This window comes from Homo sapiens, chromosome 17 (genome assembly GCF_000001405.40).
Source record: "Homo sapiens chromosome 17, GRCh38.p14 Primary Assembly".
Taxonomy (NCBI): domain Eukaryota; kingdom Metazoa; phylum Chordata; class Mammalia; order Primates; family Hominidae; genus Homo; species Homo sapiens.
In genome coordinates, this window is record NC_000017.11 from 11,570,062 (window position 1) to 11,975,965 (window position 405,904).

Genomic DNA, 405,904 nt, shown 5'->3' on the forward strand with positions numbered 1-405,904 from the left:
TGCAAAGTTCTTTAATGTTGTGCTTAGTGGAAGATAACCAGATTCTGATGTCTGCTTCTGCAGTTACTCTCTTGCAGTATAACATCTCGTGCAGCCCCCAAAGGCAGCCTGGTGAACACAGGAGGAGGAAGGGAAGCTCCAACAGAGGAAAGAGAAAGAAGCCCATTTTCCCCCTGCCACTGGTCAGCCCAAAGTAAAACTGAGTTGAGGGCTGGAAGAAGCTTTAGTTTTACAGTAATTTGGAAGCTGTTAATATTACAATGGTCTGGGACTACTAATTATTAGGCTGGGAAATTACAAAATGACTTTCTATTTTCTAACAATAACCTGAAAAGTAGGGAATGGAAAAAAGGAATGAAATTTCTTACTGGTGACACACTTGGGTTTACTTGCTTGGCATAATGGTTATACAAGCAAACACACCTGGCAAAGGACCTGTGCAAAATACCCCAGATTGAGGAAGAAGGAACGTTGTACTAAAGACTTGAAGGAGGGGCATACAATTACAGGATTAAGGAACTGTATGAGATCCTTGATAGACTACAAGAAGAGAAGATAAGTCTTTTACGAACGAGGAACAATCTTCATGAGAGAACAAGACAGGATAGAAAGGAGACGAGATTCATGGACATCTGGGTCTTTGCCTTCCATCGATCATCCTGGCCACCATCCTATGTCCCCCACACCTCTTGATAACAGACTCCAACCCTACTTCAGTCACCAGTGTAGGCAATGGCTCAAGCCAGACCAACTGCAGTCTTTTTCTTTAATTTCCAGACAGAAATGTAAAGAGAGAAAATGTCTTCCTTGTCAGGGACTGGACCTTAATGATACAAATCTAGGGCTACCATAGCCTTGTCCTACACTATATGGGGAAAGAATGAAGGTGATGAAAGAGGAATAATGATAGCTAACATTCACTCAATGCTAACTGTGCACTTGGTACTATCAAAGCACTTTGCAGGCATTAACCCACTGAATCCTCATACCATCTCTTATGAGGTTAGAACTACTGTGTGTCCCATTGCTAAGGAATTTGCCCACATCCTAAGGAAAAGGAGAAGCCATTGATGGGCCATGGGATGTATGGGAGGAAGATTAAGGTCACCCTTCAGAAGATGACTAGAGCTGTCCTGTAGAACATGGATTTGATGAAGTTCATGTTGAAGGGCAGGTAGACCAGTGAGGAGCAGTGTGGTATTATGCTGAGACATGCACCAAATCAGAGCTGTAGGTGTGGACTTCAAATTTCAGTTGCAGAGAGCAACATAGTGGTCATTTAAGGATTCTGAGTCATTTTCTGGTTATTTTAAAATTATACTGACCAGGCGCGGTGGCTCACGCCTGTAATCCCAGCACTTTGGGAGGCCGAGGTGGGCAGATCACCTGAGGTCAGAAGTTCAAGACCAGCCTGGCCAACATGGTGAAACCCCGTCTCTACCAAAAATACAAAAATTAGCCAGAGGTGGTGGCGCACTCCTGTAATCCCAGCTGCTCGGGAGGCTGAGGCAGGAGAATTGCTTCAACCTGGGAATTGGAGGTTGCAGTGAGCCGAGATCATGCCACTGCACTCCAGCCTGGGCAAGGGAGCGAGACTCCATCTCAAAAAAAAAATTATACTGAATGATCTGAATTATTGATTTTTAAAAATATACACTAATATACTACTTAGCAGTAGCTTGCATTTATCACAAATCCTCTTTCTATTTATCTTCTATCTAGGACTGTGATTATTCTGATGTATAGTATGCTTAAAAGTCAGGATTGTGTGTGTGTAAAATGTGTAGATAAAAGAATAAGTAAATATATCAATAAGTAAATTATGTTGGCACTGGGTGGTGGGACTCTATCTGATTTATAGTGATTTATTTATATTTCTTTTTATTTTCTATCATTTCTAAGCATACATTATGCCTGTGTTCAGAAAATAATCAGTATTTGTCATGTTACTAATATCATAGGATCATTATATATAAATCTATAATAAATGCATATATGTATAAAATGTGTGTACATAGATCATCCCTGACTTATGGTGGCTTGATTTACAACTTTTTGACTTTACAATGGTATGAAAATAATACATGTTCAGTAGAAACTGTACTTTGAATTTTGACTTTTTCCCAGGCTAGCCTTATGTGGTACAATATTGTCTTATGACGCTGGGCAGTGGCCAGGAGCCACAACTCCCAGTGAGCCCCACCATCACAAGGGCAAACAACCAATTCAAGGGCAAGCAACCAGTTCTGTTCTCTACAGTGTACTGTTTTCAATAAATCACATAAGACATTCAACACTTCATTAGAAAATATGGCTTTGTGATAGGTAATTTTGCCCAACTGTAAGCTAATGTAAGTGTTCTGAGCATGTTTAAGGTAGGCTGGGCTAAGCTATGCTGCTCAGACGGTTAGGTGTATTCAATGCATTTTCGACTTACAATATTTTCAACGTATAATGACTTTATCAGGATGAATACCCATCAAAAGTTGAGGAGCATCTGTGCATATGTGCATGCATTCGTGTATGTGTGTGTGTGTGTAACAAAATAACTAGAAGAAAACTACTCCAAATTACTAACGGTGTTAGTGAATCTTGGTAATTTTTAAATTTCTTTTTACTTTAATGTATTTCCCAGTTTTCCATAATAAGCATGCATTACTTTTTTAATGGAAAAAACAAAATTCATTCTTTTAATATTGAAAAGTAGTGAGGTTGGAGGGCTCACTTTAAACAAAGATGCCACACCTCCCTGAAAATGGAGCAGCAAATGTTTTGGCCATTCTCCAGCAGGGCCTTCTACATAAAGAAGCCACAATACTCACATGATGGTTGGCTTAAATTAGGAAAACTCAGTGGAACTGGGAGCAACTCTACTGAGCATCCACCTTAAGGTGGATCTTTGCCCCCTTTTTCTTTGTTTCCAGGGCAGGGCTTTTATCACTGGATAATTAGCTCTGCCTTTTTTGTAAAGTACTTCTAGCTGTGACTGGGGAACTGGTGGATTATCAGTTGCAACAGGGCCAGGTGGGCTGGATGAATGTCATGCCCTCTCCAGTCTGTCCAGACCCCATCACTCCCTACTGGATTCCTTATAAGTCAATTACTACTGCCTTTAAAAAGAATTCCTGTCCAGGTGCGGTGGCTCACGCCTGTAATCCCAGCACTTTGAGAGGCCGAAGCAGGTGGATCACCTGAGGTTGGGAATTCGAGACCAGCCTGACCAACATGGTGAACCCCATTTCTATGAAAAATACAAAATTCCCCGGGCATGGTGGTGCATGCCTGTAATCCCAGCTACTCGGGAGGCTAAGGCAGGAGAATCACTTGAACCCGGGAGGCAGAGGTTGCGGTGAGCCGAGATCATGCCACTGCACTCCAGCCTGGGCAACAAGAGTGAAACTTCATCTCAAAAAAAAAAAAAAAAAAAGAATTTCTATGCTATCTCTGATCTTAGCCTAATATTATTTATATTTGTTAGAGCCTTTAGGAGGTGGCGAGTACCACGTCAAATTAGAGAACAAGTCCCATCTAAAAAGAGCTGTATTTATCAGCTGCAGCCAATCATTATAAAACAGAAATGCCAGCCCAAAATAGCCTCTATTTCATATTTTTAAAGGATTAAAAGACACTGATTTTTAAATGATGTTAATACATTTGAAAAAAAAAAAAAAAACACTTCCTGGGCCAATGAGTTCTAGCTAAATACAATAGCTTTGTGAGCCATGATTTGACTAGTCAACTAAAAAAATACATGACCTCCAAGTCAAATAGTCAGTACTAGGATTCCTTGTTTTCCCATATCTGTAGCAGCTCTTAACCACTGATATTGAATTCTATGCATGGCACCTATAATTCTGAAAAATAGGTCTGGTGCCCATAAATAAGTAATACCTTGACCCAAAAAGAATGGCCAGGGCATTTCAAGAACCCACAAGATCATGGACCAGAATTGTTAGATATAAACATCTCCTTTGGATATTGAAAATTGTGGATGCAATCACACTTCCTGGTAGGTCATGAGATTTAGGTTTTTAGAGTAGAAAGTATTGGCTACATAAAGGGTCATTATACAATACCGGGCAGAGCATAATCTATACGAGCCTTTGACAGAGCTTTGAGCAGGCCTTGAGACATTTTCCTTACTTCCAGGATGCCCTTTTAACAGACCAGTAAAGCTCTGGAAGATTCTGAGCCGGACCAGTCTTTGTTTTCACTGTGTAGCTGTGAGACTCCTGGGAAGCTATGTCACCTAGAAAAAGTCATTGTAGCAGTAAATTGAAATCATGTCAAAATATAGCAGAAAGAGAAAGATGAAATACCAAATCCCAAACATCTAAATCTCTCCGCAAACTGTCACCTCTAACTGCAAAATCTTAGAGGGAAATACATGCAACCAGAAAAGAACAAAGTAAAGAAGCATTTATGATTATCTAGGGCAATGTAGAATTTTAGTGAACTAAATTTAATCAGAACACTCAGGCCTTAATAGACCTAGGCAACTCCATTTCAAGGCATGTTCCAGGTGAGCTTATGCTAACCATGGGGGAGAAAGATCTCAAAGGAAGAAAGGCCAAATAGGAAAAAAAAAAAAAAAAAGGCAAAAAGGCCTGCCTTTCTTCTAGAAAAGAATACCTCCAGCCCAGTTTCATTTATCCAATTCTAGCCAGCAAGCATGTTCAACAAGTATTTGTGTTCGGGCAGTGGGATTGGAGGGAAGATGGGAGAGTGCAGTGTGGAGAACCAAAGTGAAATTGTCGGAGGTCTTTGAACCAGAGCAACTCCATCTTGAGTATGGCTGGGTAAAATGAGGCTGAAACCTTCTGGGCTGCATTCCCAGGAGGTTAAGGCATTCTAAGTCACAGGATGAGACAAGAGGTCAACACAAGATACAGGTCATAAACACCTTGCTGATAAAACAGGTTGCAATAAAGAAGCCAGCCAAAACCCATTCAAACCAAGATGGCAACCAGAGTGACCTCTGGTCGTCCTCACTGCTACACTCCCATCAGTGCCACAGCAGTTTACAAATACCATGACAATGTCAGGAAGTTACCCTATATGGTCTAAAAAGGGGAGGCATGAATAATCCACCCCTTGTTTAGCATATAATGAAAAAATAACAATAAAAATGGACAACCAGCAGCCCTTGGGGCCGCTCTGCCAATGGGGTAGCCATTCTTTTAGTCCTTTACTTTCTTAATAAACTTTTTTTCATTTTACTCTATGGACTTGCCTTGAATTTTTTCTTGTAGAAAATCCAAGAAACCCTCTCTTGGGATCTGGATTGGGACCCCTTTCCAGTAACAAAATGGAGGGGGTTGGCCCCTGTTTTCCCAGAGAGCAATCCTTACCCTCTCTTCTCCTCTTGACACGTGAAGGAAGAGTGTCTCTTGTGGTTCACTCAAAGTTTAACCTCTTTAAAAGTTCCAACCCCCTAGGACTGGGACTCTGTCCAGGAACTTGTCCAATCCAGATCAGAGGTCCTCCTGTTTTCCATGGGGCACAAGAGGAATAGAGACTATTTAGAGAGGAGCTGTGAGCTTCCCCTCTCTTGGAGGCCCCACATTCTCAAATTTTCCTGTTAACTTATCGGCTCAACTCGAGCTTAGGCTCAACTATTGGGTGCTGCTGTGCTTTTGTTGGAAAATCAGTGAAGTCTAGAGAAATCCCACAGTTTTGGCAATACCTTCATGGACCGCCTTCCCAGCTGTACAGATCTCCTCTGACCCCATGAGGATCAATAAAGAGAGCAACTCACCCCTCACTGCTACTGTGATTGTCTCTTTGATTTTGCTCTCAGAATCTGATGAAAGAGGTAAACCTAAGACAGTGAAAATTAGGTTTGCCTCCAGGCCACATTAAGCCAAGCATCATTGTCTCTTCTGTTTCTCCACAGAAATTACAATCAGCTCCAACTCCAAATAAGCTCACCAAACAAGTGTGTACAATATGCACCGGAAAACAATCTGACAATCTAGCCCAGATAGAGCAGCATCTTCCATTTTAAATGTACAAACTTGCTGCCATCCTATGAGGTTTCACATGATGGGCCTTGCTGCTCCCACTGAAAAAGACAAAATCTTCCTGTCTTCGTATTTGCCAGGGTGCTGGTCAACACATGCAGGTTATCTGTGTCATCTATGACTTGTGAACACAAAACTCACTTGGGAGAAATCTCCCCATAAAGGGCAGTAGGTAGCACCGGAGAGTGGTAAGGGCTTTGGCTCCAGAGCAAGGCCACTTACTATCTAGAGACCATATATTTAAACTTTTCATGCTTCAGTCAACCCATCTGTAAAAGGGGATTAGAACTGTCCTCGGTCATATGGTTTTTGTGAGGATGAAATAAGTTACTATGTGTAGAGCACTTAAAAGAGCACTTAGCATAGAATAACTCAATAAATCTTAGAAGAAATTGTGACTAATTCCCATATAATGGTTGTATAAGGTGTCGTGGGGGTGGTAAGCTATATAAATTTCCTCCTGTCTCAAAGAGTGACCATTCTAAACAATCCTACATCCTTGCAAAACCTAGACATTTGCAATGGTTATACCTCCTGTCAATCAGAACTTTCTAGAGACTCCCTCATATATTTAAAACATATATATATATATATATATATGTTACTTTAAGTGGGAGGGTACATCCAGTCTGAGTTAATCCATCTTGGATGGAAACAGAAGTCCCTGAAAGCAACATATTTCAAGTTTTAAATACATGAGGGAGCCTCTAGAAAGACCTAGAAAGTTTCATATATATATATACACATTACACAAATATGAAACAACAGGCTTGAAGAAATTGAGTATCAGGCAACAAAGGACAATGATCCCTGCAAGAAAAGAAACAGATGAGGTGAGCCATATGATTGTCCCAGCTCATTGCCTAGAAAGAGTTTAAAAATGAAAAGACAAGCCACAACCTGGGGAAGAAAATATTTGCAAATCATGTATCTGAGAATGGACTTGTATCCAGAATATGTAAACAATTCCCAAAAGTAAATAAATTGGCCAGGTACAGTGGTGCATGCCTGTAACAATCCCAGCACTTTGGGAGTCTGAGGTGGGAGGATTGCTTGAGCCCAGGAGTTCAAGATCAGCCTGGGCAATATAGAGAGACTCCATATCTACAAAAATAAAAATAAAAATTAGCCAGGCATGGTGATGCATGCCTGTAGCCCCAGCTACTCGGGAGGCTGAGGTGGGAGGTCCACTTGAGCCCTGGAGGTCAAGGCTGCAGTGAGCCATGTTCAGGGCACTGCACTCCAGCCTGCCCAACAAAGTGAGACCCTGTCTCAAAAAAGTAAAACAACGGGTTCAACTGACTATTACACAATCATGTGCATAACCTTCCTCTTAGAAAATAGGAGGAGTTGTAATTTCAAATTTTTGTGCAATTAGATTAAATCATAATGCAACAACAACAAAAAAGTAAAACAAAACAAAACAAAAAGGAAATAAACCAAAGAGCACAACAGAAACGACAAAAAAGGAGGCCAAATACTTGAACAGACTCTTTGCAAAAGAAGATGTACAGATGTCAAAAAAACATGAAAATATGCTCAACATCATTTAGTCGTTCAGGAAATGCAAATTAAAAGCACAATGTTAGATACTACTCCAAACCATTAAAATGAATAAAATTTAAAAAACTAACCATACAAGAGTTGGCAAGGATGTAGAGAAGGAGAACTCTCTCATTTACTGCTGGATGGAATGCAAATGGTATAACCACTTTGGAATATCGTTTGACGGATTTTTTTAAAAAGTGAAACATACATCGATCATATAATCTGGCCATTCTATTTCTTAGTATTAATGCAAGAAAAATGAAAGTATATGGCCCTACAAAAACATATAATAGGCAACAACTAGAAACAACCCAAATATTCAACAGATCAAGGTATAATGTGTGTGCGTGTGTGTGTGTATATATATATATATGAATATATATATATGAATATATATATATGAATATATATATATGAATATATATATATGAATATATATATATGAATATATATATGAATATATATATGAATATATATATGAATATATATATGAATATATATATGCATATATATATATGAATATATATATATAGAGAGAGAGAGGAATATATATTATGGTAAATCCATACAATGGCCATAGTACTTAGCGAAAAAAGAAAGAAAGAAAGAAATGGGCTTTTGATACATACAGTGACTTGTACACATCTCAAAATAATTAGGCTAAGTGAAAGAAGCCAGTACTCAGTACATAGTGCATGATCCCATTTATAGAAAATGTAAACAATCTAAAGAGACAGATAATAGGTTAGTGTTTCCCAGGGGGTTGGGAGATGGGGCAAGGAGAGGAGAAAGGGAGAGATTCGCAAATGGAAACTTCATTGGTGATGAACTTTTGACAGTGATGTTCATCATCTTGACAGTGTTGATAGTTTCGTGAGTGTACAAATATGTCAAAAATTATCAAACTGTACATATTAAACGTGGGCTGTTTGTTCTATATTAATGATACCTTAATAAAGCAGTTAAAAATACATTTGCCTTTTAATTCCTCTTTGGTGACGTCTAAGGACATAAATACACTATATTCTATGGAGCAAGAATTCCCATATATAACATATGAGTTACATATATTCCCATATACATATATATATATATATATATATATATATATATATATATATATGTCACCATAGGTCACAGAGGGGAATAGTGTAATAAATACATTATATCCTATGGAGCAAGAATTCCCATATATAATATGAGAGTTACATATATTCCTCTATATATATATATATATATATATATATATATATATATATTTGTCATCATAGGTCACAGAGGGGAATGGTGTAATAAATACACTATATCCTATGGAGCAAGAATTCCCATATATAATATGAGAGTTATATATATTCCTCTCTCTATATATATATATTTGTCATCATAGGTCACAGAGGGGAATGGTGTAATAAATACACTATATCCTATGGAGCAAGAATTCCCATATATATAACAGGCACCTCTCCAAGCACATCTGCAACCCCTGATCATCCATGTGGAATTCCCACCTCCTGCAATTCCAACTGCCTTCGTCAGGCTTTCTTAGTCTTGTGCTGTATTTACATTACAGTGGCCAGGCAGGCCCTTCCTCCTGAGGCCTATGAATCTGCCTTACACTCATATTTCTTCCCAAACGCAGACATTATAATGAAGTGTTTAAAAATTAGACTTGGGAATCAGCCTGCCTGCAGCATCATTCACCAGCCGAATTATATTGAGCAGTAACTTAACCTCTGGGCTTTTCTTCATCTGTAAATTGGGTATACTAATAATATCCCTCTTATAAAGTCATTGAAGAGGAAATAGTTTTAATAGTGCTGAGAACCGTGCCAAGCGCATAGTAAGAATTCAGTAAATTCTGCCCACAGAGAAACTACAGAAATGATATGGCTGCTCATTTTTTTGAAATACAGGGCATGGAAATATTCTTATTCTTTTTCTGCTTATTTTCCCAGAAAAAAAAAATCATCTCAATGTTGTCTTCAGAGTTGTCTACAAAAGTATTGATTGTTTCAACAAAGCCCATTGATCCCACCTACTTCCCTGAGGAGGGTAATTCCACCCGGGGGAAATCCAAGCCCTACCTGCCCATTCCACCCACACACAACCCAATGCTGCCCTTGGTATATCTCGTCTGCCACCAGCTTTTGCCCAAAAAGTCGACACCATCTATCTTTGAGACACGTTCTCTCAGAGCGTGGGGTTCAATCTTTCCACTCACAGCTCTGCCAATGCTGAAACTCAGTAAACATTGCCCTGCAGTTCCTTCTACTGATATTCCTGGACTTCTTTCTCAAATTTCTGCAGTTTTCCCTCTACTTGCATTGTCATCACAGGTCACAGAGGGGAATCGAGGAGACAGAATTCCACATATAATCTTATCTTCCTGTAGAAGTCCCATGATCCACCCTCTGCAAGCTGAAGATCTGGAAAAGCTGATGGTGTTATCCAAAGGCCATGATGTCAATTCCCGCCTGGAATCTGAAGACCTGAACACAAGGAGTGCTGAGGACAGGAAAAGATCAATGTTCCAGCTGAAGCCGTTAGGCAGAGTTAATTCAACTTTCCTCCTCCTCCTTCTGGTTCTGTTCAGGCCCTCAGTTTATTGGATGGTTCTCCCCCACACTGGGAAGGGTCATCTTTAAGGAATCAGTCCACCAATCTGAATGCTAATCTCTTCTACAAATGCCCTCAAGCCACACCCTGAAATAGTGTTTAAATGGCTATCTGGGTATTTCATGGCCCAGTTAAGCTGACGTATAGAACTAATCATCACACTTCCTATAAGTTTAGAACACCTTATTTGATTTCTTAGATTCAGGCTTTCTCTGGAGGAAGGGGGTGGATCTTCCCTCTGAGGGAAATGACTTTCCTCTTCTATTTAGTTTTTCTGGTACCACCATCCTCTATAACCAAAGAACAACTAAGATATCCCTAGTCTTTCCAGTCCAGTGATTTTAATTGCAGGCACTATTTAATGGAATTTTCTTAAACCACTAACTCTATAATATTTTCATTTGGTTTTCTCCATCCCAGATCAAGAAAGAATTGTATTCCCCATGTAGTAAGTGCCCCTGTTTTTCACTTATCTTTCCACTGATCAACTCCTCCCACTGGGGCTCTGAAAACCACAACCATGATTAGGAATTACCTAATATCCATGACACCTAATCAAGAAAGAAAGTGGTAGGGGACCCCCCACTGGCATCTTCCAGCCAAACCACATAGATCACACAGGGATGATCCCTTTGCTTGTCGGTGCCACTATTCTCCCAGGACCCCTATCTCCCTGAGATTGTGGCTTACGTGACACACAATGGAGCCAGCCCAAGAGCACATGGTGAGGAATGTGTGGGCAACTGCAGTCAAAGTTCTTCAATCCTACTGACATTTAAATAAGGCATTCAAAACAAAGTGGAAAATCTGGGGACGCTAATTCAAGATAGCTCATCCAGTCTGAGATCAAGGCCTGAAAGTTCCAAGTGAGAAGCTGAATATGCAAGCAGACAATGGCCAGACCATATTTAAAAACAGAACTTCAACCCATAGTCTCTGCAGCCACAAGCCCAGGAAACCAAATCACAACCCCTGCAGCAATAGGCCTCAAATAGTCAGGACTTGGTCAATGTTATGTCTAATTGTGTAAGTCAATTTGACTGGGTTAAGAGACACCCAGGTAGCTGGTAAAACATTTTTTTCTGGGTGTGTCTGTGAGGGTGTTTCCAGGAGAGATGAGCATTTGAATCAGTAGACTCAGAAAGGAGATCTGTATTCATCAATGTGGGCTGGCATTGTCTAATCCACTGAGGGCCTGACAAAAACAGAAAAGCAGAGGCAAGTTCACGTTCTTTTCTTGAGCTAGGACATCCATTTCCTCCTGCCTGCGGACTTCAAAGCTCCTGGTTTTCAGGTTTTCTGACTTTTAAACTTACACTAGAGGCTCCCCTGGTCCTTTGGCCTTAGACCGAGAGTTACATCATAAACAACAAAAAGTTATTTCTCACCGTTCTAGAGACTGGGAAGTCCAAGATTGAGGTGCCAGGAGATTCAGTGTCTGATGAGGAGGCATTTCCTGATTCATGAAATAGTGAAATGGATTTTTGAAGACTCAGTTACAGCATCAGCTAGGTGGCGATACCTTGCAGGGCTGGCTCAGGGTTCTCCAGAAGGCTGTATATACTCTGAATCAGCATCCAGTATACAGTACTATTTCTCCAATAGCCAGAATTCATGGGTCTAGGAATTAAGGGGTAGAAATTGGAGTGGCACCACTCACCATTACCACTAGTGACCCATTAATAAAAATTTTGCTTCCCATTCCTGTGACTTCACGCTGTGCTGGCCCAGAGGCCAGAGGAAGGAGTGGTGTAACTCTCAGTCCAATGTTGAAGACCTGAGAACTGGCAGGGCTACTGGTATAAGCTCTAGAGTCCAAAGGCCTGAGAACCAGGAGCTTTCATGTCCAAGGGCAAGAAAAGATGGCTGTCCCAGTGTTACAGGACCTTTGGGGTGTTGCTTTTCTGGCTGGAAACCTGAGTCCAATGGCACCTTTGCCGAACTTTTGCTTGGGTCCACTGGGTTCATTCTGTCCACTTGGCCTGGCAGGCTGCACTTGTTTCATGCTACAGGCCTGGATCCCATACCTCCAAGGAGACCACAAGTCAGGCATGGAGTAGTGAGGAGTATGTGAGTGAGCGTGGGGTCTGCACCCTCAGACATGCCAGCTGCTGCTACAAGGTGGGCAACTCCAGATGCCAGCATGGGCAGCGGCTCTCTGCGAGGCTGTGGCTGGACCAGGCACACTACAAGCAGCTTCCCCTGGCTGGCACCAAGGAATGTGGTGGTACCCGGAAGCTTGGAGATGCCAGGCACTGCAGGGCCCCAAAGAGGGAGTCACAGCAGTCCCCAAGGGTCCTCAGCTCTTCTCTCCTTCTCCTTGTTCACAACGTAGAGAGCAAGGGTCATGTTTCAGCCCTGTTTGTGTTACAGCTCTTTTAGTCTCACCATTTGGTGGGTCCTGAGTTCTTGTCCTATGACCAGGAAGAATGGGTTATGCAGACAAGTGAAGGGTAAGCAAGATGAAGCAGAGCTTCATTGAGCGATAAAACAGCTCAGTCTCTCAGCTCCTTTCTACAGCCAGGGTGTCCTGTTGGAGTGTTCAGCTCCTAGTAGAGAGGGTAGCTCCTATCTTCAGGCAGGTCACTCCAACAAGTGCTCAGCTCCCAGCAGAAATGGTAACTCCTCTCTGTAGCTGGTCATCCTGATGAGTGTTCTGCTCTTGGCAAAGAGGGTATCTCCTCTCTGCAGCTGGTTGTCCCCTTGTCTGTTCTGCTCTGGCTGAGCCCCAGGCTTTTATGGGCCTCAGAGGGAAGGAAGTATGTGCCAATTAGTCCATGTGCTGATGGGCAGGCCCAGAAAAGGCACTACAAGTTCCCACTCCAGTCCACAGGACTGGCAGCCCAGCCCTCAGCCTTCAGGCCCTCCTTGGCCTGAAGGTGGGGCCTCACCAGGAACCCGCTCCTTTCCACCCAAGAGCCTGTCTGCCTCCTGCTGCCATCCATGGCATCCAGGCTGCTCACACCAAGGGGCACCTGCAGGCCAGTGCCAGGCTGTCTTCAGCACCCCCTCAGTCTTCCTCCTGTGCTTGTGGGCACCCAAAGTCCTTCCCAGGCCCCCAAGAGTGCAAAGAGGCCCAGTCCACAGCCCCAACTTGGGTGGCTACAGCTGCATCCCGGTGGATCAGGGCTCTGCCTGCTCCCAGCTCCTGCTGGCTCCATGGAATGTGCAGCCCTGGAATCTGTCCCCTCGCAGCTTGGGATAGGGGCTCCAGGTCCTTGCTGGGCCCAGGCTGGTGTCCAGGGATGGAGCAATGTTGCCACGAGCTCCCCCAGTGGCCCAAGTGCTCAGGGGCAGCCCAGGGCTCCCCCTTGCCTGGTTTGTGGCCCTGCCCAATGTGGCACCTCTGGGAGCAGATCACGGGCCACAGGCCTCAGGCCCAGCTGTCTGGAGTGTCAGGTCTGGTGGTCACCCCAATGTGGGGCAAACCCTGGGGACACAACCTCCTCCCAAGATGCAGGAACCCGGTGCTCTAAAGTAGGGTGAGTATAGTGGCTGCACCACAGGCCAGGTCCCTGAAGTGGGCACTTCTCACCCTGGAACCCCAAAGCATGGCCCCAGCTCTGCACCCCGGGCCTGGCCCCTGCGCCCCATGTGCACGCATGGCACTGTCCTGGGCCCAGCTCCACCTCAGGGCCCTTTTCTGCCCAACCGCACTGTTCCCCTGCTAGCAGGTGACCCAGCCCAGCCCCATCATGGCAGCCCCCAGAGCAGCAGTCTGGGGAGTTGGGGGACTGCCCACCTCCTCCCCACACCCTCCCTGCAGCAGCAGCTGATGGCAGCAGCAGCTTCAGATGGCCCACCACTGCCATCACCTTCTTGGCCCACCAGCTCAAGAAAAGAGAGAAAAAATCAGCTCTCTCTCTTCATTCTGTTCTATCCAAGCCCTCAATGGATTGAATGATGCCCAGATGCATTGATGAGGGCAACATTCTTTACTCAGTATTCTGATTCAAATGCCAATCTGTCCCAAAAACACTCTCACAGACACACACAGAAATAATGTTTTACCAGCAAATTGGGTATCCTTAACCCAATGATATTGACATATAAAATTAACCATCACAGTCAGTAACTACAGCTTCCCTAATTTTTGCCCCCAATTCTAACTCAGGACCAGCCAGAGAAAGCCAAATATACTTTCAAACCAATCACATAGGATGCCGGACTTCTAATTAGCCCGTCTTCAGCTTCCCCATACCTGCTGATTCAGCAGCCTCCCATCAGGGGACACCTGAAGCTTTCCCTTTTTGCCCCACTGTAAATCTTTCCCACTCTGCCTGCCTTTGAGGCACTGCCAAACACAAATGATTGTAGGTGACTCTTTGTTATAGCAAGCTCTGAATATATAGTCTCTGTTTCCCATTTGGGCATTCTTCATTCATTTCCACCCAAGTCACTGAGATTTGACATCATTTCTTTCATCAGATAGCATTATTTCCTGGATAAATATATATCTCAGGCCCATTATGAGCTCAGAGGCTTGGAGGACATCCTTCATCCAAAGTAGAGGCCCATGAAGAATAAGTCAAAGAGCATTTCTCCCATGGAGCCTGGTCCTCAAACTTTGGCATGCATCAGAATTTCTTCAAGGTCTTCTGAAAACACATTGGATGACACCCACTCCCAATTTTCCCTTTAGCAGAGCTGAGTTGGGGACCAAGAATTTGGGTTTCTAATAAGTTCCCAGGTTGCTGATGCTGCCTGCCTGGGACCACACTTTTGAGAACGACTGACTCAACCCTTGAGCAAAACAAAAAGCAAACAAACAAAAATATCTTACCCCTGGGCTATTTAGTGCCGGGATCAGGTTCTCACTAAAGAACTGCTGTAAGTCATTGTACTGTAAATCACAGCCTCTGTATCTGAAGGGATCCCAAAGGAAAAGAGGGAGTGATGGCTCAGTCTTTTCTTAGAGGTGTCTAAGGTGACGTCCCTAGAGGTCTAGAGGTGTCTAGAGGTGACGTCTCTGTCACCTCTCCAGACTCATGTAAATAAAAATGTCTGAAGGAACAAAGGGAGAGAGAGAGATGTAGGGGCCGAGAACAGACAAAGATACATCATGTCAAAGAGAAAGGGAGCCAGTAGAAAGAGAAACAGATGTAGGCATAGAAAGAAGTAGAATTAAAAGAGGATAAGTCAGATCTCCCATTACCTCGGCCCTGTAGAAGGAAGGGCTTCCTGGTAGAAGGGCAGCTGTCTACGCTGGCAATACATTGGAATCCCCTGAAGGTCTCCTAACATGTACCAAGGCTTGGCCCCTATTGCCAGACACTGCTTCAGTTGCTCTAGAATGGGGCCTTGACTATTGGTACTTTAAAAATATCCCCAGATGATTTTAGTGTGTGGCTGCACTTGAGAACCACCAGAATATAGGGCAGCATACCCAAAGGGCATTCATCTGTTACCTCTGGAAAACTACTCTCAGTGGACAATAGTCTATTGCGTCCTGAAAATACTTGGGCTCACCTGGCCAGCTCAGAGGTGAACATACTTTTTCATGCTTTTGATAGTGCATCTATTAATTCATTTACTCATGTACTTGCAAATGAATATTTCATATATTTCACAAATTTATAATCCCAGTACCACCAGAAGAGTTGACTCTCTTGACCTATAAGATGTGTGATTTCCTCCCAAATCAAGGGGATTACATCTAAGAAGGAAAGTTGACATCAACCCCCAAGAATTCCTGCAATCACAAAAAGGAGAAGAAGGTGTGTTTTCTGCACTGTTTCTTGTTCTGCCCACCCGTATCCTAGGGTGGGAAATGTACAGTTACACTCTATAGATTATTATAATTAAGTAGTGTGTGGAATTTGTTTTAAAAATAGCTTCATCAACTCTTCATAGCATATTTCTGTAAGACAAGTACAGGTGAAAAGCAAGCGAGGGTTGTTATTGTTTAGCACATTTAATTAAGTAAGTATTTCTTTCATCCTTCTGGGAATTAAACATTGAACAGTGAATAAACACAGGGAAATCTGCCCATATTAATTTCTGGCTTACTGCCTTAATTCAAAAGCAGGGTGAAAATCAAGAGCTAAGTCTGTGATCTGGGGTCATTATGTGCTAAGCAAAGCAATTGAAGGTTTACCCTTTACATCTCCGATAGAAGTTATTTCAGGAAATATCTTCTTTTATGTTCTCGCTCTCAACTACCTCCTTGATGGCCTCCTTCTCCTTTATAAATAAACATCATCTCTCCTCGTTCTTGAAGAAATTTTTCTTTACGTGTCACCTGCATCAGTTGTAATTTTTGTTTAACAGGGACAGAAACACCTCAAACTGGCTAACTGGAGAGAGAATGTCTTGGTTTATGCAAATGAAAAGTCTAGTCTTGCAGGCTGCATGTAGAGCTCAAAAATGTCATCAGGGGCCGGGCGCGGTGGCCCACGCCTGTAATCCCAGCACTTTGGGAGGCCAAGGCGAACGTATCACGAGGTCAGGAGATTGAGATCACTCTGGCTAACACCGTCTCTACTAAAAATACAAAAAATTAGCCGGGAATGGTGGCATGCACCTGTAGTTCCAGCTACTCTGGAGGCTCAGGCAGGAGAATCATTTGAACCCAGGAAGCAGAGGTTGCAGTGAGCTGAGATTGCACCACTGCTCTCCAGCCTGGGTGACAGAGTGAGACTCTGTCTCAAAAAAAAAAAAAAAATGTCATCAGGAACTGCTTCCTCTTCTCTGTCCCTTGCCTCTACTTCCCTTGTCTTGGCTCCATTTTCAGATAACCCTTCCCCTCATGGAGTCAAGAGGGTCACATTGGCTCTGTCCTACATCCTCCTAGGTTCAAGTCCAGTGGAAAATAGAAAATACTAGTTTATTCCAACATTCAAACCAAAGCTTAGGTCTGACTCTAATGTCCTGATAGGATCATATGGCCATTACCACATTGATGACTGTGACCAGAAGAAAGAATGATCCAAGTTTAGGCCAAGTCACATGCTTCAGCCATAGTACTGGGGGTTGAACCCTACCAGAAGTACCTGGACTAGGGCGGGGAAGGAGGCTGTCAAGAAGGTGGATATAGTTTCCACAACAAAAAGTGGTGAGTAGTTACTAGAAGAAGAGTGTATGGATTTGTTACAGCAAAGCACTTCTGAGTTTTATTTAATGAAACTGAGGCTGCTTTATATCCTTCCCATCTTGAGTCCTTCTCAACTGTGAGATTTGGTAGTTTCTAATCCAAACTAGAAGTCAGCAAACTTTTTCTGTAGAGTCAGATAATTAATTTTTTAGGTCTTGTGGGCCATACATTCTCTGCATAATTACAACTATTCAACTCTGCACTTTCAGTGTGAAATAAGTCATAGATAATGTATAAATGAATAGCCATGGCTGTGTTCCAATAAAACTGTATTTTCAGTATTGGCTGGTGGGTTGAATTTAGCCCATGGGCTATAGTTTGCTAACCCCTGATTGTTAATCATGGGTCCTAAGTATGAGAAGGAGTCAAAATAATATTTTACCCTCCTCTCCTCCAGCTTAACCATACCCCACGTTCTCCATTCTCATCACCTTTCTACAATCAGAAACAGAAACTCCCATAAACCACTGAGACTGAACATTGATCAAATTATGGGAAGTACATATTAGAAGTCAGTAGATAGTCATATTAATGCCGTATGAAGGTACATTTTCCATGGTCTCAAAACTCAGATTAAAAAAAAAAAAAGACTGAGAGACAAAATAGACAAATGAACAATGGCTAAGCCATATATAAAAAATAGAACTCACCTCACAATCTGTAGCAGCCAGTCTAGGAGGTCAAACAAGAACCCCTGTATTTATTGACTCAAATGGTCAGGATTTGATTAATAATTGATAGCTTCTGGAAGAGGTGGAGTTGTGGGGGTTCAAGTAAAAAATATTATATTCAAAAAAAATTTGGTATCTTCTCTAATTTTTGTCCCCAAACTTAGGGCCAACTGACGAAAGCCAAACAAGTTCCCCTAACCAATCACATGGATGTTCTGCTTCCACTGAACCAACTCCAGCTTCCACAGGCCAAAGGCCTCCAATCAGGGCACACATGAAGCCTTCCCTTCTTTCTGCTACAAATCTTTCCCACTCCTCTGCTTGCCTTTGAATCTATACCAAAATGTAAGTGATGGCAGCTGACTCTTTTGACATAGCCTTTGCTTGTTCTCATTTGGGAGGCCTTTGTTTATTTGCATAGTATGTTGTTATTATCCTACATCTAAACTAAAGTTGTTTCAAGATGATCTCTCTTAAGGTATGAATTCTGTTCCTACAAAATTCATATGTTAAACCCCTAGCAAGACAGAGCAGGGACCTCTTCTTAGGGACTTCTCTTAGGGTCCCCCCAAAACATAGAAATAGAGGAAAATTGTGAGCTCCTTCAAGGGAAATTCCAGGCACCTAGCTAGCCTTAAAAAGCAAGAAAGTGGCTGGATGCCGTAGCTCACACCTGTAATCCCAGCACTTTGGGATGCCAAGGCGGGCGGATCACAAGGTCAGGAGATCAAGACCATCCTGGCTAACATGGTGAAACCCCATCTCTAGTAAAAATACAAAAAAATTAGCTGGGCGTGGTGGCACGTGCCTGTAGTCCCAGCTACTCAGGAGGCTGAGGCAGGAGAATGACGTGAACTCGGGAGGTGGAGCTTGCAGTGAGCCGAGATCGTGCCATTACACTCCAGCCTGGGCAACAGAGCGAGACTCTGTCTCAAAAAAAAAAAGAAAGCAAGAAGGTAACAGTAGTGTGAAACAACAGCCAAAGAAGTTAGAGCCACAAGATATTTGATTCTCTAGAGAAACTAAAGATAACATCTTCACGTTTGTTCCTGAGTTGTTTTTCAAAACCCAGATGCTCACCAGATGAAAAATACTGTCCATCCATGGCACATAGACCTCAGATAAGAAGGAACTAAAGACTGAATTCTGACCACTGTTCTTTGTTCTAAATTTCTTCCTGAGGGCCCTAAATAAAGTCATGCTCACAGGCAAAGCCTTAACATTCCTTACTGCTGACCCCAAGTTTTTAGACAAAGTCTTATTTCCTTAACCAACTGCAAATCAAAGAACCTCTGAATCCACCTGTGACCTGTAAGCCCCCACTTCAAAATATCTCACCTATTTGGACTAAGCCAATGTATAGTCCCCATGCATTGATTTACGACTTTGTCTGTAACCTCTGCCTCCCTGACTTTAAAAACTCTTACATGTAAGCCATCTATGAGTTTGGGTCTTAAGCATAAGCCGCCTGGTTCTGCTTGCTTGGCACCCCGCAATAAATGCCTCACTCTTCTCACATTGCAAATCTTGATGTCAGAGTTTGACTTTGCTACTTCAGGCAGGCGGATCCAAGTTCAGTTTGGTAACACTAACTCCTAGTACATGAATTATGATTATATTATAGAGACTGTTGTGGGAATCAGGAAACCAGAGAGTCCATATGGGTGGAACAGGAGGATTTTATTTAGGTGACCACCGGCTCAGCAGATTAATATCCAAAGGCTGAGCCATGAATGAAGACAGGGCTTGACTTTCATCCATGCAACCGAAGTGGGATGGCTTGCCAGTGGCACAAAACTTGTGGGGCAGGGAAAGTGAGCTTACAGAAGCAGAACAAGGCAGTTAATCAAACTGTGACAGGTTCCTAACTCAGGCTTACATGTGACTCTTGCTATGCAGGCCAGGTGGCTATTATCTAGGTTTGCTCAAGATGCCTGCACAGCCTTATCTTGTGTCCTTCGCTATGGTACCCAGATGGCTGCAATCTAAGCACGCTCAAACATGTCTCATGACCTCCATGGTGCTACAGAGACTTACAGACTGTAGTTACAGAAAACAGGAAACCATAAACTCATAAAAACTTGCACAGCAGGGTCCAATCACACAGAATGGGGAGGGATTCGAGGGGGAAGCTGCTCATACCAAAGGAAAGAGGGAAAATTTGTTTTTCCTCTCACATCTCCTGCTTCAAGACAGAGCCTTTAAAGAGGTGATTAAGTTAAAACAAAGGCTTTTGGGTGGGTCTTAATCCAACCTGACTGTTGTCCTTCAAGAGGAAGAAATTTGAACACATAGAGAGACACCAGTAATGCATGGCACATAAGAAAGGCCATGTGAGGACGCAGCAAGAAAGTAGTCATCTGCAAGCCAAGGAGACAGGCCTCAGAAGAAACTAAGCCCCATGATACCTCAATCATGAACTTCTAGGCTCCAGAACATGAGAATATAAATTTCTGTTGTCTAAGCCACCCATCTGTGATATTTTGTCATGGCAGCCCTAGCAAAATAATATAATCTCCTATGCTAAATTGTCTGTTACCAATCCAACACCACCATCCCTCCCTTCTAAGGCAGGGAGGTACATTCAGGGTCTCCCTTACTGCAAGGCTCCCTTCTTATGCTAGAGCTTGCCATAGAGTAGAATTCACATGAGATGTTAAAGGGGGAGATAAAAAGGACGCTGTTATTCACGGGTAGGAGTGCAAGACTTCACAAATAAAAATACAGGATACCTGGTTAAACTTGAATTTCAGATTGGTATAAGGATGTCCCATTTTGCCATGCATTTTTATGTGCAATATTTGGACATACTTACACTAAATATTTACTCATTACTTACCTAAAATTCAAATTTAAGGGATATACTGGTAATTTATCCTAGAGGATATGGTGGCCAGTCTTGGTGCCTTTGCAGACCACCTCCAAGAACTTCCCCTCTGTGGTTCTGGCAGGCTTATGCTTTTGAAGATCTGTCCAGGGTCTCATGCTTTGAGGTTCTGACATATGGATGCTTTGGTTTCTCACACTTTTCCGTGAACTTGGACTGTTCTACTCACTTCACTGTGGCAAAGCTGATGTTCAGCTATAGCCTTCCTGACCTTCACTTCCCAGTTCTTGACATAGTTGTGTAAGCTCTAATTTCTATATTAAGCCTCTTATTGGTATAACACTTGGAGTGGCTCTAACCCAACCCAGACTGATCCACCCTTTTATCCACAGTCTTGCCAATTCAGGTCAATTCAATCACTTCTGATGTCTCTGTATTAGTCCATTTTCACACTGCTGATAAAGACATACCTGTGACTGGGTAATTTATAAAGAAAAAACACTTTAATGGACTCACAGTTCCACGTGGTTGGGGAGGCCTCACAATCATGGTGGAAGGCAAAAGGCACATCTTACATGGTTGCAGGGAAGAGAGAATGAGAACCAAGTGAAAGGGGTTTCCCCTTATAAAACCATCAGATCTCGTGAGGCTTACTCAGTATGGGGGAAATTGCCCCCATGATTCAATTATCTCCCACTGGGTCCCTCCCACAACACATGGGAATTATGGAAGCTACAATTCAAGATGAGGTTAAGGTGGAGACACAGCCAAACCATATCAGTCTCCATACTCTATTTAGGATTCTTTCCTTTTACTCTCTCCTCTGGAAGGTTGTGAGTACCTGGAGGGCTTATATATCTTCCACCAATCAGTGTAACCGCCAGAGGGGTTCTTCCTGCCTACTGCACAAATAAAGACCTCAGCATTGCAGTAAAGAAAGAGTTTAATAGACACAAGTCCAGCCACACTACATGGAAGATGGAATTAGTACTCAAATCATTCTCATCCAAAGCTGGTAGGTCAGGGGTTTTCAAAGGCAGTTTGGGGGAAGGGGTGGAGATGACTAGGCTTACTGATGATTGGTTGGGGCAGAGATGAAATCTTACGGGGTTGGAACTGTCCTTTTGTGTGTTCAATCACTTCAGGGTGTGGGCCACTGGAGGAGTAGGGTTGGCACGTCCAGGTGGAGTCATATCTCAAAAGGCCAATCTACTATAGTAGTGTTATCTGCAGGAATGGCTGGCAATCTATGTCCCCAACTTAGCAGAATCAAGCTCCTGTCTTCCTCCAGCCTGATGTTCTTTCATTAGCTTTACAAAGGCTGTTGAGTTTTGGGGAAGTCCTATTATAATTTAAACCATAGCCTAAATGTCTTCCAAAGTTAGCTGGGCCCAAAAGCCCAAGTGAAAGGCAAGATGAGGGGTGGGTTAACTCACCTCACTGTTACAACTTTCTCACTGATATAATTTTTGCAAAGATGGTTTCATCAGGAGAAGGACACCCAGTCTACACCTGTCTTTGTCGTCGCTGCGATATAAACCATCTTGTATCGTCCTTGTAACCATGCACTGTCACCCATTAAGGCCTCTAGGTAATACCTGTACTATGTTCTTCACAGCCTGACCCCTAGCTAGCCCTCTAAGCATTTTGGTTTTCCTCCTCCTAATCATACCACACATGTAGAAACTGTCAGCTCCTGTACCTGGACAATGCTAGGGCAGGGGAGCATTGAAAGGCTGCCTCCTGGTCCCTGTTGTCAAATCCTGCCCTCTGTCACTGCTACACTAACACAAGGGCCAGGTTGGATAAAGGCTTCTCCACTTGTGCACTGTTTCCTACAGCTTACCAGAGAAGCAAGGCTCAAGTGTTCCCTTCTCTTGGACACTCAGAATTTCTGTAGTAGCTGTCATCTCATCTCATTCCCTGGACCTACCTGAAAGGGTCAAGAATTCTGCAGCCATATCCATAGTGTCTTCTGCTCCTCTACTCCACTTCCCTAGTCTCTCTCCCCAATCCCAGAAAGAGTCCTTATCTCTTTTTTGTAAGGAAATCTGCTTATCATATTGCTATGCGTTCTTATCTATCCATGGTTTAGCAAATACGCTCTAACCTCTCAGTCTTTCAGATTATGCCTTATATATTCAAAGCCAAGCTCTTAGAATTACAACAAATAATACAACATAAATCTGTTCTCCCTGTAAGCTCACCTATTACAATACAAGAAAAAAAACAGCATAGCTTTCATAGTTATTGTCTCTGCTATGTGTTTAAAAACTATTCAGAATCGATGAGCTGTTTTAGGCTGTATTCACACTCCCCTGAGGGATTAAATGTTAACTCACTGTGTGGAGAGCCGCAGGACAGCATCAGAACATATAGGAACGAAAAATCTCAATTAATATCTCAAATTGTATCCCCTACTTGGAATTGTTAGCACACTTTATCAGTTTACCTCTCCAGAAAATCAGACAAGAAAGTGCATATGGAAAATAAGTCATAATCCAAGATTCCATAGAACAATCTTTCCTGCTGTGAAGAAACAGTTCGTTATGAGAACTGAATGGGCTTTTATAATTTCAGGCAAAGATCAATTACATGGGGCTTTAGTTTTATCCTAAAACATTTTTCTGAATCATAAAAATTAAAAGGGAGATATTAAAAAATCCCCTAAATGATCATGTAGTTTCAACATGTTACCTACAAAAGAATAAAATGAAGCTGGCTTCTGACTTCTCTTCAACAGTAAATTCCTGGCTGGGCACAATGGCTCACGCCTGTAATCCCAGTACTTTGAGAGACTGAGGCAGGTGGATCACTTGAGCCAGGAGTTCGAGACCAGGCTGGCCAATATGGTGAAAAGCCATCCCTACAAAAAAATGCAAAAATAAGCCAAGCATGGTGGTGTGTGCCTGTAATTCCAGCTACTCGGGAGGCTGAGGCACAAGAAGAGAATCACTTGAGTCCAGGAGGTGGAGGTTGCTTCCACACGTTGAATCAGGAATCAGCTGAGTTTAATAGAACCAGTAAGTAACATAAAGACTGAATAGTGCCAATTGGATTTTATGAAAAAGAAGTCACCAGTAACAGACTTAATCAATTTTTAGGATATCTGATATGTAATTTTATAAATATAATGAGTTATTAGCATTTAAATGAACATCTATACATTGATTCTCAGTAACTGAAATGAATTTCCCCACAGCATTCAGAGTACATGAAATGGCACGTTTGTTTGTTTTATTTTATTCTGAGTTATATTATATATTCACATGACACAGGAGTTACGAAGAAATTACTTAGGCAGAATTGTATGGGAGTCCTCGGTAAGGCTTTTCTTTTTAATGAACAGCAGCCCCAAGTCATTTTCTAACAAAGAGCAGCCTGTAAAGTCCAGCTGCAGACATACACAAGCAAGCTGGAAGCTTGCACAGGTGAATGCCAACAGGAACTAGGGACTAGACATGTTCAAGATGGCGGCTCCATCTTCCCTTCTCTGCCAGCCACATGTACAGTAATGAACAGACAAGATGGCACCAATCAACTAAAAAGTCCATTTGCATAATAAGATTAGAGTAGGACAACCAGCCTTCCGCTTGCACTATATAAACATTATACCTGATAGAACCAATCTGTGTGCCCTATGTAAATCAGACACCGCCTTCTCAAACCTGACTATAAAATCTGGTGCATTGACCACCAGCTGGTCCTTTTTGCTTGGAGACCCCCCTCTCTCTACAGAGAAAGCTGTTTCTCTTTCCCTTCTCTTCTGCCTACTAAACCTCTGCTCCTGACTCCTCCTGTGTGTCCATCTCCTAAATTTTCATGGCGTGTAATGACAAACCCCAGGGTCTATACCCCAGACAACATAGATGCTTCATAAGTACAATATGTATGTACAGTTTAAGAGGAATGACAAAATGAAAACTCACAAGCCAAGTTAGGAAATAAAACCTTATCAGGAACTTAAAAGGGCCCTGTGTTCCCTTTACTCATCCCATGCTTCTTTAGTTCCCCCAAGGAGTGATCAAAATCTGAATTTTGTGATAATCATTCCTTTACTTTTCATTAGATTACTACATATGTGTGTGCCTCTTACAACATATTGTCTAGTTTAAAACTTCTAACAAATGTAACACTAAATTATTCTGTAACTTTCCTATTTTTATTCAACATTATGCTTTTAGGATTTACCCATGTTGATGCATGTGACTACTGTCTATTTATTTTTACTGCTGTAGAGTATTATACGTCATGAATAGTATATAACACAATTTACTCATCCATTCTACTATTGATGGACACTTGGTTTGCTTCCCATTATTTTGCAGTTGCTACAATGCAACCATTGATGTTCTTATGCATGTCTCCTGGATGGAGTCACAGGCAGCATACACTGTCCTTCTATTCTTGGATCCCATAGAGATCCCTATTTGTGTCTGATGTTCACATTAATAGTATCCAAGATAGCTGAAAGGAGGTTATTCTAATAATTCATGCACATTATTTGAATTAGAACTTCATCATTATTTTGAAATATTTGATATGAAAAGATTGGGTTAGATTCAGTATCTATTAGCAGCATAAAAGATTTTCAATGTAACATTTGTCAAGGAAGAAAAGAAAGAGCTGTTAGATTCTGTAAATATAATGTCAACTGCTAATTTATGAATGGTTTTGAAAGGCTTTAACTTTCATATTACTTGCTTGTGGGAACAAATTTCTCATCACGAGCGACTATCCAGAATTTAAAGAGATCATGACCAAAAGTCTCAAACAGGAATTGTGCATAGTCATTTAAAACAAAAAATATGATTACTACAAATATTACGCTCATGGGACTGAGTTCAAGTTTCCAATTTAAAAAATGGAAATTATTTTAGCTGAACATCTTATGCAAATTCATTCTTTCCCTTACTTTTTGTGGTAGCCTGCCTCCAAGATGGTACCCAGTGATTCTTGTCTCCTGGTATTCACATCCTCATGTAATTCCCTCTCATATTGAATAGGGAAGACTTCTGTAACTAATAAGATAATTGCAGAAATGACAGTGTGTGATTTCCAAGGCTAGTCATAAGAGACACTGTAGGCTTCTGCCTTGCTCTCTCTTAGATCACTTCTTCCGGGGGAAGACAGTCACAGCATTACAAAGACACTCAGATACCCAATGGGGGCTCCACATGCTAAGAAGTTGAAGTCTACTGCCAAGAGCCAGCACTAACCAACTAGCCATGTGAGTAAGCCATCTTGGAAGTGTCTCCTCCAGCCCCAGTCAAGCCTTCAGATGATGTAGCCCCTGATGACATCTTGCCTGCAACATCATGAGAAACCTTGTGCAATAACTACGAGCTAAGCAGCTCCTAAATTCCTGACCCCCCCATAAACTGTGTGAGATAAATGTCTATTGCTATTTTAAGCTGATAAGTTTGGGGGTAATTTGTTATACAGTGATAGATAACTAATATATTTTGGGGATATTTTTGTCATAATTATACAATATTTTAAAATGTCAGTTGTTTTCAATAATCCCATATCAATGCCTCCCACCAATCACCTTCTAAAATGCAGATAAGGTATCTTTTTGGAGAGAAAATTAAAAACTGGGATTGCTAATATTCAGGAGCCTTCACCTTACACAGAAATCTTTAAGTCATATTCACAGACTCCTTTGTTCCTATTTTTATGTATGTTGGGGCAAGGGGACATAGGAGATTAACGGCATAATAGAGCCACAGTGCGGTGGCAGAAATTTTATTTCAAGGGTTTACTGAAAGTTAATGGTCCTGAAGTCACTCTGTATACGAAACATGAGCATAGTTGACACATTTGAAGTCCCTAAGCACTAAAACAATAACGATGCCTTCCTATGTGCAAAGATAAACAAAAAACGATATGTGTAAGAAGCCCCTGACATTACTATTTTTCCCTGATGCTTCTTCTTGAAATGTCAGTTACCAAATTCATCCTAAAGATTGTTTTAGTTTCCCACTTTTTCCCTTTCCTCATAGTTGGTTGATTATTGTTTAATCCAGCAATGATGAAACACCCTTTACAAACATAAAGATTCATTTCTAACATGAACATTTTTTATTACAGCAACTCCTTTGCTCCAGTTATTATGAAATCAATCATTTTACTTCCCAACCACTGGTGTTTTCCCGAGGGGCTCTTGTTAGCCAAGCTACCATTGATAAGTGCTTATTCTGTTAATATTCCTTTGAAACCCATTATAAACATTCCTTTTACCCAGAAACTCAGCAGTCCCTGGGAGGTGACTAAAGGGAGGATGGCAGGGCAGAGGGGAGCTCATTCAGTCCTGCAGACCTCATGCTGCCCAAGTTGTTTGTCCATTTTTTCAGCACCCATGCACTGTCACCTTACATGCATGCAAAGGGCCAAGCTGTTTATCCTGACCATGGAGAAGGACTAAGCAGGTAACAAATGCTAATTTCTGAGGTCAGGCAAGGCACTTTATATTATCCCTTTTTGAAGCCAATATCCAGGTATAGGGCAGGATGGGAAGGTTCTGAGCATCCTGCATATTTACAAGTACTTTGCTACATTTAGTAAGAACTGATTAGTGGTCATACCCATGGAAGTCAAAAACTCTAGCATGGTGGCTCATCCTTATAATCCCAGCACTTTGGGAGGCTGAGGCAGAAGGATCAGTTGAGTCCAGGACTTCAAGACCAGTTTGGACAACACAGCGAGACCTCATCTCTACAAAAAATTTTTAAAATTAGCTGGATGTGGTGGCGCCTGTATTCCCAGCTCCTAGGGAATCTGAGACCAGAGGATCAGTTGAGCCCAGGGATTTGAGGCTGCGGTGAACTATGATCCGGCCACTGCACTCCAGTCTGGGCAACAGAGTAAGACTCTGTCTCAAAAACAAGCCTCTTACAGTTTGGTTACATTTTTAGAAGATTAAGCACATGCCTTAAAAAACATGGGCAAAGAAAGGCACGGAAGAAAACTTAAAAAAACTTGATATTAAAATTTTGAAGCTGAGCTGTTCGATATAACTACAGTCACATGTGACTATTTAATTTTAAGTGAAAATTAAGTAAAATTAAAAATTTCCTCAGTGGGACGAGCATATTTCACCTCCTTTATAGGCCATGCGTGGCTAGAACAGATGGAAAACATTTCCATCATCGCAGAAAGTTCTACTGGACAGCACTGTTCTGAAGTGTTTAATTTGCCATCATGGAAAAGAAATAAAATTCACTGAATGTCCTTAAATCTGTTTTATGATTTGGCATTGTGTTTAAGTCTGGATTGCACATTTAGGATAGAGGTAAGAGGACCACACTATTTTCAGTGTCTGGAGACCTCTAAAGACTCTAATTCGACCTTGGCCAAAACGATCCTTAACAGCATTTATATGCTTGATCTCCTCTCCACGCAGCCCATCAATAAGCCATTGCGCTCCACGGTCACACTTCAGCACTCCCAATACACCAGGCAGACACTGAGTACGAGTCTCGGCTGGTGTCCTAGCAACAGCGACGCGACCCCGCCCCTTCCCGCGTACACCTCCTACCTTATTAGCCTGGAAGGGGCGGGACCAGGGGTCCGTGCCCAATAGGAAGGGAGCAGAGGAGTGAGTCCTGGCCGCGTCCCCGTCGCTAGGGAAACCGATGCAGCTGGAGGCCGCGCGCGATGCGGCTCGCGGAGGAGCGGGCCGCGCTCGCGGCGGAGAACGCGGATGGGGAACCCGGCGCCGACCGACGACTGCGACTCCTGGGGACCTACGTGGCCATGAGCCTGCGGCCGGCTGCGGGCGCCTGGGAGCGTTGCGCGGGGAGTGCTGAGGCGGAGCAGCTGCTCCAGGCCTTCCTGGGCCGCGATGCTGCCGAGGGGCCGCGGCCGCTGCTGGTGGTGCGGCCCGGGCCCAGGGGCCTGGCAATACGCCCCGGGCTGGAGGTGGGACCTGAGTCGGGCCTGGCTGGCGCTAAGGCGCTTTTTTTCCTTCGCACCGGGCCCGAGCCTCCAGGGCCCGACAGCTTCCGCGGCGCAGTGGTCTGCGGGGACCTGCCCGCGGCACCTCTGGAGCACCTAGCCGCGCTGTTCTCGGAGGTGAGGGTGGGTTAGTGTCCCCGCGCGGCTAAAGCTGGGTGGGGGAGGGGAGGAGGAGCCTTAAGGGACGGAGGCGGGGCCAGAGGGGGCGGGGCGAAGCTGCAGGGGAGGTCCAAGAGGCGGAGTGATAGGCAGAGGGGCGAGGCTGTGGAGGGAGCACAACCAGGAGGGAAGTTCCTGAAGTCAGGAAGAAAATGGGATGGGGTTAGGGGCGGAGTCGGGTGGGTCCGGAGGGAGGGATCTGGGTGGAGGCCAGGCCAGAATGAGAATGGGAAGGAGCTGAGGCTTGGGTCAGTCCGGGTCTGGGTTCCAGCCAAAGTCAGGGGAAGACCATAATCTGAAGAGTGCCTAGGTTCTGACTACTTTCAAAATCAGCCTCTCGTAATCCCTCCTGTAAATTGGAAAGATCTGAAGAAGATGGGAAGTGGACAAGACGGCATTTCTGATGGATCAGTGGGGTGGAAGGAGGTGGATGGCTATAAACAGTGCCTACTTCTGGAGAGCAGTTAAATGGGAGGGGGAGGTGGGTAGTGATTTGCTTTTGATTTTCATCTCATTCATTCATTACCAACCATTTAGCAAAGGTCAGCCCTGTGCCAGCATAAGAAGTTGGGCTCCCATTTGGAAATGCCCAGCAGGCCTTTGGAGGAGTCTGCCTGAAGCTCAGGGAGGAAGGTGGAGATGTGGGTCATGAGTGCTTTAGTGGCACCACAGCAGAAGCTTCGAGAATGCAGGAGATTTCAGGGAAGTGCTCCAGAGAGATTCCTGGGCCCCTTAGACCTTTCTGGAATGGGAGTAAACTGCCCTGCAAGTCAGGCTGTGTGCTTATGGAGGCTTGATGCCCTGGACCCTGCAGGTTGTGAAATAAGGATGGGCAGAATACTGGCTGTATGATGGTTCAGGTGATAGGTGCTATAGGGAATACCAAAGAACTATTCCCACCCATGAAATGCTTACTCCAAGGAGCTGAAACGTATGTAATAATTCATATATTCAAAATGTTTCAAACTTTTAAGACTGGGGTGAGGGTAAAGCTTACCTAAAAGTTGGCCCCACTGCTGGATGCAAGTCCTGGAGTCTCCCTGCTATGTCAAGTGTAAGCCCTTTAGATGGTGTATCAGGAGGCTGTGGGGAGGTGAAAATTCCAGGGAAAGGGTTGGATAGATAGAGGAGGACACAGAGGGCCCAGGAAGCTAGATCTCTTAGATATGGAGGTATTTCAATATTTTAACAAACAGAATGGTCTTGCAACTGTGCATTGTCTGAAAGCCATCCCGCTGAAGCCTGAACTTAGATCAGCTTCTCTAATGAATGTTGACGATAGAAAGTACTTTTGGCTTCAGAGGAGAAAGACAGGCCTGTGATCTGAGAAGCATGCTTAACATAAGTGTTGAATTGTCTCCTGAACAATTAGAAGAATTTGTATAAGTAGAGAGCAAGGTAACTTTCAAGATACTGAGAGCAGACTGATCAAAGGTTCAGAGACAGGATTTAACCTAGTGTATGTGGGAGACAGAAGGCCCATCTCAGAGTTGTGTCATGGCCAAGCAAAGTAGTCCAGCAAGAAAAATAATTTTAAAATAATGAAAATTCTCGAATGTTTAAGAATTTTCATTGGTGCATTGAAAGAGATTGGAGACAAACAATGTTCATCAACAGGGGACTGGGTGACTGAATTATGGGCCATCTATACAGTGAAATACTTTGCAACTATTAAAAAGAATGACTGATATGGAATATTCCTTTTTTTGAGGCAGGGTCTTGCTATGTTGACCAGGCTGGTTTCAAACTCCTAGACTCAAGTGATCCTCCTGCCTTGGCCTCCCAAAGTGCTGGGATTACAGGTGTGAGCCACCATGTCCAACCGGAGTTATTCCTTAGGGTAATTTTTTCCTTGTGGCAAAAAAAACACATGACGTAAAATTCACCCAACAATTTCCAAGTGTAGAGTACAATATTGTCAACCACATATGCATTATTGTGCAACACATCCTCAGAACTGCCCCGTCCAGCATCACTGAAACTCCACACACACCCAGCAAGCCACACATCGCTCCCCTGAGCTCCTGGCTAGCACCATTCTACTTTCTGTTCCTATGAACCTGACTCATCATATAAGTGGAATCATGCAGTATTTGTTCCTTCTGACTGACTTATGTCACTTAGCATAATGTCCTCAAGGTTCATCCATATCGTCACCGCCTATCGTCATATGCGGGATTTCTTTCTTTTTTTAACAATATTCTATTGTATGTATATACCACATTTCTAAAAAATTTATCCATCATAGACACTTAGGATGTTTCTGTCTCTTGGTTTTTGTGAATAATGCTGCAATTTAAGATAATTTTTTAAAGAAGTGCAGAATTGCATGGATGGTATGCTACTATTTATGTTTAAAAAAGAAAGGAGGGGAAGAAGAGAGAAAGGAAGGAGGGAAGGGAGGGTGGGAGGGAGAGAGGGAGGGAGGAAGAGAGGACATTCTTTAACAGTAATCCACAAGAAGGAGAAACAGTAACTGAAGTACAGGGGTAGGTGGAAGATTTACTTCCCACTGTAAAAGCTTTTGTACGTTTAAATTTTTGCCCCATGTAAATGTATTACCTATTTTAAAACCTAAATAAATAACTTATTTTAAAAATAACTCAAGTCCTTTCCTTGCATTTCTCAAAGCTTGTACCAGTAACTTTATTCCACTTTCTGTCCATCCATCTACTTTTATTCCATACCCTGAAGCTGATCCAGTGTCTCTTTCAAGGCTTGTTGGCCTCCCATCTGCTAAGACCCTCCTTCTGGCCCAGCCCTCCTGTCCACCCCCTCTCCTCTCTCTCAGCACCTTGTAATCAGCTTAATAGTCTCTGATTACCTGCTCCCCTTTTCCTTCCACCTCCCCATGCAGCATCGCTAAAGCCAGAAGAACCTACCTGGCTGAGAGACGTCTTCCTGCCTTGTGTGTGTGTGGGCGGGGCGGTTTGGGGGTAGGATTGAGGGTGTTGGCTGAGAGAAAGCTGTAATTTTAATATTATTTTTGTTCCATTCTACGAGTACAAGGTAAAAAAGGAAAATGTGCCTAAGAAATGTTTGAAAGGAAGAATTAACAGAATTTAGTAACTTGTTCTCCTACTTCCTTACTTCCTCCTCCAACCACATCATTCACTACTGCCAACTTATTTTTCCTAGCTCTGAAACTTGGATTTTTTTTTTGACTTTTTGCATTTTGGAATGTGAGCATAAGATTTGGAATCTCACAGACCTAAGTCAAATTCTGGTTAAATTCAGCAGTGTGATGTGAGCAGATGTGCTCACTCTGCCAGGTCCAAAACTGTCTTGCAGGGTTGCTATGAAATTTAGACATCATATATTAGAACACCTGGAATAGAGTGTCACACTGCAGGTGTTCCATAAAGGATGAGAATTCTTGTCACTCTTCATCCTATTTAAAATCCTCCTCACCCATCTGATGGATCCTTGTCACCTTGCTGTAACCCATCCTGGCTCCTCCTGGAGGACTCAGCTGCGTTTCCCCTACAGCCTTCTCCTAAGCCTGGAGCTGGGGCAGGTGGCCTCCTTGTTCCTCCTTGCTGCTCTAGATCCACATCAAAAAGCCTCCAGTTTGAATCTCCTGTCATCAAAGGACATCATCCACTCTCACTGCTGCATCCTGTACAGATGGTGCTACCCTTGCGTGTGTATGATTTTGCCTCCCAACTCACTGTGGCTCTCCCCAACATTACTTCTAATATGTGGTTATTTCCAAAGACATGTGAATGACCCTTCCAATAACTTGGCCTCTGGGTTCTCTGTATCTTTGTCCTCCAGTGATCTTGTCCTCCTCCCGATCATAAGCAGCCCCTCCCATGGCCATTTCCAGACCTTGCATTCCCAACAACCACCAACCTCATTGTCCAATTTTATGCACCTCCTTCTCTGACCACTACTCCCATCTTTCCAGCTCACTCTCTCTCATACCCTGACTACAACAGTCCTTTGATCCTGCTGGGAGCTCCAATCTCTTGACCTTGGCTCCTTCCCATTGGCCCTGGACCATGCACACGGTCTCTTCTCTTACCCAATTTGAGTGCCATGCTCCTTCATGATCATCATACCCTTGCATCAGCTCCTGATGTACTGGCCTCTACCTCACTATGTCATACTCAGTTGGTGCAACCACAATCCTGGTAAAACCCAGCTCTACATACTTCATACCTGCACCCATTAAATTAAAAGAGACCAGGGAAAAACCAATGGGCTCCTCTTTAAATACACGACCTCTCGAACTGCTAAGTAAGCCTTTTATGTTTCCCAGCAGACATTCTATTTTTTTTCTATTCCAACTATATTTTCTTGCTCTTTTAGATCACTATTTCCCAACGTGAGAAACAATTTGAAAAGAAAAATCTTTCTTCTTTCAAATGTCCAAAACCTCCTGTTAACCTCACTCTGAGACGCTCTTGCTTCTTTCTTGGTTTTTTAAGAAACGGAAACGAGAATAACAAGTCCACGAACTCTTATGTCCACTTTGACTGCAGCATCTCTCCTTGTATCTTCTGCCATCCCATCCGTTGCTAGAGGTAAACTGTTTGTGCTGCCCTCTGATGCCAACCCTAAGGCTGAAACTGCTGCCTGTGCTCTGAATCCCACACATTCCTGAGGAGATCACTCTAGCAATTTCCTCTTCTCCCCTGCATTCATATTTTTCTCCTCTCTGCTAGATAATTCTCATCAAGCAAAATCCTCCTTTCATCCCACCAGCTGTCACCCTATGTTTATGACCCCCTTCATAGCAGAATTCCTGGAATGTGTGTCTCCTCTTGGTGTCTCATTATTTTCCTGTTTTATCTCATCATCACTCATCAGGCTTTGACTTTCTCACTTCACAGAAGAGGAATAAAATAACGTGTCAATGTTTCTGATGATCTCCACTTGACTAAATTGAACGGCCCTGAATCAGTCCTCGTTCGGCTTGACCTGAGAGCAGCGTTTGTCATAGCTCATGATCATCCTCTCTTCCTGGAAACGCTTTCTTCTTTGGGCTCCAGGAACCAGTCTTCTGGTTTCCTCCTATCACCATGGCTATCACCAGTGATGGTGCCTCCTCTTATTCCCCACTTCTTTTTTTTTTTTTGAGATGAAGTCTCGCACTGTCACCCAGGCTGGAGTGCAGTGGCATGATCTCCGCTTGCTGCAACCTCCGCCTCCTGGGTTCAAGCAATTCTCCTGCCTCAGCCTCCCGAGTAGCTAAGATTACAGGTGCCCGCCACCATGCCCAACTAATTTTTGTGTTTTTAGTAGAGATGGGGTTTCTACTCTGTTGGCCAGGCTGGTCTCAAACTCCTGACCTCGTGATCTGCCCACCTTGGCTTCACAAAGTGTTGGGATTACAGGTGTGAGCCGCCGCGCCCGTCCTCTTCCCAACTTCTTAACACCAGATGGTCCTACGGCTCATTCCCTGGACGTCTTCTCTTCTCTCTATATACACCCATTTTCTTGGGGGCTGTCATTCAATTTCAAAGTTCCACAAGCCATTTGTATCTGACACCTCCCAAATTTGTTATCTCCAGCCCTCTCTTCTCCTCTGAACTCTCAACTAGCATATCCAGCTGCCTACTCAACATCTCTATCTTAAAGTCCAATCGAGATACTACATTTTAACATGTGCAAACAAAAGCTCCTGTATCTTCTCTGAAGATCTTACTCCACCTTTACTCCTCCCCACATCAGTTGACAGCAACTCCATTCTTCCCGTTGTTCAAGCCACAGATCTTAGAGTCATCCTGACCCTTTTTTTTTCTCTTGCGACTCCTAAAGCAATTTGTTAACACATCCTATTGGCTATACCTTCAAAATTTGTATGGAATCAGGCCATTTCTTACCATCTCCCCCACTACCCACTGTGCCACACCACCGTCTTCTGTATTATAGCACCAACTTGGTAGGTGGCCTCCCTTTCCACCTTTGCCCCTTAGAGCCTATAATCACGGCAGCTTGGTTGATCCTACTCAAAACGATCTCAGCCTATGGCACTCCTTTGCTCAAAACTTTCAATGATGTCCATTTCTCTGAGAGTAAAAATCAAAATCTCACAGGCAAGGCTGCATGTGAATTGACTCCCTTTACTCTCACCTATTCTTTGGGATCACTCTGTCCCCGCTTTCCTTGCTTCCACACTGCTCCTTGATCAGACCAAGCATGCTTCCACCTCGGGGCCTTTGCACTGGCTGTTCCTTCTCCCTGCAATATACTTCTCCCAAGGATCTGCAAAGCACTCCCCCTATCCTTCCCAGCCTTTGTTCAAATCTTATCTTCTCAGTCAGGCCAACCTCAACATTTACAATTGCAGCCCCTCCACCCCACACTCCTGATTCCCTTCACATGCTTTATCTTTATTCACAGAACTTACTGTTTCTTGACTGTCTCTCCCTTAGAATATAAGCTTCATGAGGTCAGAAATTTTTGACTGTTTTGTTCACGGGTGTATCCTCCTAGCACCTAGAAAAGTACCAGCACATAATAGATGCTCAGTAAATACTCATTGAATAAATGAATGAGTAGCTTTTTGGTCTGTTGTTGTTGTTGTTGTTGTTGTTGTTGTTGTTGTTTCGAGACAGGGTCTCACTCTGTTGCCCAGGCTGGAGTACAGTGGCACGATTTCAGCTCACTGCAGACTCGACCTCCCTGGGCTCAAGCGATCCTCTCACCTCAGCCTCCTTAGTAACTGGGACTACAGACATGCGCCACTACAACCGGGCAATTTTTCTATTTTTTTTTTTGTACAGATGAGGTCTTGCTATGTTGCCCAGGCAGGTCTCCGACTCCTGGGCTCAAACAATCTGCCCTCCTCAGCCTCTCAGTGCTGGGATACAGGCGTGAGCCACCGCACCTGGCTATGAGTTGCTTTTCACTTCATAGAGAGTTCACATTCGTTATTTTTCTGTCACTCAAAGCCCTTAAAACCCCCACTCAAAACTATTCCTTTTTCTTCAGACAGTGTACATTCAGTTATTTGATAAACATCTTGAGTGCTTTCTATATGCCAGATCCTGGAGAGAACTCTGACTATATAAAAATTAAATAAGATAGAGTCCCTGCCTTTGAGATCCTAGGAAAATTCCAGTTCATCCTCTTTCCCGGTTAGGACTTCTGCCCTGGGTTCAAATGGTTCTTTCTTAACATGAATGTGATAAAGCTTAATTTGTAAACTTTCCTTCCTTTTTGAGCTCCCTTTACTGATTGTTGTAAGTTCCCAGCTCAGTGAATGTTTCCAGACAGACCAGGCAAAGACCATCCTCTAGAATCTAACATGCTGGGTCCAGGTATTCTATTTCACGGCCACTGGGGCTTATTGATCATAACCCAGCCAGTCATATGAGTTCATATTTCCTTTTGATTATTTATATATTGGTAGCTTCCTCATCACATTATATGAGCATCTGTTTGTCTTTCTGGTATTCTCCTTCCATCACTTGTGAGATTTTGACAGTCAAAGATTCCGGGTGAGTTTACTGACAACTTTCTTTCTTTTCTTTTCTTTTCTTTTCTTTTTTTTTTTTTTGAGACAGAGTCTTGCTCTGTCTCCAGGCTGGAATGCAGTGGTGCAATCTCGGCTCACTGCAACCTCCGCCTCCCGGGTTCAAGCGATTCCCCTGCCTCAGCCTCCTGAAGTAGCTGGGACTACAGGCACGTGCCACCACACTCGGCTAATTTTTTGTATTTTAGTAGAGACAGGGTTTCACCATGTTGGCCAGGATGGTCTTGATGTCCTGATCTCGTGATCTGCCCACCTCGGTATACTGACAAGTTTCTAAGTTGCGATTAATAGAAACCTAATTTAAACTAGCTTGGAAAGTTCAAGAGCAGCTTGATTTAGGAGCTCAAACAAAGTTACCAAGACTTGGTCTTTCTCCATCTGTAAGCACTCTCCTCTCATATTAACTTTATTCTAAGGCGCTATTGGTTGTGAAGGTGACCAAGAAAAGCTCCACACTAGCAGAAAAGAGAAGGTGTCTCTTCCTTGAAAAGTCACATAAGACACTTTGGCCTGACTCTCACTGGCTCAGATTTGGTTCCATGTTCACCTATGGATTTGGGGATGAATACTGAAAAAAGAGGAACTATGTTGGGTGGCCAGAATAACCTAACGTTCACCCTAAAGATGGATTCAAGATCCTCAACTTTGCTTGCCTTTTCAAGGTGCCCTTCCCACCACCTGTAGACAGAAGGTCATGTTTATCTGCTTGTGTCCTCCTTTTTTGCCTCTGGCCTTTGTGACTATTTAATCACCTCCTATTCACCCCGTTGATGAGGGAGGGATTCCTGCCTGAGAGTGATGGAGATGGGTAAACATACAACACCCAACATAGGACAGACACCATTGACAGCAGTTTTTCAGTCAACATACTCACAGCCCAGAAGAGGACACTGAGCCATGCAGGCCACATGGGGATTGCTCTTGGGAACAGACTAAATGACAAGGGGCTGTGGAAAGCACACTTTGTATTAATAGTATCAAGAAGGTGTAGTGGTCCCTGGATCTCACTGGGGGACGCAATTGGCTAGTTTAAATCATTCCACCAGCTGGCAGGGAACTGAAGTCTGCTTCTCAGGGATAAGCGGGAACTGTGCCTCGTCCTCTTGATAAAGAGTTTTTTGTTTTTTCTTTTTACATTTTTTCTGAGATGGAGTCTTACTCTGTCGCCCAGGCTGGAGTGCAGTGGTGTGATCTCGACTCACTGCAACCTCCGCCTCCTGGGTTGAAGCGATTCTCCTGCCTCAACCTCCCGAGTAGCTGTGATCACAGGAACCCGCCACCACACCCGGCTAATTTTTGTATTTTTAGTAGAGATGGGTTTTTGCCATGTTGGCCAGGCTGGTCTCGAACTCCCGACCTCAGGTGATCCACCTGCCTCAGCCTCCCAAAGTGCTAGGATTACAGGCATGAACCACCGCACTTAGCCGATAAAGAATTTTTTGGCTAGAGGGCTTTATCCCCAGGAGCAGAATGGGAAGGAAAACTTGTAAGCAGGCTATTCAAGGGCTTCCCCAATTTACCAGATGTCAAGGTCGTATGTAATGTTCGACCCTATTATTAGGCCTTCCAGCACAGTGACCTGCAAAAGGTTGTATATAGCTTTATAAGCCTTTTCCAGATGAGGATTTCTTTAAGTTCTCAGAATTGGAACACCTGCCTTTCTTTCCTGTGCACCTCTGTTCCAGGTTGTTCTACCCGTCCTGGCCAATGAGAAGAATCGCCTAAACTGGCCCCACATGATATGTGAGGATGTCAGGCGGCACGCCCACAGCCTCCAATGTGACCTCTCAGTTATACTTGAGCAAGTGAAGGGAAAAACTTTGCTGCCTCTTCCAGCAGGCTCAGAAAAAATGGAGTTTGCGGATTCCAAAAGTGAGACAGTGTAAGTACCGCCAGCCTGGCCATATGGGCCTCTGAGATATGGGAGATGCTGGTTATCAGAATGTTTTCCTTACAACTTTTCTGTTCCTGACTCTGCACATCTCCTCGTTCTGCACACAAGCCTACTGTCTGCTCTGTTTGCCGACACCCTCAGACTGTGGACTGTGTGTTTACCCTGGTTACTCCCTGGCCCAGCCACTGCATGAAGTCTTCCAAGGCTATTACAGCAATATGGCCTTTTTTTCCTTTCAGAATCATTTCAGGGCTGAGCGCAACCACACTAGCTTTCCGTATTTTGCTTATCAGGATAGTGTCTCATCATTGGCAAAGACCCAGGTCCAGTCTGGGAGGCAGGCATGCCTCTTCCCAGTGTTTACTCAGTACATAATGTCACAGAACTATCGCTGCCGGCTCTTGTTACAGTTCCAGACTCTCCTCCCCCAGCAGCTGAAGACTTTTTACAGGTCCTGGGGATTTTTTTCTCTTTTCAAATAGTAGCAAATCTGGCTTTGTTGGGACCTGGCTTTGTTGGGAGTTCATGCCTCCTGCCCCTGAGTAGGCCTTAAAACCCCAGGCTTGTCTCCTTTTAGAAGTTGAATCCACCGTCAGCTTCTGTTTACCATGCTGACTTTCGAGTTTTCTTTGTTTCTATCCCTTGGGAATTCTTTTCCCCTTTCAAGCCAGGCTATGCATATAAATATTAATAGTATATTTTGCTATATTTCATCCAGCATCTCTATGTGCTTGTGGCAACGGACAGCCTTCCTACATGAGCTCGGTCTGCCACACTGTCAGGAGTTTCCCAATGTATTACTGTCAACATTGTGTATTCAGGATCCATGATTTGATCCGAAGAATAAGTAACGCATGCAACAGATTATATGCGTGCAATGCATTATAAAATACAACAATGTACTTTATAATGAGTTTTTTCTATCAGAAGTAATTTCCTACATATACAATTTGAAGTAATTTCCCAGTTAATTGGAAAACTTATTGCGGTTTAATAAAGATATCCAATCTTCAAAATAAATAAATTCAAACTACCCCTTTTCTAGTCCCTTTATATTTTAACTTTGTAACATTCAGTGTGTGTTTCTAATCATTGCTGAATTTATCTCTGTTTGTTCAAGTTTGATAATTTCCCAAAAGACTGGATCATTTTGGGGGAATGGGTGTCTTCTTCCTTTAATATCTTCCACAATCACTTGTGCCGTATCATTTCTCAGCAAATATAAATTTAATTTAATGAAGTGGAAGTGGGTTTCTGACATAAAAATGTGAATTGTATGTCCTCTTTCTTTGTCGTTGTGTCCTTGATTCTTTGCACCTATCATTTTCAGTTAAGACTGTGAAAATAATGACCAAAATGTATTAAAAAAATTTTAACTGCTTCCAAATATAGCTAAGTTACTTTCTTTAAAAGTTGTATGAGGGGAAAAGTTTGGGAATTCTATTCTTCACTGGAACAATGAGGACCAAGTGAAATCGTGATGGTGATCTTCAGGTGGCTGATTATTAGCCTTGTGAAGGAGGAAATAAACTATTTCCTCTTGCTGCACAGGTCAGAGCTAAGACCAAGATGAGGAAATCACAGGGAGTTAGAAATGGTTCAGTATAGAGACAAACTTTTTCCTTGGGAGAGCCAACCTATTGAGAAAGGTGCTGCTTTGTGAAGTCGAGAGCTTGCTGTCACTGGTAGGATTCAAGCAAGCATTGGGTGGTCATCTGAATATTTTCTGTCCACGGTATTCCTGCATTGGCAGGACAACGTACTGGCATTCAAAGTTCTTAAACTAGTCTTCAGGATATTGATGAGCCCTGAATCTGTATGAAAAATGTACATACACACACATAAGCATTTTTTTTTTCTGGAGAGAGGATCTATAATTTTCGTTGACTAGTCAACAGAGACTGTTATCCAAAAAAGTTAAGAATGCATGGGCTAGATGAAATTTCTCACCTATTTTTTTAAATTTGGGATTCTGTCTTGGGGTACACCCAGGGTTATTTTCACGCCTCAGGGTTTTTGTTTTTGTTGTTATCATTGTTGTTGTTTTGTCTTTCACAGCTTGGATTCTATAGATAAGTCAGTCATCTATGCCATTGAGTCTGCAGTGATCAAATGGAGCTACCAAGTCCAGGTGGTACTCAAGAGAGAGTCTTCCCAGCCACTCTTACAAGGGGAGAATCCCACCCCTAAGGTGGAGTTGGAGTTCTGGAAGAGCAGGTAGGCAAGAAGGCACATGCTGGAAGTCTGGGGTGAAGATGTCTTACAGAGACTAAAGCTAGAGCTTTCCTGGGTTAAGCCACCATTGAGCCTATTCTTCCCTATAGGTATTTCACATCATCAGTGGGGTAGACAGCTCTGTGTCATTGGGTCAAGAGAGTTTTTTGATAGACTGGGAGATGCACACTTTCCCCAAGATTCAATAATCATTTTTCCTTTCCTGGGTTCACATCAGTATGTCCTCTTACATTTTTTCAAAGGCTCTTTGGACTATATGTAAAATTAATCAACTCTTTAACATTTTTATTCTAACTTATCTGCTCCCTTCTCCTTGAGCAGCTGAGGCCACATGCACACACCTTTTGTAAAGTTCTGAATACAGAGGAGTTTTGGGGAGTTGGCTGCAGAACAGCCTTTCCTGTGTTCCGGCTCATCACTCGCAGGGCTGGAAAGTTCATCTTCCAGGGTGTTTGTCCAGAAAGGCTTCATTATTGCTCCTGCTCCTGCTCCTGCTCCTGCTTATTTGCCCTCCTCCTCCCCATTTCCTCACTCCAATTTATTATCGTGCTGATAAATCCTTTACTCAAAAGGAGGCAGACAGATGTTAGCGGCAGACGTGCCTGTCCTGGCATGGAATGGAGATTATCGGTGTCACATGACCAGACATGCCTGTAGGGCTCCAGCCTTTTGTCTGTACCACCCTGCTGAGATGCCCCATGCTCTTGCCTGGCTTCTGACCATTCTGCTGACCTACTGCAAGGCCCTTCTCTTAGCACCCTTGCTCCAATAACGCCTCTCTCACCCTGACTCAACCTTACTGCCAGAGCTAATGACCTCCAGCTGCCAAGCTTTTTGAGCCACCAGATGGTCACAGCAGTGTTTCCTGGAGCTGCCCCTTTGAACCTGTGTTCCCAGCTCAGGCTTTTGCCCTCACTGGGCTGGGAACAGATGTCCAGGCTCTTTGGGCTGGAGCACAGCCTCTGTGGAAGCACCCCGAGGCAGGGCTCCTCTCTTTCTGTGTGACGATGGGTCATCACAGTGTGACTTGCATTTCCTGATGCTTCCCTGGATTCACCCTTCTTCATGATATTGCAGGTATGAAGATCTGAAATACATCTATAATCAACTGAGAACAATAACGGTGAGGGGCATGGCCAAGCTCCTGGACAAGCTTCAGAGTAGCTACTTTCCAGCTTTCAAAGCCATGTACAGAGATGTTGTTGCAGGTGAGGACCAGCAAGTGTTTTCACAAATGTGTTTGACTCAAGTTACCGTCGAATGATGCATTCACCTCTCTCTGTCTGAATTCCGCAACTTCAAGTCCTTGTAAATTTCCGACCCGACACAAACTAGCATGGTGGCAAGAATACCACATCTAGATACATGAGAGCAGCTAAACAGAGCTATGCTGTTTGCAGTTCCACTGCTGTATGGCCTGGGAAAATTCACCTAGCCCCTCTGAGCTTTAGTACGTGTGTTGGTTATGGGGCATACACTTCTGCCTACTTTTCTAGGTCCGTGTGAGATTATACAGGTGGAAGAACTTATTGACTTAACACAACAATGTTCCTGGAGCTGTCCCTTTGTGTCTTTCAAACACTGGGGCCAGGACATACAGTTCTGGGGTGGCCATTATGGAGCCTGTGTGACCAACTCCAGGGTGGTCATGTGAGTCCATCTGTCCTAATCAAGGACTACCCTTCTGGCAAGACAGCCTAACCATGCCTTCCAGGACCTGGGATTATTGGCTGGGACCCCTCATTAACTAAGTGCTTGTACCTCCCTGGCACGCTGGGAACTCCTGGGTCTGGTCAAAGGTCTTTCTGGGCCTGTCTTCAGGGTCTGGAAACTACTAGAAGAAAGTTCTTCCATCCGATCTGCCTACAGCTGCTGCTTTGCACTGTACAAATCCATGTTGTTACCTCTCACCTCTGGAATTCAGGTCCCTCCACCTTTGGCTCCTTGAGAAATCTCTATTCCATTTCTAGCTCCATTCTGCATTTTCTATTCCTACTGTCAGATGGGACTGCAATTTCCTGGCCATTTGAGCACCAGACAAGATCTACGCTTATCAAAATTGCCAAGCCAGCAAAGTCTATGATTAGAAGTAGGTAAATTTTTTTAGGACTCCCTCTCCATTTCTTGGAGCACTGTGCGTCTTCTCCCTTTTTCTTGTAAAATCTCCTCTTTGCTCTTCAGTACCATAGGTCAAAATGTGCTTTTAAAGGTCTTTGTCATTTCACATGGTCTAAGCTTAATTAAAGCAGTGATTTTCAAACATTTTACTTTGCCCAGAACTCTTTCTTTAAATACAATCTCCCATGTAAGCCCACTACATAAAACGAATCCAGGCATGTTTGGTTTAGTAAAAAGGGCAGTGTCCTGTGCCCAGAGCCCATTGGCTACTTCCCTGTCCCACCTTCCCCTCTCATGGCATGGAGTTTGCAAACATCTTAGCTAAAGGAAGAAAAGTCCAGGTGTTAGTTTCCAACATGAACTACATCAGAGAGCAGAACTGGCATAAGTTGTTAGTCTCTGAGGTCCTCCCTGACCCTGAATCCTCATTGCAGAGGCAGCTCTCCCAGCACGTTTGGCTGGCTTGGGACCAAGTGTCTCTTGAGGCTCCAGCTTACTGCTTTGCTGAGAGATTCTGTGTTCCCGAGGAATCAGCTTTTGTTCCCAGTTTACACTTCCAGGAGACAGGTGTCCCCAGAAGTGGTATGTGTATCCCTACTGATGTCAGAAATGACTAGGGGAAAGTTTTTTAAAAAAAATATGTTAAAGGGGCTTGGCACAGTGGCTCACACCTGTGATCCCAGCACTTTGGGAGGCCGAGGCGGACAGATCACGAGGTCAGGAGATTGAGACAATCCTGGCTAACACGTTGAAACCTCATCTCTACTAAAAATACAAAAAATTAGCCGGGCGTAGTCCCAGCTAATTGGGAGGCTGAGGCAGAAGAATCACTTGAACCTGGGAGGCAGAGGTTGCAGTGAGTCGAGATCGCGTCACCGCACTCCAGCCTAGTGACAGACCGAGACTCCGTCTAAAATTTAAAAAATAAAATAAAATTGTTTGAGGGTAATAGCCCTGGTTTTTGCAAGTGATACCAGCTTTCCATTTATGGTAGTGATTTACAGTTTTCATGTTGTCTAATTTAGTTGGGTTAAATTGGGAGTCAATGTAGAGAAAAATATGAAGTAAGCAATAGAGTGCTACAGATTATACATATGTAGAACACATACAAAGGACATATGTGAATGCCTGAAATTTGGGGCTCTGAAAAAGATGTAGTAAAAATATATTATGAGTTTGTTATTTAGTGCCCCAAATATACTTTTCACATTAGTAGATCAATAGACTATAATTATTCATATGAATTAATAGTTATAAGATTCACTTCCCCAGGTGAGCTTCAAAAAGTTATTTGCAGTAGAGTATATGCCGGCAATGAATTTTTTTTAAAAAAGATACCATTACAATAGTGCCAGATAAACACTACCATAAAAAGAGAAATTCTTTAAATATGAAACTCAGTGTCAATGATGGAAGAAAATTTGATTAGAAGAGTTAGGTAGAGACTTGGTCAGAAAATTTGGCAGGATCTTCTAAGCTGGTGACTGATTTTCTCATTTCTAGCTGAATTTCAGAGCATCTTTTTTTTTATCCTAAATAGATACACTATGTGCATTATTCTTATTAGGCATGGTCAGGGTCGTTTATTGACCTACTGATGAATTGGAAAGAAGGAGAGGAAAAGAAATATTTCTGGATTGGTGGATATGAATTAGAAAACAGTGAGAAGAAAAAAGGAGGTTAAAAGGATGGAGGAAAATATGCAGGAACCCGATTGTATGAAGTAGTATTGACTGAGCAGTAAATAATCTTGGAAAACAGGAAAGCAACAGTCCCCTTGAGAAGGAAGAACAAGGGCAATAAAGACTAATTAGAGAGTTTTCTTTATTTGCACAGGATAGGCATGGTACAACCTGGTTGCCAAGTTTCTGAGTCCATTTGTGCTGCTTTAACAGAATACCACAGCCTGGGTAATTTATAAAGAGCAGAAATTTATTTCTCATAGTTCTTGAGGCTGAGAAGTTCGAGATCAAGGCACTGGCAGGTTGGGTGTCCGGTGAGGGCCTGGCCTCTGCTTCCAAGATGGCGCCTTGTTGCTGCATCCTCCAGAGGAGAGGAACTCTGTGTCCTTACCTGATAGACGGTGGAAGGCAAGCCAGCCAAACTCTATGTGAAGCCTCTTTGATGAGGGCCTTAATCCCATTCATGAGGGAGAAGCTCTCATGGCCTAGTGGCCTCTTAAAGGCACCAACTCTTAACACCATCACATTGGCCATTAAATTTCAACACCTGAATTTTGGAGGGGACACATTCACATAGCAGCAATTAAGGATGTGTGTAGGTAGATACGTGTGTGAAAGAAGGCACACAAAGAAGGGCTGTCTGGAGCCAGTGCACACTGGTTTGCTGTGGCTCGTGAAGGGCTGCTATATGCATTGTTTTAAACCTTGCACCCCCATTCTCCCAAGCAGCACTCAGCGAAGTCAAATTGGTAGCCTAGAAATGGACATGGTAGGAATACTGGGAATATTTATACCATAGAAATTGGCAGATGCTACAAATAAACGTGTTTGTCCTCAAAGAGCCTGTTGTTAAAGACTTTCCTGCAAACCACTGGAGATCACTATGCACTTTGCTGTTTGTATTTACATTCTTTAAAAAGGTATGAGCTCGGCTGGGCACAGTGGCTCACACCTGCAATCCCAGCACTTTGGGAGGCTGAGGCGGGCAGATCACTTGAGGTCAGGAGTTTGAGACCAGCCTGGCCAACATGGTGAAACCCCAACTCTACTCAAAATACAAAAATTAGCCAGACATGGTGGTGCATGTCTGTAATCCCAGCTACTAGGGAGGCTGAGGCAGGAGAATAGACTAAACCAAGGAGGCAGAGGTTGCAGTGAGCCAAGACTGCACCACTGCACTCCAGCCTGGGTGACAGAGTGAGACTCCATCCCCACCCCAAAAGAAAAAAAAAAGGTATGAGCCCAGCTCTCTCTCTCTCTCTCTTCATATGCCTTGTCATCCAAGGGTATTGCATCCTGGGTTGGATGGCCAACCCTTTTCTCAAGTATTGTGCTCTTAAAAATCAAGGCAATGCTAATTAGTATAATTAAAAGAGATTGTGATTTTTAAAAAGATTTCAAAACAGGGTATCATAAAGAGAAAGCTCCTATAGCATGATAGTCTCAGCCTCTTTTCTCTCAGCACTTACGGAAGCAAGAGCATGCGCTCATTAGAATGACTGTTGGATTCTGAAATCCCCCACCCCAACACAGAGGTTCTAATACTCACCATCAGCCCCTCCACTTGAGAATCCCTGCCCTAATCAATTTACTGTGACATCTGACTTTGCAAAAAATTCGATTCACATACTGCTTTCCACAACCTTATTTGGGATATAAAGTACAAACATACATATCAACATATTTTTGTGTATGGTGAGCCTCCGTGAAGCCAAGGGTTCAATGTAATAAACTCTGGGTCGTCTTCCTTTTCCTTAGCTGGACAGGATTGGTTGTTTCATGGGAGGGCCCTAGGAAAGTTATTCAGACCTTAATTTCTTCACTTATAAAATACTAAAGTATGAAGTACTAAAGCTGGTTTGCAGGGCTTTCTGTGAGATGGTAAATATCTCATAGATAGTAAGTAGAACAATTCCCGGCATATTGAAACTGCTTCCTAAATAGTGTATATTTTGAGTTCCCTTTAGGATGAATGCAGAGCTTCATCCGCATACTGTAACCTAAGACCACCTGCTCTCATATGATACCACCTGATTATCTGCCCAGGACAGAACCAGCCTTTGTAAACTCGCCCTTCCAATTTAGTTTGTCCAATGCCCTTTTGCATTCCCTCTAAGTTGCTACGCAGATATTAGCATCCAGTGCTGCTGGATTTCCTAGTTTCCCGTGTCAGTCACCACAAGACGACTGGTTAAAGGCCCCTTTCTTTCCTTGGTTGTATTCAGAGGAGATGGTAAGAGATTTTCCTGGCTTTGAAAACCAGCAGAACCTTGCCATAACCCATCTATGTTATGTCTCTATGCTCTGTGACTTTTTTAAAAAAATTATACTTTAAGTTCTAGGGTACATGTGCACAACGTACAGCTTTGTTTCATATGTATACATGTGCTCACTCATAGGTGGGAATTGAACAATGGGTACACTTGGACACAGGGTGGGGAACATCACACATCTGTGACTTCTTTATAAGTGCTCAGCAAGATTCTTTATTAGTGAATATTCATCAGAGCCACCACCATTTATCAAACACCTGCATTGGTCCAAGCACTGTGCTAGTTGTTTATAAAGATTCCTATTGAACTACCTTCAGCCTTCACAAGGACCCTTTAAACTGATTACAGCTCTGCCTATTTTTGAGGCTCAGAGAGGTTACACGTGCCCAAAGTCATACAATTGCCAAGCGTCTCGGCCAGCATTTGAAGGAAAGTCTTTCTGATTCTAAAACTTGTATTGTCTCAGAGATAGCAGCAAAGTAATTGGCAAATATTTACTACCCACCAAGCACCAGATGGAGGCTGGGAGGGCCAGGGAAAAGTCCATTTAGAGGAATGTTACAAGACAGAACTCTTCAGATCATTATCCTAGTTGTTCAGGGCTCTCCAGTTTCCATATTTCCTCATAAGAGCTAGGAAGTTTTCTGGAACCAGCCTTCTCTCTGCTTGTTGTTTTGCAGGTCTTTTACTTCCCAGGGACTAGGGCTCCACCAGGTGGGTATTAGGCTCCAGATGGGAATGCTGACCATCTCCAATTCCTTCCAGCTCTAGCAGAGGCACAGGACATCCATGTGCACCTGATACCGCTCCAGCGCCACCTGGAAGCTCTGGAGAATGCAGAATTTCCGGAGGTGAAGCCCCAGCTGCGGCCCCTGCTCCACGTGGTCTGTCTGATTTGGGCCACATGCAAGTCCTACCGCTCCCCGGGAAGGCTGACTGTGCTGCTCCAGGAGATTTGCAACCTTCTCATCCAGCAGGTGGGCTGCCCTGGGATGCCCAGCAACTGCTCCCTGGGGGCTGGTTGGCATCTAGTCACAGGAGAGAAGAGACAAGTGTCCTTTTTTCTGGGCGAGGAAATAATTATGTTCCAAAGAGTTCTTACACTTGAATTACAGTATTTTACTCTCAGAAGCCAATAATTTACAAAGACATTTTCAGTAATATTAGAACACCTGAGCCATCCTGTCTTCCTTTCCCCTCTGCCTAAGAGGGGATAAGTAGGGGTGGTGAATTTCAACCTCCTTAATGACCTATGAAGAAGGACTGGTAATGAGTCAGCAGCAAAGCCTAAGCAGTAAAGAGTGCAGCCTCTGATGTCAGGTAGAGTCAGGCGATGCTGTACCAATCCCTGGCTTTGCCACTTGGCAGCCAGCATACCACTTCTGTGCCAGGACAAATCACTTCCTGTTCTGTGCCTCACTCTCCTCCTCTGTACAATGGTGAAAACAAGAAGCCATATCTCTTTTTGGGTTGCTGGGTGATTTGAGGCTTCCATGTGATAATGCATGTGCCCTGCACATGGTAAGAACCTGGTACCCATAAGCTATTGAGAAGCAGCTTCTTAGATTATGCACTTCATGCTCCTCCTTCTTAGGGACCCTTGTAGCACCAACCAGGGCAGCATAAACCTTGAGGAGTGTATCTTAAGAAAGAACTAGAGGGCCGGGCGCGGTGGCTCACGCCTGTAATCCCAGCATTTTGGGAGGCTGAGGCGGGCAGATCACGAGGTCAAGAGATCGAGACCATCCTGGCCAACATGGTGAAACCCCATCTCTACTAAAAATACAAAAATTAGCTGGGCGTGGTGGTGCACGCCTGTAGTCCCAGCTACTTGGGAGGCTGAGGCAGGAGAATCGCTTGAACCCGGGAGGCAGAAGTTGCAGTGAGCGAAGATTGTGCCACTGCACTCCAGCTTGGCGACAGAGCGAGACTCCATCTCAAAAAAAAAAAAAAGAACTAGAGGGCTTAAGGAGGTTTGGGTGATCTCTCCAAACCAGTTTCCTTTTCTTCTAAGGAGCTGTTCTCTGAGAAAATAACGAACAAGCTTAATAAGTAACTAAGAATAACTAACATTTTGCAGGCTGCAAAATACTGTTACATTCATGATTTCTATCAATCATCAAATAAACCCTGCAAGGTGGGCAGGGAAGGTCTTATTATTTATTATATTATTTAAAGATGTGGGCTACTGTTCAAGGAGGTTAACTGACTTGCCCAAAGACACCCAAACCAGGACCCCAACCCAGGCTGTTTGACTCCTCCTAGGCTAGTGCCTTTCCATTACTCCATGTTTATCAGCCAGAACTCTTTTGGTTGAAAGTGTAAGAAAACCGAAACCAAAAGTAGGAGCAAAAAAAGAAAACATATTGGCTCATGTACCTTGAAAGTCCAAGGTAAGGCTGGCTTCAGCCCCGACTTGCAATGTGGCCTTAGATGATGTCAGCCAGACCCAGGGACCCACCCTGTTGTGGTGAAGGTGGCTGTCGCTACAGCTCCAGCTTTTCAGTTTTCCAGGTGTAAGCCTCTTCGAGACAGAAAAATAATTATGGTCCAAATAATTCTTGCATTCAAATTACTTTACTACTGAAAGCCAATAAGTCACAAAAGAATACCTGGGAAAGGGCACCTGCTCCAGCCCCAGCTAGCCAACAAAGTCTCATTGTGTTTCCTTGTCCCTGGCTACTTGCCCATTCCTGAGCCAATCACTGTAGCTTCAGTGACTAAGACTATTTGGCCGAAACCCAGGTCGCAGTCCACATGTGGAATGGAAAGCGAGGTCAGATGTTTCCTCTATTATCCTCGTGAAAAATATTACTGGGGCAATGATTCAGTTCAGAGTTGGTGTTGCAAAGTTACAGGATGTCTGCACCTGCTCAGTGATACTAATCTGTTTGTATACCAGGCCTCTAATTATCTCAGCCCAGAAGACCTGCTGAGAAGTGAGGTAGAAGAAAGTCAGAGAAAACTGCAAGTGGTCTCAGACACTTTGAGCTTCTTCAAGCAAGAGTTTCAGGACAGAAGGGAGAATCTCCACACTTACTTCAAAGAGAACCAGGAAGTCAAGGAATGGGATTTCCAGTCTTCTTTGGTCTTTGTGCGATTGGATGGCTTCCTGGGACAACTGCACGTGGTGGAGGTGAGTGCGCACCTCACCTCAGGCTGCCAGCCCCAGACAGAAAGAAGCAGTCCAGGGGTCCAAAAAGTGGAATAGGAAAATGCACAACACAACCTCATAGCCAACCCTCCATCAGCTGGAATAATCCATAATAAAGGTTCAATTGGCCAGTCACAGTGGCTCATGCCTGTAATCCCACTAGCACTTTGGGAGGCAAAGGTGGGTGGATTGCTTGAGCCCAGGAGTTTAAAACCAGCCGGGCCAACATGGCAAAACGCCTTCTCTACAAAAAATACAACAACAACAAAATAGCCAGGTGTGGTGTGCACCTGTAGTCCCAGCTACTCGGGAGGCTGAGGTGGGAGGATGGCTTGAGCATAGGAGGCAGAGGTTGCAGTGAGTCGAAATTGTGCCACTGCACTCTAGCCTAGGCAACAGGAGCCAGACCTTGTCTCAAAAAAACAAACAAGGGCCAGGCATGCGGTGGCTCATGCCTGTAATCCCAGCATTTGGGGAGGCCAAGGCAGGTGGATCATGAGGTCAGGAGTTCGAGACCAGTCTGGTCAACATGGCGAAATCCTGTCTCTACTAAAAATACAAAAATTAGCCAGGTGTGGTGGCACACGCCTGTAATCCCAGCTACTCGGGAGGCCGAGGCAGAGAATTTCTTGAACTCGGAAGGCAGAGGTTTCAGTGAGCCACGATCACACCATTGCACTCCAGCATGGGTGACAGAACGAGACTCTGTCTCAAAAAAAAAAAAAAAAAAGAAGTTTTAATAAATAGTTGTCATTTGGATTGACCATCACATCACATAATAGTGGTTATAGTAGAAGTTTAGGAAATCCTGATCATAGACCCATTTAGGAAGAAGGCCCAAGGAATCAATGAACTAGTTCAATTGGTTTGCAGATTGCCCATAGCCTTTGAACTGGGTTTCAAATAAACTCTGCCTAGAAAGACTGACACTGAGCAAACCTTGGCTGGGCTATAACCATTCCCGCAAAGCTGGCTGCTTTGAACTTCTCCTCCTCCACTCCCCAATCTCCAAGGCAGCTCCCCAAAGTCCAAAACGAATGAGTCCCTGTGCAAAAGAAACATGACTTTTGCTCAAAGTTATGTCTTTCCCTCAATTATTTAAAAATAAATATGGATTTTAGGTGAAGTACTACGGTGAGAAGACATGATACTATTTCTTTGGATTGTTTCAATTCTCAAAACTTAATATGTTTAACAGGTCTCTCAACATTTTACAGCTATGTGTTTGCTGATTGGACTTGGAAGGGAGGGTAATGGGCCTAATAAAATGAAATACAGACTTAAACGGATTTGAGAAATTCAGGGTTGAGTTTAAGATTAAGACAAGAGGCCGGGCACGGTGGCTCTCCCCTGTAATCCCAGCCCTTTGGGAGGCTGAGGCAGGCGAATCACAAGTTCAGGAGTTCATGATCAGCCTGGCCAACATGGTGAAATCCCGCCTCTACTAAAAAGACAAAAATTAGCCGGGTGTGGTGGCGGGCGCCTGTAGTCCCAGCTACTCGGGAGGCTGAGGCAGGAGAATCGTTTGAACTCGGGAGGTAGAGGTTGCAGTGAGCCAAGATCGCGCCATTGCACTCCAGCCTGGGAGACAGGGCGAGACTCCATCTCAAAAAAAAAAAAAAAAAAAAAGACAAGAGCCAGAGGGACAGGGAAGGAACAAGAATCATATTCCCAGCTGTCATGAGCAGGTTTGGAGGAAAGAGAGCTATGCTGGGAGGAAGCCATGATGAACAGAGCAAACCATGGGAGGACAAGGACAGGAGAACGTAAGATTGGATCTGTTATCAGTTCAGAAAGTATTGGTTCAGCATCACCATGTGCCAGGCACGGAGCTAGGAACTGAGATACAAAGACGACTGAAATGCGATTTCCCTGTAAGAGGCTGGTGGACCTGCAGCCACTGCAGGAGAAGGAAGACAGACTAAAGGACGAGATCCGGGAGGAAAGACACAGAATCAGGAAAGTGGGATATACTGACTGCTATCAGAAAAGTGAGATTGGGCTGGGTGCGGTGGCTCACGCCTGTAATCCCAGCACTTTAGGAGGCCGAGGCAGGTGGATCACAAGGTCAGGAGTTTGAGACGAACCTGACCAACATGGTGAAACCCCGTCTCTACTAAAAATACAAAAAAAAAAATTAGCCTGGTGTGGTGACGTGCACCTGTAGTCTCAGCTACTCAGGAGGCTGAGGCAGGAGAATCACTTGAACCCGGGAGGCAGAGCTTGCAGTGAGCTGAGATCGCGCCACTGCACTCCAGCCTGGGGACAGAGCGAGACTCCGTCTCAAAAAAAAAAAAAAAAGTGAGATTGATGTGTTACTGGGAGCAAGAAAGAGGGGTCTCTAGCCCAGTAGGACTTTGACAAAAAGTGGGAACACAAGAGAAAATCAGTTGTGAAACTGGAGTGGGAATTTGCCAGGGAAGACAAAGATGGGAAGGGCATAAAGAGAGAAAATGCGTGAGAGAGAAAGCCAGAAGCTAGATCTTATGAAAGGCGCACCTTAAACCCTTCATCAGGATCACAGAGACTATAAATAATTGATTATCTAGCTTTATCCTAAATGCCTCTTTTTCCCTCAGCCGTTTCCATCATGGTTGATGTACAGCCCTTCACTCCTCCTGCACTCTGTATTCCTCTCATATCCACCACCAATTCCTTTGCTGCTGTTTAGTGAGAGGTGAGGGACACTCCAGCCCCAGCCCATGCCTGGCCTGGGCTGACCACGAAGAACGAATTTCCATCACTGCCTGGCAGCGGCCATGTTTGCAGATGCTCCAGCCCTGCAGATGGCCCTGGGAATGGTAGCAGAGCATGACCCCAGGCCCTGTGCACACATGCTAATGATTTGACTTTGCATATAGACAGCTATTCTAACATCAGGGCGCCTAATCTGCAGGATATGTTCAGTAAATATAAGCAGTGATGGCCACCAGCCTCCCTAGCGTCATTACTCTCACAATAAGTCCTTTCTCAGGCTGCTGCTGCTTTCTGAATCAAGGGCACAGGTGCATAAAAAGCAGTTGCCCCCATTTAATTAGAGGATGACATGAGTGTCACCAAGCTCCCTGCCTTGCTGCCTCTCATTCTCTTACGTGTCGTTCTGTCCTTGGCTCTGGTTAGCTGCTTTGCTCCTGTGCCCAGCTGCTCCTTTTCTTTTCTTTTCTTTTTCTTTTTTTTTTTTTTTTTTTCTCGAGATGGAGTTTTGCTCTTGTTGCCCAGGCTGGAGTGCAGTGGCACAATCTCGGCTCACGACAACCTCTGCCTCCTGGGTTCAAGCGATTCTCCTGCCTCAGCCTCCCAAGTAGCTGGGATTACAGGCATGTGCCACCATGCCTGGTTAATTTTTGTATTTTTAGTAGAGACAGGGTCTTTCTGTGTTGGTCAGGCTGGTCTTGAACTCCCAACCTCAGGAGATCCACCCAGCTTGGCCTCCCAAAGTGCTGGGATTACAGGTGTGAGCCACCGTGCCCGGCCAGCATTTCTTTTCTTGACTGTGTTTCCCTCTCTTTCCCTTTGTCTAATTCTTCCTCCCTTTTCACTTGGTCCCCCTTTCACTTTGTTCTCCTTCTCTATTTTCTAACTTCCCTGACCTCTTTGTTTGCCCTGAATTTCCATGTGTTTTCATCTTCCCACGGCTACTCCTTGCCCCTTTTCCTCATATTTCCTCCCCTCTTTTATTTTTAATCTCCCAAATGTCTGCTTAGATGCATCGCCCTTGCCCTTTGCCATCTTCCTCCTCCCCCAGCTCTTGCCTCCTGAGTCTGTGCAGTGGAACACAGGACTATCAGCTGTCCTCTGGCATATTTCATGTAGGCCTTTAGTTAATATTCTGTGTATCTCTGTGATCGATGCCTGATTGAAATGGGATTAATCTGCTCCTCTCCAGTAAGAATTATCATGAACTTAGCCTTATTCATCTTCTATTCTAATACAATCTATGGCCACTGAGATGATGGTAGCTGCAATTAATAAATACATGAAACACCAATGTGTTTATCTCTCTGCATGCTCTCGTCACGGGTTAGAGTGTGAAGGGCTGGTTTTTAATCCCCACAATTCTCCCAGATTTCATTTCTCTGATGTGAGTTGCTTTTTTATTCTTTCACTCTTTTTGCACAAGAGAATTTTGTTGTGCACATCCACTCTTCCTCTCTGGGTGCCTGCTAAATGCCAGAGGTGGGGCTGGCTTGGAAGAAGGGGTATACATTGCCCAGTATTTTTCGGTGTCTGCAGTAAGTGGAGTAATTGCATTTTCAGGATACCACCATTCTCCTCTGCCTTCTTATCATAACCATGATACAGGTAATCTCTTAGAGATTTAACCCTTGTGGAGGGAAGAACAAGGAATAGAAAACTAAAAAATTAACATGTTTCAAGAACCTATCCCATGCCAGAGCCTGTATCCTTGCAATCATCTTAAGAACTGGGGCCGGGTGCAGTGGCTTACGCCTGTAATCCCAACACTTTGGGAGGCCGAGGTGGTGGGATCACCTGAGGTCAGGAGTTTGAGACAAGCCTGGCCAACATGGTGAAACCCTGTCTCTACTAAAAATACAAAAATTAGCCGGGCATGGCGGCATACCCGTGTAATCCCAGCCACCCAGGAGGCTGAGGCAGGAGAATCGCTGGAACCTGGGAGGCAGAGGATGTAGTGAGCCGAGATCGTGCCACAGCACTCCAGCGTGGGTGACAGAGCAAGACTCCATCTCAAAAAAAAAAGAAAAGAAAAGAACTGGGTATCAGTATCTTTTCTTTAACAAATGAGCATAACTAAATCTGATACATAAATGAGCTCACCCATAGTTACACAGGTTGGAGAGGTGTAGCTGAGATTTGTACCCAGGGGGACAGCTGGTTCCAAGTACTGTCTTTGCACCAAACTTTGATATCCTATAGGGAGTTGTGAAGGTCTGTTTCCCTCCTTCCGTCCTTTTCTCCCTTCCTTCCTTCTTTCTTTCCTCCCACTTTCCTGGTTTGAGGATCCCAAACTGGTTTTGTGGTTTTATTCTGCCCTTATACACTCTGTTCTACTTTTGTACACTCAATTTTTGCCATACAATTTCTAGGTCTTTATATCAAAGTAAGTTACTCAGGTACAATTATAATTCCCATTTCATGAAAGGATCTTATTTGACTTTATGACTTACTAAGAAAATCCCAGAAGTATATAAAATCTTTGCAATTTGAATGAGCCATCAAAGTTCAAAGAGAAAAAGAGTTGTTGGGTTGCCTCTTGATTCCTTCTTTCATCCTGCCTTCCTGCTTGATGCATCAGTGCACACACACACACACACACACCGAGTTCATTTTTGCGTCATAGAGTTGTAGATTCTGCAGATCCCCTGTTTGAGTTTCTGCCTGCAGCCTCTTCCCTCCAAACAATGCAGTAAGCACCTTGGCGAGAACTCTCATTTCCTTTATTATAAAACTGCTATAAAGCTGTGATTCATTTGGAGACAAAATGATTTCCTGCTGAGACTTTATGCGAAGTGATTAGCAGGTACATAGGTAATAAGCTGACCTAATATCCACACCGCGTTTCCTTTTGCTCTTTCTACCATCTCCAGCCACTCTGCAGCCTCCTTTCATTCTGAGCCGAATTGGGTATCTTCCCTTTTAGCCCGGCTTGAATATGTGGTCACATAGGAGACCATTGGCCACATAAGGTCAGTGGCGATCAAAAGGTAAAGAAAACAGTCTTTTTCCAAATGACCTTTTGAGATTTTCATCTATGAACATCTGCTTTGTGCTCTCCCTTAATGAATTCCCAAGGTTCTTCTTTTAAGATGGGCAGCGTGGCCTCTCCTTTGAGAAGGGGGTTGCTGTTTGCAAGTCTTGCTATTACCCCTGGTTTTGATTCTTCATCTCAGGGGCCAGAGCACATATTGAATCCTCCCCACATCCCTGCCACCTGCCACCACCATTAAGTGCTGCACGGTTTTTTCATAAGAATAGAACCTGATCAGTCCAGTAAGCGGCCTGGTACCCCAGTGTTCCTTGTTCTGTCTTGAAAGAAGCACCCAAATGTCCCCTCTGTACCCCATTACACATATAATATCCATTAACCCGATCTAATGACATCAGAGTGATCATGGTTAATTATAGTGGCTGCCTTTTAGTGAAGTCCTACAGGGAACCTTCCATAAACTTGGTAACTTCACAGCAACTTAAGTGTTATTGTTCCCATCTACAGGTTAGGAAAGTGAGGCTTAGAAAAGTTAGGTGTCTTGCTTTAAGCCACATAGCTAGTAAATGATGGAACCAGAGTTGCGTAAACTCAGGGTTTTTTGTTTGTTTGTTCTGGCCCTAGATCCTAGGCTCTTTCCACAATGCCATATGTTGTGTCTCTGAAGTGGATATTTCAGCCGGTGTATAACATGATGAATTTCGTGTTTAGTACTGTGATGAATAAAAATAGATATTTAAAAAATATCATTTAAACTTCTTATTGATTTAAATTGCCTTTTATCTGTTTTGTGAGAACTTTTAAATAAACAATGAAAAGAACTTACATTTACATAATTTAAGAATCGAATTATTTTGATTCTTAAATCAAAGATTTAAGGCTAATCAAAGATATAGCCATGGTCAATGCCATAAGTCTGGTGTCTATAGTTGTAAGACAATTTCCTAGCTGCTTCAGAAATCTTTTCTGCTATGCCTCCAACATCAAACTTATTAAAACCCCTTCAGCGATGGAGAGCTCCCTCCCTCTCTTTGTAGCCCATTCTACAGCATTAGATGGTTTTTTATTAAGTGAAACCACAGGAAATGGCCATTTTTTAGGTCGAAATGATCCCGTATCAGCAATGTAATAAGTTCAACCTGTATGGTGAGGTCACATCTACTTCTTTGTCCCATTCACTCATTTGCCTTCATTCTGCCTTCACTGTAGCACCAGGGAAGGTTCCCCCTTGCACTTGACCAGGGTCCTATGGACATTGAAATGTCCTTCCTTATAATTCTCTTCTCTTGTCTATTTTTTTTCACCAACTGCTCTTCAGATGTCAGGGTTCCTAGCTCCTCTATCACCTTGCTGCTTTTTTTTCTGGAAGTATTATAGGCAAGTCAAAGAACAAACAGCATACATTCTTTCACTCAACAAATGTGTTCAGGGTCAGGGACTCTTCCAGGCACTGGAAATACCGAGATACCTTTGGGGCATTTACAACTTACTGGACAGAAAATAAGCAAATAGTATAATATAATGCCAAATAATATAATTCCAGAGTGTGATAAGCGCTCTGAATAAGCAGAAGAAGGGAATACAGAGTCTGGGGGAAAGCTGGATGGGTGGATCTCTTTCCACAGAAGGGTGAGGAAAGGCCTAAGACCTTGAGTTGAGCCCCAGATAAATCTGTTGTCCACCATGTGTGTGTTGTTACATAAAACAATGTAAGTATCTATCTTTTTAAGTGACCAGACTTTCTCCAAAAGTAGAATAGTTAAATAAATATTTCGCTAATATCTAGGATAAATTGAAGATCAAACACCTTCCTGTCACCTCCCTAGACCATGCTTTAAGTATTCTTGAGAAATAAAATAGTCTAACAAAATTATCATCTGGGTTTCTGATGTAATCAAACATATCACAACGCATCTACCTTTTAAAATGGTACGAAGTATTTCCTAGAAATTGAAATTGACATCCACAGAATTATGACGAATGAGTACCAAGGTTGCATTTCACAGCACAAGTATGACTGTCCCTATAAAACAGATTACAACTAAGCACTTTACGAGAGACTTGAATTACTACTGAAGTCAATTTCATTTCCATAAAATTCATTTCGGTTTTCTTCCCAGTATATCAAGTTGAATCTATTTTTGAAGAAAGACTGCCACTTTTCCCACCATTAGTGGCAAAAGTCCCTCCCTGGTTTTGGCATCTGTCTTCCCTGCCTTGGCTGGTGTCTTCCCTCTTCTCTCCCCTCCCACTTCAGCTGCTTCCCACTAGCCATGCCCAAACATACATAGCTGAGCAAAAACAGGCTTGTTAGATGGCTGCCCAAATCTGCGTGGGTACCCTCCTTGCCAAGCAGGGAAAGTCAGCCATTGTCCCCACTTCCCAGCGCCTCTGTCACTGCTGCTGGAGTTGGTGTGTCCCAGCAGGAAAAAGGAGCCAGGCAGCCTGTGCCAGCCTGATGGGTCACCCATAGCAGCAGCCATGGGCAGTGAGATTTCCTGCAGTGGTACCAGGACCTGCTGGATTTTACAGCATCGGTGTCATGGTGCACCCCTTAAACCTCCAGAGCAGAGGATCCCTCCCACAGTCCACACCAAATGTTGGCCAAAATGACACAAAGGGAACTTTTACTGTCATCTTTCCTGCCTAAGGAATGTGCACACAAATTGGAAGTCATGACAAGAAACATATCTTGGTTTGGAGGTTTTGTGATTTTTAGATACTCACAAGAGATAAATTCAATCTGTCCTGCTAGACGTGCTCAGGAGGAAGCTCCAATCCTATCGGAGGTGAGGCAGCTTCCGTGGACTCAGGAGGGGATCCTCCCCAAGGCTTCTGGGTTGCGCCGTCCACCTGTCATTGGATCTCAAGCACACCTGGGACACTGCCACATTAATAACAGCGATGATACTGTGTGTGCAGGCCTGGCCTAAATCCCAGGCTTGAGTTAACTGACTTAGCACTCAGCATCATGCTACAAGGTGTTATTATTATTCTGCAGCAGATGAAGAAGTGCAGCACAGAGCTGGTAAATAACTACTCACCGCCACCTGGCTGGCGGCAGGGTGTAACATCCTATGCACGCCCAGCGAGGGCGCCCTGCAGGAGATGTGTTTGCTTGGCAGACAAGTTGCAAAGAAGGCCGGTGTCACCCTCTGGGCATGTCTTCAGGACGATTTTGCAGCTCTGTTTTTCCGTCAACATCCCTTAGGATTGCTGTCATTCTAGAACTGGATAACATGATCCATTTGAAATGAGCTATTTTAGAGAAATCAGCGATAAAGCTACCAATTATATAAATAGTTTTATTATTGTTACATTTTATTATTTGTTAAAGACCACAAAGACATAGAGAGGTGGAAGCATACATTTCACTTATTTATGTATGTATATATTTATTTTGGTTTAAGTGAATTTTATTTGACCATACTTTCTCTTTGCTTTGTTATTGAGTTTAACCAAGAGTTATTTTTACCAGCCCGATCTAATAATAAGGTTATGAAACTAATCAGGCTTCACAATTTCCTAAGCAACCACCGCCCCCATGGTTTCCAACTTTTCTCATTCACTGTTGTTATGATCATGATGATGATTTTAACTCTTTTTTTTTTTTACTTCTTTTTTTTTTATACTTTAAGTTTTAGGGTACATGTGCACAACGTGCAGGTTTGTTACATATGTATACATGTGCCATGTTGGTGTCCTGCACCCATTAACTTGTCATTTAGCATTAGGTATATCTCCTAATGCTATCCCTCCCCCATCCCCCCACCCCACAACAGTCCCCAGAGTGTGATGTTCCCCTTCCTGTGTCCATGTGTTCTCACTGTTCAATTCCCACCTATGAGTGAGAACATGCGGTGTTTGGTTTTTTGTCCTTGCGATAGTTTGCTGAGAATGATTTTAACTTTTTTGTGAATTGTCCCCATAGGGTCTTCTGAAGACGGCCCTGGATTTCCACAAACTGGGAAAGGTGGAGTTCAGCGGCGTCAGAGGGAATGCTCTGAGTCAGCAGGTCCAGCAAATGCATGAAGAATTTCAAGAGATGTACAGGCTTCTCTCAGGATCCTCCTCCGACTGCCTGTACCTCCAAAGCACGGTAGGGTTGGGAAGGGCTGAATCGCCAGCTCTGCCTCTGTCCCGGATGCCTCTCATCTGTAGGGTCTAGGTATTTACTTGCATTTTCCCTGTGTATTTCCTTTGGCTCTGTGGTCCCAGTGGTTTTGCTAATTATCCTTTGTGTTAGGAGAAATTATTATTCCTTGTGCCAAGAGAAAGATTCTAATTATTCTTTGTGTTGGGAGAAAGATCAAGGAGGCCTCTTCCAACTGTTAACTGCTCCAGACTAATGACACCAGGGTTTCAGAGATGCTGAGGTGGGTATGACATGACAGTGGAGGCGGTGGCCACCCTGTGGCTTCAAACGTTTTAAGCTCAGTGAAAGAAGCTAGACCCAGAAAGACAAATGTTGCATGGTCTCAACTATATGAGGCATCTGAAATAGTCAAAGTCATAGAAGCAGAGTGGAATGGTGGCTGCCAGGGGTGGGGGAGAGGGAAATGGGGAGGTGGTGGTCAAAGAGTATAAAGTTTCAGTTATGCATGATAAATAATTTCTGGAGCTCTAACGTACAACATGGTGAAGACGGTTAACAATACTGTATTGCAGGCCAGGTGCGGTGGCTCACGCCTGTAATCCCAGCACTTTGGGAGGACAAGGCGGGCAGATCATGAGGTCAAGAGATTGAGACCATCCTGGCCAACATGGTGAAACCCCGTCTCTGCTAAAAATACACAAAGTAGCCAGGCGTGATGGCGGGCGCCTGTAGTCCCAGCTACTCAGGAGGCTGAGGCAGGAGAATCGCTTGAACCCGTGAGACGGAGGTTGCAGTGAGCCGAGATCGCGCCACTGTGCTCTAGCCTGGCGATAGAGGGAGACTCTGTCTCAAACAAACAAACAAACAAAAAACTGTATTGCTTTGCTGTCTCACTCATAAGTGGGAGTTGAACAACGAGAACACATGGACACAGGGAGGGAAATAACACACACTGGGACCTGTCAGGGGTTGGGGGACAAGGGGAGGGAGAGCATTAGGACAAATACCTGATGCATGCGGGGCTTAAAACCTAGATGACGGATTGGTAGTTGTAGCAAACCACCGTGGCACATGTATACCTATGTAACAAACCTGCACGTTCTGCACATGTATCCCAGAACTTACAGTAAAATAATTTTAAAAAAAGAAAAACTGTATTGCGTACTTGAAATTCGCCAAAAGGGTAGATCCTAAGTGTTCTCACCACGCACACAAAAAGCAAATGGTAACTGTGTGAGGTGATGAATATGTTAATTAGCTTGATTGTGGTGATCATTTCACAGTGTATACATGTATCAAAATATCAAGTTGTATATCTTATATGTATACAATTTTTATTTGTCAATTATAACTTAATAAAACTGAGGGGGAAAAATGTTTTAAGCTTCGGGCAAAAACTGCTAAGGGAAGAACAGGCACACCTGGACAGAATTTTATTAGTGACTTGGGGAGGTATAAGTGAAGCCACAGCCTGGGTTTTCTGATCTGAACCTGGTTCCTAACAGAACACATAGGATAAGGAAAGGACCAGAGAAGCATTTTCCAGGACAGGAACAAAGAGCCCGCATCTCACCTGTAGCCCCAGGAAAGCCTCAACCTGTAAGTCCACATGCATGGGAGAAAAAAAGAAGAAAAAGGGCCAGTATGAAAACAGAGAATGGAAATCCCAGAAAAAGGAATGGCAGAATTACTGGAGAAGGAATTTTAAGAGTGTGTGCGGGAAAAGGAGAAAGAAATTAGGGCAGGAATCTGCTCTGAGCACCTTCAGACATCCAGGGGAATCTTAGTTGGCCAGACCCAGGAAGATTCTACCTTCTAAGAATTCTATTAGTCAAAAGTAGACCCAAAAAAGGTGGACCGTAGACTATCCTGGCCAACACAGTGAAACCCCGTCTCAATTAAAAATACAAAAAAATAGCTGGGCGTGGTGGTGCACACCTGTAATCTCAATTACTTGGGAGGCTGAGGCAGGAGGCTTGAACCCGGGAGGCAGAGGTTGCAGTGAGCCAAGATTGTGCCACTGCACTCCAGCCTGGGTGACAGAGTGAGACTCTGTCTCAAAAAAAAAAAAAAGCAGACCACAAAGCAGGCTATATACAATGTATTTGCTACCCTACAATACAGTAAAACAAAGCATAATCCCAGGGATTTTGCCCAGAGAAAAAACTAAAAACTAAGAAGAAACATGCCAAAATGTCATCATGTTTGGGAAGTAGAACTAGACTATTTTTTCATACCCTTTTTTTTTCACACACACATGCGTTACTGTTACAAAGCAATAATAACAAATAATTCCACAAATTAGAGATTGGCGTGACCAATGTTTCTCTGAAAATTGCTACGTGCTAAGAGAAATACATTAGGGTTGCCAGATAAACTACACTAATTTGGACATACTAAAAAAAAAAATTCTTGTTTACCTGAAATTCCAATTTAACTGAGTGCCTCGTAGTTTTATTTGCTAAATTTGGCAATCTTAAGAACAAGGCTAGTTGCTGTCTTAACCAATTAAGAAGGATTTAGAAGAAATTGTTTGTATTAGTTTAATTAGCTTTCTTTCCTCCTAATGGCTAGATTAGTTTGCTGACAATGGAAAAACAGAATTCTGACTTGGGGAAGGAACGAAAGTGGGTGGTAAAGTTGAAATAGCCCCATTGCTGGGGCTGTTGATGCTGCGGTGGTTTTCAGGGTTATGTGAGCTGGTGTTATGAGTGAGAGAGAAGGGGCTTCAGGAAGCAGAACGGAGGAGCATGGAAAGGGTGGAAGAACACCAAACTCACATCTAATTCATTTCACCATCTTGCTGGAACCCTCTAGGTAAAAATGCTGCAACCACAGGGTAACTCTACATGGCTAAAAATTAAGTCATGCCATGGTGAATTTCAGAAAATTAAAATAATTCTTTGGTATAACCAGTTCAAACACAAAAGTTAGCTGTGAGGAGCATAGTGGGGTTGGCTTACAGAAAATTACGTTTTCCTTATATATATATGGTGTCTCTTCAGGACTTTGAAAATGACGTCTCTGAATTTAACCAGAAAGTAGAAGATCTTGACCGAAGATTGGGGACTATCTTTATTCAAGCTTTTGATGATGCACCTGGCTTGGAGCATGCCTTTAAGGTTTGTGTAAATGGGGCAGGAGCCACTCGGTCCTGGATACTCCCCCGGCCCTCATCAGAGGATGATATGGATACCTTTCCACCTGTTCTGTTCCTGCAACTATTAATTATTCTTATTAATCTAGTAGAGAAGGATATGGGAATCCTTCTTATATCAAGAAAGTGTGCAGAATTGGGATTCTCAGGCTAATTACTTATGCTTTCCTGAAAATGTGACAATGTAAAAATACTTTTAAGAAGAATTTCTGCGGTGATCTCTTTAGGTGCCATACCTTTAGCAGTAGGGAAAGTGTGACCATGCAATACCATGGCTATTTAACCATGGCTGCTAGGTTGATTCAATCTGGAGCAAACCACCTCCCAGGTAATGATTGATAGGTTTCAGGCATCGATAACTGGAATAAGAAGATTTGTGCTCTTATCATATCACGCTCAGATCAGGTAATACAAAGTGTATGGAGGAGAAGGTTTAGGACAAGGCGTAGATGATGCATAGGTAAATGGCTGCACAGCTGAGAACGCTGCATCGTGAGACATGAAGACTCAGTGGAGCATGATATGTGTTCCACCAAGCAATCAAGAGGCTTATTCTGTAAAGCTTTAAGGGTTCCAGTAGTTGGTAGAAGTTACAAGAAGTCACATTGTGGTTCAGTAGAGGAAAGAGATTTCTGTCAAAGCTGTTTAAGATGGAATGGACTTCTTTAGCAAGTAGTTCAGTTTCTGGGCACTGAAAATGTTCAGACACAGGATCTGTGATGGGTGGGACAATTGTAGAAGAGGCTTAAACCCTGGATGGATGGATCTGTGCTATTCTAGAGTATTTGGTAACCCAAATGCGGCAGGCTCCATTAGCCATTGACCATACATATACATGTAGCCTTTAATCAATACCGTAATTCACATTGGAAGCCTTTTGAGATTCCCCTCTCCAAGCATTTGAACCAATTCCAAAGAAAGGGCTTGCATGTGTCTACAAAATGATCATGTATGCTATTAACTGTCAGGGATGATTGAAACTCTGCTGCTCAGGCAACTTGTGGGGCTGAAACTCCATTCGTGCACTAAGGATGCCCAGACCTACACATCACATAGATCCCTCTCTACCAGAGATGTTCAGGAGTCTTCAAGGGATGCCTCACAAGTATTCTCAAGCCACTTTGAAGTCTTTGAAATCACGACATCTGCTACATGTCTACAGACCCCCTTTAAATTTTATCTGCCAAGAAAAGTGCTTGAAGGAGTCTTGCCATTGCTTTTCTTCTGATGGTCCCCACCATGAAAACATGTCTGTGTGTGCCAAGGGCATGCCTCTTTGGGTTCCAGAATTCCAATCCTTGAAATTTTATGGGTTCTGGACAGAAGTAGAGGGAGACCTTCCCTCTACTGAAGCAGCACTGCTTGTACCCAGAGTTTCAGAGGGCTCATAAAAGCAGATTATTTATCTTCTGACCTTGACTCTTCTTCTCAGCTGAGCTTCCAGCCCAGGCCTTGGGAACTAGTAGGAAAACCATAACCCTCCGATCCCTTCTGCCTACTTTGTTTCTCTCTTTTTGGTGATCTCACCAACAAGAAACTAAAACCCTTCCTTCATCCCCAAGCAAAAGCAAAATCTCCAATTGACATAAGCTCATGCAGAGAAGAACATTTTCAAGGCTGGGGAGTAGGGACCAGAGAGAGTACCTGACTCTAGATCCCCTGTTGCTGCTGTAAGATCATCCAACTACTAGGTGGCCCCTCAGTGGACATGAATCCATGAGTACATCCAGGCCAAGGACTGTGAACAGACGGTGCAGGTTGGCCATGGTGGTCCCTCTGTGCACACACCTGTACTTCCTCAACAGAAGATGGGAGCCACAGAACTCGGAAAAGTCTGCTCTCTTATGCTTCCATTGAGGCAGAGCTACTTTTTACTGTCTCCAGAGATCTGGGTGATTGTTTTGTGAAAGAAAGTGTGACCCTAGATCCTCCCCAATGGAAGGCTTTTTAGCACCTTTACAGAGTCCTTAGAGTGCCTTGGAATCATTAAGGAAATCCAGTCAAACTGTCAGACCTGGAAAACATCTGGCCAAGGACCCCATATTTGGCTTTTCTCCATACCTGGTCATTCTGCATAACATGGCCTGGATGCCTCAGACTTCTAGGAGCCATCTAAGATTGTGAGCTGATGCCAATCAGCTCCTAGAGCTTGCACTCCCTCCAGGATTGGGATGCCAGTGAAGCAAAAAAATGGCCCAACCTGAAATAAGGAGGTAGGATAAAGAGCATAAGGTCTTAGACAAATGCAGACTGTTCAGCTTCCAGTTTTAGGACATGTGGATGTAATTTTATATCGTGTTTCTCATGTTCGTTGACTTAAAGCAAGGGTTCCACATTTTTTTCTACAAAAGGTCAGAGAATAAATATTTTAGACTATGGGTACATGTGTTTTCTGTCACACACTCTTTTTCATTTTATTATTTATTATTTTTATTTATTTATTTTTGAGACAGAGTCTTGCTCTGTTGCCTAGGCTGGAGTGCAGTGGTGCGATCTCAACTCACTGCAACCTATGCCTTCTGGGTTCAAGTGATTCTCATGCCTCAGCTTCTCGAGTAGCTGGGATTACAGGCACACGCCACCATGACTCGCTAATTTTTTTTTTTTTTTTTTTTTTTTTTTTAGTAGAGACGGGTTTTGCCATGTTGGCCAGGCTGGTCTTGAACTCCTGGCCTCAAGTGATGTGCCTGCCTCGTCCTTCCAAAGTACTGGGATTATAGGCATGAGCCAGAGTGCCCGGCCCTCTTTTCAATTTTTTTAATTCTCTTTTGAAATGCAAAAACCATGCACTGAGCAGTTTTGGGCAGATTTGGCTGCCCACTGCTGTACTTCGTCACCCTCTGACTTCAAGTGCTAGGTGGAGATGAGAGGTTATCATGGAAGGCACGTTTAGAAGCAGTGTATTGGTATATCCTAAATATAACTGGAGTCCTACATGGCCTCATCTCAGAAAAGCATCACAATGGAAGAAACACAGTCTAGGAGCCAGAAAGTAATTAAAAGCATTTCACATCTTGATTTTGCTGCTCCATGAAACACTGAGGGGTTAGGGCAGTCTGAATGCACAGGAACACATCTTCAGAGAAAGGTCAGCATCACTGCCATTCTCACGGCACCTGCTCTCAGAAACTATTTCCTTGTTCCCATTCTCAAATTTTTGCCCTTCAAATTCTCCCCAACATCCAGCCAACTTAGCTTCTTTTTCTTTTCCATCATTACCTTCTTTCTGTTCTAGGTTTTGTTTTTTTTGTTTGTTTATTTGTTTGTTTGGTTTTTTTTTGACAGAGTCTCACTCTGTCGCCCAGGCTGGAGTGCAATGGCACGATCTTGGCATCTTGGCTCACTGCAAACTCCGCCTCCCAGATTCAGGCAATTCCCTGCCTCAGCCTCCTGAGTAGCTGGGATTACAGGCACCCGCCACCACACCCAGCTAATTTTTGTATTTTTAGTAGAGACGGGGTTTCACCAACTTGGCCAGGCTGGTCTTGAACTCCTGACCTCGTGATCCACCCACCTGGGCCTCCCAAAGTGCTGAAATTACAGGCATGAGCCACCGCGCCTGGCCTGTTCCAGGTCTTAATTATGTAGTTCAGCTTAACCTTGCTGGGATCTTTAGTTATCCCTTTGTTTATTGGTTTATCCAGATTCTTATGCCAAGTAGAGCTGGGGGTGAGTAACTCGGCAGACAGGAATTTTCTGTTAGAAGCAAAGGAGAAGAGAAAGACTATGAATATCATCCACATATGAATAATTACAGGTCCAGCTCCACAATAACACTGTTCACTCTTCTTACATTGGTAGGCATATAAAGGAAAACCAGAACACTGGATTTGTATAACCATGGAAAGGTTTAATCTGTGATTTTTTTCCTCTTTTTCCTCCACCTTCCCTACAGCTGCTAGACATAGCAGGAAACCTCCTTGAAAGACCGCTGGTAGCGAGGGATACATCTGATAAATACCTGGTCCTCATCCAAATGTTCAACAAAGATCTGGATGCAGTGAGGATGATCTACAGTCAGCACGTCCAGGAGGAAGCAGAACTTGGTAGGCTTGTTAAAGGGGATTTTGATGGGGACATTCTGTTACTGGAAAGAAGCAACTCATTCCTCTTGTATTTGTTAAATGTCCATGTATGGATCCATACATTCTCAAAAAAGAGCAAGCACAACCTTCTTGCTTGAAATTCCAGACCACCTTGGGTGACTGGGGAGCTCTCTGAACTACGGCTTTCCCTGTTTCTGGGGCTGAGATTGGCAGGCTGACCCAGCGTGGTACAGTCTTCACTGCTTCTGTTCAGCTGAGACCTTGGCATTATGGATGAGTTGACCCTTGATCAGTGTTGCTACACTGACTAATCTTCAACACGCCTCCATTCGAAAATAAATGTTTACACGCCTGAGAAAAGTTTCTTATGCCTTCCAATGCCATAGCAACCATGCTTCTGGTGGGAGGAACCAGCAGGAGCCCTCCAAAGGGCAGTACCATGCCAAGGCGTGATGTCTCCATTTTTATTATGATGCTGCGTGTCAAAACAAATGCATTTCAGTTTTACGTACATTTATTGAGTCCTTACTACATGCCAAGCATGCCTGTGGGTCCTGTATACTGTGGCAAGTCAAGGTAAGGGATAAAATAAATAATGAATACAAAAGGCTGGTTCTTTATAGAATGTTGAGTGCTGCTCGGCTTGAGTTGTAAAGAATGGTAACAAGCTGGAAGCGATGGTGCGAACCCCTAGTCCTAGTATCTCAGGAGGCTGAGGTGGGAGGATCGCTTGAGTTCAGGAGTTCGAGGCTGCAGGAGCTATGACCCTGCCACTGCACCCCAGCCTGGGTGACAGAGCCAGACCCTGTCTCTAAAAATAAAATAAATAAGAAAGAAATAAAATACATTCCTATAGTCAGTCGCACAGCGCTTTGCACATAGTGGGTGCTCAATAAGTCGTTATTGGACTGAATGGCCTCTGACATCTGAAAAATGATGCCATTTGGATGAAATAAATTATGAACTTCTTATTATGAAAAGAAAATAAAGAAGAAGAGACTGTAACTCTTCCTTCCTCCCCAAGCAAAGATGCATTGTGGATGGGAGATTCGAGGGCAGGCTTAACAAGACAAGATGCATCGTGAGTGGGAGATTCGAGGGCAGGCTTATGGAAAAGGTAGTCTTGAGCTGAGCCCTAAAAGTTGGGAGATCAACAGTAAAGCAGAGGAGACAAAGGCCTTCAAAGCAGATATGAGAGGATATGGAATGTGATCAGCTGGGTCTGCCTGTAGCCAAACAAGGTGTGCAGAAGACATTCATTCGGCCATGGCATTTGAGGTCAGCTTGGGAAGTGCTCAGTGTGCCGCCTTAGGGAATTTGGAATTCATGATCAAGGGTAGGGGAAATTATCAAAGGCTTTTAAGTAGCTGAGTAAGAGGATTGCTCTGCTTGCAAGTAGGTTTCACGGTGAGGTCATCAAGAGTTGCCTCCACTTGGAAGTCATTCTAAGAAAATCCGTTGGCCAAGCTTTATGTGGGATTATCCCCATGACTTCTTACGGTCAGATACAGAGTTTGAAAACTCAAATGCCTCCAGAAGCTATATCGGTAACAAATGACCACGACCTTAGTACCTTAAAACACCACCATCCATCTTTCAGCTCACACTTTTTTTTTTTAAGACGGCGTCTGGCTCTATTGCCCAGACTGGAGTGCAGTGGCACGATCTCGGCTCATTGCAATCTCTGCATTCCCAGTTCAAGTGATTCTCCTGCCTCAGCTTCCAGAGTAGCTGGGATTACAGGTGCCTGCCACGAGGCCCGGCTAATTTTTTTGTATTTTTAGTAGAGTCAGGGTTTCACCATGTTGGTCAGGCTGATCTCGAACTCTCGACCTTATGATCTGCCTGCCTCAGCCTCCCAAAGTGCTGGGATTACAGGCATGAGCCACCACGCCTGGCCCTCAGCTCACACTTCTGTAGGTCAGGAGTCCAGCATGGTGCATCTGGGTTCTCTACTCAGAGAGAATCCCAAAGCTGAAATCAAGGTGTTGGTCAGCCTGAGTTTGCATCTGGAGGCTCTAGAGGAAAAATCCACTGCCATCCTCCTTGCTGTTGGTAGAATCCAGTTCCTCATGACTATAGGAGTGAGGTCCCCATTTCCTGTTGGCTGTCAGCCAAGGGCCACTCTTTGCAACTAGAAGCCATCTGCATTCATTACCATGTAGCCACCTCCATCTTCAAGCCAGCAACAGGACGTTAAATCCTCTTATGCATCAAATCTCTGCCTTCCTGTCCTGCCACCAGCCAGAGAAAACATTCTGCTTTTAAGGCCTCACCTGATTAGGTCTGGCCCACCCAGGGTCCTCTTCCTCCTGCTGTATGACATATCATGACCACAGGAGTACGCTGTCATCATAGCCACAGTTTTGACCCATGCTTAAAGGGGAGAGGATTATGCAAGGGTGAGGGTCATTGGGGGTCATCTTAGAGTTTTGCCTATCATGGAGGACAAGCAGGAAATGAAAATCATGGATCTGGACTGAGCATGGTGACACTAGGGAAGGGTGGTACCCGCGGTGAAATAAAGGAAGTAGCCACTTCTCTAGTTGCTAGTTAGAAATGCCAGCTGATTCTTGCTAATCTTCTCATTTTACCAGAGAAGCTGGGAAGTGAGATTCTTTAAAAAGCGAAACCTCACATTTGTTAAATCTTGACAACCAAATATAAGCAGACAAACCCATTGCTTGGGCTAACATAAGCATATCTAGTCTGTGCTGACTCGAGTCCAGGGCTCCATAATCCACATGACCTGCCTCATTCATCATCTTATGGAATTCTCACAGAAACTCTGGAAGTTAATTAAGCAGGGAAGATATTATTCCCATTTTATAGATGTGAAAATTGAGACCCAGGGTGATTGAGTTGTCTGTTTAAGGGAGTGTTTCAACCCTGACTGTTCAATTAGAGTCATCTTGAGAGCGTTTTAAAAAAACACTCAATTGTGGCCAGGTGCAGCAGCTCACGCCTGTAATCCCAGCACTTTGGGGGATTGAGGCGGGTGGATCACCTGAGTTTGAGACCAGCCTGATCAATATGGTGAAACCCCATCTCTACTACAAATACGAAAATTAGCCACGTGTGGTGGTGGGTGCCTGCAAATCCCAGCTACTCAGGAGGCTGAGACAGGAGAATCACCTGAACCTGGGAGGCAGAGGTTGTAGTGAGCCACGATTGCGCCACTGCACTCCAGCCTGGGCGACAAGAGTTAGACTCCTTGAAACACTCATGGCTGGGCCCCTCCCAGAGCAATGAAATCAGAATAGCTTGGGCATGGGACCCAGGTCCCCTGAGGCTGGGAGTGTTCGTCTCAGGGTTACTCTTTCTTCCTCTTTAACAGAACCCCCCAGGAACTCCAGTGTGCTCCCAGGTGACTTTAGTCTGGAGATAATGAGGCAAAAGTGGAGTACTTGGTGGGAGGTGTTTGCCGAGCGGAGAGGACTGAGGTGCTCTAGACTCATTTCGGTCTGTCTGTGCCATGTCTCCAGGGTTCTCCCCGGTGCACAAGAACATGCCCACCGTGGCTGGCGGCCTCCGCTGGGCACAGGAGCTGAGGCAGCGCATCCAGGGTCCTTTCAGCAACTTTGGACGCATCACACACCCGTGAGTATTGTGTTCCTGAAAGACAGGCTTGTCTTGGGCTGCTGTTCCTGCTCTAGAATCTGAGTGTTGTAGAAATGCAACCTGCTTAACGAAGGCCAGAAAATCATCTTCCTTTCTTTCCATTTCCAGCAAGGGATTAGACACCTATTGGCAAAACAGTCATGATATTGATGCATTTGGACTGAAGGGCAGGGCCCTTGGTGTTAAGTGCTGTAACTGGCTGACTCATTTTGCTCTGGGGGATTCATTTCTGGAGGACAGTGAGCCAGGGATTTTAAGCTCTGTGGAGTTCTTCCACACGTCTCCCTTTGACATCATGTCTCCTTGCTGCTGAGGCCACTGGAAAGTAATGAAGCCCAGTGTTTCCTCAAGTGCAGTATGAGGTCTCTGTCCATCAGGATAACTCTGGAAAACCTGTTAAAGATGCACATTCCAGGGCCTCACCTGTCACTGGCTGAATCTGAATCTGGTGTGGGCTGTGAATCTGCCCCTTCAGCAAGCTCCTCCTGTGATTCTGACGGTGACCAGGTTTGGAAACCCTCAGCTTGCTTCATAGCTGAGGTTAGAAGCTGAGATAGAAGCAACTCAGCTGCTAATTGTGATGTTGTGTTTAAGACGCTGGCTGAGGAAAGGCAGTCTTTCTCTGATACCTCTTTCTAAAAGACTTAATCTTGCTGACAGCACACAGGTTTTGGAAAACACAACAGAAGGAAAAGAATCAAACTCTGGCCATTGGACTCACAGGCTTTTTGGAGTTAGGAAGAGCCTTAGAGACCCTCTGGTCTGGCCCAAGTGGGAAGACTCAACACCATCAGAGGCCAGACAAATGGATGGCCAGGATGGGGTCTGCAGGGGGCCACCAGCACCCCACTCCAGCATTGCCAAGCAGAAAAGCAGACCCAATGTGAGCAATCTCCTGACTGTTGGAGATAAGCTGGAAACTGGATTTTAGAGTTGGACATCCAATTTTCCAATGATCAAGGATTCCATTTTTTCTCAAACTCTGTGCAGAACTAACAAAGCATGCCTGTGAGGCAGGTCTGCCCAGCGGGTGACCCATTTGCAGCATCTGCTTGGGTGTGGGCGAGATCTTTATTTTCAGATGAAGAAATGGAGGAAATGAAGAGAGAAGGGAGGTGACTTGCCCAAGGTCCTAGAGACAGCCAAAGAAAGAACTGGAAGAAATGCCTGATTCTCCAGGCTCCTAATCCAGAATGCTTCCCGGGGACCCCCCAGCCCTGGAAGTTTGGCGGGGAGTAGATCTGAGCCCTCATGCATCTCAATCACGCAGCAGAAGGCAGAAGGGAGAAGATAGGTGAATGGGGTGGGGAGGGGTGCCAGGGCTGCCCCTAGAATGTGGACTGCCACAGCTGTCACAGGTCTGGTTCCCAGGAAGCAGACCTATGATGTGTGTGCAGGAATTTATAGAGATCCTTTCAGGAACAGCACTCATGAGGAAGGGAGGGGAAACAGATCGGGCAGAGAAAGAAGTTGAGCTGCTGAGCTGCAAGAAAGTTGCAATGGGGGTCTCAGCTGGTCCTCCAGGGAGTTTGGGCCCTTCAGAGCTGTTCTGCCTCCGTACCCCTACATCAGCTGGTAGGATGTGGGCTTTCCTGGGGAGGGGCGTGACCTTTGGGTGAGGCAGCTCTCTCTGGCCAAGGCTGCTCCCAAAGAGGGAGGCAGCGGTACTTCTGCAGCAGCCAACACTCCTGGCTGGAGGGGACAGGGCGAGGCAGGGGTTGAAGCAGGAAGGTTTGGAGGTGTACCAGGGCCTGGTCCCAAGAGGCGATCTGGAAGGCACACAACAGAGACCTCTATAATTCCCGTGAAAACTCCCCCTTGTTTTAAAAATGAATTCAAATGTGTATTATGGGCCGGGCATGGTGGCTCACACCTGTAATCCCAGCACTTTGGGAGGCTGAGGCGGGTGGATCCCCTGAGGTCAGGAGTTTGCAACCATCCTGGCCAACATGGTGAAACCCATCTCTACTAAAAATACAAACAATTAGCCAGGTGTGGTGGGGGCAGGGGGCGGGGGGCGCCTGTAATCCCAGCTACTCAGGACGCTGAGGCAGGAGAATCACTTGAACCTGGGAGGCAGAGGTTGCAGTGAGCCGAGATTGCGCCATTGCACTCCAGCCTGGGCAACAAGAGCGAAACTCCATCTCAAAAAAAAAGTGTATTCTATTCTATAATAGGTATTGATTGGTTATTGAAAATGTTTTAGATTCCTCACCATGAAGTGACATGGGAACTGCAGGAATTTCACTGTGCTTATTCCTGTGACTTCCCAGACCCACTCGGCCACACGCCCACGTGAGAAGCCTCACTCTGCTCTGGCCTCATTCTTTTCTAGATACAAAACTGAGACCCGGGGTTGGGGCCTGTGGGGCTTGTGGAAATCACACAGCTTGGCAAGGGAAAGCGCCCATTCGGGCTGGAGCATATTCTACCTCTCCTTGCTGCCTGGCAGATGCATCTGCTCTTTCATCACAAACGTGGACTGAGTAATCAGGGGGAAAAAAAAACGCCAGCAAATTCATTGCTTTCTCTGCAGGCGCTAGGGCTTCTGTGGAAAGCTCGAGGGATCTGATGAAGAAATCCTATGTTGGTTTAAAGAGCAGATGGATTTTAAGGAATCTCTGCAGTAAGCTGCCTCATTTTGCCAGCAGGTCAAATAGAAACAAACCACCACATAGTTAGTGTGAAGATTTTGAAGAATTAAAGATACTTCACCAATTTCTTCCAGGACTGGACTTTCATTAGTGTTGTGGGAAGTGTCAAAACCAGTTGAGGGTAACCGTACCTCGAGCCACACTCTCTTCCGTGGTCCTTAGCATTCCTGCAGAAGCCTCCATTTGTGTGTGCACACTTGTGTTTACACATGTTATATGTACGTCCATGTGCACTTTCATGTATGTGTATTACATGTGCACATGTTTCAGGGGTAAGAGCTGGGAGGGACCCTCATGTAAAAACGTGAAGAAGTGGTAGTGTTTCGGATCGCGTGTTCTAGATGGATTTCAGAAAAGGGGAAACATATATTTAAATATATAAAAAACATGTTAATATATCTGTACCTATATAGATATTTACCTGGCATATAGTGTTATAGACAATCATGTATTACTTCACAATGGGGTTATGTTCTGAGAAATATATCCTTAGGCAATTTCATCATTATGTGAACATCATAGAGTGTATTTACACAAACCTATGTCTGTGGTCTAGAGTATTGTTCCTAGGCTACAAATGCCCTATGGTCTAGCTTAGCCTAGGAGCAATACGCTCTATGATCAACACGCTCTATGATCAATATGCTCTATGATCAATACGTTCTATGATCAATACGCTTTATGGTCTAGCTTAGCCTATGATCAATACACTCTATGATCAATACACTCTATGGTCCAGTGTATTGCTCCCAGGCTACAAACCTGTGCAGCGAGTGACTGTCCTGAGTATTGCAGGCAATTGTAGCACTATACTAAGTGTTTGTGTATCTAAACATATCTGAACATAGAAAAAGTACAGCAAAAAATAAGGCATAAAAGATTTAAAAAATGGTACGCTTGTGTAGGACACTTACCATGAATGGAGCTCACAGGACTGGAAGTTGCTGTAGGTGAGTCAGTGAGTGGGTGGTGAGTGAATGCGAAGGCCTAGGACATTACTGTACACTTTTATACGATTGGCAGCACAGTAGGTTTGTTTACACCAGCATCACCACAGCCATGGGAGTAATGCGTTGCACCATGTCAACAGGCAATAGGAATTTTTCAGCGTCATTAAAATCTTATGGGACCGCAGTCACATACGTGTATATATGTTGACCAAAATGCCATTATGTGGTGCATGACTGTATATAACATTGATGGTCTTAAATACAGAAAATTACAGCACCTAGAATTTTTTCATATCTCAATTTCCCTTTTATTCAGATTTTTGAAGGACCTCACATACCTTGTGTGTGACTGGCTCAGCTAGGTGAGGGTGCTGGTGGAGCTGCGGGCAGGAAAGGTTATGAGAGCTCTGACACTTGCGGAGCTGCCTGCGTTTCAGGAAGTGCAGATGCCCTCTAGTGGCCAGAGTAAGATGTTCGCGAAGAAGAAAGGCTCTTTCAGGGCTGTTTGGAAACGAGCCAAGGAGCTATTCACGCTCTTCTTTGGAGACTGCAGTTTGTTCCTCGGATTATTACTTTAACTTCTTCTAATTCTGTGTCACTTTTTCTCTTTTGTACGAGTAGTTGCATGGAATCTGCAGAAGGAAAGCGAATGCAACAAAAATATGAAGATATGCTGTCATTGCTAGAAAAGTAAGCAACTTCTGGCATTGCGTGGGTCTGCAGATTGCACAGCCTCCATGCTGCCTTTTGCAGCTCCGAGTTTGTGCAGATTCCTCAGTGGCTCCGAAGTATCACTCTATGTTTTATGTTATAACCACGATATTTGTGAGTACAGTATTTCCGGGTTGCACACACACAGGGTATCTGGGGAATTCAGCTGTATTCTGGAAATAAATACTTTTCCAGTGTAGTTTTGCTGGGAGTGTGAACTAGAGCTAGGAGTGGGGTGCTACTCATGGAACTCCGAGACGGATGTCACGGAAAATTGCAACAGCTGCTTACTCAGCAGAAAGCAACAGTGCATGCTGCACAAAGAGGCAATAAGTTTTAAAAAGTACTTCCTGCATCATTTTATTGAGAAAGCATAAGAGTGAAAATTTTATATGACTTCAAAGTTGTAACTGCTTTAAAGCTGAATAAGTCTTTCCAGGGCTTAGGGTCTAGAAACAGCCATTGTCTTGATTTCTCCTTCTGCCATTTGTTCTTTCTCCTGGTTCAGGAGGGAAGAATGGTGGCCGTTGAGATTATAATTGTGATTATGCTTAGCATTGTTCCAGACAGATTAATTAACAGCACCTCTACCTGGCAAGTAACACACATTCCACCCCTTTTACCTCTAAAATAACTTCAAGTCCATCCACTCCTCTTTGTCTCCACCACCAGTGTCTTCACAAGAGACTGGAACTTCTCCAGGCTGAACTGCTGCAGTGGCTTCCTAACAGTCCTTGCTGCCTCCAGATCTGTTCCCCTCAGTACCCACATTGTTACCAAATCCAATAATGTCACCATAGCCACCACCAGCTGGGAGGCCTTGCGGTGGTTCTCACAGCCTCCTTAACATGACATGAAAAGTCTTCCTTGAGGTGGTTTTTGCCTCCTCGTCACCACCTCCAGCCTCTGCCATGCTCTGTAGTCCTTGTTTCAAGCACACAGTTTCAAGCATGCTGTTTCTCACCTCTACCCTTTGGCTACACCAGGAATGCTCACTCTCCCTTTGCCACCCAACCTCTGGCCATCCTCTGAGACCCAAGCAAGCATCCCTTCATCACCTCTCCTATGAAACCTTCCCTGACATTCTCCTTATCATCCCCAGCCTTCCACCTCTGCTATTAGGTGCCTGATGTCCTGTACATTTCTCTTTTTCTTTTTCTTTTTTTTTTTTTTTTTTGAGACGGAGTCTTGCTCTGTCGCCCAGATTGGAGTGCAGTGGCACAATCTCGACTCACTGCAAGCTCCGCCTCCCGGGTTCACGCCATTCTTCTGCCTCAGCCACCCGAGTAGCTGGGACTACAGGTGCCCACCACCACACCCGGCTAATTTTTTGTATTTTTTGTAGAGACAGGGTTTTACCGTGTTAGCCAGGATTGTCTCGATCTCCTGACCTTGTGATCTGCCTGCCGTGGCCTCCTAAAGTGCTGGGATTACAGGTGTGAGCCACCACGCCTGGCTAATTTTTTTTTTGTATTTTGAGTAGAGACGGGGTTTCTCCATGTTGGTCAGGCTGGTCTCAAACTCCCAACCTCAGATGATCCACTTGCCTCGGCCTCCTGAAGTGCTGGGATTACAGCTGTACATTTCTTTAGGATTGCAGTTGCTGCACTGTGTCAGGGTGATCTGTTGGCCTGCGATCCCCACCATTAACTGCCTTTACTGTCAGGTACTCATCCATCATTTGTATCCCCGAAGTCCAGCACATGGTAGGTGCTTGGTCAGTGTGTCATGACTGAATGATGAACGTCCATGAGCTACGTAAAGATTAGTGTGAGAGCGAATCTTCCCCAGTAACTTCTTGCAACATTTACTGAGACTAATCACAACTTCCTTATCCCCTCAAAAGATCTCATGGGGTCTTTCTCCTCTTCTCTGATTTAAGCAATGCTACCTTTAGAAATCTGTGGCTATGGCCGGGTGCAGTGGCTCAAGCGTGTAATCCCAGCACTTTAGGAGGCCAAGGCGGGCAGATCACCTGAGGTCGGGAGCTCGAGACCAGCCTGAACAACACAGAGAAACCCCATTTCTATTAAAAATACAAAATTAGCCAGGCGTGGTGGCACATGCCTGTAATCCCAGCTACTTGGGAGGCTGAGGCAGGAGAATCACTTGAACCCGGGAGGCAGAGGTTGCAGTGAGCCGAGATCACATCATTGCACTCCAGCATGGGCAACAAGAGCGAAACTCTGTCTCAAAAAGAAAGAAAGAAATTTGTGGTTACTCTCAGAAGCTGACCCAGCCTGGTTGGGTCAATGACTAGTAGTATCTTCAATTTATGTTACAGATCATGACCAGGCACCGGTGAGCTGGGAGGGGGCTTATGAGGTGGCTGTTGTCTCTGACCCTTGCAGGTATGAGACAAGACTTTATGAGGATTGGTGCCGGACAGTATCAGAGAAGTCACAGTACAATCTTTCCCAACCACTTCTAAAACGTGACCCAGAGACGAAGGAGATCACTATCAACTTTAACCCACAGGTCAGTTGGCTGACAGTAGCTCTCTTTTGGGTTCCTGAAGAGTTTCTTTGAACTCTGCTGATTTCAAAAGCGTAAAGACTTTTATTTTTTTGAGACGGAGTTTCACTCTTGTCGCCCAGGCTGGAGTGCAGTGGCGCGATCTCAGCTCACTACAACCCCTACCTCCTGGGTTCAAGTGATTCTCCTACCTCAGCCTCCCAGCACAAAGACTTTTTATAAGAACATGCAAAAGATTCTCAAAATAATTTGTACCCTGGATTTCTTTTTTGGGATGAATTCTGGGGTGTAGTGTTTTATTAAGTTGTCCATGTTCACATTTTTCACTAGGGTTGCTCAATATATTTGCTTCAATTTTGCACAACAGGAAGTACTACAAAAGATCACCAATCATTTGGTAACAAACATAGCCCACTGGGCCTACCTTGAACTTACCATGTCTGAAGGCCATTGACTAGATGCTGGAGGGCCAACCAAGTGCATATAAGACTTGGCTCCTGCCCTCAAGGAACCCACGGTCTAGTTGGGGGTCACAACCTTAACATGCAAAATTTTATCTTCACTAGATGGCATATGGTAAATCCCAGAGGAGTGGCTTTGGAAATAAGACTCTAGATTAGTGGTTCTCAACTGGTGGTGATTTTGTCCTCCTGGAAACATTTTTGTTTGTCAAACTAGGCGGGAGTGCCAATGGCATTTAGTGGATAGATAGCAGGGATACTGCTAAACTTCTTGCAATGCACAGGACTGTGTACCACCACAGAGTTACTTGTCAAAAATGTGAATAGTGCTGAGGTTGAGAAACTGTTTTAGATGATCAGAAGGATGGAAGACCAGTGGGGACCGTAGCAGCCACAGAAAGTTTAATGCTGGAGAAAAATGATAACTAAAGGTTAGTTGGTTTCAAAAATAATATTACTCAGGTTGAAAAAAACTGTATTGGTCACACTAAGCTAAAAGCAGTCACCTACATCTGCCTTGATGGCGTATGCTCCAGGAATGCACTATAGATTGAGCTGAAAACCAAGCTGATAGCATATTGGTGTCTTTCAAGAAAATTGCAATTTAAGTAGAACATTGCTTCCTCCTCTGCAATCAAAGTCAACAAGGAATATAGAGAATTCATGTCTTCACTTTGGCAAGACGTGAGTCTGTTTAACTTACTGAACTCCTTGGATCAATTTCATTGGCATTCACTGTGAGCAATATTGAATATTAAATGCCTAAAGAGATGAATATCTGGATTACCAAGTAGGCCACAGTTTCCATGTTGTAATATAGTAATTAAGCCCTTGAGATAAGTCCTCAGTATAAGATATATTACTATATAGTAATTAAGTCCTTGGTATATAACCATACTTGGTCATGTATTGAAGATGGACCAGCCTCTGTATACTCCAAGGACAAGGACCTTATCTGCCTTAATGTGTAACACATAGGGCACACTTTATAGATGTTTGCAGGCCATAGAAGGGAAAGGAGGGAGGAAAGAAGAAAAAGGGGGGTAGGGATAAATATTAATACCTAAACTATAATGTGAGTTGATGGGGGACAACTACAAGCTTAACAAGTCAAAGAAGAACACCATCACACCTTGACATACAACTTCAAGCAATGTGGCCAAAGCTGGGCTATTAAGAATGAACAGGGCCGGGCGTGGTGGCTCACACCTATAATCCCAGGACTTTGGGAGGCTGAGGTGAGTGGATCACCTGAGGTCAGGAGTTCAAGACGAGCCTGACTGACATGGAGAAACCCCATCTCTACTAAAAATACAAAAAATTAGCCAGGCGTAGTGGCACATGCCTGTAATCCCAGCTACTCAGGAGGCTGAGGCAGGAGAATTGCTTGAACCTAGGAGGCAGTGGTTGCAGTGAGCCGAGATTGCGCCATTGCACTCCAGCCTAGGCAACAAGAGCGAAACTCCATCTCAAAAAAAAAAAAAAAGAATGAACAGTAACACACTTATCTTATTAGTCTAGAGGGACATGATCAGAAATTTGCCCCTCTGGGGACAGGATAAGAATTGTATAGGTTAAGTTTTTCAAATTTATGTAAATCATTTAAATTATTTAAATGTCTTATTGTTGGGCATTTACATCATTTTACAGTTTCATCAGTCTATATTTCATTGATTCTAGGAGGCATCTTTTTACATATTTATATCTCTGAAATTGGCATGTTTTTAGTTTAATAGACTGCATGTTTTTGTTTTTTCTTTTGTTGCGTATAAAATAATAGTGAATCTTACAATTGATGACATCTTAAACTGGATAAAGCATGGTATAAATAATGCTACAACAAATATCCCTAGTTTTGATTGTATGCATTCCTGATTATTTCTTTAGGATAAAAGTCCAGAAATGGAATTTCTGGGCTAACGGGCATTCACATTTTGAGACTTTTCATGTATATTATCAACTTGTTCTTTAGAAAGATGAAACTCAGTCATTTTCCTGCCAACAAGATACTGTTCATTTCTTCAAATAGTTTCCAGACTGTTGAACTAAAAGAAAAAAACTCAATGTTGTTCAATTTGCATGTATTTGATTACTAGTAAATGTGAATTTTTATCATATATTCATTACTCATGTATATTTATTCTTCTTTGAATTGCTTGTTCATGTCCTTTGCCCACTTGCTAGTGGAAGTACCCTCTCTTCCTGTGAATTTGTTAGGATACTTAGGAAATATGTGACAGATACTAAGAAATCTGCTCCAAAAATTTTGCCAGTTTAAATGGCCAAATATGTTGGCCATTTTATGTTGATATTTTATGCGCAAAAGTTTTTATGTTTTGTGGTTTTATGTTTGGAATGACTTTCTCTACTTCCCTATTATATTAATAGCCCCACATCTTTCTTTTAATTATTTTCTTTTCACTTTTTACAGTTAAATTATTAATATCTATCTTGAGCTAGAACTAGAAGACTGAGTCCATTTCCCCACAAAATGGTTAGCATTTGTCTGAATGCTGAGTAGGGTTTGCCCACTAGCAATAAAGAATTGACCCAGAGTACTGGAAGGAGAGCTAGGAGCCAGGTGTCTTCATATGAGGGGGAGATAGGGAGAACCTGGGGCCATCTGTTCATCACTTGTACCTATGCCCATCAGTCCTCATGGGTTCAGACAGAAACATCAATAAATAAGGAAGGATGAAGAAGAGAGTGCCTGGAAACCCTGTTTCATTGGACAAATCTTTCTCCTTGGCTTCTCACTTCTTCAGTTGCTGCTGAATTTGGGACCCCACAGAAGTTCAACGCAGCCTGGATGAGTTCCATTTCCTGAACCCCTAGCATGTTAAGACACAAGGAAATGCCAGCAGAGAGTTACAGAAGTTGTGGGATATTCCAAATGATTACATTGAATAACTAAAGTTTTATTATGGGCACCTCCTCTCAATCCTGCCAGTGTCTCGCTATAACTGTTTCATTTGGAGAGAATGCCAGAAGTCTGAACTTGAGGCTTCTCATGAATGTTGGTAGCCCAGGCCAGATGATTCTCCTCCTTTAGGCCACCACCCTTGGATGGGAACTGGCTGGGCCCCTATGAGCCCATCATTTCCGCAGCCACATTGTCCAAAGCACAGAAGGCAGAGCCCTCCCCTGCTATCACACTTGTCTCTGTTCTCAGGTTTTCCTCTTCTTTATGATGTATAGATTTAGGAGCCTTGTTTCTTTCCGAGACATCTTCCTTCTGCCTGATACTTGATTTTCCTTTTCTGAGACTAGATTTAAGAAACTGATAGGAGCAGAACTTAAGAAAAGACCCAGAAGATCTTTGGGCCTCCTGGGATTGTCCAGTCTTTGACCAATGCTGCAGATTATTCATTATCACTGAACGACAGACACTTGTGTTGCTTCTTTTCTCCAGCTGATTTCAGTGCTGAAAGAAATGAGCTATCTTGAACCCAGAGAGATGAAACACATGCCTGAGACAGCAGCAGCCATGTTCTCCTCCAGGGATTTCTATCGGCAGCTTGTGGCTAATTTAGAGTTGATGGCAAATTGGTACAACAAGGTTATGAAAACTCTGCTGGAGGTGGAATTTCCATTAGTGGAGGAAGAGCTGCAAAATATTGATCTCCGCCTCAGAGCAGCAGAGGAGACTTTGAACTGGAAAACAGAAGGTAACAGGGCACCATCTGAAGTCTGACAAAAACATGGAGATTCGAGGATCTAATAAAGTTCATAGAACCTCCAATTATTCCCTGGTAATCTTATTTGGGGTTGAAACATAAGTCTGTCTTCTCCTTTGACACATATCCAAGCAGAGAAGGCAAGAAGGGTTGGTATTCCTTTTTTTCCTTTTCTATGGATATAGTTGATAAATTTAGAAAACCTTGTTGCCATGCATGTTGGGAGGCTCAGAAGTTGCATAAGATCTCCTACAGTCTCCAGCATATATTGGGTGCTCCATGAGTGACAGCTCTTACTATATTATCTTTGTTATTTAATTTTCTTAACTAGATTGTAAGCATCTTAAAGCAGTATGCATTGACTTCTCTGGTATCTCTCAATTCAATACACTTTCATTGGCTGATTAATACGCGCAGGGTACTGTGTGACAAATTAGATTTGAGGTGTATGGGACATGGTCTCTACCCTCAAAGAGCTCACATTTAGTGGGGACAACAGACAGATATACAACATAACTTATACAGAGCCATATGATGACTTTCATGAAAAGCCATCATAGAGGTAAAAATGAAGTGTGATGAATAGCAGGAGAGGGATTCACAGGAGGGAATCACAGGAGAGGGAGATTAATTCGAATTAGGGTCCTCAGAAGTGTTAAAGTTTGAAAAAAAAAGATTATAGTTGATTCATGAAAGTCTTAGAATGCCATATTAAACAAGTTAGAACTTTATTTCATATACAAGAGGAAAAGACATTTTCAAAATTTAACATGATGAAAGTGCTTAAAACATTAAAAGAAAGATTAACCCAAATAAGGTCATCAAGTCTCACTGGTGTTTGGATATAAGATTGCATTCCCTAGCAGCTGTACCAGCTTTTGTGTGCTTGGTAAGTAAGCATTACCTCTTTCTCTTCCTCCATAATCAGGATTATGGTAAGGGTAGGCTTTTTTTTTTTTTTTTTTTTTTTGAGACAGAGTCTCGCTCTGTCACCCAGGCTGGAGTGCAGTGGCACAATCTCGGCTCACTGCAAGCTCTGCCTCCCGGGTTCACGCCATTCTCCTGCCTCAGCCTCCCGAGTAGCTGGGACTACAGGCACCCACCACCCCACCCAGCTAATTTTTTGTATTTTTAGTAGAGACAGGGTTTCACCGTGTTAGCCAGGATGGTCTCGATCTCCTGACCTCGTGATCCGCCCACCTCGGCCTCCCAAAGTGCTGGGATTACAGGCGTGACCCACCGTGCCCGGCCAGGGTTGGCTTTTTAATACAACTAGGAGGGAGAATATTCTGACGATAATGAAGTTACCTGTGTAGAAAAGTCTTATAACACTCGCAAGTATTAAATCCCTGTCTTTCATAGCAACTAGCCCTTTAGCTATGCCACTGCAGGCTATTTCAATTAATTATGTTTCTTTTGGGGAACAGGCATTTGCGATTATGTCACTGAAATCACCAGTAGTATTCATGATCTTGAACAAAGAATTCAGAAAACTAAAGACAATGTGGAAGAGATCCAAAACATCATGAAAACATGGGTGACTCCAATATTTAAGACAAAAGATGGAAAAAGGGAATCCCTTCTTTCTCTGGATGATCGGCATGATCGAATGGAAAAATATTACAATCTCATCAAGGAATCTGGCCTTAAGATCCACGCCCTTGTTCAGGTAATAACCCAGCCACTCAGGCGCACATACTACGAGTTTAGGGAAAGCATCAAAAAGTGTGTTTGGATGAATAAGTGATTAGGACAGTCAGTAAGTGCAGTGTCTTCCGAAGACAAGGATAGAAGTTTAGGCTGATAGCAAAAGACTAAAGCTGATAGACTGGGCAAATGAAAAGTTGCATTTTGGTATCAATGTGTTGAAATTATTACTATCTTCATGGTGACAACATTTAATTGTCACATGACTTCGGTCTCACACCTACCCCCAAGGGAACAGAAGAAGATGACAAGGGCAAAATTCCAAATTATCCACTGCAGTAACCATCCCCATCCCGGCTTGCCCACACAACATATTGTGGTCCTCCAGCATCATCCTTATAACCCGGCTCCGTAGAGCCTAAAGAAATGAAAGACTACCGTGGTATCCCTAACTGTGTGTGATAAGAGGAAAAAATGCAGAGTGCTACACTTCATGCTGTAAAGCTCTGCCCTGCATTAGTGGTCAGGGAAACTTTACGTCCCATCATCAAAGACTGAAGCTTCCTTGTGAACAATGGGAAAGGATTATAAATGGCCACCAGCTCCAGCCCTACGCAAGTAGCTATAGGGCCATGTCTGACAAGTTGACTCCTGTGGAAAGTCACAAGTGAATCACAGTTGTTATCTGTGGATTTTCTGTGGTTTGAAGCACAATAAAAATGTTGAGCCTTAAGCACTAATGATTACCAGAATTAAGATAATTATCCCAATTTTATCTTTGAGAGTAAAGAGCTGCTCAAGTTGAAGAGTCCCTCAAGTTGATTTAATTTTTAACCCCTTCTGTCCCCACATCCAGTAAATCAGCAGCTGTTGTAGAACCCAGCCATCTGCTTTTCATTCGTCTTTCTTTCATCCAACTGTTCATTCATCCACTCATTCACCCATCCATCCATCAGCTGTATTTCCATAGCTATCCTGGGCACTGTATCGAATACCAAGAAAATGTAAGATATAGTCCCCGCTTTGAGGTAGAAGAAAACCATCAAGCAAAAAAAGGAATTACTTAAGATTTTAAAAGTTTAAAATCGATCTAGGCCGGGCGCGGTGGCTCACGCTTGTAATCCCAGCACTTTGGGAGGCCGAGGCGGGCGGATCACGAGGTCAGGAGATCGAGACCATCCTGGCTAACACGGTGAAACCCCGTCTCTACTAAAAATACAAAAAAATTAGCCGGGCGTGATGGCGGGCGCCTGTAGTCCCAGCTACTCGGGAGGCTGAGGCAGGAGAATGGCGTGAACCCGGGAGGCGGAGCTTGCAGTGAGCCGAGATTGCGCCACTGCACTCCAGCCTGGGCCACAGAGCGAGACTCCGTCTCAAAAAAAAAAAAAAAAAAAAAAAGTTTAAAATCGATCTATCATCCATCTATCGTCTATGTATCTATCTATTGATGTATCACCTATCTATGTGATGACAAATGCTCAAATCCATGCTCTTGAAAGTCAGAATGAGAAAAAATTCAGACAAATCACAAAATCAGTGAGACAAGCACAGTGACCTAGAAAAAAGTACATATTGTAACATTTTAATTATCCAGGGGTCAACCAGGAAATAACCAAAAATGGCCACAAGCCAAAATACTTATCACAAGAGTCTCTAAAAGTTCAGACACTTTAATAATAATTCTTACTATAACACAATAATAGTAGTTGATATTTATCTAGTATCTACTATACACTACCATACAGTGCCAGGCACTGTCCTAAGCATTGTCCATTTCATGTAATTCTCATGAAAATCAGATACTTTCATTATCATTTTATTGATAAGAAAACGAAGGCACAGACAGGCTAAATTAATTGTCTGTAGCTGCCCAGTTAATAGGAAGCAGAGCTGTCTGACTGTAGCTCTGCATTTATCCAATATATTACACAACCTCCAGGGTAGTCATAAAGGTCCCTCAGGTCAAATACAAAACTTAGTAATTAGGCCTTAAATAATGTTTGCCTTTTGATAATTTAAATATTTTTAGACAAAAACCACTGAACAGAAGCTCCACGAACAGAAGACATTTTTATCTTTTTCTGCTAATTGGTACATAGGCACCCATCACCCAAGCAGTGTACACTGTACCCAGTGTGTAGTCTTTTACCCTCCCCCACCTCCCACCCTTTCCTCCGAGTCCCCAAAGTCCATTGTATCCTCCTTATGCCTTTGCCTCCTCATAGTTTAGCTCCCACTTATGAGTGAGAACATACAACGTTTGGTTTTCCATTCCTGAGTTACTTCACTTAGAATAATGGTCTCCAAGTCCATCCAGGTTGCTGCAAATGCCATTATTTCATTCCTTTTCATGGCTGAGTAGCATTCCATGGTGTGTGTGTGTGTGTGTGTGTGTGTGTGTGTGTAGAACTAGATAAAAGATAAAAATTTAGAGAAAAAGATAAAAATTTCTTCTGTTCATGGAGCTTCTGTTCAGTGGTTTTTGTCTAAAAATATTTAAATTATCAAAAGGCAAACATTATTTAAGGCCTAATTACTAAGTTTTGTATTTGACCTAAGGGACCTTTATGACTACCCTGGAGGTTGTGTAATATATTGGATAAATGCAGAGCTACAGTCCCCATGTATATATATATACACACACACACACACCATGTATATACATAGACACACACACACACACCATGGAATGCTACTCAGCCATGAAAAGGAATGAAATAATGGTATTTGCAGCAACCTGGATGGAATTGGAGACCATTATTCTAAGTGAAGTAACTCAGGAATGGAAAACCAAACATTGTATGTTCTCACTCATAAGTGGGAGCTAAACTATGAGGAGGCAAAGGCATAAGAATGATACAATGGACTTTGGGGACTCAGAGGAAAGGGTGGGATATATATATATATATACATATATATACACACACACACATACACACACACATACATATACATATCACAATTTCTTTATCCACTCATTGACTGATAGGCATTTGGGCTGGTTCCATATTTTTGCAATTGCAAATTGTACTGCTATAAACGGGCCTGTGCCCAGTATCTTTTTCATATAATGACTTCTTTTTCTCCAGGTAGATACCCAGTAGTGGGATTGCTGGGTCAAATGGTAGTTGTACTTTTAGTTCTTTCAGGAATCTCCACAGTGTTTTTCATAGTGGTTGTGCTAGTTTACATTCCCATCAGCAGTGTAAAAGTGTTCCCTTTTCATCACATCCACGCCAACATCTATTTCTTTTATTTGTTTGGTTATGGCCATTCATGCAGGAGTGAGGTGGTATTGCATTGTGGTTTTGATTTGCATTTCCCTGATCATTAGTGATGTTGAGAATTTTTTCATATATTTGTTGGCCATTTGTTTATCTTCTTTTGAGAATTGTCTATTCGCATCTTTAGCCCACTTTTTGATGGGATTGTTTGTTCTTTTCTTGCTGATTTGCTATAACTAGATTTTTAAAACAGTGTACCCAATAACTGTCTATGTCACTAATTATCTTCTATGATATCATGCGTAACGTTTAATTGTGTGGATGCACCAGGATTTGACTAACTCATCCCACTGTTGGATATTTGGGTACAGTTGGTTATTCATTTATTAAAGTTGTAGTATAATATACATGCAGTACAACGTACAGACAAAAAGTATACATAGAGCTCAGTGAGTTTTTACAAATGTATACACTCAGGTAACTACCACAATACAGAACGTTTGCTATTACCCTAGAAAGTTCACCTGTCCCTCTTTCCAGTCAATACATCCCCATTCTCCTGCGAGCCTCAATCACTGATCAGCTTTTTGTCAATATAGAGTAGATTTGTCTTTTCCTATAAATGGAATTACGTAGCAAGTTCTCTTTTGTGTCTGCCTTTTTAAAACTTAGCCTAGTGTTATTGAGATTTATCCATATTGTTGCATTTATTTCGAGTCTAATTCTTTTTATTGCTAGAATTCCATTGTATGAATATAACAGAATTCATCCAGTCCCCTGATGATGGTCTTTGAGTTATTTCTAGTTTCAGACTATTATAAATAAAGCTTGTATGTACAGTCTGATATAAGTTATTCCATGGACATATGTTTTCATTTCTCTTGAGAACTGCAGGGTCATCAGTAGGCATATGTTTAATGTGTGTAAGTAATAGCCCAGCAGTTTTCAAAAGTGATTGTGTAGTTTATACTCCCAGTGGCAGTGTAATAAAGTTCAGTTGCTCTACTTCTTCACCAAATTGTGGGTTTATGTTGTGGTCTTTTAAATTTTTACCATTTTAGTCAGTGTGTTTTTGTATCTCACTGAAATTTTAATTTGTCTTTCCCTGAAGATTTATACTTTTGAATATTTTTTCATATGCTGATTGGCCAATTATATGAATTCCTCTATAAAGTGTCTAAGTGTTTTTCTCATTTTAAATTGGATGGTTTATAGTTCTAGCAATCGTTTACAGCTTCTGGTTACACATCTTTTGACAGATATGTGTGTTGTGAATATCTTCTCCAAATTGGTGGTTTACTTATATTCTTATTGATATATGTTGATGAGAAATAGTTTTAAATTTTCATGTTGTGTGATTTCCCTTTTCTCCTCTTGTGGTTAGTACTTTTGAGTCCTAAGGAAACTATTTACTCCAAAGATTGCAAAGATATCTTTTATTTTTTTTCTTTTAGAAGTTTTACAGTTTTAACTTTTTTATTCAGGAGTATTATCTGTCTTGAATTAATTTTTGTTTAGGAGGTTACAGGAATTGAGTTCATTGTTTTCCATAGTAACATCTGATTGTTCCCATACTATTAAAAATAACTTTCCCTTTTGAATTTTTTGGCACCTTTGTTGAAAATTGATTAATTGTATAAAATATTAATAAAAAATATATATGGTGGAAAATACCAATGCCACTTGTTCTTGATTATTGATCAAGAGAAAATTGATTATCAGTAAGTCTGAAAATCAGGTTCTATATGTCCTGCAATTCAGTTTTTCCTTTTCAAGGTCATTTTGACTAGTATAAGTTCTTTACATATCCACATAAGTTTTAGATTCAGCCTGCCAATTTCTAGGGGGAAAAAGGCTAGATGTGATTTTGATTGAGATTACATTAAATCTGTAGATTAATTTGAGGAAAATAAAGACCTTAACAATATTGAATATAGCAGTTTATGAACCCGGCATATCTCTTCACTTAGTTAAGTCTCTAATTTTTCTCTGCAATGCTTTGTAGTTTTAGTGTAGAAGTCTCACACATTTTCCATTAAATCTAGCACCAAGTTTTTTATGTTTGCAGTTCTACAACAAATGGAATTGTTTTATTAATTTCATTTTCCAATTACTATCAGGTAGTGTATACAAGCATCATTGATTTTTACATTTTGATATTATATTCCGTGATCTTTCTAAATTTATTAGATGTAGTAATTGCTTTGTAAATTTAGGATGATGATCTATGTAAATAAGTCATTTGCAAATAGAGACAATATTACCTCTTTATTTCCAATTTTTTATGTCTTTTTTTTTCTTTTTGGCCTTATTGCTCTGGCTAGAACCTTCAGTATAACGTTGAAGTGGTGAGAGTAGAAATGCTCGCCTCATTTCCAATTATATGGAGACACATTTGGTAATTCACCATTAAATTTTTAGCTGTAGGGTTTCATGGATGTTCTTTGTCAGACCCAGGAAGACCCCTTTTATTCCTAGTTGACTAAAAGAGTTTCATCATGATTAAACATCGAATTTTATCACATGATTTCTCTGCATCTCCTGAGGTGGTTATATAATTTTACTCCTTTTTTCTGTTAATGGGCACTTTGTTCTTTTTTTTTCAAATGTTAAACCCAAATTTGCATTTCTGAGATAAATGCATTCGATCATGTCATATTAATCTTTTCATGTATTATAGTATTTGCTCTGATAATTTTAAAAGATTTTTGTACGTGTGTTTAAGAATGACATTTATCTTCTACTTTTATTTTCTTTTGATGTTCTTGTTTCGGTGTTAAGATTATGCTAGCCTCATAAAATGAGTTGGGAAGTATTTCCTCTTTTATTTTCTGAAAAAGTTTGTGGAAGGTTGGTCTTAACTCAACCTTAAATATGTGATAGAATTCACCAGGGAATACTTCTGGATATGGATGTTTCTTCTGGGGAAAGTGTTTGATAATTATTTCTTAGATAGATGAAAGACTATTTAGATTTTTTGCCTAACACCTTTATTAGTTTTTGCAAGTTGCTTTTTCTACAAACGTTTTCATTTTATCTAAGTTATAAAACTTACTGGCAAAAAAAATTGTTCATAATTATTTCTTATTATCATTATGTGTTGGCAGAAGAGCTGAGGCAGGGCTTGCTTGTCTGACATAATGTAAAAGAGTCTTGGAACATGTCCTGCTTCCAGGGTCTAAAACCCCTTGTGGCCTATGGAACACCAAGCTCTGTGCCAAAGGGTGGAAGGCTGCCCTGCTGCACTGCAATCTAAGCCCAGGGCATAAAACCCCTTGTGGCTGGGAGAGAACCCAGGCATCAGGGCATAAAACCCCTTGTAGCCTCTGGAATGTGTCCAGACTCACTGGCCCCTTGCTCCTTGCTCTCCCAAGATCATAAATTCATTGTATCTTGAATTAGAAGAACCTGTTTTCCCTTATCTCAAGTAGCAGAGCATATGCTAAACCGTCACAGCTACGCTTGATGCACCACTACCTTTCTATCCTCACATCCTCATCTTTCTACCCCTACATCAGCACGTCCTCACCACCTGCTTCTTTGTTTGATTACCAGTAAATAGTGTGGGCTCCCAGAGCTCGGGGCCTTCACAGCCTCCAAACTGGCGTTGGCCCCCTGGGCCCACCCTATGTACTCTTAACTTGTCTTATCTCATTCCTTTGATTCTGCTGGACTTCGTAGCCCCCACGACCTGGTGTTTGGTCTGATTACCCCAACATTATGTGTCTATGGGATCTGTAGTGCTGCATCCTTTTTCATTCCTAATATTGGCAATTTGTGACTTGTTTTCCTTGGTCGGTTTTGCTAGAGATTTTTTCTTTTTCTTAATTTTATAAATCCTTTCAAAGAACCAAATTTTGATTTTGCTAATTTTCTCTATTCATCTATTTTCTAGTTTATTAATTTATGTTTTTTAGTATTTCATTCAAGTTACTTTAGGGTTAGTTGCTTATCTGTTTTTAGCCTGTTAGGGTATAAACTTAGGGTCTTGATTTTAAGCCTTTCTCTTGAATATGGGCTGATGGTGATACTAGTTACCCTTTTAGTAGTGCTTTAGTTTCATTCTACAAATTTGATCTACCTCATTTGCATTGTTATTCAGTTTTAAATGTTTCTTTTTTTTTTTTTTTTTTTTTGAGACAGAGTCTTGCTCTGTCCCCTAGGCTGGAGTGCAGAGGTACTGTCTCAACTTACTGCAACCTGCGCTTCCCAGGCTCAAGCGATTCTTGTGCTTCAGCCTCCCAAATGGCTGGGATTATAGGGATGTGCCACCATACCCAGCTAATTTTTGAATTTTTAGTAGAGATGAGGTTTTGCCCTGTTGGCCAGGCTGGTCTGGAACTCCTGGTCTCAAATGATCCACCTGCCTTGACCTCTCAAACTGCTGGGATTACAGGTGTGAACTACCATGCCCAGCTCTTGTTATAACTTATTTTACTCAATGGTCACTTTGAAGTTTGTTGTTTAATTTCCATATATTCAGAGCTTCTCTGGATATCTTTAAAAATTGATATCTAATTTAATTCTATTGTGCTCAGAGAAGATACTCTGTAAGCTTTCAGTCTTTGGGAATTTTCTGAGACTTGTTTCATGACCCAGAATATAGTCTATCTTACTGAGTGTTCCTTGGAGACTTGATAATAATGTTTATTCTTCTTTTGTTGGGGGTAGTGTTCTATAAATATAAATTAGTTCAAAGCAATTGATAGCATTGTTGTGATCTTTTACAGGCTACTTGTTCTATCAATTATTGAAGGTAGAGTGTTAAAATCTCCACTTACAATTTTGGATTTGTCTATTTCAATTTTAGTTCTGTTAAATTTTTTTGTCATGTGTTTGAAGTTCTGTTAAGTTCTGTTATAATAACTATAAATTTCACATTTATAATTATAAATGTGTAACATTTTAGCACATTTATAATTATTACAACTTCCTGATTAATTGACCATTTTATCATTATGAAATTCCCTTTTTATTTCTAAAAATACCCTCTTGTTTTGAAATCTATTTTTTTCTGATAATAATATAGCCTTTCCTATCTGATTCATTATTCTTACTTTTTGTATTTTGCATCTTTTCCCATCATTTTACCTTCAACCTATTTGTTTCTTGGATTGAAATTTCTTGTCTTAATAGTCGGCATATAATACAAATTTATTTTTTTAAGTCTAACAACTCTGCCTATTAATTGGAATGCATAGACTGTTTACATTTAATGTAAGCATTTGTATGGTTGAATTTAGCTCTACTAAATTTTGCTTTTTGTTTTCTATTTGCTTCATTGCTTTCTTGTTCCTCTGCTCTTCCATTGTCACCTGCTTTTTGGGTAACTGTATATTTTTTAGTATTCTATTTTAATTTCTCAATTGGCATTTCAGCTTTACCTTGTTGCATTACAATTCTAGTGGTTGTTCTAGGTTTCAGTATGCATCTTCAGCTTATCACAATCTACTTAGACTTTTCCTACAGAAACCTTGCAAAAGTGTGGTGTAATTTAACCTCTCACCTATTTTTTATACTGCTGTTGTGTGAGATATTTATATATATGCACACACACATAATATATATTAATAGTAAAATATATGGTATCTATTAATATGCATATTGAGCCCCACAATGCAGTGTTATAGTTTTTACTTTTAAAATTTAAGAAAAAATATTTACAGTGTTTTATATTTACTCACATACTCATCATCTTCAGGCTTGTTATTCCCTTTTATAGATATAAATTACCATCTGGGATTATTTCTCTTCAGCCTGAAGAAATTTATTTACTACTTCTTCAAGTTCAGGTCTGCTTATGACATATTCTCTCAGTCTTTGTTTATCTAAAAATGTCCTTATTTCATCTTTGTTTTTAAAGGACAGTTTCATTTGGTACACAATTGTGTTTATAGTTTTGCTTTCTTTTGGAAGTTATTTCATTATCACCTACCCTCCAATGTTTCTTATAAGAAGTCAGTCATAATTTGAATCTTTGTTTCTCTATATGTAATGTATTATTTATCTCAGGCTGCTTTTACTAGATTCTTTTTTAATCTTTGATATTTTTTCAGCACAGTGATAATATTCCCAAGTTGGTCGTCATTGTGTTCTTCATGCTTGGAGTTTGTAAGTTTCTTGAAATTCTTTTTCACTAAATTTTGTGAAATTATGATATTCTTATCTACTAATTTCAATATCTGTGTTATTTTCTGAGTCTATTTCTTTTCTCTTTTTTAATGAGACAGAAGTTTAATTTTCTCTCACATAAAATAGGTTTAATGAATAGGCTTTCTGGGATTAGAATGACAATTATGAAATCAGAGACCTACCCAGATTATTTTCTGAATCTGTTTTTAGTGACTGTTTTCTCTCCTGGTTAAATGGCACCTTTTTCTGCTTGTTTGTATGTCTAGTAATTTTTTTATTATGTGCTAGACATGTTGGAGGCCACTTGAATGCCACTTGAGAATCTGGATTTTTTTCCTTTAAAGAGTTTGATTTTTGTTTTGGCAGTCCACTAATTTGCTGATGGATCACCTTGATCCTGTTGAGGCTCGCTTTTTTTTTTTTTTTTTTTTTTTTTTGAGACGGAGTCTCGCTCTGTCGCCCAGGCTGGAGTGCAGTGGCGGGATCTCGGCTCACTGCAAGCTCCGCCTCCCGGGTTCACGCCATTCTCCTGCCTCAGCCTCCCAAGTAGCTGGGACTACAGGCGCCCGCCACTATGCCTGGCTAATTTTTTGTATTTTTAGTAGAGACGGGGTTTCACCGTTTTATCCAGGATGGTCTCGATCTCCTGACCTCGTGATCCGCCCGCCTCGGCCTCCCAAAGTGCTGGGATTACAGGCGTGAGCCACCGCGCCCGGCCCGAGGCTCGCTTTTTAAGGGTCTAAAGAGGACTTACTCTGGAATCGAGCAGCTCTAACTTATGGTGTTTCCAGGGTCTCAACTGAATTCCTGGGTTATCTGCAAGGTTGCTTCATTATTTCTAATAGAACCCTAACATCTTCCAACACTATATGGCCTACATAATTTCCATTCAGCTTAGAGCACTCTGCAACTATTCTTTACCAGAGGCTTGCTCTAAACATATATAGCTGATTCCTCAGTCAGACTCAAGAGGAGCCAGCCCCGACAGCAGCACCAAACTCCAAATTCTGTCTTCTCTGCCTATCAGCAGGGATGCTGTAACTAAGCTCCACTAACCTATGCCATAGTTTGAAAAGGGCCTTTGGGTAGAAAGCCAGGTGGTGGTGAGGCTCACCTTGAGTATGTCCCTTGTTTCAAGGATCACATTCTTGTTCTGTCTGTTATCCAGTTACCCAAACCAATTAATTCTTTTATTATAATCAGTTCTGTGTTTGTTTGCAGAAGACCAAGTACAATCTCACTCTCTGCTGTTGTGGTTAAAATCAGAAACCTGAACTATTTCTTCCTACTTCATAGAAAATTCCAACACGTTTGTTTCTTAGACCGCAATAGATTTGAGGCAGTAAACAAAGGTGAAAGATATAGATATTATATTGATAGCTTGACAGTAAGAGAAGATAGAACAATTATACAAAGCAGTCATAAACACTAGAAGTGATTTAATGTGGAAGCAAACAAGCATACACATCTTAATACCCGAGAGAAACTCTGTCTTGTCACTGTGTTGTGATTTGCATGGTGATGGACTTTAAGTCACAAAGAACATCTTAAGTCTACTTAAGAAAGAAAGGTGTAGGTATTGCATCTTAGAAATTGTAGAGTTGTGTTACCTAAAAGCAGAATCATGAGATTGTTTAAATCCAGGGAGATTTATAACATGGCAATACACCCTGAAGAGGTAAATATGAATCATCTAGAAAAGTTACGTCTGCAAGTTAGTTCCTGATTTTTCTGAAGATATTAGATAACTGGAAAGTTGCTGTAAAAAGTGTTAATACTGCAAATGACAAAGAGTAAATGGGATGTCTGTACTTGGCATTGCTGGAGCATTTAGGCTTCCTTTCCTTGAAGCCCAAACTTTGTTACCATGGTGATGCTTGGATGCCAATAGGTCAAGAGTGTATCATGTAAAAGAGAAGGCGGGGAGGAAGGAGGGGAGAGAGAGAGAGAGAGTGAGAGAGAGAGAGAGAGAAACATTTTTTATTTATTTGTGTGCATTTTCTAAATCACTCAGTAGGATTGAATGCCAACTGCAAAACATTTCAGCTCATTTCTAAGAATTAACCAGAAAATGCTTTGCTTCTTTGAACCTGAAATTTTTATTAAACCTTGAATCTTAATACTATCTACCCTTAGAATTCCTTCCTCTGCCTACCCTCACTTCTGCCCTGATGCAACTTCCTCCACAGTATATCAACCAGCACTTAGGAAGCACACACATTGCATCCATCAGCATTGCTTCTGAGAAGCTGGGCCAACCCCATCCTCCTTCCTCAGGGACAGGTTGTCCCCTATATTACCGTCATGGACTAACTTTGCCTTCCTTTCAGTCAATGGTAATACTCATTAGGCAGAGTGGATTCGATACATGTGTAATAGCAAATTCTCCACAAGAGAGTTTTTTTCTCCATATGTTGTTTTTATTTTGACTGTTGATTACACCAGTTCTTTCATGCTATTAAACGAGGTTTATATCCTTTCTTCTTCCTTTTATAGGAAAACCTGGGTCTATTTTCAGCAGACCCAACCTCCAATATCTGGAAGACTTATGTTAACTCTATTGACAATTTGTTGCTGAATGGATTCTTTCTTGCCATTGAGTGCTCCCTCAAGTATCTTCTGGAAAATACTGGTACTTACTGGCTTATGGATGTGGGTTATTATTGGAAAGATAACAACAGTAACATTTGTTGAATTATATTGAAGAGCAGCTGAGTGCTCTGTGACTTTTCCCAAAACGTTGTAGACCTTTTGTGAATGATGCACAGGAAAACAGAAAAGGTATCGAACTTCTAAATTGTTCAAAGACAAAAGATTTCTGACGCTTAAAATTAGATAATAAACCAGGCTGTAAGACAGTGGTGCACATAGCAAAAGTATAAAAGTGAATTCACTCTAAATCAAGCTTCAGTAAAGAGGAGTGACCACGTTAAGAAGCAGGAAGCACTGTTAGCAATAAAGGCAGAAGGCTTCATCCAAGCTTGACTTATGGCAATGGGTGGGGGACATTCTGTGCCTTCAAGCTTCATGTATTTTATCTCTGTAGACTTTTGAGAACACAAGGAGATTGTGTCCGCCAGGTTAAATGGAAGAAACAGAAGTTTTTCTGAGTGAAAGAGTCACACAAGAAGTAGGGGAGGAGGTAATTTTCAGAAGAAAAAGAAATGTGTAGAACACAATGGGCATTCTTTGAAGCTTTTAAAAAACAATTAAAGGCTTTGAATTTATAGTGGATAAACTGGGGTAAGGTACACAGAGTGAAAGATACAGAAAGGGCTAACCTTAGCTAGTGAATGATGAAATGGACAGGGCAGAAGAGTTCAGGACTAAAAGTCGAATTAAACCTTCACATTCTGGCAGATTCTGAGTTGCTTAGCAAATAACCTATAGAAGGATTTGTCAAAATGGTAAGGCAGAGGTAAATAGTTTGAAGCCAGAGGATGGAAGTAAGATGAGAGTTTTTAAGAACTCAAGGATTGAAATGAAATACTGATGTAAAATAAATAGTCCAAGGCCAGTGTCCAGATATCCAGCCCATAAAAGAGACTACATGCAGACACCTACGTTGAGAATCCAGAGAGAAGGAAGGCCCAGCACTGAGTGTAGCCCCAATGGCCATCCCCATGGTCTTGATAGGTAGAATGGCTGAGGTGTTAGGCATGGTCTTTGCTTGCAGGATACAGGGGTGCTCCAAACTAAGGAAATCAACAACAGGACTCAGGAAATCCAGCATAGTTAGCAAGGTAAGAGATCATCTTCTGGAGCCTGGGAGCAACAAGCCAATGGGGCATGGAACACGGGCACCAAGTCTGGATAACTGGCTCTTACGGACCAGCACTGGTGGTGTCCACCTTAGTGAACTGACCAAGCCTCCTCTAATGCTGGAGGTTCAGGGGGCTTCATCACTAAGCCCTCCCTAGAGAATCTAGGAAGATACCCCAGCCATACTTGGGTGCAGGCAGTGCACTAGAAGTGGTGCCTAAATGACTTCATCCTTGACCAATGGCTCTCTGGTTCTCCTGATCTGGGCTATCCGATGTGCCATGTGTCCACTTGTGGGAAGGACAGAGTGGGACCAGGGGATGGAGAGAAGAGATGGCAGTCTTTCTCCAAGATTACCAAAGTTTCCTTCGCTTTGTGGAAATAGGAGGACAGGGGAACACATTTTCTTCACAATATAGAGGCCCTTCGAATTCTCCTTCGAACGGGTGGGAGCTGAATTTATCAGCTGCCTGATCTGAAGCACTATAGATAAAATTTGAAAGGCACTGGTTATCTAAGGGGAAGTAAAGGAGCCTAAAGGGGCCTCTGAGAAGAAAATCATGGTGACCCCTTGCAGTGACTCAGTTGGGTGGCTTTGTCATCCTAGGTCCACCTTACCATTTTGTCTGGTCAAACCCACAATAAATGAGGGTAAGGCCCTGGAAAATGGTAAAGCCACAGGATGGAAGGAACCTGTCCACCAAACTGGAACACTCACCTTGCACTGTTAACCTGGAGGGGAGTAGACTTCTTTGACCTTTGGAGTCTAGAGCAGAGCAGGGGCTTCTATGACATTGTTGAGGGCATTCCCAAGGCTTGGGTTGGTTTCCCTGTCATCTCTCAACCCAAACCCTGCATAGGTTATATGCTTCCCACTCCATAGAGAAATGTCCCTCCTCCTCTTACCTAGTAAAATGATTTACGTGCACCAACACTGTGGAACCAGGACAATCTGCTTTGGATGATAATTACATTGGCGTTACATCCAATGTAGAGATTACAGTCCCATGTCAACATATGGGACAAAAATCTCATACAGTCAAAACATTCTGTCAAGTCTTTTGAATTCCGTAAACTATATGCAACTTTGTCTATTAATTTATAAGTACATAATATGTATATTAATGCAGAATATGTCATGAGTATATATATAAAGCAAATTATAGGTGATTTTATAAGCTATACTATTTTATAAACATAGTAGTTTTTATAAACTATACCATCTTATAAACTTATAGTAGTATAATTACTTTGTTATTGGTAAACTTGTGTTCCCTTAAGTCAAATATTGGGACTCTCCTGAGTCCAATCTTGTGTTCCCTTAAGTTAAATATTGGGACTGTCCTGAGTCCAATAATGAGAATTTGTCATCCCTCCAGTTCTGAAGGCAAGGCCCTATTCTTACGTATTTTGAGTATACTGCAGTATTTTACTTAGGGTGAGTGGCTAAGCTGTGGTAACAAAAACTCCATCAACAATATGGTTTGAAGGACAGAGAAGTCTACCCTTGAAAGCAAGAGTCAAAGGTGAGTGTTCCAGTCTTATGGGCAGGTTCCTTCTGTCCTATGGCTCCACCATTCTTCAGGGCCTTGTCCTCATTTCTGGGGTTGAACTGACTCACTGCCATGTCCAGGCTCTAGTCTGGTAGAGGAGAAGGAGACTGAGTACAGAGAAGGATCACCTGCAGTCTCAAGAGTCCCAGCCCACAAGTGGCACCATCATGTTGTCCTACATCCACTGGTGAGGAAATTTCGTTGCCACACCTGTCTGCAAGCAAGGCTGGGAAATCTGGTCAAATCCCAGTTATTACTCTATTTCAAGGGAAGAAGACAACGATGGATTTCAGTGAACAGGCTCTGCCACCCACAGTATCCAGCCCATAACGGGCTCCTAAATATAACTACAATTGAAAAGTCATATAAAAATAAGTGGTTATTGATAAAAACTTTAACCATATATCTTGTACCTGGAACATCTTGCTCTGTGTTGTATTTTGATTTAAATTTAGCAAGGCAAGTTGACCTAGTAAGTAATCAGGGATTTGTTAATTATTCATACTGTTTTTAAAATTTTTATCACTACAGGACCACAGCAATAAATTATTTCTTAGAAAAGGATAAGGAGCAGAATAGGCAGAATTGTAATTTCTCTTTGTGGTTCATGTCTGTACATCGTTGACAAGCCTGCCCCTGTTCACCTAGAGTGATAAGTGGAATTGTATGGCTTGTGCCTAGGAAGAAATCAGCTGCTTCCAAGAAATGGGCTTTGAAAAATCAACCTCTTGTTGGCTGGGCGCGGTGGCTCATGCCTGTAATCTCAGCACTTTGGGAGGCCAAGGCGGGCGAATCACGAGGTCAGGAGTTTGAGACCAGCCTGGCCAGTGTGGTGACACCCTATCTCTACTACAAATACAAAAATTAGCCGGGCATAGTGTCGCATGCCTGTAGTCCCAGCTACTTGGAAGGCTGTGGCAGAAGAATCTCTTGAACCCGGGAGGTGGAGGTTGCAGTGAGTCAAGATTGTGCCACTTCACTCCAGCCTGGGTGACAGAGTCAGACTGCATCTCAAAAAAAAAAAAAAAAAAAAAACAATCAATCTCTTCTCAACCAGAGGCTGGACTGTCCCCCAGGAGGCATTTGAGAATGTGGAAGGGGAGTGGCTTGGGCTGATCAGTCACTAGGATGTGCTCCATGAAGACAAGGAAAGTAAATATCCTGCAGTACCCAGGAGAGCCCTGCAGCAGAATGGGCCTATTCAAATGTCAGTGGTTCCCCCATTGAGAAGCACTGCAAGACTATCACCCTCACATTGTATGGGATGTAAACAAAATTTTACATTTCCGTTTCCCTACAGTCTAGCAGCCTATCTAAAGAAAAGCATTGCTCTGGGTGCTTTTAAAACAGTCCTCTACTTTGTCCATTTTATCCACTCTTTGTTTTGTTTGCTTGTTTTCTGTGTTTTTCAGAGTGTAAGGCAGGACTTACCCCAATATTTGAAGCACAACTGAGTCTAGCCATCCCAGAGCTAGTTTTCTATCCGTCTCTGGAGTCTGGAGTGAAGGGGGGTTTCTGTGACATTGTTGAGGGTCTCATCACCAGCATTTTTAGGATACCATCTCTGGTGCCACGGCTTTCCCCACAAAATGGCTCTCCTCACTATCAGGTACTGGAGCTGCAGCCATCCTGCCCTCCAACTGTGTCCCGTCCAGCCGAATCTCGAACTTCCTGCCACACACTGGTGTAACCTGCCTGCCGTTGTCTCGCTTCCCCAGGTCGACCTGGACGGTATACCAGATTTGGCAAACATGCGGCGCACACTCATGGAGAGAGTCCAGAGAATGATGGGCCTCTGCTGTGGCTATCAGAGCACCTTCAGCCAGTATTCGTACCTCTATGTGGAGGACCGGAAGGAGGTTCTGGGTCAGTTTCTGCTGTACGGGCACATCCTCACTCCGGAAGAAATTGAAGACCATGTGGAAGATGGCATCCCAGAGAACCCTCCCCTCCTTTCTCAGTTTAAAGTGCAAATCGACTCCTATGAAACGCTCTATGAAGAGGTGTGCAGGCTGGAACCCATCAAGGTGTTTGACGGCTGGATGAAAATTGATATTCGACCCTTTAAGGCATCTCTGCTGAATATTATTAAGAGGTGGAGCCTCCTGTTCAAACAGCATCTTGTGGACCACGTCACTCACAGGTACAACAGTTGTTTTCACTTTCTTCCAGCATGCTAGGCTGTGAGGAACACCATGTTTTTAAACCTTTTTTATATTTTTTCCCCATGGGTATGTTGGTTAAATTAAAGATTAAGACAGCTGGTTAGAGGTTCTAGGCTTTTGGACACCATGGTAACTTAAGTCCTGCCCTTTTCTTTGTTCACCAGATAAGGCCTCTTTGTTTTGTTTTCTGTTTCATGTCCAGTGTGTGAAAGGCACGTGGTTAAGTGGTAAGGAATATTAGAGACAATAATAGCAGATCCAAGCTTCCTTCACAGCTCCATGCAATCTCTTTAAGCTTGGGAAGGAGAGAGGGTCTAATGGGCCTCTTTGTTTTACTTCTACCTCTTATTCCTTGTCTTGGATTATCCAGCTGGGCAATATGGATGTCACTAAAACTCTGTGCTCCTGACTGCTTGTCTGTGCCATTCTCACTGTGCAACAGGCTGGATATGAAATTCTGTCTGTCCTACTGTGACCTAGACCACCCAGCCCAGCACTAGGCTCTCTAAGCCAGAGCATCATCCTCTGAATGAATAATCCATGTAGTCAACAGTCCCCCGGTCACTTTACCTTGGCCTGGTCCCCAGATACCCACCACAATTAGAATCTCGACCCCCTTCTCAGAATCCCATTGGGGACCACCAGTCCCTCTGCACAGTGATTGCCCTTTGGAGTGCTGGATGAGACTGCAGGGAGGCCAACCTGACCCCCTCCTCAGTTTAGTGCTGGTTTTGCTTAATGCTGCCACTGCCTTGCTCCCTGATCTGGAGCCATAGGCAGAAAGAAAATGGTAACATTGAGAATTTTATCTATCTACAAATAAACTTTGAGAGATTTTCCAAGGGTAATGTTCAACCACCCTAGGAAACCCCAAGAACGCTTTGTGGGGATTTTTTTTTTTTTTGAGATGCAGTTTTGCTCTTTTTGCCTAGGCTGGAGTGCAATGGCACGATCTCTGCTCACCACAACCTCTGCCTCCTGGGTTCAAGCGATTCTCCTACCTCAGCATCCTAAGTAGCTGAGATTACAGGCATGTGCCACCACGCCTGGGTAATTTTGTACTTTTAGTGGAGACAGGGTTTCTCCATGTTGGTCAGGCTGGTCTTGAACTCCTGACCTCAGGTGATCCGGCTGCCTTGACTTCCCAAAGTGCTGGGATTACAGGTGTGAGCCACCGTGCCTGACTGGGGATGTTTTAAATAGGGCTTCCTGTGTATTCTTCCACTTTCATGAAAGCTTTTCTTCCCTGAGGAACTCAGAGGCAAGAAGAGGAAATGCTGATGGGTGGTAGGACTGTGACAGATGCCCCAGGATGGAGCACTGTTGGAGGAGACAGCTGCTTTGTGGTCCCTCTTCATTGCTACGTCTGGTAATTCAAGGATAAGCAGCATGTTTCAAAATGCATGTTTTATTATTCAGGCACAGCAAGGCTACAGAGCAGCAGATGACTCCCATAAAAAGATAGGTTATTACTCACAGTTCCCAGGAGGACAGTTTACAGCAGATAGATTATTACTCATAGTTCTCAAGAGGACGGTGTATGGCATACAGGGCCACAGTGGGGAGCTCCAGCGTCCATCAGGAAGCAGAGGGGGGGCAGAGAATACAGGCAGGAGCCTTTGTTGTGATTTCTGTGGGAAGGAATAGACAAGACATGGCAAGCAGGCTCAGGATTGGCGAGTTTGAACATTTCAGTAGCTCTGGGGCATAGAGGCTATTCCAAATTGTCTGGGACCTGGCCTTGGGCTGATTAGGGCAGGGGGATAATGGCCCAGAGCATGAGAGCCCCATAGAGGAGGTGGTTGGACTCTGGAATAGTTGGTTTGCATATGGAAAGTGTGCTCACGAGCCAGCCACTGCTGTCTCAAGGAATTGCTCAGCCCTGTGCAGGGAAGTCCCTCTAGAGTTTCTAAGACCCCGATGTGAAAGGATCAAAAACACATGGTTGATACAGGACGTGGTAACAGCAGCTGCCATAGGCATCAACCAGGCAGGCTTTAAAGATCTAATGGGGTTGGTTTAACAGGATGAACACACAGTAGAGCAGCTAGGAGGCCTGACTTTTGTGTCCTTGGATCCCTGTTTCCTCACCTCTGAAAGAAGACAGCCCAACTGGATTCTTCTAAGGTGTCTTCCGTCTTCTAGCTTTAACAGTTGGTGATTCTAGAAACTGGCTATTGTGTTACACTTTAGAAGAAGATTTTATTGTATTCTGGAGGATTCGATAAAATAGAAATAATAAAAAAATTATTATTGTCTCCTCTGTGCCATGTAATTATGTGATTTCCACCTTTCCTTAATAGGTCGGGATGAATCCCACCTTATGTTGCATTTTAGATACTTCATTCACTGCCAGAAGTCCAACCCCCTTTTATTACGTAAATTCTCATCTCATTCAGCTCTTCCTGCCCTAATCTGACTCAACCCCTACCTCTGCACTTGCAAAGCTTTCCTGTGCCCTTGCACCAGACCTCAGGATCTTACAGCAGCAAATGCCCACTGTCCCTTTCATCTTGTCTCATCACCGTTTTGCTCCAACTGAAACCTGGCTCCCTTCTGAGGACACTGCTTTCCCTCCAGCCCTCCCAAGTGGAGGCTGACTTTTCTCCTATATCCCTCTTACCAATAGGCCTGCAGGTGGGTAAGGTATGGTTGCTCTTCAGTGCTGCTTCCAGACCATTTCACCACCATCTTCCCTCAAAATCACCAGCTCTGCTGACGTGAATTCTCAGACAATACCAACTGCACTCTGCCTTGCTGCCATTAGTCCCTCTTGCTCACCAGTGCAGATCTTAGCGTCTGGCTCAGAGGTTTCCCTTCCCACCCTTCCCACTTTCTGCTGATAGTCACCCGCCATGACCCAGCATCCACAGAATTTCCATCACACTGGCTCTTACATCGTTGACCTCCTCCCTCCAACGCCCTTCACTCTACCATACCTCTGCTACCTACATCTCTTCTGCATTCTCAGTGGGGCTCAGAGAATGATGGGGAAGTAATTGCTCTGCCTTCAGAAGCTCAGGTTGAAGCATTCCACTCCCTGGCCTCCACCTGTTATCTTTCCACCTCACTTACTTGGCAACACTGCTGCACAGAATTCTTCAAACCCATCAGGATTTCCAATTCACTGACTCCCCTGCTTTCTCAGAGTCTATCATCCTTGGTCCCTGTTCCCTCCCATTCCCTCCCATTCCCACCTTGTAAAACCCTGACTGTTTAAACTCAGTGCTCCACACCTGCTCCTGAGCAATTCATCCCTGATGAAGCAAAATCAAACCAGTCTTCTGACCAGTCCTACATTTCATTTGTGAACATAAAATTCAGGTAGGCCCTTCACATTTTCCTAGACACTTCCCAATTCTTTCAGACTCCTGTTTCCTTCAAATATTTTCTCTGCCTTTATGACTCTGCCTCTCATTTCACTGAGAAATTAGTATCAATCATGAGAGAACTAATTCACCTTTTCACCAACAAATCTACCAACATGCCTGCATTTGAAGCTGGATATTCAACCACCTCTCCCATGACTGTGGATAAGCTGTCCTTGCTTTTCTAAATCCAGTCTCTTTCCTCTCACCTTAGGACTTACCTTCTTAAATATTCCCTATCTCCAACATTATCAATTCTTTCCTTTACACATTCTTAGTAGCATGTGGGCATATTGTCATATTTGCCACATTGAAAAAGAGAAAGGAGTATGACCCCACAAGCCCTTCCAGCTACAACACAATTTTTTGTATGCACTCCTTTACAGCAAAATTTCTCAAAAGATGTGTTTATATTTGTTTTTTTTTTTTTTTTGGTTTTTCACCTCCCATTCTCTCTCTACAAAAAGTTTTATGATGAAATATAACATACATACAATTTAGAGAACAATATTAAAGAGAATATGTGAATTTGCATCATCCAGCTAAGAAACAGAACATTGGCTATATTTTAAAGTTTAAATCCTTCTCCCTCCTTGCAAGATGTTACTAGGGTCCTAAATGTGACATAATCCTTCCCAGGCTTTTCTTCATCACTTTGTGTATGTGTGTATGTATATGGATATATACACATGTGTATGCATATGGATGTATACATATGTATATGCATACATACATACCTATGTGGAGATGTGCATTAAAACTTCATAAAAATGATATTATTGTATGCCATATATTTTTCTGTGTTCTATTTCTTTCACTCAGCATTATGTTTGAGATTTATCCAGGTTGACAGTATAACAGTAGTTCATTTTCCCTGTCGTACAGTATTCCCTTAGATTAATGTACCACAATGTATCTGTCCATTCCATAGTTGTTGAACATTTGGGTTGTTTCCAGTGGTTTTGCTCTTCCCTAAGGACACTGCTTCCCTTTTAACAATGTTGCTGTAAGAACTCTTATATGTGATCATGGAATGGGCAAGCATTCCTCTAGGGTGTATACTTAAGAGCGGAATTGCTAAGTCAAAGAGTATGCATATAATGCCAAGCTCCTTCCAAGGTAGAGACAGCCATGGGTGAAAGCTCTTACAGCCTAGCATCCTCCCCACCTCTTAGTATTGATAAATTGTTCAATCCTGGCCACTCTGGTGGGAGTGTAATGGTATCTCACTGTGGTAAATATTTTGCACTACTCTGAGTATAAAAAGGTCCTCATCTTTTTATGTTTTTGGTGAGTCATTATGTTTCCTTTTCTCTGCCTATTCATATCTGTGGCTCATTTTTCTACTGGACTTTTTTTTCCTTTTTGAAATTATGATTAGGAATTACTTACATTTTCTATATCTAGTCCTTTGCTATTGTATGTCTTGCAAATGGAGTCTACCATTTTGTGACCTGTCTTTTCACTCCACTTATGGTGTATTCTGATAAACAAATTCTTAATTTGTGTGGCCAAATGTGTCCAACTTTTCCCTTATGTTGTTCTTCTTTTGTCTTGTTAAATAAATCCATTTTTTGCCCTGATATCCTAATGATACCCTCCTGTATTCTCTTCTAAAAGTTTTAAAATTTTATCTTTCACATTAAATAGTCCCTTATCTAGCACTCATGAATATGAAGAAATCCTAATTACTGTAGCTTAGTAACAAATCTCTATATCTGGCAGGGCAGGTCTCCACCTGGATCATTTTCATCAAGAATATCTTGACAGTTCTTGGTCCTTACCATTTCATATAAATTTTAGTCATCAGTTTGTAGAAGAAAAAAATCTTTTAGGATTTTAATTATATTTGTAGTGACTATAGATCAATTTGAGTAGAATTGATGATATTGAATATTCTTGTCCAAGAACATGTTGTCTCTTTGCTTATTTACATCCTTTTTATGTCTTTCGGTGAAATTTTGTAATCATTGTCTTTAAAAATTTTGCATATTTTTGTTCAAATATATTCCTCAGTATTTTGTTTTTCAGTTCGTAGTATAAATAATATTTTAAAATCATATTTTCTGTAGAAATTGAATTGATTTTGTACATTGATTTCATATCACGCAATCCTGCTAAATTAATTTAATAATTTTGATAATTCATCTGTACATTCTTTGGTGTTTGCAACGTACATGGTCATCATCTACTAATTTATGATAGTTTTATTTCTTCTTCCTTCTCGGTCTTTATGCTTTATATCTCTGTCTCTTATCTTACCACTCTGGCTAGGACTTCCAGTAGAATGTTGAATGAAAGTGGGGATAACATACGTCTTTGTCTTGTCTCTGATCTTAAAAGGAGTGCTTTTAACATTTCACTGCTGAGTATAATATTTGCTGTGAGTTTTCTGTGGATTTGCTTTATCTGATTTTAAAATTTCCCTTCTATTTCTAATTTGTTAGGAGTATTTAGCATAAATGGATGTAAAATTGTATCAAGTGTTTTATCTATGTCCATTAAGATAATTCTGGTTTTTCCCTCAAGATGTTAAAGTGGTGAACATATTATTTGGCTTCTAATGTTAAAACAACCTAGCATCTGAGATATGCCCAACAAAAAGTATTATCTTTTTCAATATACTCTCTGGCTTATTGTGTTTGCAAATATTTTGTTTAGCATTACTGCACCTGTTTGTGATTGAATTTGGCCTTCAATTTTCTTTTTTTTTTCCTGTCTGTATCTGGTTTTTGGTTTTGTAATTGTGCTAGCTTCATAGAACAAGAAGTAATTCTTCTTATTTTTTCTCCAGAAGAGTTGGTGTAATCTTGAAATTTTCTGATCTGTGAGAGTTTGATTTAAATTTCTTATTGAGCCATCTGGGATTGTGATTTTCTTTGTAAGAAGATTTTAGCCTATAATTTCTTTAATGATTATGAAGATATTGAAGTTTTCTATTCCTTCGTAAGTCACTTTTAGTAAGTCATATTTTCTAGGAATGTATCCATCTCATGTAAATCTTCAAATTATTATTATAAAATGGATAAGATCCTCTCAACTGTTTAATCTCTGCAAAGCCTATGGTGTCTCCCTCTTTTCATTTCTGTTCTTTTTTTTTTTTTTTTTTTTTTTTGAGACGGAGTTTCACTCTTGATGCCCAGGCCGCAGTGCAATGGCACGATCTCGGCTCACTGCAACCTCCACCTCCCGGGTTCAAGTGATTCTTCTGCCTCAGCCTCCCAAGTAGCTGGGATTACAGGCATGCACCACCATGCCTGGCTAATTTTGTATTTTTTAGTAGAGACAGGGTTTCTCCATGTTGGTCATGCTGGTCTCGAACTCCTGACCCCAGGTGATCCACCTGCCTTGGCCTCCCAAAGTGCTGGGATTACAGGCATGAGCCACTGCACCTGGCCTTCTATTCATTCTTATTTGTGCTTTCTGGTTTCCTTTCTTCTTGCCGGACACAAAAAAACTATCTAATAAACTCATTGATCTTATTTATTATGGTTTTATTTTTATTTCAATAATTTATTCTTTTATTATTTCCTTTACTACTTTGGATTTATTTTCTGTTCTTTGGCTAACGTTTGCTTGTTAATTTTGAGTCTTTTGTCTGTTTGCATGCTAACATTGAAAGTTATAAATTCTCTTCTAAATACAGTTTTACCTCCATCTTGCATTTTAGTATGTAATATTCTCATTACAATTTAGTTCTAAATACTTTTAATATTAATTATAATGGGTTTAGATTTTTTAATTTTTCAAATGTGAGACTTTTCTAGTTATAGTTTTTTATTAATTTCCAACTTAATTGTGCTGTGGTTTAGAAATGATATGTCTAATAACAAGCTTCTGAAATTTGTTAAAGTTTGCCTTATTCAATATAGTATATTCAGTTCTTATAAATTTCTGGGCATATTTGAAAATAATGTATATTCTGTAAGTACTGAGTAGAATGTTCTATGTATGCCTATTGTTCAAGTTTGTTAATTATTCTATTCAAATCTACTGTATCTTCACTGCCTTTTTTTAATCTACTTAATCTATCATCACTTACTAAGATAATTGTATTAAAAATCTTCCATTTTTAGTGGTATATTGTCAATTTCTCCTTGTAATTCTGTAAATTTTTGCTTCATATATTTTAAGGTTATGTTATAGGCATACAGATTTTGACTTTTTATATCTTCTTGGAACATTGAGCCTTTTAACCAAACATTAAACATCTTCTTTATCACTAGCAATATGTCTTGTACTAAAGTATGTTTTGTCTTCTATTAATGTAGCTAAAACAATTTTTCTTTGGTGACATTTGCTTAGTGCATCTCTTCTTATCCTTTGGCTTTCAACCTTGCTGTGCCCTTCCATTAGAAGACATTTTTATAATGAGCATAGAACTGATTTTTTAAATCCACTTTAGCAATATGTATTTTTTAACTGGAGGGTTTTGTTCATTAACATTGATCGTGGTACATTTTAATTTAAATCTACCATTTTATTATGTTCTTTTAGTTTGCTATTCTTTTTCTTTTTCATTGACTTCCTTTTTTGTCTGCTTTGGGGTATAATTTTTCATGTTTTCTTTTATTTTCCTTATTCCATTTTTTCCTCTGCTACTTTGAATGTCATGCCATGTAGCTCTGCTGTTCTAATGCTTACCACTGCTATTTTAATAAGCATCCTTAAAATAAGTAAATTTATTACTATTTTTAGTCTCTTCACAATGATTAAAAGACTTTAGAATAGTTTCATGTCTCCTGTTCATCCATCAAATTATATTCTATCATTCCTAGTAATTTAGATTGCTCTCTATTATTTATTTAAGCCCCAGGAACTATATATATATATCTATATATACACCAAATGTTTATTTATTATTTATTTATTTTATTTTTTTATTTTTTGAGATGCAGTCTCGCTCTGTCGCCCAGGCTGGAGTGCAGTGGCATGATCTCAACTCACTGCAACCTCTCTGCCTCCCGGATTCAAGTGATTCTTCTGCCTCAGCATCCCGAGTAGCTGGGACTACAGGCACAGGCCACCATGCCTGGCTAGTTTTTGTATTTTTAGTAGAGACAGGGTTTCATCATGTTGACCAGGCTGGTCTTGAACTCCTGACCTTGTGATCTATCCGCCTCGGCCTCCTATTTAGATTTACCAACATACTTACCATTATTGCTCTATAGTCCAGACATCTGACTGAGGTATATCCCATTAGAAGTTCCTTTAGTAAAGGTCTATTGATGAAGTGTTCTCATTCTTTCTTTGTCTGAAATGTATTCATTTTGCCCTTGTTCTTTAAAAATAGTTTTGTGGAGGGGAGAATTCAAGAATAACATAAATTCTCTTTGATTATTGAAAATATTATTCTACTGTGTCCTGGCTTCCATTTGTGTTGCCGAGTAGTCGGTTATCAGTCTAGTTTTGTTTTTGTTGTATGTGTGCTGTCGTTGTTTTAAGAAACTTGTCTTTGCTCTGAAGCTAATTTTAAGATTTTTTTTTTCTTTTGGTAATCTGTAGTTTCATAGTGAAGTGTTTATATGAGGGTTCCTTTATATTTATTCTGCTTGGGATTTGTTGGGCTTTCTTGATCTTACATTGCGTGTCTTTCAGCAATTCTAGAAAATGTTTAGCTAGACTCTTCTCAAATGTTGCTCTTGTTTGTTCTATTTCGTTCTTCTGGCACTTTTGTTATACTTATGTGTGATGTTTTCATTGTCTCCTGTCTTTTAATAACTTGCATATTTTTCCTTTTTTCTCTTTCTACCCTGCAGTTTAGAAACTGCTCCACGTATATCATACAGCAGTCTAATCCCTTTTCAGCTTTGTTGAAATTTAAATTATAATTATATTTTCCATTTTTAGATCTTCTACTCAGTTATTGTATAATTTTGCTTGCTTGTTTTTGTTCTTTGTTATTTTTCACATTTTAAGCCTTCTCTTTTATTGTTTTAAAATATGTTTATTAGAGTATAATCTTAAGACAGTTTTTGATTTGTCAACTTAAAAATGTTTGTTTCTTCCTGCCATATAGTAAAGTGATATAAAGGCCTACTGAAAATTATGAGCTTCTTTCTCCTGGAATTCTCCATCAACATATGATCATTTATGCATTGCCAGCAAACACCTCTTGGAAGCTTTTTCTATGCTTCTTTTCACAAAGCAATGCTATCGCAAGCCATAATTCTCATGTTATCCAGTTCATAAATTTTGCCACTTCTCTGAATCCAGCATTCAATACAAAGGTCTGCACCTATCACAGATTTTGAGTGCGCTCAGAGAACCTCTGAAATGACCTCCATTCTTGATTCTATCCAAATCACACATTACATTTAGATGTCGTGTCTCCTCCTGAGTCTCCTTCATCACAAGATAGGCCTCAGTCTTTGCCATTCGTAACCTTAACACCTTGTGCAAGAGGCCATATTCTTAACATCAGAGCATAGTCTATGCAGAGTGCTTAGTCAAGTGTTGGGCATGTGGTAGGATTTTCATAATGATAGATATTTTTGTTGGGGAAATCAATACATCTGCCTTTCGAGAAGTAGAACGAGAATGGTTCCTCATGTTCTGTTTGTGTTGATTAGCTTGGCCAACCTGGATGCGTTTATAAAGAAGAGTGAGAGCGGCTTACTCAAGAAAGTTGAAAAAGGAGATTTCCAAGGCTTGGTTGAGATCATGGGACACCTTATGGCTGTTAAAGAACGGCAGAGTAACACTGATGAGATGTTTGAGCCCTTAAAGCAGACTATTGAATTGCTGAAGACCTATGAACAAGAATTGCCAGAAACAGTGTTTAAGCAGCTGGAGGTCAGTGCATTTATGTCTTCCTTATAAAAGAAATAGAGGAAACATTTTAGGATTTCAGAATGGGGTAAAGTGGGGTACAGCAAATGAAAAACAGGGCTTGGAGCTGCAAGATCCGTGTTTTGGAACTATAATGTGTAGCGTATTTGTAACATCTAGCAAATTCTGGAAACTCAGTACATATGGGAGAAGGCAATGCTGGAGATAGATGGGAGAATTAAGATGGATAATTTTTCTCCATAGAAATGAACCAATGTTTTGGTTGAGAAAAAAAAAAAGCAGATCTGAAATATGTTAAGATGGTCCAAGAGGTAATGTGGGACATAAAAGAAAATAACCAAGCAACCCTGAAGAATATAGAAAAGGGAAGGGGTTAATGTAGCTTCAGTAGAAATATGGTAGAAGCAATAGAAACCGAAGATTGTAGAAACATCTTCCTTTAAGAAAAATCTAAAAGTCTCTTTAGCATTCCAAGTTTTCACAAATTTAGAGGGCTTAGAGGACCAGAGGTTGAGAGCAAGAAGGTTAGTGTAGAGTGAGTGGTAGGTAATAGTTGAGAGCAGCTGCGGAAGGAAGTCGAGGAAGAGTGGGTGGAGGGCAGATTGTAGGGAATGGGAAGATGACACCACCACACCATTGTACCATCTTGTAGCACAGATGGAAGCATCTGGGCTCTGTCCAGCTCAGGACTATGGGAGAGGAAAGAGCACCTTGGGAATCTGACCACACTGAGGTTTCCTTTGCAGGAGCTGCCTGAGAAATGGAACAACATAAAAAAGGTGGCCATTACTGTGAAGCAGCAGGTGGCCCCACTGCAGGCAAATGAAGTGACACTCCTCCGCCAGAGGTGCACAGCCTTCGATGCAGAACAGCAGCAATTCTGGGAGCAATTCCACAAAGAAGCCCCGTTCAGGTATGGGCCGAACACTGCTGCCTCTCTTTCTGTGAACACTGCAGTCTTTGAGTCATGGATAATCTTTTTGTGGGGCGTGTGTATTCTTCCAGCAGCTGCAGACCAGTTAATAATCTTCCTTCCCATTTAGGACCTTTGGTTGAAACGTGGTGCTAATGTGGACTGAATCCTATCATGACCTGTATGAAAAGGCCAAGGATTGTACAAACATCTTGCCTTAAAAAGATGCATATATATCTAGAAGCATCTTTGTGCCTCCAAGTTTATAAAGGGATGATAGGTGGTATAATTACTAGGATTTTACTAAACCTTTAGCATTCTAAGTTCTCACAGACTGTTCTTTTGGTTTTAAAAAGTGGCTGATTGAATTTTTAAAATTTTACAGAGCATTTCATTTTGGCAGCATAAAGGAAGGATTTAGGTGAAGGTTTTCTTCAGGGGGTTTCTCTCTGCTTGGTTCCAACACCTCCCTGCTTGTTATGACAGGTCTTTACATAAACAAAGCAACTCTAGGATCAGCAACACCATTCATCCATGCCCACGCTGCACATACTTGGGCTCCTTTCTCAGGGATTTCCTCCCGTGGTGAAGCGGTCTGCTTCTGGTCCACTGCTCAGCATCAACGGCTCCAACCAGGAGGCCAAGCTGGAGCTCAATGGTCCTACATCTGCTGATGTGCCAGCTAGATTGGGTGCCCTTTGCCCTAACGCTCCAGCTCTGTGATTTGTTTCCTGTTTCCTTGAGCTTCCTTTCTTGCTGGGTCTCCTCTATATTGTTGGGTAGACAGACTTCAAAATCTCCAAACTGGAAAATTCTCGATGCTTACAGTGAGGAATGTTTTTATTTTCAAAGGTTATTTGCCCACAGAAATATTAAAGCAACAAACCAAACAAAAAAAAATACAACTTCACTGGAACGAAGTTCAATAAAAATTAAGTGCACAGATGCTAGATTCAGGTGGCCTGGGGTCTAATTTCAGGTCTTCTACTTACTTCTTATGTTATGACAAAGTTACTTAATACCTTTGTGCTCCAGATTCCTCATCTATAAAATGTAGATGATAGTAGTGTCCACCACATATAGTTGTGGGTTGAATTAAAGAGATCATTCTTGAAAGTGTGTAGCACTGTGTCTGGTACTATGGTGAAAAACTGTACTGGTTTGTCCAGGATCGTTCTGGTTGTTGTCTGGGAGTTTTAAAATCTCTCCAGGTGATTCTAAATGTGCAGCCCAAATGGCAGCACATTGCTTTAGAGTCATAGGTTTTATATATTTATATCTTATGTCTGTTTTACACACTTGTCCTTCCCTGTCTCTTAACATACTCATCTTACTCTCTGTAACTCCAAGCATAATGCTTGGGAGATAGCAGCATTTTCGAGGTAGCGTCTTGCTCTGTCACCCAGGCTGGAGTGCAGCATCATAATCATAGCCTACTGCACCCTTGAACTCCTTGGGTTCAAGCAATCCTCTCACCTCAGCCTCCTGAGTAGCTGGGACTACAAGCATGCTCATGTCTTAGGAAGCACCTGTGTTCTGGGCAAACTGGATGGTTGCTCACTCAGCCTGGCATACCTATTTTTATCATTCATTCTTCAAACATTTATTAAGCAGCTGCTATCTCCCAAGCATTATACTTGGGGTAACAGAGAATAAGATGAGTAGGTTAAGAGGCGGGGAAGGACAAGTGTGTAAAACAGACATAAGATATAAATATATAAAACATATGACTCTAAAGCAATGTGCTGCCAGTTGGGCTGCACATTTAGAATCACCTGGAGAGATTTTAAAACTCCCAATATGCCCAGTGTGTCCTATATACTAATGAAGTTAGACTTTCTGGAGGCGAGACCTGTGAATCAGTATTTTGTAAGCTCCAGGAATTCCAATGTGCAGCCAAGTTTGGAAACCACCACCCTAAAGGGAAGTAATTGGTTTCCTTTCAAGCAATCATGAGGAGGAATGTAACTCCTAAGTCTGTATCCCTTTAGAATAATTGCCTTAGGAGCCACGCCCTTGTTCCAAAGAATCATCTGTTGCTCAAAACCCTTGTAGACTCCTTTGGGGACTATCTTTCAGAGTCTGAGGCTTATTCTTCTGACTCTTTTTTGGGCATGCAATTGAATTTTTGAAATTGAACACCAATTCAGAGCCAAAACTGCTGAAGGAGGTAAGTTCTCCAGCTAGGTAATACTACTTAGTGTTAACAACAACCACTCCAAAGGCAACAGCCATAAAAATAAAGACACTAATATTTTTGCACCAACAGTCTCTCTCTTTTTGTTTTGTTTTGTTTTGTTTTGAGACAGAGTCTAACTCTGTCACCCAGCCTGGAGTGCAATGGCACGATCTCGGCTCACTGCAACCTCCGCCTCCTGGATTCAAGTGATTTTCCTTCCTCAGCCTCCTGAGTAGCTGGGGTTACAGGTGCCCACCACCATGCCTGGCTAATTTTTGTATTTTTAGTAGAGGCAGGGTTTCACCATGTTGGTCAGACTGGTCCCGAACTCCTGACCTCGTGATCCTCCCACCTTGGCCTCCCAAAGTGCTGGGATTACAGGCATGAACCACCACGCCCGGCCCAACAGTCTCTTAAGATAATTTCAAAAAAGAAAAAAATTCAAAGATGTTGGGGAAAATATCCTCCCAAAGAGACTTCTAAGACTGCTTGAAAGGGAAACAACATTGGTGTGCTTTTGTGTCTGTTCGAAATTCGGTATTCCTCCTTCATGGGTATATTTTGTGTATTGATCAACTCCTGTTTGTTTTTTCATTTTATTTTTATTTGATAGTTGTGTTCGTTTTTCTTTCTTTGCACTTGTATCTGCTGGCTGTGAGGATACTGCTACTCTTAGCTGGGTGTTCCAAATTCACATCTGCTAATTTGACATGCAGATGAATCCCTGGAAGAGGATGCTTTGAAAAGAACTGCTGGGAAACCAAACATTTCTGCAATTTTGGTGTATTTCTCTTCTTGTCAAGAAAAACATCAGAGCTAAAATGGAATTGTAGATTTATCACTAAAGCGAATCTTAGTGGATGTCAACTTATGTGTTTTGTTTTCTTTCTTAGTTTGGTGTGTGTGAGTGTTCAAAATTTGTAGGTATTATGTGTGGCATGTGAGTTTAAATCTGGTTTCTCCACTGTTAAGTTATTTATGAATTTCTAAGTTGCAGGCCCTGGTATATTTTTCTGTGAATTCAAGTTTGAGTTTAATTCTGGTTTCTTCACTTTTAGATCATTTATAAATTTCTAAAGTGCAGACCCTGGTACATTTCTCTGTGGATGCAAGTTTCTGCTCCTGATTAGGTTACACAGATTAAGCTCAGTTTTGAATGTTCTCGTGTTTGAGGAGAGAAAAAAAACCTGAGTGTCTTATTAAGCCCTTGCAGTCTGACAGGTGCTGTGTGAAGTCAGGTTGCATAGGTTGAGGTTCTTCATGTCCAAGTCAAATTTCAGCTCCTCCTTTAGTTCTTAACTCTAAATTATAACACCATATTTCGGTGAGAGCCGAGCTCTCACCACAGTAATTGGCTAAATCATCTTACTCAGATTCAAGGGCTTTGTGCAACTCTTAAAGCTGGTGACCAGTTCTCCCTCTTGAATGAAAGGAATGCCCCCATGCTCTAGTGGTGTTTCACTGTTTGGTCTTCCTGACCTTGAGCACAGTCCTCTTGACCTTAAGAAACGTCACCATGACATATAGTCTTCTTGCCCACACCAAGACCAAGGTAATCGAGGGATTACTGAGCCAAAATAATCTACCTCTGTGAGCTCCAGCTCAATGAAGACCATTCGTGTTTTCAGCAGGCGACCAGATTCTATGAATGGCTGGGAGGGCTTTCTTGAAGATATCTTCCATGGGGTGCTGTCCTACATGACAACTAGAGAAAACAGCTTTCCAAATAGCCCAAGGCAGCAGTCATGAGGAAAGAAGGGCTTTTGACCTTCTTGCACAGTGTCTGCTGTCTCTTCCATAACTGCAGAAAAGGGCAATATTTGTCATTAAACCTCCCAGAGACATATCGGTTTCCTAAGATATGTCATTCATTCAGCTTGATCCTGTTCTTCCAGTTAACCTGACTCATTCACAGGATTTAGGCTTTCATGGAGTAGATGAGGTTATGGTCTCAGCAGTGGAGCCAGCAAAAAAGGATGTAGCTGTTAGGATTTTGAGATAATACACCTTTCCTGACCTCAAGGACTTATAGCCTCAGGGACAATTTCAAAAATGAGCAATAAGGCATGCACATTGGGCACCAGCTTTAACCCCGCCCAGGGAGGCAGTTCACACCTCCCCTAGAACATGGTGCTTATCATGGTGAGCCAGAGCCAGTGGCAAGTAAGAGCTGTTTCAGGGGGAAAAAAAACAGTTACAAAATGAGGATATTCTGGGCAAAGGAAATAGCACATACGAAGATGCAGAAGGATGAAAATGTAAGAAACAGCTGGAAAACTGCATGTGTGTATGGCTGGGATGCAGGAAGCAGGAGAGGAGAATGGAGGGGGCCATGTTTTGACCATAATCTCAGCCACTGAGGAGTCTAAGTATGACAAAAACATAATGTAAAGACCACCTTCTCATGGCTGCAGAGAACAGAATGGGGCAAGGTAGGCTCAAAACCAGGTGCTCAATGGGAGAGTGGTTCCAACAGCCCAGATGAGAAGTGGTGAGGCCTGATCAGAAGCAGTGGCAGAGATGAGGGAGAGGGGAAAATAGATTACAGAGAGATTTAGGAGAATATCTGCAGGATTGATTGAATGTGGGAGATGGAGGAGAAGGAGAGTGTAAGGGGATTTTTCATCTTCTAGCTTGGACAAGTGGTCGGAAGAGCTTTTATCCCACTGTTCACTGAGGCGGGCACAGAATTGGAAGGACTGCGCCTCACAAAGTCAGGGTTGGATACATTAATTTTTTTTTTTTTTTTTTTTTGAGACGGAGTCTCGCTCTGTCACCCAGGCTGGAGTGCAGTGACAGGATCTCAGCTCACTGCAATCTCCGTCTCCCGGGTTCAAGTGATTCTCCTGCTTCAGCCTCCCGAGTAGCTGGGACTATAGGTGCATGCCACCATGCCTGGCTAATTTTTTGTATTTTTAGTAGAGACAGGGTTTCACCTTGTTAGCCAGGATGGTCTCGATTTCCTGACCTCATGATCCACCCGCCTCGGCCTCCAAAAGTGCTGGGATTACAGGCATGAGACACGTTGAGTTTTATGCTACCTGGTGGGTATCAAGGACAGGTATGACACCGTTCATGGTATACACAGATACAGACGGTACTGAGATTCCCATTTACCAACAGGCAATTTCCCAGGAATCAATTTAGCTCACTTATTCCTCTCTCTCTAGGCTCACATCTGGGTCAGGCCTGAATCAGTCATTTTTCCACGATCAAATGCATGAGCGCCGTATTTTCATTTCTTTTAATTATAGTTTTATTCATCCAAGCTTTCCAGGCATTTCTCTTTTAGAGTAAAATACATTTTGCCTTATTATTTCAACTTCAAAGACTCAACCCACCCTTTTCCCTCCTATTGCTTTCTTGTTCTTATACTGTATCATTTCCCCAGAGTTTAGAGGATGGCTTCCAGCTTTTTAGGCACGTGGACGAGGTCTATGAATATCCTGACAATTTGCTGTAAAGGTTTGAAATCATAAGAAGGCTACACATCTATGGGTTCCCTTCACAACTTAGGCCAAGTTGGTTTTTATGTGTGCTTAGCTACAGAAAATGATCACCCACAAATCTAAACTATAAACAAAAATTATGCCGCAGGGTGGATGAAGTTTGGAATAAGTTTGATAAACATTCACCTCTTATAAATACTTGAGGAACCAACATCGATTTAAGAATGCTTATGGGTGCCAAAGGAAGAATGGTTAGCAAGATAATTTCTAATCTTCCATGTGCACCCCAAATAGCTCCTATCTTACCTAAAAAGTTATTCCTAAATGGTGTTCCACTAACAAATTAAACAGCATGTGGGCTTTTAGAATTTGCTTGAATTTTAACTAACATCAAGAGGTTCAGTTCACATTCTAAGTTCACTCTAGTCAAGATAAAAAGTGGAACCTACACACACCAACGATTAGTCTTTGGAAATGAAGAATAAACACAAGAACTCCTCACCCTTGGTGATCTTTTTTGCTGGGCCCCTTGCCATGAGCACCTTCCATTTCTTTCCTCCTAGTTCTTTCTTCCTCATAAGGGAGAAAGCTCCTCTCTCTATATATATGTAGAGAGACAGGGCCCTTTTCAACTCTGAGCACTCTGACCTTCTGTTCTGAAATATGTGGGAGCTAAATAATAGAGAAGGCATGCAAATGATAGTCCCATTCTCTTAAGATGTAAATCTACAACCATAGCACCTGAGCCAAAAACAATTTAGATTGAACAAGCAGGATTCAAACATAACGAGCGTCGAAGTTAATCTGACACTAATTTAATAGTATGCATAACTGTTATTCTGTTGCATGGCAATTAGGCTTAAGTGGTAAGCATTCGGGTAAATGACTTCAATTAGGATTACTTTCCATCTGTCAAGTCAAATATTTCTAAAGTCAACAGAGAAAGGGCAGTTGAAAAACAAGAGTTTGTATGTCATTTTCTTCCTTTTTCACTCCTTTTGTATTCTACCTACCAACACGCAAACACATGCATGTACACACAGAAACACACACACACTGTTGATGGGAGGAAACGGCCGATTCTCTAGTTAGTCATTTCCTCACAACCTTCCCTTTGATGGTGAACCCCATGATGACGTGTTTTGATTTTAGCAAAACATACCATTCTCCCTTAAGCTGTGGTGTGTCTAGTATGTAGCCCTCCAAGCACACAGAAGCAAGAAAACCTGAGCTTGAGGATGAGAGTGAGTATAATAAAGTGGGGTTGGAGGAGAAAATGAGAGGGTCCTTGAACACTAGGGCTATGAGTGCCCTTGACCATAAAAAAGCCATCTGCAGCCGAGCGGGATGGCTCATGCCTATGGTCCCAGCACTTTGGGAGGCTGAGGCAGGTGGATCATGAGGTCAGGAGATGGAGACCATCCTGGCCAACATAGTGAAACCCTGTATCTACTAAAATACAAAAAATTAGCCAGTCTTGGTGGTGTGTGCCTGTAGTCCTAGCTACTCAGGAGGCTGAGGCAGGGGAATCACTTGAACCCGGGAGGCGGAGATTGCAGTAAGCCAAAAAAAAAAAAAAAAAAGAAAAAGCCATCTGCCTACATGGGTTCCTTTGCATGTAGGGTCTTATGTTGGGGAAAACACTATGCAGGAACGCATGCTTTGCTGTATGGCAGCCTAAAGTCTGTCCAGACTTACGAGGATTAGAAGCAGTTTCAGGTGCTTGCATGCCATAAACACTGGAGAGAAGAGGATGAGGAAATGTGAACTAAAAAGCTAGAAATGGTGCTCATAGGTGTCGAGTGCAAGCCCAGAGACTGCCCCAGGATGCAGAAGGGAGTGGCCCAGGGAAGGGCAAAGGCAGAACTGGAAGATCAGGGACAGCTTGGAGAGGAACTCATGAAGATGAGGAGCCAGATTCAAGGCACACAGTGAAGGAAAGTGACCACGATTATCTATCAAGGGCTTTGCAGCCAGTCTTCATGGCCACTCACAGTGGTTCACCAGCATGAAGTGCTGTTGCCTGAAGCTGATGCAGGCACCAGTGTGAGCTTCACCATGAATGATGACACCATCCTGGCAAATGGAAATCACCTGTGGAGTGCATCTGGGTCCCGCCCCCAGTGGTTCTGATTTAGTTGGTCTATAGAGCAGTCTGGGCATGGGGATCTTACAAAGCTTTCAGAAGATCATGACATGCAGCCCAGGCTGATAGCCACTGCCCCAGAGTGATCAATGGAGGGAGGGTCAAGGTTGGGCTCCTGAGTCCCAGCTCTCCCACTTAAAGATCACCTACCAAGCCAGGCTTGGTGGCTTGTGCCTGTAATCCCAGCACTTTTGGAGGCCAAGGCGGGTGGATCACGAGGTCAGGAGTTCAAGACCAGCCTGGCCGACATGGTGAAACCCCGTCTCTACTAAAAACACAAAAATTAGCCAGGCATGGTGGCAGGTGTCTGTATTCCCAGCTACTTGGGAGGCTGAGGCAGAGAATTGCTTGAACCCGGGAGGCAGAGTTTGCAGTGAGCCGAGATCACGCCACTGCACTCCAGCCTGGGCAACAGAGCGAGACTCTGTCTCAAAAAAAAAATAAAAATAAAAAATAAATTTAAGAAATCACCTATCACTAGGTTCCTGGCAAGGCCCTTGGCTTTCCGGCTTCTGCTGTAATATGACAGTGCTCTTTTGTGTCAAATGGTCTTCAGAACCAACAGCTAGATGAAGGGCAGAGTCTAAAGGGGCTTGGATAAGGGGGTATTCCCTTCTAGACCTGAGTGGAGAACATCCAAGCATAATGTTCTTGAATTGCCCTTCTTCCAATGCCCACTCCACCCCAGTCTGTCCTGAGTGTGTTTTTTTTTTTTTCCCAAAAGAAAATCCTGGGAAGAAAAGACATTATTTGCTTTCGTGAAAAGAATGTTTTTGGTGAAAGCCACTGCTCTTTCCTAAAACACCAAGCATTTAAATATTTCAGCTGGTTGCTACCTTAGAGATGCTAGGAGATGGGCCCCTGCGTGCCATACTTACAAAGGAACACACTGTGTTTTGTAGGTTTGATAGCATCCACCCTCATCAAATGCTGGATGCCAGGCACATCGAGATCCAGCAGATGGAATCCACTATGGCCTCCATTTCTGAGTCTGCCAGCTTATTTGAAGTCAATGTCCCTGACTATAAGCAGCTGAGGCAGTGCAGGAAGGAGGTCTGCCAGCTGAAGGAGCTCTGGGACACCATTGGAATGGTGACCTCCAGCATCCATGCCTGGGAGACCACACCCTGGAGGAATATCAACGTGGAAGCCATGGAGTTGGAGTGCAAACAGTTTGCCCGGCATATCCGAAACCTGGACAAGGAGGTCAGGGCCTGGGATGCATTCACAGGCCTGGAAAGCACTGTGTGGAACACGCTGAGCTCCCTGAGGGCAGTAGCTGAGCTGCAGAATCCAGCCATCCGGGAGCGGCACTGGAGGCAGCTGATGCAGGCCACCGGTGTGAGCTTCACTATGGACCAGGACACCACCCTAGCGCACCTGCTGCAGCTCCAGCTGCACCACTATGAGGATGAGGTCCGGGGCATTGTGGACAAAGCTGCAAAAGAGATGGGTATGGAGAAAACCTTAAAGGAGCTGCAGACTACCTGGGCTGGCATGGAATTCCAGTATGAGCCCCACCCACGGACCAATGTCCCCCTCCTGTGCTCTGATGAGGACCTCATAGAGGTTCTGGAGGATAATCAAGTTCAACTTCAGAACCTGGTGATGTCCAAGTATGTTGCTTTCTTCTTGGAGGAGGTGTCGGGCTGGCAGAAGAAGCTGTCCACAGTGGACGCTGTCATCTCTATCTGGTTTGAAGTGCAGCGAACATGGACTCACCTGGAAAGCATATTCACTGGATCTGAAGATATTCGGGCACAGCTACCCCAGGTACCTGCTAAGGAAATCTAGAATCTCTCTATTCTCTGATCCAGGGTGAAGGGAAGGTCACCCAGTTCCTGCATTGTCTAGGCTCTTTCCTTTTCTGCCTCCTTGCTTTGACTTTACTTAAAGGCACTTCCCACAGATGCTCACCTTACCTGCCACCAAAAGTTAGGCAGAGGAAAAGAGGGACAGTGAAATGCACACCAATCAGTTTGTCCTTCAATGGGTAGGAAAAAGAAAGGAAAACCTCATTCAGAAAAAAAAAAATGTATATATAAGAAAGATTAAAAAAAAATACTGGCTACTGCAGTTTGGAATGAGGTCCTCACAGGTTGCTTCTTGGATCGTTAAAATTCAAGTGTCCACTGAAAGCGAGTCTCGTTTCCAGGCAAATTCAAGTTCCTTCTCAGCAGCATGCCATTCTATAAACCGCTGACCTGTGCCAGCGCTCCAACTACCAGCTGTCAGCTAAACACCAAACAATGGATTCCCCTAAAATATGTGTTCTTCTCATTATTACCTTCCCTGTGTTTGATTGCCCCTTCTAATTAGTTCTAATTAATGTGCCATTAACTTACCCCTCTCTCAGTGGACTCTGATTCATTTTTAAATTTTTTCTTTAGGCTTCCTCTATATTCTTTCAGTACAGCAAGTTCTTTGCTTACAAATTAGCTTGATTCCAAAATGTCACGGGCTGTCCAGGCTTTGGTTAGAAATTAAAGCACGTTCTGCCCAAACATAGTTTTCCTGCTAATCCCAAAAAGCATATTTAGTGTAATACTATAGATTAAAGGTTGTATATTTGCAGTGAAAAGTAATAGAAAACAATTCTGTATGGCAGTTGTCATTAAGTCAAATTGAATAAGCCAGATTTTATTCATCTCAAATGCCAGTGATTGAAGCAGACAAGGCTTAATTAAAAGGGGGCCGGGACAGAGGTGGAGATTCTTGCAGAAACTTTAAGGGAGATGTTTGAGAACTTTTAATTAAAAATATTGAAGAGTTAGTATCATTAACCTCTACACAGTGCCACAGGTTTGTGTATAAAATATGTAAACACATTTACTTTCCCTGTAATAACAATGAAACAGAAACAATTTGAAAACGTAATAAAATCAGCCAGGCTCTAACACCCTAACTGGTAACTATATTCATTCATTATGAATTTCTCCCAACTTTGGTTCATGTATATACATATTTTTACATAATTGCTCTCAGTGTAATTATAATTTTCTATTCAACTTTTTTCATTTGAACATTTATGCCAGATATTTCAGATACTTCTGCAACCTTGATACTTTTTTATTTTTAATTGGAGCAAAATATCCCATTGAGGAATCATAATTTACTTTGCCCTCTTGTGTTTTTTTGTTTGTTTTTGTTTTTGTTTTGAGACGGAGTCTTGCTCTGTCACCCAGGCTGGAGTGTAGTGGTGCGATCTCGGCTCACTGCAACCTCTGCCTCCTGGGTTCAAGTGATCCTCCTGCCTCAGCCTCCTGAGTAGCTGGGATTACAGATGAGTGCCACCACGCCCAGCTAATTTTTGTATTTTTAGTAGAGACGAGGTTTCACCATGTTGGCCAGGCTGGTCTCGAACTCCTGACCTCGTGATCTGCCCGCCTCAGCCTCCCAAAGTGCTGGATTACAGGCTTGAGCCACTGTGCCCAGCCTACCCTCTTGTTTTTAGGTCTTCTTGGGCAAGGGGCAGGATCACAGAGGGAAGGAATGGCAGGCCTGGGCTTGAGTCCTCATTCTCTCACTTGCAGCTGTGGGACCTTGGGCAGGACACTTAACCTCTCAATGCCTTGGTTTCCCTGTGTGTAAACTGGGACTAATACTAGTATCTATTCCAGAGTCTTCATTAAAACAATTCACATGGCACATACCATTATGATTGTTGTTATGTAATAATAATACCACAAGCTCTACCACCTCACCAGGTGCCATGTATTTGGCTGAAGCTAATTGCATATATTAGTCTGTCAATCATTTCAATGATACTGTGAGTGTGTATGTCTGGGAAAAATGTTGACAACGGATTACTTTTGACATCAAAGGAGTATATTTGCTGAGGGAAAATTCATTTTGGTTATATAAACTTTTGCAGGGGTCCAGAAAGAACGTTAGATCCACTATCTACTTACGAATCAAGTGTTGTATACCTGGGGCTTGGGATGGTCTCTGAGACCTCTTCAGGGAGTCCTCAAGGTCAAAATTATCTTAATAATCACATTAAGATGTTATCCGCCTTTTTTTTTTCTCTCATTCTTCCATGAGTGTACAGTGGGGTTCTCCAGAGGTCAGATGACATGTGATATCATAATAAATTGATACAGAAGCAGTTTTCTGTTAAGTCAGATATTGTAGAGATTTGACAAAAAGTGAAATGATGCCCCATTTTCAACTGTTATTTTTGGTTTTGGAAAATATACTTAAGTATTTTATTTATGCTGACATAATGGGTTTATTATTGTTACTTTTGTTATTGTCGTTGAGATGGAGTCTCGCTTTGTCACCCAGGCTGGAGTGCAGTGGCACGGTCTCGGCTCAATACAACCTCCGCCTCCCGGTTTCGAGCGATTCTCCTGCCTCAGCCTCCTGAGTAGCTGAGATGACAGGCACACACCACCATGACCGGCTTTTTTTTTTTTTTTTTGTATCTTTAGTAGAGACGGGGTTTCACCATGTTGGTCAGGCTGGTCTCAAACTCCTGACCTTGTGATCCACCCGCCTCTGCCTCCCAAAGTGCTGGGATTACAGGTGTGAGCCACCGCGCCCAGCTTATTATTGCTACTTTTAAAATGCCCTTTTTTTTTTTTTTTTTTTTTTTTTGAGACAAAGTCTCCCTCTGTCGTCCAGGCTGGAGTACAGTGGCACGATCTTGGCTCTCTGCAACCGCACCCTCCACCCTCCAGGTTCAAGCGATTGTCATGCCTCAGCCTCCCGAGTAGTAGCTGAGATTACAGGCCTGCACCACCAAGCCCAGCCCAGCTAATTTTTCTATTTTTAGTTGAGACAGGGTTTCACCATGTTGGCCAGGCTGGTCTCAAACTCCTGGCCTCAAACCATCCGCCCGCGTCAGCCTCCGAAAGTGCTGGGATTACAGGTGTGAGCCACGGCGCCCGGTCTAAATGCATTAATGAATATTTTAGAAATTTCTTTTTAAAAAAGCTTTAGCCTCTGGTACAGAAAATATTGAAAGATATGATAGATAGTACCTACATAAACAAAAGCTCTTTGGACTCCTAAACAATTTTTGAAAATGTAAATGGGTTCTAAGCTGAATGCAGCTTAAACTAAGGGTGTTTCCTTCGTTGAGTCTATTCTCTGTATTTGACAACCCAGGAACAAGTTTCTGCTTCTAACTGGCTCCATGGAGGGAGCTTCTAGGAACTGAGTGGAGTGGTGGTTAATTGCTTCCACATTTTTATTTGCAGGATTCTAAAAGGTTTGAAGGCATCGACATTGACTTTAAAGAGCTAGCTTATGATGCCCAGAAAATTCCAAATGTAGTGCAAACCACCAACAAGCCAGGCCTGTATGAAAAGCTGGAGGATATTCAGGGCAGGTGAGGGTCCGCCCATTACCCCTTCTCTAATAAGAAGGCATCATTTCCTTTTCCCCATCGTCTCTGAGACCAGTGGGCAGAAGTGAGTATGGGTGCCTTGCATGTCCCTTTCTTTGCCTGTGTGTTTGGGTAGCATGGGGCATTATTAGAGGTGTTGACGCCAAGGTAGACACATCCATGTATATCTTTGCAAATATCTCTAAGTGTTTCTTGTGCTAATGCATATGTTCCGTCTATTGCATATACATACATTTAAGTAATGTATGTGTATCCATGGGTCTAGACATTCTTAACTGGGAAATTCTATGTTCTGTGCCCTCAGATTGTGCCTGTGTGAGAAGGCCCTGGCAGAGTACCTCGACACCAAGAGGCTTGCCTTCCCGCGGTTTTACTTTCTCTCCTCCTCCGATCTGTTAGACATCCTTTCCAACGGCACAGCTCCACAACAGGTAAGCTGGAGGAGCATCTGCAGAAAGGTCTAGGAGGGCTGAGGGGTGCCCAGCAGGAGGCAGTTTCTGGCTCCCCATCATGCCTCTTCTCTCTGGCAGGTTCTGTACTTCAGACCTGTCTGTGTTGCCCCCAGCATCATCACATACCTCGGAGCTTTCTTGCTTTCTTGCTTTCTTGCTTTCTTGCTTTCTTGCTTTCTCGCTTTCTCGCTTTCTCGCTTTCTCGCTTTCTCGCTTTCTCGCTTTCTCGCTTTCTCTCTCTCTCTCTCTCTCTCTCTCTTTCTCTTTCTTTCTTTCTTTCTTTCCTTCCTTCCTTCCTTCCTTCCTTCCTTCTTTCTTTCTTTCTTTCTTTCTTTCTTTCTTTCTTTCTTTCTTTCTTTCTTTCTTTCTTTCCTTCCTTCCTTCCTTCCTTCCTTCCTTCCTTCTTTCTTTCTTTCTTTCTTTCTTTCTTTCTTTCTTTCAGATGGATTCTTGCTCTGTCGCCCAGACTGGAGTCAGTGGCACGATCTTGGCTCACTGCAACCTCCGCCTCCTGGGTTCAAGCCATCCCCCTGCCTCAGCCTCCCGCGTAGCTGGGACCACAGGTGCATGCCACCATGCCGACTGATTTTTTTTGTATTTTAGTAGAGACGGGGTTTCACCATGTTGGCCAGGGTGGTCTTGATCTCCTGACCTCGTGATCTGCCCATCTCAGCCTCCCAAAGTGCTGGGATTACAACTGTGAGCCACTGCACCCGGCCACCTCGGAGCTTTCTTAATCCCCATCAGTATTGCTGCTCAGCATGCCCTCTGGCCCATCAGAGGCTAATCTCTAACAAAGAACTGAGAAACTTTGAGGATGGCAAAGGTGGAAGGAGTTGAGGCTTGGCAGAGAATGCCTTCAATCTGATTCTGAAGAAAGATCCAGGAAATACTGGCCAAACTCGATAGCTAAAATTTCTATAGGGAGATAAGATTGGAAGTTATGTTAACTGAATATGGAGGTAAGGCTTATTGGCAAAAGCATATATGAGAAGCCCAAAATGTGGGGTTCTGGCTTCTGGTTCTAGACAGTTACTAGCCATAGAGTCTTGGACATGTGACTTCTTAGCAACAAACTTTCCTTATCTGTAAAACAGAAGAAACCTGCTGTGTTCGAAGGTTTTTTGAGTATTAAAGTAACTAATTGAAGCAGTGTTGGTATTTGGAGCTACAGACACTGGTTCTGAAATTTGGGAGTGCATCAGAATCACTTGGAAGGCTTGTCGAAGTACAGATTCCTCGGTCCCACTCCCACTGTTTCTGATTCACTACGTCTGGGTAGAGCTGGAGAATTTGCATTTCTAAGAATTTTCCCAATATGCTGCTGGTCTAGGGACTACACTATGAGAACTTCTGCTCTCAACATTGTCTGGGTCTCAAAATGCTTGGATGAGTTCTTTTTCCTCATGTGATTTTGTTATTCATTTAAAGAATAGTTGGGCTCATTTGCTTCTTTTTGCTTTCAGTTTTAGGGTTTTTCCCATACATGTTTATTTGATTGTTTGAATATGTATGACACTGATAGGATTCCAAAAGTCAAACTATGCAAAAAGATATGTATATACTCAGAGATGTATCCTTGCCTCCTCTGTTCCTTTCATGCCATAACCACGTCTGTTCCACCCACTATAGGTAACCAATTTCATTAATTTCTGGGTTAGCTTTCCTATGTCTATCTTTACAAAAATAAGCAAATGCACATTTACATTCATGCATGTACAGTTTCTAATTTCCCCTTCTTTCATACACAAAAGGTAGCATGCTACGCCTACCTGTTTGCACTTTGCTTTTTTCTACTTAGCTACATAGCTTGGAAATCACTCCATATCAAGTCAAAGATATCTCCCTCATTTTTTAATATTTGCATCATACTCCATGGATTGATATACCACAGTTTGGCCATAGGTTATTTATTATATTTTGTAATTACAAAGAATGTGGCATTGAATAACCTTGGACTTTGTATTGTTGGCCATCTGTCTTCCAGGTAAACTCCTAAAAGTGAGATTCCCGGCTCAAAGGGTGGATACATATGTAGTCTTGTTAGATATTGCCAAGTTTCCACCCTTTTGCTTCACCACAAGCAGCAGACAAGAGCTTCTCAAACAGAGCCAAAGGATGAAAACATGCATAAGTTGTTTTGTCTTTGACCTACCCTTTCTAACTTAGTGAAATTAGGTTTTGATTTGTTGATAAGAAGCAAGTACTAAAGAGAGATTATCCCTGATAGTTATAGCAGTTCTTTTTTTCCTATAGATGAAAATATTTCCAAAGTAGTCCAGGTGTGGTGGTGTTGAAATATTTATTATTAATGCATTAGCATTCTGTATTATAACTGTATTTTTATTCATTCTGTGTTCAGATCACTGCCAGATTTTTTTATATCTCATTCTTTTTAAAAATTAATTAATTTTTTTTTAAGGTTGGATCTTGCTCTGTCACCCAGGCTGGAGTGCAGTGGCATGATCATAGCTCACTGCAGCCTCAAACTCTTGTGCTCAAGGGTCCTCCCACCTCAGGCTCCAGAGTAGCTGGAACTACAGGCATGAGCCACCACACCCAGCTAATTTTTTAAAATTCTTTGTAGAGACGGGGTCTTGCTGATTTTGAACTCCTGGCTTCAAGTGATCCTCCCGTCTTGGCCTCCCACAGTGTTGGGATTATAGGCATGAGCCACCAGAATAGGCCTCATTCTTAAATATTTATTTTGATTCATTTCTTATTTGAGTACATTTTTGAGTATTCCCCACACCCTAAGAGGTGAAGCATGGTGGAATACATCCTAATTCCTTCTATATCTGTGACTCTGTCATTTCACATGTGAGCAAGTGAATGGTTAGGGTTAGAATTCATGAGTCACAGTGATCACCTCTCAATCCATGCAGATATCACTCTGCTGTTTGTTGTTACAAAGAAGTCATCTGAGGCCTGCCTGCTTTAAAAAAAATTTCTAGATAGCCTAATTTCTTTCTATCTAGGTCCCTATAGAGAATAAAATTTAAATTAATTTCTAAAAATTTGTATGCTTATATACTTGTTTTGTTAATTTATCCCTAAAACATGATGAGATTTTGTCCTATCTGAAAACGAGTGCTTTTATGATCTTGAAAAAGTCTTCTTCTAGCATGTTTTTAAATAATACATCTATCCCATTTATCTGTATATTTTTTCATTCAGGTTTATCATACTTCCGTAAGCTGAGATTCCACTTTATACATGCTATATACATTACCTTCTCTTTCATCGTATTTTTATCTCTTAGTCCTCTTCCTTGGCATTTATCAGTAAGTTTCTCAAGCTCTTCCACCATATTTAATTTTTTGTGTCAATTCTGCACTTTAGTGTTGCTAATACTGCTATAAACTGTACTCTGTCATTGTTAGTCTCCTTACTTTATTTCTCTACCTCTGCCAACTCATCTTTCACCACGTTTTATAGACTTCATGTTTCTTTAATGTAATTGAAAGAAAAACAAGGTGATGGTTCACAAATTGATTTGTTTCCATTATTAAAGGTTTAAAAAATGTTATATACAATTTTATGTAAAGTTATATATAATTATGTATAAAGGTTAAAAAAATTATATATAAAATTATATATAATGTTACTTTATAGCATATATAGTATATATACCTATATAAAATTTAGCTATATATAATATATAATTATATATTAGTATTATATTATTAATATATTATTATATTAATATATTATTATATTAATATAATAATATATTAATAATATAATTATATTAATATAATAGCAATATATTATATAATATATTAATATATAATAATTATATAATATATTATATATTAATAATTATATATTAGATTAGATAGAAAATAATAATATATTAATATTCTATATTATACATACTAATTATATATTATATATAAAATAACATAGATACATTATATATTTTATATATATATATGCTCTTCTTTGCCCTCTTGAGTCCTGTTTTCTCCTTTTAAATTTTGGGATATTTTCATAGGTTCTATATTGTTGTTATTTTTAATTTGCATTTGTTTTTCAATAAAGAAAGGTCTATCTTGGTATTTGTACCCAAATCAGTGTGGGTGGTGTTTCCATGGGTACCTTCACAGTTTACCTAAACACTCTTAGATTTGTCCTCTCATCTCATAAGCTGGAGAGCTGGTTGTTCTAAATTTAGCATTAAAAGTCAGGATACCAGCAGCTGGAGGGCCCTTTGTAATTATTCAAGAAGCTCTACCAGGGGGCAGGTTCTGTTTATTCTTTTTCCTTCAGTCTGCCATTTTCTTCACCTCAGGACCACAACATAGCTCTGTCCAGCATCCCTCCTAGCACTACAGCCCCAGGCAATCACTGTAGAGGACCTCTACTCCTCAGATGCCATGGCTGGGAGCAGCCCGGCACAGCCAGACTTTATGCTTGCCATGAGCATGCCTGCACTGCTTGGAACCCTTCTGATGTGTGTTTGTTGAACTGAAGAGGTTTCAAGAATGGGGTGGCTATGGCCGGGTGTGGTGGCTCACACCTGTAATCCCAGCACTTTGGGAGGCCAAGGGGGGCGGATCACGAGATCAGGAGTTCAAGACCATCCTGACTAACATGGTGAAACCGCATCTCTACTAAAAATACAAAAATTAGCTGGGCATGGTGGCACACACCTGTAATCTCAGCTACTCAGGAGGCTGAGGCAGGAGAATCGCTTGAACCTGGGAGGTGGAGGTTGCAGTGAGCCAAGATTGCGCCACTGCACTCCAGCCTGGGCGACAGAGCCAGACTCCGTCTCAAAAAATAAAAATAAAAAAAGACTGGGGTGGCTTCTTCCACAGGCCACTGCCGCCACCACTGTTGACTCACCAGATTCAATGTATGTTAGCATTCTTCTACTAGATGGTCCTTTGCTCATGTCCTGTACCATGGTAGTGTTTTCTTAGGAAGAAGGTTTACAACTGGACCATCATATTTTTCTCCAATCTAGTCCTATCTATAGTAGACCAATCCAAATTTAGTCAAACCATTGTGACTTAGTTGGTTTATAGCTAGTGCACAACTCTCACTAGTTTTATTCAGTCTTCCTTTGGCCACTTCTACGGATTCATTTTATTCCTGTCCTCACATCAGCATTGTTCCCACAAACTTCCTTCTAAATGCTTGGTATCCACCACTCTGTCTTTCACAATGATTGCCACATGGTAGGCCTCTAAACAATTCTAATAAGCAGCTTCCCGAACATGTTTTATGATCCATTGGCCTGGTTTCCCTTCATAGGTTCAACGTCACCTTTCCAAACTCTTTGACAACATGGCCAAGATGCGATTCCAGCTAGATGCCAGTGGGGAACCAACCAAGACAAGCCTCGGCATGTACAGCAAAGAAGAGGAGTATGTGGCTTTCAGTGAGCCCTGTGACTGCAGCGGGCAGGTAACACAGTAGCCCTTTCCCCTCCTTCTGCTTTTCTCTCTCAAATGCCTTCATTCAAATATGATCAGCATCAACTCTAGGAGGGCCTTTCTGACCTTGGTCCAGAGCTGCTGTCCATGCCCTCCAAGAGCCAGCTTCTTTGACTTGAACTGATGTTGGAGCAGCAGCTGGCGCCCTGCTTTCCTCTTTCAGGGAAGGACACATGTCAACATTCATATCTTTTCCTTAACCAAAGACCTGTGCAGAGGGAAATAAAATGCACATAAACAGCTACCCAAGTCAATGAGAAAAGGATTTTAAAATGATTAGCGGCACCAGGAGACGTCAACATGGCAACCCCTGGAGCATCCTCTGGGAGAATCTGGAACACTGACACCCTCCCTGGGAGAAAAATGTCCTTTTGTGGAACCAGCTGCTTTCCTGAGATGTCCCCTCTCTGCACAAATGTGTCTTAGTGTCACTTCCTCCCACAGCCTTCCCCTTGGAGAACAAACTACCACCGTGCTCCAGGAACTGCCTCCTCCAAATCTCCATGTCCAATGCAAGGGACACAAACCACGGGACCATTTACCCCTTAAGCCTCCTTCCCATCCATTAGCACCACCGATAAATATAAGCCTTTCTTTATTTATTTATCGTCTGAAATGATCCAGCAAAGCATTGCCCCTGGGGATTCTCATCTAGTGCCAAATAACAGCTGGGGTAAGGATATTTTACAGGGTTCCACCCTTATCACCTATATCTAAGAAAGCAATTCTAGTGCCAGAAAATAATCGCTTCTCAGTTATATGAGGGTGGCCCTGGGGTTTCATTCACAATATGTTCTTTCTGTAGACCCAGAAAGCATTGAGCTGGGGAATACAATCCTGGTTTGCGCTTCATACTCAGAGTGGACAAGGTCATGAGAAGCCACTGATTTATTTACACCCAGCTCAACCCAGATTTCTATTTCCTTGTATGAGCTCTGGGTGACAGCCCCCACCCCCTTAACCTGCTACTCTGTCCTGCATATTCCAAATGCACACATCAGCCTGCTGTTAATTAAGTCTGGGTCTCACTTATCACCATCCCGGATTACGTAAACAGCACATCTCTCTGCACCTTCTGGCAGCCACTTGGGGCTGTATACAATGTGTGGGCTCCCTTTCCTTCACTCCCTCAGACTGAGTGGAAGAAAATATGTAGGACTAACCAAAACTTCTCAGGCACCCAGTGTCTAACCTGAGTTGTTCTTTCAGGTAGAAATATGGCTGAACCATGTCCTTGGTCACATGAAGGCCACTGTGAGGCATGAGATGACAGAAGGTGTAACTGCCTATGAAGAAAAGCCGAGGGAGCAGTGGCTTTTTGACCACCCAGCTCAGGTATTCTCCTAATGGGATCCCCATCCTCCATGGTTGGGGCTGTCTTCCTCCGCAGCCTCCCCCAGCCTTCAGCAGCTGGTAGATATCAGGCTGGCTGCATGCTTCACAGCCAGGGAGGCTTGAATCCCAGACCACTGTGAGGGGTCAGCAGGTGGGAGCAGGGGGATTAACAATAATGACCTAAGTCAACCCTGACCTTGGGAAATCAAGGGTGATCTCTTTTTGCCCTCATTGGCTACAGAAGGGAGAAAATGTCAACAGTTCAACTCTTTGAGCCAGCCTACTTTCTATGTGCCAAGCTCTGTGCTGAGCACAGGACACACCAGTAGGGAACAAGACAATGACACCTGTCTTGCTGGAGTTTACAGACTCATGTGGAACTGAACTGCTGACACATATGACTGGTGTTTTGTTGTTGTTGTTTTGTTTTGTTTTTTGTTTGTTTGTTTAAGACGGGGTGTTGCTCTGTCGCCCAGGCTGAAGTGCAGTGCCACGATGTCGGCTCACTGCAACCTCCACCTCCCAAGTTCAAGCCACTCTCCTGCCTCAGCCTCCCAGGTAGCTGTGACTACAGGCATGCGCCACCAGGGCTGGCTAATTTTTTTTGTATTTTTGGTAGAGATGGGGTTTCACCATGCTGGCCAGGCTGGTCTCAAACTCCTGAACTCAAGTGATCCGCCCACCTCGGCCTCCCAAAGTGCTGGGATTACAGACGTGAGCCTCCGCGCCCGGCCATGACAGGTGTTTTAATAGGGGAGGCTCAGGGTACTCTGGGAGCATACAGATAGTTCATGAGGTCTGGGGACACGCCCCTGAGCATATGATATGAAAGCTGAGATGTGAAGCAGGAGTTAGCAAGTTAAAAATGGGAGCAAAGAGCAACCAAGTAGGAGGAAGAGCCCAGGCTCAGAAGACAGGGTGAGCAGGTGTGTCTGAGCCAGAGTAAGCGGAGGAGGAGCAAAGGCTGCAGGTGGATTCTGGAAGCCAGTTTCTGTAGACCTTGTGAGAGAGTCTGACTTGATTCTGAGATAGAGTGGAATTCCTTATAGGTTTCTCAGAAGCATAATAAGAGAGAAGCCAGACCTAACAAGAAATGTTTAAAGTAACTCTGGCTACAGTAGGCCACTCCTCCTTCCCTCAGTTAACAGTATAGTAGTAGTGTTGCTCTGTTTGGGGGTTGCAGACATTTAGTAGTCATCAAAGCCATAGAGTAGATAAGATTGCCCTTGCAAAGTATGTAGAATGAGAAGAGAGTGCAGAACAAATTCTTGAGCATCATTCAGAGCCAGAGGAGGAGGAAGGAGGAACCAGTAAAGCAGAATAAGAAATGGTCTTTTGGGAGCAGAAGGAAAACCGGGAAACAGTAATCATGGAAACCAAGCAAGAAACTGTTGGTAGCAGGTAAGAGGTAGGAAATGTCAAACACTTCTAAGAGATGAAGCAAAATAAAGAGGATGAAGAAGGTTCATGGATAAACTTGGTGAGGCCATTTCAGGGGAGTGGTAGGGAAGGGGCCACATTGCAGGGGCTGAGGAGTGGGAAAAGGTAGAAAGTATTCACAGTGGCTGGGCGTGATGGCTCACGCCTGTAATCCCAGCACTTTGGGAGGCTGAGGTGGGTGGATCACGAGGTCAGGAGATCGAGACCATCCTGCCTAACACGGTGAAACCCCGTCTCTACTAAAAAATACAAAAAATTAGCCAGGCGTGGTGGTGGGCACCTGTAGTCCCAGCTACTCAGGACGCTGAGGCAGGAGAATGGCGTGAACCCGGGAGGCGGAGCTTGCAGTAAGCTGAGATCGTGCCACTGCACTCCAGCCTGGGTGACAGAGCGAGACTGTCTCAAAAAAAAAAAAAAAAGAAAAGAAAAGAAAGTATTCACAGTGAATGTGTGTGAATAGCAGGGAGAAACTTGGCTACGAAGAAGAGAGGAGAAAGGAGTCCACACTGCAGAGAAGAAGAGGTGTTTATTAATAGTAGGATTGGAACATCCTCTCAAGTTATCCCAGTAAGGCTGCCAATGAGGGGGAGCTTCTTTAATAAAATCTAATGGGACATAAACTCAAAGGGAAAAATGGACAAACAGAAATGGTGCTGTTTACTACGATGAGATTCTCCATTTCACAAAGGGAGTAAATCCCATCAGGCTTCCTTGTTTACCTGTATCAGAATTTTGAGACAAGAGAATGTGTTGCCTCCTCCTATTGCAGTAAATGTCATCTAGAGTGGTGTCCCCCAAACCAAATGATACTACAGATGAGCAATGGATCTAAATTCCCCACCATGAGTAATCAAAGTTATGCATGTTCCATACAAAGCTTTCCAGCAAATAGAAGAAATATGTATTTCAATTGCTTTTTCTATTTATTTATTTTTAATCTCTGAAAATGCAAATCATATTAACCACAATTGAATTTCAATATCTCTCATCTTGGCACTTAAAAATAGGCACTTTAAGGTTTTAAAATATCTTTAAAATGTAGTGAAAGTATGGTAGAAGAGCAAATGTGTGCCACAGATGATCAGCAGTGGCTCACTAAATTAGGTTGTCAGACCACAGAGGAGCAGAAGACTGGGTGTCATTGGGATGGTTGGGCAACATATTGTCATCCTCCCAAGCTTGGGAAAGTTGCTACCTTTGGGAAGTAAAAGACTGATTCATCCCCGTCACAATTTCTAGAAGGCACCGGCCTTGATCAGAGTCAATCTTGGGTTCTTCTCAACCGAATGATACATTTTTTCAGGAGCAGAAAGTGCTTTTCCCACCTGTACCGCAACAACTTCACACCTTCAAGGGTTTAGAGCATATGGTTCACTTAGTCAGTGCTGGTGGAAGAGGGAGGGATGGGGCTCATGTCACCCACACAATTACATCCTGAGCCCTTGCTGTGTGATGAGTGGGTTGGTTGGAAACAGCCATGATAACAGCTTTACTAGGCAACTCTTGCTGCCACAGGTGGCCCTGACCTGTACTCAGATCTGGTGGACAACAGAAGTGGGCATGGCATTTGCCAGGCTGGAGGAAGGCTATGAGAGTGCCATGAAGGACTATTATAAGAAGCAAGTGGCCCAGCTCAAAACCCTTATCACCATGCTGATTGGCCAGCTCTCCAAGGGAGACCGGCAGAAGATTATGACTATATGCACCATCGATGTGCATGCCCGGGATGTGGTAGCCAAGATGATTGCTCAGAAGGTGGGTCCCAAACATCCAGGGATGCCCACTTTTGTGTACAGCTACACTGAGAACAGCACATACAGCCAAAATATGGGGGCCCCAGGGTCTGTACAGCACTGACCAGACAGCTGGGGGAGGATCACAGTGGCTGCTCCTACTTTTTTTTTTTTTTTTTTGAGATTGAGTTTCGCTCTTATTGCCCAGGCTGGAGTGCAATGGCACGATCTCGGCTCACCGCAACCTCCACCTCTCGGGTTCAAGTGATTCTCCTGCCTCAGCCTCCCAAGTAGCTGGGATTACAGGCATGTACCACCACCCCCAGCTAACTTTGTATTTTTAGTAGAGACGGGGTTTCTCCATGTTGGTCAGGCTGGTCTCAAACTCCTGACCTCGGGTGATCCGCCTGCCTTGGCCTCCCAAAGTGCTGGGATAGAACCCTGTAATCAGAGCAGCTTGTGCTTTCTATGCTGTGGTGGCCACAGCATGCTGCACACTTTAGCAGCAGTCAACAGCCAAGGCATCAGACCCCTATGTGTCTTGTGGCCAAGGGACTACCTGCTGCCTATGATTCACCCACCTACTCTACCACTCTCTCTTTAGGTAGACAATGCCCAGGCTTTCCTCTGGCTGTCTCAGCTGCGCCATCGTTGGGATGACGAGGTCAAACACTGCTTTGCCAACATCTGTGATGCCCAGTTTTTGTATTCCTATGAGTACCTGGGAAACACACCTCGCTTGGTGATCACACCTTTGACTGACAGGTGAGCACTGGTGTCAACCACTGACAGCCTTACTGCTGTCTGGTTCAGGCCAGCTAGTGGGCATCTAGGGTCAAAGTCCCTGTCACTTGCTATTTGTCCATAGAGCTACAGGGAAAGGGCCTGACTCAACACAGCCTGTTTAAAGTGAAACTGAAAGGATGTAGGGCAGAGCCTTTCTTGGAACAAATCCCAGAGCAAATCAATGAGCCGTGACTTTTTGAGGAATTACTAAATGGTCATACACACCCGAGTTCTAACACCAGCCCTAACACATACCAGCTGTTTGATTATTAAAAACATTGACCTAAGTTTTGGTTTCCTCATCTGTGAAATGGAAGTGGTAACTCACAACTTCCATGATTATTGTAAGGATTAAAGACAGTAACGTTGGGAGGGAGAGTAGGAGGGTGATGAAGAGAGGTAGGTTAACAGATACAAACATACAATTAGATAAAAGTATAAGTTCTGTCATTCAACAGCAGAATAGCATGACTATAGCTAGCAACAGTGTATTGTATATTTCATAGTAGCTAGAAGAGAGAACTTCAGTTATTCCCAATACATAAAAATGATAAATACTCAAGATGATGAATAACTCAAATACCCTGACTTGATCATTACATTCTATGCATGTAATAAAATATCACATATACCCCATAAATATGTCAAATATGTATCAATTTAAAAAGCATACTGGTAACCCCCTCACCTCCATTTACAAAACACAAAGAAGTATTTCTCTCTATATTCATTAAAGTTAAGAAATATACCATGGAATGTTATACTGCACAAAGATTATAATAACTTTCTAAAACGATTCTCTTGAAAATGTCATGGTGCAATTTAATGAAGAACTCTTAAGTAAGTGAATAATGTATTTTGCTTTCCAGGCATATTTATAAAAATAAATATGGTTCATTAAAACAAGCACATAAAAAAGACAGTAATACTCCTAAGGAGGTTAGTATATAAGTGCTCAGTAATCGATCCCTATTATTATTTTCTTGTCAATCAATTGATCAATTAACTGGCACATTTATTCAGTACCTCTTACCTGGGAATGCAAAGAAATAAGCAAGGTAGTTCCAACCATTTAGGAGCTTGCATGTTTTTTTTAGAAAGACAGTATTTCCATCACTTATATTAATTCACACATGAATGAATTCACGCCAGACACTGAACAAGTCACTGGGAATACTAAGATGACTAAAACATTTTCTGCCCTTAAAGTCCAATTCTAATGAGGGAAATAAGACATATGTAGATAAAAATTTAAATATCACCAAGGGGAAAAGTACAAGGCCATAGTATAAAATAAGGTACGAGGCCATATGCAACAAATTTCCAAGCAGGTGACTCAGCAGAAAGCCCTTTGAGCACAGAGGGCCCCACTCACAGTAGAAGGAAAAGAACTGGAAAGGCTTCAGGGAAGAGATGGTATTTGACCTGGAGCGTGAAGGATGTATTGGATTCCAGTAGGATTTAAATAGGTTATGAGATTACTGTCCAGGTGTCCATGAAATTGTATAGAAATCTGTTCACACGTAACTTTTTTCTATTAAGAGGATATACAGCATTCATTAATTGTTAAAATGCTATGCATCCCCAAAAGTTAAGGAGTTACTGATAAACATTGCTGGAAAATGGCATATTGGTGGCAAAGTCACAGACATGGGAAAACTCAAGATATGTTCCTGGAAGAGGGAGTTCCGACTTTGGGGGAGGTAGTCAGCCATAAAGGAGTCAGAATATAAAGTATGAAGAATATATTCTTTATCCAGTAAGTAGTGATAAACTATTGAGAAATTTCATCAGAATGTGAAATCTGTACTTTATGAAGATTCATCTGACAGCACAACACAGGTAAAGGACAGTGAGGGCAGAACAATAGGTCATGATGCATGGGAGAAATGATATTTTAATTCCACTGAGATTTCTGTAAATTCTGCTGGGAGTTCATACCCTTTCCTTGTAATTCCATTGAACATTAAACCTCCTCTTCCCCAAAAGGAATTGTATGTCTGAATAACTGGTTCACTGAGATGAATGACTTGTAGGTAATGAAGAGATTGTCAGAAATTGTGAGTTACAGTTAAAATGACCAGATAGAATCTGTGCTATTTTTTGACTTTTCTCTTTTCCTGTTCTCAGTGATATCACTTGTATTTTAGTCAAATCCTCAAATATATTTCCAAGTATTTGATAAATATTTCCAATTCAGTTAAATTGCAGTCACTGTGTTCATGGAATGAATAGGACATGGAAAATCCAAAGTAAGTACTTGAAAATCCCAGCACGATTCATAGCTCAACACCTCATAGCTGAAGCATGATGGTCAAGATAATTCCTCTGCTTTTTCATTTCTTTAATTCATTTTCCTCCCCAGTCTGGAAGGGGAGAGGAGAGTCCGACTCGAACTGCTTCCCTCTTACTCTGTATCTCTCTTTTTTGTGATATCCCTTAGAGGGCACATCACTGTCTCCAGTGGCTCTCCACTCTGCATGGACCAAAATGTGAACTCTGCATGAGACTTGGTAGTCCCCATCAGCCACCCTGATGACTCACTCCCTACACTCCAACTACATGGCCTCCTTTCTGTTCCTTGATCACCTGGAGTTCATTCCACCTCAGCACCTGCACACACATGCTTTCCTCTGCCTGCAATGCCATTCTCAAGGCCGTCTGTTCCACTGGTACCGTCTCATGCTTTTGTTCTACTCTCTGTCCTCAGAGGCCTTCCCTGACCACTGTTTCTAAAAGGCAGCCTCTCCCACCACACACACACACACACACACACACACACACACACACACACACACACACACACACAGAGAGAGAGAGAGAGAGAGAGAGAGAGAGAGAGAGAGAGAGCAGGTAACCCTGACAGAGCCTCTGTTGATCTTAATGTTTCCCCCATTCTGAAATGGCCTGGCTTGCCTCCTCCTTGTTGGCATTCCCCTTTGGAATGTAAACCTCTAGCAATCAAGAACCTTTGTCTATCGTGTTTGCTGTTATGTCCCCAGCCCCTAGTAAGTGTTGAATTAATAATCATCAAATGAATGAATGACATTTAAATATTGAGGACCCAGATCATAAGATTAGACAGAATCAAGCAAGGGAAGTTGACTTAGGGGCAAGGTCTGTCCAGGACTCTGTCTGTGTGTCTGTCTGTGTCTTGGCTCCCAGTGAAGAAGAAACAGCTACTCTGTGTTTTGCTCTTAGCTGGGAATCCATCTTCCTCCCTACCTCAGCTTAAGACAAATGCAAATAGCACCTCTGCAGAGGGAGATGTCGATCTCTCTGTAGCTAGATGGTAAAGGAAGTAGCAACTGGAGTTGGGGGTGGGGGGCGTGGAGTCTTAACAGGTGTTACTTGGGCCAATTAGTTGGAGGAGCTCATCCTGTCTGGGTTAAAGGAAAAGTGGTTCCCACCTTTTCATTCAGACTGGACTCCTCTAGTATCTGTCTTTAGGGCCATTCTCAGTCATTAGCAGGAAGGAGGTCCTGTACAGTCAGTCTTCCCTACTGCAGTGAGGTCTGCCTATCTTGGAATATAAGCTAATAGTTTGGGAGTTTATACCACTTGGGACAGAATAATGAAGCCATTATGTATTTGGGCAATTTGATAAATCTATCCCCCGCTCTAGACTGTATGTTCCGAGATAACATTGACCTTCATTTCTTCTCTACTCCCAGGACCTAGCACTGTGTCTAGCACACAATGGGCACTCAAGAAATACTCCTTGAGTGAATGCAATGAAATGATTCCTGAGCCTCTAGATAGGGATGTGCCCGGCCTTCAGAATATTTCCATCCTTTCCACCAACATATCAGACATTATCATTCCAAGTGATAAAAAGTACAAGATTTGTCTTTTCCCTGGGCCTTCGCAGTCGCCCAGGAATTGAAGATAATTACCTCTTTTGGATTTAGAGGTCTCTAGTATACTAGTGCTGAATACCTTATAGAGGGAAAGGGTAAAGTTTCGACAATGCATTATTTCTGAAATAGGGATTTATGGCCTCTACTGTGAAATGATGCAAATAAGAACTTGAAAGGAAGGTTAGCTAAAATAATGGTGAATACTATACAGACCTTCACCTTGTTTGCGCATTAGTTGCTTTTCTGACAAAGTAGTATGTAGCTGAATACTTATATGGCAAATTGCATTTTCTCATTGACTTCCATTATTATCTCAAGAAATGTTTTTTGCACAGAAAAAAATTGGCCTCAACATAGAAAATCACATTTTAAAAAGCATTCAGCTTTTACTGGTGTGTAGCCTAAGTACATTTAATTCTCTCCTGCCCGAAGAATTAATCAAATGGACAATTGATCCATACAACCTTTGCACATTCATTAAAAGCTCACCCGTTTTACAGTACATCCAAATGATTATGCCTGTTTCTTTGGAATTTCCCACTGCCTGGATGGGACTTGAATATATAAATAGGTGCGATGGTTCAGTCCTTGTCACAGGATTTCGGCACCACACTAAGTTGAAGAACTAAATGGAAATGTTTTTTCAGGCTGAACAAAAGCAATTCTCATAAGTCGTTTCTCGACCTTTGGATGATCTCCTCCTGCTTTGCTCCCCTTCCTTCACCTTCACACACAAATGCACCTTTCTGCCCTGTGCTGTGTTAAGTACTGTTTTAATCAACTGCTTATCAATGTTGAGTACCCCTTAATTTCTCAGGAACTCCTGCAAGTAGGTGAAATATAATTGATGCAAGAGTCTTTCAAGGTGATTTTCTGGGCAAGGACACAGCTAGCAAAAGTCGTATGCTCTCTCTTTAAGTTTTTCTCTCATGTTTTTGCTGGAGAAAATTTGGAAAGGTTAGTATTCTGTACAAAAGAAAATAAAAGTCACCCATAGATAGCCATTGTTAATATGTAGTTTGTTTCATTCTACATGTAGAATGTTGAAAACTGAAACTGAGATCATATCTTATATATAAAACTTCATAGATTGCTTGTTTTATTTAACATTATATTATGTATATTCTCTAAATATTTTTCTAAAACACTCTAATGGCTGAATTATAGTCTATTTATAAGTATCCCATAATTTATGTAACATAACCATATTATGGGTTATTTAAGTTACATCTAAGCTTTCACTATTAAAAATAAAGCTGTATGAACTCACTTATATGTACAATTTTAAGCAAAAATTTTGTATTTTTCCTTAGGATAGATTCCAAGAAGCAGAATAATTAGATGACACATACTTTCAAATCGTTCGTGAAAAACTGTTATTCCTACTCTCACTAGTAGTTTATTAAAGTATTAATTGCACAACACCCTGACTAGCATTAAGTATTACTGTTACTTTATTACTTTTATTATTCAAAATTGTATCAAGTTTGGATTTGGATGTCATTAATTGCTCATAGGTTGAACATTTTTATGTGTTTATTAGCTATTAGATTTTCTTCTCCTGTTAATTATTTACTACTGTTATTGCCCGTTTTTCTCTGGGATATTCTTTTATCACTTCTGTGGTTAGAAAATCCATGTTTATTTTAAGATCAATTTAATATTGCACTATATTTCATTCTAGCCTAGTTTATTTTAATTTTTCCTTTAACCTGTTTTAATCATTTAGGAAATCTTTTGATTACTGAGTAAAGTGAGTCAAAACATTTTTGTGAAAACATTTTCAGTTACCAGTGATAGAAGTGGCCGAAAAAAGACTTATCTCACACATCTGGAAAATGAGTCCAGCTTGCTGCAGTAATAACCAGCTCTGGGACCTAAACTAGGAGATATCAGGGTTTAAACTCTCTCATATATCATGACTTTGCTTCTTCTGAATGTTGACTTATTTCTTGCACAGGCTGGAAAGATGGTCTCTATGCCTATGCCTTTATAACTTCTCACTCAGAAGGAAGATAGACCCTCTCTTGCCTGGCAGGTATAGCAGATTCCTTGAGGGAGGTCTCTGATTGGTCCTATTTGGATCATGTGCCCATCTCTGAGCCAGTCGCTGCAGCCAATGAGATTGAGTATTTTGCCCATCCTGAGCCTCGTCCCCCAGCCCCAAGGATAGGAAAGGTATGATTGACAGCCCATCAGAATACAAGCTGTGGAGGAGAGATGGCTCTCCAAAGGGTGATATTCTGGGCAAAGAAATCCCACAGGAATGACAGTGGGGAGTATATAATGTTATTTCTTTTGTTTTCAAAGTGACTAGTGGGCTTAATGTTTTTTGGTGAGTAATCAGTTCTTCTTAATGATTTATGATGTTTGCTCTACCATATTTGAAGTTCTAAGTTCATCAGTCTACCTCAAAACTATGTATTCTGTTCCATCAGTCTATCAGTCCCTCTCTGTGCCACAGTATTTAAAGATGTTTGCTTTATCCTGAGTTGTAATATTTGTAGGGTAAAGCTCTGCATCATCTACCTTCATTTCCACTTTCTTTTTTTTAGCACTTCTGTTTCTTCTTTCAAATGACAAATTCAAAAATATAAACCACTGGGGTTTTTGATTGGCATGCCTTAATACTTTCAACTTCATTTGGAAGAAACAGCCATCTTTATAATATGTGGTATATTTCTGTTTATTCATATGTGCAATCATGTTTTTTGGAAAAGTTTATATTTTGGTTATTTCTGAATGTGATCTCTGGGTCTTTTTAAAGTTGTAGTTGCTATAGAAGATTTTGTTTTTATTATATATATTTGTATATATATTTATATATAAATATATATATTTGTATATATATTTATATATAAATATATATATTTGTATATATATTTATATATAAATATATATATTTGTATATATATTTATATATAAATATATATATTTGTATATATATTTATATATAAATATATATATTTATATATATTTATATATAAATATATATATTTGTATATATATAAATATATTTGTATATATATTTATATATAAATATATATATTTATATATAAATTTTAATTTATATAAATTTATTAATATTATTATTCAATAATAAATATATTAAATTTATAATATAAATTTAAATTTATATAATTTTAAAAACTCCCATATTTTTTAGGTTCACTCATGGCAGAGCATGTGTCTGTAGTTGGTTATTTTTTAATTTCTGAATAATATTCAATTTTATAGATATACCACATGCTCTTTATCCATTCAACCGATGGACACTTAGATGATTTTCAGCTGAGGCTGTTATAAACAATACCGCTCTGAATGTTTGTGTACAAGTCTTTGTGTGGACATGTTTTCATTGCTCTTAAGTGAATACTAGGAGGAAAATTGTTATGGTACTTTTATGTTTAACTTCTCGAGAAACTGATAAGCTGTTTTCTAAAGTGGCTGCACCATTTTACATTTACACCAACAACATGTGAGGATTCCCATTTCTCCACATCCTTGACAATATTTACTATTGTCCGTTTTATTTCTTTATAGCCATTCTGGTGGCTGTTAAGTAATATGACATTTGGACTTTAATTCGCATTTTTCTAATGATTAATGATGTTGAGCAACTTTTCACATGCTTGTTAGCCATTCATGCATCTTCTTTAGTGTAATAATTGCCCATATCTTTTGCCTATTGTTTGGTCTGTCTTCTTATTATTGAGTTTGAGAATTCTTTGTATATTCTGGATATGTTGCAAATGTGTTTGCAGATATTTTGTCCCAGTCTTTGCTCATTTTTTTTTTCTTAAAAAGCTTTAAGAAAAAAAATGAGTTATTTAAAAAAAAAAACTTTTATTTTAGGTTTTGGGGTACCTGTAAAGGTTTGTTACAGAGGTAAACTCATGACATGGGGGTTCGTGGTACAGATTATTTCAACACCCAGGTATTAAGTCCAGTGCCCATTAGTTATCTTTTCTGCTCCTCTCCTTCCCTCACCCACCCCACCAAGTAGACTCTAGTATCTGTTGTTTCCTTCTTTGTGTTAATAAATTCTTATCATTTAGCTCCCACTTATAAGTGTGAACATGCGGTATTTGGTTTTCTGTTCCTGCATTAGTTTGCTAAGGATAATAGACTCCAACTCCATCCATGTTCCTGCAAAAGACATGATCTCTTTCTTTTTTATGGCTGCATAGTATTCGGCGGTGTATACGTACCGTATTTTCTTTATCAAATCTGTCATTAATGGACATTTAGGTTGATTCTCTGTCTTTGCTTTGTGAATAGTGCTGCAATGAACATATGCATGCATGTGTCTTTATGGCAGAATGATTTATATTCCTCTGGGTATATACCCAGTAATGGGATGGCTGGGTCAAATGGTAGTCCTGCTTTTAGCTCTTTGGGGAATCATCATACTGCTTTCCACAATGTTTGAGCTAATTTACACTCCCACCAAGAGTGTATAAGTGTTCCCTTTTCTCCTCAACCTCACCAGGTTAATGGTGTCTTTTGAAGTGCAAACGTTTTGAATTTTGATGAGGTTCAACTTATGAATTTTTATTTTATGGACCATGCATTTGGTGTTTTATTTAAGAAATCTTTGCCTAACTTCATTTTATCTTTAACTTTCTTTTCGCTTGTGTACAGGAGAAAAAATGATTTTTGTACAATATATTTATCTTCCATTCTACTCATTTACTACCCTGTATTACAAATTCTAAAAGTTTTACTCTTGATTTTCTTGGGTTTTCTAAATCACTCCTAGAATTTCTAATCATATTTGAGACAGACAAATAATGAGAAGTGTAATTATAACTACTCAAGTTTAGTTACTAGGCATGCTATAATTTTTGCTAGAGAGATGATATGGGTGGCGTTGCTCTCAGTTCTGTCACATTTTGAGAAAGACATTTACCAATTAGCATAGGCAAAGGAAAAGATGAGCACTGGATGATGAAGAATCTCATAACCAGTTGGTATAAGGAACAGATCCTAGAATTGGGGGCATTTATGCTAAGAACAAAAAATTTTCAAAGTTTAAATATTAAAGCGTTATCAAAGGAACGGATTTGTTTTAGGTTAGTGCAAAGGAAATTTCTATTAATGCGATTTCTCACGTTGAGCTTGAAACCTATTGAAAGCTCTGGGTCTTTTTCACATGGATTTTCATCTACCCACATCTCCTCCAGTCTGCATGTATCCAAATGGTTGGAAGATTACTTTACATTCATCCCTCTTAAATTGGATTTTGTTGGGTCTGTCCCATCATTTTTTCACTGTTAATATTATTTAGAAATTTGTTCTATCGTCTATCTAGTAATTATTTCTTAATTCAAGTTATGAGTGAAGACATTAAACATCAGTGAGCTGAGTATGCCTCGGGGCCTCCCTGAAGGTAGATACTGTTGCATTCATGGTCACTCCTCAGTTATGGTTATTGAACCATGTGGTAGACAGAATTCTACAAATGATCTCTAAGGACCCTCACCCTTCTATAGTCTCTTCCCTTTTGAGTGTGAGTAAAAACTGTGACTGTGATGATATTATTCCCATGGTTGTGTATTGTTATATGGCAAAGGAAAATTATTTAGGTAGACTTAATATAATTATATAAGCCCTTAAAAACAGAGCTTTCTCCTGGCTCCCCAGCCAGCAGAAGGGGAAGTCAGATTTGAGGCATGAGAAGAATTTGACATGCCATAGCTGGTTTTGAAGGTGGTAGGGGCTGTGTACAAGGTGGCAGAACAGCCTCTAGGAGCTGAGAGATCCCCTGGCCAACAGGGACCTCAGAAGTGAATTCTGCCAAGAACCTGAATGAGCTTGGAAGTAGACTCTACCCCAAAGCCTCCAGATAATAGTCCAGCCCAGCCAACACCTTGACTCTGGCCTTGTGAGACCCTCAGCAGAGAACGCACCTGGACTTCTGGCCCACAGAAGTGTGAGATAACGAGGGATGTTCTTTTAAGGCACTGAGTGCGTGGTAATTTGTTACACAGCAATAGAAAATTAATACAAGCCAACTATGACTCCACCTACTCTAGGATCATCTGGACCACTTTTCCGTGATAAGCACAGGCTATTCATAGCTGAAATCAAGATATAGCAGCTTTGATATTTGCTTTATCTTCCAGTTGAATATCTGTACCAAAAAAAGAATTTATTGCCTCAAAAATAATACCTTCAAAGTCTGTCGGTTTCCTACTTTTCAAGGCACTTTCAAATATCTTGTCTCATAGTATCCTCATAAGACCCTGGTGGGGCAGATAAGAACAAAACCTGTAGAAGTTATTTGCCCAAGGAAAGCAAGACTAATTTTAGTTCGATGTTAAGAAGACCTTTCAAACAATTAGAACCAGCCCACTGTGGAATGGGCTGCCTCCTAGAATAGTAAACTGTGCCTCACTGAAAGAAAAGACTATATGATCATATTTGAAGGATTTAAAGGGGGAGCACCTGACATGGTGAAAGAGTCAAACGGCCTCACCTTTAAAATCCCTTCCAACGCTAACGTTCCTGTGTTCCCACTGGAACCAAACTAAATCAATCCATATCCATGTTGGGACTCATCGGCCAGGATCTCTCTTCCTTAAGGATCTTTTGCCATTGTCATAATTGCCACTGCTTTTGAAGCAGCAAATTTATCTAAGTTTCTTTGTACAAAGAAAATGCAATGTCATGGATCTTAAGGATGCTTTTGTTTTTAAGGTACAAAGAAGTTTAAATAACTTGGCTGAGTCTCACGGACACTTCATAGTGAGGCAAGTTTCGAACTCATTTTGTCACTCCAGAGTCAGTGCCTGAAACAGCTCTACATGGTCTGCTGGCCCACACTCGCAAGCAGGAGCACATCAGAGGAGCTGATTTGGGTGTTTGAAGAGATGAGCGCTCTAACAGGACCTCAGAGAGAATCCTAGAGCAGGGATATGTCCCAAAGGACTTGCTGCTGGCTCAGTGGCCCAGGCGTCATGGCAGCCTCCCTTGTGACAAACAGAAATACTGCCTCTTTCTTTTTCTTTCTCTTTTTTTTTTTTTTTTTTTGAGATGAAGTCTCACCTTGTCACCCAGGCTGGAATGCAGTGGTGCCATCTCAGCTCACTGCAACCTCTGCCTCCCGGGTTTAAGCAATTCTCTGGCCTCAGCCACCCGAGTACCTGGGATTACAGGTGCGTGCCACCATGCCCAGCTAATTTTGTATTTTCAGTAAAGACGGTTTCACCATGTTGACCAGGCTGGTCTCGAACTCCTGACCTCAGGTAATCTCCCTGCCTCGGCCTCCCAAAGTGCTAGGATTACAGGCGTGAGCCACCGTGCCCGGCCCTGTCTTTCTTTTTTGCGTTTTTTTTCATGGCCTGAGGGAAAGCCCCACTGACCCTGCCTTCAAACTCACCAGACTGTCCACTTTCCCTCCCTGAACCCCAGTCTCCCCATATGTAAAATAGGGAGATTAGAAATCCCTTCCATCTCTGGAGTTCTGTTCTTGTGAGGGGAAGACAATGATATTTTGACATTTCCCCCAAAAGATAATCAGAAGCTCAGCAGATGCTCAAAAAGAGATGGACCCAGTCCCATGTATTTATTTTCAGGAACTCTTAACTTTTTCTATGCAACTTCTCTTTTTGTGAAACCTGGCATTTCTGGACTCCCAAATTCCTGAGAGCCCTGCAGCTCCAGAGAAAAGAGGCCTGTGATGCACCCTCAGCCGGCAGAGGGGACAGCTATGGGACAGAAAGGCAATGAGAGGGAAGGAAGGTGATGAGGTGAGTTGTCAGGGATTGAAGACTCTGCTAGTTCAGACAGCTTGTCCTCCTGGGAGGCAGGGGGCCATGGCAGGCCCTGAGCAGTTGTAGAGGAAGCCCAAGGCTGGGAGAGATAGCAGGCATGGGATCCACCTGGAGCCAGAAACTCAAGAGCCCAGGAGGGCAGGTTCAGGTGAGGCCACGCATAGGGCTCCATGAATATCTAGCTGGAAATGCTTGAGAGAGAAGAGAAGTGTTACCAAATGGTAACAGTGGCCAAGAAGGACAAGACGAGACCCAACTTTTCACCCTAACCCTGACTCACCTCATCATGCCTTGTGGCAGGTCTGAAGGGCAACATTCAGCCTTTCAAAGGCTGAAACAGATAAGGGAATTTTGCACTTAATTGAAGGAGAAAAAGGGAACTTAAAGACTTTCAAAACCATCTGGGAGCTGAGCACAATGGCTCACACCTATAATCTCAGCACTTTGGGAGGCTGAGGTGGGTGGATCACTTGAGCCCTGGAGTTCGAAACTAGCCTGAGCAACATAGTGAGACCCCGTCTCTATTTTTTAAAGGGAAAAGGAAAAAAAAAAAAACATTTCGGTCCAAGGTTTAGTCAAGTCAGTAGAAACCCAGCCACCATCTGACATAAAGATGGTGTCTTCAGAGTCTCAGAGTCTCTGGTCATCTCATAATATCAGATTCAGAAACAAAGAGAATTAATTTTGGACACCCCCTCACATGGCCCCGCCTGGAAGTTGAGAGTCTATGTATTGATTTGCTAGATATTAAAAAGTTAGAACAGTGGCACAATTGTATCAGCTTTATTGAGGTATTGAGGCATAAATTACATGCCTTAAAGTTCACCCATTGCAGGTGTACAATGTACAACTGGATGATTTTTAGTAAATAGACAGAGTTGTGTAACCATCACTATCATCCAACTGTAGAGCATTTCCTTCACCCTTTTTGCAATAATTTCCTTCTCTCACTCCAAACCTCAGGCAGCCGCTGATCTGCTGGCTATCTCAGTTTGTCTTTTCTGGACATTTCATATCAATGGAATGACAACATATAATCTCTTTTTTGAGACAGGGTTTCACTGTGTCACCCAGGCTGGAGTACAATGACATGATCTCAGCTGACTGCAACCTCCTCCTCCCAGGCTCAAACAATCATTCCACCTCAGCCCACCAAGTAGCTGGAATTACAGGCGCACTACACCACACCCATCTCATTTGTGTGTGTGTGTGTGTAGATATGGGGTTTTGCTATGTTGCCCAGGCTAGTCTCAAACTCCTGGGCTCAAGCTATCCATCTGCCTTGGCCTCCCAAAGTGCTGGGATTACAGATGTGAGCCACTACACCCGGCCTGACAACATACAAACTCCCGTATCTGGCTTCTTTCACTTAGCATAATGTTTTTGAGGTTCGTCCATCCTGTAGCATGTTTGGTACTTCATTCCTTTATATTGCTGAAGAGTATTACACTCTACGAATTACCACATTTTGCTTATCCATTCACTGTTGATAGATATTTGGGTTGTTTCTAGCTTTTTGCTGTTATGAATACTGTTGCTATGAACAAGGGCTACGAACAGGTAGATATTGTGCTACGCACAAGTCTTTGTGTAAACATGTATTCTTATTTATCCTGTGTAAATTCCTAGGAGGGGAGTTGCTGAATCATATGGTATGCTTTATTACTTTTTAAGAAATATAAGTCCTTTTTAATAGTACCAGAAGTAAGCTTAAAGCTGAGTTTATTTTATTGTTACTGGTAAAAAGAGTCCCAAAAGGATTAAATGGATTGAATGTGATCCATTCATTCACAGATTCATTTGTGTTTTATAAATAGTTTTTGAGGGCCTGTATGTGCCTAGAGTGTGCTAAGTTCTGGAGATTAAACAATGAATAAGATATAGCCCTACCTTCATGAACCCTATGAAGATATATACTGAAGATATATACAACATATGTCACAGGAAGTTCAAGTGGAGTACTAGCTCAGCTGAGGGAGCCTCTGCTCACTCACCCCAGTGTTGGGGGATCCAGGAACACTTAGTAGGTGAAGTCAAATGTGAGTCCTGAGGAATTAGTGGCCATTAGCCAGGCAAAGATTAAAGAGGAACATCATCCAGGTCGACTTAAAGAGTTGGGGGATGATTGGGGGAGGATCAGGGACAAGCTCAGTCCTAGTGTGTCTGGCAGATGAACGGAGCTCTATATGGCTGGACTGCAGAGGTTTGCAGCTTCAGAGGAGGGGAACAGTGAGAAACAGAGCTGGAGGAGCAAGCAGACCCAGAAGAAGAACCTGTCAGGGAGCCTCTGATGCCCTGCATGGAGGGAGCACTGTGATGAGCTTGCCCGCTAAAGAGTCCTCCCCACAGTGCTGTGGGGAGCGGGAAAAAGGGGCAGGGCTCTTGGCTTTCTTTTCAGAAGCTATGCCAGATCTCACATGGCCTTGAGCCTTAGTCCTATCTCACTGGGCCCCCAAGAATGATGACCTATGCCCTCCCGTGTTTGGCAGGTGCTACATCACCCTCACCCAGTCCCTGCACCTGACCATGAGTGGGGCTCCCGCAGGACCTGCAGGCACAGGCAAGACCGAGACCACCAAGGACCTGGGCCGCGCACTGGGCATCCTGGTCTATGTGTTCAACTGCTCGGAGCAGATGGATTACAAGGTACAGTTCCACCCGGCTTCCTGGGGGTGGGGGTGGGGGATAGGAACTCAGGGCACCAAATCAAGGCTAAGACGCATCCGTGCCACCCTGACCCAGCTTCCCCAGGTCTCGGAGCCCAGATCAGGAGGTCTCAGTTTGCTCCTTCGTGGTAAAGTTGGACGTTTGAACCCTGGAGTTTTTTGGCCTCCCTATAAGGCTTTCATGTGATGAGGAAGCACAGCCCTTTGTATTCTCATTCCACCAATGAGCTCTGACCACAGATGGCTGACTTCATCTTTTTGGATCTTTCTTTTATTACCTGCAAAATGAAGAAACTGAACATATATCCAAAGTCCTAATTTCCCTATTTGACCTAGAAACACAGAAAGGCTCACAAGTAGCCAAGATGAAGGCACTTGTCTTCACATAAAAGCTTGACGTATTTGTGCTCTTCTGTAGAAGTGGACATTCCCCAGAATATCAACAGGGGCAGAATATTCTGCAAGGGCAGGCGTGATTTCTGAAAGCAGGCTAATCAACCCCGACTCAGAGCACAGACGCCCACAGAAGACAAGTGCAAAGCTAATATTCATTCAGGCACGTACAATTTTTTAAGAACCAATGTGTTCCAGGTTCTGAGTCACCGAGAAAAGCCAGAGAAACAAAAGGCCCATGAGGTCACTTCTTTAGCTAGAAATATTCTGCTCACAACTGAACCTTATATAGCTTCTTTTTTTCTTTTTTTTCTTTGTGAGAACTATTTTCCAATTTTTCTTTTTTTTTCTTTTTTTAATTATACTTTAAGTTCTAGGGTACATGTGCACAACGTGCAGGTTTGTTACATATGTATACATGTGCCATGTTGGTGTGCTGCACCCATTAACTCATCATTTATATTAGTTGTATCTCCTAATGCTATCCCTCCCCGCTTCCCCCACCCCACGACAGGCCCTGGTAAAACAAAAATGTAATAACAGATTATCTCCCTCTCTCGTTATTTTTGTTATATTGTATGTGTTTTTGTAAACTGCCTTAAGTCCCTTTTGTCAGCAGGATGACATGCAAATAAATTTGCAGTGAAAAAAAGTTGCATTAAATAGATTAAACATTTATATATAAAAGTCATGTGCTATATTGACTGTAAAATAAATTTAATGTAGTTATAATTTTAGAAATAATGCTTGCCGTTACCACGTATAGCACTCTGTAAATGAGATTCATCCTCTATAATTTAATCATTTCTGTAGCATGATTTTGTTGTGTAGAGTTGCAGCGTCCTGTAGCACCATGTTTTCTCGTGTTAAGTAAACAAAGCAAGGATCTAGACCCAAAAAACTTGTCTTCCACGTGGTCTTCATCCCCTAAATTTTAGCACAGTTGCTTTTATTGATGAACACATTAAGATAATGTTTCTCTTTAAGTCAGGCTGGAACAGAAAGGTGGAGTTTTCTCCCCCCTTTATAGAAATGACCTCAGCCTTAGGGATAATTTTATGTTCTAGATTTTTCTATAGTTGAGCAATGGCAGCAGCACTGCCAAAGTAAGTAGAGTCTCCCAAAGGGAACATTGTGAAAGAAACACTCATTTGGATGTAGAAGACGTGGTGTATTGATTGAAGAAAATCAGCCAGATTTCTTCAAAGTCATACCTAGAATAGCAAGCAGGAAATGGTGAGTTGGCTAGGGGTCACTATGGCCATTTTACTCAATTCTATCAAAACCAATCACTGAACCCTAACCCCACCAATTTTGTTAAAAGTACAGGGTGAACGGGGGAGTCTATCTTTGTTTTTTTTGTTTGTTTTTTTGTTTTGTTTTTTGTTTTTGTTTTTGTTTGTTTGTTTTTCAACTATAGGCTAAGCTTCCATGGAATACAGGCTAGACACAGGTTAGAACATCATAAATAAGCATAGCCACAGTGAAACATGCCAGAAGGGAGGTGCTCCCTTCCTGGACACCAAATATCCCAGGTAACCAAACAGCCCCACTAAGCTGTTTGCAAACTTCCTCTACCTTTGTTTTCTGGCTGTTCAGAATTATTTTTTATGGTAAAACACTCGCAATCCAATTAATTTATTGAGTATTGCCTTTCCTCAGCATGTGCTGAGCATTGTGCAGGATGCCAAAAACAGATCATATGGGGAGAGAGAGGGAGAGAGAGAGAGAGAGATGGATGGAGGATAGATGGTAGATGGATTTTAGGTAGATAAATGATAGATGAATGATTGATGAGAGAGAGAAAGAGAGAGATAGTATAACCCGATTTTATTTGGAGGGACAAAGGATATATGATATCATCAGGGGAGCTAGTTAACACTCAGATAGCATAACCCTGGGTGCTCATGTGCCCTACAAACTTTAGGCCCTGGAATATTCCAGAGTAGGGGGAGAGCCACAGAGTGGGCTGGTCAGGAAAGACATGTGGAGGACGTGATACCCAACCAAGGCTCAGTTTTGGGGTTGGTGACAGAGAGAGCATGTGGCATTTTCACACATTCTAACCCATTAGAATGTCAGCTTTAAAGCCATGACCAAGTTCTATGTGTGGCCAATATCTGTCCCCAGCCCTCATTCTGACTTCACCCCATGAGCCCTCCTCACAGGACCCGGCTGGGAGAGGAGAAAAAGGGTGCGAGGTCAGGAAGAGCTGCTGTGCACTTCTCCAGGGGAGATTTCGATGTGTCATTCATGACACTCACAGCAATATACTCTGTTCAGGTCTGTCCATAGTGAAAGCTAGAAATAAATGCGGAACAAGGGCTAAGCTACCTTACAGAGGATCAAAAACAGGAGATAAGGAGGGGAAGGACTGAAAGCCACTGAAAGCATCTCACCTTGAAGTGGGGGATGCAGAAAGGAACTGCAGGCTTCGGAACTGGAGCAAAAGCATAAAGATTGGAAGTCAGACGAAATGAGAAAGGAAGAGACTGGAAGCAGGAATAGGTTTTGGTGAGAGCATCTCAGTCATTCAAACCAGAGGGAATGAGGAACCAGCTGATGTGGTAGTAGACATGGAAAAGCATAAGAGGCTTAAAATATAACAAGGTAAGTGATATCTCGGGAATATGGGCAGGCAGTCAGTGGTGAAGCAAAGGGAGAGGTTGAAGAGGAGAGTCTAGGCTGTGGTCAAGCGCCCTTGCTATCCCCTCTGCCTTAGAAATCCTATAAGCCGCATCACCTCAGTTAGCTCATGAGGACTGGGTGTGCATTGAGCTGGGGAGGACAGGAGAACAGCGCAAAGACTTGAAGCAAAGGTAAAGTTATTGCTTTACTCTCTTATCCTGGATGGAAAACCTATAAAACCAGCCACTTTCTCTGAAAATGACTGCAGTTTCAGTGCTGAAACATCCTTTATATTATAGCTGTAATACTTTCCCCTCTTGACCTCAATTTGGAGATGCTATTGCAGGGACATCAAATGGTTCCAAACCTGAAAGTGTTTGGAATTATTTCCAACCCTCTCTGTAGCAGCCATATTGTGGATACTACACTTTTCCTTGAGACCCTACTCCCTTCACTTCGGAAATGCTATACTTGCACAGTCCTCCTCCTGAGTCTCTGGTCTCCTGGCTCCTCGGTCTCATTTGCTGATCCTCTTTTATAATTTCCAGTGTGATGTGTATACCTATGTCTCCTTTATGAAGCCATGTCTATTCTCCAGCTTCACCGGAGTCCTAGTCCCGTCTCTCTCTAATGGGGCAGTGGGCATCTCTTGAATGCCCTTCTCTTGCATTGTGGTTAGCACTCTTCCTTTCTCCCTGCCAGATTCCCCACCATCAGGAAGGATCATCTCATTTTCCCTGAGATCCTGGTGGAAAACTTCAGGAACCTGGGTTACTTCATGTCCTTCCTTCCCTACCTCTAATCGGTCACCAGTGTCGATTGTTCAGCACCCTTCTCACTTCCAGGCCTTTGCCCTATTCTTGCCATTCGCCTAGTCCCAAAGCTCACCATCCCACAGCAAGATAATGCCCCAGCCTCGCTGACAGGACCAGGAGATATGTGGTGAGCTAAACACATGGGTTACTTTAGGGTCCTGGGGTTCAGCCACAGGCCCTGGGGTGGGGGGGAGAAACATAGGGGTGACAAGCATCCACCTATGGAAACTCCACTTCCTTTATTTTATGTTTTGAGTTTTCATTTTATAAAAAGGGTCTGCAGTTTGAAAAGCTTTCAAAATCACTGTAAAAAATTGAATTTTTTTTTTCTTTTTTTTTGAGATGGAGTCTCGCTCTGTCCCCTAGGCTGGAGTGCAGTGGCACGATCTCAGCTCACTGCAAGCTCCACCTCCTGGGTTCACGTCATTCTCCTGCCTCAGCCTCCCGAGTAGCTTGGACTACAGGCGCCCGCCACCACGCCTGGCTAATTGGTTTTTTTTGTACTTTTAGTAGAGACGGTGTCTCACTGTGTTAGCCAGGATGGTCTGGATCTCCTGACCTTGTGATCCGCCCGCCTCAGCCTCCCAAAGTGCTGGGATTACAGGCGTGAGCCACTGTGCCCGGCTTGTTAAAAATTGAATTTTTAAAACATCTTTTTTATTGATACATCATAACTGTACATATTAATGGGGTACATGTTATATTTTGATGCACATATTATCAATAATATTTATCAATAATATCAATAATAATTATGAATATCATTATACATTGTAGTATAATGATCGAATCAGGGTAATTAGGATAACCATCATCCCAAAGATTTATTGTTTCTTTGTGTTGGGAACATTCCAAATCTCCTCTTCAGCTATTTTGAAATATAAAATAAATGATTAGTAATCATAGTCCCCTATTGTGCTGTTGAACACTATAACTTATTTCTTATGTCTAGCTGTATGTTTGTACCCATTAACCAACTTCTCTTCATTTTCTCCTTCCCAGCCTCTGGTAACCATCATTCTACTGTCTACCTCCATGAGATCAACTTTTTTAGCTCTCACATATGAATGACAGCATGTGATATTTGTCTTTCTGTGCCTGGCTTCTTTCACTTAAGATAATATCCTCCAGGTCCATCCCTGTTGCTGCAAATGACAGGATTTCATTCTTTTCAATGGCTGAACAATATTGCTTTGTGTGTATATACTACATTTTCTTTATGCATTCATCCATTGATGGACACTTAGGTTGATTCCATATCTTAACTATTGTGAATAAACATGGATGTTGATTTCTGAATTTCCACTTAGTATTTGTGACACTTGGATTGTTTTGCAAATGAAATGGAATAATGTAAGGCAGTGGTCCCCAACCTTTTTGGCATGAGGGACCAGTTTCATGGAAGACTATTTTTCCATGGACTGTGGTAGTGGGGGATGGTCTCGGGATGATTCAAGCACATTACATTTATTGTACACTTTATTTCGATTATTATTACATTGTAATATACAATGAAATAATTATACAACTCACCATCATGTAGAATCAGTGGGGGCCCTGGTCTTCTCTTCCTTCAACTAGTTGGTTCCAACTGGGGGTGATGGGAGACAGTGACAGATCATCAGGCATTAGATTCTCATAAGGATCACCCAGCCTAGATCCCTCACATGTGCAATTCACAATGGGGTTCATGCTCTCATGAGAATCCAGTGCTGCCACTGATCTGACAGGAGACAGAGCTCAGGCAATAATGCAGGTGATGGGAAGCAGCTGTCAATACAGATGAAGCTTTGCTTACTCACCTGCTGCTCACCTCCTGCTGTGCGGCCTGGTTCCTTAACAGACCATGGACAGTTGCCCAGAGGCTGGGGACCCCTGATTTAAGGTACACAAACACAACGCCTGGAACTTCCATCACCTCCTCAGACAGGATGTCCCTGACAGCTCAATCTGAAGTCTCCATGTCACCCTCATTTTAAGACTCCAGTGGGACTTTATCACTGTCTGATTTGTTATTGCTCATTGTCTGTTTTCCTTATGGGAATATGAGACCCATGAGAATAGAGGCATCGTCTATCTTGTTCACAGCTGATTCTTCATGACCTAGAACAATCTCTGGCACATAGTATATGCTCAATAAATATTTGTTGATATGAAAGTAAAAAGAAATCTCTTAATTCCAGAAGCTCAGTGAAAGGTGGGTTTTATTTTTCCCTTCTCCTTCAAAGTCTGCCCTACATCAGGACACAGTGGCTCACACCTGCAACTCAAACACTTTGGGAGGCCAAGGCAGGTGGATCACTTGAGGCCAGGAGTTCGAGACCAGCCTGGCCAACATGGTGAAACCCCGTCTCCACTAAACATACAAAAATTAGCTGGGCTTGGTGGTGCACGCCTGTAATCTTAGCTACTTGGGAGGCTGAGGCAGCAGAATTGCTTGAACCTGGGAGGCAGAGGTTGCAGTGAACTGAGATTGCGCCACTGCACTCCAGCCTGGGTGACAGAGCAAGACTCCATCTCAAAAAAACAAACAAAAAAAATTAAAGTCTGCCCTAATGTCCAACCTAGCCTATGTGGCAGTTAGACCAATCCTCTCATAACAATGCTCTGCTCATGTTCTCTGCTGCAAACCTCCAAAGATCCCTCATAGTAATTCAAGGCTTTTTACAACCATGACTTTATTTAGTAATTCAACTTTCCAATCAAAATGGCTCTGTCATTTTTCTCTGCACATATCATTATTCTGCTTGTATTTCTTCCATAATCTTCCTCCTCCTGGAAAGCCTTACCCCTTCCATTCTATCTATACAGATACTCCTATCCTATAAAGCCATCATTTCTTGTGTGTGTCCTAAAGCATGTAGTTTTCTGTGAGATCCCCATATCTTCTGACTCTAATCTTGTGACCTTTACACTATACCAATAATTGCCAGAGTGCATTCTGAGAAAATCAGGGGTTATGTGAAGGAAAAATAATCCTAGCCATGTAATGCAGTGAAACTAATGTTTTTGTTATAGGATTTCTCAGGGCCCTTAAACGCTAATACAAATTGTAAGTAGGCCAAAACGGGTTGAAGAATGTGTTTCCCAAATTTGCTTGACCAAAAAGCCCTTTCTTCGAAGAGCATCTTTCAGGCCTGTGGTTCCGCGGAATAAACTTTGTGAAGTACTGTTGTGCTGCCATCTGACTTTCACCTCTTTGGCAAAACTGATCACTCAGGAGCACTCTGACCCTCTCTTCTGTGAATATGACATTTGTGGTCTATATTATTCAATGGAACCACTACTGATGCAGTAATTTTCCTGTTTTTATGTATATACCTTATCTCCTCAACCTGACCAAAAGTTCTTAGACTGAGCTCCCCTATGTCCAGCACATGATCGGTGCACAGAGCTGATAGTCAAAAAATGCCCACTGAAGGCTGGGCATGGTGGCTTATGCCTGTCATCCCAGCACTTTGGGAGGCCAAGGCGGGTTGATTGCAAAGTCAGGAGTTTGAGACCAGCCCTGACCAACATGGTGAAACCCTGTCTCTACTAAAAATATAAAAATTAGCCAGGCATGGTGGTGCACGCCTGTAATCGCAGCTACTCGGGAGGCTGAGGCAGGAGAATCGCTTGAACCTGGGAGGTGGAGGTTGCAATGAGCCAAGATCGCACCACTGCACTCCAGCCTGGGCAACAGAGTGAGACTCCGTCTCAAAAAAAAAAAAAAAAAAAAAAAAAAAAAACCCGCTGAATAAATGAATGGGACTTTTCCATTATTTGCATTTCCCTGGCATTTTAATGACGTCTCCTTGCCAATGACCTTGTGAGTGTCTCCCAGGAACCTATCTTTTTGGTTGCCCCGTGACTTACCAGTTCATATTGAATGCCCAGGATGGTTTTTACTTTTAGGACAGAAATGCATTATTCCCTTGTAAATTCCTTCCCTGCTCTCATTTGAAAAGATTTACCTTTAGTTTGTGTGTATGTGTTTTTGTTTTTTGGTTTTGGTTTTTGTTTTTTTAACAGATGTTATCACCCCCTGTCTTTGTCTCCAGCTCCCTCACCACTCTGGAAAACCTGGGTGGTTGGGCATAAATTTAAAGATACAGACGTAAATTTTTCCATCAGTGCATGACAAAGGCTGGGTGGAAGGCTTTTTGTCTGTATAGCATAAGAAAAATCATCTTTTATTCATTTCCTGGGATTTTGAAAGCTACCGAATCAACAATAATGCAACCCTGATGACATTTTAAAGGGATTTTCATCCAAGTGTCTTGAAAAGGTTCTGTTTAATCCTGTGACTTCTGTTGACACCCCATAACCATCAAACATTTAATTGTTCTTGAAATTTTAATACAAGTTTCTGACCAGTGGTCTTTAGGGGGACTAGAAGTATCTATAATAAAGGGGATGGAGAATGGCTTCAACATGTATTGATAAGCCTGGCCCGTTGGTAATTTAATCTTTGTGCATTTTCTTGCAGTCTTGTGGCAACATCTACAAAGGCCTTGCTCAGACTGGTGCCTGGGGCTGCTTTGATGAGTTTAATCGAATCTCCGTGGAGGTCTTGTCAGTGGTGGCAGTGCAGGTAAGGGCCAGAAGTTGGTGGGAGCCTTGTGGTCTTCATATTGATTACTGCGGAAGTCTATGTCCTCTTGTTTTCTACCTCTCCTGAGCATCTACGTCCCTTTTTCCCTTGTCATTTCATGCCCCTTTCTCCATCCTCTAAAATCAGGCTCCAGGGAAGCTGTCCTCCAAAATGGGTATCCTTCTGTTACCCACCAAAGTAGAACCATTTACTGGCTTTGGGACTCTGTTTCGTTCTCTGTAAAATGGAGAGAAAGAATATCTGTCCTGCCTGCTTCATCTGGGCACAGAAACATGAAGATGGCAGAGCTCAGCTCCTCGGAAAGGCCATGTTCTTTGGTTATAAACCAAGGCTTAAATTTCAGTTATTTTATTTCCTATTGGAATCTTTGGGAAAGTTATTCCACCACGCTCAGCTTAATAAAGTGAGGAATATGGCATGAATCGTTTTTGAATGAAGTCGCTTCTGGGGTGAGATTTTATGTAAGCATGCCCCTTGTCTTTCAAGTCATCCAGAAAGCATTTATTAAACACCTACAACCTAGTAAGTGTTATGCAAAAGACAGGTGAAGTTTCCCAGTTGAATGGAATGTGATCTCTGACCTAAAAAAAAAAAAACAAAAAAAACTTGAGCTCTTGAGATAGACGTGAGTACTTTCAATGTTCTAGAGGTGACTTAAATTCTGACTGAGATGAGACTTCCAAATGCATTACATTGAAAAGATGGAGAGGATTTTGGATTTGGGTCAGGATCCCATGAACAATCGGAGCAGTAGGAGGGTGAAGGGGGGGAACGTTTGAATAAGCTTTTGTTGAAATTCTGTACCAGGCACTTTTCATACATCATCTTTCACATCATGAAAGATCTTTCACGTCTTTCCACCATGGCCCTACAAGCCACTATTCTCCCCATTATGTATGTGGAAAAGCTGAACATCAGAGGAGAACTGTATCTTGTCCATGGGTAGACTTTTGGAAAGTGGTAAGGTTGGTATGTGCACCCTGTGCCCCCACCAACACTGTCCAGGTGCAGATGTGGGCACTGATGTGGTGTCTAGTGGGTAAAATGCCAGAGGAGAAAATAAGGCCAGAGAGACAAGTTCGAACCCAATAGTAGCAGGCGGAAATGCCTTCCTCAGCAGGCATCAGAGAACCCCCAGAGACATCTGGGAGGGAGATTGCCCCTCTATTTGCCAGCAATATGAAGGAGGGGCTGAGCAGTAGGAAAACTGGTGGCTGAGGGCAAGTCAAGAGTCTCTCCCAAGGATTCTTACTGCAGCTGCACAGGCTCCATTCCCCCCAGGAACCCCATCTCCAAGATAAAGCACATCGTTTGCCAGCTTCTATTCCACATGCCTCCCTGCAGGCTGAGCACCCCCCTTCTCCTGCTAGGGGCGGCTGGTTTCAGAACCCCCATCCTGCCCTTAACAGAGCAAAGCAATCACAAGGGCACCATGTGATGATCAAAGCTGTGGCGAGGTGCTTGGGACAATTATGTGCCTGGTACTCCTAGTGTGTGCCGCACACCATATAATCAAAAATGGTTTAATTTTGCTTGTGTTTGCTTTTATTTCCAAAGCAGTATGCGCACAGTACAGAAAAAGGAAAAATGTAGCTATGAGAGACTCTTTGGTCCCTACAGGTTTCTGTAATCCTTTCAGGTCCAGACAAAGGAATAAGGAAAGCGTTTAGCTTGACTGACATTTTTCTAAGGCAAGAGTGCGGGATTGAGGGGAGGGTGGCAGAAGGGGGGTGGGAGGAAACATCATGCAAAAGGTCATCCCTGGCGGGGAAAGATGACTGAGCCAGCATCATCCTTGTCCCCCTCTGCCCTGGCAGGAGCCAGCTTCCATCCACATAGGTCTCACATGTGGTCACCTCTCATCCCATACCTTTTCACAGGTAGGTGTGGACGTGGGGCTGTGGGTGGGGCACTGAAGCAAACGCAAAGCTGAACAGCAGTAGGGCTCAGACCATCCGCAAATCCATGCCACCTTCATCTCCAGCTGCCCTGAAAGCCACAGGCAGTCAAGACACTCTGCTGGGTCCCTTCACTCACCACTGCTCCAAGGTGGCCTGTCTTTCCATCTCTTGTGTTTGACAGCCACTGACTCTTGTCCAAACTGTTCCTTGATGAAGCTCTGAAAGTTGCCAGAACGTGAGGCTCTTCCCTGGTTTCCAGTGGTGAAATATGGTTTTTCCCTTTTTTTGGGTTTGTTCTGTTCAGCAGCAGTTAGTAGAGGAAGGAAGACAAATGGCTAGCCTGGACACTCTTGGACTGAAACCCTTGACCAGCTTGGCTTGAAAGAGCTGGTTGTGTGCATGTCAGTGGCATTGCATGAGTGTAGCTTGAAATGGGCTATGGTGAGAGTCCTTCCATCATGAAAGCTGCCAAATTCTACAAATCAAGGGCGTTTTTGCTCTCCTGGAGAGCTGGTTGTTAAAAATTTACCAGCACACCTCTGCCTTGTAAGGATGTAAGCTGAGTGTTGCCAGATCTTTTACGTTTTAAAGAGAGACCGGACATCCAGATTTTTATAAGAAATCAAATATGTTTCCTGGCTGCTTTCACCTTTGGCTGGTCACTTCACAACCTGGAATAAGGAATAATGCCAGTGTTCAATGCTGTCTCAGCCACTTACTAGCTGTGTGACCTTGAGCATATCCATGTCTCAAGGTCCACATCTGTAAAGGGAGTTAATAATAGCACCTCCTTGAGGCAGTTGTAATAATTTTTAAATGAGTTATATCTCTAAAGCACTGTTTTTTAAAGCCCTGCAGAGAATAGTCACTCAATAAATGCTTTGTTGATGATGATAATGGTGGTGGTGATGTTAGTGATGATGATGATGATGATGTTAATGGTGATGATGGTAGTGGTGATGGTGATAATTATGCTAATGATGGTGATGCTGATGATGATGATGGCGGTGGTAGTGGTGGTGATGATTCTAATGATGATGATGATGGAGATGATAATGGTGATGGTGGTAATGATGATGGTGGTGGTGGTGATGACGGTGATGATGATGATGGTGGTGGTGATGATGGTGATGATGATGGAGATGATAATGGTGATGGTGGTAATGATGATGGTGGTGATGATGATGGTGGTGTCAGTGATGATGGTGATGGTGATGATGATGGTGATGATAGTGATGATGATGGTGGGGGTGATGGTGGTCATGATGGTGGTGGCAGTGATGACGTTGATAATGACAGTGATGATGATGGCAGTGATTATAATGTTAACAATGATGGTGATGATGGTGGTTATTATGGTGAGAATGATGGGGATGGTGGTGGCAATGATGGTGATGGTGGTGATGATAGTGATAATGATGGTTGTGATAGTGATGAGGATGATTACCATCATTATTATCTGAACACTGCAGGAAATGGGTTGAAGAGAAGTAGAAGCCGGGATACACAGGGTAGGGAAAAAGGGTTCACATCCTGGTCTCACAGGTCTTCTCTTTTTTTTTTTAAATTATACTTTAAGTTTTAGGGTACATGTGCACAACGTGTGCAGGTTTGTTACATATGTATACATGTGCCATGTTGGTGTGCTGCACCCATTAACTCGTCATTTACATTAGGTATATCTCCTAATGCTATCCCTCCCCCCTCCCCCCACCCAACAACAGGCCCCAGTGTGTGATGTTCCCCTTCCTATGTCCATGTGTTCTCTTTGTTCAATTCCCACCTATGAGTGAGAACATGCGGTGTTTGGTTTTTTGTCCTTGTGATAGTTTGCTGAGAATGATTGTTTCCAGCTTCATCCATGTCCCTGCAAAGGACATGAACTCATCATTTTTTATGGCTACGTAGTATTCCATGGTGTATATGTGCCACATTTTCTTAATCCAGTCTATCATTGTTGGACATTTGGGTTGGTTCCAAGTCTTCGCTATTGTGAATAGTGCCGCAATAAACATACATGTGCATGTGTCTTTATAGCAGCATGATTTATAATCCTTTGGGTATATACCCAGTAATGGGATGGCGGGTCAAATGGTATTTCTAGTTCTAGATCCCTAAGGAATCTCCACATTGACTTCCACAATGGTTGAACTAGTTTACAGTTCTCACAGGTCTTCTCTATGCCCTTCACTCCTTCTGAGCTGGACCAACCTCGAGCTATCTTATCAAGCTTAACAATGTACTAATCAATGAGGCAGTGCCCAACAGCCATTGTTGCCCCTGGATAGTAGATAGACACTGAATTTGCTTTATTTTGAAGCTGCGCAACACAAGGTCAGCAATGCATTCTCTAAGATCACTTAGTTCCTGTTTGTTTCTGGAATCAAATGAAATAAGTTTAACTGGGGGGTCCCTGATACTGTCACACTCTGATCTAGGAATATACCCATCAGAGACATTTCTCAAGAAAGTGGTCTGACAACAGCCCAGGCAAAATCTGAGCGGGTAACATTTGAAATCGAATACCCATCCAAGGAGAAAATTGCACCTAATTATTCACACGGCAATCCAGGCTGGCATATTGGTTCAGAAGCCACACCAGCTGCTGACAGTTCTCCACCACCCTCCCCTCTCCTCCTCTCCACTGCTTGTCCGTCTGTGCTCCTCTTCCCAGTAACTCCTACAGAAGCGATTATGCTGCTGGTCCACAGCATCTTTGTCAGTGGACATTCTCATGTCTCCATGAGACTGGTCAAGCAAAGTCACATAGCCACTTGGGAAAAACACCAGTGTGTCAATTCCAAAAAAAAATTACTCTGCTGTTTAAAAAATGTCTAAGATATTACTTACTTTTTTCTGGAATATCTTCTTTACTATTGCAATCAGCTGTCTATGCTTTGGGTTATCTGCGCCCGGGGACATGTGCCACGAGGACACAACCCAATGCCCTGTTCCCCTCCATGCCCTGTGGCCAGGCCTTCCTGGCACTTTCTTCTCTTCCCTGCATTACAAGCCCCAATAATGGGTTGGGCAGAGGCAGGAAGCAAGTAGAAGCAGAAGATCAGTCAGCAAAGACTTGGGGGCCCACCATAGCAGGGCTCCAAGTACTCCAGGCACCAAACAAATGCTCCAGTCTCAGAGCCGAGGGAGCTTCCCATGTAACACCCTTTAAAGAGAAGCTTAAAGTCTAATGGGAAAAAAACCCAGAAATGTTAAAATGTTTAAAAAGTGGTGAGTGGGTTGCATTTCCCGAAGGCAACAGACTTCAATCTGCCATTGCAGTGGGAAGCGTGGAGCGGGCCAGGGAGGATGTTAAATAGCACATGGCATTTGGGGCAAAGACTTGAAAAGAGAATGACCACAGGGGACCACAAAATGAGCCACTCTCCTAGAATAGAAGGGCCAAGGTAGAGGGGTGACGAGAAAAAGCCAAGATCCCAGTAGCATAGGGCTAGCCCATGACCTCCTTAAAGTATGTCACCTGCACAGAGACAGCATGGCCTTAATACTTCACTGAGTGAGTCAGACACAAGGCCCTAGCCTGAGTGGGAGGATACAGGGACAGAACCCTCTGTGATCAGCAGCTTCCAGTCATGAGGGGAAAGATGTCATCCTCATGCAAGAAATGCAGCTCTTATGGTCAGACGGGCACACAAGGCTTGTGCAGATAACAAGGTTGACCACTGGACGTCAGGGCTGGCTTGCAATATATAGAAGTAAACCCTAGCCAGGTGCGGTGGCTCACGCCTGTAATCCCAGCACTTTGGGAGGCCGAGGTGGGCAGATCATGAGGTCAGGAGATTGACCTGGCTAACAACCTGGCTAACACAGTGAAACCCCGTCTCTACTAAAAAATACAAAAAATTAGCCAGGCATGGTGGTGGGAGCCTGTAGTCCCAGCTACTTGGGAGGCTGAGGCAGGGGAATGGCGGTGTGAACCCGGGAGGTGGAGCTTGCAGTGAGCCGAGATCGTGCCACTACACTCCAGCCTGGGCAACAGAGCAAGACTCCATCTCAAAAAAAAAAAAAAAAAAAGTAAAACCTGGGCAAATTATCCAAATGATAAGGCAGAAAATAAGTTCCATCAAAGATGTGCAATTGCAAGGACCATAGAGGCTGGAAAAAGACAGTAAAACCATCTGGCTGAGGGGCAATTGTGGGCCATGAAACTGGGATGGGGCAGCGTGGCCCAGTGGCAAGAACAGTTCACTGACTTTCAGGTAGGTGCCCTGAGAGTGACAGCAGAGGGTGCCAGGCATGGCTGGTGTCATGTAGCCCCACGCTATTCAAACTGTGAGCCAACAGCACCAGCATCCCCTGGGAGCTTGTTAGAAATGCAGAGTCTCAGGCCCCACCCCAGACCTGCTGAAACAGAATCTTCATGTTAACACACCCTCCAGTGATTACTACGCACAATAAAATCGGGGACTGTGCCGCTCTGGCACAGTCATCTCAACCCTGGCTGCACATTAGAATGGCCTGGGTAATTCTACAAAATAGTAATGCACAGTGTCCACCCCGAAAAGATGTTGATTTAATTCCTGCGGAATAGGACCAGTGTATCGGTACTTTCTAAAAACTTTCCACATGGTTCACACGTTCAGCAAATTTTGAGAACCAGAGCTGAGAGAGAGACTGAAAAATGAGGAAAACACCGCTGAGGACTGTAGAGTTTGGGTTCACATCAAGACCCCCAAGACTGAGGCCAGTTTGTCCCAGCCAGTGCTCTGCAGGGGCAAAGCCTCTCCAGGCCCGGTGGGGCAGAAGGAAGTGGGGGACCCAGGCTCATCTGAGAGAGGGAGAGAGGGGAACCTCTGGCCTTTTCCAGGACCCAGACTTTGTGAAGGCTTCCTGGACCCTGATCATTGTTAAGTCCCAGTGATTTGCTCTGCAGACTCAGTTGCTGCTAAATCCCATCCTGTACAAACCAGGCTAACCAAAATTTCTATGAGCACCGATGCTCCGAAGTTATCTACATCTTTGAGTCTGTTCAACACCCTCCCGTCTGAGAGAGGGAGGTCAGTATGCAGCTATGAATGGGGCCATGTGGGCAGAGGTAGGGATGAGTAGAAATGTAAGAATTGACTGGACTGCAGTGGTTCTCAAATTTCAGCGTGCATCAGAATCACCCGGAGGGCCTGTTCCGACGCACCTCATTGGACCCCATTCCCAGAATTTCTGATTTGATTTATCTTGGAGGTAGAGCTAAGAATTTGCATGGGAATTGGTTTGGACCCAAGGACACGTGGTGTGGGATGGAGGTTAAGTGCCTTATGTCTTCTCAGCCTCAGAGTCCTCACTGGTAAAATGTTAGGTCTAGATCAGGGCTTGTCAACCTAAGCACTATTGATGCTTTGGGCTGATCATTCTGTTTTGTGAAGATCTATCCTCTGCATTGTGGATGTTGAGCAGCAACCCTGGCCTCTACCCACTGAATGCCGACAGCAACCCCCATTCCTTGCTGTGACAACAAAAGTGTCTCCAGACATTGCCACACGACCCCTGGGAGAGAGGGATTGCAAACTCATTCCCAGTTGAGAACACCGGTTCCTACATAGCTTTCCATTTTTTTTTGTTTTGTTTTTTTGTTTTGTTTTGTTTTCCTTTTTCAGATGGAGTCTCACTCTGTCACGCAGGCTGGAGTGCAGTGGCGCGATCTCGGCTCACTGCCACCTCTGCCTCCCAGGTTCAAGCGATTCTCCTGCCTCCGCCTCCCAAGTAGCTGAGATTACAGGCATGTGCCACCAGGCCTGGCTAATTTTTTGTATTTTTAGTGGAGACGGGATTTCACTGTGTTAGCCAGGATGGTCTCGATCTCCTGACCTCGTGATCCGCCCGCCTCGGCCTCCCAAAGTGCTGGGATTACAGACGTGATTATTTGTCTTTTTAATGGGTGGCAAAACTGTCTTTTCTTATTTTGTGGAAAGTATGCCTCTAAATTATAACAAACATGATAGTTTTCAAAGTAAAACAAATTGCTCTGAAAACGTATATGCTTGATGAGAAACTGGTCTGTGGCTGGCACAGCACTCCTTCTGGTACAAGAGCCTTTGGGGGAAGTAGCTAAAAGCATGTGCTTCGGCACCAGATTGCCTGGCTTTTAAGCTTGAGCTGCTCCACTTACCAACTGTGGGGTTTCAGGCAAGTTTCTTTTTTTTTCTTTTAACTTTTTATTTTGAACCAATTTTAGATTTATAGAAAAGTTGTAAAAATAGCATCGAATTTCTACATATCTCACTTTTAGCCTCCCCTTAATGCTAACATCTTACATAAACATAGGACAGTTTCTTAACTGCCTTCTGCCTCAGTTTCTTCATCGGTAAAATGAAGATCTGAGACTACCTATCTTAGACAACTGTTAAAAGCTTGGGATGGAATAATTCACAGAAAATACTCAGGATCGTCCCTCGTACATATTAAGTGCTCAAAAATGTCAGTTATTATTTTTTGTTATTCACTGTGGCTTTAAGATCTTCAGAAAACGATGCATTTTCGATAGAGAAACAGATCCCAATGGGTGAGATGTGCCTGGCAGCCTTAGCTATCAGTTGCCAAACGACCTGTGTGTGTACTTCCGTCTGGCTGGGCTTGCATTTAATCCATACATCCCTAGTTCACCTGCTTCTCCACTTCCCCCTCCCTGCCTCCAAGCATCCTGAAAGACCCTCTGGCCTTTCCCAGGACCTGGACGTTATCAAGGCCTCTTGGACCCTGATCATTGTTATGTTCCAGTGATTTGCTCTGCGGACCGCAGTTGCTGCTAAAGCCTGTCCTGTACAAGCCAGCCTAACCAAAATTTCTATGAGCACCGATGCTCCAACATTAACTGCATCTTTGAGTCTGTTCAACACTCTCCCTCAAGAGCCCCTCTACAGAATTTTACACAAAAGCACAGATGCCTCCAATCCAAAAGTGCATCATAAATTCTTGCTGAGCGTGAGGTTTCTGGGCTTCGGTGTTTCGAGAGAGAATGCTGAGTCAGAATGAACAGCAGAAAAGGTCCCAGGCTCGTGCCTTAGTCTTCGCCCAAAGGTAGCAGAGCAACTTATAAACGCTAATTAAACTTGCTTTCCCACTCCCTAATAAGGCGAGTGCTCTGTATATTTTATGGATGGGAAGACTGGGGACAAAGGAGAGAACCAGCCTTTGCCAGTCACGTAACTTGCAGGGTGATGAAGGCTGCAAGAGGCTCCATGGCAGAGCTGGGCTGGGCTGTGAGCCCCACGCAAACCAGCAGAGCTTGATCTGTTTGGCCAGCGTCCTGGCTGCTGAAGCCTGCTTCTGCCAGGATGGCATTGATATTCTGCACGTAGAAAAGAAGTCTCAGTTTCAAACTAATTGCTGTGAGCTCAAACGCATACAGTCATTAGCGCTTCACTCTGGGAAGGGAGCTGAATCCTAATTGTAGAACTGTCATGCATCCAGGCAAACTGTGTACTCTGGAGACAGCCGTGCCCAGTGGTAGATGGTCCAGCTGCCCCCCACCCACCCCTCCCACCGTTTCACACACACAACCCTACAGCCCCATTTCCACAGAACTAGGCTACCCTTTGCTCTTCTAGCACCCTGGACTTAGCCGACCTGCTGAGGCTCATTCAAAACCTTGCACCGGCCCCAGCTTTTGGGTTTTGCTTCCGAGAACCTGAGAGGCTGGAAATTCCCAAAGACCTTCTGGGGCCGGGCTGGACAAGGCTGTGGGCTAGCCTGAAAGTGTGTCCCTTTCATCTTTTCTCTGTTGCTGATCATTTTTGCTTATGCATTTCCAAGCACCAGGTGTGACAATAAATGGTTGAATTTCACTTCTGCCTCTCCTCCCACTGCTAGAGAGTAATCTAGAACATATATCTGACTGGGCCAAGCTTCAGGATAAATCCTCCTCTGACTCCAGTCTACATTTAAGAGAAAGTCTGATTTTCTAAAGAAAAAAGCACTAACAGCCCTCTGTGTCTGACCCAGCCTACCTTTGCTCCATCTGTAAAGGGTCACCTGTTCTGGAGGTATAGTCTGGGGGATGGCTATGAGGAGTTAAACCAAGACAGGGACCACAGTTGCGATGAGGATGGTCACATGGGTATCCCTCATGTTAGCTGGTATTTCTAAGCAATTTTCTTTAGGCTATGTACTTCACAGACTTTATTTCATTTACTTAGAACAAGCTCAGCAGGTAACTATGGCATCCTCACCATCACACAATACCTGAAAGCACAGGCTGCAGGATCCATTTGCCTGGATTCAAATCCTGATGCCCCAATTAGTAGCTGTGTGGCTTTGGGCAAGTGTTTCCATCTCACCATGCTTCTGTTTTATCAGAGATGGGGATGATGTAATTGAAGTGCCCCCCTCCAAGCATGGTGAAGCTCAAATGAGTTAATACATGAGAAGTGGTCAGAACTGTGTCCGGCCAGTGGTCAGCCCTAATACACTTCAGCCATTACTACAGAGAGAACCCACATTCAGGGAGTTAAACACCTGTTTGCTGTTCCCTCCCATGCTCTTAGCCACAGTGTCATAAATGTGGCTGTGGGCAGCCAGATTCATTTTTCTGTTTTGTTTTGAGACGTAGCCTTGCTTTGTCAACCAGGCTGGAGTGCAGTAGCATGATCTCGGCTCACGGCAACCTCCACCTCCCTGATTCAAACAATTCTCCTGCCTCAGCCTCCCGAGTAACTGGGATTACAGATGCACACCACCATACCCGGCTGATTTTTGTATTTTTAGTAGAGACGGGGTTTCACCATGTTGGCCAGGCTAGTCTTGAACTCTTGACCTCGAGTGATCTGCCCGCCTTGGCCTCCCAAAGCACTGGGATTATAGGCATGAGCCACTGTGCCTAGCAGTGGCCAGATTTCTTTTAGACATGCAACCAGGGCCTGTCAGTAAAGGGTCTGGGGTGTGGTCATCATGCCTGTCTTTCAGTGAAAGGGTCCACAGGACAGTTCTTCGTGCTGTGTGTGACTACAGGGTTCCAGCTTTAGTTATGATCCCTCCACTAAAAGGCAATTGAGGAATTTCTCGCTGATTGATTGGTTCACCAGGTAAAAAGCATTCAAGATGCGATTAGAGATAAGAAGCAGTGGTTCAGCTTCCTTGGGGAGGAGATCAGCCTGAATCCTTCTGTCGGTATCTTCATCACCATGAACCCAGGCTATGCTGGCCGCACAGAGCTGCCAGAGAATCTCAAGTCTCTCTTCAGGTGAGTGTCAGTTCTGCCCCATGCAAAAGCCCCAAAAGAGAAGTTTCTTTCATTTTTCCACTTAAAATGTGTGACATATATTTTAAAGAAAATTTGGAACATTTGGAAAAGTAGATTTGTAACAACCTTCTTTAATGTCTTTAATGCAGTAAAATTGCTTTTTGCTTAATTGTGTTCTGTTCTCCTCTGTATATACATTTTAAATCCATACGTTGGTAGCCTGCATTTGCGGTCTACATAGTTTCGTGTTGTTTTTATTTCGTAGTCTCTCATAATCATATCCTAAATATTTTCTTCTATTAGATATTCTTGATAAATCTCATTTCATGGCTGCATACTTTTTTATCAAGTGCATGGTTTACAATGTAATTAACTACTCCCCCATGGTTAAATATTAAGACTTTCTAACATTTAAAATAAATTTATGCATAATGCTGTAATGTACATCTTTGCATATAAATCTTTTTTTTCCGTATGTATGATTATTTTCCTTGGCTAGCTTCCCAGAAGTGGAATTACTGTGTTAATAGGTAGAAACATTTTTAAGGCTCTTGATACACATTGCCAAATTGCTTTCTAAAAAGAGTAGTACCAAATTACACTCCTCGTAGCGACGCATGAGAGCACCTCTTTTATTTCACCCTTGCTACCGGTGGACATTGCCATATTTTAAACTCTTCTTTATTTTGATAAGAAAACACAAATACATTTCATCGAAGTAGCTGGAGGCTGCATTCTTTTTCCAGAAAAGAAAAGTTGGCCCAACAAAGAGAAAACTGAAGAATGCTTCATGGCTTCTGATCTTCTGGTTACTGAACTTTTACCTAAGTGAGATAGACTGTGGGGTGCTATGACAAAACTGTTTTGTCTCATTTTTGGACTCATAAACACAGTGCTGTCTGTCCGGAGAGGTTGTCAACACTTTACTGGATTTCCAGAGGCATAGGAGATCGCTGGGCAGCTCCCTGAGTGCTTCACTCTCTCAGTCATGGCAAATTCCCGTGTCGCTGGGGTGACGGGGCCTTCTCCTTCTTCAGCCAGGTCCCTGTGTTAAGCAAGAGCTGCTGGAATGCCAACAAGCTGTCTAAACGGGTGCTACAGAAAACTGCATTGTTGACCATTTGTTTCTACAAAGTAATTATTAAATAAGCCTTGTGTTACAAATGATTATAGAAGTAGGTGATCACCCAGATAAGAATTCTTTCTTACCTTTTTTTCTTGCTGAATTTTTTTGCTGACTGGAATTGTCTTTGCCAGTTCAGGGTGCCATAATAAAAATACTGCAGACTGGGCGGCCTAAACAGCAGACATTTATTTCTCACAGTTCTAGAGACTGAAAGTTCAAAAGCAGGGTGCCAGCACGGTCAGGCTCTGGTGAGGGCTCTCCTCCAGGTTGCAGGCGGCCACCTTCTTGCTGTATCCTCACATGGAGGAAAGAGGATGAGCTAGCTCTCTGGGTAGCGCTCCACCCTCATGACCTAATGACCTTCCAAAGGCCCATCTCCAAATACCATCACATTGCATTTTGGGGGCACACAACATTTAGTCCATAACACATACCCATAGAAGGAAATTTGGAAATAAACATATTTTTCAAAATAGTAAGTACAAACATCTACTTTTACATTTAATTCTCTCAAAGGCCCTATGAGGTAGTACTAGTTTCTCCAGTGTTTAGTGAAGAAACAGATGCATTCAGCAAATTGCTCAGGGTAGTAACCCTAGTTACTAGGGTTAGCTAGTGAACCAACTAGTAAGCGGCAGAATGCTAGAGTTTGAACCCAGAGCCCCTATTCCTCCCCGCCCCCAGTCCTGTCATCCAGGAACAATCAGTGTAACCATTTGGCATTTTTTTTCCCAATACTGCAACAGTAGCGCATTTCTTTTTCAAAATTGGGATCAGACTATATATAGTTTAGTATCCTACTTTCATTAACTAATGTTTCTTTGTCATTATATAATTTACCTTTCACACCACTATTTTTCATGGCTGCATAGTGTTCTGTTGTACAAATGTATATTTACCCATATGTTCAGGTTGCAAAATAATTTTGAGAATTTAAGCAGCATTTGGTTGCTCCTTTGAATTTGAATACAATGTAAAATATTTCAAGAAAAAATGTGCTCGAATGAAATGTTTTTGAAAATTTCATATCAGTATAGGGAAAATGCAATTAAATAAATGTAACAACCTATTACATACCCAACAAATTAAAAAAATGTAAGTAATTTTAAAATCAGATGTTTTTAGTGCCAGAGGAAAAAAATACAACAAAGCCTTCTATAAATCCCTTTCTATATTATTGTATATGCCATTCTGTGTCAAGATAGGGTTAATAAGTATTAGGTTGGTGCAAACATAATTGCAGTTTTGCTATCGAAAGTAATGGCACAAACCGCAATTATTTTTGCACCATCTTAATACATATTTTAGACCTCATCATTAGAAATTTACATTTGTATTCAAACAAGTACAGGATACACCCTAGGTGTCTAGGCTTAGAGGAGACACACATTTGGAGAATGAAGAATAGGGGAACTCTCAGTTTCTTGAAAGTAATGGCAAAAACCACAGTTACTTTTGGACCCACTTAATACATACTTTAGGCCTCATCAAGAGAAATTTACATTTGTGTTCAAATAAGTACAGGATAAGCCCTGGGTGTTTAGGATTAGAGGAGACACACATTTTGAGGATGAAGAATAGGGGAACTCTCAGTTTGTTGTAGATACCCAGAGAAACTCAATTCCTTATTCTAAGCCTTGAATCTATTCTAGGCAATTTGCTTTACTAATTCATGCCTTGTGTAAGACACACTGAACTCAAGTCACAAGACTTGAGTGGTAGCTCCAAGTCTGCCCCTGCCTGCTAACATTATCCAGCCCCTTAAGAAGGCGACTTCATTTCCTTTATCCTTAGCTAACTCATCTCTAAGTTGAAAGTCTTCATGCTAACTGCAGCAGCACATAGAATAAATTGAAAGTCTTAGATGAAATAATGGCTCAGGTCTTTCCATGAGTTTTTGCACTCACAGATGCCTCCATGTGTGATCTCGGCCAGTGCTTATTTTCTTGCAGTCTCCTCTTCAACACTGTACTTGGGAAACTGACTGGGCCTTCTGTCTTTCTATACTCAGGCCTTGTGCAATGGTGGTTCCAGACTTTGAATTGATCTGTGAAATCATGCTGGTGGCAGAAGGATTCATTGAAGCCCAGTCATTAGCCAGAAAGTTCATCACTCTTTACCAGTTGTGCAAAGAGCTTCTCTCCAAACAGGTAGGATCTCTAGGGAGGCTGTACAACCAAGCACCGTGCAACAGCCCCAGCTCTGGAAAAGTTCTGGAACAAATGTATTAGGAAAACATACTCAAGCTTTCTCATAGAAAGTCACTGTACCCATAAGCATGTCGAAACCTCTGAACACTTCCATATTAATGATTTATGTTCACTTTTTTAGCTCTGCATTTTTCAAAATTAACCTCAAAACTCCATTTTGTAATAGAATACTTAGCAACACATCACAGACACCAGCGTCCCATGAGAGACATTACAGTGGCCAATAAAAACCCCTGGAGGAAATGGTCTGTACCTGAAGGGGCATAGATGAGGAGGGTTAGGGAAGCAGGTTAAGTGTTAACCAGCTTTGAGCTTCTCATAGTTGCTTGGCGTTACCTGTAGCTTCCACCTAAGGCAGGAGGAAATTCACAGAAAAATTGCACCTTAGCAAAACATTACCTGCAAGGTTTCTGCCTTGAACGGAGAATTTCTTTTTGTCAAGGATAGATGACCAAGCTTCCCTGGGCTGTCCCCAATGAGCTTTGGGATTATCTTGTTTTGATCACCTTTACTGCCATAAAACAGGCTCTCTCAGCCATGTGGAGTCTGTCCAAGATGCAGAAAATCCTGTTTTCCTCATACTACTTTTCTCATTGTATCCCCTCTCTAGGTTCTTTCCCAACGTTGACTTCCACTTTTACGGCTTTATCCCAAACCTCTCTTCTGAGCTCTAAACCTGTACATTCAGTGATCTGTACCACAGCTCCCCCGAGTGTTTAAAAAGCTCCTCCAGCTCAGCATGTCTAAAGCTGATCTCCGTCAGCTCTAAGCCCAAGCTTCCTTCTCCTGTGTTCCCAGCCTCAGTATGCTGACCCCTCATTCACTCATTTGCTAACTCTAGGACCCTGGGAGTTACCCTGGACCATTTCCTCTTCCTTAGCCCTATATATAATTTTAAATGAACCCTTAATGATTCTATGTTCTGGATATTTCTCAGACAAGTCTCATTTCCTTTCCCTATTCATTGCTACCACTTGAGTTCCAAGCACCCATATCTTTTGCTTAAACTATTGCAACTGCCTTTCTACTAGTTTTTCCACCTCTCTTCTAATTCCTCAGATCTGTTCTTTAGCCACTTGCTAGAGTGATTATTTAAAAACGCTCCTCACTGGTCCCAAGATAGAGACCAATGTCCTTATCACTCTCTGCTAAATACTGCAGGGTGTTCTGTCTCCTCCTACCTCAACAGCAGCGGCTCACAGCTCTCTCCCTGTCGTGTGATGCTCCATCTCCATTGATCTTTTCTGAGTTCCTTGAAATTGATTGTCTTCTCACCTGAGCCTGTGGACATCCTGTTCTCACTTGCCTTGACTGCACTTCTTTTTCGTCTGTGCCTGACTGAATTCTACTCCTTCAAGGTCTTCTTTAATACCATTTCCTTAGGGAAGTCTGATCCATATCCTGGGTACAGCCACTGTGTTCTTTGTCATCATTGCATAGCACATTTTTCCTTGGCTGCATTTTTTTTTTTTTTGAGATGGAGTCTCCCTCTGTCGCCCAGGGTGGAGTGCAGTGGCGTGATCTCGGCTCGCTGCAACCTCCGCCTCCCAGGTTGAAGTGATTCTCCTGCCTCAGCCTCCTGAGTAGCTGGGATAACAGGCACCCACCACCAACCCCAGCTAATTTTTGTATTTTCAGTAGAGACGAGGTTTCACCATATTGGCCAGGCTGGTCTCGAACTCCTGACCTTGTGATCCACCTGCCTCGGCCTCCCAAATTGCTGGGATTACAGGTGTGAGTCACCGCACCTGGCCTCCTTGGTAGCATTTGTCATGGCTCTAATTAAGTAGCAATCTGCTACAAATCAAGTAGAGGAGCTTGGGCTTCAACAGAAGTCTGTCTGAGTTCAGACTCCGTGCTCTGTTCTGCCCACTACAGCTCCTTCCCACACCATGCTGCCACCTGAAGCCTAGTATCAGCAGTGTGGTCCACTCTCCCACAGACCCTACTAGCAGCACTGTGACCAGGGGGTTCATATTTGACAGAACCCACTTTAAGGAGCTCTTCTTTAAACCTCTTTTCCCATAGAATGTGAAGGCCTCCAAGGTGGCACATGTAAGCTCAGCGTCTACCATCTCTAAGAGTTAACATGGCTCCCTCCTTGACAGCCCTTCCAATTCTACCTGCTGAGTGTGCAAGGAGTAGCCAGATAGGTTTGAAAATGGTTCTGTTTGATCTCTTTGACCCCCCACATCATTTGTATGTTCTGTGTCTGCCCTGCTGTCATCACAACTGGAAAAGTAGCAAGTGTTAGACCAGGAACTAAATTCTGGGATCATCATTTTCTAAGTCATCCCTTCCCACGTCTCTGTCCAGGCTTCAGAGGTGACCTAATGCTCATAGCATATCTATGATTCTGCAGACACTCACCCCAGCACATGGTGTTCTGTCTCTCTGTCACTTTGATCTAACACTGCCCACAGGATCACTACGACTGGGGCCTACGGGCCATCAAGTCCGTGCTGGTGGTGGCAGGATCCCTGAAGAGAGGAGACCCTGACCGGCCTGAGGACCAGGTCCTGATGCGCTCCTTGCGGGATTTCAACATCCCCAAGATTGTGACTGATGACATGCCCATCTTCATGGGCCTGATCGGGGACCTCTTTCCCGCCCTGGATGTCCCCCGGAGGAGAGACCCCAACTTCGAAGCTTTGGTTAGGAAGGCGATAGTGGATCTGAAGCTCCAGGCTGAGGACAACTTTGTGCTCAAGGTACATGTGGTTTTTCCTCCCAGGATTTCTCTATCTCTTACTTATTGTCCAGGATAATGGGTTATCCTTCATCCATAATCCAAAGGGTTGTTTTAGATGTACAAATATGTATCTAGTTAGTAATAACTCAATTCATTTCAACCACTCTTAACTGGGGACCCACAATGTGGAATGCATGGTAGGGAATACAAGGGAAAGTTGGAGGATCCTTACTTTACAGCCCTTCCATTCTGTTTGGTGTACCTCAGCCTGAATGCCAACTATCTGCTCACTCACCCATAAATGAAAGGACAAAGACAGAGGCCAAGATCTGGCCACATCTACAGAACCTCCACTCAATCCTACTATCCTGGATAGAGACCAGCAAAAGAGAACACCCAAAACCAGCAGAGGAGAATACCCCTCCCAGCCTCCTGGAAAACACAGCACAGCTCCTTATTTAACCTTGAGGCTTACCAGATATTGAAGAAACCCGACAACACGCAAGATAAAGACAGATGGACAGACACAGACACACACACACAACAAAAACAGCCAGTGAAAATAACAAAGAGAATATTCTTCAAGTTATAATTAGCGTCTTTGAAGGAAATTTTAAAAAATGATATCCATCAAACAAGAATTAGATGCCATTGTACAAAGAAAGCACTATTGGAGAATTATAAAGACCTCTTTTAAATGTAAAATTGTATCATCTATGGCATTCAAAATTCAGTGAGAGGATGGGAAGATAAAGGCAACATCCCAGGATAAAGTTATAAGCAGTATTATGTATTGTGTGTGTGTGTGTATGGTAAAATATTCACACATGCACACACACACAGATACAGAAAGTGCGAGAGGTGAGATGATGTATAGAGGATCAATTTAGGTTATCCAACATGTTACCAGTAAGAATTCTAGAAAAAGAACAGAAAGATAACTAGAGCTGGAAAGACATGTATCCACATTGGAAAGACAGTACTGAACAGAATGACTTCAAATGAATCTGTGCAGTGACACATCATAATGCAATTTCAGAGGTCAAGAGTCAAGAGAAAAGAATAAGTCTCCTAGTTGAGTGAGGAGGTAGTACTAGTGTATTAATACCTGAGACTGGGTAGTCAGGAAAGAGGTTTAATTAACTCACAGTTCTGCATGGCTGGGGAGGCCTCAGGAAACTTACAATCATGGCAGAAGGTGAAGGAGAAGCAAGTCCTTCCTCACAAGGCAGAAGGAAAGAGAGAGAAAGAGTGGAGGGGAAATAAAGAGCTGCAGACACCCTTTGTCTTCCTTGCACAGTGCATTTTTCCTTTGTAACATTTATCACAGATCTAATTAAATAACAATCTGCTACAAATCAGGTGGAGGAGCAAGGGCTTGAAATGAAGTGTAAGATCAGACTCCATGCTCTGTTCTGCATGCTACACCTCCTCCCTGCACCATGCTGGTTATAAAACCATCAGATCTCGTGAGAACTCACTCAGTATCACAAGAACAGCATGGGGGAAACTGCCCCCATGATCCAACCACCTCCCACCAGATCCCTCCCTCGACACATGGGGATTCGAGATGAGATTTGGGTAGGGACACAAAGCCAAACCATATCAACAAGTGATCCAGGAAAGGAATGAAATTTAAAAGGAGCTCAGAATCTCTTGTCAGCTAAATTGGATATTTGAGAATAAGAAAAGCAGTCCTTCAAAGTTTTTAAGGGAAATGATTTCAAGACTAGAATTCTATACAACCAAATTATCATCCATGATATTCTCAGACTCATAAATGTTACTTCTTATGCACCCTTTTTGAGTAAGTTACTTGAGGACATACTACAGCAAAACAAGAATGAAAAACAAGAAAAATATTGTGAGATTCAAAAAAATCAAGAATCAAGAAAAAAAATCCTGAAATGACAGCCGTTAGCAGGCCTAGAAAGCAATCAATTCAAATTAGAGCTGGAAGTCAGTAGTCTCCCAGAAAAGAGAACCTTAAGAAAAGTGAATTTATTCAAAGCAAGAATAGAGTAATAAGCTGAAAGTTCTTATGTGTTTTATTGAACTTCTAAGTTGTGGGGACTTGTAAGTTATGTGTACAAAATCAATTGTTCCCTCCTCTCTGTTTCCACAGCACCTTATAAATACCTCTAAGATAGTACTTATCCTCTTACCTTAGAATAATTTGTCCACATGACTTTCTTCTCCATCACACTATAAGATCACAGAGGGCAGGAGGATCACATCTGAATCCCCCTCGCCTGGCACACTCTGTAGCACTTGGTTGGTGACTAATAATTATATAACTGAATGATGAATACAGGAACAAATGAATCATGTTGCCCCTATATTTCAGACCTCCTGACATCTTGGGGTAGATAACTCTTCCTCTGTTGACTTCAGGTCTCACTTCAGACACCAGCTGGGGTCACAGAAGAGCAGTTGGGATGCAGGTGAGTCACAGGCTGGTCCCTCTGGCTGAATTTCCTGCCTCCTCAGGTGGTCCAGCTGGAGGAGCTCCTGGCTGTGCGGCACTCTGTATTTGTGGTGGGTGGCGCTGGTACCGGCAAGTCACAGGTGCTGAGGTCCTTGCACAAGACCTATCAGATCATGAAACGGCGCCCCGTCTGGACTGACCTCAATCCCAAAGCAGTCACAAATGATGAGCTCTTTGGCATCATCAATCCAGCCACAGGAGAATGGAAGGATGGTAAGAGTGGGATTCTCCCAGGAGAAAGTCTCTGCTAGCCTCAGAGTCCCTGTGGCGGGCTTGGATGCAGTTGGGTGAATTGCAGAAGCAAACATTGGACTGATCTGTTTGGAACCGCGGAGGGAGACAAAAAAGCCAGTAGAAAGGGAGAAACCAATTTTGGCTTGCAGGGGAACTTCAGTTTTTCAGATATTCTCCCTCCTTGGGGACCTCTTCCAGCTGCCTTTTAGAGAGTGCATTTAAAGAGGATAAAGCTGGCTGGGCACAGTGGCTCACGCCTGTAATCCCAACACTTTGGGAAGCGGAGGTGGGTGGATCACGAGGTCAGGAGTTCGAGACCAGCCTGGCCAATATGGTGAAACCCTGTCTCTACTAAAAATACAAAAAAAAAAAAAAAAAAAAAAAAAAAAATCAGCTGGGCGTGGTGGTGCACATCTGTAGTCCCAGCTGCTCAGGAGACTGAGGCAGAAGAATTGCTTGAACCCGGGTGGTGGAGGTTGCAGTGAGCCAAGATCGTGCCACTGCACTCCAGTCTGGGTGACAAAGCAAGACTCCATCTCAAATAAATAAATAAGATAAAGCAACATAGGCATTCAGCTGTAGTTCACTGACTCTGGAGTATGAGCCGTGGTGTAGAGTGTTAATGCTGCCTGGCAGTAGACTTCAAGTATGTGTTGGGTAGGGAAGCCCACGGCTCATTCCCAAAGAAGTGGTGCAGTCTGGCATCCTATAAAGGGCACGACTCCCCTATTTGATGTTGCCCCAGCAGTGATGGGGAAGCTGCATGCTACAGAACCTTGTGCGCATGCCAGGCCCCTGATGATTATCCATTCAATCTCAAGAGGGCCCCTAGAGCCATATTCCTTTCTACAGTGATTCAGAGGCCCCCAACCCTGGGTGCTGATCTCAGCCTTACCTTCAAAGAACTAAACTTCACCAATAGACATTGTAAAGGGTCGTTTGGCACTGGAGGACAGCAGAAAAGAAAGTTGAGGGGGAAAAAAAGAGGTCCTTGAGCTGATAAGGAGGACCTCTTTCTAAAACCTATGTAGCTTCTGGAATGAGGAAATCTCAGCTCCTTCCTGATGTTTCAATGTCTGACCACATCCGGGTCAAACTCTCTGGATTTCTCTAATTTAGGAGCTTTCATCTGAGGTCTAGAACACAAGGATTTAACAACCAGAGTCTAATTTTTATTTTGCTGTTAATGAGACTTAGCATCTTTCCTTCTTATTGATCTTAGTAATTTGCTCTTTTGTGATTTTATTTCCTGTTTTTCTTACCAATTTTTAAGAGGGTTTTTTTTTGTTTTTTTTTTTGTTTTTTTTTTTTTTTTGAGACAGAGACTCACTCTGTCGCCCAGGCTGGAATGCAGTGGCACAATCTCAGCCGACTGCAAGCTCTGCCTCCCAGGTTCACGCCATTCTTCTGCCTCAGCCTCCCGAGTAGCTGGGACTACAGGTGCCTGCCACCACGCCCAGCTAATTTTTTGTATTTTTAGTAGAGACAGGGTTTCACCGTGTCAGCCAGGATGGTCTCAATCTCCTGACCTCATGATCCTCCCGCCTCAGCCTCCCAAAGTTCTGGGATTACAGGTGTAAGCCACCATGATGCCAGGCCAAGAGTTTTTTAATATATCAAAGATATTAACCCCTTATCTGTCACATGCATTGCTAATGCTTCCCCAACCTATTCTTTGTCTATAGACACTTTATTCTCCCATGCTCTTTTTAACAAAGGAAATTATGCCTGTCTAGTCTTTTTAGCATCTGGGATTTCTATTAGTTTATAATTCTTCAGCTGCTGATCTAGTATCATAAATTTGGTCAAAAAAGATTCTTTTTACATTAACATTTTTTATCCATCTGGAATTTATGTTGGGGCTTAGTATGAGGCAGGGTACAGAATCAACTTTATTTCCTTCTAGATGGATAATTGATTGTAACCGTACCATTTATTAAGTAAACTATCCTTTCCCTCTGAATTTAAACACCAGCTTGTCATTTACTAAATTGCATATGTATATTGAGATCTGATTCTGGGCTTTCTATTCTGTTTGACTCACCTGTTTATCTAATCCTATACTAATGTCATTTTATTTCAGTTACAATCATTTTATAACATATTTTAATATCCAATGAGGTAAGTCCCTCCTCAGTAATCTTTTGTAATTTTATTGTCTTGTCTCAAGCACTTCTTTTTTCATATTAAATATAAGCTCAATAATATAATTCAAACTTTTAAGTCTGAATTCTAGTTAAAATTTTATTAGATTTATACATTAAATTTGGGAAAATTGACAAGATATAATAATCACAAGTCTGTGTTCACTGAACAAGGTAACTTCGAAGTAAATGGAACATAGCCTTTAAAATATGTTTAGGGGCCAGGCACAGTGGCTCATTCCTATAATCCCAGTGCTTTGGGAGGCCAAGATGGGAAGATCATTTGAGGCCAGGAATTTGAGACCAGCCTAGGCAACATAGTTGAGACCCCATGTCTACCAAAAAAAAAAATTTTTTGGATAACTTTAAAAGAATACAAATCAACAGGTTATTTTAGTTTTATTTATTTATTTGTTATCTGTTTTTTATTTTCAAAATTAATTCCAGTAAACAGAAAAATAAGTACATAAAGGAATTGGCAATTATATCACCAAACTCAATATAATAACAAAGTTATAGAACTTTTTATCCCATAAATAGAAAGTATTCCTTTCCTGATTGGTTCATGTAACATTTCCAAAAATTAAAAATGTAATTGGCTACAGAGAAAGCTATAATGAATTCAACAATATCAATTTACAGGTCACATTCTCTGATAATAATGGAATAGAATTAGAAACAAATAGCAAGAAAGTCACCAAAAATGATTTTACTACTTGCAAATCAAGAAATGCTCTCTTAATTCCTGTATCAAAAAGGAAATTTAATTGCAAACCTCTCTAGGATGCAATAAAAAAAATACTTCATACAAGAACACCTATGGGCTCCATCTAAAACCTCTAAGGGAAAACTTTTTAAACTCACTTTATTATAAAAGGTAGGCTGGAAGTAAAGGAAGTTAATATTCATCATAAGAAATTGTTCAAACTAAACACAAAGAAAATGACGGAAAAGGAACTGATAAAGATAAAAGCTGAAATTAGTCACTAGGAGGAACACAAACAGATTATATAAAAGATAAATAAATGTAAATATTGGTTCGCTGTAAAGACCAATAAGATAAGTCTATTGTGAGAGTGATTAATGGGAAAAAAGAGTAAATATACATATAATTTGGAATTAACAGACAAGAGTAAAGTAGAAGAAAATATTTAATTGATGACACATACTTGAAAAACTAAAAGAAATAAATCAACCCCTAGCAAAATATAAATTAATAAAATTTCTTCATTAAGAAGTAGAAAAATTGAGTAAACTAGTGAAAAGAAAAAGTTAAAAAAGAGTAGAGCAAAAAACAGATAATTTCAAAATCATGAAAAGATAACTCTGAAATTATCTTACAGAGCAAGAATAATATTAATATCAACTTTTATGTGGAGCCAAAAAAACCCAATGTTACTCATTAATATAGACACAAATATTCTAAATAAAATATCAGTAAGGAGAATCAAACAGTATCTCAAAAATAATACCCTTTGACCAAGTAAAAGCTATTCCAGGAATGTAGGGATAGAGCAATTGTTTTTAACAGTATTAACATAAAACATTAACAAACTAAAGGGGAAAATCATTTGATCACTAAATAGATACTTAAAATGCAATTCATTCCTAATAGAAAATTCTAAGTAAAGTAGGAATAGAAGGAAACCCCTAAAATATAATAAATGCTCTGTACCTAAAGCTGAAATGAAAACAAAGTCATTCTGAATAATGATACAGTAAATTTCCATGAAAAATAAGGAACAAGTTAGGGATGCCTATTGTCAACATTATTGCTTACTGGGGTTCTAGAAAATGTAATAGGACAAGAAAATGAAATAGATGGTATAAATTGGAGGAAAGAAAAAAAAATTAGAGGAAAGGAGAGAAATTATTGTGTTGTTTATTATGCAACTTTATACCTAGAAAATGTATTAGACATTACTGAAAAATTACTAGAATTAATAAGAAAGTTCATTAAAGGCAACTGAACATAAAATAAATACACAAAATTTGGTAACTTTTCTCAATACTGGCAAGAGTCAATTAAAAATAGAAGTGCAGGAGGAGAAAATTCTTTTCACAGTAGCAATAAAAATCATGAGATATTTAGGAACACATTTAACCAAACACATATATTTTAAAATCTGTAAAAATGTATTAGGGACATAAAGCCATATGTGAATAAATGAACAGACGTACCATACTATTAACTAGGGAAGTTTAATATCATAAAAATCAATTCTGCCCAAATTAATATATAAATTTCAGGTAATGACAATTAGAATCAGATGGGCCGCTTTCCAAAGCTTGTGTTTGGCAAGATTCGCCAAGACTGCAATTACAAAGCATGAAAACTCTACCTTAAAAAGTTTAATGTAGTTTCATCATGTCATAGTTACTTGCTGTAATGATCCACTTTGTCACTTAAAAAGCTTGTACTATCAGGAGTTGTTCTTGTTCTTGTTAATGTTATGAAAAGTTAGACTAAAGCACAGGGAGAATGCACCTTGGGCACTGCCAGGTTTTTGCAAAGCAAGATATAAAACCAGATCTGCATCCTGGCCAGCATGGTGAAACCGCGTCTCTACTAAAAATACAAAAAAATTAGCTGGGCATGGTGGCACGCATCTCTAGTCCCAGCTACTCAGGAGGCTGAGGCAGGACAATCGCTTGAACCCAGGAGGCAGAGGTTGCAGTGAGCTGAGATCACACCACTGCACTCCAGCCTGGCAACAGAGCAAGCCTCCATCTAAAAAAAAATAAAGTAAAATAAAATAAAAATAAAACCAGGTCTGATCTGCCTTTGCATGTTCCATGTACGCCCCCTTCTGTGTGTTGTAGCTAAAGGGGGAAAGCTGTGTTTAAGTGAAAGAGGATTAATGAAGAAATGGAAAATAAGGTGTCAGTGGTTCCTTTTAGGATTGTTCTCTTCCATCATGCGGGAGCTTGCCAACATCACCCATGATGGGCCCAAGTGGATTTTACTGGATGGCGACATAGATCCAATGTGGATTGAATCCCTGAATACTGTCATGGATGATAACAAGGTATGAAATTGGGGGATATCCCTAGATCATTTCTAATCACCTGTGAAACCAGTCACCCAGTGTGGCAGGCATACTTGCAAATCTAGATTCCACATGATGGCTGGCTCAGAGTAAGGAACTATCATCAGCATCTTCACCACACATCTCTGCACTGATAAATTCCCAGCAGCAACTTTTGCTTACATCAATGGTACTGCCATGGCTCACACCAGTTTTGGCATTATTATAATTTGCATCAGAATGTTCTGCACATAGACTCTTTAGTATTTAGAGTTCAAAGCAGTCTTAAGTCATTCATTCACATCTTTTTACTTTTTCTTTTTATGCTCTTCTAGAATAAGGATATTGAAGATCAGAAACATTCCAAGCCTGTCAAACATCTTTCATGGTGTCAAATATTGTTCCATTGAGAGGCTATTTTATTTTTTATAAACAATGAAACCTCTGTAGTCCCAGCACCCTGGGAGGCCAAGGCGGGCAGATCACCTGAGGTCAGGAGTTCAAGACCAGCCTGGCCAACATGGTGAAACCCCCATCTCTATGAAAAATACAAAAAATTAGCTAGGCGTTGTGGCAAGCGCCTGTAATCCCAGCTATTCAGGAGGCTGAGGCAGGAGAATTGCTTGAACCCGGAGGCAGAGGTTGCAGTGAGCCGAGATCGCGCCATTGCACTCCAGCCTGGGCAACAAGAGCGAAACTCCATCTCCAAAAACTAGCTGGTGGCTGTTAAGCTGGTAGCTGTTTGTAAGCTTGTTTAGAGAGCATGTCCAGATTACAAGTTTTAAAATGCCTTTAACGTTTACAGGATTGTTAGAATAAAAGTATGCTCTCCTGGAGAGAGTACTTGATTGTTTTTTCCACTTTTATTTTAGGTTTGAGGGTACCTGTGCAGGTTTGTTACGTAGGCAAACTCATGTCACAGGGGTTTGTTGTACACATTATTTCATCACCCAGGTACTAAGTTCAGTACCAATAGTTACATTTTCTGCACCTCTCCCTCCTCCTACCTTGTACCCTCAAGGGGGCTCCAGTGTCCTGTCTGTTGTTCCCTTCTTTGTGTTCACGAGTTCTCATCATTTAGCTCCCACTTACAAATGAGAACATGTAGCATTTGGTCTTCTGTTCCTACATTAGTTTGCTAAGGTAATGGCCTCCAGCTCCATTCATGTTCCCAAAAAAAAAAAACAAAACATGATCTCATTATTTTTATGGCTGCATAGTATTCCATGGTGTGTATGTACCACATTTTCTTTATCCAGTCTGTCATTGATGGGCATTTAGGTTGGTTCCATGTCTTTGCCATTGTGAAGAGTGTGGCAATAAACATTTGCGTTCATATGTCTTTATAGTAGAATGATTTATATTCCTCTGGATATATGTCCAGTAATGAAATTCCTGGGTCAAACAGTATTTCTGTTTTTAGCTTTTGTGGAGGCACCATACCGCTTTCCACAATGGATAAACTAATTTACACTCCCACCAACAGTGTATAAATGTGTTCCCTTTTCTCCACAACCTCACCAGCCTCTGTTCTTTTATTGACATTTTAATAATAGCAATTCTGACTGGTGTGAGATGGAATCTCATTGTGGTTTTGATTTGCATTTCTCTAATAATCAGTGATGTTGAGTTTTTTTCATATGCTTTTTGGCCACAAAAATTGTCATCTTTAGAAAAGTGTCTGTTCATGTTCTTTGTCCACTTTTTAATGGTATTGTTTGTTTTTTTCTCATAAATTTGCTTAAGTTCCTTATAGATGCTGGATATTAGACCTTTGTCAGATGCATAGTTTGCAAATATTTTTCCCATTCTTTAGGTTGTCTGTTCACTCTATTGATCATTTCTTTTGCTGTCAGAAGCTCTTTAGTTTAATTAGATCCCATTTGTCAATTTTGCATTTGTTGCAATGGCTTTTGGCATCTTTGTCATTAAATCTTTGCGCATTCTTATGGCCAAGATGGTATTGCCTAGGTTGTCTTCCAGGGCTTTTATAGTTTTGGATTTTACATTTAAGTTTTTAATCCTCTTGAGTTAATCTTTGTATATCATGTAAAGAAGGGCGCCAGTTTCAGTCTTCCACATATGGCTAGCCAGTTATCCCAGCACCATGTGTTAAATAGGCTTCCCCAAATGCTTGTTTTTGTCAGCTTTGTTGAAGATCAGATGGTCATAGGTGTGTGGCCTTATTTCTGGGCTCTCTATTCTGTTCCATTGATCTATGTGTCTGTTTTTGTACCAGTACCATGCTGTTTTGGTTACTGTAGCCCTGCAGTATAGTTTGAAGTCAGGTAACATGATGCCTCCAGCTTTGTTTTTTTTGCTTATGATTGCCTTAGCTATTCTGGCTCTTTTTTGGTTCCATATGAATTTTAAAATAGTTTTTTCTAGTTCTGTGAAGAATGTCATTGGTAATTTAGTAGGAATGGCATTGAATCCATACAGTGTTTTGGGCAGTATGGTCATTTAATGAGTTTGATTCTTCCTATCCATGAACACGGGATATTTTTCCATTTGTTCGTGTAATCTCTGATTTATTTAAGCAGGGTTTTGTAATTCTTTTTGTAGGGATCTTTCATGAGGTACTACTATAAAAGGAACAGTATTAATATGAAATGTAAGTTCTTTTCCTTTAAGAGTTCCATTGTTCCAATATAGTCTAGTTCATTCAAATCACCAACATCAACTTAAACTGTTTAAATAACTTTTTTTTTCTGACTCAACACACATACACACACACACACACACACACAGGGGTGGTGGTGGAGAGTGCATAGGAAGAAAGAGGATTATTGTAGAAAATTTAGAAAATACTATTCATCACAAAGAAGGAATATATTAGTTCGTTTTCACACTGCTGATAAAGACATACCAGAGACTGGGTAATTTATAAAGAAAAAGAGGTTTAATGAACTGACAGTTCCACGTAAATGAGGAAGCCTCACAATCATGGCAGAAGGTGAAAGGCGCGTCTTACATGGCAGCAGACAGAGAGAATGAGAGCCAAGTGAAAGGGATTTCCCCTTATAAAACCATCAGATCGACCTGGCGTGGTGGTTCAAGCCTGTGAGCACTTTGGGAAGCTGAGGTGGGCGGATCACGAGGTCAGGAGATCAAGACCATCCCTGGCTAACACAGCGAAACCCCGTCTCTACAAAAAATACAAAAAATTAGCTGGACATGGTGGCAGGCACCTGTAGTTTCAACTACTTGGGAGGCTGGGGCAGGAGAATGGCATGAACCCTGGAGGCAGAGCTTGCAGTGAGCCAAGATTGTGCCACTGCACTCCAGCCTGGGTGACAGAGCGAGACTCTGTCAAAAAAAAAAAAAAAAAAATCAGATCTTGTGAGACTCACTCACAACCATGAGAACTGTATGGGGGAAACCACTCCCATGATTCAATTGTCTCCCACTGGGTCCCTCCCACAACACATGGGAATTATGGGAGCTACAATTCAAGATGAGATTTGGGTGGGGACACAGCCAAACCATATAAAGGAAATAATTCTCCATAATCCCAACCAAACCAATAATAATCAGCCAAATCCCCACAGGCTGGCAAGGCACCTCCCTCCTTCCTCACTGGCATGCCCTTCCCTGTTGTCTCCAGGTGCTGACATTGGCCAGCAATGAGAGGATTCCTCTGAACCCCACCATGAAGCTCCTCTTTGAGATCAGCCACCTGCGCACAGCCACTCCAGCAACTGTCTCTAGAGCAGGTACGGCCCAAGAAGGGAAGAACCACAAAGCTACTCCACTTAGGGAGGTACCTCTGGCTTCACACGTAGTTTTGCTGGCTCAGAAGGAATCTCCACATGGGAGCCAGAAGCCTCACGTGCAGTTTTGTGAATTTGGAAATGTTGTGGTAATAAGAAGGGAAATGGCTTTTGAGCTGCACAACTATCCTCTGCACAGAAGTGTCTAACTTAGGCTACTTTTAGGCCAGTTCTAGCCTCCACGTCAATGGAGATGACCAAATATCACTGTTTATCACTAACTCCTGGTGCAAAATTGCAACTCTATCCCTTAAGTTTCATCTGTCTCCACTGAACAAATTTATTAACAGAGACTGGAAGATTTTTTTTTTAATTGTGTGGCAAAATCAAACTTAAAGAAGCAGGGAGTAGAATGTCAGTTGCCAAAGGTGAGGGTTGGGGGGCAGGGGCAGATGTTGGTCAATGGGTACAAAATTTCACTTCTGCAGGATGAGTAAGTTCTAGAGACCTGCTGTACAACACAGTGCCTATAGTTAGCCATACTGTAGTGTGCACTTAAAAAAATTGTTGGGCCGGGCTCTGTGGCTCACACCTATCATCCCAGCACTTTAGGAGGCTGGGTTGGGCATTCTCCTAGCTTTTGAGAATCTCTCTAGGATTCTCAAAGCTGCTCCCCATCCATCTATCATCAGTCCGCTGGAGTTGGTCCTCAATAGCAAACCCATTTACCCGCTCACATCTTGGCCAAATCTCCTTTTCTTTTCAGTCCAGTCTTCTGTACATTTTCCAAACAGAGAAAATAACTCCCTGGGGTGAAAAATATAATGATGTATATGGAATATTCACTAAACTGTATTCTCTGTGCTCACAGGGATCTTGTACATCAACCCGGCAGACTTGGGATGGAACCCTCCAGTGAGCAGCTGGATTGAGAAGAGGGAAATCCAGACAGAGAGAGCCAACTTAACCATTTTGTTCGACAAGTATCTTCCAACCTGCCTAGACACACTCAGAACCAGGTAGGCCAAGAAACAAGGAAGATAGAGAGTTAAAGCAGCAATAAAAAGCCCATGGGTTCACACCTAGTGTCCTGCTGATGTTCTGTCCTGTCCCAAAGTCAGATGTTCCCAGAGCGATCTCCTCCAGGCATGGCAGATGGCAAAGGGGACACACATTAGGATGGCCATGGGATGCCTGTTGTCAGCTCAGGCATGAAGTGAGGTGAGTGAAGGGGAGGAAGATTGAAAGTCCCTTTCGTGAGTGCCACGTGGATGTATGTGAAGGAGGCTGCGGGTTGTAGTATCAGATTACAATCCAGACACTCAGATCCTTCTGTGTACAGGGCAAGCAGCTCTGCATTTGTAATAAGTAATCCATAGGCCAGATCAACAGACCTAGGGGTGAAAATGGCACTTATTGGTGACCTGTGGGGCCCACTCCCCGTCCCTGGCTGTGTGTGTTCACGGCCCAGATAATGTGGGTATAATGTACCATCTGACAGTCCTGCCCTGCTGGATATGGTGAGTTTACTTTTCCTCTTATAGGTTTGTAAAAGTAAGAGCAACAAGCCCTGACCACTTATCACTAAGCAAGAGGTTAATCACTCTTGACCAAGAGGATACTTACTACAGCAAGAATACTATCTGTGTCAGCACAGGGAGCTGCCCATGTTTGGAACCTGCTTTTGTTTTACACTCTTTTTATGGTTGTTGTTGCCATTTGATGCATCATTCTGTGAATCTGACACCCATCCCTGTAGTGGAGGCAAGAATGGGCCCCTGAGGCTGGTGCTGTGAAGGCAATGTGACTCAGAGCCCCATGAAGATGCCACAATTTAGGGTCAGGATTATGTTTCCCGGAAACTAAAGTCCATCATTGAAGTTGATCCCTGCCTCTTTCTTCCTTGGCTTGTCAAGCATGGGATATGATTGTGCCTCCAATGGTTTGCAAGCATGGAGGCCAAGGGGAAGGGAGCACTTCAGACTGCAGGAAACGATACTGCAACAGGGCTCCAGGTGCTCTCATTCCATATGCCCCGCCCCACACCCTGAAAAATCCACTCACGTTCAAAGTGAATTTTGTATACCTAAAAATTGAGTTGCAGTCAAGTAGGTGACATTGTGGTCTATTTTCGTTGTTTAATGAAACATTACTTTTGATTTCATAGTTTTTCTATTTCAGGGTCAATAATTATTATTCCAACTCAACATTTGTATAAGCCTTTGAAAGGCTTTCAGTCCGTGGGTGACCCATGGGCTCTGTGGCCTTGGGATGTAATGGGCTAAAGCAGCCCGTGTAGCTAAAAAAGTCTGGAAGTGGAAAACAGTAGTTAATATCACAGATGGACTAGGGCAGCCAAGAGTTAGAAAACCAGAGAAGGGTAAGGTTTTAGGAAAATAGTCTATCCCTGTTCTTTTTTTTTTTTCTTTTTTTGAGTTTTAAAATGTTTTTTAAAGTTTTATTTGTATAGATTTAGGGATGGAAGTGCAGTTGTGTTACAGGGATATATGGCATAGTGGTGAAGTCTGGCCCTTTAGTGTAGCCACCACCTGAATAGCATACATTGTATCCAATGGGGGTATTTCAACCCTCAACCCCCTGCCACCCTCCCACCTTTTGGAGTCTCTGGTGTTTATTATTTCACTCTATATTTCCATATATACCTACTGTTTAGCTCCCACTTATAAGTGAGAACATGCAGTTTTTGACTATCCATTTTGCGGTCATTTTGCTAAGGATAATGGACTCCAGTTCCATGCATGTTGCTGCAAAAGACATGATTTCATTCTTTTTTATGACTAAGTAGTATTCCATGTGATATACATAGGTATATATACACACCACTTTTTTTTTTTTTTTTTTTTTTTGAGTCGTTGTCTCGCTCTGTCACCCAGGCTGGAGTGCAGTGGTGCGATCTTGGCTCACTGCAACCTCCACCTCCTGGGTTCAAGTGATTCTCCTGCCTCAGCCTTCTGAGTAGCTGGGATTACAAGTGTGCATTACCATGCCCACCTAATTTTTTTTTTTTTTTTGGTCAGAGTCTCGCTCTGTAGACCAGGCTGGAGTGCAATGGCGTGATCTCAGCTCACTGCAACCTCTGCCTCCTGGGTTCAAGCTATTCTCCTGCCTCAGCCTGCCAAGTAGCTGGGACTACAGGCACGTGCCACCATGCCCAGCTAATATTTTGTATTTTTAGTAGAGATGGGGTTTCACCATGTTGGCCAGGATGATCTTGATCTCTTGACCTTGTGATGTGGCCGCCTCGGCCTCCCAAAGTGCTGGGATTACAGGCGTGAGCCACCGCACCCAGCCTAATTTTTGTATTTTTAGTAGAGACAGGGTTTTGCCATGTTGACCAGGCTGGTCTCAAACTCCTGACCTCAGGTGATCCGCCTGCCTCAGTATCCCAAAGTGCTGAAATTATAGGTATAAGCCACTGTGCCCGCCTACACCACCTTTTAAATTCAATCATCCATTGATGGAAACTCAGGTTGATTCCATGACTTCGCTATTGTGAATAGTGCTGCAATAAACATAAGAGTGCAGGTATCTTTTTGATAAAATAATTTCTTTTCCTTTGCATCCCCGTTCTTTAGGATTTTCCTGAGACACTTGTCCCATATATCCTTTAACTAAAAGTCTGCTATTTCTCACTCTGGGCATTTAGAACAAGAGATGGCAAGCTCATGTGTCTTTGTTTGTGCATGTGTGCCGGTGCATGCACAAGCCTTTGAAACAGCTTTGAATATTCTGACTGTATTAAGTCTATCCAGAGGCAACTCTCCCCCGAACTCTCAATTATGGGTGCTCACTCTGGGTGTAATGTCTTTTGTTGTTAGTTTTTTTTATTTTTATTTTTTTTTTGAGACGGAGTCTTGCTCTGTCGCCCAGGCTGGAGTGCAGTGGCGCGATCTTGGCTCACTGCAACCTCTGCCTCCCAGGTTCAAGAGATTCTCCTGCCTCAGCCTCCCGAGTATCTGGGACTACAGGTGCATGCCACCACACCCAGCTAATTTTTATATTTTTGGTAGAAACGGAGTTTCACCATGTTTGCCAGGATGGTCTCAATCTCTTGACCTCGTGATCTGCCCTCCTCGGCCTCCCAAAGTGCTGGGATTACAGGCGTGAGCCGCCGCGCCCGGCGGATGTCTTTTCACTCTCACAGCCACCCTGCGGATGGGGGAGCTGCAGCTCCGCGATGCTCCCCTGGCATCATAGCCAGTTAGTAACAGGCACTTGCTTTAAAGCCTTCCTTCTATTTTATACAGTCACAGTGTTGTAATGCCAGCTTCATGTGGCCCTGTCACTACGAAGCCGTGTCATGTCAACAGATAATAATTTTTTATTGAATAAGCAGGCCCATAAGGGGCAATTATAAAGCAGCTTTATTTTATTTCCTACTGTTCCTTTAAAACCATTGTATGTGACTAGTTCTTCTCCTGACCCTGCATGAGATCTAGGTCAAGGTCTATGACTTTTCTGTAATAAAAAGGCATCTGATCACTTCTAGTCACACAGTCATACATACACATGTGTGTTAGTCCAGTGAAAATATAAAGAAACAAACTCCATTCATAATGGAGGCTTCTGCCCCACCTGCCTCAGCTCAGGACTGCAATGGGAAAGAGGCGTGTTTTTGACTTCTCTCCTTTATCTGCCAGTGACCAGCTCCCTGGCTATGACTTCTGACCCATCGCTGTAAAAGCGGGGTGGAGAGAAGAGGGGAAATCCGACTTCTCTTTGATAGTTTTTGGGAGCTCCTTGGCTCCTCCCCATCACTGGAAATCTTTCATCTGTTATTCTGGAAGAAAGAAACTGCTTCTCTAGCTGGTCAGGTCCCGCTCCCACACAAACCCCATCTGCCTCACCTTATCCCTTAGCCAAGCACTCAGACAACCCCTGCTGCACACAGCCCACACCTGGATTCCAGGAGATGCTTGCCCCTTCTCTGCTTTGACAAACTGGAGCACAGGCTGCCCCTGCAAGTTACCTCCCCACTCTCCACTGGGAGATCAGCAAGTCTCGGGGGTTTTCCAGGCAAGAGTCCTTCACCAACTCGGAGTAACCCTATTGAAGCCCCTTTCCCTGGCTATTAGGGGAAAGCAGCTACCTTCCCTGTGCAGGAGGGGACACTCATTGCCTACCCAGAGCTCTCTCTAGTACTCTGATTGCTAATTTCCAGGCCTTCCAGCCTTTCCACTTTGTCCTCTGTACTCTTGAGAGGGTGAGAAGCCAGGGTTGCAAAACCCTCTGCGAGTCCCACCTAAGTTGTCTAGAATCTCTGTTTGGAATGGAAGGGCAGTTGGCACCTATCCTCTTGGTGGCATATCCAGCACTGAGCCCAAGAGAGTTGTGTTATATCCGTCTGTTACAAATACACATCAAACAAATGAGGGAACACCCATCAAGGAGTCAGTCTTCTCGTCACTCATGGAAGTAATACCTAGATTACTAGACTCTAAAACTGTCATAGCATTTGTTGTAAGAATTGCAATTAGATTCAAAACCAGCACAAATGCTAAAAAGTGAATGGCGTGCTGTGCAGCTCTCAGGTTCAGTGCTGGGAAATGACTGTTAAGGTGTCCATTGACAGTGCTGTATTTGTTATGAAAACGGACTCTGCCTCCATGCTGCCTATGAACACTTCATCCTGTGGGAGGTGGCAATGTGGGCTGAGTGTGTGGGTACGTGGTGTGCTCTGCATATACATGTGGTGTGATGAGGATACCTATGGGAAGAAAAGTATGTGTGTGTGAGCTTGTGCATGCTCCTGCTGCATGAGGCATAGGATGTCTTTTGTGCATCTCTTGATATCTGCCTTTCAATTAAGGCCTCTAAAGCCAAGATTAAAAGTGCAAACACCAGGCCAGGGCAGAGTTACAGAGGTGTATTTTCAGTTGAAGAACTCCATTCAGTTCATCATGATTGTATAAAATAACCATCTGTCCTGGTCCACTCTACTTCCCAGATAAGATCCTGGCCCCAGAAAAAGTGTTTTTGGTGTTTTCAATGGAAGGAAACCTCTGAGGTGAAGAGGTAGAAGGGCAAGCCTCAGAAATGCACCAAAATTGCCTCTTTAGGTGCGTTTTTTTTTTTGTTTTTTTTTTTTTTTTTTTTTTTTTTTGAGATGGAGTCTCACTCTGTAACCCAGGCTGGAATGCAGTGGCCCGATCTCAGCTCACTGCAAGCTCCGCCTCCCGGGTTCACGCCATTCTTCTGCCTCAGCCTCCCAAGTAGCTGGGAGTACAGGTGCCCGCCACCGTGCCCGGCTAATTTTTTGTATTTTTAGTAGAGACGGGGTTTCACCATGTTAGCCAGAATGGTCTCGATCTCCTGACCTCGTGATCCTCCCTCCTCAGCCTCCCAAAGTGCTGGGATTACCGTTGAGGTGCTTTTTGACAATTGCAGAAAGTGTGAAATGAGCGAAAAAGTTACTTGTTGCAGCCACCTGTGTTCCCCAGGTACTGAGAGGGGATCATCAACAGAAAGAGAAGAGGGAAGAAGAAGTGGGAGGGGGAGGGTGTCAGAGGAAAGGAGATGAGAAAGTCCTCAGGAGAGCTCTGGGCCCTTACTTCCTTACAAAGGAAGCTGGCGCGAGAACAGCTGATGAGAATAAAGGCTTAAGTGGCGCTCTGGTTGTCTGTAATCCCAAAGAACTTGACGGACCATGAGTCCACTGAAACTGAGTGGTTCCATAGCTGTCCAACAGCACCACCAGAATGGAATATCCTCTGTGTTTCAGATCCCCTCGGGTCTCTCTTTGCAGGTTTAAGAAGATCATTCCCATCCCAGAGCAGAGCATGGTTCAGATGGTGTGTCACCTTCTGGAATGTCTCCTGACCACGGAGGACATCCCTGCAGACTGCCCTAAGGAAATTTATGAGCATTATTTTGTGTTTGCTGCCATCTGGGCTTTCGGCGGAGCAATGGTCCAAGATCAGGTAAGGAGATATGTTGAGCTCAACAACCACACTGAAGTCTGTAGCAGCAAAAACTGATCCTTTAGCAAAGATTTGGAAGACAGGACAGCTAAATGTCAGAATGGACTTGAAAGCAGCAAACTATTTAGTCATCTACCTATTACTCTGCTAAAGACATCAGTTGTCCTAGCCAGACCTCATAGGGTGAGATACATGAGGTCGTGGTGTGTTCGGAGCTTTTCCTTTTTGAGCTACTGAACATATCTTTGATTTCTTGGGAACTTATACAGTGTTTGAGTTTGAACAACTGCTGGTATATATGCACTACTTTGCCAGGTGGTGTGTTTGTGGAGAGAGGGGTGGAAGGAGGCTGTGCCGTGGAAGCTTGAGTGGAAGGAAACCCTTCAGTTTTCTTAAAAACCTCTAGAACAAGGATGTACCACTCCCTACCAGGCCAGAGTTAACTATCATATCTCCATACGCGCGAAACTCAAAGCTGTCCAGAGAAGGCTGGACCAAAGTCTAATTAGCATCTAGGATTGGAAAACCAAAGTGGAATTTATCTTATAGTGTTGACTGCTATAGTCTCATGTTGATTGGAAGAAGGGATATGTGGCTTGGAATATCCTTGCATCCTGTCCCCCAACCCTTCTTGTATTCCCAGCATTTTTCTTTACTTATTTTTCTCCAAATAAAAGATATTTTATCTAGAAAGAAAAATATTCAATATTATGCAAACCAGTCTCCTATAACTGACTCTAGCTATTAGGCATTATTGTATGACAGTTAAGAACATGGACTCTGTTAGCAAATTTTAAGTATACAATACAGTATTGTTACTATAGGAACTTTCCTGTACAGAAGATTTATTCATCTTGAACTTAATCATTTTTATAACCAAAATTTTGTACCCTTTGACCTATACCTTCCATTGCTCCCTCCCCCAGCCACTGGCAACCTCAATTCCTCTCTCTGCTTCTGTGAATTGACTATTTTAGCTGTATCATGTAAGTGATATCATGTCAGATTTGTTCTTCTGTGCCTGGCTTATTTCACCTAGCATAACAGTCTCCAGGTTCATCACGTTGTTGCAAATGGAAAGATTTCCTTTTTCTTAAAAAAAAAAATTGCGAAGAGGGAAGATAAATCTTACATCAAATGTTCTTAGCACAAAACAACAATAACAATAACAACGATAAATAAGAGCATGGAAGGGAACTTTGAAGGTGATATGTAGGTTTATGCATAGATTGTGGCGATGGTTTCACAAGTGTATACTTTTTTCCAAACTCATCACATCATATGCATTAAATATGTGCAGCTTTTTGTATATCAGTCATACCACAATAAAGTGATTTTAAAAAATAGCTGAGAAAAGCAAAAATAAAAGCAAAAAAGAACATGAACTGTGGATTTGAATTGTAGCTCTGCCACTATTATCTGGGGAACGTTAGGAAAGTAACTTAACCTCTCTCTACCTTACTCTCCCCATGTGCACAAAGAATGATCATAGGGGTACCCAGCTCCTAGGAGGGTGGCGAGGACTAAGTGAATGCATAATGTTCTAATCACTCAGCATGAATACATGCAAGGTACTTAGCACAACCCATGGGTGCTTATTATTACTATTCTTCTAGTAAAAATATTCAGTTCTGTAGCACGTATCTGGTGTCTCTCTTGCAACAGGGGATCAGACCAAGCTGTAATTGTTGGAAAGTTATCATTTACTCTTCTCAGTCTGGATTGATTGTGAGCCTCTTTCAAAGGAAGGTAGAAAGTTTCAGCCTCCCAAGGCAAAACCATGTTCTAGAAATCCAAAATGAAAGTGAACTTGGACAAAAAAGAATTTGCAATTAACTTCTTTTTCATTTTCAAGGGCCCTGGCTGTTAACATCCGTCCTACCAACCATCACTCCCTGATGTGTTCTTTGGTGCTCAAAATTCAGAAAGCAGCTCTCGCAGGCTCTCAGGAAGTGCACCTTTCTCTACTGCCCTCCCCAGAGACAGATGCCCTGGAGGCAGAAAGGGAAGTCTCCAAGGACAGGAGGATACATGAGCCAGGAGTTTGACATCTGAGAATTTTCTGCTGTCTGTTCTGTAGTCTTTGGAGCTTCTCTGTGGACTACTCCTTTGACAGCTTTACATTTCCCCTTTGAGGCAAGGAGGCAAAGATTTCAGCAGGATGGATGAGACCTGGCTGAACTGCACAGAGATCCCGAATGCATAGGTTTAATTGCTCCCCGTCAAATGCAGTCTCTGACCTGTGGGCTGGGAAAACGTCAGACAGCGACTGCTGAGCTACTCTCTCATATTGGTGGTGCGCAGGCAGTGGAGTATCAGGATGAAAATATGTGATCAATTTTTCTAACTCTGGGTATAAAAATTTAAATCCCCTCAAGCCTTTTAAAAGCCCCGGAGAAAGCATCCCTCCAGGCGTCCTGCGCACTGGAGCACTTGAAGCAATTGACAGCCCTGCCAGCAACCTGGGAAGAGGACAAGGGAGAAAGCTTTTAGCAGCAGGGCACATCCCAGACCCCTACACTGCCTGCATTAAAAGCTAAACACCAAAAATAGTGCTGTCAATAGGAAGGTAGGAGTTTGGTCAAAATATTCACATCAGGAACAGCAATGGTGCTTACATTGAAAAAAACTGTCATAAAAGCAAAGCAGAAATACAAAATGGAGGCTATACCTGAGTAGAAGTTCCCATTTAAAAAAAAAAAAAAGTCCTGGCTGAATACCTTGCAGCCCTTAGAGAGAACAATCTCTCGGAAACGTAAGGTAGAGAAAACACCAGATTGTGAGACTGACAACCTGGGTTCAACTCCCAATTCTGTCGTTTCATAAAACCCCCACTTTATAAAATGGGAGTGATTTTAAGTAACCAGGATAACCTATAGCATTGTGAAAATGAAGCGAAGTAACACTGGGTTCCCAGCTCTACCACAGTATGCCAGTAAAGTCCTCATGTCCTCCAGGTTAAAGGGCAGAGAGAAAACAGTGAACTGTGAGAGCCCAGGGGACATGGGGACTTCAGAAGGGACCATGCTGAAGAGATACCATGGAGTGGAATTAAGAAAGGATCATTGGGCTGGGTGCGGTGGCTCACGCCTGTAATCCCAGCACTTTGGGAGGCCAAGGCGGGTGGATCATGAGGTCCGTAGTTCAAGACCAGCCTGGACAATATGGTGAAACCCCATCTCTACTAAAAATACAAAAAATTAGCCGGGCTTGGGCATGGTGGCGGGTGCCTGTAATCCCAGCTACTCGGGAGGCTGAGGCAGAGAACAGCTTGGACCCGGGAGGCAGAGGTTGCCGTGAGCTGAGATCGCGCCACTGCCCTCCAGCCTGGGCAACAGAGCAAGACTCTGTCTCAAAAAAAAAAAAAAAAAGAAAGAAAAGGAAAAAGAAAGGACCACTGGACTGGCCCAGCAGAGGTCACCTTGACTTTACAGTGTCCAATTATAGTACAAGGTGCGGTCAAGCACCAGCTTACAGGAAGGTGAGACAATGTCGGTGTGGCCCAGCCAAGGGCTTAGCTGGGAAATTGCCAGGCATCTCAAGGCAGCATCGGGGCTGAGGAAACAAGACCCACCCTTCCTTCCTTCTAGAGGTGGCCTTCATCTCAGAGTTTCCATAGAAACCTAAAATCTGGTTTTCGTAGAAAGTTGAAGGTCTTGAAGCGTATTATCTAGGAGTTAAGAATGGGGGTTTCCTCTAGGCTTCTGGTTCCAGAGAACAATATTGGGAAGTTATAACGTCCCCTTGATCTAAATTCAAATCAGAATGAGAACATCAAACAAATCTTTTCTTATCTTACCACCCATTTCCACTCTCATTTTAAAGCAAAAGAATTCAATCCTATTTATTTAACAGCAAAATGAGGAGTGCCCTTTTTTCGGGTTTCATAGTTGTTACCATGTGCCCAGCTCCCTGGTCTCTTCAGCCTTTAAACTGTCATTGTCCTGCCCTCCATGAATATTTCCTAAAATGACCAATATGGGACTTTTTTTTTCCTTTAGGATTTTTCTTAGTTCAGTGTGTTTAAAGAATGGGTTTGCCCTCCCAAAGAGTTGCCAGTAGTAATGGGTATGTTTTGGGTCTGAGTGTGTGTGTGTGTGTTTGGACACAATAAGATGGTTTGAGTACACTGGGTATACAGCCCCATGCGTAAGGGGCCCATTATCTAATAGGTATGCATGCAAATTATATGCTTCTACCTATTCCTTCTGTCAGAAAAACCAGTACAGCTCTGTCTCCCCCACTGCTCCTAGATTCTAGGATTTTAGCTCTTGCAAGAACCTTGGAAATCTTTCCAGAAACCTCATTTTGCAGACGAGGAGATTGAGGCATAGAAAGAAGGATTTGCCTGTGGTTACCTAGCTGATACCCAAACCCCTTCTGAGGCTCTTCTCACTGCAGCGCTCTGTGCCCCAGGTGTCAAGAGTCACCATTCCATTCCAACCTTAGGCTGCCATCCTGGGAACTGCAGAGAATCTCAGGCACCGAAGAATGGGGCCAATCTACCTCTTCAGGAGTTCTTGATTCTCCCCCGTGTTCTTCCACCTCCCTCCCTCAACCATCTCCACCCTTCAGTGGCTGTAAGACATGGCAGGACCAGGCTGGCTCAGCCGCATGGTCAAGCAAGGATGCCTGTGCGTGGCCCCTGCGTAGTCCGGCTTGGTCAGGGTTGACCCTTGGGGCAGCGCTGCCTTCCTGGAGGAGCTGGTCTAGCCGGCAGGCCCACACAGGGAGGAGCACGTTGTCCTGCCCTGACCTTCTATCTGACGCCGTGGCCTCCTGTGTGGGCTTCTTGAGTTCTGGAGGACCTTGTCCCCTGACTGTCTTTGTTTTTGCAGCTTGTGGACTACCGGGCAGAGTTCAGCAAATGGTGGCTGACTGAGTTCAAAACAGTCAAGTTTCCTTCCCAAGGAACCATCTTTGACTATTACATCGACCCAGAGACCAAGAAATTCGAGCCTTGGTCCAAGCTCGTCCCCCAGTTCGAATTTGACCCCGAGATGCCCTTGCAGGTGAGTGCAGCTGAGCAGCCGAGGACGTGCGTGCAGTTGCCCTCAAGGATCTGCAGTGGCTCCAGTAGCAGCCCCGCATGGCTATCTGAGCATTTGTCCTTGCTAGGAACTAGTCATCCCCAGCTCCATGACTTTGCAGAGGAGATGATGGGTGTAATGAAGTCACAGATTCTACTAAAGGCCAGGACATTTCCTCAAGAGAGGAGGAAATGGCAGGGGCAGAAGATTTTAAAATGCATTAGAGAGGCCACAGAGAAAGAGGCCCGGGTGGTAGAGGAGAGCGGGGAAGCTCTCTGCCTAACTGCGGGGAGCCCAGAGAGTGAGTCTGTAGAATGGTCCCACTGTGAACATCAGGGAAGATACTCCTGACCGGTGCTTATTTGGGGAGCTCCATCGTGACGGAATCCCCTGTTCTGAAATGCTTCGGAACGCCGCTGGTGCATCTGTTTCTCCCTAGAGCCCACCCTTGGCAGGCTTATTGTGCTCCCATTCCAGGCGTGTTTGGTGCACACGAGTGAGACCATCCGTGTGTGCTACTTCATGGAGCGGTTGATGGCGCGGCAGCGGCCTGTCATGCTGGTGGGCACGGCTGGCACTGGCAAGTCGGTGCTGGTGGGAGCTAAGCTGGCCAGCCTTGACCCCGAGGCATACCTGGTGAAAAACGTGCCATTCAACTACTACACCACGTCAGCAATGCTGCAGGGTAAGCAGCCCAGGGCACCTGGGGTGGGGGGCATCTGGGTGGCCGTGTCACCTGACACAGAGCTGAAGCCAAGCGTCAGGTGCCTGCCTGACTTGAGTTCTGCATACCCCAGCACTGCGCACTTCCTCCCACACGCCCCTTCTCACCTCTCCCTACACACCTCTTTCTGGCTCCTCCAGCACCCCTTAGCACTGCTTCTGGTCTTTCTTTCTACATTCCTCCCTGGTCTGTTAAATTCCTCAAGAGCAAGGTGTTCAACACAGAGCAGTTCAGCACCTTGATGACAAAGAGAGCTACAAGCCATGGAGAGATTTGCAAGAACTTGCAGACTTCCGGCACTGAAAGTATCTCTAGAGATCATTTAATTCATCTCTCATATGTTATGGGTGGGGAAACTGAGGCTCAGGTAAAAGGATGTGATTGCCCAAAGTCACCACCAAGTGGTGAGGCAGGCATGACACATCTGGTCTGACTCCACCTGGGGCTTGCTTTTCCCCGGTGTTTACACACAGAGCTCCCAAATAGACATGGGCCACCGGTGATGTTTTACCCTTGCCAGAGTCTCTCTCCCCTTAACTCATTTACGACACAGTCTCCTTTTTTATGGAAACAACACATTAACTAAAACAGCTTTGTTTTGGAGAAGCTTCCAAGCCATTCTTCCAACAAAATGAGGGGAGAGGCAGGGCTGGGGAGAAACCCTGTTCTTACTTCCCAAACACCGACAGCCTTGTCCCACTCTGTTACTTGGTCTGAGCTTTCCCAGGTGACACTGCAGTGCCTCCCCACACCTAGATATGAGCTGTTTGCAGCTGGATAAGTTAGGAGCCATAGCTTATAATGTGAAAAGTGAACCTGGCACTCTCGTTATCCGCTACATCACCCAGGCCTTAGGCCAGCAGACTTGCAAAGCAGGCTTCGTGTGCACCACCACTTGCTCTGCCATGACCATTTTACCCAGTCTTTCTGCCATCCCTGCCTGGTGTAAACCAGAGTCAGCCCGCGATGTTGCCTCTGCTGACACTCTGCTTTCCCCAGTGCCCCTGGGGGAATTCTTTCTGCAAAGTTTTGCCAGCTCTTGTAGGATTAGGGTCTAGCCAACTCAAAATGCTGATGGGGGGGAGCACCACCTCTGCTCTCTGCCCCTCAGAGCAGCTAGGTGCCTGGAGCATGTGGACAGAGATTCCGGCTTCCCCCCACCCGCCCTTCGATGGCAGAGACTTCTTCACCTATTTCAAACTCACCTCTAGACTTCATCCACTGCTGAGCCAATCCCAATCCAGCAACTGACTGTAGTTCAGACATGAAAATTAACAAGTAAGACAAAATGAAGCAACAAAGATTTACATCAGAACTTTACTAGTTTGTCAAAGATGTAAACATCTTCTATTCAAGTACTGAAGGAATCGTTCTTCCATTTTTTGTGCTCTTCACAATGTCACAGCAACAAGCATGACATACTTTTAAGTATAATCTGTATTATTAACATTTTCCTTATATTTTCACAAGTCTACAAAACAAATCAAACCCTGGTTTGTGGTGTTTGCCAATTTCCATGGTGTAAATACTCCCACCGTGGCCAATTGTAAGCTACCAATGCAATGTCAGTGAACAAGGAGTCAGGAAGAGATACACAGTAGCACACCATTATAAACATTTCCACTTCACAGATACAATGGATGAAAATAACCTCCAGTATACACATGATAGTAAATGTCATAAAATGTGATGAGTTTTGAATATTTATTACCATGATTTTCAATATAATTTACTTAATTTTAAGTTTATCTATACCTATTTATTTATTTATTTTTGAGATGGAGTTTCACTCTTTGTCACCCAGGCTGGAGTGCAGTGGCATGAGGCTTGGCTCACTGCAACCTCTGCCTCCCGGGTTCAAGCAATTCTCTTGTCTCAGCCTCCCAAGTAGCTGGGATTACAGGCACCTGCCAAGACACCCAGCTAATTTTTGGATTTTTAGTGGAGACAGGGTTTCACCATGTTGGCCAGGCTGGTCTCGAACTCCTGACCTCAGGTGATCCACCTGCCTCGGCCTCCCAAAGTGCTGGGATTACAGGTGTGAGCCACTGCAGCCAGCCTAATTTATTTTTTAATAATGGTCATGTTTAACAACCAGCTTGCACAATTCCCTTGGTTTCAATAATCAGCTCCAATAAACCACTGGCTTAGTCCTTACTCCATGAAGCCTCAATACTATCATATCTTAACCTTCCATCAAGGCCGAAGTCATCACATCAGCACCTGGCAGTGGCCTTAAGCCGACTTCACCTGTCTGGCTAATTTAAATCTTAGCAGTTCGCTGTCTGCCTCATAGAATTCCTCTTTCTTGTTCAAATATGTACCCTTATTTTCAAGCCTTGAGTCCAACAACTGATCAGATTACCAGCTCTGCCCATTTACCTCAATTCTTACTACTGTTACAACTACACTACTACTACTAATAATAATAATAATAGCAACAACAACAACTGACATTTATCAAAGACTTATCAGGAGTGTGAATCTGACTTAGACTTTTACACTTTTCTCTTTTTTTACTTCTTAAATCTTGTACAGCCCTGTGAATAAGAATTTGTATTACCTTCATTTTATACATGAGAAAACTAAGGCACAGAGAAGTTAAACAAGCTACCTTATGACACACAGTAAGTTGGGGAGCCAAGGTTTGACCCCAGAGAGTCTGACTTCAGAGCCTGTGCTCTTAACCACTAGGCTATACTGCTTCCCTGCTAAGAAAATACTTTGAAAGCTGCAATAAATATTCAACATTATTACTATTATCATTAGGAGTACTATTCAAGTATTCCAGAGGAATGTTTTTGTATTTAATTGATTTTCTATTTAAATGATTTTCTATTTAATTTTACTAAATAGAATAATAATTTATTCTAAAATTATTAAAATTAATAATCTAATAAAATTAAACAGAAAAAGTGATTTAATTCTATTAAAGTGGTTTTATAATATTTTTAAAATATCCTTTAAATAGAGGGTAAACATTTGGAAGCAAGGAAGAGAAGATGAGTTTCTCACACTGCCCTGACCTGTCATTCTCACTCTGGATCTCTCACCTAGAGGGCTTTCTCCTTCCCTCCTGTTAGAACACAGAGAATTTCTTTTTTTCTTTCTTGAGACAGAGTCTCGCTCTCTCACCCAGGCTGGAGTGCAGTGGTGTAATCTTGGTTCATTGTATCCTCTGCCTCCTAGGTTCAAGCGATTCTCCTGCCTCAGCCTCCCCAGTAGTGACTACAAAAAAATCTCAAAATGCTATTAAATAGGGCCGAGATGAAAACTGGCTCTCACTGTAGCTGAGCATTCACCAAAACCCAACACTTTCTGTTTCTTGTTAATTCCCTAATGGCCTCTTGGTAACGTTAGATCTTGAAGCCAACCCTCCTAGCACACTAAGGGATGGAGAAAGCTACTGTTCCATAACCTCTCCTGTCCAGAGGCAACCAGGAATTGGGGAGTCAGCCGAAGCCCAGAGTAGCAGCATATATGTTACAACATTCATGCAATAAAGCTCAGATCCTTAACTCTGAAAAATGCTGTATTCCCTTATGGGAACTTCCTTCCTCTTGCCTTGTTCACAGTGCAAACAATCTTGATTATTTGGGCTTCTTAGCCCAAGACATTTTAAGAGCAACAAAATGGCAGAAGAAAGGGTGTTACCAACGATTTAAAAAGTGACAGCTAGAAACCAGGTATCAAACAGGAATTTGGAGAATCAGCTGAATGTAAGAGAGATGTGTAAACTCAAAAGACAGCTGCTCTAGTATCATTCAATGAAGAGGCAAACTGTTGCACCTCCTTCATGAACCCGTTAACTCATTTTGCAGCCCAGTGTCTTAATCGTTATTTGCACTTGAGACCCTGTGTATTTAAGAAAAAGTTGGATGTGAGGTGGCATAGTCTGCTTGAAAGGACAGTTAGAACACCCAGACAGATGTGCAAATTTATGTTTATAATGTGTCTGTAATGGTAAAAGGGGAGAAACAGCCTAATTGTCTGTATGATAGAATACTAAGCAATGTTGGAAAGAATGAGAAAATTCTGTAGGCACTGAGTTGGAACTATTTCCAAAATTTTGTTGAGTGAGAAAAGGAAGATATAGAACAGTATATATAGCATGCTCCAAACTGTATCTTGTTTAAAAAGAAATATATAAAAATTTACTCACTTATATGATTTTTTAAAATATATATAATATATACACATACACATAATTTATGCTTATATAAAAACTTAGACAATCTCCAGAAGGACACAAAAGAAACACAGACAGCAGTTGTCCCTGGCAAGGGAAACTGACTGGGTGCTGAGGGTGGAATAGAGAATTATTTAAACCTTTTATGTTTAATTATAAAATATTTCAAACATGTACAAAAGTACAGAAAACAATATAACAGATGCCAGTGTAGCACTATCCAGATTTAACAGATGCTAAAGTGTTAGCATTATGCTAAATGGAACTTAGCCTTATGAGTGCAGCTAATAAGTGGGGCGTGGAGGCTCATGCCTGTAATCCCAGCACTTTGGGAGGCTGAGGCGGGCAGATCACCTGAGGTCAGGAGTTCGAGACCAGCCTGGCCAACATGGTGAAACCCTGTCTCTATCAAAAATACAAAAAAAAAAATTAGCCAGGCGTGGTGGTGCGTGCCTGTAGTCCCAGCTACTCAGGAGGCTGAGGCAGGAGAATCGCTTAAACCTGGGAGGTTGAGGTTGCAGTGAGCCAAGATCACATCACTGCTCTCCAGCCTGGGCAACAGAGTGAGATCCCTGCCACAAAATAAAATAAAATAGAATTAAAAACAAGTACAGCTAATACACCACCCCTGTCGCTCCTTTCTCCTTCCTGCCCCTTATTAACTAGAGTACTAAACTCAATGTGTATCATTACAAGTTTACACTCTTGAAACAAATATGTAGCCATAAAATACATAGTGTTGCATACTTAAACTTTAAATTTGCCATACTATACCTTTCTTTGGCAACTTACTTGCATTAGTCTGTTCTCACACTGCTATAAAGACATTCCCGAGACTGGGTAATTTATAAAGGACAGAGGTTTAATGGACTCACAGTTCCATATGACTGGGGAAGCCTCACAGTCATGGTGGAAGGCAAAGGAGGAGCAAAAGCACATCCCACATGGTGGCAGGCAAGAGCGTGTGTGTGGGGGAACTGCCATTTATAAAGCCATCAAATCTCATGAGACTTATTCACTATCATGAGACCAGCACAGGAAACCCGTCCTCATGATTCAATTACCTCCCACCAGGTAGGACACGTAGGGATTATGGGAGCTACAATTCAAGATGAGATTAGGGTGGGGACACAGCCAACCCATATCATTACTATTTTAATCATTGTCTTAATACATGCAGATCTATTTCATATATTTTCGCTGCTGCATAGAATTCCATTGTGTGAATAAATCACAGCTCATCCTTTCTCCTACTGAAAGGCAGCATAATCTTTTTACATTTTTTCTTTTCTAAAAAAAACTATATTGAGTTATAATCGACATACAATAAACTGTACATATTTAAGGTGTACAATTTGATACATTTCAAAATATTTATACATCATGAAATCATCATAATTGAAATAATGAACATAACCGTCACCTCCAAACGTTTCCTCACGTTCCTTTGTAATCCCTTCCTCCCAACGCCCCCCACCTGCCCTGTTTCAGACAACAACTGATCTGCTTTCTATCACTATAAATTAGTTTGCATTTTCTAGAAATTTATGTAATGGAGTCACAAAATGTGCACTCTCTTTTTGCCTGGCTTCTTTCACTCAGCATGATTTTGAGATTTATCCATGTTGTTGAGTGAATCAACAGTTCATTCTTTTCATTCTTGAATAGTAAGATAAAGTATGTAAAACACTCAAAATGATTCCCAGCATACAATAAGTGCTTTGTAAATGGAAGCTGTTATTATAATCATATTAACAACATACTTCTCAAATTTAAGAATCTACATTGAACAATAATTTCTAAGCCCCAACTGCCAAAAACAAAAAAACAACAAAAGCAAACCTTTTTTGCTTGAAAAATAAGTTTAACACAAGCTATGCTAAAACAGAAATAATGTTTTGGGAAAAAATATTCCAGCTTTCAAATAGACAGTAACTCCACCCAGTAGGTCAATCCCTAGAGGTCTCCAGGGGGACTTTTTGCAGCTCATTCATCCTGCCAATCCATCAGATGCTATTTTTCTCAAAATCAGATGTTCTTTTTTTTTTTTTTTTTTTTTTTTTTTGAGACAGAGTCTTGCTCTGTCCCCCAGGCTGGAGTGCAGTGGCGCGATCTCGGCTCACTGCAAGCTCCGCCTCCTGGGTTCACGCCATTCTCCTGCCTCAGCCTCCCAAGTAGCTGGGACTACAGGCACCCGCCACCATGCCCGGCTAATTTTTTGTATTTTTAGTAGAGACGGGATTTCACCGTGGTCTCAATCTCCTGACCTCGTGATCCGCCCGCCTCGGGCTCCCAAAGTGCTGGGATTATAGGCGTGAGCCACCGCGCCGGGCCAATCAGATGTTCTTTTATAGAGGAGGCAGCTGGCTGATAATACCTGCATTTCTCCTCTCTTTCACTACATCCAGTTGTGGAGTCTCCATTGTATTTCTCTAAACATGGATTCAGAACTCCTTGATACCAGTGGGGGCTGTGCTTCCGACTTACAGTATGGATAGCACACACTTTAATGTTTACAGTTGGTCAACCCTTGTACAAAGGGCTTTCCTCACCTTAGTTCTTTAATCCTCCCCAGCCTATGAAACTATTTCAGTATGGCTTTTGACCGCAAGTAGTGGAAAATCTGACGTTAGTGGCGTAAATATTCTGTTTTTTATAAGACAGGAATTCTGAAGGTGGGCAGTTGCTAATATCAGGTTAATGACAGTGATATCAATGTTAAGATATTTGCTGTTCTCTTGGCTGCTCCTTCAAGGTGGCAGAATGGCTGCTGTATCAGCCATCACATCTGCATTCAAAAAAAAAAAAAAAAAGTGGTAGGGGGAGATAGAGCCCATGTCCTGACATGATAACTCTCCAGGAACTTTATAAACTTATGCCTATGTCTTCATGTTCAAAACTGTGCCTCATGACCACCCCAGCTGAAGACTGCCTAAAGAGAAGGAGGTTGGAAATGGTGTCCAGCACAGATCTGATGATAGTCCCCATTTTAACAAGTTAATTAAATGAAGCTTAGAGGTGTTAAGGACTTATCTCAAAGTCATCCTATGAGTTAACACCAAAGCTGTCTAATTTCATGAAACTATGAAGACCTTCTACTTTGATAAGACTTTAAGTCATACATCTTAATTTTCATAATAGAACGCCAACTCTGCTTCCACTCATCTGATATCTAGAGCATATGGATATCTTCTTCTGTGATAGTCAATATAATAGGCCCTTCCATCAGTCATTGAAAAAGTCAGCCTTCAATTGACTACTGGGTAGTCATGCACAAACCACAGGTTCATAACACTGACACCTCAAGCTGAGAGAGACAGAGATCTGTGTTCATTCTCCATTCCAGCAGTTTCTCTGAACTCCACAAACCTAGCTGTACTGCTTTCATTCCCTTCATTAAATTACAACATAATGGTCCGCCCTTGGGTTTTGTTGAGGGTTACTATAATAAAAGATAATTTTAAGTTATTTTTTATGCCTTCTGTAAAATCTCAGTTGAAGACCATTCTGTAGCCTGATATCTGTTTTATAAATATCTGTGATATATGCCTCCTAGAATTTGGTGCCTGCAAAATTTTTAGAGGAAAGAAGAGATGGCTCTGTACCAGTAACTTGAGTGAGATGACATGGTTATTGTAATTAAACACAGATTTAGTTCTGAGCTTTCAGGCAAGCAGTTCATAAAGGAAAATTTGAGATCAATTTTTACGTGTTTACAGTAACTATGTCATCCTACATTACTAGTGTAATTAAGTTTCTTCTCATTCTGTATTGTTTAGCAATCCCTATTTAGTCTTTATTGTAATTGGTCTGTTTTATGTCTCTTTAAAGACTTTAAGTCTCTTCTTGTTCTTTTTGAAAATATAAATAATTTTTAAAACAAAAGAATTCATAAAGACCCACAAGACAGAATGGTTTAGAAGCAGGATAGTTTAGAAAAGTAGGAACAAAGAGCTTGGTTAAGGCATCAATGGGCTTATAGTTTTAGTGTACAGAGAGAAGGCCAAAGATCAAGCTCATCACAGTTCTGAATTCTCTTGCCATTTGCATTATTAGCTCAACAAATATTTGAGTGCTTAATTACACTAATTATATAGGAACTCAGATGTCTGAAACTTTATGTAAAATGAATCTCTGTAACCTGTTTATTATAAACCGCAAGGTTGGACAGAACCTTAAAAGATCTAATCAAATGTCCAATCTCAAAGGGCATTGTGCTTACAATTATTACAGAAAGACAGCTCTCTCCCACCTAATACCTTTCACTTAATGACACAAATCATAGTGAAATCATCAAAGATTTATCATCTAGTGAGGAAGACATTCTACTTGGAATTGTGGAAAGTTCAAATATAGTATAATGAAATTGAAGGGGATGGATGGGGTAATACACAAGATAATAAGTAAAGATATATTAGGAGGTAACAAGTGATGTAAAGAGACATGAAGCTGGGGCAGAGGATAGCAGGTGGGGCTTTGAACTTTAGGGCGCGTACCAGGGAAGACCTTACTGGAAAAATAGCACCTGGGTAAATAAACACCTGCTGGGGTATGAGGGAGCAAACTGTGCTGGCATTTGGAAGAAGAGGATTCGAGGCAGAGGGTACAGCCAGAGCAAAGCCATGGGTCAGCGAGTGACTCATGATCAGAAACAACTACTCGGGAGGCTAAGGCAGGAGAATTGCTTGAACCCAGGAGACGGAGGTTGCAGTGAGCCAGCCAAAACAGTGCCACTGCATTCCAGCCTGGGCGACAGAGTGAGACTCCATCTCAAAAAAAAAAAAAAAAAAAAAAAAAAAAAAAAAGAAAAGGGAAGAAAAAAAAGAGAAACGGGGTGCCTGGAGCAGAGCTTGAGGAGGAGAACAGGAGAGAAAAACAAAGATGCAAGTTTAGTGGAAGTCAACAAACTGGCTTTTGCTCCAAGTGAGACAGGATGCCACTGGAGGGCATAAAACAGGGGATGGGCGTGATCCAATTTACATTTTACAAGGGTATTCTTGTCTGCCGTTTTGAGAATATGGTGTAGGGAGTCTAGGGCAAAAGCTACACATCTTACCATTTGGGAAGATGTGTAGTTACCAGGTGAGAGCAGATGGACAAGGAAGGCAGCAGTGGAGACGGCGAAAAGAGATAACAAATGGGAAGCCACTTTGAAAATTAAATTGCAGGCCGGGCACAGTGGCTCGTGCCTGTAATCCCAGCACTTTGGGAGGCTGAGGTGGGCAGATCACCTGAGGTCAGGAATTCGAGACCAGCCTAAGCAACATGGAGAAACCCCATCTCTACTAAAAACACAAAATTAGCCAGGTGTGGTGGTGTATGCCTGTAATCCCAGCTACTTGGGAGGCTGAGGCAGGAGAATTGCTTGAACCCAGGAGGCAGAGGTTGCAGTAAGCCGAGGTTGCACCACGGCACTCCAGCCTGGGCAACAAGAGTGAAACTCCATCTCAAAAAAAAAGAAGAAAATTAAATTGCCCTTCAAGTATAAGATGGCAGTGCAATAGTATCCAGAGAATGGCCATTCACCCTGGTGCAGCAGCTGACACGGGTCTGTGTGGCCAAAGACTGAACCCCAACCTGTTCCATACGGGTCTTGAGGAGAAATTCAGCCAGAATGTACAGACGACCTTGGGCCTGGGCTCCAGGTGTGGGCTTGAGTTTCCAGGCTTGTTGAGAACAGTCAGAACCCAGAAGTGTGGCGAGAGGGTCACATTTCTTTACATGTCTCATTCGTTCAGCTCCTTCAACATCAACACTTTTCCTGAAACTCAAACCCTCTTCTTCTCCTCCAATTCTACTTGGAAACAGAGTAGCTCACTGTAATTCCATCCTAGGTGTGACATGGAGCACAGCATGGCCAAGAAGGGATCAACAATGTGCCTGTCTTTCCTGGTGGACCCTTTCTTTCTCTGGAGAATTTAGGATCATCTGCCTGAGATAATCCCGTGCGCTCCATGGCCACTTCTTGCTAACTGACATGGTTTTCTCCTCAACGATCCTTTTAAAGCATAAAGAGCTTAATCAACCCAAATTACAGGGTCTGCTTAATTCCAGGGGTTGATTTGAATATCATTGCCTTGGGAGGAGGAGAAACAAGTCTTTCTAAGGAGAGAATTTCCTATTAGAAGAACTGTTCTCAAAAGCATGTCCTTGTCAACCCATGAATTATATTTCATTTTGACAGATCTCACATATAGTTGTTATATCTTTAGGGGGGAAGAAGGTGTTGTGTGATTAATTGGTTGATAGTGTATGTTAATTGGATGCTAATTAAATTTAAATTTAATTCATATTTGAAACACTTAATTTAACTCAGGACCAGAAAATTAGAATATTCGAGCTTCTTGAAGGAACTTGTCTATCTGTCACCTTCATATGTCTATTGACACTTTCTCCTTGTTTACAAACTTGTTTTTCAAGAGAAGAAATCAGATGGTTCTCAGAGCTTCCAGCTGTAACAGGAAGTGTTGGTTCTTGCAATTCATAAATATTTCATTGCTTTACTGGAAAAAGTACAGATATCTCCACCCTATTACTTAAGTTTGTTCTAAACAAGTCCTGTCATGCTGGAAAACTGCTGTTAGATCCTTCCTTTGGCTTGATAATTGAAGAAACCACTCCAGAAAAGAGTTTCTGCACTCTGTCTCCAGAAAGGCACCAAGGTGCTCAGATAGAGAGCCAGGAAACCTGAGAGCTGGGGAGGGCACCGTTCATGACACTGGAAGCATCTGGGAAATTCTCTGAGGCTGTTTTTTCTACATCCCACCAAGGAAAATCCCACGAGATGAACTCTCTGGGAACACTGTTGGCAAAACATCCATTGAGGCCTCTCTTACAGCCTCGGAGAGGAAAGGGCATCTACCCAGCCCTGGAAGGGGAGCGGCAGCCTTTATGCATTTTTGCTGCCTTTGGTAGAGAGGGCAACTCTACCCAGGATTCAACTATTCATAAGCTTCCTTGGAGTAGAGTACCTGGCCTTGGGACTGTAAAGATATTTTCCATTTTTAGTATGTAAACAAAGAAAACTGGGGACCACAAGTATGACAGAAGAAGCATGGTCTTTGAGTTTTAACCACTGTGGTTTGTATCCAGCCAGTAAAGTTGCTGAGTTCTTTTGAGCCTTGGTTTCCTCATCTGTAAAATGGGATAATACTAATCTCACAGTTATGTTATAAGGATTAAATGAGGTAATTAAGATGTCTAAAAACTTAGCACAGTGCACGTGGTGAGGTGTTCAGTCCCCATTACTGCCTAGTAATTTCAGTTTCACTTTCTGGTCCTGTAGAATGCCTGTTGGGAGCAGCAGTAGCTGTTATTATTGTTGTCTTTCGCGTTGCTGTTTTTTGCACACATGAAGGCAGCACCATTGCTTCTCCTTGAAATCTTTGCTGTCTCAGTACTGGCATCTGAGATTTGAGCCGCCTTCCCTCACCGACTGGCTCTCTCCCCAGCTGTCCTGGAGAAGCCTCTGGAAAAGAAGGCTGGCAGAAACTATGGCCCTCCAGGGAACAAGAAACTCATCTATTTCATTGATGACATGAACATGCCTGAGGTGGATGCCTACGGGACGGTGCAGCCCCACACCATCATCCGGCAGCATCTGGACTATGGCCACTGGTAAGAGCGCCCATGTAGAGGGACTGGCCCAAGGGAGCAGAGCCTAAGGCAGGGCTGAAGGCCAGTCTCTATTCTGCCTGAACGGCAAACCTCAGCATAGCTCTGGTGCCAGATGGGAATCTTTGTGGTAAACCACATTTCTCATTCAATTCTCTATTTCCCAGAGTGGTTCCTTCAAACAGGAGCACTAATATTCACATGAAACATTTAGCCAGAGAAGACACTGAGCTCTCATCTAAGGAAAAAAAACCTACTTTTTGCTTCAAGACTCATCTCCGAAGTTGCCTTTTTCACATGCCCGAAGCAGAATTAACCACTTCCCCTGCACCATGGCCCCACAGCACTGGGCATGTGCTTCAATGATAACACCTAACACACGCCAGGTGCAGTGGCTCATGCCTGTAATCCCAGCACTTTGGGAGGCTAAGGCGGGTGGATCACAAGGTCAGGAGTTCGAGACCAGCCTGGCCAACATGGTGAAACCCCGTCTGTACTGAAAATACAAAAATTAGCCAGGCGTGATGGCAGGCGCCTGTAGTCCCAGCTACTCGGGAGGCTGAGGCAGGAGAATAGCTTGAACCTGGTAGGCGGAGATTGCAGTGAGCTGAGATCATACCACTGCACTCCAGCCTGGGCAACAGAGCGAGACTCCATCTTAAAAAAAAAAAACAAACAAAAAAAAAACTACCAAACACCCGGTACCATGCACCGTGTCTGCAGACCTTCCAGCCTCAGTGCCTTCAGAGCAGCTCAGAGGGCTGGATAGTATCTCTTGCGACAGCATAATTTTTAATGGCAAAAGTCTGAACTTACTAGGAAAAAAAAAAAAAGCAAGTCACTGATTTGAGACAACTTTGACTCACCTTTCTACCGCATACTGAATCTGCTGCTGAGAAAGAGTGAGAAGAGAGAATTCAGAGAGAAGAATGTTAGTTAAGATGGCAACTTGAGTTGCCTTCTCTTCCTTCCCAAAATCTTTATTGGATGCTTGAACTATGGAACTGTTTGCAATCTCCACACTGACATCTGAGCAGCTTAATTTCATGGACAATCATTAGAGTCAAGCTAACTAGTTTTACTTTAGATTCATGGTCACAAACCTTAAATGGGAAGTAGAAGCTTCCTGGAAATTCTACCATATGGCCTTAGTATGTCCACTCTCAGAAATGTCTATTTCATTCCATCTTCCCTCTCTTTGATCTTCCCACCACACCTCAGCTGATGACCTTGCCTTCTCAGAGAACACAGATGCCGCCTCCATTTCTTGCTTCCACATCTATACAACTCACCCGTGTCCCCATGCATCTCTCCTCCACCCTCCTGTTACATCTTACCTAAGGCCAAACCTTCCACCAGCCTCTTCATTCTACCGTCTCCCACTCATCGATCGGTCCCCATCTCCTCATTAGCTGCTTCACATCATTTAAACTTGCATAAACAGGCTGGGTGCAGTGGCTTATGCCTGTAATCCCAGCACTTTGGGAGGCCAAGGTGGGCGAATCACTTGAGCCCAGGAGTTTGAGATCAGCCTGGCCAACATGGTGAAACCCTGTCTCTACTAAAAATATAAAAATTAGCTGGATGTGGGGGCCCATGCCTGTAGTCCCAGCTACTTAGGAGGCTGAGGCAGGAGAATGGCTTGAACCCAGAAGGTAGAGGTTGCAGTGAGCCGAGATCTGCCATTGCACTCCAGCCTGGGTGACCGAGCAAGACTCCGTCTCAAAAAAAGAATAAATTAAAAATAAACTTGCATAAATTTATTCTATTGGGTTAAAAAATTACTTTATAATTACTGTTCTGTCCCCACTCTCTTATCTCCCACTCACTCCTCAATCCACTATTATTTGATTTCTGTTCCCTCCACTGTTCTTACTAAACTACTATCTGCATCATTATTACAAAATCCAAGAAATCCTTTGCAAGCTTGTCCAGCTGCCTTATTTTGTTGTTGTTGTTGTTCTGGTTTGTTTTGTTTTAGGCTTTTAGCAGCCTGAAACCATGGTTTTTAGTTTCTGTCTCTAGTGATAAGTGGAAAAGAGGGATGAGGAAGGGGCATTACTGGCCCAACCAGAGATGGAAGCTAAGAACCCATGACTGCATTCTCTCCCTTAGACACCCCTGCTGAAGTCACTACCTTTGTTATTCTCTCTGCAGCCCTTGATGTGGTTGACCACTCTCTTCTTTTGAGAACACTGGCTTCCTTTGCCTTTTGGTATGGCACGAACCCCTGATTTTTCTCCTATCTTTTTGTCCATCCTGCTGGCTCGTCTTCCTATGCTATTTCCTTAGATATGGAGGTACCTTGGGAATCTGTCTTATGCTCTTATCTCTTCTCAATCCCTGCCGGTGGATCTAGACTTTTTTATCACCCAAACACATGAACAGTAGGGCACATCCTACCGCACCTTGACAAAGCACTCACCTGCCTCAGTCCTCAGACACCTTTCACCTAGAGCTTCTGACTGTTCCAGGTATGATCGGAGCAAGCTGTCCCTAAAGGAGATCACAAATGTACAGTATGTTTCCTGTATGAACCCCACGGCAGGCAGCTTCACCATCAACCCCCGGCTTCAGGTACAGGAGGAGCCATGGGACCTGGGTCCTAATCCTATCTTACTAGAGCTGATGCCCCTTGATTATAAGTATAATAATTGGCCTTTTTCCCCATGCAGCCTCTCAGAATGGTAAATCAGATAGAATGCCAAATTGCATCTCTAGGGGAAAAGAGAAACTCCTAGACTTAGAGTCTCAAGATTGGAAGGGGTCATAGATTTCATCTGATTTGATCCCTCTTTCTTCAGATGAGGGCGCTTCAGAGAGATGAATGACTTTCCCAGGGCCATATGGATTCTCAGTATCAAATTCAGATTTGGACTCAGATTCTCTGAGTCCAAGTTTAGTTCTCTTCCTACTGCCCCAGGCTGCCATCTTTAACTGAAGGTGCTTTGCCTGTTATTCCCCTAGTCATTTTAGGTTCAACCTAAATTTGGGCATAGTGTGAGAGATGGGACCAAAATATAGATTCGAAGGCTGTATAAGAATTTTCTGTTATCTCCAAATTCAGAAGCGGTGATTTCTACTCCGTGGTAACGGATGTTGAGCTCATGCCTTTGTTTCCTGTACAGCGTCACTTCAGCGTGTTTGTCCTCTCCTTCCCGGGGGCAGATGCCCTGTCCTCTATCTACAGCATCATCCTCACTCAGCATCTGAAGCTCGGAAACTTCCCGGCGTCCCTGCAGAAATCCATCCCCCCACTGATCGATCTGGCCCTCGCCTTCCACCAGAAAATTGCTACCACCTTCCTACCCACAGGAATCAAATTCCACTACATCTTCAACCTCAGAGATTTTGCCAACATTTTCCAGGTGAGTTCATCGGCTCCGAGACACCCTAGGGGCTTAGTGATTATCCAGATGCTCCGATTCTTCATAAAAATAAGTAGCTAATGCCCAGCTCATAGGCACAGGCAAAGCCACTGTTCATATGTAATCATGAACATAAGCAGGTACACACAGTGCCATGGGCTCCATGAGGAAGGCCCTCAATAAAATAGAGTTTCCTTTGCCAATTAAATTATTTCTCGGTAAGCAGCATGCATCTCTGAGTTGGTTCCCTGGGGGCTGCAGAAGGCTCAACACCTTGGAGATAGTCTTATATAATGAGTCCAGTATGCCTGGGAAGAAAAATGGCCCAAAAGAAAGAAAGAAAACTATTTTGGATCTCCCATTGGTACACCTATTGATCTCGGGATGAAAAAGAGTGTTCCCCAAACTGTGCAAGATAGCTCTGCTTCCTCAAAAAACCACATTGTCATACTCCTAAGATGCCATCTGCCAGCCTCTAAGAGGGTCTCAGTCCTAAAATTCCCAGGTTCATTTCTAGACTAAAGCTGTTTCAGATCTTTCCAACTGCTTATCTGAATAGTGATGGCGTATCTCTGCCTATTGCTTCCAATTGCTTGGCTCATCACCATCAAAGTCTCCAGAGGGCCATCTAGCAAACCCAGACCCTTTCTTCCGTCTGGTCAGATGTAGTATCCTCATGTAGCCAAGTCTACAACTCTCCCATTCTGGACAAGAATCTGCAGAAACTCATTTGTAGAGAGACCTTCCCCCAAGATAATACTGGGTTATTATTGAGGGAATGATGCCTTTCACACCAAGCAGAGGCCACACCCATAAAAAAGTGTCGAAGTGATCAGGCAGTGACACCACCTTCCAATGACAGCACATGTAATTGTAATTAATTTCTCAGAGCAATTATGCAGGCAGGACTTTGAGCCAAACCATCAAAGCTCCAGACCCTGACGACATAAGGCCAGGTTGTTCCAGCCTGAACTCCTGATTGTAAGAAGCAGAAACCTACTAAACCCTGGTTCAGAGACTCAAGAGCTATGGACCAGGAAAGCTCCACCTGAAGGTGGAATCAATGAGCCCCTCAGAATGATAAGTCTCTGAGAACACATCCAGGCTAGTTCAGGATACCACTCCTGAATCAGATGTAGCTCCCAAACATTAGCTCATTTTAAAAATTAAAAACAAACAGAGACCCACATAGATCATATATATTTGCCCAGGAGCACAAGGAAGCCAGTAAAGGAACTGGAATCTAGGTCTTTGGGTTCCTGGCCTGGACGACTTTCCACCACACCTTTCTGTCCTCATCTGAATTTCCAATGAGGAAAATAAGCATGTGATGGTTAAGGCAGCAAGAGAGACTCAGCTCTGAGCCTATAAAGCCTGCATCTCTGCAGGCCTCAGGACTGGACAGCAGCAAAGTTTGTGCTTACTCACAACTAGCTCCCATTTTATGAGCATTCATTGAGAAAGACTTTTTCACCACACAATCTTTCTCTTAAATATTACTGCAGCTCTATGAAGTGGGGGTGTTACTAGGTGGATTTTTCAAATGAAAAAAAAAAGAAGTTAACATTGTTTGATCAAATCTACACTGCTCCTAAGTGACAGAACTGAAGGGAGAAGCATCAATTATGCTCCATTTATCAGAAGCAACCCAACCTTAGCTTCTGCCTGGAACAGTGGTCTTGTCCCCTGTACAACCTGAAATGTAATACTCACGACAACCCTTTGGGATAGACATTGTTATCCCAATTTAACAGAGGCTCAGAGAAGTTACTAGCTAGTCAATGACAGCGCCAATGGTCAGGGAGGTTAAAAAAAAAATTCTCGTGGAATAGCAAGGAGTTTAGCCCAGTGGGAACGACGAGTGATATGGAAAGGAGAGATGAGGTTGGAAAGGTAACTTGAGACCAGAGTGGGCCCTACTTAACAGTTAGACTTTAGTCTGTAATAATAGCCAACATTGACTGAGCACAGTGCTAAGCCCTTTACATCTATGAATGCACTTAATCCTCACAACAACCCTAGAAGGTAAAATACTGATTATTTTCAATTTAGAGATGACAAAACCGAGCCACAGACAAATCAGTCTCTTGAGCGTGACTGCATGATCGCATAATGGTAAGCAGCAGCATTGATAGAACAGCTAGAATGTTCAGCACTGCTGTGGAGGTAATTCACGGTGACAAAAGGCTTCCGGAGGAAAGAGTACACCTTGTGGTAGTGGTCACTGATGCAATATCAAGGAGGAACCAGACAGCAGAGACATGGGAGTGGAGATTGTTCCCCTGGCCTGTTTCTCTGCCTGATTCAGTTAGCCTGAGTGGAAACCCCCTGAGGTCTGCATCCCAGCCAGGCGTCTTTGCAGCCTGCCAGCTGTCAGCTGCTCCAAGTGTGGAGAACGCAACATCCCTGGAGTGCTGCCTCCCTTCTGCTACGTGGTCCCCTCACTCTCCTACTCTAAGGAGAGTTTCAGGCTCATAGCTTGACCACAGTCTCCTCCTACCTGCTGTGAAAAGAAAAACCTTAGCTAAATTAAGTTTAACAGTGTTTAACTGATCAAAGAACAATTCACGAATCCGAATTGGGTAGCCCACCGGGCCAGAGTAGGCTCAGACAGACTCCAGCAAAGCCACGTGGTGGAAGAAGATTTCTGGACAGAAAAGTGAAAGTGATGTACAGAAAACAGAAGTGAGACACAGAAACAGCTGGATTGGTTACAGCTTGGTGTTTGCCTTATTTAAACACAGTTTTAACAGCTGGCCACCTGCAATTGGGCAAAACTCAGTGATTGGCACAAGAGTAGTTACAGTCAATTTACACCTCCTTTTAAGTCATAGTTCACAATGTACAGAGCAACTTTTAGGCCATACTTAAAGCACATCAGGAGGCAGCTTTAGGCTAAACTTGATTTAACACTCCCTTCCTCCTTGAGTCTGACCAAAGGCCTGATTGAAGGGTATAGAGGGTGGTTTAATGTCTACTAGGAGACAGGCACTGCCCAGAGAACACTGTTGTTTTCCTTTATCTGGCTTGATCCCAGGCTCAGTAATTCAGAACTTCTCTGTACTCCCCTCGCTCTGTTCAGATCAGAACAGAATTTGATAGTGCTCTCATATGGTTTGGCTCTGGGTCCCCACCCAAATCTCATCTTGAATTGTACTCCCATAATTCCCACATGTTGTGGGAGGGACCAGTGAGAGATAATTGGAACCATGGGGGCAGTTTTTCCCATACTGTTCTTGTGGTAGTGAGTAAGTCTCACGAGATCTGATGATTTTATCAGGGGTTTCCGCTTTTGCATCTTTCTCATTTTCTCTTGCCACCACCATGTAAGAAGTGCCTTTTGCCTCCCACCGTGGTTCTGAGGCCTCCCCAGTCATGTGGAACTGTAAGTCCAATGAAACCCCTTTTCCTCCCAGTCTCAGGTATGTCTTTATCAGCAGCATGAAAACGGACCAGTACATGCTCTGAGTAGCAGAAATCACTAACCATTCCCATCTCAGTGCAACACATAACTATCTAAGATGGTGCAGAGTTGGCATATGACATGCTCACATTTACTCAGCCTTAATTGTCAACCACCCTGACTATTTGGCTATAACAAGATTTATAAACTTCAACTGATAGCTTGCCTCACTGTAAAACACAAAATTCTAAAGGTCTGGACTCCTGGTTGTTGCTTTTTCTTGTCCTCTGAATTTCATATATGGCAGGTACCTAGGAGAGCTAAGAAGGAGACAGAGGCTGCAATAAACATCTGGGTAGAGCCAAGGAGACCTAAGGGAATTTCTTTTTGCTTTTAATAAACTTTTATCAAAGTGTAACATACAAGTAGAAATACACAAAAGCCACAAGCATACAACTTGGTTAATTATCACAAAGGGATCTCACCTATGTAATCACCACTCAGATCAAGAAAGAAAACATTCTCAATATATCCCTGATGTTCTCCTTTGCACCTTCCATTCATGCTTTCCTGCTTTCCTCCTCTTGTCAGCCCTACATATTGTCTAAACTTCTAACATCATAAATTATTTTGACCTATTTTTGAACTTTATATAAATAGTATAGCCAATATCACTTTGTATCTTTGTTCAGTATTATATGTGTATCTCTATTTTTAATAATTGTTACTTTTTGACTTAAAGAGTAACAGTTATGTTTCTTTCTTTTCAATCCTTAAATTTTTTTAGTTCTTTTTCTTGTCTTATTGTGCTGGCTACAACTCAAGTACAATGTTGGAGAGAAGCAATGAGAGTAGCATTTTGACACAGTCGTGATTTTACAGGGAAACACTTTTAATAGTTTGCCATTAAATATGATATTCTCTACTGGTTTTTCTGGGTACCTTTTACCTGATTAAGGAAATATTTTTCTGTGTATAGTTTGCTAAGAGTTTTAATTATGAATATGTGTTGAAACTTAACAAATGATTTTTCTGCCATCTGTTTAATTATATAAAGTTTTTCTCTTCTATTCTGGTAATATGATAAATTAATTGATTATTTTCAAACATTAAATCAACCATTCCTGGAATCAACTCATTTTGGTTGTTACATGCTCTTTTTTAAATATTTTCCTAGGTTTCATTTGATAATTTTTAATATAATTTTTGAATCTGTATTCATAAGATTGTCTTGTAATCTTTCTCTAATATTCTAAGGTTATAAAGTCCTCATAAAATACTTTGAGAAGTGTTTCCTCTTTTTCTGTTCTCTAAAAGATTTAGTAAAACATTGTATTGTGCTTTCCTTAAATGTTGGAAGAATTTACTGGTGAAACCACCTGGAGGTTTGTTTGGTAGAGGTTTTAAATTATAAATTCAAATTCTTTAATATGTATAAGACTATTCAGATTGTCTATTTCTTCATGTGTCAGTCATGTTAAGACATCCTTGTTATCAATAGTTGCTAATTTATTGGCATAAAATTGTAATATTCTCAGATTATCTTTTAAATATCTGCTGTATCTGACATTATGTCCTCTTCCTTATGTTGGGTATTAAGTGTGTCTTTTCTCTTTTTTTCTCTTCTATCATCCTTGCTAGGGAGTTAGCAATTGTGCTAGTCAAAAAACCTGAAGGGTATACCTGCATTATGCATTTGACTTTCTTACTGTCTTAATTTGATATCTGTTTTATATATTATTAATATTTTCTCTTTGCTTTATAATTTTTATTCCTACTTACCTTGGGTTTGGGGTTAGTTTGTTCTATTTCTAACTTCTTGGCATGGCTACTTATATCATTAATTGTCATCCTTTGTCTCATCTAAAACATTCATTATAAGACTATATAAATTTATCTCTAATCACACCATTAGCTACATCATGCAAGCTTTTATATGCTGTATTTTTATTATCATTCAGTTGATAATATTTAATTTCCACTATGATTTCTTCTTTGACTCACGGAATATTTAGAAGTGTATTGCTTTATTTTCAAACATTTAGAGATTATCTAGTTATCTTTCTCTTATTGATGCCTACTTTAATTCCACTGTTGTCAGAAGACACTCTATATGGATTTATTCCTTTGAAATTTGTTGAGACTGCTCTATGTCCCAAGATATAATCGATGTGCAGGGTTTTTTTTTAATGCATTCTGCAGATATTGGGTATAGTTTTATCAACATTCCAGTTAAAGCAACCTTGTAAATCATGTTGTTTAAAAAATTCCTAAAATTTCTAGATTTATTTGTCTGCTTGTTCCTTCAGTCCCTGAGAGAGATGTTACGATATTTCACTGTGATGGTGGGTACGTTTATTTTTGCTTTTATTTGTCATATTCACTTTATATATTTTGAAACTGTGTTATTTATTAGGTACATACAGATTTAGAATTAGTATATCTTCCTAGCAGACTGATCTTTTTCTTATTAAGTGCCCTTCTTTATCTCTAAAAACGATGTTTGCTTTAAAGTCAATTTTGTATGACATTAGTATGTATGACTATTCCATATCTTTAGTCAATATTTTTATGACATGTTTTCATTTTCTTGCACTCAGCTTTTCCATATTCTTATATTTAAGGTATATCTCCCATAAGCAGCATACGGTTGGGTTCTTTAAAGTCCCACCTGACAACATTGCCTTTTAATTACAATGTTTAGCTCATCTATGTTATTTTATATAATAATATATTTATGATTAAATCTACTTATGCTCTTTTTAATATATTCTATCTATTCTACCTCCTTTCTTCTCACTTCTTGTATTCTATCAAACTAATCGTATGTTTTTATAATTGTTCTCCCTCTTTTAGCATAGTATACATCCTTTTGCTATTCATCTAATGGTTACCAAAAGCATCATTTTATCTTTTTGTCTTTTATAAATTAGCATATTTATTAATTGCCATACAATGCAAGGATCTTGGGACAATTTACCTCTCACTGATTTTTGTGCTATCATTTATTTTAATTCTCTGTATTTTGAAAACTCACTGATATCTGTGTTTTAGTAAGTCAGCATTCCTTTAGAGTTACCCATATGTTACCTTTTCCATTGCTCTTTATTCCTGTACATTCCTGTTCTTTCACCTGGGATCATTTTTATTCTGCTTGAAGAACTCCTTTTAGTATTTACTTTAGTTCATATCTGTTGGAGAAGTATCTCACAATTTTAACTTGACCAAAAATATATTTCTTATTTTTAAAAAATTTTAGGAGTGTCTTGGATTTCTAGGTTGGTTGCTATTTTCTTTCAGCACTTTGAAGGCTTCTTTTATTGTTTCTGTTGAGAAATTACCTTTAGACTTATCACTTACTAAGTACTAATAATACAATTATAAAAATAAACCACAACCTAAATAAAGTCTGTCAACTTCCTACCTTTGAGACACTTGCCATCACCCGGAAGAAGCAAACCTGTATAAAGAAAAAATAATAATTTGACAACGGGTGAGGTGGCTCTTGCCTGTAATCCAGCACTTTAGGAGACCAAGGTGGGCAGATCACTTGAAGCCAGGAGTTCAAGACCAGCCTGGCCAATATGGCGAAACCTGGTCTCTACTGAAAATACAAAAATTAGTTGGGTGTGGTGGTGCGTGCCTATAATTCCAACTGTTCAGGAGGCTGAGGCACGAGAATTGCTTGAACCCGGGAGGTGGAGGCTGCCGCGAGCCGAGATTGCACCACTGCACTCCAGTCTGGGTGACAAAAAGTGAGACTCTGTCACAAAAATAATATTAAAAATAATTTGGGAAACTAATAATTCTTCTATAATCGAGACGTATACATAAAGGCTCTGTGAGGCACATGGGAGGGAATGCCGCTGGACAGGAGAGGTGTCTTGGGCGACTTCAACAAGAGGTTTCAATTGAGCTAGATCTTGAAATATGAGTATGGCAAGCAAAGCAAAAGGCATGAAGACACAGAAAAGTTTGCAGGATCAGAACATAATAGGAATTTTGTGAAACTGGAATCTAGGTTTTATGGGAAGTAGTGGTAAAAGTGATCATGAGGGGCTGGGCACAGTGGCTCATGCCTGTAATCCCAGCACTCTGGGGGGCCGAGGTGGGTGGATCACCTGAGGTTGGGAGTTCAAGACCAGCCTGACCAACAATGAGAAACCCCATCTCTACTAAAAATTAGCCAGGCATGGTGGCGCATGCCTGCAATCCCAGCTACTCAGGAGGCTGAGGCAGGAGAATTGCTTGAACCTGGGAGGCGGAGGTTGCAGTGAGCCAAGATCACACCGTTGCACTCCAGCCTGGGCAACAAGAGCGAAACTCCGTCTCAAAAAGAAAAGAGTGATCATGAGGAAGCAGATTGTAGTAATGTTGTCACCAGACTTGTATTCTATGTTAATGGATCTGCACATTATTCTATGAATTTAAGTAAAGACCCATTAAATGATCCCTTTCCCTCTAAGACAAGAAAGCAAGCAATGAGAACAAGCACAGACATAGATGAGCTTGAACTTAGAGAATTTGTTGAGGTTATTGAGGGGCTCTAACATTGGTGGTCTCCACCTTTCAGTAAAATAAAAGAAGGTTAGGACTTTGGCTAATAGTAACAGAAAAAGATGACAGAGAAATTTGAAAAGAATGATAAATATTTGAAACCAACCCTGTGGCACATAGGAAGGGGAACTGACTAGAGATAAATAAATAGATTGCTGACCTGCCAAGGTTAGCTATATCCCTTCTAGCCCTTTGTTATAGTTCTGATTTTACATAGTCAATTGTTATCTGAATCAGTTTTCAAAATGGCACTGTGGAATTGAAATATAGCAGAGAAACCACTTTTTCCCTCATTGTGGGTGATTCAAAATGGAGTGGTTACAATTCCAGGCATTATAGTTAGGAAGGCAACTTACTCTATGAAATGGGGCGTGTTTTCTCTCTGAATTCCAATCTTCACATTATACAAAATGGATTTAGTAATAATTATTTCATGGGATCATCATGAGTATTAAATGAGCTTCATCTGGCGAAGCATCTAGTCCAATGCTGGCTTCAATAGCATCTAGTCCACATAACTGGCTTCAATAAATTATAGCTGTTGCAGTTGTTATTTTTATGATGAGCACAAAAGAATAATTCCAATGTATTGAGTATGTAAAATGAACAATGCTTGTTTCCTTAGGCATATTAATTTGAATTATTTAGACAACTTTAGAAAGTCAGTATTTTTATTCCACTTTGAAAAGTGAGCAAACTAAGGCTCAGAGATGTCACATGCCTCGCCCAAAGTCACACAGTTGCTTAGTGGTTGCCCAAAGTCACAAGTCACATAGTGGTTGTGCAAGTATTTGAGGTCAGGTCTGTCTAACTGCAACCCTTGGGTCTTTCTTTACAAGCTCCCTTTCAGCTTCTCAGTGTTCCCTCCACTAGAATGATCTGTTTAGCAAGACAAGCCCTAGACATCATCCCAGGTTAGATAAAATGCTCCAGGAAGTTTTCCTAGCTATTGTACCTCTGGATGGTTATTAACGTTATTTTTTTGTGTCTGTTCCCCTTGAAGGGCATTCTCTTCTCCTCAGTGGAATGTGTGAAATCCACATGGGATCTTATAAGGCTCTATCTGCATGAATCAAATCGAGTTTATCGGGATAAGATGGTAGAAGAAAAGGACTTTGATCTTTTTGATAAAATCCAGACAGAAGTGCTCAAGAAAACTTTTGATGTGAGTATTGCCCTATGGATTTTCTTTGTATTTGAAAAAAAAAAAGATAATTATACAGATGATCACCCAATGATAAAATCTAGCTGTTTAATGGAGAAAGGCCAGAGTTTAGGTGAGGAAGGAAATTCTGTCATAATTTTGCCCAGGTAAAAAAATGCTGGGGCAAGAATAGATGCAAATTAATCCCAGAATCCCAGTGTTGAAGAAGTCCATAGAGATCATCTGATCCAAGTCCCCACATGGTACTTAGTCCCCTAGCAGCATTTCTCAGATTGGTTACCCCAGTGATGCTCTAGCATCCTTGAAATGCATCATCCCATTGTTTCCAAGGCCGCCATTTTGGGGCTGCTAATAACTGGAAATTTTGAGCAATTTTTTTTTTTTTTTTTTTTTTTTTTGAGACAGAGTCTTGCTCTTTCGCCCAGGCTGGAGTGCAGTGGCGCGATCTCGGCTCACTGCAAGCTCCGCCTCCCAGGTTCATGCCATTCTCCTGCCTCAGCCTCCCGAGTAGCTGGGACTACAGGCACCCGCCACCACACCTGGCTAATTTTTTGTATTTTTAGTAGAGACGGAGTTTCACTGTTTCACCGAGGGTTTCACCAAGGGTTTCACCGAGGTCGATCTCCTGACTTCGTGATCCACCCGCCTCGGCCTCCCAAAGTGCTGGGATTACAGGCGTGAGCCACTGAGCCCGGCCTGAGCAATTTTGAAACTTGGAACATTTGAAATAATTTTAAAGACTGAAAATTTGGTCTAATAATAATCTAGAAGTTATTTCTCTGTCCACTACCCAGGTCTACATGACAAACTCTCAAATATTTTAATGCCACTTATCTCACTCTTCCTGAGTCTTCTCTTCTCCAGGCGAAATAGCCTGAATCCTTTTAACCATTTCTGACATGGATTGGTTTCAAACTTAAAGAACTCTGACATCCTCCTGATTGCTCTCTCACCAGTTCTCCCCTCTGAAATTGTGATGCCTGACTTTTCGTTGCACAACCCAGCTGGGGTCTGACCAAAACCAAGATCATCATTCCCCCTTTTCTTAAAGACTATAGTTTTGTTTCTGTGTTTCCCAAAATGTGTCCTGCTAAGTAGTTTTGCTACAAGATACTTCTTGAAAAAGAGTCTCTGTCATGAAATGAGTTGAGAAAATGTTTCACTGTATATGACTCTCTTGGAAATTCACAGTGGATTTAAGGCATTAACGTTCTGCACTTGGACACAGGAAGGGGAACATCACACACAGGGGCCTGTTGTGGGGTGGGGGGAGGGAGAAGGGATAGCATTAGGAGATATAACTAATGTAAATGATGAGTTAATAGGTGCAGCACACCAACATGGCACATGTATACATATGTAACAAACCTGCATGTTGTGCACATGTACCCTAGAACTTAAAGTATAATAAAAAAATACATATATATATATAAGACATTAAAGTTCTGAAATCTTGAATAACTCTAATTCACATATCATTCCCCAAATGTATTGGACCCTAAAATTCTTTCCTCTCATTAAACCTATTAATAATTTACATAATGAATGGCCCATGGATTATGCCTTGGGAGGCATTGATATAGTAGCACAACCTGAGATCGTATTCTATTTCTTAGCGTCGAAATTACCCCACAGTTAACAATGAGCCTTCTATTAACCAAAGCCCCATCTTTTCCACACATACTGCTTGTCTGTTCCCTCTGGAAATTAGAAATATTCAAATTTTGTATTTAGGTATGCTATGTTGTCCTCATACTCACCTTGTTTGGTTTAGCTCCGTATTTTTTTCCTGGTAAGATCTTGACTCTACCTCTGAAGATATCTGCAGTCCATCCCAACCTATGTGACAGCCTTTTGAATGTTTAGACAGCATTTTAAGTCACTTATTTTATTCTGCTTTTTACTAAGCCAGCTGTCCTAAATTCTCCCACTTCTCTCAGCATTGTTATTGGGGCCTGATGTTTGAGACCCTCATGTTAGATGCCCTTCTCTGAGCATCATAGAGTTACCCAATTCAGGTATTCATTGTTGGCCTGGCAAATTAGTCTTCATGGTCTTTACAAGTCGGTCTGAGCTAGCACTTCAGAGTAATAACACTTGAACTTTCAAATAGAGTTCCATGTGTGGGTCTGTGTATGAAGAGCACTGCCTTTTGATCACAGACCCAGATATATGAATATTGCCATTATCCTTCCCCAACAACATTTGAAATGCCAGCCTGAAGCACCCTTGGTCACACCACATCTTGGTATTGGTATCAAGGAAAAGTTGCCAGATTTTCACCAACAAAGCAATAAAATCCTGTTTCCACTATTCAAAGCTTAAGCTTCTCTGATTCATGGCCCTGTGTGATTTGGCATCACTATTAAGGAATCTTTGATTCACTGAGTTGGTTGATTTTCTCTCTGCCTTCTACACAGCATGGCTCTGATCATAAAATCACAGACTTGTTTTGTTCCTCAAAGAGTCTTTGTAAACCAGCCTTTTCAAAACTGCACTTTAGTTCCTCCTCCGCTAGATGGTTTTTGTCAATTGACTAATATGAGAACTGATTCCCAGGACATTAGCCCATTCTCAAACAGGGTAAATGTCTTCCCACATTACATCCTCCATCCTCATGTGTTTTCCTAATAGCAAGAATAGTCCTCCTGCACTGCGCTTACATCTTATCCAAATGTCTGAGCATTTTTGTTATTGTCTGGCAAAGCCAGAATAGTTTAAAAGTTTTCTATAGTTTTTGAAATCACCTTCAAAATCTAATAACTTTTTTATTTTTAACTCTTTCCAGTCCTTTCTTCTTACACCCAGGCAGCAGCCCTGGTTTCTCTATAGATGTTACTGTCTTCCTCACTTTCCCTATATTAGGTTTGGTGAATCTCATCCCATAGGTTACAAGGCTTACCCTGCAGTGACTTATGCCCTGGGACGTGTCCCTGCTGATAAATAACACACTGGTTACCTCTTTCCCAGGTAGGTCTTCCAGTCTGAACTTTAGGAGGAAAAAACGACAGGTGCGGACAACTGCTCATGCTGGCATAACTTCCTATTTGTGTCTTAGAAAGCCTATTCTTTCTCGGACTTTTCTCCTCGACAACCTTTCCTCTATCTCAAGTCTCAGGTATTTGGGTTTTGACAGGCAAGTAGTTCCTTTTTGTCTCCACTAACATGAAAGTTAAAAAATTGGTCTTCTCTTCAGTACTTAGAGATATATTGGTGAAGAGACGCAGACTCCTTATCCTTCAAATGAATTGAGTTATACTATACTATAACCAGCCCGTATTTATTCAACATGGTAACATTTCTCCTATGGGTGAGATTTGACACACAGCCCGAAAGTGTTGTAAGTAGGGAGTTCTACCATAAATGCGTTAAGATTACCATAAATAAACCAGTCACCTGAGGGTGGCTAGTAGCGCATTCTTCAGAAACCAAGCCCTCTGGACTGAACCTATGAATTCAGGGCTGGCAACATACTTGTGTAATCTCACAGGAAAAGATGTTGGATGGCTTTGCTGCAGATTGAGGACCTAGATCTGTTGGAATGTACATGCAGAAAGTGAGGCGATTGGGCCACGATCCCCTTCATTCAATACTGGTGAAAGAGCCCCCACTTAGAGAAATCCACCCATCCATCCCCATCCATTCTTCTCACAGAAGCACTCTCTTACCGTGCTTGTGAGGAGGCCCCATCCCACCTCCCACTTCCCATCCTCAGTCCTTAAGGAATAACAAACATCACCTGAGACTTCATGGAGCTGGTAGATGGATGTTAAGCATCCACTTAAAAGGGCTTCTCAAGAGAAGGGCATGTTGGAAGTAGCACTGATGCCTAATTTCCAGGGAATGTGCAGAGCAAATCAGGTGTCTCTGCTCTGTGGAACCAGCCCCAGAAGTCAATAATGAGGGCCCTTATTCCTGTGTCTCATCACCAGGATATTGAAGACCCTGTGGAGCAGACCCAAAGCCCGAACCTGTATTGTCACTTTGCAAATGGTATTGGGGAGCCCAAATACATGCCTGTACAGTCTTGGGAACTTTTGACCCAGACTCTGGTGGAGGCCTTGGAGAACCACAATGAAGTCAACACAGTGATGGACCTAGTTCTCTTTGAGGATGCCATGCGCCATGTGTAAGTGTGCTTCTCCTCTTCCTTTTCCTCAGTTGCTTCCTCTTCCCAATGACAGGGGTCTCATTCGGCTATTTGAGGTCACTTCCGTAAAGCCAGGTAAGGAGCTCCGGCTTCTGCCTTAAAAGTCAAGATGGCTGCTGGCAGAGCAGCTGCAGCTCCTGCCGCAGACCCTAGGGGGCAGCACAGTGCGGAGCTCAGGCAGGAATGGGTTCATTTCCAGGTCCGCCATTTGCTATCCCGGGCATAATCACAGTGACAGCAAGAACAGACTTGAGATCATAAAATGGGACCCAGAACAGCTCAGGACCTCCATCACCACCTTGTTATTAGTCCAAGGGCCATTTAAAAAAATGAGATAGGCTGGACAGGATGACTCATGCCTGTAATCCCAGCACTTTGGAGGCCGAGGCGGGCAGATCACGAGGTCAGGAGATCAAGACCATCCTGGCTAACACGGTGAAACCCCATCTCTACTAAAAATATAAAAAAATTAGCCAGGCGTGGTGGCACGTGCCTATCATCCCAGCTACTCCAGAGGCTGAGGCAAGAGAATCGCTTGAACCTGGGAGGCCCAGGTTGCAGTGGGCCAAGATGGCGCCACTGCACTCCAGCCTGGGCGACAGAGCAAGACTCTGCCTCAAAAAAAAAAAAAAAAAAAAAAAAAAGAGAGAGAGAGAGAGAGAGATAGAGGGTTTGTATTCAAGTGCATACATATTTCAAAAATTAAATATCCTTTTAGTGTTTTTGCTATCTAGTGAATCACTGAAAGTAATAACCAAGCCTCCAAGACAGTCTAGCCTCACACCAACACCATCCCTACCCTGCTTCTTACATTTCCCAATCTGAGACCCATTGCCAGCGCTCACTGCCCTCCAAAATCCTTCCGCCTTCCCCCAGGGTACTCACGGTCTTAGCAACAATATCTGCTTCATTTCAACTTCTTTGAACTTTCCCTTTACTGCCAAATTCTAACTGATACCTGACTGACCCCTGAGTGGAGGAAAGCTGTTTTTTCTTCCCCATTCTATGTGCCCCAGGGCCTAGAGAGGAGTAAGTAACCTCCTTACCCCCAGTCCCCCACCCCAATGGCACATTTAAGTCCTTTCTTCTCTTACCCTTCAAAACCCCAGTTCTTTTGAACACAAGTCACCTGCCTTTCCTACTCATTCTTCCTCCTTGTCACTGTTATCTGCTGACAGTCAATCACTCCCCATCATCCGCTAATGGCCTTAGTCCCTGGGCACCCTTCCTCCTCACCCATGTCTCGACTCACTCTTGGCATCTAGCTAATAATCCTTTCTGTTCCTTGGCTTGCTTGGCTCCCATGGTCTTTTCTTCTAGCCCACCTCAGTTCTCACTTTCATGTTCCTATAATAGGAACCCACCTTCAAAATCCCAACTTCAAACATCCCACTTTCTGACCTGTACCTGCCACCCTCCCACTTATCTGCTCTGGTCTTTCATTCAACTTCAAGACTTCATTCATTGGACCAACTACTTCCCCAGAAGTAGTTATCCGTTATCTCTCCCCCTACCATGTCTTTACTTTCCCTTTTTAAAAATTTTATTTTATTTTATTTTATTGCTTTTTGAGACGGAGTCTCACTCTGTCGCCCAAGCTGGAGTGCAGTGGCGTGATCTCAGCTCCTTGCAAACTCTGCCTCCTGGGTTCAAGCGATTCTCCTTACTTTCCTTTTTAACCACCATAGACCCCATCACCCCAGTGCCAGCTCCCCTAACTTTCTTGTCATTGTATCCACAAAATCTCACTCGGGCTAGACCGCACTGTCTTTTTTTGTTGTTGTTGTTTTGAGAGGGAGTCTCACTCTGTCACCCAGGCTGAAGTGCAGTGGTGCGATCTCAGCTCACTGCAGCCTCCACCTCCCAGGTTCAAGCCATTCTGCCTCAGCCTCTGAAGTAGCTGGGATTACAGGTGCCCACCACCAGGCCTGGCTAATTTTTTGTGTTTTTAATAGAGACAGGGTTAAACGATGTTGGCCAGGCTGGTCTCAAACTCCTGACCTAAGGTGATCCACCCGCCTTGGACTCCCAAAGTGCTGGGATTACAGGCCTGAGCCACTGCGCCCAGCCCCCACTATCTTCTTACTCTACCCGTGCCCCTAAGCAGCTAGATACTGTTGAGGAAAAATATCCCACCATGTTGATTGTTTTTGCTCCAGATCTGCATCCATAAATATCAAACAGGTCTCAACATTGCTAGAAATTGTCCTCCTCTACCCTAAGCATGTTGCTTCTTTCACCATCCCGTGATAACTGCATTACACATTTTCCTTCTCTTTTCAAACTCCCAGCGCCTTATTCCCAGTTAATAAGAACATCTCTTATTTCACTGGGATAATGAAAGTGACAAGAAGAGAATCTCGCGTCTTCCCGTCATCAAATCTAACAGCCTATGTGTATCCCTGCATCCCTCCCACAAGTCCTGCCTTCCCTACAACTTCAGTTCATGAACACCCCTATCCCTATCTAAGTCTAGTCCCTACACCTGCGCCCTGGATCCCACCTCCTCTCACCTTCTCGGTGACTTCACCTCTCGCTGTAATTATCTCCTCTCTCTCTCTCTCCTTCTCCCTCTCCTATTTTCTCTCTCCCCTCTTTTATCTTACCCCATCATTAATTTCTGGATTATATGCATCAGCATACAAACATGCTATGTTATCATTTATCAAAAAATAATAAACTATTCCTTGCCTCTTACATTCCTTTCCATCTACTACCCCCATTTCTCCGCTCCTATCCGCAACGACACTCATCCAAAACGTTGCCCATCTTTGTCTTACTTTCTCACTTCTGATTTCCTTCTCTGCCCACTTCTTAGCCCTTGAACAAAGCAGTGCTTATCATTGTCACCTCTGTAGTGAGGTGACCACACGTCTTGCTGAAGTCAGTTTTCACTGCTAAGTCCTCGCCTATATTACATGACGCCCCTGTGGTCAATGATTAACCTCTGTCTGTTTGCATCATCCACTCATCCAACATATATTTATTGATTAGATAATCTTAGGATAAGTGCCGGGATCCTAACCTCTAGGACACTGTGTGGAACCTAGCAGGTGCTCAGTAAAACTGCTTAGCATGTTATATGAGACTAAATCATGCAGAGGAAAACAGAGAGGGAAGGGGAGTAGAGAGGACTGAGGGTGATCCTAATTATAACTAGGGTCATCAGGAAGGCCTCCCTGAGAGGGTAGCATTTAAAACGACATGTAGCTCAACATAGAACTCTCTGTGTGCCTTGTGCATAGTGCTTTGCATATATCATTGCATTTAGTTTTCACAAAAACCCTGAAGAAGTAAAGTTTTGTTATTGTCTCTATATTATAAATGAGGAAACTGAGACTGAGAGGAGAGAAGTTGCCTAAGGTCACACTCCTCATAAATAGGTAGAACTTGCAATAGTGCAATCTGGCTCCAGAGTCTGTGCTCTATACCATCATCCTATGAAGCTTCTTCAAATATTTTTTTGTATCCCCCTAATCTGATGTGAGCTCCTTGAGCACACAGACTGTCTTGCTCACTGCTGAAACCTTAGTATCTTAGACAATGCCTAGTGCATAGTAGGGTTCAGGAAATGAGGCATTAAAAGTTCAACCTGCCGGGCACCGTGGCTCATGCCTGTAATCCCAGCACTTTGGGAGGCCGATGCGGGTGGATCACCTGAGGTCAGGAGTTTGAGGCCAGCCTGACCAACATGGTGAAACCCCGTCTCTACTAAAAATACAAATTAGCTGGGCATGGTGGCAGCGTGCACCTGAAATCCCAGATACTCGGGAGGCTGAGGCAGGAGAATCGCTTGAACCCGGGAGGCAGCGGTTGCAGTGAGCCAAGGTTGTGCCATTGCACTCCAGCCTGGGCAACAAGAGTGAAACTCCATCTCAAAAAAGAAAAAAAAAATTCAACCTTATGAAGCTCCAGTGAGTATTCTCTCTTCTCCTGAAGAGCCACCAGTATGTCTGTCATAGTCTTGGAATTGAGGCAAGTCTTTGTCCTTTAAGGGCGAATTTAATTTGAAAAAATTGTAAGTGATTCCATCAATGTGGCTTCCAACATGGGTGATCAAACTAATATTGTTTTTAGAAAAAAAAAATAATAAGTACTGGCTACAAACACTGGCTTTCTTCCATAGGCTTATAAACAAACTCTGAAGTTAGTATCCAAAGAGAAGCCTGAGCCTCATTTAGCAATGGCAAAATAACTGGGAAAATGAACTGCCTGGAAGGGGACAATTCTGAAGAATAAAATGTATTTAGTTGTATAATTTCCCATACATTTGTTTAAAGACATCAACCACCCGTTACTTTATCCTCGCTCTGCCATTCCCTCCCTTCCCTGGGGCTCATGGACCTCTCGTTGCTGCCTCTACCAACCAATAAAGCAGAAGGATTCCCCTTCTTAGATCAGAAAAAGGATACCAGGCAGTAAAGGGAGAAACACAGATAACCTAAGAGTGTGGGAAGACTCTATGGCCTCACATCGCTACACACACAGCACTCCAGAAAGGTACCACCTTCTGAGACGCAAAGTGGGAGTAGGGTGGGCATGGTGGCTCACACCTGTAATCCCAGCACTTTGGGAGACCAAGGCGGGATGGATCACCTGAGTTCAGGAGTTCGAGACTAGCCTGGCCAACACGGTGAAACCCCATCTCTACTAAAAATACCAAAAAACTTAGCCAGGCATGGTGGCAGACACCTGTAATCCCAGCTACTCAGGAGGCTGAAGCAGGAGAATCACTTGAACCCAGGAGGTGGAAGTTGCAGGGAGCCAAGATCGTGCCGCTGCATTCCAGCCTGAGCAACAAGAGTGAAACTCCATCTCAAGAAAACACACAGACAAAAAAAAAAAAAAAGTGGGAGTAGGACAGAGCAGACGAGGAAGGAGACTGTGTGTGTGCCCTCCCAGGAACTCACAGGTCCAGGGATCCAAGGCGAGAACCTATTTTTATAATAACTCCATCCAGCTGTTTGTTCTCACCACTCGAGCTCGCATCATCTTTCTTTTTAGTTAGAGTCCCCTACACCCTTCCCCAGCTTTGCTGCTCTCCCTTTCTGCAGTTTTGATGCTGAACTCAGTAACAGAGCACTGTGTAGTGGTTATGGACAAAAACCAAACCAAAGTTCAAATCCTTGTTCTGCCACAAATTGGTTGGGATGCTTTGGGAAGGATGCTTAACCCCCAAGCCTAAATATCCTCACCTGGGAAATTAGGATATTAAGAATGCCTGCATCGTAGGGTTGTTGCTATCTATGCAAAGTGCTTTGCAGTCAGTAAATATGAAAGTCTTTTTTCTTTGTGCTATTGCCTTATTTCCTTAGTAGTACCACTTTTCTACTGACTTTCGTCACCACTTCAGCAGATTCTTGTTCTGCTTTTTCTTCAAGCTTTAAACCAGATCTTTTCCCCCGCTTTTGGCATCATCTCCATTCATCTTTTTCTGTCTCTTTGTTTTTCACTCCCACATATATTTTCTTCTCTTAGAATCACTTAGCAATCATTAACAACAACAACGACAAACCCTCAGATGTACTTCTTTTGTGCCCTGAGAATCTTACCCATTCTCTAGGGGTGTGTGTGTGTGTGTGTGTGCGCTCGCACACACGCACATGCGTGTCTAGTCCAATAAATCAACTTCCTCCAGCTGTGCGATGGTGCATCTTCAGCTTTTGTTTTTAATCTCTCAGAAATTCAGTAATGGACTTAACTTAGACTGCCTTGGTTTTCTGGCCCAGGAGCACTTTAGAATATTGATCTTCTTTTTAAATTTTGTAATTTAAATGCAGAGTTCTTTGCCCTCATCAGAGGTTGGTAATGAATCCCCAGCTGGAGTCCGGTGCTGACGGTTGCAGACTTAACCACACTTCTCTGGAAACTTCATCACAAACGATGCATTTCCCATTGAGATATTGAATGGCATGGGCCATGCTAAGCTGAGTTCAGGCCTTCAGAATAGGGCTGGGGGGTTGGGTGACCCAGAGAACCCAGCTGGACTCCAACTCCTCTGACTCCTCCTCCATGCCTGCCTCTCTCTTTCCTCCACTAATCCTTTCCTGCCCCAACTTTTCTGAATCAGGAGAGAGAGGCTGGGTATCTTAGCACCATGGCTTCTCCCTTCATCAGGCACCATCTCATGCAGACACAAAGCAGATAACCCCTTGCACCCAGCGTAATGAATCATTGCGTACATCACCCCAAATGTGGAGCTCATATAAGGCATGGGTTGTTCTGTTTAAATTTAACAAAAATGTATTAGATACCTTCAATGTGCTGTCACTGCAGAGAATACAAAATGAGTATATGTACTCTTCAGACATCTAGAAATTACAGTTTCATAGGAAAGCAAGAGAAGTGTAAATCTATCTGATATAAGACAGTATAAGTTTCACAATTAAATAATTAAAGTGGAAAAGTAAAATCATAAAATTACTGAATGTAGGTCAATAAATAACTCCTGAATATTTAAGTCAAAACATTTTAACTACATAAAATTTAGTAGTTAACCACATCCAACTTTAAGACCTAAAAATATTTGTATATCTGAAACATCTTTAAAAAACTGGAAGATAAAGGTGAGAAATTGGAGGATAATTGAAAACATACATAAAAGGGTTTCACAAATTGAGAGAAACACTTCAGTTGAAAAGCAGGCAATGGGCATGAACAGAAAGTTTACAAAACAAAAATAATAAAATGCTTCATAAACATTTAAAAATGTTCAATTCCCTAGAAACCAAATAAATAAAAATAAAAACAGTAATTTTTCCACCATTAAATTGGCAAAGATTGGCCAGGTGCGGTGGCTCACGCCTGTAATCCCAGGGAGGGAGGCCTGGCGGGTGGATCACAAGGTCAGGAGATCGAGTCCATCCTGGCTAACCTGGTGAAACCCCATCTCTACTAAAAAAACAAAAAATTAGCCGAGCGTGGTGGCAGGCACCTGTAGTCCCAGCTACTCGGGAGGCTGAGGAAGGGGAATGGCGTGAACCCAGAAGGCGGAGCTTGCAGTGAGCCGAGATCGCGCCACTGTACTCCAGCCTGGACGACAGAGCGAGACTCTGTCTCAAAAAAAAAAAAAAAAGTTCTTTGGGGGCCAGGAGTGGTGGCATGCAAATGTAATCTCCGCTACTCGCTACTCGGGAGGCTGAAGCAGGAGAATTCCTTGAACCTGGGAGGCAGAGGTTACAGTGAGCTGAGATCCCACCATTACACTCCAGCCTGGGCGAGAAAGCAAGGCTCTGTCTCAAAAAAAAAAAAATTAGATGTAAGATTCAGTGTCAACAAGGGTTGGGGGCCAGACTCCTACACACTGCTAGCAAGATTTCAGAGCAGCAAGCGCACCCCACAGGAGACATGGGGCAATGAGGAACAACAAACGTTTAGTTTATTTATGTTAATTGTGAACAGGTCATCAGTACATGCAAGAAATTTGCAGAAATAAGAAACTTCAAACCACAGAGGCTCAACACAAGCTCTGTAACTTTATATACACTCACATGTTGTTCATGCGTTGAACCCCACCCACCAAAACCCGTGTCCAGAGTTTCTTCCAAACTGGAGCTAGCTAGACCTTATGTTGCTCCACCCTACTTAATTTGAATATGGCATTTCTAATTATAACATCATTAACACAGACAGGAGCACAGGATTGTAGCCCATGCAATTCAATCTCAAACGTATCCTCTACTCTATTTGGCCAAACTTTACCCGAGTTCTTTTTTTTTTTTTTTTTTTTTTTTTTTTTTTTTTTTTTTTTTGAGATGGAGTCTCTCTCTATCATCCAGACTGGAGTGCAGTGGAGCGATCTTGGCTCACTGTAACCTGTAACCTCCGCCTCCTATGATCAAGAGATACTCCTGCCTCAGCTGCCCTAGCAGGTGGGATTACAAGCACTCACCACCATGCCTGCTAATTTTTGTGTTTTTGTGGACACAGGGTTTCACCATGTTGGCCAGGCTGGTCTCGAACTCCTAACCTCAGGTGATCCCCCCACCTTGGCTTCCCAAAGTGCTGGGATTACAGGCATGAGCCACCACACCTGGGCTCCAAAGAACTTTTTATTGCTACAAATGTTTCACGCATCCAGACTGAAATCTTGAACCCTCTCCAGATGGGGTTTCACCATGTTTCCCAGGCTCGTCTCAAACTCCTGCCCTCAGGTGATCCTCCTGCCTCAGCCTCCCAAAGTGCTGGGATTACAGATGTGAGCCACCGCTCCCAGCCCGAGTTCCTATTCTCACACTCTTTTGGTCCCCAAATCACCAATACCTGTTGTCTCTTCTTCCAAAAACATTTCTCTAAAGCAGCTTGATCACTGTGTTACGTAGCCCTGAATTTGCTGACTTAACACATCCTAATTCAACTAACACATCCAGTATATTCAAATCCTCCAATATAGCAGATCCACCTTTTGATCAATTCTACCCAGGAAAAGTACATGTCGGTGCCGTCATTCTGCGCGGCAGTCTCTAAAGACTGTCTTACTGTTTGGCTCAACAGTTTTACTTCTAGAACTTATCCTGAGGATATAATCAGAGATATAAACTTAAAAAATATATACAGTGTTATTTATAAATGGAAAATGTTGGAAGCAACATACATATCCAAGAGCAGGCTATTACAGACAGGCAATTTATTCTATCCTTATTACCAACACAATGTTGGTATTCTACACAATACCATTCTACCATCAAAAGTCTGGTTTAGCTGAATTTTTAATGGCTTAGGGAAACAATCACAGTATATTGCTAAATGAAAAAAAAAAGTTTTCAAAAGACTGTGTTCAGTATACAACATGAACTCAATTTTTAAAATACACATAACAGAAATATATTGACTTTTCAGGTACAAACAATGTATGTACATATATATTTATAAAAATGCAGACAAACACTAGAAAAAAGTCTAGAAGGGCCTATAATTCACATCAGTAGTGTTTATTGCTAAATAGTAGAACTGTGGATTTTTTTCTGTATTGTACGCATTTTGTACAATGCAGAGCCATTGTTTTAAAGATGAGAAAAGGAGAAAATCAGGGTTCTTTTTATAAAGGGTGTAGCACCTTGCATAAGGTATATGCATACTGCTGAGAGGGGTTAGACATACGATTGGAAGCGGATCCTGGAGGAGAGGCTGATGGAGGGTGGCCTTTGAGGAAGGGCTGGAGGGCAGGAAGAGTGGTTTCCTCTGAAGAAGATGAGGTCTGGAATAGTCTTCCATTGCAAGGAAGGGGGCAAGGAGAGAGGAATATGGGCACTGAGAGCGGTGAGCAGTAAGGCTGTGAAGGGAGGAATCCAGAAGCCAGGGATGCAGCTGTCTTACCTATTGATAATAAGAACCCACAAACCTTCATTACAGGGTCATCCACGCCCAGGAAGGATTGAAGAAGGGAGACAGAAGAGTTCTGTCCGGGCTCCCTGTTTCTCTCCTGCTGACTTTGGTTTGGCTTCTCTTCTTTCCTAAGAGGAACCAACTTCTGCTCCTGCCTTGTCCTCCAGCCTTTCCTGAATTTTTTAAATTGTGTGTTTTCAACTGTTTCGCTTTTTCCGTCCCCTCTTCTTGCCCAAAAGAATTGAAGTGGGAGGTGTGGCAGGGTCAGTTATGGTGCGGAGAAGAGCAAAAGCAATCCTGAGTCCCTTCCCTATCGCATCACTCATCCCCTGCAATCCTGCTCCCTTCCATGGGCTCCCCCAGGCTGTCCCTAGTTCACTAGAGGCTGTGGCTTAAGGCAAAGCAATGGCAGCTTCAGTCAGCTCGGGCAAGAAGGTGAGGCCAGGTTTAGGGACAATCTAATAAACGTTTCCCACAGCTCAGCCTGTGACGTGCCTCCAAGGAAGGCCCCTGCTCCCACTCAAGCCTTTATACATGCTTCTGACTGCAGAAAGTCTGATCAAAGCAACATGTGCCTGCTTCCTTCTCTTTAGCTGCCATATCAATCGCATCTTGGAGTCCCCGCGGGGAAATGCTCTGCTGGTTGGTGTAGGTGGGAGCGGCAAGCAGAGCCTGACAAGGCTGGCAGCTTTCATCAGCTCCATGGATGTCTTCCAGATCACACTGCGCAAAGGCTACCAGATCCAGGACTTCAAGGTAAAAGGTCAGGCAGCTGCAGGGAGGAGGCTCAGCTTCCCTCCAACCAGCCACAGTTCCATCATCCTTCACTCGTTCTCCAGTTCCCCTGTCTGGAGCCTCCCCTTCAATGTCTGTCCATTTCTGTCTTAGGTTCTGGGCTGGTGATGTGAATGACTTCTCATTAGACTCAGCCTGAGAACAGTGGCATTTCCAAAGTCTGCCTTTGGGAGACCTCAGGCGTCCTAGTTACGTCTGTGGGGCCTCCACTCTTGCTCAAATCAGAAGCACATCTGTATCAAATTCAGCACACAGCTCACTGGCAGTGGGAGCAGACAGATGGAATTCTGAAGGTCTGCTTGAGTTTCCTAAGAAATTCAGATTTTAAAAGACGGGTCAGTAACCACTGGCCTCTGGGACCTTCAGTGACATATCCTGGTTTCAGACAGCCAGCACTTGGAGGCTGGATGAGTACTCTGGAAAGTAAAGAAAGACACTATATACAACCTTCAAAGGTCATTGTGTCCAGTCCGCTTTGTTTTATCCATGGCCACAACAGTCTTGGTAGGAAGTCACGGTGTAACTTCTATCAGGAGGCTGCTCTTGCTCTTCCTGGAAGAACTCCAGCCAGCACTGAGCCAGTCCTACCCACTTGCCCTCATAATCTCTCAGCCAGTGACAGAAGAGGGAGGTGCTCACTTCTGCTCTAAAACCACAGCCCAGCCTCTCGACGACTGGCTGAATCTAAGGTCATACATCAAGTTCGTATTAGGTCTTTCTTTAGTGCTTCCAAAAAAGACATGATAGTGTGATAGGAATTACACATTTACAGAATGAGCTGAGACTGTGGGTCTCAACTTTTACTCTATATGGGAATCGCTGGGGATCTAGAAAGAATACTGATGCCTGTGTCCCACTCCCCAGTATTCTGGTTTAACTAGTCTGGGGAATGGCCTGGGCATCACGATTTTTCAAAGCATCCCCAAGATGATTCCAATGAGAACTGAGAAACACTGTCTTAGATCACTTAGAGGATGCGATGAGAACCATTGATCTAAAACAAAAATCAGTATATTTAAAGGGGAGCTATTTGGACACTAAGGTAGCTCTGTGGTAAAGAAATGAGTGGAGTTGTTAGAAATAGCTGTGAGTAATGTGAGAGAGAGAGAAAGGCAACATCAAGAACTGATGGCTGAGCTTGGGGAGGTTGATACACCAAAGGAACTGAGATTGATCAAGCTGGATAAGTTCAGAACTTGGCATCCTAGCCCAAAATGTCATCCATCTGCAGTTTTCAATGTATATAATTTCCTACAGGTGATTGCATTTGTGTATGTGTGTGTGTGTGTTGCCCCAGTATATTTTTTTCAACATAAGTGTTTTGCTGGAGCTAGTCATAAGAACACAAGAGGCTGGGCACAGTGGCTCATGCCTGTAATCCCAGCACTTTGGGAGGCTGAGGGGAGTGGATCACGAGGTCAGGAGATCGAAACCATCCTGGCTAACATGGTGAAACCCCATCTCTACAACAAAAATACAAAAAATTAGCCGGGCGTTGTGGCACGCACCTGTAGATGCAGCTACTTGGGAGGCTGAGGCAGGAGAATCCCTTGAACCCGAGAGGCGGAGCTTGCAGTGAGCCGAGATGGTGCCACTGCACTCCAGCCTGGGTGACAGAGCGAGAATCCATCTCAAAAAATAAAAAATAAAAAATAAAAACTACAAGACCCTGCTAGCATAAGATATATTCATCCGCCATGCTGGTAGCCCCAAGTACCTCACTCTCAGTCAAGACCAAGAGCAATGGCTTGCCTTCAGGAGCAGGTCATTCAGTTGTTTGAGTCTTACATATAAGTAAGACGTAAGACATACTTACTTATATGTAAGTAAGTCTTCCATATACGTAAGTAAGTCTTCCATATAAGTATGTAAGTCTTACATATAAGACTTGCATATAAGTAAGACACTTGTATGAGTCTTATATATGTGTAAGACAGATAAATGGGGGACCACCTTTGGGCTTTGGAAAGCTGTAACCTCTTTGCACAAAGCAGGAGCTCCAGAAGCTTTACCCTAAAGCCTAATTTCTAAATCAGTGTAAGAGAGGTACAGGAGCTAGCATGGTTGTATGAATTAGAGGCCATTGCTATGTAATTTCTCTTGCCCACCTTTATTGGCACCAAAGCCTGGGAATGAGGCATAGTTTCCTGCCTGTCAGTGCAAGATAGCCCTCCCCCAGCTTCCCATTGTCACCTTACTTTAATTCCCATTCAAGCAGAGAAGAAAACGGTTCCATTTCTAAAGAATGGGTTGGAGTTCTCTTTCAAGGAGGCCTTCTTTTCAGAGATTTCTGATATTGACCATTCCTACAGATGGACCTGGCCAGCCTGTGTCTGAAAGCTGGAGTGAAGAATCTCAACACAGTGTTTCTCATGACTGATGCCCAAGTGGCTGATGAGAGGTTCCTTGTGCTCATCAATGATCTTTTGGCATCTGGTAAGAGATTCCTTGCACTTGGTGTCACTGATAAATTCCCCCTGGAATCAGAGTTATACAAAGGTGAAGATTTCGTCCAGGGTGGGAAGAGTAAGGTCATAGTAATGAGGAAGAAAACTGACACAGCCAAGGACTGGTTCATTGAGGTCCTTCTCAGCATTGATGCTGGGCCTGCTATCCTGGCTCTTTCATTCTTATTTCATTGCAAAACAGACAGTAATCGTGGAGCTCTCTTAGTGGGACTAGACCTGATGATGGGAAGAAGAGAGGGTTAAGAGCTTGGTGATGTGCTGTGGAGAGAAGGTGCTGTTCCCTCTCTGTATCCAAATCAAAGAGAAACTAGAATGTGTGTAGTACTTGAGGAAGCTCAGGCATTGGCAGGAAGATACACAAAAAGAGAGCATGAGCATGCACGCGTAAAACTTACACAGTAGGGCAAGATGAGGTTACCAATGTAATTAACTAGTGATTTACAACCTCATGAGAGCAAAGTGGAAGTTCCACATAGTTTTCCTTGGTCCCCAAAAAACTTGACAGAGAGTGTGAAGTGGCCTGTGACGCTGTCTGTGCAAGATAGGACTTCAATGGAAAGCTCAATGCTTGCTATTGCTATTTTATTGTCCTTCTTTATTTAGGAATTCAGTACGTATACCAACAATCCCCCACAAAGTGAAAACTCACGTCTGTAATCCCAGCACTTTGGGAGGCCAAGGTGGGTGGCTCACCTGAGGTCAGTAGTTCAAGACTAGCCTGGCCAGAATGGTGAAATGCCATCTCTACTAAAAATACAAAAATTAGCTGTGTGTGGTGGTGTGCACCTGTAGTCCCAGCTACTTGGGAGGCTGAGGCAGGAGAATCGCTTGAACCTGGAAGGCGGAGGTTGCAGTGAGCTGAGATCATGCCACCGCACTCCAGCCTGGGCGACAGAGCGAGACTCCGTCTCAATTTAAAAAAAAAAAAAGAAAAAGGTTATAAAACGAGATAAAGAGGCAGGGAGAAGAGATCAGTATGCTGGATCCCATCCTCTGACCTATTCTCTTGATGTAAGTTGGGTCTGTCTCCCCAGCTCTCTTATCCAGGGCAGTGGCAGCTCTACCGTAATTACTTTACAAACTCTCATGCCCCCAACCAGAGATATGGAGGCCATAGGTAACTGATAGTGGAACCTGGTGGTCACATCCCTGCTGTTGACCCAGCATTCAGCTGACTCTTCCTCCTTTCAGTCTCATCACTCCAACCTCAGCTGTCCATCACCCCAGAGTGGGTATGACCTGGTTTATCTGTCTTACCCATCATTGCTTTTTATATTTCCTACCTCGTCTCTACCTAGGACGAAGTCTTTCATATTTGGAGAAATCCCAATAATCTGGCAATAAGCATCTTCCGTCAAAGGTATATTGTTCCTGGACACTGTTACAGATATGCTCTGTCCTGCTCAGAACCAATATCTCCAATGCTCTTCTGATGCAAGCGCGAGACTGAGACTGCAAAAGGCCTGTAATCCCAGCTACTTGGGAGGGTGAGGCAGGAGAATCACTTGAACCAGGGAGATACAGGTTGCAGTGAGCTGAGATCATGCCACTGCACTCCAGTCTGGGTGACTGAGTGAGACTCTGTCTCAAAAAAAAAAAAAAAAAAAAAAAAAAAAAAAAAAAAAATATATATATATATATATATATATATATACACATACATACACACATACATCCAAGAATATAAGACAATATAATGCATAAATTATGCATTTATATAAATATGTGCATGTTTATATTAAAGAAAGAATACGCTTTCTTGGCTCTTAAACCAAATGCAGCATCTACAAAACCACCTCTTCATCTCAATTGAGAAAACAGTCAGTGTACAAATGTTCCTGAACAAAATTTCTGCCTCCAGACTTCCAGCATCTCAAAAGCCTTCTCTCTCTCCACACTCCATTCCCTGGCTCTGATTAAATAATGTTTAGTTTATAAGGTCCAAGGACCATGGTCACAAGTACCTTTCTCCATAGTCTATCTAGTATATATAGATATAGTAGTATATAGTCTATCTACTATATATTGTAAGTAATATATTTTAGGATAGTTCCTGACAACCTCCAGGAAGTTCCTGGCTTTGGAATCATTGTCTGCTTCATATTTTGTGGCATTGCACCCCATGCCATCATGCTGTCATTTTCATGAAGAGCCACTGGTCCCTGGTCCAGAGCATGTACTAGCAGGCATTGTGAGCAACCTTTGGCTTCTTTCAGGTGAGATCGATGTCCCAGGTTTCCTCACTGTGCTGGCTGCTAGCCTTGCACTCATACCACCCTCATTCCCTTCCCTCCCTGCCCTGTTCAAGTTAGCTTTATATCAGAGAGTTTGCCTACCAACTCTTACACCTTTTCTCCTCCAATGCCACAATTTTTTCCTTTCTTAAATGCAATCTCTTTAACATCTCATCACCTTCTGCAATAGTGTTTAATCTACAACATAGCCTCATCTTTTATTATTTTACTAAATAATGAGAGAAGGATCCAACTTCCCTCCTACCCCAAAGCTACCCTAAAGCCTAATTTCAAAATCAGTCTGAGAGAATACAGCTTTAGAGATGTCGGGCGTGTTGCCAGCCTCACACCATTGTATTTCAATTGGCTCTAATCCAGCCAGGTCACCTTTTCCTAAAATAACATCTGAGACACAGAGTTGTCACATTTTTACCAATTGAAATTTTATTCCTCAATTAAGTATTGATAATTTTTCATTTAGAACACAACTTTTTTTCAAGTGCAAACGAATTTCTAAAGCCCTCCCAGTGAAAATGCAATCAGCCGGTTCCAAAGTCATGGAGTTTTAGGCCCCATTTTAAGGCTTCTATATATTCTTTAAGGAAAAAAAAAAAGGTAAAATTTGTGTATACATATTCAAGTGGAGATACAGTTAAGATGAACACTTTTGTCTTCTAACCCACCCCCTTTTTTTCTTAACCATTTCAACAGGGAGAATTAGAGTATATCTTGGTTCTAATTTTCCCTATCAAATAAGTAATTTCTGGCCAGAAAGTAACCGACTGCCAGTTCAGCCAAAGCTGCGGGGATGACGCAGAACCTCATTATCTCCCAACTTTTTCAACTTTGTGGGGTTATGCAATGACTCCACCCTTGGATAACATAGTAGGGACTAGGAAACCATAACTTAGACAACCTTGCAATTCACTCATCCCTCTGTAGTTATGTACAAGTCCTACGAGGTTGGATATAAAGGTATAGTGAATGCAGTTCTCTCCCAAAAACATCTCCCTTGGAAAACCAATGATCTCATGCCCTGGGCGGAGTTTCCTCTCACACTTCTTTATCTCACCATTTCATTTCTTGTTTTCCTGACACCATTTCTAAAATCAAACCATGATAGTAATTTGGCTTATGAATCTACTTCTGACACGAACTACAGCATTTCAGAACCCATCTTTATGCCAGTTGTATCTCAGATGGATTATAGATGGACATGAAGAAATCTTACACACAAAGCAAAAATATTAAATTAGGTTCCTGGTTTAATTAGCAAAAGATACATAACTGTATAAGAACTAGAGTGGCTGCCCAGGGTAAGAGCAGATGAACCACATATTTGAGTCACTTCCCTTGGCTGCTGGGGTCCTTGATAGGGGTCATGCAACTGCTGGTGAAACTGTGCATGAAATGTGAGTCCTTGCTGGATCTGAAAGGTTCATTACTGGCTATGTTCTTATTGACCTGCTATAATAATTCCTGAGGAATGTGCACTGATCATCAAACCCAGGCATTTAAGGAATTCTTACAAAACTTGTTCTCTTTTTGACCTTCACTTAAACTCAACTTCAGCAAGTCCCCACTCTAATTTAGAGGGAAAAAAAATCAGAATTATTCCCTGGCTTTCCAGGAAAACACCTCTTCCTCCAGCTTTCCAGCCTTCCAGAAGGCCCATTTTACTCTGGTGCCCCTGCCAGTTAGCACTAACCAGCTAAGAAAACCTAGTCAGCTCCAAGTGTGATGTTTCTTCCACCCCTAGCTATGACAGATTTTGTATTTTATTTTATTTTGGAATCCTATGTTAGGATTTTCCTTTTGCTTTCCAAAAGGCTGAATTGTTTTATTCAAAATTATAATTCATTTTCCTGTCCCAGGCTAGATGACTTTCTATGTATTCATATATTCAATAATCATTTACTAAGTGTGCATGCTCAGTCACTAGGTACTGTGCTCAAAGATGAATAACATGTAACCTCTGTGCAGTCTCATGGAAGAGTTTATAACCAATGGGGTCCCTCTCTTCTAAAGTCATATTCTTCTTTATCTCTAAACCAAACTGTTCTTTTTATATATCTGTGGGCCAAATCTCCTCTTAGGATCTAGAACATAAAAAGATCCACCTCATATCCTAGGTGCTTTAGGATTAGAGCTAGGGTTGACATGTTAGTGTTCAACACACATCCTATGAGAATGCAGAGCCCGGAAGTGTTTATAACAGACTTGGCATTGGATTGTTCTCCTCTGGTGGCCGTCTGGAACTGGACTTCCTGAGGAGCCATCTATGCTGTTAAATAAATTGAATTCTGGCCCAGTTTCCCTAGAAAGAAAAAAAAAACAATAAAGTTGGGGCAAAAAAGCAACCATCAAGCATGCACTGATCCTCTAAGACATACTTAGTGGACTCATTAGATCTGCTCACTGGCTGTGCCCTCAAACCACAGACAGTGGAACTTTAAACCAGGACCGGTTTGGTTCTCCAGCTGCAAAACAGAAACTCCCAAAGAGCAATGCAAAAAGAAGCATGAGCAATCAGACTTTTCTTTTCCTTTTGTGGTAATAAACTGTTTTTTTTTTTCTTGTGGAACTGAAGTCCTATACAAGTTACTCAAGAGACTTTGTGTTCTGTGGATTCCCTATATTGCTAACCTCTCCCTTACCACCTATGTCCAAGAGATAATCTATTGCCACCAATTTTCCCCTTATCTATTTCTGAATCCGTATCTTCTCTATCCTCACTACCACTGGTTTTGCCTTCTTTTGCCTTGACAAACGCCAACACTCCTTAACTTATCTCTCTACTTCCCATGCTATCCCCACTCCAATCCATTCTCCTCACTCCTTGCAAAAGGGTCTATCTCAACTATAATTCCTGGCCAGGAGCAGTGGCTTACACCTGTAATCCCAGCACTTTGGGAGGCCAAGATGGGCGGGTCACTTGAGCCCCAGAGTTCAAGGCCAACCTGGGCAACATGGCAAAACCTTATCTCTATGAAAAGTACAAAGAGTATCGGGGCTTGATGGAGCGCACCTCAGGTCCCAGCAACTCGGGAGGCTAAGGTGGGAAGATCGCTTGTGCCCAGGAGCTTGAGGCTGCAATGAGTTGTGATTGTGCCATTGCAATCCAGCCTGGCTGACAGAGCAAGACCATGTCTCCAAAAAAAGAAAAAAGAAAACAAACAAACAAAAACACTGTAATTTTTTTATTAGTTCCCAACTGGTTGCAGAATGAACTCCAAGCTTCTTTGTCCTGTTTCCTTCCTTCCTTGCTAGTCTCACTTCCCATCTTGTGATCTAGTGATTCCTAATTCCTTAAGGTAACACACTGTGCTACTTGCTGACATCCTTAATTGCTTATGCTGTTCCTTTTGAACCTCATGCCCTTCTTTGTCTGGATTAACTTCTACCCACAGTAGAAGACTTACCTTAGGCGTTCCCTCTCTAGAAAATCTAGAGACAGATCCACTGTCACTCTTAGGAATGAGTTCCCCATATTCCTACAGCACTCGATAGCTGCACGTACCACCACTGTATTGAAACGAGATTGTAAATTTATGAAAGGGAGAGACCATTGTGTTTGCTGTTGATTAATTTACGTTATTGAACAATCCAGAAATACAAAAAAAAGAAGGATTAAATGGCTACTTCTCAGTTTAGGAAATACAGCAACACTGATATATACCTATTACTCTGTGCAGAGTCTTGTTTTTCATCGTTTATACGGTCAGCTCTTAATACATCTCCCAGCCCATAATTGACATTTAGGAGGTACTTCTTTAAGTAAAGTAAGTAACAGCATGAGAATGATGTGCCATTAAATACTACTATTGGACATGTGCTTTGGAAAGTTTTCCAGCAGTGAAGACAAAGGGACAGAGTACTGAAATAGCCACCACACTCACTTGCGTTTTCTCCTTTAAGAATAGGGAAATTTTTTTTTAAACTATCAGGTCTAGATAGGGTCAAAGTCCTCACACCAGTGTGAAGTTTAGAATCTAGCCCTTAGCTTCACCCTTTTTATCACCAAAGTCCAACTAACTAAACCACGTTAAATTATCAGGATCTCTTTCCTGAAAAGCAGCTGTGGCCTTTAAGGAGTCCCATACTAACATACAGAAGATGGCAGAAGATGGTGAATAGTCTGGCTTCCAAACTATTAGAATATTTCAATACTATTTCTAACTCCAAGTACTGCATGAAGCCTGAAAGTACTTGGAGTTACAAATAGTGTTTCCCAACTTTCGGTGAAACCTCGTATCTACTACAAATACAAAAAATTAGCCGGGTGTGGTGGCAGGCACCTGTAATCCCAGCTACTCTGGAGGCTGAGGCAGGAGAATGGCGTGAACCCAGGAGGCAGAGCTTGCAGTGAGCCGAGATCGCGCCACTGCATTCCAGCCTGGGTGGCAGAGCGAGCCGTCTCAAAAAAAAAAATAATAATAATAATGTTTCCGAACTTTAGGTCTCAGGAGGAAACTTCTCAAATATTTAAATAGCCTCTGCCCCTGTTCACATCACAAAATCCCCTCTGGCAGTTCAGTTTCCTGCTTCCAGCATGACTACCTACATCACAAAACAAGTGACGAGAATATTGTCAAGAAGGAATTATAGGAACAAATATGAAAATGCAAATTTTGTTCCCTATTCAGAGGTGTTTATCTCCAGATATTCCATCCGATGGTCTTCTTCTTAAAGGTTCTAGGGATCTTGGATATTGTGACAAATACCACCATCATTTGAGCACGGAAAATGTCTCTAAGTGGCCCAGGTGCTTTCAACGTCTTGGAATTAAGAGTATTAATAAACCAGGGTCATCAAGTTTTTTCTATAAAGTGTCAGGAAGTAAACATTTTAGGCTTTGCATATCATACAGTCTCTGTCACAAATACTCAGCTCTGTCCTTGTAGGGCAAAAATAGCCATAGATAATACCTAATGATCATGGCTATGGTCAATTAAATCTTATTTATGAACAATAAAATTTGAACTTCACATAATTTCCACATTCCATTAAATATTATTATTTAAACTTTCAACACATGCTAAATATTTTATTTTCTTAGCGGTTTTCCTTCACTCCTATTTTTATCAGAAGAGGCTGAAATGAGTCATTCTATTAGTAAGATCTTGATTTTGACAAATTATAGTACAGGAATTTTATATGCATGTCATTAACTATCTCAAAGAATAGAAATTAAATAAGTTGGTACAATTAAGAGAAAACAGTAAATGATCACTTTCATGATAATTCATTTTTTTATTTCAACCTTTTAAATGATAAAAGCTAATTAGTATGAAACTCTTAGTAGACTCCTAATTGGTTTAGTGCTATCAAACCATGAAGTCCGTAATTTGCTGGAAAGTTGGCATGAGTTTCCTCCAGATACAGTAGTTCAAGAAAGTGCAGCAGCTTCAATGACTGATACAATCACAATTACTCACACTCTGATTATTACTGATCATTTGCCAGACCACTCACTTTGAGGACCTCACCAAAGTCCATAAGAAAGTGGGATGGGCCGGGCGTGGTGGCTCACGCCTATAATCCCAGCACTTTGGGAGGCCGAGGCAGGCGGATCACAAGGTCAGGAGATCGAGACCATCCTGGCCAATATGGTGAAACCCCGTCTGTACTAAAAATACGAAAATTAGCTGGGCATGGTGGTGTGCACCTGTAGTCCCAGCTACCTGGGAGGCTGATGCAGGAGAATCGCTTGAACCTGGGAGGCAGAGGTTGCAGTGAGCCAAGATCATGCCACTGCACTCCAGCCTGGTGACAGAGCAAGACTCCGTATTTAAAAAAAAAAAAAAGAAGAGAAAAGAAAGTGGGATATAAGATGGCCCAAATGACTTCTTTCATCACTAACATTCCTATGATGCTAACATTTCTGTCAGTTACAGAAGAAGGTAAAAGCATGTGTGAACAGCTTTTAAAAAAAATTTTACAAAAGCATCATGTTGGTGGAAAACAACTTTAAAGAAGAGCTTGTATATGATTCCAGTCCCAGATAACTTCAACAGCTACCTAAAGACTTGTTCTAGAAATGGGAAAATTTTGTTTTTCTGATACCCATTGCTTTTCTGGAGTGAACCACATTCACCTTTACATCATATCCATTGTTTTCAACTTTTTAGCTATAGTGTTTCGTTCATTCTTACCTCCCTCAGTCTCATCTTTTTCATTGAGAAAACTGATGTCATTTAGTTTGGGCCTCACAGCTACTTTATACATCACAGTCTGTCTCCATTATTACTATTATTATTATTATTATTATTATTATTTGCAGTTTTCTCTTTTCCTCCATTATTACCATTCCTCCTTTCCAAGGTCAACTTTTCGTCTGAGCTAGGAGCCCGCCCCTACTTCCTAATTCAGAATTTTATTCTATTCCATCTTTTCTTTCAATTTCTGACTCTCCCTCTTCTCTGATTTCAAACATAGCCCATTATCTCCATCCTGAACGTTTTTTAATTAACTTTCTTTGACTTGAAGTGACAGCCAAGCAATAATCCTAGAACCTTCCCCAGACAAAATTCTCAAAAGAATACAATTTATTTCCTTGCGAAACAATTTGGACAATTGTTTTTATATAGTGATCTAATTATATATTTAGAAATATTGAGTTCATGGAGGGATGATGAGGTATCACCGCTTTCCCAAAAATGCAGTTTCAATAAGAAATCAAATGGGTTTCTTTCTTAATTCTGACAAATATTTTAGGATATATTTTTTATCAATATTGAATTATCTTAACATAACTTATTAATTAGTCCAGCCCTTGTCTGCCTCCTGATTTTTTTTTTGAGACGAAGTCTTGCTCTGAAGCGCAGGCTGGAGTGCAGTGGCGCAATCTCGGCTCACTGCAACCTCCACCTCCTGGGTTCAAGCGATTCTTCTGTCTCAGCCTTCTGAATAGCTGAGACTACAGGTGCACACCACCATGCCCAGCTAATTGGCCAAGCAGGTCTCGAACTCCTGACCTTGTGATCCGCCTGCCTTGGCCTCCCAAAGTCCCTGCCTCCTGATTTTTAATATCAATTTCCTAAAATTTTTATGGAAAAGCAAAGAATGAAAAATGGCAATGTTGAGAAAGAACCAGAAAGAGTGATTTGTTCCACTGGAAATCAAGTCTCCTTATGAAGCTATCTTAGTTAAAACAATGTGAAATTGACACAATTTGGACATGACTAAAAGCAATAAAACAAACAACTTGTGAATATTCTCTTAGATTTTCTATGTAGAAAATTAGGTTTTGAACAATAATAGTTTTATTACATCCTTAACCTTAAACATTTTATTTTATTTTTTCTTAATTTTTTGCACGGTTTGGGGCCTCCTATATAATGATAACAAGAAAACACAATAGCAATCATTTTTTGTCATATTCTTGATTTGAAAGAGAATATTTTAGTATTTTACTACTAGGTATGTTTGCTGTGGGTTTGGGGGTGATATCTATTATTAAAGAGAAATCTCATTTATTCCTAGTTTGCTAACAGTCTTTAGAAACCTTATGCATCCATTTCAATGTCATATTGTTTTACTTCGTTAATCAATTAATGTACTAAATTATTTTCATAGTTTTTTTTCTAGTGTTTATCCTTGCATTTCCGGGACAGGGTTTACACTTGGTCATCATATACTAATTTATACATATTTAGTTGGGATTTTTTAAATTGTTATTCATCAGGGAGATTGAGCATTTAATTTTACTTTCACATATTGTCTCATTAATACAGTGTTTTCATTTAACTTTCAGATTTTTGCCAATCTGATAAAAAAAAAATAAGGTGTAGTTTTAATATACATTTTCATTAAGAGTAAGATTGACTGTCCTTGTTCGTTAACCTCATTTCTACAAACAAAAAGTAACTAAGCATAGTTTTGATATACATTTCTGTTCTTATGAGTGAGGTGAAGCATCTATTAATATATTCAACAGAAATTTTTATTTCCTTCACCATGAACTTTCTTTTCCTCTCCTTCACCCCATCTATCTATTGAATTATTGATTTTTTTCTTTATTTGTAGAGAATTTCTTTACATACTAAGATTAACCACTTTACTATAATCTGAGTTAACATATTTTCTTAGTTTGTTCTTTGTATTTTGCTATCATTGCTATACTTTGCCTGTGATATTTTCATCATGAAATATTTTTATTTTTATGCAGTCAAATTTGTCAATTTTATGCATTCATGAAATTTATTTTTCTTTTAACACAGGTTGATTCAGATAGAGTTAGAAAATCCTTCCCCACTCAGAGATTATTTCCCCCATTTTTTCTCTTATTTCCCTGCATTTTTTATAGTTAAATCATTGATTCAGTTGGCATTTACTTTAGTGTGCTGTATAAGATCAAGATCTGGCCAGGCGCAGTGGCTCATGCCTATAATCCCAGCACTTTGGGAGGCCGAGGCGGGTGGATCACCTGAGGTCGGGAGTTCGAGACCAAGCCTGACTAACATGGTGAAATTCTATCTCTACTAAAAATACAAAAAAAATTAGCCGGGCATGGTGGCGCATGCCTGTAATCCCAGCTACTCAGGAGGCTGAGGCAGGAGAATCACTTGAACCTGCGAGGTGGAGGTTGCAGTGAGCCAAGATCACACCACTGCACTCCAGTCTGGGCAACAGGAGCAAAACTCTATCTCAAAAAAAAAAAAAAAAAAAAATCAACATCTAACCATAATTTTTTCAGATCCCAGTTTTCCTAATGCAGTACCATATATTGAAGTTAATCTTTTCCCGGTTGATTTAAGGCGTCCTGCTTATCATGTACTAAATTCCATGAAGCCATTCTGCTTTCTCCCCTTTTTCTCTCATAAACAGTGATAGCTTGCTCTTTTTAAATATATGGACCTATCTGTATGTTTGTTATGGCCCTTTTTGCCGGGGGTCTTTTAGGTATTTTGGATCCTATTAGCCATGTTTCCTGCTAAATATTAAACTCCTGGAGGGCACAATACAAAAAGGGCAAAAAATACAGTAGATGGGAAACAAATGCTTTGAGCAAAAGAAAAAAAGACTGTTGAAGGCTCTTGTGTTACCAACTGTCTACCCCAGGACAAGAGGGTACCCTACACTCTGTTCCAATCATTAACATACTCGTTCTTCTGCCCTGGGTTTGGAGTAGACATGGTGTCTGTCCAGCTTCACCAGCAAGAGAGTTGGTACATGGCCTAAAAACCACTGACCTGTGTCCTAAGGTAGGATAACTTCCCATGTCTGATTGCATCATTTAACGAGATGCCAAGGCTGCCTATCTGTGCTCCATTTTTTCCCAGGGGAGATCCCAGATCTCTACTCTGATGATGAAGTTGAAAACATCATAAGCAATGTGAGGAATGAAGTCAAGAGCCAGGGTCTGGTTGACAACAGAGAGAACTGTTGGAAGTTCTTTATAGATCGGATCCGGCGACAGCTGAAGGTAAAGAGCATTTACTGACAGGGGCAGGCAGAGACCCGAGATGATTCATGGGAGCTTCCACTGATATTTCGGGCACAACTGTCCTTATTGATTGTCTAGAGTAGGTGGTGAGTGTGCGGCACCCTTCTCAGCCTGAGCACAGTTGCCAGGACACCCTTCTCATCTGCTTTAAGGGCAGCAGCATCCCTTGTGGATCACGCAGTCCCAGCGTTTTTGATCTCTTGGCTGGTGAGGCTGGCTAGCATTTACAGATATTATCTCTGTTGGATGTGCTTCCCAATCTTCTGGGAGCTAGAGAACCCAAGGCCATATCTGCCTCTCCGTGAGTATTTCTCTGATGCCTTCCTGGTTCTCCCCACCCTTCTGACTTCTCAGGTGACTCTCTGTTTCTCCCCTGTGGGAAACAAGCTAAGAGTCCGCAGCAGGAAGTTCCCAGCCATTGTGAACTGCACAGCCATCCACTGGTTCCACGAGTGGCCTCAGCAAGCATTGGAGTCTGTCAGCCTCCGCTTCTTGCAGAACACAGAGGGCATTGAGGTGAGAGAGAAAAGGAGACACTCCTAAAAGTCCTTCCCAGATGAGGGTACAATGAATTCCCTGTCCAGGATGTTAGGGTTAAAGATCAAGCTTGAAGCATAAGTTTCCACATGGTGGAGGAATGGCTGGGGTGAGGGGTGAGCAGTTGCCTCCAATCTTCAACACAAGATAATCTTTTCATTTCTTGCTCTTTGGTTTTAGCCCACAGTAAAGCAGTCGATTAGCAAATTCATGGCCTTTGTCCACACAAGTGTCAACCAAACATCCCAGTCTTATCTGAGCAATGAACAGCGCTACAACTATACAACTCCCAAGTCCTTTCTGGAGTTCATCAGACTCTACCAGAGCTTGTTGCACAGGCACAGAAAAGAGCTCAAGTGCAAGACAGAGCGGTTGGAGAACGGGCTGCTGAAGCTGCATAGCACCTCTGCCCAGGTGAGCAATGTCCCGCTCCTTCCACCTGCAGGGGACTTGGAGGGAGCTGAAGCAGCCCTTTCCAGTGAACTGGAGGGATCACAATCAAGATCTGAAAAATATGTACGGTTTTCCAGAGACTCCCATGTCATCAGTATCTATTATGTTCTCGTGTGTTGCTTTCATCCCTTTGGCTTTTTTTCTCTACATTGTAGGAGAGCTTTTCAAGTTTATCCTTGTCCATAGTAACAGTATCCTCACCATCAGAAACAGTACCAAAAGTTCAGGCTGAGTTCCCCAGCAGAAGTGCATATGCCCCGCTCAGGTCTGATCCATCCGCTCTCATTGATGCTGGAATCCCCTGAAGCACCTCTTCCCTCTTCCTCTTTGCAATTTCTTCGTTTTCCTCTCCAATTCACTTCCCTTCCATCCTCAAAACCAAAAGAAATGAATGGTGAAAGGAAATGGGGAATGGCTGCAGGGTTATACTATTTTTGTTTGTTTTGTCTTACTCTGTTATTTGTCAAAGAGCCATTGGAACCTCAATTTTTCAAAAAGCCCTGTCTCATTTCATGCATCTCTAAGTAGTCATCTATCTCTATCTGAGTAGTTGGCCATGGAAAGAAGGCCCCTGTCGGCCGGGCACGGTGGCTCACGCCTGTAATCCCAGCACTGTGGGAGGTCGAGGCTGGTGGATCACGAGGTCAGGAGATCGAGACCATCCTGGCCAACATGGTGAAACTCCATCTCTACTAAAAATACAAAAATTAGCTGGGCATGGTGGCGGGTGCCTGTAGTCCCAGCCACTCAGGAGGCTGAGGCAGGAAAATCACTTGAACCCAGGTGGCGGAGATTGCAGTGAGCCGAGATTGCACCACTGCCGTCCAGCCTGGGTGATAGAGTGAGACTCCATCTCAAAAAAAAAAAAAGAAAGAAAAAAAGAAAGAAAGAAATCCCCTGTCATCCTGTCCTTGTTATGTTTTTCTGTTTACTTCTCCAAATGGAACAGGTTTATTTCAGTCAATTTGCTCATCTTCCCTTGGGAGTTGGGGCCAACTCTTGCAGCTGCTTCGCCTCTGCTCACGCCCATCAAATACTGCCTCTTTGATGACCCCTTTCTATTTTCTCTTCTCCAGCAGCAGAGCCAGCCTCTCATTAAGGTGGCGAAATTTCATGAATTTGCACAATTAAACTAAAATTGTGATCCACCTAATTCTTGGACATCATGTGTTCCTGTAGTTATCTGAGCCTTTCATTTTGCCTTTGGAATTGTTCTATTGAACTTTCTCCTTTTGACTTGTCCTTTTGCCCCTCTTCAATTTCTTGATTCAGAAGTATTAAATGTACCTAAAGGATTTAAGTTCATTTAGTGGGATGCAGTGAGCCCTCGCAATCTGTACACATAGATTTTCTTCTGCTCAGGAAGTGGTCCTTCTGTGATATGATTTCACTCGTCAGATCTGGTCTCTCCTCTGGGAGCAATAGTCAGTTGGATGGGGTCCCTGTGCCCCATATCTGTTATGTTCTCATGTGTTGCTTTCATCCTGTTGGCTTTTTTCTCTAAATTGTAGGAGAGCTTTTCAAGTTTACCCTCACCAATACTAATTTAATAGTGTGTAATATTGCTTCTTCTTCTTAGGCTTGCAATAAAGACTTTAATTATGCCATTGAATTTTTAATTTCCTAACAACCCTTTCGCATTTTATCCTTTTCTTTTTTCGGTGCATCCTATTACTATTTTATTTTGGCCTGTTTTTCTGCTACAGTTTCACAGAAACTGTCCTACTGATAATGCCAAACAGGTTCCTCCATGTTTTTTCTAGGTCTGGTAATGGATCGTTTTCAGTACTGTCTTCTCCTTCTCCTTCTCCTTCTCCTCCTCCTTCTCCTCTTCCTCCTCCTCCTCCTCCCCCTCCTTCTTCTTTTTCCATGCTATTCCATTCTTTGCTCTGTGGTTTTATATAGACCTTTTTTTTTCTTTATTTACCTTCAGGAAACATGAGATCACTTCAAACTCAACGTTTGCCAACAAATGGCATGTGCAAATTATCTGTGATACCCCTGTCTTTCCCTTTGTATGATGACGAAAACCTCTTCTTAGGATTCCAGTTCAGGGCATCGTAAGCTACACAGATCCCAGTCTAGGTCCTAGGAGTTTACCTTTGCTATAGAAAGGTAACATCTTTTCTCCTGATCACTTTCTGTTTGTTTCAATCTCTGAATCTGTAGCAAACAGCATAGAATACAATCTCAGAATGCAGTACTACCAGATTTTTAAAAACATCTTCCACCTCCCCATTGTGCTTCCTCTCCTCACCGCCTACCATGCCCTCACAACATTTTCCACCAGCCCTGTTCTCCCTCCTATCTATTTATCCTCTGGGAATTGCTGGCCCATCTGTTTGAAGAATGGTTGCCAGGAAGTAAGGGATAGGAAAAATACTTTGATCCTCTCATGGAGCAGAACCCAGTATTCTATTTTGTACAGAGCCTGGGTCTTTGAGCAGAGACTGAAGAAAGCACAGTTTCTGTGTTACTGTTGTAGGTGATCTCTATTTAACAAGGAGATGCCTGGCTATACCATTAGGTGACTGCAGCTCTAGCTGCACATAGTGGAGAATCCTCCCAAGTCCTGATCTTGCCAGGAGCCAGCACAGGTTCTTGTCTTTGCCACACAAAAGAATTTGAAAGCAAGACCAAAGTGATAGTATGGAAGCTTTATGCACACACTCAAGAGAGGAATGCAGGCATGCTAAAAAGAACAAGCCACACCCAGTGTGGTCAGAGCTCACATACTATATGGAAAAGCATAATGAAAGCACAAAATATTCTATAATGAGGGAAGAGGTTTTCTAGGAAATAGGCAGGCAATTCCCAGAATCAGGACTTTTCTTGACTAAATATGGTTAATCTGGAACTATCATGGTGTCAGGTGCATGATGGGAGTGGGAGGGTTCCCCATGGAAATTTTATGGTAATAGGACATAATGAAGCCAAGGACTGACAGCTGGTCAGGTTTTTGGCCATCTTGGATTTAACCAGTTTCAGCTGGTTTCTTCTTTGTTCCATTCTTATCTGTGCCTAAAGAAGGATGTGTGCAATCTGTCTTTATTGTTAAGCCTGTTGTAACAGTTGCTTCCTACTAGGGGGTGGGTCCTTGTGCTAACCTGTTTGGCCTCGTTTGCATTGCTTTTAGTCACCTGCAAGTAATCAAGCCGATTCCCTGCTGCCTGCCTCATTGGCATCAGATTCAGTATTGGAGACCACCACCAATGACCTTCTTAGGTTATATTCTCTACTTCAATGAATGATGCTTCTGCTATCCAATTCCCCAGGCCGGAAGCTGGGGGGGTAATTTTAGACTCTTCCCTTTCCTCAGTTCCCACATTTAAAAATTACTAAGATTACTAAGTTCTGTATGTTTTCTTTTTCTTTTTCTTGGTTTTTTTTTTTTTTTTTTTTTTTGAGGCGGAGTCTTGCTCTGTCGCACAGGCTGGAGTGCAGTGGCGCGATCTCGGCTCACTGCAAGCTCTGCCTCCCGGGTTCACACCATTCTCCTGCCTCACTCCCAAGTAGCTGGGACTACAGGTGCCTGCCACCATGCCCGGCTAATTTTTTTTTTGTATGTTTAATGGAGACGGGGTTTCACCGTGTTAGCCAGGATGGTCTTGATCTCCTGACCTCGTGATCCGCCCGCCTCGGCGTCCCAAAGTGCTGGGATTACAAGTGTGAGCCACCGCGCCCAGCCAGTTCTGTATGTTTTCTAAATATCTCTCAATTCTGTCCTCTTGTTGAGTCCCTACTTTCTTTTTTTTTTTTTTTTTTTTTTGAGACAGAGTCTGGCTGTATCGCCCAGGCTGGAGTACAGTGGTGCAATCTTGGCTCACTGCAACCTCCACCTCCCAGGTTCAAGTGATTCTCCTGCCTCAGCCTCCTGAGTAGCTGGGACTACAGGCACCCGCCACCATGCCCAGCTAATTTTTGTATTTTTAGTAGAGATGGGGTTTCACCATGTTGGCCAGGATTGTCTCAATCTCTTAACCTCAAGTGATCCACCCGTCTTGGCCTCCCAAGGTGTTGGGATTACAGGCGTGAGCCACCATGCCTGGCCGAGTCCCTACTTTCAACATCTTGATTTAGACACTTCTTACCTGGATGATTTCAACAAACTGAACTCTCAATCCAGCATCACCCACTACCTCTTGCATCACCCACTATGTGAGGCCATTCTTGCATTGCTATAAAATACCCGAGGCTGGGTAATTTATAAAGAAAAGAGGTTTAATTGGCTCACAGTTCTGCTGGCGGTACAGGAAGCATTGCACTGGCATCTGCATGGCTTCTGGGAAAGCCTCAGGGAGCTTTTACTGATAGGGGAAGGCGAAGGAGGACCAAGTATCTCACATGGTGAGAATGTGAGTAAGACCAAGAGTTGGGGAGGAGGTGCCACACACCTTTAAATGACCACGTCTCACAAGAACTCACTAACTCCCACAAGTGCAGTGCCGAGGGGATGGTACTAAGCCATTCATGAGACATATACCTCTATGTTTCAGTCACCTCCCGCCAGGCCCCACCTCCAGCATTTGACAGTTCGACCTGAAATTTCTCAGGGATGTATATTCAAACTATATTACCCACACAGGCCAAAGTCCTTGGGATCATCCTTGGTTCTTTTTTTTTTTTTCTTGAGATGGAGCTTCACTCTCTCACCCAGGCTGGTGTGCAATGGCACAATCTCGGCTCACCGCAACCTCCGCCTCCCAGGCTCAAGCGATTCTCCTGCCTCAGCCTCCCAAGTAGCTGGGATTACAGGCATGCGCCACCACACCCGGCTAATTTTTGTATTTTTAGTAGAGATGGGGTTTCATCATATTGGTCAGGCTGGTCTCGAACTCCTGACCTCAGGTGATCCACGTCCTTGGTTCTTTTTACTCTCCTCTTACTCTCACACCTACACCCAAACCATGAGAAGATCACTATTGGCTCTGACTTCAAAATACACCCAGAATCCCACCACATCTCACTCCTTTCAAAGCGCTACTGCTGAGTCATGGATATCTTTTACCTTCATAGCCACAAGACCCTTCTAACTAGTTTATTTGCTTCTACTCTTGCCCCTCTGTAGTCTATTCTCAGCTGAGCAGCCAGAGTGGTCAATTTAGAACATAAATCAGAGGCTGGGTGCGGTGGCTCACACCTGTAATCCCAGCACTTTGGGAGTCCGAGGCGGGTGGATCACCTGAGGTCAGGAGTTCAAGACTAACCTGGCCAACATGGTGAAACCTTGTCTCCACAAAAATATAAAAAATAGCCAGGCATGGTGGCATGCGCCTGTAATCCCAGCTACTCGGGAGGCTTAAGCAGGAGAATTGCTCGAACCTGGGCGGTGGAGGTTGCAGTGAGCTGAGATCGCACCATTGCACTCCAGCCTGGGCAACAAGAGTGAAACTCCGTCTCAAAAAAAAAAAAAATAGTGCCCGAACAGAGTGGGCACTCATTAAATATTTGTTGAATGAATAAATTACTGAATGAATAACATTCTGTTTCCCAGACTGTATGCTGGTAGCACACTAGACCAGCACTACCCTTGCATATTTCTGCATCCTTTTCTTCCTCGGTTCTACCACACTGTACCCTAGAGTCCAACAGTACTCTTGCAGCGCCCCCAAAACTCTACGACTGGTTCACATCTCTGTATCTTTACATGTACCCCCACCTTGTCATCACTTCCGAGACCTGAACAATTTGTTCCCCACTGCTCCAGAAGCCCTTTCTAAACTCTGAGCAGTTATGCATTCCCTTCTCTCTGGGTTCCATCCTTGAATTATGTCTCCACTCCTGAATATATCAAGCTATACTGCTATTAATCCTTCAAGGGCAGGGACCAGGATTCATTTTTCTTTTAGCATCAGGAACTGACACATGGCAAGCACTCTACAAATGGGTGAATAAATGGATAGGTGAATAGATGAAGGGTGGAGAGGCAAATTAACACTGAACAATCCCAACATCACCTGCGAGCTCAGAGTGGGGGTGGAGGGTAATTCTCGGCAATACTGTGCACATGGTATTCATTCCATAAACACTTGGCAATGGTTATAATAATGATTCTTCTAGTAAAAATGGTATCTATGGTTCCTAACTCTGTAACAAACTCTTAATCTGCAGTTGTTCCTTTGGTATAAAAAGACTGAAGTATACCATCAAAATAGTGGTATAAGGCTAAGGACTTGAGTTATTTTGTATTGGTATCCTACCGCTTGATTATGAGAGGTTTTGATGCTAGTAATCTGGCGGGAGGAGGCTAAATGAACATTATAGCCTTAGCTCAGATAAAAGACAAATCTATTTAGCAATGATAATTGTGTTAGAAGTAGGAATGATAATTGTAATAATGATGAAAATTAACAATTATATTGTAAAGTTCACAAACTTATTTATTTACTTATTTGCTTATTTATTTATTTATTTTTGAGACTGAGTCTCACTCTGTCACCCAGGCTGGAGTGCAGTGGCCTGATCTTGGCTCACTGCAACCTCTGCCTCCCAGGTTCAAACGATTCTCATGCCTCAGCCTCTGAAGTAGCTGGAACTACAGGTGCGTGCCACCGTGCCCAGCTAATTTTTGTATTTTTAGTAGAGATGGGGGTCTCGCCATGCCGGCCAGGCTGGTCTCAAACTCTTGGCCTCAGGTGATCCTCCCGCCTGGGCCTTCCAAAGTGCTGGGATTACAGGCATGAGCCACCACACCTGGTCAAAGTTCATAAACTTTAGACTTATAATTTCATTATTAGAGCTGATCATAAATGTAACTTTATTTTTCTATAGCTGAATTCAACATGGCTCTGGATCCATCTTATTCATTTAAGAGTAGAAAGCTCTTAATATTAATCTTGCATTGCATTGTGACATAGTCACATCAAGTTAAAAACTTAGTCTTTGGACAGTAGTCAGTTCAGAGTTAAAACTCTCCCACAGGCCTGTTTCCCTCTGGAGGGACTTTTCCTCCTTCTCCTCTCTGTGGTGGACTTGGGTTTCCAAAGGCAGCTGACAAAACATCCTGGTGAACTCCTCCAGTTCTCACTGGCTCTGGTGGCCAGTGCTGGTCCTACCAGATCTTTAGGTGGCATCTTCTGTTTCTGCGTCAATGTCAGCTGAAGTCTCACAGCTGGTGTCATTGCTTCCTTTCTCTTGGCATTGCCTGGTCCCCCTTTCCTGAGTTAGGTTTCACTTGTCCCTCGTTGGCACTGCTCACATGCCACTGTCCTCCCAGCACCTACATTTAACTCAGGTGTAGTCATGAGGAAAAGAGGGTTGTTGGATAGAAGAAATGTTTATAAAAGACCTCAAGGCCATTGCCAATTGCCTGCATATAGGACTCAATCCACACATCTGTCAATCTGGAAACTTAAATTCAGTTTATCTTGGGGTTTTCAAATAGTCTCAGGTCATCAAACTTACTGAAGTTGACAGTTTCATAATTCATGATGATGTACTAGGATTCTTTTGGTTGTAACTGAAAAATTCTAACTCAAATTCATTTAGTGAGAAAAAACGAAAAATGAAAGGAAGGGAAGATGGGAAGGGACGGGTGGGAAAATAGAGAGAGGAAAGAGAAAATCTTGAGATTACATGATGTCGTTATCAAGACGTTTTTGATGGCAACCAATGAAAATCCAACTGAAGTTGGTTTAGGCAAAACAACAAAATAAAATAAATGAATTCGTTTGTATAACTGAAAAGTCAAAGATAGGGCTTAATTTGAACAGGGCTGGAGCTAGAGACTTGCATGATATTCTGTACATCTTGGTTTTCCCATAGCTGAAGAATCTCTGTGACTTGGATACTCTCGTTGGCCAAGGCAGGATCAAATGACAGCTGGAATAAGCCCCACTGAAACTATAAGGATTTGGAAGGGAGAGTTCTCCAAAGGAAACTTAAACTAAGTTACCAGAATAAAGGTGAACATTTATTAGGCAGGCAGACATTACAGGCATAGGTAGGACACATCTATATCTAAAAGGAAAGCTTCCTTGAAATTCAAATTCATATCAGAAAGAGCTGGATGACTATATGGACACAGCGTAAGCAGGAAAATATCTCTAAGCTTCTGTTTTAGTCCCGTTTATATTGCTATAAAGGAATACCTAAGGCTGGGCAATTTATAAAGAAAAGAGGTTTATTTGGCTCACAGTTCTGCAGGCATACACAAAGCATGGCACCAATGTCTGCATCTGATGAAGGCCTCAAGCTGCTTCTTTTCATGGTGGAAGGGAAAGTGGAGCTGATGTGTGCAGATATCACATGGCAAGAGAGGAGGCAAGAGAGAGAGGGGAGGGAGATGCCAGGCTTCTAAAAAATAACCAGCTCTCAAGGGAACTAATAAAGTGAGAACTCACTCACCCACCCCCACAGGAAGGGCATTTATCTCTTCATGATGGACCCGCCCCCATGACACAAATATCTTCCACTTGTCCCCACCTCCAACATAGGGGATCAATTTTCAACATGAGGTTTGGAGGGTCAAATATCCAGACTATAACAGTCTCCAGCCCTCAGTGTAGTATTTATTGCTGCTGGTTGCCCTGGGCTTCTTCTCCTTCTATGGCAACCAGTGATGCTATCCCATCTTTCCCCAAATCCTAGAGCTGCCTGAAGAAAGAAAGTTCTCCCCCACAGGCAATGCGGGGAAAACACTCCTTTTCAGTTCTTCTAGTTCCTTCTCAGTTTTATGCCCAAGCTGACTGGAGCACTGCAGAAACATCATGACTGCTCTCTTTAGCATCATGTGCCTGGTTCTTGAAGAAGGGATGGTCACCCACCACCACTGCATTGTCATCCCACTCAGTCAGCACCATTTACCACCATGGTCCCCATCACCCACCACCACTGTATTGTCACCCCACTCAGTCAGCACCATTTACTACCATGGTCCCGATTCAGGGGACCAGCAGGGCTGAGGGAAAGGGTCTCTTCTGTGTTTATGGCATGCTCCCTCTCAACCTTCCCATCCAAGTGTGGTTGTGTCTAAATAAGGAGACCTCCAAAGTGTAGCTGGGATGTTTTAAATAAGGGAGAAGAGAAAGATGTAAAGTAACCATTTCAACTTCCCATTCTATTGCAGAAAAGCCATAAAATGGACCTGAGTTATGCCCCTTGTGAAGCTTGGTTGGGGGAGCCCTAATTCTGACTGATGGGACCCTCCTGTCACTCCATGTCATGGTTTAAGAGCTGTGAAGCTCCTATTCACAGTGCTGGTGGTTATTTACCTTGGACCTGAGGTCATAAGCCATATCTGCAATCAACAAAACAAAACAACAACCAAAAAAAAAGCCACTTCAATTTTCTCAAATCTCCCAAGATTTAAAAAGGAACAAAAAGTTACTGGTGTGTTTGCTGACTGGAGTGATTATGCCGCTCAATCATTTTGATTTACAATTGCATCTTTGTCCCTGTAGAAATAACTCTCCGCAGCTGAACAACAGGAGATGGAAATGGATTAACCTTCCAACTTGTGAATGTAAGACAAGTTCTAGGGAGCAGGCCTCCGTTTGAGGTTAACACAAAGTCTCCCGTTTCAATGAATACACAAAATTAAAGAGCATTCTCTTTTTTCCCTTTCCTTTTCTTTTCTTTTGATCTGCCCTGAAAAGGGAATTATCAACAGCGTGTAAGCCTCAGTTTTATTTTTCCCCTTGTGCATTTTGCATCATAAAGCACTGGAATCTGTTTGACGTGTTCCAGGAGCTCTGAAGTAACCTTTGGTTGTTGCGTGAAATAGACTGCAGAAAAATGAGAGGCAAGAGGCCATTCTGGAATGTAAAGTTTATGGGCCGTATTGCAAATACAAATAGCTTCTTTACTTTCTAGAAATAAATAGGTCTGTGTCTTTCCTTTGCATCTGAAAAGGCCATTACACTAGGCCAGTGACTCTCAAACTTAGACGGGCATCAGAGTCACCGTTAAAACAGATTGCCACCCCCAGAATTTCTGATTCAGTACATCTGGATTAGGACTTGAGAGTTTGCATTTCTAACAAGTTTCTAGGTGATGCTGATGCTGCTGGTCCAGGGATCACATCACTCTGCTGATCTGAAAGTAGATAGAAAATCATCCTTCTCTCCCAGCTCATGAGCAGAATGGAAGTTTTCTCAGGTGCTGATATTCCCATCACTTTATTACTGCCTCCAGGTGTCATATGACTTCAGAGGCTGGGCTGGATGGGAAATTCAGCTGGCCTGGGCCACTGGGATTCTTACTGTTCAACTTTAATCTGGCCATCTATTTCTAGTAAGGACTGTGTAAATAAATGGAGACCAATCACATGAGAACAATCAAAGGCTATTTATTCAGAGCTTGCTCTAGCAAGAAAGTCAGCCACCATTACTTGTGCTTAGCCACTCAAAGGCAGGCAGAAAAGTGAAAAAACTTTATAGTCAAAAGAGGGAAGGCTTCCAGTGTGCCCTGCGGTAGGCGGGCTCACTGGAAGTCTGATGTTCTATGTGATTGGTTAGGGGAGCATGTTTGGCTTTCTCTGGGTGGTCCACAGTTGGAAGCAGGGATAAAAATTAAGGAAATTGTTTATTGTTAATCAAGTCCTGGCCATTTGGAGCCACTTGCTATAGGGGTTTTTGTTTGTCTTCCTGCAATATTACTAGAGATAGAAGTCCGACTTCCTACAAGTCTGACTTAGCAAGCTGGCTTCCTGGGCTGGTTATTGTAGAAAAAGGGTTGGTTCCTAAGCAGGTTGCTTCAGATTATGGATCAGAGGTCAGTTTTTATATATGTTCTATCATTGTCCACTTGGACATTCAGTCTTTCAGGATTCACAGTAGACATTCCCTTTTTGTATCTTGTTAAATCTTTGGCACACTCCACACTGGCTACTTTTAATTAAATTATGACTGATCTTTATTAAGGGCCTACTATATGAAAAGTATTATGTTAAGTACATGAAGCTTTATAAGCAATAGCTACCAATGTCAGTGAGAAGCAGCCTAAGCTGTTTTGGCATCAGGGAGAAAGGTCAGGGCCGGGTGTGGTGGCTCATGCCTGTAATTTCAACCCTTTGGGAGGCTGAGGCTGACAGACCACCTGAGATCAGGAGTTCAAGACCAGCCTGACCAACATGGTGAAACCACATCTCTACTAAAAATACAAACATTAGCTGGGCTTGGTGGCACATGCCTGTAGTTCCAGCTACCTGAGAGGCTGAGACAGGAGAATCTCTTGAACCCAGGAGGCGGAGGTTGCAGTGAGCCGAGATCACGCCACTGAATTCCAGTCCGGGTGACAGAGTGAGACTCCGTCTCAAAAAAAAAAAAAAAAAAAAAGAAGAAGAAGAAATAAAAAAGAAAGGTCAGGGCACATGTAATTTAGAATATTCCAGCACATTTACTATGGTGGAGAGAGGACATCAAGAGTTCCTGGGAAAGAAACCCAGGTCAGGGAGCCTGGTCCCATCTGACAGCGCAGCTTTGTACCTTTGTATCAGGAGCTGTCATCTATTCTGCTCCACAGAGTTGGGTCCTCAGGTCATGCCCAACAGGCCAGTGACTAGTCCAGTGCCCACAGTCCCTCCAGTCACAACTCCTGATAAGTCCCGTGCTTCTCCAATGCAGGTGGATGATCTGAAAGCAAAGCTGGCTGCCCAGGAAGTAGAGCTGAAGCAGAAAAATGAAGATGCAGACAAACTGATTCAGGTCGTGGGTGTGGAGACTGACAAAGTGAGCAGAGAGAAAGCCATGGCAGATGAAGAGGAGCAGAAGGTGGCCGTCATCATGCTAGAGGTGAAACAGAAGCAGAAGGACTGTGAGGAGGACCTGGCAAAGGCTGAGCCAGCACTCACAGCAGCGCAGGCAGCTCTCAACACCCTGAACAAGGTAGGAGGACTGTCTGCCATACCTGCTCATCCCTCAGGGGCTGGTAGACGCAGAGACCACCTTGGCATTCCCAAGAGATGCAAGGACAATGTTGGGAGAGTTTAGGGTGGGCTCCAACTGTCACTGATTTGCTCATTAAGCAAGCAAACATTTCTTAGGACTATCTTTTCGGTTCCATGAGCTACCAATGAAATCCCGGAGATGGGAATCTTAGAACCAGACAGAACATGAAAAGTCAGCTGATCCAAACTCCTTACTTCATGTATGAGAAAACCAAGGCCCAGGGAGGAGGACAGACTAGGCCAGACCCATAAACTTAAATATTAGAGCAGAGACTTGAATTTACATCTTCAAAATCTAATCCCAGGGATCTTCCTGCTCCAGTAACCCAGGACCATTTTGCCCTTTAGGTTCTGTGGGACACACGAGCCCTTTAAGGTTTTTATGTTAAATGTTTAAGATAAGAGAATAAAATAATATGTTAGCCTCAAAATATACTTTTTAATCTATAAAATCAAAATTGGTAAGTAATTAAGTGGCAACCACATAACTGTATGTCAACTAAATTAAACTCATAAATTTACTCTGGAAGGAAGGTGGGGAGGGCACGAGGCTTAGCCACTCTTTTCTTTTCTCATTTTTCACAATTAACTTTTTTTCCCACTTGGATAACCATGGTTGAGAGGCAAAGGTGGAAGGAAAAGAGGGGCAGTCAGACTCAAGTCATTATGAGTTGGCACCAGAGATGGACAGAAAGCTGCCCCCTTTTCTGTTGAGATGCTCACATATGTTTTTTGGAGATCCTCTGCCAGTCACTGGGGACCTCATCCCTACAGATTGCTTTCTCTGCCTTCTCCCGAGAGTCTGGCAGTTCCCTTTCTTCCTTCAAATGAAACACTTGGGCAAGTTCTAAAACAACCTATGGCGGCTGAGCCATGCAAGTGGCTCACATCTGGTCCACTGGAGATTTCCACACCACCTTTCCCTGAACAAGCTCTAAGAGGCCCCCCATGCCGAATACTCTGCCCACATGCCTCGGAGCTAGCCCGCTATTTGTATGCACTCTAGATTTCTGGGATGTAAGTTAGACCCCAGTCCACCGTGCCAGTCAAACTTCAGGAGAAACATATTAAGCTCACTGAGTAGTCTTTTTGAAGTCCCTCCTTCCATATTTCATGTGAAAAGGGGTAGCTGCCACATCCTCCCTTGAAGGCACAGTGGGTGGGATGCACCAGTAATCCTCATGGAAGTTTCCTCTTAATCTCTAACCTCCTGACTTTCTTATATCCTCAATTAGAGTAAAGGGTTGAAAAGTCAAAAAAGCTAATCTTCTGAAACCTTCTTGAATTCTGCATTGTCACCTCATACCTCACATTGGAATGTAGCATCTATTGCCTCAGGGCCTCAACTAGGCACATTGTAAAATCCTATTATAGATGGTTATAATAAAATTATATTTAATGTGAGATGTGAGTGCATTTTTGTATTTTTTATGATGTGGCATAAGGAAACCCTAAAAGTAAGGGTGTCCAAGACCAGTAAAGTTCTTAAATGAGCCTCTACTGCAAAGAAAAACACAAGATTTTTCCATTAGGAATTTGTTATATCATTGGGTAGGCCAGGATCAGAGGTGTGACCCGGCTGTACCACTGTTTCTGAGCCTGAAGCTTTCCTACAGCCAGACAGGCTTCTCTCTGGCCCCTCACAGCAACACTCTGCTCACCTGTAGGCCTTTAATTAGACTGTACCCACCCCCTTCCTCATTTAGGGTCCCTCTCCATTCATTCCGTCTAAATCTTACCCAAATTGCGAAATCAACCTTACATTCCAGATCCATGCCTTCTGTTTCTGATTTCCAGAACACAAAAGATAGAACCACTTTATTTACACACCTTCATGTCTTGTTCACTGATCATTCCTTGCCAAGAAGACAAACGTCTTTCATAAGTTCTTTTCATACAGGTTTTATATTTCCTAAGATGACTATCGTTCAAATACTAGTTGCACTACTTAGTAACTTTGTGGCTCTGGGAATAATTTTATCTTCTCTGAGCTTGCGTTTTCTCATCTGTGAAATGGAAGCAATGATAATACCATTCCCATTACGTTGTTACAAGGATTAGTGTATGAAAAGTAGCTAACAGATGATAGCTACACAGTAAATATTTGTTGTTGTTGGTAGTGGTGGTGGTGATGTTGTCATAACCAGAATTATCACTTCTGTTTCCACAAAACTGCAAACAAAATGAACATTTATAAATACTGTTGGTTAATTTGATTAATTGATAGATTGAAATAAATAATAGGTATGTAACTTGTGAAGTGATGGAATAGGATACTGAAAATCACACTGGATTTGAAGTCTAGACAACAGAAGTAAAATTCATTTTGAATGAGTACCTACTATGTGCCAGGTAATATGATAGATGCTGTCCTCGAACTAGTGTATAGCTTGGTGCAAGTCACTGAAGTCCTTGATTCCTCAGTTTCTTTTCCCTAGTATTAGAGAGGGGAAAACAGGAATTAACAGGTTCTTTATGTCACTTTACACTCCCATCCAATCTATTAACAAACTACTTTCAAAATATATCCAAAATTCAAATACTTTGGATCCTCCCTACTGCTACCACTCAGGTCCAAGCCACCATCATCTCTGCCTTGGACTATGGCAATAGCCCCTAAGTTGCTCTCTCTGCTCCTACCCATAATCCAACACTGTCTTTGTCCGTTACAGCAATCTGAGTAATCTTTTTGTAAAACAGGTGTTTGACCATGTCATCTCTGTGTTCAGAATCTTCCATGGTTTCCCATCACATTCAGAATAAAACCCGAAGATGTCACCATGGCCTAAAAGGCACTCCATTATTTGCCTGTGCCACCTCTTCTGCATCAGTTACTACTCTTCCTTTTGCCGTTCTACTCCACCCACGCCAACCTTCCTGCTGGGTCTCAAATGTTCCAAGCACAGTCTCACCCCAGGACCTTTGAACTAGTGCTTGCCTCTGCATAGAAGGTTCATCTTCCAACTATCTCCATGGTTCCCCACTCTTCTTTCAAGTGTTTGCCCAAAAGTCACCTCATCAGGAAGCAAATAATAAAGGCATTCATTAATTTCAGAAAAAAATTAAGATATACAAGAAAGAAATTAATCCAAAGTGAACAATAGTTATAGTCATATTCATGTGCATACTGAATGTTAATTTAACTAAAAGTTTGATATAACCATAATGGGGAGAGGGAAAGGAAGTCAGTAACGGTAACTAAATATTCACATTCTACGGTAGGAAGTCACTTGATAATGTCTTAAATGAAAAAGTAGCAGCATAAGCATGTTCTTTATCAGTAAGGAGTATAATCTAGAAGTAATGGTGCAGAAACTGAAAGTGGTGACTTCCAGAGAGACAGAACTGGCATGAAATGGGCATGTGTTTTGTTCCCAGCCTTGTAGTGGTATTACAGCTTGTAAACTATGTGCATGTGTTACATTAGCAGAAATAAAAATTAAAAAATTTCAGTGACTTGAGATCACAGAAGAAGGCATAGTGAACTGCCTGGCCAGGTAGGAAATAGGGAAGAGAAACCCCATGAAGCAGATAGTATAAAGATAAGTATTTTACTAGATGGAGAAGGTGGTAGAAAAGAACATCCCAGGAAGGAACGACCTCTGTGAAGACCCAGATGAATGAAGGGTGTGGTATATCTGAGCTGTGGGTACAGAAGTGGGTGGCTTAGAAGGTGATGTGGCAGGGGAGGCTCTAAAGGTGAGTTGAACAAGACAATTAACAGTCCATCCGTCACCAAGAAGTTTAGCTGTAGACCGGTTCACAATCTACAGGTGGCAATGCATTACTGGGTTGCAACAGCCCGTTTTTATGAAATAGAGTGGTCCATAGTACACCACCTGTAGTAAGGACGAATATTGCTCCATGAGCCCAAGGACTCCTCGACTGTCTTTAAACCCTTCTGCACTCACAGGACTTTGGTATTTAAGGACCATTTCTCTGTTTTCTCATTATTTTCAAAGTTAGCAATAAATCTTTAGCTAATACATAAAGAATACCTATAAATCAGAGGTGGGTAGTAAGTCTCTGCACACTTTAAGTCTCCATTTTGGCAGTTTTATTTTGTTTTTATAGCTGAACTAAAATAAATCCAGTATAACTTTTTCTGCCTTCATTTAGGAATGGTTTATCTTGCAATTTCATGGTCTCCCTCCCACCCCCTCAAAGTTACTTGGAATGGTCTATTTATTTCCCATGCATCTTTTTACAGTGAACTTATTTCTTCTTATACAAATAATAGGTAACAGCATTTTTGTTGCTGAAAATAACTCAAGGGCTGGGCACGGTGGCTCACGCCTGTAATCCCAGCACTTTGGGAGGCCGAGGCGGGCGGATCACGAGGTCAGGAGATCGAGACCATCCTGGCTGACACGGTGAAACCCCGTCTCTACTAAAAATACAAAAAATTAGCCGGGCACGGTGGCAGGCGCCTGTAGTCCCAGCTACTCGGGAGGCTGAGGCAGAGGAATGGCATGAACCCCGGAGGCGGAGCTTGCAGTGAGCCGAGATCGCGCCACTGCACTCCAGCCTGGGCAACAGAGCGAGACTCTGTCTCAAAAAAAAAAAAAAGAAAATAACTCAAATAGTATAGAATATATAGGGTCAACAAAAAGTCACCCTTACTTTCCGCTTCAGCCCCTGACCTCTCCTAGTGATGGCTCCTATAATAATTTGGAGTGTGTCTATTTCAGCAGTTTTTCTACACATTTATGTTTGTATTAATGCACATATAAAACAAATCTTAAATACAAATGGAAATTACCAAATTACTTTCCCTCCTGTTTTACTGTATGTATTTAAGGTATGATGCTTTTGATATGCATATACATAGTAAAATGATTGCCACAGTCAAGCAAATTAACATATTCACCACCTCACATAGTTATATTTATGTATGTACAGTGAGAGCACCTAAAATCTGCTTTCTTAGCAAATTTCCCATACGCAATAATATGTGTTGGTCAAAGTGTGAAGAAATGGGAATGCTTGTGCACTGTTGGTGAGGATGCAGATTGGTACAGCTGCTATGGAAAACAGTATACAAAGGCTTCTCAAAACATTAAAAATAGAAACAGCATATGACCCAGCAATCCCTCTTTTGGGTATATACCCAAGGGAAATGAAATCAACACCTCATAGAGATATCTGCACTCCTTTATTCATTGCAGCCTCATTCCCAAAAGCCAAAATATGGAGAAAACATAAATGTCCATCGACATTATACAAGAAAGACATCCTGCATTTGCAACAACACTAATGAGCCTAGAAGACATTATGCTAAGTGAAATGAGTCAGACATAAACAGAAATACACTGTATGGTCTCACATGTGGAATCTCGCTTTCCCTCTTGATACAAGATTACTTTATTTCATGCCAGTACATGTATTGAAACCTCATTTATTTAATGCTTCATAGTACTCTGTCTAATAGTACTGCATTCTATTTAATTATTTATCTATTTTTGAGCATTTAGTTTACTTTTTTCAATACAATTTTCCTTATACATATATCTTTATTGTTTGTGTGTAAGAATTTCTCTGGGCAAACAAGAAGTATAATTGCTTGACAGAACAACATGGTAGGCTAAATAATGCCTCTCCCCCAAAGAGTTCCACATCCTAATCTCTGAAGCATGTGAATGTTGCCTCATATAACAAAAGTGACTTTGCAGATATCATTAAGTTAAGGATCTTGAGACAGGGGGATTATCTGGGATTATCCAGGTGGGCCCTAAGTAATCACAAGGGTCCATAGAAGAGAGAGAAAAAAGGTCGGGAGAAGGAAGTGACGTGATGACAGAGGGAGAGGGAAGAAAATATTGTGTGATATGGGGCCACGAGCCAAGGAATCGGACAACCTCTGGAAGCTGAAAAGGGTGTGCAACGGATTCTCCACAAAAGCTTCCAGAAGGAATCAGCCCTCCCAACCCCTTGATTTTAGGACTTGTGACCTCCAGAATGGCAAGATAGTACATCCATGTTGTTTTGAGTCAGGAAGTTTGTTTTAACTTCTTACGGAAACAATAGAAACCTCTTAAAATAATATGCTCTTTTTTAAAAATACATTCTGCCAAGTTTCTATCCAAAATAGCTGTTCTTACAGTTCTGAACACTGCTCCTCCCACATCCTGGCCAACCTTAGATATTTTTAGTCACTTCAGTTTTACTCAATGAAATGACTTTTCAAATTCTCACTTTTATTTTAACTTTAAGTGGTTTCATTCTAATGAGACTGGGTGTTGATCAAAGAAAATGATCAAGGCAAGTCTCAATCATTTTAGGAGGTTTATTTGCCAAGATTAAGGATATGCCCAGGAAAGAACACAGAGCCACGAGAAAAATGTGGTCCATGCTTTTTCCAAAGAGGCTCTGGGAACCTCAGTGTTTAAAAGGAAAGGAGCAGGTATTGAGGAAAGAGAAAAAACATTTTTTAAAGCGTGTGGGTAAGTTAAGAGGCAAATGGTTGCATCCTTTTGAGTCTTTGTTCAGCCATTCACACGTGAGAGGAGGGTAGGGGAACAGTCACTTATGCGTCCATCTTGCTCAGTGAATCTGCATTTTTACATAAGATAATATAAACATAGGGCAGAGGAAGCAATCAGACATGTATTTGTCTCAGGTGAACAGAAGGATGATTTTGAGTTCTGTCCTTTGTCCCGTACCTGTGAAGATAAGCTGTCAATTTACATTGTCAGGGTGAAATTCAACAGAACTGTTTTAGGATAAAGATCTTGGGGCCCACAAGGAATTTCCTTGTGGGCAAATTGTGAGGGAAGTATGTAGCTTTTTTATCTTTGTAGCTATTTTATTTAGGAACCAAATGAGAGGTGGGTTTGCGTGACCCAGTTCACAGCTTGACTTTTCCCTTTGGCTTAGTGAGTTTGGGGTCCTGAGATTTATTTTCCTTTCACATGGGCATCTTTTCAAATTTTTAGATTTCTTTTTCTGTTCATTACCTACTCAGATCCTATGCCCATTTTCTCACAAGGTAGTTTTCCTTCTTTTTATTTCCTTCCTTCCTTTCTTTTTATACAGTTTCTCATTATAAACTTTTGCTATGAGTCCCTTGGTATATGTATGTTATAATATTGTTCCCAGTCTGTTATTTGTCCTCTAACTTAATATTAACAAGTAATAAAAAAAGATTTTAAAATCAAATAATTTGGGGAATTCTAGGAGAAGTCAGGGTCTTCATTATAAGCTTAATACTAAAAGTGATAGATATAGCACAAGAAAATAAAACCTCAGATTGATCTAACTTATTAATAGTGGTGTAAGATATCAACGTGAAATACAAGTAAGTTGACTTTAGCAGTTTATTCAAACAATATGCCACCAACTGGTAAAGTTAATTTAGTATATAATGCTATTTATGTATGCATACCCAAGCATACATTAAAAAGAAAAGCTTTGTAGTCACTGTATTAGTCAGGTTCTCTAGAGGGACAGAACTAATAGGATAGATGTATATATGAAGTGGAGTTTATTAAGGAGTATTGACTCCTACCATTGCAAAGTGAAGCTCCACAATAGGCTATCTGCAAGCTGGGGATCAAGGAAGCCAGTCCGGGTCCCAAAACCTCAAAAGTAGGGAAGCTGACAGTGCAGCCTTCAGTCTGTGGCCAAGGGCCTGAGAGCCCCTGGAAAACAACTGGTGTAAGTCCAAGAGTCCAAAGCCTGAAGAACTTGGCGTCTGATGTTAGAGGGCAGAAAGCATCCAGCACAGGAGATAGATAAAGGCCAGAAGACGCAGCAAGTCAGCTTCTCCCACCTTCTCCTGCCTGCTTTATTCTAGCTATTCTAGCAGTGCTGGCAGCTGATTAAACGGTGCCCACCCAAACTGAGAGTGGGTCTGCCTCTCCCAGTCCACTGACTCAAGTGTTAATCTCCTTTGGCAACACCCTCACAGACACACCCAGGAACAATACTTTGCACCCTTCAATCCAATCAAGTTGACACTTCATGTTAACCATCACAGTCACCTTGAGAAATGTCAAAATGATATTTAACACAATTCAACATCTGTTCCTCATTAAAACTCTCAGTAAAGTAGGAATAAAATAATATTTGGCTATTTCGCTAGCAGATGAAAACCAATCCCAATCCAGGAGCAAAACATTCCATCTAATGACAGAATCCAAGAGGCACTGTCATTAACGTAGAGAAAGTGCAATGACAGCTCCCTTCACTACTGTAATTCAAAAATGTGTCCTGGATTTCTAGCCAATGCAATAATAAATTTAAAATACTTAATCACCTAAATGTTGTGAAATATCAAACATAATATTATTTATGGATGATATAAAAAATAAAAGGGAAAGTTAAGGACTCATTGCAAAATAAATTTTAAAATGCAATACCTTTCCTAATATCCACAATAGCCAGTTAGAAAATATATTTTCAAAATAACAACCAAAACATATGGTACAAATAAGTGTAAAGAAATTTGTTGAAACTGTGAAGAAAACTACATATCCTTATTGAAGGATATTTTAAAAGATATGAATAAACATATATACTTTGTGTACTAGGAGATTCAATTTTGTAAGGACACTATTTCTCCAATTTACTTAAAAATAAAATACTACTCTAATTGAACTCCAATTTGATTTTTGGCATATTCATCTCTACTGTTATTAAAAGTTCTTATCATTTAACCAATTATTAAAGATCCAATAACCTACATGTTCAATAATATAAAGTTAGCCAAATAAATTATGTATATTCAGATGGAAGAAAAGTGTGCATTGTTTATTTTAAATCATATTTGCAAAAATAATTGACAAGAAAAACTTTCAGATTTTATTTTCAGTAAAACAGTAGGTTTGAAATTAGTATAGTGATTGATATGTATATTTGTATATATACATGTATATGTGTTTGTGTGTGTGTGTGTGTGTGTGTATATATATATATATATATATATATATACACATAGAGAGAGAGAGAATAATAGAGAGACATAAAAAAGAAAGCTACTGAATGAATCACACCAGGACATAATGTTTTATCTCTGGTTAGTAAAATTATGAATCTTGTTTTTTATCTTTGCTTAATATTCCACAATAAGTATATACTCTTAATAAATGGACAAAACAGTATTATCTTGTAGAACAGTTAAGAATAATAAAGAAATAAAACTGTAAAAGAACTAGAAAACTTCTCAAAAGTTTTCAGATCAGTTTTTATGTATGTGAAAGGTCTTTCTAAATGCAGAAACAAAGAACTATATTTAGAAAAGGACTGTTAAATGTGACTTCTTAAAAGCTTTAAATTTCTGTAGATCACAAAATACCATAAACAAACTTTTTTGCATTAAATAGAAGTTTAATAATTTATTATAATCTTGAAGGGAAAAGTCCAGATTGTATTTTGATATTTTGTACATTAATATATTATTACAACGTGAAGAAAGATTTTTTTGAAATTTTGTTTTAGTCATTTCCTTTGAAGCCACATCATGGTAACAGAGTCTCACTCTGTCACCCAGGCTGGAGTGCAATGGAGCGATCTCGGCTCACTGCAACTTCCACCTCCTGGATTCAAGTGATTTTCCTGCCTCAGCCTCCAGGGTAGCTGGGATTGCAGGCGCACACCACCATGCCCGACTAATTTTTTGTATTTTTAGTAGAGACGGAGTTTCACCATGCTGGCCAGGCTGGTCTCAAACTCCTGACCTTGTGATCCACCTGCCTCAGCCTCCCAAAGTGCTTGGATTACAGGCATGAGCCACCACACCCAGCCAGTAACATCTTTTTTTATCATTTAACTTTTAAGTTCAGGGTACATGTGCAAGCTTGTGATATAGATAAACTTGTGTCATGAAGGTATGAAGGTTTGTTGTACAGATTATTTCATCACCCAGATACTAAGCCTAGGACCCAATACTGGCGTGAGATTGTATTTCATTGCGGTTTTGATTTGCATTTCTCTAATGATTAGCTACGTTGAGCTTTTTTTCATAGGTTTGTTGGCCACATGAATGTCTTCTTTTGAGAAGTGTCTGTTCATGTCCTTTGTCCACTTTTTTTTTACCATCTTTTTTTTTTTATTTATTATTATACTTTAAGTTTTAGGGTACATGTGCACAATGTGCAGGTTAGTTACATATGTATACATGTGCCATGCTGGTGTGCTGTACCCACTAACTCGTCATCTAGCATTAGGTATACCTCCCAATGCTATTCCTCCCCCCTCCCCCGACCCCACAACAGTCCCCAGAGTGTGATGTTCCCCTTCCTGTGTCCATGTGTTTTCATTGTTCAATTCCCACCTATAAGTGAGAATATGCGGTGTTTGGTTTTTTGTTCTTGCGATAGTTTACTGAGAATGATGATTTCCAATTTCATCCATGTCCCTACAAAGGACATGAACTCATCATTTTTTATGGCTGCATAGTATTCCATGGTGTATATGTGCCACATTTTCTTAATCCAGTCTATCATTTTTGGACATTTGGGTTGGTTCCAAGTCTTTGCTATTGTGAATAATGCCGCAATAAACATACGTGTGCATGTGTCTTTAAAGCAGCATGATTTATAGTCCTTTGGCTATATACCCAGTAATGGGATGGCTGGGTCAAATGGTATTTCTAGTTCTAGATCCCTGAGGAATCGCCACACTGACTTCCACAATGGTTGAACTAGTTTACAGTCCCACCAACAGTGTAAAAGTGTTCCTATTTCTCCACATCCTCTCCAGCACTTGTTGTTTCCTGACTTTTTAATGATCGCCATTCTAACTGGTGTGAGATGGTATCTCATTGTGGTTTTGATTTTCATTGCTCTGATGGCCAGTGATGGTGAGCATTTTTTCATGTGTTTTTTGGCTGCATAAATGTCTTCTTTTGAGAAGTGTCTGTTCATGTCCTTTGCCCACTTTTTGATGGGGTTGTTTTTTTCTTGTAAATTTGTTTGAGTTCATTGTAGATTCTGGATATTAGCCCTTTGTCAGATGAGTAGGTTGTGAAAATTTTCTCCCATGTTGTAGGTTGCCTGTTCACTCTGATGGTAGTTTCTTTTGCTGTGCAGAAGCTCTTTAGTTTAATTACATCCCATTTGTCAGTTTTGGCTTTTGTTGCCATTGCTTTTGGTGTTCTAGACATGAAGTCCTTGCCCATGCCTATGTCCTGAATGGTAATGCCTAGGTTTTCTTCTAGGGTTTTTATGGTTTTAGGTCTAACGTTTAAGTCTTTAATCCATCTTGAATTGATTTTTGTATAAGGTGTAAGGAAGGGATCCAGTTTCAGCTTTCTACATATGGCTAGCCAGTTTTCCCAGCACCATTTATTAAATAGGGAATCCTTTCCCCATTGCTTGTTTTTCTCAGGTTTGTCAAAGATCAGATAGTTGTAGATATGCGGCGTTATTTCTGAGGGCTCTGTTCTGTTCCATTGATCTATATCTCTGTTTTGGTACCAGTACCATGCTGTTTTGGTTACTGTAGCCTTGTAATATAGTTTGAAGTCAGGTAGCGTGATGCCTCCGGCTTTGTTCTTTTGGCTTAGGATTGACTTGGCGATGCGGGCTCTTTTTTGGTTCCATATGAACTTTAAAGTAGTTTTTTTCCAATTCTGTGAAGAAAGTCATTGGTAGCTTGATGGGGATGGCATTGAATCTGTAAATTACCTTGGGCAGTATGGCCATTTTCACGATATTGATTCTTCCTACCCATGAGCATGGAATATTCTTCCATTTGTTTGTATCCTCTTTTATTTCCTTGAGCAGTGGTTTGTAGTTCTCCTTGAAGAGGTCCTTCACATCCCTTGTAAGTTGGATTCCTAGGTATTTTATTCTCTTTGAAGCAATTGTGAATGGGAGTTCACTCATGATTTGGCTCTCTGTTTGTCTGTTATTGGTGTATAAGAATGCTTGTGATTTTTGTACATTGATTTTGTATCCTGAGACTTTGCTGAAGTTGCTTATCAGCTTAAGGAGATTTTGGGCTGAGACAGTGGGGTTTTCTAGATATACAATCATGTCGTCTGCAAACAGGGACAATTTGACTTCCTCTTTTCCTAATTGAATACCCTTTATTTCCTTCTCCTGCCTAATTGCCCTGGCCAGAACTTCCAACACTATGTTGAATAGGATTTAATGAGGTGGTTTTTTTCTTGTAAATTTAAGTTCCTTATAGCTGCTGGATATTAGACTTTTGTCAGATCCAAGCTTGCAAAAATTTTCTCCTATTCTGTAGATTCTCTGTTCACCCTGTTGATAGTTTTCTTTGCTGTGCAGAAGCTCTTTAGTTTAATTAGATCTCATTTGTCAATTTTTGCTTTTGTCACAGTTGCTTTTGGTATCTTTGTCATGAAATCCTTGCTCATTCCTATGTCCAGAATGGTATTGCCTAGGTTGTCTTCTTGGGTTTTTATAATTTTGGGTTTTACATTTAAGTCTTTAATCCATCTTGAGTTAATTTTTGTATATGTTGTAAGGAAGGGGTCCAGTTTTAATCTTCTACATAATGGTTAGCCAGTTATCTCGGCACCATTTATTGAATAGGGAGTCCTTTCTCCATGACCTGTTTTTGTCAGGTTTGTTGAAGATCAAATGGGTGTGGGTGTGTGGCCTTATATTTCTGGGTTCTCTATTCTGTTCCATTGGTCTGGTCTATGTGTCTGTTTTGGTACCAGTGCCATAAACAAAATTTTAAAAGAAATTTTCAACACATATGTGAAAAGAATAAATCTTCTCTATATATGAAAAGCTCTCGTGAATTGTACTGGGAATCTCCCATTCGTTCTGCTCCCCTCCTCTTATTGCCCCCAACCCAGTTACACTTTGCCCTTCCCAACTCTGTTCTTTCCCTAACCTGAGAGACTTGATTTGCATGAATTATATCAATGGACTGCCTTTGCCCTCTAGGTTTTTGTGACCTTTGGCCATGCTGAGTATCAGAAGGTCATAGGAAGGAGAAAGAGAGTGAGATCCCGGTAGTCATTTCTTCGGCCTCCACCTGCCCTCCACTAACGGTTACAGCTCGTGTAGGGCTCCTTCTCCAGAGGGCTCTCTGTCTCTGTCTCTCCAGGTTCTGCTAACCCCTCCTCTCCCTTTTCTCCTCAAGCCCAGAGTGGAACTGGAACCTCCCCAGCTCCACTCACCCTAACATTACTAGCCCAGAGTAATGTACTCTCTCGTAGGTCTCTTCAATCTACACTTTCATAAATAGTTCCTTTAGTTAACTGTCCTCAAAAGAGCTGGTGTGTTGTATCATCATTTTGCCTGCAGAAACCCTAACAATTACAGTAATCAAAAAGAAAAAGATAAATAGCCCAGTAGAAATGTAGGCAAAGGACAAGAACAAACAACTCACAAAATAAAAACTCCAAATAGTTTGTCAACATGAAAAAAAAGTTTAGCATCACTAGTAAATACACATATATTTGCATAATATGCATACATTAATTAAACCAATATTGTGATCTTATTTTTAATCTATCCTTTTTTTTATTTAAATAATATTTCCCAGTGTTGAAAGGATGGGAGTGCATATAGGTTATCTCAAATACTGATGATTGGGATTGAAATTTCTGAGAAATAATAATTATTACTAATAATAATTTAATAAATTGAATAATTATTGAATAAATCAAATAATTGTTAAATAATTTAATAATTATTAATGACAATTTGTACAAAGAATACTAAAAATGTTTTTACCCTTTGACCCGGCAAATCCCACTTCCAAGAAGATTGCCGTAAGTAACTAAAATTTTCACTTACATAGAACAATGTTCAGCAAAGCATTATCTGTGAGGTAAATTCTGGGAAATGACTTACATTTTCAGAAATTAGATAAATTTTAGATAAAGTGTAGATTGTCCATATACAGACTTTTTAAAAATCCTCTCTAGAAGAACTAGTGACCTTCTCTCACACCTCTTTTTTTTTTTGAGATGGAGTCTCGCTCTGTCGCCCAGGCTGGAGTGCAGTGGCATGATCTCGGCTCACTGCAAGCTCTGCCTCCCGGGTTCACGCCATTCTCCTGCCTCAGCCTCCCAAGTAGCTGGGACTACAGGCGGCTGCCACCATGCCCGGCTAACTTTTTGTATTTTTAGTAGAGACAGGGTTTCACCGTGTTAGCCAGGATGGTCTCGATCTCCTGACCTCGTGATCCACCTGCCTTGGCCTCCCAAAGTGCTGGCATTACAAGCGTGAGCCACCGCACCTGGCCACCTCTTTGTAAAAGTATTCATAAGTTCTGCCTACACTAGCTCGAAAATATGTCCCAAATCCAATCACTTCTCACCATCTCCCCTGCAAAAAGCCTGGACCAAGCCACCTTCAGTTCCCTGCCTAGATGGCTAAGCTACCTCCTGACTCTCTTGTTCCTCATCCACTCTCCCCTGCCACAGTGTGTCTGCACTGCAACAAGCATATCTGAGAGCATAAGCCTCATCATTCCATTCCCTGCCGAAAACACACCAGTGGCTTCCCAGTGAAATTAGAGTAAAATCCATACTCCTCATACTTCTTCCCATGGCCTCCGGAGCCTCTGGTGGTCTGGCCCCAGCTGCCTCTCAGCCATCCTCTCCACCACTCTCTGGACTGTCCTCCCCACTGTACATCATAGCCAAGCTTGCTTCTGCCACAGGCCTTTACACTTGCTTGCTCAGCAGCCTGGAACAGTCTTCCTGCAGTCTGTAGAGCTGGCCATTTCCCATCATTGAGATCCCAGTGAAATGTAGCTTCTTGAAGATGCCTTCCCAGAGGAAGAGACCTTCCTAACTAATGTGGCATCATCACATTCCAAGAATTCTCTCTCCTGAGCCCTTGTGTTTGTTTTTCTCAGTATTTAAAATATCAAAGATCTATCTCTTTGTTGCCTGTCTCCCCCACCTGAATGAGCAAAAGGACTTTGCCTTTCTTGTATCCCCGTCACTCAAACTGAATGCCTAGTACATACTAAATAATATTTGTCCAATGATGACTGCACACATATTGATTCATTCATTTATTCACTCAACAAAGACTTTTTGAGTGCTCTTCCTATGCCAGGCACTGCTCTGGGTACATGTGATACATCCATGAGGGAAGATCCCTGCCTCTCTGAAGCTTATACTCTAGCAGAAGTAAGGGGCAAGAGACAATAAATACAACTTCAAAGTGACTTATATAATGTAGTAGAGCATGACAGATGCTGTGGGGAAAAAAGAAAAATGTGGAGTAGAGTAGGAGAAGCAATGAGGCTGGGCATCTGGAGAGGATGGGTGGGAGGAGGCAGAGGTGGTAGGCCTTCTTAGGAAGGAGACGTCTGAGAAAAACTTGGAGAAGAACAAATGCATCGGGCAGATATTTGGGGAAGAGCAGCCATACAGCTAGAACAATAGTCCTAAGACAGAGTGGAGTGGAGCCCAGAGCGCCTGTGCCTAACAATTCCTGCCTTCTGAGAAGTGTTTCTCCCAGGCTAGGCATGGCGGCTCACGCCTGTAATCCCAGCACTTTGGAAGGCCGAGGCAGGTGGATCATTTGAGGTCAGGAGTTCAAGATCAGCCTGACCAACATAATGAAACCCTGTCTCTACTACTATACAAAAACTAGCCAGGGGTGGTGGCGGGTGCCTGTAATCCCAGCTGTAATTTGGGAGGCTGAGGCAGGAGAATCGCCTGAACCCGGGAGGTGGAGGTTGCAGTGAGCCAAGAACATGCCACTGCACTCCAGCCTGGGCGACAGTGTGAGACTCCATGTCAAAAAAAAAAAAAAAAAGTTTCTTCCAGCCTTGTGTTTCTATTAGCACCACGCTGCTCTATCTGCCTGCCCCATGAGAGTTGACTTGAGGGCCCATGCTTAACCAAACAAGATCTTTACCCAGGGATTTTTTAAATTTTGACTTGCATTGGATAAAAAGTCTCTTTCCCTTCTCTTTCCATCCAATCACTCAACACATATTTTGACAAGCATTTACTACATAATTTCTTCTGTTCTGGACACTGGGGCTTCCATGGTTAACAAGATAAATGGAGGTCCCTGCTCTCATGAAGAGGAGGGATACAGTAAGTCAACAAGGAAAAACTGAGAATCATTTCAGGTTCTCTGAAGGAAACCATCATGGCTCTAGGATGGGAAATGACTAAGAAGGGGAGGTTGGTGGGTAGAGTCTTACAGGGTGGGGGTCGTTTAAATTGAGGTTGTTTTGTTGTTGTTGTTGTTGTTGTTGTTGTTGTTTGAGATGGAGTTTCATTCTTGTCACCCAGGCTGGAGTGCAATGGCATGATCTTGGCTCCTTGCAACCTCCACCTCCCAAGTTCAAGTGATTCTCCTGCCTCAGCCTCCTGCCTCAGAGTAGCTGGGGTTACAGGCGCCTGCCATCACACCTAGCTAATCTTTGTATTTTTAGTACAGATGGGGTTTTCACCATGTTGGCCAGGCTGGTCTCGAACTCCTGACCTTAGGTGATCTCCCTTCTCAGTCTCCCAAAGTACCGGGATTACAGGCGTGAGCCACCATGCCCAGCCAGAATTGAGATCTTGGTGGATGCAGAGGTATCAGCCATGCAAATGTCTTAGGAGGAAGTGTTCCAGGCAGAGACCTGAGGTGGCAATGAGCTTGGCAAGTCAATACACTGAAAGAAGGTGATCACAGCTACAGCCTAGTGAGAAAAGGAGAAAGTGGGCCACAGTCAGAGAGTTAGACCGTGTGCCTTCCAACATGAAGAAACTGGGGTGTAAAAAAGCAACCCACACACAGGGAGACAGGGAAGGAAGAGAAAGTCCACAGAGCCCTGCCGACAACATTGAGAATGGGATTCCACTCATCATACTGCCAGCTCCATGCCTGCCCTTGCCAGATATTCGAGTGAGAAAATCTCCCTGTGTACTTCATCTAGGGTTTCTGTCACTAAAACCAAAAGAGTCATGATTAATTTATAGATATATATGAATATGAAAAAGACTGGAAGGAGGAGTTACTGTACGTGGAAACATCGACCGTGATATATCTGGGTTATAAAATTCATTTTCATCTCTGTACATTGCTTAACTTATGCTGTTTTAAAATCATGGCATTCTTTGGTTACATTTGTATTTTCTCACTTTGCCCTCTGTCACCTCAGGGGGCCGTGACAACAGGTGTGCTGGTATCCCTCTCACACCTGTGCTGCCTACCTCCCTGCCCTCACAGGTGTATTGGGACCAAATGTGAAATCCATTGCAAGAATGAAAGGAGCATCTGCCACAGTACTTCCATTCGGAGCTAGAAATAATTCTCTTTGTTTGTGGATCAAGAGCACCTCAAATTAATTTGGCATAAGAATCTAATTTTTGAAATCAAGTTGTCCCCCCACTGACAAAGTTAGCGCCATAAGCAAATGGTTTCACAGCATTTTAAGAGCCTCCAGCTACATTGGGGCTCCACTGCCCTAATAGGAAGTGGTAGGGAGCTGGGCGTGGGAGTCTGCAATGTACCTTTCACGGATATTTCTTTCACCTGGCAGACAGCCTAATGCTTAGCTGTCTGACCCATGACCAGGGGGTCCTTCACATGGGAAATTTGTTTATATTGGCGGATCCCCTTGTGGCTCTTGTCCAATCCATGTCCAGTTTATGCCTGCCTGACCATCACTCTGAGCTGGGAGCTCAGCCCAGTACCTGGAGAAAACCCAGCCTGGAGCAGCCCCTGGTTCTTCAGATGGAAGGTGCAAATTCAGTATACCACCACAACAGGAAACACATTCAAATATTTTTACTTACAGATCCTGAGCAGGGAGAATGCAATGAGTTGGGAGGGTAGTGCTCTGTCCCTGGGTCACGACAGGTAGGAATGAAGAGTGAGGCAGAGAGAAAGAGAAGTGCATAGAAGTGCATGGCAACCGGCAGTATATATAAGAGATATATATAAGAAAGTGTGTGTGTGTGTATATATATATATATATATATATATATATATATATATATATATATATGAAAGTGTGTATATATAAAAGAAAGTAGGATGTGTATATATATATATAAAAGAAAGTATATACAAGAAATATATTTCTCATATTTAATATAAGATATATCTTATGTTAATATATAAGTATATATAAGAAAGTAGGATGTGGGTCACTTTAGGTTTTCAGCAAATGCCTGAATGGTCCCTTTAAAGGAAGTGGCAGGCAAGCAGGGAGCTCCTGCCTAGGAGAGATCCAAATTCTCTGGCTACTGGCTTGAGTCATTTGGGTGTGGTATAGAACTGGAAACTGTATCCAGGGTAACTGAGCCCTGCTTCTGGTATGAATAAAGTTAAACCTATATTCAAAATGGATGCCCAAGCAACAGAAAATTAGAATTCCCTACACCTGATTGTAGGCTTCTCACCGAATGTCATAGCAGGCCTTAAATCAACTTCATACGCATTTATGACACCATTTTATGTACAGAGTAGCGAGTTCTCCTGCCCCCAATTTACAGATGAAGGTGGCAAGTTCTGGAAGGTTTAAGTGATTTGCCAAGATCAACTCTTTCAGCCGTGTCTTTCTGGAACAAGCAAAACTCTGAGCAAAGGACAAACCCAGGACCAGGCAGAGCAGCTGACTCACAGGCTGTGCCTTGTTTCTGTCTGAATTATTTCTTGGCAGAAAATGCTGTTTTGCTATCAGGACAGTCAAGTGTAGTTAGAACAAGCTCATGGAACAAAGCAGTTTAATTAAGGAAAAAAAAATTACTTGGGTTACAGTGCTATTCTCTTCAATCCAAGATGGAAATTAATTTATAATAACCTTATCTTTTATTCATAGCATGCTGCATATTTCAGAGTATGTCGGCATCCTTGTATTTCTCAGTTGAATGTGAAATAATTGTGTGTTTCTAATGGGCTGCGAGTCAGTTAAAGTGCTGAAAGAACATAGCTGAGTCTTGGCTAACCATTCAGAGAAGTCTGAAGCCACTGAGGAGTAGCTTTGGTTTCCTTTTGATGAGTCATGATATTTAAAATTCAGAGGGCTGCTGCAGGCTTCAAAGCAGCCCTTTCAAACCGATCGCTCCACAACCTAACTCCATCAGTGGCAGAGGACAAAGAAAGCCCATTCATGTTCCCCTAACCACCTCCTTCTCTTTTCCCAGACCAACCTGACAGAGCTGAAGTCATTTGGCTCTCCGCCTCTGGCCGTCAGCAATGTCAGCGCTGCGGTGATGGTACTGATGGCTCCCAGGGGTAGGGTGCCCAAGGACCGGAGCTGGAAGGCTGCTAAGGTCACCATGGCCAAAGTGGATGGCTTCCTGGACTCGCTAATAAACTTCAACAAAGAGAACATTCACGAGAACTGCCTCAAAGCCATCAGGCCGTATCTGCAAGACCCCGAGTTCAATCCTGAGTTTGTGGCCACCAAATCCTATGCGGCTGCAGGCCTCTGCTCCTGGGTCATCAATATTGTGAGATTTTATGAGGTGTTCTGTGATGTGGAACCCAAGCGCCAGGCACTGAACAAAGCCACCGCGGACCTCACAGCTGCCCAGGAGAAGCTGGCTGCCATCAAAGCCAAGATCGCTGTGAGTGACCCCAGAGCCCCTCACCCTGCTAGTCCGCCTCCAATACAAACAACGCTCTTCAGACACCATCTAACACCTAACGTTACGGTTTTTAAAGAGAAGCAGGAAAACCACATTTTCATGCAAAATCTCATTTTTCAGTAGAGGCAACTTTTTACATTTCTTTCTCAAACACTGTATAGGCCAAACAAGACAATTCCACTGGACCACTGGTTTACAAGCTGTGGTGCGAAAAGGTTTTCTCCTTTTCTGAACAAAAGGTTAAAATTTTGAGACTTTTTCTCTTTCTCCTTGGAAATGTGGATTTTAGCCACCTTACCCTTTTTACCTGTTCCCTTCAGTTCTAGCCAACTATCTGCCTGTCTCACTTTCAGTAGCATGGATGTGTGGAAATGTGTCAGCTATCTGCATTGTTTTGTGGAAGTTCGTTAAAGCAAGTTATACACTGTGACTTAGTGGGTGGCCCCTAGTCCATAAATATAAAACTGTGAGGGTCATTAGCTTTTATAAACTCATGTAGATATTGTTATTATGTCTGCTTCACCCAGGATTTGGAGATGGGGATGGTGATCTTGGATTCACACCTATTTGGGAGATTTTCCTTGTCAACCTGAAATAATTGAAAGGATCAGAATTCATTTTTTTTTTTAATCTGTAGAGGCAGGGTCTCCCTATGTTGCCCAGGTTGGTCTTGAACTCCCGGGCTCAAGTGATCCTCCCACCTCAGCCTCCCAAAGTGCTGGGATTACAGGTATGAGCCACTGAGCCCAGCCCAGAATCCAGCTTCAAGAGTTGATTTAAGTGAAAAACTGGCAATGAACTCCAAAGAGATAGAGTGAGTGCTCCAAAGTAAAACGTTAAGGTGTTACTTATATAGGCAGAAAACAAAGAAATTTTCTATAATAGGCTGGTTTATGAGTTACAACAATTTAATTAATTACAGTTTTCTGTACAGCTTGTTTCACTTCCTTTCCAAAGAGTGTATTTAACCTTCCATCTTAGATAATGTGGAGTCTTTGTGTGAGAAAGGTGAAAGAGAGGTTAATCTATAACAAAGATCAGCAATGAAGCTGGAAGGAGTCTTCCCTGGTGCCCTTTAGTCATTTGCAAAGTTTTACAAGACAATGTAGGTAAGGAAAAAGGCCAATCTATAATCAGAGAAATAAAGGTTACAACTGCCTAGGTTATAGCTGCCTGTCCTGTGACTCGAGACCTATAATCACATTACCTTAAGGCTCAAAATATTTTAAAGTTCCAACAGCTTAGATCTTGAATTACTTACTTTCATATGCTTGAACTTCACCTTGCCCATAAAAATGCATATTAACAAAGTAACAGGTAGAAATCAGAATCCTGGAAGATAGCATAGCAACTAAGACTCCATCCTTCCACATAGCTTAGTTCCAATCCAAGCTGTAATATTTACTGATCGTGTGACCTTTAGAAAGGTTTCCAAAATGCCCAAACCTTAGCTTCCTGAAGTAGAATAGACACAGTAATAGTACCTGCTTCATGGGACTATTATGAGAATTAAAGGATGTGATGTGTATAAAGCATGAGACTAGAGCCCAGCCCATGATGAAGGGAGCAGCAGGAGCTGCCCCCCTGCTGTGTGACTATAACTGCTCAACCACTACTGTGTGAGCGTGACTATAACTGCTCAACTGCTACTGCCCCATTTGACAGCATGTGCCATCTACCACATGCACATCCAACCTCTTGCATGGACTCAATCACGGCTGTGATCAAGTTCAATCCAAAAAATTTTCTGGATCTTTAATTTCTGTATGTGCATTCTAGGCAAATAAGATTCTTGCTACAAATTTGTCATGATGATAAGGAGGATTTTACAAGTTATGAAAGGTAGGATTGTAGACATGCTGTATGCCACGTGACATGGGTTTATTGATTGTTAGATTAAAATCTATGGAAAAAGGCTCTAGATCAAAGATCCTTGAGACCAATCTCTCTATTTAAAAAGATACTTTGGGCCGGGTGCAGTGGCTCATGCCTGTAATCCCAGCACTTTGGGAGGTCAAGGCAGGAGGATCATGAGGCCGGGAGATCGAGACCATCCAGGCCACCATGGTGAAACCCCGTCTTTACTAAAAATACAAAAAAAAAAAAATTAGCCGGGCGTGGTGGTGGCCACCTGTAGTCCCAGCTACTTAGGAGGCTGAGGCAGGAGAATGAAGTGAACCTGGGAGGCAGAGCTTGCAGTAAGCCAAGATCAGGCCACTGCACTCCAGCCTGGGCAACACAGCGAGACCCTGTCTCAGAAAAAAAAAAAGAACTTTGGCAAAGCAACTCACCTCCTCTCAATATGCTTGTTTTATAATGCACATGTTCATGGACTAGTTTACTTAAAATAGATGATAATCACCATAACAATTGCTCCCTTCAAAGAACATCACATGCAAGACACCGTCACATCCCCATTCCTGAATTTATTTTTATTTTTTATTTTTAGAGAAGGGGTCTTGCTATGTTGCCCAGGCTGGTCTTGAACTCTTGGCCTCAAGTGAACGTTTTGCTTTGGCCTCCCAAAGAGCTAGGATTACAAGCAGACTACAGGCATGAGCCACCATGTCCAGCCCATATTCCTGCTTTTTGGGAGGAAAAGATCTCCCGATAATTTTTATATTTTTCAGTCTCTTCCAGAAAATATAACAAGAACTGCATTTTCAAAGACTCTTGACTCAAGTTATTTTAACTAAAGGAACAGTTGGTGCAAAGAGAATGTTTTCAAAATGTTTATACCTTTTCAGTAGCCAACATTCACATGACGGGCCCACTCAACCTGCGAAAGCAATAAGAATATTTTAAAATTCCTTGGCTACCTTTGGAAGGCACTTCTTTTCTGCCAAAATATTTTCTGGAAAAAAAAATGTATTCTTGCTTTTAACAACCTCCTCTCCATCCTCCACTTATACACATCCCCGTCAACATCCCAGGAATGTGGGCACTCCCTGCTAATAACACAGGAGATGGGCTAACACCCATCCCTAACCTGGAGACCCACCCAGGGCAAGAGGATTCCTATATGCTGCAGGGCCATTTCCAGCCTAGTCCAATCTCACATACACACACCCAAGTCTTACTTTGAGGATTTTAGGATAATTCCAAGTAAATAATCTTATATTCAGAATACAGAAAGTGGGTGGAAAGCATATTTCAAGACAGATTTCAGTTTGATTACTGTATGCAGGACATTATATAGTTTGGATATTTGTTCCTGCCCAAATCGCATGTTGAATTGTAATCCCCAGTGCCTGAGATGAGGCCTGGTGAGAGGCATTTGTGTTGTCAGGAGAATCCTTTATAGTTTGGTGCTGTCTTTATGACAGTGAGTGAGTTCTTGTGATATCTGGTCATTTAAAAGTATGTGGCACCTGCCCCCCGCAACTCCCTCTTGCTCCTGCTCTGGCCATATGATGTGCTCCTGCTTTGCCTTCCACCATGAGTAGAAGCTCCCTGAGGCCTCCCCAGAGAAAGATGCCAGCAGTATGCTTCCTATACAGCCTGCAGAACCATGAGCCATGAAACCTCTTTTCTTATAAATTACCCAGTCTCAGGTATTTCTTTATAGCAATGCAAGAATGGCCTAATACAGAATGGAAACACACAAAAATGTTAACAGTGGTGGTGATCTCTGGGTGATGAATTTTGGATGGCTGTTTTGTCTAATCTACATTTTCTTTTGTTCTGTAGTGAAGATATATTAATGTTATGATTTATAAAAATAATAGTAAGAACAAAGGAGGCATTTTCCGTGAGCATATTATCACACACAGAGTGAAATATCAAATAGTAGAGAAAGGCTTCTGATGAGAAACAAGAATCCCTTTTAATTCGTATATCTGTTTCTGGTGCTTGAGATCACATCAGAGCCTGCTACCTAGCAGCTCAACTGTGTTCCAGTTGGCCCACGCAGTCTATTTGCAGATGATTTAATTAATTGCCAATATTTAAAATAGCAGGTACTTTTACGTAAAAATCTTATTTTAGGTCAGTCTAAAAATAATCAAAAGATTCTCATATGTCATTAATTGACCCTAGAGTCAAGTAATGGCTTCCCATTCACACAGTTTTGCTCATTTTGTCATAATCCCCACCAACTTCTATTTTTTTCAACACTAGACTCATCTGACAAGTTTCCATTATCTTCCCACTTTCTGATCACTTGAATTTCTGACTTCTGTCCATGTGTTATGCTGATATCTATTTTTTGATGTATCTTATTGAGGCAGTTGACCTTCTGCTAGCTAGCTAAGGCTATAAGTTGTCCATTTCCATGTCTTCCCAATATAGTTACAGTAACCAGTTTTATTAGGTTAGCACAGAAGTTATTGTGGTTTTTGCCATTACTTTAATGGCCGGCACAGTGCCTCATGCCTGTAATCTCAGCACTTTGGGAGGCTGAGGTGGTTGCATCACCTGAGGTTAGAAGTTCGAGACCAGCCTGACCAACAATGGTGAAACCCAATTTCTACTAAAAATACAAAATTAACCCGGCGTGGTGGTACATGCCTGTAATCTCAGCTACTTGGGAGGCTGAGGCAAGAGAATCACTTGAACCCAGGATGCAGAGGTTGCAGTGAGCCAAGATTGCGCCATTGCACTCCAGCATGGGCAGCAAGAGGGAAACCCCGTCTCAAAAAAAAAAAAAAAAAAAAAGAGTAATGACACAAACTGCAGTTACAGCCAGGCATGGTGGCTCACACCTGTAATCCCAACATTTTGGGAGGCTGAGACAGGTGTATCACCTGAGCTCAGGAGTTTGAGACCACCTCGGCCCACATGGTGAAACCCTATCTCTACTAAAAATACAAAATTAGCTGGGCATGCTGGTGGGCACCTGTAATCCCAGCTACTCCGGAGGCTGAGGCAGAAGAATTGCTTGAACCTGGAAGGCAGAGGTTGCAGTGAGCTGAGATCGTGCCATTGCACTCCAGCCTGGGCAACAGAGCGAGACTCCGTCTCAAAAAAAAAAAAAAAAAAAAATGCAGTTACTTTTGTGCCAATCTAACAGTTAATGTAACCTTTATTTCCTGTTCTATTACATAGAGGCAGCTCCCTTGGAGCTCTCAGCTTTCAAGATGTGTTAGTCTATTCTTGCATTACTGTAAAGAAATACCTGAGGCTGGGTAATTTGTAAAGAAAAGGAGTTTAATCGGCTCACAGTTCTGCAGGTTTTACAAGCAGCATGGTTCTGGCTTCTGGCGAGGCCTCAGGAAGCTTACAATCATGGCCAAAGGCAATGGGGAGCCAGAATGTCATTTGGCAAGAGCGGGAGCAAGAGAGAGAAGAGGGAGGTCCCACACTCTTTTAAACAACCAGATCTCCCCTGAACTAACTGATCAAGAACTCATTTACCAGCAAGGGAATGATGCGAAACCATTCATGAAAGACCCGCCCCCATGATCCAATCACCTCCCACCAGGCCCCACTTCCAACACTGGGAATCGCATTTCAACCTGAGATTTGGAGGAGACAGACATCCAAACCATAGCACAAGATGACACTCTTACCCCTGCCTTCAGCTCCCTTCCTTCTACTTCCCAACTTTTGTTATTACTGCTTATCATTACTTTTGCTTTGTAATCACCAAAACTGAGAATACATTCTCTTCTGTAACCAAAACTAAGTGACCCATGCTCTGTCCATAGACTGATCTGCAAAGTTAAAAAAGCAATAATTCCATTTCTATTCTGTGAACGTGTCTATATTGTTCATAACAGATCTAGAATTACATTCTCTTGTTTTACACAGTCTCTTCACCCCCACTCCCCAGAGTTTCTACTTTCCTTTATTGTCTCTTTCTCTTGCATTAGTTCCTTTTGCATGGCATCCATTATTTCTAAACTTTCCATTTACAATTAAGTATTCTTTGTTTGTCCTTCTTTGCTGCCACAACCTTTCTCTCTCTTATTCTGCTTTGGCTCATTCTCAGAGAACGTTCTCAGAAATGTTAAGGAAGAGGTAAATTTTCTGCATTGTTATTGTCTAGAAATGTCTTCGTTTTATTCGTAAACTGAACTAACAGTTTTGCAAAGTATTGAATTCTGAGTTGCTAATTTTTTGTGCACAGAACACTGAATTTGTTGTTGTTGCTTTGTGTTTTGTTTTTTGTTGTTTGTTGTTTTTTTTTTGAGACAGTTTCACTCTTCTTGCCCAGGCTGGAGTGCAATGGCACAATCTCTGCTCACTGCAACCTCTGCCTCCCGGGTTCAAGCGATTCTCCTGCCTCAGTCTTCCGAGTAGCTGGGATTACAGGCATGTGCCACCATGCCCGGCTAATTTTGTATTTTCAGTAGAGATGAGGTTTTTCCATGTTAGTCAGGCTGGTCTCGAACTCCCGACCTCAGGTGATCTGCCCGCCTCGGCCTCTCAAAGTGCTGGGATTACAGGGGTGAGCCACTGCGCCCTGCCAGAACACTGAATGTTTTATGCTTTTGTCTGGTGAGAAGTCTCGTGGACAGTCAATGTCTTGTTCCTTTGTGTATGCACAGTTTCCCCTCTTTCCTTGAAGTCTTCTAATCTTTTCCTTTTGGTTCTTGATGTCTGAAACTTTACATTGATGTGCTTAGCTGTCATTCTTTTTTTTTTTTTTATACTTTAAGTTTTAGGGTACATGTGCACAATGTGCAGGTTAGTTACATATGTATACATGTGCCATGCTGGTGCGCTGCACCCACTAACTCGTCATCTAGCATTAGGTATATCTTCCAATGCTATCCCTCCTCCCTCCCCCAACCCCACAACAGTCCCCAGAGTGTGATGTTCCCCTTCCTGTGTCCATGTGTTCTCATTGTTCAATTCCCACCTATGAGTGAGAATATGCGGTGTTTGGTTTTTTTCTTGCGATAGTTTACTGAGAATGATGATTTCCAATTTCATCCATGTCCCTACAAAGGACATGAACTCATCATTTTTTATGGCTGCATAGTATTCCATGGTGTATATGTGCCACATTTTCTTAATCCAGTCTATCATTGTTGGACATTTGGGTTGGTTCCAAGTCTTTGCTATTGTGAATAGTGCCGCAATAAAAATACGTGTGCATATGTCTTTATAGCAGCATGATTTATAGTCCTTTGGGTATATACCCAGTAATGGGATGGCTGGGTCAAATGGTATTTCTAGTTCTAGATCCCTGAGGAATCGCCACACTGACTTCCACAATGGTTGAACTAGTTTACAGTCCCACCAACAGTGTAAAAGTGTTCCTATTTCTCCACATCTTCTCCAGCACCTGTTGTTTCCTGACTTTTTAATGATTGCCATTCTAACTGGTGTGAGATGATATCTCATTGTGGTTTTGATTTTCATTTCTCTGATGGCCAGTGATGGTGAGCATTTTTTCATGTGTTTTTTGGCTGCATAAATGTCTTCTTTTGAGAAGTGTCTGTTCATGTCCTTTGCCCACTTTTTGATGGGGTTGTTTTTTTCTTGTAAATTTGTTTGAGTTCATTGTAGATTCTGGATATTAGCCCTTTGTCAGATGAGTAGGTTGCAAAAATTTTCTCCCATTTTGTGGTTTGCCTGTTCACTCTGATGGTAGTTTCTTTTGCTGTGCAGAAGCTCTTTAGTTTAATTACATCCCATTTGTCAATTTTGGCTTTTGTTGCCATTGCTTTTGGTGTTTTAGACGTGAAGTCCTTGCCCATGCCTGTCCTGAATGGTAATGCCTAGGTTTTCTTCTAGGGTTTATATGGTTTTAGGTCTAACGTTTAAGTCTTTAATCCATCTTGAATTGATTTTTGTATAAGGTGTAAGGAAGGGATCCAGTTTCAGCTTTCTACATATGGCTAGCCAGTTTTCCCAGCACCATTTATTAAATAGGGAATCCTTTCCCCATTGCTTGTTTTTCTCAGGTTTGTCAAAGATCAGATAGTTGTAGATATGCGGCGTTATTTCTGAGGGCTCTGTTCTGTTCCATTGATCTATATCTCTGTTTTGGTACCAGTACCATGCTGTTTTGGTTACTGTAGCCTTGTAGTATAGTTTGAAGTCAGGTAGCATGATGCCTCCGGCTTTGTTCTTTTGGCTTAGGATTGACTTGGCGATGCGGGCTCTTTTTTGGTTCCATATGAACTTTAAAGTAGTTTTTTCCAATTCTGTGAAGAAAGTCATTGGTAGCTTGATGGGGATGGCATTGAATCTATAAATTACCTTGGGCAGTGTGGCCATTTTCACGATATTAATTCTTCCTACCCATGAGCATGGAATATTCTTCCATTTGTTTGTATCCTCTTTAATTTCATTGAGCAGTGGTTTGTAGTTCTCCCTGAAGAGGTCCTTCACATCCCTTGTAAGTTGGATTCCTAGGTATTTTATTCTCTTTGAAGCAATTGTGAATGGGGGTTCACTCATGATTTGGCTCTCTGTTTGTCTGTTATTGGTGTATAAGAATGCTTGTGATTTTTGTACATTGATTTTGTATCCTGAGACTTTGCTGAAGTTGCTTATCAGCTTAAGGAGATTTTGGGCTGAGACAATGGGGTTTTCTAGATATACAATCATGTCGTCTGCAAACAGGGACAATTTGACTTCCTCTTTTCCTAATTGAATACCCTTTATTTCCTTCTCCTGCCTAACTGCCCTGGACAGAACTTCCAACACTATGTTGAATAGGAGTGGTGAGAGAGGGCGTTCCTGTCTTGTGCCAGTTTTCAAAGGGAATGCTTCCAGTTTTTGCCCATTCAGTATGATATTGGCTGTGGATTTGTCATAGATAGCTGTTATTATTTTGAGATACGTCCCATCAATACCTAATTTATTGAGAGTTTTTAGCATGAAGCGTTGTTGAATTTTGTCAAAGGCCTTTTCTGCATCTATTAAGATAATCATGTGGTTTTTGTCTTTGGTTCTGTTTATATGCTGGATTACATTTATTGATTTGTGTATATTGAACCAGCCTTGCATCCCAGGGATGAAGCCCACTTGATCACAGTGGATAAGCTTTTTGATGTGCTGCTGGATTCGGTTTGCCAGTATTTTATTGAGGATTTTTGCATCCATGTTCATCAAGGATATTGGTCTAAAATTCTCTTTTTTGGTTGTGTCTCTGCCCGACTTTGGTATCAGGATGATGCTGGCCTCATAAAATGAGTTAGGGAGGATTCCCTCTTTTTCTATTGATTGGAATAGTTTCTGAAGGAATGGTGCCAGCTCCTCCTTGTACCTCTGGTAGAATTCGGCTGTGAATCCATCTGGTCCTGGACTCTTTTTGGTTGGTAAGCTATTGATTATTGCCACAATTTCAGCTCCTGTTATTGGTCTATTCAGAGATTCAACTTCTTCCTGGTTTAGTCTTGGGAGAGTGTATGTGTCGAGGAATTTATCCATTTCTTCTAGATTTTCTAGTTTATTTGCATAGAGGTGTTTGTAGTATTCTCTGATGGTAGTTTGTATTTCTGTGGGATCGGTGGTGATATCCCCTTTATCATTTTTTATTGCGTCTATTTGATTCTTCTCTCCTTTTTTCTTTATTAGTCTTGCTAGCGGTCTATCAATTTTGTGGATCCTTTCAAAAAACCAGCTCCTGGATTCATTAATTTTTTGAAGGGTTTTTTGTGTCTCTATTTCCTTCAGTTCTGCTCTGATTTTAGTTATTTCTTGCCTTCTGCTAGCTTTTAAATGTGTTTGCTCTTGCTTTTCTAGTTCTTTTAATTGTGATGTTAGGGTGTCAATTTTGGATCTTTCCTGCTTTCTCTTGTGGGCATTTAGTGCTATAAATTTCCCTCTACACACTGCTTTGAATGTGTCCCAGAGATTCTGGTATGTTGTGTCTTTATTCTCATTGGTTTCAAAGAACATCTTTATTTCTGCCTTCATTTCGTTATGTACCCAGTAGTCATTCAGGAGCAGGTTGTTCAGTTTCCATATAGTTGAGCGGTTTTGAGTGAGTTTCTTAATCCTGAGTTCTAGTTTGACTGCACTATGGTCTGAGAGATAGTTTGTTATAATTTCTGTTCTTTTACATTTGCTGAGGAGAGCTTTACTTCCAACTATGTGGTCAATTTTGGAATAGGTGTGGTGTGGTGCTGAAAAAAATGTATATTCTGTTGATTTGGGGTGGAGAGTTCTGTAGATGTCTATTAGGTCCACTTGGTGCAGAGCTGAGTTCAATTCCTGGGTATCCTTGTTGACTTTCTGTCTCGCTGATCTGTCTAATGTTGACAGTGGGGTGTTAAAGTCTCTCATTATTAATGTGTGGGAGTCTAAGTCTCTTTGTAGGTCACTCAGGACTTGCTTTATGAATCTGGGTGCTCCTGTTTTGGGTGCATATATATTTAGGATAGTTAGCTCTTCTTGTTGAATTTATCCCTTTACCATTATGTAATGGCCTTCTTTGTCTCTTTTGATCTTTGTTGGTTTAAAGTCTGTTTTATCAGAGACTAGGATTACAACCCCTGCCTTTTTTTGTTTTCCATTTGCTTGGTGGATCTTCCTCCATCCTTTTATTTTGAGCCTATGTGTGTCTCTGCATGTGAGATGGGTTTCCTGAATACAACACACTGATAGGTCTTGACTCTTTATCCAATTTGCCAGTCTGTGTCTTTTAATTGGAGCATTTAGTCCATTTACATTTAAAGTTAATATTGTTATGTGTGAATTTGAACCTGTCATTATGATGTTAGCTGGTTATTTTGCTCGTTAGTTGATGCAGTTTCTTCCTAGTCTCAATGGTCTTTATATTTTGGCATGATTTTGCAGCAGCTGGTACCGGTTGTTCCTTTCCATGTTTAGTGCTTCCTTCAGGAGCTCTTTTAGGGCAGGCCTGGTGGTGACAAAATCTCAGCTTTGCTTATCTGTAAAGTATTTTATTTCTCCTTCACTTATGAAGCTTAGTTTGGCTGGATATGAAATTCTGGGTTGAAAATTCTTTTCTTTAAGAATGTTGAATATTGGCCCCCACTCTCTTCTGGCTTGTAGAGTTTCTGCCGAGAGATCCGCTGTTAGTCTGATGGGCTTCCCTTTGTGGGTAACCCGACCTTTCTCTCTGGCTGCCCTTAACATTTTTTCCTTCATTTCAACTTTCGTGAATCTGACAATTATGTGTCTTGGAGCTGCTCTTCTCGAGGCGTATCTTTGTGGCGTTCTCTGTATTTCCTGAATCTGAATGTTGGCCTGCCTTGCTAGATTGGGGAAGTTCTCCTGGATAATATCCTGCAGAGTGTTTTCCAACTTGGTTCCATTCTCCCCGTCACTTTCAGGTACACCAATCAGACGTAGATTTGGTCTTTTCACATAGTCCCATATTTCTTGGAGGCTGTGTTCGTTTCTTTTTATTCTTTTTTCTCTAAACTTCCGTTCTCACTTCATTTCATTCATTTCATCTTCCATCACTGATACCCTTTCTTCCAGTTGATCACATTGGCTCCTGAGGCTTCTGCATTCTTCATGTAGTTCTCGTGCCTTGGCTTTCAGCTCCATCAGCTCCTTTAAGCACTTCTCTGTATTGGTTATTCTAGTTATACATTCGTCTAAATTTGTTTCAAAGTTTTTAACTTCTTTGCCTTTGGTTTGAATTTCCTCCTGTAGCTCGTAGTTTGATCGTCTGAAGCCTTCTTCTCTCAACTCGTCAAAGTCATTCTCCGTCCAGCTTTGTTCTATTGCTGGTGAGGAACTGTGATCCTTTGGAGGAGGAGAGGTGCTCTGCTTTTTAGAGTTTCCAGTTTTTCTGCTCTGTTTTTTCCCCATCTTTGTGGTTTTGTCTACTTTTGGTCTTTGATGATGGTGATGTACAGATGGGTTTTTGGTGTGGATGTCCTTTCTGTTTGTTAGTTTTCCTTCTAACAGACAGGACCCTCAGCTGCAGGTCTGTTGGAGTTTGCTGGAGGTCCACTCCAGACCCTGTTTGCCTGGGTATCAGCAGCGGTGTCTGCAGAACAGTGGTTTTTCTTGAACCGCGAATGCTGCTGTCTGATTGTTCCTCTGGAAGTTTTTTCTCAGAGGAGTACCCGGCCGTGTGAGGTGTCAGTCTGCCCCTACTGGGGGGTGCCTCCCAGTTAGGCTGCTCAGGGGTCAGGGGTCAGGGACCCACTTGAGGAGGCAGTCTGCCCGTTCTCAGATCTCCAGCTGCATGCTGGGAGAACCACTGCTCTCTTCAAAGCTGTCAGACAGAGACATTTAAGTCTGCAGAGGTTACTGCTGTCTTTTTGTTTGTCTGTGCCCTGCCCCCAGAGGTGGAGCCTACAGAGGCAGGCAGGCCTCCTTGAGCTGTGGTGGGCTCCACCCAGTTGGAGCTTTCCAGCTGCTTTGTTTACCTAAGCAAGCCTGGGCAATGGCGGGCGCCCCTCCCCCAGCCTCGCTGCCGCCTTGCAGTTTGATCTCAGACTGCTGTGCTAGCAATCAGCGAGATTCTGTGGGCATAGGACCCTCCGAGCCAGGTGCAGGATATAATCTCCTGGTGCACTGTTTTTTAAGGCCATCGGAAAAGGGCAGTATTCGGGTGGGAGTGACCCGATTTTCCAGGTGCCATCTGTCACCCGTTTCTTTGACTAGGAAAGGGAACTCCCTGACCCCTTGTGCTTCCCGAGCGAGGCAATGCCTCGCCCTGCTTCAGCTCGCGCATGGTGCGCTGCACCCACTGACCTGTGCCCACTCTCTGGCACTTCCTAGTGAGATGAACCTGGTACCTCAGATGGAAATGCAGAAATCACCCGTCTTCTGCGTCGCTAACGCTGGGAGCTGGAGACCAGAGCTGTTCCTATTCAGCCATCTTGGCTCCTCTCCATTCTTTTTTTATATGGTGTTTGGCATGTAAAGATTCATTTTCTTCAGCTCTAGAAAATTATTTTGTATTATTTCTTTGGTAAATTCCCTTCTGTTTACTGTTTACTCTTATTTTCTGGAAAGCATATCTGTCAGATGTTGAACCTCCTAGATCAGTCCTCTGTTTTCTTCCATCTTTTTGTTACTGTTTGTTTTCTTATGCTTTTCAGGAAATTTCCTCAAATTCTCCTTTTAACCTTTCCCTTGATTTTGTTATATTTTATATTAACAACAATAGTGATTTCCACAAGAGTTTTTTTTTGTTATTCTCTCTTCCTTTTAATAACATCCTGTTCTTGTTTTGTGGATGAATCATCTTGAATCTGTCTGAGAAACTGTGAAAGTTTTAACTTTGTTGTTGCAGTTGCTGTTTTTGTTGTTACCAAAATTCTGCCTCTTCTTCCTAGGTCATTTTTTTCATCTTGTTTAACTTAATCTAAGCCTGCATTAAATCTCTTCTTGTCCTTTCATGTTTACAAGAGTAGCGATCAAAAGCTAATTCTAGGTCTGCAGGCAAGGGCAGAGCTGGTTGACTGGTAGAATTTGTTTTCAAAATCTGATGAGTTATGCCAAGATGTGGCACCTTTATTCTCTGCCTCTATTGACTTTCTTACATGGTGACATAGGTGACTGGTGGCATTGCATACTGTGCATGTGGATGGAGATATGAGGTCAAGAATCAATAGGCTTCCAATTAATCTTCATATTTTCATCTTCCCCTTCAATCACACCTGACATTTCTGAGATCTCCAGTTTGTATAGGGCTCTGTGTGCTGATCAGTTTCCCCTTTGGTGAACAACAGCTAACTCTAAGTTGTCACGTCCTCTGCCCTGCTCCAGCGGTCTCCACTTCTTCAACAGTGTGGTCCTCCATAAATCTGTTGGACTCCCTCACCCTCCAAATGGCCCTCACCAATTTGCTTGGTGTAATGGGCTTATGACTATTTTAATTGCTTCATAATCATTTTAGAGAAGTCTTGGGAAGTGTAGGAGGTAAATGAGCATGGCCAGTCTGCCATCCTTAATTGGATGGCCCACCACCTGCTTTTTAAACTGCTTGGATGTTTAAGCTTGGCCCTACATTGATTTCTCTTGTGCCTTAGTAATGACCAACAAAGCAGCCTGAACCCCAGTTATTGCACAGACCTGAGATGTATTTGGAGGTATCTGCTGTGTGTCCATGTATCTTTGTGTGTAAAAATATGTACTCAGAGGACAACAAAAGCTACGTACTTCAATTTTAAATTCTTAATACATTTTTAAATATTGAAATTATGTCTTTTTTATGTTCCTATACATTGTGTTAATGGGAGAGACTAGATGAGGTTAAGTAAAAGTTACCTTGTACTCTAGGACCTTAGAGCCAGTGGAGGACTTAGATTCCGGACAGCCCAGCCCCAGACTAGCTGCAGCAGATACTGGCAGTTGTCCTCCCTGGCCCACGTGGGTTGCTGTTGACCTTTTTCATGCTAACCCCAGTTTTGATGTGTTCTTGCTTCTAATAGCAGCACCTGCACCATTTTGTCAGGCTACTGGAACCCATTTTTCTCCAACTCAAGCAGAGGCAGAATGTATGCACCCTTCCCCCCATCCACATCCCTGACACCTCGTAGCGTTCAACACCTCGATGACTGCGGTGGTGGGGTATGAAGCTCAGCTCTCTCATCTTGGAGTAGGACATTTCTGGATGTCCACTCCACCCTCCCACTGCAGGACCAAGATGAAGTCCTTGCTAGGACCCGCCTGAGATCTTCCCCGAATGTGCTTTCATTTCGTTCTCTGCCCTGCTTTCCCTGGTCCCATAGGAATGCCCCCGCAGAGTGCTTCCTTCAGAACCACCTCCATGTGAACCCTCATCTAATGAGCACTGGTAGTTACATGGGCCGAAATGACTGATGGTCCTTGTATTCCTTCCTAAACAGCACCTTAATGAAAACCTGGCAAAGCTCACAGCCAGGTTTGAGAAAGCAACAGCAGACAAACTCAAATGTCAGCAAGAAGCCGAAGTGACCGCAGTCACCATCTCCCTTGCCAACCGCCTGGTGAGTGTAAGCCACAGCAGCCCGAGCTGTAATTATATTAGCAGGCTTGTCAAATGCCGTGGAGGTGCAAGATAGATGAGCACAGCACAGCAGCGCTTTGACTTGGAGGGAAGTATTAAAATGTGCTGAAATGCAGGAATTGAGTCCTGAGGAAAATGTGGATGCATAAACCCTAATCTGGTCAAAGGAGTTTTCTTATAGACATGGTTGGGAGGATGGGAGCACTGGATCTATCAGGCAGCTCATGCAAAATGGTAACACACTTATATTCATGTGTATTGACCAGAGGAAACATTACAAGACAAAGCCAGCATTTTATAGGCAAACCATGACATTCCTATCTATGTAACATTTCATTATAAGGGTGTGGCCAAGATTAGGAACTGAGATAGAAACAGAAAAGAATGAGACCTACTGACCCTGAGTATTTCAGAAAACACACACAGACACACATATACACACATGCTCCGGCCTTCCTGGGAAATCAAGTCTGCAGGTCAGGGCAGCGGTGCTTGTGTTATGGGTGTTTGTTTCTGCATAAAAAAATTACTCCAAAGCTTAGTGATTTTGTACAATAACCATTTCATAATATCTCACAAGTTTGTTGAGGGCAGGGCTCAGCTGGCCAGGTTTTCTGCTCCATGTGGCCATGACTGGGGTCACTTGGTACATTCAGCTGGTGGCCGGGCTGGAGGCCCCCGAGATGACTTCCTTCACATGCTGGGCATCTTGGCAGTGATGATTGGAAGGGAGGGTGCAGCTGGTCCTCTCTCCCTTCCTCAGGGCATTTCCACGCATTCCCTCTAGCAGGGTAGTCGGACGTCTTACACAGTAACTCAGGACATCAAGGACAAGTGTCCCAAGAGGCAGGAAGTGGAAAGTCCCAGTATCTGAAGGCCTGGGACTGAAAACTGGCACAACAGCACTTCCGCTGTACTCTATAGGTCAAAGCAGTCACAGATTAAAGGGCAGAGAGCACAGACAGCAACTCTTAATGACAGGAATGTCAAAGAATTTACAGCCTTTTAAATCTCCTATGGCTTGTATTTCTCATCCCATATATCAGCTAAGACTCTGCAAAGCAAGTCAAATGGATATGATTTCTCTTCAAGCTAGAGACTTTACAGCACCCTCCTCACCAGTGAAGGGAAGTACATTCCACACCTGTTGACATTTATTCCAGCCACCACTGAATTACACAGCAGAGCCAGATGTTTTAATCTGGGGAACAGTGAGTCATAGCGATCACTGAATGGAGCTGTGATGTAATGAAGACCTGCCATACCCAAATGTGTGTCTGTGCAGTTGTCACTGGACCAGCTTCTGTGTGGCTTTGAGATGATCCGTTTAGCTGAACAGTTCAGTTTAGAGATAGCAACTCTTGCCAATGTGCAAGAAGTCCTCCAGATCTCCTAGCTGGCCTGCCTTCCATTCACCTCCCTGCTTGGTTTCTGAACTTAGCGCAGCCTTCTCTGCCTGGCTGGAGCACTTTCTGAGTCAGTGCTCATGGGAGGCAGTGTAGCACTCTGCTCTAGGAGTCAGGATGTTCAGGCTCTGAAGCCACCCCTGTCTCTACCGACCTAGAGATTCTGGTGAGATATTTGGACTTTCTGACCTTTGTGTAATCTGAAAACAGGCATGTGAATGACTGGGTTGGCAAATCTCTAAGGTCTGTCCAGACTGTGACGTTCCATGATGTTATCATTAGAAGAAAAAATAAAGGGTGAGTCCTAACGCAGAAGCAAAGCTCCGCCATACCACTAACAGTCCTCTGTAGAAAGAATGGCTCTCCTCCCAGGGAGACTGTACCAACCCAAAGAGGGCTGGGGGGTCAGGACTTTGTACACACCCATGACCTTACCATGCTTCTCTGTGTCTCAATTAGCACATCTGTCTCCTCGCCCGCTGTGAATTATTTATGGTGCATGGACTTGATTTTGTTTATTTTCATTTCCCCAGCATTTGGAAAGGAGAAAGAAGTGGCTAATTTTCTAACATGTTCCACAGACCAGGTATTGTGCTAAATAATAAACATACATGATTATATTTCATCCTCTCAACAACCCTTTGATTAAGTGGTATCAGTCTCCACACACAGAAAGAGCAGAGTCAAACCCTGTCATCTTTCCATGGTTCATGTGATGCATGACACAGAATGGGGGCTTGTGTACTGAAAGCTTTGCTACAGGCAGCACAAATCCCCATTAACGGAAAGGGCCATATAAGTGATATTCTGCCTCTTCCCGCTATGAAGCGTGCAGCGGGCGCTCTCCATGATGGAATCACGGCTCTATCACCTACTGTGTAACACGCCTCCTCTCCTCTCTGGCTTTTGAAATGGTAGGTTGGAGGACTCGCTTCTGAAAACGTGAGGTGGGCAGATGCCGTGCAGAACTTCAAACAGCAGGAAAGGACGTTATGTGGAGACATTTTACTTATAACGGCTTTCATTTCCTACCTTGGCTTCTTCACAAAGAAATACCGGCAGAGCCTCCTGGACAGAACTTGGAGGCCCTACCTGAGCCAGCTGAAAGTACGTATGGCCTGAATTTCTCCCGACCACATCAGCCTCTGGGCACCAATGGGAAGACATCACGGTCATAATTCGCATCCTCTGGTGTCCTCCTGCACACTCATCCCCACCACCCCCTGAGCACCAGGTGTGAAACCTGCGTACCCGTGTCCTTCCACACTGCCTTGCATTGCTGCCCACTGCCCTCCAGGCCACCTGGGGGCAGCACCTCTCCTCTGAATGTAGTCCTCCATGGGAACACTAGTCCTCTTCCCCGCGGGCTGTCTCCTAGCAATCCTTAAAGCTGTGAAACCTGAGAGATAGAAAAAGAACCATTTTCGTCTCTGATCTCCCCACTCCAGAGCCAGACTTCATAGGAGCAGTCAGGGGACGTTCCATTTCCCAGATCCTACATTGCACCTTGTTACTGGGCCCTAAAGCTACACAGCTTGTGCCAGTGACTCACAGATATCCTTCGTCGGCTTCCGTCCTGCATAATCCCATGAACAGCTGCTCACATGCTTCTTATTTGGGCAGTTCAGCTTGTCCTCCTCGTGTGGCTAGGTGGATGTTACTCCCAACCCATCCCTTTACATCACCCGCCCCCCACCCCCTGCAATGTAACTAAATGGAGAAATACTGGTTTCCCATTAAAGGGGATTCAAAGCTATACTTGGACGCGAGCATCAGAAGTTCTAATATTTTCTTGGCACTTTCGCATCACTTCTAGCAACCCACAAATACTTCCTGTGTATTTAGTGTGTCCTACCACTCCACTATACAGGAGGCACACAAAACGTTCAAGACCGGGATACCTTTGGCAAGTTCCCAGTCCACTTGAGGAGATTAGGCTCATAGAAGTCAGCGAAGGTGGGCCGGGCGCGGTGGCTCACGCCTGTAATCCCAGCACTTTGGGAGGTTGAGGCGGGCGGATCACGAGGTCAGGAGATCGAGACCATCTTGGCTAACACAGTGAAACCACGTCTCTACTAAAAATACAAAAAATTAGCCGGGCATGGTGGCGGGCGCCTGTAATCCCAGCTACTCGGGAGGCTGAGGCAGGAGAATGGCGTGAACCCGGGAGGCGAAGCTTGCAGTGAGCCAAGATAGCACCACTGCACTCCAGCCTGGGCGACAGAGCGAGACTCCGTCTCAAAAAACAAACAAACAAAAACAGTCAGTGAGGGTGAAAGTCAGCCCCAAATTTCACAACATAAGGTAAAAGCTGTATTCCAGATCTATTTGTAAGTAGAACCTTAGAACAAAAACTCTTTCTGTAGTGATGATTGTTTTCTCAGATCAGCTCATAAAACCCTGCTCACCTGACAATTAGCTGAACCGTAGTTTTTAAAATGCTAGCAAATAAACAAAAAATAAAGCAGCTGTTTGACTCATCCTAAACACTTTTGGAAAAAGGAAATTGTTGAAGGAACCATCATTAACTGAGTGAATGAAGAAGAAGAGCTCAGTAGCAGCTTAGTGAGGATTTTTCTGGCTTTGTTTGGATTCTTAAGCTTTTTTGTGTCATGGACGTCTTTGGCAGTCTGGTGAGACCTACGGATTCTTTCTCAGAATAATGATTTTGACACGTCAAATAGAATGCATGAGATTACAAAGGGAAAAAATATATTGGAACACAATTCTGGTCCCAGATAAGAATCCCCAAGGGGCTGATTTCCCTTCAGAGGTTTGCTGGATACTGTAGTACTGGCCATTTGTGCCCTTGTTAGATACAATTAAGAGGATGGGAGATGGTTTGGAGAGGTTTCCCTGGGATAATTGGGCAGAACAAACTTCAGAGAGGAGTGAGATGAAGGAGTTAAAAGGGTATTTGTCTAAACCTCGAAAGCATTATGCTAAGTGAAAGTAACCAGACACAAAAGGTCACATATTGTAGGATTCATTTATAGTAAAATATCCAGAATAAGAAAATCCAAGGGGACAGAAAACATATTCATAGTTTCCACGAGCTGGGGGTAGACAGAAATTGCGGGGGCTGTTGAATGAGTATGGGATTTGGGGGTGATGAAATGTTTTGGGGGTAGAGCCGATGGCTGCATAATGTTATGCATAGACTAAATGCCACTGAATTGTGCACTTTAAAATGATTAATTTATTTCATATCAATGTTACCTTAATTTAAAAAAATATATATGGGTCATCAATGAAAAAGATTGCCTGTAAAAAAAATTAAGTGAGCCCGGCGTGGTGGGTCACGCCTGTAATCCCAGTATTTTGGGAGGCCGAAGCAGGTGGATCGCCTGAGGTCAGGAGTTCGAGACCAGCCTGTCCAACATGGTGAAACCTCGTCTCTACTAAAAACACAAAAATTAGCTGGGTGTGGTGGCAGGCACCTGTAATCCCAGCCACCTGGGAGGCTGAGGCAGGAGAATCACTTGAACCCGGGAGGTGGAGTTTGCATGGAGCTGAGATGACGCCATTGCACTCCAGCCTGTGTGACAGAGCAAGATTCCATCTCAAAAAAAAAAAAAAAGAACTGAGTGAGCAGAGAAAGGCTAACAAAGAAGAAAAGGCAGTGTCTAGGGCACACACAGGAGCCCTGAAGGGGCCTAAGAGAGGCCACAGGCAAGTTCTCAGACTGATAAATACTCGGCAGCTTCCCCACAGGCACCAGCAGGCAGGTTTGCAAGAGTCCTGCAAGTGAATGGGGTGTTTGGGGAAGAGAAAAAGAAAACCCGTCCAGCCTCTTGCAAGCTGGTGAAACAGAGGAGAGGAAAGAGTGGTTTGTGCCGGTTGGTACAGACAGGAGCAAACCCACTAGGCATGGGACCTGGTGCTGGTTCATGGAGCGTGCACAAGAAACACAGACATATAGCAGAGAAATAACACTGTTAACATGGGTGAGAGTGTGTAGGAGGTCGTAGATTAAAATACAGATAATATAGTAGAAACTTGACTTAGGTAAAGATACCGAAAAACAAAGAATCAGTCACACGAGTTGAATTTCTGCAGTTATTCATCCATGGAGGGGAAAAAAAAAAGCTATCAGGACTTTAATAGAACCTGCTTCCAGAAATAATCACACAGCCAGAAAGGCATTCTTCAGTGGGATGTTGATCTTGCTTTTAAAGGAGTTGTGTCATTTGGTGAGTAACTGCATTCATCCCAGCTGAGAATGTCTGCTTCTGTTCTGAGCGTGGGGTGGTGTTTCTTCTTCACCAGACTCCCATTCCAGTCACCCCAGCCCTGGATCCCCTGAGGATGCTGATGGATGATGCTGACGTGGCTGCCTGGCAGAACGAGGGCCTCCCAGCCGACCGCATGTCCGTGGAGAATGCCACCATTCTCATCAACTGTGAGCGCTGGCCACTCATGGTTGACCCTCAGCTACAAGGCATCAAATGGATCAAGAATAAATATGGTGAAGATCTCCGGGTCACGCAGATTGGTCAGAAAGGGTAAGTGGTTGAGCACAGAAGTTCCCACTTTAGCCATTTGTGCAGGAAAATGTATAGATCATGAGCAGATTTTAAGCCCAGTGAATGGTTTGTACACTCCTGGTCTCTCCATCAGGCTTCTCACGTTTCTCCGTCCATTTTAGCAAACATCTCAATGAAAGATGCCTGGGTACTAAGTCTTTGCTTTTTATCCACATGAGAAATTATGTACCACAACCTCTCGACCCATTCTGGGGTCCTTTCTTCACCATCCCTTGAGCTCATCCTCTCATTGTCCCTTAAACATTTCCTCCCCAAACTTCATATCCCATTGTCACATAGCTCTGTGCTTTATAAAGTTTTCCTCACCCTTAGCTAAAGCTGCCTCCCTTATCTCTCCTCTACCCATTATTTCTACCTCTGCCCTAGAGCCACATACAAAGAACAAAACTCTCCTCCTGAGGCACAGTTGAACATTTCAGTAGGTCCCATGAAGCAGCTGAGTTAGTTATGAAACCTTCAGAGCCCTTGGTACCTGCCATATGGCTTCGTACTTACCTGTGGGAAAGTTACCACGTGAAGGGACTTGAATGGCACTGAGAATGTCTGGCCAGCACCCACCAGGCTTCAGTGGCTTGGGCCTTGACATCCCTCATGCCTCCCTTCATTTTAGCCTTGTGGTTTCAGTACTCATCCTGTTCTATGTCATCAGGACACCTGGGGAAACAGGATGGGGCAATGGGGAAGAGGAAGTGAGGCAGACATCATTCATTAGGAGGTTGATATGCATCAGTCTTGGTGTTAGAGGTTTTATCTCAAATGCCGTCCTTAATCCACACAGTTAATAAGGTTAGTAATCAACTGGTTAATAACCAGTAAGGTTATTGGTTCCATTTCACGTCCGAGGAAGCAGAGGTTCACAGAAGTTAAGTAATTTCCCTGGGGAGTTCGCCATTTTAAAAGTGATGGAAATTTGGCACTCGTGTTTATAGCAGCATTATTCATAATAGACAAAAGGTGAAGAGAACCCAGATAAATGGATAAACAAAATGTGATGTACACATGCAATGGAATATTATTGCCTTAAAAGGAAAACAGTTCTTAAAAGAGCATAATTAGATTGTGATACAAAGGAGAAATGCTTAAGGACATGGATACCCCATTTTCCATAACGTGATTATTATGCATAGCATCCCTGTATCAAAATAGCTTATGTACCCCATAAATATATACACCCATGTACCCATAAAAATTAAAAGTAAAAAATGTTTTCAAAGAAAACAATTTAAATAAAATAAAATTGAAGTTAAAAAAAAGGGAAAAAATTCTGACACATGCCACAACATGGATGAATCTTTAAAGTGTTATGCAGAGTAAAATAAGCTGGTGACAAAAAGACAAATGTGGTATGATTCCTCTCATCCAAGGTTCCCAGGGTAGCCAAATTCATTGAGACAGAAAGTCGAATGGTGTTTGCCAGGGAGTGCGAGGGAGAGGGGAATGAAGAGTTAAGTGTTTCACAGGTACAGAGTTTCAGGTTTTGTTTTTTTTGTTTGTTTGTTTGTTTGTTTTTTGAGACGGAGTCTCACTCTGTCACCCAGGCTGGAGTGCAGTGGTGCGATCTCAGCTCACTGCAACTTCCACCTCCCGGGTTCAAGCAAGCGATTCTCCTGGTTCAGCCTCCTGAGTAGCTGGGACTACAGGCGCCCACCACCACACCCGGCTAACTTTTTTTTGTATTTTTAGTAGAGACCGGGTTTCACTATGTTGGCCAGGCTGGTCTCGCACTCCTGACCTTGTGATCTGCCTGCCTCAGCCTCCCAAAGTGCTGGGAGTGAGCCACTGCACCCGGCCAGTTTTGGTTTTTCAAGAACAGTTCTGTGAATGGATGATGGTGATGGATGCACAACAGTGTACTTAAAGCCATGGAACTGTACACATTAAGACGGCACACAATATATGTTACATATATTTTACCACAATTTAAATATATTAATTAATAAATATGTTTAAAAAGTAATGGAGGCAGCTGGGCGCAGTGGCTCGAGCCTGTAATCATAGCACTTTGGGAGGCCGAGGCGAGCAGATCATTTGAGGTCAGGAGTTCAAGATCAGCCTGGCCAACATGGTGAAATCCCATCTCTACTAAAAATACAAAAATTAGCTGGGCGTGGTAGCAGACGCCTGTAATCCCAGCTACTCAGGAAGCTGAGGCAGGAGAATCTCTTGAACCCAGGAGGTGGAGGTTGCAGTGAGCCGAGATCGTGCCATTGTACTCCAGCCTGGGGGACAAGAACGAAAACTCTGTCTAAAAAAAAAAAAAAAAAAAAAAAAAAAAAAGTAATGGTGGCAGTATTTGAAGCTGGGTCATCCTCACTTAGAAACCTAAGATTTATCCACTCCAGCAAACAGCCACTCAAAGTGAGCTTTGTTGCTCTGGCCACGTGTCCCAAGCATGCACGCACTAAGGTCCAGATCACTCGGGGTTGTTCAAATTGAACACATGATGTTAAAAATAATAGTTAACCAAGTCAAACATTAAATATTATAAATGCATCCATCTTATAGAGCAAACTTTGTTGAGAAGTGAATGCCAAGGCATGCTATGATATATATAGATAGATATAGTGGCGCTATCTCGGCTCACTGCAACCTCCACCTCCTGGGTTGAAGCTATTCTCCTGCCTCAGCCTTCCGAGTAGCTGGGATCACAGGCGTGTGCCACTATGCCTGGCTAATATTTTGTATTTTTTGTAGAGACAGGGTTTCACCATATTGCCCAGTGGTCTTGAACTCCTGACCTCAGGTAATCCACCTGCCTCAGCCTTCCAAAGTGCTGGGATTACAGACATGAACCACCGCGCCCGGCCAATATGATATATTTTTATTTGCATCTTTAGTCACATAGTAATCCAACCCTGGCCTTCTCCCGAAACTTTAATTAAAATATTCTTTTCCAGCTGACTAACAATGCATTTTAGACAGGTGTATGTTCTTTTTGCTCATTGCAGTGTCCCTAGTGTCTAAAACACTGCCGAATGCATTGTAGGCCCTTAATAAATATGTTCAATTAATTCTTAGTTCATGTCCATTAACTACTTTCCTGTTGAATGGTTTTCTAGATTTGTTGTATATTATTTGAATACAAATGTTGCATTATATGTAATATGTATAGTCTTCTTTCTTCATATGAATGAAAATTTGTTCGTCTCATTTGTCTTTTAATTTACTTTTGTGAGGTTTTACCTACTACAGTTCATTTTATTTTAGTTTTTTATTTGATCAGATTTGTCAGCCATTTATTCTATAAGTGATGCCTAGAGGAGTCTTTTCTCTCCAAGAATTTTTAAAATATTCACCTACATTTTTAGTTTTTAGTTTTTTTGTTTGTTTGTTTGTTTGTTTGTTTTAAGACAGGGTCTTACTCTGTCACCCAGGCTGGAGTACAGTGGTGAAATCATGGCTCCCTGCAGCCTCGACCTCCGGGGTTCAAGCAGTCCTTCCACCTTAGCCTCCCAGGTAGCTGGAACTACAGATGTGCAACACCATGCCCTGCTAATTTTTGGATTTTTGTAGAGAGGGTGTCTCACCATATTGCCCAGGCTGGTCTCAAACTCCTGGTCTCAATCTCCTGGCCTCAAGCAATCATCCCACCTTGGCCTCCCAAAGTTCTGGGTTACAGGCATGAGCCACCAGGCCTGGCCCATTTTTAAGTTTTTTGAGTTTTCTTTTTACATGGAAATCCAATCAATTTAAATATAGTTTAAGCTATTATATGTGGTACAGACTAATTTTCCAAGTGGTTAGCTATTGTTTCAATACCAAATATTAAATTTTCCATTCTTTCCTCAATTAATTAGACATGTCATTTTACTATATATTAAATTATTTTATTAAATAGGGTCATTATTCTTTTCTATGTATCTAATACTACACCAGCTCTTATTTACTTTTATATTTAGTAACATTTATTGTGGTGTTTCCCATTACAAAAGTAATGTATCATCACTGTAAAGAAAAATGAGAGGGCGGGGTAGGAGTTATCATAAAAAACAAAGAAATAAAAACTTCTATAATTCATCTTTCAAAAACACTGCTAACTTATTGGTATATGCTGTCCTTTAAGCCTTCTTTCTACACATCTATATTGTTGATATATATAAAATATGTAGTATTAGATAATGACTCCCTCCTCTTCTTCTTTATTGGTTTTCTCCTTGCCAGCCTCACTGTATTCTTTTAGGTTAACTTTAAGATCTTTGGTTGAGTTCCATAAAGTTTTACTGTTATTCTTTGTTTGAGTTGTATTATATCAGTCTTATAAATTATTGTTATTCTTTGTTTGAGTTGTATTATATCAGTTTTATAAATTGACTTTAAGAAAATCAAGCTATTTACATATTTATTAAACTCTACATAACACTGAAAAGTTAAAAGTAACCTAAATCTTTGTTAATTGATTGATAAATTAAGGTGTATCAATATGGCCTAATACCCAGTCATTTAAAATTACATGGAAGGATGTTTAATGACATGGTGAAGTGATTACAATATATTTTCTGTAAAAAAAAACAGGTTATAAAACAAAACACCATATGAATCTAATACTCTCAAAGCTAAACTTGACAATATAATATATTCAAATATACGTAGTATACACCAAAACGTTGAAGACACATTATGGTTTTCATTATCTTTTTTGTATTTTATAATTTCTCCCTATTTCTAAAAGTGTATAGAATCACATAAATATCACTTTACATAGGGAAGAAATGTGGCCACTGAAAACATTCCAAATAGCTGTGCCTCCAACTATACCACCATGTCTTAGAGGTCACGCTTGTCTCATTAAATGGTCTCAACTCCATAGCTTGCCACAGTCTCATACTCCCGGACTCATACTTGTTTCCCTAGCTACCTTCAAATCATAGAGCAGGCCCTGGAAGCTGGAGCTGTGGTGCTGATTGAAAATCTAGAGGAGTCCATTGATCCTGTTCTGGGACCCCTGCTTGGGAGAGAAGTCATTAAAAAAGGACGGTAAGACTCAGCTGTGTTGCTGACCCTTCGGGGGGAGCTGGTTCATGGCCCTGGTTAGAATCATGAAGAGGTCTGCTCTTCCTAGAATTTCCTCTCTTCAGTTCATGTCAAGTAGCTCCCTGCAGCACATCCACCTTTCTTTCTTCCAGCAGAGGTCTATTTAGTGGCCTTTGTTTCCTAGAGAAAGTTTCCTGGAGAAACTTTGCTTCCATCAGCCAGTGTCCCAACTGACTTCCTTCTAAATGGCCACAGTGCACAATTTTGGAAAAACTTGAGAAGGAAATCGGTCAAAAAGCAGACTGACTTTTAAGTACGAGCATCTTATACAAGCCAGTCATCTGAATTCTGACAACTCGGTTCCTTGTCAATTTAATGAGTCTCTGCTGCTTTGAGTGCTGGCTCATGATGAGGGCTTAGCAAGCACAAGGCAAAGCAGGGGGTGGTGTGGAGAGGAAAAGAGAGGAAGGAGACGGGCAATGGGTTCGTATGAAGGGCAGAGTAATTATCATGAAGGGGTGCTTGACTCAGGAGCCTCACCCACTGCTGGGGCCATCGTTGCCTTTACTGTCCTCAAGTCGTGCTCGTTTACTTGGTTAATCATTTTCACCCATAGATGTCATTCCCATGTCAGCCATGAGGAAAAGTAAGCCCTATTGCTGGCGTATAAAGCACGTTTGTGGAAACTGCAAGGTGGTTCACCTTCCTCCAGACACTTCACTGCCATCTGCTGGAAATTGTTCATAATGTACTAATCTACATTGACACAACAGGCATGGCTCTTCCTAGAGTTGCACAGTACAGAACCAAACATGGTGGCCATGGGAAAACATCTATCCCCCTCCACACCTGTTCCCAACATTAGTGCAAAAAAGAATCCCAGGGCTCATCCTAGACATAGGAGGAATCCATCTGAATATAGCAATATTGTTTGAAAAAAATCTCAAATTCTGACCCCAACCAAATTTTGCAGGAAGGCACCTTACCTTCACATGAGCCTTTATGTTCCAGATTCATTAAAATTGGAGACAAAGAATGTGAATACAATCCCAAGTTCCGGCTCATCCTCCACACCAAGCTGGCTAATCCTCACTACCAGCCTGAGCTGCAGGCTCAGGCCACCCTGATCAACTTCACCGTGACCAGGGATGGCCTGGAGGACCAGTTGCTGGCCGCTGTGGTCAGCATGGAGAGGCCAGACTTGGAGCAGCTGAAGGTGAGGACAGAAGGGAGAAAATGTTCTGCCACTAGAGCCTGCAGTGTACTCCACTCTGGGAGAGGTTGCAGAGGGGGGCTGTTTTTCCTGGATTGAGTTAGGTGGGTTCTGCTAGACTCTGGAAGACTGCTGACCCCATGTAGCAACCTGGGAATACCATACTGGGGAAAGAAGGATGGGTGAGCTGAAGAACAGAAGCAAAAACAGTTTGAAGGCCGGGCATGGTGGCTCATGCCTATAATCTGAGCACTTTGGGAGGCCAAGGTGGGCGGATCATGAGGTCGGTAGTTCGAGACCAGCCTGGCCAACATGGTGAAACCCCATCTCTACTAAAAAATAAATATTAAAATTAACTGGGCATGGTGGCGCTAGCCTGTAGTCCTAGCTACTCGGGAAGCTGAGGCAGGAGAATCTCTTGAACCCGGGAGACGGAGGTTGCAGTGAGCCAAGATCGTGCCACTGCACTCCAGCCTGGAAATAGGGCGAGGTTCTGTCTCAAAAAAAAGAAAAAAAAAACAGCTTGGAGACTGGACACTCCTATGACCAAGAGCAGAGCCTGGCATGAACATGAGTGCTGCTGATCACACAGGTCCACGTGCCAGAACTAAGCGGAATGAAATTCTACAAGGGTAACAGAACTAGGTCCAACAGTGTTAGGGTCATGTCTTAGCTTGGGCTGCCATAACAAAATACCATAGACGGGGTGGCTTAAATAACACATATTTGTTCTCCTATAATTCTGGAAGTTGGAAGTCTGCGATCATGTTGGTTTTTGGTGAGGCCTCTTTTCCTGCCTTGGAGGCAGCGGCCTTCTCACTGTGACCTCACATGACCTCTTCTTTGCACATAAAGAAAGCCATGGCTCCACCCTGATGACCTCATTTAACCTTAATTACCTCCTTAAAGGCCACATCTCCAATATAGTCACATGGGGGAGTTAAGGCTTCAACATAGGACTTTTAGGACAACACAATTCAATCCACAGCAGATAACGTGCTTTTTGTCCTCTCTTTAAATGTGATTAGATTATACAATATGGCGGGGTCGGTAGGTGGAATTCCAGTGCATGAGAGATTGAGTTCAGGGCTCCCTGGGACTCCGCTTCCTGCAATCATTCATTCATTGAACAGATACCTAGGGAGCACCACCTCTGTAACAGGCAGGATTTGAGGTATGGAGGATTCAGCAGTGAACAAAGAAAACCATGTCCCAGCCTTCATGGAATCTACACTCTAGTGGAGGAACACAGAAAACAGCAACGTAAACAAATGAACAATGCCATTCAGATAGTGATAAGAATTTTTAAGAAAATAAAACAGGGTAATACTGGAAAGCCAGAGGGCAAATTTAAACAGTGGTGGTCAGAAAAAGATTCGGTGAGGAGTTGGCATCTGAGCTAATTCCTAAATAATTGTAAAGCCTCTGGGCATAGAGCATTCCCAGCACAGAGAACAGCAAATCCTGGTCTTAAGGCAGGATCAAGATATGTGGTTTTAAGAAACAAGAAAGGTCAGGGTGGCTGTGGTTGGAACCTCCAACAGGAAGGTTGTTCTTCCCACGAATCCAAAGGCTGTACAAGGGCAAAGACACTACAGCTGCCTGAAGTTAGTGCTTTAGGATATGGAGCATAAAGAGAGGAAGAGATGAGATCCACTTGGATACCAGCACCCCACTCCAGCCTCGAGGAAGCTTTTACACAGTCTGCCATGGTTTTACACAGTTTAAAACTGGAAGACAGATTCTGCTGATTTTTTTTTAAGTAAGCCATAGGAGAGTTGTTCATTAAAGTAAATTGGTAATAGAGAGAACTCTCCAGAGAACTAAAACTGGACCCTAACCCTCTAGTTACACAAATAAGCTCCGTTTAGTGAACACTGATAATGCAGTGTGTTGCCCATTGTGCATTAAGCATAGCACAGAAATCCTAAAAGTTGGGACTGGGATTACAGAAGAGTAAAGAGGGTAAACTGGCTCAAGGTCATGTGCCCAGAATATTGTACAGTTGGGCACCAATTTGACTCCTTGTCTCCTGCTCATGGTCTGAAGCTCTTTGCCATTCTGCCTCCACTTTACTATCTTTAAGGCAAGGGACTCTCGCCCTATTCAGACACATCCTTAGAGCAGGATGCCCTGGGCATCTGCACCTGACTGTCTCTTGCTTGATATTTGCAGTCCGATCTCACAAAGCAGCAGAATGGATTCAAAATTACCCTGAAAACGTTGGAAGACAGTCTTCTCTCTCGCCTCTCCTCCGCCTCTGGGAACTTCCTGGGAGAAACAGTGCTGGTGGAAAACCTAGAGATCACCAAGCAGACTGCTGCCGAAGTTGAGAAAAAGGTAAAACTCCTCTGGCTAGTCTGGGAAGGCAGCCTAGGCTGGGGTCCTCCTACAATTTTCTCTCCTCTTAGACAATGAGTCTGACTTTTAGAAAAATGTCAAAGTAACACATGGCTTTTCTGTCTTAGCAAGGTTCTTCTAGAAAGTCTACCTAGGCAGGACTCCTGAAGTGACTACCCCATATATCTTGTATTATGTAGTTCCCACCTTCTGGAAAATACTTTTGATGTCTTAACTCCATCCACAGTTGAGGAACACTTAAGCCTTTGTGGGGCCTGGTATTCTGTGCAGGGAATGGTAGCTCAAAATGGATACCTCAGATAGTGTGTGGAATTGCCCTGAAGCTAAGGAATCGCACTGCTGGAAAAGCCAACTGGTTTGGGCATGATTGCATCCTGACAAAACCCACCGGACCGCAGAATCTCACAAGTCTGATCTTAATGAGAAAACCTCAATAACTTCCTAGGAAACTCAGCTCTCAAAAACTGTATCATCCTGGGAAGTGATGACACAGTGCCCTACTGTGTGTAGCTTCCTTTATTTTATAATGTTTGGAAGGCCCTCGGTCCCCCCTGTGAGGACTAGAAGACGGGGTGTGATGGGAAAGGGGCCCAACCCCTGCTCTGTTCCAGCATACCACCAAACCTCCAACAAGGCCTTTTGCAGTCTCAGTCTCGCGCTTGCATCAGAAGGGCATTGGAGATATTGGCCCTGAGCAGGACAGAGCATATCTGTAACAGTGTCCAGGAACAATATACCTTTGACGGAAGATGCTTATTGCCAGATTATTGGGATTTCTCCAAATATGAAAGACTTCGTTCTAGGTAGAGACAAGGTAGGAAATATGAAAAGCAATGATGGGTAAGACAGATAAACCAGGTCATACCCACTCTGGGGTGAGGGACAGTTGAGGTTGGAGTGATGAGATTGAAAGGAGGAAGAGTCAGCCGAACATTGGGTCAACAGCAGGGATGTGACCACCAGGTTCCACTATCAGTTACCTATGGCCTCCGTATCTCTGGTTGGGGGCATGAGAGTTTGTAAAGTAATTACGGTAGAGCTGCCACTGCCCTGGATAAGAGAGCTGGGGAGACAGACCCAACTTACATCAAGAGAGTAGGTCAGAGGATGGGATGCAGCATACTGATCTCTTCTCCCCACCTCTTCATCTGTTTTTTTTTTATCTTTTTCTTTAAAATCAATGAACACTTATTGAGTACCTGCTGTGTGCCGAGGGTTGTATGAAGCTTTCTTTTTCCTTTTGTTGTTCAGTTTCTTTTTGTCTTCTCTCTCTTTCTCATTTATTCATCTCATGAACACTTACTTGAAGGCCACTGTATTCTAAGATCCATGATGAAAGTTGGAGATACAGCAAGAAATTTGCTATAATCCTAGGCTTTTAGGGCCTGGCCCTCTAAGGAAGAAAGACAAGTAAACAGGCAGTTACAAAACAGGGCTGAGGGCTGAGGCCAAGAAAGCACAGGGATCAGTGAACACACAAAGGAGGAACACTCAACCCACATTGGGTGAGAGGGAGGAGGTGCTTCCCTTGAGTGTAACTGGAACATAGAGGGGGTGGGAGCTGGAAGTGGTCACTGGCAATAAGGCATGAAAGGTGGCCTGAGTTTCCGTTGTATAGGGCTGTGTAAACCATGCTGGGAAAATTGGGCTACGTCCTGATGGGCATCAAAGATCATAAACCTCTTTCACATATTTTCCATCTCTGTTTCTTTCTGAGTTGCTTTTGTAACAATTTCCTGAGATTTCTCTTTTAGTTTGCTGATTTTCTTTTCAACTCCAGTCTATTATTTAAACTGAACACTTTTTAAATTTAAATAACTATACTCTTATTTTTAGAAGTTGTAGCTAGTTCTTTTCCAGATATGCCTGTTCTTTTTCATAATGTCCATATTTTATGCTTCCTTTTGTGTCCACTGCTCTAAAACATACTTTGTTAATGGTGAGTTTGTTCAGTCATTCTCAGTTCATGAGATGCTAATCCTTCTGGGTGTTTTTAGTTTAGTTTTGTTTTGTTTTGGAAAGGGGCCTTCTGATTGTTCCCTTTTGTAATACTCCTGCAGTTTGTAATTGTTTATTATGAGAACATCTTCAATAAGGATCATTGCCTTTTCCTGTGGTGCTCCCACAAATTATCAGTAACTTTCCTCTATTTTGGAGCATAAGGGCAGAGCATATTGAGGTTTGCTTTTAGAAGCATAGTCTAACAGAAATCTGTCTTCCTGATCCTGAGGTCTCCTTTCTTATTTTTACCTGTCATAAACAATTTTCTGGCTGGGCGCGGTGGCTCACGCCTATAATCCCAGCACTTTGGGAGGCTGAGGCAGGTGGATCACCTGAGGTCAGGAGTTCGAGACTAGCCTGGCCAACATGGTGAAACCCCTTCTCTACTAAAAATAACAAAAATTAGTCGGGCGTGGTGGCAGGCGCCTGTAATCCCAGCTACTGGGGAGGCTGAGGCAGGAGAATCGCTTGAACCCAGGAGGCGGAGGTTGCAGTGAGCCAAGATCGTGCCATTGGACTCCAGCCTGGGGACAAGAGCGAGACTTTGTCTCAAACAAACAAACAAACAAACAAACAAAAAAGAAATTTTCTGAAAATAGAATATTCCATTGAAAGATATCTTTGTGAAATTACATATGAACTATTTCACAAAAATTAAGAAAAAAGAAGACTATACTATGTTTCTTTCCCTGGATTTCCACTGCTTGGCATTCTAGTTCATTTTTGAGTCATACTTTTTTTTTTTTTTTTTTGCATTTCCATGAAATCTTTCTCATTAGAGATGGAGTGTGGAGGCTTTCATGGCTCACGCTTCCCAACTGGAAGAGCTGACACCTCACCCTCCGAAAGCACTAGAAGTTTACCATCTCCTTTCTCATCCAAGTTCTAGGAAGGAATACCATAGTAGCTTTTCAACTTTCTACCCATCATCCCCATCCCTCTTCACTCCATCCCCTAAGCAGACGCATGTCTACTCACACAGAGGGGCCAAGTTGATTCTCAGGAAGCCCAGGTTGGTTGGAACAGTGGGCTGCTGTTTATTTTTCCAACAGGTCCAGGAGGCCAAGGTGACTGAAGTGAAAATCAACGAGGCCCGAGAGCACTACCGGCCAGCAGCTGCCAGGGCCTCACTGCTCTACTTCATCATGAACGACCTCAGCAAGATCCATCCAATGTACCAGTTTTCTCTCAAGGTGACTTACACCTGGAGTTTCTTGCCTGATTATAATAAAGCAGTGTAATATTGCCAATGCAGCTCTCTGTGAGAGCTTATCCATGTAAGATCATTAGCTATGGCAAGTCTGTAAGATCAAAGCCAGGAGAGGAGCTATGTTACCTTCAGACATCTCTTACCATCCTCATCTCTTTAATTGGGTCTTACATGACTCACGGGTAATTTTGACTGGAACAGAACAGGACACCACAGCAAGTCTTGGCTCATTCAGTAGGCACACATGATACAGTAGGTACTATGCTTACTGAATGTGTGGAAGGTGATACCGAAGAAGTCTGAGAAGTGATCCCTGTCCCCAAAGAGCTTAAAATATAATAGACAATCAAATGTGTCACTTGTATTGATTAAAGTCCAAAGCAGGCAATAATAATACACCAACTTTAAATTAGTTTTCTTATGACCCTAATATCCCCAAAGCTGCTGCTTATGATTGTTGAAATATTCCTAAAACCACCAAAGATGTTAGCAAATTGTAAGTGCTGACTAAACTTATCTTACTCATGAAAAAATAAAGACCTATAAATTTTTAGTGCATCTCTGAAAGTACATCTTTCCCCCCTAGGGCATTCACCAAAAGACCACAATTGAAGAGGCATTAGGAGGTAGTGAAGCATTTCTAAATTTCTTTGGTTTGACCCAACAAAGAGGACATGCATACATATACACACAGAGAAACAGGAGAGAGAGACCATATGTATATAGACACATGGAGATTTCACATACACACAGTCACACACACACACACACACACACACACACAGAGTGCACACACTTCAGAATCTGTGGAGTGCTTTCAGCTAAACCACCATGTGAAGACCAAGATGGCAGGGATGGTGATGAGCAGATGAGAAATCAGAAGGCCTCCAGTTCCTGGGGCTCATTTGATTGAAGATGGCATTTAATCATTTCCCAATCTTATTATTTTAACTCAGAGTCTCTGCAGATTGGATGAACTGTGTTTATAATATTTTATGGTTTTTTGTTTTTTTTTTTTGAGAGGGAGTCTCGCTTTGTTGCCCAGGCTGGAGTGCAGAGGCGCGATCTCGGCTTACTGCAAGCTCTGCCTCCCGGGTTGAGGCCATTCTCCTGCCTCAGCCTCCCGAGTAGCTGGGACTACAGGTGCCCACCACCGCACCTGGCTAATTTTTTTTGTATTTTTAGTAGAGACGGGGTTTCACTGTGTTAGCCAGGATGGTCTCGATCTCCGGACTTCGTGATCCGCCCGCCTCGGCCTCCAAAGTGCTGGGATTACAGGCGTGAGCCACTGCACCCGGTCCCATATTTTACGTTTTTAAAAGAAACCCAATACTTGGCCTCATATTTAGTTTAAGGCAACATAGGAAAGAATTATAAAAATCTTTTAAAACAGCATAAAAATTGGCATGATAAGCCTAATAACCACAGGATCACCCCCCTGGTTCCAAGAGTAGTTGAAATTGACTATAGGTACCCATCAGAAGCCTACCACAGTGACTCTGAAAACAAGAAATTAAATGAGGCCCATGACAATCTGTGTTCAAAACCATGTTGTAAGATGTTTGGCAGCAACAGTGTCCTGATATAGGAGGTTCTGAAGCTCCATTTTTAAAGTAGGGGAGATGGAGTTTGGGTCACCATACTGATATTAAGAATTGCAAAAACAGCTGTTCATTGACCAACCTGATCTTTAAAAGCAGGTTAACTGCTTTATGATAAGTAGCTGAAGTAAGGGTGTTCAAAAATATCGAAACCACAATGCATTTAGAAGCCTTCTCTGTTTTGAAGAAAAATGGGCCACTGTAATTTCCATGGTCTTGGCTTTTGTCTGGGGTTGGATTTAACAGTTCCCCATCCTGGCAGAGAAAGAAGAGGCATTCTCAGAATATGGAAACCCCAGATAGGCCAACGTGGCAGGAACCATTCATCCTAGCTTTCAAAAGTGTTTTGAGCAGGAATATATTAAAATGTGTTTGTGTGTGTGTTTACACATGCAAAAACTCTTCAACAGCCAGGTTTTGAACTTTGAAGTTTATAATATGATTAAGATGGAACTTAAGTGGCAGTAAAGTAATTTTTCTTCAAGATTTAGCCAAAGGCAAGGCAAAGGTTAATAAGACACATTCACAGGGTGCCTCAGAGTGAAAGACACCTCACTGGGTTCTCCTGCAGATTGATGGGAGGCCTAGCTTTCTGTATTGTGTGCATTCTGCAGAGAGACATGGCTGGGGGAATAACACTTCTCAAAATAGAAGAAGCTTGCATCAGATAGGCAGAGGCAAAAATAACACAGCATTGGTCTCAAATCGGAAGCCCAAGGGCCTATTGTCCTGTTTTCTTTGGTCCTTGGAGGGCTTTTCAAGTACTTTAATTGGTTGCCAACATTTAAAAATGAGGAGAAGTTATGTAAGTTCCAAATTATGGCTTCTCATGAAGGTTTGGAAGATTGACAACACTGAGCTCACATCCCACGTGGCACGATTTTGCTGGAGCCAAGGGATGCTGCCCCCCTAGATTGGCATGTGCCTCCAGTGTTGCCACAGTCCTTATGCCTCCCTATTCGGTATTAAACACCTGGCCCCTGAAGGCATTGAGTTTGATACCCTTGGTCTAGAGCGTTGCTCATACTTTGCCTAGGTTCTTTTAGGCATTGGCAGGACATAGTCATCCATCCAACAAATATTTTTTAGTGCTCACTATATGTGAAGAGATGGGCTAGGTTTGGGGAAATGTAAGAAAGTGAGTAAGGCCTGGGCCCCACTATATGTGCTCATAACCTGGTAAAAAGATGAAAAATACCAAAGATACAAGGCAGTGGATAAGGGCCCTACAAAAAAATTACAAAAGCCGATGAGTATATATGAGGGTAGTTTGAGTCAATGATAAGACCCCATGGGCAGGAGAAGGGACCTTCTGGAGGATGCTGTGGAAGTGGGATCAGGCCCAGCACCAGAGCTGTTCCGACACCAGAAGTAAGAGGAAGAAGCTTTTTGGGTTTTGTTTCTTGTTTTAGGACAGAAAAGAAAAAGAGAGCAAAATTAGTTTAATATAAAGAAAACGCTAAATGTACCTAGGTTTTTAATTTTTTTTACATGTTTTCCTGAATTGTGAATCACTTTGTTTAAACTTAAATAACAAAGAGATTCTTCACTGATTACTGTTATTTTGATAAAGAGAGAGCTTTAGGGAAAAGCCATAGTAACTGCCAGGAGAAAGCTCTCCACTCTGTCTCTATGAAACTGTTCTGGAATCTTCCCAAATTGCTCTCTGTGGTGCTGGGGGGACATTATCAGCCTCTAATGAACTATTCTTCCTATCTAAAATCTATCAAGTGAAGGTAACCATTACAATGGATTGGGTTGAACATGGGCAGAAGATTTTGCAAAGATCATTAAAACTAAATAAGGAAGAAAGACTGCAAAGCCTTTGTTAACAAGAAACACCCTGGAACCATGGAAGGGAGAAAGAAATTCACATTTTCCTACTTTGCAAATGAAGAGATATTGAGACTCAAATCTTATCTGGTTTCCATTAAAGTTCAAATACTTGGTGGTGTTAGAAAGACTTAAGATTTTTTTTCTTATTGAAGCCACAAAAGGAAAATAGAGAAAAGGCTGGAAATCTGCATAACCCAAAATTGAAAAGTTCCAATTATATCTTGGCTTGTATTTTCTTTTGTTCTGTTTTTTGTTGTTTTTGTTGTTGTTGTTTTGTGTTGTTTTGTTTTGTTTCTTAGGTTATTTTGAGACAGGGTCTCACTCTGTTGCCCAGGCTGGAGTGCAGTGGCACCAGCATAGTTCATTGCAGCCTCAAACTCCCGCTTCAGCTTCCCAAGTAGCTAGAACTACAGGTGTGTGTCACCATGCCCGGACAATTTAATTTTTTGTAGAGACACGGTCTCGCTATCTTGCCCAGGCTCGTTTTGAACTCCTGGCCTCAAGTGATCCTCTCAGCTCTACCTCCCAAAGTGCTGAGATTACAGGAATGAACCACTGCACCTGGCCTTGGTTTTTATTTTCTTTAATTGTTTGTTCTATTCATATCACATTTAAAATGTAACATTCCAAATATTTACTTTTTTAAATAGTCAATATCTAAGTTTAAAACAATGGAAAACTGATTCACATGATTTTTATATGAGTTTATACACATAATGTGTAGTTCAGAAGATGTAACCAAAGCAGGCTACGCTCCCTGCATTGCAGGAAGGGTCCATGAGAAAGGAGGCTGCTTGCAAGGACTCGTCTTATCACTGCAGAGGTATATATGCTTATAGCTATGTAATAATTCACATGAGCAAACTAACAAAAGATAATAGCATGTTTTCTCGTTACTATTGTCCTTGGCAGGATATTTTGGGAAAACATTTCTTTGGTTTTTTTTGTTTGTTTGTTTTTCTTTTTGAGACAGAACCACTCTGTCGCCCAGCCTGGAATGCAGTGGCACCATCTCGGCTCACTGCAAACTCTGCCTCCCAGGTTCAAACGATTCTCCCACCTCAGCCTCCCAAGTAGCTGGAATTATAGGCATGCACCACTACACCTGCTAATTTTTGTGCTTTTAGTAGAAACAGCGTTTCACCATGTTGGCCAGGCTGGTCTCAAACTCCCGACCTTAGGTGATCTGCCCACCTTGGCCTCCCAAAGCACTGTGATCACAGGCATGAGCCACCGTGCCTGGCCTTGGGAAAAAATTTCTATGGGCTGGAAAACTATCACATTCTTCGCAGGTAAGACCACTAGTGTATAGTAAGAGGGCTGTGTACCTTACCAGTTTCCTGTCTTCTGTCCCCAGGCCTTCAGTATCGTCTTCCAGAAGGCTGTGGAGAGGGCTGCTCCTGACGAAAGCCTCAGGGAGCGGGTGGCCAACCTAATAGACAGCATAACCTTCTCTGTGTACCAGTACACCATCCGCGGGCTCTTTGAGTGTGATAAGCTGACCTACCTTGCCCAGCTCACCTTTCAGGTAAAAGTGGATTGAAGAAGTTTCCAGAAAACAGGTTATTTTTAGTGCCCAGACAGCAGGTGTTAAGAAACTTTCTTCTTTGAACATCACTTTCCACAGCATGTCCAGACTATCTGTCTTTGGATAGAGGCATCAGACAAGAAGGTCCAATGTGGTGTGTGCATCTGCCCCCACCATTTCCCACTTATGGCAGACATACTTAATCCATCATTGTACTTTTTCTTGCTGATCCTGGAAGATCTAAGATCTTCCTCAGCACAGCACTCCAGCAGCCACTACCAATCAATCAAAACTGGCACTGAAGATGAAACTAGATGAAACCATACCAATAACCAGACGCTTTTTGAAATGCTGTAAGAAATTTGGTAGAGTATCCATCATTGTTTATTTACCTTTAGACTGCAAGTTTACTGATGCAGCCATCCCCCGGGATAAGAAATTGCACAGGTCTTTCCACAACTGTAGCAGCCTTGACCTTAGAAAGTTTTCAATAACGTTGGTTCTCAAGGGTTTGGGAAGCAGGGATTTCCGATGTTGCTGCATCTTTAAGAAGAAACCTTTGTCTTCTAGTTATTCTCAACATCAAAAAACCATGAAAATTTACTTCCTTTTTTTTATTTTGAGATGGAGTCTCACTCTGTTGTCCAGGCTGGAATGCAGTGGTGTGATCCTGGCTCACTGCAATCTCCACCTCCCCAGTTCAAGTGATTCTCCTGCCTCAGGCTCCCGTGTAGCTGGGATTACAGGTGTGCGCCACCAGGCCCAGCGAATTTTTTTTGTATTTTAAGTAGAGATGGGGTTTCACCATATTGGCCAGGCTCGTCTCAAACTCCTGACCTCAGGTGATCCACCCGCCTCGGCCTACCAAAGTGCTGGGATTACAGGCATGAGCCATTGCATCTGGCCTAATTTACTTCCTTTTACATGTCCCTGTAATCATTTAGAATTGGGATTTTTTCCAATATGTAAATTGGGAGCACAGACTAATTATCTCGAAGGCCCTTTCCTTGAATCTTCTGATCCGTAGTCAGACACGTTATCCATTGCACCACTGGCCCACGGTTGAAGGCCCTTTCCAATTCCAAAAGTCAGATATCCCATCATCACTTGTGTGCTGACTCTGTTTTCACCTTTCAGGGCCTGCCTGAGTTCATGGGTGAGTGTTGCTTTGCCTCACCCCTCTCACCCCCTATATTCCCCACTCCAGCCCAGATGACAGCTTGGCCTTTGCAAAAAAAAAAAAAAAAATGTGGGCCCCACCTCTCAGTGTGAATCATGAGCTCAAACTAAGCCAAAGGCTTTTCTCTCCCCTGTACACAGCTCACTAATTCCCCTATCAAGCCTCTGCTTTTTCCATTTCCTACTCCATGGAACGTCGTCCCTTCTGTGAAAATATCCCCATCTCTTAGCTTCTCCAAGACGCAATCCAAAACTACTTATAGGAAAGACACATACACACGTATGTTTATTGCAGCACTATTTACAATAGCAAAGACTTGAAAGACTTGGAACCAACCCACATGCCCATCAATGGTAGACTGGATAAAGAAAAAGTGGCACATATTCACCATGGAATACTATGCAGCCATAAAAAAGAACAAGTTCATGTCCTTTGCAGGGACATAGATGAAGCTGGAAACCATCATTCTCAGCAAACTAACACAGGAACAGAAAACCAAACACCACATATTCTCACTCATAAGTGGGAGTTGAACAATGAGAACACATGGACACAGGGAATGTCACACACTGGGGCCTGTCAGGGGGTGGAGGGGAAAGGGGAGGGAGAGCATTAGGACAAATACCTAAGGCATGCAGGGCTTCAAACCTAGATGACAGGTTGACAGGTGCAGCAAACCACCATGGCCCATGTACATCTATGTAACAAACCTGCACGTTCTGCACATGTATCCCAGAACTTAAAGTAAAAGAAAAGAAAATAAACTACTTATAGAAAGTTTAGTCAAATTAGTTTCTTCTTGCCCCTCACTTGCTGGTAACTTCTCTACTCTGTAACTCCTTTAGCATTATGGCTTCCTATCTGCATTTCTAGCTGCCGTATATCCATACGTCATTTTGACATTCTCCTCAGATCATGTCATTTGTATGTGTCATCTGCTCAATTAGATTGCAGAAACATACTCCATGGCATTTATGATTGATATGTAATAAATGCTTATTAACCAAGATATAGTCACTCGCTGTGTGCAGTTCAGTCACTCTCATATTTGGGGTGAAAATAGAGGGACACAGTAGTAACGTGTGTGAATATACACTTCCTTCCACTCTACCCTCATTAAACAACCAAAATTGATGGGCAAACTAGTATTAGAGGCAGTAATAATTATACTGAGTGACAACCCCTAAGATTTCTAGGACTCTGGCTACAAGCTAAAGAAATGCAGTATCATTTCTCCACATTGCAGATTCTCCTCATGAACCGAGAAGTCAATGCAGTGGAGTTGGATTTCCTGCTTCGATCTCCAGTGCAGACGGGCACCGCCAGCCCCGTGGAGTTCCTCTCCCATCAGGCGTGGGGAGCTGTCAAGGTCAGTATTGACCCCTAGAAAAAAGCCAAGCTCTCATCTCTCAGAATTTACCTCTGACACTGGTCCCCATGAAGTCAGCAGGGCTCTCTGTTGGAGTTCAAGCATGGAGCTGTGTTAAACATAGGCGCATCCCTTTCCTTGCGTCCCCACAGTGAGCTCATCTTTCCTGGGCCTGCAGAGAAGAAGCAGGTGCATGCTGGTGTATGAGGGCTCTGCCTCCAGGGTGTGAGGAAACAGAAAGTTCCTGTGAGCTCCCCTAAGTCACCTGAGCTGCTTTTCACCTACCAGGGCTTAAGGCTGGGACATGGCCTCCTCAGTGAGTCCCTGGGGTTGATGTGGAGAGGCTGCCACAGCATTTCCATAAAACAGCAGGTGCCAGTGCTGTATTCAGGCATCTGAATCCTAACTCAGACTCAAAGCAGGAGTGCATTTCAGCCTGGGATGCTCAGCAGTTAATAACAGCTCTTATCTATTGAGTGCCTTGGAAATGCATTACCTTATTTAATTCTCTGTCCACCTGGGCAATAGGTATTATTTGTTCCCATTTAACATAGGAGGAAACAGGTCCCACGCTTACCAGAAGCCCAGAACACAATTTTTGGTCTGTCTGATGGCAGAGCCTATTTTCATTCCACATCATGCAGCTTAGTTTAGCTGGGATTCTATGAGTGTTGAAAAGATCACAAACTATAAGGTTCTTTCAGTAGGTACTATGCCTGCAATTCACAGATCCTGACACAATGCCTGGCAGGGAATGCTGGGTGAGGCAACACCAGCTTGCTCCAGAGTCCAGGCCTGCACTCCATGCAGGCAGTTGAGTGAACACCCATGACGGGTTTCAGCGCCATGTGAGGAATAGCATCTACATAAGATGAATCTTGTTTATGATCTCCCATGTTTATTGCATTTTACAGATGTTTAGTAGCACAAAGAAGTATAAGAGTAAAGTAATATGATTGGCTTTCTTTCTCCTTATTTTTTTATTAAAATGGTTTATTTTGAGACAACAATTCATATGCAGTTTTAAGAAATAATACAGAGATATCCCTTGTACCCAGTTTTCCACAATGGTAACATCTTGCAATACTATAGTACAATAACACATCTGGGAAATTGTCATTGATACAATCCAGAAAGTTCCACCATTACAAGGACTTCTCATGTTGGCCTTCTATAACCACAACAACATCTTCCCTTACCCAGTTCCCAATACCTACCAACTACGAATCCATTCTCCATTTGTATAATTTGCTGTCATCTCAAGGATGTTACATAAATGGAATTATACAGTATATAACCATGTGGGATTGGTGTGCTCATTTAGCATGATTCCCTCGATATCCGTCCAAGTAGTTTTACTTTATAACTAAAACCTAGAACTTAATTATTTATATACTTGCCGTCCCCTTCAAAGGAGTCATCTCAGGAAATTCTAGGCTCATTCCATTAATGCTACCATTTCTCAAAGATAGTTTTCTAACTTCTTTTTCAGAGCCTGTATTGCTTTAACCAACTTTAGGACTGTATCTAAATCAAGAGTTGTCCCACTTTTTCTGCAAAGGGCCACTTAGTAAATATCACCATCTTCCCATCTTCACATGGCTGTCTTCCCTTTGTGAGTCCTGTCTCTCTGCTTCTTATAAGAGCACCAGTTATATTGGTTAGGGCCCATACTAGTAACTCCATCTTAACTTGATTACATCTACAAAGACCCTATTTCCAAATAAGATCACATTCACAAGTCCAGGAGATTAGTTCTTCAGTATATATTTTACTTTGGAGGGACACAGTTCACTCCATAACAATTATGAGGGCCACTTAGACTTTGTAGGCCAGACTCTGTAGCAACTACTCAACTCTGCCAAAGCCAGTCACAGTATAAGTGAATGGACACGGCTGAGTTCCAATAAAACTTTATTGACAAAAACAGATGGTGGGCCAGATTGGGCCTGCAAGCTGTAGTTTGCCAATCTCTGATCCAAATAATAAAGTTGTAATTTGATTTTTATTTAATTTTATTTGTCATTCTGGGCCCAATCTGGTGAATGAGAAGGGAAATAATATACTGGGGAAGAAATAAGGGGGTACTCCATTCACAACAGAAACCCAAATTACAAAGTTACAAAATGCCTAAGAATGATTAAATAAATGCAGAGAAGTGGAAACCATCCATTTTCCTGGGCTACATAAGATACAAATGAATAGACACACTTTAAAGTAGCACCGTCCAAAAGAAATATAATGCAAACCACTTAAGTAATTTTAAATTTTCTATAGCTGCATTAAAAAATGTTTTAAAAATGGATAAAATTGACTGGGCACGGTGGCTCACGTCTGTAATTCCAGCACTTTGGGAGGCCAAGGTGGGCGGATCACCTGAGGTCAGGAGTTCAAGACCAGCCTGGCCAACATGGTGAAACCCCGTCTCAACTAAAAGTACAAAATTAGCCGGGTGTGGTGGCACACACCTGTAATCCCAGCTCCTTGGGAGGCTGAGGCTGGAGAATGGGTTGAACCTGGGAGGTGGAGGTTGAAGACAGCTGAGATCACTTTGCGCTCCAGCCTGGATGGCAAGAGTAAAACTCCGTTTCAAAAAAATGGATAAAATTAATTTTAGCAAGATATTTTCTTTAAGCCAATACAGCCAAAATATTATCTCAATATGCAGTTGTTATAAAATTATTACTAAGATATTGTGTACTTTTATACTAAGCCTTTGAAATCTGGTGAATATTTTTTAAACTTATAGCTCATCTCAATTCAGATGCCAAATTTTCATCAAAAATATTTGTATTGAGATTCCATAAAATTGATTGATTCATATACCCAAGTTGTTCCAACAATCTTTAGAAGTTTTCCAATTAATAAAACAAGTCCTATTTTCTACACTTGAATTTGAAGACCATTAAAATTAAATGCAATTAAAAATTCAGTCTCTCAGTCCCACCAACCACATTTCAAGTACTTGGGAGTCACTCATGGCCAGTGGCCACCTCATAGGACAGTATGGTCCAGAGCTAGACAATAATTTCTTGTAGTCTGATGCTTTTACGGAAAATAAGTTTGTTCTGTAAAGCGGTTCTGAATGAACCCCTTTGCAGAACTGGAGCAATGATGGAGATGGACTAATTAACACAGGCTCTGGAGTCAGACATCCCTGGATTCAACTTCAAGTTTGTGTGTGTGGCCTCTGACATGTTGTCTTATTCCTCTGAGCCTTGGTTTCCTCATCTGCAAAATGGTCGTCGTAATACCTTTCTTAGAAGGCTGTGTAAGACACGGAGTAAATGCTAAACCAATGGAAGCTGATTGGTTATGGTTGCTGTATTTGTTTCCTAGAGCTGTTCTAAGAAAGTACTACAATGGAGTGGCTTAAAACAACAGAAATCTGTTTTCTCACAGTCGTGGAGGCTGAAAGCTGAAATTAAGGTGTCAGCAGGGCCGTGCTCCCTCCAGAGGCTCTAGGGAAGGATGCTTCCTTGCCGCCTCCAGCTTTTGATAGCCCCTGGTGTCTTTTGCTTTGTGGCAGCATAACTCCAGGGTCTGTCTCCATCTTCACATCTTCACATGGCTGTCTGGCTGTCTTCTGTGTCCCTCTGCGAGTCTCTGCCTTTCCACTTCTTTCTTTTCCTTTTCTTTTTTTTTTTGAGGCGGAGTCTCGCTGTGTCGCCAGGCTGGAGTGCAGTGGCGAAATCTCGGCTCACTGCAACCTCTGCCTCCCGGGTTCAAGCGATTCTCCTGACTCAGCCTCCCAAGTAGCTGGGATTACCGGCGTGCGCCACCACACCCAGAAAATTTTTGTATTTTTAGTAGAGATAGTTTCACCATGTTGGCCAGGATGGTCTCAATCTCTTGACCTCATGATCTGCCTGCCTCGGCCTCCCAAAGTGCTGGGATTACAGGCGTGAGCCGCCGCGCCTGGCCCTTTCCGTTTCTTATAAGGCCACCAGTCATAATAGATTAGGGTCCACACTAGTGACTTCTTTGTGACTTGATTACATCTACAAAGACCCTATTTCCAAATAAGGTCACATTCACAAGTCCAGGAGGTTATTTCTTCAATATATATTTTGGGGAGACACAATTCACCCCATAACAATTATGATGACTAATCACCCAGCTATCTGGTGTCCACATGCTATAGTCGATATGGATTGTACTGCATAGAATTTGTCCAAAGAAGGAAAAACTTTCAGGAACTGTGAGTTGTGCAGTTTGGACCAAGTCCAGTTGCCTCTGTTCGTATTACCCCACAAAGCCCTCTGCTGCAAAAGTCATAAGGAATAAATGATTCACAAGCACTCTTCAGTACTTTCATTTTACAAAGCTCAACCCAAAAGCTACGTACAATTTAGTTTCATTCCTCTTTTCACGAAATGGATTGTTTGGTTCGCTTTGCCTTGCTTCACTTTGCTTTTTTGTTTTGTTTTGTGGGCTAAGCTCATCTGGCTGTTCAAAGGCTTTTGCCAACTAGGGAAGCTTTATCTCTCTATGTGAATTTGTTAGGAAGAGCAGCAAAGTCCAGAACCATCAAACTCAAGCACAGCACAGGATATGAGCAGGTGAAACACAATGCATTATGTAGTACTCGTTGCCAAAGCCTTTGATGAATGCTCTTTTTAAGTGTTTGGTTGGATTTTAGCCTAAAGAAACAAAATAAGTATAATTGAATAGGACATGATTTTTTAAAAAAAAAAATTTAAGCATTGTATCTCGTGATGAAGACTGATTGCTTTGTTTCCCCAGAAGAACTAATAAGCAGGTAATGAATGAAATCTTTGTGATAAAATACTGCTTTTATTAATATCCTTTGTAAGGGTTTTTTAGGTCCCATCAAATGTAGAACTTTCAGGTAATGGGCATGTTCTGTTGCTCATTAGAAAATCTCATCTGCGATGAAGGCCTTTGTTAGCCTTTGAAAAGGCCCCTTACTACCAGTCTGGTTGCCAATTTAGCTCGGTTGTATTTTGCTACACAGTCCAAAGTAATTAGGTTAATTAGTCATTTCCATTTAGCTTATTAGAAGGCTAGAAATCCCTTTGCCTCATTTGGAAGATTAAATGTTGCAATTGTATTCAATCTAGAGCTTCAAGAAAGTGTGTTTCAGATCCAGCCCTGGCAGCTGGGAGCACTGATCACAGTGTAATTTGCTCAGTTTTGTGGAGACGCCAGAGGGGGTTGCAGGACTGCAGAAGGGTTAATAATGATGCAAACTGGGAAGAGGGGGTGAGTGGCTGCCTGAAAGAAGATGAAAGTCAGCTCCTCGGCACAGAGAGAAATAATTACAGCAGCTGCAGCTTTCTCAGCCTGTCAAGAGCCCTCCTGCTGGCCAGGCAGATGTCAAATCTTATTAACTGAGCATTTCCTAAGTGCCAGGCACCCTGCTAGGTCTAAGGCGTACAAAGAGGCCTACAAAAGTTCTTGCCCGCAGGGAGCTCACAGTCTTGTGGGAGTAACAGGCAAGTAAACCAGAAGTTGCAATTCAATAGCCATAGGAGCCCCCCAGGAAGGAAAAGGGAGAGCTTTGTAGCCTTCAAAGCATTTGTATCTACATAACAGTATGAGATATGGCAGACCACATGACTTGGCCTCATTTTCCAAATGAAAAAAAAAACTCACAAGGGTTTTAAAACAGGCTCCAAGTCCACTGGCTCAAAAGTGGTGGTGCTGGGGCCAGAACTCCAGTCCCCCGGTGCCTCCTGCTCCACTCCACACACCACTCCACACGACTTATCTGCACCATTGAAGGATGATTCCCTGCTGTAAGTGATCAGGGTGAAACTGGGAAGCCACAGAGCCCATGTGAAGGAATATGTAAAGCCAGGACATGTGTTCATTTCCACGGGACAAAAGCCTCTGCAAGCCCCGGTCACATGCCTCTGTCCTTCTCCAGCTGTTCCTGTCGGTGGTAAGGCAAAAGACTCCTCTGCAGCAATCACGCTGCTTCCTGTCAGGCCCCACACTCTCCCTCCTCCAGGCTTTAGCTCTTCTTGATCCTTCCCCTGCCAAAAAAAAAAAAAAAATTCCCTTTCCTTCACTCTACCTCCATCTCTGCCCAGCAGAATTCTACATACCTACCAAGGCCTCCCTCATCTTCTTTTTCCCTAAGCTAGGACTGCAGGCTCCTGAAAGGCTTGTGTTTTTTGTTGTTGTTGTTTTTTATTATTTTCTTCCCCAGTATCTGGCAGGTAGTAGGAATTGAATAAATGTCAAAAGAATGAACGAATGAATGAATGAGTTCAAATAAAAAGATTATATTGGGTGCCTAAAAACTCATGGCACTGTGGTAGGTGCTTTAGACACGCAGTCTCGTCTAGCTTTTCATGTCATTGGGGAAACCAGGCATTCAGGCAGAGTTGAGTAATGAAGGCAGGACTGCAGGTAATTAAGTATCTAAGTGAGTGATGTTGATGTGGGCACTCTAAAGAAATAGAACAGACCTCCTACACACACACCCAAAATACAGTTCCAACATCAAGACTGATGATGCTACATACATACTAAGAGGGTATGAGAAAGTTTATTACTCAGATAACATGGTTTTCTAGGAAGAGCAAAGGAGCTCCCAAGCAGGCTGCAAATGGCTTGAGAGTGCCAGAAAAGGAGACTGCTTTGGGTATTATGATGCTTAGGGGGTGGGGCCAGGGTGAGGGTGTCTGTGCATGGGCAGGGGCTTGCCTGGTACAACTTCCCTCCAGCACCAAAAGAGAGAGTGCCCAGGGCAGAAGGGGAAGAGGAAAGGATGAGGTTTAAAAGCTATCAGCAGTCAAACATCTAAAAACGAAGTCAAGCTCTTTATTAAAGATGTCAACTCTGCAAGTATCTCTAAGTCAGGGGTGTTCAATCTTTGGCTTCCCCGGGCCACACTGGAAGAAGAAGAATTGTCTTGGACCACACATAAAACACACTAACACTGGGGCCGGGTGTGGTGGCTCACACCCGTAATCCCAACTCTTTGGGAGGTCGAGGCGGGTGGATCGCCTGAGGTCAGGAGTTCAAGACCAGCCCGACCAATATGGTGAAACCCCGTCTCTACTAAAAATACAAAAATTAGCCAGGCGTGGTGGTCTGCACCTGTAGTCCCAGCTACTCGGGAGGCTGAGACAGGAGAATTGCTTGAATCCAGGAGGTGGAGGTTGCAGTGAGCCAAGATCATGCCACTGCGCTCCAGCCTGGGCAACAGAGCGACACTCCGTCTCAAAACAAAACAAAACAAAAAACACGCTAACACTAATGATAGTTGATGAGCTAAAATATATATCTGTCACAAAAAAACTCATAATGTTTCATGAAAGTTTATGAATTTGTATTGGGCCACCTTCAAAGCCGTCCTAGGCCGCATGCAGCCCAAGGGCCATGGGTTGGACAAGCTTGCTCTAAGTGGTTTACAAAAGGATGGGAGGTCTACATGTTCTACATTAGGAAGGATGGCCCAAGGGAGGTTGCAGGTTTTGAACTGGTCTTTCACAACCTGTAGAGCCTTAACATATAACAATCGTGACCAGCACAAGAAAAGGAAGAAGTGGAATGTGGCAGAAAAGAAAACAGGACTTTACAGATGGTGGAAGTAGTATGAACAAGGAAATGAGTTGGGAATGAGTCAGGCACATTTCCAAGGTTGGGAGCAGATATGCTCAGAGTGGGACAGAGTAGGAGGACACATGACTTACTGGACAGATTGAAGAGAGGCACCAGATGAAGAGATCTGGCTACCAAGTTATACATTTGGACTGAATCCTCATAGAAATAGACAACCCATGGGCATTTTAAGAGTTGGCGTTAACACAGAGTACATGAATAATTCTAGAAACATTTTGAGAGGTGAACTGACAGGGTTTGGTGGCAGAGTGAGTTTGAGGAGGAAAGGGAGAAGTCACTAACTTTAGGTGTCCAAGCTTCAAGACCAGAATAACCATAATGCCCCTTCTTGCCCCTCTTTTCCATGTACACACCTACAGGCAGGTGTGGCTCAGTCTCTGCTGCTAATAATATCCCAAACATTTTATGCGCTAAATCTTGCATGTTATTGGGGCACTTTGCTAAGCTGCTCAAAATTCTTCCTCTTTCTTGATTTTTCCTGGGGGATGATCCAAAGCTCTAGACAAGAGTATAAATGAGACAGAATTGTGTAGATAAGACCATCTGGCCCCTCAATCCCCCAACACAATGCAAATGACAGCTTTCTGGAGAAACTGCATTTCAGATTCTCTGAAATTTCCCAGGTACTTTCATCAATGGAAGAATTCTCTAATCTGGATCGGGACATAGAGGGATCTGCTAAGAGCTGGAAAAAGTTTGTGGAGTCCGAATGTCCTGAGAAAGAGAAGCTCCCACAGGAGTGGAAGAACAAGACAGCCCTGCAGCGCCTCTGCATGCTGAGAGCCATGCGGCCCGACCGGATGACCTATGCTTTGCGGTAGGAAACAGGGTGGTGGAAGGCCCAGCATAGGCATGGGGCAAGGGCAACCTCAGGACAACTGGACCAGCAGGGCTGAGCTCCAAAGCCATGTGTATATAGTAGTTTCCTGGAGCTAGAGGGTGGGAATAGAAATTAACTAAACAGGCCAGGCGCGGTGGCTCACGCCTGTAATCCCAGCACTTCGGGAGGCCGAGGCAGGTGGATCACAAGGTCAGGAGTTCAAGACCAGCCTGGCCAAGATGGTGAAACCCCGTCTCTACTGAAAATACAAAACTTAGCCTGGCATGGTGACAGGCACCTGTAATCCCAGCTACTCTGGAGGCTGAGGCAGGGAATTGCTTGAACCCGGGAGGCAGAGGTTGCAGTGACCCGAGATTGCGTCACTACACTCCAGCCTGGGCGACAGAGTGAGACTTCATCTCAAAAGAAGTAAAAAATAAAAAAAAAAAAGGAAATTAAATAGCCATAGCCATAAAGAATCTCACTGGTGTGATATAAATGTTCTAAAACGGGGTTATGGTAAAGACTGTACAACTTGGTAAATGTATTAAGTTATTGAATAGTACACTTAAAATGGGAAAATCCTATGGTATGTCAATTACACCTCAATAAAGTTATTTTTAAAAGAAAAAAGAAGTTGTAGGCCGTGGAGTCTATACTGGATAGGAAAGGAGTGATTAGAGTAAGGGCATGATAGAAAAATACCAGGGAGGGCCCGGGCGCGGTGGCTCACGCCTGTAATCCCAGCACTTTGGGAGGCTGAGGCGGCGGATCGCTTAAGGTCAGGAGTTTGAGACCAGCCTGGCCAACATGGTGAAACCCTGTCCTACTAAAAATACAGAAAAATTAGCTGGGCGTGGTGGCGCATTCCTGTAGTCCCAGCTACTTAGGAGGCTGAGACAGGAGAATGGCTTGAACCTGGGAAGCAGAGGTTGCAGTGAGCCAAGATTGCACCACCGCACTCTAGCCTGGGCAACAGAGGGAGACTCCATTTTAAAAAAGAAAGAAGGAAGGAAGGAAAAATACCAGGGAGACCAAGATACTGAAATTCCTCCATTCGTAGTGGCCCCAGTACAGGCAAAGAATAGGTGAAGTCAGGTTAGATTGCTAAGGATAAAAGGCTTGGGTCAAAGAGTGAGATGTTCCCATTTGTGTGTCCTAACATTTAAGAAGTTTCCAAGTAATGACAACGATGAGCATGTGGCTATAGAATTAGGTTGCTAAAGGGGGAGAAAAACAGAGATCTCTTGAGCTGAGGTCACTAAGAATCTACAGGATTGTCCACATGGATGTTGATGTCACCCAGGCTGAAAGAGAAAAAGACAGTGAAAGAGGAGAGTGACTGAAGGGGAACAGATGACATTGATGTGCAGGGGCAGTGGTGACACAGCCAGGGGAAATGAGCCTCTGAGGAGCCACAAGAGTGGGGAGGGGGCCAGGCACAGTGGCTCATGCCTATAATCCCAGCACTTTGTCAGGCCGAGGCAGGAGGATCACGAGGTCAGGAGTTCGAGACCAGCCTGGCCAACATGGTGAAACCCCGTCTCTACTAATAATACAAAAATTAGCTAGGCATAGTGGCACTCGCCTGTAGTCCCAGCTACTCAGGAGGCTGAGGCAGGAGAACCACTTGAACCTGGTGGAGGCGGATGTTGCAGTGAGCCGAGATCGCACCACTGCACTCCAGCCTGGGCGACAGAGTGAGACTCCATCTCAAAAAAAAAAAAAAAAAAAAAAAAAAAGAATGGGGAAGGAATGGCTTGAAAACAGTAGTGGGCAGTGAGCTGGACCCTGATTCCGCTTGCCAATCCTAAGGCAGGCGTAGGAGAATGAGCCCAGTCGAGAAGGCTACAGGGAAAATAGTGTTCCTGGGGGAGAGTGCAAGTCTCTGTTAAGACCAGGAGCTGGGTCAGATGTTCAATAAGTGGTTATAGCTATGAAGATTTGTTCAGCATAAAATGTGACACTTTGGACAGGAACACTGGTAAGTGGAGTGAGATGAAAGAAGAGAGAGAAAAATAAAACATGAGAGAATAGGCTGGGCGCGGTGGCTCACACCTGTAATCCCAACACTTTGGGAGGCTGAGGCGGGTGGATCACAAGGTCAGGAGATCGAGACCATCCTGGCCAACATGGTGAAACCCCATCTCTGCTAAAATATAAAAAAAATTAGCTGGGCGTGGTGGCAGGCGCCTGTAGTCCCAGCTACTCGGGAGGCTGAGGCAGGGGAATCACTTGAACCCGGGAGGCAGAGGTTGTAGTGAGCTGAGATTGTGCCACTGCAGTCCAGCCTGGGGACAGAGCGAGAATCCATCTCAAAAAAAAAAAAAAGAGAGAGAATAGCGTACCGTAGGGCCTTAAATCTTGGGCAAGGCTGGTAGATAGCAGGGAGAGAGCATATGGAGGATTTAACTTACCAGCTTTCTGAAGGTACTGGCGCTAACAGTGTCCTGATTGGTGGGGTGATGTGAGAAGCCACCAGGCTCCCCTGAGGGAGTCAGCGATGGCCTGCCTGGATGGGGCTTCAGAGGAAGCCCAGATCCAGGTGAGCAGCTCGGCAACTAGCAGCACAAGGTTGTGTGTTGACTTAATAAGCAGTGGACTTGGAGCCAGTCCTAGCTCTATAACTACCTAGCCCATGACCTTGAGCATGTTCTTTCATTTCTATAGGCCTCTATTTCTCAAATGTTACCATTTTGTGGCTGCTATATATGTATAAATCTATATGTGCTTTTTTTCTGGCAGAGATTTTGTTGAAGAGAAGTTAGGAAGCAAATACGTGGTGGGAAGAGCCCTAGATTTTGCAACCTCATTTGAAGAATCGGGACCAGCCACTCCTATGTTTTTCATCCTGTCTCCAGGGGTGGACCCACTGAAGGATGTAGAAAGTCAAGGTGAGAAAGGCGTCCTCTTGGAGCCAGGGCTGCATTTGCCCCATGCACTTTCATTCTTGGGGTCTATTGATTTCTCTTTTCTGGATTCAAGCTTCAAATATGCAACACTGCAAATCATACAGAAGTCAGGGTCATTGCTGAAATAAAATCAGAAGATCACCCACCAGGGAGAGAAAGAGCCACTCTGGGCTGTAAAAGGCAGAACTCACAGTCCCAGTTTCATGAGGAGGCCTCGTCCCCTCCACTCTGCCTCACCCATCCCCTTATCTTGCCAGAGCAATCTTTCTGAAATACTAGTATGATCCTTCCACAGGGCCCCACAGTGTGGCGATTCCTCAAAGACCTAGAGGGAGAAATACCATTTGATGCAGCTATCCCATTACTGATTATATACCCAAAGGAATAGAAATTATTCTATTAACATTATAAAGATACCCGCATGTATATGTTCACTGCAGCACTATTCACAATAGTAAAGACATGGAATCAACCTCAATTCCCATTAATGATAGACTGGATAAAGAAAATGTGGTACGGCTGGGCACGGTGGCTGACACCTGTAATCCCAGCACTTTGGGAGGCCAAGGTGGGTGAATCACCTGAGGTCAGGAGTTCAAGACCAGCCTGGCCAACATGGTGAAACCCCATCTCTACCAAAATCACAAAAATTAGCTAAGCATGGTGGCAGGCACCTGTAATCCCAGCTACTCGGGAAGCTGAGGCAGGAGAATCGCTGGAACCTGGGAGGCAGAGGTTGCAGTGAGCTGAGACCGCACTACTGCACTCCAGCCTGGGTGACAAGAGCAAGACTCTGTCTCAAAAAAAAAAAAAAAAAAAGAAAATGTGATACATATATACCATGGAATACTATGCAGCCATAAAAAGGAATGAGATCATGTCCTTTTCAGGGATGTGAATGGAGTTGGAAGCCATTATCCTCCACTAACTAATGCAGGAACAGAAAACCAAACACCGAACGTTCTCACTTAAAGTGGGAGCTGAGTGATGAAAACACATGAGCACAAAGAGGGGAAGAACACACACTGGGGCCTATTGAGGGGGTGGCAGAGGAAGAGCATCAGGAGGAATAGCTTAATGGATGCTGGGCTTAATACCGAGGTGATGGGATGATCTATGCAGCAAACCACCATGGCACATGTTTACCTATGGAACAAACCTGCACATGTACCACTGAACTTAAAATAAAGTTAAAGAAACAAAAATAGAATATTCAGCATGTCCAACTTCAAAACCAAAAAAACAAAAATGATAAGGGGTGGTGGAGACCAAGGTTTTTTCATGCAGTGAAGCCTCCAGGTAGCAGGCTTCAGAGAGAATAGATTGTAAGCGTTTCTTATCAGACTTAAAGAGTCTGTCCTGGCCGGGCACGGTGGCTCACGCCTGTAATCCCAACACTTTGGGAGGCCAAGGCAGGTGGATTACCTGAGGTCAGGAGTTCGAGACTAGCCTGACCAACACAGAGAAACCCCATCTCTACTAAAAATACAAAATTAGCTGGGCATGGTGGTGCATGCCTGTAATCCCAGCCACTCAGGAGGCTGAGGCAGGAGAATCGCTTGAACCCAGGAGTCAGAGGTTGCAGTGAGCCAAGACCACACTATAGCACTCCAGCCTGGGCAACAAGAGTGAAAAAAAAAAAAGAGTCTGTCCTATCAGTAATTCCAAAAGAAAGGAGGGTGTAATGAGGCATGTCTGACCCCCCCTTCCCATCATGGCCTGAACTAGTTTTTCAAGTTAACTTTGGAATGTCCTTTGCTGAGAGAAGGGGTCCATTCAGAATGGCTGGGAGGCTTAGGATTTTATTTCTGGTTTTCAAGTCTAGTATTGATTATGGAATGAAAGAACTAACAGCATATGCTTTGTGCCTCAGGGGAGGAGAGATAAAGCTAACTAGGCCCTAAAGAACGAATAAGATGTGCATAATAAAATCAGTAATAGAGAAGAATTAAAAATGAAAAGCAACAGCCCCCAGCACCAGCCCTCCAGATACGCAGTCCCCCTTCCCAGGCCCTATGCTTTTGTCCATTTCTGAATTTAGTTCCTTTGAGAATTACTTCTCATTTCCTAGTAATAACCTTATATCACCATTTTTGTATTAGCAGTTTTAGATAAAGTGTCTATTCCTGATATGAAAAACAAGGATTTAGCGTGCACTGTGTTCTGTCTGTGTCGTCTTAGATTCTGTATGTGTCTGTTTGGCACTGAAGCATCACAGGGCCAAATGCATTAACTATACAGTCTTCCCTCCACATACACGGGGTGGGGACTGGGAGGTATTGGTTCCAGTCCTTGCATATCCCAGTCCCATCACCGGCCCTGCCATTTGTATATACAGGCTTCACATCTCTCAAATACTGCTGTATTTTCATCTGAGTTTGGTTGAAAAAAATCCATGTGTAAGTGGACCCACACAATTCAAACCTGTGTTGTTCAAGGGTCGACTGTACTCTCTTTTTCTATATTCTTCTAAAACAAATTTTTTAATTGACAAATAATAATTGCACATATCAATGAGACACATAGTGAAGTTTCCATTCACATAATACATAGTAGTCAGATCAGGGTGATTAGTATCATGAGCAGCACAAAGTCAGACATAACCAGATCCACAGACATTTGTGTCTTTCTACAGTATCAGTCTTTTACTGATGCTATTCCAATCATAAAAGCCACAAGCTTTACGGAGGTAATTCTTCTTAGTATATCCCATTTACTCGGTAGTCAGAGCTGTAGGCACACAGGCTCAAGCCATTCCAAAAGTCAGTCGATATTGCAAACCATACATAATGGTATACTAAATCAATACAAATGTTACAGATTAAACATTCCACATCAAACGAAGTAACATCTAACATCAAGAGAAAGGGGATAGGAAAATGGGTTAATGAAACAGTCCAAGGGGAGCAATGTGGACAAAAAGAATCTCCTGTCCTGGTCTGGGCAGTCTTTTAACGAACCACAAGGAAGAGTCTTTGATGTGGGCAGAGCCTTCCGCGGATGCCGGGTGTTTATCACAATTAACAGCAAGACCAGTGTCTGTCAAGATGGCTGTTCTGAGCCAGTGAAGTCCTCTGGTGAGGACTGATAGTGGGAAAGTGTGCCTGGTTATGTCCTTATCTGGTTGCATGCAGTCTCTACTGATTAGGCAAACATCTGGTCCCTGTTGGTACGATGCCTTTTAAAATGTAAGATGGAGTCTTTTGCTAAGATGGAATTACTTATGCTCCATACATTAGCATATCCACGAACTCAAACATTTAATCATTTCCTTGTGTTGGGAACGTTCCATATCCACCTTCTAGCTACTTGAAACTATATAATATGTTATTGTCAACTATAGTCTTGATGCTCTGGCATTTGTGGCCTCACTGATTGGAGAGAGACTGCTGCTCCCAAAGCTAGCCAGTTCTTAGAGATCACAAAAGGCTCACCTGGGAATATGCCTTTTGTAAGCAAAATAACCATCCAGAGTCCACACTCCCAATCATCCCCTTTATCTAAATCACACACCAAGCCAACATCCCCACTGGCCTAAATCAACCCAGGGCCAGGTACCAGACTAGTAAGGACAGTCCCTATGCCCCCAAACCACGAGAGTTACTCAAATTAGCCGGTCTTGAACTGTCTCCCCTGCCTTGCCTTGTGTTTCTCAGGGAAAACCCCAATAAAGACCCTGGCCTACGATTTCCCCTTGCTCCTTCCTGCCTCTTGACCAACCTGGTGCTCCCCCATGTGGCTTTGCACATATGGTGCATCCCCTGATCTCAGGAAATGTAAGGAATAAAAATCTTTCAGTGGCATTTGCCCCTCCATGACATCATCCAGACTCCTCAATCAATGAACATCCCACAGGTACAGATGAGACACGCTGCTGCCCACCAAGACTCTCCTCGTGCTCCCAAATTTTTCAACAGCTGCACTGAGATATAATTCACAAACCATACAATTCACCCATTTAAAGTGTGCAATTCAAAGCATTTTAGGATATTCATAAGGCTATGTGACCATCACCATATGCTAATTTTCAAAACTCTTGTTTTGAAACCCTACATCCACTAGCCATTACTTTCCATGGCATCTCACCACCTTCCCAGGCCTAGTCAGCCATCATTTACTTTCTGTCTCTAAATATTTGCCTATTCTCGGCTGGGCGTGGTGGCTCACGCCTGTAATCCCAGCACTTTGGGAGGAGAGGCAGGTGGATCATGAGGTCAGGAGATCGAGACCATCCTGGCTAACACGGTGAAACCCTGTCTCTACTAAAAATACAAAAAATTAGCTGGGCATGGTGGCGGGTGCCTGTAGTCCCAGCTACTGGGGAGGCTGAGGCAGGAGAATGGCATGAACCCGGGAGGCGGAGGTTGCAGTGAGCCAAGATCACACCACTGCACTCCAGCCTGGGTGACAGAGTGAGACTCCATCTCAAAAAAAAAAAAATTGCCTATTCTGGACATTTCATAGAAATGAAATCATATACAATATGCTTTCTTGTGATGAGCTTCTTTCATTTGGCATAATATTTTCAAGGTTCAAACATGTAGTAGCATGTATCAGAACTACATTCTTTCTTATGGATGGGTAATATTCCATTGTATAGCTGAACCACATTTTATCTCTCTATTCATCTGTTGATGGACACTTGGGCTATTTCATCTTTTAGCTGCATAAATGATGCTTCTATGAACATTCATGTAACAAGTTTTTGTGTGAACATAAGTTTCAATTCTCTTGAGTATATACCTGGGAGTAGAATTGCTGGGTCAGATGGTGACTTTATGTTTAACTCTAAGGAACTGCCAGACTGTTTTCCAAAACAGATGCACCATTTCACTATCCCAACAGCAATATGCAAATTCCAGTTTCCCCGAGTCTTCACCAACACTTATTATCCATCTTCTGATTAGAGCCACCATAGTGGGTATGCAGTGGTAGCTCACTGTGGTTTGGATTTGCATTTCCCAAATGATGGTAAGTGTCCTTTTTATGTACCTATTGGGCATTTCTCCATCTTATTTGGAGAAATGTCTATTCTATTCCAGTTTTTAAAATTAGGTTACTTGTCCTTTTATCGTTGAGTTATAAGAAGAGTTCCTTATAAATTCTGTATACAAGTTTCTTATCAGATATATGATTTCCAAATATTTTTTCTCATTCTTTGGGTTTTCTAGTTGCTTTTTTAATGGTATTCTTTGAAGCAGAAAATTTTTATGTTAAAATACAATTTATCTATGTTTTCCTTTGGCCACTTGTATTTTAATACTATATTTATAAAACGATTGCCAACCTAAGGTCACAAAGATTTACTCTCCCTTGTTTTCTTCCAAGATTTTTACTTTTTGTTATTACATTTAGGTCTATAATCCACTTTGAGTTAATGTTTCTGTATGTAAGGAAAGGGTCCAACTTTGTCCCTTGACACGTAGATATCCAATTGTCCCTGCTCCATTTGTTGAAAAGACTATTCTTTCCCGGTTAAATGATGTTAGAACCCTTGTCAAAAATAGACCATCATTGTAAGAGCTTATTTCTGGACTATTATTTATATCACATTGATCTATGTATCTATCTGTATGCCAAATAACAGTCTCAATGACTGTAGCTTTGCAGTATGTTTTGAAATCAGGAAGTATGAGTTCTTCAGCTTTGTTCTTTTCATGATTGTGTTTGCTACTCTGGGTCTCTTATATTTTCTTTTTTGTTGTTGTTTTCTGTTTGTTTCCCTCATTCTTGCTGTCATCTTATGTTTCATATAATTTTAGAATTGGCTTATAAATTTCTGCAAAAAATAATAAATGTAGCTTGAATTTCAGTAAGGACTGCACTGAATATGTAGATAAGATCTAGAGAGTATTACCATCTTAACAATATAAATCTGATCAGTGAACATGGATTGTCTTGCCATTTATTTAGCTTTCTTTAAGTTCTTTTAACTATGTTTTGTTGTTTTTAGTGTGATTGCTTTTCTTTTATTAAATGTATTCCCAAGACTTTTTTCTTTTAGATTCTGTTGTAAATGGAATTGTTTCCTTAATTTCAGTTGCTCTTTACATACTGATCTTCTTCAAACTTGCTGAAACTTTCTTGTTAGTTCTAATAATTCCTTCTAGTGAATTTCTTAGGATTTTCCAGTTACAAGACCATGTTATCTGCAAATTCAGATATTTATGTTTCTTCCTCTTTTATCATTATATGTTCTTTTTTTTGTTGAGATGGAGTCTCGCTCTGTCACCAGGCTGGAGTGCAGTGGCACGATCTCAGCTCACTGCAACCTCTGCCTCCCAGGTTCAAGCAATTCTCCTGCCTCAGCCTCCCGAGTAGCTGGAACTACAGGTACACGCCACCATGTCCAGCTAATTTTTGTATTTTTTTAGTACGGACAGGGTTTCACCATGTTGGCAGGATGGTCTCAATCTCTTGACTTCGTGATCTGCCTGCCTCGACCTCCCAAAGTGCTATCCTCATATGTTCTTATTTCTTTTTGCCTAATTACCCTGGCTAGAATTTCCAGTACACTGTTAGGTAGAAATAGCAAGTTCAGACTTCCTTGTCTTGTTTGTGATCTAAGGGGAAAAAAATCAGTCTTCATCATTAAGTATGATGTCAGCAGTGGATTTTTTGTAGATATCCTTTATTGGATTGAGAAAGTTGCCTTTTATTCCTAGTTTGTTGAGTTCTGTTTTATTGTGAAAAGTTGTTGGGTTTTGTCAAATGCTTTTTCTGCATATATTGTAGTAATAAGATAGTTGTTTCTTTATTCTATTAATATTGTATATTATATTATTGATTTTTAGAAGTTAAACCAACCTTGCATTCCTAGGATCTCAGTCAGTCCTGGTGTACTAGTGTATAATTCTTTTTATGTATTACTGGACTCAATTTGCTAACATTTTGTTGAGAATATTTACATGTATATTCACAAGGTATATTGACCTGTTGTTTTCTTTCTTTGCAATGTCCTTGTCTGTTTTCAGTATCAGAATAATGCTAATAATCTATACATCAGAATTAGTTGGAAAGTATTCCCTGTGCTTTTATTTTTTTTTAAAGATTTTGTAGGCCAGGCACTGTGGCTCATGCCTGTAATCCTAGCACTTTGGGAGGCTGAAGTGGGTGGATCACCTGAGGTCAGGAGTTCAAGACCAGCCTTGTCAACATGGTGAAACCCCATCTCTACTAAAAACACAAAAACTAGCCGGGCATGGTGGCACATGTCTGTAATCCCAGCTACTTGGGAGGCTGAGGCAAGAGAATTGCTTGAACCTGGGAGGTGGAGGTTGCAGTGAGCCAAGGTTACACCACTGCACTCCAGCCTGGGTGACAAAGCGAGACTCTGTCTCAAAAACTAAAAAAGATTTTGTAAAGTATTAGTATTAATTCTCATGAATGTTTGGTAGAATTCAGTGATGAAGCCATCTGGGCCTGAGTTTTTTTGAGTAAGAAGTTTTTAAATTATTAGTTCAATTTATCTTTACTAGTTATATATTTACTCAAAGTTTTTATTTCTCTTTGAGTCACTTACCATAATTTATTTCTTTCTAAGACTTTGTCCATTTCATCTAAGTTATATAACTTGTTGATAAACACCTCCTTAATTTTGATATCTATATTAAAGTGTTTAGATCATCTGTTGGGTATGTTATAACTAAATGCTATTAGAAAAACAATTTATTGTCCGGGCACGGTGGCTCATGCCTATAATCCCAGCACTTTGGGAGGCCGAGGCGAGCGGATCACGAGGTCAGGAGATCGAGACCATCCTGGCTAACACAGTGAAACCCCATCTCTACTAAAAATACAAAAAATTAGCTGGGCGTGGTGGCAGGCACCTGTAGTCCCAGCTACTCAGGAGGCTGAGGCAGGAGAATGGCATGAACCCAGGAGGTGGAGCTTGCAGTGAGACGAGATTGCACCACTGCACTCCAGCCTGGGCGACAGAGTGAGACCCCGTCTCAAAAAAAAAAAAAGAAAAGAAAAAGAAAAAGAGAAACAGTTTCATATTCCACAAGTTTTAGATAATTCTTTTGACTTCTTTCTAGGTAAGCTAAAGCTTCCATTTCTCATCTTGTGTCAGCTATGTCTTTGTTTTTGCATAGTCAAGAATGAATGCATATTCATTCTACTCTGTTACTATCATTAATTTCATGCATGCCTAGTTTATGGGTTAATTTTTAAGTTGAAAGCCAATAAACAGCACATATATTCTAATATATGTAAATATATCATTCACTGCAAAGGCAAGTAATGTCTAGGATTACACTTCCTTCTTTTTGATCAAATGTCATAATCTTTAGGGGGTCTCTAAAAGAAGAATGTTCTTAGCACAGAGGTTCAAAACATGTCAAATTTCAGTTTGCTTTATAGGTGATGATAATTTTTGTAGCTTTTAGTTTTCTTTGGAGTTGCAAGTTGCCTTTTATTTATCTCAGGAGAAGAAGTAAATGCTTCACTTATCATTGTCACTACCTTTTTATTCGTTCTCTATATTGGAAAGACTGCACTTTATTCTTCTTGAAGATACTCTCCCTGGAGCTCACTGACATCTTCTTCTAATATAAATAAATTGTATTTCAGCCTTCTAGGAAGCTATCATCCTGGGACCTATTTTCTTTATATTCTAAATTAGTTCTACTGTCTTTATATCCCATGTCTTTTATTTTCAATTCTCCATCCTTACTTTGCTGGCATAAATTATCAGAAAAGACTCATGAGAAGTAAAAATTTGGAATCCTTGGGTGTCTAAAAATGCTTCAGTTTTGCTTATATAGCAGTTTGATAGTTTTTCAAGGTCCAAAATGGTTTTTATCAGAACTTTGGATACATGATTCTATTATCTTCTAGAAGCCAGTTTTGTTCATGAGATATCATATGCCAGTGAAATTATATTCTTTCTTTGTTTCTTTGTCGGTGACCTGTTTTTATTCCCCGAAAACTTTAGAATAATCTCTCTACCTTGTGTTCTGAAATTTCATAAGCTGTGCCTAGTTGTGGGTCCTTTTCATTCATCTGCTGAGCAGTCAGCCTGTCATTTCAAGTGGAAGAGTCACTAAAACTTTTGAGCTCTAAAAATTTTTCTGTTATATTTAGTAAATGCCACCACCATTTACCAAGTTTCTCATGCCAGAAACCTGGGTGTCAATCATCCTAGACACCTCTTCCACCACCCACACCACATTTAGTTCTATTGATTCCACCTCCTAAATATGCTTCAAATCCATCTAATTGTCTCTATTTTCATGATTGCCATCCTAGTCTGAATCACCATAGTCTTTCACCTGGCTTATTACACTAGCCTCCTAGCTCATCTCCACTCTTCTTCCTCTGCAAACCCTTGCCATTCTGCAGCCAGAGTCATGTTGCTAAATCTCAAATGTGATTGTATCACTCTTCTACTTAAAACTTTCTAGTGACTTCCCAGCTGGGTGCAGTGGCTCACGCCTGTAATCCCAGCATTTTGGGAGGCCGAGGCAGGCAGATCATAAGGTCAAGAGATCGATACCAACCTGTCCAACATGCTGAAACCCCATCTCTACTAAAACTACAAAAATTAGCCAGGCATGGTGGCACGCACCTGTAGTCCCAGCTACTCGGGAGGCTGAGGCAGGAGACTCGCTTGAACCTGGGAGACGGAGGTTGCAATGAGCCAAGATCGCACCACTGCACTTCAACTTGGCGACACAGAGACTCCATCTCAAAAACAAACAAACACAAACACACACAAACAAACAAAACAAAAAACTTTCTAGTGACTTCCCACTGGTATAGTCCAATATTAACATGACCTGTGTGGCCTGCATGGCATGGCTTTTCTGTCCAGCTTTTAGATCCTGTCACACCATGAGCCTTCCTAACCTAGGACATTGGCACAAATTGTTCTTTTTATCTGAAATATTTTCAACCATCCAATGCCTACTCATCCTGCAAATTACCAGCCATTTCTGGCCTCCCTGGAAGACCATTTGATTCTCAACTAGAGATTCTTACAGCACTCTATGTATTTGCTTCAGAGCATTTAATACAATTTTAATTTAATCATTCTGTTATAATTTTAACTTATGTTTTGCCTACCTGCTTGTCATTAACATCCTTGATGACCATGTCATCTTGTTCATTTTTTTACCACTGCCTAATAGCATAACTAGCACAGAGAAGTATTGTTGAATGAACTAACAAACGAACAAATTAATGTTAGCAGAACTGTTATCAGAGCTAAGTTATTCCTGACTTTCACACTTTATAGTCTGTGTTCCTTCTGTCCCCTGGAGGCTTTGTTCCTTTTATACAGATAAATTTAGTTTCCTCATTTTTATTCAGTATTTTCCCCTTTGGAAGCTTTCATATACCCTGTTTATGAGCAATTTCCTATTGTTCTTAGCCAATTGACCTCCAACTACTCCATCACGTAGTTTGCAGCTTCCTGTCATCTCAGGCAAACTGACCCCTCCCTGATCTATATGGGTTGTTTGTCTCAGAATACGTTATCTCAGCCCTGCCCTTGGCTTAATCTTAATGGATATTTTCTTACCAGAAGCAATATTGCTGTTCATCAACTAGAGATTACTTAGGCACCTGTGCCTCTCTCTCTCTTCCTTCCTCCCTGCCTTCTTGGTGCTTTGATTTATTTTCTAATTCACCCATTTAGGACATATATTCTGGTGACATCCACATTTCCCACATCTTGAATCTAATCAGCTTGCCTGATGGGCTCCTAGTCTCAAGTCTGGAATCCACATGGCTGATCTAAACATTTTCCCCATGTCCCCAAGCCCCAGTTTATTAAGTAAACTTACTGTTTTATTGCTTGTGCAGAGTCTGTGTATCACACAGTTCACTGTCTTCCTCCGTTTAGACTCTTAAAAAGCTTGGAATCATTTCTCCTCTTTGGGTATTTGATTTAAATTCTTTACTCCTTCATTTACGTATTCTTTTGCTTCAACAAGGCAGTTCTTAATATCAGGTAGAGTTTTAAAACCCCTAGATTCAGATTCAAGATTTGTTCCTTGGTCCTTCCTCCACCCCCGAAAAATGCACATACCCACAGACACACAACATTCTGTATACGATTTTGAGCATTTCTTCAGTCCCTGAAGTTTATCCATTGGCCAATTAATAATTAATAATTCCCTTGATTAGGAATCTATAATTTGTAGGCACTTTTGTGGCACTCAGTCTCCTCCAGGATTTTTCTTCCTCAACAATTGTGAAGGAGGAGGAGGGGAAGGAAAGGAAAGTGGAGAAAGAAGTGAGGAGGAGAAGCGGGGATGGAGTGGGGAAGGGGAAAATTCCATCCACTCTTCTTGGCCTCTGTTTTCTATTTTTTTGTTTTGTTTGTTTTGTTTTTTTGAGACGGAGCTTTGCTCTTGTCACCCAGGCTGGAGTGCAATGGCACGATCTCAGCTCACTGCAACAACCTCCACCTCCCGGGTTCAAGCGATTCTCCTGCCTCAGCCTCCCGAGTAGCTGGGATTACAGGCGCCCACCACCATTCCTGGCTAATTTGTGTATTTTTAGTAGAGATGGGGTTTCACCATGTTGGCCAGGCTGGTCTGGGACTCCTGACCTCAGGTGATCCACCCGCCGCAGCCTCCCAAAGTGCTGGGATTACAGACGTGAGCCACCACATCTGGCTGGCCTCTATTTTAACACGAAAGCTACCACCATCCACCCTCACTGTTTTCCTTCTTGCCTTCTCTGATCAAGCCTTTAACAGAGCTTTCACTGTACTCATCTCTCTTTTCTCATCATCTTTTTCCCTAAAGGAGCCACACTTCCTTATTTGCTTGTTTATTTCTGCTTTTGCTTCATCTACTTCCCCCTTGTTCTCAATCACCCATGATACCTGCCTCCTTGGGTTACTGTGAAGATAAAAACAAAATGTCAGATGTGAAAAGGCTTTGAAAAGCCGAGAGTACAGTAGCATTGCATGGCGTTACGATGAGGATGGTGCATCTGTTCTTTGGGGCAGCTCAGTTTGCCCTTCCTTCACATCTTTTTGTCACATCCTCTCAAAGAACAGTCTCCTCCTTGGCCCTCCCCTTCTTGCCCTGATGCCGGCATCTTCTCTGGTCTTTCTTTCACTTGTCTGCAGCATCATCTTGCTTGGTCTCCATCCTTCTTTGCCCAATTACCTGGCTTTAACAAAATGAGTTCTGTCTTTCCATTTTCTGATCAGAAAGAAGCTGTGTATCCCGCCTTTGTCTTCTACTGTCTCCTTTTCTCTCCAACGTTCTGAGATTTTTGTAGGCCTGCTACCAGATATGTTCAAAGAAACAGTTTTCCATTCAGTGTCTTTGCAGCCAGATTCTCGAAACTTTGCTTTGGGTCTTGTTTTCATTGTTCCTGACCCCATTCTTTTTTCTTGTATTTGGTTGGGTGTTTTTTTGTTTTGTTTTGTTTTGTTTTGTTTTGTTTTGTTTTGTTTTGAGACAGGCTCTCACTGTGTTGCCCACGCTGGAGTGCAGTGGCGCCATCTTGGCTCATTGCCACCTCTACCTCCCAGGCTCAAGTGATCCTCTTGCCTCAGCCTCCCAGGTAGCTGGACTATAGGCATATGCCACTATGCCCGGCTAATTTTTTGTATTTTTTGTAGAGATGGGTCTCACTGTGTTGCCCAGGCTGGCCTTGAACTCCTGAGCTCAAGCAACCTGCCCACCTCAACCTCCCAAAGTGCTGGGATTATAGGCATGAGTCACCACACCCAGCCCTCTTTTCTTTAAAAGGCAAGTAAAAGATAGATAAGCTGAGGCAAGTACAGTCTTTAGAGAGAGGATTCAGGATTCATGGAGTATTGTTTTTTTGTGGTGAGCGAAACTGATTTGTGCATGTGCTGGGGAGCAGAAGAGTGAATAGAGACAAAGGTTAAAGATACAAAAAGAGGGCCGGGCGCAGTGGCTCATGCCTATAATCCCAGCACTTTGGGAGGCCAAGGCACGCGGATCACCTGAGGTCAGGAGTCTGAGACCAGTTTAGCCAACATGGTGAAATCCCATCTCTACTAAAAATACAAAAATTAGCCGGGAGTGGTGGCACGTGCCTGTAATCCCAGCTACTTGGGAGGCTGACACAGGAGAATCACTTGAACCCAGGAGAAGGAGGTTGCAGTGAGCTGAGATCGTGCCACTGCACTCCAGCCTGGGTGACAAGCGAGAAACTCCATCTCAAAAAATAAAATAATAATAATTTTTAAAAAGATACAAAAAGAGATGGGATTTAAATGACAGTTAAAGTGACAGGCAGGAAGGGAGGAGGACATCTTTTTCATTGACAGGGCAGTGTACAGAAATGCAGACAAAATGGCAGTAATGGAGGCGTGTCCACCAGAGGGCATGTTTTTTCAGGGAATTAAGACAGTAGAGCAAACTGCTGAGCATAAGAAAAGGGGTTCATGGCGGGGCGCAGTGGCTCACGCCTGTAATCCCAGCACTTTAGGAGGCCGAGGCGAGCAGATCACAAGGTCAGGAGATCGAGACCATCCTGGCTAACACGGTGAAACCCTATCTCTACTAAAAATACAAAAAATTAGCCAGGCGTGGTGGCGGGCGCCTGTAGTCCCAGCTACTCGGGAGGCTGAGGCAGGAGAATGGCATGAACCCGGGAGGTAGAGCTTGCAGTGAGCCGAGATTGTGCCACTGCACTCCAGCCTGGGCGACAGAGCGAGACTCCGTCTCAAAAAAAAAAGAAAAAAAAAAAAAAAAGAGGGATCCATTAGGAGACATAATGACAGAGGGAAATGGGTAACATAGCCGGCTTCTGGACACATTGAAAGAGTACCAAAGCGCTTCGAAATTGAGAATCACAAGCTGGTGATGGTGCCAATTCACCAAACATGTGAATTATTCCTTTTATTAATACTTAAACTCAGAGTTGGGGTCTTAGAAAGTTGAGTAGTAAGTGCGGAAGTAGAAGGAGGCAATGGAGTTGAGGACTTGGGCTCAAATTAAGGATTATTGGGTCCATATTAAAATAAGAGGAGGTAAAGCTGAAATTAGAAAAAAACGAAGGGACCAAAGGACTCAACATTTCACTGAAGTAGAAAAATAGGTGGGGAAGAAATAAGAAGGTAAAAAAATTTAGGAAGTAGGAAGTGAAATTCATGAGTGGACATGGAAGAATCATGTTTCAGACACAGGACAGATCTCCATGATGGGAGAGCCCTGGGTGTGGCCACTGGGAATCGGCAGCAGAAATGAAATGGAGCTAAGTTCTTTCTTTTTTTTTTTTTTTTGAGACAGAGTTTCGCTCTTGTCGCCCAGGCTGGAGTGTGCAATGGCACAATCTCAGCTCACCACAACCTCTGCCTCCCAGGTTCAAGCGATTCTCCTGCCTCAGCCCCCTGAGTAGCTGGGATTACAGGCATGTGTCACCATGCCTGGCTAATTTTGTATTTTTAGTAGAAAAGGGGTTTCTCCATGTTGGTGAGGCTGGCCTTGAACTCCCGACCTCAGGTGATCCACCTGCCTCAGCCTCCAAAAGTGCTGGGATTATGGTTGGAGTTAAGCTCTTTCAAGATGAGGTTGGGCACAGTGGCTCATGCCTGTAATCCCAGCACTTTGGGAGGCCGAGGTGGGCAGATCACCTGAGGTCGGGAGTTTGAGACCAGCCTGTCTAACATGGTGAAACCCTATCTCTACTAAAAATACACAAATTAGCTGGGCATGGTGGCGTGTGCCTGTAGTCTCAGCTACTCGGGAGGCTGAGGCAGGAGAATTGCTTGAACCTAGGAGGCAGAGGTTGCAGTGAGCTGAGATTGCGCCATTGCACTCCAGTCTGGGCGACAGAGCAAGACTCCATCTCAAAAAAAAAAAAAAAGAAAAGAAAAAAGAAAGAAAGATGAGGAAACATGAGGCTGGGTGTTGTCTGAGTCATCCATAGTGACATTAGAGTTTACCAAGATGATGATGAAACAGGAACCAAGTTCCAAAGCCCCTAATACAAATGAGACTCACTGAAAAGTTGGTAGAAGGCAGAGAACTTAAAAGTTAGTAAATAATAAAACCAGATGACATGTGCTTTCAGTGAGAAAGGGGTTTTTAGTCGGGTGCAATGGCTCATGCCTGTAATCCCAGCACTTTGGGAGGCCGAGGTGGGTGGATCACTTGGGGTCAGGAGTTTGAGACCAGCCTGGCCAACATAGTGAAAGCTTATCTCTACTAAAAATACAAAAATTAGCCAGTCATGGTGGCGGGCACCTGTAATCCCAGCTACTTGGGAGGCTGAGGCAGGAGGATCGCTTGAATCTGAGAGGTGGAGGCTGCAGTGAGGTGAGATCGTACCACTGCACTCCAGCCTGGGTGTAATCCCAGCTACTCGGGAGGCTGAGGCAGGAGAATCACTTGAATCTGGGAGGTGGAGGTTGCAGTAAGGTGAGATCATGCCACTGCATTCCAGCCTGGGTGAAAAAAAAGAAAAAAAGGTGATTTTTTTTTTTTCTTTTTTATGAAGGTGGAGAAGAAATAGCCTCCAAGTAGCAAGAAAACACTAGAAAAAATGTTCCCCTTCCAACGCCAATGCCATAGGGGTATGGAACTAGGGAGAGGACTGTAGGAGTTGTGATGTCCTCAGAGAGACTAGAGGTCAGTGACGCACACCGTAAAGATGTTAAAAGAGGTTGACAGTGGGGCATAGTTCCAGGTGACACCACCATATGTAGAGCTGGAAGGAAAGTCAGAAAAGGAGAGATGAGTCACAAGCAGTAGGGGTGGAGGCATGGAAGCACCAGCATACAACAATCTGAAGGTGAAATCCTGAGACACTGGAGGGACTTGCTCAAGGCCCAATAAGCCATCTGAGAGCCTCACAGTTGCAAAGGGAAAGACCTCGCAAGGTTACCTCCGCACCCATGAGGCTCACATGGGATGCGGCCACCTTTGGCTGAGTGTTCAGTTAGTGAGAATCCCATCCATTTTTCCCCTTCTCAATGTTTCCAAGATCCATTTCTTTCTTCTCCGCCTCATTGTCATGCCTCAAGCCCAGATTAATGCAGACTGATCCCAGCCGGGCTCTGCAGTGCTAAACTTTGCCCGTGATGATCCCTCCAGTCTGGAATTTTCAAACTAATCTTTATTAAATAACCTCTTTGCCCATATCCTTCTGTTGCTAATAAACAAAATAAACAGGCCCTTTTGTGAGCAGAAATGTCACAGAAGACATCTAAAAGTCCCAACACTTTTTATCCTGGTATTTTCTCTGGAATGAATTGTTTATCTCCCCACTTCCAAAGCTGACATCAAATGTTTTGCCAACTAAGATTTATAATTTAATAACGGTGTTTCTTGGGTTCATCTCAGTTAAGTCTCCAATATCTATTTCTTACTACAAAAAGTCATCATCTTGCGTTGTCCTGTACATTTCAATGACAGTCTATACATTGTTTATATTTAAAAGAAATATTCAATATGAACACTTGTTTCCAAAAATTTTCTTGCAGAAGTATCAAACTACATCTTCACTTTTAGTTCCTCTGAAACTAAATTTTTTTTAAGTATGGATTTTTATTATTTCTTTTTCGATTTCTCCCCTTTTGTCTACTTCACCTTGCTAGAAAAATCACTTAATGATTCCTTCATGGTATTATACATTTTTATGATCCTTTTATCTAAAGAATATTATGTAATTTCTCTACACTTTATTGGATTGTGCTAAGAGCTAATGTTCTCTATATTAGGGTCATTTCTTTGTGTTGTTTCCCTTGGGCGTGGAGAGCAGCTGAAGCCCACTGGTCTTGCTTCAGTGGTATGGCTGCCACATTTGTGTGTGTGGTCATTCTCTTAATCCATCTGCAACACCAGCAACCCTTATATACATCCAACAGAAAATTCACACCTACACAACTAAACAGCTTCATGTCTTGCCCCTCTTCACTCTAATTCGTGCAAAATGATGAGATAACTCTTTTCTATGTGTTGGGAATGATAGGAGAGGAGGTTAATAGGGCATAAAGTACAGGAAGCCAGAACTACCTGAATCCTGCCCCTACTGGCCACACCTCCCAGTAAAGTTCCAGAGAAGACACAATATTTATTCAGAGGACAAGGCAAGCCACAAAGGACCACACCCATATGCTTGCTACTCTCTCACCCTTCTCTCATCAGCACTCCCTAGAATGGTGGACCCATATCTGGTCTGCAGATAAGACACATAAAGAATAGCATCAGCAATCCTACCCCTCTTTGGGAATTAAGTGAAGAGGGAAGAGTGAAGTGATTTTGGTCTGAACAAGTGCTTCTTTTTTTTTTGTTTGTTTTGGTTTTTGTTTTGTTTTGTTTTGAGACTGAGTTTCGCTCTTGTTGCCCAGGCTGGAGTGCAATGGCGTGATCTCGTCTCACTGCAACCTCCGCCTCCTGGGTTCAAGTGATTCTCCTGCCTCAGCCTCCCTAGTAGCTGGGATTACAGGCACCTCCCACCACACCCAGCTAATTTTTTGTATTTTTAGTAAAGATGAGGTTTCACTATGTTGGCCAGGCTGGTCTTGAACTCCTGACCTCAGGTGATCCACCTGCTGCCTCAGCCTCCCAAAGTGCTGGGATTACAGGAGTGAGCCAGTGGCGCAATCTCGGCTCATTGCAAGGTCCGCCTCCTGGGTTCACGCCATTCTCCTGCCTCAGCCTCCCGAGTAGCTGGGACTACAGGCGCCCACCACCACGCCCAGCTAATTTTTTGTATTTTTAGCAGAGATGGGGTTTCACTGTGTTAGCCAGGATGGTCTCGATCTCCTGACCTGGTGATCCGCTCGCCTCGGCCTCCCAAAGTGCTGGGATTACAGGCATGAGCCACTGCGCCCGGCTCAAGTGCTTCCTTTTATATGACAATAAAAAGCTGGAAGAAGTAGCCCCCTGTGAAGGAAAAGGGTCAGTATATGAGGTTTCGGTTATAGATTTGGGCATGCCCGTGTTTGAGGGGTGATCTGAGCGTGTGCATTTCCTTATGAACATCAAACATCCATCATTAGACACAAGAAATAATAATGACGCCTCCATCCTCCTTTTAGGAAGAAAACTTGGATACACCTTCAACAATCAGAACTTTCACAACGTGTCTTTGGGGCAAGGACAGGAAGTGGTGGCTGAGGCTGCGCTGGACCTCGCTGCCAAGAAAGGTCACTGGGTTATTTTGCAGGTATGTTCCTCTACCCTTGTCTGGGTTATCTTGACCCATACTTGCCTCATCCCACACTCACTGGGCATCTCCATCCACTCTTAGCTTCTCCCCATCTGTCCTTTCACACTCTTGTCCCCTTCATTTCTTCATCTTCTCTCTTTCCAGTTCTCCTCACTCATATGTTCTCTTCCCCAGACCACGTCCAGGAACAATCCTTCTCCCCTCACCTGCTCTGTCACTCTCTCTAGTTTAAATAGCTCTACTTATAAAAGAAACAGATTCCCACTCTAATAGGCGTTCAGGAAGTTAGCATTTACGTTGAAGGCCCTGGCAGCTGGATGCTTTCAACAGCTGGTTTCTTCCTGTGAATTTCATGGCACGTTCCTCTGCTGTGCCTTTCTTTTGGGCTGTGTGTCATATGCTCTTCGTCACGGGCATGACTAGGATATGGGAGCAACCTTAGCCTCTTCACTGAGAGCTCATGTTGGTGTTTGGAATCTGGAACCCCTACTACTGATAATTTGACTGAACAGTTACAAGGAAAAAAAGGCTACCTCTCTTCTATCAGAAAAGAGAGTTAAATTAAAGAATTTAGCCCTCTCTATTAACCCCTATTAAATTTTATTTAACCCCTATTAAATTATTTCATTTAACCAATTTTCCAATTTTCGTTTCAACAATTACTACTAACTCTTTTTTTTTTTTTTTTTTTTTTTTTGAGATGGAGTCTTGCTCTGTCGCCTAGGCTGGAGTGCAATGGCGCAATCTCAACTCACTGCAACCTCCGCCTCCCGGGTTCAAGCGATTCTCCTGCCTCAGCCTCCTGAGGAGCTGGGATTACAGGAGCGTACCACCACGCCCGGCTAATTTTTGTATTTTTAGTAGAGACAGGGTTTCACCATGTTGGCCAGGCTTGTCTTGAACTTCAGAACTCAAGTGATCTACCTGCGTCAGCCTCCCAAAGTGCTGGGATTACAGGCATGAGCCACTGCGCCCAGCCTAACTACTACTAACTCTTACATAGCATTTCACAGTAGACAAAACCTTTTCAAATCCATCTCTCAGGGCCGGCCTGCCTAATCCTCTTTTATGCCACTTGTATACATGCTGGAGTTGTGGCAGAATGCATAGCTTGCTCCTCTTTTCTCCTAGAACATTTTGAAATCTTCTATTAGAGCTCCATTGCTACGTTGACATGGTTTATTTTATGACTGTATTCTCCACCAAATTTTTTAGGTAAAGAGATGTTCCTTCTTTACCTTTTATCACCCAGCCCACTGCCTTGAACATAGCAGACACTGAAACAAAAGGCCGGTGGGTCAAGGAATCCATGAAGAAATTAAAGAAAGAATAAATGCAAAAGCCAGTCACTCCCATTCTTCCCGGCTTTCACTACCATGAACCTCCCCCATCTCCTGATTACTGGTGACATCACATCTTGCTGCTGGGTCTTTGTCCTTAATTATTCAGTTATTTATTTGGAGCCTAGCAACTGAGAGATCTGCCCCTCCCAGGGCCTCCTTTTCCAGAAACATCAGGAAGTTCAGGAGAAAAGATAATAACAGCTGAGTTTCCTCCTTCCTCCCTCATGGGTCAGCACAGTGCTTGAAGGTATGACCTCCCCACCCCCTCAGGCACATTTGCCAAGAGACTTCTCCGGACGCCAGTGCTGGGAACCCAGGCACTTGTCATGGACATCAGAGTCTGTTTCTGAAACTGTGGTGCCGCCTCTGCTGCCCCCGTTGTCCCCCAGCATCTATTGGCCATGCAGGGCATCAAAATCTTGTGCTGATGTGGTTGCTCAGAGCTCTCCAACACTGAACTCAATATTCCATCTTTATTTCCTGGTGACTGGACATTTCCAAAGGAAAATTGTGCCAAATAATCTGGATGCCTGCCTTTCCCCCTGAATAAAGCATTGGAGTATTGAATAGACGTAATCTGTCCACACTGTAAAGTGCTCACAGAAACAAAAGATCCTTACTGGTTTGTGAAATCTCTTGTAGGAATCACAGCTATCTGGTTCTAAGAATTTCCTGATGTACTGAACTAGACTGGACCAGAATCCTACCCAGCAATGTTTCCCAGCCTGTAAACCTGAGAGATTCTCTGAAAAAAAAAAAAAAAAAAAAAAAAAAAGCTGGGGGGGGAGGAATACACTTAACAAATTCCTATTTCAAATGTTGGAAAATACTACATACAAATTCCTTTTAAGGATATTTTCAATGATATCAATAGGCTAATGGTTCTGAGAATCCTTTGGTATAGAAATCTTATTCCATCCAGTATTTCCCAAATTCCGTTGAACACAGGCCTTCTTTTTTTTTCTTCAACTTTTATTTTAAGTTCTGGGGTACATGTGCAGGATGTGCAGGTTTGTTCCATAGGTAAACATATGCCATGGTGGTTTGCTGTACAGATCAACCCATCACCTAGGTATTAAGCCCAGCATCCATTAGCTGTTCTTCCTGATGCTCTCCCTCTCCCCCTATTCCACAACAGGCCTCAGTGTGTTTGTTCCCCGCCCCGTGTGTCCATGTGTTCTCATTGTTCAGCTCCCACTTATAAGTGAGAACATGCAGTGTTTGGTTTTCTGTTCCCGCTTTAGTTTGCTGAGGGTAACGGCTTCCAGCTCCATTCATTTCCCTGCAAAGGACATGATCTCGTTCCTTTTTATGGCTGCATAGTATTCCATGGTGTATATGTACCACATTTTCTTTATCTAGTCTATCATTGATGAGCAGTTGGGTTGATTCCAAGTCTTTGCTATTGTGAATAGTGCTGCTGTGAACATATGCATGCATGTATCTTTATAATAAAATGATTTATATTCCTTTGGGCTTATACCCAGTAATAGGATTGGTGGATCAAATGGTATTTCTGCTTCTGTATCTTTGAGGAATTGCTACACTGTCTTCCACAACGGTTGAACTAATTTACACTCCCACCAACAGCATAAAAGGGTTCCTTTTTCTCCAAAACCTCACCAGCATCTGTTGTTTCTTGACTTTTTAATAATCGGCATTCTGACTGGCGTGAGATGGTATCTCATTGTGGTTCTGATTTGCATTTCTCTAATGATCAACGATGTTGAGCTTCTTTTCATATGTTTGTTGGCCACAATGAATATCTTCTTTTGAGAAGTGTCAGTTCATGTTCTTTGCCCATTTTTTAATGAGGTTGTTTGTTTTTTTGCTTGTAAATTTGTTTAAGTTCCTTGTAGACTCAGGATATTAGACTTGTGTCAGGTCTAATTGCAAAAATTTTCTCCCATTCCATAAGTTGTCTTTTCACTCTGATGATAGTTTATTTTCCTGGGAAGAAGCTCTTTAGTTTAATCAGATCCCACTTGTTAATTTTTGCTTTTGTTGCAATTGCTTTTAGCATTTTTGTCATAAAATCTTTGCCCATGCCTATGTCCTGACTGATATTGCTAGATTTTCTTCTAGGGTTCTTATAGTTTTGGATTTTATGTTTAAGTCTTTAATCTGTGTTGAGTTAATTTTTTATAAGGTATAAGGAAGGAGTCTAGTTTCATTTGTTTGCATATGGCTAGCCAGTTCTCCCAGCACCATTTATTAAATAGGGAATCCTTTCGCCATTGCTTGTTTTTGTCAGGTTTGTCGAAGATCTGATGGTTGTAGGTGTGCAGGAACACAGACCTTCTTTATGGATCTAACATCTTTTAACATCCCATGGCACACTTTTGGGAAATGCTGCCTGAGGACCCTGACCCAGATGAACTAGGGCTTCTCTTCTGGGAGAGCTGGCTTCTCTGGTCCTGGGTGAGAAAGCAAGGCTCACAGTCTTCCCGCTCTTCCTTCCTGGCTGTAGGAGCTATTGTGTGGATTTCCCAACCCAAGCCCATCAACCCTGTGGGGCAGCCTCGAGGATCTCTGAATCCACCCCAGGGTTCTATACACAAGCAACAGACATTCCTTCTCCTAGACCTGCCCAGTAGCAGAACTTGGAGTTTCTAAAGGAGCAGCCAAATTACCCACATGTAGGTTGCTGGTGATGCTGGCTAAAAGAAACCCTGGCTCTCAAGTAGCCCACTAAACACTCTGCTCCAATTGATTTGATTATAAGTAAATTATTTAATTTCACCAATTTTCATCTCAACAACTACTACTATCCCTTACATAGCATTTTACAGTATACAAAATCCTTTATTTATTTATTTATTTATTTATTTATTTATTCATTCATTCATTTATTTATTTATTTTGTAGAGATGGGGTTTCACCATGTTGGCCAGGCTGGTATTGAACTCCTGGCCTCAAGCAATCCACCCGCCTTGGCCTCCCAAAGTGCTGGGATTACATATGTGAGCCACTGCACCCAGTCCTACAAAACCCTTTCAAATCCATTTCTTTGGTTATCTGCAGCCACTCTGAAATAAGTATAGCAAACGTTATTGTTATTTCTCTTCTTATAGAAGAGAAGGCAGCACTCAAAGACCAAATTACTGTGGTCCAAGTGCTGGGCTCAGCTCTGATCTGTGTATTTAAGGCTTTGCATGCTTACTTCCTCAAATATTTATCAAGGAGCTTTTATCTATCCATTATAATGAAACACATTGCAATGAAGCCGGGTGACTCCCCTTACTACAGTGAAAGGTGCATTCTGCAAAGCACTGGTAAGAAACAAATGTAGGTTTTGATAGATAGACAGACAGCAATCAAACGTTGGGAGGAGGAGACAGGCTCAAAGACCAGACAGAGGAGCTTGGGATTAGAGTAGAGAGCCTTGTTTGGTCTTTGAGCAGCAATGACTCAGTGTGTTTCAGGAAGATAAGTTTGGCAACAATTAACAGAGTGGTTTGGAGAGTGGAGAGAGAAGACTCAGGAAAGCTAGCTAGAAAGAGTTTAAATCAGTGCCTTTCAAATGTTAACGTATGTACCAATTACCGGAGGATCTCATTAAAAGGCGCTGATTCAGTAAGTTTGGGCAGGACCTTAGATTCTGCATTTCTAACTAGCTCCCAGGTACTGCCAACAATGTTGATCCATGAGCTCCAATTTGTACCATCAAGGTTTCAAATAATCTAGCTGTCAGGTAATGGGGAGTTAGACTTGGAAGATGACCAAGTGTTACAGCCTTTTTTTTTTTTTTTTTTTTTTTTATTTGAGACGGAGTCTCACTCTGTCGCCCAAGCTGGAGTGCAGTGGCGTGATCTTGGCTCACTGCAAGCTCCGACTCCCGGGTTCATGTCATTCTCCTCCCTCAGCCTCCTGAGTAGCTGGGACTACAGGCGCCCACCACCATGCCCAGCTAATTTTTTGTATTTTTAGTAGAGACGGGGTTTCACCGTGTTAGCCAGGATGGTCTCGATCTCCTGACCTCGTGATCCGCCTGCCTCAGCCTCCCAAAGTGCTGGGATTACAGGTGTTAGCCACCGTGCCTGGCCGTGTTACACTCTTAAATTGTGGTCTCCAGACCAGTAGCATCTGCATCACCAGGGAGCTTGTTAGAAATGCACATTCTCAGGCCCCATCCTGGACCTGCTGAATCTGAAACTCTGGGCTGGGGCACAAGAATCTGTATTTTAAGAAGCCCTTCAGGTTATTCCCATGCACAGGCAAGTTTAAAAACATTATGCTGGAAAGCCTTAGGATAGCAAGAGATAAGAGTTTAACTGCAGAATACTGGGAGGTCCTCACTACTGGGCATCCCAGAACTCTTTTCTATGATGTGATTTAAGACACTTCTGCCATTAAAAGTCATTGAGTTGCACAACATGTGAGTGCACGTAACGCCATTAACTGTCCACTTAAAAAGGGTTTCAGATGGTAAATTTTCTGTTACGTCTTACCACAATTTTTAAAAATTATGTGATGCTAAGACCAGTCCCCCCTCTGGCTGCCTTCCTGACAACTATTTACTGCTAACAGAGCTAAGCAGATGCCTGTATTGAGGGGGGGCTCCTTCCTTCCCACTAGAACATTCACCTGGTGGCCAAGTGGCTCAGCACCCTGGAGAAGAAGCTGGAGGAGCACAGTGAGAACAGCCACCCAGAGTTCAGGGTCTTCATGAGTGCAGAGCCAGCACCCTCCCCTGAGGGCCACATCATCCCCCAGGGCATCCTGGAGAACTCCATTAAGATCACCAATGAGCCCCCCACGGGCATGCATGCCAACCTGCACAAGGCCCTGGACAACTTCACTCAGGTACGGCCCCGGGAGGGAGGCAAAAACAGCAGCACACCTCACAGTCAGCTGATGCAAACTGGTGGGGGGAGAGCATGCAACTCAGAAGGGAGTCGGGTGCTGGTTGGGCTACGGAGCAATGCTGATGTGGGTAAAATGTTCCCACCTGATGCCCACTCAGGGCAACCCCACTCTCCATTGCCAGATAACCCCAGGGGAGTAGAGCTCAGGACATTTCTTTGGCAAGAGATGTGGGGAAGCCTTCTGCAAGTTTACTGTTACCTAATATTCCAAGATGAAGAAGGGCACGTTGTTATACATCTCATTGATAAGATACACTGGGTCACACACTGATGGGCTATCTTCAGGCAGAGAGATGATACTGTCAATCAGATGATATCACTTGACGTCTACATGAATCTTGAGTATCAAGGGTTCAAAGAATCCAGGTGTTAGGTAGTGGGGATATGGATTTGAAATGTAACTGCATGTTAGACCCCCTAAAGTATGGCCCCTGGACCAGCAGCATCAGCATCACCTGGAAACTTGTTAGAAATGCAGATTTTTCTGTCGTCCCAGCTACCTGGGAGGCTGAGGCAAGAGAATGGCGTGAACCTGGGAGGCGGAGCTTGCAGTGAGCCGAGATTGTGCCACTGCACTCCAGCCTGGGCGACAGAGTGAGACTCCATCTCCAAAAAAAAAAAAAAAAATTGCAGATTTTTAGGCCCCAATCTGAAACTCTGGGCTGGGGCCCAGGAATCTGTTTTAATGAACCCTCCAGGAGATTCTTATACACAGTCAAGTTTGAGAATACTGTGCTCCAGAGAGACTCAGAATATCAAGTGTTCAAATGCAGACCACTACGTTTCCATTATGGGGAATTTCAAGGCTTATGTTGTAGCGTATTTATTTGAAGCCAGGTCCAAGCCCGTGGTGGCCAACTTTGTATATGAAGTTGTACTGTCAAAGTCTGCGGCCCAGGCCTCTTTGATCTTCTCAAGAAGGCACTATTTCTTTTTGGTTCTCTCTTGGGAGTTCCACCTCCCTGGGCAGGAGAGTACCCAAAGGCCTGAATTGTAGCAGAGTGGAGGCCATCGGATCACCTTAAAATCCATCTGCCACACCACGCCTGGGTGGAATTCAAGGAGAGGGTTCCAGCAGCTGCTAGGGAGGTTTTCTTCTTGGTTGTCATCTTGTCATAGTACCAGTGCATCTCAGGTTTCCCAGAAGCCCTGCCAGCTCACATGTGTCAGATGGGTCATGCAGGTTATTTGAGATGGGCCATCCAACAGGATGACTGTGCCACCTAAACCAACATAAACCTTTGGGGTCTGGTTTAAGCCTAAAGTAAGATGAAGACCATGTAACAGTCAGAGTCTCAGAAGATTTTACTGACTGTGTGACACCCTTGTAGTGTAGGAGTCCAGCAGCCCAACTCTGGGCGGGAAGCTTCCACAAAGATTCAAGGAGCAAAACACATTCAGTACCCCCTGTACTCTTTTTCCCAGCTTAACTCCCAGGCAGTGATTACACCTGCTAAGGTTCCACAACAGGCAAGAAAAGCATGGTAGGAAGGGAAGATATTAGAGATGGTGCCATGGCATGTGCACCCACACCCCACACCCCGGTACATAACATTCTTATTGCATGTCACCCTGATCCCCATCAGCTACATTAGTGAACTTTATTAGCACATCCGTATGCATAAACTTGAACCCTAAACCAAACCCTATTATCACCTGAATCTAAACCTTAATTCAATGCTCAGCTAACCTGACCCTTCCACACGTTCCCCCCAGGCTGTAGTCTCGCTGTAACTCAAACCCAAACCAGAATATATGGTAATGTTTTCCAACACGAACCCTGATTGTAACCTCACCCTAGCCAGCCCCGTATAAGAGAAGTTGTGTGCGAACCTTAAAAGCGACACTCTCATTTCAGGACACTCTGGAGATGTGTTCTCGGGAGACGGAGTTTAAGAGCATCCTCTTTGCTCTTTGTTACTTCCATGCGGTGGTGGCAGAAAGACGAAAATTTGGGCCCCAGGGATGGAATCGCTCATACCCCTTTAACACTGGAGACCTCACTATCTCTGTGAATGTCCTCTACAACTTCCTGGAGGCCAACGCAAAGGTAAAGGCCATGGACATTCAGGGACCAGCCAGGTTGGGAGAGGGTTAAAATTATTTAATTTTGAGGGGTGAATCAGAGGGGTCTAGGATGGGGCCTGAGAATGTGCATTTCTAACAAGCTCCCTCGTGATGCAGATGCTGCTGATTCGGGGACCATAATTTAAGAGTGTAACACATGGTCATGTTCCAAGCCCCACTCCCCATTACCTGACAGCCAGATTATTTGAAACCTTGATAGTACAAATCGGAGCCCATGCATCAACATCATTGGCAGGACCTGGGAGCTAGTTAGAAATGCAGAATCTCAGGTCCCACCCAAACTTACTGAATCAGCGCATTTTAACGAGATTCTCTGGTAATTCGTATGCACGTTAAGGAGGGATGATGCAGTGCTATCCTACAGAAGGGGCATGAGCACACAGAAGGGCTGCACCCCACACAGGTGGGATGAGGCAGTGCCAACCCCAGGACTAACCCAAAGGCTGAGAATAGTACAACTGTGAGGTGAGAGCCATGGACGCTCAGGAAGTCTAACTAGAGACTCACACAGTGAGTCAGTCCCATGAGAGTTTGTCCCGGGCCCCACCAGACCATACCTATGTCTTCACAGCATGGCAGGTAGACTGTGATCAGCAGGAAGAGACTTCACACTCGCCTGATATAAGTTCCCAAACTTCGCTAACAATCAGTGCTCTTCCAGTTAAGGGAATATTCACCTCGTCAAGGTTATTCTAGTTCAGGAGCCAAACACAGAGTCAACAGGGCCACCACCTCTTCCTCGTGGGGAAAACGAACCAGGCCCAGATGCCCTGAGAAATCCTTCTGTCTCCAGCCCTTGGGCCTGGGAAGCCCACTCAACAGTAATCTTTCATTGCTGGCTTTCCTCCAGTGACCTCCCTCCCTAAGTCTCACACCAATGAACTTGTGGGCTTTGTTTATTCCCTTTGAACTTTCAAAGGGGACAGTTAATCTTGTCATTAAAGGCAGAAAATTAGAAAAGTACTCTGGTCCTCACTTTTCTCCATTTGACATTCACCTATTTAAAGAATTTCTAGGTAGAGCCTGCCTTCACTGTCACAGTTAAAAAGCTTGAAAGAGGGAAGGCATATATATATGGGGCGTGGGGTTGGCAACTTTCCTGTCTTCACTCTTTGATGTAATTCTTCAAGCTTTTTTTTTTCTTCTTTTTTTTTGAGATGGAGTTTCGCTCTTGTTGCCCAGGCTGGAGTGCAATGGCATGACCTCAGCTCACCACAACCTCCGCCTCCCGGGTTCAAGAGATTCTCCTGTCTCAGCCTCCCGAGTAGCTGGGATTACAGGCATGCACCACCACACCCAGCTAATTTTGTATTTTTAGTAGCGATGGGGTTTCTCCATGTTGGTCAGGCTGGTCTTGAACTCCCAATCTCAGGTGATCCACCCGCCTCGGCCTCCCAAAGTGCTGGAATTACAGGCGTGAGCCACCGCGCCCGGCCTTCTTCAGGCTTTTAATGAACTCCCCAAACACCCCTAACCCTGCTGGGCACTGAGGGTATGGAGAAAAATAAGACATTGCTCTCAATCTCAAGAAGCGTCCCTCTCTTGTGGCTTTCTGTGCTGCCCAGATGGGAGGCCAGCCCCGACGCCTGTGTGGAGGTCTTTCTTCCTTCCTCTCTTTCTTTCCCCCATCACTCAGGTCCCCTATGATGATTTGCGCTACCTGTTTGGAGAGATCATGTATGGAGGCCATATCACAGATGACTGGGACAGAAGACTCTGCAGAACCTACCTGGGGGAATTCATTCGACCAGAAATGTTAGAAGGAGAACTGTCTTTGGCCCCAGGGTTCCCACTCCCAGGCAACATGGACTACAATGGTTATCATCAGGTGAGACTCTGCTCTGTGCTTCTGATGTCGTGAGGGTGCTCACAGGGCCCTGGGTATTCCTCCCACGCCGACCTGCACCACCAGGGAAGCCTCTGCTGGGACATCACCATGGGCTGCAGGCAGGGGCTGAGGCAAAAGGGCTTAGACAGCTGAGCTCATGTCAAATCTGGTCCTATGCCCCAAGCCTGCCCTGTTTAAGTTGAGAGATACGGGATTTCTAGCCTCAAATTAATAATCAAATGGAGCCTTTGGAGATCTTTCGATTCTTGATGATTGGTTCAGTCATTCTGTGTGTTGCTGTTTTCTACAAATAACATCTGGGACAGTTATTTGGTTGTTTTCACTTGGGATGTTGACAAACCCATTTTTTTTTTTTTTTTTTTTTTTTTTTTGAGATGGAGTCTTGCTCTGGCGCCCAGGCTGGAGTGCAGTGGCGCTATCTCTGCTCACTGCAAGCTCCGCCTCCCGGGTTCACGCCATTCTCCTGCCTCAGCCTCCCGAGTAGCTGGGACTACAGGCGCCCGCCACCAAGCCCGGCTAATTTTATTTTTGTATTTTTTTTAGTAGAGACGGGGTTTCACCCTGTTAGCCAGGATGGTCTTGATCTCCTGACCTCGTGATCCGCCCACCTGGGCCTCCCAAAGTGCTGGGATTACAGGCGTGAGCCGCCGCGCCTGGCCTGACAAAGCCGTTTTTCATGGAGCAAAATTTCAGGCAAGACCTTAGCCAACTTTTGGTAAAGTTTCTGTGGGTGATTCTAAATATCCCTGGAGGAGCATGGTCTTGTGCCAAGATCACTCAGGTCACTCACCCCTCCCACTCCGTGTTGGTGGCTATGAACACAGGCACATACCGCATACGTATGCCACAGTCAGCATTCTCATGAAGGCTTTCTTTTCTTTTCTTTTATGAGACGGAGTCTTGATCTGTCACCCAGGCTGGAATACAGTGGTGCGATCTTGGCTCACTGCAACCTCCGCCTCCCAGGTTCAAGCTATTCTCCCTGCCTCAGCCTCCTGAGTAGCTGGGATTACAGGCCCCCACCACCACACCCGGTTTTTGTATTTTTTAGTGGAGACGGGGTTTCATCGTGTTGGCGAAGCTGGTCTCGAACTCCTAACCTCAGGTGATCCACCTGCCTCGGCCTCCCAAAGTGCTGGGATTACAGGTGTGAGCCAGCACGCCCGGCCTCATGGAGGTTTTCTTACTATTACTTCGGTCTTTTATGTTACTATTACCACAGCTATGTTTAAAGTATTCATCTTTGCCTATTTCACCTTCCATGGAAAACATTCCAAAAGATTTTTTTTTTTTTTTTTTATAAGACGGAGTCTCACTCTGTCACCCAGGCTGGAGTGGAATAGCGCGATCTCGGCTCACTGCAACCTCCGCCTCCCTGGTTCAAGTGATTCTCCTGCCTCAGCCTCCTGAGTAGCTGGGATTACAGGCGTGCGTCACCACGCCCAGCTAATTTTTGTATTTTTAGTAGAGACGGGGTTTCATCATGTTGGTCAGGCTGGTCTCGAACTCCTGACCTCATGATCCTCCCACCTCAGCCTCCCAAAGTGCTGGGATTACAGGCGTGAGCCACCGCGCCCGGCCCGAAAGATATTTTTTAGCAGTTTTTATTGGTAGGCTTTTGAACATGCCTAGAAAAACTCTTGAATATAAAACATAAGGGAAATATTGATCACAGGAATATTAACTGCAAGCTTTAAAAAAATTTCTTTAATTCATTAAACTTAAGGGTAAATCGTAAAAGTCATTTGATCCAGAAAAATTGGACCTATAAGAGGAGATTTAAAACAATAAAGCTCTTTAAGGAAAATAAGAGGAAATGTTTTTAACTACTTCACCAAAGGCAAAAAGGCTTTTCCCGGGAAAATTGTGCAACAGCGTCCCCTAGTGTCCATGGGATAATTCGACAGGAGGCTGGAGCAAGTAACAGGCAAAGGAAGTCTGTTTTTCTTATTCAGCAAGGGTGAAATCGATTTGCACATTTCCAAATGACTGAGGTACACTCTCTTTCTTATACTTCTCTTTAATGTGTTAGTTAATAGATGGTTCTAGGGCATCTACATAGAGTCCAGGCCTGCACAGAACGCTGGAGGAAATACAAAAATGAACATACAGATCGGCCCTTGAGGAATGGGCAATCTATTAGGCTAGGTGTTAATAACACCAAGGAATCGTCAAAATCATATCAGGAACGGAACTTGAGGGATATTTTCCCACCATCGTATAAAGAGCCATGAAGAGGCGCTCAAAACATTCAGAGCCAGGCGCGGTGGCTCCCGCCTGTAATCCCAGAACTTTGGAAAGTCAAGGCTGGAGGATCACTTGAGCTGATGAGTTAGAGACCAGCCCAGGCAACATAGTGAGACCTCATCTCTACAAAAAATAGAAATAAAAAATCGGCTTGAGCATGGTGGCATGTACCTGTATTTCCAGCTACTTGGGAGACTGAGGTGGAAAGCACTTGAGCCTGGGAGGTGGAGGCTTTAGTGAGCTGTGTACTCTACTGTACACTACTGTACTCTAGTTTTTTCAGCAGAGTGAGAGCCTGTCTCACACACACACAATAAAATAAAATAAAATAAAACTGAGCCTTAGCCGCTGGTTAGGATTTTTAGGCATTAGGCATGGCAGACTCTAGCCACTAGCACTGGCCACAGAAAGGAGCTGCTAGGGTGACACATAGTTTCAAAATTTTTTTTATTTGAATACCTTTCACCAGGGGCGCAAACTCTCCAGTTCGCAGCCAATCTCACCTCCTTCGTCCTAAGCCCAATTCACTTGTTTATTTTGCATGTGCCATCCCATGTACATGTTCAGGTTTGTCATATCTGATTTAGATGGAGGGGAGAGAAAAGAAGGAAAGGTCTGGAATCCTAGAAGAGCTTACGTAAAATCACTAGGGAGGGATTCGTATTTTTGAAAGACTATGAGAAGTCCTCCTCTGGTCTGCAGGAAAAAGAGTCATCAGGGAGGAGTGGGAGGCATTGGGTGTGGAGATAGATAAAGTCATCTAAGCCTCCCAGAAAAAAGAGAATGATAGAATGAATGTGGAAGTTTTGGGAAACGGGTCCAGCCGACAAAAATGGATGATGTCAAGGTGCACTAATAGGTGGAGAGGGTGATGAAGTCAACCAGGGATGGTGAGCAGTGTCCCCTGGAGGAGGGATACTAGCCCATGGACTCCCTGCAGAGGACAAGCCGGTGTGGGAGATGGGAGGTACGTCCTGGTTTCTTTTTAAGTGAGCTTGCCCTTGATTTTCAGTACATCGATGCTGAGCTGCCCCCAGAATCCCCCTACCTCTATGGCCTCCACCCGAACGCAGAGATTGGCTTCCTGACCCAAACCTCAGAAAAGCTCTTCCGCACTGTGCTGGAGCTGCAGCCTCGGGACAGCCAGGCCAGAGACGGAGCGGGCGCCACAAGAGAAGAAAAGGTGTGTGTGGTGGGGACTGCCTGAGGTCGTTCTGGGGGACCCCGAGGATCATAGATGCACACCTTTCTCCTGCTGGCCATTTTGGCAGTACACAGCATAGACAACACACAAAGCACCAACCACCTGCAGCCTGGAGATGCTTGCCTGTCACCGCCAAGAGCCTCTCCCCTCCCGTCATCACCATGCTGGCCATCAGTTAAATCATAGGAAGTCCCTGCCATTGGGTTCAGCAGTTTTCTTTGCCAGTCCACCCAAAGTCCATTTTTATTCAGCTTCTCTGCCAAAGTGAAGAAAGGGCAGGGCTGAACAGTGGTGGCTTGGGAACCTTGAATGTGACTTCTTGATCCCCTGGCAAACCAAGCAAGGATGGGTAAGGGGTTGCCCCTGAGCACCCCCACCTCAGTTCACCAACCAGATGCCAGTGGGGAAGAACACAGTCCTTCATAATGCAAACGCCTTCCCTTCGTGTGAATGGCTTCTAGTCCGAGAGTCTCTAAATACACAGTTACCTGCCACTAAGCACAGGACTTCCTGAAATTTTAGGAAGGTGGAAGGGAATTATGGAGTAGAAAGGCAGACCAGGGTGAGGTGTGGGTTTCAGGACAACCCAAGGCAACATGGGGGCTCTGATCCTGGTGTGGGGGTAGCTGAAGATAAAGAAAGAATGGGCCTCACACCTGTAATCCCAGCACTTTGGGAGGCCAAGGCGGGCAGATCATGAGGTCATGAGTTCGAGACCAGCCTGGCCAACATGGTGAAACCCCATCTCTACTAAAAAATACAAAAATTAGCCGGGTGTGGTGGTGGGCGCCTGTAATCCCAGCTACTCGGGAGACTGAGGCAGGAGAATTGCTTGAACCTGGGAGGTGGAGGTTGCAGTGAGCCAAGACCGTGCCACTGCACTCCAGCCTGGTGACAGAGCAAGACTGTCTCCAAAAAAAAAAAAACAAAAAAAGAATGGGCCACCAAAGGGAAATTTCTCCATGAATTTTTTTCTGAGACAAGCTAACCAACTTCCTAAAGATGTATTTGTACCAACTGACATCCACCCCATGGTACTGCCTGGATTTTTTTTTTAATTTAATTTTTCTAAGAGTAAGATTTCACTCCATCACCCAGGCTGGAGAGTTCAGTGGCATAATCACAGCTCACTACAGCCTGCAACTCCTAACCTCAAGCAATCCTTCCACCTCAGCCTCCTGAGTAGCTAGGACTGCAGGTGTGTACCACCACGCCCTGCTAATTTTTTAACTTTTTGTAGAGACAGGGTCGCACTATGTTGCCTAGGCTAGTCTTGAACTCCTGGGCTGAAGCAATCCTCTCATTTTGACCTCCCAAAGTGCTAGGATTATAGGTGTGAGCCACTGCACCCGGTCCTAGCTGGGTTCTTTAATTTAGAGATGCCATTAGGTTTACAAGTAAACATCCTTGGGAAGATTATCAAACTTTTAGCCTCTAGAGACTGATTTTAGGAAAGCAAACTGATACTAAAAGAGTTGGACTTTTATATAAAGGTATGGAGTCATGTCATCAAAATAGTATTTCTCAAATTTTAATATGCCTAAGAATGTGCCAGAGAGATTGAAATTCTGACTCCGAGGTCTGGGGTTAGGTTGCATTGGCAACCTAGTGATTTTGATGAGGTGAGCATACTTCGAGAAAGCTGCTCCATATCACTCTACTCAGTCTATTCCACTATTTGATGTATAATTTGAAAATAAAGAGAAGAACCCACCCAGAATGAATAATGTTCCTAGATCTAAAACTGGAAAAGGCTGAGACTGTATAAGTAATAGACTTAGAATTCTTCAGTCAAGGTTCAAAGAAGGTTCTAATGCTTATCATTTCCTTATCCCCTCCCCCAGCTAACCCAAGAAATGGGGTGTGTATGTGCTTGTGTATTTCAGAAATGATATGAACTGTGATCACTTGCCATGCACAATGCTGTGTGGGACACGTGTGCAGGTTACTGGGTGCACATCTGATTGTGCAGTATCCCAGTATTTGGCCATGGTGGTGTTTCTCACATAGCTCACATGTTCCTATGAGCTATCTTCCTTCCTGTCCACACCGCAGGTCAGCTCAAGATGAGGGGCAAAGAGTCAAAGCCCAGAGAGTATTTTGTTGTTAAGAAGTAAATGACCGAGAGGTTGTACACTCCACATACACTCATGAACTCTTGACTCAATTCTGTTCCCATGTTTACATCTATATGAAGGGAAGCTGGGGATTTTAGTATATAGCTAAAGAGAAGGAGTGAGAAGGGAGGTTGGCATGTTAGATACATGGATGGATGGATGGATGGATGGATGGATGGATGGATGATGGGTAGATGGGTGATGATGGATAGATAATTGATGGATGAATGGATGGATGGATGGGTGATGGGTAGATGGGTGATGGATGGATAGTGGGTGGATGGACGGATGATAGAGGAATAGAGTTATGTACACTGAAGGGCATCTGCAGGAATATATACCAAAAAACCAATAGTTGAACAGTGTTTTTCTCCCACAGGGGGAAGAGTTAAGACTATAGGAGGACTTTGCTTCTAATATCATGTGTATCAGAAATGTTTAGATTTTTCTGATAAGCATTTATTACTTTTCCAGAAAGGAAGAAAGCAGAAGTGTTTGTCTGTGGAAATAAGGTGGACTCCGTCCCTTGGAACCCACTCCTCCTATCTGAAAGAGTCTCTGGGTTCCCTGAGCAAAAGAGGGGCCCCGCATACGTCTGTGGACCTGGGTCCTTCCCTATCAGCCCTCTCCCTCCTCAGGCCCCCACACCCTTTACAGCCTAATCAGAGATGAACCAGAACTCTGTGTCCCCACGTCCTGTGTATTTTGGAACAATACCTCCAGACGATCTTTTCGTCTCTTTGTAAATAATGTCCAAATGGAAGCTCGCTGATATAGAGCTGTTTTTTCAAACTCTGCTCCAGAGAAAAATATATATATAATTTTAGCCATTTGTCTTCTACCCCAGCAGCTGCTCTCAGGTACCATTAAAATCCGATTCCAGTTTTTGCTATGACAGCACCAAAGACCCATTCGTGACAGAGTGATTGGTTTTTACTTTCTTTTTTCTAACATCAGCTCTTTTCCTGGAGATGGCATTGTGTGTTAACAATACAAGGCAAGGTGAATATTTATCATCCTTTACACTTATATAGTTCTTCATAGCTTTCAGAGACTGCCACACTCATCAGCTCATTTGATTTGATCTTCACATCAACTCTGGGAGTTGGGAAAGGGGACAAGTGGAGAAAAAGACACTCTTGGAAGTGTTTACAGCTGGAGAAAATTGAGGCCTAAGTAACTTGCTTATGTTCACATGGGTAATGCAGGGCAGAACTGTATTAACTCGGTCAGGCCTCCTTGGCTGCAAGCTATAGACACCAACAGAGCTTAACTAGGCAAGAAATGGCTCACTCTATCAAGGGAGTCAGCCTAAGAAGAGATAAAAAATCACGATGGCTCTAGAGTCCCAGGTAAAAGAAGGGTAGACTGCCCTTTCCAGGCGCCCCCATCCTGCCAGTGGTTCCTTGGATTCCAGGCTTGAGATTCAAATCATTGTGCTCCTGGGAAACATAATCTGATTGGCCTAACTTGGCTCAGGGGAAACTGGGCCCAGTGACTAAACATAAACATAAAACAATGGGGAAGACATAGTTTCACAAAGGAGATAGGGAATTGTTCCTAGAAGGGAAAAGAGATAATGAACAGACAAAAACAGATATCCACCACAGGCACCTAGAGCTCAGCTCTCAGGACTCCAGAAATGGCTGGCGCTCGCTCACTCCCTCCCTCCTTCCCCTCTCTCCCTCTGTCCCAACCTGCTGGCTGTGTGGTCTATTATGTCTGCACTTTTCATTTTTCTTTCTCTGCTGACAGACCTCCTGGGCTTACTCATTTATTCCAAAATGGCAGACTCAACCTCCAAGTGCTTGCCCCAAATTAACTCAGAATCTCTGAGCCTCAATTCCAGTTTTCCAGGAGAGAGACCCTACTTGTCCTAGCTCCCCTGATCTAATTAGCTGACAGTTTGTGTGGGGAAAAGAATCGTGGGGTACAACAGGAGGTTTACATGATAGATGAGGGTGTTTCTTCCAGAACTCAAGGATAGAAACTGCAGTGTTGCATCATAGAAACTCAGAACTGAGTGGATGACCGGATAGATAGATAGATAGATAGATAGATAGATAGATAGATAGATAGTGATAGATTAGATAGATGGATAGATGAATGACAGATTAGATAGATGATAGATAGATAGATATTGTATATAACTGTATATTGATATACTGTATCTGGATATAGATAGATATTGTATATAACTGTATATTGATATACTGTATCTGGATATAGATAGATAGATTTGTCATTGCTGCTCATCACTTCAGCTTCACATGGCCCACAGGGGCCACCTTTTGGCCCAAGTCTGTCTTATGGCTTTCTAGTTTGATTCCCACAGCCAACTGGATCAGCCTCTGAGTTTTTCAACTCCAAATTCTTAGAGAGCTATCTGTGTTCATCTTATTATGCTAGGCATGCAAGTCCCAGGAACTTGGCCAGCCTATGAAGAGGTCCTACTGTGGTCAGTCAGTCCTCAGCCCTGACCTAGTTGACCTCGACAAGCAGGCAAGAGTTTGGCCATGTCAGTGGGTGGAGGGGCAGCAGACGATGGGTGATTGGCATCTCTAGTCCCACACTGCAGGAAAATGGATTCCTTCTGGAGAATAGAGCCCTTTCTTAACGCTGTGTTTCCTTCTGTGGGGCAGGTCAAGGCACTTCTGGAAGAAATATTGGAGCGGGTGACAGACGAGTTTAACATCCCAGAACTGATGGCCAAAGTGGAGGAGCGCACCCCTTACATTGTAGTTGCCTTCCAGGAGTGTGGCCGGATGAATATCCTCACCAGAGAGATTCAGCGCTCACTGAGGGAGCTGGAGCTCGGCTTAAAGGTGAGCGCGGTCTTGTAAGGCATGGAGGGGACATTGCTAGAGGACACAGATGGACCCCTATGGGGAAGAAGGAGCACTGGGGGACCTGAAAGCTGGGGAGCAGTTGTCCTGCAGCATCCTAGGTGCCCAAAAGTCATCACTCCCCAGAAACCACAGCCTGGCCATGAGGTTGTCTACAAGAACCAAGATGTTATACAGTCTTTGACATTTCTCGTCAACAAGGAAAGAGTCTACAATTTCTACTACCAGTTACTTAAACAAGTTTATTTTCCTCACCTTGAGATGATGTAAAGTGCCTAGCACAGAGCCTGTTAATTACTGTTCACTCCGATGACAGGAAATGGAAGCTCTTGCTGCCTTTGAGGAGCTGAGGAAGGTGACTGCTGTCGATTTACATTGGCTTGTTTTTTCTTTTTTTTTTTTTTTTTGAGACAGAGTCTTGCTCTGTCGCCCAGGCTGGAGTGCAGTGGTGTGATCTCGGCTCACTGCAAGCTCCACCTCCTGGGTTCACGCCATTCTCCTGCCTCAGCCTCCCGAGTAGCTGGGACTACAGGTGCCCGCCACCACGCCGGCTAATTTTTTGTATTTTTAGGAGAGATGGGGTTTCACCGTGTTAGCCAGGATGGTCTCCATCTCCTGACCTCATAATCCACCCGCCTCAGCCTCCCAAAGTGCTGGGATTATAGGTGTGAGCCACTGCACCTGGCCTACACTGGCTTGTTTATTAAAAGAATTGTAAATGAACACTCAGACAAGCCCTGGAAGTCCAGGTATGGAACATGCTGGTGCCTTCATCATGTCTGTCTCTTGGGGTTAAACACCTAGGGTCACACGTGGATAGGAAAAACACATATGAGTTTTTTCACATGGAGTCACATAGATGATGAAACGGACTGCAAAATCTAGGTTAGGGCCGGGCGCGGTGGCTCGTGCCTGTAATCCCAGCACTTTGGGAGCCCAAGGCGGGCGGATCACAAGGTCAGGAGATCGAGACCACCCTGGCTAGCACGGTGAAACCCCGTCTCTACTAAAAATGCAGAAATTAGCCAGGCGTGGCGGTGTGCACCTGTAGTCCCAGTTGCTGGGGAGGCTGAGGCAGGAGAATAGCGTGAACCTGGGAGGCGGAGCTTGCAGTGAGCCGAGATCGCACCGCTGCACTCCAGCCTGGGTGACAGAGCAAGACTCCGTCTCAAAAAAAACAAAAACAAAAAAATCAAGGTTAGGGTTTTTTTTGTTTAATCTCTTAATGTTCTTTCTCCTTCCTCCACCGCACCTCAACATGGGTAGAAGGAAATAAGGAAGGAGAGACAGGAGGGGAATGTTGAAGATGGACAATGTTTGGTAACGTTTCCAAATTCTGTGCCAGCTTGTAATCAAATGAAGTACAAAATTTCACAGAGTAAATAAGAACTTTGCCTGTTATGTAATGCAGTTCCATTACTGAGTACGCAGGTATATATCAGTAACTATCTTGAGTAGGTTTGCTGCCATTTGAAAGGCTTATGGAACTTGGGTAATGTGGCACAGCCTGTTTACCCATTCGACTTCCAATTCATTCACTCATTTTTCTTTCGAGAGCCTTTGCTGCAGTTGGTGTCATGAATCTCGGAGCTTGCCTGGGCAAAGATGCAGGGTGTGAGAGGTAGTTGTCTTTTCTTTCAGTCTGATTCAAGCAATGTTGATTGATGAGCCTCTTGGGCAAGTCTCAGCACTGCCTGCTGGAGGGTGCAGAGGAGATTGGAAAGGGAGCCTTCCCTTGCAGAAGGACAGTCTTGTGGGGAAACAGACACACACACTGATATAAAGCAGGGTGAAATTAATTAAGAGCCACATAGAGAGACGCGGGAGAAGAAAGAAGAAACAAGTATTGTGTGTGGGATAAGGAAAGCCCCAGGGAAGCAGTGGCATTGAGGGGGTTCTGGAGGAAGGGTAGGGTTGTGACAGGTGATCACAAAAGGCAGGGGCTCCTAGAGGCACAGGGCAGAGCAGCCCACGGTCTGTTCTCAGAGTTAACATGGTTTGGCTGCAGCTACAGGCCCACTCAGGTGAGCAACAGTGATAGGGTGAACTTCCAAAAGGTGACAAAACAATGATAGAAAAGTAGCTGGGACCTTTGTCTACTGGTCCCACTGCGAAATGGAAGATAAACAGAGAAATCTCCATTCAAACTTGCTGTCATGAATCCCAGACTCTCCTTAGGACCATCCCCCAAGCTGGCCTGGTCCTCAGACTCTCCAGAAGTTTTATCACATGTTCCCATCTCCACGCTCCAGTCCTACCAACCTCTAAGGGTGGGGCCTGGAAGTCCGTAATGTTTCATCACCAGCCAGGAAATTCTTATGATGACTCAAGTTTGGGAAGCACAGCATGAAGGTAAGAGGCAAAAGAAAAAAGTTAGACAGTGGTATTTGTGGCAAAATGAAGGTGCAAAGGGGATGGCAGCAGAGTTCAGAGAAGAGAGTTTTAAGTCTAGGGAATGGATAAAGCTGAGCTGGCCAGAAATGAGAACAGCAGGGAAAAGAGGCAAAACAGGTGACTTGGCAGGAGGGGTTCGCAGAGTGGTCTGGCCTGTGAGTGAGAGGCGGAGGGCCTAAGTGGGGCAAGTCCCTGAGATGGAGCAGCGAGGAATGTCAGCTCCGAGCTCTTCCCAGAACACTGGTGGAAGGCACGCTTGGCTTTGCTGACCAGCTTACCTGGCAGGGGGAAGGGGAAGAGGAAATTCTGCTTGAGGTTTTCCTTCCTCACTTTCTTAGTTTAACAATCACTTTATGCTGGGCTCAGTGGCTCATGCCTGTAATCCCAGCTCTTTGGGAGGCCGAGGCAGGTGGATTGCTTAAGGTCAGGAGTTCAAGACCAGCCTGGCCAACATGGCAAAACCCCGTCTCTACTAAAAATACAAAAATAAGCCAGGCGTGGTGGCGGGCGCCTGTAATCCCAGCTACTACGGAGGCTGAAGCAGGAGAATCGCTTTAACCTGGGATGCTATAACCTGCAGTGAGCCGACACTGTGACACTGCACTCCAGCCTGGGTGACAGAGAGAGATTCCATCTCAAAAAAAAAAAAAAAATCACTTTAAAGTTCTGGGACTGTTGGAGCTAAACGATGGGAATACACAGACATACAAAGTGGAATAACCAATATTGGAGGTGGCAAAAGGTGGGAAGGAAGGAGGGGGGTGAGGAATGAAAAATTACTTATTGGGTACAGTGTTCACTATTCAGGTGACAAGTGCACTAAAAGTGAGAATTGCACTACTATGCAATATACACATGTGAGAAAGCTGCACTTGTGGCCGGGCGCAGTGGCTCACGCCTGTAATCCCAGCACTTTGGGAGGCCGAGGCAGCTGGATCACGAGGTCAGGAGATCAAGACCATCCTGGCTAGCATGGTGAAACCCCGTCTCTACTAAAAATACAAAAAAAAAAATTAGCCGGGCGTAGTGGTGGGCACCTGGTAGTCTCAGCACTTTGGGAGGCCGAGGTGGGCGGATCAGTTGAGGTCAGGAGTTGGAGACAAGCCTGGCCAACATGGTGAAACCTCATCTCTACTAAAAAATACAAAAATTAGCCAGGCGTGGTGGCACGCACCTGTAATCCCAGCTACTTGGGAGGCTGAGGCAGGAGAATAGTTTGAACCCGGGAGGTGGAGGTTGCAGCGAGCTGAGATCATGCCACTGCACTCCAGTCTGGGTGACAGAGCAAGAGTCCATCTCAAAAAAAAAAAAAAAAAAAAAAAGAGCCAGATTAGATCCCCAGTCAGCAAGCCAGACTTTAAACTTGAACAGCTTCACATCTTTAGAAACAGATTTTGTCTATCAGGAGGGGCAATCAACCACTGAAGCATAGACAAAAAGCCTGACACCATCACACGTTTGAATGATAAAAATTACTTCCCGGCCAGGTGTGGTGGCTCACACCTGTAATCCCAGCACTTTGGGAGGGCAAGGTGGGTGGATCACAAGGTCAGGAGTTTGAGACCAGCCTGGCCAATATGGTGAAACCCTGTCTCTACTAAAAATACAAAAAAAATAGCCAGGCGTGGTGGCAGGCACCTGTAGTCCCAGCCACTCGGGAGGCTGAGGCAGGAGAATGGCGTGAACCCGGGAGGCGGAGCTTGCAGTGAGCCAAGATGCCACCACTGCACTCCAGCCTGGGCCACAGAGCAAGACTCCATCTCAAAAAAAAAAAAAAAAAGAAAAAGAAAAAAAAAATCTGCACTTGTACCCTCTAAATATATAACGGTATTTTAAAATTGAAAAAGAAAAAAAAATGCTTGCAAGCCGAAAAATAAAATAAAATATTCCAGGGCTGTTTCAGGTTGAGCATAGGGAGACAGGTCTACCCATGTTAGCCAACACATTAATTGGACAAACCCAAATGCTGTGCCCAGACTGGGCACCAAGGTTAGAAAATGTCTAATTTTTGAAGTCATTAAGTCAACACTGTTAGCATTCATGAAAAAGATATTGTTATTCACCATACTTCATATTTGGCTGGATGGGAGGCCATAATGTCTACCTAAAAAGTATTAGCTACTGAAAAGCACAGCAATGAAAGCCTTGAGGACTACAGGAGCTCAAAGCACACAAAAGTGGTAAAGGAAGGCATCATCTGGGGGCCACAAATATGTTCCCATAGAAAGGAATTCTTTTGGGAATTCACCACAGTTAGACATCTGTCTCTCAGCCTCACAAGATGAGGAACCAGGTCCTGTGATTATCCCAGAGCTGACTGGAAGGGGTATTGACTTTCACTAACCAAACTCACAAAAGCCTGATGTACCAAATGCCCAATGGCCAATTTATTCTGTTTCAATAACAACTAGGCATCATTTTCAAAGGGGCATATACTGACAACAGACTGCCCAGAAATTATCTCCCTATGTAGGAAAACTACAGAAGACAAGTTCTTAGACTTTTAATGCCCAATACAGTAGCCATTAATGACAGGTGCCTACTGAGCCTTGAAATGGAATAGTCCAAATTGAGATGTGCTATAAGCTTAAATTACACACCACATTTCAAAGCCATAAGACCAAAAACTATAAAATAGTCTAGTAATTTTATATTTATTATATATTGAAATGATGTTTGGTATTTTAGATATATTGAGTTAAATAAAAGTTAAATTCACCTGTTTGGTTTTTTACTTTTAAAATGTGAATTCCAGAAAATTTTTAATTACCTATGTGGCTCTCATATGTGGTTTGCATTCTATTTCATTTAGGCAGTGCATATCTTAGATGGAGCCATGGCCAGCCCAGAATCTGGGAGGGGCTGGGAACTATTTTTTTTTTTTTTTTTTTTTTTTTTTGAGACAGAGTCTTGCTCTGTTGCCCAGGCTGGAGTGCAGTAGTGCGATCTCAGCTCACTGCAACCTCTGTCTCCCGGGTTCAAGCGATTCTCCTGCCTCAGCCTCCCGGCTCCCGCCAGCACGCCCAGCTAATTCTTGTGTTTCTTTAGTAGAGACGGGGTTTCACCTTATTGACCAGGCTGGTCTCAAACTCCTGACCTTGTGATCCACCCACCTCGGCCTCCCAAAGTGCTGGGATTACAGGTGTGAGCCACCACGCCTGGCCAGGAACTGATTTTTATCATTCAAACGTGTGATGGCATCAGGCTTTTTTTCTATGCTTCAGTGGTTGATTGCCCCTCCTGATTGACAAAATCTGTTTCTAAAGATGTGAAGCTGTTCAAGTTTTAAAGTCTGGCTTGCTGACTGGGGATCTAATCTGGCTCTTTTTTTTTTTTTTTTTTTTTTTGAGACGGAGTCTCACTCTGTTGCCAGGCTGGAGTGCAGTGACACGATCTCGGCTCACTGCAAGCTCCACCTCTTGGGTTCAAGCTATTCTCCTGCCTCAGCCTCCCAAGTAGCTGGAATTACAGGTGCCTGCCACCGTGCCCGGCTAATTTTTGTGTTTTTTACTAGAGATGAGGTTTCACCGTGTTGGCCAGGCTGGTCTCGAACCCCTGACCTCAAGTGATCCACCCGCCTCGGCCTCCCAACGTGCTGGGATTACAGGCGTGAGCCACCGCACCCGGCCTCCTCTGGCTCTTTATTCTGATGCACTGTGTGTTGACTTGAATAGTTCAGGTCTGGAAGGGTGGGCCGTGCTATGGCCCTTTCATCCCCACCCACTGAGCAGCTATCCTGGCCTCTATGCCTTTGGCCTTCCAGTACTCTACCAGAATACCTGAATAGAAAGGCTGCTGCCAACCCAGCCTGGAGGCCAGCCTGGAAGGAGTGGGACCCTTATCACTTTCACTTCTTCCCATGTCCTCAGCTCCCAGTGTCTTAAACAAATGAAAGCTCCTCGCCAAGAACATCTTCATAGGGTAGAAAAAACAGAGAGGAGCTAAGCCTCAGGACAGGCTACAGCATGGAGCCCCTCCAGGAGGGAGGACCTGGGTGCTGCTGCCCTGTCCCCTGGCCCTCTGTGGACTGAACGCCCGCTGCATGACCGTGAGCCCAGGGCAACAGCTGCTTCAGACACATCAGAGATCAGAGGCGCCCTTTTCAAATGGAAGTTCCTGGCCTCATTCCCAGAGGTATGAGTCCTTAGTTTGGACTACAGCCTACAAATCCAAGCTTTTAACAGGCTCCCTGACTTAAAAGAACGAAGACCTACAGGAAAAATGAGGTTTTCACTCTGTATTATGCCAAAGAAAGATTATGAAAGCATTTATTGATAGGGATGAATGAAAGGGTTAAGGTCACAGCCAGATAGCCCTCCTATCCTGAAAAGGGGCCACCCAGCCTGTAGTTCTCCCAGAGTTTCATTGCAATGCCAAAACCGAGGAAGCACCTTGTAGACCCTGAAATGCAGCATTTTCTTGAGCGAAGGGTCCAGTGTTTTAAGTTTTCTCTTTGTTGACTCTTGACCTGTGAGCAAGTGTGAATATTAATCGCTGTTAAACAGGATTCAGGCCAGAGGAGTTTAGGAAACTGGTTGAATTAACATAAGTAGGTGTCTTTGCTGTAGTATAGCTTGAGACTTTTTTTTTTTTTCTTTGAGACGGAGTTTTGCTCTTGTTGTCCAGGCTGGAGTGCAATGGCGCAATCTCAGCTCACCGCAACCTCTACTTCCCAGGTTCAAGCAATTCTCCTGCCTCAACCTCCTGAGTAGCTGGGATTACAGGCATGCGCCAGCATGCCTGGCTAATTTTGTATTTTCAGTAGAGAGGGGGTTTCTCCATGTTGGTCAGGCTGGTCTCAAACTCCCAACCTCAGCTGAATCACCTACCTCCACCACAAAGTGCTGGGATTACAGGTGTGAGCCACCATGCCCAGCCAATGATTTTTTATTTTCTTCTTTTCCTAAATGACTCCTGGTTCTCTTCTCCAGGGCTGTCCCTGCTTCACTGACAAGCTGAGACAGAACATTCTTTGGAGTTCCATCACTTGCACATTCAATTAGTATGTGTAAAATTATTGTCAGAATACATTATAATCTTATTATAAGCAGATGTGGGAAATTTTTAAGAAAGCCAAGTTACACATATTATGTTCCTCTGCTTTCAAAATGATGTTAGATTTCTGAAGGGTGTTAAAAATTAAGTATTGCATATATTTTTAAATTTATTAGACCTTATTTTTAGAGTAACTTTAAGTTCACAGCAAAATTGCACAGAAGGTATGGAGATTTCCCATACACCTGCTGTCCTCAAAGACAAATTATCCTTCCTCGACTCTCAAATTCCCCACCAGAGTGGTACTTTTCTTATAACTGATGAATCTATACTCATACATCATTATCACCCAGAGTTCATAGTTTACATTGGGGTTCATTCTCAGTGTTAGACTTTCTATGGGTTTGGACAAATAAATAATGACTTGTATCCACCATTATAGTATCATAAAAAGTAGTTTCACTGCCCTAAAATTCCTTTGTATTGGATATATTTTAAACTTTTTTGTTTTCAGAGATGGAATCTTTCTCTATTGCCCAGATTGGAGTGTGGTGGTGTGATCATGGCTCAAGAGATCTTCCCACCTCAGCCACGTGCGTAGCTGGAACTACAGGTGCACACAACCACACCCGACTAACTTTTTATTTTTATTTTTGTAGAGATGGGGTCTCACTATGTTGCCAGGCTGGTCTCCAACTACTGGTGTGAAACGATCCTCCCGCCTTGACCCAAAGTGTTGGAATTACAGGCATGAGCCACTGTGCCTGGCTATTTTAAACTTTTTTCAAGCACATTATCTCTTCTTATAACAAAACTTACAGAAACAGTTTTTATGCCTTCACGGTTTTCAGAAATGGCACATCTCTGTATGAGGGATGGTAACACAGAGTGAGCTGTTGACTTAGCCCAGGGAAATGACCAGAAACAAAGGACTTCTGAGTCCAGGGTTCCATCTGAGTTCATCTTATCTGCCTCGCTCTGGCCCAGTCCTCAAAGCACATCCCAAACGACCAGGACATTTCCATCACACTTAGTCCAGTGTACCGCCAGCAGTCCACAACCTGACACCTTAGGAGTTCTGCTGAGTCACGTTATCGGGTGACTCCAGAATGGGGCCTTTATTCCCCTATCAACTCACAGGACAGACGACATTCACATGTGCAGTATCTTTCCATAGATGCACCCAAATTTCATACAACCCCAAACAATTTTGTATAGAAGCAAATTCAGTAGAACTATATTTTGCTGTATTGTTTGTAAAGGCATTTTATAACCATGGAAGTTAATTGGCCATTGAAAACGTCTTAAAATTTTTATTCTGAAGGGAAAAAATGAATGCAGTATGGCCTGTTTTTTTAAAAAATATCTGTTGGACTCATTTCACTTTTGAAGTGAGTCATGACTTTTTGACACATCTTCTTAACCACAGGTTGGCAAGCAAGTAGTGCTATTGTATGCACATAAAAATTTGTACTAAAACTGGCATTTGTAGTTTTTAATGTAAGCCAGGCATGGTGGCTCACACCTGTAATCCTAGCACTTTGGGAGGCCCAAGTGGGTGGATCACTTGAGGCCAGGAGTTTGAGACCAGCCTAGCCAACATGGCAAAATCCCATCTCTACTGGAAATACAAAAATTAGCTGGGCATAGTGGCTATGACAGGAGGACTGCTTGAGGCCAGGAGTTTGTAGACCAGTCTGGGCAACATAGTGAGACCCTATCTTGAGGGAAAAAAAATTAAAAATTCGGCCGGGTGTGGTGGCTCACACCTGTAATCCCAGCATTTTGGGAGGCCAAGGTAGGTGGATTATGAGGTCAGGAGCTTAAGACCAGCCTGGACAAGATGGTGAAACCCCGTCTCTACTAAATATACAAAACTCAGCCGGGCTTGGTGGCAGCTGCCTGTAATCCCAGCTACTCGGGAGGCTGAGGCAGGAGAATTGCTTGAACCTGGAAGGCAGAGGTTGCAGTGAGCTGAGATCACACCACTGCACTCTAGCCTGGGTGACACAGCAAAACTCCATCTCAAAAAAAAAAAAAAAAATTAATTAAAAATTCAGTTCCTTTTTTGCATTAGTTACATTTCATGTGTTCAGTAGCCACATGTGATCTTATTAGCACAGATACAGAATGTCTTTGCCATCACAGGAAGCTCTGGTGGATGATGGTATTTTAGGCAAAAAGGCTAGGTTTTCTGTCTGGTAATGTAAACTATTATGTATGTTTTTGCCAAAGCTATATTACTTTTTTTTTTTTTTTTTTTTGACAGAGTCTTGCTCTGTTGCCCAGGCTGGAGTTCAGTGGCATGATCTTTGCTTACTGCAACCTCTACCTTCTAGGTTCAAGCAATTCTTGTGCCTCAGCCATCCAAGTAGCTGGGATTACAGGCATGCACCATTACACCCAGCTAATTCTTTTTTTTTTTTTTTTTTTTTTTTTTTTGGTAGATACCAGGCCTCACTGTGTTTCCCAGGCTGGTTTCACACTCCCGGGCTCAAAGTGCTCCTCCTGCCTTGGCTTCCCAAAGTGCTGAGATAATAGGCATGAGCCACTGTGCCCAGCTCTCAATTTTTAATTTTATAATTTTAGTTCACTTGCATTTAAATAGCCACATGTGGCTAGTGGCTATCATATGAGACACTGTAAACCTAAAATATATGTATTTGGGTCCTGTAATGTAAGGCCAAGGACAATGGATAAGGATTTGCCTTGTAGCTGTGTTTGCTAAAGAGACTATCAGGTAGTTTCCCCATAAAGCACAATACTTCATCCTGCCCCTAAAGGTGAATTTCAGCCCTTCTCTCCTAAAATGGCCTGTAGCCCTTAAAGGCCATTTTTTTTTCCATTCACAGCAATCACTTTTCCCACTGACCTCTCTCCTGGTTCTCTTCTCCAGGGCTGTATGAGTCAGGTACAGCTGCTGTAACAAAATACCGTAGACGGTGTGGCTTAAACAACAGATATTTATTTCTCACAGTTGTGGAGGCTCAAAGTCTAAGCTCAAGCACCGGCAAATTTGGTTTCTGGTGAGGGCTCTCTGCTGGGCTTGTAGAGAGGTGTCTCCTCTCTGTGTCCTCAAATGGCAGGGAGGCAGAGCCAGAAAAGGGGAAAGTGGGAGAGAGACTGAGAGATTTCTTCCTCTTCTTATAAGGCGAAAGTCCTATCAGATTAGGGCTTCATCCTTATGACGTCACTTAACCTTAATTACCTCCTTAAAGACTCTATTTCCAATACAGTCACATGGAGGGTTGGGGCTTCAACATATGAATTTGCCAGGTACATGGCCCAGTCCGTAGAGGGGGTTTTCTCACCTGTCCACCCTGCAGCTGCTGCCCACAGAGAAGTTGCTGCATTAGCCTGACTTACCGTTGGAGCATGCTGTACCCAGACTCAGTGGTTCTACCAGCCACCAACCCACAGCCCTTTTGTGCTGGTCAGGCCTCAAGCGGCATCAACCTATGACATCAGTGGCTTTACCTTGCTTTTTCCCCTCCTTATCACTCTCATTCACCTGATTCTGATTCTCATTCACAAATGGGATGAAGTGAAGTGGTATCAAAGCTACTGGACATTGGGAGTATGTCCTGTTAATGGGCATAATCCATCATGTTTGTTAGAAAAGAAGTGCTGACAAGGCCAGGTGCGGTGGCTCATGCCTGTAATCCCAGCACTTTGGGAGGCTGAGGCGGGCGGATCACGAGGTCAGGAGATCAAGACCATCCTGGCTAACGTGGTGAAACCCCGTCTCTACTAAAAATACAAAAAAATTAGCCAGGCGTGGTGGCAGGCGCCTGTAGAGCTTGCAGTGAGTGGAGATCGCCACTGCACTCCAGCCTGGGCCACAGAGAGAGACTCCAGCTCAAAAAAAAAAAAAAAAAAAATGTGATCAATTGAAATGAAGCCAGAAATGACAGAGACAATGGAAGACAAAGATGTTAAAACAACTATTATAAGTTTGCACCATATATTCAAGAAGCTAGAAGAAAACAAGAGTATAATGTAGAACATGTAAGATATTTATTAAAAGACGCAAATGGAATTTATAGAGATGAAAAATACAATATTGATATGAAAAAATGAACTTCAGAGGATTCACAGCTGAGTAGGCACTGCAGGAGAAAAGATCAGTAACCATGAATACACAGCAATAAAAACATCTAGAATAATGAAAAAACCAAAAAAAGTAAACAAATTACTAGGTCCTGTAGGATAATATCAAGTGGTCTAACATACATGTAATTGGTGTCCCAAAAAGTAAACAAATTACTAGGTCCTGTAGGATAATATCAAGTGGTCTAACATACATGTAATTGGTGTCCCAAAAGGATGGGGTTGTTGATGGGGAAGGGGGGGGCCAAAAAAACTATTTGAAGAAATAAGGGCCACAGTTTTGCAAATTTGCTGAAAACCACAAAACCTATAGGTACAAGAAGCTCAACAAGCCCCATGCAGAATAAGCCTAATGAAAACATTGTAAATACACCTCATAATAAAACTGCTGAAACCAGGGATAAAGAAAAATTTTAAAAGCAGCAAGAGGAGAAAAATAAAAATTATATTTAAAGGATCAAAGAAAAGAATGATGGCAGACTTCTTGTCAGAAGCTGTGCAAGCCAGAAGAAAGTGGAGAACTATCATTAAAGTACTAAAAGAAAAAAACTGTAAACTTAGAATTCTTTGCCCAGGAAAAAATAGCTTTCAAAAAAGAAAACTAAGTAAAGATGTTTTCAGACAACTGAAATAATTCATAGCCAACAAGCCTGTGGGACAAGAAATGTTAAAGAAATTTCTTAGAACCCAGGAGGCGGAGGTTGTGGTGAGCCGAGATCACACCACTGCACTCCAGCCTGGGCAACACGGCAAGACTTCGTCTTAAAAAAAAAAAAAAAAAAAGAGAGAGAAAGAAATTTCTTAGAAAGAAAGAAAATGATATATGGAAATTTGGATCTAAACAAAGAAATAATGGTCTCCACAGATGGTAAATATGTGAGTAATATGAAAGACATTTTTACTCATCCAAAATCTTTTTTTAAAAATAATAGACTGTTTAAAACAAAAATAATAAAAATTTACTGTGGGCTTTAAGCATATGTAAAACCAAAATACATGCCAACAACAGCATGAAAAATGAGAGAAATAGAAGCATATTGTATATGATTCTTACAGCATATGTGGAGTGGTATAATTTTGAAGTTAGGGTGTGATGAGTTAGAGACATGTATTGTAAATCCTACAGCAGCATTCAGCAAACTGTCAGCCAACAGGCCAAATCCAGCCCACAACCTGTTTTGGCAAGTAAACATTGGAACACAGCCACAGTCATTCATATATACATTGTCTATGGCTATTTTTGTGCTACAATAGCAGAATTGAGTAGTGTCAGCAGAGATCATATGGCCCACAAAGCCTGTAATATTTATTTACTATTTGACACTTTACAGGAAAAAAAAAAAAGTTTGTCAATTCTTGCCCTAGAGCAGCCAAAAAATAAATAAATAATCTACAATTATAGTAGTTACTGTATTGGTAACTACATTAAATATAAACGGCTTAAGTGCCCAGAGTACTGTTTAGAACTGCCAGATCCAATTTTTAAAAAGCAAGACCTACCTATATGCTGTTATGTCAGGAATCCTGTCTCCAGACCACTCCTACATTTGGAGATTTGCTAGAAGGACTCATGAGTTTCAGCATATGATTGTATTAATACATATGGCTAAAATTTGTTATGGTGCTGTAGTAAGAATACACACATAGCCAGATCATAAGGGAAAAGACATAGGTGGAGTCAGGAGAAACCCATGTACAGGTTTCCATATGCTGCCTCCCTCTCATGAAGGATCACATAGAGTGCATCCTCTCTCCAGCACTGGAAATGGAGTAACATTTGTGTAACATTTCTGCCCAGGGAATTCCATTAGAGACCCCAGCACCCAAGGATTTTATTAGGAGCTGGTCACATAGGCACCCTCTTTCTAGCACATCCAAAATTCCATGCTTCCAAATGGGAAGTAGGTATTCATTGTAAACCAAATTGTTTGCACAGTCTGGATATGGTCAACCACCCTTTTCTATTAACCGTTAACGAGGAGCTAAGTTTCTAGATGCCAGCCACAGGCCAACCTTGCTAGCAGGCATTTCTAAGGATAGCAGTCTCAAGCTTGCCCATTAACTCTTTCAGCACAGCTGATTACCAAAACAAAGGACAAAAAAACTACGTATCCAGCTAAACACAGGTTAGAAGAAAAAGATGAGAAAAAATATAATATAAAAACACTAATCAAAAGAAAGTTGTAGAGGCTATATAAAAATCAAACTAACTATATTTTTAAATAAGCAATATTACCATGGATGAAGAGGAGTATTATATAATAAGTCAATTTTTCAAGAGGATATAACAATCCTAAGTGTATAGGCACCTCATAACAAAGCGTCAAAATACATAAAGCAAAAAAATGATAGAATCAAAAGAAGAAATAAACAAATCCATAATTATAGTTGGTTTCAAAACTCCTCTCTCAATATTTAGTAGAACAAGTAGACAGAAAACTAATTAGGATAAAAAAGACTTGGCAAAATTATCAACCAACTTAACCAATTTTACAGACACTCCAACAATGTCAGAATACACATACTTTTCAAGAGTACACAGAACACTCACCAAAATCAACTATATTTTATGTCATAAAGCAATATGAGAGGATTAAAATCATACACAGTATATTAACTGACTATAGCATAATTGAACTAAAAATCAATAACAGAAAGATATCAGAAAACCCACAAGTATTTGGAAATTAAATAGCATATTTCTAAATAATTCTAACTATATTGAATAAAATAAAAATAAAAATATATAAAATTGGTAACAATTAGCTAAAGCAGAACTTAGAGGGAAATGTATAGCATGAGATGCGAATATCAGCAATGAAAAAAGTTCCCAAATCAATTATCTAAGCTGCACCTTAAGAAACTAGGAAAAAAATGGCAAAACAAACCCAAAGTAAACAAAATGAAGGAAATAATAAAGAGTAGAATTAATGAAAGTGAAAACAAAAAAATTATAAAACTTTATGAAACCAAAAGCTGGTTCTTTTTAAAAATGAATAAAATTAATAAACATTTACCAGAATTTATAAGAAAAAAGAAAAAACAAAAACTTGAAAAAATCAGGATGGAAGGGGAGATATCATCATAAATCCTATAGACATTAAAAGGATTATAAGAATATGAATAATTTTCTGCAATTAAATTCAACTACTTAAATGAAGTGAACCAGTTCCCTATGAGACTCCATCAAAGCTCACCCAAGTAAAATGTATAACCTAAATAGCCCATATGTGTTTAAAAAATTGAATTCATGACTTAAAATTTCCCACAAAGAAAACCCCTGATCCACAAAGTATCCTTGGTAAATTCTACAACATTTAAGGATTAAATAATACCAATTTTACATAAACTCTTCTACTTCCAGGAAGATGGATAGACTTATGTTTCCCTATTCCTCCTGCTAAGTATAAATAAAAACCATGGCCATTTTATACAGAAGAAACATAAGACTCTGGAATATGTAGAGAGGAATGAAGACTATCTATGAACCTCAGGACCCAAGAAGGGACATGATAGTGAGTTTCTTGGATTTTCTTTATGCCTCATAGACCTCAGAATGGGAGAAAAAAAAAAAAAAAGCCAGCAAGCCAGAAATACCAGTGGATGCAGACAAAACAACAACAACAACAAAACTGTTCTCTTCAGCAGAGAGAGATGAACCAGCAAAGAGACAGCCTAGCGAGACAGAAAACTTACAGACAATAAGCATGCTACTTCAGCCATACACCACAGAAAAAACAGGAATCCTTATCATGATTGAAATGTTTTGTGTCTTGACTGTATCAATGTCAGTATCTTGGTTGTGATATTGTACTATAGTTTTTCAAGCTATTACCATTAGGGGAGACCAGGTAAATGGTACACAAGATCTGTCTGTATTATTCCTTACAACTATAAATATACCTATAATTATCTCAAAATCGTAAGTTTAATTTTTTAAATCACCATACAAAACCTGCAGATGTTTATAACAGCATTATTCGTAACTGCCAAAACTTGGAAGAAACCAAGATGTACTTCAGTAGGTAAATGGATAAACTGCAGTACATCCAGACAGTGGATTATTATTCAATGCTTTTTAAAAAATCAGCTATCAAGCCATGAAAAGAAACAGAGGGAACTTAAACACATACTACTAAGTGAAAGATGTCAATATGAAAAGGCTACATACTGTATTATTCTAACTATGTGACATTCTGAAAAATGGAAAACAATGGAGGCAGTAAAAACACTGGTTGCCCAGAGTTAAGAGTGAGGATGGCATGAGTAGGTCAAGCACAGAAAAATTTTAGGACACTGAAACAATAATGATGAATATGATACTATAATGGTGGATACTTGTCATATACTATAATGATACAACATGATACTGTATTTGTACAATACTGTAACGGTGGATACATACAATTATACTGCAATGACATATACTAAAATGGTGGATACGTGGCATTAAACTGTAATGATACAATATGATACTGTAATGGTAGATACATGTCATTATAAATTTGTCCAAACACATAGAATGTACAACGCAAAGGGCAAACCCTACGGTAAACTACGGACTCTGAGTGATAATGAGGTGAATGCAGGTGCATCACTTGTAACAAAGGTACCGCTCTGGTGGGGAATGTTGATAGTGGTGGAGGTTGTGCATGTGTCGAGGCAGAAGATATAAGGGTAATCTCTGTACTTGCTGCTCAATTTGCTGTGAAACTAAAACTGCCCTAAAAAAAAAAAAATAAAGTATATTAAGAAAAGGCATAGAGAAAACTTCTCAACAAATTTTATGAAAACAGAATTAACGTGACACCAAATACGTTATGAGCAAATGACAGATCAGCTTTCCTCATAAACACAAATGCAAAATTCCTTAGCAAAATGTTAACAAATCAAATCACACAATATAAGAATAAGATAATATATCATGGCTAAATGCGGTAATCCTAGGAATACAAGATTAGTTTTAAGATTCAAAAATCAGTCAGTGAAGTTTACCATATTAATGTGCTACATTTAAAAATCATATGATCATCTTCATAAATGCAGAGAAGGCGTTTGACAAAATTGAACACCAAATCTTCATTTTAAAATATCAAAAAAAAAACAGAAATCAAAGGAAATGTCAACTTAAAGGATATCCAAAGAAAACATATTTAATTGTGAGGGACTGCCTGCTTTCTCTCTAAGTTTGGGAACAAGGCAAGGTTTTCCATCCTCATCACTTTTGTTCATCATTGCCATGAATGTCCTTCATAACGTGGTAAGGGAAGACATGGCTACACAGATGGGGTCTCATAAAACAAAGTGAATGATCTTCTTTGATCATTTATTTTGTCCTTTGCACTAAATTTCATCTTTATACTTAATGTTATTTTATTAAATAATCAGCTATTTAAAGGGAAACAATTATTACATAAGCTATACATTGCATGTAGCAATGAATTATCACATAACTACAGATATGAGGAAGACCGTATTGTCTCAGAAGCTTGATTTGGGCTCAGAGATATAAGCAGCATATTAAACCCATTTCTCAGAAGCCTGTGTACACTAAAGCAGAGATTCCAAACAAAGGAAACAGTTTTTTTCTATTTTAACCTAATAATGATATTCATTTCAGCAGATCCTTAGGGAAATCTACCAGAAAAAACTTGCTCATCAAATTCGGGTTTGGTTGAAAGTGATAAATGTTGGTGGCACATACAGGGCTCTTTTACATCCCATGGAGCCTTGATGTGGCCTCAGATTCATCACAACACCCTGCTCTGGTCATTCACCTCAAAACATCTGGATAAATACGTGGAATGAAATCTATTTTCTATCCCTGTAATAAAGTCCTGTTACTTGGGGGAAAATGTTTGTAATTCACACTGTACTCATTCAGGCTGGTCCATCTGTTGCTGGTCTGATTAGGGATATTGGTCTTTTCTTTAAAACATTGAGGTTTTTATGTCTTAAAATAGTCCGGCCACCAGACACTACAGTCTAGAAAGTGAATTCGTAATAATTATACTTCATGTAGGAAGTTCATAAAGAAGTTACCAGTTTATTTCTTATAAATCAGGAGCCTCTGGCTGTCACTCAGGAGACTGAAATATGTTCATCTTAAGGTAGGTATGCTTAACTGTTTTTAAGAATTCCAAAAGTGGGCCAGGTGCAGTGGCTCACGCCTGTAATCCCAGCATTTTGGGAGGCCAAGGCGGGTGGATCACCTGAGGTCAGGAATTTGAGACCAGCATGGCCAACATGGTGAAACCCCGTCTCTACTAAAAATACAAAAATTAGTCGGGTGTGGTGGTGGGCGCCTGTAATCCCAGCTACTTGGGAGGCTGAGGCAGGAGAATTCCTTGAGCTCGGGAGGCAGAGGTTGCCGTGAGCTGAGATCGTGCTACTGCACTCCAGCCTGGGTGACAGAGCAAGACTCTGTCTTAAAAAAAAAAAAAAAAAAAAAAAAAAATCCAAAAGTGGCTGGGTGCGGAGGCTCATGCCTGTAATCCCATCAATTCTGGAGATTGAGGTGGGCAGATCACCTGAGGTCAGGGTCAGGAGTTCGAGACCAGCCTGGCCAACATGGTGAAACCCCATCTCTACTAAAAATACAAAATTAGCTGGGCATAGTGACAGATGCCTGTAATCCCAGCTACTCAGGAAGCTGAGGCAGAAGAATCGCTTGAACCCGGGAGGCGGAGGTTGCAGTGAGCAGAGATTGCGCCCCTGCACTCCCGCCTGGGTGACAGAGCAAGACACCGTCTCCAGAAAAAAAAAGAATTCCAAAAGTTAAGAGAAAAAGTTAGATCTAGAATTCCATGTGCCAGTCTCCTGTCCCACAGGCCAGGAGACTCCAGGCCCTACGGAGGTGAGAACATCTTACATTTTAGCAGTCTGCCCTTGATGAGACAGCCAAACGCTGTCAGGTGCCCTAACACCTATTACAGAAACCACAACAATAGAAATGGGGTCTTCAAGAAATTGCCACAGATCATTGGCAGAGCCAAAGTTACAAAGTTTGCTTTAAACATAGTGTTCAGGCCGGGCGCGGTGGCTCATGCCTGTAATCCCAGCACTTTGGGAGGCTGAGGTGGGCTGATCACTTGAGGTCAGGAGTTCAAGACCAGCCAGACCAACATGGTGAAACCCTGTCTCTACTGAAAATACAAAAATTAGCCGGGTGTGGTGGCAGGTGCCTGTAATCCCAGCTACTCAAGAGACTGAGGCAGAAGAATCACTTGAACCTGGGAGGCGGAGGTTGCAGTGAGCAGAGATTGCACCACTGCACTCCAGCCTGGGCAATAGAGTGAGACTCCGTCTCCAAAAATAAAAAAAAATAAAGATGGTGTTCAGTGTAAACCTTTCTTTACAAATCCTATCTAGCTGTTGAAAGAGTGTCCCTTAAAGTTGATTACATATCCAATAGCTCGATTTCTGAAAGAAATCCCTGATTTGGGGGAATATAGATCTTTGTAGGCGCTGGCTTCTTGGGTTTCTAAGCTGCATGCAGGAGAGTCATGGAATTTAAGCTTTAGGCTAAGGTCATGTGGCACTGAACCCACAAGTGGTTTAAGGTCTGCAATGGGAAGCAATTGTGTCTTTTGAAACACTGTGAGTAGAACAGTTGAGACTCTGACATCAGAGCAGGGAGGGTTTTCAAGGACCAGCTTCTGTGAGACAAACCTTCCAAAGCAAGTACTAGACAGGACAGTCATTGTGTCACCTACCCCTGGAGTTTTATGTTCAAATGACATGAACAAGGATGGATAACTCTTGTCTGCCTGGGTGCCATGAGCCAGGGGTCTCTGAGGCCAGGTGTTTTCAGGGACTTCCCACCTTCTCACGCTTTCCCCCTCCCATTCTTTATCTTCAGGGGGAGCTGACTATGACCAGCCACATGGAGAACTTACAGAATGCCCTGTACTTCGATATGGTGCCAGAGTCCTGGGCTAGACGAGCCTACCCTTCCACAGCAGGCCTGGCAGCCTGGTTTCCAGACCTCCTCAACAGAATCAAGGAGCTAGAGGCTTGGACGGGTGACTTTACAATGCCCTCCACTGTGTGGCTGACAGGCTTCTTCAACCCCCAGTCGTTCCTGACTGCCATCATGCAGTCCACGGCTCGCAAGAATGAGTGGCCACTGGACCAGATGGCCCTGCAATGTGACATGACGAAGAAGAACAGAGAAGAGTTTAGGAGTCCTCCTCGGGAAGGGGCCTACATCCATGGCCTCTTCATGGAAGGTGCCTGCTGGGACACACAGGTAAAGCTTGGAATGAACCAAAGGGCAGCTTTCTGGGGGCTGATTAAATACACATTGCTTCCTATGAAGTGTGACTACTAAAAGAGATATTCCTGAATCTTTTTCTCTAGCTAACCTTCTTTCCTTGAGGCCATCAGGCCATTTTTATTTAGCCAGGGGTGGTGCAAAGAGCGTAAGTTTTGCAGAGGCAGTAGAGTGGAGAGGTTAATAGCAAGGGCTTTGGAACCAGACTGGCTGGGTCTGAATCCCAGCACCACCATTTATTAACTCTGTAACTTTAGATATAGTTTCACCTTTCCAGACCTCACCTGTTAGATGGGAGAAGAGCGTCATTGTAAAAGTTAAACGAGCTAATATGTAAGACACTTGAACAGTGCCTGGCACATAGGCAGTTATCAAAAAATGTTGGAGTCAGCTATCTCTGCTGCTGCTGCTGTGTGTCTGTCGCCCAGGCTGGAGTACAGTGGCACGATCTTAGCTCACTGCAACCTCCGCCTCCCGAGTTCAAGCAATTCTCCTGCCTCACCTCCTTGGTCCACTTTCCACATTCATGAGCTCTCAAAGGGCAGGAATCTTCTGCCTTTTATGTTGTCCTATGTTGGCAAAGAGGAGCCAGTAGATATCACTTAAAGTGGCATTTTGAAAGGATTCCTTATCAAAGGCTAATAAAAACGTGAGTCACATGAGATTGGAGAAGATGTTTTGTCACCAATAAGAATATGCAAATAGAGATTTACTTGGTTAAGTAGTGCCCCCAAAAATTCATGTCTAGGCATAACCCCAGAATGATTATTTAGAAATAAGGTCTTTGCAGATGTAATTAGTTATGATGAGGTCATACTGGATTATCATGAACCCTAAATCCAATGACCAGTGCCCTTATAAGAAGACACACAGGTCGGGCACAGTGGCTCACACCTGTAATCCCAGCACTTTGGGAGGCCGAGGCGGGCAGATCACCTGAGGTCAGGAGTTTGAGACCAGCCTGACCAACATGGAGAAACCCCATCTCTACTAAAAATACAAAATTAGCCGGGCATGGTGGTGCATGCCTGTTATCCCAGCTACTCGGAATGCTGAAGCAGGAGAATCGCTTGAACCCGGGAGGTGGAGGTTGCAGTGAGCCGAGATCGCACCATTGCATTCCAGCCTGGGCAACAAGAGCAAAACTCCGTCTCAAAAAAAAAAAAAGAAGACAACGACCACATAGATGGGCACAGATATGGGAACAATAGACACTGGATTATTAGAGGGTGTAGGGAGAGGTGGGGGTTAATAAAAACTAACTATCCGGTACTATGCTCACTAACTAGATGAAGGGATCCATACTCCAAACCTCAGCATCATACAATATTCCCATGTAACAAATCTGCATATGTATCCCCTGTATCTAAGAGTTGAAATTTTTTTTAAAAAAAAGAAACTAAAAGGAAAAGAGATGGAAAATTTTGTTGAGACATGTTTTATAATGCTTACCATTCTAGTGGATATAGCAAGTAAAGTCTCATGGAGTATATTAGCAGTAGGAAATGTATTCATTCATTCCATATAGGCTTGCAGTTAAACAAATTACCTCAAAAAAACAAAACAAAGAAGACCATGTAGAGACACAGAAGAGAATTCCCTATGAAGACAGAGGCAGAATTGGAGTGATGTATCTACAAGCCGAGGAATTCCAGGGATTACCAGCAACCATCAGAAGCTAGGAAAGGTATGGGATGGTTTCTGCTTCAGAACCTCCAGGAGGACCAACTCTGCCCATACTTTGACTTAGGACTTCTGGCCTCCAGAACTGTGAGATAATATGTTGTTTCAAGCCATCAAGTTTGTGGCATTTTATTATGCCAGCCCTAGGAAAGCAATTCAAGAGCCAACAGAAAGGACAGTAAAGTAGGGTAATGTTTAGAAAGCCTGAATCTTGAGAAGGAAGTTGACTTCCCTCTCTCCACCTGAACATTTGCACAAGATTCTGTCAGTGGAGATCATATATGGATTGCATTAGGTATAAGGTGGCCTAGAGCAAGCCACAGCTATTAATAGAATCCTCCAAACCACCAAAATGAGAGAAGTACCAAAAGGAAAGTAGGCAAGAAGCTCAGAAGGAAAGTCAGTGACACTGGAAGTGGGGGAATGATATCAGTTTCAATTGTCAACCTCCCATTTTTCATACCTCATTGTAAATAATAATAAAAACTTCCCCAAAATCAATACTTCTTCACCAAAAGCTGTTGTTCTCAAAGGTTTTATCCCAGAAAGATGTCGGCAAAAATGGAAGAGTCAGGACCTCCTAAAATCCTCTCCTCCATAAAACAATGAGAACATTCACAAAAACTGAGTCAGAATCAACTTTCTTAGAATTCTGGAAATTAACCAAAGGCTTTCAGCAATCCAAGAAGTGTTTACTCAAGCAAAACAGCTGAATCTCAGTAGGAAGAACAGTCTATGGCCTTTTAACTTGTCTATTCCCATCTCAACCCAACCCCTAGCTTGGAGGTTACCTATAAAACCAACAGACCACAATCACAGTGAAACCAGTAGCCTGGAAACCACTGGAAGGGGCAAAATGGGGTTGGAGCACCTTCAAAGCCCTGTTCCCCACCCCCCCACAAAAAAACTGTCATTATTTTGCCTGTCCAGGGATTCCCTGGACTCACAAGTCTTTATCTCACCTGAGTTGGAACTCACCCAGGGCAACAGTCTTTTTCCCCAGGGCATTTGTTGAAGACAATCAAAGACAACTGCTTAACACTGCAGTTTGTCTGAAGCAGTAGATAATAGTGGTGCAAACAGTAGGCTAATCAAAAAGCTTAAAAGGGCAAGTCGGAGAATGAGATGGCCATAGGGGGCTTTGAAAACCCCTGACATGTTCCTGGAAATCTAGGCCATGCCTATGTGCAGATCTGTGCACCCATCCACAGCTGTGGACATGCTCAAGAGAGTTGAGAAGGCAGTACACTCTAGCTAACCTTGAGGTTCTAGGAAAACAGGGGAGTGAAATCTAAGCAGAGTTTTAAACTGCCTGGCTAAGCACTGAAGGTGTGCTCCAACACTTGCACACAGCCACTCAGCCAAGACTTTGTGACTTATTGGTTCTAGGCATTTGAGAAAATCTGTCCAATTATTTGGTGACCTCTAAGCTAACAGAGCAGGCCACTTCAGTGGCCATACTTGACAAAGAATATAGACTTTACAGAATCAGTTCAGAAAAGTCACTAAACAAACCCTGGCAAGAGAGAGAATATGATTTGCAGAGTGGCCACATTATTTAAAATGTCCAAGTTTTCAACAAAAAAATTATGATATACAAAGAAACAAAAAGCAATGGCCCATACACAAGGAAGAAAGCAATCAACGCAAACTATTCCTGAGGGGGATCAAATATTGGACTTGCTAGACAAAGACTTTAAATCAGCTATTTTAAAGATGTTCCAATAACCAAAAGAAACCATGTCTAAATAACTAAAGAAAATTGTGTGAACTATGTATCACTGAATAGAGAATACAGAGAGAAAAATTATATATGTTTTTAAAAAAATAAAGTAGAAACTCTGGATTTGAAAAATATAATACCTAAAATGAAAACTCAGTAGAGGAATTCAATAGCAGAATTGAATAAGCAGAAAAATCAGCAAATTTAGAATCAGATCAATTGAAATTATCCCGTTAGAAGAAAAAAATGAGAAAATGAAGAGTCTCAGAGACCTGTGGGACACCATCAAGCATAACAACATATGCACAATGGTAGTTTAGAAAGGAAAGGAGAGATAAAGGGACAGAAAGACTATTTGAAGAGATAATGACCCAAAACTGCCCAAATTTGAAGAAAAACATTAATTTACATTAATTTACATGTCCAAGAAGCTCAGTGAAATCCAAGTAGAACAAACTCAGAGATCCATACCAAGACATATTATAGTCAAACTGGTGAAAGATAAAGAAGAAAATCTTGAAAGCAACAAAAGTGGCTCATCACTTAACAAGGGGTTCTCAATGAGAGTAATAGCTGATTGCTCATCAGAAACCATGAAAGAGGAAGGCAGTACGATGGCATAGTCAAAATGCTGAAAGAAAAAGACTATCTGCCAAGAATCCTACCTGCAGCAAAACTCTCTTTCAAAAGTGAAGAAAGTGAGACATTCTCAGATTTTTTAAGAGAGAGAGACAGAGAGAGAGAGAATTCATCACTAGTAAACCAGCCTTATAGGAAATACTAAAGGGAGTCCTTCAGGCAAAAGGAAAGGATACTAGACAGAAACTCAAGTCCACACAAAGATATAGAATATTGACAAAGGCAATTACATATGTAAGCATAAAAGATAGTATAAATGCATCATTTGTAATTTTTATTTCTCTTCTATCTAATTTAAAGGACAACTGCATAAGGAAATAATTATAAATCTGTGTTGATGGATAGAAATGTATAAAGATGTAATGTAAATGATGAAAACAGCACAAAGGAGGGAGAGGGAATGGAGCTATACAAGATTAGCTTTTGTATACCATTGAAAGTAAGCTGGAATTAGGCTGGGCACAGTGGCTCAAGCCTGTAATCCCAGCACTTTGGGAGGATGAGGTGGTTGGATCACTTGAGGTCAGGAGTTCAAGACCAGCCTGGCCCATATGGCAAAATTAGCCAGGCATGGTGGCACACACCTGGAGTCCCAGCTACTGGGGAGGCTAAGGCAGGAGAATTGCTTGAACCCAGGAGGCAGAGGTTGCAGTGAGCCGAGATCATGCCATTGCACTCCAGCCTGGGCAACAGAGTGAGACTCCATCTCAAAAAAAAAAAAAAAAAAAAGTAAGCTGGAATTAATCTGAAATAGATTGTTATGTACATTAGAATATTTTTTGTTTTTTGTTTTTTTTAAGACTAGGTGACTAACTTTGCCACCCAGGCGGGAGTGCAGTGGCATGAACAGGGCTCACTGCAGCCTCAACTTCCTGGGCTCAAGCAATCCTCTTGCCTCAGTTCCCAAGTAGCTGGGACTACAGGCATGTGCCACCATGCCCGGCTAACTTTTTTGAATTTTAATAGAGATGAGTTCTCCCTATGTTGCCCAGGCTGGCCTCCAACTCCTGAGCTCAAGAGATCTTCCTGCCTTGGCCTCCCAGGGTGCTGAGATTACAGGTGTAAGGCACCATGCCCAGTCTTAGAATGGTAATTGTAATCCCCAAGGCAACCACTAATAATTTAAAAAATAGTAAACAAGGGAAATTAAAATGATACACTAGCGTATATCTGGTAATACAAGAGAAGACAGTAATGGAGAACTAGAGAAATAAAAAAGACATATAGAAAACGAATAGCAGATTCTACTTAATCAGTGATTACATTAAATGTAAATGGATTAAGCAATACAATTTTAAAAAGGCAGAGATTAGCTAAATGAATTTTAAAAAACAAACCATGAAACCCATCATGATCCAATTATATCATTTCCACAAAAGACACGTTTTAGATTGGAAGATACCAATAGGTTAAAAGAAAACAGATGGAAACAGATATGCCATGCAAACAGTAACCAAAAGGCAGCTGAGAGGCTATACTGTATCAGACAAAATAGACTTTATAAGGTAAAAATTGTTACTGAAAAATAAATAGGATAGAAATTATAGAGACAAAAAAAGGACATTTTATGAGAATAAAAAGATCAACCCATCAAGAAGATACAATTGTAAATATGTATGCACCTAACAAAAGAGCCCCCAAAATATACAAAACAGAAACTGACAGAATTAAAGGAAGAAGTAAACAATTCAACCATAATAATTGGAGCTGTCAATACATCCTGTTAATGGTGACTGCTAATGATCATAGAGTTTCTTTTTGGGGAGATGCAAATGTTTTAGAATTAGACAGTGATAATGATCGTACAACTTTGTCAACACACCAAAAACCACTAAATTATACACTTTAAAAGGATTGGTTTTACAGTATGTTGGGGAAAAAAAAAGAGGTTCTACCTCTGTTCCTATTCCTTGCCATACACATTCATCTCTATGGGGCAAGGAGGTCCCCACTGTTTACCTTAATTCTGTTACTCACCATCCTTTACCTCATCAGCCTCTAAAAGAAGTGAAGAGCTACATCCTTCCCTTTAAATAAATTTCACACAAATAAACCAAACTTTGTCCATGGCATAAAGGCCTCAGAGTCACATGGACACAAAGAATCTGTGAAACACTCTGAATCAGCATTTCCCAAAGTATGGTCCATAAGGCACTAGTGCTATGGGAAATGAATAGGTTGCAAAGAGAAAGGTCCTGTGGTCAAATAAGTTTGGGAAACACCAGGTTAAATAAACTGTTTTCTTTATTGCTAGGACTTCTTGTGTTCAGTGTGGTAGTGTATGTTGTAAAACGTCAAGTCCAGAATATGGTAAGCACCACTTCCCAAATTTATTGGACCAAGGGAGACTTTGGCTCCGCAGAACATTTCTCGGGACTAGTAGGAAAAATTGCTCTGTACAGCTGTATTGAAATAGCTCAGAAAATCATAGGGAGGCCTCATCTGGAAAGCTACAGAATACTCAGGTCCACATTACATGAGTAAAGATAGAATGTAGCCCTCTCCACTCTAGAGGATGGAGGAAGTTGCATATGAAATAGAAAAGAAACAGAAACAGGACATAACAAAAGCTTTAAAAGCTAAAGCATTTACTGGCAGAAACTGTGTCTTAGTCATTTTTAAATCCCCAGCACCTAGCCCGACATCTGGCAAATATACACATTCGATATGCTCATGAAATGAATTAATGAAAAAACAAACTAGGAGAGAATCAAGCTCCAAAGGGATTCATTTGTATATGATAATAGCTTTTGGAACTCTGCTTCACCTGATTTAGGCAGAGAAAAATAGAAACGTGTTTCTACATATCAGATGCATTCCATCAAAGGCTGCTGAGAAAACCTGGAAGGGGGCAGGCATAAAGGCAGCCATGTCAGTCCAGTCTTTCCTCCCTTGGATCTGCTGACAAGAGCAAGGCTGGTTGGCTGGGCTCTGGGTCTGATCTAAGGTGCCTCTTCTCATGTTTTATCCTCAGGCTGGGATCATTACAGAGGCAAAGCTGAAGGATCTGACACCCCCTATGCCTGTGATGTTCATCAAGGCCATTCCTGCAGATAAGCAGGACTGCCGCAGTGTCTATTCCTGTCCTGTGTACAAGACTAGTCAGCGGGGACCCACCTACGTGTGGACTTTCAACCTGAAGACTAAGGAAAACCCATCCAAGTGGGTTCTGGCTGGAGTAGCCTTGCTTCTCCAGATTTAGCATCCTGCAGAGCCACCGAGAAAATAAAAAAGCTGGGCTTGGAGGCTGCCTAGAGGGACAGGTGGGTGAAGGGTCACCACAGACACTTAGAACGGTAAGAAACCATGAGCACTCACAATTCTGTAGAATTCCTCTAGGGAACTTGGAGAGGTGTGCCTAAGGTGAGGCTGAGCTGAAGGAATGTGGGCCCAGGTTTCTTAATAAAATGATTTACTCTTCAACTGTGTCTGGCCCAGGATTTGAGAGCTGCTGAATCATAAATGATCATGTAGAGACCAAGAGAAACAAACCACAAGGGCCCTGACCTTGTTACACAACACTATCCTAGGTGCTCTTCTTCCAGGCTACCCCACGCAGTCCTTGGACCAGTGGTATTGGCATCACCCATGAACCAGAATCTCCATTTTAACAATCTCTCTGGAAAATCTGTATGCACATTATAGTTTGAGAAACACTATCCTGGAGCAGGGGTCACCAACATTTTTCCATAAAGAGCCAGTTAGTGAATACTTTTAGTGATTTACAGGCCACAATGCCTCTGTTTGAACTTTGCAACTTTGCCGTGGTAGACCAACAGTAACCATAAATGATGAGTAAATGAAGGGGTGTGATTGCATTCTAACAAATTTTATTTACAAAAACAAGCAATGGGCCATATTTTGCTGATCCCTGCTGTAGAGGATAAGGGATGTGTATACTGATATTTATCCTTCATTAATTCATGCATCCACTCAATACATTTTAATCTGACACCTACTATTTGTTGTGGATACAATGTGAACAAGCAAACAGGAAGTATCTCCATCATCCTTTCGATCATTTAAGAGGAAGCCAAGAAGAAATCTTTACTGTAAAGCCTTTTTTTTTTTTTTGAGATGGAGTCTCGCTCTGTCACCCAGGGTGGAGTGCACTGGGGCAATCTCTGCTCACTGCAACCTCTACCTCCTGGGTTCAAGCGATTCTCCTGCCTCAGCCTCCCAACTAGCTGGGATTACAGGCGCCTGCCAACATGCCTGGCTAATTTTTATATTTTTGGTAGAGACAGGGTTCCACCATGTTGGTCAGGCTGATCTTGAACTCCTGACCTCAGGTGATGTGCCTGCCTCAGCCTCCCAAAGTGCTGGGATTACAGGCGTGAGCCACCGCGCCTGGCCATTCTAAAGCTTTTTAATCTAAAAGTTTTCTAGATTTACCTCCGTGGAACAAATTTTCACTGGAAGTCCAATGGGTTTAACAGTTTTGATGAGTTTTAAAAAGCTCTATGAGGCAGCTTGTTTGGTAAGAAAAGTATGGGAGGACCCAGTATTCCTTCTGTGATTATTCCCTCCTAACCTTGCAGAAACTTAATTTTGTGATTACTGTTTTGAACAGTGGTTCTTAAACTTGAACAGGCATCAGAATCCCCTGGAGGGCTTGTTAAAACAAAGATTACTGGGACCCGCCCTTCAATATTTCTGATTCAGTAAGTTTAAACAAATTGCCAATGCTGCTGGTCTGGAGGCCAGTTTGAGAACTCGTGATTTAAAACCTCAAATCCCATCATCCTATAAATCTCTGCTATATAGAATATGGAATCTGATGCTAATTCCTCTATGATTTTCCTGCTTTCTTCCTTGCAGTTCCTGCACCCCCTAAGTGGGGCCTTCTCATCTTCATGATACAAGGGAGTTAATAAATTTTACTGCTGGAAGCCAGGACCTCCAGCTTGGGTGTTGTCCCTCCTCTCCCATCAACTAGTAATGCACTTGCAGTTTCCTGACTATAGGTTAATCTGTTTTCAGGGAGATAACTCTGTCCACATTAGCATCATCCTTCCTGAGCCTCACCCATAGTAGTATAATAACATCAGGCAGGCCGGGCACAGCGGCTCATGCCTGTAATCCCAGCAATTTGGGAGGCTGAGGCAGGCGGATGACAAGGTCAGGAGATCAAGACCATCCTGGCCAACATGGTGAAACCCCGTCTCTACTAATACAAAAATTAGCTGAGTTTGGTGGTGCGTGCCTGTAATCCCAGCTACTCGGGAGGCTGAGGCAGGAGAATTGCTTGAACCAGGGAGTCGGAGGTTGCAGTGAGCCGAAATCACGCCACTGCACCACTGCATTCCAGCCTGGCGACAAAGCAAGACTCTGTCTCACCAAAAAAAAAAAAAAAAAAAAAAAATCAGGCCTAAAGAAGGAGGTGGAAGATGGTGGGAGGTGGAAGATGGTGGGAGGGGGAAGTCTCACTGTCAGGCCTCTGAGCCCAAGCCAAGCCATCGCATCTCCTGTGACTTGCACCTATACGCCCAGATGGCCTGAAGTAACTGAAGAATCACAAAAGAAGTGAAAAGGCCCTGCCCCGCCTTAACTGATGACATTCCACCATTGTGATTTGTTCCTGCCCCAACTTAACTGAATGATTAACCCTGGGAATTTCCTTCTCCTGGCTCAGAAGCTCCCCCACTGAGCACCTTGTGACCCCCGCCCCTGCCCACCAGAGAACAACCCCCTTTGACTGTAATTTTCCATTACCTTCCCAAATCCTATAAAACGGCCCCACCCCTATCTCCCTTTGCTGACTCTCTTTTCGGACTCAGCCCACCTGCACCCAGGTGAAATAAACAACCATGTTGCTCACACAAAGCCTGTTTGGTGGTCTCTTCACACGGACGCACATGAAATTTGGTGCCGTGACTCGGATCGGGGGACCTCCCTTGGGAGATCAATCCTCCGTCCTCCTGCTCTTTGCTCCATGAGAAAGATCCACCTACGACCTCAGGTCCTCAGACTGATCAGCCCAAGAAACATCTCACCAATCTCAAATCCGGTAAGTGGCCTCTTTTTACTCTCTTCTCCAACCTCCCTCACTATCCCTCAACCTCTTTCTCCTTTCAATCTTGGCGCCACACTTCAATCTCTCCCTTCTCTTAATTTCAATTCCTTTCATTTTCTGGTAGAGACAAAGGAGACACGTTTTATCCGTGGACCCAAAACTCCGGCGCCGGTCACGGACTGGGAAGGCAGCCTTCCCTTGGTGTTTAATCATTGCAGGGACACCTCTCTGATTATACACTCACATTTCAAGGGTGTCAGACCACACAGGGACGCCTGCCTTGGTCCTTCACCCTTAGTGGCAAGTCCCGCTTTTCTGGGGAAGGGTCAAGTACCCCAACCCCTTCTCTTGTCTCTACCCCTTCTCTGCTTTTCTGGGGCAGGGGCAAGTACCCCTCAACCCCTTCTCCTTCACCCTTAGCGGCAAGTCCCGCTTTCCTAGGGGGCAAGAACCCCCCAATCCCTTATTTCCACACCCCAACCTCTTATCTCTGCGCCCCAGTCCCTTATTTCCACGCCCCAACCTCTTGTCTCTGCGCCCCAATCCCTTATCTCTGCGCCCCAATCCCTTATTTCCACACCCCAACCTCTTATCTCTGCGCCCCAGTCCCTTATTTCCACGCCCCAACCTCTTATCTCTGCGTCCCAATCCCTTATTTCCACGCCCCAACCTCTTATCTCTGCGCCCCAATCCCTTATCTCTGCGCCCCAATGCCTTATTTCCGCGCCCCGACCCCCCCCTCCCGCTTTTCTGGAAGGTAAGAACCCCCGAACCCCTTCCCTCCGTGTCTCTACGCTCTCTTTTCTCTGGGCTTGCCTCCTTCACTATGGGCTTGCCTCCTTCACTATGGGCAAGCTTCCACCTTCCATTCCTCCTTCTTCTCCCTTAGCCTGTATTCTTAAGAACTTAAAACCTCTTCAACTCTCACCTGACCTAAAATCTAGGCGTCTTATTTTCTTCTGCAATGCCGCTTGACCCCAATACAAACTCCACAGTAGTTCCAAATAGCCGGAAAACGGCACTTTCAATTTTTCCATCCTACAAGATCTAACTAATTCTTGTCGTAAAATGGGCAAATGGTCTGAGATGCCTGACGTCCAGGCATTCTTTTACACATCAGTCCATTCCTAGTCTCTGTGCCCAATGCAACTCGTCCCAAATCTCCCGCCTGTCCCCTCAGTCCCAACCCCAAGCGTCGCTGAGTCTTTCTAATCTTCCTTTTCTACAGACCCATCTGACCTCTCCCCTCCTCGCCTGGCCAAGCTAGGTCCCAATTCTTCCTCAGCCTCCACTCCTCCACCCTATAATCCTTTTATCGCCTCCCCTCCTCACACCTGCTCCGGCTTACAGTTTCATTCCGTGACTAGCCCTCCCCCACCTGCCCAGCAATTTACTCTTAAAAAGGTGGCTGGAGCTAAAGACATAGTCAAGGTTAATGCTCCTTTTTCTTTATCCCAGATCAGATAGCGTTTAGGCTCTTTTTCACCAAATATAAAAACCCAGTTCATGGCTCGTTTGGCAGCAACCCTGAGGCGCTTCACAGCCCCAGACCCTAAAAGGTCAAAAGGCCGTCTTATTCTCAATATACATTCTATTACCCAATCTGCTCCCGACATTAACTCCAAAAATTGGAATCTGGCCCTCAAACCCCACAGCAGGACTTAATTAACCTCACCTTCAAGGTGTACAATAACAGAAAAAAGTTGCAATTCCTTGCCTCCACTGTGAGACAAACCCCAGCCACATCTCCAGCACACAAGAACTTCCAAACGCCTGAACTGCAGCAGCCAGGCGTTCCTCCAGAACCTCCTCCCCCAGGAGCTTACTACAAGTGCCAGAAATCTGGCCACCAGGCCAAGGAATGCCTGCAGCCCAGGATTCCTCCTAAGCCGTGTCCCATCTGTACGGGACCCCACTGGAAATCGGACTGTTCAACTCACCTGGCAGACACTCCCAGAGCCCCTGGAACTCTGACCCAGGGCTCTCTGACTGACTCCTTCTTGGCTTACCGGCTGAAAACTGACGCTGCCTGATCGCCTCGGAAGCCCCGTAGACCATCACGGACGCCGAGCTTTAGGTAACTCTCACAGTGGAAGGTAAGTCCGTCCCCTTCTTAATCAATATGGAGGCTACCCACTCCACATTACCTTCTTTTCAAGGGCCTGTTTCCCTTGCCTCCATAACTGTTGTGGGTATTGACAGCCAGGTTTCTAAACTTCTTAAAACTCCCCAACTCTGGTGCCAACTTAGACAACACTCTTTTATGCACTCTTTTTTAGTTATCTCCACCTGCCCAGTTCCCTTATTAGGCCGAGATATTTTAACCAAATGATCTGCTTCCCTGACTATTCCTGGACTACAGCCACATCTCATTGCTGCCCTTCTTCCCAATCCAAAGCCTCCTTTGCGTCCTCCTCTTGTATCCCCCACCTTAACCCACAAGTATAAGATACCTCTACTCCCTCCTTGGTGACCGATCATGCACCCCTTACCATCTCATTAAAACCTAATCACCCTTACCCCGCTCAATGCCAATATCCCATCCCACAGCATGCTTTGAAAGGATTAAAGCCTGTTATCACTCGCCTGCTACAGCATGGCCTTTTAAAGCCTATAAACTCTCCTTACAATTCCCCCATTTTACCTGTCCTAAAACCAGACAAGCCTTACAAGTTAGTTCAGGATCTATGCCTTATCAACCAAATTGTTTTGCCTATCCACCCTATGATGCCAAACCCATATACTCTCCTATCCTCAATACCTCCCTCCACAATCCATTATTCTGTTCTGGATCTCAAACGTGCTTTCTTTACTACTCCTTTGTACCTGTCATCCCAGCCTCTCTTCGCTTTCACTTGGACTGACCCTGACACTCATCAGGTTCAGCAAATTACCTGGGCTGTACTGCCGCAAGGCTTCACAGACAGCCCCCATTACTTCAGTCAAGCCCAAATTTCATCCTCATCTGTTACCTATCTCGGCATAATTCTCGTAAAAACACACGAGCTCTCCCTGCTGATCGTGTCTGATTAATCTCCCAAACCTCAATCCCTTACAAAACAACAAACTCCTTTCCTTCCTAGGCATGGTTAATGCAGTCAGAATTCTTACACAAGAGCCAGGACCGCACCCTGTAGCCTTTCTGTCCAAACAACTTGACCTTACTGTTTTAGCCTAGCCCTCATGTCTGCGTGCAGCGGCTGCCGCTGCTTTAATACTTTTAGAGGCCTTTCCTACAAGGTCTGAGAAGGCCACCGTAGTCATTTCTTCCCTTCTGTCAGACATAATTCCTCAGTTTAGCCTTCCCACCTCTATACAGTCTGATAACAGACCAGCCTTTATTAGTCAAATCAGCCAAGCATTTTTTCAGGCTCTTAGTATTCAGTGACAGACTAATGGTCTATTAAAAACACACCTCACCAAGCTCAGCCACCAACTTAAAAAGGACTGGACAATACTTTTACCACTTTCCCTTCTCAGAAGTCAGACCTGTCCTCAGAATGCTACAAGGTACAGCCCATTTAAGCTCCTGTATAGACGCTCCTTTTTATTAGGCCCCAGTCTCATTCCAGACACCAGACCAACTTCGACTATGCCCCCAAATAACTTGTCATCCCTACTATC

At 42.7% G+C, this 405,904-nt stretch overlaps 1 protein-coding gene and 2 long non-coding RNA genes across 9 annotated transcripts, besides 12 other annotated features; 1 reads left to right on the forward strand and 2 right to left on the reverse strand.

Moving 5' to 3' along the window:
• Positions 19,798-19,998: a silencer, noted in NCBI's record as "peak2724 fragment used in MPRA reporter construct". NCBI's record gives its function as "represses an SCP1 promoter by STARR-seq MPRAs in K562 erythroleukemia cells {active_cell/tissue: K562}" and the evidence as "EXISTENCE:reporter gene assay evidence [ECO:0000049][PMID:32103011]".
• DNAH9 (dynein axonemal heavy chain 9) lies at positions 28,409-399,687 on the forward strand. 7 transcript variants are annotated; one of them, XM_011523703.3, is made up of 70 exons: positions 28,409-28,854; positions 38,068-38,264; positions 40,335-40,493; positions 41,589-41,719; positions 47,350-47,561; positions 49,487-49,720; positions 59,356-59,523; positions 62,526-62,642; positions 66,573-66,723; positions 70,209-70,323; positions 74,570-74,638; positions 77,011-77,137; positions 81,008-81,263; positions 82,700-82,941; positions 94,772-94,907; positions 99,003-99,199; positions 99,309-99,733; positions 109,696-109,918; positions 110,662-110,828; positions 119,505-120,375; positions 123,807-123,937; positions 124,260-124,386; positions 129,670-129,822; positions 131,061-131,186; positions 134,142-134,381; positions 134,964-135,124; positions 149,273-149,429; positions 157,757-157,861; positions 168,819-168,976; positions 172,114-172,252; positions 174,736-175,023; positions 177,495-177,705; positions 182,772-182,899; positions 186,507-186,615; positions 187,484-187,631; positions 193,379-193,553; positions 198,392-198,565; positions 199,061-199,268; positions 210,948-211,113; positions 213,585-213,687; positions 214,239-214,478; positions 223,442-223,603; positions 227,536-227,732; positions 237,671-237,833; positions 240,185-240,308; positions 251,859-252,001; positions 252,377-252,538; positions 252,740-252,973; positions 264,577-264,837; positions 283,942-284,367; positions 299,073-299,192; positions 301,537-301,725; positions 304,888-305,123; positions 310,017-310,139; positions 311,148-311,352; positions 313,525-313,689; positions 316,764-316,904; positions 321,716-321,886; positions 324,313-324,435; positions 332,658-332,851; positions 335,600-335,748; positions 353,753-353,880; positions 359,805-360,032; positions 361,953-362,144; positions 363,819-364,010; positions 367,291-367,461; positions 370,557-370,601; positions 372,242-372,424; positions 391,806-392,195; positions 399,239-399,687. In XM_011523703.3, exons 1-70 carry the CDS (start codon positions 28,438-28,440, stop codon positions 399,464-399,466), a joined length of 13,506 nt encoding a protein of 4,501 aa, XP_011522005.1. In that variant the 5' UTR covers positions 28,409-28,437; the 3' UTR covers positions 399,467-399,687. The 7 variants fall into 7 exon arrangements, with proteins under 7 accessions (XP_011522005.1, NP_001363.2, XP_016879781.1 ...); NM_001372.4 differs by lacking the exon at positions 370,557-370,601; XM_017024292.3 differs by lacking the exon at positions 62,526-62,642.
• Positions 67,319-68,518: an enhancer, noted in NCBI's record as "CDK7 strongly-dependent group 2 enhancer chr17:11540697-11541896 (GRCh37/hg19 assembly coordinates)". NCBI's record gives its function as "activates an origin of replication core promoter dependent on BRD2, BRD4, P300/CBP, MED14 and CDK7 cofactors, with strong dependence on CDK7, by STARR-seq in HCT116 cells {active_cell/tissue: HCT116}" and the evidence as "EXISTENCE:reporter gene assay evidence [ECO:0000049][PMID:35650434]".
• Positions 97,889-98,830: an enhancer, noted in NCBI's record as "OCT4-NANOG-H3K27ac-H3K4me1 hESC enhancer chr17:11571267-11572208 (GRCh37/hg19 assembly coordinates)". NCBI's record gives its function as "activates a minimal SCP1, AML or CMV promoter by ChIP-STARR-seq in primed H9 embryonic stem cells {active_cell/tissue: H9 hESC(primed)}" and the evidence as "EXISTENCE:reporter gene assay evidence [ECO:0000049][PMID:30033119]".
• Positions 98,831-99,771: an enhancer, noted in NCBI's record as "OCT4-NANOG-H3K27ac-H3K4me1 hESC enhancer chr17:11572209-11573149 (GRCh37/hg19 assembly coordinates)". NCBI's record gives its function as "activates a minimal SCP1, AML or CMV promoter by ChIP-STARR-seq in primed H9 embryonic stem cells {active_cell/tissue: H9 hESC(primed)}" and the evidence as "EXISTENCE:reporter gene assay evidence [ECO:0000049][PMID:30033119]".
• Positions 98,831-100,299: a biological region, named in NCBI's record as "BRD4-independent group 4 enhancer GRCh37_chr17:11572478-11573677".
• Positions 99,100-100,299: an enhancer, noted in NCBI's record as "BRD4-independent group 4 enhancer chr17:11572478-11573677 (GRCh37/hg19 assembly coordinates)". NCBI's record gives its function as "activates an origin of replication core promoter dependent on BRD2, P300/CBP, MED14 and CDK7 cofactors, and independent of BRD4, by STARR-seq in HCT116 cells {active_cell/tissue: HCT116}" and the evidence as "EXISTENCE:reporter gene assay evidence [ECO:0000049][PMID:35650434]".
• Positions 129,426-130,625: an enhancer, noted in NCBI's record as "BRD4-independent group 4 enhancer chr17:11602804-11604003 (GRCh37/hg19 assembly coordinates)". NCBI's record gives its function as "activates an origin of replication core promoter dependent on BRD2, P300/CBP, MED14 and CDK7 cofactors, and independent of BRD4, by STARR-seq in HCT116 cells {active_cell/tissue: HCT116}" and the evidence as "EXISTENCE:reporter gene assay evidence [ECO:0000049][PMID:35650434]".
• Positions 166,282-167,481: an enhancer, noted in NCBI's record as "MED14-independent group 3 enhancer chr17:11639660-11640859 (GRCh37/hg19 assembly coordinates)". NCBI's record gives its function as "activates an origin of replication core promoter dependent on BRD2, BRD4, P300/CBP and CDK7 cofactors, and independent of MED14, by STARR-seq in HCT116 cells {active_cell/tissue: HCT116}" and the evidence as "EXISTENCE:reporter gene assay evidence [ECO:0000049][PMID:35650434]".
• LOC101928350 (uncharacterized) lies at positions 304,664-315,134 on the reverse strand. The gene is made up of 3 exons (NR_188181.1): positions 314,910-315,134; positions 305,661-305,819; positions 304,664-305,052 (listed from the first exon to the last, which is right to left on the reverse strand). It is a non-coding gene; the product is annotated as an uncharacterized LOC101928350 (long non-coding RNA).
• Positions 338,679-338,871: a silencer, noted in NCBI's record as "fragment chr17:11812057-11812249 (GRCh37/hg19 assembly coordinates)". NCBI's record gives its function as "represses an EF-1alpha promoter that drives an FKBP-Casp9 reporter gene in an ReSE screen in K562 erythroleukemia cells {active_cell/tissue: K562}" and the evidence as "EXISTENCE:reporter gene assay evidence [ECO:0000049][PMID:32094911]".
• Positions 358,402-358,974: an enhancer, noted in NCBI's record as "NANOG hESC enhancer chr17:11831780-11832352 (GRCh37/hg19 assembly coordinates)". NCBI's record gives its function as "activates a minimal SCP1, AML or CMV promoter by ChIP-STARR-seq in naive H9 embryonic stem cells {active_cell/tissue: H9 hESC(naive)}" and the evidence as "EXISTENCE:reporter gene assay evidence [ECO:0000049][PMID:30033119]".
• Positions 378,183-378,684: an enhancer, noted in NCBI's record as "H3K4me1 hESC enhancer chr17:11851561-11852062 (GRCh37/hg19 assembly coordinates)". NCBI's record gives its function as "activates a minimal SCP1, AML or CMV promoter by ChIP-STARR-seq in primed H9 embryonic stem cells {active_cell/tissue: H9 hESC(primed)}" and the evidence as "EXISTENCE:reporter gene assay evidence [ECO:0000049][PMID:30033119]".
• Positions 378,685-379,184: an enhancer, noted in NCBI's record as "H3K4me1 hESC enhancer chr17:11852063-11852562 (GRCh37/hg19 assembly coordinates)". NCBI's record gives its function as "activates a minimal SCP1, AML or CMV promoter by ChIP-STARR-seq in primed H9 embryonic stem cells {active_cell/tissue: H9 hESC(primed)}" and the evidence as "EXISTENCE:reporter gene assay evidence [ECO:0000049][PMID:30033119]".
• On the reverse strand, positions 383,830-390,153 carry LOC124903928 (uncharacterized). The gene is made up of 2 exons (XR_007065622.1): positions 390,070-390,153; positions 383,830-388,668 (listed from the first exon to the last, which is right to left on the reverse strand). It is a non-coding gene; the product is annotated as an uncharacterized LOC124903928 (long non-coding RNA).

Bases quoted from the DNA above. Each gene is read 5' to 3' on its own strand.
- DNAH9 (XM_011523703.3), top strand. From the start codon at position 28,438: ATGCGGCTCGCGGAGGAGCGGGCCGCGCTCGCGGCGGAGAACGCGGAT. The intron at 223,604-227,535 runs GTGAGTATTGCC...TCTCATCACCAG, and splicing joins TGCTCAAGAAAACTTTTGAT to GATATTGAAGACCCTGTGGA. The intron at 364,011-367,290 runs GTGAGACTCTGC...CTTGATTTTCAG, and splicing joins ACTACAATGGTTATCATCAG to TACATCGATGCTGAGCTGCC.